The following is a 503,850-nucleotide window of genomic DNA, read 5'->3' as shown; positions in this document are numbered from 1 at the left end:
AAGAGGTCCGACGGTATGAGCATACGGTGAATTTCCTTTCAACGTAGTAGGCTTGGCTAAGGTCGTCATTGGAAAAACCCACTGCTCCACCTACTGTCCTGGCGGGGAATCGCCACGCAGCACACGCAACCGCCGACAAAGCAAAATGAAGTATAAACGCCTCGAGTCATTAACATAAACGCAAGACGTAAGCGTAAGGGCTGTTAAAACAAGTATAATTCAAGCTTTAGGCCTCCATTCCATATGTCTTCACTTTTTTTCCCTTGTCCACCCAAACCCTAACCCCTGGAACTTTGAATATTCCCAGCATTCCTGTATAGTGTTTTTTGCAGGGTTTTCTTCTCCACTACCTTTTAGCCTGACCCAATATGCGAGTGCCAGTTTCTCCCTTCTTAACTCAAGCAGTGTTTCTCCTGCTTCTATAAGTACTGCGTTAATGGGGGTTGATTTAATAGCTCCTATACATAATCGTAGTGCTCTGTACTGTAGTCTGTCTACTTTTTCCAATGATGTCCTTGCTGCTGCTCCATACAATATACTACCATAATCTATTGTTGCCCTCATAATAGCCCTATAAATGTCAATTAATGCCTGTTTATCTGCCCCCCAGTCGCATCCGGCCACAGCTCTTAATAGGTTTATGACTTTTTTGCATTTTGTTTCCAGATGTTTGATATGTTTTCCATGTATATTTGCTATCCAGCCATAACCTCAGATACTTAAATTCAGCCACCCTCTCCATCGGCTGCCCATATAATGTTAACTTTTCTGTACCAACCTTTCTCTCATTTGAAAACATCATGTAACATGACTTGCTTGTTGACAGCTTGAAACCCCACTCATATGACCACCTCTCCACTTTCTCTATTGCTTTTCTTATACTATCTACCACATATGGCACATTTCTTCCCCTCGTCCATGTGGCCCCTTCGTCTGCATAGAGTGCTGATTTAATGCATCCATCTAAATGTGTAAATATGTCATTTATCATAATGTTAAACAATATAGGGCTAATTGCACTCACACACCAACTTTACACTCACCCTGTCTTTGATAATGTTATCGCTTCAATAAAAGCATGACTTAAGTACTTACGTGACTTGTCTCCCCTCTTTTCCACATTCCCTGAGCCGGTTTGTGACACTACACATCCACTAGACTTAGATTCTGAAATTACAACATACACTTCTCGCTAGAAATTTAATCAAAAAGCATTATAATGCCAAAGTATTCTACAATTTAGGATTTGCTCTAAAAATTAGTCGGGTGTCCGCCATGTTTTTTCTTCGAAAACATGGTTGAATCATATACAGTCTATGGGTTGAATAGTCAGTTTAGCTTAGGAAGGTTCCTAACAGAGAGAAATGACCCGGATGTACCTCAGTGGCAGCCATGATAAGAGCAGTTCGAAATGTGCGTGGTTTCTTAAACGTTTTAAAACATGTTTGAATACTTATATACAAAGTGATAGGTTAAAGCATAAGTATTTTATAATAAACACATTTGTATTTATTTTAAACTATTTCATATAATCATACGTATTGGGATTCATGTGGATTAATACTTGTGGACCGGAGGGTGAGGGTGACACGCATAAGTTTCACTTTCCTTTTTTATTTCAATTCCAACCTTTGCAATCAAGAATATATGTCTCTGTTGTCCACGTTCATAAAGCATAAAACAACACCATCAGAGCACGGTGAAAAGCAGATGCGCTTTCAGTAGTCCGCTTTATAGAAACTAGTTTCCCACAGCAGACGCACATTGCTAACGTCCGTCATCATAAATACGTGGTATAGTGTAAGTGCAGTCAGATTCTCAAAGCACCGCAGTCTCTTTTCCTAAGTCCTTTTGAGTTCTGCTATCCACTATTCCTTAACCCCGTTACGTTTCACGCAAAGGTCAATAATAGTAGACGATAGGAGCTGATTTAATGACTATTCGACCGTACCCCGGGAAAGTTGACGATCACATGACATGGGAACTGGCCATTAGACATCTATAGGAAAAAAATACGTATCCATGTTACGTCTTGAGAGGGTTATTCGTTAAATTAGGGGGAGAGAGGGGTAAGACGAGCCATACCCTGTTTCTAGGAAACGGTAAACAAATGTAATCATGTGACAGCATTCTAAGGAGGAGGGGACCATTTCCTAACATCTGTGGAGAAGGGCAGCCCATGGCAAATTTGGTAAGAAAGATATTTGGAAAAATGTGTTTTTTTGCTCTCAAAGTGAGTTCCATGTGTGTCCAGAATTAAGATGATTTAGATAAAACCAGTGCATGGGGTAAATTGTGCCTCTTGACAATTTTTTTTCAAGAGGGAATATCACTTTAACCATAACAAGTTATCAATTACTTTTTTGTTCAAATAGTAGCAGGCCACTTCGAATTTTGATACGGTGTGAAGATTGCAAAAAATAACTTCTTTAACAAGTGCTGGTGATGAAAAATGTAAAAAGTGGCTCATCTTAGGCCCCGTGCCCACGACAACGGTAACGACAGATAAACGTAGAACATTTCGACAGATGTGCCTATCGTGCACACGGCGACGGCGTTTTTAGGAGTTGAAAACGGAGAAAACGCAAACGCCCCTCAAAGTGGAGATCTTGAAAACGTTCCAGTCTCTCGTCGCCGTAGGAACAGTTCAAAACGCAGAAGTGCGTTTTTTGCACAGGTTTTTTTTTTTGCACAGGCATCTGGAAGTGACGTTCTAGCGCCAAATTTGAGCCTGCCCTTTGATAAACATGGATGAACTTGTAGCAGTAGCCGCGTTGAATGGTATGCATGCAGGCCAACAAATGGCGAGACTCTTTACCGAGAGTCATTTAGACCATAGGAGACGATACCAACGGATATTGGACATTATTGACGCACCGGAGGAGGAGACACGACGAAGTGAGAGACGAGTGTGGACGAGGCCAGGGAGAAGCTCCGAGTGGTGGGAGAACTTCGTTAATGATGTGGTGGACGAGCAAGCGTGGTACGAAAATTTCCGCATTGTTGCTACTGCCACCTACGTCCGGGGCGTGCTTACTTCATCGGCAAACTGCGAGTATTATGAGTTTTATACGTTTTCCCTGTTCCCATGGATAGACAGATATCCACCCCCAAAACGCTCGTGAGAACGCAGATAAACGCAGATAAATTGTGGAGGGGAAAAACGGACATCTGCGTTTTTGCTTCAGAGCGTTGTCGTGGGCACGTAGCCTTACCCCTCTCTCCCATACGTCTTGCCCTGTGGACCAATGTAGCTATTACACGTTTATGTGTGAGACTGGGTTGGACTATCGGAGGTCCTCTTGTCAAACTGGATGTCCACTTGGCAGCATTGCAAATGAGCCTGAGAGCTACTGTAGGGCAAGGCCATTAGTTTGATATGGAGTAGCCCATTGCTTAGGCCCCCCACACACCCACTGTGCGTGTGCAATCTTATTTAAAGATTTAATCAAGTAATATCTGTACTGTCACTGCACAATAAAGGTTATAATGTCAAAACTAAACGAAACATACAAAATATTTCATTTAGCAAATTATGGATAAACCATAGGGATAAACTAACATCAGTCTGGCTTCAGAGACGAATAAATATTGCCTTTCTTTTAGTGTTTTCGTCTTTGTATGTCATCTATCATAGATACATGTAGGTGACAATGTTTTTAAAAAGCCTATATAGTGAAGCACAACATTTACAGACCCCTTCACAAATGTCTGACAGAGAGAGGAAGGTTGGTTTGAAGAGCTGATGGGCATGGATTCTTTTTGTGTGATACTAAACATAGTTTTTAAATAAGTTTTTTTTTTTTAATCCTATTGATTGTGCATTAAAAATAAAGATGTAAACCTTTGAAGGACCAGTGGTGGCTGAATCAATGTTTGAAGATGTGTTGATGTTTCGACTCACCAAATGAATCTATAACTATACAGGGTGACATGTCATTATTTTGGTTCTTGAATTTAGTGTTATGTTTTCTTTCAACTTCGGTACAACAAATATATAAAACACACAAATTGTTTGTTTGGTAAAAGGATTATATAAAATCCACCAGTAAAAGACCATTATGTATACACTTGTTCAGTTTCTATTTGTCATGTACATAGGTTTCATTATTATTGCAGATCCTTAAATACTTTGTTTTATAGCATATTTTTCCATGTTTATTCCTTTATCATTCAGTTTTTCTTATTTTGGTACCATATTCTTGCATTTTAAATATTTGTTCATACATTTTTTGTTAATTACGTAGTTTCTTATTGATAAGGAATCAAGATTTTTTTCTGACGTACCTGTTTTCCACTCTTTGGATATAACCACACAGTGTACACATGCTGTGTGTTGACTCTCATGCTGTGGGGCCTTTAACAGTACAAACCTTGATATGTTTGTCCCCTGACACAGATTCAATATTGCCATCTTGTTTGGCTTTTTCACAAGTGTTGAACTCAAAGCCTTTGACGGGCAGATAGAGCACACAAAAACACTGCCAAGTGTTATTACACAGGCAGGAGTAACTCTACCTCTGGTTTCTCAACCGCTCTCTTTGCTTTGGAGAGCTGCCAAGTGTCATTCACCTGAAATGCGTGTAGAGGTGAACTCAAAACAAGTGTCATGTGATTATGGTTACAAGGATGTGAAGAGGGGGTTTGGAAGATCTGAGAGATGAACTGGAGATGGTGGTGGAGTGTGACTATGTAAATTACTCAAGCAACGCACCCAGGTAAAACATTCAGGTACTTGTAATTTACTTTTATCTACATATTGTAGGCAAATGCTGTACTTCTTACTCTACTACATTTATTTTACAGATGTAGTTACTGGCTACTTTTCGATTATAAATACACAATTTAAATGAACTAATGAATTGTTATATATTATTATTAAAGGTTAAGCTACCTAGTATTATATAAAGAAATTCAAATAAATCCAACTTTTACCAAGTGCAAAATTAAAGTGAGATTATTGAATCAGTTATTATAATACCAACGATTTACAATATAAAATGTGCCTAAGTGTGCAATTCTGCATATTGAGTACTTCGTACTACTGTAAGTATATTATTTTGATAAGAATACTTTTTTACTGCTGCTTGAGTACAATTTTGAATGCAGTACTTTTACTTGTAACATAGACTTTTAGATTATAGTACTTCTTCCACCTCTGTCTATGCACTATTTCTCCAGCTATAACAAGATATTACATTTGTTTATATACTGCTGGGCTACAGTTACTAAGTCCGCCTACTATCACCAGAAGAACATATCTAAGATTAAGCAACTAATGTCACAGCAGGATCTAGAAAAACTTGTCCATGCTTTTATCTTCAGTAGACTGGACTACTGTAACGGTGTCTTTACAGGTCTCACTAAGAAATCCATTAGAAAGCTGCAGCTGATTCAGAACGCTGCGGCCCGAGTCCTCACTAACACCAAGAGAGTGGACTACATCACTCCAGTTCTGAAGTCTTTACACTGGCTTCCTGTCTGTCAAAGAATTGATTTCAAAGTTCTGCTGCTGGTTCATAAAGCATTGAATGGTTTAGGCCCTAAATACATCTGTGATCTCCTGCTACATTATGAACCATTCAGAGCTCTCAGGTCTTCTGGGACGGGTCAGCTTGCTGTCCCCAGAGTTAAAACTAAACAAGGTGAAGCAGCGTTCAGTTATTATGCTCCAAATATCTGGAACAAACTCCCAGAACCCTGCAGGACCGCTGCAACTCTTACTACTTTTAAATCCAGGCTGAAAACATTTCTTTTTTCCGCTACTTTTAATCGAACTGTTCTTATCTAACATTGCACTGTAACTTCTATTCTGCACTGTAACTTTTATTCATGTGTATAATACCTGTTGTGTTTATTTTGTTATCTCTGCTCTTAAATGACTGTTTTTAAATGCCTTTTTATGATGTGTTTCTGCTGCACTATTTCTTAATGCTCTTAATATCTTTCATGTTTGTAAAGCACTATAAATTGCTTTGTGTTGAAAGGGGCTATATAAATAAACTTGCATTGCCTTGCCTTGCCTTGGGCATGTTACAGTACAACAATGAATCATACTTAATGAACAAATCTTTATAAACTGTTTATAAGAGTCTGTTTATAAAGTTCATAGACTCAGAAGATATGTTATGTAGCAAAAAACTGAGCTGCCAAATAAATGAATTGGGAGAAGTATAAATGTAGATGAATGTGAAGTACCCAAGTAGCGTATCTAAAAACAGGTATTATACGAACATCCCCAATCAAAAATAATCTTAACTAATTATTTGACTCAAATATATTCTACTGATATTGTCTCCATGCAGGATTTTTTCCTCAATCTGGGGATATATGACGCTATTGATAATGCCACAGACTGCGTCCTCACTACCCAAGCAGAATATGTCTCAACCACATTCAGGTTTCCATTCACCATCAGTAGGTGTGAGTCCTAACGGAAAAAACCTATAGTCTATGGATGAAACCCATCTTAAAGGGATTTTCACACAGCTGCACCACTCAGTGGTAGAATGTGAAATCACACCCAGTGAGACAGAAAGTGCTTTTACATGAACACTACCCTGGTTATGTGTGTGTTCGTTTGAATCACTTATATAGTAGCCTACTATAAAATCCTACACTCTTAAAACTGCATCATATTATGATTTTTAAGAACCTTTGAACATCAAAAAGGTGTTTGTTATTTAGTTTTTTTTGTGGAAGAATAAGACATCGAGGATAACCGGATGATGTCTGCAGTACTATTGAGATACTGGAGGATCAATACCAGCAAGAGAAGGCCTTACTTACAGATTCCATCCACCAGAGTACAGTTCAATAATTTGAATGATTCCTTTAGCAACACATTAGTTGTGTGCACACTTTTATAATTCCCTTTTTTCTGTGTTTTCTTCAGCAGCCTGTGTTCTTGATACATAATTCACATTTTCTTTACAATAACCATGACTTTCAGGGATAACATGCGACGGGACATAAAATTAACTTTGGCCAAAACAGGTTTCATTTAAATCTTGTTATAGCTTAACATTAAACTGCAGACGGATCCAGACTGTTTAATCAAACCTTATATTCCAGCTATGGGTTGAGATTTTTCTTTTTACATTTAATTTGGAAATTGTCCTTAAAGTCAATCGCTGGTAAAACTTTAAGAGTACCTCTGCAGTCATTATGTCTAATACCTGGATAGGTAGTATGCAGATAATCTGGTAAATGTAATGACTGCTCAGTTTGTATAGTTGCATATTTTGTTGCAGTCTGTGTGACCATGTTTCCCAAATCGACCAAAACATACAGTATTTATTTTCCATTAAACCTTCAGATTAATCAACTGTTGTCAAATCTGCGTTTCTTATTTTTAGAATCATATAGTTTATTTCACAGGTAAAGGCATACCAAACAACCTGGCTGGCAGTGGTTGCCCCAAAAAAAATCCCCCAGGAGCTGTTGCCTCATTCACTTGAAGCAGTAGACCTTTACAGCCAACATCTGGGATCCCAGCTGACCATACATTCTACTTTTGGAGTAGATTCATTTCATTTACAGGACAAACTTGCACTTGAGAATCAGTTTGCAGAGAAATATTCTGACATATCAGTCTTGTTCTTTAGAGCAGTGAATGACTTTGCTCCATACAAAGAGGCATTGCTCTATCTCATAACTACGACTCAGCGCAATGTGTGAAAACACATTTGCTCCATTAGAACGGAAAGGTTCAAATAGTTCAACATTTCTATTTTTTAGCTTGTTGCATAACTCTGAAGGTGACATATACCATTTGTTTAACTGTTGGTGCATCTAGAAAAAGAGACAGGCAAAGAATGCTCATCACTTGTTAGCTTTACACAAATACTGGTAGTCAAGTGCTAGCATCAGAATATAATATTACAAAACACGTAAAAGTCCTGAGATCGTGGTAAATAAAAAAAAGTCACAACAAGCACATAGGATCGTTTAGTGTTGTTGTAAAGTTAATCTTCTGACTTTCAGCTAAATAGATTACCACTTCTTATGGACTACCAGTATTCGTGCAAAGCTAACTAGTGATGAGCTATCTTTGCCGGCCTCTGTTTTTTTTTATTCATTCAGCAGTGCACAGTGAAGCTCAAACATTCAACTGTATGAACAAGCAATACTTTGAAATGCAAAAGTCTGTGTGTGGGTGTAGTGTGTGTGTGTGTGTGTGTGTGTGTGTGTGTGTGTGTGTGTGTGTGTGTGTGTGTGTGTGTGTGTGTGTGTGTAGTGTGTGTGTGTGTGTGTGTGTGTGTGTGTGTGTGTGTGTGTGTGTGTGTGTGTGTGTGTGTGTGTGTGTGTGTGTGTGTGTGTGTGTGTGTGTGTATGAGAGTCTCTTTAATGTGACTCATCATCACTTGAGGAAGAAGTGTTTGGTCTCTTTCTCAAGAGGCCAGCTGCCCACCATCTTGCCACTGCCTCCTCGCTCTCATATGCAACAGGGTCACAGCCCTGGGATTTGATTAAAAGGAGATCCTTGATGGTCGATGTCTTCAGTGGAATACTGGCGCTCCACTTCAGATGTGGAAACAGGGAATACCAGGACGATCCTGATGAGGTGGAATAAGTTAGGGCAGGGATTCCCAAAGTGTGGTGCGCGAGCTGCCACCAGGGGGTGCGCGAGCTGCCACCAGGGGGTGCGCAAGATGAAACATGTAATGGTGGTCTGGTATAAAAACAGTTTTGTTTTTTTCCATAGGCTATAATAAAAAACAGGAACAATAAACATTTCCTTTGTAATCCCTTTTATTTTAAATTAAAAAACTATAATTTATTAGTTTTTGATAGAAACGTAGAAGAAGACAGCCGCTGGAACGTCTCATGACAAAGTTATTTATATGAAATAAAAGCTTTGTCGCGTTTTTTTCTCTTTTTTTTGCGTTTTTTTGGGGGGGTGCGTCAACCCGGTTGGGACGTGGAAGGGGGTGCACCGCAAAAAAAGTTTGGGAACCGCTGAGTTAGGGTACTTGCTCTCCTTTTCAGTCAGCTTCCTCTGCCACAAGGAAAGCCTCCCTCTTGTGGTGCTGCACAATATCCTATTTTGCTTTTAACCATTCCCTCTCCACCTCTGCCACATTGCAGCCATTACTGGTAAGAAGTGGCTCGAAATGCTCACAGAGGTTACGCAGCTCACCGTCTCCGTACTGCTGAATGGCACTGATGTTATCTTCAGCTGGCATGTTGAAAGGATCGAAGACTTCAGAAGCCAGGAGCACAGGATCTGTGGAGAATGTGGAGAAATACATGCAGTGATGGTGTTTACCATTTCACTCCTTTGGTGATGGAAGGCCTCAGCAGATGTTGATGAGGTGCTGATCTCCACTCCCTTGTACATAAAGACACCAGTGCTGCCAGTGTTGGTGAAGGCAGTGATGACAGGGCGCAGGTAGGGACCAGGTTGTTCCTTCTGTTTCAGCAGAACAGCCTGGGAAGCCATGACCCTACTCCTGACAGGAAAGTGACAGCTCATCTGCCTGGAAGTCAAGGGAGAGCTCTGCCAGGTCCGCCAGCAGATCCTGGTGCAAGGCCATGTAAAGGACAAACGTGGATGATGTTAGTTGCCGCCAGTAAGCCTTGAGCTTCTGCTGATCTGTTCCAGAATCCTCCTGCCTTTCCAGAAGGTGTGCTACGATGCACCTTTAGTTGGGCGAGGGAGGATAAGGCCTTTCGCCTGATGTTTATCCATTTTGTGCCCTGAGAGTGACTTGGCTTTATGACATGCTCTTCAAGAGCCTCTCAATTTCCTTGAGCTCCTTCCATTTCTTGCTGGAACGATGGTATAGGGAGTAGAGGCGCATGAGCAGCTTGTCAATCTGAGGGGAAAAAACAACATAAGCAAATTCTTCCATACTGTGACGGTGTAAACAATAGTATACAAGTAGAACATGTAGCAAAACCTTACTACACATTCTTTTCAAAATGTATTGTTAATTAGGCAAGGCAAGGCAAGTTTATTTATATAGCACCTTTCAACACAAGGCAATTCAAAGTGCTTTACAAAAATGAAAGACAGTAAGAGGATTTAGAAGTAGTGCAGCAGAAACACATCATAAAAAGTCATTTAAAAACATTCATTTAAGAACAGAGATAATCAAATAAACACAACAGGTATTATACACATGAATAAAAGTTACAGTGCAGAATAGAAGTTACAGTGCAATGTTAGATAAGAACAGTTCGATTAAAAGTAGCGGAAAAAAGAAATGTTTTCAGCCTGGATTTAAAAGTAGTAAGAGTTGCAGCAGACCTGCAGGGTTCTGGGAGTTTGTTCCAGATATTTGGAGCATAATAACTGAACGCTGCTTCTCCTTGTTTAGTTCTAATTCTGGGGACAGAAAGCTGACCCGTCCCAGAAGACCTGAGAGTTCTGGATTGTTCATAATGTAGCAGGAGATCACAGATGTATTTAGGGCCTAAACCATTTAATGCTTTATAAACCAGCAGCAGAACTTTGAAATCAATTCTTTGACAGACAGGAAGCCAGTGTAAAGACTTCAGAACTGGAGTGATGTGGTCCACTCTCTTGGTGTTAGTGAGGACTCGGGCCGCAGCGTTCTGAATCAGCTGCAGCTTTCTAATGGATTTCTTAGTGAGACCTGTAAAGACACCGTTACAGTAGTCCAGTCTACTGAAGATAAAAGCATCGACAAGTTTTTCTAGATCCTGCTGTGACATTAGTCCTTTAATCCTAGATATGTTCTTCAGGTGATAGTAGGCGGACTTAGTAACTGTTTTAATGTGACTGTTGAAATTCAGGTCAGAGTCCATGACTACAGCTAGGTTTCTGGCGTTAGCTGTTGTTTTGAACATTGCAGACTGAACCTCAGTACTGACTTTTTGTCGTTCCTCCTTTGTTCCAAAAATAATTACCTCAGTTTTGTCTTTGCTTAATGGGAGAAAGTTCTGACTCATCCAGTCATTGATTTGTTCAATGCACTTACTCAGTGGTTTAATTGGAGCATAGTCTCTTGGTGAAACGGTAATGTAAATGTGTGTATCATCTGCATAGCTATGGTAACTTGTTTAGTTGCTTTTCATTATTTGAGCCAGTGGTAGCATGTCGATGTTAATGAGAAGAGGCACCAAGATGGCGCCTTGAGGAACCCCACATGTCATTGTCAAATCTGATGTGTAGCTGCGTATAGAAACAAAGTTTTTCCTGTCCTTTAAGTAAGATTCAAACGAATTTAGAACTGTTGCCGAAAGTCCCAACCAGTTTTCTAGACAGTCTAGTAATATGTTGTGGTTAACACAGTGTTAAATGCAGCGCTGAGATCTAATAACACTAACACTGAGATTCTGCCACTGTCTGTGTTTAAGTGGATGTCATTGACAACCTTAACAGTCGAAAGCCTGACTGGAACACATCATAACAGTTACTGTATTTACATCCAAGAAATTACTCAGCTGTTTAAAAAACACTTTTTCAATGATTTTACCTAGAAATGGGAGTTTTGATATAGGCCTGTAATTGTTCATTACTGAAGCGTCTAGATTATTCTTTTTTAAGAGCAGTTTAATTACTGCAGTTTTCAGGGCCGGTGGAAATACACCTGAGTGAAGAGAACTGTTTACTAGGGCCTATATGAAGTAGATCTGAGGACATGCTATGAAAAACTGTTTTGAAAAAGCTTGTAGGTATAATATCAAGGCAGCAGGAGGAGGACTTCAGATGTTCTGATGGAATTGTGTCATGGTGTTTGAATTGATTTAAAGTGGACACAAGGACAACACATTTACTGTACATGATACAGAGGCACTGACTGCCTGTCTAATTTTCAGAATCTTGTCAGTGAAGAAGGAGGCAAATTCATTGCAGGCCCTGGTGGATTGAAATTCAGATGCTACTGACATCGGCGGGTTTGTTAGTCTCTCAACGGTAGCAAACAAGGCACTTGAGTTATTTGTGTTTTTGGCAAAGATGTCAGAGAAGAAAGACTGTCGTGCATTTTTCAATTCCAAATTATAAAACCCAAGTCTTTCTTTATAGATTTCAAACTGAACCTGGTGATTTGTTTTTCTCCACCTGCGTTCAGTTTTTGTAGACTTTTTCTGTTCTCACGCTCATGGCCTGTCTCCATGGAGATATTTTCTTGCCACACTTCCTTTACCTTAGTGGGAGCAACGGCATCTATAACATTTTTAATTTTTGAATTAAAATGATCAACTAGCTCATTTACTGAGATGTTAGCGAGGGCTAGCGTGGGGGAAACATTCTGAACAAACATTTCCCTTGTGTTTTCAGATAAATACATTTTTGTGGTAATCTGTTTTTGAACATTTATTTGAACAGGAATAGAGCTCTCAAAGAAAACACAGGAATGATCGGAAAGTGCAACATCAGTCACCGCAACCTCAGAGATGTTCAGACCCGGCTTTGAGATGATTAAGGGCCCTTTCATAGTCTACGCAGACGCATCGAGCTACGCAAGGACGGTTTGACGTGAACTTGCGTAGCAAAATGTGTAGTCCAGATTTTTGTAACGCGACGCAAGCGCGACTGCCATTTCACGCGTTTCCGATAGGGGCGCTGATGAGAATTACTGTACTGTACTGGACTAAATCGCCATTAACAGAAGAAGTACAATAGGAACAATGGCTGACAACGAGGAGCGTCTCTGTGTATTAGTTTGTGTGCACCAGCATCTTTATGACACAGCGAGCGCTTCACATTCAGATAGAAACGCAGTTGAAAATGCATGGCGAGAAACAGCGCTGGACCTATATATCGATGTTGATACCATAGAAAAAAAGTGGAAGCAGATGAGGGACCTGTTCGTGCGAGCCCAGAAAAAATGGAAGCAGGCAGCAAAAAGTGGTGCAGGGAGGCTGAGTTTCGGCTACCCCGAAATACTTTCTCGTCTCGGTTGGCTTGCTGAGTACATCAAGCATAGGAACACAGATTCCAATTTTGTGGTATGTAGATCATGCAGTAACACACGTTTTTTAAACTTCATTAAAATAAACTTCATACAGTATGGAACAAGCTGCGCAACACGGTCATGGAAATCCTGGAAAAGTCATGAAATTTGATTTTGACATATGTTTGTCTAAATAAAATAGTCATGTTACTGTAAAACACACACACACACACACACACACACACACACACACACACACACACACACACACACACACACACACAAATAGAAGGACTAATCTCAAGTAGAAATACCTTTTTTGCCAACTGCAACTGTCTGTCTTTTATGATTGGTTAATAGCTAGTTGGGTTGTATTCGTAGGAGTAATGGACAAGGCAACACAGATAAAAGTAAATGCAAATTATGATGTTTATGAATGCTTAACATGTTGGTATTTCATACCATATTTGTATAGGCACCAGATGTGAGATCAGGTAGAGAATGAGGATGAAGACAGAGAAAGCACTTATGACGGTCAGGGAGAGTCATTGGTCCCAGCAGCAGTCTCCGTCCCATCCCCACTGTCATCCCAGGCCTTTACTTTAAATCCTACTTCCCGTCCACCTCCACCCCACTTCCCCTCCACCCCACCAACAGTCTCAGCCTCCAAGTCAACCTTTGGGAAAAGGAAGAGAAAGAGTGATAGGGATGCCTGTGATGTTGCCCTCTTGCAGAGGCTAGAGGAAATAAGGCAGGTGAAGGAGAAAGAGAAAGGCAACATCCATGCCAGCTTTTGTCACTACCTATCCACTTTCATGCAGGGTCTACGCCACGAAGATAGTGTGATCTTGATGCGTGACTTTAAACAACTAATGAGGCAGTAAGAACCTTTCTAAACTGGAAGCCAAAATGAACGCTTTTGTTTTTGTTGTTGATTGGCCTCGTTCTCTTTTTTGAATGGTTTATTGAGAGTTCCGCCTAGGACAGAGGCCTTGTTCTCGCTTTGAATTGTTAATAGTGTTTTTGTTTTCGATCGAGGGGAATATTGGTAGGTTTACCATGGGTGATTGTAATATGGTCATTTCTACTTTGGGCAACTATATATGCTGCTATAAAAACAAAACATTCAATCTGTCAACCATTGTAGTTTAGCGTAATCCACTGTAATTGTCACTATATTATGTAAAAGCACATTTGCATGGCTGAAGGTAGTTTAGCCACAGCTATGTAATGATTAAACGATGACAAAAAATTGTTTCAGTCTATTTAATGATGCTGAAACCATGTGTTTTTGCTTTTAATAATCCCACATCTTGTGGATGGGCTGTGCCTAGTTGAATTTAAACCTTTCTTTATAAATATGTATACATATTACCATATACCTAGCATGAACACAAAGACACTTATAGGGCACATTAATACTGGTAAATTACTTATATACACACATATACTTAAGTATATACATATTTTAGTGTTTGAGGTAATGACCTTTGTTCATTGAAGCAATGTTGGCCTATGTTGACCTATGAAATGACACCTACACCACATAACTTTTAGTAAATGTATTCATGAATAATACTTTTTTTATTCATTCATTAATGACATGACACACTACATGTGGTCAGCATCTGCTACACAACCAATGCGTAGCACCCTGTCCTGGTAGGGAAGCATGCCAGCACCCCACTGGAAAAAGTTGGAGTGCTGCTCCCGAACAAGGATTGCTCTTCTCGTGGCTCTCTCCACCTGATGCCATGGCCCACCATATTCCCATCCCCTTCTACCAGCTGCCTCCACTCTCCAGGGTGGTACTCTTCAGTGACAGATGACGTGTCCACCAAGTTGTTAGGCATGTACCTGGAACGTTCAGTGGTGGACAGGAAATTATAGAGAGCCACACATGCCTTCACAATCTACACAGCCTTTTCAGGTTTGCAGTCGATAGGACGGCTGAATATTCGGACGCGTGCAGCCATAATACCGAAAGCAGCATTGTGGAGATCTCCACAATGCGTCTCGCTCTGGCCTGCCGATTCTTGTAGATGCACTTCTTGTCGGGCAGGTTTGTACCTTTAAATTAAAAGAAAAGCAGTTGTCTGTCAAAGTAGCATTTCCTTGTTTGTCACTGACATTAAAGAATAACACGAACAATAGTTAGGTACCCAACTTTTAACTTAAGTTTTGCGTGAAAAAGCCGTCTTAAATAGGATATTCACGCACGTAATTTTAATAGTCACACTACGGGCATTCTTCTGTAGCTGTTCAATGGCTGATGAGCGCTGATATTGGACAGGCGGATAACGTTATTATTATTATTATTATTATTATTATTATTATTATTATTACCACCGTGTGTCTCATGTGAAGTAGTGACACCCTGAGCTGTTCACGTGTACGGTGTGTGAATCCCCCATTTAACAAATGCATGGCATACAGATCCCTGACATTTTTTTTTTACCCACTTTATATATGGAGATTTTAAACAGATATCAGATTACATTTTCACAGTTGTATAACGTATGGTTATGTATAACACTAAAAACAGACATATCTCACGACACGCTACTAGACAGACATAAGGGAAACAATAATAAAATAAATAAATAAACACTGATAAAAAAAATAAAAACACAAGACAAAACCAAACAAAACAAAAAATAAAAGTAAAAGGGCATCTCTTATTCCAACATGAATAGGACAGATCAACAGCACATGGACAATGACAGCATATAACTACAGTTCCAGGCCAGGCAACATACTCACATATTGAGTGAATCGATCCCATTGTTTATGAAATGTATTGATAGAGCCATCAGGGTACATCTAATCTTCTCCAGTTTTATATTTTGCATCATATCTCTGATCCATTGACTGTATGTTGGGGGCGTTGAATCCTTCCATTTAAAAAGAATGGCACGCCTAGCCAACAAAGACGAGAAAGCAATGACCCATTACAGGTATGCTGGTGGATCTGGGTCATCTAGGCAAGGTGCAATACCAAAGATGGCCGTTAAAGGGGAAGGCTGGATATTGTAATTATACGTCTGGGAAATTGTATCAAAATAAGAGTTCCAGAACTCAGTAAGCTTTGAACAAGACCACAACATATGACCAATGGTCGCAGGAGCCTGTTTGCATCGGTCTACAGATCCCTGACATTTAACCACTGATCTGACAACCTGCCTCTGTCATTCCCAATACAATATTGTTATAGCCTAGGCTTATTCAGAATACGGAAAAAAAAGAAAACATTTGTGGTTATGACCTCTGGGCTATATTTTACATTAGTTTTCATTGCTCACCTGGATATGGTCTCATGAGGTTTTCCTGCAAGGAAAAGGCTTCATCCCCCAGACGTATGGGCTGGATGTTCGAGTGCCGGGCAGGAAGGCAGGAGCAGGCAGGTCTAGTTCCCGTTCATCAGGCAGGACCCACACGCGCTGCGAGAGAACACTCCTCGATCGCTCTCACGCCCGTATGCTCCGACATCCGCATAAGTGAATCGGTACCTTGCGTCACAAGCAGCCATCAGGATGATGGAGAAGTACCCTTTGTAGTTATAGTTATCACTGCCAGAATGTGATGGTGCCCTGACTCCTACGTGCTTGCTGTCGATTGCCTCGAGACAGAGAGGGAAGTTCCACTGACTCAAAGACTCCTCTGCGATCTTCTCCCATCGCCGCTCAGAGGGAAAGCCTACGAACTCCCCCTGAAGGGCATCCCAGATGGCGCGGCAGACGTCGGTCACCACCTTGCAGACAGTGCTTGTCCCCATTTTATAGCTGGCTGCGAATGCCTGGTGACTTATACGTGTTGAAAGGTATCGCAGGGTCACCGCCAGACTCTGGGATGCACCGATTGGACTGCGGTGGTTAGGCCTATCCTGGATGAATGGGATGACCTGAGACAGAAGGTCATCATATTTTGGCACCGACATTAGAAAATATTGAAAATGCTTCTCCTCATCAATCTCCCTCATCGGGTTTTTATCCCCAATTTAGCGGGCGGATGTACCATCTTCGGTCTCTCTTTTTTTTCCGCTGCCGGCGATTCAGGAGAAGTTAAATTAGGCACTCCTCTTCTGTAGCCATTTTCCTTTTTTCAAACAGACAAGTCTCCGGAGAATCTGCTACCCCCTGTTAAATGAGCGGTGTATCGCGTCAGACAAGGCACAGCGCAGCAACTGACGCGCGTTCTGTCGGTACTAAAAATATGAGCTTGAACCTTGCATTTACAACTGCGTCCGCGTAGCTTGCGTAGACTAAGAAAGGGCCCTTAGTCTACATCATTTGTTCCAATGTGCAGTACCACATGTTTCACAGTCGGTGTTCAGCCCCAATATGCATGATTCTATTGGCCAAGTCAGAGTACTTTTACTTTTTAAATCTCTTACAGCAGAGTCGCCCACAATCACACTTTCAGGACTAGTCGTTAGCTTTCCCTGTAGCCTTTACTTGAGTGACTTTTGGTCCTTACCCTGCTGTGTGAAGAGAACAGGTTATCCAGGTCATCAGAAAAAGATCTTCGGTTCTGTGTCAGTGGAGCATATCTGTTCTGAAGTGTCACACTTGGTTGTTTAGGAGGATTGTTTGTAGACCTCACTTTAGCAGCTTTCCACAGCTGTTTCCTAGTAGTAGTAGTAGGGTGATATCAATCCAGGCCAGCCGGTCGCATCACAGACTTCAGAGCGCTGGGCTCTGCCGGTTATTCGTACTCCCAAATCCCATGCCGATGAGTTACTCTTAGGCTTTTGCAACATGCAAACCGCCCAAGCAAGCCCTATCATCCAATATGATAGAGAACAACTTTTATACATCAGGTCGCTGGTGGACAGCAATAATCCACCACGACCTGCAAACAATGGAGAGTCTCTGTGTTTACCTGCTGGAGCTCTACCTGTGGAGTGCAGGAGGAGGAGACGACGAGGCTCCCGGGCCGGGGTCCTGGTCAGGCTGAGGGAACGTGAAAACAGGCCTCCTCTACCGAGTTTACTTTTTCAACGGGACATTAAGCTGTAATGTTTTGGTTTTCACGGAGACTTGGCTCGACCCCACGATACCAGACGCCGCCATTGCTCCACACAAGGGGTGCCCAACCAGTCGATCGCGGTCTACCAGTCGATCGCGGGCTAAGTTCTAGTCGATCGCGAGAAAATGTTGTGTGTAGGCTATCCTCCTACTGTTGTGTAAAATAGGCCTAAATTAAAACTTCTTAAATAGGCACAATGAACTGCTGATCGCGTGAAGCAGTGTGTAGATTTGTACAGCTATAGTAAGTTAGATCAGGCATAATCAAAGAAAAAATCTCACGCGCTTCTTTCTATCTGCGCGCGCAGGGTATGGTTGCTAGGTTGTAACTAAGGACTCGGAAGGGCGCGAGAAGCTTGAATAGAGCGAGTGGATACTACCATGGCAGCAGAAGCTAAAAAATCTAAAACTTATCATTTTCATTCAGAGTGGGAGGAGGATTATTTTTCGTGTATTCGAATGCCAAGTCCATCTGTCTTATCTGCAATGCAAATGTGGCTTTACCAAAGAAAGGGAATTAGGAGCGGCATTTCAAGACGGTCCACAAGAGCTACGATACAAACTTCCCAGCTAAATCACCACTGCGCGACCGAAAAGTCAAGGGATTGAAAAGTCAGCTAGCAGCACAACAGTCCATTTTTACCAGCAATACCACGAGTAAGGCTGCAACCATAGCTTCTTATCGTGTCTGTCGTGTTCTTGCAAAAGGAAAGAAATCTTTCAAGGAGGGTGAGATTGTGAAAGAAGCGTTCATGGAAGCCGCAGATGCGCTTTTTGACGATTTTAAAAATCGAAAGGAGATTGTGTCTGCCATTCAGGATGTGCAGCTATCAAGAAATTCTGTTACACGGCGATGCGAGGGAATGGCGGAGGATGTTGAACAGCAATTGAGGAATGATATTGACACATGTGAGTGTTTTTCTCTGCAAGTCGATGAATCCACTGATGCTGTGGATGTGGCTCAGCTATGTGTGTTCATTAGAATGGTTATGACAATACGACAATATGAGTATAAAAGAGAGCTGCTGACCATTTTGCCTTTGAAAGGGCACACAAGAGGCACAGATACTTTTCAGGTTTTTATGGAATTCGTTAGTAAGAGCAAGTTGCCCCTCTTCAAACTCATCTCCATTACAACCGATGGGGCTCCAGCAATGATTGGACGTACTGCTGGGTTCATTGGATTGTGCAAACAGTCTGAATCTTTCCCGGATTTCGTGAATTACCATTGTCACCAGCAAGGGTTGTGCGGGAAGATTTTAAATATGAAAGACGTGATGGATGTGGCTAACAAGATTGCCTGTTCTGTTCTGGCCAGCAGTCTGCAGAGGCGATTATTCCGTGCGCAACTGGAGGAGACCGGTGCAGAACACACAGATCTGCTGCTGCACACAGACGTGAGGTGGCTCAGTAGAGGTACATTTCTGGAACGGTTTTCTGAATTGTTGCCCGAAATTAAAGAATTTCTGAAACGTTCAAACCATGCTGAATATGCACAGCTAGAAGACAGTCAGTGGCTCTTGGATTTAGCCTTTCTTACTGATCTGACTGACAAGCTCAATAACTTGAATCTAGAGCTGCAGGGTAAGAACAAACACATCATCAACATGATCAGCTCCGTGAACACCTTTAAAAGCAAGTTACAGCTTCTATCGAGCAGGTTGCAGCAGTGTGATCTGCGGGACTTTCCACACATGGACACAGAACTTAAGCGTCAGGGCAAAGACTGTGCGGAGCTTGAGAGTGCACGTTATGATGATCAAGTGCAAAGCATCTTGTCAGAATTTGACAGGCACTTTACTGACTTTGCATCCATTGAGCCTGTTGTCAGTTTTTCTCAGTTTTCCATTTGGGGAAAATATAGATGTGGATTGTATAACGTCCAAAGTGGCATCACTCTTCAACCTGGATAGCGGTGCTATTGAGAATGAGATCCTCACACTAAATAATGACATTGAGCTCAAATCAAGAGCTACACCTGACACAAATGTCCAATTCTGGAATCTAATGCAGAAAGAGAAGTACCCCAACCTCAGACAAACTGCAAAGAATTTGACTGCACTTTTTGGATCAACATATTTGTGTGAGTCTGCCTTTTCACATATGAAAATCATTAAGTCAAAATACAGATCCACCATGACTGATGACCACCTTGCGGCCTGCTTACGGCTGGCACTCAGCTCCTACTGTCCGGACTATGAGAGACTAGCTTCCTCCTCTCAGTGCCAGAAGTCCCACTAAGGTAGAGAACCACTTTTCCAACTTGAACTAGGCATTGTATTAATTGGGTTGTATGTTGTTGTGTTGTTATGGGCCAGTCCTAGGCCTACTTGTGCTTATTCTTTGCACAACGTACATTTACTTCAATAAATGTATTATTATTGTTAAAACTTGATCTTTGTGTCAGAAAATTGTGTTATATAGGTGCACAATTAATTGTGGCTACGCTATGGCTTTTGATATGGCTTGGAAGCTCTCGACACACTATCAACTTTAAAAGTAGATCTTGGTTCAAAAAAGGTTGGGCACCCATGCTCCACCCGGATTCTCCATTCATCGCCAGGACCGGACAATAAACTCAGGGAAGAGCAAGGGAGAAGGTGTGTGCTTCATGATTAACAACAAGTGGTGCTCAGATGTGGAAATAATTTCTTCGGACTTTTCTCCCAGCCTAGAGCACATCATGATCGGATGCCGTAATGTTAGCTAGTAGCTAGCTATTCACTGATTGTTGCCTATGTACTATTATTTTTATTTTTACCAAAAATGCAGCTTAGTTTTTCTGCAGTCATATCTTCTTCTCTGAGACATACTGTTTTATTGTTGCGAAAGACCACGTACTGAAATAGCATCTCTTTTACCCTCTACTTCAGAGAACGTGGATGAATAACACAGCACCTTCCTCATCAGCGGTCTTATTTTGTAAGGCAACTTCCGGTAGCGGAATATGAAAAAACGGTCGTTTTCTCGTTTCTGTTCTGTAGTGACTCTAATTTTTGTTTTGAGAAATAGATAATGAAAATCATCCCGTTTTTTAAATTGTGTTAATCCCTTTTTGACCATGATAAAGAAAGACACCTTGTATTTCAATTTCATTTTTTCAATTTTAAAACAAAAAGTAAATATCCACTCGCTTTTTGTTTTTGAATATCCCTTTGTGAAGAGAAAATCCAATGACCAAAACATACACTGACCCTTTACATGCAAAAGTGTAAAAAAGAGGCTTATATTGTAAGTAATGAAATATCCTAGAATGCAAAAGTCCTTACAGATCCATATTAAGATTGGTGAGGTTTGATGTCATGGAAATAAATTACTCCACAATGATTTAATACAAGTTTTTCATTTTGCAACTTAGTTAAGTTACAACAACTGTGATATTGTTTTGAGCGGTCAGGAAGAATAGGGTTGTTATGAGGGTTCATTAAAAAAGAATAAGCACCAGAGGTCGCCATTTATCTCAGTTAGACTTAACACCTGAGACTTAACAGGGTCTAGACTAGCAATTGCACATTTTACGGTACAGGATTCTCAACTATTGGCAAAACTGTTAATGCATGTTATTGCAATAAGTACCAAAGCAATAAATAACGTGGGAATGATGGTTCAACTGAAGTAAATCAAGTATTATACATGTATTTAAGCACTGTACTCAAATAGGAATTAAAGTATATTCTTTAAAATAATAAAGCTTTAACTTTGATAATAAATTCAGGACTTTGGTAAAATACGAGGTAAATAGGTAAAAATATATAGGTTAACATTTTGACTGTTCATTCAACCTCTGCATGTCATAGTACCTTAACTTAGAAATACTCCCTTCTTTAAATACCTGTTACAGATTGCCCTATACGTACGTAAAAACGGTTATTTTTATGTTATTCACAAGTTACTTAACAGCTGCAAGTGATTTAAACAAAATAATGATGAGTGTCTGAAATCTATGATTACACATTACTATTCAGTGTCCATTATATAGTGAATAGGGAATGTATGAACAATGTATAAGTGATAAGAGTGGAAGAGTGTTTTACTGTCTTTATAGAGAAGTTATAGCTTTACCATTCCTATTTAGTTAAAGTTTGTTGACCACCTGTAATACGAGCAGAGCTCCACACAATTTCATCCAGAGCAGAAGTCTAATCAACAACAATATGTAAACAATTAACAAAACATACATAGAAAGATAATACCTATGTGGGTGTGCTTTAAAAATGTTCAGTCAATGCATGCAAGTGTTTGAAAGAGGATGGTATGTTAAAGATAAAACATACAGCAGGGTGATACCTTTGGAGGTTGTTTATTTCTTGATTCTTTGTATAAAAACAATTACATGTGATTAATAAATTGTGAAATAAAACAACAGCAGTGGAACCTACAATTTATAAAAACATAAACAGGAGTCAACAGTCGCTGTACGTTGGCCGAATAAACTGATATGAGCAACATTTGGTTATGTTAGAAACATTACAACTAGATCATCACACATTCAGTACAAGGAAAAGTCCCTTGAGGGATAACGAATCTGTTGTGAGACATAGCTTACAGGTTAGGATTTCAGTCAACAATTAATGGTGCTAAAGCTTCATCCACTGATACAGAGGAGCGTAACAGCAACATTGCTGTATCTCATCAGGCTCATTTCAGCACTACAGGTGTTTTTCCATTATTAATACAGACACCTTGGCCAGTTTTACTATCCAATCAGGAGAATATGTGTTAGTGTGTGACAGGACATGTCTGAAGCCATGTTTCTCATACAGCGACACAGCAGCGGCCTGAATGGAGCTGGTCTCCAGCATGACCTTGGAGAAGCCTCGCTCCTTACAGAAATCAACCACAGTCTGAGTCAGCCTGAAGCCCAGGCCCATCCGCCTGCACGATGGGGAGATAATCATCCTGAACAGTTCCCCGTATCTTTTTTCCCTACTTTGTTTGGCCACTAAAGCCACCATACCCATGAGCTGAGTCTTCCCATCCACCTCAGCCTCCGCTACCCAGAAACAATCATCAGGTCTGCTCAGATAGTTACCCGGGATGTCCTGCATGTCCGTCCTGAGTTTTTCCCTAACGTAACCAGCGTATAGCTCATGACAGCAGTAGTAAACAAGGCCCACCCAGGCTCCTGGTAATACCACCGACCCTAACACAGAGCCGAGCAGATAGCCAGGGACACACAGAGACAGGGTGATGGCAAGGTGGAGAGAGCTGGTCATGGCGGTTCGAAAACATGGACCAATGTGCTCCTTGATGCCTACACTAAACAGGTGTAGCACTGTGTCCTTGTCTGAAGGACGATACCGGCGGATCAGCAGCTGCATGACTGGAAGGAACTACAACAAAATAAAATAAAGGTTTACACATTAAATCTCACAAAAATGTCTATGAGTGTGTTCATTCATTTTGGGATGACATATTTTTAAATTGGCTATACACTATCATATAAGATCTGCATATAGAAATAGCTTGTTATAGTGCTTTACTGATGTAGATGCTGATGATATTAGGAGTTGCAATTATGAGTAAAATATTCAAGAATTTGAATGACACTTTATCACCTTTTTAGGAAAAATATTACATTCAAGAAAATTCACTTTTAAATCGAGTATATTGAAGCAGAACAAGCTTCAGAAAAATCTCACCTTGGGCTCTGGTAAATTCAGATGGATATTAGTTTCTGGCTTTTTTAGATTTAAGTCTATAGTATATTTCTATATTCCTGTAGCCTGGACTGTATATTGTACTCAACAGTCTTTTCTATTGTGGAAATATACTTACTGCTAGTGTCACATTTTTATTATTCTAATTTATAAATGCTGTTTTAGTTTATAAAATGAGTTAAAAGCATACACATTAACAAATCAGGTTTCCAATGCATTAAAAAAAAGTGCTGTTATGTGTAAGCATGTGCTTCTTTATTTATATTTCTGTAATTGTATGTATTGTAAATTTGTAAACCTAAACTCTTATCCCTTTTGTAAATGTACCAGTAGTCTGATGACGTTTTTTTTTAGTGTGTTAATACACTTGTGTGTATCCTAATTATTTAATCCAGTTACATGTCCTAGCTGAACTGTTAGCATAGCTTCAGCAGTAAACTCACCACGTGATTAGCACACGTCACAAGCTAACACTCGTCACATAAATAACAGGTTAACAGAGGCAGAATTCGGGAACCCGGTGGAAGAACAATTCATTTAAATAACTAACGCTGATCAGTTATATTAACTAGGGTGACCAGATTTGAGGTGGCGAAAAAGAGGACACTTGCGATTGTTGGGGGGTGGGGGGAAGCGCCAGTCAATTTTTAATGGTCCCAACAGTGAAAACCGGGCGTTTTCATGAATTTATAAACCCCCCCCGGACGCTCCGGACAGGACGTAAAAAGAGGACATGTCCGGGCAAAAGAGGACGTTTGGTCACCCTATAATAACTGAACGTAACGCTATGGGCCAGCAATACACTATTACAAACTAAAGTGCAATCCTATGTTTGCGGGAAACACATTGTTACTTTGTAGGCTACTGCCGCACACTTAAATACCACCAAGCATAACTTGCTTGTCGGATAGCTTTGTTATTACACTGACTTTGTATGAAAGTGAAGCTCTCCTTACTTACGTTACTTCGTCAACTTCTGAAAGTGGAGGGGTCCTTGTCGGTGAGCAGTCCGAACACCGTCAGACATGAACTGTGTGAACATCGGAGGAAAAAGTCACCTACTCTGTTTGAAATTGAACTTTGCCTGGCTTAACGTCCATATAAGCACGGCAAGGACAAAGAAGAGATATTTTATAAGTGTTTAATCTTTATGTCGGGTCAAAGTGCAGAGAAAAGTTCAAGAAAGACAGTGAAAACAACGCCACTCGCTGTGTCCGTGCAACAACGAAGAGACCGTGGTCCTCTCAATGCCATAACATGGAAACAGACGCCCCCTATAGCCTTATCGTGGGACAATTGGAAAAACAGTTCAATACCCGGAAAACTCATTAACGTTCGACCTATACACATATACCACAAATTACCAGAGGTGGGAGAAGTACTCTGATCTTGTACTTGAGTAAAAGTAGAAGAACCAAATTCTAGGAACTTACAAGTAAATGTCCTGCATTTTAAACGTTACTCAAGTAAATGTAGAAAATCCCATCAAAATATACTTAAAGTACCAAAAGCAAAAGTACTCATTATGAAAATTGGACCATTTCAGAATAATAATAATAATAATAATAATAATAATAATAATAATAATAAGAGTCTTCATTTGTATAGCACCTTTCATAAAATAAATGCAGTTCAAAGTGCTTCACAGTCGTACGGTCGTTGATCTTCTAACCAACAGAGACACTGAAGTTAGCTGCAGTACTTTTTTCTGTACCATTAACGAAATAAGAGCAAACTTCACAAGGAAGGTGAAACAGAAACATGGACAAAAGACCACCCTACCATGGCTAAATGACACTCTCTGGCAACAAATGAAAGATAGAGATTCTGCTTTAAAGAGGGCTCTAAAATCAGGGCATAGTAGTGACCGGCTTACCTTCACAACTCTCCGAAATAAAGTATTAAGGAATCTAAGAAAGGCTAAGGCAGATTTTTTTATTAGAATCATTAATGAAGCACAGGGAAATGGGAAACTTATTTGGGAAAATCTTAATAAACTAATTGGTAGGAATAAAGAACAAAGAACAACTTTACCTGAACTTAAAATCAATGGAATATTGACCCAAGATAATGATATGATTGCAATTACTTTTAACGATTTCTTTATAAAATCAGTCAGGGAGTTGGCTCAAGGTATCCTAACTGAAACTGTGCCATCTATCCCCATTGATGATACTAAACCTATTTTTAAAATAAAGGAAATATCTGAATCAGAGGTTATCAAAATTATAACCTCCTTGAGGAACTCAAAAGCAAGGGATTCATATGGTTGGGATACCACATTTTTAAAATCACACAGGGATACACTTGCTTGCCCCATTGCTCATCTGATCAACCTGTCAATTAGGCAAAGCACTTTTCCAAGTTCATGGAAAACAGCAGTGGTATCTCCATTCTATAAGTCTGGTGATAAAACCATGGTGTCAAATTATAGACCCATTAGTATAGTATACTATCAGTAATCTCCAAGGTATCAGAAAAATGGGTGGCAGAACAGTTGAAAAATCATCTAAACTTGGGCCACAGTCCTTTACACCCAATGCAATTTGGATTTCGTACAAACCACTCTACAGATACAGCTAACTGTTTCCTCCTTGAAAACATCAAGTCAAAATTAGATGAGGGTGGTATAGTAGGTGCAGTGTTTCTGGACCTTAAGAAGGCTTTTGACACCGTGAATCACCAGACACTTTTATCTAAATTATCTTATTTTAACTTCTCAGCTGAGGCCATGAAATGGATGGAGTCCTATCTTATTAACAGGAAACAGAGTGTACATATAGGTAATTCTTATTCATCATATCTGGACTGTAATATTGGTGTACCCCAGGGGTCAGTACTGGGCCCTATCTTGTTTAGCTTGTACATTAACGACTTACCTTCAGTTTGTCCCTCTGTTAATATACAGATGTATGCAGATGATACCGTTCTTTATGTGCATTCCAAAAACAAGCAACAGGCTGCAGCAAAACTAACTGAAACACTGGTACATGTTTCTGACTGGCTAGAAAGGTCATATCTACATCTTAACATTAATAAAACAGTCTGTATGTTCTTTTCTAAGAGATCCTCAAGTGCACCACAGGCTGATGTCTATATTAAAGGAGAAAAGCTCATGGTTGTGTCTGATTTTAAATACCTTGGCATCATCCTAGATTCTAACTTAACTTTTAAAAAGCATGTTAAAAAGGTGGCTAATACCATCAGATATAATCTGGCTAATTTTAGACATATAAGGCCATACTTAACAACAGAGGCAGCTAAACTTTTTATGCATGCCATGATCTTTTCTCACATATCATACTGCTACACAAGCTGGTCCCAAGCAAACATGACAACTCTTAAACCAATAGAAACCCTCTATAAGCAAACTTTAAAAACACTAGATCAAAAACCTATCAGTTACCACCACTGTCATATCATTACAAAATATAATTTATTTAGCTTTGACAGTTTTTTACATTATCTAGATGCCTGTCTTATTTTTAAAATATTACATGGGCTTGCACCTCCTCCACTGGATGAATTTGTTCAACAGAAGAGCAGCAGTGGCAGGGCAACTAGGGCAGCCACCAGGGGAGACTGTGTTGTACAGTACAGACATAGTAAATTTAGCCAAACAGTCTTCTCAGTTCGGGCCTCAAATTATTGGAACTGCCTTCCACACAAAATCAGAGACAGCACCAGCTATCAGTTATTTAAAACAACACTTAAGAGATGGATTAAAAACAATCAAAACTGCACTCATTAATAGCTGTCTTAATTCATTCTAGGCCATTTGTATTTATTCTGTCTTTACTCTTTTGTAATGTGTAAGTTGATGATGTGTTGACCTGCCGGGGGACTACGGACGAAAATTAGCTTTGGCTAACTCCGGCACATTTACGTTTTTAGTGTATGTTTACATTGAGAATGTTAATTAATGTGCACTGTCCCTTTTCAAATAAACAAATAAATAAAATAAAAATAAACATGTCACAGAAAATGTATAGCACATAGAATACAGATACCAGTAAAAGGTAAACAATTCAAAAATAAATAAAAATAAAAATATCATAGAATAGACATGTAAAAAATACATTGAGATTAAAGGTAAAACGACTCAACACACAATCAGGTGACATTGAGAAAGTGCTGCAGCGAGCAGGAGTTTGTTTCCTAAAAGGATCATTTGTATGAATATGCTTTGAATTTTGTTTTAAAGACTTCCACTGACCAGGCTTCCCTGATGTCAATAGGAATTTGGTTCCATATGTTTATATGTTTTGATTATAATTATTGATGCATTAATATGTTTATCAAAGCTGTTGAAGATGCAGTTTAAATCCCGTTGTGTGCTACATGGTAGCTTGTGGACTTACTCCAGGTGTAACAACATTTTAAATAATTAACCTTGCAGTATTTGCATTCCAGTTTGTGTAGGTAAACATCAAGGATTTTCCATCACGCTCTCTGGGTAACAGTGCAGTTGACCTTGAACCCACTCAGACATGGGTGGGAGGATGTTGCACAGAAATCACTGGTCAGTTTATAACACTGACTTGAGAGAGGTGAAGAGGAATCACAGCCATGATGAAGACTCTGTGTGTCGCTGCTGTTGTGCTGAGTCTCTCCTCAGTGTGCCAGCCTGCGCCTCTGGCCTGTGAGAAGCTGCTGCAGCCAGCGGACAAGGCTCCAGATGTAAGTCTCTTTTCACATTTATAACTCGCTTTGTATTTTAGTTATTTTTATCAGAAAAATCTAGGTTGAAACTACTGTACCAATTTGTGCTACGTTTCTTTTTCCTTGGTCAAGTAAAATCCTCACTATAAAAGTTGCATTTTGAAACACAAATGAAATATGAATTTGGTATGTATCATATTTCTCATTTCAGTTGACTGGGAATTGGCGATACTTAGCCGTGTCCACAAAGATATGTTTGTGGTCATTATTTGTGAGGAATGTTCTTTGGCCAAGTGTCGAAATGGATATTACCTTTACAGAGACACCAAATGAATTACTTGCCAACTTGAAGGTGAAAACGTAAGCAACCCTATTTACTGTTATTGTGGTAATTTGTTCACTTGAATCTGATCCATATCACTCTGAATTGGTACTTAGTATTTGTGCATAATACATCAACATGTCCTATGTGGATGTTCTTACAGTTAAATCTTTAATACATGCTTTTCAGGTTAGGAGGATGCATTAATGCTTCTAATGTATTTGTCTATGAGAACAGTAGATTCTCTGGCAAATGTAAGATGTTTGTTTCATGAAAAATGGTCTTTAATTATCTTCTTATAATCACTATTTTGAAACTAAAGTCTTGTTTTTATTATCTGCAATTTATTACATTCTGTTTTTAGTATCATACAAAAACATTGATTTGAATTATGTAATATATATTTTCAACATCTTGATCAAATGTAGTGTTAATGTGATGATAACGCTATATTTTTGTGTAAACAATTTCATTATTACCATCCATATGCTTTAAGTGATGCTGCAGAGTGGCTGTCCTGACTGTGTCGTTTTGAAGCAGGATGCCCCACATGCCACCCACTTAACGCTCTTCAGTAAGGAGAATAAAACTAAGCCTTAAATAAAAAAGTTATGTAATAGTATTTTCAATTGAGGTGATACACATTAAGATATAGATTAATAGATAGATCGATAGAATCGGAGGATGAAACCCTCTTTATTAGTCACATACATGCACACAGCAGAGCACACACAGTGAAATTGGTCCTCTGCATTTAACCCATCCTAGTACTAGGAGCAGTGGGCAGCTATTGTGCAGCGCCCGGGGAGCAATGGGGAGGGGGGATTGGAGATGTCCGGTGCCTTGCTCAAGGGCACCACAGCAGGGCCTAGGAGGTGAACTGGGACCTCTCCAAGTAGCAGTCCACTTTCCATATTCCAAGTCTGTTCGGGGACTTGAACCGGCGACCCTACGATTCCCAGTCCAAGCCCCTACAGACTGAGCCACTGCTGGACAAATATATGAAACTAGTATACAATGCAGGAAGACATCTGTATTACTATTTAAGCATGGTTAGCATGCTAACATTTGCTAACTAGCACTTAACACAGACTGCTGAGACTGGTGGGATTGTCATTAGTTTTGCAGATATTTTGGTCATAAACCATGAGAAGGACAAATGGAAATGTGACCTCATGATGGTGCTAGGAACATTTAAGTCACCAAAGTTGTACGAAGAATTGCACACAATGAACAAGTGGGAACTAGAATTAAATGCTTACTGCAACATAGCAAATAACCAGAAGGAGTCACTAAAAAAATATCATTTTCATGTCAAAAATGTCCCCTCATCCACAGGCAGGACAAAAAGACCATCAGTGCTGAGGAGATGAAAGAGTTTGAGACACAGACTGCTAACATTTGCTAACTAGCACTTAAAACATGAGACTGCTGAGACTGATGGGATTGTCATTAGTTTTGCAGATAAGGACAAATGGAAAGCCGACCTAATGATGACGCTAGAGGAACATTTACGTCACAAAAGTTATAACGATTGATCCACAGTTGCTTTTTTCACAAACGCTTTTACGTGAAATATTTCCCCTCTTCTACAGGCAGGAGAAAGACCGTCAGTGCTGAGGAGATGAAGGAGTTTGAGACACAGGCAGAGTGTCTCGGCTCGTCCAAGCCTCAGCTTTTTAACTCAGATCATGGTGAGACTTTTACACCTATAAGGTTTAAGCAAAGATAAGGACTTAATAATCATATAAATATATGTGGAAAATTAAAAATAGGCAATAACTGCAGAGGGATGTTACCTATCCTTTTCTTTAAAAAAATAAGTTTGTATAAGATGTTGCCCTAAATTCAGTGTATGCTGTATTTTATTGACTATCATTTTCCTTTTTTGTATATGCCTCTCTTCCTACAGACTATACAAACTGCAGGTCGTTGGATGAAGTAAGCCATGTTGAAATATATTCCACGTTGCTTACAAGACTGTCAAACATGAATCCAGATGTGTTTAAATGTGTCAGAGACTTTGTCCTCAATGACCTCCCTAAAGCTGACTTTTGTTTGTTTTTCGTTAATGTTATGGCTTACATATCAGGCTCCCAACCTGTAAATGAATGTCACCTTTGATCCCAGAATTGGATTCATTCACTTTGAATAAAGACTTCTAATGTCTCAGCAAATGCTATGAGATGGCAGTCTAAACAAAAGTTTACATGTATCTTTAAAGAAGACCAAAAGTGTACTGTATGGCCATGCTAGTGTTTCTTTGAGATAATAAAACATGCAAATATTTGCATACAATAGCTGCTCACTGCTCCTAGTACTAGGATGGGTTAAATGCAGAGAGCAAATTTCACTGTGTGTGCTGTGTGCATGTGTGAAATATTAAAGAGGGTTTCATCCACCAATTCTTCTAATGCTAACAGGAAAGGGCCCTTGCATTCTTGCTAATGACCAACAGGGGGTGAATCTACTGGTTGCAAAAGAGATCTGATTGTATTTAATTCTTTGAGAAAAAGAACCTATTTCTTACTTTATTTCTAACCTCACTAAAGCTTTGATGAGTGTTTATGTGGTCTTAATCACGAGTTTCAGCCTTCTTTAACACTGCCTGATGTTCATTTTTATAAATGATTAGGTGTAAACACAAAGTACAGCTGAGGCTCATTGTAATGTCATTAGTTTTATTAATCACAAGATGGCACTGGATGAAATGGGAAGGGATCACAAAAGGGATTTCAAATCATCCTGAGAGAAACAAGATCATACCAAAGTAGTACCAAATTCTGTTTCAACCATTTGTAGATGTTGAGATATTCCGGCTTGGGGAAAAAAGGTGAAGACTTTGAACAGCGTTTTGCAATCAGGATTAAAAATAGGTCTTTTTATTCCAGTATTGTACAGAAGCAAAACAAGCAAACAAGACAAGTCTCATGCAATTGCCTCTGACATTAGTGCAAAGCAGGAAGTGTCCAGTTCATCAAGATTCATTATTTTGCCAAGAGGTATTCACTGCAGGAAAAAGATTTCTTAACGAAAAACAATAAAAAGCTAAACAAAATACTTCATAGAAAATGTATGAATCTTTTAGATTCAACCATATGTGTAGAAGCTTACAACAAAGGCGCAAATCTTTCTTCACTTATTATTCGCCCACTGTTCATGTTACCACTGGGATTATTGTCTGTTGACTGGCTTCTCTGCGATCCTTGATTTATTTCTCCACAAGAGATATACTGTCTCCAGAGATTTAGGTACCCAGTCTTGATCTTTTGTATTTTGAACGCATACACAACTGGGTTTACAGCCGAGTTAGCATGAGAAAGCACGATGCCAACATAGATATATACAACTGGTACAACATTCTTACTATTGAAGTAAGTAATGCAGTTTATAATGTGGATAGGGAGCCAGGATAAGGCAAACAGAGCCAAGACCAGGGACAGAGATCCTGCCAGCTGTTTCTCTTTCTTCAGGTACTTCTGACACTGATTCTGGGCACTGTGGCCTGGTTTATCTCGAAGGCTTCCTCTGATGGTGCAGAAAATGTAGACGTACAGACCAGTCATCACCAACAGAGGTATCAGGGTGCAGAGAACAAAGTTGAAGTAAACCAGGTAGGACATTGACATGACAGTTGTAAACTTGCAGATAATGGTAGAGTTTAAAGAGGCAGACAGGGTGTGATGGTTGTACCATCCAAGCATGGGAGCAAAACTCAGTGGTATTGCAACAAGCCAACATGCTGCGACCACAAGGCAAGAATATCTCTGCGTTACAGTCCTTTTGTACCTACAGAAAAAAAAGTGTAGTTTTGTTTTTCAAGCCAAAGTCAACTTTATTCAGTTAATGTTCTGGATTTGAGATACAGACAGGGAGATCAAAATGTTGTTTCTCACAGCATTTAGTTGTTGTATAATCAACAAATATTCATGTGTTTTTGTGTCTGACAAATGTGTTTGAGTTGAAAACACTACATAAACCAAAGCTGTTTTGGCATGATACAAATACAAGGCCTTTTTGCCATCTAAAACTCCTCAAAGTACCACATCAGTACAGTATGTTGTTTAAGCATAAAATAATTCTATATCCCTGACCCTGGCAATGCTATTTTTTTTACTTTTCTCTGCACAATAAACAATCCAGAAGAGGTCTTACCAGAGAGGGATAAACACCCGGAGGAAGCGGTCCACAGAAATAGCCATGAGGGACAAAACTGAGACCAGTGTCAACAGGACGACCACACAGCTGATGAAGAGACAGCCATGAAATGAAGTGGGCACTTGTCCGTCCACCACCACAGCCATCGGTATGGCAACGCAGCCAACCAAAAAGTCAGCCACCGCTAGACTGACAATGAGACTGAAGGTGGGCTCTTGGATGCTGTTACTGGTCCACAGCGCCAAAATAACCAACATATTACCAAGACAGCAGCCAACAGCAATGAGCACCTCAAAAAAAGTGTAGATCATTTCCTCCAAATTCATTGTGCTTTCTGTCTGACTAAAGTTGGATAATTGATGGTCTATAGTCTACAAGTGTATGTCTAAGCCAGAATGTGCTGAGCTCTTGCGAAAACTTTAAGGAAGTGCTCAGCCTGTTAGCAGTTCTTATCATAATATTTAAGTTGCATTTTATCTGAAAGTAAGATCCAACCACAAATATGGAGGAGTATATATATGCCTAAAAAAAGCTATCCGGCCAGAACAGAGGAAGCCACAAAACCACATCCTTCATTGAAAAGTGTGTTTTACATCCAAACAGAAACACTGGTGCAGAAAGCATCTTGACAGGTTTAGATGATGTTGTCTTTATGCTGATCAGGTGGTGCATTGCATTCTGGTGAACATTTTAGCAAGAAATTAATTTTCCGCTTAGTCAGGACACTTTGAGTTTCCACTGCAAGTGTGTCAACTGAGGTGCACTTACTGTACATAACTCTCAAAAAAGGCAGATCATAGACTTGGTACTTTTTTCCTTTTTGAACGCTTTAATAGTATATCAATAACATAACTAATAGTTATTGTGCCTGCCCTCAATATGTATGCTGAATATATCTTGGCAGCCAGATAACAACGTTCTTCTCTTCACCAAGACTCTGAAGACAGTTGCCAGTTTGTCCACAGGTTTATTGGATTAAAGGAGGGTGAAACTACAAACAGACAGAAGGCATTATCAGAATAAAGCTTGCTGTAAATGTATTGTAAATACACTGTAAACACACTTTATACCTGAAGTTGTCCCTGGCAACACACCGTTTACTCTTAATCCTAATCTGAAAATGGGTAAAAATATTGCTTTAACAAGACATTTTGAAGGGCTTTAATTTTAAAATCCCATATCAGAATGTCCTGAAATTCTTTGACTGACACTCTGAGGGGGTGTTCTATCAGTCTGATGTGAAATGAGTTCCTGGCAACACACAGTTTCCTTTTAATCCTAATCTGAAAATGAGTAAAAATATTGCTTTAACAATACATTTTGAAGGGCTTTTATTTTGAAATTCCACATCAGAATTTCCTGATATTTGCTGACACTCTGAGGTGGTCTTCTATCACGCTTTTATTTTGAAATTCCACATCAGAATGTCCTGAATGACCAGTGACACTTGGTCTGTCATTTTGATGTCAGATTGGATTTTGACAATGTATTCCTTATTATTAAATTTGACTTATTATACACACAATTAGAATTAAAATGTTCTCTGAAATACTGTTTGCAGGCAGTATCTATTTGCAATGATTTCATTTATTATTTAATATTTATTCATTTAGTTTGATTTATTATTATTATTATTATTATTATTATTATTATTATTATTATTATTATTATTATTATTATTATTATTATTATATTTACATTTTTATTTACATCTACCAGCTTTATTTTGAAATGTGTTCCGCCACGCTCTTACCGTAATGCATAGGATATACGCGCACCGGTGCAATGTGCAAACACTACAACAAATATACAACTGCAGTCGAACATAAGAATATATGGTGACTGTATACCGACGATGCTGCGTATGGCATAAGATGCAGTCTGATGTTAGCTGATAATAACAGACAGTAGGACAACATGAATCCTTATACGTAGATCGCTTGCGTCACTTCCCCCGAGAGAAGGATGTCCCAATAAAAGAAAAAGACAAGACTCCTCCGAATGCGGCCCACTTTTCCCGCATTTGGAGGATACATCTGATGTATCTTTATAATAGGATGCAATGCGCACTGGTGAGGAGTGACGTTTATTCAAATGAAATAGCGGTCAGGTCTCTGCAGCTGAGTGGATTTGAAAGCAGCAGCAAGCAGAGGAATCACTGATGAATGTGAATAAAAATAAACAACTTGATAAACACACTTCTGCTGATATTTGTTTTTGCTGCTGGTGAATGTTAAATGAGATGATGGATTTCCTCTGTGTTAGTGATGAAAGTTCTCATAGAAGACATGAAGCTGCAGAGAGATGATGGATATATTCTTACTTCTACTTTGAGATTAGATGGAAAAAGAAATTGAATAGTAGGCTAATTGTTAAATACATGTGTTTATTTCATTTACTGCATTATTTACAACATGAAGTATAACAGTTGAATAGTAGGATATCTCTAGGTCATTAAACAGTCTTAAATTCTGTTTTAATTATATTATATGGTGCCATAGAATGCATCTATCTGGTATTTTAAATTGTTCTCTGATATCTATAAAGAAGGTACATAACTTTGGTTGATCCAAAAAATGTCCAGATGCAGTTTTACAGGTCCAACAACAAACAAGCTGAGTTGCCTTATTTGGGGCTCATTTAAATAACTACGACGAGCTCTGCTCTGATTGGCTGGTTTACAAGGAGCAATCAGCAGTAAGTGAAGTTCGCGAAACTGTGAGAGATGAACCATGGAGGCTATTGGCACAAATTCGTAAAGCGTGGCCTCGTTTTATTATTATTTTTTCACTCTATGGCCACTCCTGGGCTCCGTATGTTTGACACAATTCTTAATAATTAACCTTGCAGTATTTGCATTCCAGTTTGTTAATAAGTAAACATGAAGGATTGTATGCTTACTCTCTAGGGTTGCATCAGTGCAGTTGACATTGTACCCGCCCACACAGGGGTGGGTGGATGTTGCACAAGAACAAATTGGTCAGTGATATCTTTATAAAATCGAGCTGAGAGAGATGAAGAGGAATCACAGCCATGATGAAGACTCTGTGTGTCGCTGCTGTTGTGCTAAGTCTCTCCTCAGTGTGCCAGCCTGCGCCACTGGCCTGTGAGAAGCTGCTGCAGCCAGTGGACAAGGCTCCAGATGTAAGTGTCTTTTCACATTTATAACTCCCTTTGTGTTTTTCAAACTTTTTTTATATGATAAAACTCAACTTTACCTACTGAATTCTTCTTTTTTTCTTTTCTTCAATCTGTAGGAAAAAAAGTGAATTTATCACTGCCAAAATGTTATATTGAAGAAAAGAAATGGCCAGACTTTTAAACAGTAAAAAAAGAATGAATAATGTTCTTATTAATGTTCTTATTCTTATTCATTATTCATATTTTGTCATTCCAGTTATCTGGGAGGTGGTATGCCATAGCCATATCTTCATCCTGTCTATTACAGTTAGTGGCTAAAGTTATACTGCCAAGTTTTCAAGTGGAAATTACCCCCAAGGAGGCACCAAACGTCTATGAGTACATCCTCAAGATGAAAATGTATACAATCTTTTATCTTGAAATGGTTGTTTATTTGTTTGCATGAATGTTTAAAAGAAGGATCGTAACACACACACAGAGTATTTATTCATCATTAATTATCATGTCCTGTACAAGCTTTTACAATGTTAAATAAAACCTTTGCAGGTATGGACACTGCGTTAATGAAACAGAACGATTTTTCCATGATAACAACAAGATATTTGATGTAGACAGCGAAAGTAAGTTTTTTACATTTTTGATTTACCGCATACACTGCTGTTTATTTGTTTATTTATGTTTTGTCTCTTTTTCTCATTTCTATTTTAAGCTTTTTCACTGCAGAATTTTACAAAATACAAAAAATATAGGAAGAAATCTATTCCTGCCAATGAACAGATTGTTCATTTATGTAAATAATGATATTTGTATATATTTTTTTGTCATTTTGATAAGATGTCTTGTTTGTGTGATTATAATAATAAAGTTTGATTGCATAGCATTTCATTCATAATAAACATTGATTCTCCATCCATTTTTCAACAGACGCTTCATATGGTGTCCCCGATGTGCTCCTGCAGACCGGCTGTCCTGACTGCATCGTTACAAAGGGGGCTGATGTCCTGAACTTACTCACGTTACTTAGTAAAAAATAGAAGAATTATGCTGCAATATTTCAATAACGGGGTTAATAATGATGATATACAGTACAAAATAGCTTAACACGACAGTTGTAGTCAGTGCAGGAAGACGATTTACTCACTTGGTTAGCCTTGCTTCAGATTAATTCATTATTTGTCTATAGAACACTTTAATCTGAAGAAATAACTATGTGATGAAATTAAACAATACTAAATATACAGCCATGCTACTCTTTGAGGTCGTATTTAGCAACAGCAGGGCTTAATGCTTAATGCTTGATGCTAATGCCATCAAGTGAACCACGCTGTTATTAAACAGATACAGTATTATAAGCATAAGGTCAGAGTACACTATCTAGCGATAAACACATAAGCGGAGACCAATTACTGCAGGTATTTGGTCCTAAATTATAGACTTCGACAAATTAAAGGGGGCTTATTTCAAAATTCTTAATAATATTTTGTTTTCTACCTGAACATGTTGACATGCTTTATGCTTAAAAATTTAATATCTAAATGAACCCACATTCTATTTGAGATGCTCTGCTTTATGCATATTTCTATGAACCCCATCCAGCAAGAGCTAAGTATGCTGCAGCTTTCTGATCTGGGCAGCATTAAAAATGAACAAAAGCAATGAAATAGTCCTTTAAAAAAAAATAATATGTCCACTTTAAGGGATTCCCAAGATTATTAAAATGAATCATAAGCTAGATAAATGTCACTCATGTCATGGCATTCCATCTAATAGTTGTTGAGATATTAAAGTCTGTATAAAGTGAACAACCAACACACCAACACTGACATACAGAGTAATACTGAGTCAAAACTGTACTGTGGTTTTATCTACCTACATGTTTTTTTCTGAGATGTTCTGAGAAAGAATATAATCGCACATCTGTGACCTTAAATATGTCCCCTGCTCTTCAGGCAGGAGAAAAAACATCACCGCTGCTGAGCTGAAGGAATTTGAGACACAGGCAGACTGTCTCGGCTGGGCCAAGCCACAGGTTTTGGACTCAGATCATGGTGAGACTTGACATCATATTTGTATTTGTCATTATATGAAAACAAACAGAGTACTGTAGTGATAGCACCGTGATCGTACCATGATAGTGATTATGGCAATGCAAAAAATGTGTCTAATTTACTTTTTAATCACCTTGCACAGATTTGACAAACTGCTTAACAGAGGAAGAGGAAGATGGAGAAAATGATAATAGGTTTTTTGGCATCATTCAACAAAGATTGAAAGACAATTATGACTTGACCTTCAAATGTATAGCTGAGTCTTTTCTGTATTACCCCAAGACTGCTTTCGAGTGGGCTCAGAACACATGGGCCAGTCTTTGGTGAATGAGCATTGGAAATGCTTTAAAAACGACCTACATCCCATCATGTTTTTTCTGAAATGATTCAATCCAATGTGTTAAGTTGTTTACAAGGTAATTATATGGTTTGATTTGTTGTTCTAAAAGTCTAAACTCTCGAATCCAACAGGAACCATTGATTCTTAACTCCAGTTTTGAAGATCAGTGCCTTTTTCATACAAAAACGACAAATGAACTTTTCTTGGAAAAATGATATAATCACTTATAATTAATTAACCAATAAACAAGGTTGATTCAACATTGACTTTCTATTTTATCTTCTTTTTCTTCTTTTCCGTGTTGAACAAATAAGTGACTAGTTCAATATGACAGACTTTTGCAATGCAGAGACAAATGTTTCGAAAGATATTGATTTTAAGGAACAAAGTTTTATGTAGAGCAACACCAAAGCAGTTTTCTAGTTCACAAATGTTAAACATTTTGCCAAGAAGCATTCACATTCTGATATTATTCACATATCACAATGTTTCGATCTAGTAAAAACAACTGTTAAACTACGAAAACAAAGATTTGTAAAGGTAAAAACATGCAGAAGCTAAATAAAATAACTTAAAGGAATGGTATGAATCTTTTAGATTGAACAATAAATAGATAGATATATACTTTATCCAAAGTTGCGGAAATATTTAGTTTTGTTTACATTAGCGGCAAGCATATACAGTATAGTAAGAATGAAATAGTTGTGCAAAAGTGTTGTTGTGATAATTGTTCTGGGTTATGGAACAGGAGACACAAGCTACAGTATTTGGCAATAAGTTCTCTGCCAGCCAGAGGTGAGTTGTTGTACAGAGTTATGGCAGTTGGCAGGAATGTTTTTTGTACCTCACTGTGTTACAGTAGAGCTGGAGCATTCTGTTGGAGAATGAGTTCTGCTGTCTGTCCAGCTGCTGGTGGAGAGGGTGGGTGGGCTTTTCCCAGATGGATAACAGTTTTTGTTTAGTGTCCTCTCCACCACAGATACCAAAGTATGAGGGGCCCCTAGGGACATTATTCAGAAATACCGTTCACACACACATGTGAAACACTCTTACACACACAACTGAAACCAAAAGCTCTCATAAACACATGTGAAATGGTCTCACACACACATGTGAAACACTCTCACATACACAACGGAAACCAAAAGCTCTCATAAACAAATGTGAAATGGTCTCACACACACATGTGAAACACTCTCACACACACATATGAAACACTCTCACACACACATGTGAAACACTCTTACACACACAACTGAAACCAAAAGCTCTCATAAACACATGTGAAATGGTCTCACACAGACATGTGAAATACTCTCACACACACAACTGAAACCAAAAGCTCTCATAAACACATGTGAAATGGTCTCACACACACATGTGAAACATTCTCACACACAACTGAAACCAAAAGCTCTCATAAACACGTGTGAAAATCTCACACACACATGTGAAACACTCTCACACACACATGTGAAACACTCTCACACACACATATGAAACGCTCACACACACATATGAAACGCTCTCACACACACATATGAAACACTCTCACACACACACATATGAAACGCTCACACACACATATGAAACACTCTCACACACCCGTGAAAATATTTTTAAAATGTATATATTAATTTCAGTATGTTGTGTGAGAGGAATTTCACTTGAAACGGAAGGCGTTCCAATTAAACAGGAAACGGTTGAGAACAAACAGCGCATTGCAAAATACAGGCGAAATATTATTCTTTGTGGGTTCGCTACACCGATGTCTTCTCAACAGCCCGCACGTAGCCTAACTGAGGCAGCGGCGTTGCTCAACAATATATTGGCCCCAGCGGAAACCATTAGAACGCTGTCAAGTGCAACCACAATCGTGCAGCAACCGACCGTTCCAACTCCAGGTGAGGACACCGTGGACGGTCACCTAGCATCGCTCTTCCCATCCCGCAGTGGGCAGCGGCCAGCTACAGCTCCTCTTAGGAGAGATTGTGCACCACGTTATCAAGCACAACATTGCTTTGGCACATGGACATCTGGCACGAGGAAAACAAGGTAATTATATATATCTGGAGTTTGAAATTATCTTTATATATAGCATGAACATCGTTTCCACTGCTAACAGGCTGTCATCCAATAGTCCGTTACACTATATTATGTATGTCTTTATAATCCGTTTTCACTTCAAAAACGAAAAAAACAAACCATTTTGAGTGTTTTGTTTTGATGTCATTTTAATGTTTCAACTTTTGCTTGCGTATTGGAGACAAAACTTGACCGAAGTTAATAAAAATGATATGTGAGATAACTTTACTGCCAGGAGAACCAGGCTATTAGCTCCAGAGTAAGCGGAAGTTAGCTAGCTAGTGTGCTAAATAAAGTTATATTATTTTAGTTCAGTGGCATTAATTAATAATGTGGAAACTGTTATTTCCTTCCCAAATGAAGAGCATTGTCGGTTTATCATCATTATTATTAATAATAATAATAACATTAAAATTGTTATAACCTTCACAGTGGGAGATATGGACCTGTGCTGGTGACTCAGATGCACTTAATTTTTGGTTTAATTAAAACAGGGAAAAAAAAACATTTGCTCGTTTTATCGTTTTTAATTAAGGGGAAAACTGATTATACTTTAGTACCCTGACTTACTGTTTTCTCATTATTGTTTTATTATAGCAGTATGACTTCATGTAGTCGAATAGTAGACTTATAATGCATAATACATTCTTATTTCAGAGCTAGTATCACGTCCCTTTCAATAAGGACGTGATACTACTCCCCAATCCATCATTGGATGTAGTGTGCAAACAATGTCCAAAAGTACGGTTACACAAACATGGACATATCCTCAGTGCTTTTGAATTCCAGAAGGCCTGGGACCACCGGACATTGATCGCATCAGACATGGCTTTGGTGAGCATATTCCGGAGGACATCAGGTAAACCCATTTTTTTTCCTTCTTGCGTTATTAATAATACAATAATCTTTATTTAAAGAGCACTTTTAAAACGTATTTTCAAATTGCAATCATGGGTTTTCTTTCTTTCTCTTTCAAAGACTGACTCAGAGGAGGAAAGTGAACATTCTGCCACTGACAGATCAACTGCTAAGGACAGTGACGAGGATTGTTGTGAAATCCTGCAAATCCCTGCAGGCATGAGCAGCCGTGTCACCACCAGGGCAGCCTCAAGAGCAATGAGAAATAATGATCCCTGTACTGGCAATATTGATGGTGAAGGCAATCCTGGCACTGGCACTGGTATTGACGATGATGATTATAATGATGACGCCACCAACCACCCAGCTAACAGTGCTGTTAAAAGGAGTAGATTAGTAGTGGAAGGAGTGGATGGCGGCCCTGGCACAAGCAGTCAAGATGGAGGCTGCCTTCCAAGGAGTGATGGCAACCATGGGACTAGCGGCCATGATGACTAATCATCATATTTAGCACTTGTGTCAACTCTTCCTGACGAATCCTCAGATGACGAGGAATTAAACAAGGCCATTATTGCCAGTATGGAGTGTCCAATGTGAGTAGCCCACACAGACTGCGAGCGTGAGAGATCAGGATAACTAATAAGGATGTCATCTGATAATTGACCTTTAAATTATTGTGACGTACACATTGAGAATTATTTGGATGCTTACAATGACGAAAAAAAGGGTTATTCTAAAATGTGTAACTTTACTGTGTTTTTGATCATTTTTGTCTTTATAGTGCAGAAAAGGTCCCGAGTCAGGAGATACTGCTGGAACTCTCAAGCAAAATTATTACAAAACGACAGTGCAGGTTCAATATAAATCGCTCTGCTGTCTGGGAAGGAGCCATGCGGGGTTTCCAAAGGGTATCCTATGACCCCAACTTGATGATTTCTGTAAAGTTCTCGGATGACATGGGGAGAAATGAGGAAGGGATTGATTTAGGAGGGCCAAGGAGGGAATTCTTGAATTCGGCTGCTGATGGAGACCATCATAGCTGTGGGAAGTAGGGGTGCTGGGGGTAAATTTAAAATTATGTTGTGTAATATGGTTTAATACAGTTTCTTAATTATTACAAAAATAATCTTCAAAACGTTTTCGATAGCGCTGTGCATTCTGGTTATATCAGATGTCATATGAAGTAGCCACGGGATTGTTTAAGCTAAAATGGCAGCCTGAACGTTAAAATGGCACAGAAATGAATTTCAGATTTTTTCAGTGGATTACCAATACCAGTGTCTAAAACCAGTAGGTCTACACCACCAGAGTGTCTCCAGATTGGAGAAACGGAAACAAATCCAGCTAGCAGCAGCAGTTCATCCTCCGTTTCAGAAGATGCAGAGATCACTGACACAAATGATGACGGTAATAACGGCCCTCCAAAGCCCGCCACGTCTCTGCACAATGCTGCTGCCACTGACAGTGGATGTGTACCCACTGAGCCTTTCCAACCGTTGAACTTTAATTTTCCTGGTCGACGTTGTGGGAATGAAACGTACAGTCGTACATTTTCACCATCCTGGTTTAACAGGTGGAAGTGGCTACAATATGTTCCAGAGATAGATCCTGTCTTGTGTTTTGCTTGCCTGAGAGCCAAAGAAAAAAGACTGATCAATGCTGATAGTGTTCGTGCAGACAACCCATTTCTGTCGGGTGGTTTCGGAAACTGGCGTAAGGCTACCTCAAAATTCAACGAACATGAAAAATCTAAACTGCACACAGACTCCATTCAGAGACTTGCTGCACTGGAAGGCACACCGATTAACGCTCTCTTATCTGATGCGGTTTGCAAACAACAGGCGACTGCTCGTCATGTTTTGGAACTACTGTTCAGAAGTATTCGTTTTTTGGGCAGCAAAGGTATTCCGTTTAGGGGAGACACTACACGTGATGGTATACTGTTTGGATACATGCTGGAGCGAACATATGATCTTCCGAAGGAAAGAGAGTGGATTATGAGACGAGACAATTGGATGTCAAACACCATACAGAACGAGATCATTCAACAGTTCGCGCATGCAATTCAGAGGAACATTGTCGCCAATTCTTCCGAATCCATGTTTTATGGACTAGTTGCTGATGGCACTACTGACATTAGCACCACAGAACAGTTCTCATGTTGTTTGCAGTTTGTTGACAGCAGCCTGGAGGCGCATTGCTTGTTTTTGGGTTTTTATAATGCTCCTGACTCTACCGGACAAACTTTATTTTCTTGCATCAAGGATGTGTTTTTGAGACTGAACATTCCGATTGAAAGACTTATTGCTTATTGTTTTGATGGCGCTAGTAATATGTCTGGCTGTTTCTCAGGAGTCCAGGCCCGTCTGAAAGAACTGTGCCCTCTGTCCATGTACGTTCACTGCAACAACCACGCACTTGATTTAGTTCTCCAAGAAGTCGCCTGCGAAGTTGGCCTAGTGGCCGATACATTAAACTTTGTGCGGGGTGTTGCTGGTGTGATACGAGAGTCGTCAAAGCGTAAACAGCTTTATGAATCGCTTTTCAGTAGTTGCGACGAGGTTGCAGTTAACATCCTAGGCCTGTGCCCAACCAGGTGGTGTGTGCGGGCCACAGCCATCAGGCGCATATGTTCATCTTACAACACTCTGCTGGCCACACTAACGTTGTTGAAAGATGACAAAACCACAAGAGGTGACAGCAGAGCAAAGATTGTCGGGCTGTGGAAGCAAGCCCGTAAAGGCAGAACTCTCTTCGGCCTGCTCTGTTGCCAGGCACTGTTTGAACCGTGTGAGGCTGTGGCACGGAAGCTGCAGAGCTCCACAATGAGTGCGCTTGGCATACTTGAGTGCGCAAATGTACTGAAAAACAGCATTGCGGCCCTTCGAGACGACCCAAATGTTGTGCAGATGTTTCAGAAGGTGGAAGAACATTCCTCAAGAATGGATCTCAAAATGCCAGAAACGAGAGAGAGCAGAACCCCGGCACGATTTAGGCAAACTGCAGAGCCAGAAGCATTCACTCGCAGCGCACCAACAGCCTCTTGGAAACGGGAATTCTATGAGGCTGTCGATCTAGTTTCAGGGGAGCTTCAAAGAAGGTTCGACCAAGAGACTTTGACGCTAGCGGGGAAAAGAGAGAGGGCAGTTATAGCAGCAGCACAGGGAGAAGCAGTGGACTTGGACAGCCTTCAGCTTCCTATGGAGCTGGACAACTGCCGCCTTGATCTCCAGCTTAAAATGCTGAACACTGTCACCAAGGAGTCTCGGATGTGGACATGAATGCGCTCATGAGAGATTTTATTTCCATGACGCCTGAGCGTCAGTCCGTGTTTGGAGTAGTACTGTGAAAGGCCCAACGGTAAGCGCTTGATTTGATCAGCTCAGCTGCCGCCGAGCAGTGTACTGTAAATAGTTCGACGCTGACTTTTTTGTTTTTCATGTCAGTTGAGATTGTTGAGATATAATAACTGTTCTCAGTTGTGTGCGATTCTAAGGTACAGCCTATAAAAGGTTGAACTAAATGCTTGTTCAGTAGTAGTTGATGCCGTAGTAGCTCTGACCGTGAGACTGATGTGTCAGAGCACACCGAATAAATACGCCAAGTACGGCTAAAGATAATTCACTCTCCGTGTATGCTTTTCCTCCGAATGCAACATTATCTGTGCAACAGTAGTGCACCACAGCTCAACAGATACTAATAGACATATTGTGCATTCTTCCCTGCCCCTGAGAACACTGCAGGTTTCTGTTGATGCTTGTTTGGTTTAATGTTTTTTCGGAAGTCGCTCATTTACAATACCGTCTTTAAAGCTGTAAACATTTTTTTATTGAAATAAGTAGCCTTTTGTTTTAGTGTTCACATCACAGTAGCCTATCTGGTTTACAATGAAATACATCGTGTGGTGTTTAAATATTGCGCACACGTATGCCTGTCTTTTATTTAGCCTATCGGAACACCTCTCAGTCTTCAGCACCCCCAACCCAAATCATCTTCCCACGGCTATGGAGACCATTGCCAGATCCGCCATGTTTGAGGGAAAAGAAAACAGCAAGAACTTCGCTCTTGACAGTACTGGTAATGTCTTGTTGTTTTTTTATTAATAATGTGAGCTATTTTAGTGTATGGTGATTTTTACATGCAAACTGATTTACAATGTATTTAATAACACATCAAATCCATGATTTTATGTAGCAATGAGTCTTTACTCATTTTTCAATACTACATTTCCTTTTATATGATTGTTTTGCAGCTCTAAGAGAGGACCGGTACTACAACGCTGGCAGAGCCATTGCAGTGAGTTTGGTGCATGGTGGTCCACCACCAAACTTCCTGTCACCAACAGTGTTTTCGCTTCTTGTTGATGGTTCAGCAAATCCAGCTGTAGGAGACATAGCAGACCCAGAACTCCTTGAGAAAGTCAAAAAGGTCAGTTGGTAGTGAGTTTACATGTTATATTCCATTAGAATTAGGTAATATTACAATGTTATCTTGCTGTTTTACATTTTGAGAGGCAGTATCGGTCCTGCCCAGTACATTGCTGAATGCCCACTTTCCATGTGTTGTAGTTTGAATTCCACCACAATCCAACAGACAAGCCAATTATAATTTCTATGTTTTCTGTCACATTGAAGCTATGTGGGAAAAAAAACCCTGAACCTCAATCAACTGTTAAGGGACCATTTGTTATCATGTAATTATGCAGTCCTCTAGTGTCTGGTTTTTTTTACTAATAAGTTATAAGCATAACAAGTAGCCTCCATAACAAGCCAACCTGCTGCTCCTTGTGATGCTAGGTATCTGAAAGTACCACGGTTGAGGAGCTTGAGGAGTCAAAGGCACCTCTACTTGAGTACCTGGCTAATGCAGGATGTCTAAGGCCTGTGCAGTCAATCAGGGACAGGGAGCTGCTGGTACAGGACATAGTGACGTTTCAGGTGGTCCACAGGGTCCAAGGTCCATTTCAAAGGTATTCAGTGTTGGTTATTTCGTCAGGTTAATCAGAATAGGAATCAGAATTTGAATTATTGACATGTTGTAGGATTAACTTCACTCAAACTAAAAACTATTATTTGTATATACAAGTAAGTCACAAACTGACAATTCATAAGTGAATTAAGAACCCTATTTAAATTATGCAAAATTAGTAAAATGTTTCCATGTACTTTGTACAGATTCTGTGAAGGTCTGAAGACTCTTGGGGTTCTTGAAAAAATCAGGAGACATCCTGACAGCTTTAAGCCCCTGTTTTGCTATGAGGCAAGTCTTCTCACTGCTGACCAGATGGACAATCTCTTCAGCATTCGACTCTCTCCAGAAGGGAGCAACAAGAGAACTGCAGAAGAGATGGTTGTAATCTTCTGGAGAGACTATCTCCAGGATGCAGAAGGCAATTGATATTTTTACTTTAAAAATAGTTTTTCCTACAAAGAATACATGCCATCATCAGCTAATGATAATAACTCAAGAGATGTTCAATAAACATGTTAATTAGACCAACTACCACTTCAATTGTTTTTCTGTTTTTTTGTATAGAAGAAGAAGGGCCATCCAAACTACACAAAATATTGGCCTTTGCAACAGGAGCATCTGTGGTGCCACCCATCGGCTTTTCCCCAACACCTTCTGTGGAGTTCATTCACAAGGGAGAGGACGACTATGCCTCTACACCATTGTTCCCTATGGCCAACACATGTGTCAACTGCATCAGGTTGCCGCTACATGTGTCATACGAAGTCTTTAAAGACAAGTTTGACTTTGCTTTAGGGAACACTCATGGGTTTGGCAGGTCATGAATATACAATGGTGGAAATAAGTTTTCAACGTGTCAACATTTCTTTCATTAAATATTTTAATATTTTTTCAAATTTCAAAGGAATAGCTACATCGGAAATATGTTTAATGAAAAATATGTTGATGAGTTGAATACTTATTTCCCCCACTGCATCATACTCTGTATGCAATCTCTGTCAGTGTCTCACTTGCTCTGTAGTCTATAGTATTTTAGATTAGAATAAAAAATAGTTTTTTCAGTGCAGAGACATAACAGGTGAGGCAGGACAAGACATAAAACAGAACTTAGTACATTAGGGGACATGACAGATAACAGCAACAGCAGAAAAGTATTAATCAGAGGTTGGGGATTTTGATTTGGGGTGTTTGGGGAAACTGTAGGTGTGTTTGTTGTGCAATTGGAGTAGTGGTGTGAAGGGGAAAAAGGAGATTAAAAATTGATGGATAAATAGATAAAAGGAAGAGAAAAAAGGGCAAGGGTCAAAGAGAGGAAAGAAGATAAATGTTCTCATTAATAAAAGTAGTTTGGTATTGTCCAATGTATTAACGTATTCTTAGCAAGTTTGCTATTCTGAGTTTGTTTCTTTAATTCACTTTTTCCCCCCTTTACTGTGTAGGGCTTGGGGATACCTTCCTTCCCCTTCTCCGACATTGTCCCTATGTTTAAGAAAGCATCGTAGAAATAATAGATTAGAGAGAGGGAGGAAATAAGTAGATAAATAATTAAGAAAGAAAATTAACTATTATTCGAAATTAATTAGAATTTTGTTTTTTAAAAGCAGAGAAAAAATGAATCGTGATTACACATGTTGAAGTACACAATGGAGTACACAGTGAAGTGGACAATTGTCGGATTAATGGTAAGTGGGTGAGTATGAAAGTAATATTAAATATAATTTAACTGATTTGCCTGCTGTAAAAAGAAACCCACAATAGAAAGTTGGCATATAAATAAAACAGCAAAAAAAATGACCAACTCATAACCAAAGGAAATAAATACAGGAAGAAAATAAGTGAGAACAATAGAGAAATAAATGCATAGATACATATTTTGATGACATTTGTTAGTTGATTTTTTCCATGTGTTCTATAAAGAGGTCTATTAGTTGCATTTCTGACTGCACATTTTTCTTAGAATATAATATTGCTGTTTCAATCAAGTTTGCAATCTTTAAAGTCTCAGTCTCTGCTTGTCTCGCAGTATGTCTTTTTGAAAAAAACACTTTGAACAAATGCTTCTTATAGTTTTCAAAACATGTTTATTAGGTTCATTTATTGTTGGGAAACAGCTTATTTACAAAGTAACTCCTATGTGGACTGAATATACTGCAAGAGTGAAGAAAATAAATGTATTCCATGGTTTCCATCATTTTCAAGTGGATTCACTTGTTGAATATTGTTCATTGTGGTCTCATTAATGGCAAAATCAATGTCTGGAATGATACATTATTATTGGTTTGAAGTTCAGGTAATGGCCCTTCTTCATCAATACCATAATGGGTGTCAACATCAATAATGTCATTTATAACCGGATGGATTCCTACGCTGTTTATGACACCTGTATGCCACAGCTGTAGTGGTGTCTGCCCCCCTTGTGTGGAGAGGCCATGGTTGTTCCACTGGTTGATGAATTCTGTTACTGCCCTTTCAATTCTTGGTAAATAGACATAATGCAGACAAAAAAGATGAAGTTCATTCAATGAAGTATACCCTGTTCCACCATAAAGTTAAAAATGTTTGCAAAGTGTCTTGATACAACTCTATTGAGTTCTGCCCATAGTCTCTCAATCCTTTGGTTGTGTACTGAAACACCTGTAATAACGCTACGACTGTTCAACCCCATTCTTTCCAACATAAAACGGGCAACATGTATATTTTCCATCCCGTCATCACATCTGACCCTTAAAGGCAAACCAAAGTTTTCTACAGCTTCTATAAATAATGACAAGACACTTGTGTAACATGTTCTGTACATGTCGATATAGTTCCAGACAGGAGCCAACTAGTAGTCCAGTTCACTTTATTAACTGTATTACAACTTAACCTGCCTACTTCCTGTATGTCCGTCTCCTAATATGTTCCCTATACAACAGGTACACATCTGCTCTCGCTACATCTCCCCCCTTTAGTTACTTGTCAGATTCTTAAAAGAACTTCTTTTGTTTTTACTGTACCTGTAGATAAACTTGACCAGTATAACATATTGACATATTAAACCATTAAACATTCAAGTCCCCAGCATTACTTTTCCTTTCCTGTTTTTTTTTTCTTCTTTTCAGTAGTGCATAACATCTCCTGTTAACATTAAACATACAGTAGAACACATAATAATTTTCCATTAAGAAATTCTTTCTTCTTTTTTTTTTTTTCAAAACTCTTTCTTCTCTAGGGGTCGGCGTGGACTACCCGGGTCCCCAAGCTATGCAGGGTTTATTCTGCCCTGTGAACCAAACCACAGCTTTCTAGCTAGTCTACAAATTCAGCCTGTTTGGTGGTCTTATGGTCCGGCCCAATCTAGTCTCTCTGGTAGTCTCTGGAATGACCCGGATGTGAGATCTGTTCCGCCTGAGAGTTCCTGAGGGCAGGTCTATGTTGTAAGACCTAGGTGTCTGAGCTGAACCACTGACAGTCCCTGTTTCTTTTGTGTTCTTCACCCAGACCTTTTGTCCTGGTCTGAGCTCTTGTCTTGTCTTTGTGTTGTGTCGTTTGTTGAACCAGGAGGCCTGTTGTTCTTTTAAGTCCTGGTCCTTCTTTCTGAAATCCTGGAGGTCAGGCCATCCAGGTTGTAGTTTCTCTTGACTGACCAGCAGGGGTGTCCTGATGTTGCGGCCCATTAGCAGCTGTGCAGGGGATGAGCCGTGTGTCAAAGGAGTGGCCCTGTAGGCCATGAGAGCCTTGTGTGGATCTTCCCCCTTTTTCAGGAGAGATTTCACCGTCCTCACTGCCCTCTCAGCCTCTCCGTTACTTTGAGGGTAGCGGGGGCTGCTGGTTGTGTGCGTGAAGTCATAGTCCCTGGCGAAGGCTGCAAACTCCGCTGCAGAGAACTGGGGGCCATTGTCCGAGATGACAGTCTCCGGGACTCCATGACGGGCAAAGATAGACTTCAGCTTTCCTGTCACGTGGGCTGTGGTGGTGGAGGTAAGGTTAGCCACTTCTATGTAGCGCGAATAGTAGTCAATAACCACAAGGTACATGGCATTGTCCCACTGGAAAAGATCCACTGCCACACGCTGCCATGGCCTCTCCGGCAACGTAGTGGTCAGCAGTGGCTCTGGCGCGTTGTGAGCCTCTCGTGCACAGGTTGCACAGTTTTCCACTCTCTGTTTGATCTGTTTGGTCAGACCTGGCCACCACATTGACTGCTGCGCTCTGGCAACACACTTTGTCATGCCTTGGTGACCTTCATGTATTTTGTTAATCATGTCCTCTTGCATTGTGACTGGGATGACGAGTCTTTCGCCTTTCATCAGTAGTCCGTCTACAACGAGCAGGTCCTGTTGATACTGCCAGTACAGCTGCAGTTGTGGTGGAAGAGCTTTTCTGTTCTGAGGCCAACCTGTTTGCACCATGCCTTTCAGCCTTTTGCAGACATCATCTGAATCTTGTGCTGTCTTGATCTGCACCAACCTCTGCTCTGACGCTGGGAAGTGCTCCATTATTAGGTTGATGGAGACACACACATCCTCTTCCAGCTGCTCGTCCTCTGGTGTAGGCGGGGCATGAATCGGTGCCCTGGACAGTGCATCCGCTGTGATCAATTTCTTCCCCGGCACATGTTCAATTTTGTACGTGAAGCGAAGCAGCCGCAGCCTGAACCTCAGAATGCGAGGTGGCAAGTCATCTAGTGCTCTACTGCCTAGCAGTGAAATGAGAGGTTTGTGGTCAGTTTGTATCAAAAAGTCCATCCCTATCAGGTAAGACTGAAACCGTTCACACGCCCAGGTCAGTGCAAGCGCTTCCTTCTCTATCTGGGCGTATCTACGCTCTGTGATTGTCATGCTGCGTGATATGAAGGCAACTGGCCTCCATTCTCCAGACAGCTGCTTCTGAGACAATACTCCACCCCAGCCCAAAGGACGAAGCGTCTGCTGCAACTATTGTCTCTCTGTGTAGGCAGTACTGTGCCAGTACTGTTGGTGAGCTCAGTTCCTTACGCAGCTCGTCAAACGCTCTCTGCTGTGCACTCCCCCACACCCAGTCTGTGTCTGTTTTGAGCAGTTCTCTTAGCAGTTGTGTGAGCTCTGATATCCGTGGAGAGAATTTCCCCACGTAGTTGACCATGCCAACAAACCTTTTCACGTCTGCAGCGTCTTTTGGCGTGGGCATCTCTGTGATTGCCTTAATTTTTCCTGGATCTGCTTCAATGCCTCCTGCACTGACGATGTGGCCCAGGAACATGACCTTGTTGACCGCAAACTGACACTTGTCGTTATTGAGAGTCAGGCCCTCTTCCTGGAGCCGCCCTAACACTCTGTGCAGCCTGTGGTCATGTTGTTCACGTGTTGTTCCAAACACGAGAATGTCATCAGCATGGCATACAGTCCCCTCTAACCCTGTCAGCATCTGTGTGAGCCTCTTTTGAAAATGCTCAGGTGCGGATGAAATCCCGAATGGGAGTCTCTTGTAGCAGTATCGCCCGAACGGGGTGATAAATGTGGTCAGCGGGACTGATTTTTGATGTAGGGGTACCTGCCAGAATCCGGCTGTAGCATCTAGCTTAGTAAAGACCGTTGCACCTGCAAGCTTGGCCAGGGTTTCGTCAACGGCCGGCAAGATGAGTCTTTCTCTGCAAACATACTCATTCAGATGGGTCATATCAGAGCAGATTCTGATTTTTCCCTTGGGCTTTGGTGCCACCACCATGCCTGCACACCAGTCTGTAGGCTCTTCAATGGGCACAATCACACCCATTTTTTCCATTCTTTGGAGCTCCTTTTTGACTTTGTCATGCAGCGGTAGAGGTACACGTTGTGGCAGTGATAATGCGAAGGGCTTGACGTCTTGCTTCAACTTGATTCTGTACTCCCCTGTAAGGCAGCCCAGTCCTGTGAAGACTTTGGGGTATTGTTTCTTCATGTCAGCCTCTAGCTCTATTACACTGTCGACTAAATGCAGTAGTTTTAGATCTGAGATTGCTGGCAGACCCAGTAGAGGAGTAGCTAGCTTTTGTACTACATACACTGGTTGTGTTGTTGTTCTCTCTTTATATTTCATGACACCATGAAACTGACCTCTCACCTTTAGAGGTTCATTGCTGGGTCCACACAATGGTATGGATGCTTTGGTGTGGGCCGTGCCATTTTTCTGAGTAGGCATTACCTGGGATGACTGTTGCGTCCGCCCCTGTATCCAGCTTGAAGGTAATGTCTTGACCATTCACTCTTAGTGTTTTTTTCCATGTTTCAGATTTCTTTCCTGTGGACACTGCTCCCAGGAAAAGAGTATCCTCTTCTTCTGCCTCGAAAACTGCCCCTACTCTCCCTGATTTACAAACAGCTGCAAAATGTCCTCTCTTCTGACACTTTCGGCATTCAGCATCCCTTGCAGCACAGTTATTTAGAGAGTGTGGTGGTCCTTTTCCACATCGTCCACAGTTTTTCTGTCCTTTCTGGAAATCCTTTTGTCCCTTTCCGTAGGACGTCTTCCCTGTCTGGTACTCTCTGTTTGACTTTTTCTTGAATTTCAGAAAGTCCACATTGGCCTCTCTTTGTTCTGTAGGTTTTGTTTCTCTCACTGTTGGTTGCTGTTTTTTTATTTCTTCATGTTGCCTAATTTTAGTAACAGCCTTTTCCAGTGTTAATTCACTGTCCATTTGCAGCTTTTCAGACAGGGTGTGATGCCTTATTCCTACCACTAGTCTGTCTCTGATCATTTCATCTTGCAGCGGGCCATATTGACAGTGCTCAGATAACTTATAAACTGCAGAGATGAAGGCTTCAGCAGATTCCCCTGGCTCTTGGCTTCTCTTATTGAAACGAGCCCTCTCATATATTACATTGTATTTGCTTATGAAGTATTTATTAAAGGCTTCTTTAACCTCTTTGTATTTCTTTGCATCTTCAGCACTTAAGCCTAGCGTGGACAGAACATCATCTGCTTTATCGCCCATTGCATATACTAATGAATTCACCTGATAATCTTCATCTTTCTTGTCCAGTCCAGCTGCAACTCGGAACCTTTCAAACCGACGAATCCAATTGGGCCAGTTAGCAAAGTCCGAAAAGTCAAAGTTTTCTGGTGGGCTTATGGAGAAAAGGGAATCCATTGTTTCTTTCCTTGTATCGTTGTCTGGCTTCTCTGCGTTGTCTCTTAACGTCCCGTGCCGACAGGCTCCCTCGTTGTCTGTCTAACTAGCTTGCTGCACAGTTTCTAACTGCTGGCTAGCGTTAGCCTAGTTTTTGAACCTACCGCGATTTACGCGCTAATTAATTATTTACCGCAACTTGACGGGCAATTTCTTCCAAGCGACCGTCTGAGGCGGGATTCAGCACGCTTCTGACACCATGTAACATGTTCTGTACATGTCGAATATATATAGTTCCAGACAGGAGCCAACTAGTAGTCCAGTTCACTTTATTAACTGTATTACAACTTAACCTGCCTACTTCCTGTATGTCCGTCTCCTAATATGTTCCCTATACAACAGGTACACATCTGCTCTCGCTACAACTTGAAGCTCTGTTGTTAGATAAGCACCGTAAGTATATAATAGTCCGGCTAAAGCCATCGACACAGCCATGAAAGACCATCCGCCACCTAACCAGCTTGTGGTTGCCGTCAAAATGCCTGTTGGGAGATATACACTACATAAAGAAAGTATGTACTTAAAATGTGCACATCTGAACAGTTTACAAGTCAACTTACCATAATTGGTTGGGGACCTGAACACTGTAGACCAGGGGTGCCCAAATACTTCCCGATGGAGGGCCAAAATTGAACGTGAGGGGAGGGCCGAGGGCCAAAATGATCATTTTGCAGTACATTAAGTGTACGGTAAATATATGAGTGCAGTACATTACGTGTGTAAGTTAAGCATACGTGTGCAAAATAAACACTATATCACAAAGTCATTTTGAAAAATGAATTGCACTGTTTATTGTGCTTCACATTTAGGTCAATAACATTTCATAACATCGATCTGGCTTCTTTAAATTAAAAAAATAACTGAAGCACTATGAAATATTTGTGGACAGGTGTGGAACATTACCAGTCCTTGGGCCTACCATACTCCCAGGTGACACAATGGGGGCCTAGGGCAGGCCTACATATTCTGCCTGTAGTAGTCCAATCAGTGGGAAACATGAAGCCTGTTCTTGGTTTTTAAAAGCCTCTCAATATCAGGTTCAAGCTGACTAACTGACAAAGTGAGAATGTCATGTAGGTGAGAGTCAGATAAAGCATTCCCCAGTTTGGACTTGTTAAGATTCATAAGGCTGAAAGCCTGCTCACAGACATAAGTACTTCCAAAGAGGGATAACATAACCTGGGCATGTTTGCGTATCTTGCCATATCTGTGTGCGGGAATAGACCTGTAAAAATCTTGTAAGGAAAGCTCTCTGAACCTGCTATGGAGGTCTGAATCAGACTGAAGTTCCAAAAGTTCCATTTGAAGCTCCTCACTGACTGCATCCACATTCACAGAAAAAGGTTGAGCAAACAGCTCAAATGCTGTTGTATTTCCACGAAAATCTTCAAAGCGATGGTCGAACTCCACCTCAAGATTGTTGAGAATGTTGAGGTATTTTGGTGTGTCTTCCTCCATCAACCCAACTTCTCTGAGGCTGGGGAAATGTGCCAAATTTCCTGAAAATACAGACACAAAGACAAAAGCAGCAATGTAAGATGCAAGGTTGTTCATGAAATGAAATGAAATACCAATCATCAATCAAATGGTGGGCAGGGGATATATTTTGTTTTGTTTATGGCTGCAGTAGACTATGAAAAGCAATACAACTACTGTTTTGGATTTAATGCCTGGTTTAGTGGTTTTAAAAAGAACATCTATTTTCCACCAACACAAAGTATACATGCATCACAAACAATATATCTATGATAGCATGGTTGTGACAACAAGCGTAATACATTGTTTTATGTTCAATAAAATATTAAAGTTAGATCTCACCTTTTGAGAGATGTCTGCTAAGCAGCTGGAGCTTTTGCTTGAAGGCTTTGACATGGTCATACATCTGCGTGATCATCTGGTCTCTCCCTTGGAGCTGAAGATTGAGGATATTCAGCAGCTCTGTGATGTCCACAAGAAAAGCCAGGTCTGCAAGCCAGTGACTGTCCGTGGGCACTTGGATGTTGTTCGTCTTCATGGCTTGAAACTCTCTTATTTCCTCGCGCAGATCAAAGAAACCCCGCAAAACTTTCCCACGGCTCAACCACCGCACCTCCTGATGGTACAATACATCACCATACTGGGCATCCATCTCATCAAGCAGAGCTTTGAATTGACGGTGTGAGAGGGCCTTTGAGCGAATATTGTTGACAATGGCGACGACATCCTGCATGACGTTTTTCAAGCCCATGTTTTTAGCGCACAGTTGCTCCTGATGCAAAATACAATGGTACTTTAAAATCGAGCCACCAAACTCGGAGACCTTGTCCGACACAAGTGCAGTTAGCCCTGCTCGCTTACCGACCATGGCGGGGGCTCCATCAGTCATGATGCCAGATAGGGTTTCCCAGTTCAAACCGTTCTTGTCCAGAACTCGCTCCACTGCCATAAAAATATCCACACCTTTTGTTGTCCCTTTCAATGTTTCAAGGCCCGCTAGTTCTTGACACACTTCAAAGTCCTCATTGACGCCTCGCAAAAACACCAGCAACTGTGCTGAGTCGGACATGTCGGTGCTTTCATCGCACGCAATGGAGAAGGCAGAAAAGTGACTTGCTCTTTGGGCTATCTGACCTCGAACGTCTTCGGCCATGTCCTCAACGCGGCGGGTGACAGTGTTCCGTGACAGGCTAATTTGAGAAAACACACGCATCTGATTTGGACACACATCTTGGGCAGCAATTGTCAAACACTCCTTGACGAAATCACCCGCTGCAAAAGCTCTCCCACTTCTCACGATTGCATTGCTAATGCGATAACTAGCCCGAGTGGCATTTTCTTGTGCAGTCGACGGCTGAAGTAGAGTTCGCTGCTGGGTGGTTAGCTTTGTTAGCAAGTCTGCTAACTTGACCTTGCAATGTTCTCCAGTGTACTTTGCGAACTCAGCCGCATGCTTAGTTAGATAGTGACGGCGAATGTTGTATTCCTTTGAAACAGCGACCCTCTGCTTACATACCAGACACACTGCATTGGAATCTACCTCGGTAAAAAAATAGTCCTGTTCCCAAGTTTTTTAAAATTTTCGTTTGTCTGTGTGCCACAGCCTACTACGCTCCATCCTTGAATCCTCTCACTCACTGGTCTTGGGCGTTATCGGGTAGCTAGGAGCTGACTGGAGCTCAACAGCGCCATCCTATGGCATTATTTGGTAGTGCGCCAATAAATAATTTTCAACGAGAACTTCCGATCGTTTATGGTGGGACAGTGCGGGAAGGCACGGGCCAAATTTAATCGGTCGCGGGCCAAGTTTGGCCCGCGGGCCCCAATTTGGGCAGCCATGCTGTAGACCCTTCGTCGTATAGCATGACGACGTCTAAATGACCGCCCAATGGGATCAACTTGATGCAGGCTCTGTCTGACCCGCCGACGCTGAACTTTTAGGCCACATGATCGCAGGCTTCCAATTACATATGCTTCACCTGCATTTGGAGTGTTCTGCAGTATATTTGTCACAATGCTGTCCAGATCTTGATTTGACAATACTGCATATCTTAATGGCTCAACTCCCAGAGTTTGCCTGTGTCTGTATAGGGTTCTTCGACTGATTCCAAAGCATGATGCAATTCCCTGCCATGTCATACCAATGGACACACAATGAGAAATCTGTTCAGCGGTTATACTGTATTGGGGTCGACCTGGATGGCCAGTCAAGGTTGTTGGAGGTATTAGATTGTTTGTCATATCAGTGGATCTCCGTCTGGCGTCATGTTCATGCAGCAAGTTGCGAAAGCATCTATACAATGATCCTAGTAGGTCACTGACATCCCTATTATCATGACCATACCTCAACACAGCAACAAATGCAGATAGAGTTCGTGTGTGGTCATCGAGCACTCGAAAAAGCCTCTCCTGATCCAAATGGTTGGATTCTTCACTTTGCAGTGACTCAATGCATTGCAAAGCACTACTGAAAAAACTTAAAACATCCTCTTCATTACCTCTCACTGCAAAAAATAAAGTTTGGACTTGGAAAATAATGAGGATCAGACCAACATTCATTGTGGTTGAAATTGACTTCCTTGAAATTTAGCATATCATGCTTTTCCTAGTGTGGAGTCTTCCTGCTTCCTTCATGTGACAGGAAGGCCTTCCTTTTTAACTGTAATGCACTCCTAATTCCCTACTGAACTCAACATTTCATATGTGTGTGTGAGAGCGTTTCACATGAATGTGTGAGAGCGTTTCATATGTGTGTGTGAGAAAGTTTCATATGTGTGTGAGAGTGTTTCATATGTGTGTGTGAGAGCGTTTCACATGTGTGTGTGAGAGCATTTCACATGTGTGTGTGAGAGCGTTTCATATGTGTGTGAGAGTGTTTCATATGTGTGTGTGAACGGTATTTCTGAATAATGTCCCTAGGGGCCCCTCATACCAAAGTGTCCGATTTGATGCCGATGACAGAGCCAGCCTTCCTAATAACGATATGCTTATAAGTTTACAACAAATCAAACTAAACTTTCTTCGCTTATTATTGGCCCAACAATGCTTTTACTAATCCAAAGTGCCAAGATAACCAACATATTACCAGCACAGCAGACGCCAACAATGAGCACCTCAAAAAACGTGTAGATCACCACTCCCAAATCCATTGTGCCCTCTATCCAGCTATCTATAAGTTACAAAGCCGGAATGTGCGGAGCTCTTTTGATAACTTTAAGGAAGTGCTTAGCCTGTACGCAGTTATGTTAATGATATACTTTGTCATGGTTATAGGGTTTGGTTAGTTTTATTTTGAAATGTATCTTCCTTCTTCTTGTCTGGTTTTACTTCCTGTGTTTGCCCTCCTGTGTCTGATTGTGTTATTGCGTTCACCTGTTGCCCCTGTGTTTCTCTACCCCTCTCCAGCTGTGTGTTGTCTTGTGATTACCCTTGTGTATTTAGTCTCTGGTCCCCTCTTGTCAATGTTTCCTGCTGTTACTGTGAATGTTTACTCCGTATATCGTGTCCCTGGTTAGTAGTCGGTTGTTTTTCCTTTTTGTGTGCTTACGTGACCCTGCCTTTTTGTTATCAGCTTTACTTTAAATAAAGCTCATTTTTGGTTTCACCCCCTTACCTGCCTCCTCTGTTCACTCTGCGCATGGGTCCTGTCACAAAAACCATGACAGAACAACCGGACCAAAAAATGGACCCAGCAGAGGGTGACTTCCAGAAAGAGGTTTATAAACCATGTCTCAATTCAACGGTCGCATGCTTCGGATGACCTAGCCGACGTAGCTCGTGTAGGCTGGATCGAGTGGCCTACGAAATGAGACTGTCTAGTTTACGGAGCACCTCCTGTTTACGTCACTTGATACGAGCTGTTCTGTTGCGCTCCATAAGCCTGATAGCAAATGACTTAACAAGCAAACTCAGCTGAAGAGGATCCAGAAACTTTACTTTCCCTTTTTTGTTGAACCATTTATTGGAGATTACTGCCGGCGATGAAATAAATAGAAGATTAAGCTGTTCTTTTGGCCTCCGGAAATGTTACATTAGGCAATTAACAAGTAAATGATGTATGTTCTGCCTTCCATAGGAAATGCATTGTTTTCAGTTTAAGTTCTTGTGTATCTTGCCTTTTGCTTGTTAGATAGCGCCATCCTGTTGTCATATTGCGGTACTACAGTGAGTGTACGTAATTGCAAGCCTAGCTTCGTTCGCTTCCTGAATCACTCGACGAAGGGAGACCACGCTGTAACACCGCTCCTGGAAATCCTATCTAAAACGTTTGAGCTTTGGACATTATTTGTCTGTAAGTAAATGTAATATGATTTCATGCTAGACTCTGTTTCGATTAACAAGAATTACGTCAAATGTCTCGGATTCTCACTTATAGTGTCTATAATGTAGGCTAATCTGATTAGCAATGCTAGCTCTCGTGGTCTCGTGTGTTAGCAATGAATGAACAGCTTGAATTGCACTTCAAGAAGTGTAAACTCATGTGCGTTTTATTTATTTATTTGATTACAGTTTTACTAAAACGAAATAACTCCTGTATGTTTGCTGGAACTTCAGTAAAGAAACAAGAAAAGAAAGCCTTGTGAATTGAATTCCACTTCTTCATACAAGATACAGTTGTTTGCTAGCTGTCTAGTTTTGCAAGACTGGAATGCACTGCGAGGGCAGCACAATGTATATATAGCTGATGTCATTTAATCATATCATTTCCTATTTGAAACAGGTCTTAATCTTTCTGTAATAATACAAATATGTTTGTTTAACTAATAAACGAAAGCATCTTGTATAGATTGATTCTCAACAATATTAGTTTTCTAATGTGATTATCTAGCTGTGGTTTACAAATGTAGACCACTTAGATTCTCCTTCTTCCCCTAAACTATTAATATAATTAAAGCAGAATTTAAGACTGTTTAATGACCTAGAGATATCCTACTATTCCACTATTATACTTCATGTTGTAAATAATGCAGTAAATGAAATAAACAAATGTATTTAACAATTACTATTCAATTTCTTTTTCCACCTAATCTCAAAGTAGAAGTAAGAATATATCCATCATCTCTCTGCAGCTTCATGTCTTCTATTATCAGAACTTCCATCACTAGCATAGAGGAAATCCATCATGTCATTTAACATTTGTCACCAGCAGTTAAACAAATATCAGCAGAAGTGTGTTTATCAAGTTTTTTATTTTTATTCACATGTATCAGTGATTCCTCTGCTTGCTGCTGCTTTTAAATCCACTCTGCTGCAGAGACCTGACCGCTATTTCATTTGAATAAACGTCACTCGTCACCAGTTCGCATTGCATCCTGCATTTGTAATTTTATTTTTTTGTGTGACTTGCTTTCATTTTTTGGAGAGTAGTGTGCAGCGTTTTTCAGAATGCAAATTAGAATCGTGACCAAATTTAGTATACTCGAAGCAATGAACACACCCTACATTCTTCTAAAATTCTAAATTTCCTTAGAATCAGTGTATTATGGATTAAGGACACGCTGTTGTGTGGTGACAAACTCTGAGATAATTAACCTTGCAGTATTTGCATTACAGTTTGTGTATTAAGTAAATATTAAGGATTTCCCGGCATTGTTACTCTCAGGCTTACTGTACATCAGTGCAGTTTGTACCCAAATCAGACAGGGGAGGATGGATGTTGCACAGAAATAATTGGTCAGTGATATCTTTATAAAAACGAGCTGGCCTGTGAGAAGCTGCTGCAGCCAGTGGACAAGGCTCCAGATGCAGAAAGTGCCTTTCCACATTTGCAACACTCTTTGTATTTTTCCAACTTCTTTTATTTGGCTAAACTCAACTGAACCTACTAAATTGCCATGTTTCTTTTTCCTATCTGTTGGAGAACATCTTAAATGTTCACTTTCAAGATTTCATATTGAGGACAAAAAATTGCCAGACATTTAAACAGTTAAAATGAAAAATAATGTTCTCCTTTTGTCATTCCAGTTATCTGGGAGGTGGTATGTCATAGCCATATCTACATCCTGTTATTTACACCATTTTTAAGTTAAGTTTTCAAGTGGAAATTACCTCCAAAGGAAAAATGTATGCAATCTTTTATTTTTTTAAGCATCATTAATTATCATGTCCTGTACAAGCTTGAATAAAACCTTTACAGGTATGGATACTGCAAAAACAACACAAAGATTTTTCCAAGAGAACAACAATGTCTTTGACGTAGACAGAAACAGTTTTTATTTATTAACAGAATGCACTGGTGTTTATTTGTTTATTTATGTCTTTTCTCTGCTTTTTTCTCATTTATTTTTTAAGGTTTTGCACTGCAGAATTTTACTAAATAAAAAAATATAATAAGAAGTGTTTTCTTACCAATGCACAGCTGTTCCTTTAAGCCAGCTGATAAGATTAAAAATAGTTTATAGGATACTGAAATAGAGCTGTGACACATGATATTTTCATGATATTATCATTTTTTAAAATTAGATAATGATATTTGTATTTGTATCATTTTAATAAGTGTGATTATGATATGAACGTTTGATTGCATAGCATCTAATTTGTAATCATCATCCATTCTCCATCCACTTTTGTGAACAGATGGTGTCCCTGATGTGCTCCTGCAGATTGGCTGTCCTGATTGCATCGTTTTAAAGGGGGACCGTTTCCCTCACATACTCTTCTTAGTAAGAAAATAGCAGGAAGAGAAAAGGAAACTTTTTAAGCCCAAGATCCCCGACCTCGGCCTTGTTTAAAGGCGAGATCTAACTATTGCAGAATTGAGTGAAATAGACAGCCCAGACAGTACTTCCAATTTGAGGCCTTTAAATTAGGCTAATAACAAATAACATCTTGCAGTGAACAGATAACATTTTTAACCATTTCTAACAGTGAGGCTTATCCACTGATGCTTCAGGCAAGTTACAACATTTAACATTAACATTAAAACTAGTTATTAAAAAAATTCTTACCAGTTCTTACTGAATTCTTTTTCAGTGCATAGAGCTAAGTGCAGTGAGTTCCAAACTATGCAGCATCACTTTTCACAATGCCATTAAAGGGCCAAACAGTTCTGTTGCTAACTCAAATGCTGTCTGCGAGGGCTGTGTAGTCCGGCTCATGTTGCTACAGACAGCCCGTCTGAGGCAGTCTGTCAGGTGTCTGTCAGTAAGGCGGTTCATGTACTTTGACTTCATTATTTTCATCTGTGAAAACACGATTTCACAGAGGTAAGTGGATCCAAAGTAGGCGCTCACTTTTAGTGCACATTCAGTGAGAAGGGGGAACTTTCGCGGAGCCTCCAGCGTGTTCGCTAACTGTTTGCTTAACCACCGCTACCTTCCAGAGCTGTATAAGTTTGCATTGCAACAGTTAACGGGCCAGCTCTCTTCTCGTATCTCATTGGTCAATACCCTACTCTTTTCTTATCTAATTGGTCACAATGCTACCCTGTAAAATCTGGCTGATTTTGTGTATCCACTATCCAGGTTTCTATTATTTTAGGGAACGACAGGGAATGTCTCAAAGCAATCGACCGGTTGGTGACGACTGCTTTAGATGATTCACAATTAATGATTTGTATTTGGAGATTCCTAAAGAACACTTTAATCTGTAGAAATAACAATATGACTAAATGAATACAATACAAAATATACAGCCATGCTAGTGGCTCTTTCAGGTCGTATATAGCAACGACGCTAATGCCAGCATGCGAACACACTACTATAAAAGCAGTACAGTATAATGTTCACCAATCAGGTGATAGTATTCACTAGTAATAAACACATGAGCGGAGACTGACTTCTGTAAGTATTTGGTCCTAAACTATAGAATTTGAAGAATTGCAATTTGGACCAGATTATAACACACGATCCAAAGTTAAAGGGAGCTTATTTTCAAATTCTTAATAATATTTTGGGTTTCTAACTGAACATTTTCACAAGCTTTATACATAACTCTATGGACCCCTTCCAGCAAAAGCTAGGTATGTTGCAGCTTTCTGATCTGGGCAGCCCTAAAAATGAACAAAAGCACTGAAAGAGTCTGTTTTTTAAGAATAATATGTACACTTTAAAGAAGGTTATTACAATAAATCAAAGGCGGACATGAATGTCGTAGATTTCATGGAATTCCATCCAATAGTTTTTGAGATATCAAAGTGTGTACTAAAGTGAACAACCAACACAACAACACTGACATACAGAGTAATACTGACTCAAAACTTTACTTTGTTTTTATGTGCTGTAGATATTCTTAGAAAGAATTTCATTGCAAGGCTGTAATCTCCAATATGTCCCCTGCTCACCAGGCAGGAGAGAAAACGTCACCGCTGCTGAGCTGAAGGAATATGAGACCCAGTCGGATTGACCAAGCTGCATGTTTTCAACTCAGATCATGGTGAGACTTGACATCATTCTTTTTTTGTCAATATATGAATACAAAGGGCTTACTGTCATGATAGAACCGTGATGGTGTTTATAGCAATACCATAGAAATGAACTGTGTGATTATAATTAATTGTCGTTTAAAATACAAAAATATGTTTTTTATATTGTAAGTTATGTTATTTTCCAAATTTTGTATTTAATCTCCTTACACAGATTTTACAAACTGCAGAACATAGGAAGAAACTAATGATAGTCTGTTTTACACCTCTATGCAAAGAATGTTGGAGCAGTCTGACATTTTCCTCAAGTGTTTGGCTCCAAGTCCGACAGTCATGGGTAACATGACTAGTATGCCACTATAATGGAAGATCAATGACAATAATCCCCAGTTGTATTACTTAATTTCCTGCTATGTCCTTACGACAAGCAGAGGATGTTGTAAAACCACGACTAACCTTGCCATTCTAATAATCCCCTTCCTCTCTGCTGCCATGGAGGAGATTACTAATGGAATGCGGGCCTTTTTGGTCTGTAAATAGTTAGTGCTCCATGCACACAGACTCTTAAACCCCCCATATGTGCTTTGACTTCTCGCCTTATCCTTATCACCTTAGCCTTTTTCCTCTCTTTAAGGTTTTTTTTCTTAGTTCTTAGTCATGTAAAATGTTTTATCTTTATCATAGTTTTAAATATTAGAGTTAAACAGATTTGTTTGTTGTTTTAACTTGTAATCATTCTGCCTAGAGCTTAAACTGATACATTGGGTTCTGATGCTAACTGCTTAGAAAACGTGCTTAAAGACTTTCAAATATTGTCACCGCTGTTCGATCCCATGTGATCTGAAACTCAGTCGCTGAATAAAACAATGCCATTTTCCATGCTCTTATATGCTGACCTACGGTTAAGAAGCTGCTTGATTGTGGTCGTGAGATACAAGGTCCAACGACATAGACAGTGAAGCAGCCGGCCAAAACTGTGCAGCTCCGAGGGAAGAAGTCTCAGTCAAGACCGAACTGCATCTGTGACCCAAGGCCGAGGGAGTAGTCCAGCCTCCTCGCCAGCTCCCCCACTGCCCCGCTGTCTTCCCTTTTTCGTCCAGCATCACTGCCACATGCTCACCAGTTCAGTAAGACAATGCAATCCGTATGCTTGGGTTATTATCATTTTTAGTTATTGATGTGTGGGTTGGATTAGGGTAGGACTCCCAAAATTCTTGACTGCAATCTTTCAGTGTTTCAACTGTACCTTTTCAGTATTTGCCAACCATCTGATTTACTGTCAATATCGTGTAGAGTGCTGGCACTCTACGTAAATAACTACAATTAATAATTAAATCTGCACAAGCAATATACTCTACAACCCCAAGGCTGCATTTGAGTGGACTCAGCAAATATGGGCCACTCTTTGGTGAATGAGCATTGGAAATACTTTAATATGGACTTACACCCCACCATGCTATCTGAAATGATTCAATCCAATGTGTTAAGTTGTTTTAAATGTAATTATATGGTTTGATTTGTTGTTCTAAATGTATAAACTCCTTTAAATCCAAAAGGAACCGTTGATTCCTCCAGTTTTTGATGATCAGTGCCTTTTTGATACAAAAATGTGTTGAAGAAAACTATATTCTCTTCAACACATAGCACCCAATATCACAAATAACACATTTGTCTCCAGGCGCTCTTAAGTGTTCACAGCATAAGACGCCCTCTCTCTCTCTTAGACCCTTGCAGCGCACAAGGAAAAACTCCCAAGTAAACCCCAGGTTTACATATGGAGAGCAACATAGGAGTGTCTAAGGATTATTTAGCAGCAAGTTGCAGAGCCGTGCCAATGTGCAAACTGACTTCCTAACATCATTTATGTTATTGTTACATGGAGAGGTTTCCTGCTATGAAAAGCCGTCCCCCTGTTTAAAATCACTGATATACGTGATCATAATCATTATCATTATTACAACAAATCATAAGAAACACCATTCAATATAGTCAAATAAAAGTTCACAGAACAAATACAGCTTCTTTATTACCCTCAGAATGAATTAATGATACTGAGACAAAACAAATAAAAATATTATGATAAGCTTTGTGGTATTGGATTGCATTAGATTTAGTTAAACAATATTTTAAAAAACTACTTCATAATAACAAACCCAGACGTAAAAACTACAGCATACCTACAATTTTCATATTTCTCTTCAACAGCTCCAGGGGATAGACGTGTGCTCCAGAGAGATTCCCAACAGATTTACCTAAATAATCTACCAAGTATGTGCCTGTAGCAGCTGGACATGCGCGAAGATCAGCTGGGGAGATTGTCATGGGCCATGTATGATTGACCCAGTGAGGGCAGCAAGCCTGTTCTTCTCCTTTCTTTTTTATTGCAGAATCAACATTCAAATGTGTAATTCATCATCACCTTTCATTACACATGACGTCCTCTGCCTGTCTCACTACACCATTGCCCTGCCGTGAATTTAGCAAAACATGGTCTTAATTGATGTTGACCCACAATGTTCCAGAGGTGAAACAATTTTATACTTCAAAACAAATGTTTAAGGGTTACTGTTGAAAGTTATGGTGAGAAATGATATAATATCTGAATCTACTTTGTGTAAGAGTGCATTGCTGCCACCTAGTCAGTGTACATTATACTGAAAAACACGAAATAAGCAAGCTTTTGTGATGGGTGACTTTTGTTGCAGTTTAGGAAATACAAATAAATCAATGAATGCTTCTGTTTTTTCTTTTCTTTTTGTGCATGTTGGCAATTTGTCATTTGAATACAACAGAGCCGTGGTTAATGTTAATAATAACAATCATAGATTTGCTTTTCCAAACCATGCCAACCCAAAATGTCTACAGTGAAAGAATCAAGATGAATAAATTAATCTAGTGTAATTGAATCCAGTGTGATTATTTCTAATACTATGTATGTCGTGGCGTTTTAGTCCTTTCCTTTTTGAATTAAAAGGCCACTCTCAGGATTCGTGACGCGCCTCTCTTTGTTCCCAAAAAACACATACCGAGATCATCGAGTTGAAGAAGATTTATTTGGGTGATCCGGCATAGCCTACAAACGAACACAGGCTTTCTTGTTTTAACGTAAAATAAAAGGTACGTCTCCGTTTCCAAACAATTACAAAAAGAGCACGGTCAAAAAGATTATACTGGCTCCCGTCCAAGGTCGTCAGCCGTGTGTGATTGCCCCGCTATATAAGGGCACACAGACATGCGCACGAATATATATTATTAAATAAATTATTTAATAATATTCTAAACAGAAATGTGGCGTACAAAAATAAATCTAAATCTAAATGGTCTAAACCAAAAATGACTCTAATGTATGTTTGTTCAAAAGCTTAATACTGTCACTATACCACTTGCAACTACTTGGATTCACCTAGAAGGGGGGCCCTAGGCAAAAAATCTGTCAATGGACCGCAGGTTTGTTTTGAGGAGATGAAATCAAAGACAAATTGATTCATTTATAGCAGCAAATAAGAACAAAACTAAACTGTTTCAAAATGAAGGATCCTTGATATTGTGCTTCACTGCTTATTCCGTAATTTTATTGATTCGATTTTAGTGAGCAGTGTCAAAAATAAAATAAAATTAGCACAAAACAGTCACAACATAAAAACATCCATCCTGCAACAAAACCCTAACTAAAGCAAAATTACACAAATATTTACATCAATATTCAGGCTATTCAACCTAACAAAAGTAAGAGTCCTATATTTCAGAATTGTGTGCATTATGTAACAGTAATTATTTTTTACTTATGCACATTATAAAAAGGCTGTTTCTGTCATGATTATAGAGTTTTGTTGTTTTATTTTTAAACGTTTTCCCGCCTGTCTGTCATTTCTGTATTTGCTTCCTGTCTGTGTTTTCCCTCCTGTCTGATTGTGTTCACCTGTTGTCTCTGTGTTTCTCCCCCCCCTCTCCAGCTGTGTCTTATCTTGTGATTAGACCCTGTGTATTTAGACTTGTCTTCCCTTTGTGTTCCTTGTCGTGTCGTCATCATTATATGGTCGTCATTCCCATGTTTGTCTCGTGGTCCAGTTCTGTTTGTTTCATCATAAAATGGAAACACTCAAGTAAATTAGGCCTACTTGGGTATATTAAATGTACACAGCTCCTTATGTTGGAATAAGTAAGCTGCCTGTAAATATCTGTTCAGTAATATTTTTTCATATTTCAAATTTATATATTTTCGAATATGGGCTATATGTTTCTAATGTGTTTAAAATGATTGTGTCTTAAGGCTAATGTTTTTGTTTCACATTAAGTTTAGTTAGTAATTAATTAGTTTCATGTCATTGTTTTACATGGATCTCGATACCTTTAAAAAAAGAGATTCTTATCTCATTATATTCCCCCATTTCCGGTAAACAACAACAACCACCTGTTGTTTACATGGATTATTTACCAACATATTTGAAACCACTTTTACTTTAACTCATAGAACCAACAGCAGCTGTTTGATTGGCAGATGATATTTAGACTTTACTGTAGTTGCCTAGCAACGCCAAATCATGAATCCCAATAGCTGCATTGATTTGAATGCTATATTTTCATATCATTTTAAACATATTAGGTTACATGGTGTTTTTCTTTTTTAAATATAAAAAATGTGTTTACATTTTCCCTAAAACGGCGCAACAAACCCGGAAATATCGGCTCTAGGACCCAGGTGCGGCAGCCGCCAGACACCGGTTGATGAGACGGTCCAGTCGGCATTACACATCTTATTACCTGACAGAGTGGCAGTTCGCTCCTGTCACAGTGGTCAGAGGTAAACTTACCATCTGCACAAGGTGGACTACATAACGAAGGAAAGCAAGAGCATTTTTTGCTGTCTTTGTCCGTCAGTCACCCAGTCACTGTGGCAAGAAGACCCGACAACCATGAGCCTGAGGTTCACCGTCTCCAAGAGCGACGGCGACCGGCGCCCCTCAGACATCCAGGGGGAGGTGAACCAGCTGTTTGAGGGGGACGAGCCCAACACCAGCACCGCAGCAGAGGGAGAAGATGCTGCCGGTACCGATGTGGTGGTAGTGCTGAAAGGTAGGGAGACACTTAAGCCGGCTCCACTGTTTGTTAGCTATACCGGGCTATATGCTAGCAGTACTGATGCTTGACTCCTGATCACATTGTCTATGAACAGATGTGTGTGACTTGAATTTGTAATGGGCACAGTCTGGCAAATAACAAAGGCGCTGCAAAGGGCGCACATTTTCCTTTTTTTCCCACTTGACAACATGTATTGTTACAGGTGCATTGCGCAAAAATATGCATGGAAGTTGCATGTCTATGTAGACAGACAAAATGGGGTTTGTGTTTTGCTCTGTTATCCAGTGTTGCATTCATTCAAACATACAAACATTTGTTTTTTACTGCACTACTCGTGATGAGTGATCACTATGACTTAACATAATGTTGTGTAACCGCTCAGTTGTTAGACAGATATACAGATAGACTATAAGCTCTTCATATTTCAATCTGATGCCCTCAACTGTATGTGGTCTGATTCATACAGTTTATGTATACTTTTAAGTTTTAGTCGGCAAATGTGCCCCCTCTTAACATGCTTTGACATGCCTTTTGAATCCACTGCATGTGAGAAAATGTCAATAGCACTTATCCCATATGTCAAGTGTGTTGTTTGTCTGTCAGTATTGTCGTAGTTCGAATTGTTTCCCAGGTTAGTGCATACAGGAGTCAGGACAAAGTGCTCACCATAAGGATACATTTAAAGAAGGGGGAATAAAAACACAGCTGTGTTATAGGTTATGGTAAATCCTCAATTTCCTGCCGTGCACCTCTCCTGGAAACCGGACCCATTGTTGTGCAATCTGTCACCAAATCGCAAAAGTAAAATTATCAAGGTCCTGCCAGTCATTGTCTGAATTGAATGCAACAGTGCTGAACAAATGATGGCCAAATTCCCATTAGGTCAGGAATGAAAACTGTTACCATTAGCAATGATTTAGCATTAGAACAAGTGCAATGATTCAGGTCCAGTCCGGTGCAAATAATGATTTATCTGCGAAATATTTAATACATTTCAGAATGTATTGAACTTATTAAGGCTATCACATTAATGACATTTTTAGATGAACTGGCCAAGCACCCCAGATTCTCATAAATGCATTTATTGCAGCTCTGGATTTTCTGCTGCTTTGTTGCTTTTACTCTAAAGTCTACCTCAGCAGGTCTACAAACCCTTTTTAAATGTTTTATTCATAGGACAAAAGCTCTGACTAGCATTATTGGAACAATAATTGACAATATAAAATATTATTTTCCCCTTGAGTTACACCACTACTTTCGGTTTATACACTTACTTACCTTCTAACCGGACACATTAGAAGTCATTCCCTTGCCTTTGACATCATTCCTGCTGCGCCAAGGTTCAGCAGGGCTGCCAGATTTCCACTATGAAACCAGCGAACCACTTAGGTGAAGAATGAAAGCATTTAATTATCAGTTCAGCACTCCCGTTCATTGCGACAGAAAGCCTTGGAGGCTAAAACATGCCACCGTTTCTTCCAGTGCTGGGGAATTAACATAGAAATGCCTTCTCAGCATTTCTCCACTTTAATACCCCAGTGTGTATCAATCATTGCTCCGGACATAAAAGATGGCTGTGAGGGTCGGTAGGAACAAATCTCAGCCTCTCCTTATGTTCCTCTTAAGAGATGAGGAACGCTTTATGGAAGGACTTCCCCTCCTATGCAGTATGCTTCGCTGTTGCTGAGCTGCAGCCTTGTTCAGACTGCCACCTCTGCATCCACTTTGGTAGTTGCCATAGTGACACGGTACATTTGAACTAGAGTTGTCTCTCAAATGGTCTTTGCAAGGAGGTGATAAGACTTCGGATCCAGCAAGTACCATTATGAAATCAATCTCTTGCTGGGACAGAGTGATGTACTTTTCCTTTCCTGTTTTTTGTTCTGTGAAGTGGTTCTAATAGAACAAAAAATAAGGGACGAACATCAAATTTGTACAGCAGCTAAAATGTATAGCTAGTTTATGTCAATGAAAAATATATTTTTGCTGTATTAGAAGTGAACATAAGGACTGCAACTAGCAATTATTTTCATTATCCATTTCTTCTTCTTACTAATGTTTTGTCCGTTTGCTCATCCCATCGCAATTTCTATAACACTTCCTTACAATATTTTGTGTTTTAAATGATTGTGTCTTTTAGGTTATTCTATGTTCAGTTTACTATAACATATTTTCAAAATTGTATTTGTTTGTCTAGTGAGAAAACAAATATTCTTTTCATCTTTGTAGTTCTAGTGCATACTGTTGGGTAGAGTAATATACATGCCATCAACACCCATTGTTTGTGTAGTTTATAACAATAAACTGTTAGTTGTTCACTTCAAACAGAGGGCTTGTGTAAATAAATATCAATCATTTTTGCAGAGGTGTGCAGAAAATACAATTGTGAATGTGTTCTGACAGAATGTAATCAGGCCATTGTTGTCATTTTCCTGTTGTGTTATAATTCCAGCACCTATGAAAGCCCGCATTCAGTCTTTCTTGTTTTAGCCGGTGGTACCAGAGCAATATCTAAATTCCTCCCTCTTGGCTTGAACCGCTGATCCTGTTTCTATTGATCCAGAGGGAGGTGTGAGCTCCGCAGGCTTGGCCAGCCTATGTGGTTGATGATGACTTGCAGCGGAAGGTAGATCCTCGTCTGGCTGCCAAGTGCCCTCTCTTGTAAGATATATCTTGGTTAGATCTCTTGGGCTCAATGGAATGGGCTGCAGATGGTTTCAGAAGGGCCTGGCTGTCATGTTGCAGTGGGGAGGCTTTAAAATGTCCTTCAGAAACCTCATATCTTCAACGTTATTTGAATTGAACACTGCATTAGTTGTTTGTTACTACTTGGATGCACCACAGCAAGCTGTAAACACTACCATGCCATAGAATGTACGATTAGTTTATTTGACAGGGATACATTGATATATAACATATTACATTTCTGGAGTTTATATGATGAGGAAGAAAAAAACATCAAAACAATTATTTTAAAGTTTGCATATCCTAGGGCTGATATGCTTTCATAATCAATGAATCTGCAGATTCATTTTCCGATTCATCGTTACGTCCACAAAATGTCCATCCTTTTTTTTATCAGTCTTAAGCTGAGTCTTTCTCGGTCTCATTTGAGAACCTCAATATATTAAGTTTATTATAACATAAAATAAAGGAACGCAGGACATACATTTGAGAGGCTGAAAACAGATTTGACCATTTTGTGCATGAAAAACAATTTAACATGAATCATTGTCAAAATAGTTGCAGATCATTTATCCCTCTAACAACTAATGTATTAGTTGATTTATTGTTGCAGCTCTACTGTGTCCACCTGATAAATGTTTATTAATTATTCATTCTTCCTCTAGCTGTTTGGTCTTTAACATTTCCTGAGGGAAATGTCTGTAAAGCAGAGACGGAGTGCACGGTCATTGATAATAATCTGTGGGTTAAACATTATACATTGTGACTCGGCCCATTGTTAATATAAAAAAATGGATTATAGCAGCTTTATGATAAGACTGATGCTGAAATGTTGTGCTTGCTCACTGTGAGTGCCTTAATTAAAAGCAGATCTTCTTACGTCTAAACTATTATGGCTGCATTTGTGTCTTCTGCTTTTCCATTGTCTTCCATCGGCTCCCGCGGTTTCCATCCGAGCTGTGATTGCTTGAACCTTTTATAAATGTGTGTAATTCTTTGTGTGAGCTTGTGGTTTCTTTTGATACATTTTCTGAAAAAAGCTTTTGTAGAAGAATGGCTTGGATCTACAAACACGGATATTTCATGGCGAAAACTGTAACCCAATGTGTCCCCAGTGTTTTAGTTTATGAGCAGAGAGGCCGAGGTTTAATCTGTGTCAGGATGTTCTGTTTCCCTGTAAGCAAATACAGTCTAAAGACAATGACACAGCATGGGAGCACAGCGACAACAACACCCATAATCACAACGACAACACAACCTTATAACCTCCTGACAGCAGCAAAAACAAATGTACCTAGTCTTATCTGTGAGAGAAAAAAATGCAATGCCTTTGTTTGTGTCAGCCGCTCTAAACTATATTCTTCATCTACAGTCTTAAGATAACTATATATGTTTGTGTAAAGAAACAAAAGGTTTCTAGCATAACAACAGTTTGCATTTTCTTACATTATTTTATTCTAATTTAAACAATGTATTACTCTTTGTATGATCTTGTATCATTTTGTGTACGTTGGCCTTTCCCCAACAAACCCAGAGCGGAGTTTAGCTGTCCTTGTCCGCCATCGAAGCGTGACGAGCTTATTGTTTCTGAGTCGTCATTTGAGTGTTGCTCAAATGCTTGTTGACATGTCTATGTCATTAAAAAACAATTCCTTCTCGTATTTTTATAATGCAACTGAACCAGGGAGAGGGAAGGGGACAGGAGAAATAAAAACAAAAATGTGAATGTTGACACTGGTATGCTGAAGTAACTTAGGCCAGCTCAATTTATGGTAGCAATGTTGCCAATAATGGAGTTCCCAACACCTATTTTATCGGCTTGAAATTGGTATCTCTCAGTATTTCGTGGCTTAATAAATAAATAATAATGTTGAATTAAAAAAATATTACAAATACATTTGCCTAATAAATAACTAAATAATTTGTATTATTATTTTATTATTATTATTATTATTATTATTATTATTATTCACTTAAATTTGACTGAGAAGTGAATCCAGCATAGGCTGCCAGTGATTTTGCTCCCATGATAATGGACTACTGGCTGACCTGACGGAGGATTGTTTGTGTGTTTATTCAGGCATTTTTTCCCCTGAGCTGTAATGAATGCCATGTAAATAATGGAGAACCTCTTTGATGTGCAGTCCGATGGTGAACACAGATATTGACTCACAAAGGGCCATTGTGGATGACTCCTAGGCTTCATATAGTGTGGGAGCTGTTTATAGTCACTCCTGGAAAGAGTGCGGACACCTGATTAGGATTTTTATGGATTATTTATCAACTCCTGGAAAGACCTGTGTAATCACAGCTTTTCTTGTCATGAAAGCCGAAATGTGATACTAAACCTTGCATTTGTTGTTGTTGGCCATCTGTTCTCACAAAAAGAGATGCAGTTTTGTTCGTTTGATATACAGGTATACTGCATATCTTTGAAATATAAAGGGGACTTACAAATAATGGAACTGCAAACTCTATTACAAGATCCTTGATTATTTTGTTAACATCCACCAAAATATATTTTTACAGCCTACTTATATGTGATCTAGCTCCACATTTACAGTACATACAGAATATTCAAGGGTTGGTTGACAAAGCTCTTTTTTTACTGCCACATTTTGCGAATCGCCTTTTTATATATAGTTTAACATGAGCCACTTAGTAAGAATGATTGTGACTGTAAAGTCTTTTCCATTAAGTGCTATGATACTTAGTCTTCCCCCTGTTATTGTGCAAGCAGCAAAAGAACATACACTGCCGGGCCGAAAAAAAGGTCACCCACTCTAATATTCGTTGGACCGCCTTTAGCTTTGATTACGGCACACATTCGCTGTGGCGTCGTTTCCACAAGCTTCTGCAATGTCACAACATATCTGTCTTGCATTCATTTTTCACCAAGAGCTTGTATTGATGACGAGAGATTCGGACCACTGCGCAAAGTCTTCTCCAGCACATTCCAAAGATTCTCAATGGGGTTCAGGTCTGGACTCTGTGGTAGCCAATCCATGTGTGAAAATGATGTCTCATGCTCCCTGAACCACTCTTTCACAATTTGAACCCGATGGATCCTGGCATTGTCATCTTGGAACACGCCCGTGCCATCAGGGAAGAAAAAATCCATTGATGGAATAACCTGGTCATTCAGTATATTCAGGTAGTCAGCTGACCTCATTCTTTGGGCACATAACGTTGCTGAACCTAGACCAGACCCACTGCAGCAACCCTAGATCATAGCACTGCCCCCACAGGCTTGTGACCTTTTTATTGGCCGGCAGTGTAGATAGATACTCTATATATCCCAAATTATTGAAATACCTTCAATAATATAGTCAAACTATTGTAATCAGTCAAATTCTCAAGGGTCCATAGAGATGTTAAAAGGACTGTTTGGTCTATAGTAAACTAAGACAGCTTATTTTCCTCTTTTAGCTAGCATTTCCCTGCTTCAAATTCATAGTGGCACACTCTGAATCTTTCCCAACTACATTATCAAAGCTGGGCTGAGCATTTGAACATCGGTGAACCTTTAACGCTTCACTGGCTGTACCATCTCTGCACGTCTGCTTAAACTGATGTGTGTGTGTGTGTGTGTGTGTGTGTATGTGTGCCGTATCAGTGGTGGGAGGGGGGGTTTCATAGCACCTGCTCCCTCATTTTATCCTGTATTCCATTTGTACTGCCGTTGTTGACTAACACCTGTGTCTCAATTCCACAATGCATGTGAATGTGACCTGGCCTATGTCCTGTGCGCACATTCGAAAAGTATATCCCAGGTGTCAGTTTGAATACTAAGTAAGCTACATTTTGTCAACAATACGCAATGGGAATAGGGATGTACCGGTTTCACAATAACCCATGGTAAAATGTTGATTATTATTATTATTTTTTATTTGTATATATAAACTACTGACAACTTTTCTCTGTGTTGAAATTCAACAGACACTGGAATGGCTGCCATACATGTAGATAAAGATTTAAGAACATTTTGGAGTGGTCTCTTAATTCTTCCAGAGCTGTATATAATGCATAGAGTCATCGCAAACACTAAAATGTACCACTGACCAAAACTGATAACCCTGACCATTTTTGTCACTATAATCCTCCTCTTCTTCTTTCAGACCAAGGCAATTCAACGTGCTTTACAGGGTGCATCAAATAAAGACATTAAGCATTAAAATCCAACATCAAAATGACAATAAAAGACAATAAAGAACTTAAAGCTAGACTAAGACCAAATGATTAAACTTGCTTGATGTTTATTTATCTTCCAAATATTGAACTTGCAGTCGTTTTCAAAGTCAGAGTTGCACCTGTTGCAAACCACTGCCGTGGAAGCTTTTCCAGTCTGTACAAAACAAACGGGTACCTTTTTCTTATATTTACCAGAACATTCAACTCTGAAATTAAGTCTGAATTATTTTCATTATAAACCTCTCTGTGGACCCAGAAAACCTTTTTGACCTTTCACTTACCTTTCCTTGTCTTCTTGCCCACCTGTCCTCCTCCTGCTGTAATGCTATTAAACGTCTTAAAATGTTCTCCCTTCTAAGGAGACATTGATTTGCAATTTAGTGAGCTATTTAATGCCATCCCTCCTCTGCCGTCATTCATCCCATGATTCCTTTCGCTTGTCAAAGAGCGGGCCATCAATACAGCTTGGATCGCAACAACTCATACGCCATTAACTATGCATGTCCAGTTTCTATCTGATTTTCTGTTTAGGTTGAATCAAATGATAAGAGGCATCTTCAGGCCAAGGGGCTTACTGTAAACATTAAAGGTCCCGTATTATGCAAAATGCACTTTTTGATGTCTTTTATACATAAATATGTGTCCCCGGTGTGTAAGAAGACTCACAAAGTGTCAGAAAATACAACCCTCTCTCTTTTCCTCCTTACCCACATCTCTAAAAACGGGGGTACAAACGAGCTGATCCAGATTTGCTTCGGTTATGATGTCATAACCGAAATGTGGGCTGGCTTTACATTGAACTCCTGGCAACGTCCCACCCACGTGACACGCCCCAACCTATCATCCCCCATATACAGTCAGCGAGCTGAATCCCCTCAGCAGCACGTCTTTGTCTGTGCAGGATGTCTGCGGGAGGGACTTAGAGTTGTTGTATATATAAAACATATAATGTCTCTGTTCTAGTGGTAAACACTGAGAAGTGTTTCAGAAATAATGCTTGATGTGGTTTTGAACATAATATAGCCTTTAATCACGGCAGCGTTTAGCTGAGTATCTTCTCCTGGTAGAAACTTTCACAGAGGAGAGAGAGCTGCATGACCTGCAAAGGGGCGTGGCCAGCTTCAGGTCCGCTCACATTTAAAGCGACAGTCACAGAATCAGCACTTCAGGAACAGAGCTGAAATAGAGGGGTATGTGGCATACTACAATGGGTGATCTGTTAGGTACTTTGAGCAAACACTTCACAGACAATTTCTTTATAGATATTGCCCTACACTGTATTGTTAAAATAAAGTATATTAGGAGAGCTTTAACACAGAGGTGTGCTGACATTGAGCAGACAGCAGAGGGCGGCCAATTTAATGTGTTGTGGGGAAAACAAAACATAGAAGCTGTGTGTGTGTGTGAAAAATCCTTCTATTTTTTTGTAACACGGTTAAGGTTTTGACATTTAACACATTCCTATACATATGACATTTGCAATTTTAACAGCTGCTTCTTGCATATGCAAAATGTGTTAGAGTAAAAGCTAATTGGAAGGCTGAATGTGAGAAATAAAATGCTCTGCAGTGACCCAGACCAGTGTTTCTCTGCTGAGACAACAGGGGGCAGTCCTGTCCTTATGAAGGATTTCCACTAGCTACGTAGTTTCCCTTCAGTCAGAATCATGTGGTAGAAAAATCTGATATGAGAGGGGGATCAGGAACCCAGCAAATTACACAATAGTCTGCGTGTGTGGCTAAAGGTGCGTGTTAAGCATATTGCAAGTAAGGAGAAAGTGTCTGTGTGTGTGTGTGTCTGTGTGTGTGTGTGTGTGTGTGTGTGTGTGTGTGTGTGTGTGTGTGTGTGTGTGTGTGTGTGTGTGTGTGTGTGTGTGTGTGTGTGTGTGTGTGTGTGTGTGTGTGTGTGTGTGTGTGTGTGTGTGTGTGTGTGTGTGTGTGTGTGTGTGTGTGTGTGTGTGTGTGTGTGTGTGTGTGTGTGAGGATGCGAGTAAGTATGAGTGGGAAAAAAGGTAATGGCACAAGAGAGGGGGGAGTAAACCTTAGCCCAGAAATCCTTGTGCTGTTATGTAACCGCGTTTGCAAACAGGGGGAGGTGTGTGAATATGTGTGTGAGTGGGGGGGGGGGGCAATTGATAGAGAGTGACAAAATCCTCACATGCAGGGAGGCTGCAGGGCAAACCTCAGTGATACTGACATGGGACGAAAGAGGGGGGGAGAGGAGGAGAGGAAAGCTCATGGGGGGAGAGGTTGAGCATTTCTTCCCTACCACGCAACTCTGATGATGACAAATCCATCACAGGGCCACAGATCCAGCATCTTGAACAACCACAGCTCGCTCTGCAGCACTCGGCCTGGTCTGCCACCTTTACAGGAGATATCTATCGTGTCTTCTCACATCGCCACCACCGTTAACATCCGCCAGCGATTCAGCATGTCAGGCTGCTTTACAACATGCTGTAAGAAATGGCCGTGAATATCCTCAGAAAGGTCTTTTACACAAACGCTCTAAGACTAAGATGCATTTGTCCTTGTTTTTATCTTTGGATTTTATTTGTACCTAAGAACTTGTAGGCACTTTGAAGAGAAAGTGCATTATGAATATCATTTAAATATATTTTACTTGAAAAAATTAGTTTATTTAATTCATTGGTCAGTTGACAAGGCACTCATTTGTTACGAGTTTAATGAGCAAAAATGGCAGAATTTCACTGGTTAAAGCCACTAAAAAGCCACTATTTGCTGTGCTATTGGTCTATGATGCTATACTGATAATCGTGTTATTTTTTTATTTAACCAGAATAGGAACTCATTGAGGCAACACTAAACACAGTTGTGTTGCAAAGTCTGATGTTATATTCCCCACCAAAAATCTGCTTTAATCAACTAAATGTCTGGACAAACTAAATGAAGCACTGATTCGGGACAAGATTATTTTTATTAGGTCAATATGAAAATGTTTCTAGAATAAATCTCCGCCACCGGAAAGTAAGACCTGTACATTTGTGTTGTGTGTGTGCGTGTTGGTTATTTCAGTCTGATTTTGAGAGCAGTACACGCTCTACCTACTGAAGCGGTTGAGGCAGAGAGCAGCGGGCCAGAGATGCAGGTCATGGATCCCCATGGGGCCGGGCTGGTATTCAGGAATTATACCGGGCCTTCCTGTCCCTCAGGACCAGGGCGCTGTGTTTTCTCTCCCTCTACTACTCTCTCTCTCTCTGGCTGTGAAGCAATTTTAGGGCATAGTTTTGGGCTTTGAAAAGGTGAAGTGCAAAGCAAGATATATGATGTGAGAGTTGTGCCACTAGCTAAATGAATTTTAATTATGTGCTTTCAATTTGAATTTTGTGTAGTGACTTTTAGTAATGTTTTTGGCTGGCTGGCTATCAGGCAAGGTGCCATGGTGCTGCAGCAGACAGGAGGGAGAAGGATCGGCTTTGGCCCAGTGTGTGTGTGTGTGTGTGTGTGTGTGTGTGTGTGTGTGTGTGTGTGTGTGTGTGTGTGTGTGTGTGCCTCACTGGCGTTGTTCCACAGCCCAGTTCTCTCTGCACAGTCCACAGGTCTGTCAGCTCGTTGCGCTCAGTTGGGGGTACATGCTCTCCATCACCATTACCATCCATGCCACTGCTGTGGCGCAATGTCAAGAGGGTGACTGCAGAGCAGGCCTCGGTTGAAGAGGATTTAAAAATACTTCTCTTTTTCATACAGTACAAACATCAATCATGTTAGCTACAGAGGCAATTAAAGGTAATAAAATGAATATTTGTTGTTCTACTGACAGTCATCACACACCACTTCCTCATCTGTTCTCCTAATAGACTTAGGAAGGACAGATTGTTGGTGAAAAATATTTAGAAAACACTCGTCATTGGGAGTTAGTCAGTACTGTTGGTGAAATATTTTCCTATAACTTTGACCCAGTTTATCAATTTGTGCATTCAGTGCTTTGTCTCCTTACTCCTGCCTGCTGATAAAGGTGTTATAGTGCTTTGATTGTTTTATCTTGTCATGCAGCATGTTGATTATTCTCTCAGAACCAGCTAAATACATGGGACCGGGGTAAGAAATCCTCAGAGTTGGTCGGACAACCGCTGTGTCAACTCGTGGCTGCAGCACGTTTTGTCAATTCTCCCGCCGTAACTTCATAATAAACCTTCAGTGTTTGCCATCAAGTTCCAGCTCTCCTGTGTTCTCATTGTGTTTCGACTCCATGCTCCAGAAGTTTCCATTACAAGTACACACACCTGTAGTGGTAGACTTTGTAATTATTTTTTCTATTTATTTTGTTAAACTTCACAAATATTATGTTGTGTTATTCAGTACAACCATTTATTCAACTCGAGTCAAATGTGATAAAGATTATATTTGCTATTCTTTACTATGGCGGTCTTGTAAAGGTTATCTTTTCTTATCTTAAAACAGGCTTGTGTTGCCTTAATATTTTCCAAGATTATAAAATGAGATGTACCTTTATTAATCCCCCTGGGGAAATTCAAGTGTTTATACAGCTACAGAGAAGAGGAAAAACAGTACAGGTTCAAACAGGGATATGAAACACAAATTGAAAGGAAAAATTCTAAATTCTAAAAGAATCTTTAAAAATGATATATACAGATAAGTTACGAAGTATTGTTAAAAATATACACATGTATGTGTGCAGAAAGAGTGTGCAGGTAAAAGTTATTGTGCAAAAGTGCAAGAGTGCAGGCTTTATGTCCAGTCCGTGTTATTGTCAGTGAGTCACATGGTTAACCCCTTGTTGTGCAGCCTGATGGCTACAGGCACAAAGGAGTTTCCCAGGCGCTTAGTGCTGTGCCGAAGTGGGATGAGTCTGTGGCTGAACGTACTCCTCATCTTCACTAGCTCTGCATGGAGGGGGTGGGAGGGGTTATCCAAGATACTGTCCAGTTCTTCCTCGTCCTCCCCTCAGCCACCTCCTCCAGATTGTCCAGTTTAACTCCAACAACAGAGCTAGCCTTCCTCACGAGCTTGTTCAGCCTGTCAGCGTCCCTTTTGTTGGTGTTTTCCCCAGCAGCACACCACGGCAAAGAAGAGCACACTGGCCACCACAGACTGGTAGAACGTCTGCAGCAGCCTCGTGCACATGTTGAAGGACCTGAGCCTCCTCAGGAAGAACTGAATGAACTCGCATTGTTTGGTTCTGAAGGTCCACCACCGTATTCATTCACAATGGGTTTGACAGTACTGGAAGTAATGAGAATGAGCGATACCAAAAACATCGCCAAATTCAGTGATGAATGTTTCATTGTCTAATAATTCAGTTTATAACATGATATATTTTTTTATTTTCAGTATAATAAAGCTGTAAGTAATGTAACAAATGTTTCTCCAGTCCATATGATAATACCATGTTTGCGACATTGTACAATTGCTTTTCAGGTATTATATCAAACCATACTCATCGTTGTTGTGACGAAACATTTTTATATTAAACAAGTAGGTGTATTAATGTATGCAGTTACATAACACTAATGAGCTTCATCCCGCTTCTGCTGCTTCTCCCATTACTTTAATCACTTTAAGTCCTGAGCTTGATTTCCGTTGTCTACTTGAGAAAGACATTATCACAAAGTATTTGTTATTGAAGGCTTTTAATTATTCATATATTCATTTTATTCAAATTAGGGATAGCAAAAAATGACATTCGCACCCACTCTGTATGCATCCGTACACACATGCACGCTGCCACACACAGAACATACATTTGACAAAAGTCCTTTACAATATAGATTAGATACATCCATTATCTCTGCTTCGATCATAATCACCCATATATCGTGATCCACTATACTTTGAAATAAGTTAATGAAATCACAGCTGATATATTAGCTGTTTGTAGAACATAACAGCGTCTAATGACATCTCGCAATCTTTTTTATTCCACATGAAGCCCTTTCCTGGCATTCCTTTTCTTGCACGGTCTGCTTCTGCTGCTCCAACTGCTCTTTAGCATCTGAGTTAAAAATATGTTGATGTGACTTGACATGTATCAGGCTTTTGGATAAAAATAATGTTTTTTTTGAAGCACCGAGCTATCTGATGTTTTGTTTCAGCTGAGTGAAGAGGACAGAGTGTAACATGATGTGCTCAAATCACAGTTTTTAATAACTCTCTACAGCATACATATGTAAGCTTGTGGCAGTATGAGCATGTAATAGCATCACTCTGCGTAGGATGCTGAGCAATGACAGAGTAAGATTCATGAATAATAAATATAGCAACCATGATAAAAGATCACTTTTACCATCAATTGTTGATATGGCTTCCAGCCTTTCCTCCCCATAAATGCAATATCTCGGCTGCAACTTTGCTGATTTATTCAATACTTTTGTGAATTGTTCATTTCTCTGTTGTAATTATGATATTTCCTAGAGCATTTGAAAAGAGGCCAGGTTGTCCTCAATAATGTAATCTTGCAAGAGGGGGAACAATTGTCATTTCAAACTTAAAAGTGAGCAAAGTTACCGAAGTTAGATTATAGATGTGAATGAAAAGCTGTAAGACGGATATCAACATTATTTAAATCTACAAAGAATCGATGCCACACATAACAACTGTTTTCTTTACAGTACAGACAAAAACATCTAGGTAGATATTGCATGTTAGCTAGCTTTCTGTTGTGTTCCTGTCAGAGCTGAATCCATGGGTCAATCAGAATCAGAACCAGAAGCCCTTTATAAGTCCCGCAGCGGGGAAATGTACAACGTTACAGCAAAAGTGACAAAGCAGATTAAAAGGCAAGCAATAATAAAGTAGCTAGCATGTTACATTTAGAGAACAACCACACATTATTTGCATTATCATTTAAATAGGTAAGTGCACATATTAGCATTTGAGGTACTTTTAAAATGAAGTGTTGCACATAACATTTATTTTTGTTATTCCACAGTAGAATTGCCCCAAAAGAAAAGTGTATATATTGCACACTACAGGTGTATAGCACAAGATCTCAGCAGTATGTATTGTGTAGTGGTCTACCAGGGGCCGAAGCCATTATTCAGAATTTGCAGAGTTTGTTTTTTATTGATCATCTTTTTTTTTCTTTTACAAAAATGGCAATAAACATGACTTTTTGCTGATTTCCCAGTCTTAAAGTAAATTACTTTTGGTTTTAGACCATTGGTTAAAATAAAACAATCAATTAAGATCTTGTTAATTTGAGCTTTAAAAAAATATATACATTATGTACTTACTTATTTTTATTCATAGTCAACATATCAATCATTATGTCTGTCCTTCCCATAATAATGTTTGACCATTTTTGTATTTTTTTTCTCCACAATTTAGCTTTTCGAATGATGTGCAAGATCATTATTTTGCCACCTCTTCCATTCATCTCTTAATTTCCCTTCTACAAAGTTGATTTAGACACATGGCCGCAATCCAGCTTTTGAATCAGCCCCAGTGTCGCTCAAAGAGTGGATTGAGCCATGGCATCCCATTAATCTCTCCCTTTCTTCCCCCTTTTTTGTCACTTGCCCTCATTCTCACCTTCCTCTTCTTTTTCATGTCAATGTGACCTTCCCTCTATCTGGCTGCCAAAGCTGAGTGCTTCTGGCGTAGCTGCGAGGAAGAGTGTTTTTAAAGAATGCACGTTATGCTCCTCTGTCTCCGCAGTCATTTGTTTCCCTGCCATGTGCTTGTTGTCGGCCAGGTAAACTGCAGGCATTACAGCTCTGCAGCGTGCATGATCTATCTTTATCATATGTCTCCCTGATGTGTATTAAATGTCCACTCTCCATCATTTTAAACAATGATTTCACACAGAGCCTCCTCTCTTTCCAACCCACCTCTCTCTTTCCCTCTTTTTCTCTCTCCTCAGGTTATGTTCATTCAGCTTAGAGCCACTTTTTGCCTGTCTGTCCCGCTGAATGGATGGGCAAAAATCACCAGCGTGTGAATTGGGCTTTGGTTGGCTTGCTTTGTTAATGGTGTGTGGAGAGGCTGATGGGTACGACTGCTCTGCCTGCATTATGTGAGTGCAGTCAAAGGAGCGTACAGATGTGTTTAGCGCCAGCCTGGATCAGGATTGATTCTGTGAATAAAAAAGGTAAAAAGTAAAAGTGAAATACTGACATCTTCGATTTTAGCCATTACCTCCCCCCTTTGCACCCCCCCAATTGTCAGTAACATAAGCTAAAGCTAGATGGATGTCAAATAGGTTTACTTGTGCCCCCCTCTCACAAATACAATCCGTCACACTCCAGGTTTCCTCTCCGCTCTCTCCATCCGCCTCTCTTCTTGTTCTCTTTCTCCCTCTTGATAAAGTCTGCTTTTGCGTCTGCCGTTACCCCCTCTCTATATTTTTGACTCCCTCTCTTTCCTCTCCTCTCTCTATCTTCCTTTCCTTCTCTCTCTCTACCCACCCCCTCACTCTTACACCCTCTCTCCCCTTGGTTTTGGTGCATTGCAGTGGCTCCACCACCACATTGGAGACACAACAGCCTTGGCAAACGAGGTCTCTCTTTCTCTCTCTCCTTCTCTCTATCTGTCTCTCTCACACACACATGGTCAGACACACACACACACACTTTCTACTGTCTATTCTCTTGTTTTAGCCCCAATTTCCCATCTCTTTCACTTTCTTACTCTCTCAAGGCTTATCGAGAGCGAGAGACAAAGCCTGGAGAATGAGCCGAACAGTAACCTCAACCATTTCCATATCAAAAAGCTGCGCAAGATTTGAAATAAAAGGCACAAACCCAATCCTTTGCCCTCATTCTTGCTAGGAAGACGTGCAGATTTCCATATGCACACACCACAGCCTTCAGAAGCCCCGCACTTTCAAACGGTTGCAAGGCAACCATCTCTTCAATTTTCATGTGATGGATTGCTCTCTGATTTCTGGGGAATAAAGACACCTCGTAGATCTAGGGAGGACAAAGACTTTGTAAGAGTCGCTGTTTGTGTCATCTATCACACCTGAATAGACTACCAGGCGATGTGCATCGTAGGAGGTGACTGTTATTGTGTCATAGCATCAATCCAGCTCAGCTGTCGTTCCTGATCTGCCAGCACTGATTAAACATATATTTGAAGAGGGACAGTTCTTCAGTAGCATATATTCTCAGCTGAAAAGAATTTCAGTATCATGCTGGCCCTATAACCATCTCACATTTTCTCAACTCCAGTTGTGATTTCATTTGTATATCTCTCTCTCACATAATGCTGAAACAGACTCTTTATATGTCTTTGTTATTATTGGAAAACTTGTGTTATTATTACCGTGCCATCCCTTCCACACAAATAAACTAAAAATCTACTTTTTTCCCTAATCATTTAAGTACAGACTCAACAGGTACATTATTTTAAACCTTGGGCTATCCTAAAACAATTCAGCTTCACACAAGTGATCATTTGTAAGTGTAACACCTGCAAAAACAATGGCTCACAGGTGCTCTTGGTTTCTTTATTTGTAGGCAAGGCAATTGTATTTATTACCTGTCAAAACAAGGCAATTCAAAGTGCTTTACAAAAATGAAAGACATTAATAGCATTTGTATGCATTTGCAAACATTTCTACTTGTATGTCTGTTCTGTTGTTGAAAGTGAAGCTCTGACTGATTTATCTGCACCCTTATCCAGTCTGTCCTTTTAATCTTTACTTTGTATTACTGTAGATACTTTATGAAATATTAAAGAAGAGAGCTGGTTGTGCCACCAAAGCGCTTGACTAAATAATGTCCTATAACCACCCCTCCATTTCCCTATTATATTCACTGTTTTGTATTTATGGTTCCTTTCAAATTCATACATTTAGCAAGTTTAATAAGAAATACGATTTATGATGGCATTGAAAAAGACACTGTTAGGATTTGAATGGGGGCTTTGCAAATTCAAGGCAGGCAGTGAACATATAATTTAATACAGTTAAATATTGCTGTATAGCAGTAATGATTCGGTACATCCCAATGTCATTAACAACGGACAAAGAAGTGGCGCATAATGTTTATTCTCCAAGTCTGATCTATTTCAGTTCATTTGTAACATTCTTAAGGCAGTTAGCAACACAAAAGCCCACCCATACCACAGAGGCATGCAGGACTGGATGAAGCATACCCTGTGAAGCATCCCTCATTATAATCCGAGCTATTTAAGGCTAACACTCCCACTTGTGAAAACCCAAAGCCGAGCCTATGATTTAGAATTCCATGCATGCGTTATGTAATGCTTTTGTCTTTCATGCTTGAACTCCTCTCCAGGCAAAGGCATAGTTTATTAATGAAAAGGATTGCATGATTGGGGGGTTGGTTGTCTATGTGTGTGTATTTGCATCAGTGAACAATAGTTTGTTGTATGTGTGTGTGCATGGATGTGTAGGCAACGAGTGTACTGTATGTGTGTCTGTAGCTGCTCACGTGTGAGTGTGAGAGGGAGGAGATTGTGGGGATTCCTTTGCACTTGACATGAGGAGCATGACAACATGGCCACCCACGACCATGAAAGGTCAGGGTTTGTCTTCCCCGAAGACCGTATCATGGCCTGTCACGGTTTGCACGGATTACCAACTTATGCCAGCTGACATATGTGTTATTTGCACTGACTGAAAGGATCACAAATTGTGTCCAAGTGGAGGCGAATAACCAACAGTTGTTATTCACTATTTTAGATGACAAAGTAGAATTGTGCGGTTGTACACTAAGTGTTGTTTTCCTGTCTCTCCCTGGTAATTATTCAGACATCCTGTCTTGTTGAAATTCAAAATGCAGCGAAAAAAATCTAAAAGTAAAATATGACATCACTATGACAGCAATCCAATGTTGCACAGTAGAGCTTTAAATGCCTTTCTAAAAAGTGTTTAAAGTAAGGTACATTGTCTTTCTGTACACGCAATCTTTTTTGTATTGCGTTATTCAAAACAGAAACAATGGATTTTTATCATTTTTTTTTCGTTTTTATTATTTATAGATATGTCTTTTTTTTAATTGTATTCTATACACTACTGACAACTTTTCTCTGTGTTAGAATTCAACAAACACTGGAATGCCTGCCATACATGTAGATAAAGATTTAAGAAAGATTTGGAGTGGTCTCTTCTGGAGCAATGGAGACTAAATTCAGAGAGATACGGGAGAGCTGGAACTTCCTCATCAGCGAGACTTGACAAATATGGACCCTGAATCTAACTGAAGCTGTCGTCCATGGAAAATAATGTGCGCCAGGGAACCTGCATTCCAGATAATAAGGAAAGTCTAAATGTCCCTGAACAATAAACTATCTCATGTCAGCTTGTGCTCAGTCATAGATTGGCATCAACAATGCGTCCAAGCTGCCCCCTCCTTAAGGGAGATTACAGCTACCCCAAGGCCGAAAGACCTATGCCATGGGAACGCAGACAGAGGAAAGAGAAAATGATGAATTGTGTCATTATTTAACTACCTAACCAAAACTTCCCTAACACTTATAATTTCAAATAAGAGTGTTGTTGTCCCTGCAAGTGAAAGTGACCTCTGTGCCAAGTGTTTCACACTATTCCGCTGATCTACAGGTAACAGTGTACATGCCAAGACATGCAGCACTGCACCAACATAGGCATTAAAGAAGTAGACTGCTAGCAAGCAAAAATGGATGTAAACATTAAGCATTAAAAAAGAAAATGTCCCCAGGACCAGGGTTGGCCTTTGAAGCAGATTATCCTTGTTGCCAAATCGTTGAATTGCTGCTTCTGGCTCGGTCAAGTGATGCCATTGGGTACTCAAAAGACCTTTTCCCATTCACTGAGACGTCCGTAAGTCAGTGAAAAATGATTTTGTGGTAAATCAGCTTCTAAGTACAAACAGTAAGATCTTAAGAGTTGCGCAATGAGGTTGGTTTTACATTTTATTATTGTTTTTCAAGTACTGGTCTTGTCTGATAAATCAATTTCCCAATCCGTATGAGTTTTTCATAGAATTTTGGAAAGTTATCAAGAAAAAAGTCCTTTCATAAACATGCCAAGAATGAAATCATTAAGGTCTAAAGCCTATTGTGTCCAGCACAGGTCAAACACGCATCAGGTAGACACGCATCATACGCTGTCTGTTGTCTGAAAACAAATTAACCGTGACCAACTGTCTACTTAGAAAATCAGATCAAGTCAGTTAAAAAGAATGCTGCCCTATCTTGCTCATCTTGTTACCCCTATGGATTTAGTGACTGGAGTTGAAGCATTGAAAAATGATGTGATTAAAAAAGGACAAAAATAATTCAAGACTTACCTCAGGTCACCAATGAGGTAACAGATGATGTAAGCTTTGATCAATGGATCTTTGAAGCTTTCACTCCGTCGCTCCGGTCCAAGTGATCGTCTGCTTCTAACTTCTAGGTCAACTTAATACATGCCCCGTGTGCTTGTCAGCAGCTCATGTTGAAGCTGTCATTCGCTATCTCCGCCCGCCTCTCAGCCCAGAAGTGCGGGCCTGTCTTGGCCAGGGTTGGGTTTTAATTGAAATTGATTTTGTCTCCAGTGAAGGAAGCTGCTGTAATAGATAGGCAATGTCGCGTAGCCGCCTGCAGATCTCCCTCTGCATCCTAATGGTTTTTGAAGGCTCATAAGTCTAGAAATGTCCAAAACAAAACCTTGCCTGATAACCTGTACTTGTGACACATGCGTAGGCACAAAATGACACACAGATGCATGTTAGAGCACCAAATGCATCTTTCATTAAGCTATATTGCATTTTATGGTCATTGTTACTCATTAGTTTGCCTCACTTGCTGTGTAAACATATAATGAAGACATTATTTCAGCTTTAACTGTTCCTTCCCAGCTACCGTTTCATTTCCTTTCTCCAGTGTCTCGGCCTGTCTCTCTTTATAGTGTGACTGTTCACCGTCTGTGTAGGTGTGTATCAGTGGAAAATTGCTTCTTTTTTTTTCTCCCTTCAAGTGAGAAAGTAGTGACGAGGCGTTGGAGTGCGTGGAGGCTTGTCCTTCGGCATTAGGCATAGATTGGCTGAGTGCGATTGTCCTGGGCTGTTTGTGTGCACTTCTAATTGAATTGAACCAGACCAAACTGCTTTCTATTGAGTCAGACGTGAGGGTGAGTGAATTTACCACTTCTCCTGCCACTTTGAAAAGAAAAGCCGCTTGTGCTTTGTCATACTGCAAATATCAGTACCATGGGTTCTGCCACTGGAGCCATTGACAGGTTTCCACCCTTAGACCTCAGTGAGCTCAACACAAAACCGCTCTTTCGTGATGGCCAAAGGTCTCGTCAACCCTACTCTCCTACACAGCCCTGTGCTTTGGATTGGACAGTTGAATCCCAATAGTGGTCAAATGGTTTGTTTTCCTGCAAGAGACTTTGGCAGAGAAACATCCCTGCAAGGAGGGGTTCACGTTTTTCTTCCTCTCGGCCATCTCACCCATTATTCAGAGAAGGAAACCAGCGTCAACGTCACAGTGTGCTATTAATGGATGTGCCTAGGATGCCGTGTAGTCAAGGAAACCATTTAAAATAGATGTTTATTTATTTATTTATTTATTTCTCCAGAGGAAGGTTTGTGTGTGCTCCAAGTGGGACTGAGGTGAGTGATGCAAGTAAAAAAATAAATCTGACAAACAGGGCTATCTTTGATATTTAAAAAAAAAACTTCACGACAGCTCCTGAAGATTTCATTAGCGCGAGAGGGTTCAGTGGAGTTCCTCTTGCCTCTGACTTTTGGCCGGTGTGATTTGGATTCTGCTTGGCAGCAAATGAGATGTGGGAGAACTACAGAGTGATTCATTTCACTACTGTGGTATCTGGCTCAGTCGTCAGGCAGCGGTACACAAGTAGCCTACTCTCATCCTGTGTGTAGGGTCCCGGCTTTAACGTCACACTCTTAGAGCTGCAAACTCAGAACAATGACAGATGAATGAATGAAAAATGCTTTATGTCCGTCCTGTTCGTTATATTTCCCTTACTACCAACTGTCTTTTATGTTGTGCCCTCGGCTTCTGCTCAGGAATATTGAATGTTGCAATTACCACTACAATGCCTTTCAAATGGTTGCTTTTTTTTGTGTGCAACATCTGTTGAGTACAGTACATTTCATGCCTCAGACCTTCCAGCAGCTCTTCCTTAGGCTGTGTTTATCACCCCTGAACCAACACAAGTCAATTAATGAAAGAATAATCAGCCCCACTAATTAGCGAGCTGTTAAAATCTCTGAAAGTGCGTTCCTCTGACTCGGACACCACTCCTCACACTTCCCAAATAATTTGGTTTCTGCTTTCCCCTTGTGTCTCTATAAGAGGCTTATGCATTTGCCAAACATTGATTTGATATTCTCTGCTGACACGTGCACGCTGTGATGGTCATGCTTGTAATCCTGTTGGCTAAATATGCTTAGCTGTGAAAGCAGATTAAGACATGGCTGTGTTTTCTTGGCCAGATATTCCCAGTGGCTGGATGATCTAAGCAAGAGCTTTGAAACATCTGTCCAGTGTTGTTGTGTTTAAACATGACCTAAGGCTGATGTTCAATCAAGGCAGCATGTAGATATCCCATAGTATGAGAAATATGATTATTTCTCACGTCGCCATTGAACATTTCAGGGTAAAAAAAACGACTTATAACATTTGTTTCCGTGTCAAAGTAATCCAGTTTTGGTTATTGTACAAAGGAACAGTTGGCAACTAAAGCAGCGTGAGTTTTCATGGTGCAGATTTGACAAAAAACCTGGAGGTATACATAAGGTGAAACTTCATATATTTTGAATAACATACTGTATAAGGTCAGTTTTTACTAGTTTTTTTGTTGTTGTTTGTTGTAGGATTAAGCTTGTTTATGCTGTTATTTTTCACCTTATTATCTACATGTATTCTGATTGACATTTATGCCAAGTGTTTAGAATAGATGCCATTACAAGCAGGTCATTTGAAAAATGTTTTTTTTCGGAAAATTATAAATAGCACCTATCCTGAAGCTGTCCTGCCAAGAAGGTCTTGAACAATTTAGTTTTTTCCAAAACAATTCTATTTTAATTGAATTGTTTCATACATTTGAGCTAAGATTCAAATTTCACCCCGATAAGAAAAAATATGCATTACAAACGTGAATCAACCTGTCTAAGGTCACTGTGAACATGATTATCATCCTTTTACAAAATATTTGTGTATTAAGTAATCAGGGAAAATTCTAATGTGTCTAAACATAAATCTGCAAAAATGTGCTTAAAGCCATTAACTATAACAAGTTGTTGTTGAAATAGCTCTCAAGCAAGTCACATCTGTTGCAGACTGATAGATATAAGAGCTTACATCCAACAAAGACCAACAGCTGTCTCTATCATCATCTGCATTTGGCTCCATCAGTTCCTGTGAGCGGTTTTATCAAAGAGTAGACTGCCAGGGGCTTGACTGTCAGGCAGGCAAGGTGAGAGCAGCATGCCCGGTGAAGGATGGCTGGAGGGGGTGGGGGTGGGGCAAAGATATGGCAGTGGGCACCACAGCCTGGCACAGGAGCAGCCATGTGGAAAAGGGCAGTCTGATGAATCTGGGACTAGACAATGATGTATAGTGGATCGAAGTAGGCACCTGCATAAATAGGTTAGCACTGTTTGACAAATGAGAATACAGGAGTGATCATGTTGTGCTACATCATGAGTCCAAATAATTCCATTGTATTCTGTATACAGCCGCGGAACAAATTAATAGACCACTTCAGCATTATCATTCTCTCTTGTTTTATTATTTATATGCATGTCTTTGAGTTAAATTAATTATATATATTTTTTTTATAGCATTCTATAAACTACTGACAACATTTCTCTGTGTTTGAATTCAACAGATACTGGAAGGGCTGCCATACATGTAGAGATGTTGTTTAACGATCCATATACATTATTCTTAATTATCATTTTATACCCAAAATGCAAGTACAGCTGAACCCACACTGGTCTCATTACAATTATACTAATTGTAAGGGAGTCCTGATAGATATCCGATTACACACAAATGTAAAATCGCAAATTGGGATTGAAAGTCAAATGCTAATGTTTCATGTTCGGATCACATCAAACGTGAGCAGAGGCAGCAGGACTCCCTGGAATCTGAAAAAAAATCCCTCACCCTCTACTTACAGCACATTAAAGACACGGTCCATAAATATGAGCTATCAGCATGGGGGCAGTCATACAACGGATACAAAAAAAGAAAAGAAAAGCAAACATTGCAGCAAATCCATGCTGTGGTATTTACACATGCGACACAAAGATGAAACGGTGAGGAAGACGATAGAGCGAGGGAAGGGGGGGAAAAGCGAAGGAAGGAGAGATACAGAGTGAGACTGGCAGACCCACTGCTTGCTATATTGGACAGGAGTGCCGTTGCCATGGCAACCGGCAGCCCTGGATTGGTATTTGGAGCAGCGAGTGGAATTACTGCAGAGGATTTGATGTTCAGTACACATCTGGGGTCAGCTAATATGGCGCTACAATCAGCTACTCCTTTGCTCTATCCACACCGCGCTCGAAATCCCCGTGTTTGGGACACAGCGGCTGGCACCCCCGAGCCTCAGGCGTTAAAATCTCTCACCGAGTGCCAGATTAACTGACGTTTCCTTTCATCCTGACAGATGTTTGTGCTGCCAAGTACAATGTCAGGCTGGCAAATGTAAACGGAGCATGTGTTGTGCTAGTTACCCATTGTGGACTCTATAAAACTGAGGGTTTTCTTCAAATTCAAGGTCAGACTTCATAGGAATGATAGTAAAGAACACAAACGAGTTACATCTTTATTAATATAGTGTTTTTTCTTTCTTTCTTCCATATAATATATTTTTTCATCAATATAAAGTAATCTTTCAGTTATGTGCTTGCCTATTGTTCAGTGTTTAGTCTGACAGCTTTTTAGCCACAGAGGACGTTCTTGGAAAAGCTGCAGCACAGTGAAGCATGCCCATCGATTTGAGAACATAAAAAAGAAGACTGACTTCTATGTCAAAGTTGCTGTTTTATCACAATTGTTTTCACTCCCACCATATATTTAAGGGGGAAAAGCCAAATGAGCTTGTCTCTTTATGATTTTGACTGTGATGTGTTTCAGCCCTGTGTACCTGTGCTGTGTGAGTGAGGAAAAGAAGGGAGGTTTTCTTACAGACAATGAACAGATGGGGGAGAGCATCATTGCTACATTTTGTTTTTTGATGTAATCACCAGAGTGATTCCAGATGCATGAGCCAAACCCTCAGAGCTGTAAAAGCATAGTTACTGAAGGTGTATTTTGCCTTACAAATGTAACTCCAAATACTTTGCCTCAAATTTAAGGATGCTTCCATTTATCAGTGAGATGTCAGCAGAATGGGTTTGTCCAATATCGATCAACAATTGATTTCTGCTCTTAATCATTGTCCATCCGTTACCTGTTATCCAAAGAGGGCTCACATCAAGGGTCACATGCACACCTACAGGCAATTTAAACGCGCCAATTAACCTAACATGCCTGTTTTCTGGACTGTGGGAGGAAGCTGGAGGACCCGCAGAAAACCCACACTGACACAGGGAGGACATGAAAACACAGGAACCTCTTGCTGTGAGGCTGCGGTGCCTACTACTGCACCACATGCCGTCTTTATACTGTACATTAAACCTGCACAACTTTTGCTTTATGACTGTATCATTTTAAAAAGTTGTAATGGGAAATCCCCAAAGGCTCATGTTATTCTATATTTTTCTTTTTGTCAACAATTAACACAAGGAATCTAAATCCAACTCTCTGTGGCTCTGAGCCACAGCATTTTCAGTAAAAATAAATAGTGCCAGTTCACTTGTTCACTAACACTACATATTTCTGACCCGGCACCTAATGAGTTTTAGAAAGGTATTATAACTCACTCATATTTGGTTAAAGTCTCTCCATGACCTTATACACAGTACAATGAGAAAACTAAAGATCAGTCGCCTGCCTTATCCTTGACTATACACTGCAACATATTGACAATATCTTTTATTTTGGTACACCTTTTACTCACATCTGTGCTCCCTCCCCTGCCCGCCTCTCATAGTGATCACAGAGCAGGCTGAAATACCTTGTGTTAGTCACAAATAACGTATATAAATAAAGTATTTTGAAACCACACACTTCCAGCTGTGCTCACAAAAACAACTGCAGAGCTTTACAGCATCGTCTGGGTAGCCTTTGCGATTTGATAAACAAGTTTCATATATTTGTGTAATGATGTTTATCTGTGCAGGGCATGCTCCACTAAACAGAACTTCAAATAAATAGCTTTTTAAATTTCAAAGCAAACACTCTTTCCATCTCTCTTTCCCCGTTTATTGACTGGATTAAACTTTTCACTCCAGTCCCCTCATTCTCTGTACTTGAGTTGATAAATCTGCTAAAAGGGTTCAATGTCACACCAGCATTGTCATTTAAATATTTGAATGTCGGTTTCACTTCTCGAAGGAAAAGGGGAATAGCAAGCACTCACAAGTCCATTTTTAGCCTCTGGTTGTGGATCTGCACCACTCCAACATCCTTCACCATACACTCTCCCTTCCCCCTTATTCACATATGCATACTATTACTATACACTAGGGCACATGAAGGCACACACACAGGCATGCTTATAGACCTGCAGAAGAGATTTGATCAAATCCTTTGAAGTCTATAAGCCACCAAATGTTCCAGAAAATAATGAGGGAAAATAAAAGGAGAATATGATTATTTAGCAGCCAACCGTACCATAAAATGATTCTATACACCTTCAAGTGCTTCCTAATCTCCGCCAAGACGCCACAGTTAAAGTCCCATTCACTCACGAGCGCCATAAGAGACTCACATACATCACCTATAGTTTTATTAAGGACATAATGATACTGTGCGCCAATTTCATAGATATGCCTATTAGCAACGCATTACGGTCAATCTGTGAGACTGTCAGTCAAAAAAAGGGCAGCAGGATGCGTGTACCTTTTTTCACTGAGACATTCTCATCATTGTTTTGTTGTCTTATCAGGAGACAGGGTGATTAGTTTAGAACTGAGTGGCTGCAACATCTCCCCCATCATTTTTGTAAACTGAGCAGGGTAAACAAACTCATTCAGCAACATAATGCTCGTGGCAATCAATTTTCCACAAGTAAAGCTCAAACAATGCGCCGCGGCTGCTGCTAGCTTTCATTACGCAACTGTGGCTTGAACACACAGTCATTGTTGAAAATTGACATGGATTAGGTTCCCTATTTAACTGGAATGATTTTTATTTTATAAATGTTTTACTGTGCGATGAAGTGAGTGGTATGCGTCCAGACTAATTCATTAATTTAGGAAAAGGTTGTAGAAAGTTTAACCCGGGGAGTTTTATTGAGGAAGCATTAAAAAAAAAAGGGCTCTATATAAAGCACAATGGTGTATCTGTCCATGCTAGATTTATTATTGTTTCGTGAAAGACCAACCCTTTCTTCATTGTTATATCCTTGGTAATGTTAGGTAATGCCCATCAAACCATTAAAAGCTTTTCATTGATGGAAAATTAAACTAATGTGCCTGTTGAATTTATAGAACAAAGTGTACCTGTATTGATGCGCTTACTGAGTGTCTTGGATCTGCAGGGATCCGTGTTATACAATGCATTTCCCCTCTGTGTGAATATTTGATAGAGAGAAAGAACTTACTTCATATCCCCGTGTCTCTGTGGATACATAGTGGGGATAAAAGCTTCACATTTCTCCTCTTAGTCCTCTAAGACCCAAATGGTTTTGTAACGCTCTCTGTTCTGCACTCTCACATGAGTTACTGCGTGTTTCTGACTTATCGTCAACCTTCCAATATTGACAGGTTTTAATACAAACAAGTGTAAGAAAAAGACCCCGACATCATTTGTCATTGTAATTTTAGATATTCTGACTAATGAGAAAGCAGAATTCTTGTAATTAATTGAATCACTATATAAGTGAAGCAGTGCTCCTTCCTCGCTACTCCCTCTTCCTCCTCTGTGTATTATTCATCATAGAGGACTCCTGCCCTGCTTCCCTGGGCTATTTTTACCCAGCATGTCCGTCACATTAACTGAGAGCCCCAATCCCCTGCTGCTCCAAACAGCAAGCCTCCCTCCATCTGGATCATGGATTACATCCCTCCTTTTTCTACCCTTTCTCCTACTCTTGGTACCTCTGTGGCCCCCCCTTCCCCCGCCTCTTCACATCCCTCCATCTCTCATTTTATCCCCACTCCTGTTTCTTCGCCACTCCACTAACCCTCTCCCGCTCTTTGCTTCTGTCCTCCTTTCTTATGTCTTTCAATCATTCATATTAGTGTTTCCAGTCCCCCGGGAATGTTCAGTACACATCTCTTCAGAGTGAAGTCATCGCCCGCTGAGCTGGTGTAACAGCGTGGCTGACATACAGTACCCATTCACTCCTCCAGCCACACATTGTTTACAGAAAACTTCTTAAGCCATTTTGCCATCACTGCATATTTATATTTATTTGGGAAGGCAGTTGCTCAGTCAGTAGGGGCTCTGCTTGGGAACTGGATGGTCAACAGACGGTCACTGGTTCAAGTCCCTGCACATACCAAAAAACATTTATGTACAGTATATACTGTATATATTTAAACTTAACACAAAAAGTAAGGACATTTGTGTTTGGTAGCTTATTTCTTTGGTGTAACAATGCTTCTTGGCACTAGATCTTATACCATTGGAAAGCCGTTTTCTTACCTTTTCAAATGATGCCACATTTGTGAGGAACATGCATGTGTGCGCCCATGAAAAATGTGACAAATCTCCTCAAACAGCTTTTTTGGCTGTTGACTATTTTGGTGTTGTTTGGTGGATTGGATGATTGAAGTCTGATGAAGCAAGACATATTGGCAACCATTTATTTATTAACAATTTATTAATTAAACAAGCAGCCTGAGTAGCGTGCGGAAGAACTAATACAGCCACGAAAGCCTTTTATTATTTACAGGTATGTCTTTGAGTTTTTTATTGTATTCTATAAACTATTGACATCATCTCTCTGTGTTGGAATTCAACAGACACTGGAATGGCTGCCAGACATGTAGAGATTGAGATTTAATAAACATTTGGAGCGGTCTGTTTTTTTTCCCGGAGCTGTGAATAGAGCTGATGTGGACTGGTCACTTTAAGCAAGGCACACAATCCCCAAACTGCTACAGGGTGCCAAACTATGAACACCCCTTGGCTCTGACACCTCTCCATTATTGCATGCATGATTTTGTGCCTAATATAGATCCTGTTTGTGCGTTGGTGTTTTTCAGCTGTAACTGTATAATAACCGAGTGAAAACTGCATTTCCCCTTGGGGATGAAGAAAGTATGTCTTTTTTTTCATGTGTCACTTTTACATTTTATATATTAAATGCTCAGAGCAAGTGCTGCCGAAGCAACGTGATGTTGTATAAGGAGCGAGAAAGTCTGCATGGGTAGGAAGACAGAGGGATGGATCCAACAAACACATTACTTTCACTCTTGAGAACGCTGTTCATGTCTGCTGCAAAACCATAAGTCAATTATTTATGTGAACGACTTACGTACGCATTCATTTCCGTAACAAACATAACTATTTTTACCCCAACAATGCTTTTTTCCTAGCCCTAACAGGTACATTTGTTGGCTTAACCTATCCAACACTCATTGCAGCATACACCTTATTAGACTCCTGTTTAACACTCCAACTGTACGTATGTACAGTATGTGACAGGTTGGGAATGGGAACAGGGAATTAAATGACTCACGAAATGCTTATCAGACATACACATGACAAGTGAAATACTTCCCAGGAGATCAAGTTGTAAAACCCTGCCATGTTGACATGATTTGTTTTACCTTCAGCTAATGTATAGTAACTGTAAATCAGCATACAAACCTTCCACAAATGGCGAGCTGACTTGATCCCAATTGTATAAAAATAATCAGAGTCAATGTACTTTATTAATCCTATAGGGAGAAATTCCATTTGTGACAGTTGCAGAATGAAATAAAAAAGTATTTATACCAACAATGCAATGAAAGCTACTGGGGAACAGCGTCTTAGGCACAGCAGAGCGTCCACAGCACAGACAATTCTGTAGTTGTATTTAGTATGATATATAATAACCACACATTGAACCATGGATGACGATAAAGTGAAGGGAAGAAAGGTAAAATAAAGAGGTGGAAATAAATAATGGTGTTTTTTCCTATCTATTGATGACCTCTCTCCAAAACATGCAGTGCTTCCAAGCAGGACTTAAAGTGACGTTTTTGGCCTTACTTACTTTTTTCTTAAGAACAATAAGGTTTTCAACGGGGAATTGCAGGGAACAAACTGCACACAAACAAACAACACATAGTCCTTGTTTTGCTCTCTGCCTGGTTGAGTCGTGCACAGGCTACAAAACCAAGTAAAAACATGTCCTACATTTTGTGTTTTTGTTCATACCAGTTCAGCTTTAAAGAGAATATCAAAATAATAATTATAATAGTATAAAATAATATCTGACTTTTTAGGTTGCTCAGTCATTGTTCGCCTACAGTTTACTCAATGACTAATGAACATACTTTGTAATTAGAGTTTGAAGAGTCACTTGTATATAAACACGATGCTGCAACTATCTATTATCATACATTCAAATTCAAATGACTTTGTTCAGATTTGACTTAATTGAAAGTACAAATGTACAAATGATTTGTATTTTTACATTATCATAGCACCAGATGCAGTAGAGGGGACTTATTGCAGAAGTCTGTCTGTAGAAGTAACATCACATTCATATATTGTAATATCTTTTTAAGAAAGTAAACATTAATGCAAATTGTTTTTTTAGATAGCCCTTCTAGTTATTTCATTAAGCACATGTTTTTTTCAATGGAACACTGAGTATAACTCATGAAATACTGAGTTTATGCAGCTCTAGTGGCAGTCCTCCAGGACATTTTTACATAAAAGCAATCCTAGGGCAAGATGTCATTTAATTTCCAATGAGTTCCCTATCCCTCATCAAATAAACGGGTCCCCCTCAGAGCTCCAGAGCCTGCTCATTACTGGTGGTTATTTTTCAGTCTCAGAAAATGAGGTGCTTCTTCAGGAGACTCCTAGGCTATTGCAACACTTTTCTTTATTTCCCATTCAAGCCCATGCTGCCTCAAGGTAGCAAAGTTAGTATTTTACAAGACCCACAAGGTGACATCATCCTGAGATAGTGCACGTCCATAATGGCTCAAAACAATTTGTGCTATTTCTGAGCCTCTGCACAACAAAACCTGTTGTCAACTTGTTTTTCCCTGCTGTTTGAGTGTATTCAGTTTAGCTGCACACCAGCCCTTAGGATTGAAATACATATGATATGAAGCACAATGAGCTGATGAATTGATAGAAGGATGGATTAATAGAAAATGGCAGCATCTTGGGTATCATTATTGATTTTGAATAACAATATATATTCTCTTGAGAACAAGTGAAATACCACTTTACCAAGAGGCCGACATGACCCTTAATCTATTGTGCCACCATCCAAATAACATTGATTGGCAATATTGATTAATGTAAACTCCCCACTGGCCAACTAATTTGCACTGTTTACTTTTCTATAGGGTTCCTAACAATTCCTTTTGTGACAAAAATACAACTGACTGTATTTTATCAGAAAAAGGAATTGCTTTGGAGAGAAATATATTTTCGTCCCTGTAAAAAGTCTTATTATTCATCCCAGTGTTTTTACAAACCCATAATAATCAACTCACATTAAGGTGCATATTTTTGGTATTTTTTTTACATGTCTTTGAGGAAGAAATAAGAGAATGAGACATGTTTTGCATTAATTGTGATTATTTCTCTGTCTACGTCAATGGTAGAAATGTTTTTGTTACAGCCGATTATCACACAAGATTTTCAAAAGGTGGAGTTTTTTTTTTTAACGTAACAAATTCAAATATTTACAATAATTAACAATATTATTCTCTACTAAAATGATAGACTATGTGATTTGGGTTGAACTATAAAGGTGCTTATATAATGTACCACCCTCATATCTCCATATTATCGGTGTATTTCGATCTCTTCTATGATCACATAATGGCATTCTTTTTTTTGTTGTTTCCTTGAGCTACCAAGCTTCCCTTCATGGCTGAGACGTTGTTTGTTGGAACGGCTATCTTTAGTAGATGCATCCGAGATAAAAGACAGTAAATATGCTAGAGAAAATGTGTTCCAAACCATGTCAATCTGTTCAACAACACTTTCTAGTACATTTTAAAATTAGTTGAACAGGCCGCAGTACATCATTTTATTGGGTAGCTTAAAGTAATATACTAGCTGACAACAGTGGATTTAGGGTTCAGTTACTTCTTTCAGGAGTTAGGAAGAAGGTTTGTGGCTGAAAAAAGCTCTAAGAGGCAGCTTGTTACTAAAATAAGGATAGCTGGCTACCCTTAAAGTTGTGTTAACTTTACATAAGCCTTGGCTGCAGTTGGCGTTAACTACTTTATTCATCAATAAATAAACTAAACACTCACTGCACCGCTACACACAGTTGTTATGTTACTGCAAAACTTTAACTTACCGTCACAGTCTGTCCTTCTCTCGGCAGCACATCCACCATCGCCACCCAACCTTCGGACTGAGTTACGGATTTGGTACTTGTAATAAAGACTTTGTTTTTTTTTTAAATCATAAAATACTTGTTTAATTGCTTGATGCTGAGGCCTGTTTGACTTGCAATTCACCGGCATGATTTAATTACATCACAGCATTGCATGGCTCTTTGTACAAACACCCTCCTATATGTGTCAGTCGCTAACACAACAAGGTAAAGGCTCTTGTGATTTTCATTTTAACACTTACTGCATTACACCATCTCTTCTTGATGATGTTTTCTTTCTTCCTCTACTCCTCTCTGTCATCCTTTCCTGTCCTCTTGACTCTCTTTTGCATCCTTCATTGAGCTGCTACCCACTATGTTAGTCTCCCTCCCTTGTCCGATGTCCTTTCAACCCAACACACGTCACATTACCTTACCTTCTCTTCATTTGTCTCCGTCACTTGTTCTGTCACCTCGGCCCGCTCCCTTAAACCCACTCTCTCCTTGCAACTGACTCAGCAGCTGGTTTTTGAGGTTGTACCAGTTTGTGTGTGTCAGGTGGGAACAGGTGACGCCGTGGGCTGGAGGCTGACCTCGCTGTGTCACTATCACTCCAACTCACATCAAGTTTGTTTGAGACGCCGCCCTCTCTCCTTGAGGCTCCTTTCAAGCTCATATGAGCTGCAAGAAAAACAAAAAAAGGCTATCCAGAGGCAGAACATACTGGCATCCACTGTAAGACTCACTGTATATCTGTGTTCTGTCTTTTTGGAGTCTATTTTTGTAATATGGAGTCTTTGATTATTATGTAGGGCTCAGGTAGCATAGTCCTCAGGGTATCCTGTAGCTCTTTTTCCTTTCAATCCAACATATGGGATATTAAAATACACTATTTAGATTCAAATGAAGTAAGACAACATATATGTAAATCTGGCAACAGATGGATTTTAAGCATCATCATATAAATATAGTATTTTATAGTACTTTTCTGTAATATATAGAAAAACGCACCATCTGCTCCTTTCAAAACTTTCTAACTGAGAGGATTTTGGTTTTATAAAACAATGAAAAATTAAGTATTGTCTTTTTGTGCTCTGGGTCTGACCCCTCCCTTTTACCTACTGAACCCTCTGTGATGTAGCATTTTGACATTCCCCTCCCTTGCCCACACACACACGGGAGCACACACAAACACACACACCCCCACTAGATAATGCAGTGTGACAGGGTAAGTGCTAACAAGCAAAGCGAGGCAAGGAGGGTTCAATCTTTCCCCTGAGTATCGGAGTCAAATGTAAAACAGGATGCCATAACATTCACATTAACGGAACATTATATTCACCTCCTCACATCAAATATTCATCCTCTCTTAATATTGCATATGTTGTGAAATTTTGTTGATCCATCAACCTCCTATGAATATTTGATCCGTACTAAGTTATCTTCTTATAAGTTGTAGAAAGACATCAACCAATAAAGCCAAAAGCTGTACCAAATGGGCTTTAGAAAATGATGGAGAAGTTGTAATTAAATACACACACGGAGATTCAAGTTTCAATACCAATCAACACGGGGGAAATAAATACCTTTTGCAATAAAGATATAAAAAGCTTCAATCTGCGCATGGATAATGTTTCTCAACAAAAAACAGATACATTTTGCTTGATACATGGCCTAACTTTTCATCATTTTCTTATTTGGCCATCTTTCCCCATCAACGTAAATATAAATTGATGGTGCTTTTAGAGTTTAGCTGTATTGCACTTATTTAGCATCGATCTGCTATAACATTTTTGGTTTCATAAGGGATAGTTTTTAAAAAGTCAATGCAACAGAACCAGAGCACACTTTATTTTTGTGGCAGCTAATGTAGCCTTAAGCCACTTGAGCAGTGGTCTGTTAAGGCCCCTCTTTCCTACTTTACACCTCCAGATTTGATCCTTTTCAAACTTGAATTCTTCTGACTCAACGAACTCTGGAGCAGGTTATGTTCGACATAAGAGATCAACTCAAGTAAAAGCACTGTCCACTGACCAATCAGAGCTTGGCATGCGGAGTTCAAGGCTTTGAAGTCATATTCCAGGAAAATTGAAACACAGTTTAAACTGTCGAAAGCAGGAGAGATTCTGGCAATCAAAATCAACGACTTTAAGAAATATATAAAGATTTGCGGTGAGGAAGCATACTTATATATCTTATAATGAACCACAACATAAGAAACCTGATAAAAAGTAATTCAGAGCAATGCGTACATTCCACAGCACCGAAGTGTCACACTTTCCAGTCACGTCACATAATATTATATCATATATTCACTTATCTGTCAGCTTCTTCTAATCTTTTCTACAAAAATGCTTATTAACAACAAATTAAGTTGACAAAACAATCAAATGTAATTAAAGTCAGATCTACTCATGTCAGTCTGCTTGTCAATATTATAGTTGGTCAAATGCTGCTAACTCCGCCACTTTAATGTTAACCTGCCCGTTGCGGAATGAGAACCTTGAATTGATTTACTGAGTTAATAACCATGTAGTAAGGTGAGTGAGAATGCATTTGTTAGGGTTAGTTAAGCCAGATTACACAAATACAGCCAAGGTATGTTGCCCTGGCTTTGTAGTACAGGCGTCCTGATGTGTAAAGTTAACTTTTGGAGTTAAAAACTCTCAATATCTTTAAATTGATAAAGATAAAAATAGTGTTAATAATATCAATAGATACTTTCAGAAGATAAAACAAAGGTATTCATAAGAGATGAGGCTCTTTTTTGTCAGTATTTGAATTCTTAGTAGTTGTTTTGATGATTTAAAGTTTAAGGAATTTTAAATGTTAAACTCTTGTTAATAAGAACGCAAGACACAATCCAAGTACATGTACTAAATAAGCTTTGCAGCAACCTGGGCAATTAAATTAGCCAGCCAGGCAGCAAAACAACTTTTTCAGCCAGAAGATAGCTCCCAAGATACAGCACTCGTCTCGTAATCTTCACTCTAAATTACTATATCATGGGAGTAGAACCAGAGTTACTCCTTGGCTCTGGATGTCCATTAAGTGTGTGTGGGGCAATGAGGCTCTTCCAAAGATGCCGCAGCCAATCACCAAAAGGGAATTTAGTGCCTCTCCGCTTCCTGCTCCAGTGGGCTGAGGAGATTATAGCATTTAGATTCACAAGACAGACATTCTCTCACCTCAAGCTCACTAAGATCTGCACTGCACCTGTGAAAACTTCAGCAACACTACGTCAACATCATGCTGCTGCCTCCTTTCCTTTTTATTTGTGGCTGTGATAAAGACTTGCTGTGATTCCTTCAGTATGTTATATAGCAACTGTATTGACTGAATATATTGGCTTCAGAAAAACTCTACAAAACCTCTTGTGCATGTACAGCCTCAGGCTACAGAGGTACAATGATGATAAGGGAATAGATCTTTTTGAAGGTGTAGGGGATCATTCTGTGTTTAATATTTTGTTCAACAAAGCAAAACTAACCAGCACCACCTTTTGTACCATTTCCATTTGTCTTTACTGAAAGATAAGCATTTCAAAAAAAGCAATATGTCCAGCAGGTTAGAACTCATTTCCAGCATTCAATCTTGAAGAGGTTTCAAAATCTTTTGCGGTTATGCAGCGAAAGAATAGCTATACTCCTTAAAAAATAAATCCAACATGCAATGTAGGACTTTATTATGACTTATCAATGTTAAATATTGTGGTCCAATGGCAGAAGGTAGTAGAGTATTTCTTTTTAGTTTCCATATACTGCTCATACAGATACGGTATGAAAGGCTGTGTATGCTTTTTAGTGCTCTAAGCATTGTCATATTTGTCTTTTTTTAGTCTTTCTTCGTCCCATGTTATCTTTTGCCAATAACAATGATAATGGGTGATTGCATTTATTCAGTGTAAAGTTGAAAAAGCAACAACATGTTTAAATACATAATTTTATATGTGGAGAGATAATAAACTAAAACCTACTTTAAGGGTAATTATCCACAACTGAAAAGGTGAGGTGACATGCTGTAATTGTGACTGTAACTGTGATTGCAACTCTTTCTTCACTTGAATCCAGTGGCATACTATAACCTGAAATGATCCACCTCTCTGATATAGTCTTAATTCCATCAGCCACGGGCCGAGCTGTAATCTTATTATCTGTTGTTAACAGAGTTGGGGTTGGGTGGGGGCTCGGCAGCGATGGGAATCTCCACAGGGCAGATTACCTCTGCATTATCCACTCAGAATAGGACATTATCACCTATCACAAGCCAGAGGTGTCAATTGATCCAATCAGATTGTCCCTCCAGTGATGCGGGGCCACTCCCATCACCAGTTAATTATAGAGGAGACGAGACAGTCAAGCTGGTGCGTCCTGCTGGTGTGTGACTGTACTGCACGTAGGCTGAACGACCTGCTCCATGTGAGACTTCTGACCTGGTTGAAGGTTGAGAGTCACTTCACTTTGTGCTCAGTCACTTCCAGATGTAAGCAGCAGCTGCTTCTCAGATCCTGCGACGAACAGAGAATCCATGAGTGCTTTATAAATAGATTATAAAGCTCAGACTTGATAAAAAGTCTTTCAGTCATTTTTGAACTCTAACTTCCCACGAATGCTGCTGTATCTTTAATACTTGGACAAATTATCTTCATTTATTTTAGGCCAGACTTTTGAACCTCTGTAATCTTACATCAGATGGCTTTTGCTAAAGTCTTGAAGGGCATTCAGCATTAACAAACTGGGTCTTATTTTTTCGTGACCATTCTGTCTGATGATCAAGCATTAAGTAGATCCTCTATGGCTAAAAAAGGGGAACACTTTCTACTTATAGTTTCATTTAGCAGAGAAATATTGGTGTTACACAAGTGTAATTTTGGTCTAATAGAAGTGTATTATGGGTGTAATAATAGTGTAAGATGGGTATAACTTGGATGTAATAACGTACTCGTATACAGTAGGTAAAATATGGTGTAATACAGTCGTGGAAAAAATTAACCACTTCAGCAATATCATTTTCTCTTATTGTATTATTTATAGGTATGTCTTTGAGTTAAATACAATTAAAAAACATGTTTTGGTTGTATTCTAGAAACTACTGACAATTTTTATCTGTGTTGGAATTCAACAAACAATGGAATGGCTGCCATACATGTAGAGACAACGATGGCTTTCTTTTTGGTCTAAACCAGGGGTGTCCAAACTATGGCCTGGGAGCGAAATGCGGGCCGTGGTCCATTTTGTATTGGCCTTCAGTAAATTAAAAAAATATAATTGAATTTGGCCCAACTGAAACTTGTGCTTGTCGTATTATTTACTTCTTGATTATATATATAAACATATATTACAGTAGTATTTATGAGTTAATAAGCCCGATTTTCAAATAAATTCAAGCATAATTTATCTATATTTGATTGATTTTACTAACTTATAACTTATCTTATGAGGCAATATACCTCACCGCTAGTGAGTTGCCCAGCCCTTTGTATGTTTTTCTGTAGGTGGCCCTCAGTTAAAAAAGTTTAGACACTCCTGGTCTAAACCAACCCCTGCTGAGTGAAAGATATGTGACTTTAATGCTGAGCAGTTATTGAAAAGTATAGCTAAAGACTCTATGAGAGTGGTGAGAGTGAACCCAAACAGTAAAGTTTCCCAGAAGCTAAACAATGAGCTGATTATCCAAATTTGTGACGCTCTGTCAAGCTCTCAAAAACTGAAGATGATATCATCACTACATTTGACGCCTTTAAATTATCACATTGTTTTCACAGTGTCATTTGACACATCATTGTAAACGGTACATTAATTACAGCGGCTTTCAGGGTTGGGAATGATGGAAAAAAACTACAGCAAGTAAACTGATATAGAAGTAATCCCTCAAGATGTTGTGGTGAGCTTTAAATAGAGTACATGATCCTTTCCTTATTGATCTGCCACGCTGTGCCACTTGGCTTCCTATCCTGTTTTGTGACAACAAACAGAAAGTACAATCAATTATTGATGCTTATTCTGCCAACAGAAAAAATAAATGCAGAAAAAATCCATGGGCAAAAACAACAATTCAGCCATAAAACAGTGTTTGATGTTTGATGTCATGCTGAGCTATAGTCCAAGTGGAATATACTGAAACCACACACATAACGGCTGCATGCAGATAGGGTATTTGTCTCTGTAACTTCAGTTTACATTTCCAAATGCTTGGCTGCTTTCCTTTTTGACTAGATTGTAGCAGCTACAAACCGAGACCAAAACAGCTTAAAATAGCCACAAACAAAGCAGACACACCCTTTCATCTCAGGAGGGTTTTATTTCTGTTTATGCTTCATTAGGTAATTATTCTCTTCCTCACCAGGGTGTAAAAACATAAAAAGAGTAAAGCAAAATAGCCAAAAAAGGATAAACCTCCAACGTAGGCGTGACGTATGTGGTTCTTGTGTCTAGACCGACAGTTTTTTGGAGCCAGATAAACTCCAGTTTTCGGCGCCAAGAGCCCGCTGCGGTGAGAACAGGAAGAACCGGTGTTTATCGGGCTCTATCTCCGAGCTGGCCCAGGATCCGGTTTGGTGAGAAAGGGGTAATAGAAGTGTTTAATTTGAGAAATTATTGCATAACCACAAACACAAAACAATGCTGCTGACGATCACCCTTTCTTCATTCCATCTCATCCCATGACTAAAGGGTTTTTGGGTGGTTAAGTGTATTCTCTCCCTCACTGCTGCACACAGTGTTGAACCATTCAGCAGAAAGACAATTCCTGGAAGCAGCCTGAACCGTTTCTGAGTACCAGTTGAACAATCAGCATCATGTGGTGACGTGGCAACCCTGGGTTTAAAGGTCAGCCTGAATGGGAGGATAGCTTGTGTGACTGTAACTGGCTTAAACACAGAACTTGGTGTACTCTAACTACCCATTTAATGTCTGCCTTATGAGTGTTGTTCCCCCCGGAGTGCAGTTAAGTATTTTTGGTGGAAATGTCAGTTTAGTAAGGACTAGCCTTTAGGTGCACTCTTGCAGAACAGACAGAAATAGAAACAAAGGTCAACATGGCATAAAATTACATCAGATTGCTTAATGTGGGAACAGTAATAAGGTGACCTTTCATGTGGAACACATATCTTGTGAGCGTATAGCTCATAAAGCATTAAAGAAAGGTTCTCAGTTTTATCACAATGCAAGTACAGCAATCCCTTTTTTAAAACAGTAGTTTTTAAGTGTTATCGCATCTTGTGACTATTAATTGAGGGATAATGTGCAGCGAGGAGGTCATTATGGGGAAAATGTCACCCGACAGGCTGATCAGGGAGCCCAACGTGAAGCGGAGGGATCTTGATCAGCTTGAAGATACTAAACAAACTAAAGATTCGACTCCCAATATTAATTTAAATTATTTTATTGATTCAAAAATGATTGTATTTCTTCCGCTAAGAAAAAAGAAACTCCGTTCCATGGCACGCTAACGGCTGGAACTGCGACAACAACAACAACAACAACAACAACAACAACAACAACCCTTACGGCAGCACTGATCGAGGTTTTCTGTAACTGTTCAAGTCTGTTCACAGTTTCTGATCCACTAACAAGTCCTTAAACACTGCAGAGCCCATACTGTGTTCCTGTTAGTGTTTACTTCCTGTCTGACTTCTTCTGGTGATTTATCTGACGTCCAGCGCTCCGTATTTTAACATATTTTCTTTTCTCTTTCTTGATCCTCCTTAACAACGATCAATATTGTCCTTGACAGCGGTCTGTACTACTGGATTAACAACGTGTCACATGTTCTGAATTGACCAATCAGAATCGAGTATTCAACTAAGCCGTGTAATAACAAACAATTGCACATTTGAGTTGGGTTGTATTTAGATCTGTAGCATGTTGCAATTGCCACTTTTCAGTTTAGTTCAGGTCACAAAACATTTTCTTGTAATCGTTGACGTGTTTGTGCACACCCTGTTAGTAAGTAGTACAGCTGCACGAGATCAGATAAAAGAGAGCCTTATTTAAAGCTCACCAGTGGCCCCTTTTATGAGAAATAGTGCATTACAAAGCAGGCAGAGATCACACCTGGCTGCTAAATTATGTACAGTTGAAGACCCTTGCATTTACATATTACTTTTAGCCCTTTTTGATGTGGTGTCATCATACACGAATGCACTGATACAAAGTCCCATTAAAAAAATAACATTTTATCTATGTAGGAACCACACATTATTTTATTTTTATTTAAAGTAACATATTAATTTGAACTCAAGCTAACAAGTTGCCTTTATCATAAGAAACTAACCTTTATTGACCCTTATTTTCACTGCAGACATTTTGACCTGGCCTAAATGGAAAAACCCAGGTGTAGCCAGCACCATGCATGGCTACATTCCATTTAGGTGTGCCAGTGAGCCAGCATGCACATTAACAGACACCAATCCCTGGCACAGCTAAATGGAACAAAGTTATTATTAAGTTACACCTGTTTTAGAATCGCTGCCAATCTCCGTTGGCAGATGTTGCCTTTTTTGTTTATGTATATTTGAAAGTAGTTTCTACTTAATGCAGACTGAAACAGAAAGTGATGTGATATATTTTTGGTCCTATATTTTACAGCATTTTGTTCAATTGTATTTTTATTGTTTTTTATTCTTCTACTTGTTTTACTCTCTTTTATATGTATTTTCGTTGATCTGTCAATATTTTTATTTAATTTAATTTATTTCGACTATATGCCATGACTCTCTTGTCTCTGGTCTTCCACATTAGAAAGGGAATCAACTTTAAAGGCATCTTCACTTCAAAGTAACAGGACAACAGAACATTAAAGCAGTGTTGAAACTTATGCTAACAGCAAACAAAACCTAAAAAGGCTTTCTGCTCAGAGGGGTTTTGTGTTTGTAGGTGTGTGTGTACTAAATTAGTGGCAGCAAAAGTAGTCTATAAAAGTCTGAAAGCCCACACATTTTACAGTAACCCTGTAAAACCTTCCTACTTTAGTACTGCAGGCAGAATATTATTAAGTGTTATACAACAAACCCAAATTCATATATTCTACCACAAAAATAGATTTCAGCCAACACCTTGGATCATTTCTCCTTTCAGATGTACTTTTGAAGCAGAAGCACATCAGTGATGTAAGAGGTTCTGTTCCAGTTGTGAAAGGTTCTCTGTTATTTTTAACACACCGTTCATTGCATTTCATTACAACTGTTTTACCAAACCACACTGCCAGCTCCTTACTAAGATTATCCCTCTGATCATGTTTCAGTGAAGCCTGAACCAAACATTGATTTGTGTGTTACATTGGATAAATCGCCCCCTTTCCATCTCAGTCGAGTGTCTCCTTTCTGACGTAAACAGATGTTCTGTGCTCTAAAGCAGCTTACATGATCAGCCTACAAAAACCTTCAGTGTGTTGCTTCGAGGAAGAAACAGCCTACAGCACCTCAGTGTTCCTGACATCATGTACCAGCTTATTGATGTGCTGTTTGAGGGCTGTTCGAGAGGTTCTTAGTATAAAATACAATAAGGCCATGTAATTAGGGCCCCTGTATAGTATGGATACTTCTGTATCATGGTCACACATGCAGAGATAGCATGTTTGTGCAATACAGAAAACATTATGGGCCAGACTAATAAGAAAAGGACTTCAGTTGCAAGTGAAGGAGATGGGATTTCTTTGAGAATACTGACCTAGCATAGGAAATGATTAAAACATGATTACAAAATATTTGTTTCGTCCAACTCCAGCTACAAAAACTGTAAATAAAAAATGATATTGTTATCATATATTTCACGATTAATACTTGAGAAGGGAATACATATTTTCAAGGTAAACAAAACAGAAATGAATATAAAAAAAAGCAAAAAATAAACACAGGTACACACATGCATGGGTTGGAGGTAGAACGACTCACAGAGAACACACACTTCCACCAAAATAATTTACTCTAAGTTACGGGAACCTCTCACTTTCTCGCGCTGTATGATACAATGCATCATATATTCTCACAGGTGCGAGCTCTTTGCGCCTCGAGTAAGAAAAACCCTCACTTTCTCGCACTAAATGCCCCTCCCTTACTGTCTCTCATGCAGTTATATTTGTGTCTTGCTCGCATTTGACTCATTGACACAATGAGTAGGCGACCAATTAGGTGGTTTTCTGTCAGAGAGGCTCTGGACAGATGTTTTGAACCAGAGATATGTCTCAGAAATGTTAGACAACAGCGATCCAGACTATGAGCCTGACCAAAGGAAGAGGTGCGAGCTCTGTGCCCCCCGAGACAGAAAAACTAGCCAGGTCTGCCAGAAGTGCAACGCTTTCGTCTGCAAGGAACATTCTACCACATTTGTGCATTGCCACCTTTGTGTGCGAACACACACACACACACACACACACACACACACACACACACACACACACACACACACACACACACACACACACACACACACGCACAACACACAACACACAACACACACACAAACACACAGTGGATGCAGTGAATGCTACACTTAATGGGTCCACCTGTGGGTCCAGACCATATACTGTAGTTGAAACAACACAATGAAACACTGACTTGCTTGTATCAAATCAATACATCCCATACATCATTGGAACGGGAATAATCTCAGCTACAACACTAACTAAAGCATTTCCATCTCCAGTAAACACATCCTACATGGCAAGCATTTTTATAATAGTAATGTACAGTAAACACTATCTTTGAACTTACTGCAAAATTATAACATGAAATTCCCCCATGGTGTCATTCTATCGGCCACCCCTTGATTCTACTTGCTTTGACTGTTCAAATGAGATGCCAACCATCAAAATTGGATAAGGGGTTCCAGAGATATCACTATGCAAAACACATAGGCCAATTTTGACCGAAAATAGTATGGGAAGGGGGGTATGACCGAACGCAAGAGAAGGGTTAATGAAAAGATTAGTTTAGTTGCATCTTTTAGTAATAAGACATCCTTCATGGTTCACAACAACCTCTCAACTTTTTGTGTAATCTAATATTGTGTTTCTTTATGATAGCTCTTTGGTTTTTGCTCAATATAAATCCATCACATGTGTTCCAAGCAGAATGCATCACATCTGCTTTAAAAAAAGGATGCACAGAAACCTTATTAAATCTGGCTCTATGAGTCTGGTATGCAAACAGTTTTTCAAGGAGAGATTGTCTCCATGTTATTCTGGTTTGACCAAACTGGGGTGGTGATCATTGCGGGTAGCCAGAAGATGTAGAGCCGTTTATGGAAATGAGCCCTCATTACTTTCTGTTCTCATTCAGGGCGATACTCCCTGCTCCTTTTTTCTTCTTCTCCTCTCACTTCATTTTTCTCTCTCTATTGCTCTGTCTGTTTTTCTTTGGAGGAAATAAAACTGGGTCATATCCTCCTTCCTACTCCCTCCTCCTTATTGGCTTAAATGTAAAACAGAGAAAAAAATGAATTAATACAGCACTGGTGGATATATGGGAAGATGTATAGACATGGCTACACACACACACACACACACACACAGACACACACACACACACACACACACACACACACACACACACACACACACACACACACACACACAGGCGCCTGCAGTGCAACACAACACTCGATCCGAAAGCACTTGAAACGTATCTTTCCTCTCTCAGCGCATCTTGTCCACAAGTGTGTGTCTTATTTTCTTTCTCGCACAAGGTGCATCTCGCTGCTGCTTTTCTCCCCGCTACGTCTTTATCTAACATTTCAGGGGTTTTCAGCGTGGACTGCCTGCTCCCACAGCTCAATAGTTCTGTCAGGTTCACCTTTTTAATGTGGGAAGATGCCAGAGTCTTCCTTCCCCTCACACACACTCACACTCACCCTCACACACACACACACACACACACACACACACACACACACACACACACACACACACACACACACACACACACACACACACACACACACACACACACACACACACACACACACACACACGTTACAAATATAAAGAATAAATAAAGAAACACAATGGCAAGTGCAGAGCGGTTTCAATGTGTATCAGGTGAATGCATCTTAAGTTTTGACTGTTCTGAAGTAACATATTTCAGCCATTGTTTTGATTGGAGATTGTGACACTTAGTTTCGGTGAGACAACACATTGGTCTCTTCACTAAATTGTGATAATCATAAATTTGATTAGATAACAGACATAAACCCCATGTTCAAAGTTGAAAATAGTTGTGCTTTGCATGCTAGAATTGGAGCATCAATATTGAGACTTCAAATTGACATGAAGACTTAGACAGGTGGAGTTTCAGGGGGAAAGCGTTGTCTGCATCTATCTGCGAGACGGACTTTAACGTCAGTCTTCTTTATTTTCTGATGTTCTCGTAGTTCAGAAAGAAGCTGGGTGACTCCAACTGCAACTGCTGAATATGAAACTTAGACCACAGTAAAAGCACAATTACTGCATTAACAGGTTCAGTTTCTTTAAACAAATGCATCCATAATCCTGTACAGCTGATATCCTTTTGTACCTTCTCACTCATAATTCCCTGATAAATGATTAAAAGCGTAACCAGATATTCACGTTCTGCAACAGCCTCATAATTATGAGGATTTTCCTCTTTTAATAAGCGTCTCTTATGCATACGGAAATTAAATTAGGTGAATAAAACCATGTTGGAAAATGTAAATCTATAAATGAGCCAACATGTAAGTTAACTGAGAGATGTGATACATTTTTCACCTATGTGTAAAAATTATACCTTGATAAATGTTTCTGAGGCTAAAAAGTCATTTAACCAAGCTACTTCAGTGATGTGTTGTATGAAATTAAAATGATAGGAAAATAATAAAAATACTGTAGAAACATTACAAGTATTTCTGAAGAGTGGATCAATTAATTAATCAAACAAATACTTTAAAAACCAATACTTCAGTAACATTGTGCAATCATCTCATCGGTATTAAATTATATTGACTCCTGTGAAACTTACAATTTCGAGTAGCCTACCCTGTATCTTCCATTACAAGTGAGAAGTACAAGCAGCTTTAATCTTTAATCTGCTGCTTTTGAGGGATTGAAAGCAATTGTCCTCGACACATGTCCACCTCCTTCTACACCTACACACCGAACACTACCTTTACCCCACTCAGCATGTAAAGAGAGGACATGACCTCAGTATTCGTCAGTGATTTTTTTTCTGAGAGGCTTGGCCGCTGCAGAAGGATTAGGCGATTAGGAAGACAATGCTCAGAGATTGGCCAGCAGGCCTGATCAGATAAAACATGTTTAGAGCAAACAAAAGCTTGCCTCTGCTGTGGCGGAACATCGCCAGACCACTTTGATCTCCTCACTCTCTCCTGCCAGGGCAACAAGACTCTCCCTCACATTTTCAGATGCCGGTCTTGCAATCAAAGCCCCCTTCAAACGCGGGGGCTCTCAGGACTGCCCCGGCTATTCTCAGATTAATTACCTGACAACCCCTCTGAGGCCCCAAGGTTCTGCCAGCCCTGCAGGTTTCAACACTTAACGAATCCCTGACAGCAAACACATGTAGTCCACTCTCTGCTCTGATGAGCAATATACTGTATATATACATTATACAGTATACATGTCCCGTCAGCTGGGGCTAACAAGGACTGGAGACACATGTTTAGCTTTCAAGTTATGTACAATTTTATTAAGTGGTTTCTGCCTTTCTCTCTCATGTTTCCCAGTCATATTTATTAACAACAGTCAGAGCGTATTCTTTCCTAGCGCCATATCAGCCTTTAGCAAGGGACAAAGCTATGATTAGATTTGTTTTTGAAGGACAAATTCCCCCAAAACAGAACATAGATTCAATAAAAATAATTTACACAGTGTGTGTAAACTTGTTATTCAATTTAGGCAGTATCAGGTAAGCGGATGGACAGCAGTAGATTGAATGCACCCGGCCGCTCCTGAACAACATCCATTATCATCCACAGCCCACTGTAAATTACCCCTCAGGAGAACGGGCATAAATTCAAACACTTTCCATGTAATTTTCTTGAGCCCATCCTAACACAATTTCATACAATAAACTGATAACAGGATCTTTAAGTGTTTGTGCGTACGTGTGTGTATGTGTGAGTCCTCGGGCTTGCCATGGGAGGATATGAGGCAGTTCTTTGAGCACAGCCTGATCAGATTTACAGTCAAGAGAGAGGAAAAGACACACGCAAAATACAATGGAACTCATCCACAGAAGTGCTTGGGTATTGTATTGTGCTAACAAAACCTTTCTCAAATTGTTTCACAACAATAAAACTGACTGCACATCAGCCTCACTTCATGTTTATGGAAATAACTTTTAGTTGGCATATTTCATTCCCAAAATGACTGAGACGGAAAACCAAAATGCATTATTTATCACCAGGCAGCTTCAATTAGACTTATTGCAACCATCATGAAGATTCAACTTCGCAAAGGCTGTTTTAGGCTGCTTAACTGTAAACTTCATAACATAACAATCTATATCAACCCAATACAGACACTGCTGTGAACATCTTTGGGGCTAAAATATGTGGCTTAGATGTGTCTAATGCTGACTGAGCCTGTGCATTACATTATTTAAGTGTGAGGGCTTCCTCTTACTCAAAGTATTTTTTGATTTCACACACTAAGGGAATTCAGAGAGAATATTAAGCATGCTGTTTCATTTAAACACCTTTGATGCTCCTCTCACACTAAAAGATGAGTTGAACTACCTTTTTAAGCTTCCTTAAAACATTAGTTTCCTGTTTAGTTTCATCTTTTGTATGTTTTTGTGTTTAAAGTTGAACTATTAGGGCTATAGTTTGTATGCTGTAACATGCTGCGTGCCCATGTCAACATTTGAAGATGGTCAGACAGACCATAATGATCTGGCAGGAGTCCAAGACACAAAAAACACATGAGGAGACGAGGCTCTGCTACTGATACAGCAGGTTGGAAGTGGTTGTCCTCTCGCTTACTCTCATCCTGTAACAACCCAAACTCCTTGAGCTGCTCACTGTAGTGCGCTGAGAAAACATGTAGCAGTTTAACCTCTGGATGTCCTCAACACCTGGAACTTGTCCAAAGTATAGAAACCAGGGGTGTGATAGGAAAGCAGGTGTTTTATTGAATACAGAAAGTTATTTGAAGCAAAGTTCAGACAATATGTAGGGCTACCAAAAAAGGATTTTAAAATTATATTCTCAATTTGTAAACTTGTCAATGTTAGGAAACAGTGAAAATAATATTTCCCAGCCTAAGGTTAATGGCATAAAAAGTGTAGTTTTTTCCCTAAAAACATGTAGCTCAAGTATGTTTCAAATGATGGAATCCAAATATTTAGTATATTTGGATTCAATATTCTGTTTAGGCTTTTGTCACCAGAATCAAGATCAAGTTTATTTTCAAAGACTTTTTAGGCACATAACCCCATTAAAATGACACATGTCATTTTTAACTTTGCTTTTTGACATCAAACTATTTGTGACTTTATAGCTGGTAGGCAGATTTAGTTGGTTTTAGACAAGCAAAGCTAACTTGCTGATGGCGGTAGCTTCATATTTACTGCAGACATTGTGTTGTATCAATCTCCTTAACTTACACAGTGAAAAGCAACAAGTATTCCTGTAAATACGAAGGTGGGTTTGTGTTTTACATAGTGTAAACTAAGGCACCAGATTGTGATAAGAACAAAAATCCATAAGCAGAATGAGTGTTTACTTTGTTGATTCAGCCTCGCTGTGTGCTGTACCTGATGATATGGTGTTAGTAATTGAATAAATACAGTCTTCTGTTGTTAAGCATTATCTCGGATGCATTGTTTTCTGCACCACAGCACACAAAATGCATTACAATGCTTGACTTAGTCAGTTAGATTTTTTGCCCAAAATGGTACATGAGCTCTTTCCTCCTCTCTTTGTTTTATGAATCAGCTCACATCCATTTACTGTATCCACTGAAGGCCAGCTCACTCCATTCCCCCTCCCTCTCCCCCTCCTCTCCACCCTTGCTCCTTTTGATGACACAAGGTCACTAGAGGTCCGCGAGCGCAACTTAGAAACATAATTGAATTTCTTTTGACCATGACTTGTCATCATTTGTGTCCCAGTTTCTCTACTTCATTAGTAGGCTCTTGAGTGGAGAAGAGCAGGTCAATATGACCTTAGCATGGCTCCATTTAGTAAAACATTATTCAACCAAGATTGGCCCTTTGCTGCCCCTGTTTGGACCCCAGCTCTGAGTTCATGACATTTAAACGAGCCCGCATTTTAAAATGTAAATATATCCTTTCTGTTTTTTTTAAACAGAACCTGAAAGATGATTTATTGGCAGGAGTACTTCCCTGCGGAAAACATGACATGCAAATGAAATTGCAAACACACAAGTATGTTCACACATGAATGCCGGCTCACACGTACTGTATGTAGCACAGAAAACACAACTTCAGGAAAACGTGACTCATGCATCTGCATTAAATCATAAAATACTTCCATTTGTCAATACTCAACTTCTGTCTCCCTGTCGGTCTTCTTTGTGCCTGACAAAAGCTACAACATACATATGCTTAGTTTTTTTAACCACAACGCCCCTAGGCTCAAGTGGGCTCTCTCTCACTTAAAGACACGCAAGAAATATCTTAATTTTGCTATGGTTGTCATACTGCATGCCTCTACTATCACTGTAGTTCCCTCTGCCTCTACCTCCCATACTTTAGCGCAAGACTTGCTTTTGGCAGTGTGTGAGTGTTGTAAGGGTTTGAGCTAATCCAATAACAGGGCCCTGTTTTGTAGACAAGACTCTGTTAAGTTGTCAGCAAGACATGCTGCTTTAGAAATCAGAAAGCTTTCAGATGCCTGAGTGAGTCAGCAGGACATGCTCAGAATATTGCCCAGAGAAAATTTGAATCGCATTCATTAAACTTCCTGATGTTTTGAATTGAGATGGTTGAGGAAATAAAAATGGAAATGAATTGTGGTATTTGAATTTGTCCCAGAAAGCTTTGCGATTCAAGTAAATGTATACCTCATGAAGAACTGTGTTTGCCAGATTTTTGATTATGCCTACTCCGTCCAGCTGACAATATCGTCTGGCCACGTGACATGAAGCAGCTGTTCACGTATGAAAAACAGACAGGACTAACACCGCTTGTCAAGGTGTGGGCTGTTGACAGCATGTATTTTCAGAATCGCCTGACATTGTTTTTTGTTTTGACTTTGCCTCGCTCTTAAAACTCCAGCATGGCTAGGCACCCGGGTCGACTAACAATGCTGTTAGTTTCAGGCAGATCTGTTCGTCTCTCCTGATTGGCAAACGCTATTCAGCACAAGAGCTCAGTTTTCTACTTCTGACCAAGGAATTTCCTACTTTGGAAAATAAAGATGCATTTGATTTCATTTGAAACGTTACGTTCAATTCACATCTACTTGATTTCTGTTTGAAAATGGAAAACAACATTGGAAATCTGTAACTTGAAATTGCTTCTGTAGCTCAGGTATATTTTCAAATGATCAAATCCAAATATTAAATAAAAAGCTGTAAAATTACTGTGACAGAGAGAAAATGCTGTAGACTCTTTTACATTTTTTTTTTTTCTGTTTAGATTTTTGTCACCAAATTCAAGATCAAGTTTATTTTCAAAGACTTTTTAGGCACATAACCCCATTAAAATCACAACATGTCATTTTTAACTTTGCTTTTTGACATCAAACAATGTGTGACTTTATAGCTGGTTGGCAGATTTTGTTGGTTTTGGACAAGGTCAGACAGGATGTTTTTAAATGTTTAAAGTATTTTCGCTAAGCAAAGCTAACTTGCTGATGGCGGTAGCTTCATATTTACTGCAGACATGTGAGTTGCATCAATCTCCTTAACTTACACTGTGAATAGCAAGAAGTATTCCTGTAAATACGAAGGTGGGTTTGTGTTTTACATAGAGTAAACTACAGCACCTACAGTTTCTGTGGCTTGAAACTATTTCTTCCTCAATTTCTTGTTACCGTAATGTATTCACACATCAACTTTTATAAGTGTTCTGTCTTATAACTCCATCTAGTCTCATCAATAAATGTTCCAAGATTTTGAAAAGTGAGCCTTCTGTTTGTGTCTCTATTGGAAAACAGCTGCTGTGCCAGCAGGTCCCTCTGCTCCAGTGCACTCGGTGCCTGCCTGCCGTCTTCCTTTGTACATTCTCCCTGTCCTTGCCTCGAAGAACTATATATTCTCATCACCCAGATCAACAGATTTTGGGTTAGCGAATCTTGAAGGTGCTATAATGTGTGTCTTGTATTCGGTATTTCTGAAACCCTTAATTTAGGTGAATATTAGCTGTGAATGATAATGACTTTGCCATCACCTTGCCGGATGTTCTCACCTGCCTGTTCAATAGACGATATATTTACCCCCTCCTCCCCGTTCCCTTCCCTCTTCTTCTTCTAAAGCTCAGCAAAGGGACCATTTCAACCAACGATCGTATTATAGATGTTTTATGCAACGCTCTAACTTTATATTAAGGCATCCTAATTGAGTCAGCATGGAAGGTACTTAGTTACATGAAGCAGCCTTTCAAGTATATTTGATTTAGAAAAAGCTTATTTCTAAAAGTCCTCTTTCAAGGTCAGTGTTCTCAAACAAGACATTAAATCACTCAAAAATGTAAAACAACAAATTACTCAAATTAACAGTTGGCTCTTTGTGAAGCTAACCAAAAACTGGTTGATGTTTAGCAGTGTGTTAGCTACAGCAGCTGATTTGATTGTGTAAGTTCACTGAATTTATTAAAAAAAAAATTCCCACACCTTTCAGAGTCTGCACAGTTAATGTTCGGTGTCTCGGCTGTGACATTTAAACCTGTGCAGAGAGGGAGAGAGATTGGTTGACACGATAACTCCACATCTCTTTGAGGATAATTTGAACCTACATGTGGATGCTGGCGTAGATGACCTTTAGGTTGATTAATTGTTAAGTGATGATTCAATGGTGAATAGAGTGCATTTTGTACAGCCATTTTTTAGTCTTTGAGACCACTCAAAGTGCCAGCATTCAATCATTCACACACCAACGACCATATGATTGGTTGACAACCATCTCAACCAAAAATACACACAATCAGAGGAGAGATAACAACAGCGTTAAATATTAAACTGGCTTGTTGTCCATGTGTATGCATTTTGTATGCTTGGTATACACAACATAGCGTTTAGTTAACCATTTACATGTTCCTCATCCATCAAAATGACAACAGTGAAGTAGGGGTGGGCGATATACCGGTATGATAGTAAAAACTGGTATTGTGCTGCGCCATGATATGAATTTTGAGATATCGTTGATACCGCGGTATTCATAAATTGGCGTTCATATTTTCGGTCGCATTGTCGAACATTCTTTGTCTTCTGAAGTATATTCAAACGGGCTTCGGAAGATTAACCTAACAACAGATCTCCGCTGGATTAATGAATGCCTGGACGTGTTCCTAAACAGCGTGTCTGTTACTAAAACAGCTGTGCATAGAGTTCTCGTGCACCTAATTTCCATACAAAAACGCTCCACGAGCTCCTTATAAGGGCATGCAAGACGTGTGAACAATCCAGACCCCACAGGCAACGCGAAAGCAACTTTAAACGATCAAAATCATGACATTATTTTAGGACATCACGATGTCTAGTAGAATCATGAATGTAGATGTCAAACGGAGTTTTTTAGTCCGCGGTAAGCATAATTGCGTGTTTAGAACAAAGTTTTGGAAATCTTTTCCCCCGTGACTGATTTCGTAACTTCTAGCAAGCAGGGGCTGGTTTGAGCGGAATGGTTTTTCAGTGAGGAGACGCACAACGCTAAATGCATATGCAGTGAATGATATTAGCCTACTGTAATTATGCCCATTATTTGATTTAAGTAATACAATACAACAGAAGGTAAGCAAGAAATAAAGCCTGGTCCATATACAAGCCTGCCCCAAATAAGGCCAGTGCGATGTGCAGCCTAAGTAAATAAAAGCACTCGGCCACAATTTGAGGATTTACGGTGTAGACCTATTTTTATGAGCGGACGTTGCAAGCATTTTTTGCTGCGCGGAAGTAGTGCTAGCAATAGTGGATCCAAAACAAGAAGAAGAAGAAGAAGAATGTACGGTTTTATTAAATTAACTACTTTAATCTAATACTTCCCACCGCAAAAGGGGGTTTTCTACTGGTGAAACAGTGTCCTACTCAAGCACGGGAATCCGATCTGTCTTTTACACGTTTTATTTCACCAAGCACTCGAACATACATTACACATGCTAGGTAAACAACAGCTCAGCTTCACCAGTCAAAAAACTGATCCTACCAACCGGCAGGTTAACGCATGCGCAGATGGGACCACATCCGGTCTACATCTGCCCATATTTGGAAAACTTTGTGAAAACTCCACAAAGAAGAAGACGAAGACGACGAAGAAGAAGAAGACATTGAAGAAAAAGAAGACATTGAAAATGAAAGATGAGTCAACAGGCAGAAAAGAATACCCAGGTGCAGGATGACGAATTAGTGAAAAAGAAAGGGGGCACCTCTGTCGTGTGGAACTGGTTCGGTTTTAAGATCTCCGACCTCGAACAAAAAAATATCTTATGTAAATTGTGTCGCCGTGCTGTTTTAGCGAAAGGTGGAAACACCACCAATTTATTAAATCACCTTAAAACGATGCATGTACGAGAATATGCAGATTGCATCAAAATGCGAGAAGCAATCAGCCCAGGAGCTCGACCAAAGACAAGCCAGACTTCCACTCAATCGCTTCAGCAATCACTACAAACATCATTCGCTGCCGGTACTCGCTATGAGCGGACAAGCAAGAAATGGAGAGACATCACGGAGGCTATAACCCATCACATTGTGAAGGACATGGTACACATCCAAACTGTGGAGAAAGTGGGTTTCAAAAAGTTACTTCAAACTCTGGACCCAAGGTACGAGATCCCGAGCCGCAAGTACTTCAGCCAGAAATGCCTGCCTCAACTTAACTTGGAATGTCGGGAGAGAGTTTACCGCGAAGTAAGCCAAGTCGATTTATGATGTTAAAATACATATTTTGCCTCAACTAATGTCATTTAACTAAGAAGGGCTATTCAAATGTGATTCAGATTGTTTTCCCCTCATATATCGTGATATAATATCGATATCGTCTGGACAGTGAAAAATATCGTGATATGAATTTTACCTCATATCGCCCACCCCTACAGTGAAGTCTAATCATTGTGGGGTTGATTACTAGCCGCTAGTGATTGCTGCAAGACATGTAGTATTGATCAGTTCTGCGTCCACATGCCAATTATAAAGGCACATCCGAGTGCTACCCACTTATGTTGCACCACCCAGTTTACTTGACATTTGTTTTCCTCCTTATTTAATAAGCAAGACAAATCTGCACCCTCCTTTGTAACCAGTAGAAATAATCAGCTTGAGTTCATGTCATGCACATTTAACCAAAAAGATTGCTTACTTGACTCATAGTATAATGTACATAGAGCAATAGAGTGGTGCAGGGATGACGTATTTGTGTAGGCCGACCTGGAAGAAAGCTTACATGGGTTCCCTCGACAAAAAAGCAATGCGATTTCTCCATAGGATTTTGGAATATTGTAAAAAATTAGATCTGTGGAATAAGAACCTGTTTGATAAATGCACGTTTTATACTCTTCAGTTTTATAATTTTCAAATCATAAATCTTATCGACAGCTTTGTTTTTTTTTTGGGGGGGGGGGGGCACTGCTGATGTATTTAATGTCGTAGAACAAAACGTGATCCGTCTCTTAAATTTGTGTCAACCACAGACCTTATTCCAAACTATTTTCCCAAATCCTATGGATAAATCCCATTGACGAGGGAACCCGAAGTGGTAAAATGTTAACTCACTTCCGTGTTTTAGGACTCGTTCCTGCACCACTCTACGAAGAGCAGGATATTCAGGACACAACTGAAGCGAATGTTTCAACTGCATGTTGCAAAGGCTCTTTCCTGGTGGATATTGTAATATAATTTGTGTTTTGTTGTTACAAACAAAGTATTCACTGGTGTGAGTACTAATGAACAAAAGGAGAGAAATGTATCTGCACACACAGCTCGGTAGAAAATTAATTGTCAAGCTTCAAGGTATTGGATGTTTGTAGAGATTTTGTGGTTTGAGACATGAGTAACAAATTCATTCACCAGAGCCGGGTGTGCAGTTATACTTCAGATCTTGAAATCTATTCTGTGCATCAGCGCTACCATGACTAAAACCAAGATTAATTGCTTTCATATCTCTGGTGCGGGATCGCAAACTGCTGGGACACACATAGAAACACACATACACACACACACACACACACACACACACACACACACACACACACACACACACACACACACACACATCCACAGTGTCTTCCCTACACACATTTTCTTTGTTTTGCACACGGTACACAATGTACCAGATCAAAATGAATGTGCATGCATCAAAATGAGACCGGCCTAATTGACAGGGAGGCTTCAATGCTGTGCTGACGCCATACAGCATTTCAGTCAGAACAAAACACCTCTAAACTAAAGAGGGGATTAACCATTGGAAATGAAGAAAGAGAACCATATTAGGCAGGTGTGTGTGCATTTGTGCAAACCAAACTGATCAGTGTGTTGCTGATACAGTGTGTCCTGTCTACAAGGCTCTCCATGTTTATCATAACTGCATACAGATGATGTTGATAGGGCTTGTTCATTCCTTGAAGGATACAGAGTCTCTATTTGCATCTGACATTAAAGTAGGGGAGCGAGCGCGGCAGCTTATTACAAAGCTGACAGGAGAGAAAGACGATGCATAATGCACCTCTGTGAGCAGGAAACATCAGAGCGCCGAGGCTACCGCCCGCTCTCTCTTTAACAGCATCTATTCCACTTCCCCAATCACCTCTCTGTCTGTCAGCTGCAATGAGAAGAGCGAGGGAGGGGGAGAAAAAAGATGTAGAAGAAATCACACTACTGTTTAAATATGCAATCACTTTGGCAGCTACAGTGACTGAGCAACATCATCTGAGCAGGGGAGAGTGCTTTTTGTGTCTGTGAGTGGGAGAGATCGAGATCAGGTGTGAGGAAGGCAACAAAAAAAAAGAGAAGGAAAGAAGGAAGGAGGGAGAGAGTGCTGCTCTGAGGCGTTCCATCATCCACCAAACTCCTGCAGCTTCCCTCCTCCTCCTCCTCCTCCTCCTGGAGAGAGAGAGAAACAGCAATAGAGTGAGAGGACGATAGAGAGGGGGGAGCAACAGAAAGAGAGAGAGGGAGAGAGAGTCACGCTTACAAGCCAGCGGAGAAGAGACGTCAAGAGGAGGATCTACTGAGGGAGAAAAAAAAAATCCTTCTCTCTTCTGCTGCCTCTCTCCGTGCATCCTACGGGCAGCAAGGAGCGTAGAGGAGCGAGGAGGATCCGGCTGGCATATTTTCTACGCTGCTTCCCCGCTATTTCTGCGGCTGATCACAGTGGGTGGAGAGCAGGGAGAGCCGCCGAGAGCTTGATCGGTGACACCGCTCCGCAGTAAGCAGACCAAGAGTACTGTAGAGGAGCCGGGATGCTTAACAACCTGACCGACACAGAGGAGGGGGACGGAGGAGCCCAAAGCCAGGGTGAGTGATGGGATGTGTCACACGCACACACACGAGCAAATATGCAGAAACAGTAACATCTCAAATGGCAATGCGGGACACATAGATACTGTATATCCTCCCACACACACAGAGAGGTGATGAATGTAGTGCGGTAAATGCTTCGTAAAGCACACACAATTTAGGTTGATGGGAGTGAGCAGTCATTGGGAGAGGGTGTGTGTGTGTGTGTGTGTGTGTGTGTGTGTGTGTGTGTGTGTGTGTGTGTGTGTGTGTGTGTGGGTGTGTGTTTGCGTGTGTTACAGCACAGTACGGTGGTCGGCTTGCCTCCTCTGCTGCTGCTCTTACTGCAAGGCTGTTGTGACAGGAATAGTAATGGGCTTACTCCATACGATGAATGGATAGTGTAAGGGCATCACAGCTTTGTCCAGCACATGCACAAACCTGCATTAACACACACACACACACACAGACACACACACACCAACATAGCATACATAAACATGCAAACATGTACACTAATGTTTTCTAGTGCAGAAACGTCAAATAGTTTGTTCATTCTACATTGCCAAACTTCAATGCTCCAATCGCATATGGTTATCTGTGGACAGGCGGTAGGGCATGTGCACGCTCTCACAAACACACAACCACTCACAATTACAGATACCAAGCCACCACTGCTGCTAATCCCATCACCCCCCAGCTGTCAAAATCAGCCCTCCAACCAATCCCCATGGCTGAGCCCAGGCCGCGGTCTCTGCAGGCTTTCCGTAGAAAAACCTGTGGGTTACTGGTTTATGCAGAACTCGGTGGTGAGTGCTGAACCCTTCTCAGGCCAGGACAAAAAACTGAACCTATGCTTAAGTGTTAGTGACTGGAAAAGCACATTTAGAAACAAGTCATGAAAGTCACAGGTATTTTTAATTTCCATTTTTTTCAATCCCAACGGCTGACTGGAGCTGTGGATAATTCTGCAGAAGCTGCTCACCAGCATATGTTCAGGATTGTTGAAGCTCTGCACACTTGTCTATATCTCTCAAGGCCCAGCTTTCTCTCTTACACTGCCCTCTTTTCTTCCCTTTTGGCTCTCTACATTCACTCTTTGATGTTTCCCGTTATGCATTAAGGTACAAATCTCCTTGTTGTTGTCAGGACTCCCAGGGATGTAGTGGAGAGACGGATGAGAGAACAGTCACTATGCTGCTTCTCCTACCTGTGAGGGCTTAATGATAAAAATAGACCAGCACTGGGAACATGAATATTTAACTTAATGCGGGCATCTCTTTTTTTTTTTTTCTGTGAGGACGGGGATTACAGTGGTGCGCTAAGAGCAGGGACAGCGGTTGTAAGAGGTTGGCGACAGGTTTTGAAGCATGACCCCGTTTTATGAGTGCGACGAATCGAAACCATCAAGGGCAGGTTACCGAGCGTGACATGAAGCCACATAACGGCGCGTGCAGGAGTGTTAGGCTAACAAGATCATTTGAGCGTTGCTGTCTTTGTGTGTGCTTCTACCTTTTAGCACTGTGGGTCTGATTATGTGCGTGCAGAATTTCCAAGTTGGCACGCATGTCAGACTGAGTACACTTTAATGTCTGACCACATCTCCTGCAAAATGTAGATGTCAGACTTTCATTTGTCAGGCTGTCCCTTTTTATCTGTTCCAGGGTAATGCACGGATATTACCTATGTATCTAATGTGCACACAGCTGTGTTGGGACCCTTAGAGAGGGGGATAAGTGCCCACCAACACCACTACCACCTCCATCTGCTTTCAACACATCTCTCTTTTCCCCCCCAGTGGCACTCTCTTCATATCCTTCTCTTTTTGTCACTCTGCAGTAGAGGCATCTCTCAGGATAGGACCTCATTCACACACACACACAAACACACACACACACACACACACACACACACACACACACACACACACACACACACACACACACATACACACACACACACACTCACACAAACACACACACACATCCCTTTCATCGGTCACGAATCACGGCCTTATAAGCTAGCGGTGCAACAACCTGAATAATTCCGTTTAGTCATCAGTACTATGCAGCGGCGACTCCGGATAGGGAGGGCTTTCCGCCTCTTTACAGTAGGAATGTCAGAGGCTGTCGCTGTCCCCCGGTGCTGAAAACGGCTCCTTCCCCTCTCCCCCCTCCTGACTCCAGTTGCATGTACATCCAGGAGCTCAGGCCTGCCTAGCGCTGTCCAAGGTGCTGATTTATAGCCTTCATTACCCGGCTGGGTCACAGCCCAGGAGAGGACAGCACAGGGAGTTGCACACAGCATCAGGGTGCAGGTGTGTGTGTGTGTGTGTGTGTGTGTGTGTGTGTGTGTGTGTGTGTGTGTGTGTGTGTGTGTGTGTGTGTGTGTGTGTGTGTGTGTGTGTGTGTGTGTGTGTGTGTGTGTGTGTGTGTGTGTGTGTGTGTGTGTGTGTGTGTGTGTGTGTGCACGCGCGCGCGTTTGCACTGCGTACCTTTTTATAGGCATGTAAAGATGAAAGGCATAATTGTCAGGGAAATTTTAAAAAAAGGTTGTAAGGGAAGAAACGAACGCCTGTTGACTCAATGCCAGATTTACATATTCATAAGTTACTCTCCCACCATATTTTTAATTATGTGCAGATCTTCTCTTTGGAGTGTCAGTGGTGCAAGGAAGTGGGATGCAATCCCAAGTTGAAGGAAGGGTGAAGCTGTGGTGATATCTGCTGCAGGGAAAGGGTTTGAAGGCAGAGCATTTCTTGTTTTTTGTGATGCTCTTACTGTCTGAAAGCTGAAATAATGAAGGATGATGGAGGCATAAAGTTGCGGGTGTAGAATGATGCGATACAGTTATTTTTTAACCCACAATGAGACGAGAGCTGTCATGCTTATGTTCAAATGTGTAAAGTGCTATTTTACAAATGTTCTAACAATCAACTACTTCTACTTAATCCTGTTAGGTTGTGATCCTGTCACTATGGCGATAAGCTGTAAACAGTGTTTACTTCAACAGTCAGAGCCCTCGTTGCTTATGGTTTAGTATTAAGACGAGCTGTTATGGGTTCTTGTTAGTGGCAAAAGGGATTTCATGCTACTTCTCCAAATGTTTGTTACAGTCTGCAGTTTTTCATTTATATATTCAGTCGCTCATTAATGTGTCACTTCAGTTTAACGCTCCACTTTAATGAGTGAGTGGTTTCTGTAACGTGTGCATAATTAGAAATTGCTCAGCAGGTCAGCGGACTGCTGTTAGCCGGCTCCCTCCATGTACATCTGCAAGATTATTTAGAAATATTATTACCTCTGTAAAATACACAATATCTTGATTAGGTCTTTAACGACATACAAAGAGACATTTTTATACATTTTAACATGCCTCATCCACATAATACATCTTAGTCAAGTATGCAGTGGAACAAATTAATTGTTAAAGACTTAAATTAGAACTCTTTCACTAAAAAATATACTGGCAAGCTTGAAAACTCTTCAGTTAAACCAAAATCTTTAACAAAATAACAAAAAGGGCCTCCATATGTATCGATATATTCTGTCTAGCCTTTAATATGTAAGATATCCTCTCTAGAAAATGCATTTTATTGGTATAAATAAAATATATTATGGACATTATGGATATCCTCTATGCATAAACACTGTAGTAACTTTGGTGGCATGCCGCTTTTTATAACAGTAAGCACTCCTTGCAGCTACAGCTTGTTGCACAGGGAGTACGTTAGAACAGTAGAGCCCAGCACAGTCAGTTATGTTGATGGGCTCAAGGTCACATCCTGCCATCTGCATCTCTTCCCAAAACAGACAAAAGTAAATAGATGCATAAAAAGGTCAAAACTTTCATTTTCTTGTCACTTTTTACAGTGAAACATGGTTGTCAGCATTGGTAACACATACTGTACATGCGTTTCCTGTGATTGCTTCACAATTAAAAGGCTACCTGTATTCCTCCAGTTATGTGCTTCTAATGTGAAGCTATAAATTAAGGAGATGTCCAGTCTGCTATAGCAATAACTTGACATAGGTCTGAAACAACGTTAGAAAATTAAACAATTAACAGTGAGGCTGATATTAAGACAATTTGACTGCAGCACATTTTTTAAAGAAAAATTACCAACCATAAAAAAGTCAGGGTTTGATTAGAGAAGACATGTCATTGCTTCAATCTTTATCCACCAGTTAGAAGCTTTAAATTGTTTATGTATTCATGACTGGATTTAAAACAGGTTCCATCGTCTTAATCATAAGTAATTTAGGTATTTACTTGTTGTTTATGATATTAAACTGAGTGTCTTTGTGTTCTGGGCTGTTTGTCAAAAAAACTACATCATACTTTAACAACTTATTTAATTTGAGTACATTGGGCTGTGGGACATTATAACGACACTTTATATGTTTTTATATATTTAATAGCCAAGATCTCCTTTCTGGATTAATTTAGAAAAAAGCCTGCAGATAAATTAATAATGAAATAGTCTCTTCATCCACTCTCTGCAGCCAGTGCCTATTCTTGGTCAGGGCTGTGGATGGGGTTGTAATGATGTTTTAGTTATGGCTGACTGCATAATACTGCAAAATGCTCCCCGGGGCCATCTCCTAGGGAGGCAGTTGTTGTGCATGCTCCACGTCATTATTCTCTGTCTACCCTCTCTGCGACTTATCTACTGTGAATGGAGAGAGAGAGGGGGCAGAAATGCACTGTAAGTTAGAGAGATTGCTGGCTAATACAGAACACAGCCACTTGTTACCCGGGGAAGGTAGCTCTCTGGCTGCACACAAAAACATGCATTTGCAGTAGCTTAGCACGAAAGTGTATCCTCTCCACATGAGTAGACAAACACATAGGCATGCCATCCCCTGCAGCAAAGCAGTGTTTAGGTCAAGTTCAATACATTGTTGCCGTGTCAGCAAGGTTAATTGCGTAGCAGGCGAAGCTTTGAGAAGGAAAAACTTCATATAATGCAGAAATACAGAGTTTTATAAAAACGTTTTATTATCATTTCTCACATCGATGCGCACAAAACGTATTTACAAAAGGATACGTATTTACCACCAATATAATCAGTTCTAATAATACTAATAATGACAATAAAATAAAATATTAGTATATAAAATATATAAATATATACAGCTCTGGAAATGTTTTAAAAGCACTCCAAATTTGTCTTAAATCTTTATCTCTACATGTTCTGCAGACATTTTGTCAGTAGTTTATAGAATACAATAATAAAAAATGCATTTAACTTGAAGTCAAACGTTCAAATAATAAAACAAGAAAACATGGTAATGCTGAAGTGGTCTCTTAATGTTTTCTGTCGCTGTATATATATTATGTACATCACAATAGAAAATATGCACGAATACTGTTGACCAAATTAGTAATGCAAAATAAAGTTGTGCGTTTATTAGCTATTTCTAGGTATTGTAACACATTTCTACTCTCTTGCTTTTGAGTAAGGTATTTTTTATCAATGTACCAACCACCATCTTGCAAATGTCTTCTGAAGTCCAAATATAGATTATAATTATGTCTCACCTAATTGAATTTAGTTAAAGGTAGGAATTAATAAAACATGGATATAATAGCTGGTGTAACAATGGGGCAGATGAATTGGTTCCTGCTAATTAGAGTATGGTTGCCATCAGTGGTGGGTGTCCATATTTAAGGGGTGGGTATTCATTCCTTGGTTTGTCAATTCATAAGCAGAAGAGAGTATAATCAGCAGTGAAGGGCTCTGCTTCCCCAAAGCTTGCTGTTGACACACACTGTTCTGATGAAAAGCTTGCACACAAGCCTGTACAATGCAGGCCCATGCACACACACATTCACAAGAGCAGCACTTTTCTCTTCTATACACACACAGGTTTCTATCGTTTTCCAAAGTTGAATCGCTATTGTAGACACGTGTCACACATTCAGGTGTCCAGGGTATTGTTTTTCAGTAATTTGGATGTATAATTTTATGAAAGTACTGCACTGAAATGTGGTTTTATTGCATGTTCGACTGAAAACATCAAATCTGCTCAATGTAATTGCAATATTACAGCAGTACAAATCCCTTGACGGCAACAAAAACAGTGGCAGGAACTTACAGTTGCAAAAGGGTTTCTGAAGTAAAAGAGTTACTAATGGATGGTCCCATAGAGAAATGGATGGCTGGTTTTATGGAGGGAAAGCAGAGGTCAGTGGAAGTGAAGGAAAGAGATGAGTCATGGCAGAAAAATCTCAACCAAGCCGAACACAGGAACCTTCCTCATCTGTTCCTCCACTTTACTGACAATTTAATGGAAATGTTGGCTTCTGTGGATCTCTTGTATTACAATGTCAAAATATTGCAGGAGGTAGTAAGAGTATTTTTTATGTCGAAAAGTCATCATGCAGAAGAAAATCTATGAAATAAAAGGTAAAAATACACGTCTAATTATAGATTTAATTGTTTTACCCTTTTAGATACCCAGTCATATTTGCCAACTTATGTTAGACAAGTTTTTTTATATCAAAATGCAATCATCTTTCCGTCCTGTAAAACCCAATATGACACGTGCTTACTGTAGGTAATGGAATACCAAAAAACTTCAGCCGATGATAGTATGACATCCATCCGCCAGTCAATCCAAAACCTTTAGTGACAATGGAGGTATCATGTGAAGCCAAATTACTTTGTATCATGCTTTATTCAAAGCCCGCCCTTTTCTTAATGGTCCAATCAAATGCGAGGATATGATTTCAATTCCTGTTTGTAAATGTACAGCGCTCAAATATTAGATTTTTACCAAGGAGTACATCACATTGCAAAAGCTAATGATGCTCTAACTTCAAATTTACTGGGACATAACTTAGACCAACTATACCTAATAAAATCAGCATGTTACAACTTTCTTTATTGATCGTCAAAGATTATAGATTAGAGTAGATTATAACAGCAAAACACAGCTTTCTTGAATGCATTATATTCTTTAAAGTATAGTAAACTCATTATTTGATACCTTATTTGCGGAAGCAATTTACCTTTAATGGTCCTTGGGATTGTGAGCATCTCCTGAAAATGTCCTATCAAAATGGAATTTGGCTCAGCTTCAGGACGGTGTGTTTGAATCTGCACTCAGCAGCTAGGGTAAATCAAAACGCCTGCACAGGTGAAGCAGCCTTGCTTTACTTCGGCTCGTAATTGAAGAGACAGAAGTCCTTGATGAGTCTCTCAATTTCCACCCAATCTAGCATCACTGCAAAGCGACCTGTACCAGGAGATGGAACCATAATGAAAAGCAACGTATTGATTTGCTCTCACTCATACACCTATTTGGTGTGATTTAGCTGGTGTGTGGCTGAGGCTGGCCTCAGAACTATGATATCCACTCGGCCCTGCAACACAACAATCCATGGTTTCACCTGTGTGTTTGTGTGTGTGTGTGTGTGTGTGTGTGTGTGTGTGTGTGTGTGTATGTGTGTGCGCGTGTGTGTGTGTGCGTGTATGGGCCTGGCTTCATCCTATTATTTCAAGCTGTTTTGCTTTGGCTCAGGAGAAACAAATAACCAAGTAGGTAAGGTAGATTGCCATGGTTACAGTCTGGGCAGTTGGAAATGTTCCATTAATTAGCAAAAATATGAACCCTTTACACTGAGGTTAAACACAAACATAAAAACAGCACCCAAAATGATAGCACACAGTTCTCCTTTGCCATTCATTTGTTTATACAGGTACATTGTACCTGCAATAGATTTCCTTTCATTGGGAATGTATATTATTTAGGTTGAGGAATTTCCCTGGTGTATACATCCCTTGTAATTTTACTAAGCGCAGAGGAGTTACGTTTCTCTCTTTTCAAGCTCAAACGTTGCATTTGCGTCTCTGCACTCTCTCTGAGGAAGGCTAATCAATCCCCTCAGCTCCATCTTTAATTGCCTAGGTAATCACCACCAGCTACCAGCGAAATAGTTTTTATTTCCCTCATCTTAAGAGTGGTTGCTATAGAGCATGCGCTTTGCCATCACATGTGTACTTGGCCCTGAGCATGTATATGTATACTATGACTCTCATACATATGCGTGTGATCTCCTTTAATGTATGTGCATGCTAATATTAGCACAACAAAGAACAGCGGATGGACACGCACAAGAAAAAACTGCTAGTGTTGAAGTCAGCCAGCAGCGGAGGATAAATTGTGTATGTGGGTGGTTGGACGTATAGTTTCAGCTGTGTGTGTGTGTGTGTGTGTGTGTGTGTGTGTGTGTGTGTGTGTGTGTGTGTGTGTGTGTGTGTGTGTGTGTGTGTGTGTGTGTGTGTGTGTGTGTGTGTGTGTGTGTGTGTGTGTGTGTGTGTGTGTGTGTGTGTGTGTGTGTGTGTGTGTGTGTGTGTGTGTGTGTGTGTGGGAGGATCCTCTGTTATACAGAATGGTAATGTGGGATTGCTGTGTCTTTAAACTAGAAAGAGGCTTAATTGGTGGGTATGAGTGGGCAGAGGGACTGCGAGGCGACTGCGAAGCCAGCGGTGGAAGTTTCTGTACAAAGTAGAAACTCGCCTGGCCGCCTTGGACGAGAATCAAACACACAGTCTTGTAATTGGTCAGGGGAGGGCTGTGGGGGAAGGGCACAGAGGGGGATCTATCATTCACAGTCTGCTTCATCGTCAGGACTCTAATCTGGCCAGCAGTTCACCATTGGACCGGCTATACTCAAACACACACATAATGTTCGGAAAGGACGGGAATTCCTAATTAGGCTGATGGGCTCGCACCAACATCATGCTTTTGCATTAGAACTCCAGTTCACAGAATGGAGTTCAGAGCATGCAAGTAATACAGCTTAGATGATGAAAAAGTAACCAGTGATTAATTACTGACACATACAGTGTAGATGTGCACAAGATAAAGTAATGAGGTAACACTTAAAGAGTGAGAACACATGGAACATCAAGGACAAATATAAGTACTCTCATTTTCTCCCCCTTCATCTTAGATAGAGAAGAAAGTATTTCTACAGTTTGTTGATTTTGGCATGTCCAACCTTTATCAGTGTTTGAAGTGGAGAGAGATAATGTTAACAAGCTACTAAGTAGGGAAGAGCGTTACACTTATAGAGCTGCATCTTAAAGTTATCATGTACAAAAAGGTGATTACAGATGGTGACCAAAAACCCAAGACTAAAAATATAACAGAAAAATATAAAGTGAGTAGATCCTAACATTCAAGTTGTATTCTTCATTTGCTGTTTACTCTTTATATCAGGTGTGTGATTTTGGCAACATAACATTTTGAAATATTTTTGTATGTATGTGGATAAATAAAGGTATTAAAGGTATTGACTTATTAGGGTTATTTTATACTGTGAGGATTTGTCATTGATTCCAGATAAAGTACTATATCATAATATATATTGATATTGGGATATTATATTAAACATATTGTGGTATGATTGTGTATGCATGTTCCTTTCATTCTGCCCGTTAAGCACAATAATCAAAATGTGTTTTGATGATGTTTCCGTAAATGAAATTGTAGATTGCCATAACCTGCTGTGCACATATCACCGTCCCGCAAAGACCAACACTGATTGTAAATCTCCTCATTTGCATTATTGACCACATTAAAACCTAATGGTGCGTTTGTAATTTTGGCTTTAACAATGAAATGGCCAGAACTGGTGATGAAATTTTACCTTCTGCTGTCTCTTCAGTTTTCCTGTTAGTTCCTGGCCATTAGGATACCCAGAGTGTCATTAGAGGATATTAAGGTTTTTAAGTGGAGATGGTTTGGGAGGGGGAAGTATGTGGGCGGAAGCATAATGAATTTTTTTTTTCCAAGGCAGTGAACAGTTGGGAGCATTTTTTTTACAATTTGTATCATCCACAGGGTGATTTGAGGCTCTTTTCTTTTTCAAGAGAAACAACTATCTTCTTTATTCCAAGCCAAAAATTGACAATTTCTTTAGTTTAATCCCAGTTTTATTTTATATCTTTGTAAAATAAACAGTTTTATTAGTTAATACTGTTCCCATTTATTGTGCCTCCCCTTCAAACATTGCTCAAAGTGATAGATAAATGTACAAGGACATTTCTAGATTAGAGCCATTATGAAGGGGACACAAAGGGCAACACTATAATTTGAACATTTTCAATGGCGAGGCTATCAGCCTAGCTGTTTCGGTAAATTGTCATTCATTGGAGGAGCCCCCCCTCTTGCGGGAATAAAGTATAGACAGCTAATTCTATAAAACAAACACACGTTTACACAAAAACAACAAGCAGATTATATATTATCAACTTAATGGTTCAATTTGTTTACCAGTCTATGGTGCCCATACAGCCGTTTGATGTCTTTACAGCTGTAATCTTTCATGTCCCAGTGCCATTTCATGACGGTGTCTTTTGTTTGGGATCAGACAGACATGAAGGAGAAGATAGAAGAGCCGTACAGAGGCACACTGACTGTGATTGATACCACTGTTATTGGCTAATAGCCTCTGTGAATATTGCCTGCATTAGTGACAGACACACACTGCTTCATGTCTTGTGCACACACGCACCAACACAATCATTTTAGCATGGCACATATGATTTGATCTCATTTAATAATTGACTATACTTATAACCTCCTACATTTATATTTCAGGTGCATCGCGTCACACGCACACACTACCCACGGCAGCCACTCTATAGCAACTGATTCAATTATTGCCTTCAGCCTAACACTTAAACACAGCCCAGCTAAGTGGACATATAGATGTACAATATAATCTCACAATCAGATATTTATGTCTCTAAGTATGAATTTCATACACTGTTCCCCTGGGCATAGTGTCGCCTTTGGCTAGGCCGATCACTTAACTCCCCCCCTCTCCCTCCCTGTCTATCCCTCTCTCTTTGACGACAGCTTAGTTGACATGTCTGCAAAACTCTCCGACAGCCGAGTGTCTGGGGCTGATATGCTTGTATGAATAGTATTTCCCATTCCGTCGCGGCCCAGAGAGCCTATCAGCATCCTGAGCAAATGGAAATAAACCATCTGTCAGCCGGGCCCCTCCACAGGCGGCGAAGAGCCGTGCCACTTGCCCCGTGTCCCATCTCGGCCCTCAATAGGAACCCATTTAGCTATTGTCACACGGGAAATGGAGCAACTTAACTCGAGAGCTGTGGGATTGGTGTGGTGTGTGCTGCAGCGTAAATACAGAGCATTTCTCGAGGCGCTCTCAGTGTTTAATGTTTTATGTTCAGCAAGAGGGATAAGAGGATAGTCTGTCTCTACGGATTCCCAATTTACAGACATTTTATTCATTTTTGGGTACTTGTCAAGATGAAATTGGACTATTTGTCACATTTATACATCTGATTTGATCAACAATTGGTTTCCTTTTTTGGAGGTAATGTTATGTTAAAAATTGGTTTAATGGACGGCATGTGGTATTTACTTGACCTGACTCTACAGACCATTTTATCCTCTTTCAGCTCGCTCTTTTGGTTTTACAGACCACAATGTTACTACTCAGAGTTTCCTCTTCAGCATCCTCGAAAAAATCTATTAAAATGTATCCCACTCTACTTCCCATACATCAAACAGCAGAAAAACAAAGTTAGCAACTAGCTGGTGACCCACTAGAAGAAACTGATTATTCCTAGTGGATATCAAAAAAGAAATAAAATATGAAATATTATTTTACACCAGATGGACAGAAGCACGACTCCAAATGAATGTTAATGTCGTTGCATTCATAGCTGGTATTTGCTGGACTTGTAAATTGGCAGCTGTTTCCTAACACGTTCATCATAACAGCATTACAAGGTGATAAAATGTTGTGTTTGCAGCTTGTCCTGCTGCCAACAAGTCACCACAGAAAATCAATTGTGACTGCCTTAATGAAATGTTGTGTGACACATATCACAGGGTCCCAAAAGGTCAGAAAAAAGTTCTTGCAGTGGAGCTGAAATTTTGATGAAAGTCCATTTAAAGCAAGGTTCATGCTAGGATAATGTAGACGTGATAAGCACAACTTAAGCACAATATGGTTATTGGATCAATGAATGATGATGATGATGTCAATGAACACAAATACGTTTTAGAAACATTAGCATTGAAATGTTATTGTTTTGTATTGTGCATCTTATTTAAACTCTCTCAGATGGCAGATTTGTATTGCTTTACGAGTCTTTTTCTTGACTGATTTGAATATATATTCTCTAACATTACTCTTCCGATGATGGTAGTGACACATTCCACCATTGTGACTCTCATAATGAATGCATTTATTCTGCTTTTCTGAATTCTATGATTAAATAATGCAGCTTTAGACTTCTGCTAAGGGACATAAAAGCCCCAAGCTTCCTAAAATAGAAGCCTTTATGTTTCCCTTTTATGCCTTATAATTTATTATCCATCAGCGGCATATATTCCATGAATGGTTAAAGCGTCCATCACCACTAGAACTTAAAATTTGATCATTTTTGTACATTCTTCTTAGGCTATCACCATTGGTCCATTTGCTACATGTCGGTCTGTAACAAAGAGATTTCTACATGCATGCTCCCGTCTGTGGGAGATTCTTTTGACCTCCATCCAGTAATCCCTGGACCTCGACTTACACACTGCTGATCCATCCTCATTTGCTATCTATCGTCTTCTTCCTTTCCCGCCCTGTCATCTTGGTCCAGGATGTCTAGATTATTAAACCCAACACGTCCTAATCCTCTCATCCTCAGTATCCACAGCTGCCTACCAGACTGGTCATCAGACCGTTACTTTTTTAGTTAAGCACAGCCAAGGACGTTGGCTCGGCAGCTTTTTAACACAGCTGGGCCTCAAGTCCTCTCTGCTGCCCAGTCAACTAAGAGTAATCCTGGTTTTAGATCCTATGGTTTGCTAATGATGGAGCTGCTTTAACAAAAAAATATGTTCATCCTTGTGCTCCCGTCAAAGTCAAGCTACGAAGCCAGTCTTAGATTTCTAAATTGTTCTTCCCCTTTTTCATTTTCCTCAATCTTCCAATCCTCCTCCTTTTTTTCTCTGAGTGTCTCGCCCCCTTGTCCCGGGCATGGTTCAGACTCCTCTTGACGTGATTGCTGCAGCTCTTCACACATTCACTTAATTTCATTATCGTTGATGGTGCAGAGGGAGGGATCGAAGGAGCCTTTGATATTTAGTAGGCGCAATGTGCAGAGAAAGAAACTCATGAGATGGTTGAGGGGTGGGGGCTGTCTTCACTGCTCCAGCACATCAAAGGATTCCTCAGCAGATGTCTCTAAACAAGATGGCTGCCAGGTCAGCTTAGTCAGTTACCTCAGTAATAAGAGCAGGTTGGTGTTTGTACAGCAGGCATGCTTTGGTCCTTGCACTGATTTTAGTTTTCATTGTTTTTCTGGTTTGATCTTTGAACTTGCTCTGAGATTTTGAAATTAGAGGGATTTTAATTTGAATACATTGAAGTATCTTTTGATCAAAAGAGAGAAGAACATTTTCTCTGAGAGGCCAATGATTTGTGACTTCCCCCTGTTCTCACTCTTCAGTTAGAGAGATAAAGGAAAAGAGTTAAAGAAGAAAAAGTATGCCTATGGCTTTGTGTATTTTGCCTCAGTGGCAGCTGTCATCCTCTGTTTCAGAGGAGGAAGCAACAGGGAATAATCATCTGTGCTTGGTATGTGTTGGGCCTGAAGGCCTGACAGGCCTAATGGTACATGGGTGGCCAAACAATGTCTGACTGAATGAGGCCATTAGATTCATATTTGGGATTTTACTGCAGGAGGCTATAGATTAACACTTTCATTAGATCTTTGAACATATACTTGTTGTTTAGGAAGCCCCCAGCCTCATTCATTGCTGCAGCACACTGCTCATGAAGCTGCTTCTCTTTTATCTTATAAACATGGACACAGATGGCATCAAACAAAATGTTACGCAAACATCTCTGCAGCCTCCAGGGTTACTACATCTGAATGCTTGACTTCTGGTGTGCCCCAATATCTTCCAAGGTTCATTTAATGAAAAAAGCCTCTCTACCCACGGGTAATTATTTTTTGTCCAAAGAACAAGCCATTATTATAATAACTTTCCATGTAAGTATTATCCATCGTATTGAAAATAACATAGTGCATATTGCCGCAGTGAAAATATTTTCCCGAGCTTCCCTGCTGCTGTAGCAACCAGCAGTCTTCCTGGCTCCATTATTCAACAATGCAGGCACTTGCCTCTAGAACTGATATAGGCAGCAACACTGTCTCATGCATACAAATGGGAAGGTTAGCATGTGATCCATCCTGGAATGGATCGCAGTCTCTGGCTTTGGAAAGAAGAAAAAACATTGAAGTGGGATTAAAGTGCTCCCCCAACCCCCCCTTCTCGTGAGTAAATGTGAAATGACACAGTCAGATGGACAGTATAGTTGACGTGTTATCTGTTCACCGAGAGCATAAGGAAGCTGCTCAGATGGTCAAGCAGTCGCTCTGCTCATATTTCTGGGATGAGAGAGAGAGGGAGAGAGAAAGGGACTGCATGCAAGCCTTTATCTTCGGCTGCATGGCTAGTTGCTATAGCAACATGGCTTCACATTCCTTTTCACCTGCCGTTTTTGATCAATTCTCACTCTTGCCTCTCCCTTGCCAACCTTCCTTTTCTCCTAAAATCCCTCACCACTGCGGCTGACTTTCCTGCTGCCACGTTTGCTCTAGTACCTTTAACAGCCCCCCATATGGTTATAAAAATAATCTGTCTGCAATCATAGCTTACTCACGCATACTAGTGCCAACTGCAAAGGTAAAGCACATATGGAGTGTCCCAACTTGAAGTCCCTATGGTGAAATAGGACCCACATTGTGCTACACCATCATTATCTCCCCTCTAATGCTGACTGCACTGCTCCGTGTGTGGCAACACTCATAAAGAGCCAATCATGCCCCATGATTCATCAGGAGCCAGGAGTCTCCAGAGCCTCCCTGGACCACCTAAGCTGCAGCACAGTCCATCATGGTGTCATGGACCATCTACAGCTGTTTGACAGAATCTTCATTAGACTCAGAGGTCATCCTCTCTCCCTGGAGGAATCCAGGAAGAATAGGAATACTGTGGAGCTCGAGGTTAGATGCGACACTAGCAACTCCCTTTATGATGTATTTGAACTATGTGTCAGAGCTTCCCTCATTAGAACGCTGTTTTCTTAGAAATGGTAGTGTGCTAATTAGCCTGTTTTTAATCAGGCAAGTGAAAGTAGAGCTCTGTGCAGGGTCTTGCGTAATGGGTATATAGATGGATAGTGACAGTCAGTCCATGCAGGGAGTAAAGCCTGAGCTGGGGGCACTGAGGCGTGATTACTTGGCTCTCACGTAAAAGTGCATTTCTAGTCCGTGTTATCTGCTTATCATTTTTCATTTATATTACATATCGACACAATGTCTGATTTTTATTTAAATTTGCAGGCCCCTATAGGCGTACAGTTACAGCAGCTTGATATATCTGATTAAAAAAAAGAAAGAAGATAGTATATATTCATCTTTCTTCCTTGCGCAGAAACACACATGCATATTGGTGAAAAGAAGTGCACTCATTCCTATCTTCCTCCACTCTGCTTATTGCATGCAGTGCAATCGTGCTAGTGCCTCTACTTATCTAATGCACATCATCAAAATGACGCATTACGGTGGAACAATCTGCGGTTGTTTTCATAAAACGTCTCTGATGACTTGGCTATGTAGATGGATAATTGGATCCTCTCACAAATGATTCTCTTCCATTAAATTGCACTGTGCACGGCTGTGCAACAAGGTGATTTCATTGAGCATTTGCAAAGAGGGGGAATGCAAAATTATATGAATATGGTTACCACAAATGTTGAAAACGGTGCAGATAAACAAGAGTGTAGTATGTTTCAAATTCTGTGTCGTTACAGGGAGGAAAAACAAACAAAAAACAAGCATTTGTGTCTCTAAATAAATGCACATGGTATGACAAGGTGCCACTAACCTCCCAGCTCATTAACACAACATCTGGAGTAGGTCACAATATCCTGCCAGAACGCAAACAGAGGAAGTTACAGGAAAATGCACTCTAGCCCATCACACGGCAGCTGTATTTGTCACATACTGTATGCACTCTTATACAACCATGTACATACACACACACACACACATGCACGAACAAAGACAAACTTCATCTTGTAAAACTACACTATCTGCATTTTTCTTCTGGATTTCCGTAGAAACAAATGTAGTTGTGCCTCGATTGGTCAAGCATTTTTGACTGACTGACGAGAGAAGCACTGAGAGGAAATACAAAATTGTTCAGTGTGTTTGTTTAATGTACCGTTATTCCTTAGACTACCCTGGTTTGAACTGGTTTTTGTAAAGGCAGAATGCATTTAGAGGTGTATGTTTGGAGAGATTAAGGAGATAAATTGTACAGTGAAACAACAAGAACTGCTTTTTTCCTTCTTGATGAATCCTCGCTTCCTGCTGCTGCTGATGTACTCCCACTGTGGGTTGTGTGAACTGCGAGAATCAAACAGGCCTGGGTCCGAAAGTGGCTGAATAGTTTTTGTTTTGATTTAACAATTTGACAGCCAAAAGGAATGATCAGTAAGTCCCAGAAAGTAACTGAATAGATTTTCAAATTACGTTCTGAATAATGGACCACAATGATTACCAACTTGCTCAACTCTTCATGAACTGTTCTCATTGATCTAGGTCTTCAAGCAGGACAGAGAAAACATGAGAGAAAGAAATATTTGAGTCCAAACCACACAAGTTAAAGATTAGCTTGCCCATATTATTGATTTCTGACTGCAACGTTGCCTGAGTGTTGCGTCTATTACTACTAAATGGTCGGCTTCACACTAAATAACCTCTCCTCTGACTGCATGTGCTAAATTAACCTCAAAAATATAAAAATATAGCCTAGCAAGGCTTTTTAGAAAATAAAACTTCAGACAAAGCTGAAGAGACCATCTTCATATAATTATTTGTATTTGCTCTGCTGCTTCTCTCTTGGAGAAATGATTCAAATAAAAGCTTTTACGTGTTCTGTTCCAATCACCCCATTTCTAGAAAACCTTTTTTCGAGGAAGCAGAAGCAAGTGTTTGTCAGAAGCGAGGCATTGTTTGGGATAAATAAAGGGCTTGTGCAGTTAGCATTAGCAGTGATAGGCAGGCTGATTGAACAGACAATGGAAATTGCTACCTACAGATGGACGTACAAATGGGCCTAGCAGATTGCCACTTTCCTTCCAAAACATCAAACAATATGCAAAGCTGAATGAAACAATGTCATTTTATCAAAAGACGTACCTTATTTGGAAACAAATAATCAGACCCTGCACATGATGATATTATTTTCTTTCAAGTAATCAGTTGCCTGTCATTAACATCGGAAGTGGTGGTCATGAGATGGTAGACACACAGGTGCCGGCGGAGTGGCTCTTGGTTTTTCCGTGTCTCTTGGTGTTTCCACTGGCAGTGCCCATCGTGGGAGCCTCTGTGGTGCGTACATCACTATGCCAACTCTCACCAATGCCAGTGAGCAGCAACACAGCTAAGTAGGTCACACTGCAGTCACACTAGCTCCCCTGCTAGAGAAGGCGAAAAGAGATACTCAAGTATAGAAAGAAGAAAGATTCAATAGAAAGATGGACAGGGAGGCAGAGTAGAGGATGGTTTGAGAGGATCGAGGGCAGAGAAGATTAAGACAGACAAAGGAGGAGCAAGAAGAGTGAAGAGAATCACTGAGGAGAGATGGCAGCTAACCGGAAGCGAGGCAGAGCAGTCACGAAACGCAGAGGAGCTGCTTTAGAGATGTTTTTTTGAAAAAAAATGAAAAAAAAGCTGTGATGATTCAAGATTGCAGCACAGAGCGTCATTCATAGGAAACGAAGGTTGAGAGTTGATGAGCACAGTGTACATAGAAGGTGATGGTCTTACTTACACAAATCCAATCTGCACCGACACGACACATATTAAGAAGCTCTCGTTTAAATGAGTACTGTATTGTTGTTTCACAATTTATTCAGAGCAGTGTGCAATCTTAGGGAGCACTTACTCTGTGCAATTGAGCCATTACATGAGAGCACATAGCCTCATCAAGACACTGAAGTGCAGTCATTTACGTCTATTTCCAAAACATTGCTATTTTGCATTAAAGAATCCAATGAGTTCACTCCCCAAAAAGTATTGTAAAAGTGTCTTCATTTAAGAACAAAGACGTTTTAAACTAAATTCAGATGTGTTTGTTGTTGGTGACACAGTGTAACCTTCATACATGTTTTATAGTTTAAAGGCTTCTCTTCTGTGACTGTACATTGTTCTTCACATCTTTCTCTCTTTTTTTTTCTTAGAGGGCGCAGACTTTTTTTTTCTTGCCCGCATTGATTTATGTTGGTGCCACTTGCAAATAAGCTACACAACTCAATTTTGAAGACAAGGATTACAGTGATCTCCTTTGCCAGCTCAGACTGCGTCAAAGCAAACAGCACAAGTCAGGCCGTCATCTGTTCAAACTCTGTGGCTTTACCGAGCAATGCACACAGTAAATATATTCCCCATCACTGTAATCTGTACGCACATTGGAGTAAAACCTTTTAACCTCATTTTTTAAAAAGGTTTGTTGTGTAGAAGCTATAATCGCTATGTGCAATTTAAGCTTGTCGAAAAATACAAAGATGACAAGGTGTACCAGCACTGCATTTGTAAAATTGTTTGATCATGTAAAGGGCTGAAACTAGCCAAAATGACCCCTTCAAATTTCAGAGAGCTTAAGTACGCACATCAAAATTGCTCATTATTTTTCCAAATCACATATTTATCAAGATTGCTATTTCTGCAGACTTATAAGGCTAGAAGATATTCACATTTGAGATGAATGAGTGATATTTTGCCATCTTACCCTAAAACGGACTGATCCTTTATTTGTGCATACTCAAAAATGATTTTCCCCAAATTATTCATTATTAATTATTAATAAGGGTCTGAGCTCGACCTATTGAAATGCTAGGGATTATTATTATTTGTATTTTTTGGGGGTGAAAACGTACTCTAAAGAACTGTTGATATGTTGATCCTTCGTAATGAAAATGTCTTCTTTTAAATGGCATATATTATATGTTATGCTTGAGTTAGCATTCAACCGGCTTCCTCCTTATTACTGGTGTTAACACTTTAAATTGTGACTTAATTATCAAAATTGTTGTGGATCCATTTTTATTTGCTTAACAAATCGCTTAAATATAAAATGTGGTAAATAAAGAGTTATTTGAATATAGTATTGCATGAAATCATGTTAAACAGCACTGTTGAAAAATCTGGTGTCTCCACATCAATAGTATATTAAACATCTGGAATTGATTTCCCCTGAAAACCAATATTGACATTTTGTAGGACATACTGTGGCTAGGCTAAGGTAGGCTTTCGAGTATCTTTAACGATTATTGCGTTGGACAGAGCTTTTGAACAGCACACACACCGTGTTAACTGAGCACACTGTGACAGTTTAACACCCTCATTTTGTTATTAATACCTGTGGCCATGTCGATAGCCTCTAATGCCAAAGTCAACGCCCTTTAATGGAATCACTCACATCAGTGCTGTGTGGGTCTCTCCTCCTCCCTCTCCTTGAACTGTTTGCCATGCAGAGGGTGTGCAGTCCTGCAGCCCTCCCGCTCAGCTATAGCAGCAGGGGGAGGATGAGGAGAGAGTGACAAGGGCAGGAAGAGAGGACGAAGAGAAAAAGAGCGCCGACACATTTCTGGGGAGCCTATCCTTCCCATACTAGATCTGCGAAAAGATAAACTGTTTTGTTGTGACCTCTTCTTTTTTCAAAGAAGACTCTTTATGACCACCATTTGAATATCTCTCATCGTGCTTCTTATCTGAATCATGCCCTCTGCAAGTACTGACTCATGGTTTTTAGTGTTCTGTAACACAAAAAACTGAAGTGATCCATCAATGGATGGAAAATGTCATGGCAACAGCTGCTCCGTCCTCTTCCTTCTCTTCTATCTTCGGGTTATGTGATTAATCTCAATCCTTGAGCCTGTTGAATCTCCGCCAAAGATGGTGATGACTGAAGCGCTGTTTACTTCTGTTCCACAGCAGTCAAACACCTTTGCTCTCTAAGCTGCTTCTTACCACTGTGAAAGCATTGATGGACAAGGCTTGCAACAAATCCCATGGAGAAAAAAAGAACCATGACTTACCTCCCGTGGGTTACCCGTAGATCAGTATCCTCTCATTGCCCTAACCATCTAGATTGACAGCAGTCTGAGAGATCATTACTGACAGAAGGGGCTCAACTGTCCTGGCAGTCCAGCAATCAACCAGAGGTCAACCACTACCTTCTATGTTCATTTATTTTATTGTATTCACATTCATCACTCTACATTTGGTTTTATAAGTCAATTTATTGAACAAAGTAACCAAGACTTTATAAGGTATAACAATACATACTCAAATAGTTTTCCTTCATGTTCAAAAGGGCCAAGAGGAAGCTTAACAACTTTTCTGGTCCTATCCTCTTATCATACTGTACATGGTTAATGAATATCAAAGTTCAGTTCATAGTCATCAGCATTCCTGATATTTGACTCATTGTTTGAAAAAAATTAAAATCATTTCTTTGTACAAAAATGAATCAAGTAATCTTCACGGGTAAACGAATAAAGTCAAAGACAAGAATCAGCCGGAAATCACCGGTCCTGCTCAATACCATTTAGGATTTTGTTTGCACATTAGATTTACATAGCATTTTCACGTGTTGAATAACCATCTAACAACTGTAAACCTTAGGTATAACAACAAAAAATAAATAAGTAAAGCAAGATGTTAGAAACCATAAAATCTATTAATATTTTCACTTATTTATCTATCAAGTCAGCTAAAGTCTGACCTTAACGCAATATGTCCAATTTTGTTGTTTTATCTTGAGGGAAAATGACAACCATTCCATAGTGTCTATTTTTGTATATTTTGTATTGTACTATTACTATCTATTGATCTATTTGAGCTACTTTCTTGTGACAGCCTCTGAGCTGCACTGTCTACTTTTTGGGTTTCATTCTATGCAAATAGCTCCAGACACGGCGGCATCTGACAGGCCAGCACTCTCCTTTAGCAGTCCCTTTTAAAATTCATACAGTAACTACACCACTTTTGCCGTACCTTTTTAATGCTCTTACCTTGCTCTGTGGCTTTCACTGACAAACCAAGTGTCAACCCTCTTTTTCCTCGGTCTGATCCTGTCCTCCATTTCATTGCTGAAACTGACATTACTGGTTATGGCGCAGCAGCTGTCTCCTCTCCAAGTTCCCTCTGAAAACAGGGAACAAAAGTTGGCATTGGTGCAATCTAGATGGGACAGTTTTAGACACACCATAGGTATCTGGAATATTTAAGCTTCTAAATGCCAGACCACATACTTTTCAGCTGAGTTATCTTAAAAAATGCAGGTGGAAAGAAGTAATCGGCGGACAATGCCAGCCATGTTCCCCACTGCCCATACTTTTCAACCTTTATTGCATCCAGAGCCATGGGAGGATGAAAGAGACCCATCTGTGCAGTCCTCCATCCAGTGATGCAGAGGTAGATAAAGATGCAGATGAAGATGGATGCCACTCTTCCTTGTAATTGGATCACCCTGAAACAGGCTGGATACTTTATTCTCTTTTATCCTTTTCCATATGCAACATATTCTTACCACATTATCTTGAGCTGTTCAGCTGACAGTCAAAATGACAGACAGATGGGAATAATTTGCTCAGCTTGAACTGGTCAGAGGCAGCAGAGTGTGAAGGGGGTAGTAGACTCCAATGTGGTGAACGTTGAGGAAATAAATACAACACTTAGAGTTGCTTAACATGGCAGGTTCCCTGCTGTTGCCTAGCACTGTAGTCTATTCTTACGCAACAAAAACACTTCACAATGTACTTTTTCAGTCTGGTAAGTAGAGATGACATGTCGGTGCATCTCTTTTTAATTGGAGAGCGGCTGTTGACACAGGTATGTAAAAAATGTCCAATGATTAGGTATTCATTTTCTGTTGAAGACAGAGCCTGTCTCAGCATGGGACAAAACCATGAGAGGAAAACGAGAAATTATGTCTCTAGTCATCCCAGCATCACTTATTGCTTCAGTTACAGACACAAACCACACTCAGACAGAAATAGCACAAGCGTTTTTTTAGCATAATGCTTTAACCTGTTTTTCATTTTTCGTCACGGACATGTCATGTTTGCATATGATCATCTTTTTGGTCGATGGATCATGTAAATGCCACTGCAGTTGAAAAACAGTACAGCTGAAAATGATCTAATCATATCAACACACACACTGCTTTTGTCATGAAGCCAATATGTTTTTTGTCGGTGTGTTTTCCTGTGTCTTCGTGACTTTCCTAAGCGGTTACAGACGGTAAACTGTCAGTAGAAGAACTGGTGCAATTATTCTACTGCACTGATTGATGACACAGTGAGCTACATCTAATGATGAGAGTACTACATCACACGCTTATGCTATGTAGTCAACACACACACACACACACACACACACACACATTTTGTCAAGAGCAACAAAAATGCATTCAGCACTAACTTGTTGAAAGTGTGCATCCGAGGGTGATACATCAAAATCCCCCTGAAATGCAAACACTTGCTAAGCAGACACGTTTCATAAATCACCTGAGGAGGCTGAGTTTGTGTGTGTGTGTGTGTGTGTGTGTGTGTGTGTGTGTGTGTGTGTGTGTGTGTGTGTGTGTGTGTGTGTGTGTGTGTTGTCTGTGTCCTCCTCCCCTGTTATCCTCCTTCAGGAAGTGACCTCTATTTACCTGTCATACACAGTTACCTCCCCCAACACACACACACACACACACACACATACACACACACACACACACACACACACACACACACACACACACACACACACACACACACACACACACACACACACACACACACAGATACTGCAGTGCAATGCAGCATCAAGTCATGGCTATTCATTCCAGAGGGACTGCTCCGGCACAGAAACTTAGATGACGCTCTAGAAAGAGATTGATGAGGGAAACTTGAAAAAACATTGTACATGTACGAAGACAAACATCCAGCAGGACTTCTTTAAAGTGATTGTAAGATATTGCTTTGACGCCATGTACAGCCAGGCAGTGAGAAAAGACAGATTTCAAATCTGCAGCATCATAGAGATTCAACAATAATTCAATACACGGCAATTGATGACAATGATTGAAAAAAGCATATGCTTGAAGAGACCCCCACTCTTGAACCCACACCCTCTGGAGGGGGGTGTCTTCTCTGAGGCATCAGCCTTCGGTAGTTGAAGAGCCTCGGAGCAGAACAGATTCAACCGGCGCTTTGAGGTTGGGCTGCAGTCGGTCCAGGCCTTTGAACTGTGCACGCGTCCGGCCTCATGGCCCGGGATAATTAGCATTTCACCGGCATCCATCTTCAAAGGCAGGGGGGAAAGCAAGGAGCATCACTCACACACGCTTATATCAAAAGAGCTCCTGTCCTCCACGGTGAGGTCTAATGTTACAGTTTAAAGAGCTGCTGCGGTTAAACGCTCTGGTCATTCAACAAAAAGAGATTCTGCATTTTTAAATATTATGTGGATGTATCAACAGTATCCATACAGAGCTGAAAGAATCAATTATCTGAAGATGGAAAATAAGATGCCAATTATTTGGATTATATTGGTTTTCCTTTAAGAGTTTCTTTTTTAACCTTGAGTTTGTTGAGTTTGGGGCTCTGTGAAACAGACAGAGAGGGGAAAGCTGGCAAGTATTGAGGGATGGACAAACACATTTTTAGTGTTAATCCTTCTTATAACATTGTTGAGGGTGAGGAAAACAACAGCTCATGAGAAAGATACAATTAAATCAAATACAATTACCCAAAATAAAAACACTTCCATTCTCTGATCTTTCAAACAATCTCACAACAAGTAGTTAATCTCTGTCTTTTAGTTGCTTCGTTGCTTGATTAAAGTTCTCTCCAAGTATCTTATTTTTAGTTTTTGGAACCAGCCTGATCTGGTGTCAGTGCCCCAGCAGTAATCAGTTGGCCCTGTCGACCTGCACTTTCAATGCTTCAGATGTCAGACGTGTGCTTAAGTGAAGCTGAAGTGTACTTATGAGGAGTGTACTTAACACCAGCAGCACATCTGCCAAGCCCAGAGAGAGCCAGTATGTCTGATCAGTGGGAATCCAGCGTCAGAGAGGCTAACAGTAGACCACCAGCTGTTTCTGAGAGATACAGAGGGGGAACAAGGGATGACGGGCAGAACCAAGTAAAAGTGATTAATAAAATATGCAAGGGTAAAGATGTCAGGAGAGTAGAGAAGAAGAGGATCTGGTCAGAAGGAACAGCGATTAGACTCAGAAGCATATTGAAGACATGATGTTGTCTCATGGATGTGACAAGGTTAATCTGAGCTGAACATTGTGTGCCATACGTTAGTCATAAATGACTCAGCTGTGCGTGATGTTTACAGTACCTCTGTGCCACACGGACAAGCCTATGTTTAATAGATGGGTTTATTCTTTTGTTTGGCTACTTATGCATTTCCCTTCCCCGAGGCGATTTGGTTGTGATAAGAATTGAATTAATTGAGCCTTGAATGGTGCATAAAACAATAAACAATCCATTTCCAGCGTGCCTTATTAATGCAAGGACTCATCATTAGTTTCATTTCCTGCATAAATTCTGGAAACTATTGTTAGATGAAGAAAATTGTCACTTAAAAGCTGTAAACAAGCAAATGTTGCAACTTCTTTTCTGTTTTAGCACACACTGATGAATCATAAATGCTTCAATGTAAACTGATGAAGGAGCTGTTCGTTTTTCACGCACATGCACAACTGTCTTATCAACTGGCGGAGGCTTGTGCTTGCTGACAGCGTGTCTGCACTCATGTTTTATTCAGCTCGAGTATTTCTCCCTCCCGTCACTCAGACAGGCTAAGAAGATGTGCTGTAGATAGCCAAGCATGGACATGCCATCAGTCACCACAGAACTTAATCCACATGCAAGCGCTCCCGCAGAATCAAACTAGAGGACACACACTGAGGAAGAAACTCGGCTCTCAGCACACACACACCACTACAGTTTATACAACACTCCGTATTCAAAATATGTCCACTGACGCGTGCACACACACACAGTTGGATGCTCAGTATTCATAAGACGCGCAGCAGAGGGGTGCAACAGAACTCAGCAGTTAGGACAAATCACTGACAAGCTATATTCATCAAACAGAACCACTGCCTTACAGAATGGGGCAAGCTGGAGACAGGACTGACATGAAAAACACGGTTATCACACCCAAGGTTACCCCATTAAACATTACGATCGTTAAGGGCAGAGACGGCATATTCTAACGTGACCAAAAAGCACATCAGCGGCTCATTGACGGCTGCTTGGTCTATCAAAACCTCCCATTGTGTATTCAGAGGACAAACCAGCTCAAAATAAGGGACTCTGTATCACTGACTCACCAAACTAGAAATTTAAAGAACAAATTCCAGTAGAGAAAGTTTGTTTTTCACCGGTGAAAACCCACCAACAATCAGTTGATTACTAAAAGTTGCTTAAATAACATCTTAACAGCTCTCCTTTTGTCCTGTATTGACTTCAGTCAAGCTGTGTCATCATTGTTCATAAAGAAAAACATCGATTGTTGGCAGAGTCACTGACCTGTAAGCGATTCCCAGAGACAACAATGCCTACCCAAAATGGCGGCCTGGTTAACTGCCTCTTGGTTGGAGTCCATTAAATCTCTCCAAGGGAGGCTCACAGTAGCCTGTGCCAGTCCTTTGGCTGAAGGCTGGAAGCTGGCAGAGGTGGCTTGTCAAACACTAGACAATACACACAACCAGGGAGGACAGGGAGAGATTAGCGGCCCGCTGGCTGGTTCCTGTTGAATGCTGCTGCTGCAGCCGGAGGAACATCAATCACACAGCAAGCCAAGAAGAAAAAGACTGATAGTGGCTTTTCCTTTTCTTGTAATGGCCTTTTATATATTTATATTTTAACAACTACAGCAATGTCATCTGAAGATAAACTGTAGAGAATGACCTTATTTACTTTGTTGTTCCTGTCAATTAATAGTACAAAGATCTTCTGATGTACAGTGGCATTCTTTGTTGTTTTTAGTTTTGGGCTCTTTGTGTTTGTTGGTTGGTCGGAGCCACCCATTTTTAATTACACAGTTGACACATAGTTCCCTTCAGTATTTCACTGCAAGTTAAATCACATGAAGCATATACCAAGTCTTTAACGATTGCACATAACTTTTAAATGTAATTTTAAGGCTTACCTTCTCGAGTTTAATAATGCATAGCACTTTTTGTGATGCCACTTGAAGGCTTTTGAGTTTCAGAAGATATGTAAGAGATTCTTACACCAAAAAAGTGACTCCTTAGCCACTTGGCTGCATCGACATATGACCTTTCGAGTTGCTCTGGCAAACTGAAACCGCTTACAAATGATTACGTATTGACTCATCTAGCAGCAACATTATTCTTTTTCTGTTTATCTGTACTTGCCACTTGATAAATAAATCCAATATTGAATTTCTTTTAGCTCAGGTTTTGTTCTCTACCAATTCTTGAAGGACATTTCAACTCTTTATTTCCACGAAATCCTTCACTATGATTACCCTTTAGGCAGTGATTGACAATTATTTGTAGGTTCATCACTATGAGTGACTCCTTTCACCTTCTGAAATTGGTTTTATATTATAATTTAAAAGATTGTTACCATAGATGTATCAATTAATAGCTGCTTTAAGTTATCCCTCATGTCGAATTAACTCACGGTCAAGTAGCCTCTTTAGAAGCTTTCAGCAACCTGAACACATTCCCTTTACTAATAAAGACTTTGAAATGCAGTTGAAAGCTCTGAAAACAACTGAAATTGAATAACAATTATTAATTCAAACGAAAAGTGCCATGCTGAAAAGAGAATTTAGAGGGTTGATGTTTCAAACTTTTCAGAGAAGATGCTGTATCATTACCCCTGGAGATGTGTAGGGGCTTTGGCCCTTCTGTAGGATCCATTAAAGCAACTAAAGAAAAATCTAAAAGTCAATCTGATGAGCAATAAGAGAACTGAAAATAGAAAATATAATGTGATAAAGTTATGATATATGCGTACCCACACACAACACATAAATATTTAGCTTGCATGTGCACTGAGCCAAGCTGTGCATTTCTAACCTTTATGTCGAGACACGGTCTAACCATTATTCATTTAAGTAAACCTTCTGTTTTTGTTAAATCATGATGCAAAACAAGCAAGGGACTAAATACTGTTATACAGATGGTCTCCTCCTGTATGCTCGAAGAGGTACAAATAGCAAATAAAGTTTTTATGTTATGTAACATTTAACACTCACAGGATTCAATGTGCCTTTACTCCGCTGCAGCCAAATGTGTGTCTTCTGTATTTGTGCAAAGCAGCATTTTTCTGCCTCGGTGCTTATGGTTACAACATATGTGGCCCTTCTTGTGATTCACTTAATTCCGCCTGTGTGTCTGTAAATACTGATCATTTGTGTATTTCAAAGGTTTGTTGTTTTATTACCCCTGCCATATGGTAAACTGGGCTATAAGACCGATGTATCTCTCTAAAAACGTATACAGGAAATGGTTTGTATGTAATAAATCCAGATTTATTTTTTCTATAAGCACAAGGATTGTCCAAAAAGAATTTTCAAGTTGCTCGTCTTACCTTGTTCTGCCTCCTGTTGAGACCGGATAATGGGAACCATGGGAGCTGGTGAGAGCGAGGGCAGGTGCAAAGAGGATGTTCAATCTCATAACAGAGTAAGAGTCTCGGCATTGTGTGCTGTCCCCCCACTGAGCTGCTGGGATGCTTCACAGCTCTATATCTTAAAGACTGTATCTTTTATTCAGTGTAAATGTGGTGTGGGCTGAAGAGACTGGTGCATTGTGTCTGAGATGGATGGATCCTGATAGCAGCACAATGTCAGTGTGGAAACTAATGTCTGGACTGAATAGATTCTCTTTGTTGATCTCTTCCTCAATTTCTATCTCTGTTCTGGTTTCCCCCTGTGAGCTCGTATCCGACACTCCATCTCTCTCTCTACTGCAGCCACTTTTCTTCTGTGACTGTAACAACACGGCAACCACCCCTACAACCTTTCCTTGTCTTTTATTATTTATCCCCAATAATACTATTTTAGTATTTCTTTTCCTCTCTTTCCCATGCTGAATACCCTGCCGCACAGAGATACGGCAGGAAAGGAAGGCAGAAAGTCAAATTACAATAATGGAAAAAAAGACAGAGCTGGCTGAATGCATCACCTGCTATCTTGTCAATAAAAAGCATGAGCTACAGTGTATGCCGCAGCATATTTCAAAACCCCCACCCCTCCCAATTTGTCTATACTGTATGGACAGCACATGCTGTCTTGAGGGATTTCCTCGACTCTGAATACGGGCTCTCCCTAATGTCCCGTTTAGCAGTGGAGGACTCCTCTGGGCATGAGAGAGGAGATTGAGATTGATGGATGTGGTGATATAACTGAGACAGGACAAGGTCACTTTATCAAAAGTTACGATCAGAAAAGCTGCAATGTTGGAACATTTACACCTGGTCAGTCCAGGAGGAACCCATAAATGAAACAAACTCTGGCACTTGCTTGTTGTTTCTGGTTTCCCCCCCTACAGACGCCAAATAGTATTAACATTGTTCTTTAGTGTGTGTGACACATGTTTAATGGAAAAAATTGCAGTGTTAATAGAGCCCAAAAGAGGTGGGTGGGTTTACATTTAAAACATTGTATTAAAGTAAAACTACATACTGTTGAAAGAACAAATAACACCAAGATATAAAGCTAAATGAATTAGCAATTAAACACACCTTGGTCCCTTTGCACTGAGGTGTGTAGCCATTAAAGATATCTTATGGGGACTAATGTTAGTATTGGGAGCAAACTTATAAGATATTTAACATTTAACTGACACACCAAGTGTTTTTTATTTGGAATGTAACATCATGTTCTGTAGATACACTGACACTATCCAAAGGTTTATGGGACAAAACTGGAGAATTATTGTGCCACTATTTGAGAAAAATGTCATCATCTACAACATAATGCAACATTTCTTGTTATTATGTAACCATCTTGTTAATTTTTGCCCATGAAACAACTGGTCTAGGGGAAAAACAAGCCTCCCAAGTATGTTGTAACATCCTGTTTTGGATGGATAAAACCTTAATTGAGTGCTTTGTTTTTGGTTTACAGTGGGGTTTTTAAGCAGCTCAATTTTCTGCTCCGTATCCGTCTGACAGGCTGGCAGCTCACTGAGATTATTTCCGACCACAGGATCTGTAGATTGAACCGTCCGTGTCTGTATATCAATATCCCCTCCGCGCTCATACCATCTCATGTCAAAACTAGTGCTACAGCAATTTAATCCACTTGTCAGTTCACAAAGAATTACTTTTTTTAAGGTAGACATGACACATATTTCTTATTTGAGGTTATAAAATGGTGATTTTTAAAACTTTATTTTCTTGTTTGTTTAACTGTAGCTAGACTATCTTTGGGTTTTTTAATATCTTGTTAAAGCTTATAATTTAAGCAATTAAACTGTCCCAAGAACTCTCCAATGTACCTGTGAAAGAGACTGACACAGACTCAAGATACACCCTGACTTAATTAAAGCAATGCAGCTTTGTTCGTGTTACATGGTTTTCGACCTTCACAGTGTTTCTGGATTTCGGGCTCAGATCTCTGACGGCCACTGAGAAATGAAAGAGTACAGTGGAGACAAGGACAAATATCAGTCACTCTAACTGAGTTTCCATGTGTGTACAAAGTTGTTTAAGTGTGTTTATGCATGAGCATGCATGACGTTATGTGTGTGGGCTTGTAAGGAGGAGAATCTGAGAAGGGCGAAGCGGTATCAGTCACTGTCACCAAACACTGCAGTCGCTGGCTTGGTTCCACACACACACTCAAAGGCACACATGGACACACAAACAGAGGTCTGCGATGCATAATTCATAGGTGTAATCAAAGGCAAACAAAAGCCACAGTCTTTGAGTCTGTTGGCCCACCAGGACACAGTCTGATACACACATACACACACAGTAACTCTATTCAAGGGAACAGTGCTTCCTACCAGCCAGGCAGTAATCTACAGAGGATAACGGAGAGAGAAAGGGACGTGAATAAGTGGAAAAACGGATGATTTTCAAACAGCCCGTTCACTTCCCTCCTCTGCCTAGAGGCCCTCTTTTACAACTTCCTCTCCCTTTTTTTTTTTTTTTACTTAAAAAATAGTTCTGTCTAGACAAAAAAGCAAGAGTGGAGTGGAGATAAGCTCCCAGAGCTCACTGGCTATAACTTCCTGTTTCATTTACCCCCTCTCTCTCCTTTGTACATTTTCTCCTGAGTGAATCCAAAAAGAGGGGTTTTGAAAAGTTGAAAAGTGTCTCTTGACTGCATTAATATTTTATAAATTGCAGATGAATAGCACTCATGAATATTCAAAAAGTCGTAATCAGCATTGGCATTATACTGTACAATGATCCAGGGTGTGCATTTTTAAGAGTTGGCCCTATTTCTGGGGTGATGGAGCGTGGATGAGTGTTTGCTTATGGATGTATGTTTGCATGGTGCCATGTTTTTTTATCTCTCAGGGCACATCTATAAAAAGCTGCGCTCTTAAAGCTTTCATTTACGTCTCAATCCAAACTAGTGTTCCATTATTTATTTATCTACCAGAAATATCCGCTAAGATCTGCAGGGTTTTTGACAAGATGAGCCTCAGCCTTGTGGTGGGTCTCTTGGCAGAGTGGTTACCAACACACACAAACACACATACACTCACAAATAAATGGGCGAACTGGCATACAAGTGTTAGAGACTGACACACATGCACACACACTGAGGCACATATGCTGTACACTATCAGTAAATGACCAGGACCGCGCTCAGCCTTCCAGGTAATGCACCTGTACAGAGGCACCGGATAAATCCCAGAATGCTGTAGTCTTATCTGCCCGGGCCAGATTGAAGAACAAGGCTGTAATCTTTTTGTGGGCAGCCCCTTCTGTCTCTCCGTCTGTTTGTGTCTGTCTCTCTGTGTGCCTGCTGCAGTGCTTCAGTCTGCAGTCTGTCTTTCCTGACTTCATTGCTTTTCCAGTTGAAGTTGATAGGCTGTAAACTCTCCTCATTATGGGTGATCCCTCGCTCCCTGCTACTCCCTCGCATTCCCTCTCTTTTTATTTCCCTTAAAATGTCAGTTTCTTGCTGCTGATGCAGCCTTAGATGTCGTAGTTGAAACTTAAAGCTGCAACGCCAGTCAATATTTTTATATTAACAACGGGTGAAAACAAACACACAGAGGATATCCACTCTTTGGAGCGTTTTAGCATCTTTGTATTGTGTTGGTTTTTACTGCCCATACCTTTAGTGTAAAAAACATAAAGCATATCACTTACAGATGCATCACTTTCATTTATTAATTTAAGGAAAAATGTAAGTAATACAAACTAAATGAGTGACAGGCAATCTTTTTGTTAACTTTTACTGCAGACAAAACTAATGTTGAATTCTTGAAGGACGTTCTTTTTTCAATAATGGCCGACTCGTTATACATTGTCCTGCTTTTTACACGGCCACATACTTAATAAATAAGCACTTTTATTAATCCGAACATAAAATACTCCTCTGCGCACCAATGGCTGAACTCCGACAACACCAACATAACTTTGTTGTAGCTAACTTAAAATGAACGGCAGCACTCATCAAGGCTAACTAAACGGTCCGAGTTTGTTCACAGTTTATTTCCCACTAATAAGTCTTTACAAAATACCAGAGCAGCCCATACCATGTTCCTGTTAGTATTTACTTCCTGTCTGCCTTCTGTCGATTTCTCTGACGTCTAAAGCAACCTCTTTCCTTCTCTCCCTTGATCTTCCTTAGCAACAGTGATGTTGTGCTTAGCAGTGGTGTGTTACCCAGTATTAACAACCCCTGAAATATCCAAATTGACCACTCAGAATCTAGTATACCTAAGCCTTTTAATGAATCTTATTAATCACACGCCTGAACAGGACTGAGATTAACTTGGTTGCTTGAGTTATGTGACCCTCTCTGCTCACTCTCTCTGCTCACTGATGTTGTTTGTCTTGCAGATCAGCTGAATTATGCTGTAAGTTCCTTTGCAAATTAGTCTGATGTAGATTTATCCCCTCAGCCTCTTGCCCCACCATGCCAGCTTGCCCTGACTTTCAAAGATGATGGTGAAATGTTTCATTGAAGTTATTTTTGGCAACGTTACATAATGCGTCTCTCCTTCTGTCTCTTCAGATAAAGTGGTATGATGCTGTGCACTTGGCAGAAAACTCAGCACTGTAGTACTAATTGTGGTGTATCACAGAGATATTTCAGGATGTTTTAGTTCCAACCCGCAGCTACTGGTCAAGAATATTGCTTGAGACGTTTACGGTACGATAAATGTGTGCCTGGGGGGGTTTGCTTTAATTTTTGAGCATTTGGAACCAGGCTTATCAGGCCAGTGGAGGCAGACAAACCATCTGGGACTGTGGAAGTTTTCCCAGTAGGCAAATCGACCTGTGAACCAGAAGTGGGTCCAGGAAACACAAAAAATCTCGTGCTGTGAATTTGCATGAGATAAAGCAGCCAACTCGATAATATTCTGCATAAACTATGACAGCGTAGACCTGCCTGGGGAGTTACATTAGGCTACTTTTTAAATAAAAAACGACAACCTCCCCTCACCTGAATTACACTTACGAGACTACTGTTTAAGTGAATTCCTTCCATCTTTAAGATACTGTCATTTTAAATTACAAAAAAATAAAAATAAGGCTCTACATTCTGATGAATCTTACAGTTTCTCTGTTCTGTCAATCAATTATTAGTTTGGTTAAAGAAATGTGAGAAAACAAGAAGAATGCCCTTTTTGCCATAAGTACAAATCTCAAACGTATTTAATTTACAATCACGTAAGACAAAGACAAGCAACAAAGCTCCACGACTGAGAAGCTGATGATTGATTGATAATTGAAGTGTCTATTTGTTTTCTCCCTTGTTGTTTTTCTTTAATTATATTTGTTTTAGTTCTGAGATTTTTGTTCCGTCTCTCAGTTGAACTTCGAGTCTCCCCTGTGTGTAAGATTGGTTTTCTGTGTCCACTGCAGCCCTTCCTGCCTGTTGGCTTTGTTATTTTTCTGGAGGAGAGATGGCTCGAGGGGTGAGAATAAAGGCATAAAGGAAAGAATAGGAAGTAGAACAGGGAGAGAGAGGTGTGGGGAGAGAAGAGACAACAGGGATGCGGTATCACACTTTAGAGGAAAAAGACCAGAGAACGAAGTAAATGAGGAGAGGTGCTGAGGAAAGAGACGAGGACGTGCCCTACCCTTGTTGTCCTTTGGGGCTTTGGCTAGATTGCTTTCTCTCTGACTTGGAAGATGAGGTGGGGGAGGATTGAGAACATGACCTCAGCCTGGGGGAGGAGGGAGGTGGTCAGCAGGGAAGGCACTCAGGTGTTAATTTGTACCTCCATTCTCACCTCTTGCATTCCATCACAGAGGCAGAGAGCTGCAGACCTGGCGAGATGATGGCCCTGTCACCTTCCATCAGACCGCACCATCGCATAAACCATCCCTGCCATCTATAAAACTTTGCTGCAGGCTATTGGATCCCCCACCTCCCCTCTCCCTCCCTTTTATCCATCTCTCCAAGATGCCTCTCTCTTCTCTTCCTGTCACAGGCTGCTGAACCCTCTTATAGGAACCCCCTTGTCCAAAATTGTGCCAAATGTAATAAAAGTGTGATAGCGCTTGGCTTCACGTCCGGACCTGGCACCAGGGCCCCGCAAAAGGAAATTATGTTTCCGAGTTAAATTGGTTTCCTGGCATGTGATAAGTTGGGGTGAATTTTTAATCCATGACCTCATGAAAATATGTCAATCTCCCTGCTGCTATCGTTTCTCCCATCCCATCACCTCTGCCTCTCTCCCCCTGCTTCTTGCCCCTTTGTCTTTCTTCTGGCTATGACGTTCTTATACAAGTCAAAGATAGCAGGTGTGGGACACCTTTGCTTCTCTACCAATTACCTCACCAGTGTATAATCCTACCCAACCTCACCCTTCTTCCCACTCAATCCTTTTTCCTCCCTGACGCTCTCACTCCCTCACCTCCACCCACGCCATTCCTTCTTTCTGTTTTTTTTCATCTCTTCCCTTTATCCTGCCAACCCGGTTAGGCTCTGTGGCTCACCAATTACAGCAGCAGCTAGCTACAGTAACTCCCACAGGCTGTCTCCACGCATGCAGGAGGCATGCAGCGGACTGACATGACACAGGGTGTTCTCCCAAAGCCAGAACCGCCACCTGAGGGAGGCTGATAGCCAGGCTCCACCGGGGGCTCAGTGTTACTGTCTCTACATGACTAGCCATTCGCTGCACCTCATACCAGGTGGCTTCCTGCCTGCCTGACACTTTTCTTTTCAAGTGAACATGCTGAAAGGCTTGTGGACAGGAGACCAAGCCGAGGCTTGTCTGCTGAGTGTTTAAGGGTTTTGGTTTTGAAAGTTTAAATGCTGATGTGCCAGCATGTAACTAGTTTTGGGTTTGAAATGGAGTATTTCTAAACCTTTGAGAGAGGCCGTGTATGATAAACAGACACTCATTTCTATTATCTAAAGTGATTTTTCTACAGTGTCGTTGTGACTTTAGGCCTGCCAGCTCTCTATTTCTTCTTATCTTAAGTTTAGAAATTCAAGACTCTTTATACTAGTATGTTTTGTAATCGGTTTTTGTGTCAAATGAAAGGAGATTCTTATCGAACAAATATTAGCGGCAGAGATTATTGAATGGTTTTCTATGATAGTGTCAAAAAACAGAAGGAGAGAAATAAATTGAATTCTGTCATAGCCTGATGAGAGACCGATAAGAAAAAGTACCCACTCCTTATGATGTATAGCAAGAGAAACTCTAAATCTGCTTTTTCTCTACATTATTTCATAGCTGTTTTCACCTCCCATCAGTGTCTGTGCATGTTCCTCTAGCTCAAGTCAGCCAGTACTCACAAAGATGAACAAATAAGTAGGGGAGGGACGGTTTAGTTTTTATTTGCCTGTCAGTCTCCTCCTGCATACAATCACCTTCTATCCCTGATGTCAGATAGGGAGGGGGATGCTGGGAAGGTGTCGCAGGGCCCAGACATTAAACAAAAATTAATTCTGACTCCCACAGCTAGAGGCAAGGCAGCGGCCGAGCAGGGGAAATTGGACCTAGCATACACATTCATCATCAGACGGTGACATGTGTGGAGAGGCCCGTACACCATGTTAAGCTGCTGTACAATCTCATGTACATGCACAGGCATCCTTCTGCCTCCTTCTGCCACCTTCTGCCACCAGCCAATCAGCTGATGCCAGCTCAGGAGCCAATCAGGAGCAAGGATTCATTGCTGGAGATGTTGAGGGACTGAAGAGAAGGGACTGTGTCAAAGTCGTAGCCTGTGAGGCAAGGCTGCATTAAAATTCATACTGAGCTTAAGCAGCAGCCTGAATACTGAGCAGTGCACAGGTCCTGCAGCAACACTGAGGGAAAAAAGGATATATATATATATATATATATATATGCCATAAAAAGACATCATGTGAGTGCAGAAGAGAACAAGAATAAAAGGGCTAGATGGAAAGAGTGGGAGAAGGAGAGAGAAAATCGAGTGTGAGATCCCGTTATACAAGGCTGTTGTGTCTCTGATGTGGTGCTGCAGCCATGATAGGAGAGTGAGAGAATATCTATTTCTGACAGTGTGTGGGGGCAGATGTGGGCATGTTACCATATGCTGTTGCTATTTTCTTCTATGTACATTATGCGTGTGCTTTTGAAAGAGTGTAAATCACTTGCAGTATTTTCTCAGGTGTTTTCTCACTTCTTCCTGCCTTCATACGTCGTTATAAATAGATGTCTGATAGAGAACACAATCAATGCTTGTGTCATAAACCGGGCAAACGTGGTATTTGCAAATATTTCCTTTCTAGGGCATTTAAACAAATTGTCTGACTTTGTGCAGATGGAGGCAGTATATTTTGGTTTCAATCCATTAGAAAGGTTAAACCAATTTAAGCTCTATGGCTGGATAATAATTTAATAGTATGATTTATCCTCTTTGGCCTTTATCGAATCTTGATGACATGATCACAGCTTCACCATTTTCTTAAATATTGGAGAAACTTCTTTTACAAAAACTAATAAAACAAATTATTAAAGTTGGTAGGATTTATTGTTTAGATAAGTACATCATCAAAAAAATCAATCAATTATCAATTATGAGATTTGAGTCCTAGTTGGAGAAAGTTATTTAAAGGCATCATTATGGGCTTTTAGAATATGCGTAGAAGTGTTTTATGACATGGTATTGAGAAAATAATCCTAATATTAATCGTTAACCAAAAAAATCATCACCTGCAGATGTCAACTATTTTTAAAAGATAAGATGAGTTATACCAGAAATGGAAATGTATGGCATACAACATAATTTAAGTCCAATACGTGCTAGAATTAGTATTTATTCCTCATTTAAGTGCAAAAAGGACACAAATGAATTGAAGAGACAAGGGAAAATGCACTACATTTTGCGAACTGTACATTTGTCATTTAGTTGTTTCAATATTGGAAAAATCGTGTTAATATTCAATTCAGTTTGGTATAAAAGGTAAGACCTACCCCTGTGCCTCTCTGATCTGTGTGATATTAAACTGCCTTGTAACTCCAAGCTCTTACATGTAGGTCAATTTTAGACACAACTCCTTCTCGAGAATTGCACATGGATATGTTTGGGTCAATGTTAAATCGCTCTCAATCCTGATTTGACTGGAATTTAGATTAATGTGACCTTAATCCTTCACCTGAAACTACCCAACATCTCGACAGCTGAGAGAGAGAGAGAGAGAGAGATGGGGATCGGAAAACTCTGCCAATGATTTTGCGGAGATAAATAGACGTGTTACTGCAGTGACGTTTGGAGGAGACTCAGTGAGCGATTCTCATGACCTGTTTGTATTTTGGCGAAGCACCAGGGGAACAATGGCGGGGTACACAGCTGGAAAATCCAACTCTGTATGTTCTTAATTGTTTGTTTCCATCCCACTAATTCCATTTAAATGCCTCACTCTTCCACTAGATACAGCGTTTCTCTCTGGAAACAAATTAAATGTCTCTGCTAGAAAATATACTCACAGCTCCCTCCACTATGAGCCTGAGTAACAGCCAAAGGGATCATCCGTATTTACTTTCATACATGAAAAAATACATCTGAATACATTTTTGGGTTGTGTAAACAAACTTCCTCTTTCCAAGATTAATGAGCCATTTTCATTTTTCTGCTGCTGCACAACACCATGAGTGGGGTCTGAGCCAAGCATATGTACCATAACATATTTAGAAACACAAACACACAAACAGCAAATCAACAAGTGCTCCCCGAGCCCCGATTGAGTTAGCTCCTCAACAACGAGTGCTTTGGCTTTCCCCTTTAAGCCAGTCCACGGAGAGAAAGAGCTATGTGGCAGTGTTACACAGAAGAAAGAGAGCAATAACTGTGACTGTCGCGTCCTCAGTGTCGTACGCGGAGGATCGATAAAACAAAGTCAAATAGTTTGCACCAACTAATCCTCTGTGGCTCTGTTCAAAGATCTGCAGGAAAACAGTGAATTTACCAGAGTTCCACTCATTTGTAGTAAGTCATATTTACTCTCAAACACTGCAAGTGTCCTGACTCGGGGTTGAGACTTTCAATCGAAAGCAGAGAATTAATATGGTGTACAGTACAGAAAAACACAATAAGACTCTAGAAAAGCACTTTTTCAAATATATAATCGGAATTTGTGTCATAATTTGCCTTGTCTATAAAGCATTACATTTCAGCAAAAACACCCAATGTAGCAGCTATTGACCAATTAAAAATAGTAAATAATAGTAAATACAGTTTATAAAAAATGTGGTATTCTACTGCCAATCCTCAAGCAGAATACAGTAGAGTTGAGTAACATAACTTAAGGGAATTAAAAGACTCACACAATGAATGATGAGGTTAAAGTGGCCCCATCATAACCTCTGTTTTAGATGCATATGTTAGTTAGAACTGAAACAGTGCATATACTTGATGATTGCCAGATTAACTGCTACCAAATAATCATTAGTTGCAGCCGTAATATAAGCTATTTACCAGATTAATCAATAAAATATTTAGTCAATAAAATGTCATGGACGTTGAATGGTGATGAATACATCAATGCATCCCAGAGCCAAAGGTCAAATCTATAGATTTAGCTCCACACTGAAAAGCAGCAAATCCTAAACAAGTAGCACAGCATTAGCATATTCACATTAGTAATTATATCATTATATTATATTAACTAGATTACATAGCACAGTGCATCACGTAAAAGATAAGGAATGTTCACGACTAACCATAGTCCAGAACAAGAATATGAGAGAATAGTGTAGATGCAGAGTTTTTGTTTGCCTCGGATTTGGAAGATGATTGCCTGCTCAGTGAGCAGTAAGGCTCTGGATTTTGACCAAAGATAGGGAGAGGCTTTGATAGCTAGAGCCATTGTTGGACGGATCCCATCAGATTGAAGGAGGATAAGCTGCTTGTGGGATGTGGTCAGAGCAAAACTCTTTTCGGCACTGTCATTATTCCAGAATGGGGGTATCCATCATTCCTTTGATGGCGCCATTTTAATTATTAGGCGATGAGGAGAAATGGGCCGTGGAGAGATAAGTGATAGGATAGAGACTTTGTCTTTGGGCTTTACCCCTTCAGATTTACAAGTGTGTGTGTGTGTGTGTGTGTGTGTGTGTGTGTGTGTGTGTGTGTGTGTGTGTGTGTGTGTGTGTGTGTGTGTGTGTGTGTGTGTGTGTGTGTGTGTGTGTGTGTGTGTGTGTGTGTGTGTGTGTGTGTGTGTGTGTGTGTGTGTGTGTTCCCATTAAGATCCCTTGTCCCTTTTGATCCTATAAGAGGTGCTCTGTGTTGGTGTGTGTTTGTGCTTGAAACTTCAAACACTCTTTCCTATTGCCTCCATAGTTTAATCTATAGTAAGTAATAAACTAAGACATACAGTAATATCTTTTTGTGCAATCTAGTGTAATTTTTCATATCTAACAAAGGCTATATGTTAAACAATGTAATATAGGAAAAGCACTCAAGTTGGGGGGGCATTAGCTGATTAGCATCAGCTGTTTCATTAATGCCTCACCACATCCATCAGCTGTTTGAGTATCAGCTGAATAGTAACGTCCAATCATATTCAAGCTATATAAGCTGTCAGATTTTACTACGGCTGCTGATTCATGCCAACATAGTTTGCTGTCACTTTTCCCTCCTCCACATTTGCTGTAAATGAAACACAAAACTAAAGTCTGTCATGAAAAAAAAATCTCCCAATTAACCTTTAAATTTGCAGTTTCCCGGATCATATTTGGTATGAGGAACATTAAAAGCTCCCCTGTCCTGTGACCCAGTCTGTGTAGTGATTCCTCACTTTGATCTTAGACAGAGCTCAGGAGGAAACACACAAATTGATCAATTCATGGATTTGTCATTAAGTCTTTAAAATGTCTGCAATTTCACCAAGGTTACACCTTGAAATTGCTTGTTTTGTTCGACCAACCCTCCAAACCCCCCCACCAAAACAAAATCTATTTGCTTGGATTATAAAAACAGCCTAATTATCCAGCCCTCCTGGAGAATAATTTGGAAATGTGAGCAATTGGTTGGGAGGGCCATTACGATTATCTTCTTATATTTATTCTGGAAGAGAACCCTAATAAATAAGGACAGGGAGAATGTTTAGAGATCCTGGAACGTCGTGGCTTGCCGTGGCTGATATTTCTAAACCTAGAAAAACAGCCAGATCTCCATAATTAGAGAGAATAGGCAAACAACATCACTGCTTTTTATGAGAGTATGCTCAACATGCTAAATAACAGAAACAAGAGAAATGCACCAATATGGGATCCTCTTTTAACATACATGTTGTCTCCTAATTTTCCTAGCTATTATCAGTATCTCCCTTATGCTATTATTGATTTTTGAATAGATTTTTTGTCCAGTATTTTCTCATGTCACCGATTCTACATGTAATGTAAACAACAATCTAAATAGCAAAAATAGAATTATAAAAGATGATATATAATGAGCAAATATGCACATAAGCCTGCAGTAGTGAATGTTCTTGTAAATGAACAGAAGATCAACATTTCACTACCAAATCTAAAAAGTTTATGCAAATTTGATATAGTACCTCGAAGTAGGACACAGACACAACAGTATATGAGAAGTGCCTCATGCGTGCATACCCTACATCTCCGTTTACATTTTTCACGTTGTTATCTCTGCTCATGCATGTCAATCTCATGTGCTGGGCACAACTAGCCGGATGTTTTTCCACGGATGCGTGTAGCACTCCTTTAGAGGCATATCCTCCTCACACGGTTTGAAGAGAGGGAAAAAAATAGTTTTTTCAACAAACATCTAAATAATAAACATGTTCTGAATACCCCTTTTCAGGATGCTCTAGCTTCGTCTTTTAACCGCCTGTGCATGTTTTTTAACCTGCAGGTCAGAGTGAGCTGAACCCTGAGTGCAGCAGAAGCTTTTACATTTTACAGCCAGAGACATAAGTGTGTCTCCCTCTCTCCGTCTCTCCTGTCTCCCCTCTCCCCTTTCGCTCTCTCTCTGCGGGTTGCCATTTCAGGTCTGGCTGCCTCGTCTTTGTCTGTCTGAGTCCATATCTCTCTCCTTGTCACAATTCGCTCTGGCCCCATCTATCTGTGTTGCTCTCCATCTTCTCATCTGCACCCTCATTCCCTTGCTTTCACTCTCTTTGTATTAGCTTCTCCTCTGCCTGCTTCTCTCTTTCTTTTTGTGCTCTTTTCGTGCTCCGAATATCCGAGCATGGCCCTCTTTTCTCTCTGGGTCCCCGTCTGAGTGGCCCTACTGCGCCATCTCTGTAGAACAGTGTGCCGGCTGTTAGTGGTGCCCCGACGTCATGGCACATGGCTGCAGTGCCCTGGCTATAAATAACTTGTAGTGCTCAGTCCAAGACAGGATCGAGAGCCAGAGGGAGAGCAATCTGCCGTCTCCCTCAAGAGACGCTCGAAGGAGAAGGCGCAAATAAGACAGCTTACTCGTTGCAGACTTCGACACCGAGACCTTGAATGTACTTGGTGAACAAAGTGGTTTTGAATTCAATTATTTTTCTAGACAAGAGCAAACATGTGGTCAGGACGCAGTTGACGTTGTTGGGCTGATCAAGACTTCAGCTTCAAAAACAGTGTGGTGTTAAATAACAGACAGGATTTTTACTGGAGCCACAGGAAGAAGTCGTGGTTCCTAAAAGGATGTCTGCAATCATCTGCAGTGATTGCAACCATTGTTCTCCGTCTCTGTCATGGTGGTGGATTGTTTATAGTGCCGGGGTTGACTTACACTATAGTTCTGCAGCACTGCTTTCACACTGCGTGGATGACAAGACAAGGTTATGCATTCATTTTGATGATGATTGCCGGATTACCTTCTGATATACACTATGTTCTTTCTTCTTTTTGATTAATACACTTAAACATTTGGTTAATTAATCTGCCTATTTTGATAATCATACTTCCAGAAAAACCTCCAAAACATATGTAGATATCAGGTTTTCATATGCAATAATTAGTTTCTCTTCTCTTTTTAAAATAGTTACTGTTCTTGTAGCTTCCATGTCGCAAAGCAAAGTAAAGTTAGTTTATTTAACCACCACAGATTTTAGATGTCAGAGCACAATTAGCTTTTAAAATTCAAGCAGAAGTGCAGCCAAATGTGTATTACCTCAATTATGTGTATTATAATATGCACCTGTAGTTCTTACCTATTAAGCAAACTGAACAAATAATTGTTAATAATGTCTAACCTCTATTACCCTACCTGGCTACTACTCAATAAACAAGGTTATTTGATGGTTATAATTAAAAAGACATTTCAGAAATCGGTGAATCTACATTATCACTATTTTAACATCAAACAAGACTTAATCTGCTCATAATATAAAAATAAGATTAACCATTTGTTGTTTTCTGCACTTTGTGTGAGTGGAACAACCACAATGCTAAATGCTGTTTCAGATCCATTTCAACCTCAATAAGTAATCAATGAGCTCGTCAATTTTGTTCCTCAAGAGGCGGACGCTGCCCTGCACATTGTTTGTTTTGGAGGTTTGCCTCTTGGCTTTGGACTGTGAACTTGTGGACAGATGCTACTCGATGGACTCATAATGCCTACAGCGAGCTGTCACTTAAATAACATCCCACCGATTCTACTGTTCTGTGTTTTGAGGGTGAGAAGCTGCTGAACATTTCTTATTATGTCCATGCGATCTCCTTGTTTGTCATTGGAGCGAAAAACTGATTGAGATGTTCCAGTTTGCATTATTCCCGTGGCCATATGGAATATATAGCGCTGCACATATTGGGAATGCACACTCCATTAGTAATGGTTCTGTCCACCTGCTTTTCTGGCTGTGGGCACTTTATGGAGACAGAAAAGCCTTCTCTCCCTTTTCTGCCTCTTTGAGCTTTTCTGTCTGTGTGTCTTTCTTTACTTGAACAATAATGTTTAAATATTTAAAAGCCGGTCTGCTCTTGCACACAACACAGCGCTTTTGGCACGAATAAGCTCATGTCTGGTCTGTGCAGTACTTCTTTGTGGTCTACTTTCTGTTAGTCCAGTCTAAATCTAAAGGTGTGTGTGTTCTGTTTATTTCCAGGCGACAGTAACCCCAAGGAGAGCAGCCCCTTCATCAACAGCAGTGATGCCGCCGCAGAGAAGAGCCAGCAGTATGACGGCAAGAACATGGCCTTGTTCGAGGTACAAGCACACACACACACACACACACACACACACACACACACACACACACACACACACACACACACATCGGTTTGTTAACACACACAATCAGGCATGATCGTAAAAAGCAGGAGACACTCAGTCTCACAGTTCAGTGATTGAATAGGGGCCCTGACATCTATTAATGAGGGTAATTACTGTGTGAAGGGCATGTTGGAACCCCAGGTCAATGCTAGCAAATATCACACTGCTACAGGGAAAGAAGTTCACTCAGGCAATCTGACAAGCACTGCGCTAATGTTTTTAACATTATGTTCTCACAGGGATTTCTCACTAAACAAGAAAAACCACAAAAAAAAATCTGAAAACAAAAATGTAAATGGGTCGGAATTCTCAAACGCAGTGTAGCACAGTAGCTGGAGTGAGTGGGTTAACGTTTCCAAATGCAAAAAGGTATGAACTTACTTTGAAAATAGAATCTACTAAAAGATCATGGATGAATCCCTGACTCCAGCCCTCCTGTTTGTGTTTGTGTCTCTGTAGGAGGAGATGGACACCAGCCCCATGGTGTCGTCTCTGCTCAGCAGCCTGGCCAACTACTCCAACCTGCCCCAAGGTAGCAAGGAGCACGAGGAGGCCGAGAACAATGAGGCGGAGTCCTCGCGCAAGAAACCCGTCAAGGTATTTGACAGAATTCATGTATAAATACATACGAAACAGAGCACACAACACCGCATGCATGTGTGTTTACCTATTCCCTATATCTACTGTAAACAGACAATTCCATGTTGTGGTGAAAACACAGCTGTTCTTGGTATAATAAATGGGTATGCAGCAGTGGATTTTGTTGGTAAATTTTATTTAAAATCTAAAACTTTTTAATTTATAAGAATACTGATTGGGTACAATGGATCTGTTATCAAAAGATGATTTTTACAGTCCAATAATTTCCGCCTGTATAAACTCTGGTGCATTACAAACAGCTATTTGCATTTCATCTTTTCATTTTATCATGTAAATCATATTCTGAGTTCAGCTCACCGCAGGAGGATCCAATTTACTGTAAGCCATGGTGATCGTTGTTTTCTTTAAAAGCAACACAACAAATCTTCAAGGTTGTTGAATGTGGATAAAAAATCAGGTGAAAGGCCTATTTTATCAATCTTTATTTTGTATTTCAACTGAACTGAGAAGAGATTGGCATTAAATGTGCTGCAGTTAAAACAACAGCACTAATGGGTTTTCTTGAGACACTATATGTTATAAGCAAAAGAGAGGTCTTCTCTAAGATATATTCTAATTATTATACCTGCTGTATCATCTAACACATTTAAATATGTTAAAAGGTGAGTCAGACATTCATGCTGCAGCTTTCCAGATATTTTTATGATGCTGCAAAACACATTTGATACAGTGCCGACTAATACTTTTTCTTACTACAAAACGAAATGTCAAGTGGTCTGCTCCAAAAGGTTTTTGTTATAAAACATAATTCCTTCTACAAAAATGACTTTCATACAGCATGCATCTCTTTTCTGTAGTTGAACCTCGGCTGTAATATTGTGTAATGCACCCTGGACAACTTGTTCACCCGAGGAAGGTTTTTTCTGCTTGTTGCCAGGAGATGGTCATTAATTGTTACCAATTATAGATTTGTACTTTTCCGTTTCATCACGAATCCCTAATTGCAGAGTTTATGGTTGTTTTGTTAATGCATTCACTGGAGAGAAAGTCAAACTCCACCAGTTTAGAACATGTCAATCATTCTCTGTTGATATTATAAATCCCCTGCCCGTGTTGCTGGATTGCATCTTAAATGCCACTCACTAATGACTTCCCTCCACATCATCCCATGGTATTTCTGCTGTTGGGTGTTGAGATGCCAACAGTAAGGAGTTTTCTTCTCAGCTCTCGACAGACAGACAGACAGCCAGCTACATTATAACTCCTGTGGGAAATGGGGGATTTAGCAGCAGGGTAACATGTTCCAATGACGCTAATAATGATGATGATAATACAAATAATGGAAGAAGCCTTGGAAAAAAAGAGTCATCTCCTAACATATTTCGAAAAAAACTCTGGTCCATTTGAGGTAAAACACAGTTTTGATTGAGTCCGCAGCAGTGCCAGGTTGACAGCTTGCCTGTGACCTTTGACCCAGTCTGTCTTTTTGGGTGTCCAATCAGACTGACATTTTTCTACTTGTTTTCTCCTCACATGTGTCGGTCACTTTTCTATTTTTTTCCTCCACTCAGTGAGGTTTTTTCCTTCCTGTTTCTCACCTTGAAAGAAATCATGATGGTGACCTTGAATACCTCCTGATATACTGTCTATTTTACCCACTGTGAATCACTGTTGTTATACGGCAGATCCTAAGTGGAAACACATTTCAAACTGTAGATAATGATTCTAGGTACAATCAACCTCACAGCAGTATTGATTTCTGTGTGGTTATCTTTCTAACACAAATTATAGTTACACAAATAGCATGAACAAACTGTTAAATGTAGGGTAATTATTTTAGAGAACAAACTGTATCTTCAAGTCCACTTTCTTCCTTCGTCTTAACATTGTATTTCAATATTTGCTCACTCCATTTCCAGTGGTATTAGGCCATGTAGATTGATTTAGGATTTTTACAGAGTACAATTCCAATCACATCAAAAAAAATCACCAGCAACTTCTCTTTCCAGAATTTCACTGGAGCTTATTTAAAAAGAAAATAATTATCAGTTAATGTTTCTATAAGTCTAATTAAAAAAAACTTTAAATAGGTTAAAAGTCATCTATATTTTGTATAAGTGGTGACAGCAACAACAACAACAGTATCCACAGTGGAGTTCAGCATCGATTCAAAGTGTTTGCTTCTGGTATGTCCTCATGGTATCCCAGTTGTCCCAGATGTAAGGTATATTTGTCTGGTTCCCTTCGGCTCGACTAACACTGGGAGCTGGTCTAATCTTCCTCCTGTCAACCCAACCCCTTCAATACTTTAATTAGTCTGCACGCTACACCAAGCTGCTGCTTCTCCAATCAGCAGCCCATTCCACAGGCAATCTCTCCATCGCCATGAGAGGCTTTTCATTAAGGCAGCCTGTGGCGTTTTATCGCTCACACAGCGACCCCTCTCTCTCTCTCTCCTCCCACCTCTATTTCTCGCTCCGCTCCCCCACTCTCATCCTCGCTCTCCATCTCCTACATCATCGGTCCCCTGGGTGAGCGAGTAACTGAGTTGTGAGCGAGGCAGCGGCCTTTCTTTGTCACAGTGTGGAAGCCAAGATCAGAGATTTGGTTGGCATGTTGCATGAGGGAGCAGTCTGGAGGTCGCGCAGGTTAAAATAGAAACCAGTCGCAGCTAATCAGCCAGCAATTTTCTTGTATTCCCTGACCTTATTCAGTTGAAATCCAATATTTAACAGTCTGCAAAGGCTTAAATCCCAAAGTTCCTTCCAGAGGGAGTTTCTCTCCCACACACCCCTTCTTCCATTACATAGTGACATCATTATGTAACACTTGCACTTCTTTTGGCTAGTGCTCCAACAGATTGTATGTGATAGCCTAAGGTGCAGGACATCTCTCAGCGGTTGATCTTTCACAGCAGAGCATGCCAGCTAACCAATCAGAGCAGACTGGGCTCTCGTTTCAGACAGAGGGTGAAAAGAGGTGCTGCAGCACAGGCAGTATGAGAAAAATAAGACCTTTTTGAACATTAAAGCATGGAGACATGTCATATTAAAAGCACAAGGTACAAATATCAACCTGAACATTTGCATAATAGGGTTCCTTCAAAACAAACAATGCATTACAACAACATTTAAAGCACATTAAATCAATGTTGGAGGATGAAATGACAAACTGAGAATTATTAACTGACTTTTTTTCTTGTAGTGTTGTTTTGGTGTCTGAACTGCAATTTACTGTTTACCTTTTAGCTGCTTTAATCAGAGTTGTTTTTCAGCTGCTGTTATTTTCAGCAAAGTAGTCTAAAAAGAAAACCTTTATGCTATACTGCAATGCACCGAACAGCAGACAAACAAAATAAGCAACTAGCTGGTGAACGTAATGCAACCTTTTTACAGCTACTCTACGAGTGGAGAACAAGAAACTGAATTGTAGACATACAGTATCTGGTGTCGGATACATGACTCCAAATGAATGCTAATGTTTTATATCTGTTGGATTAATAAATAAGCAACACAATTTCCAACAATATAAGATAAGAAGTCAGTGTCAGCCCACAAGACATCCAAACATAGGCGCCGATTTATGTTTCTGCCGGTTGGTGCTCCAAACAGTGGAATGTCCCACCCCCACGCCAAAGATAAATCCAGCCTGGCCTTGCTCTACATTGGCGGTTAATCTGACGTATCTCCCTCTGCAATGAAATACTCTTTTCTGATTGGCTAACGGGGTGTACATGTCTTTGCGGGCCAGTATAAACCTATAAATAAACAACGTAACCATGACAACACAATTAACTGGGAGGGGGGGGGCCACGCACTACTTTCTCTAACGGCAGCACTAGGCTACAAATCAAGAAATCATCAGGTTATTACGCATATTTTTTTTCCTAAATATAAAGGAAATGGTCACATAAACAATATAACACATTTCTGGAAGTGGTAAACGGGAGATAAGCGGGATAACGGCCTTCGAGGGGTACATTACACAAAGTTAATGGATTTAGCGGAGCAACTCCACGACGCACTGCGTCCATGGCATGACATGCACGGCACGTGGGTGCTCGGCCTTCTCCGTGGGTGCTCGGGCCCGGAAGTACCCACGGAATCAGCGCCTATGCATCCAAACAAATCAATAAATGCAGGTTTAGAAACCAAGTAAATCTTTCTAACCAACATCAATATATTATACAGTTTCAGAGACAGTTGTGTTTTCATAATGTAATAAAACAATGCAGATGTTGGAGGAAAGAAGCTTAATGCGCCATTTGTGACCGAGGGGGTGTCCCAGCCTAAAGAAATACTGTCACCTAATAGATGAGTTAAATAAAACACTAGATCTGTAAAACTGAGTTCCTCCAGATACAGAATCATGTGAAAGCACCACTTTACATTGTGTGTTTAACAGACATGTGCTCATAAGTTTCTTGGAAATAAAACTATCAATTAGTCAATAATCACCTAAGAGGGCCAGCCCTGGTTCAAGATCACAGAGACTTGCTAATATTCCTAATTATCGGAACAGTATTTTTATCTTGATTCTATTGATTTGTAAAAAGAGCACCACTTAGAAATGTTATCCATAAGTAAATGAAAGCCAGTAAAAGACGTGCATAAACATGAATAATATTCAGTTCAGTTCTCCTGGTTCACTTTAGAGATCTGGCAGCAGCGACCTGAATATGTTGCTGTTGTCTAAAGGTCTTTATGGGAAGACAGTGGACTTTTAAAACCGTGCGAGATGGAAATTAGATTCCGTAAATCTGGTCTGGACCTCTAATCCTTGCCATTTGGTTTAGATGATAAAAGGTTGATTTTATTTATTGCCTTTGCATGGGTGCCAACCTAAAATTGAAATAGACAAGATTTCTAACTTTGTTCTTACTCAGTCTTGTGTATAGACCAAATGTAACACAATACAAATCATGAACCTCTTCACTTTTATGGAAGTGATTTTCTAGACCAGTGCAAGTATTACTGGAACATTATTCCATAAGCTCACTGTCCCTTCTTTTTTTACAGCGTAATGTTCCCTCGTATAAATGTTGTCTCCCCGGTAGGTGTTTTATGATCTCTGCTCTTATCCTTGCCCTCACACTCGCCTCCCTCCCACTCTCATTAGACCAGTGCATCATAAGGATGAAGGATGTACCCTGATTAATTTCAATTTGTGTTCTATATTACAGCAGCGTGCACAATCACAAGCTCAGTGTAGCTAAACTGAGATTTCACACCTCACATTTTGTCCATTTAGTTAAGACAGCAGGCTCACTGGAGGTTTTGTTCTACAATTATATCAAACATTGATCAATCTGTTGAATATGTTTTTGATTAAAGGATCCAATAACACATAATGATGTCTTCTGATGGCTTGTTTCGTCTGAGCAAAAGCCCAAAACCCAATGATATTAAACTTATTGTCATATATGACAAAGAAAAGCAGGCATTACTTTAATCTCAGAAGCTGAAAATTGCTAATATGTGGCATTTCTGCTTGAAAAATGATCAAACTCGTACTTGTTTATAAAAAAAATCACTGAAAATCATCTCCTAAAAAGATTTTGTAAAGATTCACGTTGGCTTTGGTGGGAAAAAGTACAATTTAATTCTAATTTCATGGTTTTAAATCATATTCATTACTACCCAAGATAGAACGTTCTGTTAAGCATTATCATATTACCAAGCTTGATAAAGCTAAATACAAACAAATAATCTGGTTTTATCATAAAGTTTAATTTTATTTCCCAAAAGTGTTTTTTATACTTAAAGTTTTTGGGATCAGGTGTCTCATCCTACTCTGTTTTTTATTGCTATGTCCTTCTTTTTACCCAGGTAACAGCTGACCTGAATTTAAGTGTGTATCTAGTATTCAGCAGCACATGTGCGTAAATAGGAGACTTTTAGCTTTGAATCTGATAGTGCGACTAAATGGATGTTTCACACAGGTGGGAACACATGAAGCTGTGTGGAGTCTTTTAACCTAGAATATTCTAGAAACACATGTACACAGTTTTTTTCATGGTGGTGAGCCATCAGCACCACAGCAGGCGGTGTTTTACAGATAACTGGCGGATAACGCTTTTTACACGCACATGCACACACGCAGTGTTGAACGCTGAGTGATTGGTTCCTCTAGAGCCGGTCAGGGAGGCTGATGTTGGCTGGCCTCTCCTCTCGCTGTCTATTTAATAATTCAGCACACCTGAGCAGAAACACATTTGCCCTATCAGCTCCTGTTTGGCCAGCCGAGCGTGGAGATGGGGTTACAAGCTCTCAGTCTGCCTCCCTCCCTGTCATTAGCCTCCCCCCTCATATGCTTCACTTCATGCCTCTTCTCTCCTCTTTTGTTTCCTCCCCTCTTGTTTCTTCACCTCCTTAATCAATCTGCTCTCCTCTCCTCTCCTCTCCTCCCCTCTCCTCTCCTCCCCTCCCCTCTCCTCTCGTCCCCTCTCCTCTGCTCTCCTCTCCTCTCCACTTACGTATTTGTCTCATTGGTCCTCTTTCTCCTTCCTCTTCTCGTATTTCCCCCTCTCTCCTCTTTAGTTTTTCTTTGCCTCCTTTATCTCCTTCCTCTCTTCTCCTTTGGACTTTTTTTTCTCCTCCTTCCTCTCCTGCTTTTCTTCTCCTCTGTCAGTTCCTTCTCTCTGTCCTTCTTTCGTCTCTTTCCCTTTACTCTACACTTGTCTTCTGTTTCCTCCTCTCCTTTACTCTGCTCGTATTTCCATTCATCCTCTCAGCTCTTCTCTCCTCTTCTCCTAAATTCCTTTCCTGGAAGGAAAGGGAATATGTTACATTAATTCATCAACTATACATGAATATGTATTCGTGGAATTCATTTCATTTACAGTGAAAAATAAAGATAGCATTGTAAATGTTGAATTTGATGAGATCAGCTGCCTTACAGACAGGTGCATCTTTAATAAGAAATGTAAAAACATTTGACCACAGATCAATACGATTTCCCGTGCACAGCAGAATTTGGTCCTGCTGTCAATCATAAAAACCTGTATGCAGTGATTTAAAAGATGACATTTGTTTTGTCAGTCTAAGCAGGTTTGCAGGCTGTCCCAGAGCCCGGGGTCCTGGACGTTTTCTTTCCTTTCTCATGCAACTCCTTTCCGATATATGTATTCACCTCACATTCCTCCCCTACTACTCTTCCTCTTTCATGTTTTTCCCCCTGCAGCTAACCAAGGATGTGTGCTGCTTTCACCTTCCCTTTAAACTCTTCTTACTCAATCTTTATTGTCTGGTAGAGAGAAGGTGCTACCTTTGCTAGCTTCAGCAATTCATGAGATGCCCATATGAGGATTCAAATAAAACTGTAGGCCATAGGGAAAGAAAATAAATGGGGAATGGGGAACGTCAATATTTTATTTGGTGTAACCACAATCTTTCCTAATCTTAATTAATGGTTGCCATGAACAAAAATCTTAGAAAGAAAACTTATAAGCCATGTTGTCTTCAGATTCCACTGTCAAACCTCAAAGTAGTATTTGAATAAAAAAAGCCATAATTTTCTTTACTTTTTTTAGAAGTCTTTAAATAAAGAAGTTTTAAAATAGCTTAATCGTAAGCATGCCATTAGTGTATCATAAAGAGGCCCTATTATGCTTTTTGGGGTTTTCCCTTTCCTGTACTGTTTGATATAGGTTTTGGTGCATGTAAATAGTCTGCAAAGGCTAAAATCCTGAGAGTTTCTCTCCCACACACTCCCCCCCTGCCTGAAACTCCTCGATTGGAACTCTTCTGTAACACATTAACATCATTACGTCACACTCAGGCTTCTATTTGCTAGCGTTCTAACACATTGAACATGACGGGTTAAGGGGTGGGACATCTCTTAGTGTGAGTGGACCAATCACAACAGAGCCGTCCAGCTAACCAATCAGAGCAGACTGGGCTCTGGTTTCAGACAGAGGGTGAAAAGAGGTGCTGCAGCACAGGAAGAATGAGACTAATAAGGACCTTTTTGAACATTGAGCATGGAGACAGGTCACAGTAGAGGCACAACATACAAATGTGAAAAAGTGCATAATATTCCTCTTTCATGATACTGAACACACTCTTTCCCTTACCTTACCCTATTTCAACGACATGCTTTGTCAAGCCAGACATTCATCACAATCTACTTCAAAATAATAATAATAATAATTGCTTGATTTCAGTAAAATTGAGAAGATGCTGTATATTTGGTCCAAAGGCATTTTACAATTCAGGCTAGAGAATTAAACTTTGGATTACAGTGGCTTCTTGAAGCTGTAAGGTCAGATCAAATGATCACAGAAATGATCAAATGCAGCATAACCATGTTTGGATTATTGCTTCAGAGGGTCAGGTGAATGAAGTGCAGCTGATGGAGAGAGGCAGCGAGAGAAAGGTCCAGTCTGGTGAGGGCTAGTGGTAAGTGGTAGGGCAGCAGCCGGCAGTGGAGCTGAAGTAGGTGCCACGGCAGATGTATCATAAGGTCCTAGTGTGTGTCTAACACACCTGAGCCATGCATGTGGTGCATTCACTACACCTCCCAGGGGGTGGGTGGGCAGCTGTTTCTTCCTACATCAGTGGTGCCACGACGGCCTACCTGTGGCTCTGCAGCAGTCAGTGTTGCCTTTGCTCGCAGTGGCCCGCTCTCTGGGGAAATCATCACTCTGCTGGCTCCCAGCCCATTAAACAGACACTCGTCCTCTGTGTGTGTGTGTGTGTGTGTGTGTGTGTGTGTGTGTGTGTGTGTGTGTGTGTGTGTGTGTGTGTGTGTGTGTGTGTGTGTGTGTGTGTGTGTGTGTGTGTGTGTGTGTGTGTGTGTGTGTGTGTGTGTGTGTGTGTGTGTGTGTGTGTGTGTGTGTGTTTGTGTGTGTGTTTATTTCAGAGCAGACGCTGGTCAGGACTGCAATTCCCTCGTCCACAAATGAGCAAATGAAACACCAATTGAATGAAAATAGAAAAGCGGCACTCTCAATAAACATCCAGCCTCTTCCCCCTACAGGTTCATTCATTCAATGCATACACAAGCGTTTAATCTGTTTCAGGATATCTCTCAATAAAAAGTCATTAGAAGTATCCATTTTCTCCCCCAGATTTTCCGTTTTGGTGGCTGTACAAACCCACAGAGGTGTTTTTATCATGCTGAGGTTCACACTGAAAGCCCTCTCAGTATCTCTCCAGTGCGTCTGTACATCTTATGTAACACCCTGGATTTCTAGCAGACACACTGTTTTTCAAAGCCCGCCTATTGTTGAACAAGGATTATAATTTATCACTCAGCTGCCGCAGACACTCACACAGCGGGCCAACATACAAGGTCTGCTTGATTGTGGTTCACCATTGTGTGTGGGAGCAGGCGGGGAACATGACATTTAGCAGTCTGGAGAGGGTTATTTCTGACTTTGGTTTTGTTACTCTCCTGTGGAGTGTTGAGTGGCATAAACACCTTTATGTTGTAATACAGAGTAGTATTTACATACCTTTTAGGGCAGATTAGTTCAATCTGCAATCATTATTTATCAGTCACTCTGTGCTTTTTAACTCGCCTTCCTCTGACTCTACTGATATGTCTGAATGAGAGGACAGGAATATCTTCTTTCTTTTTTACAGTGCTGTTAAAGCTTTTCTGACACAGCTATCTGCCAAGATGTTATCGTATTTGGATCCCGCTGTCTAACCTCAAAGCAATACCTATTTCATATCTATTTTTGATAAAAATCAGTAATTTCATGGCTGCAACTATTTCTTTTCTTTTTTGATCTATTTGAAGTGAGTATTGCGAAGGATTTTTTTCTCACGAGAGGCTATGAAAATATGTGTTCACCTTTTCGACTTTAAACGCCAAAAAAAGTATTTTAGATTATACCACCTTGAAAAGACTTACAGAGCCTTCATTCTCTGGGGCGTTATGTCTGCTGTTGTTTGTAATGCTCACAGGTTATCCTTTAAAAATGTACCTGTTAATACAAACTGACCTTAGACCGCTTTCTGCAGCTGCAGCAGTTTTGCTCCTAACTACAAAGTGCTGATGGCAGGGTTACCTTTCTACCTGCAACACCTCACTGCTAATGTACATTACACACCGAGTCCCTGAACAACCTGTCACTGGAAACTCAGACTTTGTTAATTACAGTTTTGCCAGTGGGAGGGGGGCAGACTCATGACAAGATAAAATAATTTAGAGGTGAAAGAGTTGGTTCAGAAAACATCTATATAGTCTTCATTTTAATCCTGGATGGAAGCAATTTGTTGTTTTTTAGTACACATATCCTTAAAATGCATTATTCATTATTGGCATTAATGTAACACTGACAATACTGTTGGAGAAGCAAGTAATATAACAAATACTATTATATTTATTTACCCTTAACATGAGTTTAAATCTGTCTCCCTTTTTATCTATCAACCTTTATGATGGATTTTGAATTAAAATAAAGAATAGTGAAATACTGACAGTATACTGCATCAATAAAACCCAATCCCCCCAGAGTCCTGGAAGAACATTACAAGACATGGAGAGAAAAAAGGAAAAAGAATTACATCAAAAACAATGAAACAGAAATGACATCAGTACAGCAGCAATGGAAAAGAAAACATATGTGCACTCGTGCTTCTTGGTTTTCCCTATCAGCTTTTATGTGTTCAGAAATGTTCCCAAGAAGTATCCTCAGCATTTTCATTGCCTTTCAACCTAGTAAGAATAGCCTCATAAGATGCAGTCCCAACCATTGCGTTGACCCAGACAATAATTCTGGTGCTGTTATTAAACCAACCGTAACAACAGAAAATGAACTTTTTGAAATATGGGATATGGGATCCGTCCACCAATAGTCAAAATAGGGAATGGGGAATCTATCCACCATTTTTAGCCGATTAAAACTCCAAAGCAGATGAAAATGAAGTTTTCGCAATTGATTTTCTAGCACACATTAGGTTTATTGTTTCAAATACATCCAGGGATCTGACCTTAATTCTGCCCTCCCTCTTCATATAGCAACTGGTGCATAAACACACATGCCACTAAATATACACGTTGCTTACGTCATACAAATGTAGTTTAGGTAGACGCCCATTAGGGTTAAGTATATAAAAATATTTTATTACGTTTTTCTTGACAACCAGATGATAAAAAATCATATCTGCCACACACTGAAAGGCACAGTGAGTCAGTCTGATTTGTATTAGCTTAAACAACAGACAAACTGTGAATCATTATGTTATAGGAGGGGAGGGGGTTGACAGAGACGGACGAGGTTTTGCTCTTCGCTGCTCCCCTCAGCATCCTGCGGAGGCCGTGATGTGGATCTTTGATTAAAGCCCAATGAAGCTGAAGGTTGAGAGGTTCCCTGCTACGAGGATTCAGTAGAACTAGAGGGAGGGTAGAACGTTACATTTCAGTTCAAAAGCGGAAAACCACATGCGAAACACACTGTATGAAGCAGAATTGAACATTAAAAGACCTGTATTGTAAGACTTTTAACAACACAGTTCGAAAGCTAATTGTGTCCGAGTAAAGCACAATAAAACAAATGCAATCCACTAAAAATACAATTGGACAATTATAGATATCAAAAAGATGCTCCCATGTTAATAATCCTTGTAAATGGATTTTACTTTCATATTCAAGAATTTCACTGTTAAAACATTCTGGTTTCCTTTAGGAGAGCCCGGAATGCAATACCAGGACCTATCAGCTATGATCTGCTTTTTAGTAAAACTGCAAATATTCAGTCTTATGTCCCTAGGGGCTAATCCTTGTAGGACCAATAGGCAGAGGGGTTGTGGGATTGCCATGTTATCAAAGTAGAGCGCAATAACAAAAGGTGTAATTTAAGCTATGTAGAAAACCAATCAAATCTGCTGGATGTAGCTTTCTTTGTGATTTGCTAACTAAAAATGTCTGACAAAATGTTGTTGCTCAACAATGATTTTATTCCCTACCTGGAAAATGTACCTTTCCAAACCAACAAATAACTGAGAAAGTCATGGCATATTCTAAGATGCATCTTTCATATAACACCTTCACCTTTCAGTTAACATTGAAAACATTCATCCTATACAGAATAACACAGTCTGTGTTGGTCTCTTTTCTGTATACTGCCTCAGCATTAAGCTGAACGTCTTGTTAAAGGTCCCCCGTGGAGTTTTTGACCATTAGTAGCACTATGGAGGAATGTTTCTCTGTGTGTGTTTCCTTTATATTTCACCTTGTGCACACAGGTGATTCCGAATGTAAAGGGAAACTTTGTTTGTTTACAGAGAAGCTCCACAGGGCAGCTTTAAGCACCACAGTCCCCGGCAGTTTCCTATTCTCCTCCTATTACAAAAGTCTGAGAATGTGGAAATAAAAAATATGTGTCTGCAGTAGTTTGTAGAACAGTGCGGTTTGGATGCTAAAATTTGATTATATTAAGAGAAATATATTTATTATTTCTGGTTTACTTAAATGTTATGCTCCTGTAACCAACACGTGAAAGTACGTTTGCTTAAGAACTCTAGTTTCAATATTTACAGTTTTCTTAATTTGTACTTTTTCCACACTACATTTCAACTTCTTTTTACTCCATTACAAATATTTGCTGAATTTCAGATTCAGATTATTTAAACAAAATGTTATGGACATTTAATCTGAATATTTATTCAGTATATATTATATCTCATTTAGTATTTATAATCAACCCCAACTTTTTCAACTGAGACGATAAAGTCATGTGTACATTAATTTATAATGAGTATAATTCATTGTATATACGTCATAATGAGTAAATTAACTTTTAGAATTATATGATTATGCTTTATACCTGTGTATGTTTACCTAACTGAAGTCTTGAATGCATATCTACATCATGTACTTATTCAAATAACTTCTCCTACAAATAACATACTGTAGTGTTGCATAAGCATATCATCATGTCAGATATTAAATTAATACAATATGTGATGCAGTATTTATGCACATAACACATATGATATGATATGATATGATATGACATACGCTGTGGTGTGATATGATAAGATTCAGCATGTCTTTAATGTATTTGCATCTCCTCGCAACCAGATCAAGGGTTTCCAGCGTGAAAGCTTGCTAATTACAGTTTGGAGTGTGAGCTCTTGCTCTGTTGTTTATCTGAAGGAAATTAGAAGATAATTATATTTGCAAGACCTGTTTGGACTTGCTCCCCCTCTGTCTCTCTGTTTCTCCTCTCTGCTGAAAACATTACATTATTAATGCTGGGAAGCAAGCCTCTCCAAACAAATCACATACTGTAGCATCAGGCACAATATTATTCATTTGATGTCAGCCACTTGTCAGGATGATTTGGTTAAAAATCTGGTTCATGAATTCAGCATCTGCTGTCTGTACCCAGTGCAGAGCTTTTTTTATTCCATTCATTCAAATCCTCCATCTTGTAGTGTCCATCCTGTTACAGTAATTTTAATAAGACATATTTTAAGAAACACAATAGTGGCCATCATTGACAACCAAGTTGTGTACTTCCAAAGGGACATCATTATTTCACCATGGAGTTTGAAGCTGAAGAGATTAAGGTTAAAGGACAGAGTATACAGGAGGTTAATATTGATGGACATTTAAAAATCTGATAAAAATATAATGATTATTTGTCACATTTATTTTTCAATAGTCAGAATTTGATTTTTTTATAAAGAATTGCGACGAATGGCATTGTTTCAAAATAATATTCTGCCGTTTCTCTACTGCAGTTTGACCAACAAGTCTGCAACATGCTAATATGAGTCCCTTTATCAACGCAGCCAATGTATCAATCCAACGCTGAGTGACATGTGTCAAGTCGCTGCATTTCCTTCCTCGTAAAACATGAAGTGTACATGCCATTGGGAATGTTAGATAAAATGTCAGACAGTAAATCTAGTGCACCGTGAAGTTAGAAGGGAGAGATTGTGGGCACTTTCACTCTATTAGAATATCAAATAAGTGGACATTTAACCATTTGTAGTAGGAATGTTGGGTTACATGTTTGTTTGCTTGGGTTATAATGTGAAATTCCAAGGGTACTAGAAGAGATTGGATACGGCTCTTGCTATAGAGGGGGAAAAGATGTCTATCTTCTCCTGATTTGAAGCTGCTCAAAACATTTACTGGATCTTCCCTCGTTCATGTTACACCTTCCAAAGTTTATGAAAAATCAGGCCAGCTAACAAACGCACAAACAAACCAATAAACAGACTAATCCTCTTTGGGGTGAGGTAATAAATGATCCTCTAGAAAACTGAGACGCCGTTTCTTCTTAAAGGCGTTGTCACCCTCACCTTTTTTGGTTGAGTTACAAAAACTCTTACATTGTGGAGGAATAAAATGCAAATTAGTAACTTTCTCGCTAATAGACTGTAAATGTGGTTCCGTTAGATCTTTAGTTATACTTCGCTGCTTGTGTTGTTACCTAAGCTGTTGGCTCTGTGTTATGATGGGACTGGCAGGGCCTGTTTACAACCTCTTGCATCAATAAAATGTTTGTTGAAAGCTTAATTCACAGAAGGATAGCATTGGCTTTTATATTAAACCCATTTTTTTCCCATTCTTTTTTTGTTGAATCCAATTAAAGACACAACTATCTCAAAATGTATGATTCAACAGCACATATGATCAGCACTTAGTATGAGGTAGAAATAACTAAATCATCTAACAACTCCAGTAAATACCACATACACAGTAAGCTCTCAAGTGTTTGTAGTCTAATAGAGCTTGTAATCGCTGTTTATGTGAGATGAATTATTATCACTTTGCTTTTTTTGCTTCCAATCTGAATAATAAACACCTTTTTGTGACAAATCCTCTTGGGAAATAACATCTCCGCTGACACAAAGCAGAGCTAATCACACTTCTATGCATCTTGTTTGTCTGTATACAAGCACAAAGATGCATCAGAGAAGGTATCCATATGTTATCCTCGATGTAATGATTTGTCAGTTAAGGTCTGCCCTATCACTCGGGAAAAATGGGTCATGGCTTGATATCGGCATAATTACCCTTTATTGGCCAAGCTGTCCTTGAGCAGGAAATGAATATATCTCTATTATGTACAAGGTCAGCTGATGTGTCCTTCAAATTTAATACAACCCATCAGGTTTGTGCAGACACACACACTTGAGAAACAATCATGCTCCAATAGCTGCAAACACACAAACACACACACATTCAGTACATCCCAAAAACCTTCAGGAAAAAAACCCTCCTATTAATCAATGCGACATGCAACAAAATACATCTTCACTCTCTGTGTGTCAGTAAACGCCTTCAATGGAACAGCCTTGAAGAAGATTCTCGAGCTGTGTGAGGACGTACAGAGCGGCTCCGTCTTTGTCCACTGATCCACACCAGGGACAGCACTGCAGCAAACCCAACCAGAACAAAGCCAATGCAATAAAGGAGCCTGTAAAGAAATAAAATAATAATTCATCCATTGAATAAGACTGGTCCCCAAGCTGCGTCCCGGTGTTAAAGTTTTCTTTCTTTCCTGGACTCAAGTAATTATGTTTGGCCGAAATCAGCAAAGAGTTTACAACGTAGTAAATCCTGAAAGGTACTTTTTGGCCAAGTAATTGAGCAACTAAAAGCCTATTAACTTCCTAAATAACTAACAAATATTAACGTTCATGCAACAGCAAAAATGAAGAGTAAAGAAAGAAAGTGAAGGACGATGAACAAAGGATGAGATTGACATAATTAAGACACATGTTTATATTATATACAGCTCCGGAAAAAATCAAGAGATCACTTCAGCATTATCATTTTCTCTGGTTTTACTATTTATAGGTATGTCTTTGAGTTAAATTATTTTTTAAATGTATTTATTGTATTCTATAAACTACTGACATCCTTTCTCTGTGTTGGAATTCAACAGACGCTGGAATGGGTGCCATACGTTTAGAGATAAAGATTTAAGACGTCTCTTCATTTTTTCGCGGCTGTACATAAAAACAAAGACAGTAATGTGACAACAGCAGCTATTTCCACCTGGAGCGCCATATTACAATTACAAATTGGTCCTTTGAAAGTAATAGTCTATGAAGTCCTACAAGTAAATGTCTGTTTTGCCTTAATGGCAGCGTGACCATCTGTGGTGTGTTTACTTTGCACGTGACCCCTCGGCTCTGAAGCCATATCAAATTTGCACACTGTGATTCCCAGCATGCACGGCTGGTGTGTTGACTTTCATCGATTCGCACAGACTTCCAAAGTGAAGCAGGAGTCATTCAGCAAGTCCTGCACATCTGGTGTGTCAGGCTTGTGGAAAAGAAGCAGGAGGTTCTAAGCTAGACATTTTACATCTGTAGCATGAGATTCAAAAATGTACACTAGAAATAAAGTCTTACTGGAAGAAAAAGCTATGAAAATATTACATTTTACAGTTACAGTACAGTTAAACCGACAAGTCACGTCTGTGAAATAACCACGTTTGAAATCATTTTGCAAAGAAAGTTTATTCATGACCTCGTTTGGACTTTTAACTACAATAACTCCCTCCCTCATCTTCTTCCTCTAGGCCCCCCAGCTCGGCACTCTGATGGGCGTGTACCTGCCGTGCATCCAGAACATTTTCGGGGTGATCCTCTTCCTCAGGATGACCTGGTTGGTGGGAATCGGAGGTGTGGTCGGGACCTTCGTCATCGTCTTCATGTGCTGTACCACAGTGAGTGTGCTTCCTCCCTTCATTGAAGCCTTCATGTTGCAGCAAGGCCTCATTAAAGAGTGACCTTAAACTGATGGGGATACATGGCAGCAGATACAGCTGTACAGTAATGAGCTCTTTAGTAGTAAAAGATACCAGATGTTCACTATTCTTCATTATGAACAGAAGAAATATAAGGAGCTGTGAAACACACTAGACAACTTCAAAGTGTCAATCATGAGACGTTTAGTTAACCCTTTGTTTCCCTACTTTTGCACGATCTTTCAGATAATTAACTCACTTGATTAACCCAAAAATACATTACCATGTTTTTCATTTTATCGATAAATGGTATTTAACAATACAACTTGTTATTTCATGTTATATACTGCTTAATGATCAATATCTTGGCCAAAATACAAACACTTTCTCATTTTTCTCTTTGGAGTCCGATGAACACCACGGTGCGAAGGTTGCAGTCTTAAATAGTTTAACAAGCCTCGTTTTATCTGAGATTTAACATCCTTACAGAATATGGCAAAGAATCATAAATACTCTTTACCACTCTTTAATTGCAGACTCTAAGTTATGTTAGTGTCCTCAGTAGGTATAGACAACTTTGGACCCTATGTACAGTCTTGGTTAGGTAAGTTATAACTTATATTGATCCTTTTATTCCAAACACCACTGAAGATGTTAATCCTGGAAAATTGTTCCCAATTATGTATTTTTTAAAGGCTGTGCAATTTCAGAAACATCTTGTTATTCGAGTTTTCAACAAACGCTACTCAACAGAAGTAAATGGTGCATTTGTTAGGAAATACGTTTAGCTGCGAGTGAGTATTTAAAACAGCAGATGGTGTATGTGGGATCGATTGAAATAAACTTAAGTGCCGATACGCACGGTAAGTAAGCAACACGGCAATACAAAAAACAAATGTTACCTTTATATTAAGACTAAAAAACATCCAAAACACACACACACACACACACACACACACACACACACACAAACACACACACACACACACACACACACACACACACACACACACACACACACACACACACACACACACACACACACACACACACACACACACACACACACAAACACACAAACACACATCGACTGGCCTATTTGCCAAATGAAGCAAATCTGTTATGGCTGTGCTGGTGCACATCTGGAGGAGGAGGAAAGACATGCTAGTGCAGTTTCATGGTAGTGCAACATCACAGAGAGATAAGTTGTATATTTTGTACATACAGGTGAGTCCCAAAAGACAAACAGAAGAGAGAGGATTGACAAAAGGCAGGGATGATTAGGTTGTAATACTGGTTCAGTGGACTTTCAGTGGTAGAGAACATGACTCTTCTAAAGATCATTTCAACAAACAATTAACTCAGTATAGTTCATTGCTTCTTAAAAAATGCAAATAACAACACTATTTTCTCCCTGCATTAAACACAAACACAATTTCTGTTGCAAGTCATCCAATGTATACAGCCAGCAGCATATTAAGAAACATTTAAAGTATCCCAGTCTCTCAGATGCTTACCATCCTCAGCGTGACACCACTGTCTGTACAGCATGTTCAGCTTTCAGTAGAATTTACCAAAACATCAGTCTTCAATCATCTTTATTGTCACTGCTTGACATACGGACCAACATCTGAGAAGCACTGTACCCTCTTGGCACACAACACACACTCACTAAAAAGAGCTTAGGTGCTTAATTGCTTTATTCGGCTGGGGTGGGGATATAGATCACGCTACCAACCAAGCAAGCCTTATTAAGGCAGCAATTCAATCTTATTTGATCAAACTGTCTATTTGTGTAGTAAAATGTTGTTTTAACTGCAGCAGCTATGAAGGCTTAAAACAAACAAGATGTGAGTTAAAAGTTATTTATTTTACATAACACTTAAAAAGCAAACAGGCCCCAAAGTGCATCTCAAAGAGAGACCTATATGAATATGCCTGCAATCATAAAGACATAGATGTCGTAGGACTAAAACAACATTAAAACAGAAGCAAAGTTAAAACACAATTTAGGTTTGCAGATATGAAGAAACGGCTGCTGCGCATTGGATCTGTAAAAAGAACAAAATGGAAGATGACACGCTGTGATGTTCCCTGGTTCCCATTAATGTCAGTGGCTGTCATGTGTCAGAGTGACTTTGGTGTTGGACTGACACCTAGTCGTGGCCTCGAGACTCAAATTACAAAACACACTGTCCCATAGGATGGACAGCGCTGCCGACATTGATCTGAGAGGCTGTTACAAAGTGATTGTGTTTGACTTGTTCATGCAATTGATTGTCAGGGAACACATAATATGCCTCCTCACTGAACGCCCTGCTTTTTATTTATTCAGGAGAGCGGAGGTGGTTACTACAGCCTGTGTCAAAGCTTTCTGTTCAATCTGATTGTAGCTTTTGAATGTAAACCTTTCTTATGTCATCGTACATGGCAGTTTCATTCAAACTGTGTCAGCTGTCAGTGTGTTGTGTGTTGCTTGCTTGCAGTGTGCGAAGTGGTAGGACTGTATGTTGGCATGTCTGTGTGTTTGTGCAGCCTAGTTTCTCCTCTAGCACGGAGTGTATTTATAGAACAACCCCCTCAAATCCAAACCATAGCAAAGTTGCCTGCACAGACATACAGGCAATATGCTTCCCAATCATGTTTCTCTGTGACAGTGTAGAGAGGGCTTTCGAACTGCGTAATGAGAGAAGCAGTATCTCTTTTTCATTGATTTTAATACCCAATTTCAAAGGATTCTTTGGACAAAATATGTATACCATCACATCTTAAATATAGATATTAAAAACTATAAAATGGCAGCTTATACAGTTATTTTGGATATTGTTACAGTTTCATTGTTGAATGTGATAAAACACATTTCATCCCAGTGAGATCTATTTTCTAAAAAGGGACAGATATTCTGTTGTTATGGGAAAAAATATGGTCCAGTTTTCTATTAAAAATAGCATCAGAAAATTGTGTATTAAAAAAAAAACCCTCCAAGATCAAAGCTGGTTCATCTTCATTTTGACAGGAAACCATGCAAACACACAACTACACACAAGCGTTCCATACTTACATTTACTTCCATTGTCATAAAGTGGGTGGAAATACCACACCAAAAGCACACACAAACACACACATACACACACACACACACACACACACACACACACACACACACACACACACACACACACACACACACACACACACACACACACACACACATACACACACACACACTTATTTCTTATCAGTCACAGCGAGCTCATTGCAGAGCCCCGGGGCGATAAGCCTGAGTGTGAACGGTGTGTGAGAAACCCTCAGCTCTCTCCTCCTGAGCTCCTTACATAACACATAACCACCCAGCCCCCCAGGGGTTGCCAGCAACACACCGCAGGAGTAAGGTGTGCGCATGTGTGTGTGTACATACATGTGCGCCGCGATCCCCCACCTTTAGTGAAATCCACAGGACTTGAAGTGGGGAGAAATCACGCATGCTGTAAAGCTCTATAAGATACCGCACGAGCCCATGTTTTATTCACATGAATGCATGATGGGATGTCGTTGACGGAGCACTTGTCATTAGCTGCTCAATCACAGCGGCACATGTCTGCAAATGGCGACGCTTACACCATTGTTTTTCTGTCACACAACATTTTGACACAACATTAACGAGCCTGCGAAACACTCAGAGTCATTATTATATGAGGAATGTGCCTCCATGTGGAACAGCCCTGACACATGATATACCATTACCTATGAAATATACACACAACCATTATAAAAGTCACTGTATGAACACAGACACCCATATATTCAAACACAGTGCTGCGTGTGTGGGTATTTTTAGCGCAGATAATGAATGCAAGCTTGTCACCAAGATAAAATGAGGTTTAATATTCTAGATGTAAAGTCATCTGTTGTTTGGCCTTCCTCATTACTTCCAGGTCTTGAATCCAAATGCTACGAGGCGAAGGGTGGTCTGCCCTCTGTCGTGACTCATTTAAATGTTAAGGATGCTTTTCTCCCTTCATCCCTTTCATTTTGTGCTCATAGCTCATCTCAATTTTTCCATCCCCCTTTTTTCATTTTAATGTGTCATTATTCCCCCCTCGCTTCTTCTCCTCTTTTTCCTCTTCCTCTTCTTTCACCTACCATCAACTTTTCGTCCTCCTTTGCCACCTCTCTCCTCTTTCACACAGCAGCATCTCGTCCCTCTTATGTTCCGTCTCCATGCCTCAATGTTGGTCTGAAAGCAAGAATCACCTCCGTCTCCTTCGCAGTGTTCACTCCACAGGGACTAAAGTGATGAACCACACACTGAAAATAGTCTTCTCCTGTACCACTGTGTGTGAACTGATGAAGTTATACTTGACAAAACTATTTTGCATTGGTTTAATGAAGCATGTTAATGAAGCACGCTCTCAGGGCAGCGCTGAACCTCCTTCCTGTCGAAACCAATTTCCCCTCAAGCACGAGGTCGACTAAAGGCCAAATCGAAGTTTGACTGTAGCTTTCGGAAGAAACAGACTTTGTGTGTCCTTTTCAGTCAGCATCACGGGTATATCAGCAGAAATTTTTTTAAAGGTGAAAATTAGCTTCTTCGCCAAATACATTCCTCGGGCTCGGACGTAATCATGGTGGCGTAGCAATTATTAAAGTTTCACTAGCATTCACACTGACTTAGAAGAAAATTGTCCCTTTTGTCAGATATTTAAGCTGTCTGCTGTTGAACCTCATATGAAAGGACAGATGGCGAGGCGGCATAATCTGACATTTTTCTACTGGCATGCTGAAGAGCCAGAGGGCCAGTGGATGCATTGGATTTTGGAGGTACAGGCACTCCAGAGTTCACAGAGAAAGACTAATGTGTATACTCTATCAAAGAAACTCATAGCAGTTTTAGGTTACCTGCACTGCCTGAAAGTGGGACATTAAAACAGGCCACAGGCTCTGGGTCAGTGGGAAAAAAGATTCTGTGCATCTACAGTAGAGTACTACTGCCTCCAGTGCCAGTCCGACAACAAGGTGCTGATTCAGACACAAGGTCATCTGGTGAAGTATTTGGGTTTTTGGGCAATCAGAAATAATGGAAAAAAATAAGAAAGGGCTGAAACCTCTTAGTCCCAAATTGGAGATTTTTAATCATCCGTCACGTTAATTGAGATTTTTAGCAAACCAAAATGAGAGTTCTGAGACCAGTGCAAACTTTGCTGGGCTGACAGATACCCTTTATGTTTGTGACAGCAGATGATAGATAACATTTGTTAATTTCCCTGTCTACAGTGACACCCAGAAGGGGTGAAAAAAGTAGGACACGTCTAAAAGTAAAGTTAAAGTGACCAAAGTGTATTTCATAAAAAGAAACAAAACCTCCTCTGCTAACTGCATGTCAAGAAAATGGCAGACCATCAGGAATGAACCAAAGGACAGAAGTGAAATGACTTGGCTCGCCGGGGACTAAATGCTTGAGTGAATTTTGAAAGGTCACAGTTGCTAATGTATCCTGTCTGGAGCTTGTCGTGGTCTAGACAAGGCAAAATGTCTGGGAGACTGTTGAAACAAAAATGGATAAATCTACAATTACCATGAAATCCATCCAAAATCTATATCAAGAAATAGACTGTTCACTTAGCTCTACTCAACTTAGTTTCAGTTGCTATTCCGTCTGTTTTCTCAGAGGTATGCACTTTGTAGGCAGATTTAATACTCAACATTTAAGAATGTTTTTTTAAACAATGCACCCTTGATTTCAAACAGAAGGAACAGAAAATCTGTCTCCTTTTTCTCGCCTACAACCACTTATAATACAAGTGTCACTAGCTAACTTATCATCTGCAGCCGGCAGGGAGTTTGAGGAGGGATGCCACCCCCTTGTTAGCAAATTGACGAAAATGCATGCCCCTTGTCAACCTGCCATCCCCCCTCTCCATCCACTGCTGGCAGAGGGAGTGCAGGCGGGGGGGGGGGGGGGGGGGTCTGAACATGTTAGTCTGGTCAGCCTGACTTGATCATGGCTCTGAAATATCAGTAGTCTAGCTGTACTGTGTGGGGATAAAACCATGGCGCTGTCCATGGTACTGAAATAGCAGTAGGATTTGTAATTGCAACTTCATATCTGAGCCCTGTCATTTCAGCCATTGGGAAGCTCGTTATTCCCTGTGATTGAAGTGAACCCCCTGTTAAAAAGTTATAAATCGCTCCTGGCTTAGCTATCTAGCTTTGCGTGCTAATTATCGTTACCTCCATCAATGCTGGATTTTGTGACCAGCTGATTCATTTCGAAAGAGAAGTCTGTGAAACTTAAATTGTCAAGTTCACTTAAAAGTACATCTCATGAAACAAGTGTAGGCTCAGTGTGTTTTTGATGGCTCAATTAATTATAATTAAAGCTTAAAGAATAAAGCTAAGAATATCCCTTACAAGAATTCAGTATCCTAGGCAGCTGTTGCCTTTGATAGTAGACATTAACGTGCAGCATCATAGTTTCTGTAATGCAAACAGTGAGCCCTACAAACATTTGAAAATAATTCTCAATTGTTCAAACAGAACCTTGTTTTAATGCTTATTATAGCAACTACACAACATAATAGAGTTAGATAATAATGATTAACTAATGCTATGTTGCTACTCTAGATAGGCAATATAACATAGTCATAGACGAGTTATCCTGACATGTTAATGTTTTAACATAAGACAAGATATACACAGAATAAATGGCTGAAAAAATAAACCATCCTTAAAAATTAATGACTATTACAATTGCTGTTAGGGGTTTTTATTGAATGGTAAATTATATTCAAAGTCCTTATCCAGGCATTTTAGAAAAAGTAATGTCTCTTTTTGAATCATATTGTCTTTTTACCTTACCATTACTGAATTATATGTAATCCATAGTTTAGTATTACCTATACTGGACATCAATTGATTGTAGCGATACGTCTGAATCATATTGTTCACCGGTGGCCGTCCTGTACAGTTGTGTGGTGATTCAGTGACTCAGTATGCAGCGGACTACCTCTGCGTGGCCGCTGCCCACATCAGATAAAACACTTAAACAATTACTGTCTTATCTGCTGTGGTGGGAGAGGAGCTTGTGGCCTCATTATGACCAGATTAGAGGGAGAAACAGAGCCCAGTCCCACTCATTCTTCACTGCTGATCGTCAGTCCGCTGGGCCCTCAGGTGACACTAACCACATTACAGTCTTCACACAGACGCACGTAATGATAGTCCAACACACCCGCCTGGGACTGACTTTATTCCATTACAAGTCTCACTCTTTCCTGCTGCTCCAAGTTAGCTGTGTTGTGATTTTATCTTCAGGGATTGTCACCAAAACACCACAACAACAACTACGGAATGATATTATACAGTATTAAGGAACAATTATTATAATCCATTGTGTTTTATAGTTGTAATTCTTGTAGCACCTATTACATTTATAATAGAGCCCAGGCAATACTGGATTTATGAGGCAGATACTGCTATTTAAATTTGGCATGTATCTTAGGTAAATTGAAACACAAGTAGCTACATATACATGTTACAGTCAATTTCACTGGCATATAGCTGTAAAAAGCAACATTAAAGGACATTTAAGTTTGAGCTTTAAGAAAGATATCAGACATATAGAGAGATTATTTTAACATCAAATCAACGTGTATTTAAATAGTCCAATGTCACAAAACACATTTGTCTCAGTAGGCATTACACATCAACAAACATGAATTACGATATAAAAAGATATAATGAGGTTACAAGAATACAATACAAGAAGAGTAAAATGTAGTGATATAAAATACAATACACATTTAAAAAATAAAATAGCATGAACTGTAGAACCCAGGAGGACATTCAGATGCTATGGGCTTTATTAAAAAGGAAGGTCTACAACCATGTTTTCTAATGTTTGGAGGGTATCTTTAAATGAATTATAGAATTACACTCTAATTTATATCCGCACTGCAATTATCAGCTGACTTACACACCGATAACAATATACCAGACAGTGATTATCTTTAATTATTAGATGTATCTGTCAAGCTCTGAGTCATTATCATGAGTAGTTTGGTACCCCACGCCCCCATTGTGTTGTCATAATGTGATATATTCTCACTTAGATTTTAATTGCCAAACTTTCTGTGGATAAAAATAGATGGATATGATGGTTGACATTTGAATCACCCTGTTTGTCTTCTATTCCGCTGCAGCATACGAGTTACAAAGAAATGAACCTCAGAAAGACCCCCCTCACACTGACAGCAGATTCTGTAAATGTGAAAGATTTCATAAACTTGGTTGATGCTGAATAAGTTCAAGCTAAGATAGAACTGCGGACTATAAAAGGTCTTGTTTAAAGCCATGGCTCAAACAATGCATTCATAAGGAAGAAACAACACAATTAAAATGGGAAGAAAATATAAATAAAGCAGTGAGAAGTTCTTCAGGAGATGGCACTGTGTTTGTTCCCAGCCCGCTCTCACATCTCCTCCTCATGCTGCTCTTTCCGTCTCCCTCGCTCTCTTTCATGTGCTGACAATGTAAAAAGACACTCAGGAATTGAACAATAGCATTTGAAAGAATGCTGAAATCTTAATTCTGTCTTTGTACTGTCACACACACTATCTCGCTCTCTATTTCTGACTTTGTCATGTTGTATTTTCCTGTTCCACTTGCTGCCTGCATCCCTCTCTTTCCTCCTGAAGGCTGTTTGTCAGGCAACCAGTGCTCTCCATCCTAGCATGGCCTCACATTTGTTCCGGTGTTCCCCCCTCCCCCCCACCCCCCTGCTCCCAGCACAGGAGCTGCATTAGAGTCGTCATTGGCTGTCTGAATGTGCTCTGACAGTCGGTGACAGGCCCTGTGGCATTATTATTTATCTAATCAACAGCCAGCCTTTAGTATTAAGCATCGCAGTAAATCAGCGTTGACCTCACGTAAACTCCATCACATGATAGGTTTATGTTACACACCACGGGCCTGACGCTGATATCATGGGCCTCTGTGGGAGGAAATTACTATATGGAAATGAATTTTCTAAAACACGATACAGTACGATATAATTTGTCCCCATAAGGAAATGTATCCTGGAGTTTCACTGAAGATAAAGATCATACATTGAAAATGAAAATACAACATATGATCAACACTGCATAGGCCTTCACTTCGTATAGGTCTTGGTTCACCATTAGCAATGTTGACCTTCAGGTGTCAGTAAAAACACAGGTGCTTGGTAGCGGTTGATTCCTCGTTAAGTCAACACAGGATACAGCCAGTGGTTGTGTGAGGTCTTCAACAAAGAAATACAAAAGTGCAAAAGTATAATTAGAATCCCACCAACAGGTTATATTTCACTTAAAAAAACACATATAGCAATACATTTCCTTTAATCCTGCAACTATACTAAACATTATTTTTAAAACAAATCCACCCAATCAACAGCTTTTCCAACAACACACTGTATATGAATTTACTTACTGACAATGGCAACCTATTACACAACCCTCATGGCATATTACATCATATGTGCGTTTTAAAAATGGGTAACTGACAAAAAATCAACTTCGACCTTTCGACTAACTAATGGATACTATAAAATAAAACAGAATGTTTTTTTTCTGTGGTCAGTCCATCCAATATTGACTAATTTGTCTAAACATCCAGAGGATAGATCGTTATTGTTCTTTTTTTATACTACCAAAAGAGGTCAAGTGAGAGTGAAATATCTCTCCCACCTATTTGGTAAATTGTCACTAAGATATTTGATTGTGAACTTTATTAAGTCTACAGATGGAAATTATTTATTCCACACAGTGCTTTTGGATTGAATTACGTTTTTTAAAGAAAACACAAATTCACTTTTTTAAGGATTAAAAGATGAGCAACTCTCAATATTCACATATTCACACTACATGCAGAACTTGGTAAATTTGTCCTAATGTTCTTCTCTCTGCTCCTCTGTCATCCCCCCTCCCTCTCTGTGCAGACCATGCTGACTGCCATCTCGATGAGTGCTATCGCAACCAATGGAGTAGTGCCAGGTGGGTGAGCAGACGCTGGCACCACACATTGATCACTGTTTGTGTCTGTCCACTTCTAAAATTCTCTTTTTACTGATTGCTTTTGGCACATTACACCCAGCGCAGCTTGATATCCCCAGAAACATTAAAAGCTGTAGTCTGGGATCTTGTGCACTTTAACTTTTCCGCAAAGAACGTTATTTACACAAAATAAAACGTGAGCCAAATGCCTGAGATGCAACACTGAATGTATGTGTTTGTATCTGCATGCACGCACATTTAAACAGTATAGCTATGTTTTATAATTTGAGTTTACATAGTAATGATGGCCTACGTCTTACCAGTTGGAGTGGATGCCGCAGGGGTCAGAGCAAATTACAGGCTTGTTGAAAAGTGTGGAACTGTGTGCCAATTATAACTGTCTCTGTTATAACTGGTGCAAGCCTTATGCCACTGCAAAGTGCTGATTAAGGTTTATTTATTTATGCTGAGTTAATTTACTTACACACTGTTAGGAAATAAAAGCACTGTGAAGAAACTCAATGATAAAAACTAATTCACAGAAACAGAATAACCCAAATAAAACCCAAAGCAAAGTTCTACAGTTACACGAATACTTAAGTCTCAATCTCAATAAGTATGACAATCAATGAAAAAAATGAAATAGGAAAAATGTACGTGTGATAGCTTCATCAACTTGGAGTTGCTTGCCTTTCTTTGGTGTATATTTAATACTTTTCTATTCTTTTTGGGCACAAATTTAACAATTGCCGGACATTATTTTGGGCTTTGGTAACATGTGTAAACTACCATTTCTTTAACTAATGTACATTACAATAATGCTACTGATGAGTTTTTACAATTTGAAAAGTTGTGGCATTTAAATGTCCAACTTCAGTTCAACTACTTTCGGTGTTTCTCAAAAGTGCAATAAAATGTCATTCATTAAAAAAAACTCATCACAACTGTATACAGTGAACAAGCACATTGAGTTATTCACATGCCAATACATGTATATCTGTTAATGTTGTTGTATTTGTGTGCAGCCGGAGGCTCCTACTACATGATATCCCGTTCCTTGGGCCCTGAGTTTGGGGGTGCGGTGGGGATCTGTTTCTATCTGGGGACAACCTTCGCTGGAGCCATGTACATTCTGGGGGCCATCGAGCTCCTCCTGGTGAGAAAAATCCTCTGATTCCTTCTGCTACGGTCATCATCACGACATCTGCTTCTCCAAGTTAAGGGTTACATTTTTGAGTGAGTCACACAATTAGTTAATCAGTAAGCCCACCAGGTGAAGTAAGTCTAAATAATGCGTTGTAGATGAAACCGTGCATTTGTTACCTAAACATATTCTAAATACATGGTCAATCATTGGTTAAAAATGTATCAACATTTCCAGGAAGCTGCCATGTTTTCTCAGATCAGCAACAATGATCACTAATGGCGCAGTGAGGCATAATATAAGTGTGAGTAAAGGAGCTCCTTTTTGTACAGCCTACTTGAAACGACATCCATTTGAAGTCATTTAACTCATGATGTTGCCAGACCATAATGAGCAGGAGAGTAAATGATTCGATGGCTTACCATCCAATCATTTGGTGGAGTATGACCACTCAGTTTTTCCTCTGCTGCAATGAACTCTGCAACTTCATAAATTGACAATTTTATCATAGCAATATCACTGTAAGCTTATTTCAGCAGGAAGGTGAAGTCCTTAGACATCAAGCACAGGACTGCCATGATTGACTTTAGGTTAAAATAATTGGTTTCATGGTAGAAAGCTGGTGCCAGTATCGGACATGCTTCAATGATATGAGGCCAAACAAAACCAGCAGTACAGGAATTCAAAAAACAATCATTGATGTCTTCTGAGAATATGGGTTTTATTTTTTATTTTATTTTCTCATGCTTTGTTTCTATTTAGGGGAAATCCTCATGTTTTTCCTACAAACATGGAAGTGGGATCAATTTATTCATCTAACTCTTGACATAAAAGATAATAGGTATTGAGCTTTTCCTTTAACTCTAGTCATAACAACCATAGATATATGTTTAAGCATGTATAACTTGAAGATTTCTACAATAAATATGTCAATTCAAACAAGAAATATCTGACCAAGTAGATTTAGATTCATTTATTTTCTTTTGTTCAATAGGTTATCAAAGTCTAATTGAGCTGAATAAAAGTTTTTGATGTGACTGTAATCCATTACATCAGAATGCAGCACAACTCCTGCAGTGCTCACATGCAGAAATCGTTATGAGTGTATATAGTATTAATGTGGACTGTGAAAATGGTTGCTCTCGATAAAAATGAAAGCTAGCAGTGCATCACTATGTGCCACATGCCTTTATAAAAATAGAGCTCTCCTTCACTTTATTTTCCTCCAGAAAAAAAATCTTTGAAGCTATTTTTTCTCAAGCTGTGTGTTCTTCAACGTGAATTCTGAGCAGTTGATGAAATACAGGGATCTTTCATCTTGATCTTCATCCCTCTCCTCTTCCTCTTCTTCCTCCTCCTCCTCCTCCTCCTCCTCCTCCTCCTCCTACTCCTACTCCCCCTCTGCCTTTTTATTCTAACTCCTTCCACTGCAATCCCCCATGCATGGGCTATTGGGTAATTATGCAAATGCTGCATTAGCGAGCGATCAAGACTCTGGCGGAGAAACAAGACAATTCCTTGAAACAGCTCTCACTTTGGTCGACAGTTATCAACATAATAGAGTGTGTTTTTTATTTTCCTATTCTCCCTTATTCCCCTTCTGGATGCCTCCTAATGGATATGCAGAGTTTGATCATGCCTGGAGGTTAATTCTGTCTTCTGGGTCAAAGCTGGCTTAGTTTCCATTGTAAAATAACAATCCCTGCAGAATTGTGAGCGGATCTGGAGAAGACTGATTTGAATATGTTTCATCCTTCCACCCAGGCCAAGAACACAACTCGAGGTTGCTATTTTAGGAAGCATGCACAGTTCACAGTGAAGCAGGAGATTTGCTTGCCTGTGATAACGCTGTTCAGATTACTTTCTCCAGCCAAATGACCAAAATGAGCCCTGACTCCCTCCTTGTTCTCGTCAATTTTATTTCCTCTCCATGGTGATTCAACCAGATGATTTTTTTTTTTTTTTTTTTAGGAGAAATTCCCATGCTTATGTAACAGCTTTCTGCATGAATCATCATAAGCTGATGACAGATACTGACAGGCTAATTAAGGGTTTTACCGTGTTATATATGATGGCACTATTCTTAGATTGACCCGTAGTAAAATGGCAGTTAATTTTGAATATTAATGCCATGCTTGAGTTCTTTAATTAGGCATAATTAAAATAGCAGAGCGGTTTTCTGTGTGCTGCTTAAAGCTCCAGGAGAGGACTGTTATTGCAAGCCTCACATGTTTTCACACTTCCCAGAGTTGTCCTCCTCACTCACCTCACGCTTTTCTCTCCTCTCTTTTATTATATTTCATCTTCCTTCTTTCTTTCTTTTTTTACCCAGGGTGAGGTTTATTTAATTTAACAGTAAACAGCGAGCTAGAGGCTTGTGACCTCAAATCTGCCAGTTTATATCCCCAGACAGGCCGGGGAAAGCATGAGGAGGGGAAGTGGATGAGTAACACTCCCTAAACAACTAACACCAAGATGCCCTTGAGCAATGATGAGATTGTATGGAACTTTTATGAGAAAATAGCAGTTGTGATATCACTTGAAATATAGCGGTGGAATATATAATATTTAGATTTTCTTCACACTGTACATTTTAAATTCATATTTATTTTAATATGCTATTCCTTGCACACTTAATGTAAATAATATCCTACTTGTACATTTTGTTAGCTGTAATTTGGCCCTTTAAAGCGATAATTGACAGATTTGTATCTTTGTGTGTATATATTTTACTTTTTGGTTCTGTTTTATTTTCTATTTTGAGATGTGTGTTTATATTCTACTTGTGTTATTTTCACATTAGGTGCAATGCCTCTTTTTTAACATGCTGTTATGACGAAAAATGCCCCAATCAGGGATCAATAAAGTAAGTCTTACATGTTATCTCATAATCTGTAATAACATAACCCTTTCACTTCAGATCTACATAGCACCCAAAGCAGCCATCTTTCCCCTGGAGGGCCTGGAGGGGGCAGAGGCAGAGGCCGCCCTGCTGAACAACATGCGTGTGTACGGCACCATCCTGCTCTTCTCCATGGCCACAGTGGTGTTTGTCGGAGTGAAGTATGTCAACAAGCTGGCCCTGGTTTTCCTGGCCTGCGTCATCCTCTCCATCCTGGCCGTCTACGCCGGGGTCATCAAGACCGGAATTGATCCTCCAGAATTCCCGTAAGCCAACCTAGATGGTCTGACTGAATATTAGCTTAGCCAAAAAACAGAACCATAACGCTAACTGCCAGCTAAGAAAACACATCAGGGATGAAGCATTAAACAGCTGAAGTAGGAACACATGTAAATAACATTACATTATATTGATAGGAAGTTCGAAAGCCACCTGTATTGATCGAAAGCTTGGAAATAAAGAAGAATTAGTGTGATTTTCAGTAACTTGCCGAACATGCAACCACCCTAAGACTTTTAGACTTTCTAATTAAAAACTGAACAAATCTTTGTAAACAATGAAGTTAAGTTATTATGATGTGACATAATGTAAAATATAGACGTGTATATCAAATGATTTTAGTTACTTTTTACAATTAACATCTGTAGTGCTTTAGTAACCAGTTATTTGTATTATTATTCTATTATTATCTTTATTTATATCATTATTGTTGTTGTTATTCTTCTTCCCTTAAGTGTGTGTCTCCTGGGCAACCGCACTTTGGTGTGGAAGACCTTCGATGTGTGTGCCAAGACCATCGAGTCAGCTAATGGGACAGTCACCACCCAGCTGTGGCGCATGTTCTGTGACTCACCTTTACTCAACGCTACCTGCGACAAGTACTTCACAGCCAACAATATATCTCAGATCCAGGGCATCCCGGGGGTCACCAGCGGAATCCTGACAGGTTGGTCTGGATCTGCCTTGTATCATTTGCAAACAGTGAGCACACAAAACAACAAACCTGGAAGAGGAAAGAGGTAGTCTAAAATAGCAATACTACATGTAAAAAATAATCTGTTTAAGTAAAAGTCACGCATTTAATAGTCAAAGTAAAAATGCTTACATTAAAGTGGCCTGACATGCAGAGGTGGTCTTAAAGCAGATTCTTGCGATGTGCTTTGTCTGTAGTAAAGCGGGGAAATGTAACACTGTTTCCATTTTAATCCATTGAAATATTTCTTTAGGGGGCATTAGGAGTAAATAAGGAATAATGCAATTATAAAAAGAAATGTGTCACTGGTTGACTGCGTCCGCTCACAATATGCATTAGAGTAATTGATTTACTGAATTTGCCAAATTAGATTCTAATGCATTTCTATGTCATATATATAGAAAATATATCTATAAATATTTATTATCCCATTCAAAGAGCCTAAAAGCATTTCAGGTTATTTCACTAAGACAAAACAGAAGCGAGTAACCCTTACTGTTACAGCACTCAACATTTGTCCGCCCTGGGCGACCGGAGACCTGAGGCTACAGAAAGCCAACAAACAAAAAGTCTTTCTTTTTTTGTTCAACCAAATTATAACTGTTTGCCCCTTTTGTAATTTTATCATCGCAGAGACCCCACATACAAAAGATCCAGCTGTTGCAGAGCATGCCTACATCCACTCAGCAATGCAATCATATATACAGCTCCGGAAACAATTAAGAGACCACTCGAAATGTTTCTTAAATCTTTATCTCTACATGTATGGCAGCCATTCCGGTGTCTGTTGAATTCCATCCATCCATCCATCTTCTCCCGCTTTTCCGTCAGGGTCGCGGAGGTAACAGCTCCAGCAGATCCCCAAACTTTCCTTTCCCTTGCCACATCAACCAGCTCTGACTGGGGGATTCCAAGACGCTCCCAGGCCAGCGAAGAGATATAATCCCTCACCTGGTCCTAGGTCTACCCCTCGGTCTCTTCCCAGCTGGACGTGCCTGGAACACCTCCCTAGGGAGGCGCCCAGGTGGCATCCTCACTAGGTGCCCGAACCACCTCAACTGGCTCCTTTCAACGCGAAGGAGCAGCGGTTCTACTCCGAGTCCCTCCCGGATGACTGAACTTCTTACCTTATCCCTAAGGGAGATGCCAGCCACCCTGCGGAGAAATCCCATTTCGGCTGCTTGTATCCGCGATCTCGTTCTTTCGGTCATGACCCATCCTTCATGACCATAGGTGACAGTAGGAACGAAAATGGTCCGGGCTTTGCCTTCTGGCTCAGCTCTCTTTTCGTCACAACAGTGCGGTAAAGCAACTGCAGTACCGCTCCCGCTGCTCCGATTCTCCGGCCCATCTCACGCTCCATTGCTCCCTCACTCGAGAACAAGACCCCGAGATACTTGAACTCCTTCACTTGGGGTAAGGCCTCATTCCCTACCTGGAGTGGACAGTCCATCGGTTTCCTGCTGAGAACCATGGCCTCAGATTTGGAGGTGCTGATACTCATCCCTGCCGATTCACACTCGGCCGCGAACCGATCCAGTGATTGCTGAAGGTCACATACTGATGAAGCCATTAGGACCACATCATCTGCAAAAAGCAATGGTAAAATCCTTAGCCCACTGAACTGCAGACCCCCTCCCCCACGACTACGCCTCGAAATCCTGTCCATGAATATTACACACAGGATTGGTGACAAAGAGCAGCCCTTGCGGAGGCCAACCCTCACCGGAAATCGGTCCGACGTACTACCGAGGACCCGGACACAGCTCTCGCTTTGGGAGTACAGGGATTGGATGGCCCTGAGTAGGGACCCCTTCACCCCATACTCTCGCAGCACCTCCCACAGTATCTCCCTGGCATATGCTTTCTCCAAATCCACAAAGCACATGTAGACCGGATGAGCGTACTTCCAAGCCCCCTCCAGGATCCTTTGGAAAGTAAAAAGCTGGTCCGTCGTTCCACAACCAGGACGAAAACCGCATTGTTCCTCCTCAATCTGAGGTTCGACAATCGGCCGGACCCTCCTTTCCAGCACCTTAGAGTAAACTTTCCCGGGGAGGCTGACTAATGTGATGCCTCTGTAATTGGCATACACCCTCTGATCCCCCTTTTTAAAGAGAGGAACCACCACCCCGGTCTGCCACTCCTTCGGTACTGTTTCCGGCTTCCACGCAATGTTGATGAGACGTGTCAACCATGACAGTCCCTCAACACCCAGAGCCTTCAGCATTTCTGGGCGAATCTCATCCACCCCCGGGGCTTTGCCACTGTGGAGCTGTTTAACTACCTCAAATTCACTTCCCCCCATGAGATTGGAGTTGATCCCCTTTCATACTCCAGCTCCGCTTCTAATATAGAGGGCGGAGTTGTTGGGGTTCAGGAGCTCCTCAAAATGTTCCTTCTACCACCCTAACACCCTATCAGTTGAGGTCAACAGCGTCCCATCTTTACTGTACACAGCTTGGATGGTTTCCCTGTTTCCCCTTCCTGAGGTGTCGGACGGTTTTCCAGAACAACTTTGGTGCCGACCGAAAGTCATTCTCCATGGCTTCTCCGAACTTCTCCCACACCCGCTGCTTTGCCTCGGCCACGGCTGAGGCTGCTACCCTTCGGGCCTGTCGATACCTTGCAACTATGTCAGGAGTACCCAGGGATAACATATCCCGAAAGGCCTCCTTGTTCAGTCGGACAGCTTCCCTGACCACCGGTGTCCACCAGGAGGTTCGAGGGTTACCGCCCCTTGAGGTACCTAACACGTTGAGACCACGGCTCCCCACCGCAGCTTCAGCAATGGAGGCTTTGAACACTGCCCACTCTGGTTCAATGTCCCCAGCCTCCACAGGGATGCCTGAAAAGCTCCGCCGGAGGTGTGAGTTGAAGGCCTCCTGGACTTGGGATTCCTCCAGACGTTCCCAGTTCACCCGCACTACACGTTTGGGGTTACCATGTCTGTCCAGAGGCTTCCCCCGCCACTCGACCCAACTCACCACCAGATGGTGATCAGTTGACAACTCCGCCCCTCTCTTCACCCGACTGTCTAAAACATGCAGCCTCAGGTCCGATGATACGATAATAGTCGATCATGGACCTTCTGCTTAGGGTGCTCTGGTACCACATACACTTATGAGCATCCTTATGTTCGAACATGGTGTTTGTTATGGCCAATCCATGACTAGCACAGAAGTCCAGTAACAAACCACCACTCCGGTTCAGATCAGGGGGGCCGTTCCTCCCAATCACGCCCCTCCAAGTGTCTCCATCATTGCCCACGTGTGTGTTGAAGTCTCCAAACAAGACTAAGGAGTCCCCATCTGGAGCCCCATACAGGACTTCTTTCAGGGTCTCCAAGAAGGCCGAATACTCTGAACTGCTGTTTGGTGCATAAGCACACACAACAGTCAGAGTTTGCCCCCCCATAACCCGCAGGCGTAGGGAGGCAACCCTCTCGTCCACTGGGGTAAACTCCAAAAAGCAGCACTCAACCGGGGGCTTGTGAGTATCCCCACACCCGCTCCGTGCCTCACACCTTGGGCAACTCCGGAGAAGAATAGAGTTCAACCCCTATCAAGAAGTAAGGTTCCCGGCCGGGCTCCGTGGCAAGCCCGGTCACCAGACGCTCGCCGAAGAGTCCTCCTTCTGGGCCTGGCTCCAGAAGGGGACCCCGGGCTTCCTCCGGGCTGGGTATCCTCGCTTTCAAGTGTGTTTTTCATGAGGTCTTTTGAACCAATCTTAGTCTGGCCCCCTTACGTAAGACCAATTTGCCATGGGAGACACTACCAGGAACACAAGATTCCAGACAACACAGCCCCCAGGTTCATTGGGGCACACAAACCTCTCCACCACGATAATGTGCTGGTTCTTGGAAAGGTTCTGTTGAGTTCCACCACAAAGAAATTATGTCAGTAGTTTATAGAATACAATAAATAAATATAAAAATAATTTCTCTCAAAGACATACCTATAAATAATAAAACAAGAGAAACTAATAATGATGCAGTGGTCTCTTACATTTTTCCGGAGCTGTACATTACAAATGTGCACACATTTACAGTCACATTGCGACATGAAATCAATCAAATAATTGGTGTATTAATAATACAGGGCAATATATATTCAGCAGAACCCAAGATAATCACATTGATAATGCAATGCTCAAGTCAACACTTAAATATAATTTCAGCTCAGTTTATTATTATTATTATTATTATTATTATTATTATTATTATTATTATTATTATTATTATTATTTATTAACAATAATTTAACCCTCATTTGACTCTTGATTTTAAATCTTAAATTAAATATATTCCGTGATCCAAATTTCAAACTGACTTCTTCCCTACTCCCTTGTCCCACATCCAGAGAACCTGTTTGGGACTTACTATGAGAAGGGGGACCTGATTGCCAGGAATTACATGGAGTCAGCAGAAGACCAGGACGACCCTCTGACCAACGCAAACCGCTACGTGTTGGCCGACATCGCCAGCTACTTCACGCTGCTCGTCGGTATCTACTTCCCCTCTGTGACAGGTGAAACTCTCAATCTTAAATAGAATGTTTTCCTTTTGTGGTTTCTGTCATGAATATACATGAACGTATTAATATTATGCAGCTTCTAACTTGCCGCGTGTTTGTATTTGTTGTTGACCTTGTTAAAATGTTTGCTTCCCGACTTTGTGCTCAGGGATCATGGCTGGCTCCAACCGCTCCGGAGACCTGCGTGATGCCCAGAAGTCGATCCCAGTTGGAACCATTGCAGCCATCACCACCACCTCCTTTGTCTGTATCCTCTCACTACTGCCCCCTGCAGGATTGCACGTGTCATTGCATCAACCAAGTTCAAAAACATTTTTGATTTCAACATAATTGAAATAATAACAATATTGCCAAATATTAAATCAGATGTTATATATGTGTGTGTGTGTGTGTGTGTGTGTGTGTGTGTGTGTGTGTGTGTGTGTGTGTGTGTGTGTGTGTGTGTGTGTGTGTGTGTGTGTGTATGTGTATGTGTGTGTGTGTGTGTGTGTGTGTGTGTGTGTGTGTGTGTGTGTGTGTGTGTGTGTGTGTGTGTGTGACAGTCAGACAGTGAATACTTTCTAGCGGCCGCTGCCGTGAGTTGGACGAGCATCACTGCAGCGGGCGGTAAATGCCGCTGAACCACATTAATAAACAATGAACCGCAGAACTCTGGAGAAAAGGATAAGGTGTGAGAAGTAGTTCTTTAATTCAATCTGGCTTCATATGACTAAAAGCAACACGATCACCAACGCAGTCCCCGACTGTTGTTGTTGGAGCGGCGTTAGGGAGAAAATCAGCGGCGTAAACTGTGATGTCATGACGCAGCACCAGTAAAGTAGATGTCAAAACACAAATGTCTAGGGATAGCCTACGTTATTTAAGTGTTGTATGAGCATAATTAAAGGACATTTTGACCGGTAGGTTTAGAATTCACAGGTTTATTATACATTTTACCAGCTAAAACCGGTAATTACCGGCTAACGGAAACCCTGATACACAAAGGTGTAATCATGTGTAAAAGACACTGTTATGGCATTAAAAAAAAGTTGCCATTTCGAACATTATTTGGCAGTACTTCAGCATACATACAGGCAGATGTGATTACAGGCCTCTTACTCTGAAGCGGCCATCTTGAATCTCCTCCATGAATCTCAGAGTAATCAGCTTGGGGTCTACACCAATTTGATTAGGCGGTGTAATCGCATCAGTGGACTGCCTATGCAATCACAAGTTAATAAAGCAGAAGGATATTAGTTACAATATCATTGATCTCTGAGATATTATCCCAAATGAAATCGATTACTGTCTTTTTTCTCAGCAAACACTGTTGATTGGTTTATCAGATCATTGAGTGCATCTTCCAAGGGAAAGGTTTATAATTGTTATAATCAAATCCTGTCGATCACTAAACAGGTTACATCCAAGGAACATTCATGCTAGCTAATCAAATATACATCTGTCCTATGAAGTTCTTTCCTGATCCAAAACTGCTCAGACATGTCCAGTGTGATTCTGTTCGGTGCCTGCATAGAGGGAGTCGTCCTCAGGGACAAGTAGGTCCTTCTATCAGAGAGAAAATTCATTTCAACCGATTATCTTAATATGCTTGCTGTTAATAATACAAATTTAAAAATGCATGTGTTTTAAAATGACCCTTTCCTGTGTCCTTAAGGTTTGGAGAGGGAGTCCACGGGAATTTGGTGATCGGCACATTGGCTTGGCCGTCACCATGGGTGATCGTTATTGGCTCCTTCTTCTCCACCTGCGGGGCGGGGCTTCAGAGTCTGACAGGAGCCCCTCGTCTCATGCAGGCCATCGCCAAGGACGGCATCGTGCCCGCCCTCCGGGTCAGTCTGTCTACTTATCAATACCTCCAGAACTTTCATATTTTATTTATTTATAGATTTTTTCATTTATCAGATAAGACATTAAGATAAACAATGATCTTAAGGTACGTGTAGAGAAAGGAATACTGTACAGAAACAAAAATAAAAAGACATAACCTTGAGATGATTGTTTATGTTGATGTCTTGTCTGATAAATTCAAAACAGACAGAAAAAAAGTGTGTTTAAGGTTAAATAGGTTTTTTCGTGCTGTCCCCACAGATCTTTGGCCATGGAAAGGCTAACGGAGAACCCACATGGTCTCTCCTGCTTACTGCTTGTATCTGCGAGATCGGCATCCTCATCGCCTCTCTGGATGCTGTGGCTCCCATCCTCTCCATGTGAGAACTTTCAAACTCAGTGCCATTTTGAACTGACGTTGGGAGATTTTAGAGCAGCCAGTTCCTTTGCTATTTACTAAATGTTGCAAATGGCAAATTTGATGGATTTAGCTCATGAGACAAAAGGGCAGGCCGGTCTTCTGCTCTATTAACACTGTAAATCCCAGTGTATGACAGATATTTACACAACATACTCTTTGGACTTCAGTCGAGGTTGATATCCCTATAATGTCACATGATGTAAGAGTTGTGTTTTTAATTGTGTTTTCCTGTGTGTCCTGCAGGTTTTTCCTGATGTGCTACATGTTTGTGAACTTGGCCTGTGCTCTGCAGACGTTGCTAAGGACTCCAAACTGGAGACCACGCTTCAAGTTCTACCACTGGTCAGTTGAGACGCTACTGAGACAGAGAGCAGCTGAATATTAATTCTTTAAATGTTTCCCCTCCAGGGCTTAGTCTTACTTTCTGTGTGTCTCTACAGGGCTCTGTCCTTCCTCGGGATGAGCTTGTGTCTCACGCTCATGTTCCTCTGCTCCTGGTACTACGCCATCATCGCCATGTTAATTGCCGGCTCCATCTACAAGTATATCGAGTTTGCAGGGTGAGTGGAGCGCAACCCCAGGGGAGATTGGATTCGCTGGCTGCCTTTGGGTTTTGCTGGAGTTTTTGTGTGTGTGTGTATACGCTCTGTTTTAAGAGCTTTCTCGAACTAAATCCACACCATCAATATTTTCTCTTCTCCTCTTTGACTAACTTTTGGTAAAAGCAAACCTCTTGGTATACTGTAGGAACAGTGTAGATGCCATTTGTTACTCATGACATCCTCCCTATCATCATGGAGGCACTTAGAAAAAACGCCCCTCACTCTACATAGGAAGTTTGGCATCTCTTCAGTGATGTTTCATAGTTGAAGGTTAAAAAAATGCATAGCTGTGTCATTTGTGATTATTTTGCGTCCATTTGTAGCTGTTTGTGTTTATTTAGCGGCATTTTTCAGGTGAGGCAGGGCTTTCAACGGGCTGTTTGTCAAAAAACTGCACCTGAACTTCAGTATTTAGTTTATACAGGAGATAGAACACTTAATCCTTTTGTTAACGTAGTGCCTGATACTAATCCATCCATGCTTATAATGGAGTAGCTATGCACACTGTGTATTTTCGAGTGATATCATGCTACTTTGACATTTACCAGTGATGGCTAATCCTTTATCACATTGCGTTGTCAAACCGTCATGTGAAAGTAGATTTGTTTCAGTTTTGATGACTGTATCACTGTCACTTTTGTAATTCAGAATGAAGCTGATAAACCTTTGATCATGCTTTGATTGACGAATATTGATCTACTGATGCTTGTCTGTGTTACAGTGCAGAGAAAGAGTGGGGTGATGGAATCCGAGGTCTGTCTCTGAGCGCCGCGCGTTACGCTCTCATGCGGCTGGAGGAAGGTCCACCGCACACCAAAAACTGGAGGTACAAACACAAAGTCACACATGTGGTTGTTTGATCCTGAAGATAGAAATCACCAACATGTGATTCTCCTCATCACAGCTGTCAAACAACACTAACTCATAATAACATGTCAACCTTTCAAGCTGCTCCATCTCTCCAAGGCGTACACTTGGCCCACTCTGCCATTTCTTTCATCACGTCTTTGTTAGATTCTTTATTGATACTTTATTTTTCTTTCCTGTGTTTTCTCTCCCTTCTCTTCAGGCCCCAGCTGCTGACGCTGGTTAGTACAGACTCAGAGCAAAACATAGAGCAGCCTCGTCTGCTCTCTCTCACCAACCAGCTGAAGGCAGGTAAAGGTCTGACCATTGTTGGAACAGCTCTAGTGGGATCCTACCTGGAGAACCAGGAGCAGACCCAGCGTGCAGAGCAGGTAGGCAGCCCTGAAGTTCCTTCAAAATCTTTAAAGAAAAATCTTTCATACCTGTTTGTCTGTGAAATATGTTTTTTTAATTTGGATCAAAGATGACAAACCAAGTCTAGCCAAGTCTACCCACCAAAGATGTATATACTGGAATGTAAATGTTCTTTTAGATTTATAATCTTGGGTATTTGAATAGACATTGCTTCAACCCTGATCAGGGAATTTTTTTTCAAATATGGATATATATAGATATGTTATGTACAGTGGGGCAAAAAAGTATTTAGTCAGCCACCAATTGTGCAAGTTCTCCCATTTAAAAAGATGAGAGAGGCCTGTAATTTTCATCATAGGTATACCTCAACTATGAGAGACAGAATGGGGGAAACAATCCAGGAAATCACATTGTAGGATTTTTAATGAATTCATTGGTAAATTCCTCGGTAAAATAAGTATTTGGTCACCTACAAACAAGCAAGATTTCTGGCTCTCACAGACCTGTAACTTCTTCTTTAAGAGGCTCCTCTGTCCTCCACTCGTTACCTGTATTAATGGCACCTTTTTGAACTCGTTATCAGTATAAAAGACACCTGTCCACAACCTCAAACAGTCATACTCCAAACTCCACTATGGCCAAGACCAAAGAGCTGTCAAAGGAGACAAGAGACAAAATTGTAGACCTGCACCAGGCTGGGAAAACTGAATCTGCAATAGGTAAGCAGCTTGCTGTGAAGAAATCAACTGTGGGAGCAATTATTAGAAAATGGAAGACATACAAGACCACTGCTAATCTCCCTCGATCTGGGGCTCCACGCAAGATCTCACCCTGTGGGGTCAAAATGATCACAAGAACGGTGAGCAAAAATCCCAGAACCACACGGGGGGACCTAGTGAATGACCTGCAGAGAGCTGGGACCAAAGTAACAGAGGCTACCATCAGTAACACACTACGCCGCCAGGGACTGAAATCCTGCAGTTCCAGACGTGTCCCCCTGCTTAAGCCAGTACATGTCCAGGCCCGTCTGAAGTTTGCTAGAGGGCATTTGGATGATCCAGAAGAGGATTGGGAGAATGTCATATGGTCAGATGAAACCAAAATAGAACTTTTTGGTAAAAACTCAACTCGTCGTGTTTGGAGGAGAAAGAATGCAGAGTTGCATCCAAAGAACACCATACCTACTGTGAAGCATGGGGGTGGAAACATCATGCTTTGGGGCTGTTTTTCTGCCAAGGGACCAGGACGACTGATCCGTGTAAAGGAAAGAATGAATGGGGCCATGTATCGTGAGATTTTGAGTGAAAACCTCCTTCCATCAGCAAGGGCACTGAAGATGAAGCGTGGCTGGGTCTTTCAGCATGACAATGATCCCAAACACACCGCCAGGGCAACGAAGGAGTGGCTTCGTAAGAAGCATTTCAAGGTCCTGGAGTGGCCTAGCCAGTCTCCAGATCTCAACCCCATAGAAAATCTTTGGAGGGAGTTGAAAGTCCGTGTTGCCCAGCGACAGCCCCAAAACATCACTGCTTTAGAGGAGATCTGCATGGAGGAATGGGCCAAAATACCAGCAACAGTGTGTGAAAACCTTGTGAAGACTTACAGAAAACGTTTGACCTCTGTCATTGCCAACAAAGGGTATATAACAAAGTATTGAGATGAACTTTTGTTATTGACCAAATACTTATTTTCCACAATCATTTGAAATAAATTCTTTAAAAATCCTACAATGTGATTTCCTGGATTTTTTTTCTCATTTTGTCTCTCATAGTTGAGGTATACCTATGATGAAAATTACAGGCCTCTCTCATCTTTTTAAATGGGAGAACTTGCACAATTGGTGGCTGACTAAATACTTTTTTGCCCCACTGTATATACATGTGTAAACTTATTAATAGTCCTCTCTTTAATATTATAGTTTGTTTTTTTGTTGTTTTTAATGACGTGCTGTCATCAATTTTGACTGGAAATCTATCTAAACTCATGTCAAATGAAGTTCTAGGATTCTTAGTAAATGCATGATGCCATACCCAAATATGCTGTCTTTCCAGACAGAAACACTCATTTATTCTCCATCTTCCTATCCAGGCACTGCGTAAACTGATGGAGACAGAGAAGGTGAAGGGTTTCTGTCAAGTGACCGTGTCCTCGAACCTGCGCGATGCTACCTCCCACCTCCTCCAGGCCAGTGGGCTCGGAGGCCTGAAACACAACGCTGTGCTGGTGTCCTGGCCACGCAACTGGAGGCAGGGAGATGAGCACCAGACCTGGAGGAACTTTGTTGGTGGGTCACAAGAAAACCAAATAAATCACGAAGCTTGTCTAAAATCTGAAAGGTTTTTTCCTCGCCTAGAGATTCTGGGATAGTCTGTTGGAGTGGTGCACTTCTCTTTAACCATAAACTGCAGGTGTCAAGCTTTTTTATGTCCAGCATGTGTGCTGCTGAAGCTTCTGAGCAAGACAAAATCCCTAGCAGCTCGAAGAAATAAGGAGTATTTGCTGATGGAGACACGGATTAGTAATTCCAAGTGATGCAGGAACAAAAGCATGCCAGTTCAGATCGTAAAGCAGACAAACATTAATATAAATAATCAAAGCTGATCAGAGCCTTGTATTGAAGTCAAACAGAGAACTATCTGTATCAAAAATACCATGCTAACATCTGTGAACAGCTTGTAGAAGAGGTATCTCTAACCCCTGTGCCTCCCTGGATGTGTGTGCTCTGCAGAGTTGGTCAGAGAAACCACCGCTGCTCATCTGGCTATGCTCGTCCCGAAGAACATTGCTGCCTTCCCGTCCAATGGAGAGCGCTTCACTGAGGGCCACATCGATGTTTGGTGGATCGTCCATGATGGAGGCATGCTGATGCTGCTGCCCTTCCTTCTCAAACAGCACAAGGTACTGTGACCACAAAATCTAATACTGTGCAGTAAAATGTGTTCTCAACAGGTATACAAAACAATTTGTCTAACAAATTATGGACGATAACAACCACATAATCTAGTCACAGAACCATCCTAGATATTTTGGATGTTTTAGCCATTGTTTTTCCTGCTCAGGTCTGGAGGAAGTGCAAGATACGTATCTTTACCGTGGCCCAGTTGGATGACAACAGTATCCAGATGAAAAAAGACCTGACCACCTTCCTGTATCACCTCCGTATCGAAGCCCTGGTGGAAGTTGTAGAAATGGTGAGTTTAAACACAGTTTAAAAAAAAAAAATCTGTTACCACTTATATCAGAATGCATCGTAAGGCACCTTAGTCTCAGTGCAACTCAGTTGGGTAAATATTCAGAGTACCCTGCCGTGTCTCAGGACAGTAAATCCGGAGTGTTTGTCAGATGGTGAAATAGAGCCTGCAAAACATCCTCCTTCATCATCTTACCCACATTGGAATTGGGAGAAATGCTTCAGACCCCTTATGTTACCTTCCAAAACCAGCTTTCAGGAATACATTCAAAGTTCACGAAACAATAGGAGAATATGGAGGAGGAAGAGTATGTAGGAGTTCATTTACTTGTGTCACTTTTAGTGTGTAGAACAAAGTGCAACAACTTGAATGCCTGTTAGGGAAGATTGTTTTGAAGTTTGCAACGTTATTCCCTCTCGCCCCCCCTCCTTTAGCTGCAACTGAAGGCAGGCTGTTCACCCTGCCTTCAGCTGCAGCCTTTCAAAACAGATATAAACATTTGCTTTGAGACGTTGTCGGTCCACACGTCATTTAAACTAGTTTATTTTTAAGCTTCGCGTTAACCTCATCCAAGATTCAGCAAGACAAAGAGGGATTTGGCAATGCATTAACTGGTAAAAAATGAAAGGTATAAACAACAAAAACAGTCAAAATAAAAAAAAAATTCTCCTTCCATTTCACCCTAGCATGACAGCGACATCTCAGCCTACACTTACGAGAAGACCCTGGTGATGGAACAACGATCGCAGATGCTGAAACAGATCAACCTGACCAAGAATGAGCGTGAGAGAGAGGTAAGAAAGTTTTCTTATGTCAAAGTGTGGTTTGTTTTGAAATGCACTTGAAGACGCACACATAAACTTGACTTGACGGGCGGACTTGGCATGGCTCTGCGTGATTTGACTGGACTGGACAGATAAGCCCCTCAGGACTAAAGCATATCTCAGTTAGATCGGAGCAGAGGGACATATTTAGTCTCTCTGTTAAAGTGGACTACAGCCACAGCAAACTCTGCTTTGACAGATATTGAAAAAAGGATATTGATCTCAGTGTTACTATTTTTTAGCTCCTCCAAGATTGCCTTATGTCCTGATCAATAAATGAAATGAGTGCAGTGAAATTATCCTCATTTCTTCTTTCATTTCAGGGATTCACAGTGAACAAATGTCTTGAAAAAACACTTACCTGACCTGCCCTGCTTCTCTAACTAAATCTCTGCCGAAACCTTCCTCCATGCTTCACTTCTTTCTGTATCTTCACAGATCCAGAGTATCACTGATTCATCCCGCGGGTCAATCCGCCGCAAGAACCCGGCCGCAGTGACCACTCAGCTGAGTGTGACCGAGGAGCCAGTTGCAGCCAGCAAGGAGGAGAAGCCCGAGGAAGAGGTAGAGCATCGCTGACCTCAGTTTGAAGAGTGAATTTTATTTGTGTGGCCTCGTGAAGTTGATTTGACACAGAACGTTTAGGAAGGAAAAAAAGTTACGGATTGAAGTGGGAAGATAAAACCAGGCAGCCAGTGGGTAAACTAAACTGGATAACATAGCAGAACACAAATTGACCAGCATTGCAAGATAATTATTGTATTTGTACAATCGTTTTCCCTCTGAACATCGTACATCAGTAGGTAGCACGACCTATAATATTGTCATCCTTTTCTGATGCTTACAATCAGGGTGCGATTTGTAGGGGGGGATGGTGAGGATTTCCCCCCCTCTGGTTTTCCTATCCCTACCTCTTCTAAATTATTTTTATCTCCGGTGGGGACAAGGATTTCCCCCCCTTGATAGCGATGAATGCAACTTAACTGCTAGCCTACTTAAACTCTTGAAATCTAACGATCTTCAGTGTCTTTACATCAGAGTAGGCTATTCAGCAGCCTTCTGGCAGACGGTGCATATTTCTGAACGTCATCGAACACAAAAACATTGTAAAATTTTTGTGCGGGAACTTCGCAGGAAAAACAGCGCTGAACCAAACATGAAACGCGTTCAGAGCAGCATATCATCTTACTGTACAGGACCCATTTGCAGAATTGTGGATAGAAGAGGGCCGAAATGCTGCAGACAATGCCCCGATAGGAAAAACGAAAAAGCCACCACAAATTTGTCACCAGAGCCGACTGTTTACTTTGTCTAGTTTTCCAGACCTGTCCCTGAGTGTTGACAGCACGTTGTGCTATTTAGTGAATTATTTTGAGTGTTTGATTTAAGTTAATTGGAGGGTCTTTTCATGGAGAGCATTGATGCTGTTCTATGGTGCTTTCTGCCTGTTAGTGCGTACGCATGTTTTTGTGACGTTGAATAGAAATCCATGTATGGGTTATTAAAAGTTTTGCCATGTTGTGATGGGGACTAATCCACGGACCCGAAAAAAGGGCCTGTCTACTTTTTGCGTTTTTTTCTCCCTAGTTATGCAAGTTAAAAGTCCAATGTTCTTGTCTATGAATAAATTAAAAAAAACATCCCCCCCTCTGTTTTTTTGTCAAATCGCACCCTGCTTACAATTATAAGTTGGAGTCTGTCTCTTTTTAATTAATTTCAAGATAGCAAAATATGGATTCTACATTAATGTTTAAGCATCTCTAGTCATGTGACAGTTTTACAGCCAATCATGCTTGGTCTAGGCTATGATGTTGATGAATGTGAATCTCTGTCTGGTAATTTAATTGTGTTTTAGGCTACCATAATTTTCCGTAAGATATGATCATTTTAAGACTCTGTTAAAATCTTACATTGCCCATCCGGCAACACTGTAAAAGGCAACCATAAATACAATTTGGTGTCATAGAAATACTGCAAATGTGTAATTTTAATGAATAATTAGAGATTTCTGTCCCATATATGGTAGAATGTGTTGTATTTCTATAAAGAAATAGATTTTTATCCAGCGTAGTTGAGAAGATGTAGTTTGTTTTTTAGTATCACTTGAGAGTTTTTGAGTGTGCTGGACGGATTGTGTCTGCTGGTTGATTTGAAGGTACTGTGATACAGATTAACTCTTTTCTTGCCTAAGTCCAAGCCCATGTTATTAAAAAAGACATCGCTTAATATGTAAGGCTCCCTAATGGCACTTCTCTTCCCCCTCCCTCTCTCAAACACTGTGGCTTGTTGTGACTTTGACCTTCCTACATTTCCACCTCAACCGTGACTCTTGCGTGTACTGTTCATGTAAATCCACATCCGTCCTCTCTTCCTCTCGTCTCATAGTCAAAGTCGGCCTCTTCCCCTCTCTCCCCCCCTGCGCAGGTCCAGCTCATCCACGACAACACCACCCCGACCACCCCAGCCACCCCAGCCACCCTGCTCACCCCCACAGAGGGGGCTAAGAGCCCCGGGGAGCAGGTCCAGATGACCTGGACTGAGAAGTGTGATGGCGAGCCCGCCAAGCCGCCTGGCGCCGCAACACCAGAGGGCATCAAAGACATCTTCAACATGAAGCCGTGAGTGCTGTGAAATGCTCATTGAACCCTTACCTGTTGTAAAGGTGAATACCTTGCTGTTCCCGACAGAAAGGTCCCCGAGTCTTTTATCTCGACAATATAGCGCCACAGAGGTCTGCCAGAGAGCTTTAAGGATTTATACTTTCTTATTTATTAGCTTGGATTAGGTAGATTAAGGCCTAGTCCACACGTACCAGGGATTTTACTCCTTCTCGTCACCCTTTACAAATACGAAACTCAAAAGAAAAACATTAAAAACCTAATTGAAGTGCTGTAAAAGCCAGTGGGCAGCTTTGGCCACACGCAAACACATCTTTTCCAAAACCTCCAATGTTTTTTTTGCGGCTCTGTGTCGTGGGCCTGGTGAATAATGCAGCGGTAATGGTTAGGGTCAGGGTAGAAGTTAGGGTTAGGATCCCTTTTATGATGCTTTTTGACTCATCTGTTCCTTGAACTGTAGAAGAGTAACTTTTACTTCTGTTAACCTGTTAGGTTATATTTTTTCCACGTCAACGAAATGTCTCCTCATTAGTGACCGACAGAAGAGAAAACAGCGCACACTGGTGTTAAACGACAAAACTCTCATAAACACCAACAAAGAGGATTGTTTTTGTTTTGAAAACCTGTATGAGTGTGGACTCGGCCTGAACAACGTTTACAACATAGTTTTCATAACCATTTGTTTCTCTTCTTGCCATGCTGCAGCGAGTGGGAGAACCTGTAAGTACTGAAGTCCCAATAAACTTCATTCAGCCCATTCACATCCCATCCTGACGTTAGCCTCATGAGCAGAAGAAGAAGGAATACTTGTGTGTGAATGAGCATCCGTCACCTCGACCAGCCCACTGTCACAAAGTGCTTGGTAGCGTGCTGTTCATCACTGTGAAACCACGCAACCTCACTCTTTGCTGCTCTGTCTTTGCTCAGGAACCAGTCCAATGTGCGGCGTATGCACACAGCGCTCCGGCTGAATGAAGTCATCATCAAGAAGTCCTCAGAGGCCAAGCTGGTCCTCCTCAACATGCCCGGGCCTCCCAAGAACCGGTCAGGTGACGAGAACTGTATCCTTCACACAAACAGAAGTAGGGTCCTCATGTGTTCAGTCAGTTAAATCTGTATTAGTGTTTTATTTATGAAAACTACGCTCAATATTTACAAGGAGTGAGGACAGCTTAAACACAAGGGAAGAGCAAAGATTCATAATATAAATGATTGATTTTAGGACTATTAAATCATGCGTTTTCTACTCTAACACCAAGAGTGTTCCTTTTAAATGAATATCCTACGTCAGTGTAAATATAATCAAACAGATCCATTTGAATTCATTTGACATTCAGGTGTTGAAAACCGTTTAGTAGCGCTCTACAGATACGATCTATACCGGTTAAAGCCTCAAGGCCTATTCCTACTTCAGGAAACAAAAACCTTATTTTTCTGTTTTAAATAATACATGGTAAGTTAATCGACTTCGATTCAGGAGGAAAAACAGCTGTGATTTGTTATCAGAAAATATGTGCAACATGGCAATGGAGGCAAATAACTAATTAGGATTAGGAAGCAAAAGATAACATTTACAGGATAATGTTTTAATTACTTTTTTAGCCCACTGCATTTTGATTTCTTTTGTCAGTTACAGTTCAGTATAAAACTAATCATGAAATACGTCTGTGTCAGTCAGAGAAGACTTTAAGAGTTTGACTGATAGAAATGTACCGCTTTATTGTGTTATATAACACAATATTTCATATTTATTTATCTTCTGGAGGTAAATGCAGTAGTTTGACATTTTGGACAATACTTGCCAATTGATTAAAAGGTCAATACAACTCACATCTGCCCGAGCAGCACTGAAAGTGACACAGCATGCAGACGTCAATAGCATCCAGTATCGCAAAATCACACCGCCTAGTGTTAGAGCATTCTCTGAGCATCCCAGGGGTCGCTTCCTGATTTCTCCTTCACATCTTTTCTTGATCCTGTGATGATTTCCATTGAGTTTTTAAAAGGAGGAGACATAGGAACTGATTTTTTGGCGTTACATGCCAAAGTCTGGCATATGGAACAAACATCTTATTTTTACACTTACACTTTTGCAGGATTAAGAATATAAGGTATAATGCTCAATTGGTAAGATTTAAAATTGTGTTACTTTTTGACATTGTGAGTCTTGCCGATACCCTGTTTCCAGGTTTTATGCTAAGTTAATGTTACTGTTGATCTAGATTTATATTTACTGTACAGATGTGACTTCTCATCCAACTATGTGCAAGAAAGGTATCGGTCCATTGCAACAGCGTTATGGCCATGTTAGGCATTGACTTTAATCTCGGAGACTATTATTTTTACACGCAAATTAATGACTTATTAATGTTAGAGAATAACCTTTTTCTTTGTAAATATACAACTTTACTTTTATCCTGAATATTTATTCCCTTCCTACTTTGACGTTTTTTTGTAAATTTGCTGACATAGTTCTTCCACCAGGTCCTTTGTTTGTTTTCTTTAACCCTTCTTTTCAAGACATGGAGTTCCTCGAGGTCCTCACTGACGGTCTCAACCGGGTCCTCCTGGTCCGCGGAGGCGGCCGCGAGGTTATCACCATCTACTCCTGAAAAAGCAGCCCCCTCCCCCACTACCATCCTACCCCACCCCTGTTCCTGTGTCACCTTTACTCTCCCATCAGCGCAGCTTCATCATTATGTCGCTCTGATCGTTTATTTCTGTACGATAGTCCTCTCACACCCAAACACCAGCTCAGCTTCAGCCCCTCCGCTCCACCCCAGCAGACCAATGAGCTACTCCACCTTCATTCTAGTCCAGTAAACTACTCCAACTATTATATGCTCTAGACCTATCGAGAGACTATCTAGAATCTATGTTTCTCTGCTAGTCTGTAATCTACTGTAGGAATCCTCATTGAGTCACTGGGTACGGAGGAGGTTGGTTGTTAGTTGAGGTGTGAGCGCACATGCATGTCTCTGTGTCCGTCTTTGTTTAAAATCTCTGCAGATTCTTTTTTTTTTTTTTTTCAAATACAAGTGTGGCATAGCAGCGGCTCCTGCTCGTGGAGAAGAGAGCCGGCTGAATGAGCTCAGTGTAGGATTGTGTGTTTATTTCCTTCGTGGTGATCGGACACCTCCCACAGCGCGGCGGCCCGTTGGCTGCGATGTGATTCCTCTTTCAGGGCAGAAAGACACTGCTGCACACGGTCGGGACCACCAGCTGAAAGCAGAAGCAAAGCATGAACTGTGATATTCACATTGGTATTTGAAGAAGACTGAAACGTGGATCAAACCTGCAGTATTAACCTGAACACTCCGTTAGCATGGCGTCCTTATAACTGTGTGTTTCTACTCCACGTGTTCTGTTACCGCCATCACTCTTTCTACCCATTTTCTTAGTGGCTGTTCATCCCCGTGGCCACTGTTAGTGCCAAAAAAAATACAACAAGGATAGCTTAGTTTGTAGAGATTGACACATAATTAAAACTGTGAAAAAGTGTGTTTCCTACCAGAAGGCTGGTGTGACAGCGGAGTGTGGAGACCGTACAAACACCCCGAGGAGATTATCATTGCCAGCACCCTCGACCCTCGTATGGATCACTGTAAATAATGTACAAGCTCTGACGCGTTGTTCAGTATGAGTGTAGTATTTTTGTGACATACTAAAAAGCTTCTAGTGGAGAGAAAATGCTCCTTCGCTCAGAGGGACAGCTCGAAAAAACCGCTGAATTTTAAAATTTATTTATGTATTTATTTATTTATTTATTGGATGGCATAGGCTCCTGTCACTATGGTAACTGTCATTGTAACCTCGAAAAGCACTGCACCTGCACTGTCCGCCACTGTGCAACAAGTGAACGTTCAATGAATTCATCAGATTCATTGAACTGAAAAAAAAAACACTAAATGTTATTTTTTCATCTAGAGAACAAATATGTATTTATGTTTATAGACAAAGTTACACATATTGATCAAATAGTTGTGTCATTTTGATTGTCACTCAAAGATATATCGTTGTTTTTGCCTCATTTAGATACATTAAATGTGCCATATCAAAGTATTTTTCAAAGAGAAATATTGAACAAAAAGGATAGTGATTGAATCAGAGACAGGAAACTGAGGTGTCTACATGAAACTAGAATGGGAATGACACTACAGATAGAAAGTCGCCCTGTAGATGATAAAATAAGAGATGTTCAGACGCTCAGATTTAAAGTATATCCGCTCTCACTAAAGCGAGATTTTGAACATCTATTGGTTGATTGTTTATAGGGTCAAGTCTAAATGAATAGAGAGGACAATGGCTTCTGTAGCTAGGAAACTTACGTTGTCCACCAGACTGAACTCTATGCAGTAGACTCTCCGCTGAGATTTTATATCCTCCAGATTGGAAAAAGATTTGAGCCACACATGTCCCCGACTGAATGACTTGTGAGCAAATCATATTTAGATTCAAAAAGTGCATCTTGGAAGGAATGTGCAATCGTTGAAAATCCGGACTCATGTGATCATGTTATTTATTTTTTTACACATATATTTTGTATATGTAGATTTCGTAAGTCTTTAAAAAAACAAAATATCCAGATTCATCTCACTCTGACCAAGAACAGCTGTCACTTTACTTTATTTCTGTTTCTTTTCTTAAAGAAACTGTTTTTGGTCATTTGCACTTGTAGTAGAAATATAAATAAATACCGTATGAATATATATACAGTATATACAATATAAGGAAGCAAAACAAATAGGTTTCTAGAACTATTTACAAACAGTATTAAATGTTTTTAGTGTTGCTTGAATGTCGGACCATATGTTGTGAATGCTGCTAGTATCTATAGATTTATTCGTACTGTAAATAGAGACGACTAAAGATCAAGTGAAAAAGGGTATAGACATACATATCAGTGGCGGTGGTTGTTGGACAAAGCCAGGCTGTACCTGGAGACGTTTGGCCTGAGAACTTTGGACAGGGTTCTGTTTTATGAGACACTGAATACCTTGATGCAATATTACAACTGAGGGCAAATCCTCCACCCTTTTACTCTCTTTTTAAAAACCACTATCTTTAATCCCTCAAGTAACAGATAATTAATTTACTTTAATCACTAAAATATATTTAAATATTTATCTGCTTTTCAAATTTATAACACACCTACCTTTCACACCTGTGATACTTAAGAAAGCAGCCACTCCTAGTTTTCAAAGATTTTAGGGTGCCAAGTCATGAAGCTGTTCTTTTCTTGCCACACTTTACTCTGACAAAGGGAGTCGTTCACGCCAGTTTTTGAAGAACACGGCTATTATGGGATTGTCTCCACAACATTGCCTGCATCAACTGAGCCTTTTAAATTTATTCAAAAGAAAAGATATCTGATGTGTATTGGAGAAGTTTATTGGAAATGAATTTATTTATTGAATTATAAATGTTTTATAATTGCTGTTTGCATGGTACTACGTGGCAATATTTGTTTTAGTGGTTTCTATAGTGATGACTTATGTTCAAGGTGCAGAGCGGGGTAAAAGGTCGCCAAACGTTCTCATTGAGTTACAGATTTTTGGGGGAACTCTCGAGTGTTTGCCACTCATCCGGAGACATCGCTAGACCTTGAAAACAAGTCTTTTGCAAAAAAATAAGAAAAAGTATGAGTTCACTATATTGTTACTTGTTATATTTCAATCTCGCTCCAATAGTCTTATGTAACGTAATAGGAGATTTTTGAGTTTGCGAATGGATGGGCCTTAGAGACGGTCATCTCACCTGTGTAAATATATATCAGTCAGAGACACTGTAACCGACTAGTGTTGTCTTTTGTTGTACACTGTTCTATCACTGTGGCAAAGTCTTAGAGTTTTGTATGATTATGTGCAATATTGTTCTCACATTGGTTTTCATTGTGTTATGTTATTTATTTTCTACAACTGGAGGTGTAACTTATTTCATCAGAATGTTTGTCACCAGGTCTCACAGACAATAAAGATCGACAGTGTTTTTCTGGTGTGGCTGAGACAGCAAAAGCACTTTACACTGAGTGGGGGTGGGGTCTGCGCAGTAAAGCAGACCATTGTCCCACAGTGATCTCTGGTGGCACACGAGTGTATTACAGCCAGCCGTGGAGGTCTGACAGCCCAGACTATAAAATATGATTAACGCCCATCCTCCTGCAGCAGTTTTGAACTGCAACTGCCCAGAAACTACCTGCTGATTTTGTTTACATCTTCTCGTGTCAGCATTTTCTTGAGCATTTTTAGCATGCATCACATTCTTTCCTTTCTCTTGCCAAACTTCTTTTTTAAAAAAAAAGAATAATAGTAACTGTTACATTTATAGTGCTTGTCACTCAATCTGTGAAGTGAGCCTTCCCAGAATCCCTCCCAACCACCTCCCTTCTCCTTACCCCATCTGCCCCAAAATATCCCCCCGGCCTCCCCCATCCCAGCCACTAGATCTACCCCAGCTGTGTATTTTAAATGTGATTGCAGTATAATTCTGAAAAATGATCAAAGAATATAAAACTCGCGCTTCCAATTCTGGCAGTGGCTCTGCTTGCACAACACCTGATGGTCTACTTTCAAAAACCAGCACGTCCCCTCTCCCCACAGCTGATCCATGACTTGGATCAGATCCTTCGCCTGCACAACTGTAGCATGAGACAAACTTGCCGGTGATCATTACCCAGTCTCCATCCTTAAATGGATATTAAGGGCTCTGAAACACATCTGTTACCGGGTTGAGGAGGCTGTCCTGTTTAAGATACCAACAGAGAAAACACAACAAGTCCCAGGTTTTGAAAAGAGGGCACACGCAGTCTGTAGCTGAGATAAGATCGAAAACCCTTCAATGTATTTTCAGACAGACGTGCCTGATTGCATTTCACACAGTTGTCCTCTCTGGGAGTTAAAGAGAAAACTCGAGTGGCCATCGGCGCGCTGCAGGCAGAGCCATGTCCCAGTTATGTTGTGTATCTCAGTGCATGCATGCGATTATCCTGAACAAGGTGTATTGAACATATATTGGGTGTTTGTAGTATAAAAGTATTTTGTTTTTATCATTAGGAACTTTTACTTTCTAGTAGTATGATTTTCTTTCCTTAGGACAGGCCAATCATTGTATCCAAGATGAATATTATCAATATTATTATTATAGTACAAGATTCTATTTTTTATGGTGGATTTGTTGACAAGGTCTTCTCATTGTGTCAAATATTATCTGCAGATAAACTGAGTACCAAAGTATATTTCAGTTAACTACATAAATGATGGTGTGCAAATGTGTGCTCCAGTGAATTATCAAAGTAAATACTGTTTATTATTAAAGGTTTATTAGATAAAGCATATTGTTTCAAAAGGGTAAAACTAAGAAAGTGCCAAAGTAGTAGAGGAGATGCCTGCAAATCAGCAACTTGATGAAAAATGCAGCCTGTCCAAAACTATACATTTACCTACTTTAATTAAATACATTTAACAATTATTAAAACAGAACAAGCTAATGAAGTTAGCCGGCTTCTGATATATCTGACAGACATGATTGGTATCGAGTTTATTTACATTTTCCTTTAACACTTTATGGCCTTTTACAAATATAGTATATATATATATAAAATATAGTATTTAATAACCAGTACCTCCCTGCAGATGAATTTTGTCACTGTCCGGGTTTGTTTTCAATTCACTGGAGTTGTGGGAAACATTTTGTATGGATGCTTGACTAATGTAACGATGTAGATATAGATGATATATACAGCATACACACAAAGACACACCTGTATGAGATATCAGTAATATGAATTTAGTTTATTTTTTAATTCAAAAGCGTTCATTACTCTTCCTTGATACTGTACCTGGTCTTATGGTAAAGCGTAGTGTGTTCCTTTCAGTTCTGTGGGGGTGTGTGTGTGTGTGTACATGTAACTGCTGGGGGCGGGGGTGGGAGGGGGCTACGTGTAAATAAATCAAATACAGTTAGTGTGGAGGTGTTTTTTTTTGTGTCAGTGTAAGTTAAATATTCTAAAATTTAAAGACGACATGTATTATTCTCTATTGTGTTTCATGGTACATAAAAAAAGAGGAAAAAGTAGTTTTATCTTACATTTCAAATGCTTATATCTATGGCTTCTGGCGATACCCGTTCCATTTTATAGATTTGTCAGCACAAAATGCAATAAACCAATACCATTTTATTACAGCAATTGTGTCTCGAGTTTTTAATCATTCTTTTACAATGAAACTGTTACAAATTAAAAAACAAACACTATATGTGCAAAACTATAAAACACATCATGGTTGGAAAAGAACAAAAGGAGTCCATCAAAATAAACTGATACACATGCCTCAGTTTACCTCACATTTACTATAACTGAATAATTATCTGACTAATAAAACAGATCATTAGCTAATCCCGTCAAGTCTTCAAACTTTAGTAACTAAACATAACACTCGGAATAAAAAGATTAAAAGCTTTTACAAAACATCCAACCGTACGATCTAGCTTTACACAGCAGTTATTCACTGCATAGAGTTAGTGGGGGGGTCTGATGCGTCACAGGGTATGTTATTCACTCAGTAATGTCGGGGGTACATCGACATGGGAGGGGCTTGGCTCATGCCTGGGGCTGACCTCTGGGGCGGCTGCTGAGGGGCAGAGCTGCCCACCAGGTGGTTGAGAGACGGCCCGCTCTGAATGAGGGTGTCCAGCGCCTTCTGGACGCTTGGGCTGTCAAAATTAATACCTGAAGCAGAGGTGGGGGGTCTCTGACCACCTAGAGGGACCTGCATTCGGCCCTGTAGGGCGCCGTAACCCTGGGCTGGAGCTGGACCGGGCATGGGTGGACGTGTTGGGTTCATGGACTGGGGAGGGCCGAGAGAGCCGTAGGGCTTGGGCTGGGGGGCGGATGGGGGCTGGCTGGCAGTCAGCCCACTGTTGAACAGGCTGAGGATCTTGGCCTGCAGCTCCTGCTGGTGGCTGCTGTTTGGCGCGGCGCTGGAAGCAGCCGATAGGCTGAGGTGGCCCGACTGTGGAGGGTTGTGGGTGGAGTGTGATGGGGGAGGCAGTCCTGCAGCTGAGGGGGGGACGTCATGATGTACTGCTGCGGGAGCTGTAGCTTGAAGGGGAGAAGTGCAGTTAGAGTTTGCTGCTCTGCCGGAACATTCCACAGAGAGCTTCAGGTTCCAGACCAAGATGGTGGAGCCATAATAAAGGTGAACACTTCTCTCAGCACAATGCCCCCCACTCACTCCTTTACAGTCAAAATGCATTCGGTTGCCCACTGAAGTCTGCACAACAGCACCCGGCTAACCAGGACAATGTGCAGAGTACTCAGTATAAACAGGTATGATGGTCTATCACCCTGCATCAAATGTCTGCATGCAATCGAGGAGGCTGGTCCTGATTGGCCGACTACCTTTATGCAAATGTCAGTGGGCGAACACATGTGTGGAATTGGGTAAGAGAATCCTAGAGTCCAGGTGTGTGTGGAGCCTGTGAGAGTCAGATCTAGTCTGAGAACATTTTGATACAAAAAAAGTTGTTCAATATTTCATAACAAGGTTGTAGCAGTTTTTTTGTAAAATTCAAGCAATTTCCAGCTACTTAAATTAAATTCCTAGACTTTCAAAGTATTTACCAGCACAACCTTTTAATAGTTGACCAAATACTTTATACCGACAGCAGTACATGTAAATGTATTTATTTAACCAGTTTTGAACATGATTTTTTTGCCTCATTCAGCATCAACTATGAGACCAACTAACATGAGTTCAATTTCAAATACTAAACATGTTTAGGTTTACATGAATGATCATTTAGATGAAACACTTTACACTGAAAGCCAGCATGGCCAGGATGAATGATTACAGCAGCCAGGTTTCCTGGCAGGTGAGAATTATTTTCCCTTACCTGCAAGAGGGTCTGCAGTGCTTCGTAGCAGCCGTCCTCTTTTGTCCTTCAGGTAGGCAATGAGACTGTCCAATTCCTCTGGGGTGACAAATCTACCACACAGAGAAATACAGTTACTCAAAGTGTGGGGATTTTTGAGAAATGCATTTAAAACAAAAACCTGGAACGATGGAAATTGAAACTAAAGGCATCACAGAGTTACATTAGTGTTACCTTCTCCACGTCTCTGGTCTGAAAATATTAAACCTACCTGTTCTCAGACAGCAGTGTGATGGAGGTGAGCACAGAGATGGGATGGCCCTCTCTGTCAGGCTCCCTGAGTAACACGTCATCCGCCATCTTGGCAGCCTTTCTGGCGATCTCCTCTCGTTCTTTTTCACGGTTTTCCACTTTGTAGGTGTCATAATTGTGGGAAACCAGCATCATGGCGTCCTGCATTGGCATGTTTCGATGCTCTATGGAAATATCAACCAGCAGAATCAGATTTGTTACCAAGCAGGTTTAAACATACAGGGAATGTTGTGTATCACGCATACAAAAACATTTAGAGAAATGAAGTTGTAAAATAAGAGCATAACAACTTTCATTTTTTTAATTAATGTGCAAAAAAGGAAATACCGTAACATGACCAGTGACTAAACAAATCTTTACAGTGCATCTGAAAGAGGGAGAGGTGTTCAGTCCCAAAGAGGTGGATACTGTGGCGTTACCTTGCGGAGTGCCAAACAGGATGTTGACGGTGCAGGAGCGGTGCACCTGGTGCTGCTGGGTAATGATGATGGCAAAGGGAGTGCGGGCTCGGCCGACATCCTCCAGGGCCTGCGTTAACGACACTTCCGTGTTGAGGAAGATCAGATCCACCACCATGCCCACATCACGGACTTTCCTCCCGACCGTCTCCGCATACTCCCTACAGTAGATTTTCAAGCAATAACACACAAAGAAACACACACACACACACACACACACACGATATGAAATAAAAGCATGCCATGTACTGGTCGAACAAATAGAGATATTTATAGTATACTACGAATAACACTGCACTTTACTGCTAGTTTTGCACTTCTGGTTCGATGCTTACTTCATTTCATTATCCTAGTACTTCTACTCTGTGCAATAAAGTTGAGTTCAATCAAATCTAGCGTGATGTTTCTGATCCAAGATTTCCTGTAGAGAGCAGAGAGCGGACATACTTTTGCGCTTTGTTGACGACAATCACGGAGCAGTCGACCGGGCGGTCTGTGTCATAGCGTCGCTGGAGTTCTTCGTAGTACTGGCGATACAACTCATTACGCCGGCGCTCCTCTGGTCGAGCACGGTCATCTACCGCTGCGGCTGTATAGTCAGAACATTTTTCAAAAAAGGGTTGAAAACAATTTTAAGGACCTGAAAAACCATGCTAATAAAGCCTAGTTTAACTACTGCAGTTGTTCAAAAAAAATGTAACCACCAAATGGAAAAGCTGAATAGTATTTCAAATCTGATTGGTGGAGGCCTTCTGCTTGGTAATCAAGCTGCATCTCGCATCTGGACAACGGCGCTAGTTAGAAAAATGGATCCAAAACGATACCCATAACCACAGTTAGTAGGATGTTAGTGAAAGAATCCATCACGTTTTTACAAACAATCAGGTAAATCTGAGGCAGCCTAGAAAGAAAAATATGTACTTTTGTCAATCCAGATAACTAATGTAATTATGCATCCTCATTAAGTATGAGTAAATAAAAAAAACATTTGGCAAGTTCACCCTCTTACCCTCTGACTCGCGGCGCCCGTTCCAGGGGTCTCTGTACGGGTCCCTGAAGGGTTCTTCCTTCCTCCGGTAAAACTCTTCTGCACTACTGCCACTGCGGTAGAAGCGGTCATATTCCTCTCTGCTGCACGGAGACATTTCAAGGTCAGACAAAGATGCAAAAGCTGGATTTCAAACTAATGGGCTCAGCAGTCACCTGTAAGCAGGATCTCGAGGGTCCTTGTCTCTGCTCTCTGAGGTACGGTACCGGTAATCATGGTCTCGAGAGTGGCCCCGCCCTGGGTCCCTCACTGGGTCCCTCACTTCACGGCTCTCCCGAGGCTCACGTCCTTCGCGGCTCTCCCGAGGCTCTCGTCCCTCACGACTTTCCCGAGGCTCACGCGCATAAACAGGTGAGCGTGAGCGAGGCCGGGGCTCTTTGCTGTCCCCATAGCTGCTGTACGGGGCCCTGACAGAAAAGATTGCAGTTAGTGCAGGGCCCGCTTGAGTTTAGGCTGCCTATGAAATTCTGCAAAGTGTGACTTCTGTCCCGACCTATAGTTGGTATCGTTTAATTTGTACAAAACAGAAGCACAAAGAGGAAGCTGCTACGTGGTCCCAAAGGGAACTACAACAAATTCAATCCAGGAGGCAGTTCCGATAAATGTCTGTTCGACAAGGATTTTTGAAAATGTCCATCGAGACGTGCACGCAACCAAACCGAGACGACGACCGCTTGAGTTTCATTGACCATAAGTCCAGCTTTTGAAAGTGCAAACGAACCTCGGCGGTTTATTTTGCACTTAAGCACAATTTGCTTGAGATGATTTGCTCTCCAGTGAAACACTTTCTCATGCTGCCAGTACTGGGTAACAAATGCTAAGGAAAAATGTGCTAGACATTTCTTTGAAAAGTCATTAATCTCAGCTTTGAAATGTTTCCATACATTTCTAGAAGGAGTTTATTCTTGATTGCATGGAACAGTCCAACTGTCCAAAAGCTTTTTCGAAGCAAACCGTAGAAAAAGAAAGCTGAGACTTTGATACAGTTTCTCCAAGTGGTCATGGTTAGTGCCATAAACTGTATATATTGATGGACAGAGGTTCGTCCGTTAAAAGTGAAGCAAGCGCTAGTCCAGAGCCCCCTGGTGGCTGGCTGCAGTACAATGCGTAGCTCCGCCCATTCCCATGTATTTTCAATGGGCAAGTAACCAACTTTCTATGTCACTTTTCTCACCTAAAACAAATTTTGCATCCACAACTTTTTATTCGAAAAAATAGCTTTCAAGGTGCTTCACATCACACCATTTTTCTTTTTCCCGAGAAACTCGAGAACTCATTAAAATGACGGTAGCGATAGCTTAGCCGCTAACGTTAGAAAGTTAACTTAATTTGACAGTAATCTATAGATTTTCGGACATCCTTGAAAGGATTATGGTCATATACCAACGAAAAACAGATAGATTTGTATGTTGAAGACGCTCGAAACATCGAGATTTCTAATGAGAAAAAAGTTAACGTTAACGTTTAAATATTCTAGGCTGAATATTTAATGACAGCTGTCACAGCTGGCTTTGCGATGAGGGTGTTTGACGTGCTCTGTGAAATACATGAGGTGAAATTAACAAATAACATTATTCTTAGTGACATTAGGTAGAAGGATGGTTATTATTGTTATTATTTATGTATCTTATTTGACATTGTGCCAGGAATAGCGATCTAGTTGGCAATCTGTTACGTTACGTTACACTTACCGGAGAAAATCCAAATACCCAGACCGAACTGGGCACTGTAGTTTCAGCCAGTTTAGCCCCAGAGAGTCGGACTCGGCCTGTGTGTGTGGTGGGGAACGGACGGAGAAGGGGGCGTGTTTCACTCGATAAGGGGCGTGTTTCACTCGATGAGTGGGCGGGTCTGATCGCGACCTCCTCTTCACTGCGCATGCTTCAGATTCTACTGCGCAAGCGTACTTCGAACTGGCTCCAAATTTTCGTCGCCTCGGTTGCTTCAATTCTATAGAACACAGCTGAATGGAGCCACTCTGTCCATCTTATATACAGTCTATGGTTAGTGCAGTTTGAACCTTTCATATTAAGAGAAGGTTAAGGAAGCCTGGTCTTCTGCTGTATTTATAGTTGGACCAGCATTAACTATAGTCTTCCACAATTAACTGCTCTAGACTTGAGCAAAATCCTGATCATTTTTCTTCAGTTTTTCCTTCTTCCAACATTCGGTTTTGGTCACAATATGAAAGTTATTTTCAGTTTCATGATGCTCAGCACAACATTTGTGAAATTGAAGAGAAAACGGCTTTCAAAGTTTTTTTAAACCACGTTTACCTTGAGAATATATGGCATGTCAAAGGGGAATCATGTTGCCAATGCAACTGCATTGTATTAACCAATCATTAAACACCACTTGCCCTGGACTGTGATCTTCAGGGTGTAAACGCACATCCCTACAATCACATCTCCCTTAAATAAAGTTTGAATGATGTTTTTTGGATGACTAATCTGGATGTATCAAAGGAAAACCTTGCCCTGTGTCATAGACGCAGGGCAAGGTGAAACTAGCATTGTGGTTTTTTTCGTTTAAAAGTTGCATATTCGAGGTCTAAGATGAAATGCACAACTAAAAGAACACAAATGCTGAAAAGCCAGGAATCTTTGAGACAAAGACACTTTTTTTCAGTACATTCAGATGGCCATTTGCTTTATTTCAACACATCTGGAAGTTGTAAGTGAAACCATTTACTGTCCAAAGACCCATCCCAAAGCTAATGGTACGACAGCCTCCATTAACAGGCAGTTCAACACTGGAGGTAAAGACAGTGGAGGAAAAAGTTTTAACGCCGTTTTTTGTTTTTTAAGGTGATGGTAGATCTTCACACCCATTTCGCGTTACTTTACCTTCGTGGAGGGCTCTGCTGGGATTGAGGTTTAGGTTGCCGTCGCTCCACTGCCATATTTACATCTGAAAATAAATCAATCCAAACGTTGAACATAACAGTGACATGTTAATCAGCTTGTGTTTTCACGCAGGACGAAGAGGCCGCTTCAACACTTCCACGATCCACATAAAAATGAGCTCCAACATCCAAGTTGGAAAGTCCAAACTGAACGCGTCAAAATGCAGCAAATCAAGTTGCCATTTGAATTTTAAGATGAACAAGAAATGAAGCTTCAACTACTTCAAAAAAGTGTTAAACACTAGCAAATCTTAAACGCGGAAATGACAAGGCTGTACAGAATAGTTTGAGGCCTCATTTATTACTTTGAATTTCAAATTCTAAAACAATCAAATCTGACGCCGCTTTTTTCCTTTTTGCATTTGTACTTTTTCTGTTTCAAAGCAGCAATTGTTGCACAGGTTATATGCTTTATTATGAATAATCTAATATTTGATTCCAGACTGATTGTTTCTGACTCGTTTAATCCAAACATTTCCAACTACTACAAAGCATTGTATAGACCAAAAGTCAATTAAGACCCATGACTGTCAATATTGAAATTGGACAAGTCCTGTTAACACATTTGTGTGAAATTTTCACAATTGGCATATGAATTCTTGAGTTTTGACCAAAAATGCGTTTTGAGGAATCACAGTGACCTAAGTCCACCAAAAATCCAACCAGTTAATCTTTCAGTCCAAGTGGATGTTTGGGCCGGATTTGAATACATTTCTTCTGAGATATTGTGTTAACAGGAATGGGTTGGACAACTCGAAAACATTGACTTAAATACTGGTACTTTGGTAAAGCCTTAGTAAATTAGATTTTCTACTTGAAATGTTACCTTCCGAAAACACATGATCGAGACATTTCAAATGTTGAAGAAAATTCACAAAAGATTTTTCAGAAATCAAGGCTTTGCCAGGATGTAATAATGCACTTGTTTATTTGCGTTGTTATTCAATAATATAACACGTCTACAAATTAAAAAAAGTTTAAAAAATTGGCTAGGATAAATATTCATTTTGTTGAGTTGTAGGTCAAATTATACCACCTACATACAGAACACGTTATAAGGCGCTAGTTTTATCGTTGTCGAAAATGGGCATGCAGCTTTTCAAAATAAAATTGGCATGAATTAATTATTTGTAGGTGTATCGTTAAAACTGAAAATGTGCTACTTCTTTGTTGCCAAGTGAAATACACTGAACATGTAATGCCCAATCAAGATTTTCACAGACAGAACAAAACAAAAATAACGTTCCAATAAATTGGTTTGATTGCCTTACATCTATTCTCTTTGGCAGAAAGAAGAAAAATAAATAAAATAAAAATCACACCCACTGCAGTAAAGGCTTACCTATTTTATAACCTTTATACAGTCGACCCTTTTGGGCCGCCTTTGCAGCTTCGGCTTCCTCAACCCGTTCAAATTGTACAAATCCAAACCCGCGAAACATGGACACGCCTGGAAGAGGAACATTTTAAGTGGTACAGACTTAAGATCATTTGGAAAAACATACTGTAACTACCCATTAATCATCTTAAAATAGTAGCAACACGGACATCATTATTTACAGGCTTGCCTATCATGAAAACACCACTCATGATGCTTAGTGTTGCTAGATATGATTAATATGATTATCGTTAATTAAACCTATAGCTTGTATTGTGTTTTACTGACCGATTACTTTCCCATATGTGCTGAACAGTTCTTCCAAATCCTTCTTTTCCATGTCAGAAGTCGGCAAATTCCCAACAAAAATCCTTCTCTCCAAATCTCTAGGGTCATTACTGCTGCAGGAGCGCGAAAACCGTCCTGGGGATGCGCTGCGGCTTCTTCGGCGAGACATGGCTCAATCCAAAAGGGTTTGCTGGTTTCTTCGTGCGTGTCAAATGCTGGAAAACGTTTGATTGGTTCGATAATAAGCTTCTTTAAATTGTCCTCCAGAATCCTGAAACATGTCAGTGAGTTAAGAGAAGAGATAAAATTCCTTGGAGGGATGAAAAGTTTTAGCAGAGCAAAAAGTTGCAGATCAAAAATCATAAAGTTCAGACAACGAAAATGCTGTGGCAAATACATTTTCAAATGTAGCAATTTTCAAAATTGAAACAAGCTGGTTGAATCGCAAATCCTTCAGGAACCTTAAATTACACTTTTAAAATGTGTCCCGCGTGTTTCTGGTTTCTGAGTCGGAAGCAGGCTATTATAAAGATGTAACGCTGCACTGGACCGTAATGCATAACAGAGTTTGAATTCAATAATGGAAAAGGACCGCAGTGGAATTTCAGAGTGCGATTTATGCAGTTTATAATAAGCGCAAATGTAAATCCGCGACGCAAATTCGGAAATGCAATGGACATCCTTCCAAATGATACCTATGCCGGGATGTGAAAATTGTGGTCTGGCTTTATACAGCTAAAGATGCAAGGCAATGTGTTGAGAAAAAAGCCAACCGAGCCAGAAAACTATTTTCATGAGATAACATTTTTGTCCCAGGGTAAGTAGTATATTGTGGCACTCCAGTGGAGACTTTTCCATCATAAATATGCAACATCTTTTGTTGAAGTAAAGAAAAGATTCAAACAAATGGTAACATGCCTCTGTATGCTAAACCAGTTAGCATATGACTATGTAATGCTAAAATAAGCCATGTGAAGATATGATCCCCGTCGTAAGCGAAATTGTTTGAACACAATGGTGAAAACACATTTCCCCGAAGGTAACACCAACCCATGTGTCATTGAATTAAAAGAGAAGGTGCAGGAAATGGCATAGATACCCATGGAGAGTCAGAGCGATGTTCTGTTTTGAAATGTATTACGATTTAAGTTTAGGGTCACATTGCCTATCCCAACTTTGTCTGTCTTTTAAATTGTTTAGCAGTGCAGCCGAGGGTTTCAATTTATTTTTGGCAAGGCAAATGTGGCCCATTATGTCTGGATGGTTTCACTAAATAGCAGTACAGACTCCCAACAAATAGCAAAGCACCATTTGGATAAATCATTCTCTTTGCACTGAAATGTTGAAAACATCTCGAGGAAAATTGCATTGATGAAATAAATGACGGGCTTATGATCACCAGGAAATTGTATAAAAAAATGTGTAGGTTGAGAAACCCATGATTTTAAAAGTCTTCAGGATAAGTCGATTTCTCTACTTTGCCATGGTGGCACAATAGGACAGGATTTCAGAAAAAAATAACTCTAGAGGTTTTCATCCTAAGAAAGTGAAAACATTTAGTATAACATGGTTGGAGGTATTTCAAATAATGCTTTATAGGAAGCAGCCCTTAACATACCTTAACTTGAACAATGCCCTGGATTCTGTGTCCACACAATTTACACCAACAGTCTGAGGGGAAGAAAAATATTCAACACTTATTAAAACATGAATTACAAATGTATCCATACAATGGCTTAAATGTATTACCTTAATTGTATATCAATCTATTCATCTATCCAACTTGTAGGCTAATATTCTGAAAATAAGACACTTCGTGGGTTAAACCTTATGTATTTTCATACTTTGAAAGAACCCAGGTAGGCAACTCATCTGCAAGTATATCAACACAGAACTGATATACATTTTAATAATCTAATGCCGTTATCAGTAAGTTACATTTGTTGACCACTTGAAATTCATACGTGTAGCAAACAGTTGGTCTCAGAGGCGGGGATGAAAGTCTCTGCAGGAAATGAATGACTCTACTGCAGAGTAATGCAAACTGTTACTTTATTTCTTGAAATATAAATTAATTAAAGTCGTTATACCGTCAATGTTGACCTCTTAAGTAGTAGTTTGACCGTTTCCAACGGTAGGCATGCACACCTGTACAACACTGCTCGCGCAGTAAATGGCGTGCCACGCGCTACAGTAGCCTATCGGGTTGTGCTAACAAATAATATGTAGCGAGCTTTGAGGCGTGTTTTTAATATCAGATTCCCATGCATCTTTTCATTTCCATACATTTATTTTTGTTAATGGTTAACATACGCTATGGCGACATAGATACACGTAGCTAAGTTAGCGGTTAGCTAGCAATTTAGTGTTAGCTCTTGTTAGCATACAGGTTAACGGCTAGCCTCAATGCTACCGGCCAATTGCACGGGGGCACAATTTCCGTGTGTATGACGTTGTATTACAGAAAACATAGCGACTCTTCACTCACCCTCAAAATCAATTGTTTCTCGGTTTACTGCCACTCAGGGCCGGACAGTTACTGGTCGAGGCGATATCGCTAGCTTGTGTCACAAAACTGCTTTTTCTTCTGCTGCTGCTGCTGCTACTTTACGGCAGCCTGCTCGTCTTCTTCTGCCGCCACAATTACTGTTGACAAAACGTCGCCCCACGCTGGTTACTTTGGTAAAATCTGCATTTGTTGAACTGTTGATAAGAGCTTGTTGTATAATTCCGATTCACAGTACACATCTAAAAATGAATAGATAATTCAGTAATAACCTAAAACAATGATGATTATTAATACATACACATGTATTTCCCTTCTTTCAGGCCTATGTCCCTATTGCTTCCATTTCTTTGTGTGTTTTTGTTCTCCAAAAACCTGCATAACTTGTTCTTGCTATTGTTCTGCTAGAAATTTGCAACACCATTTTGTACTGTGACATCTTGGCCATGGACAACAATATCCTTAGACAAATCCAATAATAACATTATATACAGGGGTTCTTGACACATGTGTAATGCATTTTATCTGTATTTATACAAATGCCTGCAGAAACTATTACAAAAATGTGTGAATCATTATTTGGGGACACAAAAAAAACGTATTGTAACAAACTGTGTGACCAATGCATGTTTTGACATGCATCCGTTTATCCAAAACAAGTAGCCAATGGAATGGCTTGGCTTGCTTCTGTCAACTGTTTCATTGTAATGTTAAACTAGTATTTCAAAGTATTTTTTCTTTAATATTTTCTGTCAAATCCACTTGTCATGAACCAGATTCTGATGTTGTGTTTCTGTATTATCCTCTCAAACCAATGCACCATCAGATGTTGACTACTGACTGGTAGCATGAACAATTATGCTTCCAGGGCAGACATATCTTGCAACTATGGAGCCACCTTGTGCCTTGCAAGAATAGCTAGTAACTAGCTCTACTGAAACACCAAAGATAAAAGGAAGCATTTAGGTCTAAGTTGGCTTGCACACAATCTATTGATTTACTGGTTGCCTGTTTCACTTCAGCAGAGGCCTGCTTGAATGTTTTGTTCTTCTTCTTCTTCTTTGCTGGCACTTTCTCAGACCTGTTAACCCTTTGATACACAAGCTATGCAAACCCCTTCTAAGGGCCAACATAGGTGAAAAATGACCCGTTGTGTTGCCTCTCCAGGCATTTAGTGTTTCTTTAATATATTTTAAATCTTAATAATTACTCATTTACAAAATATAGTAATGGTTTAATATTTCAATTTATTGTATATTTTTTGTTGAGTTTAGTATTTTGCACACGACGCGTCATATCTCCGGTTTTGCACATCGATTCATATAGACTCTTGCATTCTTACCTAAGAAATTTGATATCTATTGTAGAAAGAAGGTACATCATTGACATGAACTGATCATCCTGAAATTGAGGAGATCAATCAATGCCGGAGTTGGATTCATTGTTCAAAGACCATGCATGTAGAGTTAAGAAGGAAGGCTGTTAGTTCGAAACATGCATTGAAATGTGATGGTAACAAGTAAAAAAGTGATCATATGTCATCAGTAATTTTAATTTTGTGATGTACAGTTTCTGGTTTTTTGTAGACTACAATCAATTGTTTGTAGTCCTAAGGTTGTCACTAATACACGGCAAATCTTTTTTATTATTGTATTTTTGCAGTTTTTTCCACATCTTTTGCTCTGTTATGTGCATTAAAAGGTAGCTTGCGTTGTCTCATTGCTTCTATGGATTAACTCGTGTTTAGTCAGAGTTTCGATGAATACTGCACGTTGACACTAATGAAAGTCAGTTGGATGTTTGAAGTGGTGTAGCGATGGAACACAGCACATGGGTCGGCTTCGCGCAGTGTAGGTGCGAAACATCTATCAGCGATACTCATAATTTGTTGTACAGACCACTGCTGCTTCTCTAAGCTGTCATCCCTGCATGGCGTATGCTATTGCACCGGAGGCAACGCTAAATAGCTTGGAAAAGGTCTGTAGAGAATCCAATTTAGAATGTCCTCAATAGAGATCGCATTCAAATATTGGTACACTATCTTAATATAATACAAAAGTTTCTGGAAAGTGCTAATCTTATAGAACAGGCTGAAGCAGCCTAGTTGAAGTCATGGTATGAAGTGGCAGAGGCGTTCAAGTACTGTTATCGACGACTGAATATCTATAAATCAAAAGGGGTCAAATCGCAAGCACATAATTTTTACAATCATATTAAAAGAGTGTTCTTTTTTAACTTTTATCCCACATAGCAATACATGGAGTCATTTTTTATCATGTGCAAACCTATGTGGATACGATACTTTTTATCAAAAGTCAAAAGGGAAAAAAAAAGCTGGAATCAAGCAAGTATTGCAAACCTGAATTAATTTACAAGTAAAATTGCAAAGGTAAGGTTAATAAAACTCACTCATGTATTGACTCATGTATGTATACTACAACTGATGATTTCCCTAAAGCATTCTGTTCCAATTTGGTGTTTTTAGGCAAAGTCTTTGTGGTTACTAGGCTTGTGACTTAAATGGGCTTACAGGGTTTATGATGGTGCAAGCCCGCAGAGAAATCTAATGCAGGGTGGGGCAAAAATTTTGTGTTTTTTTGTTACCACTCTGTTTGTTCTCAAGTGAGACATGTAGTGTAACTAACAGATAAACAATGACTCATGAAAAAAAGGTCGATTAAATATATTGTGAAACATATTTTAAGCAATGACTTGGTTGTTGAATTGTCAACAACCACAATTGCTATAGACAAAGCCACATTTAACGGTTTGGTGAACTGTAAAGCTGCCCGATAATCATCGAAAATATAATGTACCAACGTTCCTGGAACAAAATTCGCTAAGATTTCAGGCCTAATGGATCATGAAGTTACGGAGCTTGGGAATCTACTTGCAGAGATCCAAGTTGCTAAAGAAGATGGATATCTGACGGCTTGTCCTATCTGGACACCTTCGCGGGATAGGACCAATCGTGGACAAACTCCTTACGGGCTTCAGGAGAGTGGGTGTCCGCAGGGTCACGGTACAAAGAAGGAAGCGACGGGCGTTTCCCCCCCTTCGAGTATTTTTGCAACTTTGTTAGCTACGAGGCAAAAAAGCGTAGCGACCCTAGCTTCATTCATCAAGGCAGCACCACAACACCCACCAAACCTGACAAACCATTTTCACGGAACTTTAACACCAACAAACCCATCTCAGTGCACAAAACGGATCTTTCCACAACCAACGACCCTTACAAGAACTGCCCGTTACATAACAAACCCCATCCCCTTAAAAGGTGTAGAACATTCAGGAATAAACTCCTCGATGATAGAAAGGCCTTCCTCAGAGAGAAAGGAATATGTTTTAAGTGTTGCGCCTCCATCTCTCACCTTGCCAAAGACTGCAGGTTCTCTGTGAAGTGCTTTGAATGCAACAGCACCAGTCATGATACAGCCATGCACCCTGGCCCACCTCCTCAAACCGTCAAGGCTCCTTCACCGTCACGAGAGTACGGCGGGGAGGGAGAAGACGATCCCGACATTGCTGTCGTTGGAGCAAGCTGCACAGAAGTTTGCAGTCCAGGCCAGTGGAGCCGCTCATGCTCAAAGATGTGTCTCGCAAAGCTTTACCCCAAGGGTTCAAAGGACATGGCCATCAAAGCCTATGTGATCCTGGATGACCAGAGCAATCGCTCATTAGCAAGACCAGAGTTCTTCAAGCTGTTCAGTGTGAAGAGCAAACCATTCCCGTACCATCTCAGAACTTGCTCCGGCATCATAGAAACATCCGGCAAGAGGGCAGAAGGATTCGAAATCGAGTCACTGGATGGCACAGTGCTCATTTCTCTCCCACCACTCATTGAGTGTCATGAGATCCCGAATAATCGGTCTGAGATTCCAACACCGAACGCTGTTCTTCATCAGCCTCATCTCCATCACATTGCCGAGCACATCCCTGAACTGGACCCAGAGGCAGAAATACTACTGCTGCTCGGAAGAGATGTCCTTAGGGCACACAAGGTAAGGCAGCAGGTCAACGGACCGCATAATGCCCCCTTTGCCCAACGTCTGGATTTAGGTTGGGTAGTGATAGGAGAAGTGTGCTTGGGTAATGTACATAAACCAACAGTCAACACGTTCAAGACAAACGTGCTAGACAGCGGTCGCCACTCAATCTTTCAACCCTGTACAAGCTTCATGCATGTCAAGGAGACGCCCCGTAGCCTTAACAGGTCTGGTACAGCACCAGAGAGTATGCTAGGACAGACAGTGTTCAACCGTACTGAGAACGACAACAAACCTGCTCCATCAGTGGAAGACACCATCTTCATGAAGATAATGGACACAAACGTCTACAGAGACGAAGCTAACAGTTGGGTCGCCCCACTGCCCTTCAGAGAACTACGCCAGCCTTTACCAAATAACAAAGGGCAGGCAGTCAATCGGTTCGCATCCTTGCAACGAACCTTGAAAAGAAAACCAGAAATGGAAGAACAGTACGTGACATTCATGAAGAAGATATTTGCAAATGGACATGCAGAGGAAGCACCATCGCTGACAGAAGGGGAGGAGTGCTGGTATCTCCCAACGTTTGGGGTTTATCACCCACAGAAACCCAATCAGATCAGGGTTGTCTTTGATTCCAGTGCCCAGTACTCCGGCGTCTCCCTCAATGACGTGCTCCTCACTGGACCCGATCTCAACAACTCCCTCCTTGGAGTGCTTTTACGCTTCCGGAAAGAGAGGGTTGCAATTCTTGCAGACATCCAACAGATGTTTCATTGTTTCTTAGTGCACGAAAACCATCGCAACTTCCTCCGGTTTTTGTGGTATAAGGACAGTGATGTGAACAAGGAAGTTGTTGAGTACCGGATGAAGGTCCACGTCTTTGGCAACTCACCATCTCCTGCTGTTGCAACTTATGGGCTACGAAGAGCCATAAGAGAGGGCTCACGAGAGCATGGAGCCGATACTGTCGCGTTTGTAGAAAGACACTTCTACGTGGATGATGGCCTAATATCCCTACCATCTGAAGCCAAAGCCATCGACCTCCTCCAGCGAACACAGGCCTCTCTCGCAGAATCAAACCTGCACCTGCACAAGTTCGTATCAAACAGTCCAGAAGTCACAGAGGCTTTTCCACTGGAAGATTGTGCTCCAGTCGTCAAAGACCTGGATTTAAGTGGAGAAACTGCACCCACACAACGGAGCTTAGGTCTACTGTGGGAGATCACGTCTGACACGTTCACCTACTCTGCATCAACCGTGGATAAACCATTCACTCGACGTGGAGTCCTATCCACAGTCAACAGTATTTTTGATCCCCTGGGTCTACTGGCACCTGTCACGATCCAGGGAAGAGCCCTCCTTAGAGAGCTTACCTCTGAACTATCTGACTGGGAATTCAACCCTCCGCACGCCTCTCATATGGGAGGTTCCTGGGAGCGTATGATCGGCGTTGCCAGAAGAATCCTCGATTCAATGTTTCAACGGCAAAACACTCGCTTGACCCATGAAGTGCTATGCACACTAATGGCGGAGGTCATAGCGATCATGAATGCACGCCCACTCTTACCTGTGTCTACGGATCCCGAGAAGCCCTTCATACTTTCTCCATCCATGATCCTCACACAAAAGTCGGGGGTTCCACCTCCCCCCGGAGACTTTTCCGACAAAGACCTGTACACAAAACAATGGAGGCAAGTCCAGGCCCTTGCAAACCAGTTCTGGACCCGCTGGAGTCGAGAATACCTACCTTCGTTGCAGCACAGACAGAAGTGGACAGTGCCCCGAAGAAACCTTCAGGTTGGAGATCTGGTTCTGCTCAGGGACAAGCAGGCCGCTCGCAACTATTGGCCTATGGCCAGAGTCAATGCCACTTTCCCTGGGAAAGATGGACATGTAAGGAAGGTCGAAGTGAAAACAACTGACCAAGGCAAGGTCAAAACCTTTCTCCGGCCGACTGCAGAAATTGTTCTGCTCCTTCCTAAAGACTGATAGACAGACTATATTTAAGATCTGTACAAGCTCTAAGTGACCTCACATAGGTCAGGCGGGGAGTGTGTTGCCTCTCCAGGCATTTAATATTATTACATTTATTTCTTAAATAATTACTTTACAGTTTAAATTAGCTAATGTAAAAATTAATATTATTTTGTTGTTTTAGTTTTTGCGACGACGTCACTTCCGGTTTAGTCACTTCCGGTTCAGGCTCTTCCGGCGATCTTCCTGTTGAACTTAGCTGGGTAGAAAGAATGGCCGACATGTGCATCGGAACATAATCAATCAGCATCCACTTGGAGGCATCAGAGTGGCAATGCCGTGAGTTGTTTGATTGTTAAAGGACATGTTGAAGATGTTATATTATGATGGATTTAGTTCGAAAAACTGTTTGATGTGTTGTATACAAGCTAAAAAGTGATGCAATTGTCAATCAGAATGCCTCATTTCAGTATTGGACAGTTTCTGTTGTTATTTATAACTATGCATAACGTGATGTTAGTCATAAGGTTGTCATAAATAGACACAATATTTTTGTATTATTGTATTTGCAGTTTTCACCGTCTGTTGATGAAGAAGTGAAAGTAAAAGGTCAAGCTTACTACGACTTTGTCTCATTGGCTACGGTTTAACTCAGTGTTTAGTCAGAGTTTCGACACACTGCACGAGAACACTACACCCGTATTGACCTACAACGTTATGTCATGCATGGTTGAGTGTTTCTTTAATATAGTTTTGGAAATCATTGTATATACTCATTTACAAAGACATACTATAATAATGTTTTTGTTGTTGAGCAGTGATTTGGACCAAGAAGCTTTGATTTGTATATTTTTGCAGTTAGGAACGTTTACTGTGGACTACTTTTCACATGCCACACGACATGCCATGTCATATCTCAACAGGCTGCTTTCGCACATCTGATTCATATAAGACTTATTGTACACTTCTTTTACCTAAGAAAATATTTGATATCTATATTGTGAAAGATAAGTGTACATAATATTTGAACATGACTTGATCTTCCTTGAAATTGAGGGAGAAACATATCTCAGAATATGGATTCAGTGGCAACATGACCATGCATGGTCAGCTAGGTGCTGAAGAAGGGGAAGGCTGTTGTCCTCCGGAGCACCATGCATGATGCCAGAGCAGTGGATGACGATAATCTGAAGAAGAAACCAGCAGTGATCCAGTACTATCACAGTAATTTGGTAATTTTGTGATAGTACTAGATCACTTCTGGTTTCTTCCTGCCTCACGACTGACAATCAATTGTTTGTGATCCTTGCACACAGGGCTGCTGCACTTTTAATACCAGCTGGGCAAATCTTGCACCTCTTCCTATTAACTTGGCCCTCATGTAGCTGGGTGGTGGCTGCATTTGTTTATTTGCCCACATCTTTCCATTGCTCCTGTTATGTGCTTTTAGAGGTGGGGCGTGCCCTCCATGTGCCTCTTCATATGCGACATGATAAGCTCTTTGCCCAGCTCCTTGATGAATAGCCTCCATGCATTGCACCAATGAAATCAGGGTATTGTGCTGTGAAGTTGGTGTAAGCATGGAGTGTGGTAACATCCAGCACATTGGGCAACCTCCGTGCTCTCCGCTTGCATGTGTAGGTGCGAACCATCTGATCTATTGCGTATACTCCTGATTTTGTTTTGTTTTACTAGATCACTGCTGCTTTCTTCTTCACACTGCTGTCATCCACTGCTCTGGCGTCATGCATGGTGCTCCGGAGGACAACAGCCTTCCCCTTCTTCAGCACCTAGCTGACCATGCATGGTCATGTTGCCACTGAATCCATATTCTGAGATATGCTTCTCCCTCAATTTCAAGGAAGATCAAGTCATGTTCAAATATTATGTACACTTATCTTTCACAATATAGATATCAAATAGTTTCTTAGGTAAAAGAAGTGTACAATAAGTCTTATATGAATCAGATGTGCGAAAGCAGCCTGTTGAGATGTGACATGGTATGAAGTGTGGCATGTAAAAAGTAGTTCACAGTAAACATGTTCCTTACTGATAATATTTATAAATCAAAGGTTCTTGGTCCAAATCAATGCTCAAGCAATTATTTTTAACAACATTATTATTAGAGTGTGTCTTTTTTTAATTTTTATCGCACATAGCATACATGGGTCATTTTTTACTCATGTATGTAAACCTGATGTAGTGATACAAAAACTGTTTTAGTTCATAAATTAAGAGAGGAAAAATTAAAATAAGACTTTGTGATTATCAAAAACAAGTTAATTGAGGAATACCTGGAATTGTGAATTATTCAAGTAATTAATTGCAAAGATATTTACAATTAAAACTCACTCAGGTCACTTTACCAATGTTATGTATCAATTAACAACTGAAATGTTGATTCTGATCCCTTAAAGCATTTCTTGTTCCATTTGTTGTTTTTTTACAGACAAAGTCTCTTGTGGCTAAAAATACTTCCAGTGCTTATCGTGACATTTAAATGGGTATACTGGGTTCTTATATAAAGCTGTTGCAAAGTCCTTCACATTGAGCAGAAAAAGAAACTCCTAATGCAGGGGGGTGGGGGCAAATAATTCACATTTCAGTATGTTCTTTTATGGGCCTTCATCCACACTGAATTTGTCTCCTCTAGTAGGAGACATGTTAGTTGTAAGCTTATACTACAGATAAAATTCAATGTTCATTGATACAAATAAGGTCAGATTTCAATATATTTGGAAATAAACAATATTTGTAAGCATAATTGACTTGTGGTTGTATATGAATAAATAAAAAATTTAAAAAACCAAACAAATTATAATGTTATAAATTGGACCACATCAACCTTAATAACTGGCAGGTTTGTGTGTCTTTACTGGGTAAAGCCCTTCTTGGATAAATAATGCTTTGTAGGTGTGATAATATAATGGGACACATATGTCCAATGGAAAGGCACCAAGTTCAAAAATAGTAAGAACAGCTTTACAGTGTTACTTGGTGATACAGTGAGGGACCTGATTTAAAGATGAATGAGTGCACTAGTCAATTAGGCTCCCAACACTTCTATATAATGTATATCATGAGTGGATTTTCTTGTATACAATAAAATGGCATGGGGTCTGCATCCAAAGTCCTATAGTGTGATACTTGTTCATTATTTATTCACACCATTTTCTTTTTTACAGACTATCTTGTCTTTTTTCTTTCTCTGCAATCTCAGGCCTGTGTCAATGCAAAGTATATTTTTGTTCAATACAAAACCCTGCCTTAGTTTGAGTAGAGAGCGTTAGTGGGCTGAGAATTCTGATGCCGCATTCAAGTGATTTCAGAGTTATTGTAATTAGGACTACCATCGTCTATATGGCGCTCTTTTCAAAACCTAAACCGTAGGCCAAGTATTATACACACAACAATTAATAATAAACTACTTTAATTGCATATTTCTAGAGCCCTTAGTAGGCCTATTGATATTAACCGATATCCTCATACTGTGTCGATCACGCAAACAATCCCGGCTGAAGTAAGGTAGCTACTTCAGCCGGGATTTAGGCTTGAGGGGAATAACAGCTAGAATGTAATAGATATAGGTTAGTGGAAATACATTCATATTATCAACAGTATTCAGTATTTTTACACCGTAGGCTACATGATCAACACTAATGTCTTGCAACTAGTATCTTTCCTAGTAATTCAACATGCCTTGAATGCGTCAGGGTTGCCAGGTTTAGAATTTTTTCAGTTTTGGTTTGTATGTGGAAGTGTTGTACCTTTTAAAATACTAATCACAGGTTTCTTTAGGGTAAAGATTGTTGTTATTCTATAACACGTCCATTATAAATCCATTATAAATAATAATAATAATTATATTATCATTTATTTATGAAAAGTCGGTTCTATTTCTACCAATTTACCTATAAATACTTAATTTATTGTTAAATAAACAGTTTAGATAGATATTTTTCCATTAAGCTACTTCTGATAATGCATAATATAGCTATTTGTGACGATCCTGTTTACATTCATTTTATTCACCTCCAAAACTGTCTTCCACAAATTGATATCCATCTGTTTTATGTTTTATTTATGATTTGTTTATGTGTGTCCATCCCTATGTTTGAACTCTCTCTTTTTGCTTTTACTGACGTTTTTTTCTATTCTATTTATATTGTTAATTAAAACATATTTAATAAGCATTGTTAAAGGAAGCCTGAGATCACACATTTGAATGGCCAATTAGTTATCCTCTGTAATTGTTGTCCAGAAATGTGATTATAAAGACAATCAACCTGAAAATAACACCTAAATGGGTATTATTGTATATTCGTGGGGACAACATGGAGAGTGTTCCTGATCGGGCCTGTGGTTGTTCTGGGAGGAGTCCCACATACCTGGCAACACCGAAGGGCGCTTTGTTAACACTTCATTGAGCCAAGATGGCAGATTTCGATGAGCTCAGCGATGAAGAGAAGGTATTACTTTATAAATTAATTCTGTGATTATTCTATTACCCTTAAAGTGTGTCTGGAATAATACTAAAGCTTTATGAAACACTCACGTTGTAGCATGAATTACAAACGGGCCGTATTAGACGTGTGCTGGTGGAGCTAGCTAAACCGAGACAGTGTTTGACAGTTCAGAGTTGTATGCTGTTCCTGTGTTCAAACACACAAGTTAGCTAACTAATATGGCTCTCTTTGATTAATAAGTAACATCTGACTACGGCTGAGCTTGAGTTTAGTATATTTTAAAAAGAAAAACTAATGCTTAGATGTAAGGAAGTCGAGCTACTTCCTGCATGTACAGTAAGGATAATGACATCCTTGCATCGGCAGACTAACACCACCCACACCCAGTTTACTATAACTTCATGCAGCTGCCTATAATGGTCTTGCCGACATCAGAAGTTAAAGTTTTTTACTCGAGTTAGTCGAGTTGCAGGTATTATGTACTTAACTTGTGACTTTTTGCACTCAGTTGGGACGAAGCACTTTTCCTGCAGTGTTATTGGGGCTTGCAGTGACTGGCCACTTCAAGCTGCTACATGTTGAAAAGTAATGCTTTGCATTCCTACAGCTGATGGAGTTGCTAGGGGCATACCCCTCCCCACATTGCTAAAGTGACCCCTTAAAATAAATGTAAAGAAGGTGCAATAAGTTTAGGATGTTTTTTTTATTTTAAATACAGTATCCCATGTTTATATTGTATTAATAGTACGCTGGTTCATTGTAGTGTATTTGAACTTGTTCTGTATAGTTTTCATTGGGTTTTCTATAAATACTCTTTTATATATATATATATATATATATATATATATATATATATATAGTCCACTTTTAACTCATGTGCCATTCCTTGCTAACAAACTGCAGCTTGAATAAAACAATTTCCCAATTTAGGATCAATAATGAACACGTAGGCCTAATGAAAACTAATACTTCTGATAGTATCTTAATCAGAAATAAGCTCAGATTGTTTTACTGCATGTCTATGCCTGGGAGGGCTTTTTGGGCACAGAATGGAGCCACTATTCAGGAGTGTGGGGAAACTAGGTTACTCATTGTTATGCCCCACTGCCCTTTCAGCTGGACAGGCCATTTGTAGGTCACTGCCAGCTGCTGCCTGGAGGCTCAATAACCCTGTCTGTCTAACAGATGGCAGCACTGGCAAAGCCACTATAATGTGGCAGTGACATTAGGATGGATAAAGCTTCCACAAATGATTAATGAATTGCAACTTCTCTCTTTACAGTAAACTTCACTTCCACATTTGTATATGCTGCCTTGATTGTTAAACTCAGTCCCTTTTGAGTGTTACCTTATGGAGCACTATTACCTGCAACAACTTCTTCACCCTGCGGCTTTGACACCACTTGCTTACACTTGCATTCTGGCTGCTAAGAAAAGCCCTTGGGCGTCATTCCCTGCTCGCCATCTAAGGAGTGGCCAAAATAGAGCAAACAAGCCCGCTGCCAAGAAAGTTAGCACACAGCTCTCTGCTTCACTCTAGTGGCTGTCTGCAGGTTTTCATTTTGCATAAACACCAACTGCTACATCTCAAAGGAGAATGCATTGGCTAGACTTTAAAAAAATGTTGGCGCAAATTTGTTATTTTGCTCCACCTCAGTTTGTTTAAGCAGGAACGGAACAGCATCCATCATTTCCACAGTGTTTAGTGATATTGCGATGCCTATTACTGTTTCCAAATATAATGACAAGTTATGTATTTCTAGGTCCGTATTGCGGCCAATTTTGTGATGCACGCTCCTCCTGGCGAGTTCAACGAAGTGTTCAATGGTGAGCGTCCTTTGGGATTGACAACCTGAATTTAACATTGGAAAACAATGGAACAATTTGTGAACGTGTTAACCATCTTAATTCTGACTTTTCAGACGTGCGAATACTGCTCAACAATGATAACCTTCTCAGAGAGGGCGCGGCTCAGTAAGTTTCATAATTTTTCTTTTTGAATGTTGTAAAAAATGATTTTTTTTGGATGTGCATTCAATTTATGGTTATATTCTTTCTTTTCCTTGAATCAGCGCCTTTGCCCAGTACAACATGGATCAGTTCACCCTTGCCAAAATTGAAGGATATGAAGATCAGGCAAGCTTTTTAGTGAAATGTCATTAATATTTTACATTACTTAGCCATTTCCTGCATTAATAAGTGTAGTAATGACTGGTTTCTCTGACCCATAAAGGTCCTGATAACGGAGCATGGAGACTTGGGTAATGGCCGCTTCTTTGACCCCCACAACAAGATTTCCTTCAAGTTTGACCACCTGAGGAAGGAAGCCAGCGACCCCCAGCCGCATGAGAGCGAGTCGGCCCTCAGGTCATGGAGAGACGCCTGCGATTCTGCCCTCAGGGCCTACGTCAAGGAGCACTACCCCACTGGAGTTTGCACCGTAAGCTTTACCAGTCTGCTCTGCAGCCGTGTGTATCGTTGCTCACAATAAATCACTCATCCTTTGTTATCTGCCTCAGGTTTATGGGAAAACAATCGATGGCCAGCAGACCATTATCGCTTGTATCGAGGGCCATCAATTTGAGCCTAAAAACTTCTGGTAAGTTGATAGAGGATAAAGATCTAATTTGAGGCTCTATCTAGGCACCTAATCAATGATGTTGGTGATGTGTTTGGCATTGTTTTTTTGGTGAACTGTTTTATTTTTGCTGTTTCCAGGAACGGTCGCTGCCGGTCCGAATGGAGGTTCAGTGTCTCGCAATCTACAGCACAGGTTGTTGGAGTCTTGAAAATACAGGTAGGTGGAGTAATTATTAGGTATAGTAAGAGTTTAGCTGAGAAGTTATTTCTGTTTCACTTTAGTGTGCATTGCCTCTTTATTCATTTCCAGGTACATTATTATGAGGATGGAAATGTGCAGCTTGTCAGCCATAAAGATGTACAGGAAGCACTGACCGTGTCTGTGAGTAGGACATATTTAAATAGACCTATTGGAATATTTCATATGCTCTTTATGTTGAACTGTGTTTGAAGTTGTTTATATAACCCACACATGTATGTTTTGGCAGAATGAGAGCCAGACTGCAAAGGAACTTGTGAAAATTATTGAGGATGCAGAGAATGAATACCAGGTATGTGGAAGTTAAAGAGAACTAAGGGGATTTGTAAGCCCAAACGGAATGGTTCTAATAACTTTTTCAAGAGTATATTATCCTGTGAAACAAATATTCATTGTGGAAATGTTTTTCTTTGAATGAGCCTTTCATATTCACATAGAGAGTGGATCCTCTGTCCTCACATAGGAAGCAGGTTTCTTTTCCCTGAAAGGAACTCAGTCCCCCATGAAGCAGAGGCTATTTGTGCCTTAAACAACTTTAAGGAACACTTGATTTAAATAAGGGCTGTTCCAGGGTTCCTACTTGAGAGTTGGTTTACCTAAAAAAAATCACAGACATTTTCTTCCCGAATGTAAGTCGTTGGGAAAAGCTATTTTTGGGCCCGAAAGCATCACGTTAACCAAGTGGTATTTTCAAGTTTTTGTTGGTGTATGAAAAATGGCTTCTAGCAAAACTCATCTGGAGTCCATGATGTTGAACCAGCATATATTGTTGTATCCAAGAGCAGACAAAGTAAAGATGCACTAGATGCCAATAAGTCCTATACACTCCTCAATCCTCATTTTAGAAAAAGATGAAATGCCCTCATATATGTGTATTGCCTTGCACTCTGAAGAAGACACTCCTGTGATCTTGATTCAGAATACTGCTTCTACCAAACACTACCACAAAATTAAATATGCAATTTAAATAATTATTTCTGACCAACATGCCTACAATAGAACTTGTACATCTCTGACAAAATATGTCCTCTTTAGACATTGAGCAATTAGAATGAACCCTAGCAAACACTTAAAAAGTGTGAAGCTGTTTCGTATAGCAAATGTGGCTCAAAGTGTTTTGTTTCAGAAAAAGTCCATTGACAGATGCCATCCTGGTACAACTTGTAATTATGTTTGTTGTGTTTCAGGTGGCCATCAGTGAGAACTATCAGACCATGTCCGACACCACCTTCAAAGCCTTACGCAGACAGCTCCCAGTCACCCGCACCAAGATTGACTGGAACAAGATCCTCAGCTACAAGATTGGCAAGGAGATGCAGAATGCTTAGAGGACAGACACTGTTTAGGTGGCGACAAACAAAAGTGAGGAGAAGCTGATGCTCGTGCAAACATGTGTGACGCACCGTAACATACTGTATGTCCTGCTAAAAGAGACATTTGTTTGGGGTATTTACAGAGAAGGACAGCTCCCGTTATGCACTACGAGGAGGTGCCTTCATTTTACAACAACATGGAGTGTAACTGGCGCTCATTTGCAAACATATTATTTTTCAACAAATAAGCCTTTAGTGACACTGTGAAAGCTTGGGTCATTCCATGCTGTTCGAATTCTTAGTCTCATGTTAAACAAAGACAGTTTGTGATGCCTCAGTGCTTCATAATGGACTCGCGTCCTCCCAAAACCCCTCAACTTTCATGTAGCAATTAATTGACCCCCCCTATATAACAAAACTGATGTTCTTTTAGAGCTTCCAATACCTCGTATAGTTTTTTATTAACAGAAGGCAAATACTGTATGCAATTTGATTTATTAATGGAGACACTTAACATTACCAAATTATTAACTTTAGTCTGATGTGTTTACATGTATGCATCCCTCTGGATGCAGGGTTGTAGCCAAATCATAAACGTTTTTCTTTGCCCATTTCCCTACTATATTCCCTCTTCTTTCACTCATCCTAGTTTTTGAAATAAATGTTTGGTTGTAATCCCTTAATATCCCCCTGGAATGATAAAGGAATTGGTGTCCTCCAGCCAGCGGTTTGCCTTTAGCTTTTGCTATATTTTTTTATACAATCTGTAAGTACATTTATTATTCATGAAATAAAAGTATGATCTTCAAGCAATGTTGATCATTTGTGTGTTACATCTTGTGTTGAGTTTATTTTACAGCAACTGGCCACTATATGCTTTAGACTAAATTTGATTGCTTTAGGCAAACAACTGAATCAATTAAATTACAATGAAATTAAATCCAGAATCCCACCATTTGACAGCTTGACACCAGACCATAATGTAGTGGAATACATTTTGCATTATATATAATGAACATTTTTAAACAAACGACGTGAATTGAATTGAAACTCCCAGAGTTTGTTCGGCAGCCTGTCAGTATTTTCTTAAGAGGGAAGGTTGTGATGTGAATTTGTTCCAATGAAATTAATGTTCATAAATTCCCTATTGCATTAATATATTTTGCAAATGTATCATGTTTGCCTAGTGTTATCAGAATATGTAAATACACCTGTGTGTTGCAAACCAAATTTCTCTGAGGTTTGCTTTATATAATTAAGCATACAAAATTTGTCACTGAATACTCCTTTTGGTACATTTCATTTCTCTTTACTATCACAAGTATTTTAAGGGACAGAATAAAACTTGTGCAAGCTATTTTTCCAATGTTACTTACGAAAGAATGTGTGTGTAACGTGTGTATTTAAAAAACGTGTTATTAAGGACAAAACAATTATTTGAGAAAGATAATATCTGCAGATGATAAATAATGAAAATAATTGTAAATGGGGATTTTTCAAAGTTTTCTAATGTGTGGATTTATTGCTCTTCGGTATCAATTTACACTCTGGTCATGACGTAATTGCACTTAATAAATGTTTAGGTTTTGAATTGCCATAAAAAAAGTAGATTAATCAAATGTTAAAATGTTAAAAATTGTTGAATTGTTGACACATTGCATAACCTTTGGCTTGAGATTTCATCACTCATCAGTTAAATCCATTAAATGTATAATGAATATTTATACAGCCAAAGTGTATTTTAGTATTATGAAAACATTATGTTATGTAATCGATGGAAACGCCCATTTCACATGACCCCACACGCGGCTGTGAGTCTAGGGAGTGTCATCAAAAACATGAGAATGCGTTCTCCTCATAAAACGTCTTAAGGGAAATGTAAAATGAATCTAAAAACGTTTATGGTAAATGAAGGCGGTACACTTTGCACTGAAACGTTTCGTGTAGACCATTGTCTTTTGTTTTGTCGCTCTGGTGTCATCGTCTTCCCTGTGTAAAACAATTGCAGAAGCTCCCTTCCAGTAGCGGTTCCGGAGACTGTTCACCAGCTTGAATTTTGAGGTAAACTGCGCAAAGTATCTGATGAATATATGAGTTTATCGCCATTTAACCTAGAAAATGAATCAGAAATCGACGCCAGTTTTAACTACGGTGTCATTCAAACATGTGCAAAAGTGTAACGTGGAAATTTTGTGGGCATTTCAACCAACAGCTACAGTGATACTTAGTAGATAGTTGAACTTCCTCATTTTGAGTCAGCCGAACGAGAGCGGCGGCGGCCTGTAGAACAACACCATGTCTCTTCAACAGTCGCTTAAATCCGGTCAGGACTTCATTGCATTTCTGGGAGACAGAACATCCAACAGTATCTCTAAAAAGGAACTTCGGGCTATCTACTACGCTGAATTTAAGGGCAGGTAAGCTGGAAAACCAGCGTGTGTCACATGCAGTTGTTGGACTTGGCTCTTATGAAACTCTTTTGTGTTTTTATTGTCACAGGAAAGGATTTAAAGACCCCAAGTTTTCCTCTGTCATCCACGCCCTAGTGAAGTCTAATAAAGTCTTCTCAAAACAGGAGAAAATCTACATAAATGTCAAACCTCAGGTAAGATGAGCCTTCACTTCTGTAGTGCAAAGCTATCACCTGTAAATGTCCAGTGGTGTAAAGTAACTAAGTACATTTACTCAAGTACTGTACTTAAGTACAATTCTGAGAGACATGTACTTTACTTGAGTATTTAAATGTTTTGATACTTTGTACTTCTACCCCACTACAATTCAGAGGTAAATTTTGTTCTTTTACTACATATATTTAATATCTTTAGTTACTTTTCAGATTTTGGTTAATAATATGTAATAAGAACAACGCTTAAATAAGACTGTAGTTACACCTAGAGTAAAATCCACAAGCTACTCTGCAGTATATAAGTAATTGAAACTAGCTGCACCTTTACCAGCTTTGATTATACATTGATGCATCAATAATTATATTATTCTGAAAAGCGAGTCTGCATAACGAGTACTTTTACTTTTGGTACTTTAAGTACATTATGATACTTATACTTTTGTACTTTTACTTAAGTACAAGATCTGAGTACTTCAAGCACCTCTGAAAATGTCAAAAGGAAAGACACCCCCCACGAGGAGATGCCAAATGTCCTCAAAGAAACATCAAACAAAGAGATGCAAAGCAACTACAGAGACACAAAAAGCTACCAAAAACGTAAAACTGCAAAGACGCATCAAATGACCACAAAGGCAATGACGATGAGATAGATAAGTGTTTTGCATGTCTTTACCTAGAGGAACATTGTCTCATAATTTCTCCGTGTGCTTCTGCTGTGAGACCGGATATGTTTAAAAAAAATACAAAATTATAATAAAGACGTAACCAATATTTTGAAATTGTTGCTGTAGGTTCCAGTGCACCAGGGGAGGAGGCCCCGGGTCCCTCAGTTGCCCCACAGCCCTGGCTCTGGCTCCGGCTCCAAGAAGAAGAAGACCGCTAAGACACCTTTACCCTCCTCTGTCCCCTCTACCCCAGTGACCCCGGTACTGACACCAAAGAAAAAGCTGGCTACAGAAATCCTGCGCAAGTTAAAGCTTAACAGGTAGGTGTGTCTCGTCATCTACAGTATAATGCTGTCAAATATGTCAGTTTTTACAGATGCATCCATTATATTACATTACAAATTAAAATGTTTCACATGACAGCACATCAAGCTTATACCATGAAATAGATACAGTTTAGGTCATAATTTGGAGATCAGTGTTTTGAGCATGACTCAATCAAGGAAGTAGCTGTTCCAGCAGAGGGATCAAGAGTCCATAACAGGTGTGGAAGGGGCTCTTACATTATGATTGTTGCTTTGTCAAGGTCAAAGTTCAAGGTTCAACTTCAAGGCGAGTAGACACATTTTTCTGTTTTTACATCTGTGATTTTTTCTGTTCTACTGTACTGCAATACTACCTGGTACAAGTGTTTGTCAACTACTTTAAAATCAAACTGTCCACCTATTGAAAATCTGCTCAAAGATTGTTGGTCAACCCTGTCAGAGGTTTCAAGGTTTCAAGGTTTTATTTGTCATATGCACAGCAGATACAGCGTATATGTTGGCAATGAAAATCTTATGTCGCGTGCTCCTCCAACAACTCCACATAAATAGAGACTTTATGAGTCAGTCTATCATAAGAACCTAGCGAGGCTGTCATTCAATTATTATGGTATTGTAACTTTATTGTCATTAGGACTTACTTAATCACAATTGAAAAACTACAACCCATACAACTGCACGAGATACCAGGACCACATACAAAAAGTGCCGTTAATCTCTGTGTATAGCAGCTAAATGAAGCAGGAGCAATTTCAACAGCCTGAAGATCTCTTCAGATATGCAATGATGACAAAGAAAAGCAGACTGCAAAATAGGCTCTGCTCTAGGCTCTTTTCAGGTTTAGGGGTTAAAAATAGCTCCTTTAACACAATCAATTTGAAAAAGCATCTTAAGAACCATCACAATGCACACGCATACAGAATATGTAGAAAATACTAAAATACAAAAAGGGCACTATATATAAACAGAGCAGTAAAGGGATAAGGAATAAAAGTAGACAGATGCATATATTAAATAAAGATGTATAGTTACAACAATTTGTGATGATTCCAGTAAGAGTGCTTTTTTAATGCATAGAACAGGGGTGTCCAAACTACGGCCCGGGGGCCAAATGCGGCCCGCAGGCCATTTTGAATCGGCCCTCAGCAAATTCTAAAAGTATAATGGAATATGGCCCACAAATTAAACTTTTGCTTGTCTTATATTGTATTTTTCAAAAGTATATGTTAAAATACATTAATGAGTCCAATTTTCAAATAAATTCAGTCATTTAAAATTTAAAACGTTCTCTAGCAAATCTTAGTTGATTAAAAAAAAGCCCAATAACTTATTTCAACAACAAGCTTGACATTTAACCTTCATATTTACTCTTAATATAAGCAATCTGAGGTTTCTGTTTTAAGGAATGAGCTGCCAACAAAATGAGTGCAACCCTAAAGACAGATGGGATGTAGGCTGTTTTTTCTTGAACCATTTTTAAGTATCGTGCATTATTCACCTACATTTGATTTGTTTTGCTAACTTATAACTTAACTTATGAGGCAATATTCACCTCTATAAGTGGCCCTGCTCTCCGTATATTTTTCTGTATGTGGCCCTCGGTGAAAAAGGTTTGGACACCCCGGGTATATAACTTCGTACAGGTATTTTGCCTTTTTAAGTTTCTTTAAAGGTCCCCTATTATGCAAAATGCACGTCTTGCTGTCTTTTATACATAAGTGTCCATGGTGTGTAAGGAGACTCGCAAAGTGTCAGGAAATACAACCCTCTATCTTTTCCTCCTTACCCACATCTCTAAAAAGGGGGGTACAAACGAGCTGATCCAGATTTGCTGCCCATATGATGTCATAACCGAAATGTGGGCTGGCTTTACATTGAATTCCTGGCAACGTCCCACCCACGTGACACGTCCCAACCTATCGTCCCCTATAAAAGTCGTGAGCTGAATCCCCTCTGCAGCACCTCTGTGTATTCAGCAGGATGTCTGCTTTGTATATAATATATATAATGTCACTGTTCTAGTGGTAAACACTGAGTGTTTCAGAAATAATGCTTGATGTGGTTTTGAACATAATATGGCGTTTAATCACGGCAGCGTTTAGCTGAGTATCTTCTCTGGTAGAAACGTTCACAGAGGAGAGAGAGCTGCATGCGCTCCAAAGGGGCGTGGCCAGCTTCAGGTCCGCTCAAATTTAAAGTGACACAGAATCAGCACTTCAGGAACAGAGCTGAAATAGAGGGGTATGAGGCATGCTACAATGGGTGATCTGTTAGGTATTTTGAGCAAAACACTTCACAGACAATCTCTTTATAGATATTGCCCTACAATATATTGTTCACATATAGCATAATAGGAGACCTTTTAAGATGTACGGCCATTGCTTAGCCTTCTTTATCAGAAGGGATATGTGCTTTCCCATGTCTCGTGTTGTGTCCTTGTTAGTTCTTTTTATCACCGTGTAGCGTTTTTATTATCACTTCAGGGCAGTTGCTCCTAGTCCGTTCCCACAAGGAGTCACAAGGTTGAGTTATTTCCCTATGCAATGAGTCACAATGTTTTCCACCGTGTCAGTCACTCCAGAATAACTCTGAGAGACCGAACCCCTTTGCTTTGTTTGATACGTTTTTACTTATGTTAACAAATAAAGACATTTTGTTGAATGACTTTATTTCAAATTTCCAGGTTAAATTGCCTATAAGTGAATCTAAGAGTGAGTGATTTTCTGTCCATATGTTTCAACCCTGTGATAGACTTTCTACTGGTATATCGGTGGATTAGGGGTTAGGGAACCAAACATTAACTGCTGTTTGCATCTTGCCGCTAACCTTTGTATCTTGTCAACCCCATCTCCCCTTTTCCCTCATTTCCTGTCTTATCTTCATTGATGGCTATCAATTAGTTCTAAAAAGCTAGGCAGATTATCAAATATTAAAAAACAGTTGAAACCCCCAAGAGAAATAATGGGATCCAGACACAATTCTCCACCAAATGTTTTCACGTTTTTCACAATTTTGATGATACTCAATTACATTTATTTACTGTCTGGCAAGTTTGCATTCATCCCATATTTTACTGTTTATAGAGACAAAGAACAAGAGCGTTGACATAGCTACATGCATGAAAAAAAGTTTTACTCACTTTGCAGTATTTTTTACATCCTTTTTATGCTTACAAGTTTTATAGATGTGCACCATGATCATGCCTTTCTCTGTGTCTCACAGGAAAAAGATGATAGCTGACAAGTGCGGCATTAACATCACATCGGAGCCTGCTGCAAAAGGCGGAAAGGTCCAGTTCACTGTGGAGCGTCTGAAGGAGTTGTTCCTCATCAGGTTTCACATCGAAAACAAGGGCACACACTGTGTCAACTTCACCTTCTACACTGCCTTGCACAATATGCACTGTTTCACTTTGGAGGACGAGAGGAGAGTGACCAGGGCTTGTCCCCTCTTTCTCTGTCCAGGTTACACTTCTCCTCTCTGTTTTCATTAACAAAAAAACACAGTGAAGGGAGGTAAGTGACGCTCACAGCTCCTACTCTGCCTCTTTTCTTTCACAGGAGAAAGCTATGAGGTCGTGGTCCGTTACAAGCTGAAACACTATGGATTCTTCCCGGCCACCATGTACTTTGAGTTCTGCCCAGATCTGCCGGGATCCGTTCCCTTCTGCATTGTGAGGGAGATGGAAGCTGAAGCGAGGACCCCACTGGCTGTGGAGCTGGGGCCTGTGTCTCCTTACAAACCATACAAGGGGGTCACATACAGGCGTGCGGGCAGAGTGATAGTGGAGGGAGTACCTCCAGAGAAGTACGTTATTAAAAACTGATTGTAAACTATTTCAAGACTCTAAATAGCAATTCACTTTTATTGCTGGTTATTAAAGATTTTCCACAATGTGTGTTTTCTGTGGTTCCATAGGAAACATAAAGTCTTATAACTAACTGTTGACTGACATACAATGTTATTGGAGTGAAATCAATGTTATTTAATTCAGAATTTCACCCAAAAAGTCAGGTTTAATAAAGGGGAATAAACACATTTGCCCAAATAAATTCTGGATTATCAAACTCAGAATTTTATAGATTGTATTTAAATGCTGGTCCCTATGATTTAAACCTTTGAAGAATGTAGTGTAACAGATAAAACCAGCAAATGGTCTTACTATCTCAAAATGGAATGAGTACAGATTTTTTTTGCCAGCAAAAAGAAATCCATTATTACAAATCACGATCCAAATATTTCATTTGGAAGCTGGTTGTAATTGAAAGGGATAAACAAATGGACCCATAATGGTTACAGAAATACTTTTTAATTCATTTATAATGTGTTTCCTCTCTGCAGGTCTGGGGTCCAGCCTCTACAGTTAACATTGAAATTAGGGAAATTTAACTACCCCAAATGCCTGAAAGGACTGAGGCAGGAAAACTCTGAGTCCCCATCAACCAAGCAAAACCTGCCATCAGAGAAGTGAGAGCATGACCTAATGACCTAAAGCTTCCCAAACCATTTATTTTATCCCTCATGATCACAATGTGTGTGCGTGTTTGCTGTATATCCAGGGGTCTCCTCAACGCTCCATTAAAGATGAAGACCTACGCTCATCGATTTCACCTCCTGCTACACCTGGAAGAGATACAGATGGAGTCAGATATCGAGAAATACGACCTCCACTATCAAACCATGACTCCGGATCAATTAGACAAGAAACTGCTCACATTGAGGGTAAGGACTCCTCACAGTACACTTTTTAAAAGAGCAGCAATGAAAGGTCTATGTATTATGAGCTATGTCATGAAAATGCAAAAACATTTACAAAAAGAATCGATTTACATCAATGCCTATGCTTCTCAAATACTGTTCTTGACAGACAGCTAATTTTGTGACACCGACTAGATCGTGAAATGCTAAAACATTTTCATGATCTAAAGGATGCCACTTTGTGCTTTATGCTTTCTTTGTGTGATGTATATTATTTTAATGTTGCTGTCTGCTGAATGCTTGCTGATCTAATGTATGTTCAGTTTAAGAAATACTTGAGAACATATTTTATTTGAGAAAATTGTTTGTTTGCATGACATATTACATAGTTGCTTAATATTATTAATAATATTTGTCCATGTTTGTTTGTTTTTGTAGTGATATAGGGGGACTATGCTTAGGTTATGTGTCTGTTTGCTATTGCACATGCTATGTTTTTATATTTAGTTCTGAAACACAGCGTGGCCAAACATCCACGTCTGCAGGTTTGGATAACATCACGTTTTTGACCGTGTTTTGTTTATTTACTTTAAGAATTTAAGCATCAAGTCTGCAGTGGAAATAGGCAAGATGCAAATAGGATGGACATCCCCTGCCATGATGTAATTTAGTTTCAATAAACCCTTGTTTAAGTTTAACCTGCCTTTTGGGAGTAAATTGGGTCTTCAAAGAAAGTTTGACATAATTGTAAAATCGATCAGAACTGAAAGACTTGCAGACACTGTGGCCTGGGAACTTCGAACATTGTATAAACGTCCACTTCATTCAGTGTTTGAAATATGCACTGCAGAAAGCTGGCCAACACGGATATTATTCAACAGGTTCCTGGTGTTGCTGAGAATCGGCCATCTGTACTACGAGGAGACTGTCTGAGGGTGACCATATGTGGAGACGATGACACGATGTACATGGGATATGTTCATAGAGTGGAGCTGGATAGTGTGAAGCTGGGCTTCCATAAGAGGTAAGAGCGGCGCTACAGATACACGTCAGTGTAAAACATAGTGAATATCTATGACAATTAATAAAACATCTATCTTGAACACTTCTCCCACTCTCCACCTGCTTCAGATTGTTGCAGATGTTTATCAGCAACATGAAGTTCAACGTGGAGTTCACCATCAACAGGTACTCCCTGAGGCTGCAGCATCGTGCGGTGGACTTAGCAGCAAAGCATCAGCTCGAAGAGGTGCTGTTCCCGTCTGGTGCAGCAGTGGCTAATCTCCCTATGCCTAAACTCAGGTGTGAGGCCTACACACACAAAGTTCATGCTTATAGATCACTAGTAGATAAGATAAGATAAACGTTTAATTCAGGTGTCGGAGCAGCAACAGCCAAAAGAGTGAAACACAGGACAGGAAAATTAAGACCTCACATGAGGATGATAAAATAAATATCAATAAGATTAGGTTAGACTCTACATCTATATTCAGAAATTAATTAGGATAATTTATGATTCTGAATAAATATATTTACATGGCTCTGTGCAAGTGCCAGCCCAAGGGAGGAAGATTTAATATCATGTTCAAACCATACACTGTATGGTACAGACACATAGACCTACGCGGCTTAAAGTGCAGTATCTCATGTTCTTATAGAAGCTTAAACTGTCTGGTTTTGGTGATAAGAGCATATGAACTCCTAATGATGAGTGAGTGCTCAACAGCCTTCACCTCGCACTCATTCACTATATCGGGCTATCCTTTGGGTTAATGCACTAAACTTCTCTGAAGTAGATATGGGTAAAATATGGAGGGTTATGAGCCTGACAAAGTTCATATCGGCTTAGAATGTATCGAACATTTTTTTAGTGTCTGCTACACATTTCTGGGTTTCACTAATGTGCAATGTGTGATCCATTCTCACATTGCTCTCCAGTATGTTCAACCGTCAGCTGGAGAACAACCCGGAGCAACATGCTGCCGTCCAGCGCATCGTGGCTGGATCGTCAAAGCCCGCCCCTCATCTTGTGTTTGGGCCCCCTGGAACTGGAAAGACTATCACTCTTGTTGAAGCTATGCATCAGGTATGTCGTGTTGACAATGTGACATAACTAGCCTCATTAGACCCTCCAAACTTAACCAGCTTCTCGCTAAGTCCAATGGTTGGATAGTTTTGACTGTTTCATAGACGAGAGCGATGACATACCATTGGAAGTCTTGGATATTTTGATGGCCGATCTTTCGTATTTTTTAATAGAACTAACAAATAATCAGGAAACACAGGAACACGGTATCATAATACAGATTTTGCGATTTTCTGATCTCCTCTTATTGGTTGAAAGGGGGCATTTTTGTTGAAAAATGTGATATTAGTTCTACCTTCCATCACATTTGAACAACATATGTGTGAACCAGAAATGTGTGAACAGTTGATGGGCTGCTTAGGAGACACCATTGTGAGTCATGTATGTTCAAAACACAACCACAAAGTCCCATAGAAGCAGATATCATTGGGAAAGTTTCTTAAATGTATGTATAAGCATGTCGAAATGGCATACTTAATCATAAATATATAATATTGCAGAGGAAGAGTTTTCATCTTCAGTGTAAAATTGAGCGTGACTCGTGATTAAAGTGGACTGACAGGTCAAACTAAGTAATGCGTCTGGTTTTAGTGTCTGCGTGAACATTTTCTAGAATACATTATTTGTTTATAAAATGCAAGAAAAACTGAGAAAATCTCAAACGTCTGAGGTGACTTCTTTAAATGTCTTGTTTTGTCTGTTGAAAAATCCAAAGGTATTCAGTTGAAACAAAAAAGCAAGAAATTTCTTCTTTTTAATCGACCAATTGTTGCAGCTGTAGTTGCTTCAAGGTAATGCAATCTGTTGTTGGTTTTATTTGATTACCAGCAAAGCATCCAAATAACTCGTCAGTAATTAAAAGAGATGAATCTGACTTTGCTTACATCGACAGGTCAGCAAGGCAGACTCATTAGCCAGGATCCTCGCCTGTGCTCCTTCAAACAGCGCAAGTGACCTCCTCTGTGAGAGACTGATGGTGCACATGGACCCTCATCGCATCTACCGCATGTACGCCAGCAGCCGAGACGTCAGAACTGTCCCCGCCAACCTGCAGGTGAGCATCAGCTGGCATTTGTACATCCACAAGATAATCTGGTTACTGGCCATAAATCAGCTTATTGGTGATAAAATCTCTACCAACAGATTTGAGCCCCTGATAGCCTGTGATTCAATACTCATGTGTAACCATATGTAAGTAGGGCCCATCATATTTTAAGGTTTTAAAATAAAACGGAAATTAAAATATGTTCCTGCACCACAGTGATTCCTCATCCAGATGTTTGGTGACATTAGAACATATTATTTTCTGTCAAAAGCATTGTTGTAGGCCCCGGCCGTGGCGCAACTGGCTGGGGCACCTGCACCGTACGCCGGTGACCCAGGTTCCCGACCTGTGGTCCTTTCCGGATCCCACCCCGAGTTTTGTATTCCACATATATTTCACATCCTCAAATCTTTATTGTTGATATTGTAAATATTCTTCTCTCTTTTTGCACTATTTTATTTATCTTATTTGCACCATGCATGTTGAGTTGTTGGAGGAGCACGCGACATAAGATTTTCATTGCCAACATATACGCTGTATCTGCTGTGCATATGACAAATAAAACCTTGAAACCTTGAAACCTTGACTCTCCCTCCCACTTTCCTGTCACTCTCCACAGTCCTATCTGATTAAAGGCAAAAAGCCCCCCCAAAAATATCTATAAAAAATAAATTAAAAAAGCATTGTTGTAAAAGTGTAATTCTTATGTAGATCATTAATAAAACTATTTAACAGAAGGGTCTGAAATAAACAGGTATCTGTCATTCCTATGCTTTCGTTTAAGGATGGTTGGATGTTTAAATAGCCATTATTTTCTTACGTGTCCTCTCCTCTCTATTTTCTTCCAGAAATATTGTAACTGGGACCAGAGGCAAGATAAGTTTGTGTTTCCAGAAAAAACATTTCTGATGAAATACACTATCATAGTTACGACTCTGGTCACAGCTGGCCGGTAGGTTGCTTTCAAATTGAGTGATAACTCATTGTAGGACTCAATGGCATCATTCTTTAGTGCTGTGAGCCACTGGCATATTATTAGTTTAACATTCCTGCTGTGTGTTTCTGTTTGGAGACTGGTGACTGGAGAATTCCCTATGGACCATTTTACCCACATCTTCTTGGATGAAGCAGCCCAGGCAGTGGAGCCTGAGTGCGTCATTGCCATCGCAGGTAAATGTTGAGGATCTGAACAATGACTATACTATTACAAGAATTTTCTTTTGGTAAATGTAAAAGAGTTCAGAACAGAAACCTATTTCTAAGATACATATATGTGTTGTGCTTTGATTCATCAGTCACACGTGCTTTCTTCTCTAGATCTAATTTTGGCCAATGATTAAGATTAATTCATCATCATAATCTCACATAATAACCTGTTGGCTCAACTGTAAAGATCAAGGTTTCACACTTTTTTTACACTAACTATTTTGATTGTTTTGGTGAGGTTACAAGAAATAAATGTCTACCTGTCTGTCAAACTGTAAAGAAAACAGAGTATATTTCCCTTGAATAATGTTTTATCATCGAAGAGAGAAATGAAAGAGTAAAAGTGACACTGATTATTGGTTTCACAGGTCTGCTCAGTGCAGAGAAGGGTCAGCTGGTGCTGGCCGGAGATCCAAAGCAGCTGGGACCAATCCTTCGATGTAACTTAGCAGTGCAGCATGGACTCGGTGAGACGAGGGGGATTACATTACATTGTTTTATCTTGGTGTCTTCTTTTGCACACTACAATAGTCGTTAATGCCATGTTTTTACTGCAAAAAGTTTAAGATTGAACGATTCAATGATATAAATGTAATTCTGTAACATTAATATTCTCCAGGGCTTTCTCTGCTGGAGAGACTGATGAGACACAACACTTTGTATCAGAAGAGTACAGACTCTGGGCATTTTGACACCCGCTTTGTGACCAAACTGCTGCGAAACTACAGGTGTGTTTTTCAGTTTTTACCTCCATTTTGCATTTATGGTTCTAATGAACACCCTTCAGCTTTCTAGTTTTTCTTTCTAAACTCAGGTCTCATGCTGCCATTCTGAAAGTCCCTAATGAGCTCTTCTATGAGAATGAGCTGCAGGTGTTTGCTGACCAATGGGAGCGCGACATCTACTGCAAATGGGAACACCTTCCCAAAAAGGTGGGCAGCAAAAGCATTTTTCTCGGACAATTTTCATACCAAAATGATCACACACACGCATTCTCAAGGAATTTACAGTGGTTATATTTAAAATGTCTGCCCATATTTCTGACCAACTACATTTTAGTTATACATACCGTCTTTCTCAAAGAGTGGTCCGCGGTCCACTGGTGGTCCGTGAGCGACCCCTAGTGGTCCGTGAGTATTTTGGTAAAATGTCACATTTGAAATTAATATATTATAAGTTTAAAGTGTTTCTCAAAATGTCTTAAAATGACTAGTATAGAGTGTAGCACAGATGTAGCGTAGCTACGTAGGTTCGTAGCTACGTCACTACGTAGGTTACAATCTTACGTCATAAATGATTTGCGCGGTCAATTTGAGCTGTCAACTGACAAGATGGATCGATGGCTAAAGACAGGGTCAGTTAAAAGAAAATTAAATGACAAATCTGACGTGACAGTCAAGGTGCATCGTCCTGATGCAGGAGATCCAGCACCTACAAGTGGTTCAGCCGCAGCGACAAGTGATTTTGTGTGCGTTACTGAGTCCCAGGAGAGCGGTTCGCCGTCTAACCACCACCCGGCTGAAAGCTGTGAAACTCGGCTTGATCGCGGAAAGTCCAGCGCTAAAGTGAAGAGAAAATATCACAGCGACTACATAAAATTCGGATTTTTCTGGACTGGAGATGAAGAGCATCCCAATCCACACTGTGTTTTGTGCTACGAGTCGTTGGCTAACGAGGCTATGAAACCCGCCAAGCTCAAGCGTCATTTTGAGAGCAAACACAAGGATTACATCGGGAAACCTTTAGCATTGTTTGAGAGAAAACGTGATAAACTTAAAAAACACATGACGAAGGCGCCCTCACATTTTTTTGCGACGGGGGAAAATGCGAAGGCTACAGAGGCATCATACAGGGTATTCCTTCTCATCGCAAAAACAGGGAAACCTCATTCGATAGGTGCGAATTTAGTCAAACCAGCTGCCAAGGTTATGGCTAATGTATTGTTTGGGGAGAAAGCAAGCGACGAAATTAACAGGGTCCCCCTCTCCAATGATACTGTCCAGCGGCGAATAACAGCCATGGCCGAAAATGTGAAAGATCAGCTGATCACACGCTTACGCCAAAGCCAGTTTTTCACACTGCAACTGGACGAGTCAACTGATATCGTGAATGAGGCAAATCTGCTGTGTTTTGTAAGGTACAGTTATGATGGCGGTGTGCAGGATGAATTTCTGTTTTGTCGTTCCCTGCCGACCAACACCACAGGGGAAGCCATTTTTGACTCAGTCAACGATTTCATCCTGCAGAATAATATCGACTGGACACGATGTGTTGGTATTTGCACAGATGGTGCAACTGCAATCAATGCCGGGGTGGCAATGGTATTATCCGGGACCTTTCCCGGCCCAAACCATCGACCTGGCCTGATTGGCCCATGGGGAAAATAGTTGTAACTAATTTTTGTCACTATCTTATTCTTGCATTAATATCAATTCAACTGTAGTCTGCATAAATTCACCATTGCAGCGCAGCCGCCTGCTGCATCACAGCAGATTAAATAGGTTCTACCATGTAAGGGAATTCTCTCCTCCCAAATGTTTCAGATGGTTTGGCCCACGGCTCGTCTTTTAAATAACAACGGCGCGAAACAGAGCGCGTCAGTGATGGAGGGTAGAAAGAGGCCAGGTGGAACGGAGCGGGCTAAGCTTAAAAAAAGACAGGAGGTGGCAGCCAAATGTGCCAAATTGACAGATATGTTCTCAAGACAAGCTGGTAGGTTACTGAGAGATATGGATAATAGGCCTGGTTGTGAATTTGATCAAATAGGCTATAACGTGGCGAACGTTTGCAATGTCAACTCAACTGTCATCTGACTGCTTTTGTTGTTAAATATGTAAAATCTCACAATTTATATGATTTAGAAGTGTATTCCTATATTCAAAGAAGAACCGAACACTTTCTTTACATTCCAGTTCTGATGAACAATTGCTTAACGCTTTATCACACTGTATCTCCTCATCAACTGTAGCCTGCATTCCCACAGGCGCGCACATGTGGTTACTAACGCAATATTAAATAGGGACGATCACATTTGTTGTTTGATATTTGTTATTAAATGCATCTCAAACATGCAATTAAAATAAATATAATTATTTAGAAGTGCTGTATGCAAATATTGTACATGGTTCGCGTGTGCAGGAACAGGGGCAGCGCGAGCACGTTGGGGTGTTTAGTTGCCTTTTTTAATTACTGGAGAGTCTGCACGCGCGTTCTATCCGCGGGAATCAGCATCATGTTTCATGTTCAAGCCTTCCCCTCCCATTTATTATAATGTGAGCTGAGCCCGCTCAGACCCGTGCAGGGAATAGACTGTTCTATTTTCAAGTTGCAATGAGCACTTATCCGGACACCGCGCGGGCACGACGCTTTGATGTGAAAGGAAGAATCTGTTTTCTTGTCGATTTCTATCCATTTCGGACTGAGCACGAATGCAGATGCAGAGATGTTCACGTCCCGTGCTTGCTGTGTGTAAACGAACAGAACACTTGCTTTACATTCCATTTTTCCATTTTTTGACAAACAGTTTCAAATGTGCTGTCACGCTCATCTCCTCTGCAACTGTAACCTATTTCGTCTCGCCGTCATATCGTGCATTTCCACAGAGGCGCGCACACTGTGGTTATCAACTCACTATTAAATATATTTTTTTATTGTTATCGATTGTTTTCTAGCAACAGCTCAGCAGACCACTTCCAGTGCTACTGATGATCCCAAGGAGGGCACGACTACTGAAGGGCCAGGTAGAGGAAGATACTGTAGTTAGTCAAGATAGACATTTGTGATGTAAAATATTGGCATAGAGAAGAAAACCATGGTAGGGTGCCTAACCCTAACCAGCCCACAACACCCCCTGTAGCCAAAGTGTTCTACAACAAACAAGGCACCAACCGCAAATGGTTGACTTTCAGTGACAAAACAGAATCACTGTACTGTTCTGTTTGTTTGGCATTTGCGCCACCTGCTAAAACAAACAATCCCTTCATTAAGGGTGGTATGAAGGCATGGAAACATATCCATCAGCGCATTGAAGAGCATGAACAAAGTAAGATACATAGGAATTGTGCAGATGCTTACTTTCTGATGGCTAAAGATGCAAATGTAAACAGCCTTTTGGCAGGCAAACAGATGTCTTTACATCATGAGAAAGTTAAACAGAAGCGCCAGGTAATGGAATGCATTGTTGATGTGGTTAAAGTCATTGGAAAATGTGGTCTTAGTTATCGAGGGGATAAGGCAGAGGCTGCTTACACCCTAGAAAACACTGCAGTCAATCATGGCAACTTTTTAGAGTTGCTACTGCTTTTGGGCCGATATGATCCCTGTCTTCAGCAACACATTAGCAGTTGCATTGAGCAAAGCAAAATTCACCATGACAGTGGGGGAAAAGGAAGAGGGTCTCTTGTGACACTTTTTTCCAAGGACATAGTCAACAAAGTGGTGGATGTACTCAAAATGCTGATAAAACGCAGAATCGCTGATGAGGTCAGAGAGGCAGGCATGTTTTCGGTACAGATAGACACTACTCAGGATGTGTCATCCACAGACCAATGTTCTGTCATACTAAGGTATGTGACAGATGTGATTCATGAGCGACTGGTTGCTGTGGTGGATTGTGAGAAGTCCACAGGTCAGCATTTCACTGACCTGTTGAAACAGACTTTGGATGATCTCAGCATTGATATTGGCACATGTGTGGGCAACTCCACTGATGGTGCTGCCAATATGCAGGGCCAATATCAGGGGTTCTCAGCATTGCTCTCTGAACTGGCTCCTACACAGATTCACATGTGGTGTTATGCCCATGTGTTAAATCTTGTTCTGACAGACACAACAGGCAGTGTGGTTGAAAGCACATCACTTTTTTCCATTCTGAATGATGTGGCAGTGTTTCTGAAGGAGTCGTGGAAACGCATGCAAAAGTGGGAGGAGATGAGTGAGGACAGACGTCACCGGAAATTGGCTCCAATAGGAGCTACAAGGTGGTGGGCTAAGGATCAGGCCCTTACAAAGGTGTTTGGGAGCTTTGGCGATCCAAGGGATGCTCTCTATGTTGACCTCTTGTTGACCCTGGTGGCAATTGAAGCGGATGACACTATGAAGTCAGTGGTCAGGGCCAAAGCAAAGGGGCATGTGGAAACCCTTTTGAGATATGAGGTTATACTCACAGCCCAGATTTTCCTCCGCATCTTCAGGCACACCTCCCCTCTATCCAAGTATTTACAGACACATGGGATGAATATTTTGTCAGCTCAGCGTTTGGTTGAGGGGACAGAGGAAAGCCTCAAAACATTTGCCAGGGACTTTGAGGGAGTTAAAGGAGCAGCTGATGTGTTTGTGAGTTGGGCCAACAAGAAACTGGAAGAGGCAGACAGTGAACTTGTTGTGGAGAGTTCTCTCCCAGAAAAACGACTCAGAAAAAAGAAAAGAATGCCAGGAGAGCTCCAGGAAGATGACCCACCAGTCTCACCTTATACTGCATTTGAGGTCAAGGTCCATAATGTTATTCTGGACACAGTTGCTGGCAGTATCAACAGGAGGTTTGCAGCCAATGCAACACTTGCCTCAGATTTTGCTTGCCTTGACCCAAACAACTTTGCTGAGTTGAGGGAAAACGGAATCCCCAGTACAGCACTGCAAGAGTTAAGCAAGTGTGTATTGAGGTTTGATGACAGAGCGACTGTCAGCAGGTTGCAAGACGAGCTGTATAGCCTGGCATCCCAGTGGGAGAGACTGAAAAAGTCTCCTCTGGAGGATTATGTGGTCAGGACAGGAAGAGAGGTCACACAGACTGATGAGCAGGGTAGTGGAATTTCATACATGGAGCCAGAATTTGAGCTGGAGAGCAGGACATGCTCTTCTTGCAAAAACTGTGCTATCTGCGTTTACTTGATCCTCACACAATATAACCTCCTCACAGATGCTTACCATGTAATCGGGTTGGCTTATAAGTTTCTCTTGACTCTTTCAACCACCCAGGTTGCATGCGAGCGGAGCTTCTCTGCCTTAAAATGTGTGAAAACCAGGCTACGAAGCTCAATGTCGCAGGAACTCCTTTATGCATTTATGCTCATGTGTGTTGAAAAGGACATTTTGATGTCCATTGACAATGACACTGTCATTAACGAATTCGCAAAGACAAGCACTTTGCTGAGGAAACTTTTGCTGTTTTAATCTTAAATACAGTATGTGCAGTTTGATTTTTGAAATAACTTTGATTTGTGAAATAACTTTTCTTCTTTATCATTATCTTTATTTTATTTGAATTTGAATTATATATTGTTAAAGTGACGCAAAGTATTATATACCTTTGTTTAAAACAAATAAAAAGCATTGAGAGAGAATTGTTTTTTGTTTGTTTTATCTTTTCATGGACTCAAATTCCTCCTCCATATCAGAGTGGCCTGAATTTGAATTAAATTCCCGGACTGAGAAAATGGCCCACCCCGGCCCTGACTGCAATGACTGGGAAACACAAGGGACTGGCAGCGCGCGTACGCGTGCTCCTTGCGCCACAGCAACACACTGTTGCATTCACAGAGAACAGCTGGCTGTGAAAAAAAATGCCACCATGCCTCAAATCAGTACTGGACGAGTCTGTGAAAATTGTTAATACAATAAAAACCAAAGCACTGAACACACGTCTTTTTAAAGCTCTGTGTGATGAAATGGGAAGTGAACACACAAAACTGCTTTTCCATACTGAAGTTCGCTGGCTGTCGCGTGGGAAAGTTCTCACCCGTCTATTTGAACTGCGCGATGAGGTGATGTTATTCTTGCATCATACTGATGAACTGTATGACAGACTGCATGATTTCCAGTGGCTCTCAAAATTGGCATACCTGGCGGATGTCTTTAGCGCACTCAATTCGCCTTATTCACCTGGCGGCCATTTTGAAACTCGAACGAGGCTGAGGGGTACACAAACCCGGAAGTTTGACTCCGACGCATACGATCTATGGAAGATTCAGCAGCACCAGCAATGGAAACTCCAGTGTGGACCACCAACCTTTCTTGTTTGCCAGAATTAACAATTCAAAATGTGGAGCAGTGGGCCAGTACCGACTGCTCCACACACACACAAATACACTGAGTGTGCAGTGAACCTTCCTCAACCCTGGATACACTGCTCCAAGAACTGAGCAACTCTTATCTTATGAATGTTAATACTTAGCTTACCTTATCACTTACCTGATAGTTATACTGTCATTATACTATCATTGTCAACAAGCAATAGCAACATGCACCTAGCGCTGTCTGGCTTTGCTAATTTGAAACAAGATAATACTGTATTTGAGTAGATATCAATGAGGCTTATGTGATATTACATCAACTAGAGATAACATGTTAATGAGATAAAATCAACATGTTATTTTCAGTCAGACAGGGAAAGGTACATCGTTGATAAAACTCATAATGAACATTTAGCAAGCTGGTTTAAACTGTGGCACTGCTCTGCGAACTGAGCAGTTTGCCCACTTAGCACTATGATACCTGTATGTTGTACGGTGACTCATTTTTCCGCACCGAGGGAAAAGACCTAGCCCTCACAAATATGTGTGTTGGGCTCCTATTAACTGTCGATTAAATACATGTTAAGTTTTAAATAAAATCAAACATAGTACAGTCAACAACTCCATATCACAGCTAAGCTTACTACCCCTAGCTGCTACACGCTAGCAGAAACTGAGGTAAATTAGCGTCCATTCTTACCTTCAATGTCGTGGATAAAACCTTCGATCCAGTTACTGTATCCTTTAATTAACACCGCCCGGGGGATGTTGCAGTCGGTACTGGCCCACTGCTCCACATTTTGAATTGTTAATTCTGGCAAACAAGAAAGGTTGGTGGTCCACACTGGAGTTTCCATTGCTGGTGCTGCTGAATCTTCCATAGATCGTATGCGTCGGAGTCAAACTTCCGGGTTTGTGTACCCCTCAGCCTCGTTCGAGTTTCAAAATGGCCGCCAGGTGAATAAGGCGAATGCTTTGAACTTAGCGCTGCAGGGAAAAGCCGTCACCGCCTTCAATGTGCAGGACAAAATTAAAGCCGCACGCCTCAAGATGGAACTGTGGTGTGTCCGTCTGGATCGCCAGGAGTTTGACTGTTTTCCGACGCTTGTGGATTTTCTCCTCGCTGCAGATGAAGAGCTGGACGGCGGCACAGTTGCAGCCTTCAAGGAACATCTGCAAGGCCTTCACTTTCAGCTGGGAAGATATTTCCCAGAACTAGATGCAGGCTATGAGTGGATCAGGAATCCATTTTGGGACAAAACGCACATCGAACACGTCAGTTCCAAGCTCCCATCAAGACAGGTTGACAGCCTTGTGGACATCGCATCTGATGGGACACTGAGGACGACTTTCAGAGAGAAAAGCTTGACGGACTTTTGGGTCGACGTCCAGCCTGAGCATCCAGAGCTGGCTGACGCTGCTCTGAAACTGTTGATGCCGTTTCCAACCACCTACAACTGTGAAGTTGGTTTTTCTACACTTGTTGGTCTGAAAACAAAGCAGCATTGTTAAATTCTTGTTAAACTTGGGCCTGCAACCATAGTTTTACTGTATTTTATTTTTGAAAATACACAGCAGAAGTTTGTGTCGTACTAAATGCGGTGCATTTTGCGTATCTCTCTGTTCGCTCGGACATAAACTCAGTAATAAATGTAGACTATGTTTCATATGATGTGTAAAATCTATCAGCATACCATTTAAATCGCATGTGAACGAAATGCTTGTAGAATCCGTAGTTGTATTTGTATTGTTGATTTAATGTGTGAACGAGCGATATAGAGTAGGTCACATAAAGCTGTTATTATTAGGCTTTAATTTGTAATATACTGTTGGAGTAGTAAGCAGGCCTATTGTATTTATTCTAGTTTATATTTAGTTATATTTGGTGTATATTTAGTGTATATTTCTCCTTCCTTCTTTGTATTGAACTGTTGCACCTCAATTTCCCTCGGGATTAATAAAGCTTCTTGAATCTTGAATCTTGTTTTGGGATATTGGGGGAGTTAGGTGGTCCGTGAGTATTTTTTTATTGGTTAAGTGGTACTTGGTCTGAAAAAGTTTGAGAAACACTGCCTTAAAGGGAATCTCTAATATGTTTTAAAAGTCAAGCAACTCCCTGAAAGTGCCATAATAATTGGTGTCCTTTTCTAAATACAGCAAGAGACCACTGCAGCATTATAAGTTTCTCTGGTTTTATTATTTATAAGTATGTCTTTGAGTTAAATGTTTTAAAAAAAATGTTTTTATTGTATTCTGTAAACTACTGACAACCTTTCTCTGCATTGGAATTCAACAGACACTGGAAGGGCTGCTGTACATGTAGAGATAAAGATTTAAGAACATTTGGAGTGGTGTTCAATTTTTTCTGGAGCTGTATAGTTAAGACTCATGACTCTTTTACACTCGTATCATTTACATATATATTATATATATGGAACGCAGAAAGCAGCCACAGACTGTCACAGAAGAAAAGACATCAATCAGTACAGCAAATTAGATGTTATTATGGAAAGACATCTTTAAACATAGTCGGACAAAAATTGGAACTTTCATTAGAATATAAGGGAAAGGCTGTCATATAGCTCAGTGGGTAGAGCAGGTGGCCATATTGATCCCCATGCGGTGGACCCGGGTTCGAATCTGGCCTGGGTCCCTTTGCTGCGCGTCTTCCCCTCTGTCTCCCTGTTTCTGACCTGCACTGTCACTATATTAAAGGCACTGGTTGCCCAAAAGATTCTTTAAAAAAAAAAATAATAATAAAAAAGTATATAAGGGAAAAGCATCAAAAATAATTATTATTTTAGGATGGTCGAGTTCAGACAAAAGCCAAAAGTAAGCAGAGATTTAAAACAAAACTTAAAAAGACAGGGTGTCAAAAAAGTACCAATATCTCCAAGTAGCCTGTCAACCATGAGGATATTGTGTTAACGGTTCAGGCTGTCATCACTACAGGGTTTCCCGATGATCTTCCACGGAGTGATTGGGAAAGACGAGAGAGAGGCCAACAGTCCTTCTTTCTTCAACGTGTCTGAGATTGAAATTCTGGTGGACTATCTCACCAAGCTGATAGAAACTCAAGGGAAGAAGGGTCTCCCTAAGCTCTCCGCCAAAGACATTGGCATAATCGCCCCCTACAGGAAGCAGGTGAGTCTTTGTGCTGTAAGTTTGTGTTTTCAGAGATGCTGTAAAACAGTTTAAGCGAGTCATTGGTAACTTTTATCTTACAGGTTGAGAAAATCCAAAAGGCTGTGAAGTCAGTTTCGGCTCTGAAGCGATTGGCTGATCTCAAAGAGCTCAAGGTTAGTGATGCTGCTGTGTCAGGTCCTCTTACTCGGGGAAAAAATATTAAAAAGGATGCTGATTTAATGTTTATTTTGCACATTATTAATGTAGAGAATGTTCTGGACTTCTACAGGATCTGTTATCTAAGCACTCAGACATTAGAATTTAACAATAGAAACACAGAAAAACCTTTAAAGATTATATTTTTACAACAGGTGTAAGAGACAGAACTATTGTGACAAGTCAGTCTGGAGCATGAGTCTGAAGACTGAAATAATCTCAGGTTTTTATACTGTTTAGCAGAAAAATTAAACATTTAAATGTCATCCTTACGTAGGTGACCCTTAACCTAGTCCCATAGGAATTATTACACTCCAACAGAAAACAGTTATGACAGAAAGACATGTTGCAAAGGTATTCTATATGAAATAATGACTACAGATTAATAAGGATTGCGTGAATTTACAATTATGCCATATGTTTCCCTTCATGGGTATCAGGTGGGGTCTGTGGAGGAGTTTCAGGGCCAAGAGAGGAAGATCATCATGGTGTCTACAGTCCGCAGCAGCATCAACTATCTCAAGATGGACAAAGACTTCAACATTGGCTTCCTGGCAAATGAAAAGGTCTGTTCTATTACTTCCTCCACATATAGTGATAATAAAATAAGCAGGGTTTCTTTTTTATATCTTGATTCTTTCTTTTCATATTTGTATACATCTGCAGAGATTCAATGTGGCCCTGACCAGAGCCAGGTCCCTGCTGATAGTCGTGGGAAACCCTGTGATCCTCAACAAGGACCCCACCTGGGGGAAGTAAGGCAAAGCAGGCCAAAGTAGCTATGTTGGATTGCGGAAAGTTGTCTTAAAATCAAGTATTTTTCAGTTGCAGACACTGATTTAAGAGCATTGAGATTTAAATGTGACTTAGTTTACACAATAACCTCACCATAAGATCTATTAAGTAGCTATTCTGGAGTTTAACATCAAATTTAGCTTAGTTTAACGATTTTTCATCTGCAGGTTCATCAGCTACTGTGTGAAGGAGAAGGGATACACAGGATTTGACTTTGAAGATGCAGAAGGGGAGGATGACATTGTGTCAAGACTGGCATCGCTGAAAATCAGTGTGGATTCTGACAGTGAGTACAGCTAAAACCTCAGTTCAATTCGGCCTTATCAGCTGTAAATATGAATCTTTTCATCTGACCGGGTCACTCCAGCTTCACTTCCTTAAAGCATTAGGGAAATGTTCTGCTTGTGAGAAAATGCAAATGTTGTGTCCTTTCAATTTTTCTTATAGATCCTGCAGAAGAGCAGAGTGCCCTCCAGCAGTATCTGGACCCCGAGTGGAAACATGAGCATTAACTTCTTAATACAACCAACAAGGAATGAAGAACAATTTGCTGTGCATACAAATGAATAGCAAGTATCAGCATTTCCTTTTCCTTTCTATCAGTTTTGGTCATAACATTGACTATCCATTTAGAATATATTCTGCTTATGTGCTTTTCTAAGAGTAGTTTGCATATTTTGGTGCAATAAAGCAATGTTTTTTGATGATAATTCCAAAGTAAAACTTTTTCAGTGGCTTGAATAAAGCTGCCATTTAACAGAAAGCTTGCTTAGTGGGACCATGGCCACACAAAAGTAATTCCTTTTCTGACCAAGAAAGAAAAAAAAAAGAGCACACTGAAATATTTCTCAGGAATACATCACTGTATGTCTTACCAGTGTTTACACCGAACATTTTAGTGTCTTTTCATTTCATCTGTTTCTTTTTGATCGTAGTAAATAAACTCTTCTGAATGATGTAGTATTGTAGACTGTCATTTCATAACATGTTATTAACCATCTCCTTCCACTGCATTATTTGCAGTGAACCATATCTGAGAATCAAGGAAGGACAAGTCAGTCTCGTCTCAAAAATAGTTTATTAACAATGTTCATGTTAGCCTCAGCTACAACACTTCCCGTTTACAAAGCATCCTTACAATACGCTTAATATAAATCCGGATTCCTTATCCTTTCAAATACTTCCAGAGAAAGAAAGGAAAAGCTGCACAACACTGAGCTGAAGCTGTTCCCAAAGCCGTGTGTGTGTGCTTGCTGTAAAGACCAATGTTTTTCTCATGCATGCATCAACATCATGAGGACAACTACTTATAAAAAGCGCAACGTTATCTGTAACGCCAGTATTATACATGCTCCTGGTGATATGTTAATCACTGAACCCTCTGCAGCTCTAAGGAGAGCATCAGTATGCTGTGCTTCCAGCTGTGAAGGCTATTTGACTGTCTCCTCCAAGCTAATCCCCAGGAATTCCTTGGCTTCATTAAGCTTGTTGAGACCGGTGAACATCATACCACAACTATGAAACACATATCTCAAAAAACCATGATTTAATTGATTAAAAAACCTTTAAGAGAATTAAGTATCTGAATCAGTTTCACCTTGCCTTGTTGGTGTGCTTGTTTTCCACAATAATGTACAAAGTAGAGCGCAGAGAGAAGGAATGCCATAAGGGGTCTGAGCCTGAGGAAAGTCACTGGGCTTTCCAAGCTTTGTATATCAAGCTGCTGCATTTCCAGGAAAAAGATCTGAATGGAATATTCTGAGAGGACCAAGTGTCTGACGTGTCTTCAAAGGCTGCTTTTATTCACAATATTGTATGTCTTATTTGACTTGAGGCATAAAATATCAAACACCAACATAAATCAGGATATATATACAGACGAATAAAAACCAGTTTCCACAGTTGTACAAACTTGTTTGGCAGTAATACACGACTCTTAAACATCAAAGATAATATTTATAGCTGCAGATGAATGTTTGTCCAGTGATGTTAAAGAAGACAAAGGTTATCTCATTTTTCATTTGTGATGCACCAGTACATTGGTGTTACCTATCTTATCAGGCTATATAATAAAGATTAGTCTGCATATATGGATTAATTCCTAATATTTATTTAGTTATAACTGAAAGCTTAGGAAACCTATGACATTGATAACCTTGCTGAGTTGAGCCTGTGTGGAGCCATTCAAAGGACTAAGATGTGTGAAACATGACTCACTCTTGACCTTGTTGGCATGGTGCCCCGGGTCTATGCGGTCTGGGAGAGAACAACCAAAGGCACACCACAACAGAGAAGGCACCAGGCAAAAACAAATTCCTCACACGGACCTTACTACGCTCCTCTCAAACATTTAAAGAATGTCCCTGGACAGGAAACATCCACACGCGAAGGCTAACAGCTTCTAAAACATTATTTCCAACACTCAGCTGATCCGACAAACACACAGTCCAAGAGCGGGTGTGACGAGCTCAATCGAATTGTTGAACTCAGTTGCCTGCATTAAAACACACAATCCCTTGTTACACCAGTCTTTGGCCTTTCTCTGTTTCAGCTGTGTGTTTTTTTCAGTTTGTCCTGACAGTCATTGTGCATAACTGGGTCATATTGGCCTGTTCTCATCCCCTCCATCTAGGCCAACGGCACAGATCAGCAATAACTAGAAAAAATGTATCAAATCTTATCTGTCATTACTTTTTTAATTTGATACTGCTAGTCATACCCTAAATGAGCATGTCAAATGTTGAGGGAACGCGAAAAGAAATGACACAAGCAAACCTTTGTGCTGCTCCATGAGACGACAGCACTGAATGCCTTACTTGTGGCTTTGCTCAGGTTTCACAATGACAACACTGGCTACGGTACAATGGAGAGACCCTCAGCTGAAATGTTAGCTAGCTAAAGGCATGAGAAAAACACAGTGGTGTACAATCTTAAAAAAAAAAAAAAAGGCACTAGCTCTTATGTTCAAAAGCAGTAAAGTGTGGAGACATGAAGACTTTATACAGGCTAAGAAGGATGCTGCTAAAGCTTGTGAAGAACAATATTGCATTACAATATGTGCATCTATCATTGCCTTGTTACATCAAAACTAAAAAGTAGGAAAAAATGTAATTAAGAGTAAAGATACATTTTCAAATAAAAACCAAGCACTGGGAACTTTAAATATTCAATTCTAATCACTGTTATATAGACAAAGTTCATTTCCTGTAATCAGTTGTAATGCGATACAGTACTAAGATGCCATTTAGTAAAAGGTCAGTCCTTTCGTTAATTTTTTTAAATGGTATTTTCTATTTCCTATTGGTCAGCGGATTTCCTGGTGTCAGGGCTGCTCACAGCAGTGGGCAGCCACGTCTCTTAGTGCGCTTTCGGACCTGCAGCGCCGCTCTAGTGGCCATCTCAAAAACTTCCCGCACCCCGTCCTTGGTTTTGGCAGAGCACTCCAAGTAGCCAAAAGCATTGATCCTGCTGATCATGTCTTTGCCTTCTTCTCCCTTCACCGGCTCCTGTGTGGTTAGAGCAGGGATAGTTAGAGACTGTATGAAAAAATATAACTAGCCTTTTAAATAATCATGATTAACCACCTGTGTCGGGGTAGTTACTCAAAAAACTAGTACCTTACTTTACTAAATAACTCATTGCTCAAAGTAGTAGCTACACTACTAGTGACATTACTTTTGGACTACTCTGTAACATCACCTGAGATGCACCATAAATCAAATGACAAATAACAATATAAAGTTAGCCTCATTTGTGCCCTGATCAGCACAAATCCTTCATCTATTAAGGACAATACTGTAGACCTCTGTTTTCTGCTCTTTATTTGAACATCAGCCATTTTTCTTAAGCTCAGGTTCCATCGCGGAATATCAGCTTGCAAAAGTGTTCCTGTCTGATGGCGGCCGGGGACATTTGATTAATTTTTCTGTCCTCCCATTAGACAGATAGTTGAAGACCCTAAAGTAACGCAGGTAACAACATCATTTTGTGCTCTAAAGTAGTTTCTGCCGCTATCAAGAGTAACACCTACCCTTACTGCACTAAAGACAAATTTAATCTGATTACAGTAACGCATTACTTTGTAGGGCATTACCCCCAACACTGTTAATCACACATAGTTTTGTTACATTTCAAATCGATTGCAGCCATTAGTATAGAATAATCATATTTGTGATTACACCTTTATCAGTATCTGAGAAAACCTGCAAACAAAGCAGCTCCTTGACCTTTATTAATGGAGTGCTGTCATCACTCTGAACTCTGATGTAGCTATATTTCTGTGAATTTGAACATTAATGTGTCCGATAGAACTTTACAAATTTAACGTATTGAAATGTCTCCTCCTCGCACAGTTCGTCAGGTGTTGGTGACTTAGTTTTGAAGAGGAGCCCACTTGTACCCGATTGCCCCGATCAACAGTTCATTGACCTTCAATGGCTGTCTGTACCTGCTTCATCTTGGCCAGCTCTCTCCGTGTGTGCTCATCATTCCTCAGGTCCTTCTTGTTCCCCACAAGGATGATAGGGACATTGGGACAGAAGTGCTTAACCTCAGGCGACCACTTCTCAGGGATATTTTCTGTCCCAGAAGAGAGACAAGAAGTGAGCACAAAACACAGGGGGGGGGCTATAAAAAGGGACAGGCGGTGCAGAGTCACGGAGCTTCTCATGATGGATTGCTCTGCAGACTGCCCGAGGCGATGTTTTTAGCTGCACTAATCCTCCTTCCCATCAGGTCTATTAAGGCGTTTAGCAAACAGCTAAGCTGATATGAACTGCCTTGATTTGGTGAAGATAAACACTAACAATACATCACTTTACTACAGTACATCATCTATTTTATATAAGTTTTCTGTCCTTTCGTTGTACAAAAGACCACATGAGCAGTTCCTTACCTAAACTGTCCGGGCTGTCGATGGAAAAGCACATGAGGATGACATCTGTGTCAGGGTAGGAGAGAGGCCTCAACCTGTCGTAGTCCTCTTGGCCTGCAGTGTCCCACAGCGCCAACTCCACCTGGGAGAAACCAGAGTAAAACACTGTAAAGAGTGGTAGACTAACAAAAATAAAGATATTTATTTAGCTTGGTTTTTACAGTGGCTCTCCTGTTCTTCATTATTTTCATGATTAATTTTGCTGGAATCTTAAGAAAAGTTTAACCCAGATTAATGTTACTAACTGTTCCAGATGAACACAAACATTTAACCATCTTGTGATCATGTTTCTTTTCTCATGTTGGCAGAGCAGTGACTATTTGAAGTATGACGTAAGAACGTTAAATACCAGCAGGTAAATAATGTGAGGACTGTTGAACCTCTGGACATGCACCTTGGATTCTGATCATAACGTCTGATTTACTCCAGCAGCGTTCCTTCTTTAGAAATCTCATTCCCATCACCACTGCAGCTCTGACCTCATCAGCTTTATAAGGCCGTTGTGTTCTCAGTGCTGTTGAAATGAACTCAGGGACTATCCTCATCCCATCACACCACTGATTAATTCAATTAAGGAAAGTGGGAGATTAGCAAGCATCGGACCAGATACCTTCTGTCCCTGTACGGGCATTACCAGCCGCTCTTCACTCTACTCGTTTCTTACAGTGACTCACTGTGGGAAAACTTGAGCAAAGTTTTAAATACTGGAAATTGCAGAGAGACAATAGATTGTGGTAAGTGCACAGAGAGTGCGAGCAACAGTCAACGGTCCCAAAATAGAGGTTTGCAGAGGCAGCGGGTGGGAGGTGGCAGCACACTGTTGAGACTGCAGCAGCAGCCAGAGTTATGTTCCCACTTGACTTTTTTTAAAGCTGCCGAGGAAAAAAAAAAAAAAAGCTATTTTAAGAGTCTGCTCAATCCACTGAAGGTGAGAGAGGAAGAAAATGTTTTTGTCCTTGAGGGGGAGAACGCAAATCAAGGGGCTGTGAACACAAACTGAATCCAGCTGGGGAATTTCTCATGGGACGACCATCCTCTTTAAAGTTTGTGATTACCCCCTCTAGACCAATCTCCATCATGGATCCCTAACTTTATATTTCCTGTCCAGAACACAACAGTTAACCCTTGCCCCCCATCTAAGTGCGAACAGGACAGGAAATGAGAACCTGAATGAGGGAGGGATCGCCAGCAGTCATCCCTGTTCCCTGTCTGAACAGGAAGCTGAGAAGCAGTCATTTCCTGTTTTGCCCAGTGTTGATCCTGCAGCGGTGGTCGGATCAAGAGGAAGAAACCTCATAACAACTTCAAGCCATCTGTGGATCAGAATCCAACCTCACTGATAAAACCCCTCTGACTCAGACTTTAGACATCAAACACACCTCATGTTTTTATCAGTGTGTGAAACTCTCAATACTATACAGTGCACTTTTCCACCATTTTATTTGGGAGTCAAAATTACAGATTGGACGATGAGCACACTGCTACTCTATAATATGATATAATACTACTACTAATAATAATAATAATAATAATAATAATAATAATAATAATAATAATAATAGTAATAACATTGGGAATCAGTGAATCAAAATGTCATTTTAAAACACACAACTTGTAACTGAACATTTGCTAAACCCCCCCCCCCCCCCCCGCCATACAGAGCCTGTCCAATCTGAGCTTAGCAACCATAACTATGCAGGCAAGTCTGGCCAGCTTTGGATATTTCTACATTAAAGGGGTGTTAATTGGGCTGGATTTTTGAACATCTTTTACCTTAAAATTTTAAAATAGATATGTACATTTTAAAATAAAAACAATAAATTACAAATCTAACGTTAGTCAAACAATGGGGGCATTTTCCTCATCGTTATTCGACATGGATCATAAAAATGGTGAGGTTACTGATTCCTTTACTGAGACTAGCATCATTAGCATTAGTCTTTAAATTCAATCTCATGTATATAGCCAGGATCTTCATATTTATGACCAATATTCCTTTTGTAATGCTAATGCTAAGTTAGGTCATCCATATTTTAACTTTAAGGACTTTGCGATGTGACTTCTCACTTGGGTATCAAGCGTACAAACCTGTTTTCCATCAACCTCGATGTCAGCGATGTAGTTCTCAAACACTGTCGGGACGTAGACTTCAGGAAACTGGTCTTTACTAAAAACGATGAGAAGACAGGTTTTCCCGCAAGCTCCATCCCCGACGATCACCAGCTTTTTCCGGATGGCTGCCATCTCTGCTGGGAAACCAGAGGGGGGTTTTAACAAGAATTCGTCACAAACATTCCAAAAGTGTTCTGTGTCAATTATCAATAGTACTCGAAAGACAAAAACGACTTCTTTTGCCATTTTGGGAGATTTCACTTGTTATGTTTTAGAGAAAAGCAGAACACAGTTACACTGCAGATATTTTAATAATTTATAAAGATCACAGGAACACAATGTTGTACAAAAACTTCCCCTGATCATGCTGTGTGGCTCCAAAGTGGCCGCTCTGACAGCTGGCTGACAGTCCTGCCTCACATTACCCCTGAGGGAGGGCTCTCTGATCTGCACATTGTCACAGACCTGGAATTCCCAATGACAAATCTACAACCACGAAGCTACTTCAAAAACTGAGACAGATGGAGGAATGTAGTGAAATGATGAGAAAGAGCAAAAAAGAGGGATGGGGGGGGGGGGGGGGGGGGGGGTGGTGGTGTTGAAGAGACACAACTAGAAGGAATGTGCCAACAGGCCTCAACATGTGTAGAAAAGAAAAACGTCCTGGAAATCAGAGCAGCTGGAGGACTACTTGGTGGTGTCCTAGAACCGACAAAACATGGCCCTGCTTCTGATCTCTACAGCTGCTTCTTCAGGAATACTCTGATAGTAGAATATCTTAATCCTCTCAAAACAAGAGCTCAACCTGCTGCACATATGGTGTTCCACTGCTAAGCTGGAAATGCTTACATGAGGCTTACAGAGTTGTGGGTGTATAAACTACAAAAGAAAACATTTCCATGAAAGTATTTACCACGAAAACAAAACCATTTCAAAACATGGTTAGTGAATACATGGTTAGATTTTATCGGAGCCCGGCTGCCTCGGAGCAGCATTGCATATAGTCATTTGGATCCTCACCTCATCCACTTTCTGCCAGACGGTCTTGACAGCAATCCTCTTCACGAGGGCACCCACTTATCAGGGGAAATTAATCCTTCAGTGCTCCCGGCAAAACTTTATAGTCGAGTCGGCCCCAATGCTCACTTTTAATACCTGCTCCGATGCATAGCAAAACCCAAACTATCAGTAGGTGGGGTCGAACCATTAAGATCATCACAAATATAGACTGAAGTTATTTGTCCAACACTTGCTTGGTTTCATAACAGATCAGGGGATTGGGCTGGGGGATAACATTTGTATTTAAATCTACTGACATTTAAAGCTTATACCTGCCAACATTGACATAGTCCTAGCCAATCAGCAAACAGAGTTTGTTGTTAAAGACAGCATATATTGCATGTATTCTATTTAACTAAATGATTGGTATTTTTGGGGGATGTGTATATTTTCTTTCTTGCACAGAATTAAATGATAATATTGAAATCATATATGTCTGTCAAAAACATTTTAAAGCTACCGCCACTAGACGATTGGCTTAGCGCAAATCATTTCTGCTAAGCTAGGTCAAAACAGCTGTAAAATTAGGAGAAAAAAGAAGCCCAGTTCCCGAGATATTCAAGTGTTATAATGTTGTGTTTTGTCAGACCAACCGTTTGACACGACTAAGAAGATCACCAGATACACGCTTGTAACACTGGGACTAGTATATGAACGCTTTTTTTTCTGTCTTTTTCAATAAAATCTATCAAAAGATTGAATGATCTAAATGCATTATTGATGCAGCTCTTTCAAACATTATGTAATTATTGATTGTATATGGATTTTAGTGTCAAAATAACAGAACAAGTTTATAAATATGTATATTCATAAATTCTGTAATAGTACAACAAACAAATCTGTACATAAATGTTATGAACAAATGGTTCGAGCAAAGAAAAATAGGACATAAGAGGAATTGTTACCCAGCCATGTTTCCATGGATATTTAGACTTGGCATAACCCATACTAAGACTCTGGATGTGTTTGCAGCTATATTCAAATCTTGGTTGTATTCCTTCTTATGTGAACTCTGTCTGTGGTTTGTTCACATTGCCTTTCTTTTGCACAAAGGCCCATTCACTCTGGTGTAGCAATGCCAAACACGTTTTTAATGTAGGCTGTTCTATAAAAATATGTCATGTATTGAAATACAAAGCATTGGAGGAAAATGCACGGAATAAAATAATGAAAAATGACGACCAAAGAGGATCACTTTAGCTGCAGTTGAAAATGCTTTCAACAATGAGATGACTTTAGTGGCTGCCTCCACTTAATCAAGAGAACTATTACTGATTCCAGAATAACTGCACAGCCGACCTGCATTGGTAAGTCAATTTATCAATGTTAATATTATTACAAATTATTATGATAATTGATTTATTGTTAAAGTACATTTTAATGAAAAAATGGCAAACATGTCAGCCTCTTCAATATGAATGCGTTCTGGTTCTCACTCTTTTATATCATATCACACTTATTTTTAAGTTTGGGCCGACAAAACAACACAGTTGAGGATGACCCCTGGAACTTTGAAAAACAGGGATCGGCATTTTTCACTATCTTCTTGCACTTTATAGACGATAAAAGTGATATGAAAATAGCCGTACTGTAGCCCTTTTATTTTCCAGAGATTGTCTGCACTAGATGAGGAGTTCAAAACCAAACAAGTGGGAGATAACAGCGCTGAGGCCTCAGAAGCTCACCCTGTGAAACAAAACAATCCACTTCCTGTTCTGGTCAGCCGGGAGGAGCCTTCGCAGCACTGTTTGGACAGGCCCCTTCAGAGCCGGGACACGGAGAGGGCTGCCAGAGGCAACGCAACACATGCAAGCACACAAGCATGCTTTATACTCACACACATACATGCACATGTCCACAGTGGCTCTCTTTGCACAATCATTGCGTGTCCTTTGTGGCAGTGATAGTGAAAGCTGATAAAAGAACATCGTGACTCATTGGTACAAGGTAATTGTGCGCGAAATTGTCCGATACAGTCAAAAATTGAAAAATGTTCTGACTGATGACTTTAATATAGCTGCTAATGGATACCAACGACAGCAAAGGCTGAGGAGGAAGTTAAGGTGGTTGCTAAGAGTAACCGATTACATAGCACCGTCATCCAGTTAAAGCCTGTTCAACACGTTACAGCCAGCATTCATCTTCTCCACTATCCTGACACAATCACAACATGTGAATGGGCCTCTCTGATCTGCAGCTAGTATCAGCTGACTGACTTTTGACCTCCTCACTTCTGAGTAAAAGCTATGGTGTCACCGAGAGATTAACCACCCTAACAAAAGCGGTGACAGAGCAGAAAAGGTCCAACATGATTATTTTGGCTCCAGATAACCATTACTCAGTTCAGGGTGCAATACTTTCATTTACCTGTCAGGGTGACAACAACTGAGATTATCCAGAGGAGCCAAAATGCTCTATCATTTATTATTTATCAAGTGTTCTATCATGCAGAGGAGAATGAGGACCAACTATTTACAGCGAGACAGCAGGAACACTGTTGTTTGCCTGTTAAAACATTGAAAGACATACTGTATGCAAAGATAACACAATTACTATCTTATTTATTTACACTTCTCCATACTCAATTGAGATTGTGATTGCTCAGACGGGGCTGGCAAACTTCAATGACATCATTTAGAGGAATAGTTTTTGGAAAATAGGATTATTTGCTTTCTTGAGTTATATGAGAAGATCAATACCAGTCTCAATGCTCTACGATAATTATGACGCGTCCCACAGTAGCTGGTTAGCTTAGCTTAGCATTGAAATAGAGGCTGTCTTTGTCCAAAGGTAACAAAATTTGTCCACCAGCACCTCCTAATTTAATTACTTAACACATTTTACCTTACTTGTTCAATCTATACTAGCAAAACAAAGATGGCAAAATAACACATTGTGATATTAGGGGAGTTGGGGGGTTGTTAGGACTACAAGTGTTGAAACAACAACAAAAACAACAACAGTTGGTCAGAAAAACTTTCACATCTAGAGGGATTTGTTGTTTTGTTTTCTTAAAACATTTTAAAACTGTAATACTGTAAGGATTTAAGGGCTGACAAACAAAGTAAACTGAAGATAAATGTTTCCCAATATTTGGATGTTTGATTCACTTAACAGTTAATTGAAAAGTAATCCAAAGGCAAAGTTAATAATTAAAATAGAAAAAAAGCAAGTTAACAAACAAATAGTATACCAATAAAGTATGGCTTGTGTTGAAGTATGTGAGTGTAAGGTTAAAACTCATAAAACTTGACCCAAAACACAACACTAGCAGCCTTAAACATAGGAAAGCAAAGCACCATTTCTTCATTCAACTATTTTTACTGGGTTATTGAACACTCTCTCTCTAAGGAGGTTTGCTGAGGCTTATAGCAGCCAACAGAAATTATGCAAAGAGTTGAGAAGAGTTAGCACGGAGCAGAGCGCGACACTGGAGGTAGAGCTGCCTTTCAATCCTTATATGAGTTTTAATTCAACAATAATGCTGAATGTATACAAAATTCCAACCAATAAAAGCTCCTGCATGATGACTTTTTTGTTTTGTGGTCCTGCAAACATTACAAGAAGCTTAAAAACATTGAAGAGTTTTTTTCCCAGGTTTTTTGTGTTGCCACTACAAAAGAGTTTATTGAGTTTAGTTCAACTCAAGTACCGTCAAGTAGTAGATTAAAGACTTCATAACAAACAGAGAAATACAACCAAGGCTGGTTGTTGACTGTTGGTCAGTATGACAGGTAAACATTTGCCAAAAGATCATAAGTCCAGCCTGAATCTTTAATGGACAACATCGAATGTAAAACTTTACTTCACTATGAAAATGACTTTTAAAGTACTTCAGGGATGTGATTTTTACAGGAAAGCCCCCATGTTTGGCGACTTAACTACTTCTCATTTCTAGGAAGTAGTGTTTTTTCAATAAATACAAGCTAACAGACTGTTTTAGCATTTTAAAACAGAGAGAAACATTTAGATATGAAGGGTCGACAGTTCTCTGTGAGTCTTTCTATCTGAGATATCGGCCAAAGTTCATAAGGTGGCAGAGGTTGTGGCTGAGAGAGAGCAGTCAGTCTGTGACTCAGTCTGCCTGCACCACCTTAACCCAGGGAGTTAAACCATCTTACCCGACTGAAGCTGACATCAGATCACATGCGGGATCAGACGTTACTAAAAAAGCATATCTCACAAGAAAGCGTCAGGCTGTTTCAGATCATGTTATGGATAAGATGCAGAGATTCCTGGGTAAGCCCTGTACTTAAATATATAATATTGAAATGTGAGTGTTACACAACAGCAGGAGTATATACAGAGGATCAGGTCAGCCTCTTACATTCTTTGAGCGTTTTGTTACAAACACACACACCAGCTCCACTGTTTCACTGCGTGAGTAATGGCTTTATTGGTACACCCATGGAAATGACAAAATGTCCCACAAGTGTAACAGCCCATGAAATAAAACCAGGACTTCTGCCTTAATGCCTCCTGAGGACACTGACTAAGGTTTTTTAACCATCCATCTTAGGGGTTATCCAAATATAACTCATAATTCTGCATTTACTACTGCTACAGCTTGTAGCAGTATTAAATGTATTCAAATTGATGTTTTTTTCAAATGAATGACTGACAACCTGGTTACCTTTACAGCATGGGCCAAGCAGCAATATATAAATAAACTAAAAGAAGGTACTCCTGCCCGTAAAGCCTATTGAGAGGAAGTAGGGCAAGACAGGAGAGTTGAGTCAGCCTGGAGCGTGTTATCAAAAGTCAAAAACAAGAGGCAGAGGACACACAGCATGGCTGTGAGAGAAACGACACCTCATGACTCACATTCTGTTCAATAGCTGAAGACATTAGCAGACATACCAGACCTGGTTGATTCTCCAGGGACAAACATAAGATCTTATTTTCATTATCAATAGATCAGGCAGTTACATTTGGTCTATAATGTCAAGATTTGTTTATATTTAAACTTACCATCACAAATCAGTTATTTAGTCTTTAAAATGATGATAATAACAATTTCCCATGGCCCATTTCAAAATCTCTTTAGTCTGACTTAAAGTCCATAACACAGACATAATCTATATACACATAGTAAATAAAAAAAATAAGCAGCAAAGGTTCATATCTAACAAACTGGAACCACAGACTTATTGGAGTTTTGGCCTGATAAATTATATTACAATTATTCCATTACGGAAACATTGGTATTCTTAATTGAATTATCTTTTAACAACTCAGTTTTTCAGTCAACATCTATCTGCAAGTGGATCCAGAATATTTTAGCATTGACGCCACATGTTGGTTGATTTATACATTTGAACATTTTTAAGAGGATGAGGACTATATACAACCCTATGATTGTTGAATGTTAATGTTTCATGAATGGGACAATTGACATCCATTTTCTTTCATTTAATTTCCTCCTAAACATATTCAAGATTGAAGAGTCATGCTTTTTAACACTTATAGGTTGTTATATGTTGTCTTCTTCCAACACTACATTAGAGCCTATATGACATTTATACCTACTTAAATGTACAAACCCATGACTCCACATCTGTTATGGCTGCACCAATGGAAATATGTTGGCTGTTAAAAGAAGCATATGACATATCTTTGACTGTGCCATGTCAAATAACATTTAAAATAAAGAAGTTAGGATTTGGACAACGCTTGGCTGCACAGCATGAGTTTATTATGACTGTCTAGCTGGTCAGGGGTTTAAAAGGTTAATATACTGTACGTAATACCAATTTAGTTGTTTCAGCCTAAATACATCACCAGATCGAACAATCCACACATTCAGCAAGTGTGCAAATCATGATAGGCAGTTAAAACAACGCCCTCTAAGAGTTATGAGTGTTGAGGATGAAGACATTAAGTGTTCCCAGGATTAGAAATGGCTAATTAGGAGATTTGCATGCGTAGTGTCGTATTGAGGTCGCAGCATGTACCAACAGGATCTCGGCTATGACTTTAAAACTAATAACAAGTAAGCTATCAACAGTTGTATAGAAATACGCCCTCAAACTCACTTGATATAACTTGAATTTCTGTGGGAATTAACTACCACCTGAGCAGAGAAAAAGATATGTCAGGGAAAGCCACCACCTTGTTCTCTCACCAAAGTAAGTGAGCCATAATTAAACTGTCCACTTGTGTCAAACAACAACATTTAGGCAAAAATAATTACCTGTCAGCAGCCGGAAGAGAGGTTTTTATAAATGTTAATCCCTGCTTTCCTCTGGGTCGTGGCACACACATACACTCACATACACACACTGTATGCTTGCTGCAGTATTCGCTAATTTTAAAGACCAGCAGAGAACCTCCCACACACACCAGCGAAAACCAAGTCCAAGCTAATGGACGAGTGCTTCCGTTTAGGACTTTCAAAATAAAAGGGGTAGGCCGTTAACGTTAAATTGTTCAAAACATGTAGTTATTACAATAACAACAATATTACAAATGATAAAATAATAATAATAATAATAATAAGAAGAAGAAGAACAACAACAACAACAAAAGCGAGAATACAATAAAAACAATAAAAGTAGGAATACAATGGAATGGTTCATTGTCTCAAATATTTTCAATGGCTTGCAGTGAACCACAAAAGTACAGTATCCACTAGGTCCCTGTTTGTTAAGATACACAATCGTGTGTTCTTATATTATGTCATATGGGGCATTCATTAAATTGTAGACAAGTGAAGAAACATTGGTTGTATAACTAGTATAGTATTGAGTCCCAAAAGTAATATAATGTTTCTACATAAGCCAATGCTGTACACTTTTCAATCAACTGCCAAACCAGAAAAACAGCTGGGCTGACAAAATTGCTTGATTATGTAATTGTTGTTTTTTAAAGAATAGATATCATTATTTTTGCTTTGTACACTTTAAAGAGTTCTCCTAATGATTTTTCTCCTAAAGTCAAAATACATTTTACAGTTTAATTTGGAAGGGTTCTGCCTGACTTTCCGGTGTTGTTTTGTTTGCTGCTGAATGAGATGACCGAATTACTGCAGGCGCTGGAGTCACCCAGATCCCTCCTCCCCTCCCCGGGCAAAGATGACATCATCCATAGTACAAGATGACTCGTGGAACAGGAGGGATAAATGGGATCTCTGGAAAAAAATGTAAAAACCCATTAAGTTCACCTCTGAACAGACAGTCCGCGGCTGCAGGCTGTGAGGTGTGTTTTTGTGTCGAATACATTTCGATATTCAGCACCATAGTGCCTCTACATTATGGTTTATTATGTGTTTTTGTTTTTTTTGACTGACTTGATAATAAGCACATATGAAATGATTTTAAAACATCTACTCAAGTATTGTAGTTAAGTAACATTTTGGCCGTTTTTGGACTTTATGCTTCTACTCCACAAGGGAAACACTGTAACCTACTTTAGGACTCTAGCCTGCTACATAGTCTGCAGTGCAGCAAAGAAAACACACTACATAACAGCTCAGGTTCTTCTTCACCAATAAATATTTGACTGTTTACCAATTCAGATGCATATTCAGTCAGTGAACTTTCTCCTTAGTCAAACTGTAATTATCAGTGACAGGCTCTCTGAACTATTCTGACTCGTAGTTTTTCCACATTAAAGGTTAATTTCCATTTCAGTCACACATACACATAAACAAGCTACAAGCAAATGGGAACAATCTGATTTTATTTTGAAGCTGGTACATATTATCCCTCTACCTAGGGCACATCATCTCTCTAAACAAATAGTTAATTGATAGAAACATAAAAATAAAACATCTGATACGGCTTATAGCCAAAGTTGTCTTAAAAAATGTAAGGATAATCTAAACAACAACATGAAATAACATAAATGATACAAAAGAGGTATACGATACATTTAAGGGCCTATAATGTTCCTTGACACTTCTACAAGGATCAAATTTAGTGCATCTGAAGAAAATCTCTGAATAAGGCATATGTGTGACATTTATCACATCTTACTATACCAAGACATTTACAGAGAACAGATTGCTTTCTCCTCTTAAGGATGAAAAATAAAAACATAGTTAAATCAAACAATATGATCCTCTCATCATATTTTTTGTACTTAACACAAGTGCAACACTTTATTGTAAGGTTAAAAATAAAACAAGTGTATGAGCACATTCAATGAACATATATTACACATCAACAGGCTAACCGCAGAGCATGTGCAACCGTCTTCAAGTGCCTAAGGTGTCGTCATTCATTCATCATTAACGCAGGAAGTTAAGCAATACAGACTCAAGCGATTGAGTCCAGTGCTAAAAAAGGTCCATTCCTCTTTTTTTTACTCCCTACATGCTTATTTAACTTACAGACATGAATCTAAAGCTTTTTGTTGTTGTTTATCTTTGATGTAATTCTTTTCTTTTGACAGATTTCCATCCATATGCCACAACAGCATTTCTTTGGTTTCCTCACATTCTTGACTGCAATCCAGTCTACTGCAACACCCTTTAAAATATATGATTGTGAAAAAGGCAGGAGCATTTTTTTTTTTTTACAAAAGGGCCATTCACGGCATAACATGAAAATGAACAATCCATTAAAAGGATTGAGTAGCGGTCCAGTCTCAAACATAAACAGGGTACATAAACACTACATGGGTTTAATTCTCACTGGCAACCATGACAAACAGCAGATCTGGGAGGAAGAGTGTGACTTCTCTTATGATGTCTCTGGAAATCTTTTGTTACATCAAATTATATGGGATCCTGGGTTGGGTTGAAGAGGGTCCAGTCTGGGTTGATGAAGGTGCTCTGACCCAAGTCTTCCCTATGACAAAGGTTATTTTTTTTCACCCGCCGTCCCATCAGGTCCAGGGTTTAGGGAGTTTGGAGGGACCGTGGGAAGGACCCTGAAGCACCATCCCTGTTATAGCGGATGCTTCAACACATTGTCATGTCTCTGTCCCGGGCCCAGCCAGTGGGATGACAAACACAGTGATGTCATCGCCTGAGCCCAGTCTTTCATTGGGAAGCCGCCAGCCGCGCTCCTTCAGGACGCCTCGAGACCTCATCAGCAGGTCCTGGGCTGCCAGGGTGTACCTGTGCCACACACAGTGTGCAGGAAAACAGTCATTACCGCTGTGAAAAACACTATAATTTAGGGCGGGAACAAACACACACACTAAATACAGACTCTTATTCAAACAGAGTTTTTTTCTTTTTTGCTTTACCAAATATAGACTCCTTTTCAAACAAGTAAATATTTTGTTTTGCTTTAGCAGGTATAAGCTTCATGAATAACATTCAGAGAGCCTAACTCCGGTACTGCAGCTACCCAGGAATATACTGTTCACAAAGCTGGTCCGTATAGGTTTGAAGACCTTGAGCTTTAGGACTGCAGTGTCATAGTGAGAAGGGGTTTCTTCTTTCTCTTATTGAAGGCATCAGATAACACAACATTTACTTTTTGTACAGTGGCCACTAAAAAAGTGATTTCACTGCTTTCCTTTCTTAAATAGCTCATCTGAAGGGTAACACTTTAGATGGTCAACCTATATATATGTTCTTATCAGAATCAGAATCAAAATCAGAATTCCCTTATAAGTCCAGCAGTGTGAAAATGTACAGTGTTAAAGCAAAAGTGACAAAGCAGTTAAAAAAGGCAAGCAATAATAAAGAGTAAGCTAACGGGTTAAATATAGAGAAAAAGCTCACATTGGTAAAAAAAAATTGAAATAGAAATAACTACATACAACTACATTATAATGCCTAATTTACTATACTTGTTTTACAAAGTAGTTATACAGTTAAAATGAAGTCTTAGCCAGCCAAAGCTATACCTTACTTACTATATACAGATTTAACAATCACTATAAACCCAATTTGGAGCAAAACCTGTGTATCTGTCACCACCTAGTGGACATACTGAGTACTACTTTACAGGATTTATCAGACTGGGGCTTTGGGTACTGTATCACCATGTTTACACGGCACGACGGAACATATAGGCAGAACAAAAGACTAATGTAAAGGATTATTTATCATACCTCATGGGATCAGAGGGGTCACAGCAGGATAAGTACGCTGACACAGCATCTGCCACTTCCCTGTCAGTTGTGACGTCCCACAATCCATCTGTGCCCATGACTAAGACGTCGTTTGGGCCATGTTTGTTTTCATCCATATTATAGACCTTCACCTGTGATGGAACAAAAAATTAAGAATTTTGCTGTCATGATTTATATAACAGTTTTGCACAAGACCAACATTTTTTTTGTAAGGTGCTGGAAGATTAGCTAATAATAATAAAGCTTCATTTACACTTTTCTATAAGCAAGTGCAGCTCCAAGTGCTTTAGCAAAGGGCACACATTACAAATTAAAACCAAGAACAAGACATTCCCCTCAGATCAGATGATAAGACCTTTTTTGGGAACGTGCAGCAACATAATATAACATTTGAACAATAAATAATAATATTATATGCATGCTGGCATGAAAGGGCACAACCTCTACTACAGAGTTAAAGCTGCTCCAGTTCATTCACTTTTTTTCACAATAATTTAAGACACTGTTTTAGAGTGACATAAAACAAGCAGGTGAAATATTTGGATAAGTTCAAGAAATAGATGACGATAATATTCCTGTAATGGTGAGTTGAGAGGTGCTTGAAACAGAAATAAGAGGTGGAAAGTATTTTTAACTACATGAAACAAAATAAGATTGATAATAAGAAATCATGTGATGAGAAGCAAGGTACTGCCAAAGATATATTTAGATATTTGCATGTTCATTATGTAAATGAAAGACAACAAGACATGTTATCAACTGAGGGCTTATGTTTTGGTTGGTGCACATAATCAGTTTTAAGAATCATCTGCAAACTGTATCAGGGATTAAAAATGAACTGAATAATGATTAAATGAAATAATATTACATTTGTGTTGAGAAGCTTCCCGGGATGATCATTTTTTAATGTTTAAAAAAAAAATGTTGTTGATGACAGAAATATGAACTGGTTTAACAAATAACTTTACATACTATGAACACAAAATGTATAGGCATAGTGGTGAAGATTTGTGTTTGTTTTGCCTAAAAAATAAGGTAAAGATAATATATACGTTTCAATATTGACATTAATACTCGGCAGAATCAAATATAAAGACCGCTGGTTTCCCATGCTTTGTTGTACTTGCTAAAGCACATTATGAGTCACAGCTTTGAACGGCTGACAAAGCAAAGTCCAGGGCCCAAAGCTGCTCAAATGGATCCTAAAGGCTCGCAGGTGGAGCAGCGATGCAGAGGCTACTCCCCCGACATCGCTGATAACCAAAGCTGCTTCTCCCACTCACCTCAGGGACGCAGGATAGGAAGGGCTTGATGTAAATGTTGGAGTTGTAGACCTTCAGTTCATGATCTCCCAGCCCGCGGGTCACTCCGATTGTGGCCATGACACGTGCCTACACACACACACACACACACACACACACACACACACACACACACACACACACACACACACACACACACACACACACACACACACACACACACACACACACACACACACACACACACACACACACACACACACACACACACACACACACACACAGTAATGTAGGTTAATGTTCTGGTTGTGAATCAGTTCTAGGAAAATCCACTTACAGTATAGGGGATTATAAAGACTGTCAGACAATGATGAAAATGCTGACTAGATCTCATTTATCAAATAAATTGTAGAACAAATGTATTCTCTGTGGAGAATCTGTGTATGTACATTTCATGGGGTTTTACTCGTTTCTTACCTTTTTACCCTCTCCATAAATCAGGGGGAATTTCAGATCATCTTCAACTATCGTCTTATAGGCCCTACAACAAAACAACCAACAGACCTCAGATGTAGGTAACTGAAACAAAATTATTCAGCAACAATTATGATAAGTAATTCATTGTTTTTAGTAATTATTTTAATCAAAATGCAAATAATTAATTGGTTAAAGATAGCTTGTTGTTTTTGTTGTGTTGGTTTTTTATCATTGTCACATTGCAACTTAAAATCAAACTAATTATTTGTGGTTCATTTTTTGGTCAGAAAAAAAGCACTGGGAATTTTACAAATTGATATGCAAATTGATTCCTCAATAAAAAAGCTGCTGCTTTTGATTGAAAATCCCTTTAACTTGGATGAATAAAGTTTGGAGCATTAATTAATTTCTTGTTATACCAGTTACTTACCTGTATATCATTTTTATTTTATTATCCTTGTGGAAATCCGTACTGTCCTGTTTTTCCTTCTCACACTGTTGCTGCTTATACTCCTTTTTCCCACGGGGATTAATAAAGGTCCATCTTATCTTATTCTGAACACTTTAAACTCTTAAAAGTTAAACAATGTTAGGACGCCTGATACAGAGTTCATAAAACTCTTTGATTAACTGTTAGTCATGTGATTACAAAGAGTCTCCAGGTTTACCAGCCAGTCATGGTGTGGTCTCTGTAGAGCATCTTTTTGCCCAGCTCACTGTGCTGGATCCTACGCGGGAACTCAATGTGAGTGAACTCGTTACCCAGGAGCTCTGGCCTCAGGAAGCCCTGGAGTGACACACAATTGGGCAAGGTTGAATAACTACAGAAAAAAAGGCTTTACTTAGGCCTTAAAATCCGTAATGAAAGCGATATGATTGTGTGTGTAACAGAAGACCTGCAGTATACTGTGTTATTAGGCACAAAACAGATCTGGTTTTTTTTAGCAGCAACATCATCCACCAGCTCTGTGATTCATATTATATTATTTCAGTTCTGCACTGGATTTCCTCCCTCGTCTTCATGTTGCCTGCTTTCATGCTCAACATTACTGTTTGCAAAACCTGTTTTGACTTGATATCTATACTCCTACTTACTTTTACAGCTTTCCTTGCACTTACAAAATCAGTTAACCCCTTTGAATAGAATTCAGGCATTCAGGTTGGTGAAATAATTGAAAAATATAAGACATAAGATTACCAGATACTGTAGCCGCTGTCTCTCTGACTCAGGTGTGAATTCATTTGTCATTGGAATAACCTCATTATTTCGTATGATTATGGACCTGCAGACAAAGGAGAAGGGGGAGACACAAGTGAGAAGGATAACACAGTATCACATTTACATTTATTTAATTGTTTTATACATTTGGTGTTATATGTGTAGTTCGGTAAGGGTTGGTAGAAGAAGCTGCAGGAATGCAAAGTGAACCCCAGGGGGCACAAGAAGTTATGACTGAGAACATTTACTATATACAGCTCCACACACTGTACGGTGGAGAGCTACAGTTGGTTTTCCTGCAGTCTGCAGTAGAAGTTGTATCAGTTCTCTCACCTGCTATCTCCAGCATTGGCTACGTAGAGCTTCCCCATTAAATTAATGGCAGCTAAGGCACAACACCCACCAGAGATGGCATATGATGCTTTTTCCTTTTCAATTAGGTCATCCTGAAATCCAAAGAGAAAATCAACATGAAAAGAAAAGGCCACAAAACCTCTGTGGTTTAAGAGCCCACTTTGCCTCTCATCATCCTGAAAAGCTCATTATTCATGAATATTCATGTTCAAAACAAAACAGCACTGCTGATAGAGAGAAACCAGGAGGCTTTGAAGGAATACATTAACTGCACTATGGGTTATTATCATCTACACAAGACAGCGGTTGAATCAGAGGAGAGTAAGACTTGAGGAGACAGAGGACATTTGGCCTATTTGCCCGAATGCAATCCTCAAGTTTTCTGTAGTTATCCACAAACAGGAAGAGCTAAACGTTTACAAAGTTTCATTCTGCAGCAATGCTTGCAGCTCTGAGGCTGCACGGAAAATGCTAAGATGCTCAGAATAACAATGGTTACCATGTTATTCCTCTTAGTTTGTTATTATTTCTCATTATCTACCTCTTAGAGTTGTCCCAACCTTTAGAATAGCATGTATAATGTGATGGCGGGCCAATAGAAGTGCAAGGGTGTCATAGTGATGTCACTGTAATACAGGAAGTAAACAAAGGAGTCCAACAGAAGAGTTTCAGGCGGGGGTGGGGGAGAACTCCCTCTGGAGGGAACTTTGGGATTTGTGCCGTTGCAGACACAAAAAGCTATTTAACACACTACAGGAGAAAAACCCCAAAAGTCTCTTTAAATCCTGATCAAAGTGGAGGATCATTTAATTTCCTAAAAAACAGAACCGTTCTTTTAAGATAAAAATGTTCATAAATACCTCTATTGGCTAACAAAGCATTGATGTTTTGTTTTTCACATAGTTTGTTAGTAAAACATCTGCTCACCATCTGCGAGAAGGCGGTCTCTATGACCCCCATCACCAGGCTCTCCAAGCTGACAACCTTCTCCATGTGAAAGCGTACTGACGAGTCGGTGACAGCATCGGGGTCTTCTGTATCCTGCGCGGCCCCCTTCTTTGAGTCCGCCTGGTATGGGCTGCCGTTCTTGGACAGGCAGATAGGAGGCGCACTATTGGAATTCTCCAGCAGGTGGCAGATTTCTCCCAAACGGTCTCTGATGAGGCGGTGAAGAAGCTTGGAGGCCATGATGGCTGCTCCAGAACCTGCATGTCCATCAAAAACGCCCCAGTAGTGCATAGGGATTCCTGTACCATCCTGGAAATGAACATCAAAATGGATATGTATACGTTGTAAAGAATAGAAGTAGTGATAAAAACTAAATATAGAAAAAGTAAGGAACCTATGATGGTAACATTCTTGTGATATTTATTAATGCTAAGCTATATTATTCTTTCATTTAGGGTCCCACTAAACCAGAGTTGCAACAAATCTAGATTCAATATTTTAGGAAAGCTGCCAAAAAAAAATTCTATGATTGCAGAAATGTGCCAAACCCATCAAGTTGAAGTAATATGGACCTACAAGGGTTCTGTGATGTATCTTTAAATGATCAACACAAGTGATGCAGATACTCTGATCTAACATGATGCAATGAGTAATGGAAGGGCGTTGCCACCTTTGTGTTTGCTGGCATGTTACATGCAGAGTTGGCGTGACTGACTGACTAACAGATGAATAGCAACAAGACACCTGCTAACCGCTCTAATGCTACACCCACATGGGTAGGGGTGCAGCAAGGGATGATGTGATTAATTTACAACTAAATGGAATGCGTATGTATGTCTGTGTGTGTGAGCTCTGATAACACTTTAATGCATCAACAATTATAATAAAAACGTATAATAAACAGTATATTGTTCTGAAATGGAACAATCTGCACAATGAGTACTTTGCAGGACTTTCACTTGTAACAGAGTATTCCTTCACTCTGGTACTTCTCCCACCTCTGCTAAAATGTAAGCAATCAGTTGCTTATTTATACATTCTGCATATATCGAGAATCATTATTATTGATGTAGAGTCATGTTTATGGTCATTTTTTAGCTCTGTTTTTGGTCTCAACTAACTCCAGATGTAAGTATTTGGCCATTGAGCATCAGACATGTGGATGAGTTGTATAATAAATCCCATAAGGACTTCAATACTAAAATTACACAAAAGGCACCAGTGCTGTCTATCAGATAACAACCATCATGTTATTATTATTTCAATGCACTTCTGTTTTTATTATTGTTTATTGGAGCTGCCAGACATTTCATCTCACACTCCTGTTTTGATGTGAAGGGGAGATTGTCTCTTTGCTCACCCCGTTGTCCTCCAGCAGGGAGGAGTTGCGGTTTTTGCCGCTCGGCTTCTTCACAAACAGCTTCTCACAACAGCCCTGGTCCTCGTTCAGCATGCTCTTCCCCGCATTGATCACCCTGATGGAGAGAGAGTAAAGTGAGTCTAGAGTCAAATGATTTATAGTGTTTTCTACTTCTAACCACAAGAAAATAAAATAATAGCTGCCAACATTATGGAGAGAGTGGAAGACAGGAAAAAAACACGGGACAGGATACCTTCATGTCCCAAAGGGAACTTGCAGGAGGGATTAAGTGTTTTTATTATGAGCTGATTCCTGCAAAGGATAATAGCTTCAGAGTAATGCACTGTTTCATATGCTGGCAGCATCATCTACCCTGATATGGACTACAGCAGTGTTCACCGGCTGTACCAATGCGGTAGCTGCAGAAAAATGTGCTACATAGCTCTATGAGAAATAGTATTTCATAACAATGCATGCCCAAACAATCTTAATGTGTTCTTTGTAAACTTTTTTAATTGCATTAAACACTTTTTTATACTTGTGCTGTATTTTTTCAACAGAAAACATCCAATTATTCCAGTATATTATAGAAACAATAATCCGGTTTTTAATATCTAAAATCTAAACAGCATGTTTTTACAAAATGGTTAGCTGTGTTTGCAATCTGTACTGACTGGACTTAAAAAAACATCCGCTGGCATGGACCTTTAAGCTGCACATTAGGCAGACTTGGAAAGGCTGCAGTTTGGACCTCATGCTGGCATATTACATAACATTTTCATTTTCAATTATACATGAAAGCCACATTCACTGGATAATAAGGCATAATGCCTATGGAGCCATCCCAGTAATTCAAGTATTGTCATTGAGATTCCCTCAGAAACTTTTATAGAGAAAGGATTAGTAATTTATCTGTACTAGGATCTTCAGAGAAAGGGAAAAGAGAACGAGAGTAAAATTACAAGAGGCACAAGCCGTGACAGCGGAAGAGGAAAAACTGGACAGTTACACAAAAGAGAGAAAATCTGGAGTAAAAATCTCATCCAAATAAGACCTCTGACCTCTCACTTTCTGAACCGCTGAGCTGATTATAATCACTGTAGGAAATGGTCGCTGTTTGGCCGAAAGCTCTGATATCAGAGCACAGCAGAAATGAGGCAAAAAATGGAACTGCTGCCCAAATCTGGATTATAAAAAGCCCTTTCACTGTCTCATCAGTTGAAAGCAGGAGACAGGCTCCACCGTGTCCTGCATTCGCAGGAATTTAAAGTCCCCTGCTTGTCGTCTTAACTTTCTGCCAAGGCCAAAATTTGGCACGAAATAAAGAGTATGTTTTTTTATAGGCTGTTATTGGGTGCATCAACCATTGGAGTCTGGGAGTAAATTTAGCTACCTAAAAAAACAGGCAAACATACCACCATTTATAATGTTTTGTTCTATAAAGTTACTCTTCTATAAGATGGTCTCACATTGTTGCATTTAGGGAAAAACTTATTTTATATAAGTTAAGTTAATATTGTTGAACTAAATGTCAAATTTGTCGGATTGAAGAGGAACAATGCGGTTTTCGTCCTGGTCGTGGAACGACGGACCAGCTTTTTACTTTCGCAAGGATCCTGGAGGGGGCCTGGGAGTACGCTCATCCGGTCTACATGTGCTTTGTGGATTTGGAGAACGCGTATGACCGGGTTTCCAGGGGGATACTGTGGGAGGTGCTGCGAGAGTAAACATCCAATCTCTGTACTCCCAAAGTGAGAGCTGTGTCCAGGTTCTCCAGATTTCCGGTGACGGTTGGCCTCCACCAGGGCTGCGCTTTGTCACCAATCCTGTTTGTGATATTCATGGACAGGATTTCGAGGCGTAGTCGTGGGGGAAGGGGTCTGCAGTTCGGTGGGCTAAGGATTGCGCCACTGCTTTTTGCAGATGATGTGGTCCTAATGGCTTCATCGGTCTGTGACCTTCAGCACTCACTGGATCGGTTCACAGTCGAGTGTGAAGCGGCTGGGATGAGGATCAGCACGTCAAATCTGCGGCCATGGTTCTCAGCAGGAAACCGATGGACTGTCCACTCCAAGTAGGGAATGAGGCCTTAACCCAAGTGAAGGAGTTCAAGTATCTCGGGGTCTTGTTCTCGAGTGAGGGAACAATGGAGCGTGAGATGGGCCGGAGAATCGGAGCAGCGGGAGCGGTACTGCAGTCGCTTTACCGCATTGTTGTGACGAAAAGTCACACCTCTGTCTACCGGGCCATCTTCGTTCCTACCCTCACCTATGGTCATGAAGGATGGGTCATGACCGAAAGAACGAGATCGCGGATACAAGCGGCCGAAATGGGATTTCTCCGCAGGGTGGCTGGCATCTCCCTTAGGGATAAGGGGAGAAGTTCAGTCATCCGGGAGGGACTCGGAGTAGAACCACTGCTCCTTCGCGTTGAAAGGAGCTTGTTGAGGTGGTTCAGGCACCTAGTGAGGATGCCACCTGGGCGCCTCCCTAGGGAGGTGTTCCAGGCAAGTCCAGCTGGGAAGAGACCGAGGGGTAGACCTAGGACCAGGTGGAGGGATTATATCTCTTCGCTGGCCTGGGAGCGCCTTGGAATCCCCCATTCAGAGCTGGTTGATGTGGCCAGGGAAAGAGAAGTTTGGGGCTCTCTGCTGGAGCTGTTACCTCTGCGACCCTGACAGATAAGCAGGAGAAGATGGATGGATGGATAAATGTCAAATTTGTGGAATGATAAGTTCTTCTGCATTGTTACAGTACCTTAAAAAAAAAAGGCATTTTTGGGATTTTTCCATTTCCGGTAGTGTGTTATTAACATTTCTGTGTATGTTAATAGTCTGCAAAGTAAAAAATCCCATATAATAAATTCCCTCCAGAGGGAGTTTAGCTCCCACACATCCACCCCCTGCCTGAAACGCCTTCATTGTAGTCTTTTGTAAGCGGTTGACCAATCACAACAGAGCGGGCCAAATAACCAATCAGAGCCGACTAGGGTGAAAAGAGGTGCTGCAGCACAGGCAGTAAGAGAAAAAACAAAGAGCTTTTTAAACACTAAAGAATGTCAACATGTTACAGTAGAGACATTAAATACAAATATGAACCTGAAGATAGGGCCCCTTTAACAAAAGACTTGGTTTGAACATGAAAGTAAATGCCTTCTGTCTACAAGTTTGCAGTGTAATTAAGTTTCACCACCACCACAGCAAAGAATCAGCAATTGTTCTCGGTTTTGAAAGTCACATGCGCTCAATGAGCTATAATTGAACATCATGTCTGTGGCGTTGGAGGATGTGATTCAAAATCAGAAGATCAAGCCTTCCTAAAGTGTGAGTGACATAATTCTTTAGCATACCTTCTTTTGGTCATATGTTTCAACAACTTGTGACTTGAAACTATTTTGGTAATGTTTGTTAAACTGTTTATTATGCAAGGAAAATTCAAAAGAGGAAGTTGAGAGTTCCAGTGAAATCTATAATTGCAACAGGCAGACCTTTACTCGTCACAAATGTGATGAAAATGTTTGTGGTGTTAGACATCTCTCAGGAAAGGAAGCCGAATTCTGACGCAAAAAGAACCGCTGCGGTTAGAACATGTTGCAATTCACCTTGTGTCTTATAAACCTCTGCAACTCAATAAAAGCTGATAAAGTTTTGTGGTCCGTCTGTCGGAAACCAATGGTGCATGTGAATGCAGACACCCACGAATGAATCCTTTTAGATTTTGGGTAGTTGATCACTTTCCATTTGAACTTTTTGAAATATTGGCTGTTGTAGCTCTAATGTGTGTTTGTATGTGTTAACTATATTCATAATTCTTTCTGAATAACTATTGGTTAAAATGGATATCAAAAAACAAGAACTCTGTACTGGTTTAAGGAGTCGGTCCTGTGGTGTGCATCTAATTCATCTACAGACACATTTGAGGTTAAAAGACTGGACAATCAGAGAGAATTTTTTAATCTGAATGTGCTATAAGATGAATCACTGGTTGCTGCTAAGCTATGTTGTATTAGGTGGAGGTGAGCAGATAAACAAATACTGCAGGCCTGTACAATGTCTTCTTACGTAGCAGTAAGAATGAGTCTAATCATAGTCTGAATTCCTTTTCAGGGAGAGGAGGCTGCTCGTCATGTTTGTAAGGCACATGGTGCAATGCTCAAATAAAATTCCCATTAGAGTAATAACAGCTTCTGTAGTAACTTGAACATTGCTTAGAGAATAGTGTAGGTATCGCAACTAAAACATGCTGCAACTACAACACGTATGCAAAGTTTTTCAACATGAAATCATTCTGTGAATGAGTCATCCTTTTCTCTTATATCTGTTTATTGACGTCAGGAGAGGGCTTTGAATGATTTCTCCTGTACTTTTATGCCTAACTTCTGTTTATTTATGCACTATTATTAGGACCACAAAGACTTATTATATTATAGATAATAATGATTATGAATAATGTATGAACTCATAGAAGATATTATAGAATGAGTTATTAAAATGTTTTTCCCACACATGTCTGAGCTTGAATAACAGATGATATCCATGAATAGATTTCCAAACTGAGTCTCCGCAGCCATCCTCACACTCTCTTATAGTATCTTAGTGCTGGGCCTAAAAGCCTGACTCCATATTAAATTGTATTAAATAGCCATTTGACAAAAGCACTTTCAGCAGCTTACCGTAAGTGCACTCACTTGTTCATGCTGACACAATGTTACAGCGGTGTTAGAGCATCAATTATACTCATTATTATGAGCATCCAGAACCCGTGTGCTGCTTAAACTGCTGACAGACCGTAGGTTGACAATTAACTCTGAAATTAGAGTGTCTGTGAGACAACAACAATGCTAAAAGCTTTAACAACCAAACAATGTACATCCGGACTAGTGCAAACAAACCAAAAAACTGCACAGGCAAACCCAACAACAAGACCATGAATCGTCAATGCCACTATAATGACACTAATGAAGTGATACCAAAGTGGAGAAGTTGCAGAAAGTCCAACTGGACAGCATCCACCTCCACTGTCATTGTTCCCACTCATTATAGCACCACACAAAAGCGATGACGTTGATAGATGCTCCAATAGATAAATGTTGCTTTGTAAAGGATATAGAGATTTGAAGTGAGGCTGCACAGTTTAATCATCCCTGTTTCGATTGGTCCATACACATCACACTTAATTCAACACATTTTGGTGGATCAGAATAGTGTAGCAAGGCTGTATAAGCTGTGTGAGTGAATAAATAACTCACGCAATCGACCGCTAAATAAACACTGCCGTACATTCATCCAAGTGTACAATCTTTACAACCTGATTACAGGAGTAATTTGGCATTAATGCTGTGGTAATAGTGTTAATGACCTATGTTTTCAGTCACAGCTCTGTGATTACCTTTATGTTACATGGTCTGCTCACATTGTGTTGGTTTAATGCTGATGGGTGTTGTTTTTCTAGATTTTTACACTGACAGCTGATGCATGATCAGATCAGCCAATTAGGTTTTGCAGTAAACAGCACTGCTAACGCTTTCCTTACAGTTTTTCTGCGACGTACATCAAAGTCATTTGCAGCAGAAGACAGACAGGAAATGATGACAGTGCACATTCCCACACACCGACCTCCCTTTATGCATTATGGCTTCCTTATTTGACCTTTCTTAGTCAGCCTTCTGAGACCCATATTTGTCGTCACAAATCTCGTCACCATCCCCTTAAGACTCTATGCATGAATCATCATTTTTTTGCCACACTGAAGCAGGCAGGGGGTATAGCCCATATAACTGTACTGTAGGACTGGAGATATTCAGCCCTTCACACCTCCTCCTTTGGGAGAGTGGAATATATGAAAGTGCTTTACCTCAGCTGGAATCGCCCCAACAGCAGATCCTGACCACAGTTTGAATGAAATGGTGCTAATCTGTTTCTAACTGTGCGAGCACTGCAAGTGTAGAGTGTAAATGCACCTGCATTAAAGCGAAGCACATACGGGATGAAGATCAACACTTTCTGTACATTCATAAAAAGTGAACGTTCACTAAACCCTTTCTTAGACAAAGGCTGCAACATCCTAGAGTATTAAATCAAAACATTTGAATGGTCATTAGAGACTTAAACCTAGTTGAAAACAAGTGACATTATTAGACACAAACACAAGCTCATGGACTCTTTGTAAATGAAAAATAAATAACCTCGCACACACAGGCAAACAATTCAAAAATGGAACTCTTTTTTTGGGAAGTGGAAGTATCATTCAGGACGTGGATGTAAGAGAATGCACATGTATACAGTCTATTTAGTGAGCAGGTAGACATTTCCTGCTTTCACTTTTGTGTCAAAGTCCAACACAACTTGCCTTGAAAGGTAAGCATGTAGTTAAATATCCTTGCACACAAATGACACTAGGATAGGGAGCGTTTTCACTAATTACACACTGCTGCAAATATCATGTGCAGCTCAGGGGAGGAACTCTGAGGTAGAAACTGTATAACAGCAAAAGGCCATATTGGCCATCATCTGGCTGCTGCAGTGCTCTTTGCAGCTGCTGAGGATGCAGCAACATGGGCCTGACACTCATAGGGGAGTGGGGAATAAGCATAAGCATAATATTTGGGGAATTATCGTCAATGAACGCTACTCACTCTGCGTATCCCGACCTCCAGGGAAGCCTGCTGTCTCTCTTTAACGTGAGCACCGGCCGTGATGCGTGCTCCGTGGAGTACTGCAGGAGCTCCGGGGTGAGATCCAAGAAATCCGGCCGGCCGTAGGGGAACCGCGGCGGCAGGCTGTCCGGTCCGCAGGGCTGGCCGCCACCTGAGTGATGGTTGTGGTGGTGGTGGTGGTGTCCGTGCGGCATCATGCCTCCCACCAGACTAGACATGGCGTTTTTTACCTTACTGATCATCACCGACACCAAAAAAGCTCCGGACAGGAAATTAAACGCGATGCGATGTTACGTTTGAGAGAAAAGAACATACACAGCCAGCGGTGAGGATCATTTCAGGAAGCGATTTTTTTCTACCCCTCCTCGGCCCCATGTGACAGCTTTCGGGTAGGCAGACACGATGTTTTCCTCATTCAAACAGAATAAAGCCCTCGCTGGCTGTGTGCAGCCTGTAATCCGGTTGATAACTCATCTCAGAAGGCAGGGCTTCACACTGGGATGTGCTGACAGCCGTGAACACATCACACACATCCAAAAATATCAACTACAAGAAATATGTTTAGCAGCTTCAGAAAGATTAGCAGATGTTCATGTAAAAGTTAGGCAAGGAAATATTTAGGAAGATACTATAGTAACTCATTCATTGGCAAACTATGGCCTTCAATAAAGGAAACTTAAAATATTCATAACACATCAAAAAAGACAGTATATATTATATTGTGAACATAAAAAAAGCTAATTTTAAAATTAGCTTTACATGTTGTTACTAATAACTTCATTAAAGCTAATTAGTAATTAGCTCTTCATATTTTTTAACAGACCCCAAAAAGGTGCATTTTCTCTAGTAATTGATTGTCAAAAGCTTGGTAAACGTCAGTGGAGCACTTTCTAATAATAAAGGCCACCATATTACATTTACTGAAGCACATATGTACAACTTTGAGGAACTTGAGTATTTTTTTATTTGGTTTGAAATTTGATATGTCCACTCTACTACTAAACCGGTTAAAAACTGTACAATTTCATGTAATCCACAGATCTGTCACAAATTCAGCATGTAGGAAAAGTATAATGTACAGTCAAAACACTTTAAAAAGGGTGCCTTCTTAAAAATATAAATTGACTATTCTACTGGAGAGCAAACAAATTGGTGAAATTGTAGCAGATGTCTAAAACATAGTTTATGGTTTAGAAACAAGACAATATGAACTGATAAATGATTTAGTTATGTTCACACAAAGCTTTATTAGTACACAGATTGATCACTTGTCCTAGCATCTGCATCTACTTTTGAATAGGCCCAGTAAGCATCTTTCACCATGTTCCCCTGACTACGCACTAACACTGAGAGTCAATCAGAGCACAAAGGAGCTGCAGTTGGGCATTAGACTAAGAGCCCTTGTTTTGAATGAGGAGCAGCATGGAAGGTGAAGAGTGGCCTATAACTATGTTGCGTAATCTCTTTTATCTGAGGTCACAGTCCATCTTTCAGCCGACAGCAATAAAGACTGAGGCTGCAGCAGTATTGTTTGTTTTTGCTTTTAGAAATCACCGTTATAAAGTAAACAAAACATCCATCGTCCCAATTCTGCTTATTCCAACCGCCATCACAACCCAATTAAGATGACAGCTGTGCTTTCATTCTGTAAATGTGCTATCTGTCTTTTATGTTCTGTATAAATAATGGACGTAGTATCCGTAACGTTACCCATAGGTTTGTGAAGAGCTGTAATGAAGCTCAAAGTGGGCGACACCCACCATCGACATCTTATCAGTCTACCTCCAGCCCGCTCCCGGCTAATCCAAATATGGACATAGGGTTTGAGCTGAAGCGGGCGTGGCTACTGAAACACGACCATCTAGCTCGAAGCTACCAAGCTAGCGAAGGCTTCCAAGCTAGGCTACATGCTACCGTATGCTACTCTCATGCGATAGTATTTTCTCCAGCGGCAAGGTGGCTATCATACGCTCCCGTTAGAATCGTGGGCGTCTTGCTGGAAGGCTAACCCACGGCTAATTAGCTAGCTAACGAGCTAACCTAACAAGTGAGCAGACGATACTTTATACATTCTATGGAGCAGACACACTGATAATTAGTTAGGGTGACCAGACGTCCTCTTTTGCCCGGACATGTCCTCTTTTTATGTCCTGTCCGGAGCGTCCGGGGGGGTTTATAAATTCATGAAAACGTCCGGTCTTCACAGTTTTTCATGGGACCATTAAGCGTGTACTTAAATTGAATGGCGCTTTGCACAGAAGTCTACTGTACTTAGACTTCCCCCCCAACAATCGCAAGTGTCCTCTTTTTCGCCACCTCAAATCTGGTCACCCTAAATTAGTGCTAACGGTGCTAAAATATAACCCAAAAAATAATCAGCAAGCCATATAATGTCTGATATTTGCATTCAAAAGGCACCAACACCACCAACATGTCCGACAGGTCAAGTGCAGTGACTGTTAGCGGAGCTAGCAGAGCAGACAAGTAGCGGCTAGCGCCCACTGACGGCGCTACCCTGTCAATCAAAGCGACCACGCCCTTAATTATGCATAGTTTTAAGCCTTAATATAATTCAAACGGGAGAGTTATATAGAAATTCACCCTCCTCACAGTTGTCATGAATAGGTAAATTAGCTATAGAGACCAAAGGCAATTTTACCATACTGTAAACATGTTTATTTCTGCTGTAAAAATTGGCATTTTAACATGGTCTATGTAAATTGCTCTGTTTTGGAGCCAGGCCACGCGGCCATTCGATGAACTGCAGTTTTTGGCACTTCCGTATGTGTTTCACTCATAGACTGTATATATATACCATAGACTGTATATATATACAGTCTATGATATATACAGTCTATGGTTTCACTGCTCAACCCCCGAGGTTGCCCCTTGTTCTGGACTGACTTTACATCACTTAAATTTGTTTTGAAAATATACTGTACATAAAGTTTATTCCTGATCAGCATATCCTAGAGGCTACATGTTATTTGAACTGATGCTAATTTTTTTGCTTTTGTTTGTTCATGCACTTTTTTTTGGTTTATTTTTGCTGTTAGTTACTTTTGATGTATTTATCCTACTATAAACTGTACTTCTACGATACAACATTCAAGAACCAGTAATTTTACTATTTACTCCACTATGTTGTTGCTGCAGTTGTGGAAAGCACATTTACCTATAATAAACAATAATAATCCACAACATAATATATACTAGTGCATTGCCCTCATTTGATACTGTGAGATGAGAATTGAGATTGTACTTGCAATGGAATATTGTTCACGGTGTAGTAATTGCTACTTTTATTACACTGCTGAGTTTCAAATCAAACCATTTTTATGATATAAAGAAAATGATGCATTGTCATTATTTAGTTATCCTCAAGTCATGGACACAAAAATCAGTTTTGTATGAAGATATCATAGTACTTTACTAAGGTTGTAACTCTTAAAAAACACTTGGCATTTTCTATGCTTTATTGACATTACTAAGTGAAGTAAAGTAAAGCTAAGTGTCTTCATGCAGTGATGAGGTTGTTTGCTCCATAGTTTGTACCTGTGTGTGTTCTCCAGTAGATGGAGCTACAGTTTCACAAGATGAGAACCAATTTGAAATCAATTTTAGCTGTGATGCTGTAGAAGAAGCTCAAATTAACCTATGATTATGTTTGTTAACAACTTTAACAGATGGGAGTTTTGTCTATCTTGCATGTTATAACATCATGTTATGTTTGTCAAATATATTTTTTAACGTAACAGCTGTTTTATGGCTTGCTGTCTCTGACTCCACCTGCAAGTGATACAATTAAATTAAATTATTTTCTTTGCAATAAAGAATTGATTTAAAAAAGAATAAGAAAAATTCCGCTCTCAAAGATAAAGTACTCTCAACATCCAGTAGCAATGGATGAAGATTTAATCTTTCCGCTGATAAATGACCCACTACTTTTCTCTCAGAGGCTGCTGAGGAAGGCTGCTCTGAATCCAAGAGAAATGGTGAAGCAACGGGAGAATTTCTTTCTATGATATATTGATCAGATCTGTAGTAGAGAGTCAGAATGTCATCTAAAATGCAGTGAATAAGAAGAGACACAAAACACTTCTGGACTATCATTGTGTGACCATGCAAAAATAAATACGCTGCAGGGAGATTTACACAGCATACATCTTTATTTGATTTTAATCTGGTGAAGTTTAAAGATATTATAGACATCAAATAAACACTACTCTTGTATTAATGCCTCAATTATGTTGTACTAAAGCATTTTATCATATAATGTAACATAGTAATGCGTTGCTTAGAGGCAGAGGAAGAGGTTTTCATATCTTGTACTTGACTAAAGGTAGAAGTACCAGAGTGTAGGAATACTCTGTGACAAGTAAACGTTCTGCATTCAAAATGTTGCTGAAGTAAAACTACAAAAGTATAGCACCAAAATTAGTTGAAGTACCAAAAGTAAAAGTATTCATTATGTAGATTGGCCCATTTCAGAATAATATATATGATATGTTTTGATTATAATTATTGGTGCATTAAAGTGTTATAAAAGCTGCTAAAGGTGCAGCTAGTTTGAAATACTTTGCATACTGCAGGTAGCTTGTGAATTTACTCCAGGTGTAACTAAAGCCTGATTTAAGTGTTGAATATGTTTCACATCATTAATCCAAATCTGCAAAGTAACTAAATGTACAAAATAATTGTAGCAGAGTAGAAGTACAAAGTAGCAAAACATTTAAAGTAGTACAGTACTTAAGTAAATGTACTTAGTAACTTTACACCACTGCTTACAGGTGTCAATTTTCTGCAGAACAAGATGCTTTGGATACTTTAGAACTTTAGAAGTATGTTTTGCTTTCAATACTTAAGTTATGAACTGCAGTGAGCAGAATTGTAAATGTAAAAGTTTTACAGTGCAGTTTCTTATGTATTTGTAATGGTACTGTTACTTAAGTGAAGGAATGAAATATTCATCCTACACTGTTATTAAGTATAGTAAAAATGTACAATAATAAAAACTTTCAAGCATATATTTAATCAAAAGTAGGATGACAATAAGCAAAAATAAGACATACTGTAGTTATGGTGAGAGAAACAACTGAAATTTTAAAAAAGTTTGATCACAATACAACTTTTAATATGGTTTCAAGGGAGTATGTTGTTGTTGTAATATCCAAGGGGAGGGTGCTCCACAGTTCAGGGCCATAAAAACAGAAAGCAGCCTCACCAGATTTATCGAACAGTTTGCCTCTGAGATATGACTGTGTTTCTCCTCTTTCTTTATTTTAGTAAGAGAACTGAACTTGTTTTCCCATGTCTTAAGGTTTCTCTCATACAGTAGGTGACAATGTTTTGACAACCATTCATAAAAGTATTTTATTCCTCCTGTTGATGGCAGATTTATTAGTCAAACTTAAATGTTCGACCTGTAAGACAATATATGTTCTATATGGTAATTTTTTTCCAGTGCTACGTTGGCTGTTTTGATTGTGCTACATTTTTGTTTATTAAAACTGTTGACGCTTTCAGTGTTCAGACTAAATTGAGTTCATATATCCTGACTTTGTGTGGGCATTATTTCTTTCTCTGTGGCTACAGCTCCCCACTGGCATCTGAGCGAGCTGGTGAAGTTTGAAACTCCATTAGGACGGGCCCCTGATGAAAACCCATTAATGGTTGTGCAATCGGGATTGAGGTCGGGGAAAGACCTGGCAGTGCGACCACACACAAAGCCATAAAGCCTGATGTAGCTGACTTTCATCAAGCATCTGCACCTGAGGAAGAATAACTGTCCCGCTGTCTGCCGACCTGTTGAATTAAAGGGGGCATTAACCGCTGCCTCCTCTGCATTATTGATGGCCTGCTCTGTTCCTGAAGCCATTATGCCTCCTATTTTTCCTCTTGCAATTTTCTGGTAGACGTCCCACTGTCTTCAAACACACTTCTGTGGTGAATGCAATTGAGGGTTCAGGCAGAGGGCTCGCACTGCTCCCTGCAGGATGCAGTTATTTTAAGCCAAAGCACCGCAATCAATGTAGCCCTTCACATCTATTGTTTCCTATGTGTGAAGAGAAAGTAATTACAGGCTGACAAGCATGGGATGATGAGTGCAATGCGAGGTGCCATCTACAGTAAGTGGTGTATTCTCTGTGAGATGCCAAAGCACATGACGCCTCACACTTAGCTCATGTGTGTTCCTCATTCCCCCCCACAGCATGACCTCAAAGAAACCAAAGCAAATATTTTTTATTCGATTTCTGACACATAAACCTCACTAACGGGGATTACCTTGTGATTCACTTCAGCTGCTACATACATTTGTTGCTGAGCTCCCTCACAGAGGCTAATACTGCTGACTTTATCTGCTTTCGCACAGCTTGAGACACCTTACCTCATGGTTGACCTCCTCCTGTCATATGATTTAATGAGCAGAGCCATGTCACACACCACAGTGTCAGAGGGATGACAGGATGGGTCTATACAATGCGCTAAAAATTAATGAGGTCATCTCCTCTCTCATTGTGCGTGTGTTGATGTCTGTGTGTGAGTGTATGTGTGAGGGAGGAAGAATGGGAGGCAGAATGACTGGTTATCATATATGAAAGATGTCAATACAATACAAAATAACGGCCTCTTGCTATTGATAGACAGTGATGACGCAATGTTTGGCTCCGGTGTTACGTATTTGCTATAATGGCTCAGCCAGGTCATTGTTAATAGCCTGACATTATTTTGTATTCAGTCCCATGGGATTTGTATATTATGCTCTTTGAATCTGCTGGCATGTGTCTGTGTGTGTTTGCAGAGATGTCTATGAATTAGATGGCTTTGGCTTTATGATGATAACACTCTCTGAGGGTGTCCAAAATCAATCAAATCCAAACCCAAATGCTTGCCTCACATCTCCACAGGCTATCTCAAAGGTTGGTATTGATTATTCCAGCCATTCCTGCCTTTCTGAGGGCCAACCTAAAGAGGCTGCTAGAGAAATGGAGAGATGATAATGCAATTACTGAGGGGAAGCCTTCAGACCAGGCAGTAATGTTTTAGGAGAGCGGAAGTTGAATGTCAGAGACAAACAGATGTATTATGATAACCTTGGTGAGCAGGAGCCAAATGCATAACATACAAGCTCTTCTGTGGAAAGGGACTGTTTGCAAAGGATTGTGGGAGGAAGAGTGGTCAGAAAAATGTTATTATCCTTTTTTTTGCTGATAAGAAGAAAGTCAAACTTTTCTTGGGAGAACCCATTTCTATTTAATTTAATCGTTGTAAGATCTATGGTATGTAAAAAAGGGGAAAGATAGTACATCAAAATTGTTTATGTGTGTCATGTGCATATCTTGTGCATGTGCATGCACCTGATATGGGATTTAAAAAATATTGCTGTGCACAATCTCTTTAGCAAATTTAGCTACTTATTTAGCAGTTCTTCATTGAACATTTAATTCTGGCCTATTTTAACCATTTTGTTGTGTTTATCATTAATTTATTTTTTACTTGGTCCTTTATTTTATTTGTATCTGTTAAGATTAAAAAAGATATCCGTAAAAGATAGCTTTATGCACCATTTAACATTCATGTCTTTACTATGCAATGCATTTCCTCAATATAGGAGTTGGAAATTGATATAGATCACATTCATTAATCGACCTAGGAAGCAACAATTGCCGTTGGAAATTCTAGTGAAGCCATATTTAGGGACATTTATTTCTCAGTTATAGATAGTGAGCTGTTTTTCTTGAGAAAAGAACATTCATCCGGTTATTATCGTCTGGAGCTTGGTGAAATCCTTCCTGTCGCCACAAAGGAGCTCCACTGAGTGGCGCTAAAACACCGACACAGCTCCACAACTTATGCACCACACACTGACATGATCCGGCTGCTTCCTCTCAGCCACTCTGATACCTCAAATCCGTTTCTCTAACTGCACAGAGACGTTACCAAAACCCAACGGCAACCTAAAAGGAGGATTGTTAAAAATAATAAATATGCTTAAATCCAGAAACTATGAGTGACCGCCCGGCGTGTTGTCCAGCTGCTGAGCCGCTTCGGCCGAGGGGAAGTTGTGAGTCAAAACCGGAGGACCAGTAACTTTTTATAGACTTTTAGTCCGCCGCTTGCAAGTAGCCAGCAGACCCAAATTTCCACTTATTTTCCCCCGGAATTGGGCGTCCGGACAGCTCTAACATTATAATAGTGTTTTTAAGTAATATGTTGTCGAGGGCGTCTTGAAGCGACGAGGAAATGGCATTTCTGTGAAGAAGAGGTCTCTGGTTTTTGTGGTTGACAATGGAGAATAAATGAAGGGGACGTTTCAGGGGATTAATTGATAGCACAACGACAGGTAAGTTGACATACACTTAAACATGTTGTTGTCATGTATAGTGTGCATTAAATGGTATAATTTGTGGCTTTTTCAACGTTGGGAAAATTGACTTCAATTTAGATGCGAATTTCAAGCAGCTCACGTGTCACTGCGATATAGCCAATCTGCCAAACACTACAATAAAATAAACGCATCGATTTCACGATCGATTGCTTCCCTTAAATTAGTAGTTATAAACTTGTTAAGAACTAATGACTTAAGGTGGCGTACAGGTGTAGCAATGGGCTGGGTAATGTTAAGCGTCATACTGTTTCCATTCAGAGAAGATTTTTTGAGATTCTTTGCAGCAACACTATGGAAACGTCATTTGCTGCTTACACTAGACAAAAAATAGTTTCCCTCAGAGGGATCTGGCTGGCAGATTTCTTTTGTGTGCACTAAAGCATTAAAGAAGCTCTCAGTTGGGGTAGAATACTTTTTTCCCTATAGAAAACATATTTATGAAGGCTAATGATGTATGTATGTGTGTGTGTGTGTGTGTGTGTGTGTGTGTGTGTGTGTGTGTGTGTGTGTGTGTGTGTGTGTGTGTGTGTGCATTGTCCCATCAGCATGCAAACAAGATAATGTCTGATCTTGGCTTCAAAGAAGAATACAAAAAAAAATCCTGTACTGAAATCAACACACAATAACATAATCTTGTGGAAAAACAGGCATGTAATAATCCCTCTTTCATTCTTATATCTATCTATCTATCTATCTATCTATCTATCTATCTATCTATCTATCTATCTATCTATCTATCTATCTATCTATCTATCTATCTGTCGTCTTTTCTTGTGATACAGGTGAATCAATCCAATCTGTTTTTAGTGGTTTCAGTTTTTGCCCCCCACAAAAGAGTGCATCATATTTCCTTATCCAAGCTTCACCTGTAAGGTAACCCCCAAACACAAACATGGCTCCCCACAGTTAAACTGTAACCTGGAACTGACTTCATGGTCTGGGCTGTGTACTCCATCACTGTCATTCCTCTCAACTTAAATATAAAATGAATGAAAACAGCTCTAGTTATAAGCGGCTTGTTTGTGACTTAAGAAAAGCACAATGCCGTGATCATGTTGGATTACGTTAAGAAGACATGGACGGAATCCCTAATGAAAACTGCCTCTTGTGTTTGCTGTCAGCTGCTCTGCGCACACACTATAGATATTTATGATTATGCTTACACACCACTGTGAATATTTGTCTTTCTACAACCCCTCCCCTCTTTAATCTCCCACTTCCTCTGCCTTTTTTTCCCTCTCCATATCAGCCTATCTCAGGGTTGACCCTATTCTTTTATCTGCCCTTCATCCCCTTGACAAGTTGTGCGGTCAGCTGTTTTTCTTTTTATCCCTCAATTAGTGCTATCATCGCATTTCATCCTGCAGAATATGGGGATGGTAATAACCTTACACTCCTAATGCGGCTGATAAGTTCTGCTGTGATTAATTGAAGTCCCCTCTGTCAGAGAGTCAAAGGAGGTGTAGATCTTCCCTTTCACACTCACTGACAGGCAACCCATTATATTGTTTTATAGATCGCCGTCAGTAGCCCTTGAAGCTGCCTGCGGCCCACTGTTGTTCTGGAGGGTTTTATTGTGCCGTGTTATTGGTTGGTATTGCTGACAGACAGAGCAAAGGCCACCAAGGGATTACTGGAGATGGGATCCCTGTGACAGTTACACTGTATTTGATAGCAACACTGGAAAAGATTTGTGTGCTCTGCAGTGGTTGTTGTAACAAAAAAAAGTGGGAATTCGTTATGGAGCTGAAGGCTTAGAATAAAGTTGTCTTTGTACCTGTAAACATCCTGCCACAATAACCTTGCCATTCTTCACTGTTGGCATGCATACTCCCAAAGGAGTGGTGAATCAAAAATGGTTGCTCATGCCGTTTATGTGGCACTGCATCTCTGCAAAACAGCCAGTTGTAGGACCGATTAGTTTGCAATCTCTGTCGTACTTTTCTTTTAAAAAGCCAACAGCCTCACAGACTTTCCAAGAAAAAGCAGATCCAGGTGAAGGCAGACTGAGGCTTGTAGTGAGTACTTGATATGCATGAGCCACCAGGTGATTTCTAGAGGAAGAGAACACCAGGGATAAGAGGCTTGTCTCTAGTTTTAAGGAGCCACCCCAGGCAGTATTTGTGTTCTCCGGCAGTTTCCTGCTCATGCTGTCAGATCAATAGGGCATAATATGAGAGTCTGGCTTTTGTTTGCAGGCATGAGACAAAACAATACATTTGAGTTTTTGCACTTATGTATGTATGTATTCGAAGCCCTGTGGTAGTATTCAGATTGCCTGTTGAGACTAAAGCTCCTCCAAATTTCTCCATGTAACACTTTTCCATAGTGTGGGCATTCCAAATATATATTCAGAATACATACACATGTGACAGCCCAGTGTCTTGTCACAGTGAACAGAGCACTGCAGCACCACAAATCTTAGGTATTGCATCATTTCAGAAAGTCTGTATTCACCACCAGCCTTGCAGATTTGGCTTAGTGGAACAATAAAAACTCAGTTATCTATCAACATGATTACACCCGATTTCAGCACCCTGAGATTTGCTCCTCAGCGGTGTTCATAAGCTAATGTGTTTAGAAAGCATGGTTTGTTCCACCTCTCAAAGATCCAGCTCGAGCTGCCGGGGTGCATCCATCGGGTTTTTAAAGGAAAATTCAAAGCCTACCATAGCGAACGAATGCAGCATTGTTATGCTCGTGTGCAGCTCTGTCATGTACAGAGGAGGAGGAGGACATGGGGAGAGCACATCTTATGTTTTATAGATGCCATTTAAAGGAGCATGCCCAAGATGGGCTGGTTGCAATGAACCGTAACCGCCGACAAACACCAGGACAATAAACAAATAAATTGGTTTCCTGGAAACCAGCAGTGTCCCAAACTTGCCGGGGCTGATCCATGCCGATGCGGCAAGGTCTGTTCTCCTCAGAGATTAGGCTGTGAAACACAACTGCACCTCTTATTTATTCATGCTGATTTGCAATGTGTATGTCTGGTTGTGGGCGTACATGAGTGTGAAAGAGGGAGAGAGAAAGGGTGTGTATGTTGGTGTGTGTACATCTGAAGAGCAACAGTGTTTGTAAAAGTGGGTGTTTTCCTGAGTGTTTATGTGAATGGTTTGAGTGGATGCATCATGCACGTGTGCCCAGGCATCTGTATTTCTTAATGCTCTATTAAATGTGTGTGTGTGTTGGTGTGTGGGTGTGTGTGTCATTGTATTATATCAGTTCCTTCTGTTGTTTGCTCAGCATGCATGATTGAGTACAAACTGATCCTATGGGCTCGATCATGTAAAGTTCATAGACTTGGTTGTACTAACCCTGAGTAAACCCACTCATGTCCTATATAAATTCACCATTCCAACAATAGATCCAACTTTTCAGTTTGTTTTTGGGCAACCAGTGGACTAATATAGTGACAGTGCAGGTCAGAAACAGGGAGACATAGGGGAAGACGTGCGGCAAAGGGACCCAGGCCGGATTCGAACCCGGGTCCACCGCATGGGGATCAAACCCCAGTATATGGCAGCCTGCTCTACCCACTGAGCTATACGACGGCCAATTTGAGATAAAATCTTGAAAGAAATATATCTCTTCATGTTGTTTATCGTCTTTTCCCTCCCCCATGCAACGGATTTCCAAGCTGGTAACAACTGATTTTAACAATCTTTAGAAGTGTTTTCAGGTTTCCATCATAATACGACTATCAAAATAAGTCCTTTATCTTTTGAAATGTGTCCGTCTTGCTCACAAGAATACTTTTGTATAAAGACGTCTCATGTATGCAAACTCTCGTTTTCTCAGCCCAAATGTTTATCCCTCCTCTTTAAAGTGGAGGAGTCATGTGACTCTGTTTGGTAATTCCTCCAGCTGACTCTTCAAGTGGACACTGTGGACAATGAGCTTTGAGTGGAGAAGAGCCACAGCAGAGCTTAGGAATTTACTCTTCATTGGAGGTGCTTTTCAGCTTTGTCGTGCATCAGGCTTTTCCAACAACCCTTTCTCTCCCTCCTTTAATCTATCATTCTGTTTCTTTTCCCTTGAGGTATTCAGTGTTTGGCAGCTTTCACTCTCAATACTTTGCCATTGCACCAAATTCCCATCAACTCTTTCTCCAGCACTGAGGAACTAAATTCTCCAAGCCCCTAACCGTTGGCCCAGGGAAAAAGTCTGGGGATTGCGGATTTTAAGAAACCCACTTCGAAACCCTGGTTGCTAGTGGTGCAAGGGAGCTCTGATTTTTCGTTGGAATAATGTTTTTTCTCTTCCTCTCTTGGGGGGCTTGAGGGTCCTTAGCAATATGTTTTTTTTTTCTCCTTTTCTTGCGTTGTTGTCGAGCTCCACCTCATGCCTGTAATCATTAGAGTGCAATTTGGGTAGAAAATTGCAATTACGGCGTTTAAAAATGAGCCTGTTATTTTCAACGCTTGTTATTTCTTTGTTGAGAGGGCAAGATGGCAGCAATCCTGCTGTGATTATAATTAAACGAATTGGACTCAATGAAATTGGCAATTATTGTCAAAGGTCTTTCCATTTGCTTCCTTTTTAAGGCTTGTTTATCTTATTGAAAGTTGGGCTATTTTCTGCTGTTGTTTGCCTACATGATGTTAATGGGTCTTTCGTCTGCCCTCCCACCTCTCATCACACAAACAAAAGGAGGCGGGTTGGATTTTGTGACCCAACGGGGAGGCCGGTCAGGTTTTTCCATCATCAGATCCCAGCAGAAGAGAGTCTTCTTCAAAGCAGGCTCCTATCTTCAAAAGAAACGTACCCATGTCATTAAATGTATTGTGCAGAAGCCAGCGTCTGAGCCTTGATCTTATGTACATAATGAAAATGATGAGATGAAATGATCTGGGTGTTATCTCTCAACCACGATAGAATTAGCTCAAGGCTAGCTGCAGTTCACGCGCCTCTTTCATCCGTTCGAACATGCCTCGTCTATCTCCCGCTATAAATACATACAGAACATTTCACTGTTAATAATTATTTTGCATTTTGATTTGTCAGTCCCATTTTAATGTGATGATCTGATGAAGCTCAGTGTTGGTCGCGAGGAATCTACAACTGTGCTCTTAAATGATATGTACATTTTGTTTTACATTGATGCAAACAGGGAAAGGAACATTTTTGAGCATGTGTTTGGGCCAAGATTGTTTGGGAGTTGACAAGTTGGACCCATTTTAAAGAAAGTTGTACACCCAGGAGATGTCTGATTATTCTTCGGAATTAAGTGTCATTGGTCTTTGTTGTCATTATCATTATATCAGAGGCATCAAAAGGGCTAAATATGACTAAAATATCATTTGTCACAATTATTCTTGTGATAACAAAGAGTCAAACGGAGCAAGTGTCTACTACTATTTTCTGCCATTTAGCATTAGCTGTCAATGCTTGACTGCCATGTTAGCTACAAAGTTTAGGGAAATAAAGTCTGCAGGTAACCAACGGTTGACAGAGTCACACTCAGTTGTGTTTTTGTTCAAAGTAAAAACAAGCAAGCAGACATCACATTTGCAATACACTAGGTGACAGCCAACTGTTTAATTTTCTATTATGAGTGATGCTGGATTTTTGTGGGCCCATGTTGCATTGTAAGCGAATGTCACTGGTGTCATTAATTCAGTTTCAAATGTACTTCTACGTTAATGGTTGGGAAGTCAATTGGAGTTACTTCTTTGGTTTTTCACAAACAGAAGTCGAGATAGAGAACAATCCAGATACCTATGCATTGTAGTTACAGTAATATTTGTATTTAAGGGCCATTTTCACAATATAACACTCTGTCTCTAACTCTGTATGAGTCTGTGTAACCATGTTTTAAGCTTTGAGGCTCTTGTGGATTATCTTATCATTTCCAGTCCTCCCTGTTGCCCTGCCGTCTCAAACGGCACAGCGAGGCTTTTCCTGTTACTGCTGAACATTTCTGATGCTAAGATTGATGTTCTTTTTTTAGACCAGCATCAATTTTCAGATATAAGGCAGAATTATAAGCCTTGGGATGGAAAACAATTTTGTTCTCTCTCCCTCCCTCCCTGTTCTCTTTCGTCTTGCTTGCACTCTCTCTTCCCTTCAAACACACAGTGACACGATCAAACACACACACAACAGCTCCCTCTTCACTGCGTGCGGGGTGACTAATTTCTCTTGGGCTTTGGACTTCAGCGTGAGAGAGGGTGAGAATTAAGAAGAAAATGAAGAGAGGAGAAGCAGTGATGCACTAGCAGTTCAGAGGAAGCCGTCCACATCCAAAGAGCCTCACTTCACCTCGTTCACCTCCTCTTTATGGTCGCCTGCCCTTCACAAAAAACAGTGCAAGCCCATACCCAACATTCTTTGCCTTATTGCGACTGTGTCAGTTTAAACGTTTTTGACTCCCTAGTTTAAGGTACTGGAGACAAATCACAAACAATGTGCATGGTGCTCCCATCTGGGAGGAGAAATTGAAATCTAAGTGTGCAATTTTTGCATCCAATTTGAGTTTCTCTGCTGGATTCTGTAGAGCAGAACGGCTGCCAATCACTTGGTTTTGTTTACTAGCTGTGTCCTGCCGACAACTGGCGGATACAAATATCAGCTGCTGTACTGTCACACTGTGCATTCGTACGAATGAAATAGGCTGTATTGCACTTATGTTTTCATTACCCTATTATTCGACTTAACCATAGGGTTTTAGAATATTTAGGGAACTGATTTCAATTTTGCATTCATCACCAGATAAAACTATATACCAAGAGCTAAACATAACTTTTGTTTATACTCCTCCCGAATATGTGTTCTTTGTAGCTTCTCCTTAGTTCACAATGGAAAACGTTTGACTGAAGATCATCTGGAACAGAATCCAATTATTGATTACTCTTCCTAACTATCACTAACTGGACATTTGATGGATCATTGGAAAGAGTACAAAAACCCACTCAATTATGCAGTCAAAGTCAAAAAGATGCTTACTGGTGTCTCACTTTTTAAACCATTAGGTCTGTAGTTACCAATATTAGTAACTCATCAAATGAGTCATCAAAGTATTTTTAAGATTCAATAAAAGAATCAGTTGTAGATGTACATGTTGAGAAGAGGACTTATTAGAAATAGTTTTGTTTCCTTTTTTTTTACTGGAAGCTACTGGATGGAACTGCAAATGTCATAATGCAATACAAAAAGAGGATGGCTCTTAATCGCGGATGGCCTCTTCTTAATTGTTGGGAGTTCACCAACCGTGCTGCACCAACACTGAAGCTGGCTTTTTGCCAGTGTCTGTCTTTAATACCATACATATCCGGAGACATTTAATATCGTTTCCATGCTGCCTCCACACTAACAATAAGGCTGACATTTTGTGCCAACTTCAAGCCATGAGCATGTATTTGAATTGTCTCAAAATAAGGCCAATATCTTCTGCTGCTACTGCATCGACAGTATTATTTCTAAATCCCTTCCTAGTTTACAAAACAGACGCTGCACTCACTCGACAGAATGTCTAAGCTATTATCATGTAGGACTTAGCATGCACTTATGTCCCCCAACTAATGACACGTAGCACATTTTATTGCTGCCACAGAACACCTCTCTTCTTCATGATTGGAGACATAATGGAGATATTTTTGCTATTCTCTCCCTCCCTCTTGTACATGTCTTAACACATCCTCCCCTGGCCCTAATTCATTTAAACATTTAAAACAGGGACCTCAATTATTCATGTCCCAAAGTCATCTGTGGCCCTGGCCTGGCCTCCTGCGGCTCCCGGTGCAGAGTGTGTCTGGATGGACACATTCCCAGGCTGCTCATTAATTGATGCCTCAGTTGACGCCAGAGGTCTAATGCACTCTCACTCTCTGCTTGCTCTCCCTGCAAATCCAGCATGTCATCTCTTCCTCTCTCACACCGATGGCGTGAGGGTTTTTTTTCACAGAAAGGATGATGTCATTCAAGTCTTGCTTAAAAGGTTCGAAAGGTGTCCTCGCCCCACTGGCTGGGTAAAATTGAAAACGATGTTAGACAACGGGTTAGGTCAGAAGGAAATCTTAGTTCATGGCCAGACCAGGAGTCAAGAATTGTGTAAGTGGACAACACACATTTCTCTTTTTTTTCTGTCTTTCCATCTTTTATCTTCTCTCCTGATTTAATTTCTGTGGGCTCGTATTCTCCATCATTCAGCGCTGTATGTGGGTGGTGGTTACCTCCTCTGCACCCAAAGGGAAGGTTCAAAGAGGTCATTACACTGAAGATTCACCATGGGGAGCAAAACATGAAGAGTAAAACAAGATGAAAAGTTAAGTAAGAACTGCAAAATCATTCAAGAAAGGATGCCTGTCTTTGGTACACTTTAAAGAGAGAAGTTGGCAAGAGAAGCTTTTGCAAAACAGGAGTTTATGATCTAGTTCTCCATACTTGTATTTAGTGGGAGAAAATGTGAAGCTACTGGAAAAGCTGATGTTGACTGTTCACTGGCCAGATGTCAGGGGATGCCAGGGGTGTGTTGACAACTTATCCGTGCTTGGCAAAGAAAACAATGCCATACAATTAAGAATGAAATCATCATTACCCTGAAGCACCATGATTTGTTGGTACCAGCTGGAAAGCCTTTAATGGAAACTGTATTTGTTTAAGGGCAGGGACGTTCAAAAGACACTTGACAGGTGATACGATAAATCATCTGTCAATCAAACTCTTACTGAAACTAGTCACGAAAGAGCAAGGAAAAACACGTTGTCTATCAAAACAATCCTTCAGGTTTTTTTGCTTTCTTTGATAGAAAATACTCTCCAGTTCTGATAGAGTTTTTTGCTATTGCAGCATAACCTCTTCAGAATTTAAGATAACAGTTTTCCACAAAAAAGTTACCTCTGGGTCGCATCAAACGACCCTCAACAAAGCCCTTAGCTTCTGGTAGCTCCTCACAGCAAGATGATAGATCAGAACACTGGCTAGTTTGACTCCCAACACATAATTTTAGTTTGAAATCTCAGATTTGATACTTGTGAGGTCTAACAATGTGCAAAGCTGCTGTGCTACGTACAGACAAGTATTGCACTTCATCATAAGTTATAAAAAGGGTGCATCTGCCTAAACTTATCTGTAATTGCATCACCTACTGAGCCAGTTCAGTGACACATTTTCAGTTTAATGACTAAGACTAGACCGAGGCAGGCGGTTTTACATTTATAATTGATATTCAGTTGTCTACACACGCTGCAAATGATCATTAAATATGAATAATTATTGTTGGTTTGGATTTAAAAGCTTGGTGTTGCCGTTCACACCCGAGGATGGCATGATTTCATTCCTGTCGTTTTATGATAGGTTAACAATATTGTTTTTGTTTGTTGACTGGAGGAAGTTAAATCCCCCATAATTAATTTATAATTTCTGCTGCTGTCATGAAACATCATGCATACCAATAGGAGGGCAGTTTTATTTGAATATATTAAGGGGAAAATAGAACAAATACAGTTAAAATAGATAATCTGATTAAAACAATGATTAACCTAAGGTAGCATGCAGCCTTATATTTTGTTATAATAATGAACAATACATTTTTGTACCTCCCCTTAAAAACCAGCAGTGTTAGCATTGCTTGCCATTTTTGTCAAAAAGACACACAATGCCTAAAGCAAACCCCCAATAGATGGTAACTTCATTTTGAATAATTTCAGGGGACTTAAAGAGATAAAACAACAAACACAATATAAAACCAAGATTTGAGAAAAAGCAAAACAACTGTTCTTTTCTTTCATGTGCAACATCTTATTTCTCAAGTTTTTAGCCTTCGTAAGTTTAATTTAGTATTTGTCTTGTAGATTTTAAACATGCTTGCTTCTTGGGATTTCTGCTTTGATTGCCAGTGCTTGACCTTGATAACAAGCTGCATACAAAAGAGTCAAAGGGTCTTGCGTGCTTTTTTTCTCCTGAAACACAAAGCCTGCAGTATAGAGGCCAGAGTGCCAGCCTGACCGCTGTATTAGAACTGTGCAAGAAATCAATTCAGGAAATATAGAGGCAATTATTTTGTCTCCCACATTCGCTGACAAAGAAGCAGCTAAGCAAGCCAAGAAAAAAATACAGAATTTAAGAGAAGAAAATAAATAAATCTCCAGTGTGGGGTTTGGGGACTGTATATAGAACATGTGGGTGATTTGAAATCCGGTATACTTCTGCAAAGCAGCTGTAATTAATGACACTGTGAATGTTGTTGATCTTTTTGAAACCTATTCTGATATTTAACCATGTGCGTGGTTGGAGCATAGAAAAGCTTTAAATGTAAGTTCAGGCCAGATTGAAGTCAGCCCATTGAAGGTATTTCTGTATCTATCATACCATTGCCTATAGAGTCAGTGCTTTGTAATGGGTCTTATGGGTATATGAGTCATGTACAGTATATTTGAGTTCATGCCCACTACTTTCGATCGAAGTCAGACAAGACTATGTAGAAAATAAACATAGTCGTCTCTTTTTTTGCTTTCTTTTTGTTCCTTTAGATGATTACACAATACTATCGGAAACTACTTTTTCAGTGAAATGTCCCAAAACATCCCCCATCCGCCTCTAAAATACTGTAAATCAAATGCTTACAGACTAATAGTTTAACCAGCGCTGTCAGTTTTGATTTACAAGTTCGACTAACTACCAGCAAATCACATATTAGTGTCTTTTATTAATCAAAATGAATTCCTGGTTGATTTAATTTTTCATTTTTGCCATTAACTGTGTGTTTTCTGGCATTTACTCCCTAATCGGGTCTCAGAACTTAATCACGCTCTCATGCAGAGCTTTTCAGACTCTTATTTTCCCGTCAAATGAGGTGTACAATGATCAGCTGTAAGCCATCAGCAACAGAGGCCAAATGGAGGGGTAATGTACTCCTCCTTATGCAAAGATGCACAGCTGCAGCCTATGTATTAACAGTTGGGAAAACCTCATAATCCTCTGGATAATTAAAAAGGGCAATTTCCCCCTGTGTGGCTTATTATCTGTAAACAAGGTCTATAAGACGTGAGGGAGAGACAGAGAGTGGACGAGAGGAAGTTGATAGCTTGTCAGTTTGCAGTTTGTGGAGCCTCTGAAGAATTAATGGTGTGAGACTTGACAGACAGTGATTCTGTACTAAGATAAGGCAGCTCTTGCCCTGGAGGCCCCTTGGGCACCACTGGGACTACAGAGTTAGACATGGACTTACACATTTGCATTACAGCAATGCCTGTGAAGGCATTTCCCCCTCACAGTGTGGGAGTGAAGCCAGGGAAAAGCAGGCTGCAGATAGAGCACGTCCTCTCCAAAGAGCATGTTCTATGACACAATTGTAAGACTCTGACAGACACCATCCTGACCGTTGTGAGGAGAAGAATAAATCTCCACTGAAAAAGGAGGAATATGAAACGGTTCCAACTCATTGCTAATGAACTGCGATATGTTACAGAAGCTGTCTCTTTCATGTGTTCAGAAAAAAAAGAAAAGGAGAGACTGCCACGATGGTAGTCCATGTATCTCTTGCTCATTCTTCCTGCCAGGCATTATGGTGTATGCAGCATTTCAGAACAAAAGATGACCTGCTCATCAGGCCGAACATGAAGAAATGAAGGTTAATACATTCAGCCTTTTCCTTCTGCTGTACATCACCATACAGCACAAACATCAGATCCTCAGGGTCCGGCAGTCTGTCTCAACACATTTAAAAAAAAAAAAAATGTATTCAGTATTTCTAGCGAGTCTCTACTCCTGAAAGAACATGATCATTTGCTTTTACTTTTATTACTTACATTATGCATTTTTTACACCTTGTTTTTCCCATTTTGTTGAAATTAAAAAGTTAGTTAAGTTGAAACCACCTTTTTAGCTAAAGGTAGAGAGAGAAGAAAAAGAATACGTACATATCAATCGTAAAGAAATTAATTATATGTTTCATCACAGCTGTGAGGGTTTGAAGTTTAAGTGGCCCTTTTATGCTTTTGGGGGTTTTCCCTATCCTGTGGTGTGATTATATAGGCTTTAGTGCATGTAAATGGTCTAAAAGACTTAAATCCCAAAGGTCCCTCCAGGGGGAGCTTCTCTCCCACATACTGCATGAAATTCCTCCATTGGATGCCTTTGTTTACTCCTGTAAAAGAGTGACATCGCTATGTAACACTTGCGCTTGTATTGGCTAGCCCTCCAACATATTGTAGGTGATGGCTAATGGGACGGTACAACTCTCAGTGCTTGACCAATCACAACATAGCTAGCCAGCTAAACAATCAGAGCAGACTGGGCTCTGGTTTCAGACAGAGGGTGAAAACAGGTGCCGAAGCACATGCCGTATGAGAAAAATAAAGAGCTTTTTGAACATTAAAGCATGTAAACCTTTCACAGTAGAGGCACCAAATACGAATTAACATGAAAATAAGCATCATATGTCCCCTTTAATCCAAGAGACCCTTACCAACTACAACCCAACATACATGTCTCATGGGGAATAACAAACACTGATCTAACATTGGCAGAAAATGTTGTGTTTGTGCAAGAATCCCATCACTAAAAGCAGATGGACACTTCATTAATTTGTTTTCAGCTACACTAAAATGAGTGGTTGTGTTTTCTTTATGAGCTGTCCTCTGATGCGGTGTGGGGTTCAGCCTGATGAATAGTTGTCTTTTGATCTTTCAACATTTCTCATCCACCAGGAATCTCACTTTTTGATTTGTTTCCAAGAATATTGTTGCATTGATTGTGTTCATCGGTTTCATATGCATGGATACGTGTTTGCTGTTTGTTCATCATTACATACATGCATATCTGTGTGTGTGGGAAGCAAATGGCTCTGCTTACAAGCACCCTGGTAGTTGAGCCCTCTGAAGGGGTGCAGACACTGAGCGCAGACACACCTATTCATCACTCCGAAGCAGGGAGTTCATTAAAATAGCCCACGCAGCCTCCACTGGCTCCTGAACCAGAGCCCGCCTCCCATGCTAAACAAACAGGGTCAAAAAGTGATCTCACCACACTTTCATGCAGTTCAGCAATAACTAACACTGAAAAAAAGAAAACCCCTCAAAAACAAAAGCTGGTGGTTGTTAACGCAGATAATAAGCAAACTGCACGTCACGTCTCGTTATTTCTTTGATCATAAACCTTATTATGATTGTCTTAATTAAATATTGAGTTTGTTTATGTAAAGATGAAGTCCTGATACTTATGTTAAAAGATATGTTTTCTTCTTTTTGTATCAAAACTCATACGAATACAGAGATGTCTCTTTTCCTTCAATAATTCAAGTTGCCATCGATTAATTTATCTTTGTAACTGTTCTATTGAGATATAAGGACTTAGAGAAAGGAATGTTAATGTGATTGATTTTAGATCAAGAGAAGACTTTCTCAACTATGTTAAATATGTAGTTTAAACATCAGATTTTGCACCTAATGCACTAAATCCAATGTTCAACAATACATAGCTAGGTAGCAGGCAGACACTACACTTGTTTGCTATGAAATAAAATAAGCATTTAAAAACTGAAGAACATGTTAAGAATAATTAATGGTAGGGATTATTTTAAAGAGGACATATTATGTTAATTTACAGGTTCATATTTGTATTTTGTGCTTCTCTGTGACATGTTTCCATTCAAACCTTAAGTAATACTCTCTTTCATCTGTAGAATTGAGTGAAATTCATTCTATGGGATCTCACTTTGTTATATTGAAATTTGAAAAGATCTCTCTTGAAGATCTGAGGCACACTAGTTGTCAACAAAGGGGCAGATATATGTATATAGATTTATTCTTTCAGTGAATGTTACTCCAGTTTCATAAGGCAGTGAAGCCTTTGTAGATATGATGTGGGTGTAATATATTCTCTAACAATGTGGTCCTCTCTGCTAGCTTTCTTTATAATTTGAACTTTTCAGCACAGCATGCTATTGCTCTTTCCCTGACCACACTTATGCTGCCTGCAACCATTTCTTACATCTTACTATCACTCTTACTGTCCACTACAGTATACAGCACAGGGAACCCCACTGTGGCTTAATAATGGGAAGTAGAGATATCGCTGACTGAAGAACAAATAGATGAGGCGGAGAGGGTGGGTTCGCTGTAAAAGTTTAAAAAAAAATATTCTGAAAAGCATAAAATAAACTGCTGTTGAATCTCGGAAGTATCAGAGGGTTGCTTCCCATAGCATGAAAACACACATACTGCATAGTATTCACCGACTTAAGGATGCAGACCTTGGAGACAGAATTGGGTACAACCAAATACTAACATTAAAGATGATTAACTAGAAAGTCCTTAAAACAAGCACCATCACAAAGGCTGCACAATAACAGTACATTGATTATATGGTTAGAGTACGCAATTTTTGGGCAAATGTGGTTTCTTTCCTGAGATACGATTGCATATGAGGAACATTCTAGGTAAAGAACAAACAGTACTAAACTGTGTGAGCGAGGCAAAATTTTCATTATAAAAGTTGTAAATGGATAAATAAAAATGCACATGTCTGTATTAAGCTTGAATATTCGAGTCTAAAGTCAAATATCAGATATTCCAGGACAAGTTACATGTATAACAGCAACCATATAGAAATTCATTGTGATAGACAATTATGATAATATATTTTGTTTTGTATTAACATGTAGTATTTCAGCTAATAACATGTTATACTAACTTGCACAACTGTTGGCAGAACTACAGACACCTTGCATCATTTCCTGTTGGTACCCACACACAGCCCATTAGCTTCTGGTCCACACCAGTTCACACAGTGAGCCAACCAAACATAGGCAGCTGGTCAGATTTTGTTGGACCTCATTTTTGCTCTGTGACCAATGGGCTTCCAGTCCTTTTTTTGTCCAACCTCAGTGACCTCTGAAGTTATCTTTTTTACAACACATGACAGCTGCACATGGCTCCATGCTGGTTACTGTGAGCAGCAAATGTGTATATTTCTCCTTGGTTCTCAGATTGTTGTCAGGATTTAGTGTGAGCTCTTTCCTTTTGTTTGAGCAGACTGTACTCTATGTGCGATATATATAGATATATAGATATATAGATCAAATACTCCCCATATATATATATATATGGGGAGTATTTGATCTATTCTTTTGGTGGTTTTCTGATGTTCTTTTGTCCCTTTCAGTCGATGTTTGGCGGTGCACCGGAGCAGATGTGGCATTTAAATGGCCTTCTTTTTGGGAAGCAGGTGGCTGAGTGTGATAGATCATAGATGTCATCTCTGGCTCTGCTCTCTTCTGTTTTAGTCCAACCAGAAGGAGTTCCTGTCGTTGGTACTCCAGTGTCGCACACATGCAGGACATTGAAACACTCACACACACACAGCATCCTCATGCAAACCTTCCGATTCATTTATGTGTATACAGTCCGACCGACACACCTGCAGGGAGAGCAGCCCAGCTACGATTAAGGAGCCCTGAAATCCCATACCGCCACAGTGTCAGACCTTTCCTCCTCTCTAATGACCTGTAAAAGAACCAGCACAGAGAACCAAATGTAGTTGGATGTGGACATTTTTAAGTCCGATACATCCGCTGCACGTGACTTTCACCTTCTGTTGTTGCTTCTTCCAACATGCACCTTTGCACCATAATGACTTTGCACAAATTTAGAAAAATGAAACAGAGTGATTGTAATTATGGTTATATCTGATTTTATAATGATGTGTTGCGCTCTCCCCGGGGTTTGTTCAATTTATCTTCTTGTGCTGCTGTTCTTTATTCCCGGGGAGGAGAGAGGGCGTTTCGAACAATCCCACAGCAAACAGGACTAAAAATAATGACTCTGTGGCTCTGTTTGAGCTTTGCTGCTCTTTTCCTTCCCCTCAGGAATAGCTCTCTAAATACACACAGAGCTAAAGCCCCAGCACAGCTCTGGGCTGTCTACATGCCTCCTCAGTCATTTTCTTAAAATATCCAAAAGCTTTATTGATCTGGCCCCCGTCAGCCGTGGATGCATTAGATCTTTCGCTACTGCTACTTTCAATATAACGTGTGTGTCTTTGTGAACAGTATATGCCAGCATCTTGTTTGCTCCGGCTTTGCAAACACTGAGGAAAATTCCAACAGAGATCCTGGTGGAGGCAGCCAAGAAAGTGTGCTAAATTATTATTATTGTTATTATTGTTATTATTATTATTATTATTATTATTATTATTATTATTATTATTATCATTATCATTAGCCTGTAACGACATCATTTCTCCAAGGAAATGTGAGAGTTTGAGAGCAATCTTTCCAAAACATCCAACAACAAGAAAAATGTCTTGTGCTGCCTCATGCTCTGACAGCGCTCCCCACCGCTCAATTCATTTTAATCAAATGTTTACACTGCACTAACAGCTTGGAATTCTGTGTGTAATAATGATGCAAAATTAAACTTGAAACGAGCGCCCCAACAAACACAAATTACTTTACTGTGAGAGGTGATATATTATTGCTGTCCAATCACAGGCGGCGAGAGAAGCAGCAGGAAATGTGGATAATTGAGCTCCAACTGTTCTTTCTGTCGCAACAGATCCTCTAGCATACATTTATTTTCCCCCCCACTTATTTCACTGCCTTTCTCTTTAACTCTCCTGTGTCTCCCTACTTCCTTTCCCAGTCTAAACTCTCTTCTTGTATCTTCCATTGTTTCTAAAATACATCAAGTCACCGAGACTTTCTCCTTCTCTGCTAAATCCAGCACGCTTTCATCCCTAAATTTCTACCTTCCTCCCAGACTCAATCTTCCTGGCTCTGTTTAATTCTTCATTTTCTGCCTCACCTCGCATGCTTCCTCACTCCCTCTTTGCTCTGTCAGCCTCTTTTTGCGCCCTCTCGAGTATCACTCCTCCGGCTTCTCCCACCTGTCTTCTCGGAGAGGCTCCACACGTGGCCCTCTGGTCTCAGCTTGAGTGCGTTTACTGTTCCCTGGTGCTCTTCTCAGAGCTGGCTCATACACTGCGACCAGGGATTTTTTTGCCTATGAAAAAATGTATACCCATCTCTCTGAGCTAATTTTAAACTTTGTGAAGTAAGTGCAGTTACAGTGAGCTAAATTGTATAAAGGAGAACCAAAGTGATTATGTGGTGTGCTTTGGCTGCTCCTTCAGATTTTGATTGATTCCATTAACAGTAGCTACACATTAACTTAATGCATTAATATGTCCACTAAATTAAACATTGGAAATTAATATTCAACACTCTGTGAAAAAGTCTTACAACTGTTTTGCTGTGAGTTCAATGAGAAGATTATTTGCATGTCTGTGTGTGAACCATAAAGTGAGAAACAGAAAACCTGGCTCTCTCTAGGGTTTAGAAATCAATATTCGGTTCAATGCAGGTCACATTCCGTGATCTGCGATTTTGGATCTTATCAGCTGTGATTGAACTTTTTATAAGTTTGAAATCAGCTTGGCCACTTGTCCAACAATATGTCTGTAGACGTCTTCTCACAACTCAACTCCAATGTTGTTAGTAAGACTGCTAACAAGGAGCAGTGCACGGTAAATGAACTCTTGGCCCAGATATCCGCTCACTTCACTGTAACTCATAAAATCCAGGGATCCAAAGGACCCAGTTTAGAGGCCGCTGGGTTTCGAGAGTAGGAGCAAATAACAAGTGGAGTTAAGAGGTGCATGTATATTGTTTTCAAACCTTTTAAAAGGATATTTATGCTAAGTTATGCTAACGACATTTTTTTTCAATCAACTAGAGGCTTTATTGTAGAGACATACTTGAACCGGGGAGACAGAAGGGATGACATGCAGCAAATGGTCCCAGGTCCTCCGCTTGGGGACCAAGCCCCGGTACATGGGCCGCCAACTCTACCAATTGATTTATATGAAGCCCATGCTAACCATCATTTGGTAAAAAGAGATGAGAATTGCATCAATCTGCACCTTTAATTTAATACTTCTCAAAGCTTTAAACTATTTTTTAAGATATCCTGTTTAGGTGCTTCTGAGTAAGCAATAAGAGAGAATGACGAAGTACTACACCCAGGTCTCCTCCAAGAATGCAAATAAGAAAAAGATGCACCTGCGTAGGGCACCTTGCTTTATTATACATTTACTGCTGTGCTTTACTACTGAAGCACTAGTTTAATCACATTTTATTGTTATAGGATCGAGTTCAGTTTATTTTCTCTGAACTAAGAAATGTCACCCATTCAAATACTTAAAGGTTTTACTGAGAAATGCAAAACTTTAAAAATAAAGACCACTCTTGAATTACAATCAATGGAAGACAAAATGGCATGTCCTCTGAGTCTTTGAGGGGACACACAAATACAAGTTATCAGAACGAGTATTCACATGACAAATGTTCATCCTTCAATCCGCTGATTAAAGGTTTAGAGTCCAAGTAAATGCTCCTCATCACTGACATTCAAATCACTGCCATGTTTTCATCTGCAATCTGAGCTTCAAGGGGATTTTGTAAATACAGGAATGCCCATTTGATACTTTTGTGGCTGTGAAGAACTTTTCCCCCAGAGATGACATTGCAGGTATCTTTTTAAAATCACTGCTAAGAGGTTTTTCGGGATGAAGTTAACTTGAAAAGCAGAAAGAAATAGTGCTGCTTGGAATTGTTAACTTTTTAGGGTATCTAATTCATTCTTTTTCCATATGGTGCATCCCCCTGTTGAATAATTAGTAAATAACAATGTTAAAAACAATGTCCACAGTCACCGTCCGTTTTGTGTGGTTCTGCAGGAAAAGTGTTCCCCCACTGATAGAAGTTTCTTTAAATGAATAGTAGAAAATACAATAATGCACAAGACAGCATATTAAAAAAGATCATTAGCGGCCTGGGACAGTTGTTGCGCCCAAGCTTAATTGCCTTAACTGCATCTGGGCAAATAGTGTTTAACAATGATTATTCTTAACATGCTGTGAGGACCAGATGTTACAGATTTGTCAGTTACTGCATTAGAAGTGAAAGCGTAAAAACAATGGTGGTTTTTAGTTTGAAGCCATGCTGTTAGCACGGCTGGATGCGAAGGAGGATCTTTTGGTCTGCGTGTCAACACTTTAGTTTGAACTGAGAAAACTCAACAACTACTGGATGGATATTCACAGTCCCTTGAAGATGAAAGTCAAATTATTCAATTATTTAATGTCTGCAAAACTAATAACAGCAGCCTGATTAAACCTGTTGACCATTATGTTCACATTTTGAGCATGTTAGCATGCTGTATTTAGCATGTGTGAGTACAATGTCACATAGATGCAAGCATGACCGTTGACCTCTGTCCGTCAGTCGTGTTTAAAATCCTTTTGCATTTTTGTATCCTTTTAAAGAGGCCCTATTATGCCTTCAGGGGTTTTCCTCTTTCCTGCAGTGTGTTATATGGGTTTTTGTGCATGTAAATGGTATACAAAGTTTCTCTCCCACACACTCCTCTGGCTGAAACACCTCCATTTGACTCCTTTGTATACTTCTGCTTAACATAGTGACATCACTACACAACACTCATGTTTCTATTGGCTAGCGCTCAAACACATTGTACGTGATAGATTCAATGGAGAGACATCTCTAAGAGGTTGAACAATCACAACAGTGCTGGCCAGTTAACCAATCAGAGCAGAGTGGGCTCTGGCAAAAAATACAAACACGAACCTGAAAATTAGACGAATAAAACATGCAACATTTGTCACTGCTGAGTGTCTTTTCAGGTCACTGCATTCTGCCATCTTCTTCTTTTCATTATTTCAACATCACCTTTCGAACATATCTGTTATTACGTTGGCTTTAAAACAGTAAACTTAGATACAAACACATTGAGACTATAGCTATCAACAGTTTGATAATCAATTTTGTCGAGTTCTACCTAACACAGAACACAGAACCAACAATCATTAAAACTCTCTCAGAACAGCCAGGAAAAGCAATCACGTCACGCTATTGATTGTGTGATTGCAATATTAGACTTGTCGACAGCTGTACTCGCTGTGCTTTAACTAGCAGGAGGTAAATATGGTACATCATTGGGGGCTGATTGAATATGTTTATTTAATTTCTGGCCAGAAGCGGGGCAGGCAGCCGGATGTCTGATTACCGCAACTGTTACCACAATGCATTACTCCAACGTTGGGTTGGTAAATGTGGTGTCGTAACACTGAGGCAGAGCAGCAGAAATAGAAATGCAGAGCTGTTTTACTGCGGTGGTGTAGATGTTATGCTTCCTGTGGGGTTGATCCTTTTCGCGGCGTAATTAATCTTTCCCACGTCATTTGTAACGTGAATATCTCCTCCAGGTTATTCTCACAGCAGATCAAACTTTCTCTCCGTACTCTCTCAAGCAAGACCAACTCCCTTTAACAGATTCTTCACACAGAAGAGAGTCTGACAATAAAAGCAGATATTCATGCCCCAGCATCACATTTTGTCAAAAGATAAAAGCTTTCCTCCCCTCTATCTCCTTTCTCATCAATACAGAAGAACACAGTGTGAAGGCAAACCCCATTTTCTCCTGCATTCCATATACCTACGCAGTGCAATGTGGAAGGTGTCAGTTGTAATGAATAGCCCTGTGGTAATTAGAAACACACTGCTCTTCCAGGAGAAAAACAAGATCGTGAAAAAGTGATGATGAATAAATAGAAAGGATGAAAAAATAAAAGAGGATTACAGAGGAATGTGCCCTCCTGGCTGAGGAACAGATGCCGGGGCCGCATTGTTGATTCTCTCTGCTGTTTGGCGGAGGACACAGGGGGCTCATGCCAATTCATTAACCAGTCAAATAAGAAAGCTTCACACTGTCTCCAGCAGTGCTCCAAACACCACCCACTTGTCTTGTCACTTATGACACGCGGATGGCATGGATGGTTTGGCGTACAAGCAAATCATTTTACACAAGAAATAATATATTTTGACAGGTTAGGGCTACTAACACGGTGTATATATTGTGAGACTGTACATATGAAGTGGACATAGTCACTATGATGTCACTTATTTGTTTGTGGTCCCCCGTTTTTGGCGTTGATTAAGATAAAGAGCAATTTTCATATAGATTTCTACACAATCATGCTTCTATTTTGAAACCTTCTAAGTCACCTCTTACTGTCCATTAAAAAAAATGCAGGTTTAAGGCACATCTACATCTTATCCCCATTCGAAGCCAGATGTTGCACTATGGAATATACCACTTGATTAAGCTGCAATATTTCATATTTCTATATTATCAAATCAATCCAATAAGTGCTTCTCTCTTGGGTGACTATTTACTGCAAAACATGATCTTTCCCTATCCTTGACCAAGTGTTTTATCAATCTTTAGTTTTAAGAGTGTAACGTTGTATAGCCTACAACAGGAAATGTGTTGCAGTTTCATATTGTAGTTTAAATTTACCAATTTAAATGTTTTGTATTACTACTGAGGTACCAGCAGAACTTAGATTACATCACAACGTCTGCTGCTTTTACCTGACACGTGCAAGTGACTTCTCCTTCCTCAAATAAATGCAGCACCACAAATGTCACATCCACTTTGACAAGCAGAGGAGGGTAAGTCAACACAGAAAGTGACATGGACAATACAAAAAAAGATGCAGACTCTATTAGAAAAATCTATATTCACCATTTTGAATGTAGAAGCAGGCTGCCTGGTCAAAACATGGCAGACTTAATCTGAATACAGTGTTGACTTCGTGCAGATGTGTGTGTCAGTACAGCTGTGAATAGGCCCTGATATGTGCAGCAAAGCATGTGTGTGGTGGTTGTTGTACAGTATACCTGTGGTGGAGAGTTGGTCTGTTTGTGGGATAAGACTGTTGGAGGCAGATGTAGATGTCTGAGGAAGATGTCAGCTTCTTCACACACCAGATGCCTGCGTGATAGAAGCTGTAGATTTCCATCTTGTGTGTGAGTCACACGCTTTGTGTGTGTGTGTGTGTGTGTGTGTGTGTGTGTGTGTGTGTGTGTGTGTGTGTGTGTGTGTGTGTGTGTGTGTGTGTGTGTGTGTGTGTGTGTGTGTGTGTGTGTGTGTGTGTGTGTGTGTGTGTTGTTTGCAGGAGATAATCACATGCAGGCCCATGTTTTTTTTTTTATGAGAACATAAGAAGTACAAAACAAGCGGACAATACAATATCGTCCACTTCAGGAATCATTTTATGAAACATCTCCACAAATGCAGCATGCAGGCTATTTTAGTTCTTGTAGTCTCAGTTTCTCCTCCTGTGTCTGAACTGCTCCTGTTTGTGTTTCGTGTTTGTCTGTTAGGTGACACATTTCAGTTGTCCTTGATAATGCAGCATAACACAGCTGAGCAATACTCAATATGACAAGCCTCTCAGGTTGCAGGAGGATGTCGATAGCAGATCGCTACTTAGCTCCACTTCTGAGAGATGACCAGTGAGTGTGCCAGGAATCTGTGACTGACTTGGCTTGTAGTTCAAGGCCGTCTCATCACAGGTATTTATCTCGACTAGTCTGCTAATCTCTGAGTCTTAAAACCTTTAGAGCGATCCGAGGAGGATTTTATGGAAACATAAATGAGCCAAAATCACAAGTTGTAACTGAGGCTTTGTGAAATGTACCTGCTGACTCACCTGAGAGCAGTGTTTGACATTAATGGAAATATGGTGTTTCATCATAACTCTCATAACCAGTGTTGTGAATCAACATCCTTAAAGCGTTCTACTATTTTTGGGAACATTTACCTAAACGTATTCATTAGAATCTAATGAACATGAGTGTTGTGAACTTTTGTTTCAGGCTAGCCTGACTAGTGCAATCAAAAGAGGCAGCCATAGTGTATTTCCTCCCTTCGTCTAAAAGATCTACTTGACTGGCAAGTAAGTGTTGAGCATTTGCTTACGCATAGGAAGGCTTGAGCACGCCCTCTTCACAGTCCTGTGTTCACATCCTGCGTTTGAGGTCAATATAAGTTTTTCTTTTTTAATGTTGTTGAAATTAATTTATCTAATTTGAAGCTTGATTATTGGTAAAAGGGAAAATAATTTCTGATTTTATTCTGACTATCCTGCTTCCCTTCCTTTTTCTGATTAATGTTATTTTGACTTGCCTCAATCCAGTTTGCTTATACATACACATGTGCTGTGGGTTGTCTAAAGTGTGTCTTTATTATTCAGATGATAATATTGAAGAAGTGCATATTGCGTTGTGTGGCTTCCTTACATGAGAAAAAAGGATTGTATTGCATTGTTTTACATGAAAATTTAATGTAGAAGACAACAACTGAGACATATTGGATGTGGAGATCCGATTTGAGAGGAAGTGAATGTGAAATTTGATAAAAGAACAGAAAAACGCAAACACGCACATTTGAAATAAGCATTTAGAATATATTGTAGGTATTGCTGGAATATTTCCTTCTTCAAAGAGAGCAAATCTGCACTATGGTTTGCATGAAATCTTGTGAGCCTATTTTACATTCATGACGGCAGATTATTCATTTGATCCATGCTAATGCCTTGCAGTGCTTCTGCTATTCCCGGGAATGAAAAAAAACAAGGTGATTCTCATAGCAGGCCTCTCTTCTTATCTGCACCTCTTCCTGCAAAAACAGTAGTCCAGAAAAGAGGCTTATGTTTGTGAGCTGCTATACCAACCCTCTCTGGAAGGTGATACTGAACTCACAGGTAGCTCAACAGACGGCTGCTAGAGAGAAAACCGGTGAAGGAAGAGAGACGGCAGAGGATACAACTGGAGAAAAAGAAAATATGGGAGTACAGGACAAGCAATAAATGAGGAGAGAAGGGGAAAAAAGCCTTTGAGTCAGCAGTCAGCAACATGTCAAACTGTTCCCTAGATTCCTCTGCACACACCAGGGAAGATGAGTAACAAGCTACAGTAAAACACCTCCTTTCCTTTATTTTTGTGAGCACACTGAAGTAAAGCCCACAATATTTTAAGTTGCATCCAGTAAAAAAAAATAAATCTAATTGGTAAATAAGCTCCAGGATAAACTGAAGGTTTAGTATCCGTTAGCAGTGAGAGTGGTTTTTAGCGTGCTGTGGTGCATATGCTTACACCTCTGATATTATGCTTAGCAAGCTTATACAATCCACTTAGCATACAGGCTGTAATAAAGTATTAACATTCACAGTCACAGGCCAAAATAAATCCTGGATTTAAGAACAAACTGTGAAACTGCGATGACTGTTTCAGTCGCACAATGGAAGGTTGATCAAAGGGAAACAAAAATCAAAGCCAGCTCAGATTTACCTTTATTGATGACAGTACTAAAATAAAACTTGTTTTGAATTTTGTTACCAGGGTAACACTTTTGGCTTTAATACTTTACTCTCTTCTACATTTTTTTTAGAAATGTACGTTTTTCGGGGGACATTTCAGGACAATGCGCAGGTCCGTTGGTATAAATAGAAGGATCTGTTTTTCCTTACTCGAAGCATTTAATTAAAACACACTGACAAGGACTGTGATGTTTGTCGTCTTCATCTACTTCTCAAATCACGCTCCCAGGCAGATGTCAATCATTTAAGCGATTAAAAAAACACATGTAGAAATAATCCTCCATTGACTTCCCTTCAGCTCAGATCAGCTGTCATCACTCTGCTGTGAAAGCATCAGCACATTCCTCCATGTGACACAACTTAACACTCCACTTCTATTCCTGCTGAAGGACTTCATTTTGTCAGAGTAACCTATTTTACAATCACGAGGTGTTATTAAACAAATGATTGATCATGTTAACCGTTGACAGTTCAATCAGAACAATCCCATTGTGTTGTCAACATGTTTACTGCACTACATGTAAAGCGAATAGATGTTAGCGTTAACAAGTACTGTTTGCTACAGTGGCTCTGTCTGTTCTCACATAGTGTTCAGTTTACAAAAGAGCAATGGCACTCTTATTTATTTAGAAACAATGGGTCTATGATGTCAGCCAAAGTAAAACATCTCAACTTTAAGTAATCTTTAGCCAAAGACAATGAACTTATCTCAAGTGACACTAGCATAGCTGTAGTTAACCTATAAGGCTAACATTAGCAAAATGAAAACAATGTTTTCAAATGGCTTTTTAATGTGTTCAGTTAAGTTACTTTCAAACCATGTCAGAAGAGTCTTAAACGTGATTATTTTATGAAATTGGTCTAAAACTACATGTCGCAGGAAAAAGACAGCATTGTCACCGTTTAATAATTCACAATTTTTAGATGTTGTCAGATTTGTACATTTTTAGCAGGGGGGACAGACGTCTCGGTTGATTTTGTTCATCCACAACTAGCAAACAGACCTCACCCAAATATTTTTCCAAGAGAAAACTGACAGAAGTACAGGACTCAGTTAAAATTCATAATTATAATTTGGTCTGCCACTTCAGCACCAGGGACAGCACTGTGGACTTATCACTGTGCAGTACAGTTAGATTACTGATATTTCCAAGCCAAAGATTTTTAACTTGCACAAACCTCAGTCAGTTAAAGGATCAATGAGTCAGACATACTAAGTTAATATATCGTTAGCTTCATAGCATAATTACCTAATGATAAGCATAATTACCTAAGTTGTTTATTTTTCAGTCACTTCCTGACCATGAATCAGGAGCTGCTCTGGAGGCATTAACTCCCGTTTCTTCTTCAGTCTGTCGCTTGGTGTCCATGTCACTTCCTGACCGGTCTTCTTTCTCTCTTGAATCAAAGAGAAGAACTAATGCTACACTTGTGGTTAGCAGGGACTTGTTTTTCATGGGATCCGCCATCTCTGTATGTAGTGTCAAAAATGCCCTAAGTCAAAAAGATGACTTTGATAGTGATTTTGGAACATGACAAGTATTCTGATAGACTGATGGCATAGGCAATAATGCATGGGGAATTAGCAATGTTAGGAGGGAAGAGTTAAGCAGATATCTCAATTTGGCCAAAATATGATTTAGGCAATTATGCTATGAGGCTAACAATAACATATAACAGACATGCTAACAAATCAAGCTTTCCTTGTAGCAGATACACACACTTTGAGCCATTCCATGGTGTACCCTCTGACCTCAAAAGCTAGATAAACTGTTATGCCTGGTTTTTAAGGTATAATTGTACAAATATTGTTTGAGAGAGAGGTTTAGCAAATGGTCAATGTGTCTTATTCTGTAACCAGTGTTTGAATAATTTGTGCATCGGACTGGTAAGAACGTTTTTCCCCCAGCATGTAGACAAGTGTGCACTGACCTGAGGGCTCCCTGTTGCTGGTAACATAATGATCACAGCTGTTGCTACATGTGCACTGCATGCTATTGGTTCCAGGCCACCAGAGAAATGTCGGCCCAGATGCAATTTTGAGCAATCAACTTTATGTATTTATTTATAGCAACTTTGTGCTAGCTATTGTTCTTCAGAGCAGAATTAATTCAAACCGAGATAACTGTGATTTTTCTCCAGCCAATAAAAAGCTGACACAACAACAAATAAATCGATAAGAGGATGTGGACATTTATTTATTACACCCAGCCCTCTGCTCTTCCTTAAAAATCACTGTGTGCAAACAGGATTGATTTAACTTTCCTTCTTCACCGAAACCCATCTGTTCATCCTAATGCATGACCCATTCTGTGTCCCAGAGCTGTGTTTAATCCGGTGGCTTACATTAAAAAGAGCACACGTATAAAGTAGAGCTGCCACCACCGGCCGAGCAGGCGCTAATACTGAAAGCGCTTCGAGAGTAGTGGTTAGAGGAATTAGTGAGAGCCGTGCACAGATTGGAGGCAAAGTGGACTCCTGAATTTTTGTTTAATAGCCTACTCGCCCCCCAGCCCCCCTCCCCTCCTCACCCAAAATACATGCATGGCTCGTTCCTTGGGGGGCTCGCTGACTACGGGCAACACTAAGTGGAAAAGAGTGTTATGTGTGGTTAAAAGGGATAGAGGGGATATGAAACAGGAATTGAGTGGAAATTGGCTTCGGCTACATGGACAGTGTTGTTCACAGTGGCGATGTGGTGTAAGGTAATATTTTAATGCACGTCGGTTAGTAGATGATCACAGAAGCCCCTGCTGAGCCAATTCAGCTCTCAGGTCAGAGAAGGGGGTGTTTAAACATTAAAAGCCGCTCTGAGTGACAGCTCAGCGGCAGTTTTCCTCTTTAAGAGCTTGTTGTTTGTCAAAACACTCTCCATGTTCCTGAGATGACATGTTTCCATGTCACTAACTGTGTTGATATGTTTTCATAATAGTAGCCGCACGGCTCAGGGGATTGGTGCAGTCATTACAGTACATCAATGCAGCGTAACTGTTTACAGTGAAACTCAATGTCTCTTATGGTTCAGAAAAACCCTTTTGTCAGCTCACCCTCAATGCTAATGGGACCTACAAGGCTCGACGCTGTGATAAACAACATTTCCGTGGTGTACTGGGACCACAAACGCTTGTCTGCATGTGCCCGGGATAGTTTAAGAGCATAATTCATGTCAAAAACGTGGGCATTTTTCCTCAATATTTTTAAGGCTGCCTGTCACGTTGGTGATCACAAAGACATATTTTATGAAACAGAACTTTTGTGTTCTGTGATGGGAGTGTTAAAGGCAAAGCTACTGTAGGATTCATCACATTTCTGGGTCAGATAGCATCCATAAATCTTTCTTATTGAAATTGTCATTCCTACCCCACCTCCCTTGATTCCTCATTCCAAAAGGAGAAACGTAAGAGGTAAACAAAAACCAAATGAGGAATAAAATAAATAAGATTGTCTAGACATGTGTTGTGGAGGGACGTATAATTGAGTCTCCGTCCTTCATCTGGAGATTACATTTTAATTTACAGAATAAAGTAGGCTACAAAGCAGACGAAAAAGCCTTCAAAGAGTCTCAGTGAAACTGATAACACAGCACATATCAACATTCACCTGACGTTAGGTAGAATGCCATTATAATATGTGCTGTGCTATTGTTTCGGGCCAAACGCAATGAAAGCAGTTTTCAACCTTGAGGCCTTGAGCTCGCCCTGCAGTGGCAGCTGCACCGCCAATTATATACGCCTTGTCAGGGTTGCACGCTTTTCACATTTTGAGCACCTCCCTGCGCTACTAAAAGGGAACAATACTGTATTTAATACTAGTCATTTTAATCATTTTACGATCAGTATTATAATTGTATCTCTCCGTCTGATTAGCACTTGGGGCATTAAAGTAAATGTCCTTTGTAAAGGGGTGTTGAAAGCCTGTCCGGGCTGTAGGATTAGACTGAGACGGTGATAAGTGAGCAGGCAGGAGCTAATTAAGAGTTGCTTATGCCTCCGAATACAGTTTCATATATCAGTAATCCTGTATGACCTCGGCCACAGGAGACCAGGGATTGCTGGCTTAGGCACAGAAAGCTCACTTATATATAGAACGATGTAATAGATTTCACTTTGTCCATTAACAGATCATTTGACACTGTAATTAAAAACAGCTCAGAGTGATAAATTAATCAATCCTGCGAATGGGCTTGTAAGATAAGATGAGAGTCATTTCCCTCACACCGGAGAACAGAAGGTATTTAGATACTTTGGAGAGAAAACTGACAGGGAAGCTGCTTCGAGAGGCGATGCAGCTGAATGAAAAGGGCGAGGCAAAGTAAGAAATAAGAAAAGGGGGAGTGCGGGAGGGAAGAAAGAAAGCCGGAAATCAGCTATGCATTTGCTATCCAAACACCCCACACAGCATGCTGTTATAGATGCAGATTGTTTGAAGGCTGCACTAGTTTTAAGAGATTTTGGTTTGCTTAGGTTTGTTCAAAATGTATCTATCATTATTTCTCTCTCCAATGATGGAAAAACTACTTGTCTCATTTTTATTTTAACAGTGTTCTAAAATAGAACCCATTAAATTGTGATGAATACCTGAATCACAGGGCGAATACACACATTATTTTTTCACTGTCATTAACATTGCGAGATAGGGCATGGCCTTGGTATCTGCCATCTCATAGTGCAGTTCTAGTGCCCTTATAGCTTGTTATTGAGTGGCTTAAGTGGCACAGTGAACCCTTCATATCATTTATCCATTTTTGGGTAAAAGATGCAAAACAGGGAAATGCAATGTACAGGTAAGCATATAAAAAAAGACTCTCAAAAAGAAAGGACAGAAAAAGTTACACATTTAGAGTTAACCTCTGTGTCCGGCTACCACAAATATAAACATACCCCACTCTGAGTGTCCTGCACCATATGGATGACCCCAGGGCTTCTCCTCTTCGCCCACACCATTACCGTGCTAACACACTTGGCTTGCTCACAGAGGATGCCATTACCGCTAAAGAGTAGCATGTGAGCCGCAGGTAACCAGGTCTGTTACTTAGACTCAAACCCACCACTTCTCTCATCACGGTTCATGCTGTTGCTCTGTCAGGTGATAGCAGTTACCGAACTGATGGTTTCTTGGCATTATGTGTATCATCCCTGGTGTTCCATAGAATAACCTGAATTAAATATCTTAATGAAGTATTATGGGAAAATCTTGGCCTACAAATGTAATTCCAAAGCTTTAATAAAAATACAATGTTTGGTTCAAATCCTCTTAAAAATCTCCCACTGATCATTTTTATATTTTTATTTAATAATAATGTGACAAAGGTTTTAAAAAATACAATTCCCTCTTATATCAAGAACCATATCACAATTGCAATATTAGTCAAAATCATCACAATTTGTTTTTATTTTTTCAAATACTGCAGCCCTTGAAAGAAATGTAAAGCTAGTTTGTTTCCATTATGTCATGTTATTATTTGTATTAACATACCAAGATGTCTGCAGCTGCACAACTTACATAAACCAATGTTGTGCAAGCGTTTAAGAACACTTAAGAAATACTGCTTTTCGATCCGGTACTTTAACGGTACTTTTACTACTTTAAATTTACTCTACTTAAGAACACTTTTGAGATACTTTACTTACATTTTGCTACTGTGTACTTCTACTCCACTACATCTATTTGATACCTATAGTTACTTTAAAGATTTGGATTAATGATATGAAATATGATCAACCCTTAAATAAGACTTTAGTCCACTTTTAAGTTAAGCTATACTTTTGAATGCTATACTCTCCGCCATCGTCACCGGCAGATCTCTGTGTATGTACAGCGTGAGCGAGCAGCCTCGCCCATTGCACACAGACGAGAAAGAGAGAGACATCGCTTTTCTAGAGTGAAGAGAGTGGAAATATTGATATTGCAAATTAGAAACCAAGTTGGTTTGATAAAATGTGCAAGATAACGTTTATGTAGCAATATTAAATATGAAATCTATTTGCTTTTTAAAAAAAATCTCTCCAGTACCGATAAGAAAACCGATAACATTGGAGCTTATCGATACCACCGTCTTTCAAAATGTATCCCCGGGGCCCGTTTAATACTGGGTTTCACCCATCCCCAGTGTTTGATATGTGATATTAGCGGCTTTGACTTTTTCACCTGTGACCTGAAACTGTATTTAGTTAAGAGAGTCCTGTCTTCAGTAGCACATGGGAACATGTTTGTTTTACTGTAATAAAGTTACAGCAAAATAAACTTTCTATAATGCACCTTATGGATTTCATTGAGTTCTGTAATTATATGCAGCTGCACATTCTCGTGTCACAGGAGACACGGCATCCTCGCTCCAATGACTTTAGGTGAAACAAATAAACAGTAAACTTTATTCCCCCTTGCAATTGTCTGTGCACTCTTGAAAAATGCGGTCTCATTTATACTTTAAATTAGCTTGCATAAATAGGCTGAAGAGTGCCCGCAAAACACAAACACAAGCCTCCCCGCCGGAATGGCACAAAGGAGCAGTGCAGAACAAAATCTTTTGAAGGGACTCTAAAAGGGAATTAAGCAGGCCTGTCAAAAATTAAACTGGCTGTGGTTTGAAATGGGACTCTTTTAGCTCGTCTCTTCTGCCTCTTCATTCCTTCTCCCAGAATACATCAGACCTGCCAACACACTGCAGTCCACACTGCAGATCCTCCTGCCATGGAGGAAACCTCACACAGTCAGCTAATGCTGCTCATTGTGTTAAAGGAAACACTTGAGTACTGTTATTATTCATCCAGAATGTAAAGGACTTGAGGTGGTGTTTGGTAAAATACATCATGTCTTGTTAGTCTAAATTCACATCTTCTTTGTCTAATAGTTTGCATGAATTTCTGTATTTATACCAGTTTAGCTGGATACAGGAATACCATGATTTCAGCACATTATGTGAATGTTTAGTCATGATGGAAAGATAGAAGCAGAAGTCTTTGGTTGTTTTTGGATGATTCGGAAGAGACAACTTTATCAACGTTGTCTATATGATTACATTACAACTATGAATGCTAATGATGCATACGTCCAACGACTTCTCTCCCAATATTTATTTTTCTTATATTAAAAATCTCACTTCATGGATCTCATTAAAGTCATTTTGCCCATCGCTGAATATATTTAATAGAAACACAGAGCACAAAGAGTGGCTGCAATGAATGAGTACAAGACTATTTTAAATCTTACATTACGAACAGAGGCAAGACACAACAAAAGAAAGCAAGCAGACATATAGAGTAATGTTGAATGAATATACTGTATACAGTAGTCAAAGGCCTTATTAAAATGGAGTCTGCTGTCTGCATGACTACTGTATAATGTATGTGAGTGTATTGAGAGGGAATTGTCAAACTGCATGATGCAAGATATGTGTGAGCCTTTTGTTTTGCACCTAAATGACATATTTAGATATATTTTAGCTTTGCTACTAGAGGACAATTGCTTATATGGGCGGTCCTTTAAAAAGCCACAAGCAGCAACACCACAGGCAAAAGTACCCAGCCAAAAATGTGTGCACCAGCAGTAGTAAATAATGTGTAAGTTAACAACATGTTCATTTATATTGTGTGTGTGTGAAAATGTGCTTTTCACTATCAGGACCAAATATCAGAAATACCATGAAATGAAATGAAAACTGTTGCTAGAAGTGAGTTAGTGTCGCTGGGAATCTTACCACTTACTGAAACCTGACTGCGCTTCATTTCTTTATGTTTAATTGAAGACTTTGAGGTTGTGTTATCTACAGTCAGTGGGAAAAAAGAAAATGTTCTTACTCCCAACTGGTGGAAGGTAGGTTCAGATACATGTTTTACTTTCCAATATATTTTTAACCAAGAATTGTGAAAGAAATATGTTTTCAGTAAGATTTATTGCATACCCACTCACATATGCTATAGGAGAATCACAAAATAGAATTCAAAAGGAAACATATATTTGTTCAAAGACTTCTTCTTGTTTGGTGATTGTAATTAAGTAATCATCACTAACCTTGATTATGTATCTAATGTACTATTCATTTAGCACAATTACTTAATAAAATATAAGAAAAATGTGTAGAGCAGCACATGTTTAATTTTTGTGTTTGACAGTGTAACTGGAGCTTTGTATGAAGTAAAACTCAAGTTTTAAATTGCTCTGAGAATTAGTTTGTCCACCATGTCAGGGGACTCAGTTAGACATCCAATTACGGCCGCTGCTCTCCCAGGGCTATCGGCTGTAACAACTTTTATTAACTACTCTCTTATAAAAAATGAATCCAAACATTCTGCAAATCCTCACTAGATTGGAGAGGGGTCGGGGGTTGACGTTTAATCCCATTCGAATGGTTCGTTCCTGTTTATGGCACCAGTCACGACAGCCTGTGTGAAGCTCTCACCAGCAGCTTAAAGGAAGAATTAGATAAGTGGCAGTTGAAAACATGCAATAGACCATGTCTCAGTGTATAACAGCTTAGTTGTCATAAGTGTCAGTGAAAGCCTCTCAGTGTACGTTATAATACATGAAATATCCATCTCAGCCTGAGCCGCCCCTTCTCTGCTTTCTTCTCTCTGTCAGACAGTGATTAGATCAGTTTAGCACAGTGGCAGTGTGCCCAAATGCCGCCAGAGATGCAAATTTTGTTTTCCTTTTGGTAGTGTGCTCGCCCTTGTTGTTCTTTCTGTCTGCATTTTGTCATCTGGCGTTTAGTTCTTCATTGGTGACTCGCTTGCATGGACAGCGTTTTACCATGCCCAGATTAAGCAGCCTTGTTCTTTTTCACGCTGTGTGACTGGGCTCCCCTTTATGCCAGCTCTTCCTCGTTCCCACGCGTTGTGCTGCGCGTTTATTATTTATGAATGCATGCAAAGCTACTTCTGCTGAAGCAAATGGAACGGGAACCCGGCCTTGCTTCAGTGTAAATAATGCATTTGGAACAAACTTGCAATCTTTGAACGGTATTGGTGGACTTTACAGCGTTGTCTTGCAGCCATATGAATGTCCTAAATTGTTGCCCTTTACTGGCCCTGGCACATACTGCTGTCTTTACGCAGGGCTAATGAGGTGCAGTAGAGTATATCTGAGTTGTGCTTTTTGGCACTGCACTTTTGATGATGCAGAACAGATAGTCCAGCAGCAACAGCAGCATCATGGAGACTCATTATTTAGGTGCTTCTATGACTATGGCTTTTCTATAAGCTGAGCACAAGTGAATCTCTTCTCTGAGAACAACAAAACAAACGTTCTGCTCCCAACAGAGAACAATCAAGAAGCTTATTTATTCCCCAAAACTGAATAAATTCAGGAGCCATTATTGTCCCATTTACTCTGCCAGTATCTTTATTAGAATCTTTTTTCTTTTTGCAGCTCAGCTTTAAAGTGGAAATTGACCTGTTGGGACGTGCAGCTCTGAATAAAAGTGGTGACATCATGAAGCAGTCGCACTTCAGAGAGATGCACAAAACACTTTAATGTTTTTACAGAATGTAGGTCAGGAAAAGTTTTGTTCCGCTTGATGTGAGACTAATGGAGCTGCATTGTCATACTTTTGGTTTATTGGCAGAGATTCAAGGGTGTTAGTTGAAATGTGCAAGGAAAGAGGATAGATTTGGGGTTTTGTTATCTGTAAACACATTTTTACTGAACGCTGCCATCAAGAGGGAAAAAGGAAAGACTTTATTCAAACAATGTCTGTGCAAACATATTTAAAGCCCTACATTTCTATATTTACTTCAAAATAAATTAATATTATGTCAGGAAGCTAGGAAATGTAGTTCTATACAATATTTTAAGATGATCACTTGTCAGAAAAGGCAATTAAAGAATCATAAATGATTACTGAGTTCTTGGAGACACACTTTCTGTCTGGACGTGGTGAGTAGCCCACTGGCTGCATCCGTTGACTTATACTATGACACATTACATGGGATAAAGTGAGCAATTGTCAATCCATTTTCTTATGTTCGTACCCGACATCAAAACATCATATTTTACAAAATCCTTTAATGCTGGTCCATTTCAGATTCAAATTTGTATTTTGTGCCTCTACTCTTAACTGTTTACATGCTTCAATGTTCATAAAGTGCTTTATTTTTCTCATACTGCCTGCTTAGAGATTTCCTTCCTCTAAGCCAATCACGGACAATGTGTTGGAGTGCTAGCCAAAGACACATGGGTGTTACACAGTGATGTCACTATGATGCTGAAGTAAACATAGGAGTCGAACGGAGGCGTTTCATGCAGGGTTCAAAGGTTCAAAGGTTTTATTTGTCATATGCACAGCAGATACAGCTTATATTTTCAATGAAAATCTTATATCCCAGGCTCCTCCAACAACTCAACATACATGGTGCAAATAAGATAAATAAAATAGTGCAAATAATTTGACAAGAAAAAATATATACAATAACAACAATAAAGATGTAACGATGTAAAATATATACATACAGTATGTAGAATAAATTGAAAGTATTTAAATATACTGTACAGTAATTTAAATACTTTACACTGTTGTATGAGGAGGTATAGACAGATGCATATATTACGTATATGGGACTGTGTGGGAGACAAACTGCCTCCAGGGGTAAAATTGGGATAGTAGGCTTTGCAGACCATTTACATGCTCAAAAACCAAGGAAAGGGAAAACCCTAAAAAAGCTAAATCGGGCTACTTCAATTAGTTAAGTCACTGCTAATTAAAGATGTCAATTTTTGTGTTGAGGTACAAAATCCCTTTGAGATGTAGTTTTATAAGGTTCCACATGCATGTGTTTAGAAGGATTTGGAATTGATCCGAAACTGACCTTTATTAGTGGAAGAAGTAATCAGATTGTATACATAAGTAAAAGTACTAACAGTATCTCAGCACATTTAATCAAGAACTGTACAATGTTGAGCTACTTGTACTTTACTGTTTTCATCCATGCTACTTTGTACTATTGCACCAATTCTGAGACAAATATTGCTATAAAAGATGTAATACATGTTTTGGATAACTAATAGCAAAGCCATCATTAAACTGATGTAGTGTAGTCTGCAGTTCATACTATAAGTTGCCACTCTCAATCCATTAATACATCCAAAGCTACACACATAGAAAAAGAGGTTTGAAAGTCCTGATTGTTACCTACAGTCTCAAAGTCTCCTCTTTAGGCTTGAGCTGTAGGCTTGAGCTGTAGGCCTTCGCGTAGTGTCATGCCTCTATCTCTCTCACTACCCTGATTTCCTGATGTGTCTACTATCCAATAAAGGCGAAATTGACGTTACAACAACAAGAGGGCTGCAGGGAGCAATCAGGACTCAGGAATGAAAGAGTGCACAGGCATCAGGACTGTTTCAATGTCAATTCAGTTTTATGTGGAAGGAGGACATGAGAGAGGAGCATTAGAAATGTCTCCCTCTTCACTTTTCACTAAAATCATTGAGGATCAATTTAAGCTCGCACATTCAGATAATTCTGCTCTGCTGGTTTAATGCAGTCATTAGTAATTCTACTCATTTTACCCTGGCTTCATTTCTTGGTTGTTCCTATCTGCTCAGTGTTGGAGATTAATTGTGTGAGTGTTTATTCTAGAGTGACTTATATTGCTTTAAAGTAGCAGAATAATTTTCTGCTTCAGCAGACATATTGTTGGATGAAATGTGGAAATAAAGCTTGAAGATCCACTTAGCACGACTTTGATCTTATTACAGCTTAAGTCTGACTCACGCATTCAGTTTATGTCACAATACTTTCCACGGTTCTGAATATTCATTTAAGTATTTTGTGACTGACTCAATATTAAATGACAGTGAAAGTGCTGAAGGGGAAAATAATTTTGGAAAAATAACCCGGAAAATTCACCAAACATCTCTAGGTGTTTAAAACACTAATTACTCAAAGGGAGCCCCACATTTGATCTATTTGTGATGGAAATATATTGCTACTACTACAGAATTTTAACACCAGAATTTGGAGTCTGAATTCTCAGTGGTTATTGTTATTATGCTCTGCTAGTATTTTGAAAAAGACCTCTCATATGCAAAGTCTTAAATTAAAGACCCAATCCTCCAATAAACTGTAACCTGAATTATGCATCAGGGTAATAACTGGAGCTGTTGTTCTACAATAAATATCTGACTGATTGTTTACAACCAGAAAATGTATTGCCTTCAATTATCCTATTTAAAATGTAAGAAGTATATGGATTTAGTATTTTAGTTAGTTAGTTTAATGTTTTTAACACACTATGATTGAATTGGAAGCTATTTTAAGCAAAAATGGTATAAAACAAATTGTATGTAATCATCTATTAATACAGTCATTAACAAGTCAGTGTGTCATGAAACATATATTATAACTTATAAAAATGAGTTCATGTGGAAATGTTGAGCTGGAAGTTTCATTATTCACTTTGGAAATAGTATTGTGTCAAAAACGTCTAAAACCAAAAGATTCTTTCTGGAGCTTTCAGTTTTATTTGCCACCAAATTTGGGAATAGTTTTCTAAATTGTCATGGAGAGTGTAAAATGATATATATCAACAATGATCTATCTGTCTTCAGTGCTTAACAGCAGGACAATTACATTTACCACTTCAAATATGACCAAATCTGCATAACTACAGCAGGGTTTTGTCTAAACCGGATAACAGGGGTGCTGCGCCCTCCTTCTTTCGGCGTGTGCACTCATACCAAAGTGCAGATTTCCCCCCTTACATATTTTTGTTCGTCAAAAACAGTATAATTACTCCACAATGGGGAAATTGTGTCAAATAGAGCATCAGACGGCATAGACAGCTTTGTTTTAATGGAAATCTGAATAAATATCGGATGGAGGTCCGGTTGGTCTGCCGGTGGACGAGTGGCAGGCAACACGCTTACACTGAAAATGAGATTTCTGAATTATATTGTTTCTTTTACTGTCCTTTTTTCTCCAGAGTAAGTATAGAAACCGTAACTCTGGATTTATTCGTTATTTGTTTGAGGTGCACTATATGACTCAGCAGCTTTAAGACATGAAGAAACTAAATATTTTCTGCTTCGTTCTAATGCATTGTTTCTGCCGGAAAGTGGACAGGGCCATAACTTTGGCCAGAACTGACGTTAGCGCCTTCAAACTATATTTTTCTAGAAAAACCGCATGTCATAATTTCCCTGAATGTATTCTGTAAACTTTAATCATTTAGGAGAACACATCTCTTTGTTTTTAGCATGGTAAAAAAGTAAATGGTAAATATGAAATATTAATATAACTGTACAGTATGTCATGAATTTATTCCTCCCTTTATACATTTTCATTCAACCCTCATCGTGATGCTTGGATGGAGACGGACAGTTTGCCGAATGCAGTTTAGAGTTTCATTTGCATAAAATGTGAGTGAATGTAAAAAAGTGCCCTTGTGCCAGCAGCATCTTTTAAACCTCCAGTGTCCGACTTTCCTGTGTTTCCCTGTGCGGCTCGGTAATGCAACAGGACAGCTATCTGATCCACGCTGCGCTGCCGTGTGTCCGGTCGCACAGAACATGCTGCGAGGACACAGGATGAGTCAGAAGCAAGTGGACCACAATGGCTACATAGGGAGATAGAGAGGGACAGAACAAGATACAGGGACTAGCCGAGTGTCTCGGGGGAATGCAGCTACACTGACCTCTGTTGCTGCACCCGGGGGGGATGTTTTTCAACAGGTCCGAGCCTAATGTTGGCTTCTGGATTTAAAGTACTCTGCCTCCTCTGCTCCGCTGCTTCCAAAATAACACCATACTAAGCCCAGCGGGGGGTGAATGCTGGAACACGGCCGCAATCCTCCACCTCTGCCTACTTAATGTTCTGCTGCTTTTCGTAACTCACATTTTCTCTGTCAGTATAAGACACAGTGGGAGTCTGCATGTCACATAGAGTTTGATTGTGGCAAATTACTGAACCAGAAGTAACTATAAATATCAAGTTTTTGTACAGCGGAATTGGAGATTTTTTCTGAGGCTATCTTCATAACCCACATTCATAACCGCAAATGCCCCATTTAGAAAAAAAAATGCAAGGTCATTTTTTTTTTCTCCAGATGTTTAGGAGCCATTGGTAGATACTGCAGTCTAATATAGGTCTTATAAAACTGACCTTTGTCCCCTGGAGCACAGGACAAGCTTTAAAGGTCCCCTATTATGCAAATGTACTTGTTGCTGTCTTTTATACATAAATATGTGTCCCCGGTGTGTAAGGAGACTCACAAAGCGTCAGAAAATACAACCCTCTCTCTTTTCCTACTTACCCACATCTCTAAAAACGGGGGTACAAACGAGCTGATCCAGATTTGCTGCCGATATGACGTCATATCAAAAATGTGGGCTGGCTATAGATTGAACTCCTGGCAACGTACCACCCACATGACACGTCCCAACCTATCGTCCCCCATATACAGTCGAGAGCTGAATCCCCTCTACAGCAGCTCTGAGTGTCTGTGTGTTCAGCAGGATGTCTGCAGGAGGGACTTAGAGTTGTTGTATATATAGTACATATAATGTCACTGTTCTGGTGGTAAACACTGAGAAGTGTTTCAGAAATAATGCTTGATGTGGTTTGGAACATAATATGGGTTTTAATCACGGCAGCGTTTAGCCGAGTTTCTGCATTACAAACTTCTCTCTTCACAGAGAACTTTATGCGCTCCAAAGGGGCGTGGCCAGCTTCAGCTCAGCTCAAATTTAAAGTGACAGTCACAGAATCAGCACTTCAGGAACAGGGCTGAAATAGAGGGGTATGAGGCATGCTACAATGTGTGATCTGTTTGGTATTTTGAGCAAAACACTTCACAGAGAAGTTTTGTATAGATATTGCAAATATAGCATAATAGGAGACCTTTAAATGATTTGTAGGAAAAAATGATTAAAGGACTATTTTTGCCAGATAATATTGAATAAATTGATGTATTTTGGCCTCAGAAAAGTCATATACAGTATGTGCTGTCAAAGGTGAGGGTTGGTTTAAAAAATTGGTGTACACAAAAAGGTCAGAAACACACAAAATTAGTAACAACAAATTATGATTCAAACACATAGAAAGGCCAAATCTAAATGATCCTTTACTTTCTTAACACTGTATTTTTTCAATCTTTGAATACTTAGCAGTGACCTTTACAACATTGTCCTTGATTGATGTTCAATTATTGTGTGATTAAGATAATAGTAACCCTGTATAACAGTAATAAGGGGGCCAAAAAGTCCACAAAACACCCTCTTGTAAAGCTTGCTGTGAATCCACACCATATTTATAACGTGAGTCAGATATATATATATATAACATATAGAGACATTTTGATCAACTCTTAACTCTTCTCTGTAATATAATAACTTGTAAATGACAGGAATCTTTCCAAAGAGCTTCTACAAAGAAATGTAAGGGAACTGCTGGTCTAAAAACGTGTTGGATTTGTAAAATGGTTGGGAGAAATCTCAATAATGTTTGATTTGTAGTGAATGGGCTAACAGCATTAAAAAGGGTCTGTGTTGGCTTAAACCTGCATGTTGAACACTTATAATTACATTCGTTTGCGATTTTGGAGCGCAGAAAATCATAAATGAGCGTGAATGCAATGCTGTCGTATTTACATACCTAAAACGAAGTACTCAGTTGGCTGTTAAGTACTGCCAAGTGAGCCATATGCTGCAGTGTTAATTAGTCATTTGATTACATGCAAGAACTTATAATTTTGTCAGGTATCCTGCTGCGTTAAAGATGTCGCTGCCAGGCTGCCTGATGCTCACCTGTTAGTTGTTGCGTGATTTTCCCATGGCAGTGCAAATGGTTGTCTTGTTTCAAGTTATATGTTGGATTGTGAAGGATTTGTGGTACAAAAACATGCTTGGGGCAAATTCTATCACTTTATGGAAATGGCCAGTCCCTCAATCCATTCACCTCGGGATTTAAGATGCATACTTTCTCGCTCATCCTGTCATTACAATCCTTCTGTGAAACAGTCGCTCCAGCAGCATTACGGATTGGCATTGCCTCCCTGACTTAAAAGTAATTCACCCTGTCCTTATTATCAGGGAAATGCTTTGAAACTGGGAACAGAAAGACAAGTCAGGAAAGGATGGCAGAATAGCTAATTATTATCACCAGAAATAATTTCCTTTCACCCCTGCATTAAGTGAGCTATCTCAGATTCAGCACATCACAGACCCTCTGATCTACTTCATAATAGGTTTTCATTTTGTCTTTAACATTTATGACTTCTACTTCAATTCAAGACCTTTTGCTAAAGTTAGTTTCCCTTAATTGTCCTAACACTCAAAATTGATGTGATTCAGTGAGTTTTAATCCTGCATACTTCTTGTATTAATGCAGTTTAAATGACTGAAGGAGATTAGATGTATAAATTATAGTCCTGAGACCCAAGCCTTGGATTACCCTGCCATTTATCCAAATGAAAGAGTATGTAGTGTGTGTGGACACATTGGGGTGCTGAACTACTCAATATGAAATGATTTCATCTAGCTACAGTATACTAACATCCCTCAGGCAGGCTGGACTTATTGACATCACATTATCTGATAAGCATGGAATTGATTTGATAAAATGTGAGTAAACACCAAGGTCAATGGAAAGGCTGAATAGTTGTATTTAACCAACACTTCTGCATATGTTGTAAATCAAAGGGAAGGTAATTAATTACAATAATGTATGTATATTGCCTAAGTATTTAAAGGGAAAGTGTTGATTTTGACCAAATTAATTGTAAAAAATTAATTCTGACGTTCTTTCATTTGAACAATCAGAAAGAAATTACGTTCTTGGATCGCACTTACATGTAACATTATATTACATTTCATTTGGCTGATGCTTTTATCCAAAGCAACTTACAATAAGATCAAAAAACATAGATAATCAAACTCTGAACAACAACGAAAGTGCAGAGATATTCACTTCAAGCGAGTGCTGGTGAATTTGTTACAAGGTCTAAGCTAACTCTATAATCTTTTTGAGGAAAAAAGATAATTAGTTGCGTGTCATTTGCGTAGCTGTAGTCGGAGAAGCCGGGAGATCGCATGATAGAACCAAGAGAGTTTGTGTACAGAGAGGAGAGGAGGGGACCCAGGACAGTCCCCTGTTGGACCCCAGTGAGCAGCAGATGAGAGTCAGACACAGACCCTCTCCACGTTACCCTGTAGCTGCGATCCTTGAGGTAGGATGAGAGCAAGAAGAGCCCAGAGCCTGAGACTCCCAGCTCCTAGAGAGTTTGTAGAAAGATCTGGTGGTTCACTGTGTCAAAAGCAGCAGAGAGGTCAAGAAGGATGACGACAGAGGAGAGAGAGGCAGCTTTAGCAGTGAGCAGTTCCTCGGTTACCGCGAAGAGGGCAGTCACAGTTGAATGTCCAGCCTTGAAACCAGACTGATGTGGATCAAGAAGGTTGTTCTGATGACGGTAGGAAGAAAGTTGATTAAAGATTGTTTTCTCAAGTGATTTAGAGAGAATTGGAAAAAGAGAGACAGGCCTGTAGTTTGTCACATCAAAGGGGTTGAGAGTGGCTTTTTTTCAGGAGAGGGCTTACTCTTGCCTCTTTGAGAGTGTTAGCGAAGCAGCCAGTTGTTAGTGGAACATTTATAAAATGGGTAAGAAATAGGTGGAATTTAACCACAGATATAACTACAGCTGAAACTAATAGCTGAAAGTCAAATAAATGATTCCTTGCTGCCCCCTCTCTTCTTCTCCAACTCCACAAAAACACATTTCAAATAATAGTAATTTGCCGCTATTTCGATAAAGGTTATTTATCCTTAAACCAGAAATGTCTAATTCCCAATATTATAGCATCTTACTTCTTCTTATTTGCCAATTTTCTCTGTGTTTTCTCATTGTACATTAAATATATTTTCGGTTTTGGACATTCGTTTGGAAATATGTCACCTTGACTATCTGACATTAGACTTAATTGATTAAATGGGCAGATTAATTTTATAATTTAATTAATAATTACTTTCAGCCCTTTTTCTACTCATATTTCTACTTTACCACTCAGAGAGTTTTTCTGTAAACCATCAGAGCAAATATGGTTTTAGAACTCGAGCCTGCTTCACCAACCTTTTATCAAGCAGTGGCAATGAAATTGGGTCAGTCATTATTGAATCATGCTGTGCAGCCAAACATTGTTCAAATCGACAGAACTGTATTTTAAATTCTGGTAAAGATCCCAAATGTTCCAAATATTTTACCTTTGTCAGGGTGAATTCTAGAGAAATGTGTACAAGATGATGCACAAGTCATCACGAATACTTGCATCTGATGAAGCTGATAAATAGTGTGATGATGAAAAGATAGAAGATTTAATTAATGACTTTAAAGCTGGTTATGGGTCTTAGACTAACAGCAGAGTTACATTATGTAAGATGTTACTGAACTTAACTGATGTACTTCCTTTCAGCAGACTCCATGTTTTCTGTGTCGGGGTAATACCTGTTTATGCAACTGAGGGAACGTGAGACCTGGGGCATGACTGCTGGTACAACACCGACTGTGTGCCATATTTAGAGAAGCGGTAAACAACGCTAACACAAACACAAACAGCATCATTTCTCTTGTTTTGCCTTCCAACCACAGCAGCCACCTCGAGCTCGTCCACTCTGTGTCAGCTGCAAACACACTCTGTCTTCGGAGTCCCATTTACTCACCACTGCTGCAAGGCAAAAGGTGCTCAGGGGAAGTTTGTTGTGTGAAAGATTGCACGAGTGTGTATGTGTGTTCACACATTTGCGTTACGATTGTGCCTATCCGTTAGGGTGTAATCAGAGAGGAGGCTTTTTTCACAACATCTGTGAGACTCACTAATAACTGAAAGAGCAGGAGATCAAAGGCTGCAAGGAGTGTTATGTTGCTGAAGTTGCTATGCAACACATCTTTTGTCAATAGCATGCAAGATACACCATATTTTTAGCATTGGCTAAATATCCTTAAATTAGAAAGTGGACAAAGTAAAACGACACTAAGGCTTCAGCCATGCCAGAGGCTTTATGTTGCTGCACTTTGAAAAGGCAGTTGTTTGAGCTAAATGCTAACATTGTATGCTAACAAGCTTACAATGGCAATGCTAAAATTCATATTTTAAGCATGTTTATCATGTTCGTTCAATATGCCTGTGTATGTGTGTGCCTGTATTTACTTATACTTGATTCTATCTGTTTGCTGTGTGTTTCATGAAGTAAAAATGTAGGCTTTATATTCTTTTTTTCTAAGAAATACTAGACAAAATCCGATAAAGAAATTTCCCTGTAAGGGATCAATAAAATATATCTTCTTCTTCTCTTGTTGTTGTTGTTGTTGTTGTTGTTGTTGTTGTTGTTGTTGTTGTTGTTGTTGTTCTTCTTCTTCTTCTTCTTCTTCTTCTCTTCTTCTTCTTCTCTTCTTCTTCTTCTTCTTCTTCTTAACAACGTTTTTGAAAAATGTTGACCTGGTGATGTTGCTAGATTAAGAGTATAGAATCAACAGCAATTTTGCAATACATCCTTTAGGGAACACAAATATGTCTACAGTTTGAAACTCATGGTGGTTTAAGAGAGGAAAACACTGTCACAAAAAGTCAGTTGTCCATCCTCTGGGGAATATAACATTCTGTACTCACTTTCATGATAATCCATTCAGTAGTTGTTGAAATACTTCAGTGTAGACATTGCCCTCCCTTCAGAGAAAGTCAGTGTTTCCTTAACTCATCAAAACGAGACAAGTCACTTATTCTGTCATCTTTCATTCCCTACCTTAATTGATGCATGATTGAGTAAAAGCCACATTTAGTCAGCACCGGTTTCTTCAGAAGTCACTCAGTGAAGCAAATTGTGGTTTTCATATTCCACTTAGCTGTTCTGATATTCATGGTGCAATCAGGCAAGCCCATCTCATTAAATTATATTATTTATACTGTTCATATTGACCACTAATGGTTTAATCCTTGTTAATGGGACACATAACTTTCAGCACAGAAGTGTAAGGAAGAATCAGGGTGGATAAAAGTGGAGGTCTTGACACTAGGCTGGAATCTTCTGTGTCACAAGAGAACAATTGTTAAGAAAAGAGAGTTTTAGAAAAATACAAACACATATGATATACTTATAATAAGCAGGTTTTAGTATGTTCTGCATTGTTAGCATGTTCTTCGAAACCTTACAGAATACAAACCAAATACACATAGTTTTTTTGTGTGTTAAGTCGACGGATACTTTTCTCCCATAATGCAGTGCACAAAAGAATTGGAGAATCAACAACTGAAGCCCCAGAAAGTACTACTTCTTTTGAAAGACATTTTGCCTTCATTGTGATTTTTAATTGGCAGTGATGTTTCAAAGGTATCAGTTTGATAAACGGCTAACCTTGCAGATATTACATAATGGTAGCACTTCCTGTTGGTATAAAGCACTCAGGAGTTTTTGCTTTAGTTTCAATGGGGCAATACTGAATGTGACATAAATTATAAATGTGAATGTTTTGAAGATGCCTTTCCGAGAACCAGCACCTTATCGTGGTGGAGAGGTTTGTGTGCCCCGATGAACCTGGGGGCTGTGTTGTCTGGAACCTTGTGTTCCTGGTAGGGTCTCCCATGGCAAATTAGTCTCAGGTAAGGGGCCAGACTAAGATTGAATAAACTCCATGAATAACACAATTGGAAGTGAGGATACCCCGCCCGGAGGAAGCCCGGGGTCCCCTTCTGGAGCCAGGCCCAGAAGGTGGACTCGTCAGCGAGCGTCTGGAGCCCGGCCGGGCACAGCCCGAAAAAGCAACGTGGGCAACACCTCCGCTTCTCCGTCCCGTGGGCCCACCACCTACGGGAAACAACGATGGGGTCGGGTGCGCTGCCAGAAGGGTGGCAGTGAAAGCAGAGGGTCTCGACAGACCAGACTCAGGCGACAGAAGTTGGCTTTGGGGACGTGGAATGTCACCTCTCTGGGGGGGGAAGGAGCCGGAGCTTGTGCGGGAGGTGGAGCGTTACCAGTTGGATCTGGTGGGGCTCACCTCTACGCACAGCGTCGGCTCTGGAACCTTACTTCTGGATAAGGGTTGGACTCTATTCTTCTCCGGAGTTGCCCAAGGTGTGAGGCGCCGAGCGGGTGTGGGGATACTCACAAGCCCCCGGTTGAGTGCCGCTTTGTTGGAGTTTACCCCAGTGGACGAGAGGGTCGCCTCCCTACGCCTGCGGGTCATGGGGGGGAAAACTCTGACTGTTGTGTGTGCTTATGCACCAAACAGCAGTTCAGAGAATTCGGCCTTCTTGGAGACCCTGAAAGAAGTCCTGTATGGGGCTCCTGAAGGGGACTCCTTAGTCTTGCTGGGAGACTTCAACGCACACGTGGGCAATGATGGAGACACTTGGAGGGGCGTGATTGGGAGGAACAGCCCCCCTGATCTGAACCGGAGTGGTGGTTTGCTACTGGACTTCTGTGCTAGTCATGGATTGGCCATAAAAAACACCATGTTCGAACATAAGGATGCTCATAAGTGTACGTGGTACCAGAGCACCCTAGGCAGAAGGTCCATGATCGATTTTGTTATCGTATCATCGGACCTGAGGCCGCATGTTTTGGACACTCGGGTGAAGAGAGGGCCGGAGTTGTCAACTGATCACCATCTGGTGGTGAGTTGGGTCGAGTGGCGGGGGAAGCCTCTGGACAGACCTGGTAAGCCCAAACGTGTAGTGCGGGTGAACTGGGAACGTCTGGAGGAGTCCCATGTCCAGGAGGCCTTCAACTCACACCTCCAGCGGAGCTTTTCAGGCATCCCTGTGGAGGCTGGGGACATTGAACCAGAGTGGGAGGTGTTCAAAGCCTCTATTGCCGAAGCTGCGGCAGGGAGCTGTGGTCTCAAGGTCTTAGGTGCCTCAAGGGGCGGTAACCCTCGAACCTCGTGGTGGACACCGGTGGTCATGGAAGCCGTCCGACTGAAGAAGGAGGCCTTCCGGGATATGATATCCCTGGGTACTCCTCACGCAGTTGCAAGGTATCGACAGGCCCGAAGGGCAGCAGCCTCAGCCGTGGCCGAGGCAAAGCAGCGGGTGTGGGAGAAGTTCGGAGAAGCCATGGAGAAGGACTTTCGGTCGGCACCAAAGTTGTTCTGGAAAACCGTCCGACACCTCAGGAGGGGGAAGCAGGGTACCATCCAAGCTGTGTACAGTAAGGATGGGGCGCTGTTGACCTCAACTTATAGTGTGTTAGGGAGGTGGAAGGAACACTTTGAGGAACTCCTGAATCCGACAACTCCGCACTCTATGTTAGAGGCGGAGCTGGAGTATGAAGGGGGATCAATTCCAATCTCACGGGGGGAAGTCACTGAGGTAGTTAAACAGCTCCACAGTGGCAAAGCCCCGGGGGTTGATGAGATCCGCCCAGAAATGCTGAAGGCTCTGGGTGTTGAGGGACTGTTATGGTTGACACGTCTCATCAACATTGCGTGGAAGTCGGAAACAGTACCGAAGGAGTGGCAGACCGGGGTGGTGGTTCCTCTCTTTAAAAAGGGGGATCAGAGGGTGTGTGCCAATTACAGAGGCATCACATTACTCAGCCTCCCTGGGACAGTTTACTCTAAGGTGCTGGAAAGGAGGGTCCGGCCGATTGTCGAACCTCAGATTGAAGAGGAACAATGCGGTTTTCGTCCTGGTCGTGGAACGACGGACCAGCTTTTCACTCTCGCAAGGATCCTGGAGGGGGCCTGGGAGTACGCTCATCCGGTCTACATGTGCTTTGTGGATTTGGAGAAGGCGTATGACCGGGTTCCCAGGGAGATACTGTGGGAGGTGCTGCGGGAGTATGGAGTGAGGGGGTCTCTGCTCAGGGCCATCCAATCTCTGTACTCTCAAAGCGAGATCTGTGTCCCGGGTCCTCGGCAGCACGTCGGACCAATTTCCGGTGAGGGATGGCCTCTGCCAGGGCTGCGCTTTGTCATCAATCCTGTTTGTGATATTCATAGACAGGATTTCGAGGCGTAGTCGTGGGGGAGGGGGTTTGCAGTTCGGTGGGCTAAGGATTGCACCACTGCTTTTTGCAGATGATGTGGTCCTAATGGCTTCATCGGTCTGTGACCTTCAGCACTCACTGGATCGGTTCGCGGCCGAGTGTGAAGCGGCTGGGATGAGGATCAGCACCTCCAAATCTGAGGCCATGGTTCTCAGCAGGAAACCGATGGATTGTCCACTCCAGATAGGGAATGAAGCCTTACCCCAAGTGAAGGAGTTCAAGTATCTCGGGGTCTTGTTCTCGAGTGAGGGAACAATGGAGCGTGAGATGGGCCGGAGAATCGGAGCAGCGGGAGCGGTACTGCAGTCGCTTTACCGCACCGTTGTGACGAAAAGAGAGCTGAGCCAGAAGGCAAAGCTCTCTGTCTACCGGGCCATCTTCGTTCCTACCCTCACCTATGGTCATGAAGGATGGGTCATGACCGAAAGAACGAGATCGCGGATACAAGCGGCCGAAATGGGATTTCTCCGCAGGGTGGCTGGCATCTCCCTTAGGGATAAGGTGAGAAGTTCAGTCATCCGGGAGGGACTCGGAGTAGAACCGCTTCTCCTTCGCGTTGAAAGGAGCCAGTTGAGGTGGTTCGGGCACCTAGTGAAGATGCCACGTCCAGCTGGGAAGAGACCGAGGGGTAGACCTAGGACCAGGTGGAAGGATTATATCTCTTCGCTGGCCTGGGAGCGCCTTGGAATCCCCCAGTCAGAGCTGGTTGATGTGGCCAGGGAAAGGAAAGTTTGGGGCTCTCTGCTGGAGCTGTTACCTCCGCGACCCTGACGGAAAAGCGGGAGAAGATGGATGGATGGATGGATGTTTTGAAGATGCTTTCAGTATACGTAAATCTAAGGTATAATCTGCAGATACCTGTATTTAAATGCTTTCTCAATACGTTGATAGAAAAATGCAAATCACCTTATGTACTCTCAGACCATATAAGCACAGTGTGGAGAAGATGTTGAGACCTGCTGACATTCACGAAAGTTAAAGAGTATCCGAACTGCATAAAAACTCATCATCACACTAAATTTGTTTGTATAAAATCAGCCTTAACTTTCACAAAATAGATTTACCCTGATTAGGCCATTTTGTGATGAGCCACCTGGTCTCAGTGCCACATCCATCAGGTGGAATAATTATCCTGTTAACCAGCTCCAACACGCCACCTGAACACTGCCAGACACGAGATGGAAGTTGTGGCATAAGACGTTAGAGTCGATTTAAATCTTGTTTGGAGTAAAACCGTCACAAAATAACTATCAGACATTTCATTTTCAACAAGCAGGGCAGCACAGAAATTCAAATTATTTCCGGAGTTCAGCTGTCACAGCATATTTATACGATTGTTTACAGAAGCGGATTAAAGGTCCCCTATTATACTGTTTTTCAAGAATACATTATAGGTCTCAGATATACAAAACATGTCTCTGAAGTGTTTGGCTTGAAATCCCTAACAGATCATGCATTATATACAGCTCTGGAAAAAATTAAGAGACCACTCCACATTTTTCAAAATCTTTATCTCTACATGTATGGCAGCCATTCCAGTGTCTGTTGAATACATTTAAAAAAAAAAAAATCATTTAACTCAAAGAGCCCCGGAAAAAATTAAGAGACCACCGCAGCATTAGCAGTTTCTTCTCTTTATAGGTATGTCTTTTAGTTAAATAAAAATAATTGTATTCTATTGTTATTATTATAACTACTGACAACATTTCCTTGTGTTGGAATTCAACAGACACTCGAATGGCTTCCATACATGTAAAGATAAAGATTTAAGAAAAATGTGGATTGGTCTCTCTTTTTAGGAGCTGTATTTATGTTTAAAAGACATGAAAAAGTGGATCTTTCATAATAGGTGACTTTTATAAACAGGAAAGAGAAATGAAAGGTAAGAAAGTGAGGTGGAACTGTTGAGAAGGACTCACATTAAAGGGCTGTGTTTGAAAAGCAGCTCCCAATGTTCTCTCTACCAAAGTAAAACATCTTCTCTTTAATCATATTACCACTTCATGTGGTCCCACGTTGGCGGTGGTATGCGTCGGTGTAGACTACAGGGAGTGCAGGTGAAAATTAGTTTTCTAACTGTGGGAGTTAATTTACCTGGTTAGTCTCAAATGAACAGACAAAAAAAGTCAAGAGAATAACTTGATTCACAACGGCTGCTGCAGTAAATATCTGTTTAGTGAAGCAATCTTCTGCAGGAGCCAGACAATGCTTGAAGGCAACCCAATCTTTAAAGTATTAAAGCCAGTGTGATTCTGTTTTAAAGACACACAGACTTTTTTCATTCAGTCCCTCTTACCGTAATGCATTATGTTTGTTGTTGAGTCCTAATACATTTGTTGAATGCATTTCCTTTCTCATAAAACATTTGCAGGGCCGATTCTTATAGGATCTCTTTGTTTACATCCCTGGTTACTTGAAGATGACACATTCAGCATCAGAAATCCCTTCCTTTTGTTTTACTTCTGGAGAACCTTAAACCTCTCAATAAATACAAAGTCAGACGCTATATTTACCTTTGTAAATAATTTGCCATGGTGGTTGTTTTTTAGTTTTTTTTAGGCTTAGTTAAGTGTGTATTTGCTGGCTGTGTTTGTTCTGATTGACATGTGTCAGCTGTCCGTGTTGTTTGCTTGTTTGCCTCACCTCAGGGCTCAACCTTAAAGTTACATCATTTGGCTCTTAATACCTTACAAAATAGGAGCAAGCGTAAATCTAATCCGCAGGCTTCAAATTGTCCGGTAAATAATCTATAGGTGATGCTTCAGACACTGTGTCTATGTTTATTTACAGTCTGGGCTCTTATATCATTTCCATTACGTCAGCTGTCTGATACTGTACAGAATCAGAGCGTCTGGTTCAGATCTCACCCAGCGCTGGCTGTCAGTACAAAGGCAGTCGCAGCTGAAAACTTCTCCCTCATCTGCGTGCCTCTGTCAGATAAGCAAAGAGTTGATATCTTTTCATGAAACCAAGCATTTCACTAATTTGAGTATCTGCACTGGAACAGAGTTCAAAGCAAAGCTGTGATTTGCTGCTGCTTCCTCACAAGAGAGGAGGCCAATGCTGTTGGCGGTAAGATGATACGCTAATTGCATTGCTCGCTGATGGAGATGGAGAGTGTTACTGGACAACAGCCCTCAGAAAGTACATGAAGATTACTGAGCTGCGCACATTAAATCAGACACACCAAAGGCATTACTCACCTCCCAGGTATCAGGATGAGCGAGACAGTAAACACACTTAGTTTGTTCCAGCTGTCTCCTGATCTAAATTGGTATTATGAATTGCAGTGAGTTTATACACGGTTGCCATTTCTCTCATGTTTGGCATGAGGCTAAGGCTCTGTCTCATGCTCTCACGCTGCTCAGAACAAATCTCACAAGGAAGCCAGAAAGCACACTGCTTCATGAAAAAAATATAGTTTTATTGGTTCAATAGGCTTTCTCTGCAGACGTTAAAGTTAAAGTCTGAACATCAGGCTTTTATTTACATCGCCAATATTGGTCCATAAATATTACAAAGCCTAAAAAACGACACAACATTGTTATTTTATGTTTAGTCTGCCTTATTCCCTTAGCTCAATGTTTCCCAAGTTAGATGAATAAGACTTTTTAGCTATCCCTTAAAAAAATCTAGCACAAAAACCCATTGGCTTTAGGATGAGGAATCAAGAACTGCTAACATGCTAACACATTTCCAGGTTTTAGAACTAATTCCTGCTTATTATTGAACTGAGTGATCTGCGGTATTAGTCTTTTTTAAGAAAATTAATTAAGATAAGTCTTCTTTGTTTTTTTATTCCAGCTTAAGGGTTGTGTCCGAGCCTTCTGCAATATTAAACTGCAAACAGTAAACAGTAAGAGGATCTGAAGTTGTATTTGTTACCTACAGCTGTTTGTAGGATTTATTTTGAGTTTTTAAAATACCTTTAGCTAACACACAACAACAGAAAGGATATGTTCATTTCCAAAATGTGAGAGGTACTATGGCCCAGCACAGCAGTGGTAAATTCATTAATTATTCAGAACGATTAATTATCCCTGACACAGCAACAAGATTGGTCAGGATCTAACAAATCCATTTGACCTTCTTTGCTTTTCTACACTTCAGGGATCTGAACAAGCTGTCTTTCACAAATTCCAACTTTATATGCTATACTTAAATCATCTGCAACACAGCGCAATCTTGAACTCAATTAAAACCGTTTAGTTCTGTGGTTTAAATTTCAAAATTCACAGTATTTTTGAGCAGTGAAATTATTGCATATGAACGTGTTCCCTTATACAGGACACATTCTCTCTAAAATAAAAATATTAAAACATGGCAGATTACAATTAAACACATTGTATTGTGCTATAAGCCAATGTACCTATCACTTTTGTCTTGTCAGCAACACAGACCAACTATTTTGGCGGAAGTATCTCAATTATTTGAAGTATCATTGGGTTGTGGTACCCAATACTCCAATGAGATTCATTTTTTAAAATAATTCCATTCACCAACCTAATGAATTTCAAATTCAACCTATTCTCGAATCAATTCCCAATCCAATATAAATACATTTTCAATTGGACATTTTTTAGAAGAAATAGTCCCTTTAAAACTTAAATGATGTGCAGACATGTTTTTCTACATTGTATTGGGGTGGAGGCAGCAATTCAGAGACACTGTATCTCACCAGACGGGCTACCTCCAGTAACATTACACATCTTAAACCCTACACAAGCTCTAAACACAAATACATTTCAATAGCTCTCAAACCTGAACATCATTACGGTTCTATTAGTTAAAATAGCACCTTATACTAGAATGGGTTAAAGGCAGGGACTAAATTAAAAAGGACTTTATTCCCATTTTCCAAGAGAGAATTAGGTATTTTTATACCATATTATTGGAAGACTGTTGCTGAAATGTATCGTTATTGTATTTTGTTTATTTGTTAATTCCTACGCATGGCAGTTATTTTAAACAAAAAATGTACACTTAACACAAATTAAAAGCACATGGTGGAAAGGAGCAGGGAGAAGAACATTTTAATTTACCTGCCCCTTTACTTACATTTCCTGGTATTATGTGGCACATGTCTGCTTCACAGGGACCCGTTTTGTGTATGGCCCTCAGCAGGCTTAACCTCAACAGCAAAGGCGTAGAGTTAGAGCCTTCTAGATCAAAGCTTTGTGATTTCAGGAGTTACTATTATTGACCACCTCGGATTGCCAAGCTGAAGCTCTGGGAGTCTGTTGGTATGAACCCAAGTGCAACATCTGAGTGTGTATGTGACGCAGATATGGCTGACTGCTGATTATTTTTGACTTCTTTTGTTTTCCAGAATGCGGGAGAGGGACCTACAGAGCGTTTGCAGAAGGGCGCTGCTGCTGACTGTCTGTATGGTGTCTCTGTGGGGACAACTGACCAGCGCATCGTCACACAGAAGCCACATAGGTAGAAAAACGGCATGTGTTTGTTTTTGTTTGTTTCCCATCTCACCCAGATCAACCAAGGTCTGCTACTAACAGCTTAGCTGGGGAATCATAGGATTAAAGAAAAAAGTACTGCTGTAATTTTATTCACTCTTATTGTCCCCGTTTACACTCATTGCCCATGAAAAGTCTTAAAAGAAAAAACATGTATTTAGCAAAACAATGGCAGCTTTTGACTTCCAGGAGAGAAGGAGCATCAAACTTTGGCAAATACACCAGCAGGAAGAAAAACAAATACATGATGGAATTATACACTGGCAATATCCTGTTAGTGTCTTCCTGAATAGACTTTAATGACTTTAAATTGTTGAGGGAAGACAGAGAATTACTCAATGATTGTCCCTGCATACCTACATTTATGTATGAATTAATTTTCCCAGGGATTTAACCCCCACCCCCTTCAGTCTTTTAGCCATTAAAGCTTTTTCTTTTTCTATTTACTGCTTTCACAGAAGGATTTATTAAAACAACCTGTGAAAGAGCTCCTAAAAGTAGAATTGTACAGCCAAACTGTTTAAGTTTTTCTGTGTAAGATGTAGCATAAGAAATACAATACAGCTGGTACTGTTGTAGGATGAATCTGGTGGGTTATATTTCCCTCACTGACCTGAATAAACAATTCTTTACAGCCCAGGTCAATCGCATGTGTAGCCCGCAGTTCACCTCACTGACTTTTTCAAAAGAAACAGATATAATGAGCCGAGCTCTCTTGGTTTCTCTGCTCACCAGTGATGCACATATTTACTGTGTGGTTGCGTTTTGTGCAGTCGTGCGATCTCAAACATCACATAGAAAAAAAAAAAATACCAGTACAGTAAGTGTGTGCATGCATCTGTGTGTGTGTTTGTGCGTGGGGGGCAGGGGACAAGACCTTTCAAAGTGATTTCCCCTAAAGGAGAGATGGCCCGATCCCTGGGCATATCGGTAGAAACTGTGACCACACATTGAAATAATGAGCCTTATTCCTCTGGAGGAAAAACAGCACACAATGGCTGCAGGCGGATAGCTCCACGTTGGCTGAAAACAACAACATGACCAGCAAAAGACTTTTGATAGGGCATCATAATCCAGGGCTGTGACAGGGTAGGCTGCACGGGGAAAGGATGCATATTACATGAAATGAATTGCATCATAGCAATGTCAAGGTGTGTTTCCAATCCACTCAAAGACAGAAGGAGAAAAGCTGTGACGGTAGAATTAGCTCTCTGTCAGATTAATGTTTGACTTCCCCAGCTGCAGAATATTTGACTATTTATTAGCTTCATTTGAGATTCACCTGCAGAGACTTTATGACATGGCAGGTTTTTATGAATGTTTCATGAGTTAGGGTATATATGTAAGCAATATGTTATTGTCTTTTTTTATTGATTTGCTTACAAATCCATACCATTAATACTGTAGAAACATTACACTTTATGCTTACATTATATTCACATATTCACACACTTGAGAAATGTATGTACTGTACCTCTAACAAGAAAATATGCTCAGAGAGTGGGAGATAAAACTCCCTCTGGAGGGAACTGGGATTAGCCTTTGCAGACCATTTACATGCACAAAAACCCACAGTATATAACACACCACAGGAAAGGGAAAACCCCCAAAAGCATAATGGGGCCCCATAAATGGCAATTTTGGAAGGTTAGCGTCAGGAAGCTGTGTGTGTGTGTGTGTGTGTGTGTGTGTGTGTGTGTGTGTGTGTGTGTGTGTGTGTGTGTGTGTGTGTGTGTGTGTGTGTGTGTGTGTGTGTGTGTGTGTGTGTGTGCGTCATGCTCAATAACAAAAGTCCCATGTTTCAAATATTGGTGTCTACATTTGTTTTTATGGTTTAAACTACATCCCATAGTTCACATAAGGGGAATGCTACAGCATAAAACTGACATTTTTTTGGTTAATTGTTTTGTTGAACAATTTGGGAAATATTCAGAAAGAGAGGTCTATTGAGAAAAAATGTCACTTGTTTCAACAGAGATGACCCCAACCGCCTCCAAAACAGTTTGAAATTAGGAATGCAGAGTTTGAGTCGGGCCTTGTCATCCGAAATTGTTGATCAAACTTTACTACTGTTGTTGTGCTGCAGCTCCAAAATTACGCGTTCTCAGAAGATAAGAAGGTGTTAAAGCAACGTAAATGTTTTAGTTTGAGGTAATCACAGGTTTTTCTCACACTCTCATGTGATACTCTAATCAATTATTTTTAATATTTATTGAATATATTTGATGATTGTATACTGAAAGTAGAGTAGTAAATCCCACTTGTGTGACTGCCAGCGTGTTGGATAAACAATTTAATCTTCGGGCTTACTTCGCTGTCTCTTTGGTTTTGCATTCGTCCCGCTCTTGTGGTTTGTGCGCTTAGTCCTGTGATTTATTAGGAGGCAGTGAGAGGAGGCCTGGCCCCACTCTCCCCGGGCTGCACTGACACTTAGGTAATCACGCAGCCTGTCCCTGAGCTACGGAGGTCAAGTCAAGGTGGGCCCAGTAAACAAACCTCTTTAGCCCTTCTGCTTATTGAGGTGGGGGCTTCGCCAAAGCAATTGAACCTTTCACCACAGCCTGACTGGAGCATGCTGAGCTTACTGCACGCACACATAACCCCTGTAATAAGACCACTGCATCCCCCAGAGCACCATCTGCATTCATTAGCTAGTCATGAAAGAGTGGAGAGGGAGAAGAAGGGTGAGAGGAGAGCGGTCTTGGAAAGGGAGCGAGCGTGATAACAAGTACCCTTCGGCTGTGCAATTTGTTTCGGTCCTGTCGATAGGATTTAGACTGATGATGTGACCAGGTCATATAGCGGCCTCGTTATTCAGCTATTTGGATACTTGGATACTTATTTTCTCAACAGTAGCTCACTCTGTTTCGTTTGAAATAACACAAATCAAGCTCTCTGTGGTTTCTTGGTCAGTGTCTGCGAGGGCAAACAATGAAATGTGGTAGAGAGGAAAACAGGCGTGAAAAACACATTCCTCGCCGATGCTTCGTGAAGCATCATGGCAGCTCCCTCTTTTGAGATTAAAACGCTCTAAACTGTGCCGTTTACAGGTCATAAACTCTGCTGCATTTTTTAAATATTAGGGATTAATCCACACAGGCCATGGATAGCTTTACAAATTGGAGTCAAAATGACTTCAGGGCTAAGGTTTATGTTGGGTTTAAATCAAGGTCCTCTTCTTCTTTCTTTCTCGTTCTATATTCACATGCACACAAGGGGTTGTGCTGCCCTATTAATAAGATAAAAACGACTCTCATTTGAATTCAGGAGTATTTCCATATTTGCTTATGGTAGATACATTTTAAAAACTGTGTGATGCACTCTAATTGCTCACTGTCAAGCTGATTTCAAAGCTTCAGGGATTTTATTTTTTAGTATTCTATGCAAGACCATTTTCAGTGTTCGGAGCCAACATTAATAGCTGATTCCAACCTTTTTCCTGGCAATAACTATGTTTTCTCTCACCACTGTCCCAGTCATAATTATTTTGGAAAAGTTTTATTAAGATTAGCCACATTAATAAAGATTGTACATTTTAATATTCTAACTAGAAACAATTAGAATTGTTTCCCTGTGGCAGCCTGAAGAGGGGAGGCCTGTGAAGAGAGCCTTTCATGCTTGATGGGTCTTGAAAGAAACCTATTTTTAGTCTCTAACAGATGAGGTTATTTCAGTTATTCAAAAAAATGTAATAATAATAATAATACTAATAATAATAATAACAACAGTCCAATTTTGGGTAGCTTTGTGGCAGATTTTGTCATTGTTTTTCAAACAATGGAGCAAATAGTAAATGGGAAAATGCAGAATAACTGTAAAAATAGTTGTATCTTAATACTTTATGGTATTTTAAATGTTCTAATTAATCAATTTCTGATTTTCTCTCTAAGTTTTTTTTTTACAAAGCCTTAAAACTGACCAAATGTAGCAAAGCATTACCACACAAGTGCATATGTCTGACCTTTAATGTGAGTCTTCCAGTTCAGCTCTGCTCTTTAAACCAAATTATTTTTTAAATGCAACCAGTTTAAATCAGAACACAAAGTCACTATGAAGAAGAAAGGGACCAAAAGAGTGCAACAGAGGAGGAAAGAAATAGCATCAGATAAATTGAGCCTGACTGCAAAACAAGTCTGTATTTAGTGGCTTTTCCACAGGTCAGTTAATGCCTCATTTGTCAGCTCACGGACACAAATTACAGCAAAACATTTCAGAGGAGAAAACATTTTGGAGAAGATTTTGATCCAAGCCAACTGGACTCACACTTCTCCACCTCATTATTTCTCATCAGGAGCGTCAGTACTTGGGTTCCTCCTGTTTACTGGCCTGTAATGAGCCCTGTAATGCAGTATATCTCTGCTCTCGTGTGGTAGCACACATAATTGTGCTGCACATTGCACGCAGCAGGTCAGTGTGGACCCCTTACCCAGGGATAGCATGAGATTATACCAAGCGGCGGCGGGGCAGGTCACCCCCACCCTGGGGACGTGTGGGGGATGCGGCTGCAGAGCATTCGTCCTGACATTTGGAGAGCAGGTGGACGACACAATGGCAGACAGAGATAGCGGGTAGAGGCAGATTGAGACGGAGATGTGGGGCTGTTTGGGATGCACTGTGGGGATGACAGGGGTCAGCTCGCCCCATCTCCCGGTGGCAGCTAGCGAGATTAGAAAACCATCAAACGTCCTCTGCTATACGCATCTGAATGGCAGCTGTATAGATGAGCCATGAGTGCCTGCGTGTGGCCTTGGTTGTATCCTCTGTGTGGAGGGAGCCAGTGGAGCAGGGGAGAGTGTATGTGCTCAGAGAATGTGAATAGTTTTATTCACATGCTTAACAAGTTCACTCCTGAGCGTGTTCTTGTTATCATGTGGGTAATGTAATGGTGGTGAACAACAGAATAGTCATTTTACACAACTGCAGAGTTTATAGGGTACTTCCTGGGTCTATATGTGCTTAGCTGTTTTTTTTAAATTAGTTTTTAAGTTCATTTCTGATTCCAGTTTGTAATGGGCACTGATAGTTCAGGTAATTATTAAATATTATATAGTTAACATCCTAAAATCAGTGTATATGTTTTTAAAAATAAAATTTAAAAAACATCCAAGACAATGCACACACAAAAAACATTTAACAAACCAAAGTAAACAAATCTGGCTTATCTAATATACTGTACATCTGCCCTTTCTTGCGTAAAGCATTTCACATATGCAGTTTGAATAAACTTTATGTTACATTTTCCTACAACACAAAGTTCTTTGCCACTGTTGTGTACGTAAAGGTTTTTCTCTTAATTAAATTAGATGGTATATGATAATATCTCACAATAATTAGTTTCCTCACAGAAATGGGCCTTTAAATGTACTCTTTTTTTCTATAAGTACATATTGATTAGAGTGACAAGTTTAGATAATCTGGAGCCTTTGCCTTGCTTATATTTTACCATTTTCGTGCAACTTGTAACAAACCAAATTTGAGCTTAATGTCTGAACCATAAATGCACAAATGAACTTGTGTAATACATGCAGTATTATGGAAATATTGTTATTTTTTACGATCATTTATGAGAAACTCACCATTAATTAAGCAATTTGATGTGCCTTTGGTAATGATAACATCAGTGTGTTTCAGTGGATAAGTCTAACCAGGACAGGCATCACAAGCTAGCTTTGGCTAGAAACCTCTCAAGCAGCACTTCTTTTAAAGCTATTGTAACCTGTTACCAAGTTAACTGTGTTGTCACTGACAAATAAACTATTAACTACAAATAAAACCGAAGGTTAATTCACATCTAATATGGGTTTTCAAGCAAACAGCAGGTGGGTTGAAGTAGAATCTGTCTCTGTGTTTTATTGTCGCCAATAGGAGGACCCGTACTGTTTCAGAATCGGATACGCCAGCAGTCTTCTATCTCAATTTCCTCTCTAATTACAGCTTAAATGTAAACCCATTATCCCTCGCCACATTATGAGTTACCTCTAGCAGTTCTGAAGCTCATAGAAATGAGGATTTTTGGATTCTGATAGAATCGAAAGAATGCCTGGTGATAACGATTTCAGCTGATGAATGCAATTAGTGGAGAAGTGCTAACAGCGTGGTGGTAATTGGGTCTTACAAACTAAAAACATGCCCTTACCCAGCAATTAGATCAACCTCCTTTAAAGTTAGTCAATTGTATTGCTGTTAATGGGCTGTGCTTGGTTGAAGCTAAACACAGGGAGTTACAGTCCTCTTTAAATTGGCCACATCTCTGTTTCCGTTGAAACTTTAATGTGTTGAAGAATTTCTGAAGCGATTAATTTGTTAGTGATGGTGATTCACCGCTCCACCGGCTGTGTTATATGAGCAGCTGTTTGATGCATGTTGCTCCATAACATAATTTGTATTTATTACAAATGTATATCATACAGAGGAACAGTGCCATATTATTCCTTTCTTCTGGTTGTGATGCTAATGCTGAACAAATGAGGTAAAGGCAGTACATCTTACTTTGAATTAGTCTATTTTAGTTGTAGTTTACAATGAAAACATATTTCAACACACGTTGGCCTTCAGTAAGAAAAATGCCCTAAAACGTTAGTGTGTAAATGCTGAAGGTATAGATCATTTAAATCAATAACTTACTGCTCACTTTCTTTACACAACCATAATTGTTGTTTCTTTTATAGATTAAAATGCAAGCATCAACATTTTTCTCTACATATGATTATTGGTTTGTAAAATGTGGATTTTCAAAAGGCTGGTGTTTTTTCCAAACAATGCTTGATGCGTGAACTAGTAAAAACATTAATCACAAATCCAATGCACTATATTTCAATCAGGAGAGACTTTTAGTTTTAAGAACATTTATTTAGGCATGCACCATATGATGGAAATGGTAATATTCTTTGGTGATGAGACTCCGATCGTGATATCGTATATCTTAAGCTAGAAGTGCAGCCATGAGTATAATAGAACCTCCCCCCCGGGGTCTAGACACTGGTGGTGATGTTAAAGATCTTCATTTGATGAGGGGAGGGGATGAAGAGGGGGTGTGATGAGGTGTGGTCTTTGGCTTAGCTCTCCTGGCAGCTGGATGTGATGACTGGAGGTGGTTGGGGTGCAGGTGGGCAGGAGCAGAAACCCCTGAAATCACAGCTGACTGCAGCAAAGAGGAGAACAATTTTAAAGCTTGAATGCAGCCTTGATGATTGGCTGCTGGAGATTGGGTTGAAATGTGAGTGCCCATAATGAGCTGATTATATACAGCTGCGGAGTTAATGAATGTATGCCCAGTCTTCCTGATTGAACTTGCTCTGAGCTCGATATGTCACTCAGATCATTTGTGTTTTATATTCTCAGGATACCAACCATAATATGATAAAAACACAGGACTTTGGATCAAACATCCATTGATATTTTCATATCTACCCCTGAGCAAGGACAAGGTGTGCATTTTCCTTCACTTGTTGTGAGTTTGCACACTCCTATTTATCTTACATAGATCATTGTATATCTTGCTCTACATAAGCTCAGGTTCTCTATTTTACTGAGGATTTTGCTTTTCAAAGTGTTACAATATTGTGCGATGATGATAAAATGGCAAGATCAAACACATGGGAGGATTTAATGCTGACACAAACAGCATAGTGTGGACCTAGATTTATTTTTAAATAGAGGAAAACATGTATAATGAAAATTGAAATGTGATTAAAGAAAAGTGTGGAGGACTAACTGTAGGGGTTTCAAAAAATATATACCTGCCATAGAAAAAGAAAAAAAAGTAACATTTAGAGGGTAACACTCAAACTAGAGAGAACATTATAAAATATTAAGAAACGAAAAGGCTGGATAATATTTTAATGGTACTTTGGACTGCTCCCAGCACTGTGCATCCTAAGCATATTTCGGCATGCATCCATAAAAATGTTCTTCATCCTCTCAATTTATGCAAGTGAATAACTAGCGACATGTATTCCAGCATGGAATTGCAGATTACATGTTTGTTTTTACTGACGTCTACTTTCATGGAATATTTCAAGCTCACACATATTGAATGAGCCGCTGTAGGCTACGGGAATGGGACATGTTAATGCTGAAGTAGATTCGTGTTACCCTAAATGCTCTACGATGTTTTGAGTGTTTTGTGGTGTGTTACACGCACAGTAAACGCCTATAGAGTATATCATAGCAGTTTAAGTAGCTTCAAAGGAGCAGGCAGGATGTCTGAGTCATGATGGAAACAGATGCCGACAGGTGCAGCAGAAGTAAGAGGAGCAGGAGACATGTTAGTGCGAAGCCTGCAGATGGAGGACAAAAAAGAAATGCAGGCAAAGATCAAAACATTTCAACTCATTGAGCTTTTTAGGAAAGGTTTTCATCGACACTGTCAAGTTCGCTCAACTACTGCAGCAACTTATGTAAAGGTGGTGACACGGAGGCTCTGAAGTGATTATCAGTGCAGATCGTCTGGGTATTTTAGGGTTCACACATTCACTCTTACCCACAGTGATTGACTCACAGAAAGATCTGAGCAGTCACTATCAAACATATTTGATATTTTTACAACCTGATGTCAGGACGGTTCCTGCGGTGTGCAGACATCAAAGAGCATCATCCACCTGCTGAGTTGATATTGAGTTCAGGCGGAAGAGTCATAAATAAATGTTAGAAGGATGTAAGATTTGTACGTCTTTATGGTATGTTCCTTCTAGGAAGATGCAAATTGTTGATTTATTATGAATCCTCCTGTGATGACAAGCCTCAAAGGTGCACATGTGTAATGACATTTTACCTTTACTGCATACATACGAACTACATTCCCAGGAATCCGTTTTTAAAAACAACTTGTCGCATGGTACTGTGGTGTCCACTATAGCTTGCTCCTATAATTTTCAGTACGACCATAGAAGCAAGGAAAAAGTCATTTGTGTTTCGATTAGATGCACTACAGATATCTTTCAAAGCTTAAAAAAAGTCAAAAAATATGTTCCTCACCAGTCACCTAAGTTGTGTTTGTTTTGATTATTTGTGTATTGTGTTAATCAAAAGTAGAAATTCAAGGCTGAAACGAGAAAAATCTTTTTTAGGAAAATGTAGTCTTCTCCTCGAGCCACTCGGAGACTACTTTACTCTGAGCGTACAGCAGCTACGGGAGAAAAAAAACACTCCTTCATTTTAACTAAGTTGAGTCTGAACACACTGAATGATACATAACCATATTCGTAGATTCAGTGTGACTTGCACCTTCTGAAGATAGCATTATCTTTGGTGTCCATTAAATGTCTTCAAATCCACAAAAACACGAATAGAGAAAAACACCTCTTCTAACAACAGAATCATCATTAAAGTGATAATCGCATGTTGGAACAGCTAATGGATCATTCTCAACACTTGTAATAAGGCTAATGCATTCAAATAAAATGTATTACAGCCGAAAACACATGTTAACACTTAAAGCGACATGTTTGAGTTACTTAATCAACAATGTTCTACACTCTGATAGGGACTACTTTCACACATCTACAAAGGACCATGTCAGGGCTCAGTAGTCTTGATTTTTCTGACTTTGAATCCTGAATAAGATAAATCAATTCCAAGCAAAAAAAATATTCTAACAGCTTGCTTTGTACGTCATGATAAATTGAAATGAAGCTTAAGGATTTTATTTTTCCCTCTGAGGGCTGGTTGTTGTAGCTCTGTCGTCATTAAACCGATGAAAGCTTTCAAACAGCTCGACATCTGTCTCTAAATTGGCATTTAGTATTATTTCAAGATGTGTGAGAACATGTCGGAGAAGTTTAATGTCCTCTCTAAACGCTAATTCCTTGTACTTACTATTACAGATTTGCGGCCTCCAACCGTAAATATAATCCATTTGCCTTAACAACTGTCCCCTGAAACCTCTTTTCTATGCAGTTTGATAATATAAATCCCAACAGACATTTATGAGGGCTCATTTGTAGTCAGGCGATGTTGAAAAGTGAGTCGGACAGAAACTCGTCAGCTGTTCAGCCTTGGGTAGTTTTCCTTTTTTCCTTTTAAAGTAATGCTACGCTATGGCCTGCTAGTTATTCACTAGAGGCTTGCTACTGACTGAATAAAGTGAAATATAAGCTTCTAAAATGCAGTCCATCAATTGCTTGCCTCCATCTTCCTGCTGCGCTCCATGACTTTCTGCCTTCTGGCTCACATCTCCCCAGGAATGAAGTGCATTGCCGAGTGTCCACATCGCACCATAAAAACAGCAGCCGAGGCTGAGCATCAACTTTATGTGAATGGACTGGAGCATAAAATGTAATGGGTGGAACCATTGGAGTTCTCCTCAAATGGCTTTTTTAAAAGGTTTGTCGACATATTTTCCAGGAAGATGGTCTATTAAAGAAAGGAACATTTTTATTGAGCTGTCAGTGGGTGGACAGGTCAGATGCCCTTTAATAGTGTCCTCAGGCGCCACGCTATTCAACAGGGATCAGTGCCGATAGCTGCCTTGTCAACTAACAAGATATTGTTTTCCAGGGCCACGTTTGATTTAGAGCAGCTGGTTAAATATACCCCTCAGTTAGCAGCATTGGTAATGAAATAACATGACAGCTGAGAATCAATTCTGATCCTCAGCTATGGGTAATTTTAGGCAAGCCATCCTTCTTATTTTCAGACTGTGATGGTTTCTGTACTGTAAACGCAGTCTCTGTCTAATGATGACGGATCCGTCTGTGCTTCAGATCATTGCTGCTCTGTCATTCTTACACAAAAGTACAGTTTAACGGGGGACCCTCATCCCCTATTTCGGTTCAACCAATGCTTTTTGTTTCATGACACTGTGCCTGTCACTCAGCTGTGAAAGGCATCAGAGGAATCTGCTCAAGATGAAAAACTCTGGAATCCAGTTGGGGAGCAGAGACGGCAGCCGTTTAGAGAAGACATGACATGTGCTTGACAGAAAACCAGCATGTGTGCATGTCAGATGAGAGGCCAGAGACTGGAGAAGAGCATCTCTGGCTTTTCTTTTGTCTGTCTCTGTGGAGACCAACATGTTCATGGGGAGACGGGGCATGGAGCATTTTGATGAGAAAATCCACTGTCAGGCATGTTGTTGTATAGGGTACTGAAAACCAAGGATATAAAAGAGATACAATTGAATGAATTGAAAACTATCTTACAGGGGACATACAGAATCTTTCTCATTTTCAGGCTTATACATCTCTTTTGGGTTCTTTATACATTTGCTTTGCCTGTATACATGCTTGTGTTTGTCCATTAGTCCAAGATGAGAGAAACAAATAACACAGAAACAAAATGCACCGACCCATCCACAAATTCCTCCATACCGTAGCTGCTTAAGCTGCTCTTACCCACATTCTAGACTAGACCTCCTGGATTGTTAAAAATGTTAATCTGTGAGAAGATTATACCTGTGTTTTGCAAAGCAATTTACTCTAAATAAAATTGCCCTAAAAAAGGGTCGTCCATGAGCACCATAGCTTTCTGTCACAAGGAGTTCCCCTCAGCCATGCGTGACCTTTAGCCTTGTATTCACACAAATTAATGTATCTCTAAATGTGCCCATGTTAGTTTATTGTTGTACAATAAGAGTAACATTTCAAAGAGTCCGTTGTGGGATGTACAACACAGTCACTCTAAATCTAGAGGGCCTAGAAAAAGCACAGTTTTTACATTGCCTATAATCAACGTTGCCATATCTTCACATCCTGTTGAAAACAATAAAATCCTGGGGGCACAGAAAACAATTCAATAAGAAATTCCACAGAAAAATTATATAAGGCGGTTTTAGAAATGATTATATGCACATGTTAGGGAACAGGAGTTGGGATAAGACTGCTCAGAGGGGGCCTTTTATTTCTGCTGAATAAGATTGATACCAGGGGGTAATTGCTAAGTTTTCCTTTGCAGAATAAAACATTTAACTAGACAATAGTTCATTGTTCTCCGAAGTGTCATAACAACAAGAGCATTTAAAGTAAAGGAAAGGCAAGACACTTCATCTAGTAGTGGTCCATAAGATCAAAAGGTAATTAAAGCTTGATATTAAGTCAAGCTTTAATTACCTGCCTTTGTCCGAGTGTGGAGTAGCTTTTAAAATGAAGTATATATTTCCAGATCATAATGTAATTCAGATAATGTATTGTGATAGACAGTAATGTGACACTCAATGTTTTTTATCCAAATGCTTTCAGAAGATCATGAGAAAAGATGTAGGAAAAATCCTCTTATCATACTCTATTTCGCAATGCTTATACAGTATGACATGATGAAAAATGCACATCCAGTATTATACAGTGCCAGAAAATCACGTGATGAAATGAGAAAAAGACTATAATGGTTCTTTGATGGTGTGTCTGAGCATCCCTTATTACATTTTCAGCAAGTGTCTAGAGAATGAGTAACCATGTCAAGACAACACTTTCTCTGCAGACGGCTTTGAGTCTGTGTTAAAGTCTCTTTCTGCCTCCCTGCTACAGCTGTCCCTGGGTTTAATAACTTCAGTAGCTTTTTACTTATAAGGCTGTATGATTCCTTGAGGGACTCCAATTGATCAGTCAGTGGTGAGCTCTAACATCTTGGCAGCAAGATGAATGGTACTGACATGGACTTCATCTAAACCGCTAAAGCATGCACCCGGGGAATGTGGGTGCCCACTCAACTGTTTCTCTATTCCTTCTCTAAAGATCCTTCTCGGTGAGCTCAAGATTAAAAAGTAGAAGAAATTCCGCCACCAGGAAATGGACCTGTGAGAATAAAGATCAATGAGCAAGCAATACTCACACTTTATTTAAGTAATTGAAAGTAGCATGATCTCACTAGCTTCATGTTGCACTTGACTGACGATCAGCTTGATTCTTGAGGGATAGAAAAAAAACACAGAATATAAAATGCACTGCAACACTCAGGAAAATAACTCGTTGGATGAACTCAATTTAATAGTGTGCAGGTTTTCTGTAGTCCAAACTCCAACTAAGTATATCAATGTAACACAGTATAAGTGAGTTAGGCTAACTTAATTTTATGAACAGAATAGAAATATTGAATTTATATATATTTAGTTTGTATAAGTATGTATAGAAATATTTAAACGAAGCTATTTTTGTGTCACTTCTGGCTTGAACCCTATTTTTTTGTGGACCCCCCTAACAGTCGCCAAAAAATTCTCGCCAACCTTGTTAGTCTTGTGTTATTATACAGCTTAGTTGAATCCTTGATTCTTATTGGTCAATTTGGTTATATATACTCAATAACACACCGCTGCTAAGCAAAAAAATTACATTCGCTTAGGAGGATCAAGGAAGAAAAGGAAAGAGGTTAAAATAAGTTAAAAGATGGACTTATAATAAGGCAGACAGGAAGTGAAGACAGGAGGTAAACACTAGCCCTTCAGGGCGATCAAGATCCCTAGTTTGCGCCAGGATCCATGACCTAACTAAAGGACATAATGTGTTTTGCATTTCATACCTTAATGACTAATATAACGTTTTTTTTATCTTTAGTAAAGCCTTGTGTCAACATTTTCCATGTTTATAGATTATAGGACTAGAGTTAAATGTTTGACCAATATTCATATTAGACAGAATTTGAGAATAACATGAGTTTGAGAAAAACTGAAATTTCCCTTTTACACTGCACTCTGCTCCAGTGTCTCTCAGATGTGAGCGTATTTACATGGTTTACAGCTGGGTGGAAATGAGTCCATCTTTTCTAAATATGGTAATCCCGTTAAATACTGGGAGTCATCTTTGTTTTCCTCACCAGGCAATAGGAATGAGTTGTATAAACCATTGCCTCGGTATGTGTGGTGTGTTTGCTGCCACATTAACAGACGTTTTAATGTTGCATCAAATAATTTGAATTGTTTTACCTGGAACTATTTTTACCCCACACTCACATTTGATTTAAATGAGTACTTTGGCTGTATAACACAAGCAGCTGTGGTTATTTTGCATTTGTTTTTTTACCTCGAAAATATGCTGCAGTTAGCTGTGTTAAGAGGTTTTTGGAGTCGTCCAAAATGTGTTATCAGGATCTGGAGCACACAGTATGATCTGAATCATTATTAATTCATTGTGTGTCTCCATTGTATGGCCTAAAACCTTTTTTTTATGGCTGCTGCTGTTCCTGGTGTCTGGGCCCGTGGCCAGGATGTGACTGTTTGCAGAGTTTTGATCTGTCGCTGCATTTTACCGACTGGAAATGGCCGGCCTGGCAGAACGCTGTATGAGGCGGGATTGAAACGGATAAAAACAAACTGTATATTTAGCTCTCTGTCCTTAGGTGGTGAAAGCCGAATGAAGCTGGACTTGTTGCTTCATGCCTCAGTAGATAAAGAAGTTTGTTTACTGTCAGGCAGATCCGTCTGTTCATGTCAACATGGTCGTCAAGAAATCACATTTGTTTTGAAGTTATCATATTCGGGCACTTGATATCTCGTCCAATGATTTGTTATGAAGGGCTTGCTGAATCTCGACACTTGGTGTTTAGATAAGCAGGTTCTTGATTACTCTGTTTTTTTTAAATGACTGTAAGTTGCTGTGTTATTGTCCTAATTATTATACTTATAAGCTGTCATGTACTTCAGTAATTATATTCTGCTGTACGGTGTCATCTCCTTGAGTAGGCGTGAAGTGTACACAGCTGATAACAGTATACATCCAGTCTGTAATTCACTGCTTATTGATTTCCCTGCTGTTTGCAACAAAGTTATTAAAAAAGGAATCATATTTTGCCCTTATCAGTGTTTCTCTGATGTCTGTGATTCATCATCAGAGTGGTGTAGCTAACAATGAAATAACCTTATCTGAATATTTCCCTGTGGGAGGTTATGTAACAGGGCATTGATATTTAAGACTTTGTGGCATTTCCTATTGTCATGTTGTAGTTTCTTGACGATTACAAACGTTTACTTAGCGCTGTGAATAAATTCAAGATTCTGCTGTAGTGTTTTGTTGAAATTACCAAGTACACATCATAGGTGACTTTGAAAACTTCTGTTGGCTGCATAATACCTTATAGACAGTTATGTTAAAACAAAATTGCACATATTGGGGTTGTCGTGTTATACTTGTGAAACGACCATGTTTAGAAATCACATATTGATAATATTTGAACAATACACATATTAATTTGTGTGAATCAGATCTTAAATCATTTCAGTTTCTTTATGTTCTTGCTTTATGTCCCTCCAAACACCTACATACATGACTGTTATTCACCTCACCTTCATTATAACTACAAACAAAGGTATAGTAGTGATTGATTGAAAATCCTTTGGCCAAGAAAATCGTGGAGTGAAGATCTGATATTGTGACGGCCTTAGTGACACATTCAGATAACATTGTAGACCCCAAAATTAACAACACAATAAACACTGTTATAATATGAAAATCATTCTTAAATTAAGGTCTGAAACAAAACCACAATGTTAAGCAGAAATGTCTTAAATATAATAACAGATATTTCACAATAAGATTTGGAATTCTTAAATGGCTTTTTAATTTAAGATAGTGTTAATACAGATACACATAGAAGATGTGAAACACAATCCCACTTTTCATGTCTATGTGTTAAAAATGAAGCAAGGAGATAGAAATGTATCTTTCATAAGCTAATACCTGTCAAATTTTACCTCTACATTAGCTTTAATTGACTATGTAGTTGAATATGAAATAGACAGTGCGGAGAAACACCTTTACACAAGTGTTGATTGTGTTTTATCAAATTGTACCTGTTAAGAATCACTGATGCTGTCTGGCTTCATCACTCCTTTAAATTATTTATATAAAGTTCTCACTGCACCCCAGCAACAGGGAAGTTTGCATATGTAACACTAACTCTGAGAAGTAATGGATGTCAATTTTAATGAGTTCTTTGTGATGTGACGCAGTTGCTTTTTCAAGGCGTGTCTGCTTGTGCTTTGCTTTGGTGTTTTTCAATCTGTCTTACTAAAACATTCAGTCTCACATTGAACCTTTTACATATGTTATTTTAAAACAGAAATGGTCTGCCAATGGTAGCAGATTGTATGTTTGACGTTGTTTCAGAAATGTAAAAAAATGCCAATTGTGTTACAATGCAAAACAAAATTGTTGCACTAAAATAAGTTTATTCCGAGAATTCATACATAAATTGACCCCATGACAGATTCTTGCTAGGACTTAATGATATTGTTTTCCAAAAAATAACCTCCCCCATGTCACAATCACACAGAACCTCCTGTGCATTATATTTTACACATGATTTACTTCTGATTCTAGCTTGTTGCGATAAGTGATGTCTTGCTGACAGGAATCAAATCAACGCTGCGCTTCTGTTTTTCATGTTTCCCTGTTGTGCCTCCATCCCTGTATCTCACACTTCACTGGGCAGGTGAGGATGATATGGGCGGTCACGCGGCTGACAGTGAGAACAGTGTGTTGTTCTGGATGCCTCTCTACCTGCATGTTACGCCAATTGTTTGATTGCTGCAGAAACTGAAAGCTGACTGTGACTTTGATTTGACTTACATGGTATTTTAGGAAGAAAACAAGAGAGCCCTTTACCAAGTCAATGGTAGAGTTTCAGTACAGAAATTAATGTCCAGCGTCAAACCATGAGATTCAGTCTCCAGAGGGATTTCTCAAGGGCTTTTTGAGCTGGGACAGGATTTATTTTGACTTAAAGGACAAATTACATCCTACTCTTAATGTAAATGTGACCTATATAGGAGCAGCTTTTGTAGAAGTCAGCTTAAAAACTCTGTTAATACAAAAAAAAATACATATTTAGTCTCTATTAGGATCTGCAACCATTGGTAATATTATTTACTATAAACATCTCTCTTTCCAATAATATTTCCGCCTGATATTTATGTTATCCAATCAAATCTCTTTGACAGGCAGATATTTGAACAGATAATTAATAATCCTTGATGAATTCTTCTTAGACATTTGGGACTTACAAAAAACATGTTTATGAGAATAACATGCATGGATGGACATGTGAATAAATAACTATATATACAGTGCATATATTTAGTTTCAATAAAGTCAAAGGGAACTGTTTTCTCATTACTCTGCCTGCCGCTTTTCTCCATGTTAGCTAACTGCTGCATGAGCAACATGAAATCATGTCAAAGACTTCAGCGGGCAATGTGACAGGTAAAAAAAGCAAATCAAAATGAGAGTGCATCTGTCAACTCTGCCTTTTTTGTGTCAAAGGATTCACACATTGCAAAGTCTTATTTATAAACGCCTTGTTTCCTCATAGAAGTAATGACAGGGTTGTATTTCTGGTTAAGATGCGCAAAACTTTCACTGTGAACAAAAGCATAGTGCTGTGTACATCACGGTGTATGCCACATAGTTATTTTATAAATGAGATAACAGGCAGCTTGTCAGAAATAATCACTTTCATTCAATCAACCACAGTCGAGTTTAGGTAATGTTTTGGAAATGTGGTACCACCTTGAATGAAAAAGGAGACAGCCATATTTAGTTTTAAATATTGTGACCATGTGTACATATGATTGTTAAATAAAGCTACTTCAGCTCCTTTGTTGACACGCTTGAATCAGAATCAGAATACATTTATTAGTCTTACATGTTTCACATCTAAAGTCACAACAAACATGCATTTTCTGGACTTAAAACAGATATTAGTATATTATGTCAAAGAGGTGTTTTTTATTATGTAATGTAAAAGGCAGAACAAGTGGATTCTCCATCTGTTTTTCCAGCTATGAGCAGTTTCTGGATAGGTATTGCCGTTTATCAATCAGCGATCGATGAATATGATTGTAGTGCAGAGTGCTCGGCTTCAGAGTGCTATTGATCGGCTGCAGGGTTGGGCCTCATGCCAGCTCTCATTAGTGCTCTCTGTCCTTTCACCTTTCTTTGTCTCTCATCTCTCCGTGATGCTGACGTCGGTGCCTGGTGATTCTAACTGATGACAGCCCTAAGTGCTTTAATAGCAATGTATTGATCACAGGTGTTGTGAAAGTTTAACACACACACACACCACAACACACAAACAACACATGGAGGAGAAAACAGGAAGCCCCCGTCCTGAAGTACATGTATGCTTGACCTCACGACTCTCACACTCAGGTGGTCCCACATAAAGAGTTTAGTTTGTAATGTGAAGACAGGGTCACCCTGGTGGTTAGACAGACCTTTTTACAACCAGAGGTCAATGGTCCTCCAACCACCGTCAAAGTGTCCTTGAGCAAAACATACCTGCCCACAGCTGCAGGTCTGAAATGTATGCATTCCTGAATGTTTGACTGACGGGACAAGAGAAAAATAGCAGTAACATACACCTCTGGTTGTTTGAAATATGCCCAGAGGGTTTTCTAAATAATAAATGAATGTTCAATTATTCATAAAAGAATGTTGCTGCCACTGAAGTGTTCAAAAAAATGTATTCCTTTTCATTTTGTTTTTATTTATCTTTTCCCAGCACAGGACCATCCAGATCCCTTTAGAAGTCAATACCTTTTGAAATACAAAATCAATAAAAAATATATAGAATTATAAAGACAACATAACTGTAATCAAGCTAAAAAATATAACATGAAATGCATAAGAAATAAAAATACAATTTTGGGAGCATTCATCTCTACATGTTAAAGACATAAACAAACTAGTATGCTGAAATGTTATATTATGCTTGCCACAATTGTTTTAAATGTAAGTAAGATAAATATATGTATGTATGACATTTTAGGAAATATATTTACTGGGAACTAGGCTAGTTTTCTTTAAAGGTTTAAAATGTAATAATATTCTAATAATAAATCAGCAAAAATAACACATTTTGTATAAATAGTGAGTTATGCTAAGCTAAAATAACTCAATGGAGTGGTTTGTTGTCATCTAACATTTATACAGTAACATGATGTATCTAAACCTCTCATTTTAGGATTAGTTATTCTCTTAATTGTACTATACATTTGTCTCGCCTATCTCTATCTTTGTTTCCCTTTCTTATTATTTCAGTTTATTTCTTTTCCCAATGTTTTAATACACTTTCCCCGCTCCATTGTCTCACAGCGCAGACTCTCAGTTGATTGTACCAACAGCAGTCAGACAGTTCATGGTTGTTTCTTCTCATATGGATTGTTACCAGCTTGTACGGACCACAGCGCCTTGCCCTCTGAACTCTCATTCTGTCCACCCTGCATGGTGGTATTGGGTCCAGCCTCAGAGTCGGCGACCTTCGGCAGCTCCAGTTTTAATCAGCTGGTCTCTACACATCCCAGGCCAGACCAAGCCGCAGCTCATAGTCAGTCTTTCTCTCTTCCTTTTCACATCGCAGCAGAGTGTCCGTAAATACAGCAAAGCTACATCCAATGAAGCGGAGGATTTTGCAAGACTATAAACATTTTAAAGGCTTTCCGTGTGACATCTGTCCTTTATTTTTGACAGTGACTCAATTATATTGTTGGAAAAAATAGAAATATCATATTATTTTGTTGCTGTCTTCATTTCTGATTTGTAATGCCGGCCAGCTAACATTAAGAGCCCTTTCTTACTGCTAACACGTTATTTATTCTACCGTATAATCAGGTAACAATAATTGTCTTTGCCCATTGCACCTCTTGTGATTGCCTATTGTCCACGCACATCCATCTCTTAAACAAAGTTTGAATATTCTATCCGAGTTATCCCAACTTTTGAAATTAACTTTGATCGGGGGCGTGCTGGTGGTTTAAAGATAATCACATCAAGGTCACGGAGCCTGACCCGCGTTTGCATCAGTACGTTTCTGCTCAGTGAAACTCACTCAATCGGCAATTGTTGTCTTGCCTTTTGTGGGAATGTGAATAGCACCTTATTGATTGGAAGCAAAATGTTTTTAATGTTGTAGATGAGATTTCAGGATCGCTAGCTAATGGGAAGATGGAAGCACGCTGCAATCTATTTTCAAGTCAAGTCCCAAATTGAAAATCTTTACAGGCATAATTAAGGCTTATCTGAAAGGAATGTCAAAACTTTTCAAATGCTTTTTTATTTATTTCACCCATCCAATACTGCTTCTCACGTGTAAATACACAAACGTGCTCAGAATAGTGATGAGTCTATGCAGAAACTAATGAATATAAAATAGAGGGCAGTATTGATGTTTGATCTAACTTAATAGCAATGAAAATGTGTCCTTGTAATTGATATCGTAATGTTCTTTCACGTAAATAAGCAGTTTAGTGATGTTGATCAAGTCATTTTCTATTGTTTTATGTTATGTTACCACATCAGTGTAATCCTCATGGAGAAATTCTCTCTTTTCGTCCTCTGGTCGGGGTGCAGGGTCAGTGCCTTAAGTATGTTATTCAAGGATATGCAGAAAGGTGGGGCTGCACTGGGGTTCAAAGTCAGTCTCCTCCACCTGAGGGGTGACCTGGATTTCAAGGAGCCATTGATTTCAGAGGTTTGAAACAAGACTTTGCAAACCACTACTTAAATACCCTCTGCCAGACTGAGTCCCCCTGTGTCCACAGTCTTAGTGCTAAGCTAACAGTAGCTTCACATTCCTTAAGATCTTGATTTCATATAAAAGACATGCTCGAAACGTATACATGAAGTTGTCTTCCAAAGGAATGTCAGAAAGGTATCTTATGTCTTAATCCACTGTCACATAGACGTCCAATGTTGTACAAAACTATTGAAAACACATTAACCAGCCACACAGCTGACATGTTCCTTCAGTGTGATGCCTGAGCTAAAAGTTTGCATTTTGGTGCTTTAATCACAAACATTGCGTAATAATCTGCATATGAAAAAAGTCCACAACAACAGTGAAGTCAGAAAGAGAACATGCTTTTGCTTTTCATTGGATTTAGAATAACACAAGCTTAATCAAGAAAAAACATTTGCCCCTGTGTACCTTGAACACATAAAAAGACACTTACATACACACAACATATAATTGTCAATCCCTGATATTTGTTGTAATTGCTTTTGTCACAAAATGGAGTTACTGTCGCGGTGATCATCAAATGAATTCTAACCCTGTGTGTGTGTTTGTGCTTCCAGTACATGTGAAAGCGGGAACCTGTGAGGTGATTGCGGCACACCGATGCTGCAACAAGAACAAGATCGAGGAGAGATCCCAGACTGTCAAGTGCTCCTGCTTCCCTGGACAGGTGGCGGGAACAACAAGAGCTGCTCCATCCTGTGTAGACGGTATGCCAGGATCCTCATTAAAGTTTCTGTAATGACTGACTTCTGATCCGGGTAGAAATGCGACACAGGTACAGAATCTGTCACACCTGTCACTGTGCCTCTGGTGCTTATTTCACTGATTATCTGGGAATAGAGGTTTATTGTAGACAAGGAGAAAAAGATGGTGTTAAGACTTCTGTGACCCTGTTCCTGTGTGTGGAAGCTTTTATAATCTTCAAAAATCCAATATCCCACCAGTTCATTCACTCACCTTTTTGTGTGTTGTCGACGCCATGTGTGTTCAGCTAGAGTAGACAGAAGGCCAGGTCATTTAATATCATGTCAAAAGTGGCCTCAGTTACAGGTGAATCGATCCCTATCTCACCTTTTCACTTTAATGGACCTGACAGGGGCATCCTCCGTTTTGACAGTTCTCCTTTCCCTTATGATATGTAAAGGGACGATGTTTCACCCCTTAAGGACTCCTCGGGGGGAACTTTAGACCTTGAGGCGCAAACCTCTGCTGCACTCTTTAATACCCCTCCTACATACTAACATTCACCTTGCTCACACTGCACGCTCCTGCACACAACAATCATCAGCTTGACCCACACCCAGTAATTCAGACCTGAAAACACACCTGGGCAGGACTGACTTCCTCCTCGGAGATCAAAAGACTTCAATCACTTTGATGTGTAAACTGTAGAAACCACAGGCACCTGTTGTTGCTTCTACCAGGCAGAAGCTTCCTACATTTTCAAAAAGCGTGTTGTTAATTGCCTTCTTGCCACCATTTTTTAAAACAAACGGTTATCTTTCTTTGCGATTAAAGATCAGAATCTCTTTGTACAGTGGTGAATACCTAAAAACAGTTATAGGAAGCTGTACAACACGAGCAAATGCAAAATGATACTTCTAATTACACGGTTAAGTGGAATACTCTATTCTGATTGGTCAATCGGGACATTTCAGAGGTTGTTAATTCTCAATAAGAGACTGTTGTTAAGGAGCAACAAGGGACTATGTGCAGTCATATCAATCTGCTTCGTACGTCTTTTTTTTTATTGCTGACCACCTCGCTGCACATTACGCCTCACTTTAAATAACTTAGATACATTTTAACTTCTTTAATATAAAGTAAGTGTATAAAAAGTCTCAAGGTTATGGGCAAGTCAATTAAAGGCTTTTAAGTTTTGTAGACGATTTATATTGCCTGGCTTCTGAACAAACCTACCCAGTACTAGATAGTTAATAGACACATTTAGCAAAGAATTGGTTAATATAGTGGAGCATTAAGCAAGCTTGAAAAGCAACATTTCTTCCTACACTTTCAAACAACATGTTTTTAATTGCCTCCTTGCCGCCATTTATTTTTAAACAGTTTTATTTCTTGTGTTTTGCTGTTAGCATCCATAGTTGCACAGAAGTGGTGGTGCCAGATGCATCCCTGCATGGACGGGGAGGAGTGTAAAGTGCTGCCGGATCTCAAAGGATGGAGCTGCAGTACAGGAAACAAAGTGAAGACAACAAAGGTGGGTTTGATTCACCAAACTATTCCTAGGCAGATGGTAGATATTTATAAATTATGATGCGAAAAAGTCTGGCTATGGCCTTGGATAAAAGTTGTAAAGAAATGTGACCCTAGAATATTGGAGGAGGGTTGGATACGTGTTTGAAAAATAAAGAAACAAGAGAGCATAGATCAGCAGAGTGGGTGGCATCAGGAGAGGAAGATATGACTCACAGGGTCTCAGAGTCACTGAAGTGTTTCTTAAAGCGATCAACTTACAACAGCAAAAAGGGGTGAGTGGGGTTCTGCTTTTTATTTAGCTACATCTCACAATTTGTTGTAGGAGTCTAAAGTATAGTCATTTTATTGTATTTTTACTTTAGTTGCTAATTTGGTAGAGGCAAGTAGATTGGGAAGTGAGCAAAGCAGTAATGTGCACAGTTGTGAAAAAAAGGCAACACTGGGGGACCGAAAAAGATGTTCTGCTGAAGCTGCTCCCAAATCAACACAATAACAAATCCCCTGCTGTGCATGTTACAGCCAAATAATTCTTCATGCGGTACTTGAGCATCGGTTTACTTTTTTAAGTGGCTGCCTGGCTGCTGTTTGAAAGAAAACAGTCAACGCACAGGATTCTCTGATACTAGATGTATGATTTTAGCATTTAGCATTTATCATTAGCGTCCTGAAGCTAAATCTTCAGTTCTTGGACTGCCTTAAAACTTCATAACGTCAGATTTGTTTAGCTTATATCCTACTATTATGAAATGAATCAGTACATTGCAAGCATTTGGTATTAGGCGTCCCACCGTGTAATTTCTAGGGCAATTCAATTGATCAGCACTCAACACTATACTTTAGGACCCTTTCTATGTTAGCAATGCTTTTCTTAATAATCTTACAAATAAATATATATTTTGAGTGTTTCCATCTGCCCTTGTATTAACACATGACAAAACTACAAAACTGAATATTAGTGTCAAAAGGATTCATGAATATACATGATGTGTCACTAATATATTCAACAGCAGGCATTTGTCTTGTTTCTACTTGGATAATTTCCCTGAAATCTTAATTGAAGGGATGAAGGAACATGTGTCTGATGAATTCTTTTGAATGATAATAATGGTAGTGATAAGTAAGTAATAAAATCATAAATCAAATTTCCGCTGAAACAAAGAGTGATGTGTTTCAAGATTAAAAAATATATATATAAGCAATGGTATCGTGAGACTCCACAGCTTGAGAAATAAGTAAATAAATATAGCACATGACAACTGAGTGAATGGAAAATCAATTATCACCTCTGAAATAAACAGTATGAAAGTACACAAGTTCACTGGTAAAATTGGAAAACGCAGCCTGTGGGAACCCGAGCATCCCGCTCACGTGGCTTCATCTCACCCTCATGGTTTAAGATGAAAGAGAAAGCGAGCCTGAGTCGGGTCCTGCCTTTGAAAAGTCAGAACAGGCTTGCATATCACTTCAAAAGTGCCAGCTAGAAGAAACACGAAGGCAAGCAAAGGCAGGAGAAAGACAAACAAACAACAAACAGAAATCCCTCCAGGAAGCCAAATCGTCGAGTGGGATGTGCTGAGGCTAGCCAGGAGGGCTCAAGCTGTGGCACTTCAGAGATTAATATAGGTTATCTGGACCTGTGTTCTGGGTGTCAGCGTGTGGTGGACCCGAAGTGGACGGTGGTGAAGAGGGGGGGACATATTGGGCCCTTAGCCATCCATCACAGCTCAGTGTTTGACTCACCAAATGCCTGTAGTTGAGCTGCCTCCTCCATTATTCATGGCTACAGGAGGCCTGGACGAAGTAGAGCTTTTTATTTTAGCCGGGTTAATAATTGATGCCCTCTTACACAGCCACGGAAAGCAGAAACAGAAGCAAAGACAAGCAGGGGTCCAGATGGCTGGTAGAACCAGTCAGAACCTCAAGTCTTTTTTTTTTTTTTGGGATTCAGCGGGGGTCACTTCATGCTCATGACCCTGCTGCCTCCCACAGAGGGCCAGCCGGGGACGGCCTGTGTGAGCTTGAGGACCTCTGTACCCGTGCTTCCTCGAGAGTTAGCACCATTCTAATAATTAAATAGGGCTATGCTCAGGACTCCGCTCAGGGTGAACATTATGGGACAGTTTCTTTTGAGAAAAGTGATGGCAGGTATTTTAAAATAACCTAAAAACTCAAACCTATCCTGTATATTGGCTGAAAATACTAAGGAATTTATATGTTGTATGGTGGTGAATAAATAAAAACCGTAAGAGAAAGTCATAAAACAGGACTAATTAATTAAAGGATCTTCCTTCTGACAGCTTCCTACCCAGCTCTAAATAGTAAATATACACATTTAGCGAATACTTAGTAAACATAGTGGAGCATTTAGAAAGCTTAGAAATCAAGATTTCCGCGCCATGGGCTAATTGGAGCAAAACACACGCTAAAAGCTAAGCTTTGCTGAATAAATAAGTTATTTAAGGTCTAGCAATCTCTTTTTAAAACATACTTTAATGTATAAAAAAGTATTCTTATTTTATGTAACATACACCTAACCTTGTGTATAGCACTTTGTTCCTATTTTTATGTCTTTAAAATTGTTATGTTACATGTCTGAGAAGCTAATCTGTTGTGCCACAAAAAGCTAATACTACTACAGCTCTGTGATTCTATTACTGCCAGCTTTTTAGTTGTTATTTCCTCAAAGTGAAAATATAATAATGGTGTAACCAAACTCCTCCAATGCAGTACATGCCTTAAATAGTACAATAAATTATTTCTTCTTTGATGTCCAGAGGTGGCACTGTTGATAACAAATGATGGTGTCGTTTCACCTCATGATGAAGTCAAATCAATAAATCAGGCATCTCAACACCCTGCAGGCCAGTTGTTCACTCTTTCTCTGCATGTCCGGGAGCAGCTAGTTTTATAGTCCTGCTGGTAATGTCAGGAATTATAACCCTGGCAGCTCCTGCTTTTCACTTACTATCAATCAGGGATCAGAAAGACCACGGAGCCGTTCCACTCGACAGGTGCAGCGAATCTTGTTCAGAATGTGTTGAGGGATAGTGATGGATAGCTGTCTGTGATGGATTTCTTTTTAATACACATTGGATAAAGGCCTTACATTTACTGAACCACAAGTGGGTAAAACATTTGTTGCAGCTTAAAACAAGCTGTATTATGACTTGAAGCTTGAAATGTCATTATTGAACTGTAACGTTGTGTTTTGGTTTAATTCTTTGGGACTGTTTCCCTTGTCACTCTTCTGTTGGAAGATGGAAAGGGCTTGCTTAAATTGCAAAAATGACAATTATCAAACCATTGGCAAATAATTGTGTGCATGCATGTTTAATGAAGGCAGTAGCTCATTATGCAATCAGCTCCTTGACTGTTCTGTAACTGAACTGCAGATGGATTCTGTAAAGGAATGACAGCTCATAGGTGCTGTAGTGCAAAATGATTTATATGGAATCGCAAAGTTTAGTAGATAAACTTGGTGAATATGAATCCAAAAGATTTTATTTGACTTCTTCTCCTTCTGGCTTCCCATCCACAAACACTGCCATCTGTGTTTGTTGGTACATGCAACAAAGCACAGGGCACTGCTGCCATGACTGAACTCTGATCTTGCCCTTCTGCCACCAAAGAGCTTTTTACCAAATGTTTTGATCGACTTATTCAACATCATCAAAAGAAAACAGAATTGAGAATGTCCTGTTGTTATTAATCACTGTGAAAAAAAGGATTGTTAATTTTACACAAGATGGATTATTTGCAGATCTTTTAAAAGCTGAACTCCCAGGTTCTTAAATCCAACCTCAATTGGTATTAAGTTTTGCAGTTGTGTAACGACAAAATTGTTACTGGTGGTTTTAATCAGCCCTGAAATATGTCTAATTTTGTATTGTAATCACAGATAAGTGTCATTGAGATTGACCATGCTGTGTGCTAGATTGTTGGCCCCTGTGTGCTCGGCCAGAAAGCCCTGTATGAACGAAGTGATTTCTAGTGTTAAAAGGCTGAAGGACTGCATGAGACGTTTAGTCGATTGGTAGCCTGAAAAGAAGAGCTAAATCACTCTATTGATGATTGATTTGTTTTTATAGTCTATTAAGACATCAAAGCAGCCTGACTTAACCTGCAGTTAGCAAATGTGGCACAGCATCAAGTCTTTAAAAAATAAAATGTAAAAGAAGTCCAAAGAATTTTACCTTTTTTAAGGACACTATAATATTGGGAATTGGCTACACATGCATGTGCTTCAGTAGCTCTCCATCAAATGTAAGGTCTTAATCATTTCTGTCAATGGGATTTCGAACCCACAGCTGACCAGTCAAGTGTAGTTTTTCATCCTAAAGCAGCTTAAGCATCAAACACTGTGCTGCCTTATGTTCCCCTGATTCTCCTTTGTATGTCTACTCATCGATAACCCTCACAGTGACAAACTAAGACACCTCTGCATGCTAATTGTTTTCATAATGCTCCTCTTGGCTTCACTTGTTTTGTGCCTGCTGCCATATGCATTGCTTTGTTTGTTTTTACTCTGTTGATGTTGGGTGTTTAAACTCCTTTATCCCTTAAACTTCTACACTCCCCCCCAACCCCCAGCCTGAAACACCTTGATCAAACTCCTATGTTTAATTCCATAACATAATGACATCACTATATAACACTTGTGCTTCTTTTGGCTAGTGCCCTGATACATTGTTCGTGATAGGGTACATTTCTAAACATTTAACAAATCACAACAGAGCCGGCCAGCTAACCAATCAGAGCAAACTGGGCTCTGGTTTCAAACAGAGGGTGAAAAGAGGTGCTTCAGCACAGGCAGTATGAGAAAAAACAAACTTATGTACAATAGAAACTGTGTACATAAAAACTGTCGTTACAACTATACTCAACATAACGGCTCTTGTAAATGCTTTTATGGGTTGATAATAACTCCTCTGCAGCAGATCTCAAATATTTTTGCCAGCAGAAATATGCTGGAGGCCACCTCTAAAAACATTGGCATCTGGTTATGTTGTGACCATATAACACGCTTTAACTTAATGCATAAATGTTTGTCTACAGCCTGCTGCTGCTGTAGCCAAAGCAAGACAATATGCTGTGCTCTCTCACATCGTAATTCCTGAGGATTGTCACTAGGAAGTGTAAATTAATTTGCTTCTCCCAAAACAGTAAGCACTGTGTCTACAGGTGCAGCTCTAAGCAGCGGAAAAATCTCTCTTCCTCAAATTTAAGAATTGTTTTGTATGGAAGACTGATTGTGTGTGGCCCCTCACTGGTTTCACTTGTGAAACCCGCTAAGTGCTAATTGAATGATAGTAAAGTGAAAATATTCACACAGAAACACTTGTCTGTATTGTGTGTGTGTTCACTGCGTGTGTTTAATAGTGCTTCCTCCATCAGAGGGCAAGTGAAAAAGTTACTTGTGTTCTACTTTTAAAGGGCAAACCAACAAGGAACAACATCCACCTCCCAGAGTATTTTTAGAGCTGTGCTTGAAGTGAGAGTCGTACAAACTGCTGCCTTCAAAAATATTCCTCCTGTTTGACGATAACCATTGAGCATGATTCTTTGCATTACGTCTGACTTATAGGTGCTCCACATGCCAGCTGGGAATATACTCACACCTTGAACCTTTCAAAATGTTGAAAGGTGGGCTGTTTCAGAAGAGTTTAACACTTAAATCAAGAGCTTGTTTGGATGAGCGACATTTTTAAGTTGAGCTGAAATGAACAGTTAATCAATCAATTAGTCCACAGACAGAAACATGAGTCAGCGGTTATTTGATTTAGAGGCTAACCTCAGCAAGGCAATAATCAGTTGCTGATTTTTAGCGTCTTTTGGTAAATATGTTTACAATCTTAGTTTTTCTAGTAAGCATTCTAACACCGGGGTTTAATAAGTGTCATTTAAAGCAATTTTTTATGTCAAAGATCAATTTTGTATACCTTGTCAAAGGTGTATGTATGCTTGTTTTCTTATTTGTCAACTAAATACCTTTAGGCTTTTAACCGTTGGTCAATGCAAATTAATGAAAATTGAATTGTGGTTCAAGGAAATTATTAAATTATTTGATGGCATTCAAAAGGCAAAACTATTTCTGAATTAATCTAGAGTATGGAATTCATATGAATCCTAAAAAACAACTAAGAATGTAGCCCTTATTTGAACAAATTGAAGCATAATCTAAGAAAAGCTTGAATGAACAGAGAAGTATTTTAGAACAAGTATAAAAAGGTGTCCATGTTGTCAAAACCATAATATTGCACATTGGATTTTTCCATTTGAGACATATTCAAGCATTTTTCTTTTTGTGTTGCTGCATTGCTGTGTATCTAAAGATGGCTTAACTGTAATGAGTGGGTTTGATCATTCCACTCCTCACAGTTGTTTCTGTCAGATATATCAGATAGCACTGGTTTTTAAGATGAATCTAAAACTATGAGTGAATTTGTTCTTTACCCACAGCTTCCATTTATGACACAACACACTGACACACTCTGTTTTTCTTTTCTTATATCTCCTTTTAGGTCACACGATAGTCGTCTGTTGGGAGGATAGCCTTGTTTGGTACCAGACATTTGTTTCTTTAACCAACACCGCAGGACATTTGGATATCATGTGTTTTTGGAGGATTAGTGGAGACCAACAAGGACCATAATCACGGACATTCCAGTGAACGAATGGAGGAAAAGGACCGGAGAGCATTATTTAAGACTACGTATCCTAAAAGATTCCTGACTTTATATCCAGCATCAACAGTAGCTGTCTCTGAACTCTATTGCCCACCAAATCTCTCTTTGTATTATAGTTTTATTCCTATGGATTACAAGACTCAACCATGAAGATATTTATTGACTAAAAGACTGTGGATTACACCAGAAAAAAAAAAAAATCACCCGTAAAACAAAACCATGTGATGTGAAACCTTTGTGTTATTTCTTCGACACAAAGAGCCCTGAAGACTCTTGATTCATATCTGTGTTGAAGATTTAGTGGATCATAAGCGTTTTCATTCCTTTTAGCCTTATGGAGCGGAGATATCTCTGCTACTTCTTTCTTTGTTGAGTTGAAACAAGTGTTTGGCTTTTATTAAGTTTGTTAGGATGTCAGGTCTTGTTTTGAAAAACAAAAGACGATGCCACAACAATAAAACCCAGAAAAAATGTAATGATGAACGGTCAACACAGCTAAGTTCTGCCAAAATGTTTTAATGGTATTTGTTGTTTTAAAAGCCTGGTGACTACCATTGATTACAAATGTCAATATTAACTCAATAAATCTAACTCAATGGATATCAGTGTTCAGAGAAATCTGGGTTTTTGCAGACTGTTCTGTGGCTATTTGTGTACTTGTCCAAAGTGCTGTATAGGCAGGAGCTTTTGAGACTTTAAATAAGCAGATAAAGCAAATAATCTGACAAAAAATAAAAAAGGAGTAGAAAGGGGTGGAGACCTCATATGAAATAAAAGTTGTGTTGGAACTGAAAATGTGAAATTCAGCAATTGCAAAAATAGGCCATGTTCAAAAATGTAAGTTGGGAATCTCATGGCACTGTTTCTTAAAATGAACAGACTTCACAAAAAGCCCTCTGAAATCTGGCCCGGGGAGAGACTCATAATTAGCTCTCCCCCAAACACAACCCTAATCCTGTTTGTAGCATTTCCAAAAACGAAATCCAAAGCTGCTTTTATGGTGGTAACTTAATGATTGCCATCACCCAATATCGACTGGTGGTGGTTGGGGGTCCGAATGATTTCCAGTATGGCGATGCCATTTAGAAATCCACAAAGAATTGCTGGTCCATGTCCATGAAGGCTTGGAGACAAAAAAGGGAAGAAGACAGACACCAAGCACCAAAAATATTATTTGTTTAGCTCTAGTGGCTAGGCTATTTATCTGAAAGTGTGCAGTCCAAGGGCGAGTGTGATGCCCATCTATTTTGGCACACACGTATATACTGTGCTGACTATCATTACTGATATCAACATGCAGCTCCATCCCCCCTCTCTGTTGAAGCCAAACAGGATAGAGGCAGGAGACCGATGCATTTGTTTTTCACCTGCATGTGACATTTACACCTTAGGGACAGGGAGTCATGGCATTTAATACAGGGGCCTTGCCTCTGATGTGCTAATAAGAGACATTTCTGAAAAGTACATTCTCTATAGCTGTCATGTTAATCACTGCAAGGGAAACATCAGCGTAACATCTGTGTACCGACGTCTATCAGGGAACTGTTGGTTGATATGATATGATTGCGTAAATCTACTTATTGAGGCAGAGAAAGCTTTAATTCTAGGGTGTCTAGACTCCAAACACACCATTGCTTTATGGGGAATTTTGTATTTTGTAAGTCAATTTCCGCCTGTAATTGAAACAGTGCATTCACCGCAGAATACTCCTTACACTGAACATAATTAATTAAGCAAAAATGTAGATGGCTGGCTCCCACAGATCAGACCCGAGGGACAGACGCTGAAGGGGAGGCGTGCGGGTTGCTGCTATGCTTAGCGATACAGGTTGCCTCTTGTTTGGTTAGAAATCATTAAATTACAGTAATGACTAATTTCTTATTTCAGCATTCAATTCGCCGGAGACCACCATGGATTTAATAAAGAGCTGGCGATGAATTACAAACAGCGAACGACTGAGGAAGGCTACGTGATTATACAGAGTAATTCAAAAGTGCATTAATAAAACAATACAGAAACATTGCTAAATCATTTGAGATAAAGGCTTATTTGCATAATTCATTAAGATTAATCAGACCAGGCAATCCACCACAGTGCACAGAGGAAAAGAGAGAAAAGACATGATCCAATCCCCTAGAAAAACCCTTTCTATCTACAAACAATGATACAAATCTACCCTTGGATCAGAGAATTAACCTCCGTGCACTTTACCGCCCCTGCAGTGTTGGAACACAACCCTTCAGTCATTCACCTTTATGTGCGCTAATATTCTATTAATATTGAAAGATCTTTTCATGCCATAGATCCTCTGGGGTTTGTTGCTCTGCCATGAAAGACCTTCACAAAAGTTTAATGGAAATGTATTCTGCGTGTTTGGAAACTGCAGTGTGGATCTGAGGGCTGGCTGTTTGACAATTCTGTGCAACGCTATTGACTTCAGTGTTTCATTTTCCACAGCACAATGTGTCGGGCAGGATGCACATGGGATGAGTTTGGCAGTGGTCATGGATCACATACTGAGGATAAGTCACCTGTTGTGCTGGCGGAGACCACATGTTAACAATGCAATTCTCCCCCCTGTCATGTTCTCTTAAATTCAGGTCTGACTGATATGGATGTTTAAAGTATTCATTTATGTCACTATTTTATCTTGGAATTACAGTTTCAAAATCATTTTTGCAACAATAACTTTTAATAGGATGAATGTTGCCTTATCTGTGCCCTAAATGCCTCTTATTGCCATATGCATGTTTAGTGAGCGGGTCACATGATTTCCCATGAGAAGTGCGCAAGGCTCCATTGCACAACTTAAGGTATGCTTCCAGCTAACATTAACTCTTCACAGCGGGTTGGCGTTTACCTCCTTTAGAAGCGGGGGAGTGTAAGTGTTCACACTGCTAGCACTGGAGGGTGGACATAGGAGGTTTGAACAGAGTGAGCAATTGATATGCAAATGATCATTGTATGGGTGAATTATCCCTTTAAACTGATACAATTATTATGGAAAGAATTAGCAATTGTTCTTTACAGGGAGCCGGACAGTTTTTGGTCAATGGCTATTGGAGTCATCACTTGTTGGATGACAACCTCACAGTGATTCCAGCTCCTGGTACAACCATTTTTGTGTTATGCTAAGCTAGGCTAACTGGCTTCTCTAGATGGTTGCATATTTTTACTGGTATGTGATTTAACTGCGTCATCTAATAAAACTCACAGCGGGGAACTGAAACATGTAAATCTAAACTATTTTTTTACAGCAAGCAATACCAGTTGACATCTTTACTGATAAACTTCCTATCCAGTTATTAATAATTTCCCCAAATTTTTCATTTACATGAAACTTATCAAACAAAACAACTTCTAAATAAATTATTTGAGATGGGTTATACAATGAACGTTATAATCCTATTACTGGTTTCATTGCAGGTTTCACAGACTGAAAGGGTCTGAAGCTGTTGATTAAAGTCTTCCTTCTCCCAGGAGTAATTCCCTGGTCAGTCATCGGAAAATAAAATATAAAAATATTAAATTTGTATTTTTTTAGTTCAGTTCAGGGAGATGCACACATCTTATTGGAAGTGGATGACCCAATAAAAGAATCATATGTTTAATGGAAGACCACTATGAGAGCAACAATTCTGTTCAACCGTATCTTAGAGCTGCATCCTTATTTGCAGTATTCCTCTTTTTTTACTGAATAATCTATATTTTAATTAATTAAGATTAAAGAAAAAGTGAATACATAATATATATCCAAAACTAAGAATTACTTTGTTTTTTGTGGCACATTTATATCAATAAAATGAAGACAATTTTGGAGCCAAAGAAGCTAAAGACAATTTAGATCTATATCAAAAAGGGTCTTGCACTTAACAAAGTGTGCACACAGAAAAAAAACAAAGATCTCAGTTACACAAACACCATCTGCTGGGTTTACCAGGGCTTTATCTTGACAGGATGAATTAGTTTGAAAAACTGTCAGATACACCAAGCAAAATTAGATTTTCTCATTCCATAATGAAAGCTGACAGACTGTAATGAAAAACCGCTCGATCTTGAAAACAGCCAAGATGAACTGTAAAAGTCTCGCTGGAAAAACTTTTTTGAAATCTAATTGTGTTATTCTCTTTTCAATATCTGGGGTATTTTTCATCCCTAAATTGGATGTTCTAATTCAGTTTAGGTTGGAGTTTGATGTTATTTCTGACGGCTGTTGGTGTTATCCTCGTCATCCATAAGCAGTTTATTTTGAAGTGAGTTGTGACTTTCTCCCTCTGTGTGTGAGCACTGCTGTGACCTGAGGCATAATGGGATTATCCTGCTCAAGGCAAGACGTAGATGCCTTGAATTCTAATATCAAAGTATTCCTCGCTGTACCTGACACCTCCTCCTTTATGTGTTTCTCATGCCTGACTGGACTGAGAGGCGATTAGCACATGAATCACGGCACAGCCTGCAAGGTGTTTCGGGAAGTCATTCACACATACTGTTAAGGTTTCCTTATCCAAATTGTATTTTTGGGGTGGTTACTCACAACAGCACATACTGTACCTTCGCAACAAGTTTTGTGTGAAGCAGATGTCAGCTAATCATGCTGAAATGCTACAATGTCACTGTGCTCAGCAAGTCTGAGGCCGTGCACAGTATCCTATGGCCGCCCGAGTCCAAGTACCGTGTTGACAAGACATTAGTGCTGGCCGGTGCATTTGCACTCGCCCCTCATCAGAGACACTCTCAGCTCCCACACTGCATTATCACAATGCCCTTGGGTCAGTGAAAAGGCCTGCCGTAATTTGAAAAGGAAATGATCTTTTGTGGAACTTACTCCAACAGCGTAAGGGGTGGGTGCCTATAGGCAGGGGGAGTTGATAGAAAGGTGAAAAATGCTACCTCCTCTCTTGGCTACCTGTGACCAGGTTAATGGGAGAGAGGTAGTAGATATCTTCTGAATGGGTGGAGAGGGACAAAATGACATTCTGATGGATTCGTAACTGCCTTTTTTTTTCTCCCTTGGCTCCATTTTGAGGCATTTACTCTAACTGTTGATTATATATTTATTTAATTCATTCCATCTTTTTTTGGGATGCCATTCTGTATATAAGATCCATTTCTTTGCTAATAGTGAGGTTACATTAGACAAGGAGCAGGACCAGCCCTAGTTCAACATTTATTTGATGATTTAGTGGACAAGAAAAAGCTTTTCTCCAGGATTTTCTACCTTTTCTTTTAGAGGCAGGTAGTCTATGTATCCTCATTCTGATTAAACTCATCCTTTCGTTTCATGTTTGTGATGTGCAAATGTCCCTCACTGCTTTGTGCTGCAGCTGGGTTGCCTGTTCTTTTAACCAATTTGTTACAAAGTGGAAAAAGATTTGAAGAAAAAAGGAAATGTGAAGGATAGTTCTGACATTTTGTACAGACATGCATACAGACAGTTCATGATCCCCAGAGGATGTCTGCCTTTTTATCTACACCATCAACATAAATCACAAGTTATGCCCAAATACTTGCTTATCTTATGACATGCTTACATGCTGAAGTAAGATTTTGAATGTGGTAAACATTGTTTTCGCTAAAAAATCAGCAAGTTGTGTCACACTGGTGTTAGCATTCAGCTGAAATGATAAGAAAATGGTGACAGACGCATTGGTTCCACATGAAGACATGACAATGCACTTGCAATACCTCACAGACCACTAAAGTAAAGTTTTAAACAATATGAGCAAAACCTGACACTGTGTTCAAGTCTTTATTTGTCATATGCAGAACATTAAAAGTGGAGCAGTTGTTGGCAATGACGTTGTTGTTCTCAGGCTCCCACGAACAATGCTACTACAACATTTATAAAATAAATCATGCCATTAAATGTGAATCCAAAACACAGACATTCACAAAAAAGTGCAAAATGTGGGAAAACCTTGTGTTTAATGCCAAAATCAGAAAGCTACGTCTGCATTTCATGTGTTATGCACAGTTAAGTTAGCTCACCCACACACACGTGAAGCAGTTTTGCAAAGGCTAAAATAAGAGAATAAAGAGAAAAAGATGAGGTCAGAAGATTCTCAAACTTGTCTAAAATGTTTAATTCTCATTTGATATATAGGTTAGTTTTCCGGCACATTGGGACTGACTAAAGTTCACGTACCACCCGCCACAGCCATATGGATTTATACAGGTGGACTTTGGTGAATAATACAAATGATTTGTCAAAGTAAATAGCTCGAGCTGCTCACTCTCCACTCAGAGCCTAAGAATGATTTAAGACATGTGGCCCATGAGGTCCAGGGGTACTTCCTCCAACAGATGTTCCTGACTAATTATCTATTGTAGCACAGATTCCACAATCCCACAGATCCTGTGTTGTCTTCCGGTGGGAGCCTGGTCATCCATGTTTCATATCCTTGGCTTGGTCTCCACTTACCTGGGGCACTCCTCTCCATCTGTGAGGGAAACAGGGAGAAATAGACCAGCCCACCAGCAACATACAGCGCTGTACAGACACATTTGGCATTGTCATTTTCAGGTGCAAACACCCCGCTATCCTGCTGCTATAACTCAACAGGAAAGGACTTATATAAAGTTCAACAGTCTACAGCTGTTATGTTTAAGTATGACTTGAAAAGAAACGGTTGAAACATGGTGTGCTATGCTTTGATGAGCCTTGTGGTTGTTTATGCAAACAGACCTTTGAACATTCATGCTTGTTAGGCATTTTAAAGCAAACTAGTTATTTATTCAAATTTGAATCATGCATCACATACAACAGGTAGGATGCATTTATGAGTGAAAAAGCATAGAACTGAAAGACATGAATATACCATTTGAAAGCCAAGTGAGCAGATGTGACTTGATTCAAAGGTACTTAATGCTCTGTGAATCCCTTTTCAAAAGAGTAGAGCATCTGAGATGAAAATGAGTTTTCTGCTCTTAACGCCCCTCTCTATGATGAGCATGTCGCCACATTTATTCCCGATGAATAATTTAACAAAAGAGCATTTACATGGAGAGCAAATTGAAAGAGTGTGCACGCTTTCACAAACATAGCCTGAATATTTTAGTAAGGGAAGGTCAGAGAAAAATGGCCGGTTAGCTACACAACATGAAGCGACAATAAACGTCTGGCTCTGTCAGCTTCCCCGGCATGTACTAGCATCTTCCATTCGGACTCATGGACAAGCTGGTTGAGCTCACTGGGAGAGCTCCAGCAGCACCTTCGAAAACCCGGGCCACAGCAAAGCAGAGCTAGAATGGATTAAGATATGCTTGGCTGCCTTTCGCAGTCCTGTCAATGTGGGCTGTGGCTGTGGGCTGGCACAGATCACAGAGATGTAGGAAGGTCATCGCCACTGGGAAAAGGAGGCAGTGAAAATATTGTCCTGACAAGATGTAGAGTGACTGTTGCAACCCAAGGCTTGTGTTTCACATTAAACCGTGTTGGCTGATAAGAAGAGATGAAGTCACAGGAGGTGTGAAAGGGGGACTTGAAGGGTGTTGATGCCAACGCATTTGAATTTGCAATCCTGTCTTCTAAATCATTTACCATAATAATCTTTTTAACATGCATGATGAAATAATCTTACATTTCCTGTATATCTTAAATGAGATTCACTTCCCCCTGCATGATGTTAAATGTTAGGCGTTATGTGATTCATTGTTAATGACTTACATAGTGAACGTTAAATCTGCAGTCGCTGCAGTGACGACTTATCCATAGAGCATAGGATGTCTGCTCCAACAGGTAATCCATCGTGGGGCCCATGACCACTGTGATGTGCAAAAACATTTTGGGTAATTTTTGCAGTGCAAACTTTGCTTGACAAATCAGTGACATGGCAGATTTGCAAATGATAAATATTACAGGCAAACTCTACAATTATAATAAATTACTAAAGATCTGAATACTTTCAATATATCATGCATGAGTTTTTTTTTTAATAACACTTATCACTTATCACTTATTCCCATTGATTATCAGCTATACCCTAACATATTTCTGCAAGGATTTGTTTACATATCATTTTTTGTTTTTGTGGCTCTTCTTAAAGCTGAAGTTATTCCATATTATTTGTATTGTTAACACATCTAATAAAAAGACTTAAAGGTGCCATAGAATGGAAAACTGTATTTACCTTGGCATAGTTGAATAAGGAGAGTTCAGTACATTGAACTGACATACTGTGAACCTCAAACACCATTGTCTCCTCCTTCATGGGCAAATCATGAATAGGCATATCACAGCGGTGAAACGGGCGAATTACAACAATCCCTGTGTGTGACGTCACAAACGGTAGTCCAGCCCAACATTTGCATTCACCAGCTACTGGAAACACTCACGCTAACACTTACCACTCCGTAACGTTGCTCTCCAATCTCCGACCAACTGGCTGTTTTTCAAATTCAACAGTTTTCTCCTCCAATAAAGGCTCAAACATGTAAGGTTGGATGCCAATAGCCTCCATGGTTCATTTCTCACAGTTTCGGAAACTTCACTTACTTGGGCTCTGAGGCAGGCATGGATCGCTCCTTGTAAACCAGCCAATCAGAACAGAGCTCGTCATAGTTATTTAAATGAGCCCCAAATAAGGCCATTCAGCTTGTTTAATTCTAGGACCAAATCATAGGGTTATAAATGGGCCTGTAAAACTGCATCTGGACCTTTTTTGGATCAACCAACGTTATATGCCTTCTTTGTAGATATCAGAGAACAATTTAAAATACCAGATAGATGCATTCTATGGCACTTTTAAACACAATGTTGCCACCAACATCAATTGTTTCACTAGAGAATAAAAACACATTGAAAATGTGTCACAAATATGTGTTAGATATATAGATTTTAGCTTTTGGTAAAGGCTTATTAACTTCACTGAAATTGTTGGGCTATCTATTTTTTAGCAAATGTCAAACAGACAGTAGCATAAAGAAAATGTTGGGGTCTATTTGCAGCACTTGTTACTATTTACAGCAGTTTTGTGTAAGAAGAATTGATTTAAACAAATAAATCATCCTACTGAATAATCCACATCCGTTGTGCACACATTGTGTGCCACAATGCAGCTCATTGACATGATCCTTATAGTTTTCTGACAATAATGGAGAAAAACACATTATATCCCGCCTTGGATGGAGAAAAGAAGGACCTAATTTAGGGGTTTGGCTGTTTTTCACAGCAAATAAATGTATAAATATAACCAGTGTTATACTTTAAGCAAATCAATTTCCTTCATAGTATTTCACCCTCTGATGCATTCCTCTCCAGTGACAAGCATTGCTCTCCCAGGGGACTTGTTGTCTAAAGTGAAGAAAACTGATCCGACAGTGTTATTGTTATTAGAACGTTCTGAGTCTAAGGATCTATATGCATGCATGTTTAAGTATCGGCTTTTTCGAATAAACAGTCTTTTGAATCAGATTTTGAAAAGGCTCAGCATATATCCCACATTTTGAATCATGCATTTAAAGCTTGCACATTCATTTTAGTTAGACTATTTGTCCCATATCAGACAGACAGAGTGTTGCTCATCACACCTGTTCTTCCCATCTCCTCATCAAATCCAGCATCAGCTTCAGCATCACCATCAGGTCTAGACGTCAGATATCCAATATCAGGATCGGGGTCTAATCGCCAAAGACGATAACATTTCTATCACATGGCGTATGTGTCAATAAATGTTCTTTAAACAAACATGAAGTCTCTCCTGATTGAACTGTGTTATGCGTCATGCTCCTCACTAGATCACCCCTGGTTGTTTTTCTTTTCTGTACCACTTATTAGTCATGCCTGTTATGGAGAAATCGTGCAGGTCTTCTTGTTTATTTCTCTGTGCATTGGCAGTTTAGATGCAGTCCTGGCAAAGTCCAGAAAGGCATCAGCAGCACTCTCCATTAGATTGGCTGATTCAGGGTTGTTAGCCATTTTTAATTTCCCATTAGACCCACAAAAGCTCTATTCATGTTCTCTCTCAGGTAACTCATTAATTTGCTGTGATGCATATGAGATGGAGAGTGAGGGCCTTTTGCCAAGAGATGGTTAGCATTTTTTGCATAAAGGAAATACAGAGTGTAGCAGATGGTTACATTAGGGACTGATGATACTGACACAATGCAGCGTGTGAGGATGTCTGTGTGTGGGTATGAATAAATTTAAATGTGTGTGTATTTTATTAGGATATTAGAGAGCGATGATGTGTGTAGATCCCATATTTCATGTCTTGGCTGTGTGTGCAATGTATTGTCCATAGTGCATATTCAGGTTGATGCTTTTGATGTATCCTATACTGTTCAAAACTCTTCAGGTTAAAAACGAAGAACTATAGAGGATTAAAGCAACAGAAATCACACACAGGCATATGCATCAAATCTGGGTATGTTTGGACCATGAAAAAAGGCAATGCTTGTTCATGTGTATGGCACATTTTTGCCTATTGTGTCAGAACATGTGAGGCCTAAAAGAAGGCTGGGAGGGCTCCAAACTGCAGGACCTCGCTTTCATTGAACTCCATGTGAGTCTCAACACGCTTGGCTTTGCTCATCTCCAAATATCACTGGCTTTTTCAACTTTAATCAACCAACCAATGACACAAAACACTGCAGTAACATAATGCCTGACAATCAATTCTTTGAATAAGAATTGTATAACAATGAGTGAATGCATAACTAGATAGATCAATAGACAAAACGGCGGATGAAGTCAGTGACTGATTGATTGTTGATCGACTGTTGTGCTTGTCCGTCTTGTCCAGAATTAAATTGTGGTAGTGTGGAAAAATGTCTGATAGCATCTAGACAACAGGTTGAAACCAGAAAACTTTGTTATTAATATTGATTATAATAAGTAGAAAAACAAAATGTTGCAATGACATCAACTCAGTCCAAGAGCTTCCCATGGAGAGCTTATTGAAAGTCAATGTAAATGTGTAAGATCTAAACAATAATAATTGTAAAAAAAATACACCTTATAACTGCAGTGACCCATATTTGCAGTTCTTTAATTAAAAGGCCAGTATGTGATAAGCTTTTTCCAACCCTACACCTACTGTTGTTCTTGGGTTTTTTTGCTTTTGCAAGTTTGAAATGTACAACCTTCCTCTAAAAAATGTTGATAGGAACCCAAGGAAAAATAACTATTACTAAAAAAATTCAAGAGTAAAGGCTTTCATGCCACTTGTGAAATATTCAAAATGTCAAAGGTTGTATAGTGAAAATAAAAAATGCTGAACTTAAGTGAAGTATTAGGGTTGAAATCTATCATACAAACGCCCTTTATAAAGCCTTACAATATGTCTTATAATAATTTTAAGCCCTCTCAAGGATGGCAAAAATATGAGACATGAAAAAAGTAATCAGTGGGAAGATGGAACTAGGCAAAGGAGCCCACATGGAAGAACCTCTAAGGGGTTTGAGACATTGCAATTATAGAAACTATTGACTTGTGTTTCCCAAGGTATGATCAATTGCAGTGAAATAATGACATCTCTGTGTTGTTTTGACCCATTCACAGTGAAGGCAATTTATTTTGTGTGACAGGAGGCGTGCAAGGGACAACTCAGCTGATGTGTGCCACAGATCAGCAAGGGAAGAGTTTTCAGCTGGAAAGACAGAGCAGAGAATTGGAGAAAGGTCATAACTTCTGAACGTCAGCATTCTTTAGTATGTGACGCTTTTAATTTATTTTTCAGTAGTAATCCACTCTGATGCTTTTTTTGAGTTAACAGTAAATAACACTGATTATTTATTAAGCATTTCACCCTAGAATTTCTTACATTGCCTGTAAAATAGCAAACAACTCAAATCACATGACATATTCTGCCTTTTGCAACAATCTTTTCAATGTACATGAATGTGGCCTTTCACAGTCCTCTGAGATTTACCTTAACACAACTTCCCCATTTCAAAGAATACAGCACTTAGATGAATACGTTCTACCTCCTAGAATATTTGAACCAACCAATGTTTTCTAGGATGTGACATAGCATGTGCATTATCTTCACTGTATGCTAAAAACATGACATTGTATCAACATAATATACTGCATATACTAATAAAAAACTATTGAATGTTCAACATTAATGAATACAATTCATATATACATATATATATTTAAAAAATAATCAAAAAACAATGTACGACAACTCCAAATTAAAAGCAATATTACATGTTACAGGGAGGAAAAGCTTCAAAGGCAATAATTACTTGTTAAGCAGTCCTGAATATGTTGTATACCTTTTTTTGCAGGGGTGGGATAAGTACTCAGATCTTGTACTTGAGTAAAAGTTCAACTACCAGAGTATAGTAATACTCTGTTACAAGTAAAAGTCCTGAATTCAAGTACAAAAGTATTAGCTTCAAAATATACTTTAAGTACCAAAAGTAAAAGATACTTTAGATTATAGTTTAGATTATAAATATCGATACATTAATGTGTTATCCATGCTGGTAAAGGTTCAGATAGTTGTAATAATTACTGAGTATGTATACCGCACAGTTAGCTTAAGGATTTTACTGCAGGTGTAACACTTAAGTCTTATTTAAGCGTTGTTCATATTTCACATCATTAATCCAAAACTACACAGTAACTAAGGACATAAAATATCTGTAGTAAAAGCAAAAGTACAATATTTACCTTTTAATTGTGGAGTAGAAGTACAAAGTACCAAAAAATCGAGTACTTTCTCTCAAAATTGTACTGAAGTACAAGACTTGATTAAATCTGCTTTACACCACTGTTTTTTTGTCCGTCAGGATACACTGTAAACTTTATTTGTCAATAAAGTTTTGAAAAAGACGCACCTGGTGGCCTAAATAGTTCCCAATTATACTCAGCTGTTTGCTAAACTATGCTGCTGCAAGTTTTAAAATATGTAACTGTATCTTCCCCCCATTGTAGGAGGTTGTGTGGAGGCAAAATCATGATTGTGGGGGATAACAGTGTTTTTCTTCGCTGTGGTGCGCCCGGAGAAGTTCTGTGAGTCTGGTAGCTACTTGGTTAGCTTAACCAATTAGCCAAAAGTTATCCGTCAAACAAGCTCAAGAGGAGTTTCCTGTCCTGCTGTTGGCAGCCAGAAACCTCGTTTGATTCTCCTAACTCCGCAGAAATGACGAAGAACACTGCTCTTCATCAAGCTAAGTATTTTCTGCTTGTGTTTACATGTAGTACTGTTTGTTTTTTAAATCGGTTTTGTTTTCTTGCAAATGCTATTTGTAGTTAATGTTTTGGCTTCATACAGTCTATGCTTGGCATCTGCTGCCTGGTTGCAAGTTTTTGTCCTTAAACAGCAGTTAATCTACCTGTGTGCTTACATGTTGCATGGTACATGTTGGGGTTTATCACTACAGTATGTTTAAAGGGTCGTATTACTAAGAAATGTTTACGAGATTGGTATGGGCTGTCTTTGCAGTTCTATTTCGGAAAATAATGAGTGGTGATGGATGGTTCAAATTTGTTTTAATGGTAACAACCCTTTAAGCCAGTGTTGAGATATCAATGCCTAAAGAAAGAGAAAGAGAACTGTCGGTTTTAAGGAATAACACCTGTAGACCATAAACTGTAGGTGGGTCATATTGCGAAGATACTGTATTAAGTTGGGCAATTTAGGTCTGACGCTTTTTAAGGCATATTATGTGTTTTGTGCTGCCTGTTTTGCACCTCTCTTGTTGCCTGTTGTTTCAGAGATTCCATTCTGGTTAACTGAAACTTGGGTATCTAGCAGAGGGTGTTATGGTGTACTGGCAATTGGCATGTAAACATAAAATGTTGTCTTGCTCACAGCCAATTCGCATAATTATTTCAATGTTCCATGGGGAAACTCAACATGGCATTGATTTGTCACACACAGGAGTAGTCACATTTACATTTTCTTCACACCCAGTTAAGCTTTAGAATAATATATTTTTTTCAAATAAAATGATTTATGTCACAGCCTGCTCTAAAGCTCCTGTTCCATATTTATCAAAGCTCTTACACACAGTTGCACTGTGACTCTTAAGATCATATTCATGCACTAATTGACATCTGCTGCAATCAGTGCTACATCATGTTTTCTCCAGAAAAAAAACGTCTGCTTTAAGCCATGAGTTCACACAAGATCATTTGCTGCATAGCGGATGGCTTAGCTCGATGTGGAATATCACATTGCTGGGTTTAATGTCTATTTTCATTTACGTATTGCTGATCACAATTTAATTGTCGGGAAGATATGTGTTGATAATGTCAGAACCTTAAGAATATATTATGTTTATTTTTGTCACTGTGGTGTTTGCTAGTCAAAAGTGGGAGCCTAGTCAATATATGTCAACAAATGATTTATTTCATTCGTTTTGACTTGCTGATATGTGTACACATTTGGACAGTCTTTTGGATATGTGTGGACACCCTGTTTCACACAGTGGGTTGTTGTACATCCAGCTTTAAGATTTTTGTCACATAGAAAAAGATTGAGTCTCCAATCCTTATTTTTGTCACTGCTCTTTTTGCATTTCTTTTTTCTTGTTCTTCTCCGGAGAGATAGTATGATCTTTGAAATGATCTTTCCATATGGCTTATCACAACTCATTATACTGGTGTCTCAAAATTAATGTAGTAATGATTTATTGATGGTAAAATGCTGTCAGTCTCCTTAATCAAAGGTAAAACATTTTGCATATAAATAGAGCTTTCCCCATGAACTTGTAAGTGAATATCTAGTTTAGATAGAGTAGCAGATCGAAGTGATCATCACATGGTTGCGCTTTGTACCAATATGCTCTTCAGAATGAACTCCTCTCTTACACTCACACATCTGTGTTCACTGTGACAAAGACAAATGGGACAATGGGGACAGTAGAAAAAGTACTCCAAGTGTTCTTGCCTGTTCACAGAAAACGATCCATCAGCCTCCTGCGGACTCTCTGCCTGTGTGTCTGCATTGTCTGCAAATCGCTTGAATCCCAATCCCAATTCCACCCACACATCCATCCCGACTGTATTGCTGCTTTCTCCCATGACTGAAAGGCTCATGCTGGCCACACAAACCTGTAATCTTTCTGCAGGAGGGGCTTGAAAATAAGCCAAGACTAACTGGAACCAGTAGTTTGGCCTAAAGGTTAATCTACACTTATCATCTGCAGTCCACCAGATGACTCCTTGAGATGACTATATATTTGTATTAGGAAGCGTGCTCATGTTTTACTTTAAACTGTCATATCCCTGCTAGTGGGTTTCCACTTGAGACTGCTGACACAAATGTCTGAAATATTTTATCACTGTTGCAATATTGTAAGTTTATTGACACATCTCTTTTATGACCAATATAATTTTGGCATCAATTTAAAGCAATACTATAAATGTTATGACGAGCAATTTACCTTCTTTGTTTTCCAAAAACTAAATCATTTATGCCATGTGTTGCCCTAAGTGACAGAAATATGAGTTGTTCTTTTTATATCAATACACCATCCAGGTAAAAATAAAACATACTAGTTCACATAATCTATATTAATTTTAAGCAAAAAAAATCAGAACAAATACCCTAATCCTGTTTAATTGTCAGTCGTCAAGAAAGCGTTCAACTTTTTTAACTTGTAACAAATATTTGTGTGTTTTCAAGAAGGCAGTTTTTTCAATTTATGTGATAATCTTTGGTCCTTTTTTAAATCTTTTTGTATGTTTTGTATTCACAAACTATAACACAGTTACAAAGGCCCGAGGGTAAAGTCACAGATACTGGATTCCCGGAACCTCTTGTACTTGTGAATTCTCTGCTCACGCCCTTTTTCTGTATCTGTGAATCAACAGTCATGTGTAATTAAAAATATCCCGTCACCCGTCCCCCTCTTAAGGGTGTGTGTTCCATCTTCATCAGAACAGTTTAGTAACGTAAACAAAGATGACTTCATATGTTTGGTGGACTATAGCTCATAGCTAAAACAGCGCTGATACTTAGCCCTTTACATTAAGCCTGATAAGATTATTCCTTAATGCAGCTTTCCATCTCCAGCTGTTTTACATCAGCTGACCCCTGAATCACAAGTGGGTGATCACTCATAGATTTTCACACTTTTTTTTTCTAAGTATGACAAACCCTGCAGAGTTGTTAACACTGCACATGCTACCATGTATGTCTTATTCTTAGGGTACGGTAAGGGCAGGACCTGCCAACACTGTCCTGTGAAGAAAGACTAAGGAGTGATAAGAAGGAAGTGCACATTTCAGTTTCTTTAATTAGTTGCCAGAGTCTTGAGAAAACAAACCAGGGAGAGGGGAAGGAGGAAGAGAAGAAGGGCGATGAGGTTGTTAATTCCACTGCTGTCTGCTTGCATTTGAGTACTCATTAATCTGAGACGGGGCACACCCTGTTGTCTTGCTGAGCATCTTTCATAAAAACCAGCATTAGCACTTCTGCTGCATTGAGAAATTGTCAGTGATGTTTCACCGGAGAGCTGTGCCAAGAGCGAGAGAGTGAGAGAGCGAGAGATGGATGCCGCTAGCATACTGAGCTTCTCTGCTCTCCCGCCTCACAACACTCAAGGCCTCCTAGCCAGCCAGTGAATCCACAGTCTTCCACACAGAGCTCCTTGATTGTGACCTTCAAAGTGTAGTACAAACACGGATCAGATGTGACCGCTTTAACGTTAAATGTATCGTTTTACAGTTGATTGAGTAACTGTTGGCAAAGCTGAACGAGCTCGCTCCATTTATTTTGCTATTAGCACTGATGTGATATCAGGAGCAATTTAGACATATTTTCTCTTCCCTCATTTGGAGTAATGTAATCTATGTTTACAGAATACATCTCCGTGCACTAAAAATATCCAGGGTAATTGGAAGCCAGACAATTAATTTAGCATACGATGAGTCAATGGGAAATTGAACAAAGGGTTATGTTTGTGTCATTAACTGAGTGCAATTGGCAATTTATATTCCCTGTGTTGAGCTTGTGAACATCATCTACGCATGCATGCATATTCATTACCATGGCCACTCAATTCATAGAGCAAGAAATCTGAACAAAGGTGAGTGAGAGGCTGAACCCTCTAACCATCCATCATTATGCCCGCTGGAGGTACTCGGGGAGACAGTTTGCAGTGGTGTGTTTATGTGTGCACACCTGTGTCGGCGTGTGAGTAAGGTTGCAGAGAGTTTCTCCTCTCTCAATCCTCTGTGCACTACCTGAGGCATTGGCAACTCTTCTCCTGGAGCCCTGTCAATAACCCCTCTGCCACCTCCATGCTGCCCAGAGCAGAACACCATTCGGCTGGGTCCAGGGCGCAGCCAAACCCCCCTCTCCTGCTGCCATTAATCCACTCCATCGGCTGGCCGAATCCATCTCCCCTTGGCACCTTTTTGACAGAGGGTAAAAACAGGGATGAGATAGCAGGGCGCCGATCAATTCCTTCGATCCCCTTCTCCATCTCAGCAGTCGTTCATCAGTCCGTGGTTGTTGTTGTTGATGTTGTTTGCTTGACACTGCCCCATGACCAGTCACTGAAAATGAGGCCATTAAATGATGGTTACCAGACACGGGTTATAATAATGTGGGCCGTGTTGTTGTTCATTAGGTTTTAAAGAAATTGAGTAGTGTCGATATAAGGGCTGGGCAATGACCTACATTTTCAATTTAATTTTTATAAAACACTTCTTTTGCTCTGGTATTCGGAACTTATGTGATAAGTACAGAAAAGTGATTATCCAAATACCAAAGGTCCCTGTTTCCAGCTTCTCAAATGAAAAGGATTGCTGCTTTCTCATTTATTATTTAATTATTGTTGTTAACTATAACTTCAACCAAATCAAGCGAATGCATTATTTACTTGAACCCTCGAAATGAAGTATAATGTGCACATTTAACACAAAAGTTATAAAATGGAATTATAACCTAAGAAAATATTTGAGGGAAAATAATTCCGTAAACACTTCAATGTAAGATCTTTAAGGGGGAGGGTCAATCTACTCTGGGGTTCTAACAATATTTATGATTTCTCAATAATGAAAATAATCCTGCATTGTTGATTATTAGCATCTTGTGTGTTTAAACTGACCAATGATTTTGTCCATTTAGCTTGTCATGTCAGGCAGACCTTTGATCACTGGAGGAGGAACTCTCACTCTCAGTAGTTTACAGTACATGTGTTTTAAGTAACCTGTATGCACTCATGTTCCGGTCCCTATGTCCATGCCCTTGCCCGAATGATACAGTACCCAGTGCAGTGTTGACAGGTTGGGTCGGCAGCTGTGATGTTTGTCCTTTATGTGCCCCCAATAACACATTGCTGCTTTAAAGTGATTGGTGAAGGGTGTCCTCCAACCTGACTTCAAGGTGGGACAGAAATAAGGATTACACAAAATTGGACCTAGCAATATTTTATTTCTGCAATTGTTTTATGTACAAAATGAATAAAAGAATATTCACCCTAAACTTAGTTGGCTACATTTGGAAATAAAATGCATGAATCCTGAGCAATTTGAAGGCAAACTGATCTTGTAAATGAGGTTGTGCTCTAGCAAACAATATAATTATAAACACATAATCTGGAGGGTATAGCTATGAATGGTAATTACGTGTCAAGAAAGCCACACCAAAGATCCATGTTAAATGTGAATGGGTAGGTAGTGGACATCGCTGCAGACTCCTGCCGCACAATCCACCTTGGTTGACAGTCACTCCAGGAGTCACGTTTCCACCCGCAGAGGGAGAGAGCGCTCCCAGCACAAGTGCAAAGCCCTGTGATGCGGAGAAGTCTAGGTCACGGGTAAATATCAAGGTTGGCGGCAGCAATTTCAACCCTGGACCTTTCCAAGCCAACATACAATAGCAGGACGGCCAATTTCTGAACAGGCTGATGACCGATATTGTACTCTAATAGTTATTGTGTTTTTATTTAGCTGTTTTCTTATTAAATTGGATTTTAATTACTACAGTTCCTTGAGTTTATTCATACACATGAACAATTCAATGGCAGGGATTTCAGAAGAAAAAATTATGAAAGGATTTCATAAACATAACAAGTTACCAAGCTCAAGAAATCTGAATTGGATGTTTTGTATATTGCATGTTTGATGATGTTTCAGTGCTCTATTGTTACTTTCAGAAAAACATTTTTTTTTTGTTTTTATATCTCGTGAAACCTGGTTGATACAGACAACATACTAGTCAAACAAAAGAGGGACAAACAATTCAGAAAAAGAATAGAAGATCAAGTATGATTAAAAGCCTTGTGTGGCACCCTTTAGGGAGATCATTCAACCACCTGTTGCTCACATTGCAGCACAAAGAGTCCTAACATCTTAATGATGCAAAGGATCATTCGACCACAAAAAGGCATCAGTCCTCCTGCACATCATCAAAAAGCAAGAAGAAGCAGCTGCAGCCAAGGCTGGACCACGCACAATCCTGAAAGGCTGTGAACTCCAGATAGCAGCCTTTGTTGCAGAGATGAAAAAGAGTATTTGAAATGCACAAAACCGGCTGCCTACAAGTGACTTCTGGAGCTTAACTTCAGAGAGGAATTAATGAAAGACATCACTTTGCCCTTTATTCTCTGCACTGATACAACTATTCACATGGTGCAGAAGCTGCTGTTGTTGGTCAGTACTGCCTGTGTCTCCAATATCAACATCTTACATTTTGTTGTTGTTGGAGGGGATTAGTTTACAGCTGTGAAACATCTAGTTCTAAACCCAGTAAGAATCAATAAGCGCCTCTCGAGTTTTACTTTGATCATTGTTTTTGGTAATTTGGTTCTACAGTAACTATCATGCACAACAAGAGTGGTGGAGGGCTCTTTATACCTTACCCGGTTGCTTTATTTAAATGAAGTCCACAGAAAGAACTGGACAGTGCTGTTTGGTAGATGCCCAAGATTTAATGAGCATTTGCTTTTTTTGGGTTGATGTTTGTTCATTGAGTTATTTTCAATGCTTTACACAGTATAAGTTTTATGGTTTTACAAAACGATTTGAAATGTTTTATTTCGACTGTGGATGTTTTAGGTCATTAAGTTCTCGGTGTGAAAAATACACACAGATGTTCTGGAAAAGTGATACAATCCAATGTTTTCCTATTAGTAACAAGCTGGTTTGTAAAAAATAGGTTTACTGTAAAAATAAGACCATATTTCTCATCTTTGATTGAGAGGGTTAGCAGTTTTCCCCTGACTCTTTGTCTAAGCCAGGCTAAACATGGATGATGTTGGTATTGATCTTCTGGTCTGACTCAGGGTAAGATGGTAAACAAGTGTTTCCCAAAATGTAAGTTTTTTGGGAAACTATATGAGTTTTTCCGTGCCCTGCATTGCATTGTGGATGGATGGATGGCATTGCATTGTGAGACTTTCAAAAGATAGGGTTTTAATACCGTCTTAGTCAAGTTTCATGTTTGAGATAAGAACATACAAGTATTTCTTCACTTTCTTCATTTCTTCACATCCCTAGTAGCAATAAAGAAGTATTTAAGGAGTAGAAGTAAACAATTTCACCAGTGCAACTGTTTTAAAAAAGAGTATTTAACAGGATACTCATTTATTATAAACCTTAAAAGACATTATTCCGGCTCAACATAAATTGAAAGGACTTACAGAGTAAATAAGCAAATGGTTAGCACAAGCAATCCGTGTGCTTGGTGCACCTGTCAATCTGTAGATTATGTGGTCGTCCACCATTGGAAGGACAGTGCTTTGGTCGCTAGTTGATAACCTGTGCACAATGTCTCAAAATGTGCTTCTGCGAGATACTGAACCCTAAGTTGCTCCAGATTGCATGGCCAACTGTGTCGGAACGCGTGTGAATGTTATCCCCTTTGAAGAGCATGTGGCACCTCAAATGGCATCCTATGCTATGGGTGGATGTGAAAAGTGAATGCTGACTTGAGTTGTATAAGGCGCTTATCGTTGCAAAGACTAGAAAAATACATGTGCTGTATAACTGCAGTCTATTTGGCATTTGTTGTTTAGCTTTGTTTATATTGCTTCCTTATATTTTTGCTTCACTGCGACAAGCGTATACAGTACATTATGTTTTGCGGTGCTTTTAAAAGCACTGTCTGAGTTGCCATCTGTAACTTATTATCAGTGGCTTTAGCTAAGGTGTTAGTTTCATCCTTTTTAATTGTGGAGTCAGGGGTCCTGTCCATATTTCCATGTATCAATATTTTCCCTGCGCAAAAGACCAAACCCCAAATACTGTAGCTTCCAATGAGGGTAAAAAATCAATATGCTCTGGATTCATTTCCACGAAAAATGAAAGGTAATGGAGTTCTCATGGTGGGTGCTGGTTGAGCAACCCATATAGCCTATTGTATTTATGGAAAATATTGTACAGTTCCAGCCGAGTAGAGAAGAGTGTAGAGAATTATATTTTTGTACATTGTAAATGGAGTTGGTTTTTTTGGCTTTTTCTACACCTTTTATTTACTATACGACTAAACAACAGAGATCTATTTTCAGAGGGTGTTGCCCTTATTTTGCAAGTGCCATATAGCCTCTGAGAGTGAGAACACTGAAGGGTGTGCAATGTTTTTTTTCACTTTACATCTGTGCAGTAATGTAGAGTGTATCTACTTTATGCATGCTAAACCACTGGTGTCTGAGATGCCCTTGTGGGGCCATCATCACACCCCGGTCTGATGTGCAGGCTTTCACCGTGTGCTTTGGGTAAGGTGAGAAAACGGGAAGTGCTATGATGTCCTATATCAAGAGTGAGCCGAGAGGTCTGCTTTGAGCCATGAGATGAGAAAGATGACAATCCGGATGAAAGTGTTTCACTGTATTCAAATAAAAGTTTTGAATAAAACAGATGGCGAAAGGCTTTTTAAATTTACATCAGGGTTTCAGGGTGGATTTGAACCCTGAACCACTGTTTTTATGCTGTGATGGGATAGTTCTCTGCTACCTTGAAATCACATGCCTTTCTGTCTATCAAGGCGCTATGGTTGAGGAAAAAAATGCCCAAAATCATGACGTTAATAAATCTCCTTTTTCCTGATACTGACACATTGTAAATAACACGTTTTAGGCCAGAATACTTAATATTCTTGTATTCACGTATGTTAAATGATATCCTAACACACACGTACAGCTCCGGAAAAAATTAAGAGACCACTTCAAATGTTTCTTAAATCTTTATCTCTACATGTAAAGCAGTCGTTCCAGTGTTTGTTGAATTTTAACACAAAGAAACATTCTAAGTAGTTCATAAAAGACTATACAAAAATAAAATAAGAAAATTAACTCAAAGAAAGACATACCTATAAATAATAAAACAAGAGAAAATGATGATGCTGAAGTGGTCTCTTAATTGCTTCCGCGGCTGTATATATCTTTTTAATGCAAATTGCCAATGTACAGTGGGGAGAACAAGTATTTGATACACTGCCGATTTTGCAGGTTTTCCCACTTACAAAGAATGTAGAGGTCTGTAATTTTTATCATAGGTACTCTTCAACTGTGAGAGACGGAATCTAAAACAAAAATCCAGAAAATCACATTGTATGATTTTTTAAAGTAATTAATTTGCATTTTATTGCATGACATAAGTATTTGATACATCAGAAAAACAGAACTTAATATTTGGTACAGAAACCTTTGTTTGCAATTACAGAGATCAGACGTTTCCTGTAGTTCTTGACCAGGTTTGCACACACTGCAGCAGGGCCCACTCCTCCATACAGATCTTCTCCAGATCCTTCAGGTTTCGGGGCTGTCGCTGGGCAATACGGACTTTCAGCTCCCTCCAAAGATTTTCTATTGGGTTCAGGTCTGGAGACTGGCTAGGCCACTCCAGGACCTTGAGATGCTTCTTACGGAGCCACTCCTTAGTTGCCCTGGCTGTGTGTTTTGGGTCGTTGTCATGCTGGAAGACCCAGCCACGACCCATCTTCAATGCTCTTACTGAGGGAAGGAGGTTGTTGGCCAAGAGCTCGCGATACATGGCCCCATACATCCTCCCCTCAATACGGTGCAGTCGTCCTGTCCCCTTTGCAGAAAAGCATCCCCAAAGAATGATGTTTCCACCTCCATGCTTCACGGTTGGGATGGTGTTCTTGGGGTTGTACTCATCCCTCTTCTTCCTCCAAACACGGCGAGTGGAGTTTAGACCAAAAAGCTCTATTTTTGTCTCATCAGACCACATGACCTTCTCTCATTCCTCTTTTTGATCATCCAGATAGTCATTGGCAAACTTCAGACGGGCCAGGACATGCGCTGGCTTGAGCAGGGGGACCTTGCGTGCGCTGCAGGATTTTAATCCATGACAGCGTAGTGTGTTACTAATGGTTTTCTTTGAGACTGTGGTCCCAGCTTTCTTCAGGTCATTGACCAGGTCCTGCCGTGTAGTTCTGGGCTGATCCCTCACCTTCCTCATGATCATTGATGCCCCACGAGGTGAGATCTTGCATGGAGCCCCAGACCGAGGGAGATTGACCGTCATCTTGAACTTCTTCCATTTTCTAATTGCGCCAACAGTTGTTGCCTTCTCACCAAGCTGCTTGCGTATGTCCTGTAGCCCATCCCAGCCTTATGCAGGTCTACAATTTTATCCCTGATGTCCTTACACAGCTCTCTGGTCTTGGCCACTATGGAGAGGTTGGAGTCTGTTTGATTGAGTGTGTGGACAGGTCTCTTTTATACAGGTAACGAGTTCAAACAGGTGCAGTTAATACAAGTAATGAGTGCAGAACAGGAGGGCTTCTTAAAGAAAAACTAGCAGGTCTGTGAGAGCCGGAATTCTTACTGGTTGGTAGGTGATCAAACACTTATGTCATGCAATAAAATGCAAATTAATTTTTAAAAGTCATACAACGTGATTTTCTGAATTTTTGTTTCAGATTCCGTCACCCACAGTTGAAGTGTACCTATAATAAAAATGACAGACCTCTACATGCTTTGTAAGTGGGAAAACCTGCAAAATCGGCAGTGTATCAAATACTTGTTCTCCCCACTGTTTATGACATTAACAAAATATAACAATAACATTTTACATTGTTGACAGTTTAACTTTAGACTAACTTCAATTCAGTCATTTTTGGGAAACTATTCTTACCCTACCTGTTGATTTTTGGCTCGGTGCTAAAATTAAGAGGAGGACATATAAGAAGCATATATTCTGCAATACATCGCACACTGGAGGATAAATCATAGTCAACCAAAGTTGGCTGTGGACTTTTAAGAGTGTCAAAAGGCTTAGTATAAGCTTAGGGATTTAAGCATGGCGTGTCATGGGGTCTGATACAGCTCTTCAGTAACCCCACAGTGCTTTATTCTGTACTCCAGCAGGCAGATCATTATTTCATTGAAGAACATAAAAGTAATTTGTTGCCAAGCTTTAAATAACTGGAGCTGACTTGTTTAAGACGTGACAGACTTGTTGGTGTCAGTGATAAAAGGTGTGATTGCTTCAATAAAGAGAAACCGCTAAACTCCAAGGATTGGAGTTAAATAATTGGACCAATAACTTTATCCGAAGTTTCCCCCTCTGTCCTTAAGCCATTTATATGCTAACCATGTCCCAGAGGGTCCCTCCCTTTCACTTTAATTTCAGCTATCCCTTTTTTAATCAATTTTCTTTTATCTCACAGCAGTTAGAATGCAGACACATTCTATTTCATTTTTTTAATCAGGGGTACATGTGTGTGAAGCATCAATTATTTATTGAAAAAGGACCTGACTGAACACAATGATTAAATAGTCTCTCACCCAAAGAAGATTATGTTTTCTTATAGTAACTGAATGTGGTGCTCGGTGCGGTTCATTGGCTCGTGAGGTCAAAGTCAAAAGAAACAGTCTTCCCTGATGGAGGAAGAGAAAGAAAGAGGAAGACCGGGCTTGGCATGCTGCAGGGGACGGAAAATGAAAACAAACAGCAAGGGAGCAGAGATTGAGAGGACAAGTTTGGGATAAAATCAGCAAGATGTTAGTCACAGAGGAACACAGAACAACATCTAACCTTGCTGTTTTGATGACAGGTTACTGTGAGGATGGAGCTCTGAGAGTAGGTTGGTAAATTGACTCGCTGTAAAAAGAAAATCGATATAGGTGCAATGACATATCACAGCGGGAAGGTACTGAACTGTATTTGATGCAAATCCGAAGTATCTAAGGTGCCCGCCTAAGTATCTTTGTGTACAAGATAAAACCCTTATGGCGCTTTTAGGTAAAGTATTTAGACTTCACGTGACTGGTACAGAGGCACCAGCTTACATAAATACACTCTCAGCTTGCCCCACAGTGGGTTAGGGGCAAGCCACCCACACTCGATCTGGTTCCTTACTGTAATCAGCGCTGTCTTGTTTGACCCATTTAGTGTAACATTATGCTTACCCAGCTGGTATGATTTCAGCCTCCTTTGCCCCCCCCCTGCTGTTTCCAACCAAACACACTACCCAGATGCGAAATTCAAGGTACTGATGAACAGAAAGGATGTTAATAAAATGTTGTATTAAGCCTTCACAATATGAGCCGTCCTCTACCTCGTTGTTATTCTCATAATGGAGGAGCCAGAGCCCAGGTTTACGATGCAGGCTGCCTCTGATCTGTGTGACCTCCAGAGAGGGGTCCAGGGGCCTGGCTGCCTGTGGGGAACACAGACCAACCTCCTCCAGGCCCTGAACCCTGCCCTCTCCACTCATTACCTCTCACATTCACTTACCAGGGGGTGGTAGTGATGCTGGATAAACCTCCCGTTCGTAGCATTTGGTGATTCCTAAGGAGAATGTGGAAGGTTGCTGATGCAGAGTAAAGAAAATACGGCACTTTAACAGCATGAAATTCTGCTGCAGTGTGGCTTTTTGTATTATTTTGTGGCTCAGCTCATTTAGCTGCCCGGAGCTTGAGGATTTCTCTGTTGTAGCCTTTTAATGTAAGAGTTAAAATACCGCTCTCCGGAGTGTCAGCTGTTGTAATTGCCTACAGGAAGACTAATTCTATAGTCAATCAAATTGATGGTTTATTTTCATCATTTAGGAGATACAGTGCATCAACTTGATAAGAAATGTCTTGCAGCACCATACTAGAATTCAATACCTCCACGAAGTTAACTATTAATGAATAACACTAAATAACAATGAAAGGGGTTTATTTGCTCGGAGGAGCAATGTTCAGTGTTTCAGTAGCTAGGCTTTTCTCAGGGTTTTGAGATGTTTTCTATGCATAGTCATCAGTTAAAACACAAAAAAGGTGGAACAAATTCATTGCTTTGGGACTAAAGCGTAAAGTTGTAGGTCTTAGCACTGAAGTCTACAACCCAGGTATAAACTTGGAAATAGAAAACCTCTACAATCCTTTAGGAATCTTAACCAATTTGATACTGTGGTGATGCAGTTCACCATGTTTACAATGTAAAATGTTGGCAGGCCATCTTCTTCAAATCATTTTTTATTTGAACCCTAGTCCTATCAACATGTTCACAAACAATGACTATTGGGGTCCCTGATGGCAACAAGAATGAACCTTTATCAAAGTCAACATGTACTTTAGTCATATAAAACACAAACTGTGACACCAAAGGTATGGTATCAATTAAGACTATCTTTGTAGATGCTTTCTAACATCTCCTTACAGTTTAGTTTCCTTTTTATAAAAGAGATATTGGTGAAGTGGGCATCTTGTTTTGACACAGCCATCATTAGGAATTTATCTGGCTGAAAAATGACACATGTATAATATATTATATAATTCATACAAGGTGCTGAGTGCAGCAGAATGACACCTACAGAGGTAGGTGTATTTCACATTCAGATTGTCCAGCTGTGTGAGCTCAAACAAAGCACACTTCATCATAATGGAACTCTGTCGCACTGGATGGGAGGCCCTTGTAATGAGTAATTATAGTGTGTGTGTGTGTGTGTGTGTGTGTGTGTATGTGTGTGTGGGGGTGTGGGGGTGTGTGTGTGTGGGGGTGTGTGTGTGTGGGGGGGTGTGTGTGTGTGTGAGATGAATTATACATCTAGAGAAATGAGACCATACTTCAGATGAGTCTTATTCTGATTGTCTTGTGCTCTATGTTGGAAATCTCACGCTTTTTAGGTCGATAAATGAAAGACTGGTAAAAAGGTTAACGTGGCAAAACAGATACTGTGTTGGTCGTATTCAAGGAATATATATATATTTTTTTGTGATGCAATTCACCTTGGGATATTTTGTTGATTATGCCTTACTCTTTAGTAATTAGAGAAGACAAATGCACAGCATGCACACACTGCCCTGCGCTAACAACAGTGCTCTCTTTTAATGACACACAAACCACAAGCACACCTACACATGCACAGCTCTCCAGTGTCCTTGCTGGAAGCCATGCACCCTGTACTGTGTGTCGCAGAGGTGGGAGCAACAAGCTGTGAAGCTGGGACTTCAGCTCAATAGTTATACTGGCCTCTGACATCCCCCTTTGGCCCTAATAATAAACCAACTACTCCTGGACCAAGAGGGCACTGGGGCCAATAAAGAGTGATGACCTAACAACGCTTTCTGTCCTACAAGTCTGGCAACAAAAAACATCAGATTACAATGTTGAACTCACTAAATTATGTCCAAGGATGCCAAGATAAAACATTCTGGCTACATGGCGTCACCCTCAATGTACTCTGTGGTACAGGCTGATGTAAAACCTTTAAAAACTTTATATTTCGAAAAACAAATGTAGGACTACAATATACACCTGATACGTTTACCCCTGATACAGAACAAGATCTGATGAGGTTTGTAACGCCTGGCTGCAAAAAAGTGCTTATTCGAGAATATTATGTTTTTGTCTTGCATAACCTTATTTGTGTTACCATACATTGCGTTTAATTATTATTATTTATTTTTTAACAACATTGGTCAAATCTCAGAGCTGATTTACTGATTAGTAAACCAAGGGCGATCTACCATAGCATTCGGGGATTCACAGCGTGTTAAAGAGCTACGGACTGGAGGCTTCTGAGCGGCTTTCCTCTCCTTGTCTCTTGTGCATAGCGAGAGTATTCTGCTGTCCTCCTGGTCAACCAAGTGCTTGCATCTTCAAGAATTCCCTTGTTCAGAACATCTAGCGTATTCCATAACACTCCTCTCGATATATCCCCGACAAAAAAAACTTGACTGAAATGGAGACCGTAATTCCATTCTCCTGTGTGGCAGCAAAGGTTCCAGCCATTAGATGTCATCCGTCAAAGGAAAAGACGCTAAAAGAAATTTCATAAAATGACAACGCTCATGATTGCCTGCTTAGATCAAATGGCCGCAGTGTTTAAGTGGTCTTTGCTGTCAGCGGGGGAAAAAAACAATCGTCTGCTTTGTTTGGTGAAAAGTGTTCGCTTGGCTAAAGTTCATATTTTCTATCCAAGCCTTTTTGTAAATACATTCATCATTGGAAATAGAAAATACTGTACTCCAAAAACTGCTAACCAATTAGAATAATTTGCTTATAAATAAGTACATTTACATGAAGAAGAGGTCATGATATATGAACAAGATTGAGAGGGTGGAGTACAAGGAGACTTGTATGCAGTGAGGCCAGTATTATTGTTTCAGGACCGTGAGCTCGCCTCATTCTGAAAAAAACTATTTTCACATTATCGCTCAATCATCGGTCCATTTAGAAACAAAAATGCAGTGAAGAGATACCAAAGGTTTGAGGTAACTTGGAAACAATAAAGTCAGTTAAAGGTGCAGACAGGATCAGATGTGTTTCAACCCTAATCACATTGTGAGGAAACTGGAGATTTACACCCCTAGTACTTTAGAACTCAAGAAAATACACATGGGGGAACTGCTGGACAGTCAAACCTGTGTGATTAAATATCCAATTAATTTGTTACGAATATTTCCAGGCTTCACCCGGTGCAGTGAGAGAGAGTCAGGAAGGGATTGCAGTAGTTAATGAGCGGAGAAATGTAGAAGAGGTGTACAATAGAGCAATGGAGCTGTATACTTTATATTGTTCCGCCTTATATTTTAACAAGTTCTTGGCAATTAAAATATTTGCAGTGAAGCACAGGTTATTATTAAATAATTCAAGAAAATGTGTTGTACCTCGTTCTGCATGTACATGCTCAGCTACCACAACAAACAGAATCCACTTCTGTAAGAAACACTACAAGGACTTGTATGACTTATTTCTGCTCCCAGGTCCCCCTGCACAGATCAAGGTGGAGTGAAATGTCGATGGCATCAGTAATTGGATGCATTTCACTCGTTTTTTATGATGTGATTTGAATATGATCAACCATTCACAATCCAGAGTAAAATCCCTCTCATATAATGACATGGGGTTTCCAGGATGAAGGTCTTTAATCCCTCTTATTGTTGAATAGTGCAAGAGCTTCAAGATTGGTATGTGTGTTTGTGCTTGCATTTATGCACATATGCACCCACCAAGGGCATTCTGTTGTCTAGGGCCCTCTCCTGCCTTACCTCTGCCATCCTGTGCCCGTCCTTGACAGATCTCATGGATATTGGCTGCCTGCTTAAGAAATAACACCTCCATCAAGTTGATAGAGGAGCTCTGAGGAGCCGGTGTCTCTTCCTCTCTCTCTGGGATGTTTACAACCAATCCTCTAGGTCGCCGTCTCAGCAATGATCATGTATTCAGTGGGGATTTGGAGGGTGGAGGGAAACGCGATGTAAGTGCTCCTAAGGGAAATAAGGGTCACCTCTTTAATCTCCGACACGGGGGATATCTCCAGCCTGTGTACTGGATGTGACTGTGCTGTAATTCTGCACTTTGTGTAGCCCGCCAGCAAGCCGTTCAGTGTATATATTAAACATGTATGATCGGTAATGTTGCTGTATCGGATTTGTTGTTGATGGAATAATAAGGGAGGTCACACACTCAGTGTGTGAAGCAGGCCTTTTTGATTTTCCTGTGGATTATTGGATACGTCATACCAAGTTCCCTTCAGACTTGAATAAAAAAATGTGCTGCCGACATCTACTTCTCCTGAATATATTTATCAAAGTGACTGAGACAATTGCTTGGATGAGATCAAAGCAGCTAAAGACTCAATGAAAAAGATACAGGATGACTAAGACTATTGAGGCAGGAACTTCAAAGGAAAGACTCATTTATTTTCTTCAACTGGTGCATGTTCGAGACTATCTTCGCTAGAAAAACGGCAACGTTCGTTAATTGTTAAGCCTAAAACGACCTAAGTTTATGTTGAGTAGCAAAGGGGAAGCTGACATTTTATCTTACTGCAGGTAGTGAGGTGCATCATGTTGAGTTGCCTCTCTGACTCAAACATCAGGACTGATCATTTTTTTCAATAATGGCGTTATTTTCTTGGGAAAAGAGCAGTTTTATCTTAATCCAATCATAAAATTGCCTCAACGTCTATAGTTTGGGATGCCTTCTATTTTGCAAAATCCAATGCCAAGAGTAGTGTATGTACTACGTCTCCTGTTGTGCACATTATCTCAATTTCCAACTTCTCACCAATTTACCAAAAATATTCATATGATAAATGGACACCCCTTTTGTTTGTTTTTTTCATCATTACTCTTTCTGCATAGGGACAAATGGCAGAAGAGGAAAACACAATTCAAGTATATATTGCATTATATGTTGACATACAGCTCTGGAAAAAAAATAATAGACCACTCCAAATGTTTCTTACATCTTTATCTCTACATGTATGGCAGCCGTTCCAGTATCTGTTGAATTCAAACACAGAGAAATTAAGACCAGTAGTTTATAAAATAATAATAAAAATCTGAATAACTGATAATGCTGCAGTGGTCTCTTATTTTTTCCAGAGCTGTATCTATGTTGCCATGTCGGTGAAATGAAAAAATAATTAGAGACCATCTAAACTTTAAGAACTGCATTTTCTTCCATAACAACTGTTACAGTTACCGTAATTTCCGGACTATAAGCCGCTACTTTTTGCACAAGCTTTGAACCCTGCGTTTTATAGTCCTGTGCGGCTTTTCTATGGATTTTTCATGATTTTTGTGATATCGTAAGAGGTTTTGTTTTGGTTTGTTCCGCTGTTGTACTACTGCTACTACTACTTTGTCTGGCGGAAGGGCATGTGATCAGACACACAGTCACGGGGGAAAAGAGTGGTATGTTGGTCACATGTCCGTCCGCCAGGCAAAGTAGTGCTGACGAATTAGCGCGAAAAAGAGACTAGATTAGCAAGAGCAAGACGAGTATTACAGGAGCAAAGGAAGCTTTCATCCACAAACCCTCATTATGGCAAACAAAAGAAAGGCTGACGCAGCTTTTAAATTAAAGGCAGTCGATTTGGCTCTCAACGAGGGAAATAGAGCTGCTGCATTTACCGTTGGTATAAACGAATCAATGGTGAGACGTTGGAGACGCCAGCGTGAAGAACTGGCTCGGTCCAAAAAGACGAAAAAAGCTTTCAGAGGTAATAAAAGCAGATGGCCCAAACTTGAAGACTTTATTGAAGACTGGGTGAACACACAGAGAGCAAACGGGCGAGGTGTTTCAACTGTGCAGATCCGACTGAAAGCCAAAACAGTCGCCCCCGAAATGAAGATAGAAAATTTCAGAGGTGGACCATCCTGGTGTCACAGATTTATGAAACGAAAAGGACTGTCCATCAGGGCGCGGACGACTGTGTCAGCAACTCCCTCCCGACTACGCGGAAAAAATAACAAACTTCAGCAAATTCACACTAGGAAAGATATGTGCATATTCTCTTACATATGGTAATTAAACATTAAAACACCTGCGGCTTTTAGTCCGGTGCGGCTAATGTATGAACAAAACAGGATTTCCCCCTAATATTCAGGTGCGCCTTGTAGTCAGGAAAATATGGTAACTGTTCCACTTGTGCAGAATATTGGTAATCTAAATAGCAGCTGTAATAAGAACGCTTTATTTTATCCGTCTTTGGCAGATTTTACATTCTTATTGGATCTCTTGCGTTCTGTAATAGCAGAAAGTCTCACTCACTAAAAGTTTGCACCGTTATTTCTGACTGCACTCCCTCAGCTGCTTTGGCACCTTTGGTGTGAAATCCTCTTGGAGTTGTTTCTACAAGAGTCACCGGTTATTTTTTTTAGAGCTGAAGCTCTTAATTATGCCGGGTGTAAATGAGAGGACTGACGAGAGAGCTGGTATGGTTAGCCAGGGGCCCCATGTGAGGGTGACAAAGCTTATTGCAGCACAGTGGCACTATCTGCCTTAGCCCTCGCACAGATGAAAAGAGGACAGAAATAAAGACAGAACATAAGGCATGTACGCTAATGTGTCAACTCAGTAAGCTGGCAAGAGTAGGAAGAAGCTGCTTCATCTGAGGCACCACAACGTAAAGCCGATACAGTGAGACACGTTTTACGAATTGTATGTATGTATGCTTTTAAAAGTACACTGTAAAAAAAAAACCGGTTGATTTACAGGAAAACGCTGGCAGCTGTGGTTACCAGAGAATTCCTGTAAAAAAATACATCAGCACAGTAGATCACTTTAGGCTACAGACGAAATATGGACATTGATTTACAGTGAATTAAATAACGGCTGAATCACATTAAAAGACTGTCAAGTCTACAATTTGTTTTTGTTAATTTCGCATAACAGTTTTTTATATAGACCATTTCCTGTATTTTACATATAATTGCTTATTGTGCGTCAAATGGTAAAATTAACGGAAATATCGAACAAAAAACTAATTTAAACTGGTACAACAACAGTACAACTGTGCATTTTAAAAGGAGCTGTTCTGTATATTATACATAAAATGTATTCATAATATGCTGTATTTTTATGTTTTAATAGTCAAGTTATAATGTAAAATTTACTTATAAATATGCTACTACTACGCCTACACCAAAACATGCAAAAATACATCTTGAGAAAAGACGAGAGAAAAATATCACTTTTGGGAAATGTTTTCAAACAGCCATCGTCAATAGTTGTAAACAATTCGATGCGTTTCTTTTCAACGTATACAACATGCAAAGAAGCTACATAATGGTTCTTTTATCTATGACAATCCAAGTTGAAATACTCCAGAGGATTAGCCTCTTTAAATCTGGACATTTTCAGTTTAAGTGCCAGGCGCACAACAACATCTCCATGGAGACAATCAGGTGATGCCAACAGGCCAAGACACAGGTCAGATCTGTGGAAGGGCGAGCCCCCTCACAGTAAGAATGCACGTGTGTTGAGGTACTTTTTTGCAATAAAAACAGTTCTCATTGAATAAATGTAATAAAAACATTGATACGTTTTATACCATACTGTGGAACATTCCTACAAAGCAATAAAATCTTAATGAAAGAAGCAGGTGGCAGGCCCGCTACCAGAAAAAAAGTAACATAGTCCACCTTTAAGACTTTAAAACAGAAATTACATATGGTGCCTGAATTACCACAATACACATTATGGATTTAACAAAGCGAAAACTAACAGTACCTCTTCTCAAGCAAACAGTCAGAGTCCACAGAAAGAGTCCATATTTAGGCTTAACCCCCACTGATATGCGGCCTAATGTGCCGAAAATGATCAGTGCTTGACCGCGCTTGGAAGTGTGCGCGCGGATATAGAACTAATTTACTCGAGTCCCGTGTGAAATCCGTGGAACAGGTCGACATTTGGGAAATATCGTACTGATAGCATTTGAGGAATGGTGACGCCAATTTGCAGGGAGCTTTGTGTGCAAGCTACTTGCGTATTCCACACACACTCTCCATCCCAACTGACACACTGGGACTGTGTGTGTGTGTGTGCATTTACTTGAGATAGCTACATAATTAATTTATATTTCAGAATCGTACCACGCAATACGCACCCTGCTGTATAGGTTGTCACCACGCCCACGCCCCTGTCATAAAACACGTCGGGAAAACCACTTGTAGGGAAACAAACCTATACAAACGGTCTAGAAACGGTCAGTACTACACTGTAAAAAAAACCTCAAAACTGTGGAACATTTCTGCAAAGCAAGAACATGTTCATGAAATAAGCAGGTGGCGGACGCTCTACCAGAAAAAGTAACATAGTCCACCTTTAAGACTTTAAATACAATACACATTATGGATTCAACAAAGCAAAAACTAAAAGTACCTCTTCTCAAACAAACAGTCAAGAGTCCACAGAAAGAGTCCATATTTAGGCTTAACGCCACTCGTGATCGGAGAGATCCTGTATCAGGGTGAGGACTCGAGGGTTCACGTTGAGACAACGCTTGGAGTTTTTGTTCTCTACTTTGGTTCCTTTTTCTGGGTTTATCGAGAAGAAGCACCTGTAGAATAAAAGCATATTTAAGCAAAATAAGGACTTTAATTGATCAGTTAAAAAAAAAAGACTACAAGAACTCAGAGTCGGCTCGAGACCGAGACTCAGGCCACACCCAGAGCCAAGGCCAAGACTCAGACCCAGACTAAGACCGGGCTTGAGTCCAGCTCTTAGTCTGGGACTGACTCTCGGTCTTGAGTGCCGTTTTGGGTCCTGGAATTGGTTTAAGGAACTTACCAACTTTTTATGAAATTAGCTTACTTGCAGTGTGCCTCTGTGTTATTTAAGAAAATGCAAATCATTTTCTTCTGAGTGTATTACTTAGTTTGACACAAACACTGGAAATGGATTGGGCCATTAGCATTACGCCCCCATGACAACTACAGGGAGCTCTATGCTCATGGCCCATTCCACTTCTAGTGTTTGTGCTAAGCTAGGCTAACAGTGTCAAACTAAGTAATGGTTTGCATTTTCTTAAATAACACCGGGACTAACTGCAATTAAACTAATTTCATTAAAAGGTGGCATGTTCCTTTAAGGTCCGGATTAAAACCGAGACCTCGGAGCCAGACTCCAGGTCCCAGAGTCCCAGGTCTGAGTCCAGGTCTGAGAAATGAGTAAGCCATGTTTACTCACTGTGAGCGGGATGGCTCAGGTAACAGGTACGAGACGGAAGCGTTCGGGGTTGGGCAAAAACAACAGCGTTTATTGTTTGAGAATTGTGCACACAACAGGCAGCTCCGCGGTACTTTCCGAGCGGGCAAGGCCAGGACGGGGTGTGTCGTCTTCCCAGGACCCAGCCTACTGCAAGACAGATCAGAACCAGGTTACCAACATGCTTTATATTAAATGCCTGATTACCTGATTCCGATCAGCTGTCTGGTCTCCGGCCGAGCCACTCCCCTCACCCCAGCAGCCGGCGCTCTAACCACACCCGGCTGCCACACTCACCTTTGAAGAAACTCCAGAGTTGAAGCCAGCTCAGATGGATAATGGATGTTGAAACAGTAGTAGCTCCCGAACATGAGGCACAATGCAGAAATGAAGGAGGAGACGTTTGTGTTGATAAGGTTCCTATCCAGGCTCAGCATGAACCTTGTTGAGGAATAGCAGGACTGTCCTGTGAACAAATTATTTAACAGGTTATATTAAAAAGTGCTGCACTCGCATGACAAATTCTATAAACAGTGAAATTTAAGACATTAAGAAACAGACTTATCAAAGACAATAACAGCGGGTATCATACGCACTTGCTCCAGTTGGACCTCTTCTGGCAGACAGGTATCTTCTACATAGAAGAACATGGACTCCTCCTTTTCATCAAAGTAGCTGAGCAGAAGCAGCAGCATCTCTTTCATATCATCCAAGCAGCCACTCCGCTGACCCCGCATCCTCTGAAGCCTTCCGTAAGTCTCAAGGAACTTCTTGCTCTTGCTGACACAAACTGTTGTCATGTAGTTGAGAAGCCTTTTCCCCTTCAAATCCAAATTTCGTGTGAATGTCTCTTTGAGTTTGTTCCCAGTGAGTTCCTTGAAGTAGACTGACATGCCAAGTTTATCAAACCAAAATGACCACTCCTCTCTAAGGCATTTGATACTTTTCCCCATGAGTGTTGGAACATCACCTTGAGTTTTCCATCTTTTGCTGCTGGCTCTCCTGAGTTTCTTCACGGGGCAGAAATGTTACATTCCATTTAATGCATCCATAAGTGTCCTGCATTGCTGCTCTCTCTTCTAATGGGATCTCGTCTGTGTGGTCTGAGTCATCAGTCTGATGTGTTCTTTTTCTTATTTTGGGTGTTGAAGTGCACCTCACATTTTCAAATCTTTTTTTCAACAGTTTGACAAGGGAATGGTAGCCTGTTCCAACAATATCGCCCTCTATTACATCTTGCAGAGATTTGGGATATTTTGCCACCATTTCTTTTGCAACGTCAGTTGAATGCTTTTTACCTACATGAGGGCATTTTTCCTTCAAATCAGTCACAACAATCCGGACCATTTGCCTCCTGAGTTTTGGGCCGGGCCTTTTTCCCCTCTCCAAAGAATGCATCACTTCCTCACAAAGTTTACTCCATGGAATTTCGAAGTTGTTGTCCCACTGTGTGTCAAGTCCTGGGCTGCTGGAGGACGATGAACTTTGGGGTGAAAGAGAGAGCGATGACAGCGATTGGGTAGGTGAGGCTCCCACAGATGATAGTGAGCTGTTCTAGGGAGTTTGGTCTTTAAATGACAAAAAAACAAGATTATGATTCACACTGTACAATATTACACAATGTCCATGTCTGTTTTTGAATTTGAATAGTTGTGTGTTGTATGGTGGTGTGTGGTATTTTTACTTCCATTTCCCTTTCCAAACAGAAAGAAGCTTTCTGGCTTGTACCGGTCTTAATGCTGTCGTCAGATCAGCCTCCGTTATGAAGTGTAGCTCATCATACGTTTCGACTCCAATAGACTGCAAATGCTCTTACAGGATGTTTTTGTTTAGTGCTTGAAGTTCGGACCACAGGCATTCGGACAGTACCTGCAAAAATATAGAAGGCGGCTGAAGTTCTCTGTAAACCCACCTATGCAATGAGAACCCAAGTTATCCCCGGCAATGCAGTAAAGACCCCCTTTTACTTTTTCTCCATCTACATTTATTCCATCTGTCTCCAAGGATTTCAGATCTGCCAACAACTCTGAGAAAACTTTGGCTATTCCAAAACGCTTAGTCATTCTCAACACACAACAAGACTAAAAACATATCAGTATTTGAACGCAAATGAATGGGTAAATTTGCTATGACTGCAAGAAATTTGTGCGTCTTTTTAGCAGAACCCAGGGGATTCAAAACTTCAAATGAATCTTGGTACAAAATCAGTTTGAGGCTTTCAGGGTTTTCATTAAAGAACTGGTGACATTTGGAGTTTTGTCCATCATAAAAATCCGTGAAAACCTCTACATGAGGATCTCCATACTGTTGTGACTGTGTATTCTTCCATAAATGTGACTGTAATAAGCTCTTCAGAGTTTTTGCCACTGGTGTGTAGTAAGCACATTTTTGTGTCATGTTTTCATCCATTCCCAATGCCACTTTTTGGGGTTCCGTGTATTTAAACATTTTTGTGAATTTCTGATTTCTGGTGTATGTTGTTCTTAATTGTCCCTGATGATAGGCAGAGAACAAATCTGAGTCTTTAATGCATTCACAGATTTTAGTGACTGCTTCATCTGATAGGCTCATATCATTTTTTAATAAAGAACGTACTTTAGTCATTGTGTAGGCTTGACCTAACTCGTGCACATTTTGCATTTCCTCAACAATAGTCTGTGTAATAGAGGCATGAATAAGCAGCTGTCCTTACTGTACTGTTCTTAAAGCTAACAGCCAGCTAAACTCATCTCTTCAACAAATCCTCCAAGGAAGAGGCAGGTCTTGTAGTTAGCGAGGTTTATTGAAAAGAAGACGGGCTTTTCCCGAACACGTGGACTGTCATGCGGTAATCCACTACCTCATTCTCAGGGTTGTTGTCCTTAAACCACAGGAAGCGTGATACATCCCTGTGTTCCTCCTTCACATAGAAACAGTAGAACATCTGTTTGATGTCTGCGGTAACTGCTACCGGGTCTTTCCGGAATCTGAGAAGCACTACGAGACGGCTATTGTTGAGGTTGGGACCCTGAAGCAAGACATCGTTCAGGGACACTCCCTCAAAGCTAGCGCTCGAGTCGAACACGACCCGGATCTTCCCGGGCTTCTGGGGATGGTACACCCCGAAGATAGGAAGGTACCAAGCTTCCTTTCCATCCTCTAAAGGTGGTGCCCGCTCTGCATGGTGGTTATCCAGAATCCCCTGCATGAACTCAATGAAGTCTTCCCTCATGTTGGGTCGTCTCTGGAAGTTGCGTTGCAGTGACTTAAAGCGTTCGTAGGCATACCGCTTGTTGTTAGGGAGGGCTTTCTTTGGAGTCCGAAACGGCAGTGGGGCTACCCAACTTCCGCTGTCATCCTTGACAAACTCTTTGTCCATCAGCTGCAGGAACGTGAGATCATCGATAGATGGCGCTAGATGATTGTCCTTGTCAGACCTTGAGAAGACTGTTGTGCCCAGGTGGTCCTCTTGTCGTACTGTAGCACATGACCAAGGGCTATCTTGTTTGAAGCTCTGACTCAAGTCTTCCTTGACTTTGACAACATTCAGGCAAGGATTCATGCAGCTTGGACGGCCATTTTCCATGAAGCATGTCTTGAATGTGTTCACTGTTTTCGGAGAGTGAGCTCCATTCAAACATACGTCGCCGACAATCACCCACCCAAGGTCATGCTTCTGTGCGAAGGGTGCGCTCGGTGGGCCATTGTATTGCTGAAGCACTTTGTGGACCTGGAGTATGTCACGTCCTAACAGCAGCCAAATCTCTGCAGAGTCATCCAGAGCAGGTATCCTGTCAGCAATGCGTTGCATGTGGCTGTGGTGGTATGCTGCCTCTGGAGTGGGAATTTCTGCTCTACTGTTAGGAACATTGTTGCACTCTATCAGAGTAGGAAGAGGAATGCTCAATTCTCCTGTAAGTGGTTCGACCACATAGCCATGGGCCCTCCTTCCTGTGACATTCGTGGCTCCTGCACATGTCGTGAGGATGTATGGCAGTGATGGCCCTTCAGTGTGGAAAGCATCGAAGAACTCTGTCTTGGCTAAGGAAACGTTGCTTTGATCATCTAAGATCACGTACATCCTCTTCATCTTGTCACGATGACCTTGCGGATATACATTGACTAGGCATACCTTTGAACAAGACTTGCCTTGGAAGCCCTGACCACACACCTGCGTGCACAGGGTCGCTGCAGTTGAGCTTGGTGCATCATCAGATTGCTCTGACACGTCCCTTGACTCCCCGCCATGATCTTTGGAGGGGCTCTGCACCTTAGGTCCCTTGGGAGTAGGCCCTGGATGCAGTGCGGCAAGGTGTTTCTCACTTTTGCATTCTGAACACTTAATGGCAACATCACAGTTCCTGGCCATGTGTGAGACTGACGCACAGCAGTGGAAACATACACCGTTGTCCTTCAGGAACTTCTCCTGTCGTCAAGCAGCATGGCTCTGAAGCTCTTGCATTTTCTAAGTGGAGGTGATTTCTTGTGTATCGGGCAATGTACATTTGGGTCCTCTGTTTGGTTTGTTCCACTCTCTGTTGTTTCCTTGGAAACGTTTGTTTTGTGAACTGTGACTTGGTTTTTGTTATTGAGGTTTCCTGTCCTCTCCTTTGTCAAGGTAGGTGCTGCGGAGCTGCAGGTGTTGAAGCTCGGGTCATTTCTTGCCTTAGCCTCCCTTCTGATGAACTCAGAGAACACTATAAACGGTGGAAATGCAACTTTTTTGTCTTCCTTATACCTTGATCCAAATGTCATCCATTTCTCTTGAAGATAGAATGGCAACTTTTCCACAATGGGACCGACTCCTCTTGCTGTGTCCAGGTATGTTAATCCCTGGAGGTAGCCATCTTGTTTTGCGGCTTCAAGTTCTAGCACCAAGTCTGCCAGCTCACTAAGCCTGTGGTTGTCCCGGTTGGAAATCTTGGGAAAGTTAACCAGTTTAGCAAAGAGCGCCTTCTCAATGGCCTTTGGAGCTCCATATCGTTCCTCCAGCCTGGTCCAAATCAGTCTGAGAGCAGCAGATGGGTGGCCGATACTAACCGATTTCATCCTGCGCGCTAACTGACTTGACTCAGGGCCTAACCATTTAATGAGAAGGTCAACTTCGTCATTGGCTGAGATATCTAAGCCCTGTAACTAGGGCTGTTCGATTAATCGATTTTAAATCGTAATTGCGATTATGTATTTAGAACGATGTTAAAACGTGAAACTCGTAAAATCGATTTTTCACTTTAACTAACTTCTATGCTACAGTCCCCGTTCATTTGTCTGGGCTGCGCCCTACTGTCTATGGCTGCGCCAGATACATTTTTGGCTGCACTGGTTTGCCTTACTTACTTCCGCCTCTGACCTCCCCATGGCGCTCTTTCTAGTTCCTACACATTTGTAAACAAACATGTCGGCGTTGGAGTTAGTGGATAGAAAGAAGAGCAAGTCCGTTGTATGGAAGTGGTTCGCCTTCGACGCTTCGGATGAAGAGCAAAGTACTCCGCTTTGTAAACTCTGTCGGAAGTCAGTGGCAGTTAAAAACAGCACAACGAATTTATTTCAACACCTCCAAAAAAACCACCCATCGGAATGGCAGCAGTGTGTTGCAGAGCGGACTGCACAAGGGCACGCGGATGCGGCTACACCACCACCCCAACCAAAGCAAGTTACTCTGTCAGCTTCATTTTCGCGTGGTGTACCGTACGATAGGACTGACAGGAGGTGGAAATCTATTACGGATGCAGTCGCGTTCCACATCGCAACAGACATGGTCCCAATATATACGGTAGAAAAGGCTGGCTTCCAACATTTGCTTAATACGCTGGATCCCCGCTACAAGCTACCAGGGCGAAAACATTTGGGCGAAGTTGTCTTGCCCCGTCTGTAAAACACAACTCGTTCGAAAGTGACAAAGAGGCAGTTCTTTTCCGCTACTACTGACTTGTGGTCCAGTCGCACTATGCAACCATACCTGAGTTTGACAGTGCACTTTATCACCGACGATTGGTGTCTTGAAAATGCCTGCCTACAAACGTCTTTCTTCCCAAGCGACCACACGGGTGAAGAAATCGCCCAGGGGTTGAGAGATGGACTGGAGTCCAGGAATCTGAGTGAAGACCGCCTCCTTATCTGGGGAGAGTTATGTGACTGTCTCTATCATCAAACCAACACTAAGCATGTTCAGAAGCAGTCTTCTCAAACCAGAAGACGAAGACACTGAGCTCACCAAAAAAATCAAAGAAAACATCCTGCATTACATGACTGAAAAATACAGTGACCCAGACAAAGACGAACTCTTGGACATAGCCTCGCTGATGGATCCCAGGTTCCGCACCACATACATCAACCCTACCAGGGTGGAATACATTAAGGAGAGAGCTGTCACAGAGCTGCTGTCTTTGATGCCCACTGTGCCTGGCACTGCTGTGCCGGTGCGCCAGGAAGAAGAAGAAGTAGCTGCAGCTGAGCCTGGTCCTGTGCTGAAGAAGCGGAGGAGCTTGTCAAGTTTCTTCCCGAAGAAAACGCCCGCTCCCTCCTCCTTGTCAAAGGCAGACAGAATTAGAACTGAGCTGGCAACCTACCTGTTGATCTCTGAGATAAGCGAGGATGCTGATCCACTTCAGTGGTGGAAGAAACACGAAGAAAATTTCCCAAGGCTCTGCAAGTTAGCCAGGAAATACCTCTCAATACCTGCGACAAGTGCCCCATCGGAGAGGCTCTTTAGTGTTGGAGGGGGCGTTGTAACATGCCACCGGGCATCCCTCAAGCCAGATGCCGTAGACCGGCTTGTGTTCCTTGCAAAAAACTTGCAAATGTGAATAACAAATGTAATGACTGACATTACACACCTCTACCTCCTTCATGGGTTACATTATTATTTAGCATGCAAAGACCCAGTTTAGTTTAATAAGTAAATGTCTTGTTTTATTTAATTTGTTTGCAAGTGCTGATTTGCTGATTTTTTTTTTCCTCAGAGATAAAACTTATATTTTTTCAAACTTTATTTATTTTACAAAAAGAGTTTTGCACTTTATTCATTCATTTTTGGTTTAATAAGAGCAAAGTTTGCACTTAAAGCCCAATGGGGCAAATGTTCAATAAAAAAGCAGCATATTTGAAATAATTTCTTTGCCTTTTGTCATTTCACAAAATAATCGTAATCGTATTTGGAGAGAAGAAAATCGAGATTTCATTTTTGGGCAAAATCGAACAGCCCTACCTGTAACACACTAGTGAATGTTGCCTTCCAGCTGAGGTAGTTTTCAGGTCGGTCATCGAAGCGACTCAGTCCACTTGTTATCAGTTGACTCCTTATCATAAACTTAGCCAGATCTGATATGTTGCCGTTTACATCCTGGCTGGGCGTATGGTGTGGGGTGTAAGAACTGACCCCTGGTTCTCTTTTGGGTTGGTAGTACGAGGTGTTGAGCTGTGACCGACGTTGCTCTCTGTCGATCCGTTGTGATACAGGAGGCTGCCAATGTGAGTGAAGCGATACTGGAGGCTGCAGAAGCACTTGCGATACAGGAGGCTGAATATGTGCGTGATGCGGTACTGTAGGCTGAATATGTGGCTGCTGTGGGCCGAAGCGTTGCTGTATCCCATTATCTGGAAGGGTGCTCGGTTGTGCTGGAGTGGAAGCATTGTGCCCATGAATGTGTGTGGGTAGAGCAGGTAGTTGTGGTAATTGAGGGGTTAAATCCAATTCTTCTCCATAATGGCTATCTTCTACATGAGTGTGGTTAGCAACATATTCGCTGACTCTCTCTTGCACACTCTGTTCTTTGGGTAATGACTCAAAATCTGCCAAGCTAGCACGAGAGCTTACTTCACTAGCAGCAGCTTCCATGACGAGTGCTTTAGCGATAGCTGCGTCTGTGTCTCTGTCTTGACGGAGTGCATCCAATTCAGCTTCAAGGCGAGCTTTCTCAATTTTTTGTTCCTTTTCTTTCCTGCTATAGGCTGCTCTAGCCTTAGCTGCTTCAGCATTTGCTCGTGCCTGAGCAGCTGCCATGCTAATTGCTGAAGTCCGTGAGCCTTTGGTTCGGTGAGAGCCGGATACATGGGATCTTACCTCCAATGACTGTTCATCAGTGTCCTTTAGTTGCACTTCTTGCGCAGAAAGCTCTTGCTGAACCTCTTTATCTTCCTCCATCTTCTGATGAGAGACTGCCATTTTACTGTACTGTTCTTAAAGCTAACAGCCAGCTAAACTCATCTCTTCAACAAATCCCCCAAGGAAGAGGCAGGTCTTGTAGTTTGCGAGGTTTATTGAAAAGAAGATAAAACTGAAATAAATACAAATACAGCAGGTAAGTGTAAATAATATCTAAACATCAGATAAGCACCAAATAATAAGGTAAGTATTACAAATATCTATACAGATAGATAGGACAAATAAGTAACTAAATGCTATACTTAGCTTAGCTTCCATGCTAATAAGGTCAATGGTAAATCACACACAGGAATTGCTAACATTAGCTGAGTCACACATCATTTCTAGTACAATAACTGCATTACTGTGTCCACATGAATTAACTTATTTTCTCATGAAAAGTTCGCCTAAACTATGTATTTACTCATTAACCACTTCTTTCTACAGGTTAATCAACACAAATGTACTTACTGGCAATGCCACACCAAAATGGAAAGATAATGTTCAGAGGAGCTGAGCTGACATGTGACCTTCACCTTGAACAACTGAAAAAATGACTATTCCCAGAACAGGAAGTGACATCTTACCCCAATCTGAGAAATGACTGTGTCAAAATAAAAGTCACTATCAAAAATATATTCCCCGTAACATCACACTTACAGTTTAAGATAAGAGACATGTGTTTCGGAGATAAGACTGACTATCATTCTCTGGCATATCACTGGCTGCACCAGCTGTTGGCATGGCTTCATTGTGTGTGTTTCCTGAATCATCTGTACTGGCAATGACATCTGGGGCCTGAGGGCGAGTTTCCCTGTACAGGTCATCAATACCATCAGCGGAGCATCCTTTATGCTTCCTAGACATGTGAGAAGTAAATGATGACTTTTTTGTAAACACGTGCCTACAACCACTTACTGGACATGACACAGACCTGCCCTCTTCAATATGATCATTCAAGTGAGACACTAGCTCTTTCACTATGTGAAAATGGCGGGCACATAATGAAACTGCACATTTTAAATCCGCAACAACAGATTTAGAAGCTTTAGGTGCATTTTCAACACATTTGAAAAGACAACGAGGCTCAATCCTGTGCACTCTGCAATGTAGTACATAGCCTCTTAATGTAACCAATTTCCTTTTTACAAAAGACGCAGATGATCATTTTTAGGATTTCAAGTGTTTGCCTGAGCTTTTCAGCTGAACTAAGTTATCACGCATTGATCTAGTGCTAGCTGCTACTGGTCTTACATATGGACTGGTGCTAGCTAGCTTACATCAAGTGCTTTCAGCAAACATTTTCGTTTGTTCTCGAAAAAAAGTAGCATGAAATGTCAAGCTTACCGTGCAAACTTTAAATTGTCCGGTTAAACAGACCCTCCAAAAAACCTGCGTTAAGATTGCAAATTTGTCCTAAAAACTTTTAAAATTACGAATTGGTCCGATGTTCGAATGTTCTCCGCTCTGCAGACAGTAGCAGCTCTGGCTAGCTCGTTGGTGACATCAGCTGCAGCCGTGAACGAGGAGCTCGTGCTTCTCCCGCCCTCACGTCATTATCCAATCAGAGACGAGCTTAGGCTGCGTACTTTTAAATTCAAAATTAAAATCAAATTTGGCAGACGCAGTGCACAATGAGAGAGTACAAGTAGGCCTGCAAGTCTGTGCTTAGAGGAGGCACTGTTAGGTTAGAAATAGAAAAAACAGTAAGCTAAGTATGCTATTACATTAAAATGTCAAGACTAAAAGAAATATAGAGCATAGGCTTCAAGGATTAGGACTGAACAGAAGTGTTAGGCTACTTTGTGTAACCTGCCTTGTGTTATGGCTGGTATTCGATGGACTGGGACACTCTCAGAAGGAAGTAGTTTATTGCCTGCACAATGGGTCAGAGAAAACAAATACAGAACATGGGTTTCGAATCGGGTCCACCTGAAGCAGACGTCGTATTTCCTGCTTATGGCGTACTACATTACTAATATTCTGTTACAATAATATTACAATTTCCTAGAAACTGCTATATTTTACAGCATTACATTAATATGTAATGTGTTAATAAAGCAAACATATTTATAGTTCTAATTTATATCTAAATGCATACACATTTGATCATGGTGATCATACAGTGTCTTATTTAAAACGAATGATATATCACAAATATACAGTTACTATGTCAATCTGACATACAGCGTACAATCACAACACTACTTCATCCATTTTCAATGGTTAGTATGGCGTGACGTGACCTGCTAGTCATTCTAGCTCGAGAATGCTAGCCTCGCCACGAGTGGAATTTTAAAACATACAAGAAACAGGGGCGTCTCTGCATTAGGGGCCGGTGGGTTCACGACATGATCAATAATTTGATTTCCACTAACAACAAGTAATGTATATGTGTTTTATTTCGTAACTAACATTATTGCGTGTTTATTACATGATATGACATAATATGACAATGGTAGGGCTGTAACTGTCTGGTACATTCCAAATCGCTTCCTGTACGTGTTGAGTAATGGTCGCGCTTCTCCTAGCAGTCTTCCTCAACGGGCATGGGGCTGGCCCCTCAGCCCCTGTTTAACCAGGTTAGCAGTGCACAGTAACACAGTGCGCTTGCTCAACACGATTTCAATGAGGAGCGGTGGGGCACAACGGTTTTGGCACCATAGCCAATGAAAAACGATATAAGGACATACGTCACGTATTACTATCCACCGTTGATGCAGAATTCTGTACAGTTAGACCAATCAGAGTTACTTGTTTGATGCATTTTTATTTGAATTTTGAACAAACCAATAGTAATTTGTTAATCCGCTTTGTCCGTGATAGGCTGAGACATTTTGTCAGTCCACGTTTCTGTTCTGAAGCGGCAGGTGCCATTTTGTTCTTTGCTATTGAGTCAGACCTGTATAGTTGTATATTACTTACATTTCTTTTTGTGAGTTAGTTAAGTAATGTTAGTGAGTAGCTGAATGACCTAATCTTAGCAAACACCGATCAACTTTACGGCTTGTTCGTCGTTGAGGCTGAGTGGGCTTTTCGCTAGTGGCTACTGTTAGCCTAACTTAGTTAACGTTAGCTGCGCTCCACTGGCACCTAGCCGTTCCCATTCCCATTGAGCTTGAAGACGACGGAGGAGTTGTTCTGCCAGGTGCTAGGCCCACCGGAGAACCGGGAGCTGCCACTACCTCATCAGTCTCTGCTAGTGCGGCTGTTAACGTTCCATCTCCCATCTTGCTTGAGGACGGAGGAGTTTCTGCCAGGTGCTAGGCCCACCGGAGAACTGCCATTATTGTTCTGAACAATATGGCCTGCGACTGAGAAGAGTCGTTTGCATGGAACCGTGGATTCAGGAGTCACTAGATATTTGCGGGCAAGCAGGGCCAGCTTGTCATGTGCTCCTGAATAAGCAGCCCTCCACTGCATGGGGCAGTCCTCCATACTATGCTTGGCTCTGCTCTGTACCTGTGTATGTCTCTGTCAGGTTGCACCTCTTCATCTGACTCTGAATCTGAGCCCATCTGTAGAAGGTGAATTTTCTTCCTGGGTGGTCCATCTTGAGAAGTCAGCAGAGACCTTCTGGGTGATAGTTCATAAAACAGGCCTCCAAGTGAGGTCCACACCTCTTCCTTTCACTCTTGGGCAGACTCTTCAAGTCTTTGAAACGTGGATCCTGCGCCGTTGCAAACTTGAGCCATTTATTGTTAGTATTTTCTTGGTGGGAGGCTAGGTTTTCCATGAAGATTGTCATTACACCACATATGCAGGGACTTCTTCAGAGACCTTCATCACTTGACGCAGGTGGCAGAGGGCAGGTACTACTGAGCAGGAGATATAGGCCTCTCCACCACAAATCTCAGTTACATACCTACAGTAGAATAACACACACACACACACACACACACACAGTTATTTGAACACCAGTTGGTATGCTGGCAAATCAGTTAAACATTAATTTGAGCTTGATCAGTTCAATTTAATTTTTCAATTTTCACATTATATGTGCATTCCTTGCCTGCAGGGCTCTAGAACTGTGCTCAGTCTCTGCAGTTTGTCCCATTCTGGTGGCATCAGCATAACCAGTTTGTGGTGTTGTTGGTCCAGGGTTGCTTTTATTGCTGCTTGATTGCGGTTCAGGCGCTTGATCATTTCCAGCGTGGAATTCCACCGCGTTGGCACATCTTGGATCAGTGGCTCCTGCCGCTGTCCCAGGGCCGCTTGCTGTACTCCATGGTGTTTGCTGCGCTGTGTCTGAAGTGACCGACAATTTTGCGACACTTGGCCCACTCATTCGCAAATCCAGTATCGGAGAGGCTCATGTTGATGCTTCTATGTAGCATGTGAGCGATGCAGGGCATGTGCTCATATGGCAGCAGTTTAGCTGCAGCTGTCATATTGTGTGCACTGTCCGTCCCTATAGTTGTGATTTTTCCTTCAACTTTCCACTTGTGTGCGACGGTTTGAAACTGTTGAGCACATATCTCTGCAAAGTGACGCTCTTCTGTTTTCATTACGGTTAAAGCAAACGACTTCAGTTCCCAGGTTTTAGTGATGTGATGCGCTGTCACACCCAGATAATTGTTGTTACTCACGGAGGTCCAATGGTCTCCTGTCAAAGCAACATATTCCGCTGAAGCCAAATCCTCTTCCTTCGTTTTCTTTTTAGCGCCATATAGTTTGTTGATTTTAGTCATCACTGTGCCTCGCAGCGGTGGCTTGTAGAATGTGTCTAAAGTTGCCACTTTCAAAACTTCTGCGAGGCCCGTGTCCTCGACAATACTAATCGGTCTACAGTCCTTGGCTATCCATTTGGCAATTGTGTCTGTCAGCTTCTCAGACGTAGACTTACTTAATGCCCTGCGTTCGGTGAGAGTGGTCTGACTCATGCCAGGCGTAACTCCTGAAGTTGAATCCCCAACAAATGAATGCTTGCGTTAAGATGATACTTAAGGCTTGAGGTGCTTCGGTGAAACGAAAAGTCCTTCCTGCAGTGTGAGCAAACCACAAGATGTTTGTTTACTGTTCCATCTTTGTTTTTTTTTATACTCGAACTGTCCATCCAGAGGGCCAACGGGTTCCTCGGACTCCTCCATCATGCGCTTGTCGGCCATGCCGTTTACGCGACGAGGAAGGACGCGGCAGGGGTTGAATTGTGGGTAAATCAGGGCAGGAATGCGGGAATGCGGGAATGCGTTAATGCGTTTAAAAAAAATTTACCGCTGTTAATTCCAGAAATTAATCATCTCGCGTTTACGCGTTCATTTTGACAGCCTTAATTTAAACAAAAAATATATGTTTTGGGGTTTACAATACTTTTCAGTAGGGATTTTACATAGTTTTATGTACATTTCACGGTCATTGTTACAGTGTAGGCCTTCTGGATGATTTTTTAATTTTAAATTTTACATTTAAATTGGTTGAATCTCAAATTACTGTCGATAAACCACAATTAAAACATTAGGTGAAATAAAGCCTGACACACAGCTTGTTGTACCACATGAAAGGGAATGTACAGTTTGTGAATAATACAGTTAAACTAAAGAACTATATTACAGTTTATTTCATCCTGTTGCATGTCTCTTCCGGGAGTGACCACCAATATGTTGTTTCCACCTACCTCACTGTGTAAGGGGCAGAGCCACAGTGAGAGCTATATCAGTAAACGATTAGACAGAGAAAGGCGAGGGGGAAATTATTCAGAGGCATAATAAAAGGATATAATTTCAGCAAACATATTTACCCTTCTAGTCCTATTTATACATCAAAACATTGGCAATGTATCATAAATGTCCCATTGCATCCCATCAACAGAAACACTCGGGGAGGAGAGTTTTTAATCGCTATTACATCATCCAACATAATTATTGGCGAGGACGATAAGCAGCTCTTCACAAATGTATACAGCGTGTTCATTGCTCTATTTTTGCCCCTATTATTATTCCAAGCCTGTTCATAAATTAATGGAGTGTGATACAGCAGTTTTACTGTGGTAACCGAAATCACATGATTAAAGAGTATTTGGACATTATGTTTAGGCCAGGGTTGGGGAGTAACTAGTTACATTTGACGGCGTTACGTAATTAAATTACAAAATAAATGTAATTGTAATCCGTTACTGTTCCTAAGGAAAAAATTCAAATCAAAATATTGGTGATTACAAAGGGGTTACCTCCAGGGGTGTAGTGCTATAGTACCGGAGCGCACCTATGACTCGCGCATGCATGCTCTTGACCAAACCGTTCTAGAGCCACTGAGATAACTTAGAGTAAAGTGAACTATCTAAACAATCAGAGTCCTGTACCCATAGGCGGCGCCAGGGTAGGGCAATTGTGTTAGCCCTACCGTTAGCCCTACCATAAAACCAACTAATATTCAATGAGTCAGGCCCCCTTGAGGGGAAATTAAACACGAAGGGAGACCAAGTTGATATAGATTTCAAATAAACAATTTATTAATTAAAATACGAGTCAGTAGATGTTTGCCTGCTGCGAACACGACTCGACTTGCTTGGGGTGAAGTAGTCCCGCCTACTCTTACCATCCATTCGGCTCTCACCGACACATCCACTGGAAAGCTATGGAAGCTTATAGTACTATTGTACCTCGACGAAATCGTACAAAGTGGTACACAGCAATGGAGTGCTGTCTTTTTCACGCTGTGATATGCCAACCACCTCTCTTTCACCCGAAATCCACTCATATTTAAACTTTGTCAATCAAATTATTAGCAGCTACTCTAAACTAGCAACTCCAATTACCACAACAACACAACCTACTGTACCTACTAAGTTCTATTGTGCTCGTAGCCTATTAAGCTCAGGTGAAACTTTATCATGGATACATTTGTTTTTAAACGTCGTCGGACGGAACAACAAATGGCGGTGGCGAGCTGTTTGAATAAGGACACACCTTTGACATCTGCAGGGGAAGACGACAACTCCGGTTCCGCGTCTTCCGTGTGCCATGCTCGGCCGGACGAAGATGAGCAAAAAGAAGAGGAGATGGAGCATGGGATGGAGCAGCAGCAGGAACAGGAGGAAGAGGACAAGGAAAGGGGCTGGCATGGCCACTGCGGGCACGGACTCTGGCCATGATTCTAATGCTACCACTGACATTAGCCAACAACCCGGGGATGAATCGCGGCGCCCCTTCAGGAAAACTTCCCCCTCAAGGCTAATAGGTAACCAGCAGAGATCTTTCAATGCTGCCTGGTTTGGCACATACAGCTGGCTTGAATATTCGGTTGAGATGGACGCAACTTTCTGCTTCGCCTACCGACATTTTTTGGGTAGTGGTGGTGCACGTTGCTGCGGTCTTGTTGCCTAGTTAGCATACTTCATTAGTTGGAGATGTGTTTTGACTCTTGGCTGTTGTGTGGTAGACTACATATGGCTTTAGGATAACGTAACTATTAACTATTCTCTCTCTCTCTCCTCTCTCTCTCTCTCTCTCTCTCTCTCTCTCTCTCTCTCTCTCTCTCTGTCTCTCTCTCTGTCTGTCTGTGTGTGTGTGTGTGTGTTTCTAGCTGTGGGAGGGTGTTGTTTTATTCAATATATATTCACATCGAAATTATGGCAGTGATTTGAGCCCCACCGCTGTATGGGTTAGGCCCACCGTAGTTGAACCACAAAAAATCCTGTGGCACCGCCACTGCCTGTACCATACCTGCGCCGAGGTTATCAGAGCCTCTGTCTGACAGGATAGGACTCTCCCTCCACCTTGTTGTGGAAACAGCTGTTTATATCCGTTAGCGCAGCTAGCACCACATGCTAACAACAACAATCCCCAGTACAGGTGTGGTGCGCTCTCTCTTGCTCGCGCACACACAAATGTGCTAGAGCCAAACACACACAGAGTGGACTGTCGTGGATCCGAAACCTTATACACTCACAACATTAACAAAATAGAAACACATTAAGACACGGACACAGAAATGGTTGAGGTTAATATTATATTGTTACGTAACAAACACTATAATGAGAAAACACTACGTTGCTCCTAAGCAGTCAATCGCGTAAAATGCTCTCCTATGATAGTAAGATTTGTTCACGTTATATAGGTGAAACCTCCCACCTCCAACGCTAACACACATTCCAATCCCTGTTATCTTGTTACAGAGGTGTATGGTACTGTCTCTTCACCTTGTAAGGCGCCAACCTAAACTTCCTAGAGTATAAAAATGTCAAGGTTTTGAGAGGTTGCAGACATGGTTTAGGCAATGGGCCTTGTAACAATAGTAATTGTGTCCACACGGACCTGTTTGAGTGTGACACCTGAGTGAGAGTGGAACGTGAGAGGCACGTAGGTCATGCTGAATGTAGACTCGCTTGAGAATGAATTAATAAACCAGTTGCCCTGTTGGGCTATTATATAGTTATTCTGTAGTCCCTTTATATGTATAGGAGCAGAATAATACATGGTGGCAGCGGTCACGGACTTGACCAGTTTGTCGAGTGTCTACTTCAAGTTAGAGCGTTATCAGCTTCGAGGGAAGAACGCTAGTTGAGAAGTTAGCTAGAGATTAGCATACCACCACCCAGAATGGAAGGACTGAAACCTCCCCAACAGTTATGCATGGACTCAGGAAATCTCTCAAAGTCATGGAAGACCTGGAGGGAAGAGTTTATGCTGTATGCGGATTTAACCGTGGACGACGACGAAAAGAAAACGGTGAAACTTTTCAGTTATCTCATTGGAGAGAGTGGGAGAGAGCTGTTGGACACACTAATGGGTGAGACCGCGAAGGCAGATTGGAAAATGAAGGACGTTCTTGATAAAATGGAGGCGTACTGCAATCCGAGTGTCAACGAGACTGTGGAACGTTATCGTTTTTTCTCGAGAAACCAAGGCTCGAGTGAACCTATAGACTGTTATGTCACGGACCTGAGAGTATTAGCAAAGACGTGCAACTTTGGGACTTTACGAGACTCACTCATTCGGGATCGGATCGTGTGTGGAATCAACAACGTCGGCATGAGGGAGCGGTTGCTCCGCAAGAAGACCATGACGCTCGACACATGCATTCAATTGTGTAGAGCCGCGGAATTGTCGCGGGAGAACGTTAAAACCATCTCCGGACCTAAAGTGGAGGAGGTGCATGCAATACAAAGACCAGGACACTTCAAACACCAAGCAGATAAAGTGGACTGTAAATTTTGTGGCAAATCACATGAGAGAAGCAAGCAGAAATGCCCAGCATATGGTAAGACATGCAAAAAGTGTGGCAAAGAGAATCATTTTGCAGCTAAATGTAAAGCAAGTCAGCAACCAAGAGAATGGGAACAGAGAAAAAAACAAGTGCACAATGTAGCAGAACAGGAGAGTGATGAGTTTGACGAAATTCTCTGTGTAACTGAAGAAAAGATAGAGACAGTGAGTTCAGTACACTCTGATAAACGACACAACACGCAGCTTTTTGCTGGAATGCTTTTGGGGAAAAAGACTGTGAACTTCCAAATAGACTGTGGTGCCACTTGTAATATAATTCCAATCGATCTGCTGGATTCGAATACAAAAATTGAAGACACAAAGAGTGTACTAGTGATGTACAACAAGAGCAAGCTTAAGCCACTGGGAAGATGCAAACTGAAGCTGAGAAATCCCAGAAACCAAAAGCTGTACCAGTTGGAGTTCCAGGTGGTGGATGAAGGAGGGACAGTGCCACTGCTTGGCAAGAGGGCCAGTGAGGGCATGCAGCTGATTAAAGTGTACTATGAAAATATTATGGCAATTGACAGCATAGTTACAGCAGTGCCAGAAGTGAAGACTACAAGGGGCCAATGGACAATGGAGCAGATACAAGCAGAGTATGCTGACGTGTTCAAGGGTGATGGCTGCCTTGAAGGAGATTATAAGCTGGAGATGGATGACACAGTGAAACCTGTGCAGCTGCCAAAGAGGCGGGTGCCAGTTGCCATGATGAAACCACTGAAGGCCGAACTTCAAGACCTACAGCGCAGAGGAATCATCACCCCTGTAGAATGCAGCACAGACTGGATTAACGGAATGGTGGTTGTCCAAAAACAGAATGGGAAGCCACGGATATGTATCGATCCAAGACCCTTGAACAAAGCACTGAAGCGTAGCCACTTCCCATTGCAGACGATTGAGGACATTCTCCCCGATCTGGCTAAAGCTAAAGTGTTTACAGTTTGTGATGTTAAAAGTGGTTTCTGGCATGTGAAATTAGATGAAGATTCAAGCTTTCTGACTACATTTGCTACACCATTTGGACGATACCGATGGCTGAGGCTTCCAATGGGGGTCAGCCCTGCACCAGAGGTCTTTCAGCGCAAGCTCACACAGGCATTGGATGATCTGCCGGGTCTGTACATCATTGCTGACGATGTGCTGATCACAGGACAAGGTGAGACACAGGAAATGGCACAGCAAGACCACGATGAGAAATTGAGACTGTTTCTGAATAGATGCAGTCAAAAGAACATTAAACTGAATGCAGACAAGTTCAAGCTGAGAGAAAAGGAGACTACTTACATAGGACATCTCCTGACAGCGAATGGTCTAAGGATACATCCGGAAAAAGTACGTGCCATTGACCAAATGCCAAAACCAACAGATGTGAAAGCAGTTCAGAGGCTCTTGGGTATGGTGAACTACCTGGCTAAGTTCTGTCCTCATCTCTCTGACCACTGTCAGCCACTCAGGCAGCTGACACACAAAGACTGTGAATGGAATTGGACAGAGGAGCATGACAAGGCGTTTCTCAAATTAAAAGAGACTATTTCAAGCACACCGGTACTGAAGTACTACAGCCCAGAGGAGGAATTGACTGTGCAGTGTGATGCCTCAGACACAGGTTTGGGTGCAGCACTGATTCAGAGGGGTAAGCCCATAGCATTTGCAAGCAGAGCACTCACACAGACAGAGAAGGGCTATGCCCAAATAGAGAAGGAATTCTTAGCAATGATTTTCAGTTTGGAGAAATTCCATCAGTACACATATGGACGCAAGGTTACTGTACAAAGTGACCACAAACCTTTAGAGAACATAGTGAGAAAGCCACTATTGAGTGCACCAAAAAGACTACAAAGAATGATGATGCGTATTCAAAAGTATGATGTTGATGTTGTGTACTTACCAGGAAAAGATATGGTGTTAGCAGACACCTTGAGCCGAGCGTACCTTCCTGAGTGTTCATCCTTTGGCTCAGTGGAAGCTGAAATAGAGACTGTTAATATGTTGCAGCATGTACCCATCTCGGCTGACAGCCTCAGTTCAATCCGCTCAGTAACGACACAGGATTTGACTCTGCAGAAACTCATTGAAACCATGCAACAGGGATGGCCAAATGACAAATCGAAGACACCAAGCGAAATCAGATCATACTTTTCATTCCAGGATGAACTGAGTCACCAAGATGGAATAGTGTTTCGGGGCGAACGTGTTGTCATACCTGATGCGCTAAGAAGAGAGATCACGTGCCGTCTACACTCCTCTCATCTGGGGATAGAAGGATGCCTACGAAGAGCCAGAGAGTGCATATACTGGCCAAGCATGAATGACCAGATCAAGACCTATGTAGCCAAGTGTGACATTTGCAGGTCAGTGGACTATAAGCAACAAAAAGAAACACTGATCTCACATGAAATGCCAAACAGACCATGGGCTAAAGTAGGCACAGATTTGTTTTCTTTTGACAACAAGGACTATCTCATCACTGTAGATTACTATTCAAATTTCTGGGAAATAGATTATCTCTCAGACACAAAATCTACAACTGTGATAAGGAAACTGAAAGCCCATTTTGCCAGACAAGGCACCCCTGATGTTGTCATCTCAGACAACGGACCACAATACTCATCACAAGAATTCCAAAGATTCAGCGAACGGTGGGAATTCCTGCATAAGACTTCGTCACCTGGATACGCCCAGAGCAATGGCAAAGCGGAATCAGCCGTCAAAACAGCCAAGAGACTTTTGAACAAAGCTAAAATGGCTGGACAGGATCCTTACCTTGCTCTTTTGGATCACAGGAACACACCATCACAAGGCCTGGACACCAGTCCAGCACAAAGACTTCTCAGTCGCCGCACCAGAACACTACTGCCTACAAAAGCAAGCCTTCTGCAGCCAAAGGTCGAACAGGTGCAGCAAGGACTAAGAAGTAACCAACTACGTCAGTCTGCCTACTACAACAGATCAGCCAGAGATCTGGACTCATTGAAACCAGGGGACTGTGTGCGAATACAGCCATTTGGACCTCATACTCTCTGGAGACTAGGCAAAGTTCTGAGGGCTGTGGATGCGAGATCCTACGAAGTCCAGCTGCAGTCTGGTGGTGTTCTGCGGAGGAATCGCAAACACCTCAGGCGTGCTCACGGACAGACCCTTCTGAGTGTATAGACTTAGAGACTGTTGTTGTTCCTCCACAGACTGTTCCTGAACCACACACAGCCGCAGACATGGCTGACACAGACTCACCTGGGGACGAGGTCCTGCCTGTGACCACAAGGGCTGGTCGCACAGTGGTGAAGCCACAACGTTACAAAGACTTTGTGAACTAATAGTTGTGGACCACTCATGGACTAAAGAAAAAAGTTAAGAAAAGCACCACATGTTTTAGTAATGTGTGTAGTCATAGGTTTAGACTGAAATAGAACATCCAGTAAAACAGACACTGTGTAACTGAGAAAGAAAAAAAAAAGGAAAATGTTGATCTGTGTTTTGATCTCATCAAATGTGAGTGTGTTAACAAGGAATATCACTCCGGTTAAGAGGAGTAGTTTTTCATGAGTAATTCATTAGTTCTGTCATGCAGGGATCATTTGTATTGTGTGCATTTTTGACAGTTAATTAAGAAAGAAAAAAGAGAAAGGATGTAACAATAGTAATTGTGTCCACACGGACCTGTTTGAGTGTGACACCTGAGTGAGAGTGGAACGTGAGAGGCACGTAGGTCATGCTGAATGTAGACTCACTTGAGAGTGAATTAATAAACCAGTTGCCCTGTTGGGCTATTATATAGTTATTCTGTAGTCCCTTTACATGTATAGGAGCAGAATAATACAGGCCTCTTTCATGTAAACTTTGTGAATAACAACTCGGTTACTATATGATTCAATTCATTGTATCACAGATTATATTAACAGGACCTTTTTTAAGTTCCCTCTAATAGGCAGTGATGCGGTGTCTGTTGTGTTTTTGAAGGAAGGCTAACGCAACACCTTTTCTTCTATTGAAATACAGTGCGACACCACCTACCAACATGCATCTCTCAAGCAAAAAAAATACCTTGTTGTAGGTTATATTGTTTTTTTAGCCTAAAAACACTGTCAAAATGACACACTTTGGTTTCTTGTGGGGTAATATGTGTGTCTATTTCTTGGACGTGAGCATTGCCTTCCTGAGGTTTCAAAATTGTTCTTCTACTTCAGGGTGCTGTTATGTGCATCTCATGATAACAAGACTGGCTGAATCACCTTTTTCATTTCTTATTTATGTAAAATAATGGATAGAGTGAGGGATAATTTTTGTAGTTTCACTTCAGGGGCTTGGATGTCTCTTTTTTTCAGATGTGTATCAGTTCTGGGTGTCTAAACAGTTATATAGACAAACAAACACAAAGTCTGCAGTTTACCAATTCCCTCAGATAAGTTGTGGATTCTAAAGGTTTAATTTACCCAGGGCTGAAGGATGTGGGGAGTGGGAGGCAGTCAGTGAGTGGGTGTCGAGAAGGGAGAAAGACAGAGAATGTGAGAGATGGAGCGAGAGATAGACATAGAGATATAATACATACAGCGAGAGGGACTGAGAAGTTGAGAGAAAATGTGATTTGGTCTGGGTGTTTTGGGCTGCATGCTCCATTTGCCCTCCCTTACAGAGAGGGAGAGCGACAGGCATTGGCAGGAATTGAATCAGTAGATTAAACACCCCCTCCTCCTCCTCCACTCTTCCCATCTCCTCTCCCCTCTCTCTCACTCACCTCCCCTATTTTTTTTTTCCTCTCCACCCATTCTCCCATTCCATTGACGGGGCAAATGTGGTGGAGATTGCAGGCAGAGATGTTCTCGCCAAGTGTAGCTAAGGAGCCTTTGTCACAGGTAAGATTGATTGGGTGATTAAATATCCAGCAGTAGAGTATTAGTAGCCACTCTTGACCATTAGTGCCAGGCGGCAGCAGAGAGGCATTCTGGAAAGTGTCTCTGGAAGAGGCAGAACCTTTACTCCAAGTTACCAAATCTTCCGTGGTGTCATGATGGAATTCACTCCAGCTCAATGGCAGCAAAATCAAGTAGTCCAGATAATGAGGCCTAACCATTAAGACTGTTAAAGAAACGAATAACCCTCTGCAGTACGACTGTCGCATGTAATCACATGATTATGAGAGCTGATCGCGATCATTCAGCTTTAATTGATGGATTCCACAATTAATGTGGCCACCAACATTGTGAGCTTGCATTTCCATCAGCTTGTCGGAGGTAAATACAGTATCTACCGGAGTTCAAGCATAAGAAGATCCAAAACTTCTCAGACCCAACCTATGAAGATTTTTTATTTTTTACTGCAGATACCAACAATATAAAAAAAGAAAGAGCCACATAGCATTTGCCATTTCTATGACCCTGTTATGGTTTATCTAAGATTGATGAAGCTAACCTGGTGACATCTTTTCATTTTGCTATAAGTGGCCTTTGGAGAGGCGTTGCATGGTGGCTGAATTGCCCACATTGACTCCTCTTCAGCATTGATGGGTTTGTCTGAATGTGTTGATTCCCCTTTAGCTTTTATCTGGACCTTGGAGACATTTCAAAATTCCATTCTGCTTTAATTACGACCAAATCAAATTGTGTTTAGCTACAACAATAATACTACATTTGATGTCTAACATGTGGTTGTAATTATATAGTGTAGGTTTTCAGTTTCTCTCAGCTTGAATCACTTTTTGAAGACCAAACTGTTTTAGAATATACAGTGGGGAGAACAAGTATGTGACACACTGCCGATTTTGCAGGTTTTCCCACTTACAAAGCATGTAGAAGTCTGTCATTTTTATCTTAGGTACTCTTCAACTGTGAGTGACGGAATCTAAAACAAAAATCCAGAAAATCACATTGTGTGATTTTTAAATAATTAATTTGTATTTTATTGCATGACATAAGTATTTGATACATCAAAAAAACAGAACTTAATATTTGGTACAGAAACCTTTGTTTGCAATTACAGAGATCAAACGTTTCCTGTAGTTCTTGACCAGGTTTGCACACACTACAGCAGGGATTTTGGCCCACTCCTCCATACAGATCTTTTCCAGATCCTTCAGGTTTCGGGGCTGTCACTGGGCAATATGGACTTTCAGCTCCCTCCAAAGATTTTCTATTGGGTTCAGGTCTAGAGACTGGCTAGGCCACTCCAGGACCTTGAGATGCTTCTTACGGAGCCACTCCTTAGTTGCCCTGGCTGTGTGTTTTGGGTCGTTGTCATGCTGGAAGACCCAGCCACGACCCATCTTCAATGCTCTTACTGAGGGAAGGAGGTTGTTGGCCAAGAGCTCGCGATACATGGCCCCATCCATCCTCCCCTCAATACGGTGCGGTCGTCCTGTCCCCTTTGCAGAAAAGCATCCCCAAAGAATGATGTTTCCACCTCCATGCTTCACGGTTGGGATGGTGTTCTTGGGATTGTACTCATCCTTGTTCTTCCTCCAAACACGGCGAGTGGAGTTTAGACCAAAAAGCTCTATTTTTGACTCATCAGGCCACATGACCTTCTCCCATTCCTCCTCTGGATCATCCAGATAGTCATTGGCAAACTTCAGACGTGCCAGGACATGCGCTGGCTTGAGCAGGGGGACCTTGCGTGCGCTGCAGGATTTTAATCCATGACAGCGTAGTGTGTTACTAATGGTTTTCTTTGAGACTGTGGTCCCAGCTTTCTTCAGTTCATTGACCAGGTCCTGCCGTGTAGTTCTGGGCTGATCCCTCACCTTCCTCATGATCATTGATGCCCCACGAGGTGAGATCTTGCATGGAGCCCCAGACCGAGGGAGATTGACCGTCATCTTGAACTTCTTCCATTTTCTAATAATTGCACCAACAGTTGTTGCCTTCTCACCAAGCTGCTTGCCTATGTCCTGTAGCCCATCCCAGCCTTGTGCAGGTCTACAATTTTATCCCTGATGTCCTTACACAGCTCTCTGGTCTTGGACATTGTGGAGAGGTTGGAGTCTGTTTGATTGAGTGTGTGGACAGGTCTGTTTTATACAGGTAACAAGTTCAAACAGGTGCAGTTAATACAGGTAATGAGTGGAGAACAGGAGGGCTTCTTAAAGAAAAACTAACAGGTCTGTGAGAGCCGGAATTCTTACTGGTTGGTAGGTGATCAAATACTTATGTCATGCAATACAATGCAAATTAATTACTTAAAAGTCATACAATGTGATTTTCTGGATTTTTGTTTTAGATCCGTCTCACAGTTGAAGAGTACCTATGATAAAAATTACAGACCTCTACATGCTTTGTAAGTTTGAAAACCTGCAAAATCGGTAGTTTATCAAATACTTGTTCTCCCCACTGTATCTGTGGAGCAGAGGGAGGTGGAAAAAAAGGTTTAATTAAACTATTTGAAGAATTGCCAATCTTTGTCATTGATCACGTCATTTTAATGAGCAGCCATTGAAATGAACAACAAGCATCGATCTGGCTGCAAAGACAAACTCAACAGTAAATCGGTAATGGCAATTATTTGTATGACAATTAATTGTCAACCAACTTGTCAAAGCCTTATTCGGCACATAAAGCAAATACTCTTAGAGTGAACAAATGCAGGTGTGGAGTCCTAGAAATGTTGAGCAAAATCACGCTGGATGGTTCCTCTGAACTTCTAGGCCTGCCAACAATGGTATTGTGTTCAATATAAGTTCAAATACTATTTAGAGCCGCAACTAATAATACTTTTTGTATTAATTAATCAGCTGCTTATTATCACGATCAACCAAATCATTATTTACTTCAAAAAGTGGAGAGAGAATATCATCAACATTTTACTAATAATAAATGTGACTCACTTAATATTTTAGTGAAATTTCAAATCAAGCCTTATGAATGAATTACTGATTATTCTTCTGACAAAGGAATAAGTGGTAGGTATTTTAATGGCCACAGCCATGCTTTCTTTGCCATTTTTTTCTCTTCAACGGGTCTAATAAGCTGTTGAGCAGGCACACGTATCGATACGCAACAGCATTGTTTTAGCATCCATTTATTGATGATTGTGGGAGTAGAAACTGGGCTTGTGCATCTCTGCCCAGCTGTGAATAAGGTTCATAAAAGTGAGTCAAGGGTCTATGTGCTTTATAAATTGGACAAAAAGCAAGAGTATGCACATTTCTGTCTTTCCTTTTCAAATGTCATCTACGTAAAGAAATGACTTGAAATGGGCTTCTGTATTCCAGCCCTTTGTGTGGTCTTACTTAAAGATAAACATATGACTGTTGAAGAAAAGCTTTTAAACGTCACTTGCCTTTTGCGTTGATAAATGACAAGTATTGAAATGTCTATGCTGTTTCTCTTTTCTCTTGTGATTGATGTTGAATTACCGTTGGACTATCACTGTGACTAAGTGCTGAAACCCACTCTTAATAACCTGTAATTATTGAAACAGTGGGGTTGTAATGGGGCCAATGGCTGGAAAGGGATATGTGTACATTAAAGGGGACAATGGGCGCACTTTAGTTTAGCTTTTCCCTGCTGATTGGATTTTTTTATTTCTCACTTAACAGACTATATAATTAGAATGACTCATCTCTGTGGTTACACAAAGTGAAGGCTGACTTTAATGCAGCTGCCATGGTTGGAATCCATCGTTCTCAGCACGTTGTTCCTTCACCCTCCCCGTTTCCTGTCTAACGTTGGCTATATAAATAAAAACAAAAAGCCCCTATAATAATAATAATAATAATAATAATAATAATAATATTTTTTGTATTGAAGATGAAAAACTGTAAAACATTTGCATCATTTTATTTCTGTTTGCTGCATATAACTGCACAGCTCTATTTCCAATCTGGAGCAAGCTGAAGTGTTGTTGGATACATTTCATCAACACTCTGTGGCCTGTGTTTTCTCCCATCTACCCTGTGATATCACAGCTTTTATCTCTTTATATGAGGTGGAATAAGAGACTCCAGATAGACAACTACTGTTGGAAATCGATGTAGCTATGCTGGAAAGATTGACCCTTTCTTCAGAAACAATCACTCTGTAGCGAAAGCCTTTTGGAGCTGTTCCATATGGAGGAGATGCTATAAGCCAGCAGTACACACAGTGCTAATATGTTAATTATCATGTGGATAACCACTAAATATTTGTATTTAGGAGCATTACATTGTGTTTTACGTTTGGGTTTGGAGAGCATGGTTCTTAATTGTTTCTGTCAGTGGGAGAAAAAGACAGTGACACCAAGATAAATTATATGAAGCAACTTCCCACCAATGGCCACATAGTTTTCCACTGTCTATCCTCTGCCTTGGTAGCAGGTTGCTAAATGCTCTAATATACTGCAATTTAGCAAAGAGAAGTAGAATGGAAATGATAGGGTACAGTGACCGCATTGTCTAGCTATCGGCTCTAATCCTAAAACCAATTATTTATCGCTCTACCAATACTTTTGGTATTGATGTACTTGTAGTTTTCCCGTAAAAAGTGTATCAGCACAATCTGAATTGAGGTTAACATTTTCTTAAGTGAAAAGCCTTTTTTTTTCTAAAGCCAGTCTAAGAACTCCTGCAGTTGACTAAAGTGGACTAAAGCCATGGAGAGGTAATATGTAATTTGCCAGGTAGATAAACCTCTTCGCCATGCATCGTCTACAAGTTATCGGGGACCCTGCATGCTCCATACTGACCTTTACTTTGAGGTGGTTACGCTGACCTGGAAATTCCACAGTGCTGATTGGTTTAGGGGCTGGAGATGCTATCTGGTGATGAATACTGAAAAGGTCATGGCCGCCTCTCTAAAGCAAAGCTGTTCTGTTGGGTTACATGCTGTCTAAAATGCATCTGAAAGTGCCTCTCTTTGTCTGCATCTCCCCCTCTCATCCATTTCCTTTCGGTCCGTTTGTTGAACATTGTGTTCTAGGTGAAGCTTGGGGATCTTTCTCCCTGATGACAACTCTTTAGCCTCTGAAATTATATACATGATATGATGTACTTCATTTTGCATATTTGTTGCCATCAAGTATTACCAGAGCTGTTTTTGTTGTGATTTATATTTGTGTTTTAAAACTCCCAATGCTCTTCATTTTTGATAAATGTTTATTGAGTTATTTTACTGCTGGAAAAATAAAGCTTCAATGGGCTTTATTTTGAAAACAATCAAATGATATGCAAAGTTAAAGGGGCTGCTTGCAGCAATGAAACCACAGAGAATTATCAGTCAACTTGGCAGCTCGGAAAGCTTTTTATGAAGGATACCCAAAATAAGTTTATACTGACCTCATTAAGCAAGTTTTGTTATCAACAAGCTGGGACAAACCACATTTAAACAGTTTTTTTTATTAATGTCATTATATAAACGTCCACAACTATCAGATACAGAACATTTATTAAGTTGAGGCGGGCCATATGATTAAAGGTGGTGAGGCTGATCTCACATTTTCCGTTCTGACGAGAATTTCCAAAAACTGTTAAAACGAAATCCCAGCCAGATACTGTCTCAAAAGCAGGGCCTTCAAAGGAGGATACAGGTATATTTAAACAAACAGTAAGCCATAAATAATGATTTTCTAAACATTAAAACATGCATTTTGTAGAAACTAAAGAAAAACAAGTATTATTCCCCTTTTAAGTCGGTACTAGTACTATGTTTGCAGAGTAACCTATCAAAATTGATGGTGGAATATGGTGCATTGCTTTTTAGCCATATCATTTTGGCTTGATCCTATAGGAGCTGAGTAGAGACCAAAATAGTGCTAAGAGTAGGAGGAATATTAGACTTAACATTCTTTAGGTTACTAAACTAACAGATTTTCCAATTAAGCCTGCTTCTTGGCACATTGCAATTTAAATAGTTTGTCTTCATACTTAATTCAAATCAGACATATCAAAAGATAAGATAAGAACTAAATCCCAAAGTGGGAAATGTTTGTGTTGCAGCAGCATAATACAAGGCATAGCAAATAGTTAGAAATAAAAAGAATATATAAACAATTATAAAGTGTAGATATCTCAAAGAAGAAATAAAAATAAAGTGGCATTAAAGAAATATATATATATACAGTTGACGATAAAGATAAATAATCTATAAACTGTCACAAAAGTAAACACTATTGAAATCAACAAAATATAAAGCAGGATATTGTATTCATAATAGTTAAATGTATGGAATATTTAATAAAATATAAATGTACAATGTGAAGTTTGAACGTTATATTCCAGTTAACAAGAGAGGATGTGGAGCAGAGAGCTGAAGCAGTCTGTTGGTGAAGGTGCTCCGCTGTCTGTCCAGCTGCAGGTGGAGAGGTTGAGTGGGGTTATCCATGATGGACAACAGTTTGTTCAGAGTTGTTCAAAGGACTCTCTGTGCTATCTCTATAAGAAAATACACATCAAATAAAAATAAATATTTTGCATTTCGGCCAAAATCCACTCTGTGTTTTCTTAACATTTCCATAAAGGCGGAATAGATATTGGTCCCCATTTGCACCGTGTAATGTTGATACAGTATATCTTACTCAGGACCTAAATGTCACTCCAGGAAAGTCAGGGCCTTTTTGGTAATGGCACATGGTTGCAAATGTCAGGAAAAGTGCATTCCTGCTGAGTGACCGTTGTTGGCCAACCTACGTGGCTCTGATGCAGCTGCACAGTCTTTGATATGAGGAAAATACAGTTTCCTTCATGTAGACTGAATGCATATCAGGATCAAAGCTTGACAGGATCAATCTGACATGTGCTTTTCTTCATATACATAGGCAGGTGTTCCATAACAGCGCTCTTTCTGTTCGACACCATGAAATGGGACAGATTGTAATGATACTGTAGATCGAAGGAGATGTATTATATTTTCAGAGATGGAATATACTCGGCACATCGCCTGCATAGACGAGTGGTGCAGACTGTGATGTTCATATCACACCTATCCAATATTAGATTGGCTAAATGAAAAAGCTAAATCTCTGATGTTGATGTTTTGTGCCATGAATATTCATGATCTAATTAGCAAAAATCACAGTTTCTGTTTGTAAAATGTGTTATCATTTATATCTTTACTATTTATCACAAGTTCAAAGGCTTTGTCACTCCAAAAAGTGATACCGCAAAGTAAATATGACCACTTTTGCGAGCTAACAGCTAACTTAAACTTAACATGAACAATCGTTAATGAAGCTCCCAAAAGTATTTTTGATACATTTTTTCTTATATTTTACAATTTGTACAACAAAAAGGGATTGAAGAAGGAAAATAAAGCACTACAAGCTAACAAAGCTCACTAACAGTCGAAAAGGAAACTTGTTGTCTTATCCTGATGTCTTTCAGAACAACAACTTCACTTCTCAGCAGTACTTTCATATCCTGTCCCATACCTGTGTGCAATGTATTCCTCGTTGGTGGAACAGTTTATACTTTTTATAAAGGAAGTTTAATCAAAGTAAAAAGAAGTGCAACATACAGTAGCTTATCTGTATAATCGTTTGAGCACCAGGAGAAGCGCCATATAAATAACACGTATTATTATTACCTGGTAATGAGGGCTCTGATCTTGTATGTAAGAAATATATAATATATATGCGACATCGGAGCTCCATAAAAACAAAGCTGTTTATGCCGCCTAACCGTCTATTTGACACGATTTTCACATTTTTGGAGTAATTATACCATTTTTGACAAACACAATTATTGTCTTCTGGCATCACTTTAAAACTTTACTGGGAAAATCTGTATGTTGTTATGAGGGCGCACGCCAAAAGCAATAGGGTACAGCGCCCCTGGTACCCGAACCCACCCCATCCTTTAAATGGTCAGCACTCTCTGCTTGTTCTACCATGCAAATTTGCAGATGTGGTTTGATCAAAGTAATCAGTCTGTCAATATAATGACTCTAAAACTGTCATTACATTTTGATTTGGATTTGCATAAAAATATGTTTTTCTGAACATTTATGTGAAATCCCCAAAACAACGAGTAGTGTTGGATATCTCACGGTAAAAAGCTGTTTCAAATTATACATTACTGCCTTAACAATGTGTTTTAAAGCTTGTTAATTGAAAATAGACTTTATTCCACTGTACTTTTTATTGGCAACTTATAGAACCTGTAGAAACTTCTATGAAGATTGTCGTAACATCTTTTTTGTGTCACGGTTGGTCTCTAAGCCATCCCACCTTGACTCTGAACAAGGTAGGATGCTGTAATGCGGCTCAATCCTCTGTCACATGTATTGGGTCCCATCTCTGTCGTCTTTTTTTTGTGCATCTCAAGCCCTAGCTTCTTTTCCTACTGCTGAGTGAAATTCCATAGTAGGCAATATTATAATCTATACAGCAGGAATGATTTTTATCACTCTCCTTCTCGCTTCTATCTCTCCGGCTCAACTCTCCTTCCAAGGCCCTGAGAATGGTTCTAACTTCAGAGGGATATCTCGCCCTCACATCCGTAGCTCGCACCGCGCCAATGCAGAGTTAGCCTTTCCTTTCATGCTGTGCCCCTGGGATTATCATATCAATCTGCGTGACCTGATTACCAGACTGCAGTTGGCTGCCAGAGCACTGGATCAAGCGATCCCTCCATTGCTGCTGTCTAATTAACACTAGTGTGTCATTGCTGCACTACCTCACTGAATCCTCCTCAAACCGTGTTCTGCGAGTTATTCTCGCTCCATCCGGAGGGCTCTGATAGGTCAGTGCTTGCTGGAAGGATACAATATATGCAATGGACATTAGTTTTGCACATTAAACCAATACTAAGGCTTGCTAACTCTGCTGTTAAAGATATCAAAGTCAAGATGGATGACCCTCATTCACTCTGTGCTGCTGCTGTGTCATAAAGGTTGAATGATGTTTTAAATATTCTAAAGTCAATTTAATATCAGATGAATTAACACACTTTTTTATATGATTAGTAGTTCACTACATTTGCATTAAACCAGCAAAAACTCAAAGGTCATCTGGTTTTTGCTTCTATGACTATTTTCTTTGTTTTTCTGAAATGTCATAAAAACAGAATACTTTTGAACAGGTGCGCTGCTGAGCATGGGTATCTCCAGTATATTAAAAAAAAAGGTTTAGGGTTGTTTTGTTTTTTATTTTGGTTGCACAGAACAAGCAATCTGAAGATCACAAATTTGGTTTGAGGAACATTTTAAATCCTCTCTAGTTTTAACCCTGACTAATTGCTGAAGTTATTTCTGATCTTCTCAATTCCCATCAGAATTTCCCAGAGCCCAAAAGGAGATGTTAAACATTTTCATACAGTCCAAAATATATTCAAATTACCATCACAAAAGATAATGGAAATAACAAGATATGAACATTTGAGAAACTCGAGTCCCATTGATTATCGAATTGGCCTTTCAAAGCAATGATTTAAATCAAAATAAGCCACATGCTTGGGGTCTGGTCAATACATTTGTGAAGTACTAAAAAGAGGAATCTGCAGTGTGAATTATCATTGGTTAGAGGCCTACTGTGCAGCTCTGTGGCTAAACGATCATGTTTTTGGTTTCACACAAGGGGTTTAGTTCCCTGCTGGAGCACCCATGCTCAAAATGTATGCAGTCAGGCTACTGTGGCGTTCAGATAAAAGCATTTGCAGAAATGGCATATGTTGCAGCAGTTTGCGTGAACACTGGGACATTGGTGTGTGTTTTGATTATGAGTAGTCACACTAAGAACATGTGATCAGGTATCACACCCAGATGGAGAGGGAAGCGTTCCCATGGCCCGTCATTAACAGGTGTGTAATTAATTTCCCATGATGGGCCAGCGTGACATTAATGCGCGTTGACTGTGTGGTGGTCTGCTCTGTGGGACTTAAATGACGACAGCCAGCCAGACGTGTCCTTGTCATCCCTGTGTCTGCGTGGCCTCATTACTTCTCTGGCCAGAGACATCTCTCCTCCTCCTCTTCGCCCTCCTCCTGTTCCCCAGCACACAGTAACCTCCTCATGGCTGCATCGCTCTACGCCACCAATGGGGGTGTATTTGTGGGGTTGTGTGTTCAAGCTGCATTTAGTTGAAGCATCTGAGGACACACCGGTCGTCCATTTCTTGTTGATATTAAACTAGGTAAAGGTGAATCATCGCTCTGACAAGCAGGGTCTGTAAAACGAGAACCATCGCACATCTCCTCATTATGCTGCAGGTTATGCATTGTACTAGGGACAAAGTTGTTTGAGATGTCTACCCACGCCCAATAAATATTTGAATTATTCATAACAAATTGAGAAATTCATAATGTCCCCGATTAGCATTTTAGCATAATTGATTCCCAAGAAAAGATGGAATAATAAATCACTGCCGGCCTCCTTCTGCATGAGAGATCCACCTACATTATCCAGCCCTCCCTTCTCCCCTTCTTAGCAATGCTTTTTTCATCTGCCATTTGTATGCTTTTCATTACCTATCTGCTCCCTCATGACACACCAGTAATAGCCTTGGAGGCATGCTGGTAAACAGTTTTGACAAATTAAAATCACCCAGCTCAAGTGAAGAGACTAAAGCTGTAAACCGGGGAAGGGGAGGGCGTTCGCTACGTTCTCCAACGACGAGCCAGCTCCAGCAGGCAGTGGCTACACAGTGTTACTTCACTGGAATCCCTTCAGTGTGAGCCTAAGACAATTCCCCACTCAAATGTGTCATTGGTGAGGATGTTTATATAACACTGGTGATAGAAATATTGTTTTAATGATATCTCGTCCTCCCCTGCTGCGTGCGGTGGTTTGTCCCCCACATGATAATTAGCACCCCCGGCTGCTGAGCTTTCACAATGGGTAGGAAAGTGTGTGACGCTGACAAGCATGTATAACAGATTCAAGAGTGATCCATTAATGATGAAAAACATAATTAATCCTATAAATATTTTAAAACATCTTTGTGACAGGCGTGTTGATCCTCAAGCAAGCCGATTTATCCACTTCTAGAGACCACTATGGATTATTTTCTACTCGTATAGTCCTATTTTGGAACGGCCTTTCATCTGCTTTATTTCCACAGAATATATTTACGTAGAACTTGTTTACATTTTATTTTTGCAATCAATTTTCTCACTTGGAACTGCAATATGGAGCATATGAAGAAAAAAAGAAATATATTTGACTTTAAAAACTGATGCCTAGTATTTATCCCCTCAATACCTCAAAATGCTGCACTGCAAGTGGTTATTGTGCAAGATTATCTCTACAAAAACGTTCTTAACTTCCCGCTCGACAAAATCACTTCCCATCCAAGACGCTATCTATCTTCATTTTCTATCATGGCTCACTGACAGGGGTTTCCATCATGTGTCATTATTGGTGCATGAGGCAACTCAGCGGAACAATCTGCCACTCTGGGAGAAGCATCAATCACCGACTCCTTGTCCCGCCCTGACAGCTGAGCTCGGAGACAACAGGAGCCGCGTCCCACCGTAAGGACGCACTTGAGCCTGCTTGATCTGTCCGAGCAGGGTGAGGCTGTGTACAGTATGTAATTATGATTGGAGACGGAAGACGAGGCAGCAGTAATACATACCTGAGTAGCTGTCAGGCTTCACTTCATGTGACAGAAGAAGGAGGAACAGCTGTCAGAGCAAAGCCTGATCAGAGACAGGTATTAGAACCCTGCAGTGGCAGAGGAAATAATTAGAGTAATGGAATAAGTCTGTACACAAGGCTGCCACATGAAACAGTAAAACAGATGCTTTGCAATATACTGTAAATTGCATTTCGAACCATCGGTTGAGAAACTACAATGCACTTTAAAGCATTACATTTACATAAAGCCTAATTCATAATAAGGATTGCTGATTGCCTTGCATTCATCAAGCGGGTTTTATTTTAAGGCACCACCTAATTTATACGTGCAGAGCTACACATTTTTTGAAAAGGGTTATATAAAGGTTTCTCTCTCTAGATGAATCCTTCTTAATTCTCTCAAACAGCTGACAGTTGCAGGTATGAAGGTTTGTTAAATTAAAATAACTTTTGTGAACCACTAAGCTACTACAGATAGATATTGGTATGTAAAAAACATCATCTTATTAATTTACAGAGTATGACTAATGCAGCAGTGACACGTTTTAGATTGTATCATCATTAATTGTCCATAGTGACCCTTACTCATCAACATTTAGTAGTCTGCTTTCAATTAAAATTCCCCTATTATGCAAAATGCACTTCTTGCTGTCGTTTATACATAAATATGTGTCCCCGGTGTGTAAGGAGACTCACAAAGTATCAGAAAATACACCCTCTATCTTTTCCTCCTTACCCACATCTCTAAAAACGGGGATACAAACGAGCTGATCCAGATTTGCTTCGGTTATGACGTCATATCAGAAATGTGGGCTGGCTTTACTTTGAACTCCTGGCAACGTCCCGCCCACGTGACACGTCCCAACCTATCATCCCCCATATACAGTCGGCGAGCTGAAGCCCCTCCAGAGCAGCTCTGAGTGTCTGTGTGTTCAGCAGGATGTCTGCAGGAGGGACTTAGAGTTGTTGTTTATATAGTACATATAATGTCTCTGTTCTAGTGGTAAACACTGAGAAGTGTTTCAGAAATAATGCTTGATGTGGTTTGGAACATAATATGGGGTTTAATCACAGCAGCGTTTAGCTGAGTATCTCCGTTAGAAACTTCTCTCTTCAGACAGAGAGCTGCATGCGCTCCAAAGGGGCGTGGCCAGCTTCAGGTCTGCTCTAATTTAAAGTGACAGTCACAGAATCAGCACTTCAGGAACAGAGCTGAAATAAAGGGGGATGAGGCATGCTACAATGGGTGATCTGTTTGGTATTTTGAGCAAAACACTTCACAGACAATTTCTTTATAGATATTGCCCTGACCTTTAAGTCTTGTCTACTATACGTGACATAATTCTGATGCTGTGATCTATCTGTATTTGTCAGGTTTAAGTTAGAAGCTGGTAATTATCACATCCAAATATAAAAAAATATGTTTTTTCTGCTTTTGTGTATTGTTGGATCCGGGATTTTGGGGGCCCGATGTGATCTAAGAACTCAAACCATATTCGACTTTGTAAAATGTGTCGTATAGTGAATCACCAAAAGAATAAGTTATATGTTCACTGGGAACCAGAACTACTATATATAAACTCAACATATTCAATATCCATGTAGATTTATAAACTACTACAGCCATCATCCATGAGGCGGATCAATCAGGGCGCTGCAGCCAGGGAGAGTCCTTTTTGACTTTCAAGCTAATTTAATACACATTGTGTAGTACAATAAATAAACAGGTAATTGTATGGGATGGAAGTAGAGGCATACTCCGGCTCGAAGGATGTGTGTTTGTCCAGCAGTGGCTCAGTCAGTAGGGGCTTGGACTGGGAATCATAGGGTCGCCGGTTCAAGTCCCCGAACAGACTTGGAAAGTGGACTGCTACTTGGAGAGGTCCCAGTTCACCTCCTAGGCCCTGCTGTGGTGCCCTTGAGCAAGGCACCGGACACCTCCAATCCCCCCTCCCCATTGCTCCCCGGGCGCTGCACGATAGCTGCCCACTGCTCCTAGTACTAGGATGGGTTAAATGCAGAGGACTAATTTCACTGTGTGTGCTCTGCTGTGTGCATGTATGTGACTAATAAAGAGGGTTTCTCCTCGATTCTCTCTACTCATTAGAGAATGAAGAATTGAGTCTTGCTTGGGTCATCTTTTAGATCTAAGATGCTGTGACTTGGTTTGACTTCAATTAAATCCTGGGGGAGGCTTCCCAGTCAATCTGTGATCTTTATCAAGGCGCTGCCTCTCAGATCTCTATCTCCCTGCGACCCATGGGAAATGGAGACGACTTTCATGACAATGGTTTGGGCTCTATGCTATTCCTGGCTGGCTCCTCTGCCTAACAATGCTGTGACTCTATTGACAACCTCAACCTTGAGCACCAGTCCCTAACCGGGGGGGTGGGCGGGCTTTTTTTCCTCTTCCTCTTGGTTTATGCTTTCAAAGTGAGTATAGAGATTGGGGATTTTTTTTAAGCAGGAAAATTTGCCACAGTCATTACTCAGCTCACTGGGGAAATTTAGCAGCACATTTCATATTTTATGACTGAATGGAAAAATATTCATACGTTTACATTTCTTGGTTTCCTGTTGAGCAACGAAAAAAAATATTCAAAAAAACACATTTGTAATATGACTGGAAATATGAAGAAAATGATATATTTTGACATGTTGGATCACAAACCTGAATATTAATATTAGGATTTACAGGGCTTGACCATTGATGCTTTCCCAGTATGGATACTGAATGATTTATTGACAACGTGGAAAAGGGCAAAACATTGAAAGACTGTTAAATAACAAAAAAATACAAATATTTACTGTTTTATTGACTTAAAAAAAAAGTAAAAACCATAACTTTATACAGCAGGTATCTAGTCTGATATAGACACACATTACCCAGCCGTAGTTTGACTGTTTACATTATGCACTCAAATATACATATTATTGCCTGCAGACGCACACACATATTGCAGCACCTGCTACAGAGTGCTTTGCTTTCACGCAGCCATGATAGACGCAATCCTCACCTACTCCCTTAATCTCTGGCTCTCCTCCCTCACTGGAAACTGTCCTGTGATGCCTAATTACACGCTTTGATCTGGGTTTGTTTCATCTGCATATTTCACGTACTGCAATTGTGCAGAATATTCACGGGGCCCTTCATCTGCTGCTGTGCCCAGCTCTGCCGACCTGCACAGGGTGTCTTCGAATAAGAGAAAGTGTTTAGACTTTAAATTGAATCTGGAGATATTGCATGCTGGGAAATGCAGCACATTCACTAAACAATGTTTGGATAGCAGCGAAAGGGGAATGTTCTCTACGGACTGACAGAAAATTACATTTACTATTGCAAAATCAATTCTTAAAACTTCTCCCTTAACACTCAAATCATATATTGTACACATGAGAGGAATACAACATTTCCAATACTTTAGCATAATTTACAGTTATATCTGTTTCTCTCCCTGATGAATATACAGTATGTATGTTTTTCCTAGGCTGGTGTAAATGTTTCTCTTTATTTAGTCTCCGTTCAATGCTCATATGTTTCTCAGTATGAGTAAAAACAGCAAATAAATCAAGTGGTATCTAATGAGATAAATTATGAAGATGTTACTCTCTGTAAATTATATATTGTTTTGATTTAATGTTTCAAGGGGATTCCTACAGTGGCTGACAGGGCCAAATCCTCTACAATGGGCAAAAACACTTGCAGTAGGAGAAATGTGCTGCTGTTTAGAAACTCCAGATAAAAAAACACAAATTTGCCATAACAACATCTCCACCAACTTCTATCAGCATTTACTTACAGCGCTCCAAATACGAAACGCTGCTAATAAAACACAACAAGACGGGGACACTAAAAAGTGATGCATAAAGCTGGGACTGAAGCACTTGTTGACGTTCAGAGATTATGAAGTGGGCCAACTAAACTGTTGTTGAAAACGTACCTAAAGTGTAGGTTTTATATTCTTATTTTAAGACATTGAATGATTCCTTCATATACTACTACATATCTGCTGTAAGCTAGCTAGCTAACGTAGCTTACCTAGTCATTTAAATATACTGGAAAAAATGTACAATTATAAAAAGACTTACTCTGTGACTCTGAAAATTGGCCAACTTTATAATCACCAAACATCAAGTGCTCCGGTCCCAGCTGTATGCTTCAATTTTGGGTGTCCCCGTTGTGTTTTAAGCTACTTGTAGCGTTTATTTTATACAGTGCTTTTAGTAAACCTTATGCATGATTTGTCAAGTTGGCAAATGTTTTTCTAAATACTGCCCATGTGTTAAGTTGATGAAGATGTTTCCTAAAGTGAATCTGTTTTGGCAAATGTGTGTTTAAATATGTACACCTTTTAAAAAAATGTTATTGCAGTTTCTGCTAATGTTTGTGTTGGCGGTTGTAGAGCCTTTCCACGGGTCGGCCTCTGTAGAGTCCTTATATTAGACGTACCAGAATGTAACCATCAGGTAAGATTATGTAATATGGCACTTAACTTGCATCATGGAATATGCTGAAATGATTATTATTTACTGAGTTATTCCCTTAAAATATCCCCACACATGTTTATCTTCTATAGCAAAAAAGACAAAAGGTTAAGTTATGCAGCATCAGCAAACATGCTCTGTTAATTAATTATCCCTGCTATAATTGTGCCACAAGCTCCGTCCACATGTTGGGACTTAGGGGACAGCGACTCCTCTCTATCAACGCTCATTGGTAGGTGGCACATGATGGATTTCAGAGCAGTGCTCTTTCCATCTCCTGACTGCAAAGATTGCCTGGGGATGCTGGCGGGTCCCTGACAAGCGGGGCCTCCTCCATGCCTCACCTTGATCAACATTCAGCGTTGCCCCCTGAATCCATCATGGGCTGTGACAACACGCCCCATTTTGGGCTTTTTATATCACCACGGATGATATTGCTGCTGCTGCTGCTGCTGGTGGTGGAGGTGATGATGATGATGGTGATGTAATGGTGGTCTCAAAAATGGAAAGAGAACATTTTATTGAAGTCCGACATATACAGTGTTTTTGATGAATAAATAAATTGATGCACTCATCATTTTTATGCATGTAGTGGAGGGAATAATATATTATACAAGAGCACGAAATGTCCTGGAGCAGTGGCAACATAAAGCTGGAGCTTTTTTTGTCATTTACAGAATGCAGGAATAATAGACTTAGGTTAATAATAACTTAAGGTTAAGAGACTATTATACAGGAAGTCTCTTGTCCTTCCTGTGTCCTCCTAGGAACCATATGTTTGCTCATTTTACAGACATTTAATGGATTTCGACATAAACCCACCATACAGCTCGTAAAATTAAACTTAAACGGAAAGCAGAATTTGAAAGCATTAACTTTCAACTGTTCAGGCTGCTGGTTCCTAAAGGTCTCTAACTGTCATGGTTATTTATGTACATTAATGAAGTCTTTCCTCTTCCTCATCGCAACCAAGCGGTCTGAAATGAATTCAAAACAGATGACCCAAAAAGCTAATGATATTTCTTTGATAATCACTTGTTTGATCTGAAGTAATTATTGATTCTAATCTGCTCATCTGCATGAACTCGTCTTGAGTAAATGTTTTTGTTCAGATTAGCTGCCACGCTTTACCTCATTAAGCTCGATTTGTCAGTCGACTTTGTCAACAGCGGGGATATGTTGCGAGTGAAGCTGCGAGACAATTAAACATAAATCTACATCATGCAAATGCAATTCCTAATTATGATTATATGTCAAAAAATAATTTGCATGTTATTTAAACATATCCCTCACTGACTGTACCGCTATAAAGATGAAATGAATGATACGGCAGCGGTAAATAAAGATCTTTAGGCTGAAACATGATTTGTCATTAGTCATTTGTAGTAATGCTTTAACGATTATATTTCACCGGGATACTCAGCTGTAGTTTTAAATCATCTCCAGTTTAGTATAATTAACATAGTCCTTGGTGTGAGAATGCATGTATGATTTGAAACGATGCTGGCTAAAGGTAACAACCTGGAAAAACCAAACTTTTCTGCACCTGTGAAGCAAGCATTTGCAAAATTATACATGCTGCCTTTTTAGGACGGAAACAGCTCAAAATAGCCCAAAATCTCCTCTGTAAATACCATTGACTTCAAAGACAAATTTCACTCTCCCTCTGTGTCTTGTGCTCCCTCACTGCAATGTTGGTGCCATTCCCTCCAGATGACTGCTTTTATTTGATATCAAACTAATGAGATTTCCATTCTCAAAGCATATCCTCTCGCTTCCTAGTCTTAGAGACGGTTCCATTTATGTATATACCCTGGAATGATATTTGTTTTGCATATTTACATAAGACATATCCGCCCTATCTATATGTTTTCCAAATGCCAATGTTTTATTCATGTATTTCTCTGTCGTTTCCTTTTCATATCCTCTGCCACTTAAACCGCATAAACTGTCAAAAAGAGTGATGCATATTATTGGTGTATCGAACATATAATTCAGTTTGCAGCTTATGTGGGCGAAAGCTTATACTCCTGAATACACAGACACTCAATCAAGTAGAGCAATTATAATTGATATTCTTTGAATTGAAGTTATTGAAAGATTACTTTGCTCAGTTCTCTTTCAGGAAGCCGGTTTTCTTTGTCTTTGCTCAGGGAATCCCAAATTTAAAATAGTAATAATTAATAACGCCATATCCGTTATAATCCAATGCTGTTGGCTATTGTACTGTGTTGTATTTAGCAGCAATTGAACTTAAAAAAGAAGAACATCTTCTCCTCAGAGCTCCACTGGCAGCGAGCGCACTGAATTTATACACTGAGTGTGATTGACATCCCAGTCAAGAACATGACAGCGTACGCTCAGCCAAGCTGGCAGACGACGCCACCTCCCTTGCTCAGGAAAACATCAGTTTGTGAGCGACAGAAATCATCTTTAATATTCGTCTCTGTTTGGCCTTACACACACTGTAAAGGTCTTACCTCAACAGACAGAATGTCAGGGACTGAAGTGTTCAAAGTCCAAGCATAAAATATGTCTTCCACAATTGCTGAAACACATCCAGGTTGTACTCCACTCACTGCCTCAGTTTGTCACCCTCCATATGTCTCCTGCCCTTGGCACATCATACTCTCTCTTCTTTTACACACACACACACACACACACACACACACGCACAAACACACAATCACTGAATTATGGATGAACCCTGTGACACTGTGATGATACATTTGTCACATCTATACAAAGTCATTCTTTAAAGGTTTGTCCCTCTTTATGCCGCCTAGAGTTCACATTTTGTCACTTGACATTTACGGAGAGGCTTCTGACGGCCCTGAGCGCTGATGTCTCACTGCGGCTGACACTGAATCCAGACTGCGTGGACAGCCACACAGACAGCACCTGAGGGCCTGAAACGGTGCAGAACACAAGCTCCGTGTTTGAGCTCAGCTTTGAGGTTGAACTGCGCAGCTCTGTGCTTCGGGAGTAATCCAGAGTTTTAAACAGTAAGACACACTTGCCTCTTACAAGTGTGGCACAAACCAACACCAGTATTTAGAGCTTGGAGATTATTTAATCATTTCTAGTTATGGGGAGGTGTGGCTCTGGAGAGAGGAGATTTTGATCTTTAATCCGACGGTCTGAGGTTCAATCCCCGGCCCCTGTACTCAACATATGGAAGTTGAATACCTACCAGGAGCCATGGTGTTTTTACAGCCTGACCGTTGCAGGAAGGAATGACCTGCGATACCTCTCTGTGAGACATCACGGGTGCAGCAGCCTGTCGCTAAAGGAGCTACACAGTGCGGACAGGGTGTTCTGGAGGGGGTGGGACTTTATCATTATTAAGATTTTCACCATAATCTAGCAGTCCTACCAGGTATCAAACTTATAAGTGGCCTAAATTGGTACTATTAAAAAGTAAAACTTTCTTTAGGTCTATCCACAGGGGATCAATTGTCTTCTCTTGCTCTGGAGGGCCCTGGCATGTTTCATAAGGGTTTCCTCAAATGTGGCTTAAGACTCATTATTATTTTAACCAGAAGCTTTAAAATGTTTTAATAATACGAATAAAATGGGGGCTTGGGAATTTTGGAGGCAGTACGACTCTAATGAAGACCACTTTTGAGTTACTTATGGGACAATTAATGGGAAACGTAATGGGACATGTAGGATCCAATGTTTGTGGAGCTTTGGGGACTGAGTCTCAGACTCTAGTGCTTAGTGTCTGACCACTTTTTAAACCTCTCCAAAGTTTAGGAAAGTGCTGTACTAATGGCTTCCCATTAAGGACAGCATTGTTAAATTGGGATATTTAGTGTGTAAGCTCGGTTAGACAATAAATCAATTCATAAACAAGCCTTAATGCTGGCACAAAAACGGCACATAAAATATAAAAGCAGTTTACTTGCTTGGTAGTTTTACAAATCAATAGTTAATGCTCAAAATGTCACGAGCAAGGCAACCTAGACAGTCATTACATTAACATGCACATAATTAACCTGGTTACTGTGGCTATTTTTTTAATAGTAACATTATTCTGAATGTCATGTTAACCAATACTCCCTCTATGCAAATTAGGAAAGGGAATTATAGAAACCTGGTTAATAAAACTACACATTTGCTGGAATGTATTAAAAATAGAGTTCCCAAAAGGCGTGTAAGACGCACAATATGCATGTGTATATCAGGGATATCAAATAGGGGATGATAAAAGGTCATTAGATCAGATTCATAAATGATTACATTTTCCAACTTATATTGAAAACAGACTCTAAAATCAAGAAGTCATTAAGAAAACATGGGTTTCCAAAGGTACAGTGCACCATATTTCACATTCATGCTGTGCAGTCAAACCTAATACTAAAAATCATAGGATACAAAATCAAATCTGTCAAATTAAATGTATCGTTATTGATCAGGTGCACAAAACAGAAACAATTGAAATAAACTAGGTTAACAATACAGAAAAGGCGTCATTGTGCATTATTACACAAGGTACTTTAGTTTATTGCGATGCTTTTCTGCATGTAAGCATTGATTTGACAGTAAGCAGGGTTTTGTAGTGCAGTGAAATCGGTTATTAGATTCCCCACCTTAACGTTTTATATTCTCGCGGATATAGGAGGTCAAAGCCTTTTTGTATGAGAAGACTTACTGATGAGTTCCGGGAATTAACATGATCAGCTGACTGTCAGAGGAGTGTTCCTTGTAGACAGTTAAGGTATGGCAGGGCCTGAAACAACACAAAAAGATCAGTAAAACAAACAAAACCACAGACCAATACTAACAGTGCGGTAGGTTGACAGAGAACTGGAGGCAGAGCAGGACGGAGCAGCTGTCACCATGACAGAGCGTTAAATTTAAAGTAGTCACATTTTCAAACATCCATCCTTCTTAGCTCAGACCAGCAACTAGCATAAGTCACAGTGTGGGCTTGGTCTGGCACATGCATTTTACTTTCTGCACATGCTTTTGCGGGGCACAGCTGCAAAGAGCCTGCACATCCTGTCTGCGGCATCATCAGTTTCAGTTTAGTTTCTCATAAGTTACAGGCTTGATCCGACTAGAAATCAAAGTGGTTCCTAAACGTTTTGGCTCAGAAACTCATATTATAAACGCTGCCAGTGACAACTTCAGAAATGTGAATTCATCTTATATTAAACCTCAGTGTATAAAGTTATAAACTTTAACAGCTCAGTCATGGTTCATTTAGTGACACTTGTGGTTGCTAGTGGTAACTGCAGGCAAATACTGATTGAGCTTCTCCTTTTCCAAAATACAAAGAAAATCTCAAATAGTGTTACGGTTTTCTGTCAAACAAACTACTCCTTTTTGAATAAAAGCAGTCTGATTCCATGCTGCACACAATTTAGCTTTCACTTTCCATAAAAGTTAATCATCCTGCTGATCAGTTTTTGGTGTGCTGTCAACTCTACCTAACGGCTAACTGTTGCTGCTCATTCTTGTTCTGGTACCCCTGCATTAATGAAAAGCCCCAAATTGCAAGGTTTGACTAATGATTTAACTAATTGTTTCCTTAACATTAACAAGCATGCTTTATTTACCAGCTGAGAGATAAACCCTTTTAAAATTACACTGGATTACATGTCTCATTGCTTTCTGTAATTCCTTTTTAAGAGGTAATATATTCTTTATTGCTATGGCAAACTTTGTTACTAACAATGACAACTACTTCATAAAGAGTATGTAAATACATAGAATGGCTATGGCTAAAAACAGCCATACTATTAATGGGATTTCTTTGTAGAGATTCAATTAAAAAAATATAAAATGGCAGCATTCACACCTACTGTAGTACAATTTAAACTGTATCAGGGCTACAGTATGTTAGTTACAGCGCTGCCCCAATGGTATATTATTTTCCATGTTTGACAGGGTTGTCTTCCCCCATTTTTCTAATGTTAAACAAAGCTTAGAGATCTTATCTTTGACTATAACAAGTCTCTCAATAGCTTTTCCTCCCCAGAGGTGATATGTCATTCTGTCAACTCACTAATACCCATACACAAGCTCTGTGCATTAGGGAAGAAAAAGGGAACACATCAACAGAGTGTTGCTGTACTGTAAAACGTCATAAAAAATATTCTATTTAAGGGGAAAAGAAACAACTTCTATTAGTGTATTGTTATTCAACATAAATGTGTCGAAGCCTAGAGAAAATTCCTACTAAAGTATAAGGCGGAGAATATCTGGCCCACAAAGCTGGAAATGGGGCTTGAGAGCAGTTTTCAGATCTTCATGCTCAGTGAATGTTTGCATTAAATACGGTTTCTTTCATTTTGCCAAATGGGGCCGGTCTCCGTGTCTCCCGTCTCAAATGGCAAGTATGGTTCCCAACTGGCTCTGAGAAAGGGCGTTGATTCAAATGAATTACCATTACAGAAAACTGGCTGGCTGGAATAAATCATAATAAAAATGGCACTTGTGGTCTGTCATCTCTCAAAGATCGGCTACCTTGGGACACTGCTGAAACCTCTCCCATCATATGCCCCAGTGAAGCAGAGACGATGGGAGTGAGGACAGAGAGGATTTCTGTGCCAGAGGGAAAGATCTTCAAAGGAGATTAAAATATACAGTTCACTTTTAAAAAGGCTTCCTTCTGAGGATATAGCTCTCTGGATATAGCTGAGAATGTTTTCCCCAGGAAGAACAGCACATTCGCTTCCCAATTCTCCTTTTATGCTTTATTACTCTGACCATCACCTCTGAATTAGTCTGATAAATCACCCACGTCACTGGGAACAGCCTCACACGCTGGAAGGTTTAAAGGGTTGCTACATGTTTGGTTACAACCCATAGACTTGTCAGCCGTTGTTTAGCAGCAGAATAAGGGTGTGTGCCTCACTGAAAAGCTTATCAATTAGATGTGATAGCAAAATGTCAGGCAGAGAGAGCGCCGGTCCCTTAGAGCACACTGTGTGAATATTGTTTGTCACTTCTCACAGACATTAAGCATGTCAGCATGTCACACTGCACTCGTCTTCTTCTTTCAAATTGGTCCTCTGGGAATTGGTGTATGGAACCTTTTTTTTTTTTTTTAAATGTCAAACCACTGGCCAAATTTCATCACGATATATGTCCATCTTCCCCTACGCAAGCTGCTGCATCTTATACAGCCAGGAGAATTGTCTATCTGAAGTAAAGAAACATATTTAGGATTTATCTTTCAGACCTATGGCTGTCCTTCTGAATTGTCTGCTGTGGTTGCTACTGTGTTTAAAGGGGCCCTATTATGCTCATGTTCAGGTTAAAATCTGTATTTTGCTCCTGGGAGGTGTTTACATGATCAGAAGGGCTTTGTTTTTCTCATACTGCCTGTGATGCAGTACTTCTTTTCACCCTTTGTGTGAAACCAGAGCCCATTCTGCTCTGATTGGTAAGCTAGCTTTGCACACCACCCACAGGAAAGGGAAAAACTGCAGTAATGATAACCCGGTGTTGAAGCAGGTAAAAAATCCCTCATGTATCGCCAGGTTGCTTTGTATGTGGAAAACAGGGAACTTGTTAGCAGCTCCAATGTTGCGTGCAATGTTATGACACACACTTTGCCAGTACTGTCTATTTCCACCAAATCAATTGGTTAAGCCAGGTTGGCAGCTGTGTGTCTGCCTGGCATTACGTCACTGTCTGTGCGTGTGTACAGTTTATTTGTTGGTGAAAATGAATCGTGATATAACGCAACCCAAGCCAAGTTTCTGTGTCTTGCTTGCCACCTGCTGATTAAAATGAAAGTGGTTAGCTTCCAAAGCTACAGTAGCAACAACGTCTGCGGATCTCGAGGTGGACTCACCTTTAAGGCGGACAGTTGCTTCTCTGAGTTTTGCTGTACATTTTTATATTTTGTATTTTTTGAACGTATGCAATAATTGGTGTATTTATTGTGGTTGGTTGACAGATAACCGATACATCATTAACATCCTTCACTTTAATAGTGTTGTATATAAATAGAAACAGTGGTTTTAGTAAGTTTAAAGAGCAACTTCACAGTTGTTTTTGTTGACTGTAAATTAAAATCTGACAGCTACAGCCACAAACTATATTAACATAATATCTTACATAAAATGCAACTCTTGTTTTAACATCCATGCTCTCCGGCACAATACTCTTTTCCCTCTGTGACAAAGCTTGGTGTGTGTGTCTCTGTGTGCTTCTAATCCTTAAAATCAGATAGCTATGACAGGTCTCGGTATCCCTATATCTTTTACCGATCATATTGTTTAAAAATGTATCTTTGGCCAGAACCGTAGTAACATCAGCAACTCTTGTTTTGATTTTTTTAAGTTGCCATTTGAACTGCAAGTTTAGCCTAACTTAATGTATCTTTAGCAACTGGATTTAAGTTTGTTACTCTTTAATGAACAATGTGGGAAATGAGTACTCCAAAGCAGTGCACGATCAGAGGAACTTTGCATTGATTGTTTTGTTGATTAGTGTGTTGTTAAACCAACCCAATTAATCTCAGGGACTAATAGAATGGCTGGGCTCTTTATTGTGTTTCACTCTGAACTAAAAAGAATATGTACCTACCCACAGAGCCAATTTATTATTACATTATTTCCTACAATCCTTTGCTATTGTCAGTTTTGTTGCAACTTCAAAAATACCTGATACTGACACTACATTTTCCAATGCTCACTTTCAAAGCAGCAATTCTATTTGAAGTTCAGTCGTTCATCTGGTGAAAACCTCCGGCTGTATTCAGTGATTATGTGGTATAATGTGTGATGACTGGTTTATCATATATCTATTCTAATTATATATGTACTGTTCTGATGGCAATGAAGTCTGAAATGATTAGGTAGAGGTTTTTAAAAAAAAATTTATTACACGTTTATGTTGTATTGACAGCTGCTTCGCTTTGGAACCTTGATATCTTGACTTATCAGCCACGTTTTTCTGAAGTAAATGTAAAACAATATCTGGATTCTTCTTTAACATGTGCTTTCACACACACACACACACACACACACACACACACACACACACACACACACACACACACACACACACACACACACACACACTGTTACGTGCCGGGCAGGCTGTACTTTTGTTTCTTGCCTCCTGCTCTTTTCTCTACTCCCTGTCATTCGCTACAGCTAATCAGCAGCTGATCAGTACCTGCCTGGGCATCTCTGACTGATGACTGATTGGCTCCTCTCACCCTCAGCTGACCAATCAGCACCCAGGACCAGCCATAAAGGAGACAACCAGGAAGCCTTCTCTGGGGGTCTCACTGCTGGGCCTGCTGCTGACTGGAGAGCCTCAATTTGACTGCGTGTTAAAGCATTGTGACAATTGTGTATCCTGTGCTATATGTTGTGACTGTGTGTGTGTGTGTGTGTGTGTGGTGGGAGGTGGAGGAGTTAGGTAAGTTTGGGGTACTCTTTACATCTCATCACGTAGATAACATATGTTAGACACACTAGGTTAGCGGATTGTTGCCACCCCTGTATTTTACTTTGTCCACTTATCAGTAGTTCAGGAAGTGAGGGTTTTTGGTTGAGTTTGTTTCAGAAGATATGTAGGGATAGGCCTGGTTTTTGTTATATTTATTTCTTTTATTTGGCACAATCTCCCTTGTCTCCTCCTCCTCCTCCTCCTCTCCCGAAGAACATTTGTTGTTCATTCTTTAGTTATTAGAAATAAACATTGTCTGTCTACATTTAATCTGACTTGCTCATTAATTGGTTGTCGTGTGTTACTGTCTCCAGGTCCCCTAGACTTTAGTGGGGATGTAACACACACACACACACACACACACACACACACACACACACACACACACACACACACACACACACACACACACACACACACACACACACACACACACAGTAGCACTTTATAATGAAAAGTAAAACCCTTAATCAATGCACTTTAGCTATAATGCAAACTTTTGTTTTATTTTTTATTTTATGTCCCAAACATTGTCACTCATCTTGATGAGGAGTCTACATTGAGGCAACATCTAGCCTGAGGCTGAGTAACACTGACAAAAAAATCATCACGAGATGAAAGAGCAGATGGCAGTCACAGCTGATCTGTAAGTGCAGATGTTTTTCTGTCCCATGGTGCAAAGCTAGAAGCACTCTGTTATTTGTTTTCTTATTCCTGAAAAATTCAAGATGCATGCAACTATTTGCTACAAGTGTTAAACATTGCTGCTCTTATCACTTTCTTTTGCCCTCACTTATTAATGTAGCACTTCCAGCCCTTGGACACACTCACCTTATTTAAAGGGGCCCTATTATTTTCAATTTCAGATTCATGTTTGTACTTTGTGCCTCTACTGTGACATGTTTACATGCTTTAATGTTCAAAAAGTGCTTTATTTTTCTCATGCAACCTATCATGTAATATGTGCTGGAGTGCTAGCCAATAGAAGTGCGATTGTTGCATAGTGATGTCATTATGCTACAGAAAAGAACAATGGAGGCATTTCAGGCAGGGGGGGAGTGTGAGAGAGAAACTCCCTTTGGCATGAACTTTGGGATATTAGCCTTTGCAGACCGTTTACATGCAGAAAAACATATAGCACACAACAGGAAAGGGAAAACCCCATAAGGCCCCTTTAAGGCTTGCATTTTCAATACACTATGTAGGTTTCTCCTCAAGAAAAACTGATATTCTCCAAGATGCTATGTTTTCTATATTTTCCCTTCAGCAATATCCACGTTTCTCATGGTCAGTTTCTCCATGCAGACTCTCGTTCCTTCAGATGAGTCATGCATAAATTAGGCATTACTCTTCTTTAAAGTTTGCCTGCTCAAATGTCTCAACAATATAATTTGTGTCCATGCAACAACACATTTTTATGTAATCAAAACATCCCATTGCGCATACAGACATGAATGTAATTCCGTGCACTGCTGACTGGATTTTCAGTTAGCTGTATTTAAGCACAGCACACTACGTCTCACAGGCACAGGGTCAGAGGCTGTTACTGTAGGCTAGATCTCAAGCAATAACTTGTATATTTACAAGTTACATTTAACAGCTTGTTTGGAATTCCCACCAGAATGTGAAAGTTTATTTATTTAGTATTGGTTCATTTAACAGCGCATTAATAAACACTATTTTAAATGTGCCAAAAATGCTAGTGTTCACCCAAAAAATCACATAAAAATCTAAATGATTTATGTGATAGTTTCAGCCTAGGGAAAAAATAAAACTCAATTCCTCATTGTCAGAGTGAAACCCACCCATGGGTGCAGGTTGCCAGCTCTACACAGAGCTCCAGAAGCAGAGTGCTGATGGACGGGTGCGGGTGTTTCTGCCATATCAGAGGTGAGAGGGGGAGCTAGTGAAGGAAGTGACGGTGTCCGATACGTTTTTGTCTTCCCCCTTTCTAATTTCACATCCCTCAGACTGAATGTGGTCTGCGATGTGGATTGTAAATGTATTAACTTTAAATCAGGGAGTTATTTCAGCTCTTCCAGCTGCTCCAGTTCATCTGAAGGAACTCTGCCCTTCGAGCTGCCTCCCTGTCCCGCTCTGCCTGTAATCCCATCATGCTTCTCACAAGCACATTGCTGCTAGCGCTAGAAAATAAATGGAAGGCAGATATAAATAATATAAAAACTCCACAAATATTTCAAAGTACATGCGCATGTTTTTTTTTCTGCAAGAACACATTTCAAACTACAAGTGCAGAGTGTTTCTATTGCATTTCACTCACCAAAAGATTTATATTTCCTCATCCAGAAAGCAAACATATTAATATGTAGACTTGCAGGCAGGAACGATTCAGTTTCCTCAGAATATTGTGTTATCCACATGTTGCTATGCATTTTCTGTCATTTCATGAGCTAAAGATCAACATGTCTAGCTTTTTATCTCTTCTCCTTTATAATTCATGTTAAAGTAATTATTATTGGCTCATGGACGTTTTGAAACAGCCATAGAAAGGAATGATTCATGTCTTAAAATGCAACAAAAGCAACTTATAGCTCATACAACATTTTGACTTCTATTCAATTTAGCTTGATTGATAAACATGCCACTTGGCAGTCGTGAAGAAGAAGAAGCAAGAAGCAAGATGGCGCCGAGGATGGCTGCCATGTCTCGAGCTCCTCAACAACTCCACATCTTAGTGTTTTTATTGTTTTACTTTGTTGGTTGTTTTTAACTTTTTTTGCAACATGCAAACCGCCCAAGCAAGCCCTATCATCCAATATGATAGAGAACAACTTTTACACATCAGGTCGCTGGTGGACAGCAATAATCCACCACGACCTGCAAACAATGGAGAGTCTGTTGGAGAGTGTTCACCTGCTGGAGCTCTACTTGTGGAGCGCAGGCGGAAGAGACCACGAGGTTCCCGGGCCGGGGTCCTGGTCAGGCTGAGGAAACGTGAAAACAGGCCTCCTCTACCGAGTTTACTTCTGGCAAATGTCCAATCCCTAGATAATAAGCTGGACGAACTCCGTAGCAGGATGGCATTTCAACGGGACATTAAGCGCTGTAATGTTTTGGTTTTCACGGAGACTTGGCTCGACCCCACGATACCGGACGCCGCCATTGCTCCACACGGATTCTCCATTCATCGCCAGAACCGGACAATAAACTCAGGGAAGAGCAAGGGAGGAGGTGTGTGCTTCATGATTAACAACAAGTGGTGCTCAGATGTGGAGATCATTTCGTCGGACTGTTCTTCCAGCCTAGAGCACATCATGATCGGATGCCGGCCTTTTTATATGCCGAGGGAGTTCACATCGGTTGTTCTAACAGCAGTGTATGTTCCGCCGCACGCTGACAACAACACAGCACTGGAGGAGCTGTATGGGATTATCGACAGGACAGAGACTTCTCGGCCAGAGGCCGCATTTATTGTGGCCGGGGATTTTAACAGAGCCAACATGAAGAAAGTCCTGCCGAAATACTATCAGCACGTCAGCTGCCCAACGTGCGGTGGAAATACACTGGACCATGTTTACACTCCTTTCCGGCATGGATATAAAGCCCTCCCCCGCGCCCCCTTCAGCAGGTCAGACCACATATCTCTTCTTCTGCTCCCCGTTTACCGGCAGAGACTGAAGAGGGACCGACCTGTGACGAGGACAGTGCAGCGTTGGTCCGAGCAGTCTGACTCTGCTATCCGGCACTGCTTTGGCATCACGGAGTGGTGTGTGTTTGTGGAGGACGATATAAACACACACACTGACGCGGTCATTTGCTACATCGGCAAATGCATCGATGACGTCGTGCCGCGGATTACTGTACGGACATTCCCAAATGAGAAGCCCTGGATAAACGGCGAGGTCCGAGCTAAACTTAAAGCACGGGCCATCGCGCACAGCGGCGGGGATTTGGATGAGTACAGGAATTCCAGGTATGCACTCCGGAGAGCTATTAGCAGTGCGAAAAGACAATACAGGGACAAGGTGGAGTCGAACTACAAGGGCTCCAACGCCAGAAATATGTGGTCTGGACTAAAAACAATAACAGACTACAAAAGGACAACGAGTGGTGCTGAGGAAGTGTCTGCATCTCTCCCAGATGAACTGAACACATTTTATGCACGCTTTGAGAAGCCCCCGGCTGTGGAGGCACAGAAGGCCCAGGATCCCTGCTCACTGGTTTTAACCAGTGCAGATGTGTGTAGATCTCTGAAAAGGATCAATGCACACAGGGCTCCTGGACCTGATGGCATCCCTGGCCGTGCTCTCAAGGTGTGTGCAGTTCAGCTGGCAGATGTGTTCACAGACATTTTCAATAGGTCACTGCTCCAGTCTGTAGTCCCCACATGTTTTAAAGAGTCCATCATTGTCCCTGTCCCCAAAAAGACAAAACCCATCTGCCTCAATGACTACCGCCCAGTTGCACTCACCTCCATCATCATGAAGTGCTTTGAGCGGTTAGTCAAAACTTTTATCACCTCCTCCCTCCCTGACTCACTGGACCCCCTGCAGTTTGCCTACAGAGCAAACAGGTCCACGGATGATGCCATCTCCCTCACCCTCCACACTGCCCTCTCCCACCTGGACCAGAGGAACACTTATGTGAGAATGCTGTTCATTGACTACAGTTCAGCATTCAACACCATTGTGCCCTCCAAGCTCATCATTAAGCTCAGGGACCTTGGGCTCAACAGCGCCCTCTGTGACTGGATCATGAGCTTCCTAACGGGCAGATCCCAGGCAGTGCGGATGGGGAACATCACATCCTCCAACTTGACCCTCAACACCGGAGCCCCTCAGGGTTGTGTGCTCAGCCATCTCCTCTACTCCCTGTTCACGCACGACTGTGTGGCCACACACAGCTCCAACACCATCATCAAGTTTGCTGACGACACGACCGTCATCGGCCTGATCACAGACGGCGACGAGACGGTGTACAGAGAGGAGGTCAGAGCCCTGACATCTTGGTGCCAGGACAACAACCTCCATCTCAACGTCAGCAAAACAAAGGAGCTGATTGTGGACTACAGGAAGAGGCAGAGAGAGGCACACACACCCATCACCATCGACGGGACTCCTGTGGAGAGAGTCAGCAGCTTCAGGTTCCTCGGGGTAAACATCAGTGAGGACCTGACATGGACACATCACACCAGGGTCATATCCAAGACGGCTCGACAGCGGCTCTTCTTCCTCTGCAGGCTGCGGAAGTTCAACATGGACTCCAGGATACTCTGCAACTTCTATAGGTGCACCATCGAGAGTATCCTGACTGGCTGCATCAAGGCCTGGTATGGCAGTTGCACCGCCCTCAACTGTAAGACTCTACAGAGGGTGGTGAAAACTGCTCAACACATCACCAGGACGGAGCTGCCATCCATGGAGGACCTCTACACCCAGCGGTGTAGGAAGAAGGCCGGTAGGATATTAAAGGACCCCCATCACCCCAGCAACAATCTGTTCTGTCTGCTGCCGTCTGGCAGACGGTACCGCAGCATTCGGACCAAGACCACCAGACTCAGAGACAGTTTTATACCACAGGCTATAAGACTGCTGAACTCCTGAGCTCTGTGAATGTCTACTCACATCTGTTTATAGTACACACATACATACATAATGTATATATATATGTATTATACACATCTGCCATACATATCTGTTTATAGTACACATATCTATATATTATACATATCTGCCATATACATCTGTTATACATAATATATGCATCTGTCCATACCTCCTCATTCAACAGTGTAAAGTATTTAAATACTTTCAATGTATTCCACATATGTATATATTTCACATCCTCAAATCTTTATTGTTGTTATTGTAAATATTCTTCTCTCTTTTTGCACTATTTTATTTATCTTATTTGCACCATGTATGTTGAGTTGTTGGAGGAGCATGGGATATAAGATTTTCATTGCCAACATATACGTTGTATATGCTGTGCATATGACAAATAAAACCTTGAAACCTTGAGAGTCATTTGGAAACAGACATTGGAACCCTTTTTTCTTTTTTAAATACTCAATGAACTTTATTCCTAATCCAATTTACATGTGTCATCATTGTCCCCTTCTACTGTAGGAAATAATGTATAAATGATACATCACTGACTCTAGTAAAACACTTGAGTATTGATTGCTCTTGTGTGTCACTGCTTCCTCCGAGAGGAAGAAAGTAGGAGCGAGGAGAAAGACTCTGTTGAGTTGATGAGCACGGATTCGCCTCTGGGTAGATCAGCCTTCTCTTATTGAACTCTACTGTGAAAAGAGGAGATCATTTATCTCGGAGGAAAGACAGAGTGCTATTACTTGTAGATGGACTGATTGTGATCGTGTTACAAGTACTGCTGCTCTCTCCGTTCCAGCCTCACTGACGCAGTGTGCACATACACAAGTATTGGAAAGGAGATGGAATATAAAGTATGTGTTTTCCTGTTCACAGAACTTATTTTGAAATGTAGATTAGAGAAAAACAGGCAGAGGCCCTGAGTGTATTTGTGGCCATTTGCCCTTTAACAATGTTTGGAAGGGTTACCATAAACACCATACATTACATCCCAAGAGTGGATTATTTTCATCCAGCAATAATGATCTTTACTTATTTAGAAGACCATAGCTTTATCTCCTGCTCTAAGGCCAAACAAACAAGTCACAGTATACCCACACCTGCAGGCTTGGTTTAAAGGTAGGGCTGAACGATTTTGGAAAATAATCTAATTGCGATTTTTTTCCTCAATATTGCAATTGCGATTTAATATGCGATTATTTTATCATGGTCCTCTTCTCATGTATTTTTCAACAAACACAAGCAATAAATCAATCGTGATTACAATCGTGAACCACGTGAGGTAGCAACAGTAGCGAGACACGTTCTCCACAATACCTGACATTGCGCAGCATCTTCCTTTTTAAAGACAAAATAATTCCACACAACTGACGTGCCGCCCCTCTTTGGTACCAAACTTCCAGCCGTGCACTCTTCTGACGAGCCCGAGGCCATTGTGCAGCAGGTTCAAGCGCAGCGTTGACTTCTTTCCCTGCCTGCTCAGTTCCGCTCGGCTCGCTCGCAAGTCACGTGACCAGTCAAATCGCAGCCTTTGCGGTTGGAAAATCTCGTTTTGTCATATCGCGATATTATCGCAAATGCAATTAATCGTTCAGCCCTATTTAAAGGTCTCCTATTCTGCTATATTTGAACAATATATTTTAGGGCAATATTGTGTTTTGCTGAAAATGCCAAACAGATCACCCATTGTAGCATGCCTCACCCCCCTCTATATCAGCCCTGTTCCTGAAGTGCTGATTCTGTACTATCGTTTTAAATTTGAGCTGACCTGAAGCTGCCCACGCCCCTTTGGAGTATCATGCAGCTTTCTGAAACACTTGTTTTCTCAGTGTTTACCAACAGAACAGTAATATTATATGTATTATATACACCAACTCTAAGTCCCTCCTGCAGAGGTTCTGCTGAGGGGATTCAGCTCGCGACTTTTATAGGGGACGATAGGTTGGGACGTGTCACGTGGGCGGGACGTTGCCAGAAGTTCAATTTAAAGCCAGCCCAGATTTCGGTTATGACGTCATATGGGCAGCAAATCTGGATCAGCTCGTTTGTCCCCCTGTTTTTAGAGATGTGGGTAAGGAGGAAAAGAGAGGGTTGTATTTTCTGACACTTTGTGAGTCACCTTACACACCGGGGACACATATTTATGTATAAAAGACAGCAAGAAGTTAATTTTGCATAATAGGGGACCTTTAATGGACACCTCATGGAATTATCTGTGTTTTAGTTTTTATTGACACATGTTATGATAATTTTGAATCCATGCGGTTGAGGGGTTCATTCTTTCTCAGAATTACATAATAGTTTTACCAGCAATTTAGTTTGGTAACTCCAAAAATGTGGGGTACTTTAATTGGGTGCTTAAAACAAAACACTTTTAGAAAAATACTGCAGCTGTACTGGCTCTACTCATTATTTATTATATAAGAAGTGAGCATTTGTAGTTTTCTGCCAGGCTTGTTTGACATAACATGAAGGAGCAGAGTTACAGTTCTGTGAGGAAACAGTCTTTGACACACCACCAATTTAAAGGTGTAGTTAAACCAGAATCATCAGGTTAAAATTGACTCACTTTACATATTTTTTACTATGCATCTATGTTAATCACTGAATCATAAAGAGGATCGTATCCATAAAGTTTCAACAATGGAGCAACAAATGCAGCTTTATTCTCTGTTGTAGATCAAAAGACATGAATTATCTTGTGTAGTTTGAAATTACTGAATGCTTCTATTGAAAACAAACTTGTTTTATAAATGCCCCCAAACATTTGGCTCCTGCCCTTTTGAACGTACATGACCACCAGGCAACACAATGAATGATCTTATTATCTTAATGGCCATAGGTTCATGCACAGCCGGTTACTAATGCAGTTTGCTGTATGGTTGAGGTAATGATGGCTAATCATTTGACCGTGCTGGAACTTCATCCAAAATCATCGCACATGTAATATCGCTGTAAATTTCCTCTGATGTTTTGTTATTCAAAAAGCAGTTACACTCAATTACATGATTTCCAGCAGCAGAGGAGTGAAGGGAGGCAGCCCTCACAGGAGGCTGCTGACCCCGCAGGCCTCTGGCCAAGATGTATCATTCTGTGGCATCATGGATAATTGAACAACAAATTTGTAATTTCAGGGACCAGTGCTCAATGTCCACCATGTTCTCTTTCCAAAGAGAGCAGCTGATTATACACATCTGCTGAGGCTTCAGATCACTGTGACTCATTGTATGAGTTTAAAAGTGTTCTCAAAAGACCTCAGAACAATACAAAAGATCGTTGGACAACATAATAATAATAACAATAATAATACAAATGGAAAAAAAACACTTGAGGTTTTATTTCTGGCTTATCCTGTTTAGCTTTGCCTGGCATTAAGTAAATACTCCGATAGAAAAAGACAAAACGATGAACATTTTCTCTAATAGTTTTTTTTTGTTTTGCGATTGCTCTGACTCATCTTTCTAAACAGTTTCTAAGTGCTCATTTCTTTCATCCTCTTAACCTAAAATCTCTTAGGCCTATATTAGAAGAAAGTAAACCCTGCTTCCATGCAAAAGGTTTATCCTGTCATCAAATTTTGCAACAATATCGGACTTTAAAATATTTATTGGATTGCCTTTTTGTTCAATGTAATATTGTTAATATTTTTCTGCTCTGAAAATTGTTGTTTATATACTGTATGTCCTTAATTCCTTAAGTGCTTAAGCTGCATCAACAACTTCATTTTTGTAGACAAGAATGTATTGACATGGACCATCATTTGGGAAAAAGCCATTACAGCATTCGGTAAAGTAGGATTTAAAATTAAATTTATATGGCCACGGTCAACCAAAAAAACCTTACATCAGGGTTTAATCCAAGGTGATCAGCATAGCAAAGCTGTAGATATCAGATTTTTATACCTAGAGTATGTTTTCTTGAACATTTTGTTGCCCTGCCACAGAGGAGCGGTGTAGCGCAGCCTGCTCCGGGTTGCATAATGTAACTCGCGTTCTATCCAACACCTTAAAAGACCTGTGAGAAACAGAGCGGCTCTTCTTACCGCTGCAGGAGTAGCAATCTAGGATAAGCCAGTTTAATACCAGCCTCTTCAAACACAGTGCAAGTGCGAGTCAAAGGTTAACGAAAGGGCACCTGGTTGGGAGGATGAAGACATGGCAGCAGCCAGAACTACAGGGATTAGCCCTGTTCTCATATCAAAGGGATCCCCAGCCAGCGAGGCTCAATCTGGATTTTGTGTGGAAATCTGTCTCCGAGCAGAGGTATTGGGTCCAAGAACAGGCTCGCTGGGCTCTTCATTTTCTCTCACACCCTCCACTCTCTCTTTATGAACTAACACCCACTCTGTTACACTGAAACCCATAGGGCTGTGGGGGAAATCTGGTAAAATAGTGACGACATGTCTTCATTAATTAATTGGTTAAAGACTTTGTGGTCAAAGACATTTTAATTGGTATTTAATGTTAATTTTTCATAATTATGCTTCCCTGGTCACCTGCGTACCAACATGGTTTGAAACTATATTACCACCAAAAATAGCTCTTGCAAAATCTGCCTCAACTAGAAACAATAACTTGTGTTCATAGTTTGTGACCACACATTATGACTTAATCGTTTGCAACTAAAGATTATGCCCATTATCCACTGCTTCTCAATTAACTGACTGGTATTTTAAATATCAGAATATTGATCAGAATACTTTACAAAAACCCTGATGGGTAAATCCAGAGCTATCAGTTTACTATCACAAACAGCTAAAATAAAATAATAGCAAATATTAACATCTGGAAGCAATGCATTTTGACATTTTGCTTGAAAAGGTTTCATCATCGCTTAATCAATTAATAAAATAATCCGTTCTCTGTTAGTGTAATATTTGGTAGATATGTTGTGCTATATTATAAACCTACACAATTATAAAGTGTTATGTCTTGCTTTAGGTTGATTCTGTTTATACATACAGTAGATGCCTTTGTCATTAACAACTTTGTATACAACCTAACTTGTATTTTTTAACCACTTTTTATCTCACCTTGAGTTGCACTTGAACGGCAGCCATCTTGACTTCCTGCTTGTATCATGGGGATTTTGTCTTCAATTGTCTGCTCTTTTACTCTTATTTGGCACCTTAAAAAAGAATGTTTAAGGTGCCTGTTAAGCTGTGTATTTATTGTCCTCCTGTAGGTTGAAATATCCAATAAGATGTGATGCATTTGCTTGAGTCTGGATTAAACATATTGCTGTGTGGATCCTCCTGCATCATCCTGCTGCTGCCAGCAACACTAATCAATGATCATTGACCCCAAGTGAACCGGATCCATCGGCAGTCTACATGATCAAACTATAACTCCACAGCCAATGTGTTTGACAGACAACATAATATGGCTCAAATCAAGAGCCAGGCTGTTCTCTTTCACTGTTATCACTTCCTACTATGAAACGCAATGCTCTTTGATTTGTATACAACCCAAATTATCATGGACCAGGACATCCAGAGCAGGGTATGAGTTTCAGTGAATGCACATCCTGTACGTAAGAGTTAAAAGAAGAACAAAACAACTTGTTGTATGATATCACACAAACTGTTGAGGACACTTTCCACAAGCTGTTACTTTTTGTTTCTCCCCCACAACTGCCTTTTTTTCACTTTGCACCTTTCTTGAGGCTATCTGGGAGCAGGAATACACATATCTAGCTCAGGGCTAGACCTTTGTTTCTGCTGGTGAAGTTTACTCAGTTGATATCAGTTAAAATGAGTCCTTCTTCACTATTTCCTGCCATCCAATACATTACTCATCAGTGACGTATCATGCTGCTTGTTACTCCTGGGCTTACCAGTGCATTCTTGGATTTTTTTTAGTGTTTCACACTTTATTTATTTTATGTAATACAAATGTCACACATTAAATCAACTTTGCTGCTCAGATGTGTTGTACAAAAAGTCAGAATAATGTGAAACCCACCTTTTTAGAAAAAGTTATTTTGTGTACATTCAAACTGTATTAATGTAGATTAAGATCTAAAGTCAGCATTTCAACCTCACATCTTGGTGTTTGACATTGTTCCTGAAGATATTTGTAAGTCAGTGTAAAGAAAAGTAAACGTGTATTTCTGTGTGTAGGGACTGAAGGGAATTGTTCGTGCAGCAATGGATAAGCTCTTTTATAACCATCTTTATAAATTGGATACAGAAGCATAATGCAGAGCTGCTTAAACAGTTTGCAGCTGCTCCCTGCGGTCCCTCTGTGTGACAGCGTTTCTTCCATCTGCTCTTCAGAGATAGGCCTACTGGATGTTCATAAAAGCGCCCAGTTGTTATGAAGAGATTTTAATGGATTCTTTAACATAGTGGTTTTTTTACGTTGCCAAAAAAACCAAGTTGAAAATCTCTTCTATTTATCTCTGATTAGCCGTGTCTTATCTTATTTGTATCTTATTTTTCAGATGCATTGGCTCTTTTTGAATTTTCTTGATTGATTGCTTAAACTTCTTACAAAATATAACTTCAACTGTGCAAGAAAATTTGAATAGCTTCTGTGCTCCAATACGAAAAATTGAAGTGACAGTATGGAGCATACATTAGAGACATGAGCTAAGTTTCTTAGCAGGGTTAGAGAGCAACTTCACTCAAATAGAATACCTTTGGTTGCTTGGTTGCACTCCAGAGCTTAATAAATACAGTTTTTTTATTCTTAAAAAGAGGTAAGAATGCGAGAACAGGCATTCAGGCCACAAAGGGCGACTGACAGAAGCAACATTCTTCCTTTTTACAAGTAAGTTTAGCCTCAAAATGATTTAGAATCTTGTATTGAAAAGTCAAATTGTTGTTTGAATCACTTTAGTATGCTTACGCTAGCATTTATTTATGTGTAAGAGTACAGCTTTACAGGTCTGGCTGTAGACTTTCTGATTGTTTGGTTTATTGACATCATGCTACTATAAATAGTATAATACAACATTTCAGACTCTCTCACAGTAAGAACAACTACACATCTGGACCTGTCTGCAGGGTTGTCACAAGTGATTTCATGGTAGAAAGCTTCTTGATGTAGTTAAAGAATCAAAGCTTGGCTCTAAGAGTCGACGGTCTCATTTCAAAGTAACATTCACGTCATTTCATCGTTTGTTAACATTTTTGTGAAGACTTGGAAATATATTTAATTTGAAGGGGGGTTGAGCTGAACAAGATCTTTTCACTGTAGATAAAGATAGAAGTATGTTTACTCCTATTAGCCAGCCCACTCATCACAGAAAGGTTATGTGGCAGCCCACAGCAACAGAGGAAGTTGTTATCAAGTAAAACTATTATGCAAATGATTCTGCCAAGTTTTCTTTTGATGTTTAACCTGAGCAATTTGTTTGGTGATTATTACAGCTGATTTTTAGACGTGGGCGTCGGTAATGTCTCTGAAGGTTTGACAGAAAGGTGGAAATCGTGTGTGTTTTTTCTCTACTATAATTCTACCTATACTTTTCTCTATTTCATTGCATTACTGCAGCATGCTAGCATGTTTAATATAGAGGACTGAGGTGATCCCCACATACATGTTTAATGAGCGGGAATGTTAATCACCTCACAGTGCAATATGCCTTAGAAGTCTTGCAGGAGAGAAAATCCTCTCAGCTCTTCAAAGTGCTTCTGCCTCCCACTCTGTGACAAATTACTGGCTGAATCTTATCGAGTCAACGTGTCTTTAAATGCCTCTGTTGTCTACCATTACACCAGAACAGCTATTCTGGTTCTGCTCCTCATTCGGAGAGACCTGCTTCTCTGCTGTGTACATAGACTGCACTTATTGATCTCCTTTAGTGACTGCCAGTTCATTTCACACATAGTAAAATATGTAAGTGTGGATCTAAAAGTGAATTGTTGTCTAACCAAAGTTGTCCCGATCATGTTCTTTTTAACCACATCTGAGTAATTCAATGGTTAGTATTTGCCTGATGTGGTACTACTACATATTTCAACTACATTCAGATTCTGTAAACAAACAACTTGTATATGCTTGATTATTGAAGAGCTCTGCAAAACAATGTTGTTTTTTTGCTTTAGTTTCTCACCTTTTTAAAAGTGCTATCTACTGTGTGTTGCTTTTGTCTAGCTTACCTAATTTCGTTGAGGTTTTTTTTCATCAACTGCACATCTTAAGTATTAAAATAAATTAAAGTTGTTTGGAGAACAAGCATAACATCAGAAAGTAATCTTTATTTTTACAACAAAGACATTAAACAACAGTTAAGCCCCCCCCCCCTCCATTGGACTCCTTTGTTTATTTCCATGACAAAGTGACACCACTATGTAATACTTACGCTTCTGATGGTTAGCGCTCCAACACATTGTACGTAATAGGCTTACAGGCGGGAAATCTCAAGGTGGTTGACCAATCACAAAAGAGCCGGCTAGCTAACCAATCAAAGCAGACTGTGCTCTTGTTTCGGACAGAGGCTGAAATGAGGTGCTGCAGCACTTTATGATCATTAAAGCATGAAAAGAGGTCGAAGTAGAGGCACAAAATACAAATATGAACCTGAAAATAACCATAATAAGGTCCATTAAATTAAAAATGTAGTTTGACTGAGATAATGTTTACGTTTGTTTGGCTTAGTCATTAAAACTATTGATGAGGTTTAGGGAAACATTTCAGTTACCGTTAAAATAACTTCTTTGTTAAGCTTTACATGGATGGAACAGCCCTCTCCTATGTCTTCAGTCAAATTTAGTTTTGACCACCACCACCACCCTGAGCTCCTCCCACCATGGAGTTTGAGGCTAGACTGTAAAATGACGTCACCTGCCTTCCTTCTTTGCTTCTCCCCTTATTGCCTTGGAGGCTTGAGAGCTTTGTTATTTCAACCTAAATGTGTCAATTGTGTCAAGGCACTCGTTTCTCGGAAGGACAATCTATTTACTTCATTAATTACACAAGCTCACGTGGATTTTGTAAATATATTGGTTTATTATCACCTGTAATAATGTGTTAAAATAACTACAACAGATTAATAACAAATCCAGCCTTGCTAACAAGACCAAGGGAGATGAGGTATTGCGGTGTCTTTTTAATTAGTCCACTTCATGTCATGCCCTGATTTTCCCACAAGGGCAGTCAGAGAGCAGCATTAACCAGGAGACTTTCAGTTGAGGATTTTGGTCCAGGAACCACAATCAGTATTTGAAAATAGGACAACCCTGCCAACTCATTACAGCATATTCAATCCTTGTATGTGGATCTCGAAGGAGACGACTCTTAAATTGGGACACACATTTATTTCTCTCTTTCTCGAACACTGTATTTTTATTGCACCATAAACCTGGCTCTAGTGTAACTGTGCAGAAAGGTATTGAGACAGTTTGAAGAATCTACAGACAGGGAATGCTCTGAAACACATGTTATATCCTCCTGCAAAGTCATTCTTGGAGGGCATCTGTAACATGGACTAAAATTCTCTTTCTAGGTTTTCGAGGCAAGTGCCAAATCTGGCTCTAATAATTGCTTGATGGTTTGAAGTATAGGCAGTTTCTCGATGCCCCCCTACAGAAGGTAGAGGGGTGGATGGAGAACAGGTATTAGCCCCATAGATCATGTAAAATTAGCAGCAGGAACTTCTGTCAGCCCAGACATTGGCACTTAATCTTGGACTTTTGGCAGACTGTTGCCTTAACAGGTCAAATGATATCTATAAATCAAGGATCCCCTGGCGGAGAGCAAGAGGGAGCCGGGGAGAGAGGGGAATGTATAGAGCTGGCACTGAAACTGAGGGAATTAAATGGCATCATAAAGCCTAACCCAAGGAAATAATCCAGTCTATTTCATAAAGGATTAAAACCTTTAAAGAAGATTGATTGCCTCTTTTTCCTTTTCTACCCGATGTAATCCTAGATTATGGAGAGCATTTGGGGTTAGATTTTAAAGAAATTCTCACAGGATTAATGGTGAAGGAGGGCATTCGCTTTTAAGATTGCTTTGCTGGTTTGTCGCAGAAAAAGATGCTTTTAGGGACCTACTCCGTTCTGTTCCATTTGAGTGAATTATGTTTCTAAAGTAAAGCAACAGAAGAGGAAGAAATGTTTTCCATTTTGACATCTCTGTTTTTTTTTTACTGCTTTGTGCTTCACTCACATTGTATTCGACGACTATTGTTGCTCTATTTAATCAGCTAGTCTCATCAACATTGATTTTTCAAGGGAGACCTGAAAACAGAAATGACAAACTTTAAAGTAATTGTATTTTAGAATGCACTGCATGTGCATCTCTATAGGCCAGATCACACACCCTTCAGTCCAGAAGGCAATGTAATGTGGAATGAGAAATACACCTGAAGCTGTTTGGTATCTGACAAACACCAGAAGAAGAAAGATGTCTGCACTTTACCTTCTAAGTAGCCTTAGCTAGCGATGGCTAACAGCTATCTGTAATGAAGTCATGAATAAATCCTCTTTATGAACTTTGATTTTATGGTCTCCACAGACTCTCAAGTCACGCTGCTCAGATCAGAAACTTGCTACAGCAGCTTGGAACGGCTTGTATTTGCTGTATGTTTAGAGATATCTGGAATTGTCTGTTTGTTTTAATGAAAAGAGAAAGAATTGTCCTAATTCAGTATAATGTAAGTGTAACTTCAGCTGACATAACCACAAGGACAAAAGAAACAGACAAAGGATGTATTCAGAATATCATACAGTCAGAGCGTTTCCACAGATGGCTTATTGACATAGTTACACTGTTCATGTGTGCATATTAAAAAGACTGCAGCATTTACACCCATCTGGCTCGGTTGAATGCTTCTTGGATTCCTTAGTTTTCGTTGAAAAGCATAAAATCAGGTAAATCAGGTCTGAAAGCAATTTCTGTTGCAAATGACTAGAATGGTAATTAGTACGTAGTTGAGAGGCGCTACAACAGATCCCTCATACTGAATCACTCTGCTTTTCCGACTGAATTCAGATGTTTTTTTATATTTAAAGTAGTAATGGATCTCCTCTGAGCAGAGTATCTAGTGTCCACAGTGGGACACGCAAAGCACTGTGATGGACAGAGCTGAATATCAGGTGAAGAGAGCCATTAATGATATGTAATCACAGAGTCTGGTTGGCTGAGGAACGGGAGGTGATAATGGAAATGGAGGTTTGTGTGTGTGTGTGTGTGTGTGTGTGTGTGTGTGTGTGTGTGTGTGTGTGTGTGTGTGTGTGTGTGTGTGTGTGTGTGTGTGTGTGTGTGTGTGTGTGTGTGTGTGTGTGTGTGTGTGTGTGTGTGTGTGTGTGTGGAGACAGCGTACCTCAAGCGAAATGCTCCACCACCCATGGAACTAATTTAAAGTCCTCGTTTAGAGGCTGTCACACGAAGGGCTCTGACGACCACTGATCTCTGCACATTTAACGGCACAGGCAGCTGTCAGGGGCTGACAGACAGGCCCGTCCACTGACTGATTACATACAGGGCCAGAGTGAACTGTGATCTGGTGAACTTTATTTTCCCTGGCAGGCCCAACGTGCGGTGCATGCCTCAGCTCAGTGCCCGTTCACAGGCTCGCTCGTCCTCGGATAGACTCTCCGTCTCCTCCATTAACACCATATAGCTGTGAAAATAATCCCTGAGTGGTTATGATTTATTCATTCTGATGATGGAGATCCTGTAACACCTTTTTGAAGATGAAAAAATAAACAGTTTTGGACTGTTTTATTGCATCCTAGAGAAAAGCAGAAAAGCTCTATACTCTTCTTGAGGGTACTGTGCTACAGGATGAAGGTATTAGCGCTCTCAATATAAGCTTTCCGATTGAAGACTGAATATTGTATTGAATCCTCACTTATCCTAAAGCCTGCATTTTTTATTCCATGATGCAGAACTCTGAGTTTTAAATAGGATTCAGTTGTCAAAGAAATCATGTGTCAGGAAATGAAGGAATTGTGACAAACTCTACACCTGCTGCGAGAGTGAAGATGTGGAAAGAGTATTTCAGGGATATTCAGGCACAGATCTATCGGCATCAGCTGGGGAAGGAATAATCTCAACTAATTTCAAGATTAATCAGTAATTACCTCAAAACTGCACATTTCCCTAGTGGAAACACATTAATGGATTCTCTAAAATCGTTGATCTGATTTCAAAGAGGCAATCCTCAGAGACTGACATAAAAACACCAGATGGAAATTTAAGGAATAATTACAGGAGAGCCTTTTTTTACAGTTTTTATGTGTTTTATAATTATATTTTTCAGGTTTCAGACTTGATCTTGAAACATTCCTATTAAACATTGAGTCATTGCAAACCCGCTATTTGTGCACAGGTTGAGTTTCAAACTAAAAAAATCTTGCTTGTAAAAATATACATTTAAAGGTGAGAAACAACACACATATATTTATTTTAGAGATGTATACTATAGATGAAAAAAACCATTGAAAGATAGCACATAGGCACCATCCATGGCAGCACAAGAACAGGCGCTGAGCACCAGATTCAAAGATGCTGGGGGTCTACCAGACCCAGACAGGACCCCAGGTGAAGGCTGTGTGAAGAGGCCCCTGTGACCAGCACATTACAGCAGGGTGTAAGAGGCAGGCAGGTACGGCATACATGGAGTTCCCTAACCAAGTGGGTGGCACAGTGTACAAAAAACATCTGTACAGAGTGTAGGCTGGATGTCCCATGGTCAAAATGGGGGGCAGATCCAAAGGTGACTGAGAACAAAAAAGCTTAAGTCCTGTTTGCCTCCAGATCCAGAATAGTGATGGCTAACCAACCAGACATTCTGGTGGTCGAAAAACAGCAGAGAACGCATAGCATTCTCAAACGAGAGCAACATCAGGAAGAAGGAACACAAGAAACTTGGGAAATACCAAGGGCTCAGAGAGGAGCTAGAGAACATGGGGAAGGTGAATGGTTCCAGTGGTGATTGGAGCACTTGGGGCGGTACCCCACAAACTGGGAAAGTGGCTTCAGTAAAAACCAGGAACATCTGAGATCTCTGTCTAGAAGAGCGGACTCCTACAGAACCTACGCAGAACCCTCAGGCTCCCAAGACTCTGGTAGAAGACCCAAGCCTGAAGGAAGGAAGGAAGAACAGACCGCCCCCGGACGGGCTATTAGGGACATTTATTTTCAATTGTATACATATACCGTATATATAGACCTTTTTCAAACCAAGGCTACTGTTACTGCGTGCTCTGCCCAATTAAAAAAGAGGTGAAAGAATAGCAGACAGAAATGTAATCTGTCAGTTGAAATAAACAAAACTGTTAAAACTTTGAATTAATTTCTTTAGTAATCATTCAAGTTAAAATGTCATATATTTGGTGATTCCACTTTATCTAATGTTAGAATGTTCTGCTTTATTTATCTTAATTGATGGTAAACTAGACAAAACAAATAATTTAAGGAATTCATCTTGGATTCTGGGAAATTGTGAAGGACATTTTTCAAGGTAAACTAAACAATTAAGAAAATAACTGGCAGATGAATCAATAAGAAAAAGATTCTGAGTTGCAACAGTAGCATTCAAACACATCGAAGAAAACAACATTTGGAGCTTTTTCAAAAGACTTATCCAATATGTCCACTGAGACTTTGTGAAGTCTTTGAGCACATTGACATATACAACAGATCCCCTATATATTTTCCACTAACACTTGAGGTCAAAAACAAATACAAAAGCAAGTTTCTCCCTCTGTCACTGTGCAAACACTGACATCTCTCTCTGCCCGGGAAAAAGAAAGCCATCAAATAAAAATTCCAGCCTGTCTACCTGCAAATCTCCCTCCATCTGTGGATTAGATTTAAGTCCTCCAAAATCTTGGGCTGGTGCTACATCAGAGGATGTGCGGTGCGGGGTGAAGTTACGTAACTCATTAAGACCTCACTGCTCTCTCCTGGGCTGTAACTCATCCCTCTAAACTTGCAGCCTTTGAGCAAATAAAGCCATATAAGAGGGTTGAAATATAAGACACCCGAAAACTCTGTAAAACTTTCTGATCTAACACAGCTTGAATTCAACTTGAGGTCTGGCAGCCCTTTTGAACTGCGTCATTAAGCATCATTATTCTCATTGTTCTGCTTTCTAATCAGCGGTTATTCCCAGCCGGCGCAGTACAGAGTAACATTCATGCAAGAAATAATAGCAGACTGTTGGTAATGTTTTTAATTACAAGGTATTTTTTTAAACGCTCAGTTGGATACATTTACGGAGATAATTCTACATGTAAGTACTACGAGTAAAGTAGTTGTGTAACCCTCCAGTTTTTGATAGAGTAGTTTGAATAGTTAATTTATCATTTTGTGTGTGCATTTTTCTTTTGCCTCAAATCCCCCTCTGTCAGCCTTTCTTTCCTAATACCTGCTTTGTCCTTCAGGAGGATTGTGCTCTCAGCCTCCTATTACCTGTCTTTCATACTGCACATTAGGACAACATTGCTATGATTGGCATTCTGTATTAGCAATCCCCTCCCCAGCCCTTTTCCTCTTGTCATTCTGCAGCAGCTCTGGGCTGCAATGTTCTCCCTCAGTCTCTCTGAACTGCCATGACAACGTGCTGAAAAAGCCTGACGAAGCCCGAAGGCCTCCTCAGTCAGGAGAGCTCTGCTCGCTCTGCAGATGACTGCACTGTTTCATTTATTTTCATGAAGGAAAACAAAAGGCAAGATTGAACAGGGCATAAGGCGGCCCAGCTAAACACGCCTGAGAGACTGACCCCACATACTGTAGTTGGCAGCACACAATTTACCAGGAGATTCTGTGCTGTGCATCCAGAAATGATGGAAATATTTCAGCGTGGGTTTAATTACAGCCTCTGCTTTGGGTACTGTAATAATGTTGGAGCTTGCAGCGCCATGTTTATGTGCTAAACTTGCAAAACTTATTGGTGCAGAAGACAGCTAATTGATCTCAAAATTGATTTGTTTGTCTTACTGCTATTGTATCACATGAAGATGATTAATGGCTTTCATTTTTGTTAGAATAAGTTTTGGGAAATACACCTATTTGCTTTCTCCCAAGAGTTCATTGAAAAGATTGATACCATTGTCTATACATTTGTTAGCTTAGTTTGAGGGAACAGAGGGAGAAAAATAGCCTGGCTCTGTCCCAAAGTAACAAAATATGCATGTCAACCTTCCATCCTGTAAATAATGTTTACTTGTCTGGCTAACAGTAAATCTGGATGACAGAATTCTTTTTTTGTTTAGTTTTTTTGACAGCCTGGTTAGTGGTTTCCACCTACTTGTAGTCTTAATGCTCAGCTAAGCTAAGTTCCTGTATTTTATAGAGATAGGGTGAGTGTCAAACGTCACACCTCAAGCTGTCTTCATATGAAAAGCAGTAAAATGTCAGTAGTAGTTCCTTTGTGTTTGTACTGCATGGAGAGAGATTTGACCTCGATTACCTCTGATCTTTTGACGCAACCGATCAGATCATAGCTATGTGATTCGGCAAGCTAGCAGCAGGAATAACCGTAGAAACTTAACCAGCTGTTTTTCATTGCAACTAACCTCATGGTGAGCAAAGAGCATTGCATGCCAATGGAATGCAGCTTAACTCTGCAAGAAAGCAAATATGAGCGATACTGCTTTGAATCCCTGGATCAGCAAAAACGAGCTTCTCCACTGGTAATCTTAGAGAAGAAATTCACTGTTTTAGTTTTTCTTTTGAAGATCTAACTCTTTAAAGTAACATATATTGGTTATCATTTTTTGAGCTTCATTTTGACCTGCTTTTATGTTTAACACACTCTCATATATCTGTTTTAACAGAACTGTAGGAGATATTTTATGTGTATTGTTGGCATGTCAGTTTGTTTAATTTGGATTTCTAATGCAATATTATATTTGAACACTTGGTGGTGGGGGTTAGCTGCACAGGTCGTATAAAAGGGGTCATAGGCTACCAGAAACAGGGAGGACACAGGAAGACCGAGAGCATACCGATCCAACCAGACGCTGCAGTTGCTCAAAGAAAACTCATTCATCAACTCACCACAACATTGGTTTTGTATAGATCTTCAATAAACAGCAAACTAAACTGCATCCAACGACAACAAAATGAATATGTTATGTGTTTGCGTATGATCACTCTCATCCTCACCTGTGAAATAGTCGCAACCGAAATATAGGACTTTGAAACATCAAACTTGCCATTACAAGAACTCCATAGGTAACATTTTGGCTGCATGTTTACTTCCTGTCAACTGATGGTATTAACATACGCTGCACACAGAAATTACTGGATGAATTTTTATATAGTTGTTCTCCACCACTTATTTACAGTCAAAGTTTCTGGATATAGGATGTGTAGATTGAGTGTTTCATTGTTTTCAGTCTTTATAAAGCAGAAGAACAAAAGAAAATACATCTGCTTACAATATGGTAACTATAACATAAAAATGTTTAGTGAATAGCAGTTTGATGTTGGCAGCCAGCTCTCCTTTGGAAGCCTTCAACCATCATTCATCAGCGGCCGCTTCTTTCTGCTTTGAAAGTGCGGCATCAGACCATCATAGGAAGCGTGGCTAGAACCACTCTTCTCTGAGATCTAGCTGCTTTGAAGCCTCATTACACCTGCAGCCAATAACACACAAAGAGAGGTGGAGAGATTACTGATGCAACATATCTGAGTTCATAGCTATATGAGGCGCTTGGGGGTACCAGAGGAAAGTCAAACACTTTCACATACACCAAAAGTTTGTAGCCGTGTCTTACAGTAACTCTTTAAATGGTGTAATGGTGGTGGTGGTAGTGGTGGTGGTGGTGGTGGTAATGGCGAGGTTTTCTTTTTGCAATGAGAAATCTGTCACCTTTCTGTTTGTTTTCATTAGCTGAATACCAGCTCCTATGAAATATAATAACAAACTTGGCCCATGGAGGGGCATGCAGGTTTGCACTGGTAAAATATACTAAAAATACCAAGTAAAATCACCCTCAAAGCACCTAATTAGCATGCACATTACAAGGTTTTGTAAAAGGCTAATTGGTGCTCTTATTCGTCTTGTTGGAACAAGGTTATGAGTAGAATTATTTAGAATTAGTTATGAGTGCAATTTGCAGATCTTCGCTCCATATTTCATTTATTATGCACCTCTAATCATCTGCTCTGCTCACATATCTCATATTTTAACCGTGTCAAAGAAAATGTCCATTTCACTGGAATATAAAACTCACCAGAGCGAGATAAAATAGTGAAGGAAGAGGTGCAGGGGCTGTGTGAGTGTTACTGTAGATAATCTGGGGGATATGATTGTGGATGTGCTTTTAGCCAATGTACCCTCTGCCTCAACCTTGCCCGGAGCGAGTGTAGAGTTAGGGCAGCATGCCTGAGGCCTGGCCATGTCTGAGTGATTAGATAAAGCAGGAGAGGCCAAGCGGTGGGAGCCACAGCCAAGTTTATGCTGCACTGACCACTCTGAGCCCAACTTCACAACGTCGGGCACGGCAGGAGGCTGCGTCTGCTTTTTTATTCATTCACAAGCCCTCTGAAGGAAGTAAACACTGCGAATGAGCGTGTTGATTTGTGTAAACATTTTCACTACTGATTAATTCTCAGAAACAAAAACAATTCTGCACGTTCGTGGCACTTGCCATGCCTCGACCATGAGCCATGACAGCACAGCTGGCTGGGGGACACTGTTTTATATTTCATGCTGCGTAAGTGCTGCTTTTTCTCTCCCCTGGTTTATGGTAATGAGATTCACTGAGGTGTCAAATACTGCTCTGGGCGTATTCCCCTCTCCCAGTTCAGGTCAGAAGAGACCGATGCCTTGACAGTTGCAGATGTTGCCGAATCATGTCAGACATGACAGCGAGGTTTGAAAACGCTGCAGCTAAACAGTGCGGCAAACACAAACAGGATGTCCTCTAAAGAGCTGAATGCAACATAATCAGAAAATTGACTTTTAATTTAAGGAAGACATGTTTGCATATTCATATAAATCCATTACAACTATGTTACCTATCCTTCCATTAAATCAAACCCCCAGGTGTTAGAATTCATTTTTTAATTGAAAAACAACAATATTTGGGTGTTGCGAGCCCTGGTACATATCCCTGAGAGCTGACTATCATCAGAGACGAAAGGTTTCAACGGGATTCACACTGCACCAAATCGGCAGTTGTGGACCCTGGAGTCATGCACAGTAGAAACTCAGGGGATTCATGATATCAGGGTTGAGATAGCACTCGTAGGATTCCTCTCTTCCCTATCAGATGGTTTTATTTCTAATCTTTGAATACTGCAACATGACACATTTCACTGGATGAATCCATAGCTACAGGACATCTCCTAGGCTATGTGCAAGTGCTGTGTCAAAACCCAGATGCATGCAAAATCCTATATCTTGAACAGATCTTCGTCAAGATTTCCCTTAGAGTAAAGAAGCTTATAGGAAAAGTAGGAATGAATAATGTGCCATTGTATCCTTGATGCAATAGCTTCTTCTTTTTCCCTACAAAGATTAATAAGAAAAATTGATGACAAACTGCATAATCTCTCAGCCAGATGTGTTCAGACATGAATCACGTCACATGTCAATGTACAATATGACGACAATATTGAAGAACCATTTGTTAGGCAGATGCACAGACATTTTCGAGCTAATTGACAAGTCATAATGATAGAAAGTTATTTCCCTGAATCCCAGCCAAAGTGCTTCCACGCTCTGATGCCCACAGGAAAAGCGCCATCTGTACAGCCTTCCATAAACGTTTTGCCATTTTCATTTTTAGACAAATGCGTTCTTGATGAGCAGGTTTTGTTTCATTATCTGCCTTAATGAGTCAAAGGTTTTGTCCCACAGCTTTATTGACATGTTTCTAGCAGGGCTGTTGGTTCTGCTCTGAAGTAAAGAAATATATAAATTATTATAGCACTGTGAGGCCTATTGTGAGTGTGATTGATGGCTTTGTGAGTGTTTTACATCGGCTGGGGTTCGTAGAGTAGAGGGCTTTTCTCACAAAGTGAAAGAAATTAGCCATATAGAAACCAAAGCCTTTTCCAATCCCTGCTCTTTTATTTAGCAAATGCTTCTCTTCGGATTATGTTTCTCTAAGGTAGCTTTTCTTTTTAATCCCCTTACCTGGCTCCCTGGCAGATGTTTGCTTAATTTTAGCCTTGCATGTTAGTGATTTATTTCTTGTGGAAGCCATGATAGCACAGAGCAGGTAAACAACAACTGCCTCCTAGTGAAAGGGTAAACATGAGCTTATATAAGGTCTTCAGGTGGATTTGTAGTCAGACCCTGTATGGTATGTGTGTGGCCACTGGCTATGTATGTTTGTCACTGATGGCATTGTGCCCTCTCAGCCCCGATGGGAGCTATAGCATGGACAGTGTTCCCTCTACTTCACAGATGGAGTTTGCAATTGGAGACCTCCAGTGAATAATCTTCTCATTACTTATAGTGATGAACTGTGGCATGCAAATATCAATAAGGGACTGTGGTGAAGCAATCCAATTAAGGCCCAAAACCGGGAGTCTCATTAGTGCTGAGTCTCTGATAATGCAAATGACACCCTCCTTGTAATCAACCTTGAATATAAATGGCCCTGGCAAATGCTCCACTACAGGTGATTCTGCCTACCTGGAGGTGATTAAACACTTGAGTCAACACTGCTCTGTTTGAGGTTTTGTAATAAAAATGAGCATTTTCTGCCCTTTGTGTGGATACAGTGGCCAGAATATGGTACTTCCACCAGTGACCTCAGTTTGCTGCTGTGTTGTTGCTGCTTTAGGTGTTGACAGTAAAGAGCTTGTCATAACTAACCTCCTGGCTGCAGCTATTGACCAAATTTCTAATACACCTAATAAATCTCATAAGTATAATTGGAAAGAGGAAGTTGACTGTGGTTACTGTATCAAGCTAGCATCAAATTGCTTTATACCAAAGTGAAAATGTATCGGGATTGACGAAGGGTCAATTGTGTCTCAAGAAAATATAAGTCAGATAATTTCTAACTGTTAACTGTTTGAACAATCTGCATGGAAATAAGAGTGTGGTTAAGGTTAATATTTAAAGTTGTGCTGCTCTTTAAAGTTTCTGTACCCTAATTTACAGCTGGCCTGAAACCAAAGTAATTCCACAGTTGATGCCTGTGAGGGTGATGTGGCATTTTGTGGTCGGAACAAGATCACATCCCTGGTATTAAGGGCTTCTGCAGTGAAATGTAAGACTTTTAAAGAAGAAGATGAACCTTTATTTATGCCCCTAGGGGGAAATTCAGCTTTCACTCTGTTTTTACATACAAAGTTTAACGTGAACGTGAGCTGCACACATGCACATGCATTGTAGTACACACACAGTTGTACACTCTATACAGGTACAGTGGGGCAAAAAAGTATTTAGTCAGCCACCAATTGTGCAAGTTCTCCCATTTAAAAAGATGAGAGAGGCCTGTAATTTTTATCATAGGTATACCTCAACTATGAGACAAAATGAGAAAAACAAATCCAGGAAATCACATTGTAGGATTTTTAATGAATTAATTGGTAAATTCCTCGGTAAAATAAGTATTGCTTGCTTGCCCAGTATGAGTTGTAGCTGCTGTAGCTTTCAGTAGTGACACAAAATGTTGCAAGGGACAAGGAAAGATGGAGCTCAGTGTGGACACAAATCGTAAAGTGCTGAATCGCCCCTTATAAAGTGGTGGGCTGCATCCTCCATTTAGTCCTCATCGCCTTCCTTAAACTGCAACAGGGTTAATAACTGCTGGCTTAAAGGGTCAGTGAACATGTTCCGCTTTGTGATAACCTTCACAGCAGACACCTCAGCACTTACATTTAAAGCAGCATCCCATTGAGGAAACACAGGGTTTCACTTCACTTTTGGCTTTGAAATGGTTAATAAGGTCTTTTTATTTGAGGTGTAATGAAGTAGAAAGGAAGGGTCAGCACAGGCAGTCTTTCACTAAAGAAGGAAGAGAGACATGATGCAACAAAAATGCAACCTGACAGAAAAACCCCCCCCATAGGTTTTTCAAGTCTGCCTGGTGCTTCCTGTGGCCATCGACTGTGGGAGGGGGGGAATCTGCTGCTTCAGGGGCATGGACAGATATGGTGGTTTGTTACCATGGTTCAATAAAAAATGAAAAACATAAACAAGATCAAATTAGTTTAGTTAGCTTTATACTTTCTGGTATGTGGAGAGGACATTTCTGGAATCTCTCTGGTTTTCCTCGTCATCTCTTCTTCTCTTCGCTGCGGATCATGACTGATTTATTCTCCCCCAACCACTGAGCATGTAACTTTCCACCAGTGTGAGCAGAAGTACAACTTTTCAAACGTCTTCGATTTCGTCAAGTCCAGTCTGGCAATGCATTCTTGCGTAAGTTGAAGTTTTTTTCCCAGTTTTGGCAAGAGATGAATACAGAAGCTGTCCTGCCAGCAGCCAATGAGAGTTCTGCTCAAGTTGGAAGAAAGTCATTTTAAAAACCCCTTCCCTTCCAACCACTCCATTCTTGATTTTAGCATTTTATTCTTAAGGAGAAAACATATTCACCAAAAGTACGTTTGATATGTCTTTGGCCTGTTATCTTCTACATTTAAATCCCCGCTGCTCTCCCTGAGTTACATCCAGAGGCCTGCTGTATAATTGTAATAAAATAAAAGTTTGAGAAACCACAACTGTTTGAGAAATGACACCACTATAATAGCGCACCATGTGCTGCACCATTACGGCAATTTCTGAAGCACTTCAGATTGGTAGTACTTCACATTATAGCTACCTTCTTCCATAACAGCAGAACCACCATCTGCTTACACATCAGCAGACTTTAGTAATGCTGCAGCCCCCAAACCAGCTTATTACAAGCACATTCATATCCATCAGACATTTTACAGAATGCTTAATGATGAGATGACTTGTTGAGAAATGTTATAATTTGCAATAACATTTGGATTCATGTGCTTAGTTGGATTTTTTTTTAAAAGCCACGGTTGTGTAATGTGCCAACATCAGCATTTCAGTACATCAATACTAAGGTGAAATTCTCTTTTATTATTACAAAAAAAACAGTATGGACATCCAATATTGTGCATTTTACTTCAAATACAATACAATATAACCACGTAACTACATAATTCTTTGCACTTAAACTGGATGCCCTGCGAAGTGCTTCAGCTGTGAACCTTTCAACACATGTTGGAACCAAAGTGAGGCTCATTAGCAGGACATATCCTGAAGAGGGATTTGAATTTGTCAGCCTCCTTATTTATATATATATATATATATATATATATATATATATATATATATATATATATATATATATAAATAGATTTGCTGGAAGTTTTAAGTGTTTATTTTTAAATATTGTGTTGCTGGCATAAACAAAAACAGAGTTCTCATTTCTAGCCAGGGACTGACAATTTTGCAGACTGAAGTGACTCCAGTAGCTAGCAAATTGTATTTGCTTCAGCTAGTCATATCATTTTGTGTCACACTGCTAGTGGAAAATGCTAATCTTAATGGTTCCACTTTGATTTGACAATTGCTGTCAATAGGAATGGGAATAGTGGTCGATTGAGAAGAATAAGCCCATTTAGTTATACCTTTTCCCCTTTGTGATAAAAAACATAGGTGTCTCCGCCTATTCTAGCATTCTTCTTTTTCTCTTTCAACTCATACTCAACGTACGTTATGTAAATCCATTTAAATCATTACAGCCCTTGGGATGGTTTTCTATGAAAACACAGTGCTGGCAATGGGTCTTAAGTTATAGGCCCGCACCTGTAGAGGAGGCCATTTTTCGCAAAGCTTATGCTCTAGATCAGTTGGCTTACAATCATTTATATGATAGTGGGCTGACACTCTGAAAAGCTTTGAGCTGCCTAGAAGAAAATCCAATTATGATCTTTGATTCCTCTCCAGAAACAGATTACCTATCTTACTAATGACATTTTCCTTCCCATTCATGCCCTCTGTAAATGAGACGATTGAGAGACCGTGTGGGTGTTCCAAATGTGTGCGGATGGTGATGACTGTCTATTCCTTACAGGTCTATCAGATGGACAGCTCACATTATGTTTAAACGCTTTTCTCTGCGATTCCCGGCTTCATGAGATGAACTTTATAAGGATTATTTAAACTCCTCCTGATATAAAGTGAGGGCAAAAGAGAGAGAGAGGGGTTTGTCTCACTCTCACTATCGCTGCTGAAGATTTGGATTCAACTGAGATGAAGGCAGGCTGATATCCAGACAGATTTTTGTTTACAACTAATCTCCTTTCATATTCTTTTGCAGAACTTGGTCAGTTCTATGTAGGTCTCTATAATTGTGTAAAAGAATTGTGTAAAGAAGGAATTTTGGCTTGCAGTATAAAGTACCCAACCCAAAATATATGTCAAGCTCATGGAACTATGGCAACAAACGCTGAACTTTTTCGTAGCGTCAGCTTTTTTAACAATTGCCATTGTGAACTGTAATCTTTTCTATGATTAAAATAGTGCACTGTCCTTAAGTGATCCATAATTCATGACGATACATTTTGCTGTAGTTATTGCACATTTTCAGAACCCTGAGGGCATCACACTGATAATTCAATCCTGGAAAGCTGTCTTTAAAGTCATCATATGGGGATCACAAGCGGCAGTTTGCTTCAAATAATTTCAGCTTTGTTTCTAATGATTGTGCTGTGTATAGCTACTATATTAACGTATGAGCAGTAAAGCAGTGTCATAGCAGTTGCTAATCACAAGACATAACTTCAGGACAACATTTAGATGTAAGTACTTTCTGTAGGGGAATTAGACATATTTGGGATATTTTAGAAGAAAATAAAGCAAATTCTGAACCATGAGGTTTAAAAAAAAGTTTCCTTCCATCTTCTGGGATTGCACGTCTCACAAGATGTTGCTGGAGGATAGCACCACAGTTCCTACAGTATGTAATACACCGAATTGTAAGTACAGCACCTGCACAAATATTTCTGCCTGTGTGCATCTGATACTCCCTGTAAAGCTCTGGCAACATTGCGTGCACACTGGCGCTCAGGTGGAGTCCTCGCTGCCAACCGTTGGAGCTCCACACCTGAGGCAAAATGAGCAGCAGTCACACAAGCACCAAAAGAACCTGCTCAGCTCTGCTATGTTGTTGTTGTTTTCATCAAGGAGTAAGGCTTCCTCTCTTTTCGTGTCCTTTTCAGTGTCCTTACTGTAAATGACAATTGTGTTACAACCAGCGGTGTT

At 40.2% G+C, this 503,850-nt stretch overlaps 12 protein-coding genes and 1 long non-coding RNA gene across 25 annotated transcripts; 8 read left to right on the top strand and 5 right to left on the bottom strand.

The window, feature by feature from the left end:
- Positions 1-22,180: 22,180 nt before the first annotated feature.
- Positions 22,181-24,790, bottom strand: nat8l2 (N-acetyltransferase 8-like 2). Its single transcript, XM_063910076.1, has 2 exons — positions 24,517-24,790; positions 22,181-23,229 (listed from the first exon to the last, which is right to left on the bottom strand). The coding sequence occupies exon 2, from the start codon at positions 23,215-23,217 to the stop codon at positions 22,546-22,548; it is 672 nt and encodes a 223-aa protein (XP_063766146.1). The 5' UTR covers positions 23,218-23,229; positions 24,517-24,790; the 3' UTR covers positions 22,181-22,545.
- Positions 24,791-35,673: 10,883 nt separating this feature from the next.
- On the top strand, positions 35,674-38,487 carry LOC134882252 (uncharacterized). 3 transcript variants are annotated; one of them, XM_063909861.1, is made up of 6 exons: positions 35,674-35,842; positions 36,096-36,238; positions 36,386-36,459; positions 36,764-36,862; positions 37,789-37,887; positions 38,359-38,487. In XM_063909861.1, the coding sequence occupies exons 1-6, from the start codon at positions 35,732-35,734 to the stop codon at positions 38,373-38,375; spliced, it is 543 nt and encodes a 180-aa protein (XP_063765931.1). In that variant the 5' UTR covers positions 35,674-35,731; the 3' UTR covers positions 38,376-38,487. The 3 variants fall into 3 exon arrangements, 2 of the variants coding, with proteins under 2 accessions (XP_063765931.1, XP_063765930.1); XM_063909860.1 differs by having other exon boundaries at positions 38,030-38,487; XR_010168134.1 differs by lacking the exon at positions 36,096-36,238 and having other exon boundaries at positions 35,705-35,842; positions 38,030-38,487.
- Positions 38,488-41,677: 3,190 nt separating this feature from the next.
- LOC134883443 (G2/M phase-specific E3 ubiquitin-protein ligase-like) lies at positions 41,678-46,965 on the top strand (the record flags this gene model as incomplete). Its single annotated transcript, XM_063911806.1, has 7 exons — positions 41,678-41,754; positions 41,952-42,181; positions 45,167-45,247; positions 45,423-45,598; positions 45,967-46,139; positions 46,345-46,559; positions 46,706-46,965. Coding segments are annotated over 7 exons (1,212 nt in total), but the record flags the coding sequence as incomplete, so codon positions are not given.
- A 7,068-nt stretch (positions 46,966-54,033) lies between these two features.
- Positions 54,034-56,567, bottom strand: LOC134882413 (general transcription factor II-I repeat domain-containing protein 2B-like). Its single transcript, XM_063910075.1, has 2 exons — positions 55,086-56,567; positions 54,034-54,766 (listed from the first exon to the last, which is right to left on the bottom strand). The coding sequence occupies exons 1-2, from the start codon at positions 55,954-55,956 to the stop codon at positions 54,252-54,254; spliced, it is 1,386 nt and encodes a 461-aa protein (XP_063766145.1). The 5' UTR covers positions 55,957-56,567; the 3' UTR covers positions 54,034-54,251.
- Positions 56,568-61,180: 4,613 nt separating this feature from the next.
- LOC134883349 (uncharacterized) lies at positions 61,181-65,897 on the top strand. Its single transcript, XR_010168264.1, has 4 exons — positions 61,181-61,405; positions 63,028-63,116; positions 64,016-64,232; positions 65,311-65,897. It is a non-coding gene; the product is annotated as an uncharacterized LOC134883349 (long non-coding RNA).
- Positions 65,898-67,936: 2,039 nt separating this feature from the next.
- slc12a5a (solute carrier family 12 member 5a) lies at positions 67,937-221,869 on the top strand. Of its 2 annotated transcripts, none has more exons than XM_063910513.1 (26): positions 67,937-68,178; positions 165,964-166,064; positions 166,590-166,727; positions 183,232-183,378; positions 193,376-193,430; positions 194,456-194,586; positions 197,495-197,742; positions 198,211-198,422; positions 202,811-202,978; positions 203,133-203,231; positions 204,462-204,519; positions 204,639-204,813; positions 205,073-205,191; positions 205,476-205,574; positions 205,673-205,792; positions 206,556-206,660; positions 206,904-207,072; positions 209,144-209,339; positions 209,784-209,953; positions 210,115-210,246; positions 210,933-211,040; positions 211,509-211,634; positions 213,495-213,688; positions 214,394-214,408; positions 214,616-214,749; positions 216,209-221,869. In XM_063910513.1, the coding sequence occupies exons 1-26, from the start codon at positions 68,019-68,021 to the stop codon at positions 216,298-216,300; spliced, it is 3,471 nt and encodes a 1,156-aa protein (XP_063766583.1). In that variant the 5' UTR covers positions 67,937-68,018; the 3' UTR covers positions 216,301-221,869. The 2 variants fall into 2 exon arrangements, with proteins under 2 accessions (XP_063766583.1, XP_063766584.1); XM_063910514.1 differs by lacking the exon at positions 67,937-68,178 and adding an exon at positions 122,886-123,176.
- Positions 221,870-221,873: 4 nt separating this feature from the next.
- ncoa5 (nuclear receptor coactivator 5) lies at positions 221,874-232,769 on the bottom strand. Of its 8 annotated transcripts, XM_063910517.1 has the most exons (13): positions 232,755-232,769; positions 232,436-232,593; positions 231,566-231,618; positions 229,948-230,218; positions 229,624-229,731; positions 228,223-228,286; positions 225,532-225,783; positions 225,338-225,459; positions 224,776-224,917; positions 224,290-224,492; positions 223,830-224,034; positions 223,580-223,671; positions 221,874-222,785 (listed from the first exon to the last, which is right to left on the bottom strand). In XM_063910517.1, the coding sequence occupies exons 4-13, from the start codon at positions 230,114-230,116 to the stop codon at positions 222,244-222,246; spliced, it is 1,899 nt and encodes a 632-aa protein (XP_063766587.1). In that variant the 5' UTR covers positions 230,117-230,218; positions 231,566-231,618; positions 232,436-232,593; positions 232,755-232,769; the 3' UTR covers positions 221,874-222,243. The 8 variants fall into 8 exon arrangements, with proteins under 8 accessions (XP_063766587.1, XP_063766593.1, XP_063766590.1 ...); XM_063910523.1 differs by having other exon boundaries at positions 224,290-224,489; positions 225,338-225,456; positions 232,436-232,764; XM_063910520.1 differs by having other exon boundaries at positions 225,338-225,456; positions 232,436-232,761.
- Positions 232,770-242,778: 10,009 nt separating this feature from the next.
- capza1a (capping actin protein of muscle Z-line subunit alpha 1a) lies at positions 242,779-247,867 on the top strand. The gene is made up of 10 exons (XM_063911561.1): positions 242,779-242,885; positions 244,646-244,709; positions 244,805-244,856; positions 244,955-245,018; positions 245,116-245,322; positions 245,402-245,481; positions 245,601-245,679; positions 245,773-245,844; positions 245,951-246,013; positions 246,909-247,867. The coding sequence occupies exons 1-10, from the start codon at positions 242,850-242,852 to the stop codon at positions 247,047-247,049; spliced, it is 858 nt and encodes a 285-aa protein (XP_063767631.1). The 5' UTR covers positions 242,779-242,849; the 3' UTR covers positions 247,050-247,867.
- Positions 247,868-248,849: 982 nt separating this feature from the next.
- On the top strand, positions 248,850-271,786 carry mov10a (Mov10 RNA helicase a). The gene is made up of 23 exons (XM_063911807.1): positions 248,850-249,095; positions 249,247-249,451; positions 249,534-249,639; positions 250,452-250,645; positions 253,871-254,112; positions 254,209-254,455; positions 254,990-255,115; positions 255,208-255,370; positions 256,228-256,370; positions 256,478-256,648; positions 257,285-257,432; positions 258,325-258,486; positions 259,326-259,429; positions 259,550-259,647; positions 260,052-260,150; positions 260,303-260,411; positions 260,498-260,615; positions 269,646-269,837; positions 269,921-269,992; positions 270,476-270,601; positions 270,702-270,790; positions 270,998-271,116; positions 271,278-271,786. The coding sequence occupies exons 2-23, from the start codon at positions 249,330-249,332 to the stop codon at positions 271,340-271,342; spliced, it is 3,015 nt and encodes a 1,004-aa protein (XP_063767877.1). The 5' UTR covers positions 248,850-249,095; positions 249,247-249,329; the 3' UTR covers positions 271,343-271,786.
- Positions 260,883-266,538, top strand: LOC134882287 (zinc finger BED domain-containing protein 5-like). Its single transcript, XM_063909917.1, has 2 exons — positions 260,883-263,423; positions 266,079-266,538. The coding sequence occupies exon 1, from the start codon at positions 261,015-261,017 to the stop codon at positions 262,068-262,070; it is 1,056 nt and encodes a 351-aa protein (XP_063765987.1). The 5' UTR covers positions 260,883-261,014; the 3' UTR covers positions 262,071-263,423; positions 266,079-266,538.
- A 105-nt stretch (positions 271,787-271,891) lies between the features above and the next one.
- On the bottom strand, positions 271,892-285,278 carry rhoca (ras homolog family member Ca). Of its 2 annotated transcripts, none has more exons than XM_063911808.1 (5): positions 285,128-285,278; positions 277,852-278,009; positions 275,725-275,845; positions 275,278-275,408; positions 271,892-274,336 (listed from the first exon to the last, which is right to left on the bottom strand). In XM_063911808.1, the coding sequence occupies exons 2-5, from the start codon at positions 278,005-278,007 to the stop codon at positions 274,163-274,165; spliced, it is 582 nt and encodes a 193-aa protein (XP_063767878.1). In that variant the 5' UTR covers positions 278,008-278,009; positions 285,128-285,278; the 3' UTR covers positions 271,892-274,162. The 2 variants fall into 2 exon arrangements, with proteins under 2 accessions (XP_063767878.1, XP_063767879.1); XM_063911809.1 differs by having other exon boundaries at positions 277,852-278,012; positions 285,128-285,250.
- A 1,319-nt stretch (positions 285,279-286,597) lies between these two features.
- ppm1j (protein phosphatase, Mg2+/Mn2+ dependent, 1J) lies at positions 286,598-301,698 on the bottom strand. 2 transcript variants are annotated; one of them, XM_063911533.1, is made up of 10 exons: positions 301,220-301,698; positions 294,587-294,701; positions 293,206-293,535; positions 292,258-292,370; positions 291,904-291,988; positions 291,374-291,492; positions 290,706-290,769; positions 290,250-290,357; positions 288,946-289,097; positions 286,598-288,037 (listed from the first exon to the last, which is right to left on the bottom strand). In XM_063911533.1, the coding sequence occupies exons 1-10, from the start codon at positions 301,480-301,482 to the stop codon at positions 287,851-287,853; spliced, it is 1,536 nt and encodes a 511-aa protein (XP_063767603.1). In that variant the 5' UTR covers positions 301,483-301,698; the 3' UTR covers positions 286,598-287,850. The 2 variants fall into 2 exon arrangements, with proteins under 2 accessions (XP_063767603.1, XP_063767604.1); XM_063911534.1 differs by having other exon boundaries at positions 286,598-287,998; positions 301,220-301,693.
- A 7,423-nt stretch (positions 301,699-309,121) lies between these two features.
- On the top strand, positions 309,122-392,167 carry tafa3a (TAFA chemokine like family member 3a). The gene is made up of 5 exons (XM_063911449.1): positions 309,122-309,584; positions 362,111-362,223; positions 383,255-383,404; positions 384,791-384,915; positions 391,436-392,167. Exons 2-5 carry the CDS (start codon positions 362,112-362,114, stop codon positions 391,445-391,447), a joined length of 399 nt encoding a protein of 132 aa, XP_063767519.1. The 5' UTR covers positions 309,122-309,584; position 362,111; the 3' UTR covers positions 391,448-392,167.
- The last annotated feature ends 111,683 nt before the right edge of the window (positions 392,168-503,850 follow it).

This window comes from Eleginops maclovinus, chromosome 20 (assembly GCF_036324505.1).
Source record: "Eleginops maclovinus isolate JMC-PN-2008 ecotype Puerto Natales chromosome 20, JC_Emac_rtc_rv5, whole genome shotgun sequence".
NCBI classification, from domain to species: domain Eukaryota; kingdom Metazoa; phylum Chordata; class Actinopteri; order Perciformes; family Eleginopidae; genus Eleginops; species Eleginops maclovinus.
This window is presented reverse-complemented; position numbering and strand designations above follow the sequence as displayed.

Coding starts and splice junctions, on each gene's coding strand:
- ncoa5 (XM_063910517.1), bottom strand. CDS start 230,116: ATGTCTCGCCGAAGAAGCCGCAGCGCATCCCCAGGACGGTTTTCGCGC. Junction 224,035..224,289: donor CCTGTTTGGCACTCCGCAAG/GTAACGCCACAG, acceptor ATATTTCCATAG/AGCATCGAAACATGCCAATG. Junction 223,672..223,829: donor ACACTGCTGTCTGAGAACAG/GTAGGTTTAATA, acceptor TCTGTGTGGTAG/ATTTGTCACCCCAGAGGAAT.
- rhoca (XM_063911808.1), bottom strand. CDS start 278,007: ATGGCAGCCATCCGGAAAAAGCTGGTGATCGTCGGGGATGGAGCTTGC. Junction 275,409..275,724: donor CGACAGCCCGGACAGTTTAG/GTAAGGAACTGC, acceptor CTTCTGGGACAG/AAAATATCCCTGAGAAGTGG. Junction 274,337..275,277: donor AGCTGGCCAAGATGAAGCAG/GTACAGACAGCC, acceptor CTAACCACACAG/GAGCCGGTGAAGGGAGAAGA.
- LOC134882287 (XM_063909917.1), top strand. CDS start 261,015: ATGGATCGATGGCTAAAGACAGGGTCAGTTAAAAGAAAATTAAATGAC.
- ppm1j (XM_063911533.1), bottom strand. CDS start 301,482: ATGATCAGTAAGGTAAAAAACGCCATGTCTAGTCTGGTGGGAGGCATG. Junction 293,536..294,586: donor CCCTGCTGGAGGACAACGGG/GTGAGCAAAGAG, acceptor GTTCATTTCCAG/GATGGTACAGGAATCCCTAT. Junction 290,358..290,705: donor TTTATGGAGAGGGTAAAAAG/GTAAGAAACGAG, acceptor GTGTGTGTGTAG/GCACGTGTCATGGCCACAAT.
- slc12a5a (XM_063910513.1), top strand. CDS start 68,019: ATGAGCCTGAGGTTCACCGTCTCCAAGAGCGACGGCGACCGGCGCCCC. Junction 183,379..193,375: donor TCTTCATGTGCTGTACCACA/GTGAGTGTGCTT, acceptor CTCTCTGTGCAG/ACCATGCTGACTGCCATCTC. Junction 206,661..206,903: donor CCGCACACCAAAAACTGGAG/GTACAAACACAA, acceptor CCTTCTCTTCAG/GCCCCAGCTGCTGACGCTGG.
- LOC134882413 (XM_063910075.1), bottom strand. CDS start 55,956: ATGCGTGTGTTTTCTCAAATTAGCCTGTCACGGAACACTGTCACCCGC. Junction 54,767..55,085: donor TAGCAGACATCTCTCAAAAG/GTGAGATCTAAC, acceptor CTGTATTTTCAG/GAAATTTGGCACATTTCCCC.
- nat8l2 (XM_063910076.1), bottom strand. CDS start 23,217: ATGCAGCTGCTGATCCGCCGGTATCGTCCTTCAGACAAGGACACAGTG.
- mov10a (XM_063911807.1), top strand. CDS start 249,330: ATGTCTCTTCAACAGTCGCTTAAATCCGGTCAGGACTTCATTGCATTT. Junction 259,648..260,051: donor GTGCGTCATTGCCATCGCAG/GTAAATGTTGAG, acceptor TTGGTTTCACAG/GTCTGCTCAGTGCAGAGAAG. Junction 260,412..260,497: donor AAACTGCTGCGAAACTACAG/GTGTGTTTTTCA, acceptor TTCTAAACTCAG/GTCTCATGCTGCCATTCTGA.
- capza1a (XM_063911561.1), top strand. CDS start 242,850: ATGGCAGATTTCGATGAGCTCAGCGATGAAGAGAAG. Junction 244,710..244,804: donor GTTCAACGAAGTGTTCAATG/GTGAGCGTCCTT, acceptor CTGACTTTTCAG/ACGTGCGAATACTGCTCAAC. Junction 244,857..244,954: donor CTCAGAGAGGGCGCGGCTCA/GTAAGTTTCATA, acceptor TCCTTGAATCAG/CGCCTTTGCCCAGTACAACA.
- tafa3a (XM_063911449.1), top strand. CDS start 362,112: ATGCGGGAGAGGGACCTACAGAGCGTTTGCAGAAGGGCGCTGCTGCTG. Junction 362,224..383,254: donor GTCACACAGAAGCCACATAG/GTAGAAAAACGG, acceptor TTGTGCTTCCAG/TACATGTGAAAGCGGGAACC. Junction 383,405..384,790: donor TGCTCCATCCTGTGTAGACG/GTATGCCAGGAT, acceptor TTTTGCTGTTAG/CATCCATAGTTGCACAGAAG.
- LOC134882252 (XM_063909860.1), top strand. CDS start 35,732: ATGATGAAGACTCTGTGTGTCGCTGCTGTTGTGCTAAGTCTCTCCTCA. Junction 36,239..36,385: donor TACATCCTCAAGATGAAAAT/GTATACAATCTT, acceptor AAACCTTTGCAG/GTATGGACACTGCGTTAATG. Junction 36,460..36,763: donor ATTTGATGTAGACAGCGAAA/GTAAGTTTTTTA, acceptor ATTTTTCAACAG/ACGCTTCATATGGTGTCCCC.